Genomic DNA, 524514 nt, shown 5'->3' on the forward strand with positions numbered 1-524514 from the left:
GACTCAGAGTTTTTCTTTTTGGTCATCTAACATTAATGTATTAAGTATAGTACATTTTAAAATGAAATGAACAACATGCGTCTTTGTTACTGGCATTCAGGGTTGACACTTTTCAGTTTGCCAAGGCACACTAAGAGACAGTGTGTATACACATGTGTATCATTGGGTATGACAGTATGTCCTTCCAGATCCAGACAGAACAGTCAAACTAAAGTCACCTCCTCATCAGCTTTCAGACAGCCTTGTGCATGTGTATGTGTGCGTGTGTTTGCTTAAACATTTGTAAAAGGTTTTGTGTAAGTTTATGTGAGTATGTGTTTCCCACATCATATACAGAATGACATTATGTGCACTGCGGTGCACAAGCTCACACATCTGAGGTTGCAGCGAGAGTTGCAAAAAGCTGCAATCAATGTTAAAGTGGAAAACATAATCAAGAAACGGGAAAATTAAAGCAAATATTATAAACCCAGTTTGCAGCTACTGTGGCATCCACACAAATATTGACTTGCAGAAATCTTTTCTGGGACTTTGAATCCAGGCAGAAGAGGACATACCGTAATGTGAATTTAACCACGCAAGTTTTCAAGAGATTTGTCTCTCTCTCGTCTCCAATACAGTTTTTGGCCTAAGCTTGTTTCTCTGTTTTGATCTGTGGAATTACTTTATCTATATTTAATGGCCAGTGTTTCTCTGCTATGTTCTGGATGCTCCAGCTTCCTCCTACAGTTGAAAGACATTTAGGTTAGGTTAACTGGTGTGAATATGAGTCTGAATGGTTATGCATGTTAGTTCTGTGAAAGACTGGTGACATATCCAGGGTGTAGGCTGTGTCTTGTCCCATGACAGCTGGGCTATGTCTTATAAATTTTGTTGGTTTTCTGGTTAGTTTGCTTTTCACAGTTTTTATAGTGGTCTAGTTTGAATTACTATTGTTAGACTAAGTTTTCTTATTGTTTGTTTCTAATTATGCTAACATTCCGAGTTCTTTTTTTCTGTTGAATTATAATTATGGGTTAGTTTTGGAGTTTGATTAAAACCAGCATTGAAAGTCCACAATCCAGTGAACTCCTTGTAGTGTGCCTAGTGCCAGTTCCAAAGCCTGATAAATGGGGAAGGGTTGCATCAGGGAGGGCATATTGCATTGAAAATTTTCCAAATCAAACATGCAGATAACCAGTAAGATTTCTCTAATAACTGGGTCAGGGCTCAGGTTAACATCAACATTGTCCCTCAGGGTGGTAGTGGAAACTGTGCTACTGTTAGTCAAAGACAAAGAGGAGAGGGGGAATTCGTGGACTTATAGTGTAGGAACTATGACTGGTAAATTAAGAAAGCTGACTGAAATGATTGAGAGAAGGAAAGTGGAAGACCAGGTGGAAGAGAAGCAAGTATGGCAGCATCAAAGGTGGATTTGAAGTTTGGAGCTGGAAATTGAATGGGGTGATGTTTAATGTTGTCACTGCTTATACACCAGATGTTGGATGTCAGAAGAGAAAGATGAATTATGGAGTAAGTTGGATGAAGTAGAGAATGGTGGAAGTTACAGACATTAGAAGGCTAGGGCAGGGGAGGTAGGGAAGTTAGATGACTGAGAAAGTACAACTAAAGAAGTGAAGGAAACTATCAAGGAGGTATTTGGTTAATCCTTTGGAAAGAGGAATGAAGGGTAGGTCACTTGGTGGTGGAATGAGCAAGTACAGAAAAGTATTTAAAGATGGTGACAAAGAAAAAATGCAATAGCACGGGAGATAAAGATAGTAGATAGGACTACTGGAAAGTTAGGTGTACTACAAAGGAAGAGGAAAGAAAACGGTTATGACGAGTTGAATTTGAGGCACTAAGGACTGACAAAAAGACTTGCTTTAATTGGCTAGACAGAGAGGTCAAGCTTGAAAGGATGTGCAGCAGGTTATGGTGATTGTGGAGAAAGCGAACTATTAATAGAGAAAAATATAAACACAAGTGAAAACAACATGTTGAGAAGGTGGAAGCAGTACTTTGAAGAGCAGTTGAATAACAAAAATATGAGAGATCAGAATCAGAATACTTTATAATTACACATACTAGAATCCCCCACCCCCTCCACACACACACACACACACACACACACACACACACACACACACACACACTCACACACACACACACACACACACACACACACGTCCTTCACTTTTGCTCATCCATTATTTAAAACAAATATCTCCCATTCAGCAGTGTAGAGGTATGGGGTAGAGACACTGAGACTGAACACTCTAATTAGCACAGTGAATGGTAAGCTTGTTTTTGGAAGAAGACAGTGGAACACTGAGAGTTTTGACATATTCAGCTGGGAGACAAAACAAAGACAGAAACATTGCTTGGAAGAAAAAAACGCAAGGAGAAACCAAAGTTCAGTTTATAGTCTTTGGATGTTTTTCAATAATTGCTTCCAATATATTACAGACATTAGAGCATGGAATAGGCACTGAAGGTACTATGCTGCAGTGGTTTAAATCATATCTATCTACATGACAACAATTTATTCATACTGTGTAAATGTGGCGTATTCCTCATATTCTCATGTTAATTATGGAGTTCCACAGGGTTCTGTGCTAGAACTTATTCTGTTTACATTATGCTTCTTTTACCAACCAGATTGGATTCGGGAGATAGACACCCACTCTACTTTTAATATTACACATGGAGTGTTTCTTCTTCACTCATCTTTTTTCCCTCACTATGTTATCATACACTACTCTGCAGTCAGATAGAAAAAATCAGATATTTGTTTAAATTGAAACTTGGAAAAAAGTAAATAAACAACGAAAAAAGTGAAAATTCACAAAACTTAGATTTCTAAGGTGGACAGTGCAATTTATGTGAGTGCGTGCTTCTCTGTGTGTAATTGTACAGCTTGTGGGAATCACATATAATGAATGGGGTCAGCTGTAAATGTGTGTGCATGTAGTTCTCATTATATGGTGGCTGAGAGCTGTTATGATTTACAGAGAGACAGAGAGGTTAGAGGTCACAGTATACTGCTGCTCTGACCCTGAGAAACACTGCCAGCAAGAAGTGCTGTTTGCACACACAGACACACAGATGAAGATGTGTGTTGTGTGAGTAACATCTGTAAAAACACAAGTAAAGAAAAACATCTCCACAAGATTTGTTTCTCTAACTCTGGAATGGCATGCCGGGTGGAAAAGATGTTAGGCTTCTGTGCACAAGTGCGTATGAGTATGTGTAACTTTGCTTACTGTGTATTTGTGCTACATGGACATAATTAGCTTAGTAAAAAGGCAGAAGACAGCAAAGTTTGTGCCCCTCACCTTTACCACTTTCAGTAATATAATTAATTCAGGATGAGGAGTTATTCCTATGTTTACTTGTGTTGCTGATGTTGTACGGGCATAATCGCATTATGGCAACTTTTTTCCCTTTAAAGTAACTTATGTTGTTTAGGGAAGGCATATGAAGCAATTTAACGTTGCATTTTAATTTAAACTAAGGTCATTTTTCTCTCTCCAGAAGTATTTGCCAAGAAATTTTCTTTGTCCTCCTCTACTTGCCTGAGAATCTTTTTAACCCTCTTTGGGACTCCATGATTAAGTGTTTGCAGTTGCCTCACCCACCAGTGAAAGCGATGGCTTTCTTTAATATTCCACACTGCAACAGCAGTAGTCTCTATACTGTTGTCTCAGTGTTAAAAGATGTTTTTTATATAACAGTTTAGGGACATGGAATAGTCTCTTGAGGTTAGTAGAGATTAAAACACTGGGTTTGCCCTGCTCCGCATGAGACGTTTGCCTGCTCAATTCAATTCGACCGGTTGGGGTGAGAGAAGGAAGACAGGATAAAGACATGCTGTGGAAGAGAGACAGATGTTAATAACAGATATGATTCAATGCAGAGAGGTTTGTTAACACATAGTGAGTGAGAAAGGTGACTGGAAAGGAAAAACTCAATGCTTCATGGGAATCCCCGGCAGCCTACACCTATTGCAGCATAGCTAAGGGAGGATTCAGGGTCACCTGGTCCAGCCCTAACTATATGCTTTAGCAAAAAGGAAAGTTTTATGTTTCTATGCCATATGTTAAAACAAGATCTACGTAGAGTGTGATTAAAGTGGTGGGTGGGTTCTTTTACATTTTCTGCGAAGCCAGTTGAGTCTAATAACAGATTAAATGCCATGTTGAGGCTGTCATTTTTAGCATCTACATGGATGTTAAAATCACCCACAATAATTATTGTATCACCAACTCAGGTTAATGCATAATATTTCTTTGTTGTTGGAATGAGCATTTATAGATAGTGTTATCAATCTTAAAACAAGGCTTTTGTTAAAAGAACAATTGCTACAGTGTTCTGTTAATATCATAGAACAGCCTATGTCACATTCTGGAAGACATGTCTATGCAGTTTCATATTTAATAATTTTTTGCGTCATATTTTATATTGTTATATCACACACCGGGTCGGGTACGAGTTCCTGCCCCAAGTGGAGGAGTTTAAGTATCTCAAGGTCTTGTTCGCGATAGGTAATAGGAGAAGGGAACTGGAGATCGACAGACGGATTGGTGCTGCGGCCGCAGTGATGCGCACCCTGCAACGGTCCGTCATGATGAAGAGAGAGCTGAGTGTAAAAGCGAAGCTCTCAATTTACCGGTCGATCTACGTCCCTACCCTCACCTATATCCACGAGCTGTGGGTAGTGACCGAAAGAACGAGATCACGGATACAAGTGGCGGAAATTAGCTTCCTCTGAAGGGTGGCTGGATTCTCCCTTAGAGATAGGGTGAGAAGTTCAGCCATCCAGGAGGGGCTCAGAGTAGAGCCGCTGCTCCTCCATATCGAAAGGAGCCAGCTGAGGTGGTTCGGGCATCTGACAAGGATGCCTCCTGGGTGAGGTGTTCCAGAGATTATAGCTCTCGGCTGGCCTGGGAACACCTTGGTGTTCCCCCGGATAAGCTAGAGGCGGTGGCTGGGGAGAGGGAGGTCTGGGCTTCTCTGCTCAGGCTGCTGCCCCCGCGACCCGGCCCTGGATAAAGCGGAAGAAGATGGATGGATGGATGGATGGATGGATGGATATCACACACGGCTACTCAAATAGGGAATGTGGGATTAGATGATGGAGGTCAGCTTTGTGGGTCAGCCTCACCTTACACCATACCCTGAACCCACTGCTCCCCTGCAGCTGAGCCGCAAATCACACCCCTGGCACCCGAGGAGAGGAAATCAGCCACAACAGGGCTCTAGACTAACTTTTTGACATGGGCGCACCGGTACGCCTAACTTTAAAAATGTAGGTGTACGGCACAAAAGTTAGGCGCACTCAAATTTTTCAACCGCATTGCTTAACACCGCAGTTTTACATGTGCACTTGCACTGTATGGAAGTCCATACAGTCAATATTGTAGAAAATGTTAAACTTAATCATCATCTTGGCCTCCTCTGACGACCTGTTTGCTGCTGTCTGCTGCTGAAAGGCCGTGGGGAGAGGGGACACTTGGGCAGTGCATTTCTTGCAGCATATAATGTGTTTTCTGGATACACTGTGCTTTTTCAGCATTCAAATATTGATGGCACCATGTCAGAGCACTGGCTATGAATTTCAGACAGATCAGGCCTTAACTTAACAAAAAAGTTATCAATAGTTCTTTTCATCTTTTCTTATTACCCACAGCTACATCCACTTCTCTCAGGCCTAGACTGCTCACTAGGGCTGGGTATCATCACTGATTTCTATAATCCATTCGATTCCGGTTCTCAAAGTCCTGATTTCATTCAATTTAGCCTCAGACAGTCAGAAATATTATAATTCTGATCATTTATCAGTACTGATACACATGAGACTTCATCAGAATTGTGAACATCACAGCAGATGCCTTTGTTTTAAAGTAACTGAGAATAAAACACAGGAAAACATGAAGGAGATTTTCCTGGTCTGGCTTTTTATAGCAAATAACCTTAAAAATATTCTGCAATATTCTGAAATTTTGCATAATTCTAAGAAGTTTAAATTTCTTCAGTATTGAACAGCAGAAATTAGGCTTTCTTGTCGAGGTCATTTAAGTGAAAAAAGAAAAAGCGCTGTAAACAACGGTAGACTGGTGGGTAATAAGAGAATGAATAATGCAGAAAACAGAGATTTGAGACGGGAAACTGTTCCTGAAGTACAGAGAGAGAGAGAGCTGTGCAGGAAGTGTGATTTTTATCGTGGTGGAAGCAAAACAGCAAAAGTCAGAGGGAATTCATGACAACATTGATCAAATGTGAAGCGCAGTTTGCTGCTTCTTTTGCTGCTGGCTCGGCAAATTTTGGTTGGAGAGAGACAAAACCTGCAGCTCAGAATCAGCGCAAAAAAGACGTAAACACAGAGTGGACCCGACGCATCAGAATCGCTAAGCTCCGACAGCGTGTCCGTGTTCGGGCCGTCGGGTGAGAAAGCCGAGAAAGACGAAGCTGATGCTGATGTGTCGGGTCCGCTCTGTGTTTAGGTCTTTGTGTGGAATCCGTTAATGAATTGATATCGCTTTATTCAAGCTACTCACTTCTCTCTTCCACCTGCACTACCTCTGATTGGTTTAGTCCACAATAGGGGCATAATGTGTGTCTGTTGTTGACCACACAGAGAGTTGCAGAGATTTTTTTTTTTTGTTACCCGAACAGTTGGTCGCACAGGTGCGACCAAATATTTATTTTTAGTCGCACCACTGAAAAATTTGGTCGCATTTGCGACCAAATTGGTCGGACTCTAGAGCCCTGCACAACCATCTGCGCATTGGGCCTGTGGAACACCTTGACCTTAAAAGGCTGGAGAGTCAGATAGCAATGGGTGATCTGGGTGTTGGCATCCTTCATATGTTGGAGTCACTGCAGTGGGGCATGACCTGAGAGTGAAAGGGTGGCCCTCGAGGTAATGGTTGGCCAGGCACTACTTTTCCACAGTACTTCCACTGCAAGATATTGTCTGAAAACCTGTTACTAGTGTTGATGTAAACCCTACCAGAAAAAGGATGATGGGTGCTGACCCATCAAAACACCAAGACATGTAGAAATTGGGCATTAGGTCATCTTAAGGATTGTACTCCTCTCTTACTGTTCTCTGTCTGCTGTTGTTGTTTTCTCTCCCTCACTCTCTTTGCATGCACACATGCATCTCTGTATGTACTGCTACCAGTTAGTTGTTTCTGCACTCTGGGGGATCAGAATGAGACATGGGCATAAGGAGCTAACATTTTCCCACAGGGCTGCTCATGCCAAAACTCCTTCATATGTATGAGATTTGCTGTAAGCCAAGTGTGTATTAGTGAGTGTTCATGCATGTGTATATCTGTGTAGAGCATTAACATATTTCCACCTCTAGATTGCACTTTTTTTTAAAGTATGACTTTATAAGTAATGTTTACATGTCTCTTGATTAAAAATCTTATGCTAATTTATATGCATACTTATATAGATCTATCTATCTGTCTAGGCTGGTGTTTTTAGTTGCTCTTACTGATTAATCCTCCTTCAAGTTGCAGCTGGGATAGGCTTAGCTTGAATCAGCTGACACCCATAATATAACGAAAAATATAACATCTTGGTAAGTTAGCATTACAATTAACCCACTTTACCATGTCATTGTGTTTACAATCTGAATTCCCAAATGGTAGGTAACCCTACAATAAAATATAGGAAGCATATCAAGTTTTTACCTTAAGGGAATGTATAATTCATCCATCGGTCTATCCTGTTTCCATATCCAAGTGGCAGGGGTACACTCTGGACAGCTAGCCAGCCTGTTGCAGGGTTAACACAGAGATAAAGAAAACCATTTAGACTCACACTTACGGGCAATTTAGAATCATTAATTGATCCAGTGTTCCCAAAGTGGACACTGCTAGCATAATGGACAGGTTTTTTCACGGGCTCCCACACAAATGGAAAGCAGCAGTTGAAGCATCGCCAGATATGCTTCCAAGCCAAAGACTAGAACATATGATGAAGCATATCTTGCCTTTGTTCTTCACCTGCACAACAGCTGTCATGCCAATTTTCCGTTGTAACCCTCAAACTGAATGGAAATGTAACAACACTTATTTTTCACTTTTTCACAAAACTAAAACATCACTCCTTCCACGTCTAATTGTAACTGTAATGGAGGTGGAGTAAACTGGATCTGCACTCTGTGCCCAGCGAATGCTTGCAACACCTATCTTGGTACAACACTGATCCTGCCACAGTATCCCACAGTTGTTTATGTTTTTACACCCATTTTGCACAGAGAGACATTTTTTGAAAAATGTACTGATAGCAGTGTTGAACCTCCCCCCCCCCAATTTTTTTTTTTTAGGTTTGATAGCATTTTAGTAGGTAAAGGTGAATGCTTGGACATGAATTGAGCTGTGGTTTGGGGAAGGCCTCGAAGGGGACTGGCAACGGCTCCCGGGCCTGGCAGATCCCCATGTACTAAATAGGAGTCAAGAAGTTAAAGAATTTAAAACAAGGAGGGAGGGAGGGTGGGGCACGTAAACGAGAATGAACAGCTTGAAGAACTGGGGGAACCTATATAGATGACAACCGGAAGGAGCGTGTTTGGAGGCATGGTTGCTCCTAAAATTCCGATACATAATCTCCAAAAAATAATTAAAGATGGTTTGTTTTTCTGTTTTTTTTGTTGTTTTTTTTAAAGCGAGTGGTTTATTTAATTGCAACCTGTAATTTATTGCAGTTGTATTTGTTTACAAAAGGTTTGAGGTGTGGAATAAACTCCAATGGAGTTTGAAAACAAAATATGGGTGTGTGTGGTTGGAGGATGTGTTTGTGCGGGAGGGGGTGCATGCAACGATTTTCTTGTAAAACAAAGAGGGGCCTAGCAAAAAAAGTTTGGGAACCACTGAATTAATCTAACCCCACTAACTGCATGTCTTTGGACTGAAGAAGCCTTGTTCATGAAGAGAACCCACGCAGACTTGGGGAGAACATGTAAACACCACACAGAAAATTGTGTGGATTCAAATCCGTTCTTGCTACTACCTTTTTGCTCTAAGGCAACAGCACTAACCACCATATCACCGTGTTGGTCTGAATGTATTATTTTAAGAAAAAAACCAAAAAAAAGGTCATTTTGAATTTGATGGCAGCACAAAAAATTATCAAATAAAGTTGGGACAGGGCCATGTTTACCATTAATTTTAGCATCCCTTCTTTTTAACAACAGTTCAATAAGGAAATGAAGGAGAGTAACATGGGAGAGGTGGAGATGGGGAGGAGGTGGGTTGCACAAAGGTGTCTGCAAGGGAGAATAACAGATGTGCTGTGAGATTTGAAGCACACAAAGTTGAGGCAGAAAAGCAGGGAGAAAGATGACTGGACTAGACAAGTGATGTCAGCAATGAGCTTGACAGTGTGGGAAAGTGGAAGTGATGTAAAGCCTGCTGCAATGGCCCTTGTTGAGCTTACACATAAAGTTCATTTTATAAATGTTTTGGGAATTGAGACGATCAGTTGCTGGACTTTCAGAAGAGAAATATCTTATTTTTGTTTTATATAGGGTTCTAGCTCCACAACAGTCTTGGTTCTTTGTCATATTTTTAGTTTTATGATATGCCGAGTGTTTTCAATTAGTGAAAGGCTATACCATGGGCAAGCCAGTTCAGCACCCACATTCATCTACTCTGAAGCCATGCTGTTGTAATAGATGCAATATGTAGGTTAGCATTGTCTTGATGACATGTGTGTATGAATGTTTTTTCCACTTTTTTTTTTAAACAACAAGAAAATGCAATATATGTAGCTTTCAATTAATAGACTGTTTCACACAAGTGAAAGTGTTCCTGCTGCCACTGTTGTCTGCAGTGAGGATTAAAAATCTGCTGCAGAGAGGGAAAAAAATAGATGTCAGAGATGGAGGACCGATTCCAGCTGTGTAATTACAACAAATGAATTTGTAACAGTATCAACATGGGTATCAAGTGAGAGTGTTGCAGCTCAACAAAATCAGCTGAATCAAAAAATAATGTCTGCCAAAGATAAGCTGTGAAACAATAAGACTGAGAAAAACATTTAGAGATTTTAGAGCTACATGTAAAGAGTATGCAGGCTGACCTTAATATAACAAAAACGCTCTTTGCAGTCCATTGTGAACATTTCTAAAACAATAAATGAAATAAATTTTGTGAAGCTTCTGCTGCTTGCATATGTTGTTTTAGGGGGGTCCTTTTATTTATATTTGAATTAGTAAGTGCAAAGCACGACCCATATTGACACAGTAGCCACGCTTATGTGTTGTGCCAGACTGAAATAAACCAAAATTATCCTTAAGCTCATAATAACATTGAATTATAAGCTGAAATATACTCAATGTGTTTGTCTTCTTGGATTTCACAAGCAGTAATGGAAATGAGCTCTGCAAAAATCTGTTTTGCAGCTTTACAACATGAGGCAATTTGGCATTTTGAAATAAGTACCCGCCTGTACAACGTGCAACAGTTCCTGCTCCCAATTTAACTCTTATAATTACATGCCTTTGGAATTTGGATTGCACAGTGGCTGCATGGTGTGTGCTTTTGGAAGCAATATTGGATATGTTGTTGGTTTGGGGGCCAGAAGAGTGCAGAAAATGTAGGCTGGTTCTGGCTGCGAGTGGAATCCACTGTGGTTTACCTCTATCTCCCCTCATGCAGGGCTCTGTCTTTCTCAGCCTCACTGTGTTTTGTTTTCTTTAGGGGATTTGGAGGTCTCTAACTCTGCCATCCAAATCCATTGTATTTGCCATACACTCTCCTTCAGTCCTCCTGTATCTCCTCTGCTTCTTCTCATGCCTCCCTACTCTTCATTTCTCCTCAGACTTTCTCTAGTTCCTTCTTCTTTTCTTCTCCCCAGATAATAATAATCACATTTATAAAGTGCTTTTCGGGGCCCTCAAAGCACTGTACAATTCCACTATTCATTCATACACACTGGTGGAGGCAAACTACAGTTGTAGCCACAGCTGCCCTGGGGCAGACTGACAGAGGCGAGGCTGCCATATCGCACCACCAGCCCCTCTGGCCTTCACCAGTAGGCGGTAGGTGAAGTGTCTTGCCCAAGGACACAACAACCAAGACTGTCCGAGCCGGGGCTCGAACCGGCAACCTTCCGGTTACATGATGAACTGCCAACTCTTTGAGCCAAGATCGCCCAGATCTCATCTCTGCCAATTTTTTTTTATCCTTTGTCCATCTTATTTGTTTTTTTTCTCCTACCTAGCATCACTATTCCTTAATTTACCTGATCACATCTCTCACATGATTATTCTTGTCTCATTTTTTTCCCTTCTGATTTTCTCACTGTCTGTATTTCTACTTTTTTTCCCCCTCATCATTACTTCTTCTACCTGATCTTAACTTTTATTATCATCTCCTTATTTATTTAATTATATTTATTTATTGTCCCTCCTCATCCTACTAATATTTGCTTAATTTCTTGTTTCCTGTATCTTTTACACCCTCCCAATTTCATTATTTTCTTGTGCCAGGGAATAAAATGCTGTTCTGTCAGATCAGAGGGATCAGAATTGATGAGCGTCTAATGATTTAGATTCCATGATCAGCATCACTTATCAATTCAGTTTCTTGTTAATTCTCATTGGGTCCGCTTTGGGAGCCACCACCATCGATAAGCAGCATATCAAAGACAACGTGCGTTTAAATGAATTTACTCTGCTTTAACACCACTCTGGGTTCTTCGCTAACTTAGTGTTAGCATGTGTCATGGTTAAGTTAGCATGCATCACTATTACACAGATGTTATTTACGTTATCTCAAAAAAAAATGATAACAATAACCACAAGAATCAAAGCACCATAATTTATAAGCAACACACATCTCATATCACCTGGTTTTGTTCAAAAGAGTTAGAAGGTAAAGATTTTGAGGCATATTCACCACAGAGAGGGTGCGATATTTTAGTGAGGAGTGCTTGCCCTTTTCTTACTGCTCAGGGCTCACAAAGATGTATCAAGGTTTGTTCCTGTTGATCTTTAATGTTCCTGGATATATTTAAAATCGTTGTTGAAACTCTCTAGAAATGTGTGTCTCTCCATGTCAAAGTGTTATTATGACAGTCAGTGAAGGAAGAGAATTCAAACACAAGATACACATAAAAGACCATAATTCAGCCTTTGCTACTAAAAACCGGTGATAGTCATACACGGAGAACAGTGATGATAAACAGTTCCAATGAGAAGTAGGCCAAAGTCAAGGTCCATAAAACACCCTGATGGTCACATACAAAGAAATAAACACGCAAGGGATAAAAACAAGAAAAACATGAGCAAAACAAAGAAGACTAGAAATATAAGAAAGGCCTGGGTGGCTTTACTGTCGGAGGAACAGTGCAATATGACAAGTAGAAGTGAACAAGTGGAGTCATTTTCACTGAGAGTGATGGTTGAAATGGAAACAAGTGACACTAATATTGGTTGAGCAATCATGAAGGAGAGAAAACTAATAAAGAAAAGTAAAAATGCCAACAGTGTAAACTGACTAAAAAAAATAAAGCAGGAAGAAATATCTTGAATAATCAGGCCCCATCTTATCTTAAAGACCTCACAGTACTATAAGACCCTAATTGTCACGGTTTGCGGGGGCAAGCCGTGTGGAATATATATATAGGACCAAAAGGCGGCAGCTCTGGTGCAGGTGAGTGTTTATTAACAACAAAAATGCAAACAACAAAGGCGCTAGGAACATGAAACTGAAACCTAAACTGGGTAAACTAACAACACAAACCAAGAATGACGGTGCAGGGAGGTCCGGGGAAATACATACAGGGAGACCGAGGGGAAACAACACAGATGAACCAGCAACTACTATGACAGAAGACACAACTTAAATACACTCAGAGAACACAGGGGGATTACATACAGGTGGGGACACAGCTGGGAGTAATTAACATGACGAGACTAGGGAGGCAAACTGAAAACACTCACATAAGACACAGACCTTCACAATAAAACAGGAACTTACACATGAAGGACACAAACTAAGAAACGCGGACTAGATACAGAAACACACGGGCAGAACAGAGTAAACACTAACCAGAGGAAGAACAGAACCAAAATCGCGAAGAGAAAACACAAAACGCTGGGTCAAAAGGACCCAGGATCATGACAGTACCCCCCCCCTCAAAGGCTGGCTCCAGACAGCCCAACAAAAAAACAGCCAGAAAAAACAGAAAACAACCCGACCAGGGCGGGCGGCGGGGGCCCAGGAAGGAGGGCTCGAAGCAAAACAAAACCGGAGCACCAGAAGGCCAAAAGACAAAAACAAAAAACGAGCCCAAAACCAAAAGAAACGAAGCACACCAAAACACAGGAAAAAAAAAACAGAGTCCAAAACAGAAGAGTTCAGGGGGCCGACAGCACAGGAGTCCAAAACAGTTCAGGGGGCCGGCCAGGGGGCCGACAGCACAGGAGTCCAAAACAGTTCGGGGGGGCCGACCGTGCGGACGGCAACGGCGGCGACGTGGATACAGTTCGGGAGGCCGGCCGTGCGGACGGCAACGGCGGCCACTCAGGCGATGGCGGTCCGGGGGCCGGCCGTGCGGAAGGCAACGGCGGCCACTCAGGCGATGGCGGTCCGGGGGCCGGCCGTGCGGAAGGCAGCGGCGGCCACTCAGGCGATGGCGGTCCGGGGGCCGGCCGTGCGGAAGGCAGCGGCGGCGACGAAGGAGACCACGGAGCAGTTCAGGGGACCGACCCCGACGGCGGTGACGTCCAGCAGGTGGCCTGGAAAATGGCCGGCGATATCGAGGTGCAGAACGAGGCTTGGGCGGCGGCTTAACAGCCGCAGGACCAGGCGTAGCAGAAGCAGAGGCCGGACCAGGCGTAGCAGAAGACTCTGATGAGGCCGGACCAGACGAGGATGAAGACTCTGATGAGGCCGGACCAGGCGACGACGAGGCGGCCGCAGGTGGCGGCTGGACAGGCTCCTCGGACCCTCCAGCGGAGACAGGCGGCTGAACGGGCCCCTCGGACCCTCCAGCGGAGACAGGCGGCTGAACGGGCTCCTCGGACCCTCCAGCGGAGACAGGCGGCTGAACGGGCCCCTCGGACCCTCCAGCGGAGACAGGCGGCTGAACGGGCCCCTCGGACCCTCCAGCGGAGACAGGCGGCTGAACGGGCTCCTCGGACCCTCCAGCGGAGACAGGCGGCTGAACGGGCCCCTCGGACCCTCCAGCGGAGACAGGCGGCTGAACGGGCCCCTCGGACCCTCCAGCGGAGACAGGCGGCTGAACGGGCTCCTCGGACCCTCCAGCGGACGAGGCATGAGGCTGGTGTGGTTCTCCGGAACCGCCAGCTGACGAGGAAGGCTGCTGGACGGGCTCCTCGGGCCCCCCAGCTGAAACAGGAGACAAAGGCCGGAGCGGTCCCTTGGACCCTCCAGCGGAAACAGGAAACAAAGACCGGAGCGGTCCGTCGGACCCTCCAGCGGAGACACGAGACGAAGGCTGGAGCGGTCCCTCGGATCCTCCAGCGGAGACACGAGACGAAGGCTGGACGGGCCCCTTGGACCCTCCAGCAGAAGCCATCACAAAGCCAGCAGGCATGGAGTCCACTGGCAGACATGAAGGAAATGGGTGCTGTGCTGAGCACTGGCCCTGCTCAGACAGCACTGACACGGGGCACTTCCCAGGTGGCTGCTTAAACTCCAGGGGTCCAGAATCAGCTGAGGACTGGGACCTAGCCTCTGGGGAAGCCCTGGAGCGGCAAACAGTGCCAATGGCGGCTGAACCAGGAAAAGCACCTTGAGGTGAAATTAAACTTTCTCCCTGCACGGAGTGAATGAGTGAAGCCGATGATACTGGGGCCTGCGCTACAGGCGGCACTGGAGCTACTGGGGCCTGCGCTACAGGCGGCACTGGGGCCTGCGCTACAGGCGGCACCGGAGACTGAACTGAGGGTGGCACCGGAGACTGAACTGAGGGTGGCACCGGAGACTGAACTGAAGGAAGCACAGGAAACTGAGCTGAGAGTGGCTGCGGGGGAGCTAACTTAGCTGCCGGTAGCTGCACAGGCGATAAGCAGCTCGCGTTGATATCCGCCACACAAAACGCAGCCCCTGAACGAACAGTCATGCAGTCCGAAAATGAAAAACAGTCCTCACTCACCACAGCCGGCGAATTAGAAGTCCGAACGTCCAGCTGTGGGGTGGCGCGCTTACGGCGCGATCGGCGTCTCCTCCCCGCAGACGGCTCCGACGGGCCGGGCAAGATCACATCCGGCGAGTCGGGCAGCGAGGCAGGAGTGGCCGAGAGAAGGTGCGGTGTGAGCCGGAGAAAAGCCTGCATGGTCGGAGGAAGCGAGTTCAATAGCCATGGCAGGCCGGAAAAGAGCCGTTGCAGCCGGTCTTCTGCTGCGCGGCGAAGCTCTTCCGGGGGATGTTCCAGCCATAGGCTGAGAAGGATCTCCACATTGTACGTGATGTCGTCCTGGAGCTCCTCGGACGGATTTACAGCCGCTGGGTCCATGGTGGCTGGTTCGTTCTGTCACGGTTTGCGGGGGCAAGCCGTGTGGAATATATATATAGGACCAAAAGGCGGCAGCTCTGGTGCAGGTGAGTGTTTATTAACAACAAAAATGCAAACAACAAAGGCGCTAGGAACATGAAACTGAAACCTAAACTGGGTAAACTAACAACACAAACCAAGAATGACGGTGCAGGGAGGTCCGGGGAAATACATACAGGGAGACCGAGGGGAAACAACACAGACGAACCAGCAACTACTATGACAGAAGACACAACTTAAATACACTCAGAGAACACAGGGGGATTACATACAGGTGGGGACACAGCTGGGAGTAATTAACATGACGAGACTAGGGAGGCAAACTGAAAACACTCACATAAGACACAGACCTTCACAATAAAACAGGAACTTACACATGAAGGACACAAACTAAGAAACGCGGACTAGATACAGAAACACACGGGCAGAACAGAGTAAACACTAACCAGAGGAAGAACAGAACCAAAATCGCGAAGAGAAAACACAAAACGCTGGGTCAAAAGGACCCAGGATCATGACACTAATAGAGTACTTCACTCTCAGGCTTCCTTGTGGTCTCTAGAGTAGTTAAAATAGAATGGCCTTAAATAGAAAAGCCATCCTCTTCTGTGGAACCAGCTCCCAGTTTGGAGCCATCTCTAATTGGGCGTAAAACTTTCCTTTTTGACAACACTTATAGTTAGGACTGGGTTAGGTGACCCTGAACCCTCCCTTAGTCACACTGCAATAGGCCTTGGCTGCTGGACGCCTCCCATGAGGACTCCCATGAGTGTTTCTTCTGCACTTAAATTTTTTTAAATCTCTGCACTCTCTCTTTAATCATTAGCTAATATTAATCTCTAACTCTGTGTCTTTTGTTCTGTCTTCTTCCCCTCTCCCCCAACCAGTAGCAGCAGATGGCTGCCCCTCCCTGACCCTGGTTCTGCTGGAGTTTTCTTCCTGTTAAAGTAGAGTTTTTCCTTCCCACTGTCACCAAGTGCCTGCTCACAAAGGTGGTGTAATTGTTGGGTTATTTTTTGTAATGTTTTAGAGGCTTTACGTTACAATATGAGGCACTTTGAGTTGATTGTTGTTGTGATTTGGTGCTATACAGGGACAGGGATAGCACAGTAGGTAGAGTGGTGGCCCCATGATCGGAAGGTCGGTAGTTTGAACCCACTGAATGGCTACCCTGAGGTATCCCTGAGTAAGGTACCGTCTCTACACACTGCTCCTCAGGCGCCCAACGGCTGCCCACTGCTTCACTGAGTGAGTGGGTTAAATGCAGAGAGGAATTTCCCCATGGGGACCAGTAAAGTTTTCTTTCTTCTTCTTTTATATATACCGAATTGAATTAAATTGAATTGACTTACTAGGAGCCCAACATCTTGGCAGTCTTGGCTTCTCCATGAAGTAAAATTGTTGCAACCCTTTCTCATAAATGCTAATTCTTTATATTCTATGACAATTTTTCATCAGTCACTTTTGCTTGGCGCAAATGTTCTGCTGTGATACAATGATTAGGTTTAGAAACCAGAAAATTACTTGGTTAGCTTTTGGGTTAATTGTTAAATGGTTAGCCTATGGAAAATAGAGCACTTTTGGTTTGAATATGCCGCTTGACAACATTAAATCAGCATGAGAAAAAGTATCCAGCAAATTTCACTGTGACACCAAAGAGTTTTCCACAAGCCATCATACATAATAATTAATCTCTTCTGGCAGAATTTCTTTTTATTTCCATCTCCAGAATCAGAGGCAGGTTTGGTCACTTTAAGTAAACTCTTAATATTTCATTTTAAGAGTTTATTAATGCATCAAATTTAAGATAATCCAAAAATTGGATTTTGCTTTCTTTTGTCTGCTGCTGATAATTTTGTAAAGAAAATGGGCAAATTTGCAACTGGGCTGTTGCAGTTAAAATAGAATAAGGGATCCTTAGAGAATTGAGAAGAATGGGCAACTAGAACTGGAAAGCATTATCTATTTATTATAAGTGTCCATTATAGCTCTTGCCTTGAGTTTTCTTCTCCAACCACTCGTTCCTATATGCTTGACATCGCAAGGAGTGGCTTTATTAAAATCAGTGGTCTATACTAAAACAGCTCTTCAAAAATTTAAAGCATTTAAAGAATTTGTGTGTTTTTTTATTTGTGCATTTAATGAGAAAGAAGCATGTAATCAAACAGTAGTGAAGAAAAAAGAAGAGATGCTGTGAGGCTGGTGGTTGTGTGTCGGTTTTGAGGAGGAGGCCTGCTGCTTCTTTCCTGCAATGCAAAACAGCTTTTTGGGATTAGCTTCTGTGGTCTCCGGTGGCAGAAAATCTGTGGAGGAAAGGGGATGGATTGGGATAAGAAGAAATGAGAGGAAGTTTGGGAGGAAAAAAGGAAGCTAGAAAAGAGAACTAAACAAAATCAGCAAGGATATGAAAAGGCAGTGTCAGTGGGGGATGATGGGGTTGAGAAGAGAAAAGTTTAAAGAAATGGAAGGAAAGGAACTGAAGGGTTGGAGAAGAAACTGAAAGGAAAGTTGATCCAGGAAGGTTGAAGAAACCTATTTATACCTCTCTGGACCTCTTTACAGATGTTAATAAAAACATTGCAATGATTGGGAAATTGTTTAAATCCTATACATCAAAAAAAAGTTTTACTTTGGTATCACTTTCTCTTTTGTGCTTTGTATATAGTTTTACTTTCCTTGTCCTGTTTTCTGTGATTAGTTTCAGCTGTGTTCCCCTGGTATTGTTCTTTTCTGTGCTGTACCATCTGAAGTTGTCCCATCGCCCTCCCATCATGTTCCTATTAAAGTCCCTGTCATATTTTCTGTTTAGATACTTGGACTTTGTGATCTGCTGCTGTTGGGGCAACTTCTGTGCCTAAATAAAGTTTTACTTTTTCTACATCAATCCTGTACTCTGAGTCTGTGTTTGAGTATGCATCCACACACATTACGACAACATTGTTGGATTATTTGTCCACCCCGTTATTCACAAAGTAAATAGCTTTGTGAATGACTATGTTTGTTTATAGACTTCAGCATCTACAGTAGATATATATATATCATTAAAAGATATATATCTATCATTAAAATAATTATTGCAAAATCTCTGCAGGGCAGGGACAAGATTGAAAAATAAGATTGAATGGATGTGATCTTTGGGCCATTTCAACTAGGGGTACGCAATAATAACGGACATCTAGTAAAAATGGGCTCAGGGACACTATTTAACATCTGGAAATATGAGTGAACGCTCAGCAACAAGAAACAAAACAACAAAGACTAAAGTCCAGATATTTCATCCATTGAAAATCCTGTACTTTATGAAACAAAAACTACAATAAAGAAGACATCATATTTTTGCACAGCTGAAAATGATCTCAAGTAATGAGTAATCTCATGTACCTGGAAACATTTTGCTTTCTGAGCTATAGAAGTTGGGATTATCACTTCTAAACACTTATCGAGGGTTGGAAACTGCTATGTTATATCAGTATCTCCTTTATGTAATTGTTTCATTATATTATCCAGTTTAAGTCCCTGCTATATGTATTGATCAATGGGGACAGGACTCAAGCTGCCATTGGCTATTTAAGTAGAAATGTAAACCTGCATGAGTATTTATTGTACTGTATACTGACAGCTTTTCACAGGAACTTGTGGCTTCAAGATTGCAACCCTAGAGTTAGTCTACTAGTTTTCACATCACGTCATTAAATGTGCTGTTTCTCACTGCTTTTCTTGTGCGTGGGAACATAATCCAAATTCAAAGTATGTCTGCTACTACATACAGGGACAAATTCTTTTTTGCTCAAAATCCTGCCCATAATTGAATTCTTAGGGATTATAACATAAATCATATTTCACTGTTTGAAAAAGCAACTGCATGTGTGCTGAAGGTTTGGACATTCATAACTGAATCAAAATTAAAACATTTTCTAACTACAGTACGCATTTCAAAAAGTCTCTTCATATGCCAGTTTCTCCTTTGTTTTCTGATGGCAGTAGTCTCAAAATCCTAATCATTTTGGATAGAATGCAGATACATGGGAAAGAAGGCATAAGAGCATTTCATTGCAAGGTGTATTTTTTTTTTAATCTCTATTTCACATACCCACCGTCCTTACATGTCCCACTCTATCCAGTTCTGCATGCAGCTCTGCGATATGCTTCTGCCATCAGGTTTCTGACGAGATTAGGCACCGATTTCTAGTGAGGATGGAATCTTTGCAGATGACAAGTCTCCTGAGCAGAGGTACTCTTCACATCCTGAAAGACTGGTTAATGAGTTTGTGCATACAGACACCACTGCGATGGCTGGCAGTGACACTGGATCAGATTCCAGCCATGGTATGTCTTATAGACTCGTATAACTCAATGTTTCATTTAGCATTCCACGTATGTTATGAATGGAGTATAATAATAAACGGATAAAATTATATGTATATAGTATATATATGCTTTTTAAATAAATAGTAACAGTAGCTGGGAACAAAGGTGGCTATGTTATTGTAAACTAGGAATAGCTTAAAACTGTACAACAGCTGCGACTGATCCAGCCATCTTTAGCCGCATAAACATTGTTAGGTGTAATTTACAGCTGAATCTCGATTATTTCAGCACATCTCTGCTCTGGTGTTAGTAATATGGCCTGAATCATTTGAATTATTTTGTGTGGTTTCTTCAAAAAATTCAGCTATAATGAAGAATTAGGTGTATAACCCTGAAAATGTGGAGCATATGCATTAGAAGAAAGTGTACGGGTGCCTGTGTCTGTGAGTGCGTGTACGAAGCTTTTCTGATTTTCACCATTAAATATTAAATATCACCGTTAATATTTGATAGTGAGACCTAACTCTGGAGTTTCTGGATGAGTTTACAGTTGAAGTTCCCTGTTATTTCTTACATTTCCACACCTGTTCTTGTTTTCTTGTGATTAATACTATTACAGTGTTCTTCTTAATCAGCTTATTACATCTTGCTTTTTTGTGCTTTCCCTTTTTCTAATATTTTCTCCATATTTTAAAAACTTTGTCTGAGCTATCTCAGTCTGAGATTGAAGCATCTCTTCAAAATTCAGATTCAGGTTTGGAATAAAATTTGCTACAGACATCACTGGTTCTTAGAAAATAATGACTGATTTAACCTAGCATTCCTACAGTGTTTATCTTTATCTAACTATTTAATGTGCTGCCATCCATCCATCTATCCTACACAGACTGGAAAAGTCAGGGATCAAACCACAAACCTTCTGATTAGTAAATGGCCTGTTCTACCTCCTGAGCTATAGCCAGCCCACTGACAAAGCAAAGTATGCCCCGAAAGGGACCCAGGATGCTTTTGCTGTAATGCAACATTGCTAACCAGTGCAATGCCATACAACCCTGGATGCAATTCCATTAATACAAACATTCATGACTCCCTTAGGAAGATTTAGAACTCTGGTGCTTGTGGCCAAAACATTTTCTTTTTTCTCTTACTCGTCGCTTTTGCTATTTTTCTTTTTTTTCTTTTATACCTTGCTTCAGTTATCTGATTTGCTTTTGTTTTTCCCTTTAATATTTAATCTTTATCTCCTCTTTCATCCATTTGTTCCTTTTCCAATTTTCTCCTTTTCTTTCATCATTACGCCACTGTTTCCCTTTCTTTTTTGCTCCGTTTTTTGCAGGCAATTTCTATTATTCCCTTGATCTTTATTACATCCCCTTCATTTGTCAAATGTATTTCCTTCTTTATTTTATTCCATTCTTCAATGTATGTTTGTAATTTAGTCCATCTTGCATGAATGTGTGCACTTTTTATTGGCTGTTGGTTTTCAGTGTAACAGTAACAATTTTCTTATTTCTTATGTTGCTGTGTATTAGCATTTAGTGATTCTGCTTTTATGGACAACATGTCACTTATCTTCGAATATGTTGTGGTTTGTAAGGAGGTCAAGCTATCTAAGTACGATCTGTGATAAATTTATTATTATTATTATTATTATTATTATTTGAGGCTTTATATCCACTTCAGGATTGTAACAGTGCAGGATGCAGAATGGAATACGAAAATGATCATGAACATGAATAGATGTTCTTGGCTACAACTGCCACTTACAGTTGATGCTAATATTTCTTTTCTAATCACCTAGTGTATGATAACCAGAATGCCAAAACTCCATTGGCATACTCAGAACAATAGTCAAGGCACATTCCAACTTTCTTTCTCTCCTCAACTTGATTCATGAAAATAGATTGCAAACACATGTACGGGGACAGGTACACAGACAACTGCCTCTTCCCTTCTTATCAGTTCTGCTTGTGTTCTGTTTATGAGTGGTAATAAGACGCATCAAGCTTCTGTGTCAGATGAGAGACATGACAGCCGACATGAGCAAGCTGGCATGACACAAAGGCAACAAGAGTTGCAGAAAGAAACATGCTACCTCTCCTCTATACTTCCCGATCCCCTCTCTCATATGTGATCCAGTTGGAACTGATGTGCAAGGGCTTCACAACAATGAAAACCAAAGACACAAAAGGAGAAGTAGGTGGAGGAGGCAGGGTTATCAAAGTAGGGAACAGGGGCATGTAGGTGGGGGTCACCAAAGTAATCAAAAGTCTAATCTTGCACTGTCTTGCTCTAGATTTTGATCTTTAATTCTGAGTTTTCTGTTCTTTTCATAACAAAAAACTTACACCTCAGGCTGCTTACTGCTTTTCCTTCTGTATCCGTATTGTTTGTGCGGTAGTGGTGTTTTTTTTCTTCTTTCAAAGCACACGAAGTGAGAAAGAATTTAAAAAGAAACCCTTGCAGAAGCGGCTTGTAATATTGACCTCTGCCTCCTGGATTTCTACTCTCCTCTCTCTGTTGTTTTATTGCAGTTTATTGCTTGTCTAATTTGTCTGCATATTTAGATGAAGTTAAAACATTTCACACAAAAACCTGCGCTGACAACCCATTATATTAAAGCACCCCACTCCATTTGTAAATGGGTATGAACACCATCATCCAGGCTCAAAATTGTTGGACTCTTGGATTGAAAATGTTTTTTAATAAGATACCAAAATAGCTTGAATAAATTCCCTGAGGGGTGGACTGCAAAGCAAAACTAATGGGTTTGGGAGGTATATCTAGGAGAAGGTCAAAGTTTTCAATGCCATAAAGGTACATCTCTTTTAGCAACTTATACAACATAGCAGCTTGTGATGAATATACAACCAGAATTGGACCTGTAGTTTTGGTTCAAAATAAGATGTTCAATATAGATCATCTGCTTAAGCAATACATATTGATCAATATCACCAATTGATGCTCCATGTAAAGTTACAGTCACACAAATGGTATAATCCATTGTACAGACAATTTATATTTATACACTTGGTGCAGAATTGTAGAAATGTTTTAATGCTTTTTTACTGGTCCTAATCTGATACTAAACTGTGATCTAAACAGATGTGTTCCTCAGAGAACATTTCAAACTGGACAAGGCTGGCTGAACCATTTTATGCCGAAAAAGAATCAAGTGATGTATAAAATTCACCTTTTTAAGCAGAAAGCCTTGGTTAACAAAGACAAATTAACAATGCTACAAACTGCTGAAAATGATGGCTCATCCAGAGATTGTCAAAGCCAGGAGACTGGTAAGTGGGAGTGGTACCAAGTGCAGACACAATACAGAGTCGCAATAAGATCTCACAAGTTTACAGAATAAACAATGGCAATGCATGGATACGTGGTGGGGGAATCTTTGACATGGGAACTGAAAACCAAGGGAGAGGATGGTTAAAATCTGGTCGGGGAAGTGGGAGTGACACTGGTTTTAAGTACCATCCTGGTGATTGCCAGAGATGAAGAACAGGTGGTGAGGTCTAGGTGTGGCACCAGGGCTCTGCTCCAGTTGGGTGGATGCAGAGAAGCTGAGCCAGCATTAAAAAACACTGGATACTCACCCAAATCATGACAGATGCTTTTCTGCGTACATTAAGCCATCCCAACAATGGACTGTTCTCTCTGTTGAGGTCAGGAAAGCGATTCCGCTGCCTGAAGACCAACACAGAGAGACTGAGGAGGAGCTTCTTCCCCATATGTGTGGGATACTGACCCACACATATGGTTTTTACACACACACTGGACATTCTGGACATTTGTTTACACTAGTGGCCACTGCACAACTACACTGGGTGGTCATCAAATCGAATCACTCTATCACAAGTCACTTAAATAAATCACTTTAAGCATATTTGCACTGCACAAGACACTTACACATGTGGATTGCACAACCCTGGACATTATATTTCTTCGTTACCATTTAGTACTTGTACAGCTGCTGTTATTGTTCTATATTTCTTCATATATTCTTATATATTTCTATATTGTGTATTTGTGTATTGTGTATTTTGTTGTACAGTTATTGTATTTTTAACTTTAACTTTTTATATTTTATTTTATTCTTTCCTAGTTAAATTTACCCTTCATTTTAATTTGTTGTTGTACAGTTATTTTATTTTTATTTTTAACTTTAATTTTTATATTTTATTTTATTCCTTCCTAGTTAAATTTACCCTTCATTTTAATTTGTTGTTGTACAGTTATTTTATTTTTATTTTTAACTTTAATTTTTATATTTTATTTTATTCCTTCCTAGTTAAATTTACCCTTCATTTTAATTTTCATATTTATTTCCTATCCTATTCATAGTCTTTTTTTTTTTTTTAGGTCACGAGCAGTTGTCTAAGCATTGCACTGCATATCATACTGTGTATGACTGTGTATGTGACAAATAAAATTTGAATTTGAATTTGACCTTGGTTGTAAAAAGTGTTTTTTTGAGTTACACTATACTAGCTTTAAGCAGTCTGGCCATTCTCATCTGACCTTTGACATCATCAAAGTATGTTCATGAGAGAACTGCTGCCCTTTCTATTTTTTCCTTTGGTGTTGGAAAATCTCAGTAGATCTTTAGTAGATTCTCGATTATTCAGACCAGTCAGTCCAGCAACCATGACACATTCAAAGTCACTTAAATGACCCTTCTTCCACGACAAGTATGTTTATTTTCACCCTTGGTTAACTAAAGGGAAATGTGAATTAGCCCTTTTTTTCTTTGTCATTTTTTCATTTGTTTAGTGCTCAGGTGAAATACGCCGAAGGCAATGATTATGTTTGGATTTTGGAATGAACTGTTAATTAGTTAAGTAGAAGTACGTATATCATTCAAAGAAGAAACAGCTTTCTAAACCTTCCTTTTTTCTTTCTTATACTCTGGAAGCTGAAGCCAGTGATTCTAGCAAGAGATGATCATATGAAAGATCAAATCCCAGAAAAGTAAGGCTCAATTAACTTACTTTTTATTTTATTTGTTTATTTATTTTATGTATAGTTATTTTTGATAAAAGTCAAAACATATAGAAATGATTTGTCAAGGAGACCAAATTCCTAAAAAATGAAAAATCATCATTATAGTGCATCAGATTTACAGTACTCTTCTTTGATTCAAAACCCATCACAGAATTTTTTTTTTCAGGTTGATTTCCCTTTCACTTTATTCTGTGTGCATAAAGGTTGCTGTGTTTACCATTACCAATAGGTGCCAGCATTGTTACATCAAGCTATAAGTTTTCTGCGCTGGCATCTGCTAAGTGTTGAAAGCCAGCACAGAGCGGCTGGATGGCACACACTCAGCTACGGCTCAGACTGATAAGGGAATACACCAGACTCAGTCCGGTACTTTCTGTTGGAATACACACAAACTGGTTTTGACTGGAGTGGATGGAGGAGGAGGTTGGGTGAAAGGAGGAAAAAGAGAGGGATTAGGCATCTAATAGGGAAGAAAACTAGAGAGGGGGGAGGAAAAACATTGGGAAGTGATGCTAAAGTGGAAATGGTGAGAGGAATGACATATATACATAGGGTAGGTGAAATTAAGAAATGGGGGAATACAATAAGTAGGATAATGTTGGAGATGTAAGACAAAATAGGGATTCAGAGAAAGAGAAGAACTTAAAAACATAAACTTTGAGAAATAATGAAGGAAAATTAGAGATCATAAATCTTTAAAGATGATGAGGTTAACCTTTTCTCCTTGTTTCTCTCCTCCCTCCTTTGTTTTCAGCTCCATTTCTTCGCTTGCTTTCTCTTTTCCCACATTCCCTTTATCTCATCCTCTCCTCTTCCCCTTTTCTTCACACGTTTTCATTGACTTTCTTCCTCTTTTTTCATGCCTTTTCAATCGTCCTCTTTTCGCCTTCCTGCAAACCCACTTTCTCAGAGCGCTGGAGGTAGACAGTAATGAGAGGAGTGACAGATTGCAGCAAGTTATCTGCTTCCTAATGCTACTTACATGGGGACAGCTTGCCATGTTCCCTCGATGAAGAGATGGGAAAATAAGGAGACAGAGAGGAGGGAGAAGGAGAGCTTACCATGCTTCCTCCAGCTTCCTTGGATTTTGTTCTTTCTTTTCTGTTTGCATGTCTTTTTCCAAACTTTCTTCCTGGTCATTCTTCTTTTTTGTACCAAGACATTAAATGATTGATAGGTATCATTTTGAGGAACCTAGAAAGTGTCATACAAGTTGTATAGATTTAATTAATGCTGCTGTTCCATCATTCCTCTTACATAGTGGCACATAGAAATTGGTCGGTTTAAAACCTTGTTTGTTTTATATTTGTTACTATGACAATTCAATTTCCCTCTGGGATTAATAAAGTTTCTCTGATTCTGATTAAAAGTATTTCTGAACAGCTAAAACTGTTTTACTTGCATCTATTTGAAAGAGTGAGTGTAAACACAAAAAATATTAAATTTTTTGTGCTGCAATGTGCAGAAAATAGGTTTAAATATTAAACAAATTTCTTCCAGTCAGAGAATGTTGCATATAATGAAATTTTTGCTTGATGCATAAAGTTAAAAGGTTAAAACTAATAAAACAAGTTTTAAAAGGGGACCTTTCCATTTGATTACATCTTGTATGATGGATTATGTAGAAAAAGTAGAACTGGGCTGAAAGATCTATCGCTTTATCACCTATTCAGGTTGTAGATCGTGTTTTTAAAAAGTAACTAAGTAACTAAGTAATTAATTACTTTTGAAAATAAGTAATCAGTAAAGTAACAGGATTACTTCTTTGGTAATTAGTTACTGATTACTTTTTTCAAGTAACTTGACCAACACTGTCCATTTCAGGGTCACAGGGGAGCTGGATCCTATCCCAGCTATGGCACTGTTTGGACAAGTTACCAGTTTGTCACAGGGTTGACACAGACAACCATGCTCACATTAACACCTACAGACAATTTAGAATCACCACTTAACCTATGTCCCCTGTGGGATCAAGCCAGAGTATCCAGAATGAACCCATGCAGGCATGGGGAGAACATCCAAATTTCTTATAATGACATAATGAGCGAAAATTGGAAAAAATGATGCTACCCAAACATGGGTACTGGACTATCTCTGTTTAAATATAGAGGAAAGGAAGGAAAATCACAATGATTTATCAAGCAAAATGTACCTTTTATGGTGTGGATTTTCTGTAATGTGGAAATAAGAAATGATGACTTAGAGGCGGTGGTTTTACTTTCAAATCCAAAATGAATATATGGAACATTTTAAGTAAATATCTTGTCGGTTCTGTGAAGATCAGCTTATGCCTTCGCAATGCTTAATGTGCTGAATGTGTTATCTTTTAATTCCACAACAGTTCATTCATTTCACATTTGAGAACTTATTTCCACTGCCTGAATCTGTTGCAGATGTAACAGAGTGTGGTGAATGTAGATTTACTCAGCCTACTATAAACATGCACTATATGATAATGCATGCAGAAACTCCTGGTGGACTTTCTGCATCCCAAGAAGAACATCAGTAGAGAAGGAGGAAATTGTGGCAGTTTTTTTTTGTGTGTATTTGTTTTTTTTATTGTTGAATGGATACGTATAGAAAAGTCTTAATCTTTGAATTTTATATATATATATATATATATATATATATATATATATAAAATCAACTGATACTCTACGCTATTTAAGGTGCTTCAGCCTGCATACAGTGGCTGCGGCCTTTGCAAGCTGTTTTGCAAATCCACCTCCAACCAAGCTCTTCAATTCCAGGCTTTTTCTGACTTAGTCAATGCCATGTTCATTGTCAGTGGTGCCTACTCTGTTCTGTGAGGAGGTCCTGCTTCTGCACTTAGTGACTTCTGTCTTTCCACATACTGTATGTACATGTCAGCTCATACCTCCATATTAATGATTGTTGGTTACTTAACAATCCTGTAGTGATTTCAAGCAAACTGTTAGCCCATCCACTTTGTGTTCCTATGCTACATGACCACAATACTTCTCGCTTCTTTAGTTTTCATTGTTATAATTTATTAATGTCGTGGACGTAAAATCAAATAGTCAAAAACTCAACGTACATGTAATGTAAAGACCATTCGTTCGAAAAGCAAATAATTGGGACTGAAACATACTAGATATTAGCTGTTTTTATGTTATCTTATTACACAAGAATTGGACTGATATAAAAATATAAAAGAAAGAAAAACAGCAAGAGCCATAATTCAAAGTAAAGTTATAGGTTAACTGTACTACATGCAATCTTTCATTGACAGATGATTTCTGATAAATCTGATAAATATACTGCAATGAAACCAGAGTAAAACAGTAATGAGCACTTAGCAGCACACGTGGAAGCCAGAAAAAAACGCCTGCCCAGCCCCCCCAAAAGAGAAAGAAAGACAGGAATAAAAAGGATCATGAGGATTATCACTTTGAGGTTACCAGTGCAGGATCCAGATTTAGTCTCTCTCTGGAGCCAGGTTCATTAAAACATGCCAGTATTGCTGTCATATGAGAAAATACCTGATATAAAGCTCAGCCTGTGACCCATTTTGTTATATAGCAGGAATGTACACTAATGGACACAGTGTTTGACATTTTACACACTGGCAGTTCTGCAATATTTTGTTTTTGCATTAATGCGAACACTGCCACTGGAAAACAACTTAATCTCACATGCTGTTTATAAGCGCAAACACAAAACATGTATTGTCACACAATTATTCTCATGCTCAGCCTTTCAGATGATGCACAGCATTTCTCAGTCACACACACACACACGCTTCCACAAACGCCTTGCAGTCACCCTGCCTGTTTGGTACGGCACTGCACTGTGGTGGAAGCTGTCACCAACTAGTCTCACTGGACAATTCATTGTCACACAAAAGTGTGACTGGTTGACAGATCGACAGACAGACTTATGAAAAGCCTGCAAGACATGCTGCAAGAAAGAGAAGGAGTGGCAGAGAGAGTGAGGCAGAGAGAGGAGTGGGAGAGAGTGGGAGGCAGGGAGAGAGACAGAAATGGAGACAGAAATGATTTAAAGTTATTAATAGAGAGGACAAAACAAAGGCAAGTAGAGAAGAAGAAAAAAGCTCAAATGAGCATCGTTTGAGTAAAATTGCGCTATTTCTTCAGAAATACACCTGCTTGTGTTAATTACAGAAGTCATTAAAATCAGCCATTAAAAATACTCATTTTTGAGTGCATTGGAGAAGTAATTACATCAAATGGATGTTGACAACACTGGGACATTCATTAAGGTCTTCAAATGAATGATCCATAAAAATTAAAAATGATACCAGTCACTGTCACTATTAGCTTGACACTCTCTCCTTTCTCTTGTGCTTCAATCTTTTTTTTTCTCCCAGAAAGCGTCTACAGTTATACACGGTGAATTTAAATGCTTTTTTGAATCCATTAGGCAGTGAAAACATACAGAGGACACGAGATTATGGACACTTTGATTGCATACTGCTGCGTATATCGACAAAAATATTAATAATTACACAATTTCAAAACCTGTTTAACCATGTGTTAATAACGAAATGCTAATTAGGAATCATGCAGCCAAAACAAGGCACTCCAACTATCCAATAGAGGCCTTTCTGAGTCCAGAAAGTTTATTCTTTGAATGAAAAAATATCTAGATATCTCATTAAAGTTTTTGTAACATATCTAATAGCAGTGATATGCCATTAAGTAGAAAACATGCCATGCCCAATTTAGGTCCTGGCTTGGTTCACTGTCCAGAAAAACTTGCAGACAAGATTCAATAACCAACTCCATTTGGTCATAGTATTTAATTTTAGAAAGTCAACTGCTGAATAAAATGAAAACAAATAAACAAACAGACAAAAAAAAAAATCATCAGAAGCATAAGAAGGACAGAGTGTTTAAAGTTCATGCTGGTCTCAAAACATTTACACACAAAATGTTACATGGACCTACATCCAAGAGAAAATAAAAGCTAAGGTCTGCACACACATAAAAGACTGCTGTAACAAGCCTTGCCACAGTGGATGCTGCTGTTAAATCCATTTGTTTGGCAAGAGTACATAGCTTGAAAGGTGTTTGAAACTGGTTTTGTTTAGGTTTTTTTTTTTTTTTTTTTTGGCAAAAACATATTTTAAAATATTCTCATGTAAATTTACCAGCAACTGGTTGTGTATCTCTAAGCGTCTGTTATAGGTGTGTGGTGGGGTGTAAATACACCCATAACATCAAAACTATTACAGTTTTTGCCCGTTGCTTGAACACATTTGGCAAAACGTCGCTCATTGTGCCAAAACTCTAAACACAAGTAAACACGACACAACACTGGGAAATATACCATACACATCTGTGCCAAAATGAAACTCCACTCCCAAAACCTAAACTCTGCTGTCAAAACCTAACATTCCTCTGTCAAAATGTAACTCTGTTGACAAAATGACACATACTTGCATCATATGCAAACACTTACAGATCAGGGGGAACACACTAGTCTTCTTTACATAAAACACTGCAGTCCTTGATTTCCATTGTGTATTCAGAAGGCACATTTACAGGAGACACATTTCCAAACAACCAAAAACGCAAATAGACCTACTCAATAGTGTACATCGCAGTACCATGAATTCAGATAAAGCAAAAAAAAAAAAACCACAACACAATAATACTGCAATAGAAAAAACACTATACTGTAAACACAAAAAACCATGACAAGTGTGCATAAGTGGGCTCATGGATCCCGCCGTCTGTTGGGGTCTGGCCACAGGACCTCATCAACATCGCAAGCAGTGTCCTCTCCCGCTGGGCACCAGGGAAAATATCCTCTTGCATGTCGAAACCATCCATGGATTGCTGTCACCTGAATGTCGCCGCAGGCCTGTTCCATTGCCTGCAGAAGAGGCATGCGGGCATGTAGTTGGCGGTCATATACACGTCATCTCCAAGCCTAAAAAAATCCTCAATAGGGTTTAAAAATGGTGAGTAAGGGGGCAAGCATACCACTTCAAATTGATTGTGGTTGGAGAACCAGGCCTGGACCAGAGCAGCCCGATGGAAACTGACATGATCCCATATCACCACAAACCTGGGCTGATCTGCTCTGTTCTGTACAACTATATCATGGAGAGCATCTAGAAATGTGAGTATGTGTTGGCTATTGTATGGACCTAGTATTGCATGATGGTGCAGAAGCCCTCGAAGGCATATGGCGGCACATAATGTGATGTTTCCCCCGCGCTGCCCTGGGACGTGCACAATTGCCCTTTGGCCAATTACATTACGACCCCGTCGTCTTGTTTTGCTCAGGTCGAATCCAGCTTCATCAATGAAAATGTATTCATGAGGCTGTGCAGCTCCATCCATGGCCGAGATTCTCTGAAAAAAAGGGGAACATGTCACTGTACTACAGTGCTACACATACGGCACCCTCACCCCATCACACAGGTACCTGTGTAGCTCTCAGAATAGATCCATGTGGTACTGATATGGTACATATTCAGCTGCTACTGGACTTCACCAATACTCTATTGTAAATGTAAGGGACAGTTACACGTACCCGTACATATTCAGCTCGAAGTCCTTTGACCCTGTCACTGTTCCTCTCGAATGGGACTCTGTAGAGCTGCTTCATGGTGATGCTGAGTTTACCCAAGATGCGTCTGATGGTGGTGATGCTCACATGGTTTATGTTGCTGAACACTCGCCTGTCTGCAAGTATTTTCCGTCGTAGCTGGTGGAGACGGATGGCATTGTCTGCCCTCACTAGGTCCACAACGGCAAGTTCCTGCTGTTGTGTGAACAGGCGTTGCCGTCCTCCCCCAGAAGGTCTTCGGGTCATTCTGGAGGAATACAACCACATATTGTCATCGGTTTGCTTATTTTTCTTACAGTACTTTACTGTATGTACTGTGTCATCCACTGTACAACACTGTACTTCAATATAAGGAATCAGCCACTTTGGCTGCAAAAGGAGCATTAGCACCCCGTACACTTGATATGGTAATGTGATATACTGTAGAACAGTGCTATGAAACCATCTGAGTAGAGCAGAAGGTATGGAGGTGAAGACAGACCTGTTTTCTAGTCGGAATGTTCGTATTACAGATGCCACTGTGAAGCGGCTTAGATGTGGGTGGACTCTCTGCCCAGCTTCCCTCATAGTCAGGCCATGGTTGATGACATGGTCCACCAAAGTTGCTCTTATTTCATCAGAAATATGGGTCCGTTCATGGCCTCTTCGGCCTTCTCCTCCTCTTCCTCCTCCTCCTCTACCTCTTCCTCTTCCTCTTGCTCTCCCTCCATCCATGCTTGCAAAGTTCTTGAAATGGCTACGCTGAGGGCTTTTTGTAGTTGGCTAATTGGTGTTCGGTTTTGCAAGTACGTGCCTTCAGGTGTGTATTTGAGTGGTTGCAATTATCCGATGTGTTTTGTATTTTGGATACATGTGTTTTCCGAATGGCACCCTGAGATTTCATTTTGTGAGCGAAGTGTCTTATGTGTGAAATAGAGTGTAGCATGCAGGACCATGTGTGTTGCATAAAGGGGTAGGAGTGTTGCATAATTGGTACTGGGGTGCAAAGCAGCGCTTTTGTTTAAGGTATGGGTACATGTGTTTGAGGTATGGTAACAAAAGCTTCACGTTGTGTTACTTTAGTCTGAGCATGGGTTTATAGTGTTCAAGCAACGGGCAAAAACTGTAATGAAACCCATACACACATGTTCCACAGCTTCTCTTTCTCTCTCTCTCTTTCTCTCTCTCTTTTACACACAGACACACACACACACATATACACATAAGATGCGCAGCCACAGGGCATGAGTGGGTGTCTGGTTTAAATAAGCTGTCATAAATGTATCTGATTGAGCGACTGCCTGTCATACATGGCTGTGATTACCTGACAGGTACTAGTTAGATATTCCTTGCTGTCCAGAGGGGGTAGTCCATCCCAGAATCATTACATGAATTCCAAGCTGCTCAGCATACTGCTTATATATGAAAGCTTGTGTATATTCCTTAAATGGAACTGGGGCAATTCACCAGTCACTGGAAACAATAAATGTATAGCTTACACTGCATGCAGTAATAGCCAGTTGACCATCGGTGAGGTATCACAATGTTGACTCATCTATCATTAAGTTCAAATTGATCAGGAGAGACACAATCAGTCACTGCCTAATCAGTTTAACCTTTAGCACTGCAACATGACAGGGTCAAATACCACCCCACATGGACATGTGCGCTCATACATACATGCACTTAGCATAAAACGGTCATCTGGGCATAGCTGAGTGACACATTACAGCTGAGACCATAGCAGTAGTAATATATTGGATGCCAGTGACTGTGTGTGTATCTGAATTATGATTAGTTGGTGCATGTGGTGAGAGCAAAATAGAGGTATGTGTGTGTGTTGGTCTGTCTCTGCATATTATAGATTGCTGTAGAGAGCAGGGAACTAAAATGTGTGTGTGTGTAATTACTAATGTGAATTTCTGACTTATGGTTCTCATGTGTGAGCACGTAATAACTAATGCTTGCAGGCTAGATGGGTGCAGAGCAGAGCAATGATTATGGAGTCATTCCTCAGCTCAAGGTTGGCAGAGTGGACACACACAAACACACATACACCAGAAAAGATAAATGATTACTTGGCTGTGATTGTCCTGCCACACCCAAAAAATTCTCATCGCTTACTACAACTGAAAAACGTTGCAAATACATATTTGTATTCCTGAACTTGTGAAGTGGTTCAAAACAGTTTACTCATTGCTTTTGTTGTTGTTTTCATCTAAAAGAAAAACTGATCCATCTGCACATTAGTGATATCTGTGCTGGATGTTCTTGTCAGTTTCATGTGGGTATGTGGTTACAGTAAAGCAGGAGCTTCATTAGCGAACAGAATTTGGGGAATTTCTTGGGTTTTCGGAAAAACAGATTGATCTGTTTTTCATACATTATAAGGGAAAAATGTATATATACTATGTATTGAAAACTAGGTTGTCATGTGAAGCATGTAGCCTGAAACTAGCTACTAGCATTAGTAGCTACTAGCTTTAGCAGCTAGTCTTTAGAAAAGCATGTTTCTTAGTTTGACCTTTTTGATATTGTGAAACGTATATTTGACAGTCCAAGAGGATGTGTCACTGCATGTACATTGCATGTGTGCCTGTAATACACTACTAAGTTCTAAACAAAAATAGTTACTTTCTTATTTGTTCTTCCTGTTCGTCTTTATTATTTCCTGTATGCTGTTTTGTGACATTTTATGTTTCACACACACACACACACACACACACACACACACACACACACACACACAGCTCTGTAAAGTTAGTAAAGGTCATCAGGATCCTCTGAGGGTTGTGGTTAAGTCTGTGTTTATCCTATTTGCACCCAAGCATAGAGGACAGTGGAGAAATAGTTTTTCATCTAGTTCTCATTACCAAGAGTGTCTGTATGTGTAAGTGTGTGAGTGTGCATGTGAGTGCGGAATTAAAAATAAATTATAAAAAACAAAATTTGACACTAAAAAAAAAAAAAAAAATCTGTACTTTCTTACTATTTTACTTCACTTTAAAATCTACTGCATAATCTGAAAAAAGTAATTGTTAATGAAAGTGGTAGATATATTACTCATCCAAAGTTATGTTTGTAATTTACTCTATATTTAAATTTGTGTCAGAAATTCCATCATCTGATTGTCCTGTGTATTTATTTTCCAGCATAATATCCATTAAATGAACATACGGTGATCCCGGTAAAATGAATTGGATCATTAAATGTCTTGAACTTTGTTGATTTTCTTGAATGTTTTGTTGAATTCTGCACAATGACTATTTGTGGGAATTCTGTGAGTTGTTCTTTTGTCAGCGGTTCCAGTTCATGTTCATCAAATATTAAGTACAACTGTGTGTTTGTATTTTTCTGGTCATCTTTTAATGATAAAAACATGACAGTGTAAGGCTTGATTTTCTGTGTCTGTGTTTGTAGGTGTGTGTGTGTGTGTGTGTGTGTGTGTGTGTGTGTGTGTGTGTGTGTGTGTGTGTGTTACGGATATAGGCAATGAATTACTTTTGTCATTTTTCAGCAGACTGCATATATCAAATCTTGTGCAGTGACCTTAGCTGTCACCTGTTCTCACACAGAAACAGACACAGACATGCATGAGCACAGACACACATACATGCATTATAAATTACTCACTATATTGGGGTTCTTGTTAGTGTAATGACCTAAGTCAGTATCGATGTACCCTATCATTTGTGGGTGTGAGTAAGCAAGCGTAAATTATATTAGATGTTTAAATATTCATTGGTCTTTCCTCAAAGACTCACAGTTGGAAGGGAGTTGGTCATCAAACTATAGCACACTGGGTCACACAAACAGTCTATGTGCATTCTAATCCACAAAATAATTTTAAACTATTCATGGAAAAATTCTGTGTGTTCCAGCACATTTTGTTCTATTAACTGTTGTATGTGTGAATGTCATAACTGCAGCTTATTGGAAGAAATACTGCACTAGAAATGAACAGGACACATACATGATCATCATGTAGATCACAACAGCTGTCGTGAATAGAAGAGTGGGGGTGGCTGTAGCTCAGGAGGTAGATCTACTAATTGGTAGGTTTGTGGTTTGATCCCTGGCTGTTCGAGTCTGCATTCCGAAAATCGCTGGGCAAAAAACCCAACCCTAAATTGCTCTGTGATGCCTCCGTTCTGACATCGCTTATACAGTAAAAGTGTTTGCTTAATGAGGGCTCGGGTTGAGTTGAAAAGTGTTATATAAGAACCAGTCCATTTAGCATTGATGTGCAGCAATTTTAAAATTTCAAGCTTAATGATTTCCTGTAGTATTTTTTCTTGTCTTATTTGCAGCAATGTTGCATATTAATGTTTGTTTTTTAATGTCTTTTATAGATTTTATGATGATAATCACCTGATAACAATTCTGATGGAGTAGGCTGCACTCATTTTGTGTGGAAGTAGACTCATCTGATGAAAGCCTGAAGTAGAAAGCCTGGCTGAACAGAGAAACCTGCTAACTGCCGTCATGCTTCAGTGATGTTATTTTTTTGGTCACTACCCACAGCTTGTGACCATAGGTGAGAATAGTAATGTAGATCAACCAGTAAATCGACAGCTATGCTTTCATGCTCAAATCTCTCTTCACCACTGCAGATCAATCAGCGTCTGCATCACTGCCAATGCTGCACCAATAAGTCTGTCAATCTCTCACTTCACTGGTGAACAAAACTCCAAGATACTTGAATTCCTCCACTTGGGGCAGTAACTCTTGCCCAAGCTGAAGTGGGCACTCTACCCCTTTATGGCCACAAAGCTTGGAGACTTGGAGATGCTCTAATCCCAGCATGATATGGTTCCTTCTGTCCTTCAAAGCTGACCATTTTTATCTTTTTGTGCCCTGCTCATCTCTCTTTTTTACTCTTTCTGAATCCCCCTGTGTTTGTAAGTCCTTGGTGGCACACATACAGCCAATTAATTGATTACTCAACAGCTATTATAATACGATCGGCTTTTGTCTCATTGATCACCAGATCATCCCATCAATATTGTGGTAAGGTTGCTAGTGATTTTCAGGTATGATATTATCAGTGTTTTTGAAACATAATGTGCCATTTCACACTCAGTTTTATCCTGCCTCTCCAAGCTGTTGGCTTTATCCAACAGAACAGAACAGAACCCAGACCCCACTATCTCTTGGCCTCGATGCCCAAACCTAGAAATTCTGTCCATAACCAGATTGATGGGGTAGATTAACTGAGAAAGGGCAGCCCTTGTAGATTCTGAATATCTGACCAGGAATTAATTTGACTTAATTTGAACCAAGCCCTTGCTAGAGTTGGACAGGTACTAGAACAAAGCACTAGCTCAGGCTCAGATACTCCATCTACAGTAACCAGTTGACTGCCCCTAGAGCCCATCATGCAGATTCTGCGCTCGTGGGAAGATTGACACATGAACATTTTTTAGGCTTGGCTTAGTTTTTTAAGGCCCTGTCCTGGGCAGATTAACTTGTTCCTAAATCTTGTGCTGAATCATTCTTAGTCTGGAACATTTCCCAGGACCAATTGCCCTTGTGACACCCTGTCAGGGGGTGAATTGCCCAGATACACTGGGTCACAAAACCCTTTCACCACTTTGAGGTGAAAGGGTTCATACATGGCACATACATAATGCTAGGATCCCAAGTATTGCCATAAATACTAGTTTTAACACAAACCAAGTTAAACGTAAATATATTATGTAAGTAGGTATATAATGTATTTTTCCCCGAGTGCCCCATATATGTATGTAGTGTCTTTAAAATGAAAACAAGAGATGCTTTTTAATCCCATTCTTTTTAAAATATGCATGAATAACTTTTCTCTTCAAACCTAATTGATTGCTCGAATCTGCCGAAAGCTTGTTTAAGGTCACATCTGTTTGCATCTTTCAGATGCACCGTTTGTCAAAATAAACCCAACCAAAGAGAAAAACGATAGTTATTAAGTGACAGCTATTATCACATCCAAGGCCCTAGAGAGATGCAGCATGCCACTTAAAGGACAAAACAGAATAATTCTCCACAAATTATAGGCTGTAAGGCAGCACAATTACAACGTCTCCTGGAAGAAATTTGGTGTATTTACGTCTAGATAATGTTTGTGAAAGGAGCAGGTTTGGGTTTTTTCCTTAACCTCCTAGGACCTGGCATCCACATACGTGGACATCATATTTTGGGTTATTTAGACCAAAATATTCAATTTTGCTCTACAAGGGCCTGATATCCACTTACGAGGACATTATACTGCTACTGTTCTATCAAAATTTTAAATGAATATCCTCATATGTGGCTCTCATTTTTCTTAATAACAAAAATAAGGTAAAAAAAAAAATTCTGGTAATTCTTTGTTTTTACATTCATCGCGCCCCAATATGCCCAAATATCAAAGAGAAATTAAAAATGCATGCTGTGGAAGAGTTCGGGTTTTAGAAGGTTAACTCTAGAGAGTATCACATGAGAAAGAAAGGAGACAAGTTTAAACTTACTCAGATTTAAGAATTAAAACAAAGAGAAGTTGCTTGTGAATAGGGTTGGGTATTGTTTAGGTTTTATCCGATACCAGTACCAAACCGGTACTTTTGAAACGGTGCCTGTGCTTAAACGGTGCTCGAACCGGTGCTTAAAGAATTGAGAACACAAAATTAGTCCAAAAACCTCTCATGTTCAGCTGTTTTTTTGTAAAAAGATAACAATGTTAGCCTTTTCTGCAGCTATAGGGGATTTATGGTATCACTCTTGGCTGGAAGCAGTGCTTAAACAATGGAAAAAACACAAACTTTGTCCAAAAACCTCTCATGTTTAGCTGTTTTCCACTTTTTCTTTGGTCATTTTAGCCTTTTTGGCCAGGGTGAAGGGAGTATCTGCCATCAAACAAGAAGACAGACGCATGTAACTACGACGGTGTTTGCTAGTTCACCTTACATGCATTAATTTAATAACGTGGTTAGCCTACTCAACGTAAATTACACACGAACATCATTAAGCCACTCGCGCAGAGAAGAACGGCTGCTGCTGCCATCATCATTCGTCATCATTTCTGCTACACTGGCAGGGCTAGGGGCCAGGATGTAAAAATGAGATGACAAGAGATGAAGGAGAAACTAGAATGTAAACAGGGGTAATTCTTGTTTCCCTACTTAAGAATTAAGTTAAAACTTTCAGAGAGCTGTGTGAAGAACACTAACCACTGAACGCTAACTTGATAATATGGAGATGTGGAATATTTGTGATTACATTCCCAGCAGGGGGATCTGGCTGTGCTAATCAGCATAAATTTTTAAACAGGGAGCAGGTATACAAGGCAGATGAAAACAGTTTCATGAGTTTAGCTGCATCACTCCATATAGACATGACTGATCATCTTAACAAGAGGTGAGATGACATAGCCTAAAGTAAGTATCTCTAAGCATCTCCTTCATCCATGCACTTTTTACTGATTTGGATTTATATATTTAAGTATCTAAATCTCCCAGGCTTTATTTATACATATTTTTATTTTTAATCCTTTATTTATCCAGGTAAAAAATCTCATTGAGATTAAAAATCTCATTTCCAAGAGAGACCTGGCATCATAGCAACAAAAGTCACATACCACATAGGTATATAGCATTTAAAACAAATACAATATCCCATACAAACATGTGTAAAATATACAATAACAGATCAAATATATATATATATATATATATATATATATATATACATATATATATATATATATATGTATATATATATATATATATATATACATATATATATATATATATATATATATATATATATATATATATATATATATATATATATATATATATATATATATATATATATATTAGGGGTGCAATGATACACAAAATTTGGTTCGGTTCGATATTTTGGTGTCACAGTTCGATATTTTTTCGATACAAAAAAATGTTCATGCCTTTTTAATTTGTCATTTATTAAAATTATAAATATATATTTTAACTCAAAAGTACAGTTTTTAAATAATTTAAAGAAAAATAAATCTATCTGATCGAGAAATCACTCATCTTTGGAAAAGAGAGTTTATTACAGAGAAATGGCTCTTTCCAAAATAAAAGCTATACTATACACTTCTTCTGGGGTATATTCTCAGCAGCATATTAAACATATCAGGATCCACTGAGCTCTCAACACAGACAGCATCGTAAGAAGAAAAGTTGATTAACTAAATTGAAAATTTTGTATTGTTCGATACATATGCGTACCGAACCGAAAGCACTGTATGAACGGTTCAATACCAATACGAGTATTGTTGCACCCCTAATATATATATATATATATATATATATATATATATATATATATATACAATCCAAATTTAAGTCCAAAATATGAGATATAACATACTGCTGTTTGAATAGACAGCTTACACTGCCACACTTATGTCAAGCTGTTAAAGCCTTTGTCAGTATGTTACATCCTTTGACGGCACACACTGAGGATCCAGGGGGTTCGTCAGTGCGTTGTGCCACACCCCAGTGGCTTTCTTTAACAAACTCAAGTTTTTATTTTCATTCATTTACTTCAATTTATTTATTTATATTTTAGCAAGGATTTTAGGAATTCTATTAACCTTTTGGAGCTTTGTACTTTCTTAAATGTGTTCTTAGAGCTGTTGCCCAAAGTTTTGATAAGCTATTTTCACAGCCTTTTGAGCATTTATCAATATGTCAAGCCATTTTGAAGAATTTGCATGTTGATGAGGTCTTTGTGTTTTGATTTAAAAATCTTTTTTATCTTTAGGCTACTATTTGCATGAGACTTTGCCTTTTCTAAAGTGAACATCTGGAAATGTCACCTTAAATAGACATAAACACGGGGACCAAGATATGTCCTTCAGTGTGCATATTTAACAAATGTAGTACTGCTATCTTGCATTTCAACATATCTCTAGAATTAGAATGTCCTGCACCCAAGAATGTCCTGACTTAGATGAGATGCTGAAAAACTAGTTCATGCATTTAAAACTTCTAGACTGACTGACTATTGTAATTAATCATTATCGGGCTGTCCTAAAAAAAACTCCCTGAAAAGCCTTCAGTTGATCTAAACTGCCACAGCAAAAGTATTGACAGGGACTAGAAAGAGAGAGTTTTATATTGCCTTCTCCTCTTTGGTTCCCTTTTAAATCAAGAATTTAATTTAAAATCCTTCTCCTCACATACAAACTCTTGAATAATGAGGACCCATCTTGTCTTAAAGATCACCCCAATCGAGTACTTCACTATCAGACTGCAGGGTTATTTGTTGTTCCTAGGGTATTTAAAAGTAGAATGGCCCCTCTTCAGCTCCCAATTTGGATTCGGGAGACAGATACACTCATTACTTTTAAGATTAGGCTTAAAGGTTTTTTTGTTTTGTTTTTTGTTTTATAGTTATAGTGTATAGTTAGGGCTAGATCAACCTTCAATCCTGCCTTAGTTACTCTCCAATAGACTTTGACTGCTGGGAGGTTTCTATGAGTATTTCAAGAGTATTTCTTTTTCACTCACCTCCTTTCACTCTCTGTGTGCTCATACACCACTCTGGATTTAATCAGTTATTATTAATCTCTACAGTGTGTCTTTTGTTCCGTCTTCCTTGCCTATGTACGCATATGTGCTAAAATGCTAGTAAGATATTGCAGGGTAGTTTGGGATTTATACTGATTTTGACCCTTTTAGTCTTTTGTTCCTGAAGATTATGTCAGTTTGTGACAAAAGGCTTGAGCAAACTCAACTAACCAGTACCTCTAACTCACCATGTTATTGTGTACTGTTTTTGTATGTGCTGGCTTACATGTTTTAGAAGTAACTGACCTGGTTTACCATAGTAAAAATGTTCACCATCGTCTCATAGCTACCTGTCATCACCGGCACAGCACGAGCTCTTCCTGGTATACTTTGTTTCCTCCAATCCCATTGGAGCATTACAGCTGAATGTCTCCTGCTTTGCCTGTGCGGATTTCAAGCAGAAGCCATATTGACAGGGCAAATATCAAACAATGTTTTTCTCTTGGCCTATTTACTCCCTGGCAACAATAGGGGGCTCTTTCATAACTTTTTATCCTTGTGTCAAGTCCATATGTCTTCCAAAGTTTATCTGTCAACACAGTGTAAATGTAAGCAATATCTCATCTTTCTTTTACATTTTGGAACGCTTTAAATTTGACTGATATTGATATTGATATTGAAGATTGTGATTGATGGCTGACTGGCATATATATGTAATGTAGCAGAGATATAATAATGATACACATTTGAGCTATTTAGGAGCACATTTTCCTGTAATAACTGAAAATTATTTCATGAACAGTACAAACTTTAAATAGTGGAGGGGTCAACCATCAATAGTTGCAGATGTGTGATAACTTTTACTTATCATTTATGGTAAAAAGCAAAGTATATAAATACATTGAATAACATGGATTCTGCAGTACTCGGAAGTACTGTATACACAGAGTTCAAATTTATTGTGCTCACCTTACTTATTTAAATGTATATTTAATTCAAGTAAATGCCAAACCTTATGGCTTTTGCCTACTTTGCCTTTAATTTAGTAGTGCTATTCTAGCTTCTGATTGGTTAAGTTAATCACATGTCTGATTAAATCCAGGAAATGGTATTGGAATGGAACTCATGAAAATATGAACATCCATGTCTGTTCATGATCATCCTGTTCTTCTCCTTCTTCTTCAGAAAGACCCAGCAATCTTACATGTTTCTACATAAAGTCTTTCCACCACTAGAGAAGCATCAGAGAGTCACTGAAAGCAACAAAAGAGGTCAGCTCGGTAGCAGGTAGGTCAAAGTAAGAAAATTGTTTGGGGCTTGAAGGTAATACACTAAAGTAGAGTTAGTTTCCGACCTGCAAGCAAGGCTTGAATTAACCACTTGTTTCAAAATGAAATTACTGCTTTCTGGTTTTCAAACTTTATACCTAATGACTGCTCTATGTTTTTGTAGCATATCAGTAGTAAATCTGACCTTCGTTGTATTTTGATAAATGAGTTTTAGGCAAAACAGAATGCAAATGAATTATTTCACTGTTAAGACATGTCATGTTATACTGGTGAATTTGGATGATTTAGGAAAAGGATTCCAAATGAATCTAACTGGCTAGGACTGAATATTTGTTTACTGGTATCAACACTGTTTCATATTTAATGATCAATTCAAATGAGTGAGGTGGATAGGCAGGTGTTAATTTCTTTATCTCTCATTCTCTCTTAAATACACTGAAGGCTGTACTGAACAAATGCACATTTCCTACTTTGAGAGAAAGTTGCTTGTGTTAGATTTTGTTGTTGTTGTCATTTACAGGTTTTATGTTATCTGTGTTGTTGTACAGTTTAAGGGGGGAAAGAAGCCGGTTATATTGCCCATTATTGCTAATTGCAGTAGTATATAAAGTCATTTATTTCAGTTATATTTCAAGTTTAGATATATTACCGTGGGGGCTAGATTTTAACGTTAACTTGAGGAAAGCTTCAATTGGTCATCTCTTAATACTTGTTTTGATAAAGCTAATAAATAGGAATGTTTTGTTACTTATTTATCCTAGTAAAATAATATTGATTTCCCCCCCCCCCCATGTCACTTTTAAATCTCTGAAGTCCAAGAGCTCCCCCCACCTTCTTTGAAAACTGGTCTTTTTGTTTAGTAGGTTTTCCTCAGTCACTTTTTTTCAGTGTGCACCATTTCAGTTACCTCCATTAATTTCCCAGGAGATTTATCACCCAAGTGGCAGATAAAATTGCCCAGTAAACAGTGAGCCATATAGTGGAACAATTTAAACACAATTTTGTGCAATTAAGATTTTGTAACGCATACGTCTAACTTAATGTTCCTTTTGCCAGTTTTACTGCCTTATAATATTTCAAGTCGACTTAGTAAAGGAGTTGTTCCGGTAATTGTGACTTCTTTTATTCTTCAGGGTTAAATAGTTTGACCCTGGAGATTATAACTTTGTGCAGTTGCCTAAACTTGTTTAAAAGGAATTGTAACACTAACAGTGATCTCCTGCATTACTTTTAGTAAATGTATTATTCTTCTTATAATTATTATTGTTACATGCAATCAGATCATTTGCATTCTGAAGTGTCAGAAGATGGTTTCTATGTTATATATGTAAAACAAACATAGATGATCCACTTCATTCCTTATACTGAAGAGTGCATTTAGCAATAAACGTACATTTTATGACTTGTATTTAATAAGTAGGGTCAGGACCACTGCCATATTGCTAACGTGCTTGTGTAGCCTCAGCAGTGCCCCATAAAGAGAGAGCTGATCTGTTACTGTTGACTGATAGACTGGCAAATAGCATCTGTCTTCTCTATCACTCAATCAGTTACACTCTCTTAAATACGCACATACACACTAGGAAAGATTTAAACATAGACAGAGATATCTGTTGTTGACACAAGCAGAATTAAAGCCTCTGCAGCACTCATCAACTTTGGAGAATTTGGGCCTGATGCCAGTGCGCCATCCTACCATCACTAGAAAATCAAAGATAAATATTTGATGTCTGGAAGACTTTTGTGTGTGTGTGTGTGTGTGTGTGTGTGTGTGTGTGTGTGTGTGTGTGTGTGTGAGAGAGTGGGGGTGGCGTGGGGTGGGGGGAGGGGGTGTTTGAGTCTTTTACTGTGTCTTTTTTTTCTCTCACTAAAATGCAAAACTTTGTATTGATCCACTCATCATTTTATGCAGCTTGGCTTTTTGGAATGGCATATACAGCAGTGTGTTACTGTACTGACAGTCTCCAAGGGTATGGCAGTGACAACTTCACAGTGTCACCTTGGTGATGGTTGCTTAATGATGAAGGAGGGTGGTAAGTGGAGTGGACGTGTGATACTGACACAGCAGGGAATAAAGCACAGGATGCCAGTGTCCTGCCAGCTGTTTTCCAACCTTCTAATGCCAGGTGAAAAACTCCTATTGCTTATAATTACATCCTGCAGAAGTCAAAAGTATTTTTGCAGAAGTTAAAAAAATACATTTTTAAACTTCGCCATAAGCCACTGAACTGTTCTTAAATAATTGTTAGTAAGCATCTGAGAGTTTCTTTTTTTCTTTTTTATGGGCTTGCTATACCAAATATTACCCATCTTTTTTTTTCAATAAAATATGTGTTTTACAGTGCAACCAGTATTTTAACACATCCTTCAGTCTTCAGTAGTCCTTCAGACATTTTTATCAGCCCAACTGCTTGGATAAGTCCCTCTGTCTGCCTTTCCAACTATATTTTTCTTTCATCCATCCATCTCCTACCTGCAGTGACTTTTCTGTTGCAGTGCGCCGACTGTGTTGCTGCTAATCACTCTCTTTCAGCTTCGCCTCCAGCAACGATTAATGGGTTTCATTTTCGCTCATTTGGAGCCAACACCTGTGACCAATGAGAGAAAAGCAAGGAGTAATTATACCCATATTTGAAATGAATATGCGTGTTGTGTGTATGTGTACGAGAGGGGGAGAGCAAACACAGCAAAGTCATAATAAATCTAACTTTACTTGATCTCTATTTGTGTGTGTGTTGTTTGTGTACGACTCCCACCTGAGGTTGAAGTCATTACACTGTTGCAGCAAGTGAACTTGGTGTGTGTGAAATACAGAGAGATGGCAAGCAAGGGATGTGGGATGAGATGGGGGGGAAAAAAAGAATCATCCTCCAGTGCCCGGTGGTACACCTCATCACTTAGATGTATCATATGAGCTCTGCATGTGTGTGTGTAATTACTCTGATACATCACCTGAACTAGATGTGAACTCTGTCAGGAGCTACCTCTCAGCCCCAGCAGAACCTATAGGCTCTGCATGTGTATGTCGCCATGTGTGCACATGCAGGTTGACTAACTTATGCAGGAGAGATATGCACATGCATGTGCAAGACTGGGCCTGCCCCAAACTATGGAGCATTTTGTGCATTTGTGTAAGCAATATGCATAAATCCTCTCATGTAAGCTGTGTATTTGCTTTGTGTAGCACTTTGTGTCTCTCGTTTGTAAAAACCACTATACAATTACATTTTGGTTGCCCGTTTGTATATTTTTCTGAATTTGTATTAACTTCTGGTTCATGCCAATCCAAAATTCTATTTTGCCTTTTAAAAAAAATACTTTCAGGGTTTACTAAAAGGGTCAATTCTGAAAGATAGCTACTAAAAACTAAAAGATATTTACAATGGTTCTGTACTTTTTTTGTTTTATGAGAATTGCTTTCAAAGCTTGAAATTTTGGGAGGAGAGTATTAAAGTGAATCCTATAAATATCATGCACTGAAGTTTGCAGCAGACAAATTACTGCAAATTGTGTCAAATTTAACACTGAAAAAAATTTTCTGCTAGGAGCTTTTATTTATGTGGAATGCCAGTGGAAGATGTTATCAGAACTGGTGTGAAGGTAGCATAGCCGGACGGCTCAAAGTTGTAAGCTTAACACAAACTTCTAATGGCAACGTCATCACATTTCTGGCTATCAGTAATACTAGTATTTAGTTGACGCTTAACTAAGAACATACTAACACATTTTTTTATGTATTGATATAACAGGCATATGGCATTGTCTCAATAAATCTGTCCCATATTTGTCTCTGTAAGTACTCTTTCAACTCCAGCAATTACACTGGATTTACTCTATGTCAGTGCTACATTTGTCTTTAACACTGTATTTGCTCCCACACCTTTAATTCCTTTGTGATGACCCACCATGTTATTTCTCTTCCTCCTTTCCTGTTTTTTTTTTCTTGCTTTGGTGCTCTTTTTTTCCTTTCTGGTTTTGGTCCATCTTTTCTGAACTGGTTTCTTTTGTGAAAAATATCTACATTATTTAAAAAAAAAAAAAAATTCTCTCTTTTTTAACCTTTATCTGCCCTCTTTCTTTCTTGGCCTGTCTTCCTCTATCTCTTTGATCATTTGATTTTCTGGGCTTGGCTCTCAGTTCAGCCTCTTTTTTTGTACAACCTTGTAATAAATATTTCATTCATGTTCTTTGATCAGACTGGGTAGAATCTAATTGGCAGGTGGAATTCGGGCATCTTGTACGGAGGCTGCATTTACACTACTGCTGTTTCCAAACAATTACCTTTAACAGGAACATGCTGATGTAAATTAAGTTCAGGATTTTATAGACCTAGAATCAATTCACTCGCTTTACAGTATCCAATTTAATTTATTCACCTTCATGTCACTGAACCATGTTGTCATATCAATGATCTTGCTTGGTGTTCAAGGCTACTTTTGATTCATCACTGTATTTTCATGAAGCTTACAAATAAGTTAAATAAAGAAGATCTATAGTCACTCACCTGCCTGCTTTCCTGGGTGTTTAGCTAGTCTGTTTTGTATATCACTACCACCTTCCACATCTTTACACTAGTGCAGAGCTTCCCAAAGTGTGGGTCCCGCCCCCTAGAGGGGCGCATAGCCATTTCAGGGGGGGCGCGGTATGAAAAAGGGAGAAAAAAACCCCACTTGGACACTGCTAGCACGGGCGCCCACACAAACGTAAAGCAGGAGATGAAGCATTGCTGAATATGTTTCCAAACCAACTTCATTCTAAGCCAAAGACTAGAAAATCTGGTGAAGCAAATCTTCCCTTTGGTTTCACCTGCACAAATACCGAGGTAGATCTCCCCTGCAGAATTGGTTTTCCCTTCATCGGGAGCAGCGCTGGGCTGTTCAAATCACAGACAAACAGTATCCCACATTCTTGATTTTTAGTTCACAAACACGTGTAATGACTAACTACTCCTGACATTTTGGAGATGTTAGCTCTATATACAGTAAAGTTACAGCGCGATACAAATAACATCAGGTCATTCCTGCCACGATTTGTTCCCCCGGTTCAAATCACGGACAAACAGTATCTCACAGTTGTTTATGTGGGGGGGGGGGGGGGCATGAACATTTATCTTGTAAAACAAAGGGGGGCCTCGCAAAAAAAGTTTGGGAACCGCTGCACTAGCGCAATCATCTTCTTGCCTGCCTTCTTTGATCAGTCAGCCTCCATTCTGATTGGTTTAAATCTCAGTGCTCTGTATCATTCTCCCTTTCAGACTCTCATTCGTGCAATGGTATCTTCATTTTTTTTGTTTCCCGTGTTAACGCTTACCTGTTTGATCATGTCTAACACTGCATGTGACATGCTAAACGCTGTCCCCGTTCAAGTTCAGCGAGAGTCGTTTGGCTCCTCTCCTGAGTGCCACTTTACGAGACGGAGATTTCACATCCCATCCAATCAGACCTCCACTCTGCACCTTTCTTCTTTATCCAACATCAATGCAGCCCTGAGAGCAGAGGAATTACAAGAGCTGGAAGCTGCATCAGACATGACTTAGTACAAGAGGCTAGTCTGTCCATCTCCTCGAAACCCCATTCTTGCCAATTCTGTGCATCCCAAAACAAACATTCACAAGAACCAGGAAATCTGCCAACCAGAATTCCTTCCCCTTGGAAAAGCATAAAATCTCCATGGAATCTGGAATTCCCAAGCCCATCTACCAGCAACAAATATGTGACAAGCCTCTTGCCTGCAAGAGCTGGAAAATGCAAAATGCACGCACTTGACTGTGATCTCTCCCGCTCATCAGGCAATGCTCCCTGGGCCTTCTGATCTTGCATGCTCATCCTCACAGCGGTTCTTTTTGGCATTCGCTTCTTACACCTTTTGTAGTGGGCCACCACTACATTCAAGCAGCCACAGTTTCTCTATTAGCCTACGCTCTAAGCTTCTTCAAGCTAAATACATTAATTCGTTTTCTGCTGCCTTCCCTGAAATGCGACAAGAAGGTCACTGCTAATGCCAGCTTAGTATGTCCTCAAGTACTCCTATCCATGCCTATTCAGAGACCTACCAAATGGTGAATTTCTGGTTGGCTTTGGCATTTTTTGAGACATCATCTGCTCAGTTTACCCAGAGCAGAGCTAAAAGTTACCACTGATATGGGATCTCAATCTCAAATAAAGCAAAATTCTGTTTTATCAATATCACAAAGCTATCTCCAATCTGTCCTCTACATTTCTCAGTTCAGCACTTGCGTAACTTGGTCTGTTCTATAAAGCTAGAAGCTACTCATTCTGTTAGTAGGCAGACAGGAATTTATCTCTTGTTCCACCTGGAGCACCACTGGGCACCCTGCTTACTTATGCCCCAGACTTTGAATTTCAGGCTCAGTTCAGTCTGGGTGTTCTCCTTCTGCTTTTCTCCAAATCTGATCAGGCTGATGACCATGGATGGCAGAGAGGCACATCCAAAGTCTGTTTGTCCTCACTTTCGGCCCAGGCCAGGTGCACAGGAGTGGAACCAAGCTGGTTCCAAAACCTCTTTCATCCTTCCAACACCACATTGGTAAATCTCAGTGATCTCCATCATTCTCGCTTTCAGATCACCACCTTAATTTTCAATTCAGTTCAGTTTTATTGCCAAATCACAACAGCAGTCGCCTCAAGGTGGTTTATATTGTAAAGTAAAAACCCTACAATAATAAAAAGACACTGCAATAATCCACCTAATCCAAGTCACTCAGGGCTCTATCCAAGCCTCAATCTTCAATTTTACCACTTTCATCTTCAACCCTAACACCACTAGGATTCTGTTCTCCCATGACCGGTCATCAGAGTCTAATCACCAAATGCAGTGATTAATATATTGATCAATATATCAAAATATCGTGTTCATTTCTTCCAAATCTTTTTGAAATAAAGTAAGGACAACATGCTCATTTAAAAGTTGGGGGGGGGGAATTAATTTCAACTTCAATTATATTGTGTTGTTGAGATGTTGTGGCTCACTTTGGAATCAGGTATTAGTTAAGTAAGCAGCAAACCATCAAATACTCTCTGCCCTTACTATCTCAGGAATGGTGTGCTAAAGTTTTCCGCAAAGTGAAAATACACCCTTTAGAAAATTTTGGTAAAATGTTTTTTTGCAAAGTCTGGCATCTTGGCCATCATAATAATGATGTAAACAAATGTAACATGGAAATAATGATTATTCCTAGTCATAGTTTTAATAAACTGACATTTACAAAATAAATTGTTCAGATACATAGTATAAAAATTTCAAGCAGGGCCAGAGAAGTATAACAGAAATGGTCAACTTTAAGGTCAAAAATTTTTTAAATCTCTGGTTACCAAAACTTTGCCCCCCCCCAAAAAAATACAGTATCCAACACCCTTTGTCTTGAAGCACTGCCCTTGAGCAAGACTGAGCTGTGCTACTGGCACATAAGATGAGTCACAGAGGGGTTCACACCTCTATGTTCATATATATATATATATATATATATATAGATAGATAGATAGATAGATAGATAGATGCTACAATACTACATATTGGATTATTCACTCTAGTTCTTCCACAAGCTCTTTGCAGTGAAGTCTTTGTAGTGAAGACGAAGCCTTTCTGTTTCCAGCAGAGATGCAGGTAAGAATCTCTGAGGATTTAAATAAAGAGGAGTTGAATCAAAATCAGCTGTTGCCTCTGGGTTGTATAGCCGCAGGCTCAGTCCTGGGGGGATTTGGAGTGTGTGTTTCCTTCTGGAACCCGTCATGTTGGATGATTGAACTTGTATATGTGTGCTGTGTTGCTCTCATGAGACTGAATGTGCAAGTGCACAGCTCCACCGGTAAAGGTGTGTAAGTTAGTGAGGCTGAGGAAATGACCAGGAAATTCACTTTAAAATAAAGGCTGATTTTATTTTTAGTTGGGGTTTTTTCAGTGAAACCAGTAAATGATAAACATCCGGTTAACATTTGACAATATTCAATTCACAGATCTTTGTTTTTTGTTTTTTTTTTAGCTTTATTAAAGTTTAATAAAGAAAGAAAACCTCAGGGACTTGCTGAGGAAACATAGGAGGAAACATTGGCCTGATTACTTGAACATTCTGGAGTGTAGCCCAGGATTTACATATATAAATATCAGAAAAAATGTGACTTGCTTCATTTCATGTTATTAGAAATTTTTTTTTAAATGGGCAAAAAGACACTTTTTAGTACACTGAGGACCATACAGGAGGTGACAGTAGAAGTTACGCCTCTTTTTAAAAAGTTTCTTTTTAACAACAGTAATTATTCCATAAATTTTGTGGGCAAATATGTATTTGCATCTTCTTTTTAAATTGATGTGTACAGTGAAATTAAGAAATGGCCTGTGTCTTCAGTGTTGTATGTCATGTGTCATCTGTGTCATTTTGGGTCTCACAGATTATCTCAGGATGAAGTAATGTTTCAAATTGCCAAAATAACATTAATTAATTAATTTAAAAACACTATGAAATTCAATACAACTTTCTGATTTAAAAACTTTACCTGGAAAGTTTTAAAGTCCAGGGCGAAGTTTCAGTCTTTCAGCAAAGACTATGAAAGTTTAAAAGGAGTGCATGTTGGTGTGTGGGGGGAGTGGGGTTTTTGTGTGTAGAGAGACTCGAAAAGGATTTAAAGATAGATACTGAAGTTACGGCTTGTCCCCTGCAGTGCAATATTCTATACCACACACACACACACACACACACACACACACACACACACACACACACATTAGGTAGCAGCTATCCCCCACCGAGCTATATCTTCTTCTGTATCTGACATTCTATGGCTGGATGGGCAGAAAGCTACACACACACACACACACACACACACACACACACACACACACACACACACACACAGTGTCATCATCTTCACTGTGAAAACGTGTGATCCTTCTCTCTCTCTTCTGTGTATCACACATTTGCCCCCAAAGATCAATTTCTGGAAATAAATGGTAAAGCTAAATGGAAGGATGGCAATCTGGCAGAGAATCTGGACCAAATGCTGTAGTCAGAGAAAAAAGGTTCCCGGAAACTTTTGAAAACAGCACTTTCCTGCCCCTTTCCTTTGTGAGGAAATAGGTTGACTGCCACCATAGGGCCAATCTAATCCTAAGTGCTCTCTAAAATAGCTTTTTACAGGACCTGCTGTCTTGAATTTCAAAGTAGATGTGGAACAAATCCTCCAGCTTTGCCTGAAGGGCCTTTTCAGGGCTTTCACTGAAGGCAAAGATGACACTTTGTTCATTAAGTTTCACCTCAGCACGATTCATATGAACTTTGCAGACGTGCAGTTGTTGTTGTATTTGTACTATGTCATTGTAAAGTGAGTGATATTTTTGCTTAGGTTCTGTTTTGAACTGTCAGCAGGAGTTTAAAGTAGTTTCATTTCTTTTGTTATTTGTTTCATAATAAATTAGTTCAAATCTTATACATACCAGATTCCATGCACATAGTTTCTAAAATTACAGAATTTTCTGCTGGGGTGATAACCTTTTTTGTTTGTTCTCCCTCTTTCTTTTTCATCTTGTGCCTCTTCTTCTTAGTCTTCCTTGTCTTCTCATTTTATAGAAAGCTTGGTAGCTAGTCTTATGAACTGAATTCCCTAAAACTGCATTTTTCTGAGACCAGTTAACAAGACCTAACTGGCTGACAACATGACATGACTTTAAAAACTATTTAATACATTTAATAAATGTATTAAATATTAATAAAGTATTGTCTTGCAGTCGGAAAACCAAGTAGTCACATTTCTTTCTAGAGTTCTTTCTATTACAGTTTTAATATACAATGCTGTCCTTGCCCATTAGCTATGATGAACGTCTTGGATTCCTAGTAATGGCAGAGAAAGAGAAGAAACGAGAGCATTCACCTCAAATTACTGTCATCCAGATAAATCGCTTACGGCACGCCAACGAAACTGGCGCAGTGCCCTTTTAACAAGCTTAAATCAATTAAGACAAAATGATCAATTTACCTCAGTAATTAGCCCATGCATTAGTGGTTATTACCAAGAAACACATTTATTCATCAGTTTTTCTGCTCTCCTTCTCAACCTCCATCACTTTCCTTATCAAGACCATACGTGACGCTAAACGGGAAGTGTGCAATCAGCTAAATTGAATTTAATTGATTAAATAATTAGACAGCTTTAAATGAGTCAATTAATGAGTCAATTATAGAAGAACAGGCAGGTGGGGGGGTTGGAGATATCCCATGGGTCTCGGGGGTTTATTAATAATAACTAGGATTTTAACATCTTGGCACCAGGGAAACGTAATCCCTTATTGTCTGTAACCCAGAAAAGCTTCACTCCAAGGAGACTCAGTCACTCAGAAACCTCAAACACACTTCAAAACTTCAAATACAGCAGTACAGTGGAAAAGTATGAATGGCTTTATTTCTGACTTTGCAAACATGCACAGTTTTGTGGAATATTTCTCATATTGACATATTGCCAGCATAAACCTTTATAACCACTGCTCAGAGTTGTCTAACTTTTTTGGTGCCCTTTGGGGAGAGCCCTCAGATGTACGGGTAATTCTGCCATCAGAGATTCTGATAAACTGTCAATTTTGAGTAAGTGGATTCAGGTGAGTTGTAATTGACCAAGTTACAGCATTTTTAAGAAAATCAAATGTGTTTTTGTGTCTAGGATGAAGATCTAAACAGACAAGACTTTTAGTAATAGTAGAAGAAAAGAAAAATGTCTTCACCTGTGATGGAGTTCAGGACTCAAACATCAAGTCTTTGGTCATTTTCAAGAACTGACATGACCTTTAATGTTAGAAGTCTCTCATCCATCTTCGTTACTGTCTCAAATATTGGCAATATATGTTCTTGCTTTTTTACTTTAACTTTAAACCTAACTTTATTTAAAAAAAAAAAACAGCTCTTATTTCTTTACTGCAATAGAAAAAGGTTAATAATTCACTGACAAGAAATATTTAGGGATCCTTGAAGCTTTATTTCTGCCTCGGATAGCATGAGCTATGGTATAAATAAAAAGAAAACCACAAGACGTTCATAATATGAATATAGAAATGGTCTTTAATAAGAGCTGTTGGCAGAAAAGCATTTGCTGCTCCATACTTTTAAGTCTTACAAGACTGTAACCATTCAATGGAGCTGGTAACTGCATGCATTAAGTTTAGATTAATTCCAAATCATGTTCCGTAAGAGATTGTAAATATCAACACTTCACCGAGTTCTTTTGATTCCTCAGAGGCATTCGATGGAAGACAAAACACTGCTCAGTTGACCATTTAACACTTTATTTCTCTTTCTCATTACTTCTAGAAGGGAGATGCGTCCTGCATGACACGTTGCCGCCGATCTCAAAATGGTGGTGTGCCCCTAACAGTTTTATTAGAGATGCTCTCTCATTCTAATGGTAAATGGCCTGAATTTGTATAGCGCTTTACTTAGTCCCTAAGGACCCCAAAGCGCTTTACACTGCATTCAGTTATTCACACACTGGTGATGGCAAGCTACATTGTAGCCACAATTGCTCTGGGGCGCACTGACAGAGGCGAGGCTGCCAGACACTGGCACCACCGGGCCCTCTGACCACCACCAGTAGGAAACGGGTGAAGTGTCTTGCCCAAAGACACAACGACCGAGACTGTCGGAGCCGGGGCTCGAACCGGCAACCTTCCGATTACAAGACGAACTGCTAACTCTTGAGCCACAATAGTCTAAACAACAGTGTCTCAGTAACTTTCCACTAGAGATGGTCCCCCCTTATCTGCATTTTCCCAGGCAAGCATGAGCGAGAGTCTTCAGCTTTCTACTCAACCAGGGACACAAGGTCTCATGCCTTTATTTTTCAGGGCTGTGTCCACTTAATACTGCACTATATAACTTTACAACACTTATTATTAATAAAAAGCATAGCATTATTGAGGCACTGCAAATTATTTAATTCCAACAAGATGATTTATATATCTACCACTGATCTGACATGACACAGTGTATTCATCCCACGGTGTTATACCTTGACTTGTTCCAAAATGTTATAATTCAGGGCAGTAAAAGGGAACACAGGTAGATAAGAATCTATGCAGCTGTATTTAGCAACGCTGACTGGATGAAACTGTTCTTTTAAAAACAAAACACAGACAAAAAAAACATGAACAACATGAAAAATTGGTTTCAAAACTTGTTTCCATCCCATTGATTGTTTGACTTTTTTTCTCAGAAAACTCATACTCTTTCTGCTCTCAGATTGATTACAGTCTCCACTAATGAGACAGCCGGGTTTAGAGATTTTCTCTTCACAAAATGACAAGGTAAAAAATATGAAGGACACCCTCAATCAGTCACTCATATGGACTGTGTCAGTTTGAATAACTGCAGAGCAATTGGGTAAATATGAGTGCCTGGCTATGGTAATGGTAACTGATTGATGTTTGAAGTAGCAATGAAACAGCCCTGGTGCCATGCAAACTAATGTGTACAACTTGAGCCAAGTAAACAAAATAAAAAAAAATACTTTGTTATACAAAGGGTTTATCAGTGTGAATTACAGTTGGAGAACATAGTGAGTAATATATATGGCTCACATTAAAAGCCATATCAAATCCTAACATGGCATTCTACTGGGACCCCATTATTTCAGTTTGAAAAAACTGCTGCTTGAAAGCGTGGCTAAAAATGTTATAGCATGCAAGCAATTCACATTTAGTCTTATTGGTCATATTCTATTCTATTGTAACCTTACAATAGAATAGAGGGAAACCCAACAAATGTTATAAGAAACTTCAGAAACCAGTTGTTTTATCGCCATCCAGTGATTGTTTTTTCTCTCATTCCTATTAACCTGATCTCTCCTCTCCGATTAATCCCCGGTGCTGATGAATTGTAGAGGCTAACCTGCATGCAAATAAAGCTAGAGAAGGTGGAGTATGGTCCCTCATTCTCAGCGTCAGCATTCTCCTCCATCACCAGCTTTTATTGTATCCCATTGTTGCATCAGTGAATGGCTACCTATATGGAAAAGAAATAGAAAAAACTTATAAAAGACTTGCATCAAATGTGGCCTACTTTATGTAGTGAATCATATAAGACTTATATGATTTACTCATGAAAGTGGCCACTTTCATATATTGTTTTTGTAAGTATCCAAAACATACAAGTTTCATTTATATATTTTTTCTAGGGATCTTATATCTGTTTTCACTCTTTTATACTTTTCATACAAGTTTCACACAAGACAGATACAAACTTTATAAGATTTATATATATCTCTTCCATGTCTATTTGTAATCATTTTGGTTTGGCTGTTTGGAGACCTTATTAAAAACGTTTTTGTTTTAATAAGGTCCCTTTGTTCCTGTTAGGCAATTTTATCTCCCCACTCTCATTAATTGCTCACTCATAGGAGAGTGAGCACTCTCCTATGATTGTTGGGGTTTTCTCTGTGTTATTGTACGGTTTTTAACTGATCGTATAAAGTGTCTTGAAGTTCTTATAAATTAAAATAAAGTGTGGTCAGTATTTTACCACTTTGTGATTATCATAAGGCTACCGTAAAAAAAGTCTCTTAAATAAAAAATATAAAAAATATCTTAGGAACAAAGATTAACGGTAATAATTTTACATTAAAATGGTTTACGTGAACTGATCACAGCTAGCTACAGAATGCAAAAAACACAACCATTATGATTTTATGTCCAAAAAATATTTCTAGCATTATATTAAATCATCTTAATGCAAAATAAATTAATGAAATATACATATTCATAAATCCCTAAATGTGCAGGAGGGAATATGATGCAATATCAATTTGTACTAGAAGATAAAAAAATGTGGTATCTCCTCTGCCCTTAGTCCAGTAGAAGAAAATGTTTCCCACTTGCTAATATCCAGTGTTAACACGATCAATATAAATTCTATTTTATATTTTATTGACACAGTTTTAAGGCAAACATGTTCACTTAAAAGTAGTTCAGTCCATTTAAAAAACAAACATGACATTATTTTCACCCACAGATAGTCTATCTTTTTCAACTAAAACAGCTTCTGATGAGCTTGTGCCATTTACATAATGTATTTAAAATGAAATGGAAAGCTTCTGGATCAGCAGTCAGACATCTATCTTAAAGACTGACTTGGGGAATAAATTATCTTTGTAATGCTTTCCCCATTTACAGTCATGTCATGCTTTCTTCTCTAATGGAAAAGTTGAATGGGGAAAATAGCATTGAGAGTGTTAAGTGAGACTTTTTGAAACCTTTTTCTATTATTAATAGAAAAAAAAACATTGGAAATGAATTTATCAAAGGCAATGAGAGTAAAATGGTGTAGAAAAGTTCTATGTTCAGTTATTTTAAAGTTCTGACAAACACAGGAAACGGCTTGGTCAGACAGTAAAGTGCAATTTGGAGTAAAAGTAAGCCTACGACAAATTACAATGGCTTTTAGGCTGCAAAGATACAAAGGGAGACACAAATATTAACCCACAGATACATAGAGAAGTTAAAAATCCATGTCTTCAAAGACTTTTGACATTGTTTAGGGTTAATATATAGAGAATATATCTAAATGAGCAATACAACTGAGATCTTTTGAAGTGTAATCATCAATCTACAAAATGATCTATTCATCATTTCTGACTGTGCAGCGTCTGCTATGCTATGTGATTTTGTTAAGCTTCAGTGTATCAGTCAGTCAGTGTCGAGTTACCTGATTCAGATGAGACAAGGTATACGTATTTATCCGTTATTTGAGAAATTGATTTGTTATATCAGTTAATATAATTTTATTAAAAAACATTATCGATATTTTTATGGTAATAATCATGCAAAGAAGACGATTTTGAAATCAACAAACCAATTTTAAAATGGCAAAAAATAAGAGATGGCAATCTGTGGTGTTGCTGTTGATGTATTGTAGATAGATATCGTATGAGATGTCAAAGATTTCCTGTATTTGTCCAAATGACATATAGTCATTTGGACTATAGTTATAACTATATGATGAAAGCAAAAACAAAATTTTAATTAATCTTTAAGTCTTTTTTACTCTGTAATCCTAAAGTGAAACTTTAGTATTCATTGATTCCAAATTCAGACTTGTGGATGAATATGCAATGACATTTAAAAACCAGCTTATTTTAAAGCACACTAGTTGAACAGATGTATGCATTTGGATGTTCTCACTAGGTGGGAATAATACACCACTTCACTGTCCATCTCCTTCTCAAGATACGGACAAATATACCGGACGTCCTCCACCGTGGGATACCCTGTCTTTTTCTCTCCCATCCTTTCAGCCACTCTCCCTCAAATGAAATTTGCTAGTTTATTTGGTCACAAACCCAGAGTATCCTGCATCTCATGCTTAAGGGTGTGTCTGTCTGTGTGTGTATGTATGTGCGTACGCACAATTCTCATAACCTTGAACCTGCCCGTTGCCACAAGCACCTCTTGGGAAGTTCAAATTCTTGGCCCAGTCTAATGCAGACTGTCATTGGTTCAGCCAAGATTGCTGTGCAAATGAACAAACTCTGATTGGTTCACACGGTGTTGAGGGACACTGGAGGTGCCAGAGGAAATAAGAGGACAAGGAGAATGAAGGAGAAATAAAAAGAAAACATTACAAAAACAGAAGAGGAGATGGAGAGAAAAGGGCACGTGATTTAGAAAGTAATAAGCTTGAAAAAGATCTGAGGAGACAGGGAGCAGAACTGTAGAAAAGAGGGGAGCCAGAAATGAGAGGGATAGATGTGGACACTTAAAAAATTTGTAAGATGAAGTATAACTCTTCAGTCGAGATTAGAAGTCACCCATAGGAAAGTAGTTGTCTTTTTTTTGGTTTTCTTTTTTTGTTTGCCAAACATCAAGGCCATTACACACCACTGGTTTGCTTTACCAACTTTTTCTTTTATGCAATCAGAACTATGATCTGAATGCACTGTTGTGCCAAACACTTTTTGCTTTTCCAAGATCAGCTCTACAAATTCTGTATAGGTTCCACTTGTTCATGAATTTTATCTGTTTATTCATTCATTTCTATTTGTGTTTTATTTTTCAGTTACACACTGCAGACATTATATGCAGTATAGCATGACAATGTCTAAGCTGTCAGGCAGGGGGAAAGGGAAGAGCAGAAAATATAATAAAAGGATAGAGCACAAATAGAAATGTGCAGTGTATCACCAACTACTGCACCTGTGGTGTGTGTGTGTGTGTGTGTGTGTGTGTGTGTGTGTGTGTGTGTGTGTGTGTGTGTGTGTGAGAGAGAGAGAGAGAGAGAGAGAGAGAGAGAGAGAGAGAGAGAGAGAGAGAGAGAGAGAGAGAAAGAGTGTATGTGTCTTTGTCACAACATGTACTTGATGATGGTGGGAAGCGCAATAACACCCCCCCGGAGCCAAAGGCAGACCCAGGTGATTCGGGCCATCTGCAGATACCCAAGAGTACTGAAGACCCAAGGCCACACATCTGAGTAACATCTGTGCATCCATCCCAGGAGGAGAAGAAGGAAGGCCCCAGATGGGACACCCAAGGCCACAGGGCAAGAGTCCTAGAGAACCAGAGGCAATGGGCAGCCATTCCAACTTCCACATTTTTTTTTTTTTTTTTTTGAAAATTTGTCCTCAAAAAAACATCCTCTGAGGAAAAAATTAACTTGATGTCAAGCAATGATGAGCTGGTTCTGATGGTTCCAAATAAGAAAAGGAAACAAAGTGAGATTTTAGGTTCATGCAATTCTCAAGAGAAGGCAGCAACAGGGAAAATTTTGTGGCTTGATCCAGAAGTTTTAAGCTGTATATCGACATATTTCAGGATATGAGTGGTACAGTTTGAGCTCTTGTTGGCAGAGTTGGCAGCAAATCTGAAGAGACAGAGAAATCATTTCAGAAAGCTGAATGACCTGGAGGAGTGTCTAGCTATGTGTCTGGGGTAATATTTTACTTTTACCATATCCATGTATATTCAGTACGGGTGCCTATTTTGAGCTATAAGCACACTTGTTGCCAAATGCAGTACTGTGATTGGTCATATCTGTTTATTTGGATCAGAAAAATCAAACTCGTTTATAAATAATAAATGCTGCAAATTCGTCCAGAGAAATTATGTGGTCGGCATGAATGACTGCATTAAAAATAGGTGAATGGTAAAAATATTTTTAACGCAGAAAATATTTGCATGGATTTTATGTGTCTGGTGTGTAAAGGGCTTTACTGTTAACTATCTGAATCAACTTTATTGACTAAGTATGTGTACAGAAACAAGGAATTAGGCTTCAGCAAAGATCATATGTATTGTTGGAGGTCCCAAAACATAATTTAACCATATCCAACTTGCCCAACGTCTTATTTTCCTAAACAATAACAAGACATTCTAATTAATTTTCATTAATATTTGTTAATGACAAAGTGGCAGTCTTGGGAAATAAGAGTTTCTTAGATAAGTTTTTTGTTTTCAAGTATAGTGAATCTAGTAATTTTGTGACTGCCCAAAAGATCAAACCTAGAGTTGACTCCTGGAACCCAACATGTGTGGCATAATTGTGTTCCAATATCCAGCTCATTTATTGAAGGCTGCTCACTAGGTGCATATTGGCAAGACAGAAAGATGACATGGGGAAAAGTGTGGTTTAGGGTAGATGACAAGGACTGAGAAATGAAGTGAAGCACAGGTAAGGAAAGAGTTTAATTAGCCCTTACAATCCAATTCTCTTTCCTGACATTCTCCTCTCTTTCACTTTTAGTTCTTGCTTGTCTTTGAGTTTTCCTCCTTTGCGACTCCTGCTCGCATTTGTCTTACTATTTTGGTATTTCTCTGTCTCTTAACATCTCTTCTGTTCAATGAAAGTGAGTTGATGGGTCTGTCTAGCACAAACCCCTCGCTGGAACAATCAGAGACAATTCTACCACAGTGGCAAAAAGCATTGGACACCAGGCAGAACTCTTTGTGTGATCTCGTGCACGAGGGAGATGCCTGAGACGAGCGTTGTTCCTGCCGCTTGAACCCCAGTCACTCTCCGTTAGCCCGATACCCCAAACACCCTCTGCACACACCCCTCGACCTTCACAGACACACATGCACCACATACAGAGAAAAAGCACATTTTTCCTATATTGGCTCCTCTTCATTTGAACCCTGTTAAATCCACAATGAAATCTGAAATTGTTCTCATATACAAGGTTTTGAATAATTTGACATCATAATACCATATCACCCCAACAGAGCACTTCACTCTCAACTTGTAGTTCGTAGGATATTTAAAAGTACAATGGAAGGCAAGGCCTTCAGCTTTTAGGCCTAAAAACTTATAGTTAGGGCTGGATTAGGAGACCCTGAATCTTCCCTTAGTTACACATAAAAAGGGTTCTGAGAGCTTCCCATGATGCACTCAGTGACATTTCTTTACACTGACTATGTATGTATTGTCCCGCTCTCTTCCACAGTGTGTATTTGTCCTGTCTTCCTCCCTTCACCCCCAGTCTATTGTGGCAGATAGCTGTCCCTCCCTGAGCCTGGTTCTGCTGAAGATTTCTTCTTGTTGTCTACTTACACTTTTGCCAAGTACTTGCTTATAGAGGGTCATCTGAATGTTGGGGTTTTCTCTGTTTTATTGTAGGGTCTGTACCTTACAGTACAAAGCGCCATGAGGCATGTGTTCTTGTGTTCTCATGAATTAAACAGAATCTGTGGTCAGTATTTTACCACTTTGTGATACAGTATAAAATGCCTCGAGCTGACTGTTGTGATATAAATAAAAATGAATTGATTTGAATATTCATTAAAAAAAAATCACTGAACCCACCACTTTTCAGCTGGCACATACAAAAAATGCTAAAAGTAATAACCCCAGTCAGTCATTTCAAATTCAGCTTTGGGAATGGAGAAAATACAAGGCACAATGAGACTGACAGAAAAAGAAAGCTAGGAGCTGATGGAGAAGAAACTGGAAAGGCAAATGACCACAGCGCCAAGGTAAGGATATGGAATATGACCCTGTGATCGTATCCAAACAATGTAAGTCTAATTGCAACAGACAGATATGTTCTTTACTGTTGATCCTATGAGCTCAGTTTTTAGGAACAACACTAGCAACTGTAGCATATTTATAGAGTCAAAACAGGTCTCGGATGAGTCAACTAATGGGGAGCATGAAATGAACAGGAAAAAATGCAGTGTTAAAAGTTGAGAAATAAGAGGGGAGGGGAAGCAGGCTACAGAAAGTATGAACAGAAAAATGATGGTTGTTGAAAAACATCAAAGGAGCCAAAAGAGAGAAGAATCCAACAAATCCTGAAATGTTTTTAGTCTCCGAAATGCAAAAATATTGAGGAAAAATGGAAAATAGAATAGATCTGATGTCTGTATTAACTTTGTTTTTAATCCCTGATATCTCTCTCTCTCTCTCTCTCCCTCCCCACTGTTACCTCTTTCTACCTCTGTTTAATTACAAACAGTCCATTTAGGCCACTGATTGTCCTTTCAGTGCCATGTTCCACGAGATAGTTTCTTAACATTGTTGTGTCCATTATTATCTACCCACAAGGCAACACTCCAGTGTGAGCAAGAGCCATTTAGCACCTTTTAATGCAAAGTGTTTACCAATGTGTAGGAATGAGCCTAGATCGATAGCACATTGCTGTTTCTCTAAACATCTTTTAACACCAGACTCCCTGCGTTGCTTTCAGGCCCATAATTGTTTCTCTCTGTTTTGTAAAAAAAAAAGAAAAATCAATCCAGCAATGATTGGATCCCCTTACCCACCTCACCCCAACTCTGTCCTTCCTTAAAGTCCCATTATGCTTTGGCTGATACATATTTTTTCCTTTTAGTTGTCTAGCGTATTTTTTTTTAATTCACTTGTTTCTGAATTTGTCAATCAATCAGTTAAGGTCACCAGTCAAAGGAAAGTTAACTCAGTCACTCAAGCTTACAAGATATACAAGGTCAATACAAGATGCTTTTTTTAACTTACTAAATGGGGACTAAAATAAGGATATCTTTAAGGTCCCAAATTGTTTCTGCAACTCCAGAATTATCTTACCAATTCAACATAAAGCTATTTTAAATTTCAAATGTATCTGACAATAAATTGCAATAAAAACACATTTTTGTATAACTTTCTAGTAGGCCATGTTCAGCCTTGTGAAATATTGTCACCCTTTTTCAGCTCACCAGTCACAGTATTATGGATATGCCAAAACATAGAAGTCCAAATATATAGTAAAACACAGAATCACTGTAAGAAAAATAAATCAATTAAATTATGATGAGGGATCTTAGAAACACAGGGTTTAAATACACTGGGAAGTAACGAGGGGAATGAGACACAGAAGGAGGGCACAGCTGGGAGAAATCAGGACTGACGAGACAAGCAAAGCAGGACGCATTCACATGAGACACGGACCATCAAAGTAAAACAGGAAGTATCACACAGAGACGCGAACTTGACACAGTGGAGACAGCAACTAAGAAATACAGAGACATAAACCATAAGGCAGAGGTCTAAGAACCAAAATACACAGGGAAATACTCAGCTGGGAACACAAGAGACTAGACTAGAGAGAGTAACAAAAAACCAACCATGAGAACATAATGCACAATGCAGAGTGACAGAAAACAAGAAACTCAAACATGCAAAGACACACAATTACACAGAACAGAGGGGACACAGAGAGACATGAAGGGCAAGGGATCAAAACTAGAAGCCATAGAATAAATCACACACAAGTACAATAATACAAAAACCACAAAGAACTAAAAACGCTGGGTCAGGAGACCCAGGACCGTGACACCAAAGAGCTTTCGAAGGACACCAGGAAAAGTATTGTAGACCTGCACCAGACTGAGAAGAGTGAATCTACAATAGGCAAGCAGCTTGGTGTGAAAAAATCAACTGTGGGAGCAATCATCAGAAAATGGAAGACATACAAGACCACTGATAATCTCCCTCGATCTGGGGCTCCACGCAAGATCTCATCCCGTGGGGTCAAAATGATCATGAGAACGGTGAGCAAAGATCCCAGGACCACACGGGGGGACCTGGTGAATGACCTGCAGAGAGCTGGGACCAAAGTAACAAAGGTCACCATCAGTAACACACTACAACGGCAGGGAATCAAATCCTGCAGTGCCAGACGTGTTCCGCTGCTGAAGCCAGTGCATGTCCAGGCCCGTCTGAAGTTTGCCAGAGAGCACATGGATGATACAGCAGAGGATTGGGAGAATGTCATGTGGTCAGATGAAACCAAAGTAGAACTTTTTGGTATAAACTCAACTCGTCGTGTTTGGAGGAAGACGAATACTGAGTTGCATCCCAAGAACACCATACCTACTGTGAAGCATGGGGGTGGAAACATCATGCTATGGGGCTGTTTTTCTGCCAAGGGGACAGGACGACTGATCCGTGTTAAGGACAGAATGAATGGGGCCATGTATCGTGAGATTTTGAGCCAAAACCTCCTTCCATCAGTGAGAACTTTGAAGATGAAACGAGGCTGGGTCTTGCAACATGACAATGATCCAAAACACACTGCCCGGGCAACAAAGGAGTGGCTCCGTAAGAAGCATTTGAAAGTCCTGGAGTGGCCTAGCCAGTCTCCAGACCTCAACCCCATAGAAAATCTGTGGCGGGAGTTGAAAGTCCGTGTTTCTCGGCGACAGCCCCAAAACATCACTGCTCTCGAGAAGATCTGCATGGAGGAATGGGCCAAAATACCAGCTGCTGTGTGTGCAAACCTGGTAGAGACCTATAGTAAATGTTTGACCTCTGTTATTGCCAACAAAGGTTATTTTACAAAGTATTGAGTTGTATTTTTGTTATTGACCAAATACTTATTTTCCACCCTGATTTACGAATAAATTCTTTACAAATCCTACCATGTGGATTCATGGATTTTTTTTTCACATTCTGTCTCTCACAGTTGAAGTGTACCTCTGGTGCAAATTACTGACCTCTGTCATCATTTTAGGTGGGGGAACTTGCACAATCGGTGGCTGACTAAATACTTTTTTGCCCCACTGTATATGCATTTAACCATACTGGTCAAATGCATATACATCTGGGCATTCCCCTGCACAGCCACTGTAAGAGCTTGGTCCACCCTGCTGGCAATAAGTCACACTTATTCTTGGTGGGTATTGGACTCTGCCAGGGCTGCACTTTGTCACAAAGTCTTTCCATAATATTTATAGACAGAATTCCATACTACGTTCACCTACTAGCTTTGGATAGTAACCAAAAGAATGGGATACAAGCAGTGGAAATTAGCTTTCTCTGTAGGGAGGCTGACCTGTCCTTCATATTGAAAGAATCCATATTTAAAGAAGCCTGTTGAGGTGGTTTGACCATCTGACAAGGATGCCACTTGGGTGAGGTTTTCTGGGCACTTCACACTGGGAAGAGGCTCTAGGGAAGATTCATGACACAATGGAGCGATTCCATCTCACGGCTGGCCTAGGAATACCTCAGTGTTCCCCTGGATAAGCTGGAGGAGGTGGCTGAGGAGAGGGATGTATCTGGGCTCCTCTGTGAGACTACTGTTGCAAATCAGAATAAATGGATGGTTGGGTGGATTTTCTGAAAAAGGTCTTTGTTTTATATTATTTGTATTGCTGTGCTGTTGCAACCTTTCTTGTATTTGTATGCTTAAGTATCGCTAATGTTTTCTCATACCAAGTGAACATGCACACAGCCACACTTCCTGAGTTTCTGTCCTCTGCTTATGCTGCCTCTTCTGTAGTCTTCATTTGTCACTTCACACTTCTCAGCATTGTCCTCCAAGACTTCTCTTTGAATTCCTTACATCAAATAAAGTCTTTGTAACATCTATCTAGCTCTGTATCTGTTTTTGCTGCCTTTCTTCCAGCATCTAATTAAGGGTCTTAGGATGTGTAAGGGGGTCACGATTTACAGGAGTGATGAAAGAATCTGGCAGAAATATAATGAATACAGAAACTGAATGTCTCTTCTCTTGTGATTATTAGGTCATTTTGGGTGTGAGAGGGGGAAGGTATAAAATCTTCAAATAAGTTTTGCTATGACTGAAATATGTATTTACTATCCTGATTCTAAAATGGTTCCCAAGGCAAGAAAAAAAATAATAAGTACTACAACACTCTTGAAACACATTAAGAATAATCCTTCATTATCTCACCAATTTCCTCTGTTCTTGGTTCAAAATTTAAAAAATACTTCCTCCCAGACTGTTGAATTATAGATACCAATATAATTTGACTGCAACTCCTTCATTTGTCATTTTGCATGTGTGTGTGTTTGTGTGTTTTAACTCATTACTTCCTTTCTGAAGACGAAAAAATGATTGACAATATGCTCAGTTTCCCTTTTCTTCCCCCAACTTGAAATTTCATTCCATGAGTCAGAAAACCAATTATTTATTTCCCCTCTCTAGTGTGGAGAATGTAGAGGGTTTTCTGTCTTCCTACCAACATGACCTTCTTTCACTCCACGATTGTCTCTGCAAGCTCTGAACACAGCCATTGTAGGCCTTTCAGGGGAGTTTTAATACAAAGCTCTGGAATAATGCTTGTAAAATAAGTGTTTTCTAGCTGTATGAATCATTTCTGAGGATAGAAGACCTAGGAGTGGACCAAGTACTGCAGTGTAATTGAAGGATACCCTTGAGGACTTTTATAAAAAATGAAAACCAAGGCTCCTGTGGCTGGTGGAATTGTGATTTCTCAGGACTTGAAGTACGTCCTTTAAAAAATGAGCATGTAATTTCTAGTTAATGCCGTAAGCCCAGGGCTTACAAGGTGACAGGTCTGAATTTCCATTTTGCATGCTTTAATTTATTCATTAGTGAAAACAAAAACCAAACAAAACTCTTACATACACCAAAAAAGGAAGTTCATGTGTTACGTAAACATGTTGACTTGAAGTTTACAATGAATACATGAACTTTGGACTTTGATGCCAAAATTAGTAGGCTTTAAGGTTTCCCCATTATTTCAGTTTGCTGTGGATCCAAACACTCCAAATTATGCTGGATCTGACCTAATTTATGCAAGAATATATTAGATTAAATTAAGAAAATATTTATCAATTTTAATATGCTTTTAAGGTTGTTATCTTTCATTTAAAAATGACAGCTATCAAAGCTAAAAGAGAAATATTATGATTGTTTATTGTTTGCATATGTGAGAATTGTCTAGCCTCTCTAGCGATAACAAGCTTGTGCAACATAATTATGTCTGTGTAAGTTCTCGGTCATCCAGGTTATGCTGGTTTAAGGAGCTTGAAAAGAAAGTGACTGGAGTGACTTTAAGTTTTTTGAAGACGTCTCCCTATGACTGCTATGCTTTTTGGGGATTTATTTCTTTTGTTTTGTTTGTTGTTTTTTGTGGGGTGAGTTTATGATATATGCTAGCAAAAACACCCAACCTTGACAGAAGTGGTATATCTGGATGTAGACTAAACAGAATGATTGGTACATAGGTGTGAAGTTGGCTGGTCACTGTAAAAGGTGATCATAATTTTCTCAGTTGTGAAGCTGTAAAGTCCCGTTTGGGAACATTGTGTTTTGCACGTAGTTTCCTTTTTTTTCACTCGCTCATTAATTTCACTTTCACTTGTTTTTTACCTTTGATTGAAGTTTGTAATTTTGATTGTATATTGTGGTTTGGATTAAATTATACCCTCTCACAACATTATGACCTAAAACTACCAAAAATGTTCTGGGGTCTTTGATATGAGAAAGATGAAGGCTCATATGCTGATGTGAGTGCAATGCACAATTTAACTTTGTTTCCTTTTCCCCCCTCAGACGTAAAAGGCTGATCGGGTATTGTCGTCACTCCAAAAAGCAGGCAGGTATTGTAGAGATCCAAGTTTATGAATGCAATAGCTTGTCAAGCAGTTGCCAGGATTTTTTTTCTTGTTGTTGTTGATGTTTTTATTTTTACTAAAAGTATGAGGAAATATGTCTGTAAAGGTTCTCAGTCATCCAGGTCATCGTGGTTCCAAGCTCCTTAGACTATGAGGAAATAATAGTTTTGTACCACATATGCAATATAAAAAATTCCTGTAAATAGTCTTCTTGCTGATCAGTTTTTTTCCCCAATAGAACACGTCTCTATCCCTTCCTTCCTCTCATTATTTGTTCACCCTCCCACCCTACTCCTCCTTCTGGCTGATTGCTGGGCATTAACAATTTAAATTGTTTGCCTTTTTAGTCACGCCAATTGTAATATTGCTCTCGGAGAGGGAGAGTAGTTAATGAGTTTCTACTTTGGGGTCCTCCCGCTGAGACAACACAGGAATAGATCTTTTCCCTTTTACTTTCTCTTCCTTCCTCACTTGCTGCATGACAATTGCCCTTTCGTTCTTTTTATGTGCAAAAAACATATCACAATGTCAATTTTCAGCATGTATGTATATGCCTTTGTCTGAATTTCATTGTGGATGTTTGCCTTTGAATCCCCCTGTGAGCATGTGTAAAACCATTTTTCCCAGTGTGTGCGTGTGTGTGCTGTGTGCATGTCTACCCTGAGGACTTTTTGCAAGTGTGGAATGGGTTCTTAATGCTTAATGAGAAAGCAGTGAGGTAGAAAACTACATATGCTTACTAATATCTCTCTTTCTATCTCTCTCTGTTTCTGTCTCTCAAAGTCAAATATAAAGGTGCTTTACTGGCATAATAATTTCTAAAAACAATATTGCCAAAGTAAGAGTTAAGAAAAATTAGTAAAGTTATTACAATAAATGCACAGAACTTTTTGAAATCAGTTGACTCACAGCCTTGTAGAGTATTAATAAATATTTCCATCAATGATTCATCAGGCACGTTGTAATAAAGTTTTTACCAAACTGACAAACACTAAAAATAAGACTACGTCCTCTGTTTTCTAAAATCATTTTAATTAATTAATTTTATTTTTATTAAGTTCATCTAATATAAAGTAGTTGAACTTAAAAAAAATCTGTTACTTTAAAAAAAAAGATGATTTACAGAAAATAACACAGATAGTTATATTGATCATGATAAGTATATAAACACCTGCGGCGGAAATGGGGTCCTTGGCTCAGCTGCAGTGTTTTCAAGGGGCAGTGCCAGGGAGGTTGGTGGGACAGGTGCACATAATTAACTAATGAGGTTTCTCCCTTATACGTTGTGAAGCCGGAGCCCAGAGGGAGGTGTGTGTGCTGGAGTCCAGCTGAAAAGCCTTACCTGAAAGAACAGCAAACAGTGTTTTCACCAAATAATAACTGACAAATAAACACAGAACGGTGTGTCGAATCGTCTTCCTTTTCTACAACACCATGGTTTGTTATTGCTAGGACAACTATACTTGAAATAGTTGCCATTTCTGTTTTCTGTATGTAAATAAGACAACGATAATGTTACAAAATATTTTGTAGTTTAAAGAAAAAGGAAGTGAAATTGACCGAATGTTGGAATGTGATCAAGAGACAAAAAGATATGAGTGTTTAAAAATGGTGAGAAAGTAGCAGGGAGAAAGCAGAGATTAAAAGAGACAGCCGAAAGAACAGCACAGATAATACAGGGAATATATCACTCATAAAAGACCAGAGAGGATAAAAGACAAGATGAACATGTCTCAGTCGTCTTGTCAGTGATTTGCACTGTCAGTCAAAGTCGACTCAAAACCAAGGCCTTTGAAAATATTACAAACAGATCAAGGTTCCTAACTAGCTAACACTCACCGCTTTTTATCCTGGATGTAATAGAATGTCCTTTTCAATTGTGTGTTGTGTTTTTTTTCCTATTTCTCTGTCAACTATAGTTATAGTTCTATTTAAGGTGACTGTCTGCAGAAAACAGCTTTAAAAAAGGAGGCATCTATATTGCAAACAAGGGCCTCATAAATATTTTGTTATCATTAGTCATAAGAGTTATAGTTTAACCTTTTTGAATCTAATTTCACATTTCTAATTACAATTCCACTAGCTTTTAACAGTTACAAATGTGCTTCGAGTCATATTTCCTATGTATCATCAAATGATTGTAATTTTAATTTAATTAATAAGGGAAATTAAATTTTTTATTATATATGCAACATTAATTTTGTGTAATAATACCTAATTTGTTCAAGATATGCAGTGCCACAAAAAAAGCTTAAGTCCTCTTTTTTGTTGTTTTTTACATACAGTACCTGTCTCATTCACATGCATCCTTGTCATAGACAAAGATAGGGGATGCCATTTTTGGCAAGTAATAGTTTAAAAACTACATTTGACATGTTCACAAATTATCTTTATATAATAATAAAATTTGCTGAACATTCTTAAACACTTCTTCTCCTATTGATCTTTCTGAGTTAACTAATAATTACTTCTTCTAAACCATCAACATTTTTTAGGCCTCCTTCCAATAAGACTTCTCAAAGAAGTCCTACCATTAATGAATGACTCATTCTTAAATGTGACCAACCTATCTCCATTAATGGGTTGCCCACCACAGGCAGCACTTAAGCTGTTACTTAAATAGCCATTCCTTGACCCAGGTTGTCTTGGCTAATTATAAGCCAATCTCCAACCTTCCTTTTATCTCAGAAATTTTTTTTGAAAGAGTAGTTGTACACCAGATATCTTCTCATCACAGTACAGAAACTGTTTTAGTAACAGTTATAAATGATCTTCTTATGGCCTCTGACAGTGGACTCATCTCTGTGCTTGTCTTGCTAGACCTAAGTGCAACATGCCATACTGTTGACCACAGTATTTTATTACAGCAATTAGAGCATACCATAGGAATTGAAGGCACTTTGCTGCATTGGTTTGAATCATATCTATCTAGCAGAGTATAATTTGTTCATGTAAATGGAGAGTCCTCTTCACACACTAACGTTAATTGTGGAGTTCCACAGGGTTCAGTGCTAGGACCAATTCTGTTTACATTATACATGCTCCCACTAGGCAGTATCATTAGAAGGAATAGCACACAGCTTTATCTATCCATGAAGCCAATAACACACACCAATTAGATAAACTGCTGGAATGTCTTAAAGACTTATTTTCGGCATCTAAATTCAGGTAAAACTGAAACTATTTTTTCCGGCCCTAAGATTCTTAGAAATATGGTATCTAACCAGATGCTTCAGTAACACTGAGGAAATTTGAAGTCGTTTTTGACTAGGATATGTCCTTCAGTCTGCAAATTAAACAAATATCTAGGGCTTCTTTTTTTTCCATTTGCACAATATCTCCTAAATTAGAAACATCCCGTCCCAGAGTGATGCTGAAAAACTAGTTCATGCATTTATTACATATGCTGGACTACTGTAATTCACTATTATCAGGATGTCCTGAAAAAGTCCCTGAAAAGCCTTCAGTTGAGTCACAATGCTGCAGCAAGTATACTGACAGGGATTAAAAAGAGAAAGCATATTTCTCTTATAGTGGCTTCTCTTCATTGGCCTCATTTCCTGCTCATTCTAGAATCAAATTTAAAATCCTTCCCATTACATACAAGATCTTGACTAATCAGGGTCCATCCTATCTTAAAGACCTCATACTGGCTTATGAGCCTGGACTGCAGGTTAACTTTTAGTTTCTAGAGTATTTAAAATTAGAATTTAATTGCGTTACTACTTCCCCTTACTAATTCCATCCCAATTACAAGGCATGTGTGTGCGAATGGCAAGGGTAACTCTGTACATGGCATGAGCTCTTTTCGTCTTATTGGAAGTGGAGCACAACTACAAACTTTATTAGGAACAAGAGGTACATATACACTGAACAAAAATATAAACGCAACACTTTTGTTTTTGCTCCCATTCCCCATGGGATGGACGTAGAGACCTAAAATTCATTCCAGATACACAATATAACCATCCCTCCCAAACAGTGGTCACAAATCAGTCCAAATGTGTGGTAGTGGGCACATCTGCTATATTGAAATAATCCATCCCACCTCACAGGTGTGCCACATCAGGATGCTGATCTGACATCATGAGTAGTGCACAGGTGTACCTCAGACTGCCCACAACAAAAGGCCACCCTGGAATGTGCAGTTTTGTCTCACAGCAAAATGCCACAGATGCCACAAGCAATGAGGGAGCGTGCAATTGGCATGCTGACAGCAGGAATGTCAACCAGATCTGTCGCCCGTGCATTGAATGTTCATTTCTCAACCATAAGCCGTCTCCACAGGCGTTTCCGAGAATATGGCAGCACATCCAACCGGCCTCACAACCGCAGACCTCGTGTAACCACACCAGCCCAGGACCTCCACATCCAGCAGGTTCACCTCCAAGATCGTCTGAGACCAGCCACCCAGACAGCTGCTGGAACAATTGGTTTGCACAACCAAACAATTTCTGCACAAACTGTCAGAAATCGTCTCAGGGATGCTCAACTGCATGCCCGTCGTCCTCATCGGGGTCTTGACCTGACTCCAGCTCGTCGCCGTAACAGACTTGTGTGGGCAAATGCTCACATTCGATGGCGTCTGGCACGTTGGAGAGGTGTGCGCTTCACGGATGAATCATGGTTCACATTGTTCAGGGCAGATGGCAGCTGAGAATGTCCCAGTTCTTGCATGGCCAGCATACTCACCGGACATGTCACCCATTGAGCATGTTCGGGATGTGCTTGACCGGCGTATACGACAGCGTGTACCAGTTCCCACGAATATCCAACAACCTCGCACAGCCATTGAAGTGGAGTGGACCAACATTCCACAGGCCACAATTGACAATCTGATAGACTCCATGCGACGATGTGTTGCACTGCATGAGGCAAATGGTGGTCACACCAGATACTGACCGGTTCTGGGTCCCCAGACCCCCAATAGCGCAAAAAACTGCACATTCCAGGGTGGCCTTTTGTTGTGGGCAGTCTGAGGTACACCTGTGCACTACTCATGATGTCAGATCAGCATCCTGATGTGGCACACCTGTGAGGTGGGATGGATTATCTCAATATAGCAGATGTGCCCACTACCACACATTTGGACTGATTTGTGACCACTGTTTGGGAGGGATGGTTATATTGTGTATCTGGAATGAATTTTAGGTCTCTACGTCCATCCCATGGGGAATGGGAGCAAAAACAAAAGTGTTGCGTTTATATTTTTGTTCAGTGTAGATATGTGTATTTTGCTTTTTCATATGTGGTTTTGGTATAGATATATATATCTAGGAACAGATGGGAACAGAGCAGTTAAACTTTGAGTTTATACTATTATAGTCTCCAAACCACCTAAATGAAGCAAAACGAAGAGATTCTGTGACTAAGAGAAATCGAGGTAAATATAAATGGTAAATGGCCTGTATTTATATAGCGCTTTTCTAGTCCCTAAGGACCCCAAAGCGCTTTACACAACCAGTCATCCACCCATTCACACACTGGTGATGGCAGCTACATTGTAGCCACAGCCACCCTGGGGCGCACTGACAGAGGCGAGGCTGCCGGACACTGGCGCCACCGGGCCCTCTGACCACCACCAGTAGGCAACGGGTGAAGTGTCTTGCCCAAGGACACAATGACCGAGACTGTCCAAGCTGGGGCTCGAACCAGCAATCTTCCGATTACAAGGTGAACTCCCAACTCTTGAGCCACGATCACCCCAAAGATAAATCGAGTTTGTGTATGAATTAAATAGTTAGAGAGAGATAAAGTGTGTATGTGTGTGTGTGTGTGTGTGTGTGTGTGTGTGTGTGGTAAGTGAAAGAGCTCACAGGGCAGATTTTCTGTGATTCGTCTCAGTGATTGTTCACATCTGTCTGCATCTAATTGGTGGAACGTACATTTTTATCCTGACAAGAGAAGCGCCATTTTCTCTTTTCTTCCCTACATTCTGCGTTAGTCACACTATATTGAGTGGTTGAGTTCAACCTGAATGAAGGGGAGGCCTATTGGTAGATATGATCACCTTCATACATATAAAGACTCTTAGATCACACACAAAAAATAATTTGAAATGGATATTCAGGTTTCTTCTAATTAATGCATTTCTTGTTTACACTGTATCCGTTTCATACAGATGCATCACAGCACACGCTAGTTTTGTTTTAAGAGGTAACAAAGCATTTATCCCACAACTTAGACATTCACATTATTCACACTCTCATTACACATACATATAGGATCTTGGGGGTGGGCACAATCACGGAGTCCAAATTACCATCAGGGTGTACACCTCACCCCTGGCGTCGTTGCCCACCTCTCAATTTTAAATACACTTAGACATTGAGGGCTATCAGGAGGGACTATGCGCTTACCTGCTGCTCCTTGGCAGGTAGCTCCAAGCCCTCCTGGGTTTTAATTGCACCTTAGAACACACATGCATCAACACTACAATGAGCGGGTGGAGGGAGGTTTGGAGTCTTCTCCCACCCCCATTCTCTGCGGCCTGCTGGAGCGGGAGGGCTAGGTGGAGTTGGCCGTCCGACTGCGGTCTGGAGTGTGGGGCCTCCCTGCTGCTACAGAGTCGGGGTGGTCTGCCTCTCCCCACCGCAGGGAAAAGGGTAACACCACCTGGGTCTGGGTGCAGTTCCCCACTCCAGGGGCAAGGGTACCTAGACCCGGTTTGTAGAGTACGCTTGGGGAGTGTGATCGTGTGTACAGCGTCTCTTTATGTCTGTCTCCACGTTGGTTGAGTGTGGAGTGAGTGCATATGAGAGCATGAGGGGGGGAATGGATGTTTGTGTCTGTGTGTGCCTGTATGTCTGTGTCCATATGTCAGGCTGGGTATCAGACGCCACCTCTCTGGGGACACCTCAGGCCCTCCAAGGTTTGGAGGTCTATCTCCACCTACCACCACTTCCCCTGCCGGTGGCGGACTCCCTCAGGTGTCGGTGCGTTGGTGGTTCTTTGTGTCTGGGGATGGGCGTCCAGGTACACACCGGCTCACTCCTTGGCGGCCGCTTATCGGGGCCTGGAGCCTGGGGCTCGCTCGGGCCCCTTCGGGGGTGGGGTGCCCCCGGCCTCTCGGCCTGGGGCTCGGTCACTCAGGCACAGCTGGCGGCCGGCGGAGCTCATGGGCGCGTCACTGCAACTCCCCCTGGCTTCTGCTCCGCTGCTGCTGAGTGAACCCTCATCTGGGTCTCTCCTCAGCTCTTACTGGAACAGTGGCGCGGCTGCCCCTCTGTTGGTCTTCCATGGTCTCTTGTGTTGGGGGGCCTCTGGATGTCTGGAGTTTTGATCTCCTCCATACCTGCTTCACACCCTGGAGGACGGGGCTGTGGCCCCCCCACACTCCCTAGCAGATCGTTACATGGAGAAACCTTTGGAATACAAGCGCGCTGATCCACACAGGTATGCACACGGGTGTTCACTGCTCGTAGACCCAAATTACACCTTTCTTGGCTGCTACTTCGAAGCACATCTGTCCTGCGTGCTGCATAACAACATTGAATATTTAGTATTTACTGCTGTTTACACCTAGCTAGATTAATGCGACGGTGTTGTGTTTAGTATGTTGCTTTGTTGTTTTTTTTTGTCTTTTTTTGCTTGTTTTCTATTCTTCTCTCAACAGGTGATCCAGGAGATTTTTATTTTTTTTCTCCCCCCCTTTCTCACTGTCCCTCTCCCCTTCTGTTTTTCCTTTCCTTCCTCTTTCTTTCTCCCTTTCCTATCCCTCACTCATGTCTGTCCCGTCTGTAACATCTGAAAATAAAATATAATAAATAATAAAAACAAAGATCGACCAAATGGACCAATACGGCAATGCCACGATGATCCATTTGGCAAAGTAAATCCATTGGGTATCCTTGTTGGTCTTCAGACAACAATTCTGATGGCTAAAGAACCAAATGGGACAGGCGAAAAAAAAAAAAAAAAGAGGTAACAAAGCAAACAGGATTCTGTCACTTTATGTCTTTGAGATTTCTGTAACAGAAAAAAAGGATTGATTGATCAGCTGTGAAGTCATCTGTTACTTCCTCTTTTCCATAGCTCTGCCAATCCATATTCTTGTCATCTCTCTTTTTAATATTATTTATAATAATTTTAACATTAGTCCCAGTTGGCTAAAGAAACTTAAGTAACAATTTTTGGCAGCTGAGAGATAAAATCTCGGTCTACCCTGGGTAGGACAGTAGGACAGACCTGGAACACCTTACAGGAGGCACCATCCTTGTCGGATGGATGAACCACCTGTCAGTGTGGAAAAACCGCTCTACTCTGAGCCCCACTTGAATGACTGATCTCCTAACAATACCTCTAAGCCAGAAACCCTTCAAAGACAGCTGTTTTCTTTTGCTTTTATCCACAGTCCCATCCTTTTGGTCACTACCTAAAGCTGACCATTGGTGAGGTAAATTAATAGTCCACTCACACATCAGATCGATACAATGTCCACATCACTGCATTTGTGGGTCCAATCTGTCTATCTCCCACTTTCCTCTCTCCTCACTTATGAGCAAGACCTCGAGATACTTAAACCCCTCCACTCCGGGTAGCAGAGTGGGAACTCCATATACTCTGGCTGAGGCCCATGACCTCAAAATTGGAGATGCTAATTCTCACAATGCACGCTCAACAGGCTCAGTGTCCCCAGCTGATAGGTTCGTAGCATAAACCTATTCGCTGGAACGTTCAAGACAATTCTACTACACAGCAAGAGCATTGAACACCAAGCAGGCAAAGTTCTTTGTGTTACCCATATATGAGGGAGAGAACCACGACAAGCGCCGTTCCTTCGCTTGACCCCAGTCGCTCACGTCTGCTCCCTCGTAACACTGCTCTTTTATTGAGGTTACATGAATATGCATAGGCTCATTAACACATGACGTCTTACATAGGTATACACATGAACAAAGAGTACTACCTGTGTGTGTGTGTAGGTATGTGTGTGTGTGCGTGTATGTGACCCCATAAACGACTTCCCTAAACCTGCTGGTCTGGAAGTCTGGCAGTTCATCTAAACAAAAGCAATATTAAAACAGATATACTTGTGTTTGCTATACCATAAAACAATAAAAGAAGGTACGACCTCTCCTCGTGACCCCAGGATGTGAGTGTGTATGCCAGAACACTCTGGAAGACACACAGAGTCTTTACAGACTGCTAAGGATCAAACCTCTATCAACATGCGATTGATTATAAAACTCTAAGCATATATGAGTAAATATTTCTAAGCATAAATGACAATCAACCATATAAACCTAACACCAGCCTCTCTGGGAATGCTGTAGACGTTCTGCCAGAAGTGAGAGTCGAAGATCTCACCTACTGGGGCCTCTGCTAGGTATCCCGAGCACAGGCTCACAATACATTTTGTATTGGTATATAGGCATGCCAGGCCAGTCCAGCATCTTACCCTACACCACCTGATCCAAGTAACCACCAGGTGGTAATCAGTTGACAGCTCAGCTCCTCTCTAAGGCCCTAATGTCTAAGATAAATGGCCTCAGAATGATGAACTGATCATCAACCTGCGACCGAGAGTGTCCTAGTGCCACATGCACTTATGAACAAACTTTTGCTCAAACATGGTGTCCATTATGGACAAACTGTGATTTGCAAAGAAGTCCAATAACTAACACCTCTCAGGTTCAAATCAGGCAGGCCATTCTTCCCAATTGTGCCATTACAGATCTCACTGTTATTGACCATGTGAGAACTGAAGCTCCCAGTAGGACAAAGGAGTTGCACAATTAAGCATCGTACCCAGTGAATCCAAGAAGGCTGAGTACTGTGCATAGGCACAGCAATGGCCAGAACCCATTCCCTGATGCAGGGAGGTAACGCTCTCATCCGCTGGGGAAACCCCAACGTGCAGGGTTAGGGTTAGCCAGCCACCTCTGACTGAGGGGCAACTCCAGATTGGAGCAGAGGCCAGCTCCTCTCCAGGACGAAGAGAAAGGAGCCAGAGATTAAAAATGTATAATAATAATAATAATAATAATAATAATAATTTGATGCAAAGTGGTCTATAAACTCAGAGAATGGAAAAAGACGAATGAATAAATGTAGAGAGTTAAAATTTCTCTACGCATTGAAATTTGGGTATTAGAAAATTTGCATTGAATTAAAAAAAAAAAAAATTCTACAGATTGTGACCCCTGGAGTAAAATTATAGATTCGTTGCATTTTTGTGCATCTCTAACACGCAGAGATCCTTTATCTGTCCCCTATCCATTATTCTGTGATCTTCTCCCATCCATTTTCTTGTCTTCTAATTATTTTTTCAATTTAACTCCCAAGTTTTTCTTTTCTTTTTTTCTTCCTAAACTGTCTCTAATAGCATGCCCTTCACTGCCTGACCACAATGGTCTCAGCATTTGGATTACTGTAATGGGGGTTCGCTTCACCCTTATATGATCAGCCATCTGGGGCTTTCTGCCTTTTAGCATTGAGTTAGTAGCTTCCCAATAGGATTGACTGAGAAAGCTAAGCTGCAAAAGCACTAATCTCCCAGCACTTGCTATTGTTAGTGTCCCCAATGGCATCTGCACTAAAAGGGGGCTAATTGATGTTGCCGCCTGCTTATTGTAGGCCTTGAGAGGAAGTGGGTGATTATTGACCACTCATATGTAGAGAGAGGTGGGGTGAAGTGAAACTGCTCTGAGCTGGAGGTCATTATTTTGGGCCTTCCAATCACTGGCACATGGTAGAAAGTACAGAATTGAGACTGCTTTGATTTAGACATTTGTTTGAGTGTGATTTTAAAAGATTTACTGCATTATTCACCTGAATTTGTGAAGCCATTTTGGAAGGTCCAAACCATTATTGTACCAGACTTTTCCACCCTTACATTATGCTTTGCTGGAGTGATGGAAACTGCAGTTATGTTAATGATATTGGCATTAGTTGACAGTTGTTGACTCTTTTTTTTAATCCCTTCCGTGGGTCATTCCTCATGGTGTAAACATGTAAGTTACATGCTTTGGTGTCTGGTTATTAATGTGAGATTATTATATTCCAATTTTAATTTCAGTAATGATTTGTATTTGTAACAATTGTGAAAATTTAATTTGTATTTTATTTATTTCGATTAGACACTCAGAACAGGAGCTTAAACCCAACAGAGCCCTCATCAACCCAGCCCCTCCAACAATAATGTTCAATCTGAGAGAGCCAAGCCTGAAAGAAATAGAGGATGTAATTAAGGCAACACGCTCAACTTCTGCTCTGCTCCGCTGGCACCTCTGGAGAACATGACAGGGAGAAGGGGGGAAATTGCTGACCAGTGGAGGTGTGATAAGGGATTGTGGATCCCAAAAGAAGAAAATTCAAAGATCACTTACCAATCAAAGAAAAAAAAAAAACAAATCATTACCTCATGAAAACAGCTGAAATATGTTTGCCATTTTTATGACATGTTGTTATTATAGTTCAACTATTTTTCAACCAGGTTATCACCTACAAAATCCATTTTCACACCTATACAGGGGTAACAGCAGTGTGGAACAGTGAGTTTAAAAGGAAAGAGAATGAAGGAATGCTTTCTTATCTGTTAGCCTGCAGCACTGCCAGGCCAACTGATAACTCAACATGGACTCGCAAATAAACACACACCCACTGACATTTTTGTACTTACAAACGCAAACCCATGACTTAATACCAATTGCAGATCAGTGGATTTCAAACAGGCAATCTGATGGTACAATTATCAAAGAAACAAAATAATTATTTTCACCCAACATCAGCCAATACTGTGTGTGAATCTTTATTCTGTGTGAGTGTCTGCATTAGCCCGAGCCCCATTAACGAGGTTATTATTTTTTATTTTGCAATTGTGACTTGTATGTGGACATTTTTAAAGCAGTGGAAAACCCAGGACTTAAACCAACAAATATAACAATATATTAACAACAAAAACTAGCTAAATAACAAGGCTTGGGCACTGTGTTGTATGAATACCTCTCAAAATATCAATGGGAACTAAATAATTTGCATGATCTGCACCTGTTTGTTTGTTGGTACTATTTTTGTTAAACATAAACCAGAGATTCTGACTTTATTACATACTATATATTATACAGAAAGCGAGATCACTGATATATATATATATATATATATATATATATATATATATATATATATATATATATAGAGAGAGAGAGAGAGAGAGAGAGAGAGAGAGAGAGAGAGAGAGAGAGAGCAAGTTGTTCCCGTCACATTATAGCATTGTTAAAATACCACTGAGATGATCAGGAGAGGGCAACCAACAGTCACCTGAGCAATACATTTTGCATGTGCATCTCTTGGTAAAAAGCAAAGACTGTGACTAATGCTTTTGAGTTTGGGATTAACTTTTCCACCCAGAATATCATTCTCTTTAAACCTCCTGACACAATATGCTTTCTAGCACACAAACGCATATTCACATGCATGCAACCAGTATGCAAATAGCTGACTTCTAAAATAGCAAATGTTGACTGAGATGAAAGGTTTGGCTTTTCTCCCTCTAAGAGGATCCAAGCCAAAATGAATAAATGCCAAAAATTTCTGTTTGAGTGTGCACGTATGTGTGTGAATGAAAATTGGGCTTCTTTGTACCTTCACTATTCCTTGGCATGTCTTCAAACATTAGTGTGTAATCTAGGTCTATGTCATTGGCATAACAAAGAAAAATGTGCACTGGTAACATGTATTATTCTTTAAATCTGCTTCTTTTTACTTGTTAATGAAGTGCACAGAAAATATACTTTTTACAGATATTTGTCATCAGTTCTTCTCATTTCTTTCTTTTTGCAACCTAAGCCTTAATTTGTTTTTTTGCCTGGTGTTGAGTTTTAAGAATTAAGTCTAGTTTTTAAAGGGTTTGGCAAGATTTGGTTCTTTTTTCTCTCGATTAACAACCATTTACTAATTATTCATTTACTAAAATTTTATCTTTCTGGGCATATTCAAACTCATTAGAATTCCCAAGATTAACATTAATATGGTCGGATATGGTCTTTAAAGAAAAAATTCACACTGTGTGAAATCTTAGTCATCAGGTATGGCCGTCAGTCATTAAGGGACTACTTATTACATTCACTTGAGCATTGCACATATATTGCATCATGTCTGATGGAAGCATTAAAATAGAAAGGAAATGCTCAGTGGTTTATGCATAGATCCCTCCTCAATCTGCTCAGAGTGTGTCTTTGTTGTACGCTTGTGCCTTACTTCTTAAAAGGTAATCCTCTGCGGTTTCTGAGTGACAAGATCACTTTCTTACGTCAGGTCTATAGGTTCTGTATAACACTTATCAGTTCACTTTTCTAACCATCTTTAAAGTTTTGGATAAACAACAAGCAGAGTTCCTGGTTTTATGTCACAACATCAGAAAATCTGGTGATTTCAGTCTGTTTGTGTGTCTTTTTAGAATCACTGTGCATCTCAGCATTTGTTGGCCACTTACAAAACACATCTGTTGCTGTACCCATTTAGTTCCTAAATGTTTCCACTTTATGATAATACCACTTACAGTTAATTGTGGAATATCTACAGTGAAGATTTTTCAAGAACTCACGTGTTGCAATGGTGGCAATGTGTTAGAGTAGTACGCTCAAATTCAGTGATCTCTTTAGAATGACACTTTCCTTCACAAATGTTTGTACAGGTAGACTGCATGACTAGGTGGTTGATTTTATATACCTGTGGCCGTGCTCTAGCATGCTCTACCAAAAATAGTGCTTTGTTGTGTATCTGACAGACGAAAGCTAAACCAGTTCCACACCACTCAAGTCGCAGCATTTTTACAAACAAATTCTGGTTTCAATTTAACGATCCACTTTCACTCTTCTCATTCTGCATCACCGCCATGTGCGTATGTAAACATAGGCACTGCGCATGCGCGTTTTACCCATATTCTATCGCGATATTTAATTTTCCTATTGTTGCCCAAAATTACACCGGTATTACTGTGAACGGTATGATATAGCTCACCCCTACTTAAGTCAATATGATGTAAAAAATGTGGTTCTGGGACCAACAAGTACTGGGGAATTGCATAAAAGCTGCATCTTTAACAATGCTTATTGGACAGGCGAGACCAAAATTTCTAGCCATAATGCACAGTGCCACAAGTGAAAAACAAATACAAGAAATCTACACAAACAACTCGTATCAACTATGAAACATGATAGTGGAGTGTTGATGATTTGGGTTCGATTTGAATAGTCTTCACGGGTTAGATGCAACCACTTTATAACCCTGTGCCCTTAGGTGGTAGCGTGTAGGGTTAAAACTTGTGCATTCTGCATATGTTTTTATCCATTGCTGAATACAGTAAAATAATTATACTGTTAATGCCATGCTAGTGCTGATGCTTTTCTCCACCAACTTATTTACAACTTAAGTTGCTCCAATATTCAAAAACACTCACTACTGCAAGTCCTCCCTCTCTTTCTGCCAGTCTCCTTTATGTCTCTTTATCTTACCCAGCCCCCTCACTTGTTTTTCTTCCCTGATATCCCTCCTGTCTCACAAGAGTAAAATGAGTAGAACCGAGGTGAAGAGAAAGAGCAATGGCATAATAAAATCAAAGGACACTCATTACTGAAGGTCTCCTGAAGGGGTGAGATAGGTATGTGTTTTTTCTACAAGTTATCCATTTCACTCAGGGTGTGATGTATTATGCTAAATTACAGCAAACCAGTAGTGTTTGCTAATGTCCCACTTTGCCCAAGAGATTAGGCCTATTTATTTTGGCAGACTTTCAAAGGCAGTTTTGCCCTGTCACTGGTGAACAAATTTGTCACTAAAGAGTAATAATAATTATTGTATGTGGAGGACAGTATTTAAATATTTAGTTAGCCATTTGGACTACACAGAATAATTAAGGGCCCTTAATGTCACATAGGTTCATTATAATATCTTTTTATTTATTTGTATGTATGTGCAGCATTGTTGCAGACCCCTCATAACTCTCCTATGGATTGTTTATTCCTCTCCTGCTCAGCACAGCAAGGCACTTTACATTCTTATAATGATGTATGCTACATACATTTTACATTTACATTGGGTTAGTTATCATTCTGCCTACTGTTTGACAGCTACTGGTACTATTAAAGTATTTTTGTACTACTGTAAAGTTTGTTTAAACTATATTGTGTTATGTCTATTTTAACCCTCTCAGGCTCAAATTAAACTTTTTGTTGCTAATGCACAACCAAGTCCTGCAGTGGTACTTCTGAGTAAAAAAAAATCACAAAATATGTATGTGGGGTAATCAGGTTGTTAGTTTTGTTAGTAACTGTTGCAAATCTGCAACGCCTGCCTTGGGAGGGTTAAATACAAACACTGAGTCTGTTTTTTTGCACTTTATACTGTTAATTTTGCACTAAGGGTGTAACACTACGACAACCTGACTGCATGCTGCATCTCTGAATTTTGAATCTTCTGATATATGCCATAATGCTTGTTACAAAAGCATTATGAGATTACAAATGAGATGGTTTTAGTACTAAGCTTCTCACATACATATGCAAATAAACTGATATGATATACTTTTTCTGCTTATTTTTAAAGTAGATAAATAAATGAAACTAAATCTTTCAGAATAGCTTAAAGACAACCGTACAGTCCTGCACACACACACACACACACAAACCCAACAGTACATAAATAATGATGCTTACTCCCACCAGCCCCAACAGATGACTTTAAATACAGCTTAACACAAAAGGAATGTTTTTGGGTCAGATGTCCCTTAGAGTGGTGGACGGAGGCTTCAGTGACACAATATCCCTCTAACGACATCACAGAATGGATACTAGAAACACACTTTACAGCTTAGAGCGGCCTTTTTAACTGCTTAGACTAAGCTCCTTTGTGGCATTCCAAAGGAACAGTATGGAGTAAAAGAGGAGGGGGAGATTACACCATCCTCTTTAGATGATAGCCAGACAATAGCCACACGCTTAAAAGATTAGATGGTCATAAGGTTTTTGACGCACTTTAAACAATGCTAAGTGGAGGATTTTCACTTTCTCTATCTCTCTTTGCCCCCTTTTCTCTCCTCAGTTTACTCTTTCTTTGTTTGCATATTTATCCACTTTGCAGTTTACTTTGTCTTTCTCTTAATACTCAGTTGATCCCATGCCTGGGTTTTAAAGTGAATTCCAGTGCAATGAGCTCAGCTAAAATTATTCAGGAGGTTGTGGTTGTAAATGTCACTGCATACCCTTATGGGGATTCTGCTGGTGTTTTTTTTTTCTGGTTTTTTTGTTTGTTTTATTTTGTTTTTTTCAAATGACACACGAGACAATCCCTGCTATTGTTTACCCCACCCCCACCTACTCCCACATGTTGTGCTGAAAAGGCTTGAATACAAACTGTGCATAAGGAGATAAAGGTCAAGATTGAAGTGATGAGTCATCATGTTTTTAAGATACTTATTGTTGTTGACAGAGATGCCTCATGGCTCTTGTTTGTACATCATTTAAATGGAGATCATTGGACAGAATGAATGCAATCCAACTGTTTTTGCGTTGAGTGTCATTTATTAAATAATAAATATTACACACACAGTATTTAAACGGCAAGCTAACGGTACTGTGAAATTCAATATACTGGGCTTGGTCATATCTGCATTTCTTGACTGTGTCAGCATGGGATGTAATTATGAGTGAAAATTATGATACCTGTATAGTTAATATATGTTATTCACTGAGAGAGTAGAATCAAAACAAAATGAATTACCAACAGAATGCATCAACTTCTTCTAGTTTTCCGACTAGACATACTTTAAGGTTTTGTCCATCTCTACTTGTTGTAATGTCTGTGAAGGTTCTCAGTCATCCAGGTCATCGTAGTCTAAGGAGCTTGGAAAGAAAAAAACGTCTGGACTTTTTTAAGTTGCTTGAAGACGTTTCACCTCTCATCCGAGAAGCTTCTTCAGTTCTAGAGTCAAATGGTAGAGAGTCCCAGATTTAAGCCCTCTGGGAGTAACGCACCAAGAGGGACAATGGACCCCCTAATGAAGGTGTGAAGACAGGTGTAGGTCACAATCAGCCAAGATTTCGGGTGAGCTCAGACATCAACTAGGGAGGATCAGAAAGACAAACGCAAAAACATTGTCATCTCAATGTAGTGTATGCTGTACAGAATGCCCAGACCTCTACATTGGAGAGACCATACAGCCACTTCATAAACGCATGGCATAACATAGAAGAGCCACCTCCACAGGACAAGACTTGGTGGTCCATCTGCATCTCAAGGACAAAGGTCACTCTTTCAAGGATGCCAATGTTCACATTTTGGACAGAGAGGACAGATGGTTTGAAAGAGGAGTGAAAGAAGCCATCGATGTCCACTGTGAATGACCATCTTTGAACAGAGGCGGTGGCTTACAACACCAAATGTCTGCCATCTATAATCCAGGACTGAGACCGCTTCCCAGACGTCTTAACGCCCACTCACATCCTGGGCCATCTGACCTCAGGAAATCACATGATAGGGTGGAGTTAGGTTTCACAATGAGCTCACCCGAAACCTTGGCTGATTGTGACCTACACCTGTCTTCACACCTTGGCTCGTGTGATTAGGTAGAGGATTATTAGGGGCTCCATTGTCCCTCTTGGGGGGACACTTCCATAGGTCTTAAATCTGGGACTCCCCACCATTTGACCTTAGACCTGAAGAAGCTTCTCGGATGAGAGGTGAAACGTCTTCAAGCAACTTAAAGAAGTCCAGACGCTTTTCTTTCCAAGCTCCTTAGACTACTTGTTGTAATGGTAATTCAGTATGAGAACACATAGTCACTGGATGTGCAGAAATTCTGCAGGTAAAACACAGATTGAGGATCACTGAACACATCGTGTTGTCAGTGCTGTGCAGGTTGCTGCTTTTCTGCTAGTTTTTGTGTGTCCTTGTTTGGCTTTTTAAAAGTGGTCGTTTGGGAAATGGTGTTTGTTGGTCTCATGTTACCTAGTAAGTGGTGCACTACACTTCAAGTAAATGTTTTTCACTTAAACTCTGCCTGGCTTTTGGAAAAGAGCCACAAATTGAAATTTTAATTGAAGAGAAGAAAACCAGGCCAGTGCTTTGAAGACAGGCTCCCAGTGGGCCTGTACCAACAAACACTTTGGTTAGCTGCCATGTTTATTTATGGCCATTTGCAAAGAAAATAGAGAGGCGGGGGGTTCTCAGATCTTTATTTTTATTAATCTTTTTAATTCTTTAAAACCTGCAATGTCATGCCCTAAAAATCTACTGTGCCTTTACTCGTGATAGTATAAAGTGACTTTATGTAACACCAAACACTATACACTTTAGATTATTTAAATTCCCCTTGAACTTAAATCAGAATTAATTCGGTTTTGCCATCTTTAAATTTTGTGCTGTCAATAAGCAAGACTTGCCTTCGTAGGCGCATCTTGGAGTTACAGTTCACATATAGTACATGAAAATGAAGCCCAGCCATTACTACTAGTGCCATTCCGAAGCCCATAAAAATTGGGAGGGTTGTTTCAGGAAGAGTATCCAGTGTAAAATGGTAAAGTCTTGGTCAAATCAAACATAGGGATCATAAAGAATGTGATTTTTGAGTGGGAAGTCAAGTAATAACAACTACCCCCAGTGTTGCTGGCCAACAGGGTGCTAGCGGAAATTGTGCAACTGCTGCAAGTTGCTGCCTATAGCATATATATAGATTGCTAGAGATAGAGATAAATCATATTTATGTAGAGATACAAGTGAAGGTAATAACTGGACCTGGATTAATGGCATGTCAAATGGGCACTTTGAGGGAGTTCGGCTGCCTTTGTTCTAATGGTGTCAATAGAGTAATGAAAGAAAACTAATAGAGCATTTTCTTTTAAGATGAACCAGTGTCCCAAAGGATAGCTTCACTGAGGTATTAATATGGCTAGTGACTATAATTCTTTATGAAACATCTATAGATATCCATCATTCCATCATTTAATTTTTCATGAATAGGCAGTGTTGGGAAGGTTACTTTTAAAATGTATTCCACTACAGATTACACAATACATGCCCCTAAATGTATTTTGTAACGTATCCAGTAACGTAACGGAATACTTTGGATTACTTAATATATTATCATGCTTTTTACAACTACATAAATTTTCTATTGCTGTGTGATTTATTACTATTACTGAAGGCTACTCATATTACCAATACCAAGTAGACTGCCATACCATAATGGGTATGGCAGTCCATTCTTCCTGCAGCACAGACTACACTGCCCATGAGTCTACATTCTTTAGGGCTATGCCTATAACACTCTGCCTATTGCCTTCATATTAAATAATTTAAAAAAAAAATTTTTTTAAGATATTTCTTCACATTATGCGGGCCGCAAGTAGAGGTGACATGGGCCGCGAGATTGAGACATATGCATTAGAGCCTCTTCATGCATGTTTTGTTTGGGTTGCCACTGATGTGGAATTACCAATAAAGGAGAGGTCATAGCCTAATATGTGGAACAGGAAAGGACGAGTGTGTAATCCATTTATTTCAACAAAGTAACTGTATTCTGAATATCACCTTTTTAAATGGTAACTGTCACAGAATACAGTTACTCATATTTTGTATTTTAAATACGTAATGCCGGTACATGCTTTCCGTTACTACCCAACACTGTGAATAGATTACAGTAAAAAAAAAAGAAGTTAAAAATAATTTAATCACTATGAAGAAGAACGTAAATTATTAAAAGAAAAGAAAATGCTATGAACATTACTAGGTTCTTGCTTACCAAGCAGTGGTATATGCACTCTTTCATTTAAACAACTGAAAATGTAATGAAATCTTGTTTGCTAAAAAGCTAGCAAATGCTTTCATCTTAAGTTGAAGCAACTCAGTTCTATCTCAGAAAAATCTGTTAAAAGACTTTCCCAGGCTTAAACAGTCTTACAGATTGTCAGTACAGAGTTTCTGACTCAACACTGTTGAGTCAACAGTGACTAAACGAAAACAAAAATACAAAAATTATACAAAAGCATTCTGAAGTAGTGAAAGAAGATTAAACTTCTACTTTTGTTTTCCTTTGTGTGCATTTGTATTTCAGTGCTTTCTGTAGTAACAAAAAAAAAGGGAAAATTCTCATTATGATATTGAATGTGTTTTTAATAAAGCAGACATTATTACAAAAGTTTTCAAGAGGAAACAAATTATATAAACAAACAGATCATTGGTGTTGCATCTTTAAAGAAAAAATAAAAATGAAATCACTGAGCCTCATAAAAGCTGAATGGCATTTTATCCAAACATTCAAATTTTTTTCGACTAATTTGCTGTTTGCCGTAAAACCTCATTCTTTTCGTAGTTAAACCTCAAACATTTTCTGTTTTATTTATTCTGACAGTCATATACATTTCAAAAATGCTATTTGTTCCACTTAAGTCTTTACTGACTTTGAGGCTGTACATGTATAAATATTTACTTTGTTGTTGTCAGTAGACAATATGTTGATTGTGATTGGTTCTAGATTCTTCTCTTGTGGAAGGGATTATTGGGTTATCCGGTTGTTCAGTGATGACGCGACGAATCCTACTTCCGGGCCTAAAGTAGTCTGTGTTTAATATGGCTTTTGTGTTGTTAACATGTTTAATGTTGTGTATTTTCTTCTATTTGATCTCAAAAAGCTCCTAAAACAGTCAGTGATCACTGTTGACCTCCCTCGGCTTTTATTACCGCTAATCATTTATTTAAGCTCAGTTTTTAAAACCTTAGGATGTAGCTACAGCCCATCCCATGCAGCAGTATATGAATGACTAACCTCGTATTGTGGATGGATTATCTCAGTTGTTCTCCTGGCTGAAGTTTGGTCCTTTTACAGCAGGGGTGTCAAACTCAAATACACAGTGGGCCAAAATTCAAAACTGGAACAAAGTCGCGGGCTAACGTTAATATTTATTGAAATATATTTATTCCTCCAGATATAAGAATGAATCTTTTCTTATGGACTCAAACACGTCTTGCTGAAAAACTGAATATGGAACAAGCAAAGCTTAATACTAAACAATATATATATTAGCTGTATAATACCAGTAGGCCAGCTCTGATAGTAATCTTGTATGGCTTCGCGGGCCAAATGTAAGTAGGCTGCAGGCCAAATTTGGCCTGTGGGCCAGAGTTTGACACCTATGTTTTACAGCATCCTGCCATGCGATTACATTTGTTCCTGACCACCGAGAACACTCAAGTTAACTTTTATCGAGTGGAAAAAAAGTTACCTTGTTTATATTATGCTAACATAGCTGTGTCGCTAGCGGTCACGTAGCACATCATTATATACCAGCTAGCCAAACTTCAGTAACCCTACAAACGTCACTGCTGTTTAGTTTCCTGTCTTCATTTATGTTGGAAGTGATAACAGAGCTGTACGTTTTAATTTGTTTCCAAAACCCCGCAGTCAGGACATGCTATATTGTATTTAGATAGAAGCTAGCTAGCTAACTTCCTGCTAACTTCTAACTCTGTTAAATGTCATAAATTCCGTTTTCATGGATGCCTGGATGTTAAACTCAATTGTTACACCTGGTAGAGCAGAACGCTGATCATTTTATTAAAGATGAAAGACTTTAGACAGTTTTTCAACTCTCAGTAATGCCATAGTTATCGTTTGATATATGGACCTGCAGCGGAGTTTAGGTCCAGACACAGCTAGTGACGTCAGACTGAACAATCGGATTGTAACAGATACATTATAACAATTAACATTCTAACATTTTAACAACTGACAATTAATCTCACTTCTTTATCTGTGAAGTGTAATGTTAACCTCACATATGTTTACAAACACAGGATATTTGCTAATGTGTTCACACATTTGACATACTGCAGAAAATTATTTTTCTGTATTGCATTAATCAAACAAGATAAGTAGAAATGTGGAAATGTAGTTAGGTGGAGCAACAATTGATGGAATGAAGGAGAGATTAACGGAATACTGTAATTTAAGGGTAAGAAGTGAAATGTAAAATAGTTTGATATAAACCAAAAAAGTAAATGATACATAAGGCTGTTGAAATGGAAGGACAAGATGAGGTAAATTACACATCAGTAATTAATCATTACTGATGTGTAATATTGACATAATAGATGGTAAAAATTCTGAAAATAGCAGTTTTAGAAATAAAATTATGGAATCTAAATACACGCAGATAAAAGTCATTTGCCTTCATGAAAGGCAAATGACGTTTAATACAAACAGCTGTCCAAAATGCCTTTAGCATTGTTAGCGCTTTCTTGTCACAAATACTCTTTTACTTCAAATATCTTTTTATTTCTTAATTTGTTTCTGGGTTTTTTGTGCTTTTGTCTACTTTCTGTTGTTTGCCCCAGAATTACTTTTTTCAGTACGTTAAATACATATTTTAGTTAAAATATTTTTTTCAGATTGCTGACAAATAATTTCACTAAAGAATTTTAGTAGAACTTGGACTTGGGTGTAGAATATTTTATTCTTTTTTTCTTTTTTTATTGTTTTTATGTTAAAAACTTACACTAGGACACAAGCTTGAAATTATTACATTTGATTATATAGTACATTTGAGGTTTGCCAGGTGGTGCTGCATCTCACAATTCCCTCTGTAAATGCAGCAGGTCTCATTCTGATTTCTCGAGATCTGATCAATGGCAATAATGCTGACATACTCTGTAAGACAAAGAAATGAAGGATCTGATGATAAATGTGAAGAAATGTGTTTCAGTAGCTGATAAGCCAGGTGGGGATCGCAGAGAATGAATACAATTTGTGAGAAATGAGAAATTAGGAAGGAAAGAGAAGAAAAGAAGTAATAACAAATCTGTAATTTCAAACAGCTGGTGGATGCTTGGTTCAAACACTGGGAACATTCATGTATAAGATGCACTCTGCATTCTCATACATGCACACAAAGAATAAACTGTATACATACTGCATATTGTAAAGAATACTGAAGAATTATTTAAAAGATAAACCAATAATTTAAAGAAAATAGAAACTACAAACATACACACCCGCACAAAATGCGCTGTATGGATGCATATACACATTCCTACTAATGCACATACACACTCACTTGCCAGTGCATCCCTGCAGACTTCCTCTTCTCCTCTTCAGTTGAGTTGACAGCCTTTAGATAAATCACTCTTTAGAGCAGCGTGCGAGCGAGTTGGCTGTTCTACCAATTATTTTAATGAGAACATAAGCTCGCCCAATTCATCTGAGCTCTGTTCAAAGTACCCCCCTCAGGGAAGACAAAATCCTGCTGCTTAAAGAGTTTTGTTGGCTCTTTTGTTTTGCCTCCGAAAATCAGTTATGAAAAAAAAACGGTTTTGTTTACATGTCTGATTTACTGGGATGAAATTTGTGGTGTTGCTGCTTAAAGAAAAAGACATTCTGCATACGCGAGCTGCTGCCAAGCAGCTTGTTGGGTATATTAAGGAGCTATCATGAACACTGTTATAGATGTTACGTAAAGATTCATGACTGAAATTTACTGTAAAATTTTAGGGAGCCTGGAATTTAAAAAGAAGACCAACAGTGTGTACAAATGTTCGACACACAAATCAGCGTTTGAATAATATTTTCATACCTAATTTTATTTGTACTACTTTAAAACTGAATCTCAGACGATCCAAGTTGAATACTATGACTACTATTACTACTACTATGACTAATACTACTACTAATAAATTATTATTAGGTTAAAGCTAAAGTCTTTAACCCTTTTTATTTAAGCATATTGCTGACCTTATCTGAACTGATATTGTCTTGTCTTATTTTTATCATTCATGCTAAAAGGGCTTCCATGCTTGCTGAATTTTGTCACTGCTTTTTTCTCTGTCTTCTTTCACATGAACTTTGATATCCTAACTTCTCCAAACATTTTTAAGGTTACCAAAGTAGCTGGGAACACAATATTTAGGAAACCAGTAGTTTAGGCTCTAGCATTGCTTTCTCTACTTAACCTTGAGGTAAAAGTTTCTCTTTTTTTAGAGAAATGGGGATATTGTATGCAAAACACAAGCTTGTGTAGTCTGATTCAATAACATGTAAGCTGCAGTAAAAACAAAATTGGCTAGTGTGCACGTGTCATTAATCTGACTTGTGATTTTATTTGCAAACTGTTTTTTGTGCAGGGTTAGATAGTTAGTTAGTTAGTTAAATACTAGATTTCTCAGTTATCTGTCACTAGCTGTGGCTGCACTCAATGCTAATGCTCGAATCAAAGCTAGACAGATCATATCTGGTGATACAGCTTAGAAGATGAAAATATGGTTGCATGCATGCTCTATTATATGTAAAACAGAGACATAACTTCACAGTTGGAGCAGTGCTGCCCAGAAATCAATGCAAGAAAATAAAGCTACTTATGCTAGCACTGCTTACATTGCCCTCTTGTGATTCGTTAATAGTATAAAAGTACATAAACGTTTATGACTGAAATTTAATTAATAATAAGGGGTAAGAAGCAGATACTGGATGTGTGTTTAAATAAACCTTATTTTTTTATTTTTACATTTTGTAAAATTTTACATTTGTTACTGATGGACAGTGTTAAAAAAGAAATAATAATAATGGATTGGATTTATATAGCGCTTTTCAAGGCACCCAAAGCGCTTTACAATGCCACTATTCATTCACACACTGGTGGAGGCAAGCTACAGTTGTAGCCACTGACAGAAGCGAGGCTGCCATATCACGCCATCGGCCCCTCTGGCCATCACCAGTAGGCAGGAGGGTAGAGTGTCTTGCCCAAGGACACAACGACCAGGACAGAGAGCCCGGGGATCGAACCAGCGACCTTCCGGTTACAGATGCGCTTTCCAACCCCCTGAGCCACGGTCGCCCCGCTATCCCCGAAAATATCGGCCCCGAAATATCTATTTAATTTCAAGGTAACATGGCCCAGTTCTAACGCTGACATTATAATATGAAATAAGCTTTTTATTTTGAGGTTATTAAAAATGAAATATTATTTGGTATGCCAAAAACTTGGCACTATTAAAGGAATACACCAATAAGCAACTTATTACCATTTTATTTAAGTTTTTTTTGTTTTTGTTTTTTTTTACATTTCAACATAATATATTTGAAATTCTTCCTTTTTAGTCAAAAGATCCTACATAATTGATTTTTACAAGCACTGACAACCCTAAAAAATCACCCTCACATGGGAATAGAGACAGACACAAAAAGTCCTGCCTGTCTCCAAGTATCTTGAGGAGAAGCAAAGATCAAACCAAAGCAGAAGCAGAAGGGGGAAAGGCTTACTATAAAACAGAGAAATAATGGATTCCTTGAATACCTCCTGCTTTCTGCTCCTCCCAGAAAGGAAATGAAGCAACATGAAAAGAGGAAAAACAGAAGGGCCACAAAAGAAAGCATGGAAGCAATGATAGTGATACTTACAAAGGAACTCATGCAGGAAAGATGAGATATGAAAAAAGACAGAAAAGAGCTGCCAAACAAACAAGATGAGAAAATTGAGAATGTTAGAAAAGAAAAGGAGCCTACCTTGAGAGAAGTAAAGACAAAGAAAGGGTGGAATAAAGTTTAGAAGGAGTTTTCTGTCCTGCTACTCATGAAGAGAGACTCAAGAACAGGGAAACTAGTATCACATGGTTCACTAAATTCAAGATATTTTAAAGAATTTTAAGTCTTTGACCTGTACAGGAAGAGCGACAAAGGGAAGACATAGAGGACCAAGAGAGCAAATCTCCTAACTCCTCTCATTATCTTGTCTCTGTTTATCTCCTTCCTTATGTCCCTTTTAGCTCTATCTTTTGTTCTTTTCACATCTCCCAACCTGTATAAATGTGTCTGCACCCTTGCCTCATCCTCATCTTCTCCCTAGTTTGTCTTTTTCTATTCTTCCCTTCTATTTTTCTTTGTTCCCTTCTTTCTTCATCTTCACCCTTTTGATCTCTTTTGTTATCCTTTGTTGTCATCCTTTGCCTCCCTCTTCTCTCCTCATTTCCTTTTCACCCTTTTGCTATGACACTAACCTTCTTTATCATGTTCCCTTTTCATCTGCTTCTTTCCTTCCTCTTTCCCTCACACTCCTCCTCATTTGTCTCCTCTTTTTACTTCAGTCTTTCTTGTCTACCTCTTCTCTATTTATCCCCACCTTGCTTCACATTCTCTTTAGCTTTTATAATCTGGACTCTTACAATGACAGTATGCAGATTCCCAAGGCCTTGCAGGCTTCATGCTGAATTAGCCAGCTAACTACACACAAAGAAGCATGTATAAATTAATGAACACATGGACACACACACACACACACATACACACTCGTGCACTCAGATGTGTTGCCAGCTAACTAGGGAAATGCATCTGCTGCTAACGAGGAGCAAAGCGCTGACAACACCTTGTAGCTTAATGAAGTCTGCTAATCGTAAATGAAGGCTGGAAATACTCATGCGCAGGTTTGGTTTTATTATGAATTCTTTTGATTAGTGATTGTAATTGAAGGATCATGGTGGGTAACGCTCAGTTAGTGTGATGAGTGAGTGAGACAGAAAGAGAGGCAGAAGAGAATATATATATATATATATATTAGGGGTGCAACGATACACAAAATTCACAGTTCGGTTCGATACTTTGGTGTCACGGTTCGATATTTTTTCGATACAAAAAAATGTTCATGCCTTTTTAATTTGTCATTTATTAAAATTATAAATATATATTTTAACTCAAAAGTACAGTTTTTAAATTTAACCCTAACCCTTGTGCGTGTTTTTTATTTTGACAGCGAATGCGCACCTGCGGACCACTTATGTGCAGCCCTGGTTATATAGCTCATCATATTGCAGCCACAGAAATTCTTTTGTCCATGAAACCATAAAGCTGCACTTTCTTTTTACCTTATAGTCTGATTTGTCATAACTTCTCCGTTTTGTGGTAAGCTTTTCTTTGGCTGTCACTTCTTCACCCTGACCTGTCTTATTTGGCTCAGCAGAACTAAAATATATATCCTGCTGCTTTTACACACGCACTCACATAAGCTCAGCGATTCTCTGCGCGATCAACCTCTCACATGTTTAAGCTTGCTGCGGGAGATTTCACTTGTCATGTTTGCATAGTAAGCTAACGATTGATAAGACGATGTCAGAGGAATTGGTGCACAAATTATCATCACTCACAGATCAGTGCTGTCGCTCTCTATACACAGTTCGCACGATTGCAAAGTGAAAGCAAAAAAAACAAGCGCAAATTCAAACGCGATTTCAATATGTCACATATTGACAGTGGCTCACCGATACCAATGACATAATTACCCAGCTACATTTCTGAAAGAATGCAAAAGCATTGACATATATTTTTCCTTCCTACAATAGCCCGACAGGCAGGGAAGAGATAGATTTTGGTAGCCCGACTGGAAAAATCGCTAGCCCCAGGACGTCGGGCTAGCGATATTGCAAGCCCTGTATCTGATTGAGGAATCACTCATCTTTGGAAAAGAGAGTTTATTACAGAGAAATGTCTCTTTCCAAAATAAAAGCTATACTATCCGCTTCTTCTGGGCTATATTCTCAGCAGCATAAGGAGAATCATGTGCTAACAGCTGTCTAAATGACTCGGCTAAAGTTAGTAGCATGCTTGTTGTTTTTGTCTTTGCACTAGGATGATGTCGGCGTAAATGTGCAGTCATATTCGTTGTGTTCCCACTAGTGCTTTCAGGTTAATCTTGTTGAAATGACCTTAACACCACAACGCGGCAAATCTCCGTTAACGAGTTACCGCCGATCGCCCCGTGCATGGGGCTAGACGGCCAACACGTTAACGAGCTAACTGCGCTAACACACTAGCTCCCACCCATGTAATTGAGCATTGCATGGCACATCCAACATACTGTTTTACTTTAGTCCATGACTCGCTTACCTTCAGGGTCATACGTCACATGAAAACCAAAATAATTCCAAACGCCAGATCTGAATGAGGGTGGGGGAGGTTCAATTTGCCATGTTGCAAGGAGAGCTTAGCTTCTGTCTTGCTAGCTTGCCCTGCGCTCTTCCTTCTGACGATGCTGTCTGTGTTGAGCGCTCAGTGGATCTGCGCTCGACAGTGCAGCCTAGGCGGAGTAGTCGAACGCAGATTCACTGAGCGCTCAACACAGACAGCATCGTCAGAAGGAAAGTTGATAAAATAAATTACAAATGTTGTATTGTTCGATACATATGCGTACCGAACCGAAAGCACTGTATCGAACGGTTCAATATCGATACGAATATCGTTGCACCCCTAATATATATATATATATATATTAGGGGTGCAACGATACACAAAATTCACGGTTCGGTTCGATACTTTGGTGACACGGTTCAATATTTTTTCGATACAAAAAAAGTTTATGCTTTTTTAATTTGTCATTTATTAAAATAATAAATATATATTTTAACTCAAAAGTACAGTTTTTATATTTAATGTTGCTGAAACAACAAAGTAATAAAAAAATAAGTCTATCTGATCGAGAAATCACTCATCTTTGGAAAGGAGAGTTTATTACAGAGAAATGGCTCTTTCCAAAATATGCGTGGGGCTGGACGGCGTCAACACGTTAACGAGCAAACTGCGCTAACGCAGTAGTTCCCACCCATGTAATTGAGCATTGCGTGGCACATCCGACATACTGTTTTACTTTTGTCCATGACGCGCTTACCTTCAGGGTCATACTTCACATGAAGACCAAAATAGTTCCAAAGGCCAGATCTGAATGAGGGTGGGGGAGGTTCAATTTGCCATGTTGCAACGAGCTTAGCTTCTGTCTTGCTAGCTTGCGCTGCCCTTAGTGGATCTGCGCTCGACAGTGCAGCCTAGGCGGAGTAGTCGAACGCAGATCCACTGAGCTCTCAACACAGACAGCATCGTCAGAAGAAAAGTTGTTAAAGTAAATTAAAAATTTTGTATTGTTTGATACATATGCGTACCAAACCGAAAGCACTGTATCGAACGGTTCAATATCGATACGAGTATCGTTGCACCCCTAATATATACATATATATAAACATATATATCGGTGAACCCTTGCAAATTGTAGCCTCAGTTTTCCTTTTCCTAGAGAGAACCCAGTGTGGTCTTCTGCATTCAGATGTGCATTCTTTATACCTTGGTTGATTTTTTTTAAAAACATTTTTTATTACTATCAGTGGCAGTTGTTACATTACATTGCTTTTCAGGAATCTGTTTCTATTGAAATTCTATCAGAACATCTGAACATTTTTCTTTGTATACACAGGTGTGTGTGTGTGTGTGTGTGTGTGTGTGTGTGTGTGTGTGTGTGTGTGTGTGTGTGTGTGTGTGTCCACATGTTTGAGAAAGAGAGAGATGCTATAGGTGGTTTAAAACAACTATCTCTTTACTGCAGCTGGATAGAACACAGATTGGACCAGACCTATAAATACTCTCTCTGAGACAGGCGTGCACACACAAACACCATAAATACACTTTGTCGCTGAGCTTAAGCTCAGTCTGCTCTGCCAAACGTGATTAAACAGGAAATAAATCACAGCAACACACACACACACACACACACACACACACTTTATAGTGCATGCATGTAAATATACAGACTTGTGTACCTGAAAGCATACACACAAATAGAAAATGATCACAGGAGCCAGACCTTCACAGGCTGTTAGATATTTAGTGGAAATAATTTAAACATTGGCAGTTGAAGTTGACATATGAACTTATAGATCAAACTTATTTTTAAGTAAATATCAGTGGTATTTAGAAAGCATGTGCATCAATAATTCAGTAACTGAAAATTGACATAATGATAGTAAATTGATATCAATGTGGCAAAAATGCTGTAATGATATATGAGTGAGATAGCAATGTTTATAGAATTAATTTTCATTTATGCCAAAAGTTTAACAAACAAGTCCAAAATCCACAGTTTTTTAGGTAAACTAACAGCAGCACTAATTGTTTCCTCACTATTTTGAATCCTAATGCACACAAAACTGTGTAATAGGGATGCATGTTACCATCAGTTATGCTAGAATAGTACACATTTAATGCAATTTTAAGGTAGTAAGAAGGATTTATTTATTTAGACTAATGCATTGGAAAATATGAGAGGTGTAGAACAGGAGATGAGTGCTAAAAGAATGAGTACTGAAAGGACACTGGAGTTGTATTTTCATTGAGTAAATATGAGATAAAATGAATAGACATTGTGAGACATTGTGAGAGAAAAATGTGCCGTGATATAGTATTGAAAAAGTTTCTCAGTCATAAATAACAATGTATTTAGAGATAATTTTAATCACTTCCAGTTTGTTTCCATGGGTGACCTTTTTAACTTTCCAACTTACGAGAAATAAACAATGGGACTGAACTTAGATGACTCAGTTGTGGTTTGGGGTGTATGTTCTCTTAAATCAACACATTGTTTACTGGTGGGACTGTCTTAGCCTCATTAGCTGCTGCCTGGCTGATTAGCATTAGGCTCCAGGGTACAAGGAAACAGCAATTACTGATCATTATCACTATTTATTTAAATAATGAAACTACAAGGGCTTTGTATTGGCAAACAAAAGGTCAGAAATTGTGGCCGTATGTTTTGCTCTCTTTCTCCTGGGTGAGCACTGTTATATGTTTCCACTGAATCAAATATTTTATTGGTTACCCTCACAGTAAGAAATTGCTGTTGGAGATGTAATTTAATGAGAAGGCAAGAGAGATGGAATGTAATTTATAATAAAATCAATATTAATAATATTAATATTAATTATTATTAATAATTATCATAGTGATCTTTATTTGTACATGTGTACACATTTTTTCTTTCTGCTCCTGCTATTCCAGCTGGCATGAAAACAGTATAATTTGATATGTTAAATTCAGTTTTATTTATATATTACCAATTCGCAACAACAATCACCTTACCACTCTCCTTAGCAAGAACCTAGGCAGTGATGGAAATGAAGAACTTTCTTTTGGCAAGAGACCTCTGACATAATCAGGCTCAAACTACTGTGTCCAGTTGGAGAATGAGGAGAAGAGAAGATAAAAACAGCAAACATGGAGAGATGAAGGACAAAATGCAAACTATGCAAGACAGAAAACAAAAATACTGACATATAGCGGTATATGAACAGACAGGGGTAAAAAAGAAGTGCTCAGTGCATCATGTGAAGTCCCTCAGCAGTCTTCTTATCTAGCCTGAACTATAAGCTTTATAAAAAAAAAGGGAAAATTTTAGGCCTCATTTTAAAAGAGGGTGTCTGTTTCTCTGAACCCACACTGGGAAATGGTTCTACAGGAAAGAAGCCTGATAGCTGAAGGCCATAAGGAGGCTCGCGTTCTACACTCTAGGAACAACAAGTAAGCCTGGCAACTGAGACTGAAGTGCTCTATTGAGATAATACAGTTAGTTCCACTGACAAATTTGGACAGTTACACCTTTTTTTGTGGTAATTCTGCCTCTGTATATCAGTGGTGTATTTGAAATCAAACAAGATGCTATTGAAGTGCTGTTTCAGCTTTAATTTAAGGGGGTTAACAAAAGTACTGCATTGACAGTTTTGGAATTTCAGACATTTTTAGATATGATACCTCATCTTCAGAGATTCAAAAGTAATTGTATAAAGTAACCATTCTAAATATGAGGGCAATTTTTAATACAATGAAAAGGGTTTTAGTGAAAATCATTTGTCTGATGTCTTCATTCTCTATTGGGTTGAGACCAAAAAAATATAATAAAGAATATCCTATTTTCCCTTTTTTTTTGAGAAAGTCATGGGTTGCTTCAGCACAATAGGGCATTTTCCCTTAAGGTGTATTGTGAATTACAGCAGGTGATATGGTATCCTTTGGATAATCAGCTGTTCCTTTCCTGCTCTATACTTTTCTGTTCTCTTCATTCTGATAAAAGTTAATCTTAGTTCATATGTCTATTTTGTTTCTAAAACTGGGAAGACTTCTCACTGCCAAAGTCCACAGTCAAAAGACGCCATAGGGGTTGTACTGAACAAAAAGAAGGCCAGATTAAACAATTATATATGTATCTCTTTAAGAGTGATTTGAGTAGGTCAGATGTTATAAAGGTGCTTTTCTTAAAAAGGGAATGAATTCTGTAGTCAACCACCTTGGTGTTGCTGAAGTAACCTATGCGCTTATCCTATGTAAGAATGGGACAGATTGTTAACTTCATGACTAAAGTTCCTGTTATTTCTTGCTCTTTTCTTTTGGATTAGATGAAAGGTTTTCAGCTTTCAGACTGAAAGAAAATGTAAAATATTATTACTTCTATAGTTAAATATATCTACTATATTATCAAAATGTATTTGCTATAAATTGAAAATGACAAGTGGTGGAGGAATTTTTCAAACCATTACTTTAGGAAAAGAAGCAATAAAATACCATGAAATCATCTCATTAGACATAAAGCTGTACAGGAATGATTGTTCTGCAGAAAAAATATTGTCCATCAGTGTCAAACGGATTGTTGTTACTGCTGCACATGTTTAAGACTGAGCCCATTTTAAATACTTTATATTTTTTAATGTCAAGCATCATATTCGCATAGCATCACTATAAACCCTATGTTTGCATTTGCTGAGGACCACATACAGTATCTCTTATCTCATGTCCTCTTGTTTCTAATATGAAAGCTAACATTTTAATCTATGTGTAGTTTTAGATTTGACAGGGCAAGAACTGCTTGCTTTGCTTGTCCTAATGGAAAGCCACTATTGTATATGCAATCCAGCACTGCAAGGACTGCACAGATCTGTATGTAATGGACAAAAAAGAACAATTTCACTGGTACAAGGTCTTAAGAGAGTCAGCTCCTCAGGTCAAGAATCAACTATACAGTTACATCTAAAGGACAAGAGACACTCCTTTGTGTGCATCAATATGATTCGATTTTGGACAGAGATGGCACTATAATGTTAAACAGTGTTGGCCATCTTTAAAACAGGAGAGATGGCCTAATAACGTACCACCTAATATACATGCAAAATAAATTCTTGGCATTTATCCTGTATTACTACTATTATATCTTAATTCCTTGACAGAATAGGTGCACCAGATGTGTTCTTTTGCATATTGGATTATCACAAAAGTACTCTAACAAGTAACTTTTTACAGTAAACTTTATGTTGAGAACGAGACTACTGTCACTGTATTATGTATTATCTCTTTATTGGAAAAATATACTCAGACTCCCAGAAAAGGATAATGACTATATATGATATATGTTTTGATAGTAAACGCTATAAGAAAACAGTGGTTGGGGAATTCATCCTCAGAAAAACAAAGTGAGCTCTAGACAAAATAATTGTAAAAAATAAATAAATAAATATAACAAACTAAATACACACATAAAACCCACTATTAGGAGCAGTAATTTCCATTAAAAAAATAAAACATACTAACTGTCAATTTGTCAGAATTAGTCCTGTAAACACATTAAACACATGCCAAATCCTCAGCTTAACTCATTTAGAATGGAGACATTTCTCTAATATTTTTCAGAGATGAAGCTTCATTTTTGTTTGCATGTGTCACTGGCTGGTGCTTTAGTATACGATTGCTTCTGCTGGTGGTGTTGGGGAATCACAGTGTTTCAGTGTGATAAGGGAACAGCAGCAGCTGAATACTGAAAACAGAATGATTGAAAATGGTGGTAATTACTGTCTTGTCTTTGGCTTGAAAAGATATGTTATTTGTCACACACATTTTTCTTTATGTTATGTGTTAGTGTGAGAGCATCAGTGTAAAGCCACAAGGTATGTTTGTCTCCATGTGTTCATATAGATGAGTTCATCTGATGAGAATGAGTTTGCATACAGTATATGTGTATTTTTGATGTGTGTTTAAAGCATATATGTACTGTGCACTCACATGAGATGGAAATTCAGTGTTTGACGTGCGGATCTTTCTGTTTCTGTTTCATCTCAGACACAAACACTAATCTCTTTTAAAATTTAAACCCAGATCATACACTTAGATATGTCAAGCAACTTGTTGCTGTTGTGTACCAGTATTTAAATTAAGTTCTGAATTTTGGTCTGTGCAGATATGAACCTAGGTCTACATTCAAATATTCTGTTCTTGGGAAGCAGAAGACAATATATAGTCCTTACTCAAACTTCGTGCGGTAGCAGTCAGCATTAGTTTTCTTTCATCGTGTGATTTCAATTTTTATGTTTGAATTCATTAATGACTTCAATTCCTGTTCATGGTGACAGGAATGATGAACACACATCAACAAACAAGAGGAGAATTACCTAAAACCAGAATTGTTTGTAGCCATTAGGGAGAGGAACAATACTAAAAACAATTTTTATACAGAAAACACTTTTGTTAAATTAAAGGAACAATAAACTGATGAGAAATATTTAGAATTCCATTTCATGACGACATTCATTATAAATATTAACAATTTCAGTTAAATATCTGTGTTCATATACAGACATACTAAGGGTTACAACAAAGGTAGTATGGTCGATAGTTAAGCATAGAGTCCTGGAAGCTGACCTGGAAGAGAAGAAGAAAAATATCTGTGACTTAGAGCAAAGCATAAGAAAAGACACAATGGACAGAGAAAGACTGAAAAATTGAATCACGGACAGATTAATATAAACAGAATAAATTAAAAAGATGCCAACTGCTTTTAGCATCGTATGGTCATGGTTTGGGAGTACTTTGGTGGGAGATCTAGACAAAAGAGACTTTTAAAAAAAGGAATGTTATAGCTCCTTTTGTCAATGGCACCCCAGAGGTACTAAGTCAAGTGTAAGAACCATTAGTGTATTTGTTCCACTGGAACCTGTTTTTGTTCCTATTTGGTTTGTTGTATTGCCATCCAATATTGTACTGTCCATTTTGTGGAAAAATACAGTTTTTCATTTCCGTTACAAAAAAGTCTGCTTTTTATACATGTTTAATCTTTCTCATCATATATTAGCATGCTTTTAACTATGGTAAAATCAAATGTAGTGTGTGCTGTATAACTGGTCACCTACTCATAGCCCAAACTTTCCATATCCTGATCTTTCATAGTTATAAAATTGAAATTAAAATCTTTTACTGAAGGTTAAAAAGAAAATCTGCAAAAGCAAATGTTTTAGATAATTAAAGATAGCAATTTTTGTGACTATTAACATAATTCTGTCAGCAGTTTTTTGTCCACTAATTAACACAGTATTTTAAATGGTCATTGAAATCCCAATTATTTTTCAATTACCTATTGAATTTGAAAACCTCTGACCTCAGCTATTACTGGCCTAACATGGTTTGCACACAGGTGACATTGTTTAACTACTTACATGTCCCTGAAAACAACTGGCTCAGATGTACCTTAATTCTGCCTTCATTCTTTAAAATATCTTTATAAATAAACCTAAAAAAATATTTTTTTCTTTCTGTTCTTTGGGGGAAAGAAAAAGAGAAAAAAATCCAATAGATTGGCACGATTTAAGCCCATCTAGTATGAACAAAATACGTTCATTAATAAAATCATTTAGTTACAATTACATGGACTTTATTAAATTATGTATGTAATCTAAGTATATATGTCCATTTGTTTCAAAAATATATGTATGTTTCAAAAATGCAGAAGTTAGCTTGTTTGGGTGCAAGTTCATATTATATCGAGGTTTTACAGTTACTGATAAATTTTTAGAATGTATTTATTTATTTATTGAGGAATGTTGATAAAAACTCCCTTTCTCCAGCGATTATAGCTTCTGATAATTATCCATCTGCCAAAGGCCATACCTCATTTTGATCATACAGCTACTGTTTCACTTAATTATTTTTGTATATTGATCACTGCAGTGTTTTGCCTTCCCAACACTGAGTGCCAGGAAAAACCATACATTGTTTAAGCAATCAAGCAAATTACATGTTGTGTTATTCAAAACAAACAAACAAACAAACAAACAAAGTCATTAGAAAATAAAAACGTTAGAAGCTTCATCATTAAGTAAGATGTCTAAAGTGCAATGGTGGACTATTTGGCTTAGTTAAATAATATCAGATAAGGCCTTTGCGCATACTGAGAGCAAATGTCACATGCTAAGTGTTGTCATGGAAAAATAACAATACACAGTCTTTATTTTGTGAGATGACAATAACTATATTTAAATGCACAAAAGACAGTCCAGATCAAAAGTTGAAGACCCCTTGAAAAATGGCAAAAAAAAAACCTATTTTGCATGGTTGGATCTTAGCAAGGTTTCAAGTAGAGCCTTAGCATACAACAAGAAGAAATGTGAGTGAGACAAAACATTTCTTTGAGCATGCAATTTATTGAAAACAATGCTTACATTGAAACAGGCTGCTTTATAGCTGATCAAAAGTTTAGGACCAAACCTCCAAAAAAAAACCCAAAAAACCCGTAAACCCCACCAAAACAGAAAACTTTTTCACCGTTATTGTTGATCACTTCAAAAATTCTTTGCATCATGCTTGAAGCAAGCATTTCCATGAGATGGGTAGGAACATTTCCCACTGGTGAAGACAACCAAAAAAAGGGCATCTACTGTCTGGAACCGTTGTCCATTTTTTTTAAACTTCCCTTGTTATCCATCACAAAAGGCTCTCTAATCCCCGAACACTTCCACGACATGCATTTTTAATTTCTCTTTGATATTTGGGCATATTGGGACCTGATGAATGTAAAAACAAAGAATTGCCAGATTTATTTATTTTTTTTACCTATTTTTTGTTTCTAAGAAAAATGAGAGCCACATATGAGGATATTCGTTTAAAATTTCAATAGAACAGTAGCAATATAATGTCCTCGTACGTGGATATCAGGCCCTTGTAGAGCAAAATTGAGTATTTTGATCTAAATAACCCAAAATGTGATGTCCACATATATGGACGCCAGGTCCTAGGAGGTTAAGTCTGACCTCATTAGCTGTGCCTGGGCCCAAACTCCGCTGCAAGTCACACGATCACTGCGGCATCACTGAGAGTTAAAAACTGTCTAAATCCTTTCATCTGTAATAAAATGATCAGCGTTGCTGCTCTACCAGGTGTAACAATTAAGTTTAACATGCAGGCATCCACGAAAACCGAATTTATGAAATTTAAGTTAGCTCGCTAGTTTCCATCTAAATATTATATACCATGTTCTGACTGAGGGATTTCCGAAACAAATTAAGACGTACAGCTCTGCTATCATTTCTGACATAAATGAAGACAGGAAAGTAAACAGCAGTGACATTTGTAGAGTTACTGAAGTTGGGCTGGCTGGTATATAATGATGTGCTACTTGATGTTAGCATAATATAAACAGTGAAGCTGGAGGATGAATGCTAACTTTTTTCCACTCATTAAAAGTTAACGTGAGGGTTCCCGAAGGTTTGGGAGAAATGCAATCACATGGCAGGCTGCTGTAAAAGGACCAAACCTCAGTTGGGAGAACAACTGAGATAATCCATCCACAATATGAGGTTAGTTATTAATATACTGCTGCATGGGCTGAGCTGTAGTTACATTGTAAGGTTTTAAAAACTGAGTTATTATGTCCATGCCTATTCATTTATTGAGTACATGTGGTTTCTTTTTTTATTTTACATTTTCCAGTTTTTCTCTAACTAGTTTATTTATTTCAATTATTCAACTTATTTGTTTGCAACCAGGGTAAAACTGTCATTTATTAAAATGTGTTGACATATTAAAGACACTGACATCAATGTTAAAATGTAAAATAATAATGAGTAAAGTATTTTAAAAAATTGAATTTCTTTAAAGGTAGTAAAGTTTAAAAAGTAGGAAGTTTAAAAAGCATTTGTCACGGCCCAGCAGCACGAGGGAACAGGGATGGACACAGGTGCAGAAACCAACCCGGAAGCGAGGTGACAGAGAACAAATGATTTATTTCCGCCCACAGGTAAACAAAGGTAAAAAACAAAGCGACGCCACCACACTAGTGGCGCGTAGGATTCGTCGGTGAATAATGAGGGCGACCTAGACACCTCTAGGAGACGGCTGAACAGCGGGGGCAGCGGGGAGGTAGAAACAGGACTAGGTAGGGACCGGGGGCACTGGAATAAGAGGAGATCACGATCAGAGGGATCCAGCAGACAACCAACAATCCTCCACAGTTGAATTGAATTGCCTTACTTGGTTTCAGATGGAGGGGACAGGTGGAGCGGAAAGCCCGGAAGCGGTCGAGGCGTGGGGAGGCAGGCAGGTGAGCGGTGGGCCGGCAGGCCACGTTGTGTAAGCAGCAGGCGGACCAGGTCCAGGAGGACGGGAGCGAGGGGAACGAGATCTCCACTCCGGGTGCTATCTCTGAGGACAAGAAAAAACAGGTGAGTCATCACACGGTGTCAGGACAAGGTTTATGATGCTCCACTGAACTAACATGGGGATAGCAGATACTCAGGCGATGAATGGTTGAGAGCGCAGGTCTGATATACCGCTGGCACGATTGCTCACAGGTGGTCAGCCAGGGAGGGGCAACCGGACTCCGCCTAAAGGAGGAGGAGCCGCTGTCTGAGACCTGCAGGTGCCCAACCAGACCATGACAGCATTTGCATTCATTTTTACAAGTATCCTGTTTTATTGTGAAGAGCTTTTTAAGAGGAAGTGAATGTGGTCGTGATCGTTAGCCTTCTGTGAGAGAAGTTCTTGGAAAAGCAAAGAGGTTTGTGAAAGTGTGTATGTTTGAACTGGACTATCTCAGCCAGAGATGCATACAAAAGTGTAAATAAAGCTACAGAAAAATTATCTATTGGCTTATAGAAAACATGTCATCCATTCTCTGGAAACATGTGACTACAGAGCATATAAAAGCAATTGTACCATATTCTGACAAATCTATAAGCGTGAATGTAAATCATTCAATGGGAAAACAATTGAAACACCCTGGTTAGCAGGGAGCATTAACACCTAGATAAAATCTCATTGTGGTCTGGGATGTTTTTCTTGGTCTGAACATGGAGTCTTAGTTCTAGTGGAGGAAAGGGGAATCTTAAAGTGCAATGGGATACTTCTAATAATCACATCTCTCTTACACACCACTGATATCATATTATTCTTTGTGATCTTTTATTCAATTATGTCTTTTGCTAAGCTTAAGTAGTGGTAGTTGATTAAATGACATTTATTAAAATATTAAATACCTGAGTCAGAACATTACACGCAGGTTAACTTAATAATCTGGGAAACCTTGTAGCTGCCTAACCTTTTCTTTTAATTTTCTAACTCTGTTGATTTGACACATTGGAGTGTGCCAAAAAGGGGGAAGTTGAGTTTTAACATAAAACAAGGATTATTTGAACATTTTATAATTTCATTTGTGTCTTGAATACCTTAGGTGTGGTAAAGCTTAAGCTAATAGTGGCCCGAGAAGTTTCCGGACTTTTTTAGAGAATCAGTGAGAAGCATAAATCATTATTTCCACGTTTAAGCATCAATCATTGAAATGAACTGGATAGCGTTTAGAAGATTCGTTAATTTATTTGCCTTTTGTTAAAAAGAGTGGTTTCAATAATTTTCAGACACACCTTGCAAATGTGCTTATAATGAGTTGGCACTCGGCCTTTTGAAGGTCAGAAGCTTCGTTCGGCGTGACTGTCCGGACTGATAAAGTGTAGGAAACGCCTTGAGTGCAGAGGGCTAAATGCAAACATGCTTACACACACATAGGATATGATTAGAATAGGTCCCTGAAACATTTTGAATGTTTTAAACCAATTCTGAATCACTAGAAGGTCAGTAGATAACAACATTAGATTATTAGGGTTAGGAAGAGAGGTGTTTTGGTTTTTTGTCTCTCACAGAGAAAAGGAACAGACACCAGACGAGGTCACAGATATGCGAGGATCCTTGGCAGCAGAGATAGATACGGTGACTGCCGAGACACTAACTGGGTCCAAGGGTGATGGCGTTTGGGCTCCGGGTAGTCACCTCGAAAGGATGGATCCCATAAACGCAGCAATGACCATGAAGGGGTTGGCGGAAATCCGGGAACACCAGACCAACGAGGTTCGAGAGGCTCTTGGGCAAAAGGGGGACGCGATCCTGGTCTTTTCTGGAGGACACACAGGAACCGAGGATGCACAGATCGTTGTTTGAAACCGGGGCAGAATAATCCCCTGATCTGTGCCACGACTGAAGGGTTGTCTAACCCCTGAGGTTGAAGAAAGAAGAGCAGAGGATCACCCAACTGGACGACACTGGTAGCTGCAGCAATAAAATAAAGGTTAAAAGCTCCTTGGACAGAGGTTCTAGTCTGAGTACGTCTGAAGGGTATAAGGTAGCACCAAATAAAGCTGTGGGAGAACTGGGGAGTGTCATCTGTACCTGCTATTGTTGGAATAATAGTTTTTCTTGCATCTGAACTGCGCAAACACAGAGGTCATCTCACATATGGTTCGCCCATCAGGGGGACAAAGGACCTCCGGAGTGAGAAGAAGTGAACCCGGCCACACTGACTTGAAGGGTGTTGGTGAGGTCATTATTCTAATGACCTCATCAGGGGGAATTGTTAGATTATAATATTATTTTATGCCATGTTATACCCCTAATTAAAGATTGTGAATTATTATGTAGTTTTAGTTTGCATTATTCTCCTGAAGTAGAAGAAGCTGATAACTGTTGCATTTGTTAAACTGATTTTCATTACATTAGACTGCTGATTTATTGTGAATGAATGATATTGTTTTATGATGCATTATACTGCTGAGTTATAAGAAATACTGTTCGCAGAAAGTCATCGCCTTGTTTGTCTGATTAGAAGGGAGAGTATACTGGAGTTTTCTGCCCCATCTCAGCAGGAGCAGATAAACAGGGAGCCAAGGTTGTAGCTTAGGCGCCGTGTGAGAGAAAAGCATGTGAGTGTTTAGGCTTTTTATGATAAGGTGGAGGCACCAGAGGCTATAAGAGTTTGAGCAATGCTCCACCATTTTGAGATCTGAGGCTGTCTGCATACAGTGTCCATCTCCCACGCGTGTGTGCATTAAAATCATCGTTTGACTCAACCCGGCCGGACCAGTGTTGTTATTGTGGTTTCTCTCTTGTGTCCATCCCCAATTTGAACTCTCTCTCTCTCTCTCTCTCTCTCTCTCTCTCTCTCTTAATTGGCCTTTGAATATTGTTATAAAAACCTGTAAATAGTGACCCTACCCTCAAAATTGTGAGGTGGCAGGTCATCACCAGATAAGGGACTGTTTTTAATGTCATTTTTTGTGTATTTTTTAGTGCTTTAGATACTGAAACATATTGTTTAATTTAGTCTCTCAGCCCATCCTTCATAGCACTCACACAGGAGAGCTGAAGCTATAGAGTAGGAGCAAATTAAAAAATATTTTTGAGCCTCAATACAATTGAAATGTGTGTGCAGAAGTGGAGTAGCCCCATATGAGAGTGGCGTTGGTAATGTTTTCTACATTGACTGTAAGTCTCCAGTGAGTGTAGTCTGCCCACATCAGAGCACAGAGTTTGGTTATGTGTTTACTCTGAAAATCTCATCTCCTCTGAATCAATACTCCATTTACCACAAGCTCACACTGTGCTCCTCTGTCCTTTTGCGCTCCCATTTCTCTACATTCCTTCTCACCTGCTTGAAAGTGCTGTTGTTTTTGTGTCTCTTCTTCCTCTTTTGCATCTGTTCACAGTTCTTCTTTTTCCTCTTTTCTTTTACCCCTCTTTTTTTTCTTTTGCCCCCTATCTCCCTTTCCATCTATTCTATTTCTTTAAATCGTTAGTCCTTAGTTCCTCTTCTACAGTGCTGGGTGATGTTGTTTTTAAAAGTAACTTGAACCATTACAGTGATAACTACCATAAAAAGTTACTTGTTAGAGTACTTTTGTGGTACCAAAAATTAAAACTCCTTGCATTTCCTTGTCCAGATGGAATGTGGCCTACTGTAGCATCTCTTGGACTGCATAAGGAGCAACAATATTGTAAAACTCTATGTTAACTTTCTATCCCATCCATTTCTTTTCTTTCACTTATCCCATTCAGGGTCACAGTTGGGCTAGAGCCAATCCCATCTGTCACAAGAGGAGAGGTGCGGTATGCTATGAACAGGCCAGCAATCTATTGCAGGGCTAACGGTGTGTTCACACCGAACGCGATGGACGCGAATAAAACGCCCCAAACGCCCCTAATTTGACGCGTGTACATTCGCGCGTGTCCAAGAAAAATCCATCGCGCGTCAAAATTTTGACGCGCGTGAACCGGAAATGTGGGAGGAATGTGGGAGGGAGTTGTGCCAGACCGGTATCTTTGCAAGATGGCAGCTATCGAGCTAGCGCTTGAAGAGAGAGTCTCCCTTCTCTATGTACTGTGGAGAGCAGAGCAGCAGCGTAAAAGACGTCCTCGCCGTACCTGGGTCCATCAGGTCCTCCAGAGGCATGAGCAGTTTGGTGAGTTTCACCACTTGCTCCAGGAGCTACGCCTGGATGACGGCCGATTCCAGCGCTATCACCGTCGGCCAGTTTGAGGACCTGCTTTCCCTCGTCGGTCCCAGCATCGCCCGCCTAGACACCAACTACAGACGCTCAATCCCACCTGCAGAGCGCCTGTCCGTCTGCCTGAGGTTAGTAAAACTATTTAATACGGTAGTCCTTTATTGATATCTGTGCTAATATGCTAATCCATCCAGTTATACACTGCTAACATGGATGTGCTATGCTAACAGTGAATGCTGTCGGTGTTTACTGAAAGCAAACTGTGGTACAGAGACGACTCTTTATAATATTTCTAGTGATACTCAGAAGCTCTCATCAAGTCCCGATTTAATTCGATTTATGCTGTTATCAGTGTTTGCATGATAGCATGGCTGTGGTGTCACATCAATGTATGCGCTCGGTGTTTGCTGATATCAAACTGTAGCATTAGGACCACTGAGTTAACCTTTGTAGTGATACTCACTCCTTTTTATTTAGACCTGGTTTAATTCTGGGATAGTTGAATATTTGTATATAATCCCTGCAGCTGTCAGACTCTATAGCAGGGATCACCAGCCTTTATTAAAACAGAGTTAGATAAAACTGTGAACAGTTTGGTTCATCTCTAGTTACATGGTTCTATCTTGATAAGCTATGTCTTATCACAGATTAATTTTTCAAAAATATTAATGATTTAAGCAAGGAAAGGGCTACATGTCAACATACAACTCTTTATTTCTATTAATGTCTTACTTCATTCCTACCTGATTGACATGTTTAGGAATTATGAGTGATTGGCTCACTGTAGTTGTGAAAGTTGCTACCAATCAAATTATGATATGTTAAAGTTAAAACAAAACACAACTGTTTTAGATATGACCTAATATACATTTTGTAATTATCCTTATAATTACAAAATGTTTTATGTAAGATTTAAGTTTTGTGATTTATATCTGACATCACAAAAGTATTTTGGAATTTGAATAATGTATTTTGTAACTGCAGTACACATAATACTGATTTTGAACAATTTTGTCCAGGTTCCTTGTCACCGGGGATTCCTTCAGGACCATCGCGTTCAGTTTCAGAGTCGGTGTGTCCACGGTGAGCCAGATCACCCCCCAGGCAGCGACGTCCATCTGGGACTGTCTAGTGGACGACTTCATGGCTGTGCCTTCACCTGGAGACTGGCGCTCCATCACAGAGGGATTCCAGGAGCGCTGGAACTTTCCTCTGTGCTGTGCAGCTCTGGATGGGAAGCACATCCAGACAAAGGCACCCCATATATCATATAGGAGACACACACATTGATATACACTAAATATTCATTTCATTTCTTTTTTGTGGTGCCCAAATTGATGCACCTGCTTGATTTTGTTTAAACAATTATTGCACACTTTCTGTAAATCCAGTAAACTTCTTTTCACTTCTCAAATATCACTGTGTGTGTCTCCTGTATGATATTTAACTGACATTTTTTATTGTAACAACCAACGATTTATACAGGAAAATAATGTCTATTAACAAGGTTGCCCAAACTTCTGCATCCCACTGTATCAGTATATTTTGTCATTAGTATAATATGAAATAAATTCTACATGTGTCAAGTTGTGTGCCAACATTTGCTGTGTAGTAGAACTGAGACATTAGTCATTATAAACATTTATTTGAAATAATATTAAAAGTCTCAAACAGAAAAACATTAAACATAAATATATAAAATATAAGAATTTACAGAGAGACAGGAATAAAAAGGACCAGCTGCTCTCCAGAGCAGGAACAAGGCTGAGGAGGAAATGCTCCATTGGAGACTGGTGTGGCCTCTTCAGGGACTCCAGGATGGCCAGCTCCACCGCCGATGGACCGTCCTGGGACCCGTCCCTCATCTGCCTCGGAGCCGTCCTCCTCTGTGGGCCTGTAAAACAGCACAAAACACAAAGAAATGAGAAGGCTGCTACTAGATTTTAATTTCAACATTGAAAAAAAAAAAAAAAACAATAACAGGATATAATCAGATTGGTTGTAGATATTTAGTAAAAGGGAATCCCACCGACTAAAAAGGTATCAGTGCTTGCTGTACATATCTGTGGGTGCAGCAGCAGGAGCTCAGGGACTGGGGATGCTCTGCTGCAGAATCAGTTCGTTCTATCAATACAGTATTAAATGTTAACAGGTTGGATATAATAATCGTAGAGTAGACAGTGGTCCCTCATTTATTGCAGGGGTTCTCAGAATAATTAGCCCCTGGTCACAGTTCTCACAATTGATTCTCAAAGTGCAAACCTTTGTAGATTGCAAAACGTAAAAGTATTATTATGCCGCGGTTTGTCTTCATCTGCCCGCCACTTTCGTGCGCCTTTTTCCCTCACGGTGCAGGTGTCTATTTCCGAATGAGGCTCATAGTTATGGGTGTTTTTGTGCTGTTTTTTCTATTGGACGCGATGGTTATCAAAACCAAACGTGATAAATTTGGCAAGCGCAGGAGATTTGTCAATCAGGCTGCAGAATGCAATGCTGTACTGTGCAATAAAAAATCAGCGAAAAAGCAAAGCAGTGACGGATGAACAGCGGGACCACTGTGTGCTGTTTATTAATAAACAATAAAATATATTCCTAAATGACAACATGCATAAAAGCAGAACGGTATTTGTACGTCAGTGGGAAAATAGCGGTGGCTTGCTAGCTTTTGTGCGGCTTCCCGGGTCAGTGAAAACTTTCAAAAGAGAAATGAATGAACTTACCAGGTTGCCCGATCTCTTCACATATCTTCCTCCAAGCTCGGTCCTTTTTATTCCTGTCTCGGTACTGAAAGCAGCTGGTGTTGTACAGCTCCGAGTTGTTTGCTACCGCATTGATTAGCCTTCCCCTCCATTGAAGTATGAAAGGCTTTGGCTGGATCTGCCCCTTTGACCTAGGTAACAGCCACGTCACCAGGCTCCTGATTGGTTGTCGCGGCGCGATTTGACGCTGGAGTTCAGATTTTTCCAACTCGAGCGGTAGACGCGAAACGCGCGTATGCACAAAATGCAACACAAAAACTCACGCGCGTGGTTTTATTCGCGAGTCAAACGCGCCAGACGCGCTACACTGACGCGCGTTTCACGTGTTTTGGCGTTTTCGCGACGCAAATCTGCTTCCGAATTTTCGCGGGACCCGTAATCGCGCGTCATCGCGCCTTTCCATTGACTTTACATGTAAACCTGACGCTCTATTCGCGTCCATCGCGTTCGGTGTGAACACACCGTAACACAGAGAGATAGACAACCATTCAGACTCATAGCAAATTTAGAATCGCTAATAAACTGAAGGTGCCTGTCTTTGGGAGGAAGTCAGAGTACATGGAGATAACCCACACAGACATGGGGAAAAGATGCAAACTCCAGACAGATTGACCCCCAGCCAGCAGATTTAAGCCACTGACCTTTCTGCTGTGACACAATGGTGCTGGCTACAACACCACCATGCTGCCATTAATGACTTTAACAGAACTAAAGGCTAACTGTTGTGCTAGCAGTAGCACCAAAGTCACTTATCTTAGCTTGACCAAAATCAGCGTAATAAAATTCATTGCAACAGTATCTCAGGGATGTTCATTCAAATGGTAAACACCGTACTGAGATCATAGGGAATTGCTGAATTTCCTCTTTTTATTTATTTTGACAGTCCAGAAGGAAAAGAAAACCTCTGTAAACTGTAAAGTTAAAAAAAGAAAGAAAGAAAGAAAACGAAAAAGAAAAAGAAAACTTCTAGCAGGACTGGGGAGGACGATCAGTCGACAGAACATAATGGGTGAGAGAGAAGAAAAAGTTAATGATATGCATTATTGGCAAAAAAAAAAAGGATTAAGAGTCAAAAGTATCTACTACTTTACACACCAATTATATGCTTAAGCCAGAACCTGGTTTCTCAGGCCAGGAGTCTGATAGCTGAAGCCTCTGATTAGCATTCTACTTTTGGAAACTCCAGAAACCACAAGTAAGCCAGGAGTCTGAAAGCAAAGTGCTTCTTACATTTCAAGATTACTGCCATTCTACTCCTCAATGGGCCTCATTGTCATTGTTGTGGAGTTGTTCATAGCTCGCAGGTACTTCTTCAAATCTGAAATAGCTCTCTTTGCAGCTGAAAGACAATGATAATTACTATGATCATGATGTTGTTCTTGTCCTTTTCAGCCACAATTTCAACATAATGTGAATACTTCCAGCATGTAAACTGTTAAGAAATCAGTTTCACCCCGGTTCTTTTTTTATTCCTCAGAGACGGCACCGGACTCAGTAGTCATTTTCACAAAACCTTTATTCATCTTCATTTAAGCATGCATCTTCTAGAAGGGGAGATGTCCAAGGCCGGTGTCCCTCTGCAAATCTTCCACTCCTTTGTTTGTTACAGTCAGCTTTATAGAAGCGACCCCATCATAAAACCCCCATGTTGTGCTGCAAACTCTGTGTCTGTGTGTGTATATGCACGAACACGTGAGTGCCTGTGTGTGCGCATACCCGTGTGTCTATGTGAGTGCACGTGAGTGAGTGTGCATGTAGGTGTGGGTGCGTCGTAACAGTCAAAGCACTGTGTGTGTGTCTCTGTGTACGTGACTTCCTGCCGGTCATAAAAGTAATCTCCTCACCCAAGCTACACCAAATTCCTTTAGACAACATACAAAACAGAGTTAACACTGAGACCCCCACTCTGCATCCACTGGGCCATTGGCCTCTTATTGTCTTACATTTACATTTAAGGTGGAGAGTCTCCTGCAAACCTACTTCTAAGTTTATAACAATTATGAGTTTTTATTAAAGGTACAAGCATCAGCATCAGCATCCCCCAACTGTAGCTTCCTGTCTCCTTTTATGACAGGCAGACCCCCAGTGTCAATAAATTCCTCTCCCTCTAAACAAATACACACACTTGCAAGCCTACAGCTAAGCCAAACTGAAACACAGACAAATCCTTCCCTATTCCTCTGATCTAAGCAAATTTAAAACATTATATTGTAATAATTATTTTCTTGTACTCACAAAAGGCTGCCCTCTTTTGATTCTCTCTATGTGATCGGTACTTCTTAAAAAGATTTTTATTTCTTCCCATTCTGCTTTTCTCTTTTCATTTTCATTCTCTTCTATTGATCTTTTATTTCCCACTTTTTCCTTTTTATTTAACTGATTTTTCAATTTGTTATCAAATCAAATTAAAATTCTTTTTATCTTGTTAAATTCAACACCCTTTTTCATCCCTTTTTTCTCTTCATTTTTCATCTGCATTTCTCTTTCTCTACTCTACTCTCCTTTCCTCTCCTCTCCTCTCCTCTCTAAAACCAATTTCCCAATAGGTCACATGGGTTCTCTTTGTGTGTGTGCACATGTTTATGCAAGTAAAGCCGCAGCTGTATTAAACACTTAGCCCTTTTCCACTCCTGAGCTGAGACAATTTATCCATCGCTCAGGGCGAGAGGAGTGAAATGGCTAAATCACATTGTGCCATTAATTTAATTAGCTTGTAATTGACATTTTAAATGCTTCACATTTAAATTAGCTGGCCTGGCATCGCATGGAAGTCACAGCAACTGAGGAATTGATTAAATCTCTGCAAAGCAGCGGAAAAGAAAATCCCAGCTCTAGCAGGAAAAGAGATGACATACTATAAGAGAGAATCACACTGGAGTATGGGCTATAAGTCAGAAAAAAGACATCAAGGGAAAAAATACACTTAGAAAATGAGATTATGAGGAGTAATGTGCAGAAGAGCTGTGACTGTAAGGAAGGTAGGATTAAAAAAAGAGAAGTCAGTGTATTAGATGAAGAAAAGCCCTTACCTACCAGAAATGACACTGGCCAAAGGTCTGTCCACAACTCATTCATCACAGTGACATCTGCCATATGCTACTCTTTTAACTGTTGTTGGTGTGTACACCAACACATCAAAAACCAACTGCTTCTTAAAAAAGAAATTAACCTAAAAATGTTTCTAAGATGAAACATTGACTGAGAGACTAATTTCCAGCAAGTGTTAAACAATAATATATTGCATCTGCTGGGTTAACTGGTTACTCTTTAGATAATAAAAGTCCTCTTTTCTAACAGTAATGACAATGTTGCTGGAAAAGCAATTTATCAAGCTTATAACACATCCAAATACCTATCATCTTATGTTATTCAGCACATTCCATACTCGGTGACTGTCTAGACTTTGTCTTGTGCATGGTATGTGTTATGCACATCAAACAGTGAATGTGTTGCTATTCCCAGTAAATATTGTGTCTGAAGCTTTTTGTGTGTGTGCCTGCATTAAAAAAAAAGAAAGAAATTTATCAGTTATGAAAGCGTAGCATTAATTGTTTATTGTCTGTGCACATGATCAGCCTGCTGCAGCTGATCCCTGTAGATGGTGAATATAGGCATACTTGTATAGCCTGTATAACTGTAAATTGCTGCTGTTGTTACATTTCTTGTCTGAGCTGACTGCCTGGAGTTGCTGATATGACAATATTGGTGATGGCAGGTAGCTCCATGCCCTCCTGGGTTTTAAATGCACCTTAGAACACACATGCATCAACACTACAATGAGCGGGTGGAGGGAGGTTTGGAGTCTTCTCTCACCCCCATTCTCTGCGACCTGCTGGAGTGGGGGGGCTAGGAGGAGGAGTTGGCCGTCCGACTGCGGTCTGGAGTGTGGGGCCTTCCTGCTGCTGCGGAGTCGGGGCGGTCTGCCTCCCCCCACCGCAGGGAAAAGGGTAACACCACCTGGGTCTGGGTGCAGTTCCCCCCCCTCCAGGGGCAAGGGTACCTAGACCCAGGGCTTAGAGTACGCTTGGGGAGTGTGATCGTGTGTACAGCGTCTCTTTATGTCTGTCTCCACGTTGGTTGAGTGTGGAGTAAGTGTATATGAGAGCATGAGGGTGGGAATGGATGTTTGTATCTGTGTGTGCCTGTATGTCTGTGTCTATATGTCAGGTTGGGTGTCAGGCGCCACCTCTCTGGGGACATCTTAGGCCCTCCAAGGTATGGAGGCCTATCTCCCCCTACCACCACTTCCCCTGCCGGTGGCGGACTCCCTCAGACGTCGGTGCGTTGGTGGTTCTTTGTGTCCGGGGATGGGCGTCCAGGTACACACCGGCTCACTCCTTGGCGGCCGCTTATCGGGGCCTGGAGCCTGGGGCTCGCTCGGGCCACTTCGGAGGTGGGGTGCCCCCGGCCTCTCGGCCTGGGGCTCGGTCCCTCAGGCTGGCTGCCGGCGGAGCTCACGGGCGCGTCACTGCAACTCCCCCTGGCTTCTGCTCATCTGGGACTCTCCTCAGCTCTTTCTGGGACAGTGGCGCGGCTGCCCCTCTGTTGGTCTTCCTTGGTCTCTTATGTTCTGGGGGCCTCTGGATGTCTGGAGTTTTGATCTCCTCCATACCTGCTTCATGCCCTGGAGGACGGGGCTGTGGCCCCCCCACACCCTCTAGCAGATCATTACATGAAGGAACCTTTAAAAAAAAACAAAAAAACAAGTGCGTCCATGCTCACAGGTGTACACACGGGTGATCACACCCACAAACTACACCCTTTTTGGCTCCTACCTCAAAGCACACTGTGTTCTGTTGATCTTATGTGCTGCACAATAATGTTTAATATTTAGTATTTACTGTCATATTCCCATATATCATTGTGATGTTGTTTATTCTATTACTCTTGTTCTCTTCTGCTTGTTTTCTTTTTTCTTTCTCAGCAGGTGATCCAGGTGATTGATATATGCATTTTTTTTCTTTTTTTCTTCTTTTTTTTCTTTTTCTGCCCATTCTGTTGGTTTTTGTTTTTTGTCCTTCTTCCCCGTCCCTCTTCTCAGCTGTTTCTCTTTCCCTCTTTCTTTCTCCCCTTCTTTCCCCCAGTCAAGTCTGTCCCATGTTCAGTAAGTGAAAATAAAATAAACAATAAAAGGTGAATCAAATGGACCATTATGGCAAGGCTGGGATGGTCAATTTGGTAAAGTAAATCCGTTGGGCATCTTTCTTTGCCTTTAGACAACAATTCTGATGGCAAAAGAGCCAAACGGGACAGGCGGCAAAAAAAAAAAAAAAAAAAAAAAAGACAATATTGGTGATGTAACTCTGTTTTTGAATAATATATGGCTTAGCAAGTGCTGTGCAACAAAGCTAAGCTATATTGAACTGTATCCATGACAGCTGCAAGTAATCAGAATAGAACAATTCCACACTTAAATCACTGTAACCAACACTATTCATTGCATTTTACACATTTACATGTTGTAAACAATGATGCAATTTATAAGTATTATCTTTTAGTTGGAAGAGTACAAACAAAGCTTTGTTAGCATGCTAAAATATTAGGCTAACTTTGAGCTTATTTTTTGATATGTTTGCAACATGTTATGACATTGGCTCCTGTGCTTTGTTACCATTAGCAGTGTTCACATGGTAATTATGTGTAATAGTAAATAATGCACTTTGTGAGAGCTTTTTTATTTCCTTTCTAATGTTCTAATTCCACCAGGATACATATGAATCAGATCTATTCTATCAAGTCAGCAATTTTATCCGTAAGGCTAATTCATTACCAGCCTTTGTTTGCCCTTTGTGTACAAAAACAGGTGTATGTGTTGAAATTATGAAATTTAATGTTCAATAATAGTTAACATTAGTGGCATTAGTACCTTTTTCCAAGTTTAAATGAGGACATTAAAAATAAATAAATAACTGACACTTGTCTAATGCCCAGTAGTGAATACTGTGACTAAATAAGCTTTGGTGGTATAAGATGATAAGCTCCTCTCTGTCTGTACCTCCTCAGAATATATTCAGTAAACCAGAAAAATGATTAGCACAGCTCTGATCAGATTCTAATCAATGTGTATTTTTGTGTGTGTGAGAGAGAGAAAGAGGAAAATATGCAAAAGTGTTGCATTAACAACATTTTCACCAGTGTTTGTAATATTTGTGGGTGAGAACAAAAGTTTATAAAGTATGTGAATGATAGACAGGATTAGACAGGACACAGTGAGAGTCATGAACTGATATGACTGAACATCAAGCAACAACAGCTAGAAGATGGAGAGAGCAGTCTATGTGACTGTGTGTCTGCATTGCATATTTAAGTATGTGTAGAAGAGTGCAGAAAGCCAGAATGACTGGCAATGTCAGCACTTTTCATCTATTTTTTAAAGGAGCTCTTCACATCCCAGCACACACACATGCATACACACTTACAGGCAGGTATCTGGCTGGTGCCTGATATCTCATCCATGGTTTTTTAATATTCTTTCAGCTGCAGTTTTTCAAAGGGGTCCATCACAAAGACAATCTGTTTGATCTGCACACTGTCATCTGCAGACAGTAGAGGGTCAGAGATCTAGACCAATCAGCCACAAAGACTAAAACCAACTGCTTTGAGCCATCGTGACTTGGTGTTTGGCATAGGCCGTGTTGGCGTCATTACTACAGAAAAGTACTGTATTACACATTACTCATTAATTTTCTTAAAAGTAATGCAAAATGTTGCATTACTTTTTCATAACTCTGCAAAATTACCTGAAACACACTGTCTCATAATTACCAGGTAATATAGACTAATAGGGTACAGATACGCACAACACAAATCGTTATCCTGATTAGGACAGACATAGAATCTTTCTTTTAGTGTTTATGTACGGACACAAACCTAACAGCAAAATGCAAAGATGAAAACCAGAGATTTCAAAGCAATCACCACAGTCATAGAAACATGAACATTTAGAATTCACCTACAGGTAGATTTGTAAGTTGGTTCAACACATGGGCTCTTCCTCAAGCTGTTTTTCATATACGTGAAGGTATTTAACCCTCCTGCCATCCTTTAAAAAACTCACACCCATCACCCTAGGGACCATTCTCAGCCACGCCATAAAAAGACCATATATCCATATTTTATTCCACTTTAAATTAGCCAACCTTGTAAAACTACTTCTCCCTGAAATATTCATGTAAAGTTTTAATTATATTTTCGTTGTTTTAACCCTTCAAATCCCAGTGTTATTACATGAGCGCCCTGTGTTATAAGCCCCAAAAACCAAAAAACGAAACTAAATATTTCCACAAAAAACCAGTTGAAGTAATATGTGATTGTCATTATAAGTAGGCCTTTAGATGGACCAAAGATTGGCACCAACATACATTTTGACCTGCCATTATTTTTTTTGCATTTTTTTTGCAATTTAAAAATTAAAACTTCAAGGCCCTGAGTCTTCATTGACATCCAAGAAAAGAAGAAAAAATAAAATCATATGATGATAATTTGGGGTTGAAAAATAGCGTTTATAATGGAAGTCAATGGGCAGAAAATGGTCCCCAGGGTGATGGGTGTGGGGATTTCTGCTGCTCAGCCATTCTAGGCTGATTTAAGGAATTCACACTGGAATATTAACATTGACAGGTAAAAACTATCCTGTGGCAAGTTTGGTTATATTCCACTGAACACAGTGGAAATGGCAGCCATTTAACACATAGCAGTGGCACAAAAAGGTCCCAAGAAGGCAGGAAGGTTAAAATAATTTCTGAACTACAATAAAACATTACAGAAGAAGATAGGATAATATGTGATGTTATTTCATGTCATTATAAAGTGCAAGAAAGAAAAAGTCTTTTAACCAGTTATGTTACATGTCTTCAAAACAGCCATGACCCATCAAGGCATGTACTCCCATAGACCCGTCAAGCTGAGCACCAAGCTGTTACCAACAGATCTTTTAAGTCCTGTAAGCTGTGAGGTGAGGCTTCCATTTTTCTCCAACACATTCCACAAATGCTAGATTGGATTGAGATCTGGGAAGTTTGAAGGCCAAGTTAACACCTCAAATTCATTGTTGTCCTCTTTAAACCATTCCTGAATTAGTTTTGCTTTGTGGCAGGACACATTATCCTGAAGAAAGAGGCCACAGGCATCAAAATACAGTTTCCATGAAATTGTGTACATAGTCTGCCACAATGCTAATGAGATGTTACATGTTACTTTGGCAGGACCCAAGGTTTCCCAGCAGAACATTTCCCAAATCATTACACTGCCTATATTGGTGTGGCTTCTTCCCATAGTGCATACTGAAGTCTGATGTTCCCCAGATAACCGACACCCATGTCCCCAGTCATCCATGTAGTGTAACATAAAATGTGACTCATCAGGCCACGGTACCTCCGTCCATTGCTCCATGGACCATAGTCTCACCTGCGTATGTTGGTGCTTTCGTTTATCGACACGGGTCAGCATTGGCAGTCTGACTGGTACAGCTATGCATCCCTATATGCAACAAACTGATGCAATGTGTATACTGACACCTTTCTATCAAAACCAATATCAACTTCTTCGGCGGTTTGAGCACCATAGGGCAAGAGCTGGAGTACACCCTGGGCAGGTCACCGGTCTGTCACTGAAGTGATGCAACCAATGACAGATTATTACACACACACACACACACACACACACACACACACACACACACACACACACATATACATATATAATAGAGGGAGAGGCAATCTATCTTTTACCTTCTTAAACTTTTGTTTTTACTCTAGAATTCATTTTATTTCTTTTTTCACATTCCCCCCTCTTGCTGTATTCATTTCCCTTTTGCCTCAGTGAAGATCTGAAAGGCCACTGACCCTCATCATCAAATCAGAATCAGAATCAGAATCAGAATACTTTATTGAGCCCTGGGGGAAATTATTTTTTGTTACAGTGCTCCATTTTAAACCAACATTAAGACAAGACAGACAATACGCTAACTAAGAATAGTACAATATATACATATATATACATACATACATACATAAGTCACTTATAAATAAATATTTGGAAAAGAAACATGTGTAGTTGTAGCAGCAAACAGTGTGTTAAGTGGATGCGTTGTACAGGGAGATGGCCACAGGCAGGAATGATTTCCTGTGTCGTTCAGTGGTGCTTTTCGGTAATCTCAGTCTCTCACTGAACGAGCTCCTGTGACTGACCAACATGTCATGGAGTGGGTGGGAGGTGTTATCCAACATTGTCTTTATCTTGGACAGCATCCGCCTCTCCGACACCACCTTGAGGGAGTCCAGCTCCATCCCCACAACATTGCTGGCCTTACGGATCAGTTTATTAAGTCTGTTGGCATCTGCGACCCTCAGCCTGCTCCCCCAGCATGCAACAGTATAGAGGATCGCACTGGCCACCACAGACTCATAGAAAATCCTCAGCATTTTCTGGCAGATGTTGAAGGACCTCAATCGCCTCAAAAAATAGAGACGACTCTGGCCCTTCCTGTAAAGTGCTGTGGTGTTTTTAGCCCAGTCCAGTTTATTGTCAATGTGTACTCCAAGGTATTTATAGTCCTCCACAATGTCAACACTGACCCCCTGGATTGAAACAGGGGTCAAGTGTTTCCTGGTCTTCCTGAAGTCCACGATCAGTTCCTTGGTCTTTGCCACGTTGAGCTGCAGATGATTCTGCTCACACCACGTGACAAAGGAGTCGACCACAGCCCGGTACTCTGTCTCATCATCCCTGCTGATGCATCCAACCACCGCAGAGTCATCAGAAAACTTCTGAAGATGGCAGGTCTCTGTGCAGTGGCTGAAGTCTGTGGTGTAGAGGGTGAAGAGGAAGGGGGAGAGGACAGTCCCCTGTGGTGCCCCTGTGTTGCTAATCACCTTGTCAGACACACACTGTGGGAGACGTACATATTGTGGTCTTCCTGTCAGGTAATCAACAATCCAGGACACCAGAGAAGCATCCACCTGCATCGCTGCTAACTTATCACCCAGGAGGGTCGGCCTGATGGTGTTGAAAGCACTGGAAAAGTCAAAAAACATGACCCTCACAGTGCTCGCCGGCTGGTCCAGATGGGTGTAGACACGATTGAGCAGGTAGATGATGGCGTCCTCTGTTCCGAGACGAGGCTGATAAGCGAACTGAAGGGGATCCAGATGTGGTCTTACTATGGGTCGCAGCTGGTCCAGGATGAGCCTTTCCAGGGTCTTCATGATGTGGGAGGTCAGTGCCACGGGCCTGTAATCCTGGGGGCCACTGGGACGAGGCGTCTTTGGTACAGGGACGAGGCATGATGTCTTCCACATCACCGGGACCCTCTGCAGACTCAGACTCAGCATAAACAGTTTATGAAAGACTCCACACAGCTGGGGGGCACAGGCCTTGAGGACAAGGGGACTCACTCCGTCTGGTCCAGCAGACTTGCCTGAGTGAAGTCTCCTCATTTGCATCTCAACCTGGTATTGAGTGAAGGTGATGGGTGGGGGAGGGGTGTCAGGAATCTCACAGGAGGCAACATGTGAAGAGAGAGGCTGGCACAGTGATGTGGCTCTGGATTCCAGGCTGACTGCAGGTGAGGTTGTGGGGGTGGGAGCAGACACTGTGGTGTCGAATCTATTGAAAAACAGATTCAACTCGTCGGCTCTATTCTCACCTCCCTCAGCTCCCCTGCTGTTGGTTGGCCTGAATCCAGTGATGGTCTTCATGCCCCTCCACACCTCTCTCATGCTGTTCTGCTGGAGTTTCCACTCCAGCTTCCTCCTGTAATTGTCCTTAGCCTCTCTGATCTTGTCCTTTAGTAACACCTGGACCTTCCTCACCTCCTCTTTGTTGCCCCCTCTGAAAGCCCTCTTCTTGTTGTTGAGGAGGGCTTTGATGTCCTTAGTCACCCACGGCTTGTTATTTGGGTAACAATGAACAGTCTGAGCTGGAACAATGGAGTCGGTGCAGAAAGTTATGTAGTCTGTGATACACTCAGTAAGCCCATTGATGTCCTCGGCGTGAGGCTCACAGAGTGTTTCCCAGTCGGTCACCTCGAAACAGCCCTGTAGTTCCGCTATTGCCTCCTCTGACCACCTCCTAACAGTCCTGGTGGTCACAGGTTCCCTCCTCACAATTGGCACATAGCGGGGGGTGAGGTGAATCAGGTTATGATCTGACCTACCAAGTGGGGGGAGGGAGGAGGAGCTGTATGCATCCTTGACGTTAGCATACAGTAAGTCTAAAGTTTTCTCTCCCCTGGTGGGACAGTCCACATATTGTTTGAATGTTGGTAGTGTATTGTCCAGTGATACATGGTTGAAGTCACCCGAGATCACAATAAAGGCACTCGGGTGCTGAGTCTGTAGCCGAGCTATGGCAGAGTGGATAGTGTCACATGCAGCTGTGGGGTTAGCAGAGGGGGGAACATAAACAGCCACCAAGATGACGTGAGAGAATTCCCTGGGTAAATAATACGGCCTGAGTCCAACAGCACACAGTTCAGTGTCCGGGCAACAAATCCTTTGATTGTTATGTTGGCAGGGTTACACCACCGGTTGTTAACTAAAACAGCAAGCCCACCTCCTTTACGCTTACCGCTAGCGATGCTGTCCCTGTCCGCCCGAACAGTGTGGAAGCCTTCCACGGAAGCATTCTCATCGGGAATGACCTGGTGCAGCCATGATTCGGTGAAACACATCAGGCTACACTCTCGGTATTCCCTCTGACTCCGTACCAGTGCTGAGAGCTCGTCGATTTTACTTGCCAACGATCGCACATTTCCCATCACGATAGACGGCAGACACGGTTTAAACCTCCTCCTCGCTTCGAGCCTCCGCTGTCTCACCGTCACCTTTTTTCTTCTCTTCTGTCCTTGACCTCTGCATCCCCGATGTGTTTTCCTCCAAATTTCAGCTGGTACTTCTGCGGGCACTTCTGCGGGCCTGGCCAGCGAGCCGGCCGGCATCAGGGCGATCAGCTGATCTCTGGAGTAAACAGTCCGTGCGTGTAGGAGATGTGCCGCGGTCCCGTTCCATGATAAAAGTAACAGTTCCACGGCCACCAGAAGAACAAAAACTCTCTCAATCCACATGATTGAGTAAGAGATAGAAAACGGAGGAAAATACAAGTCAGAAAAAAAAAAGAATACGTAAGAAAAAAGAGCTAAACTAAGAGAAAAGCAGGAGCGACTGTAACAGGCTGCACGCTGGTTGGCGCATGCGCACTTAAATGCATTACAATCGCGGACGTGTGTGTGTGTATTGCTAACTCTTGCCCCTGAATCCATAGGCATCCACAGGATACTCCCTCAGGGTTTCCCGCCCTCCATTTCTGTACACCTGAAGTTATCAGGCTCATCTGTTTGTCATCTGCTGATCAACCCACCACTACTTATGCTGAGAGAGATCCTTCAGTCGACCTGAGCACTGAACAAACTGCATTAGTGAAACCAGTCTCATTTTGCAAGTTTGCCTCAGTTTTCCTTGCCATCTCCTTACCTGTTCTTTCCTCTGTGCAAAAGTCTGATTTTTTTCTGGTGTGAAAGATTCTGTTTTGGACCCTTGAGTGATTGGAGCTGGGGTCTCTTGGATTCACTAATGACATTTCCCAGCCTCAAGATTTTGTAAATAGCTCCTTGTCTTACTTGCACTGTGAATAAACTCACAGAATTTGGTCCTACATTTGAGTCTGGCCTGTACTATTAGTTATGACACTTGTTGTTCTTCCCTTTCAGCCTGTTTTCAATCCACCTGCAACATCCTGTCCTAGGATCAATATGGGCACTGACTGTAGGTTGATTAATATTATTTAATATTATTGCTATATATGCAGAACGACATATGACCAGTAAATAAATAGTACATAAATAAAAAGAGCATGATAATCAAAGTTAGCAGAGACTGTTGCCTGTGGAAGTATTCTACATAATAGGGTGTTTTTGGTGAGGTCTCTCTGTATCTGAGAGACCTCAGTATGTTCTCCTTGTAATGCTCTCTTGCAGATCACATATTTTTCCAGAAAACTTACATTGTTATCTTATTTGTTACTTTTGCTTAGTTTTTGTGAGCAAGATACTGACAACTCCTACAATACAGCTCAAGACGTCATCCAACAAAAGGATAAAAAGAAGTGTGTAATAATCTTGGTTATAATAACATATTTTTAAATTTCCTTTTTAATGGAAAAGACAGATATCCCTGGGTGAAGAATAACCTCACGTCTCTAGTGTCCTTCACTATGTCAGTAAGTATTTAGACTTTCATCTGGTTTTAACAGCTAGATTCACCAAATTGCTTGGTCATTTTCATAGTAGTCACACCGTCAAAAATATAGGCAATCAGATAATCCATTAGTGCTGGTAAGGTGGCAGCATTTTTAGTCATGGTCACAGTAAATATGGAGTCAGTAATCCCCAACACATATAAATATGCTAAGTTTGCATTGCGCACAATCTTCTGGAACTTATACCAAAAAAAAGTGTTATTGTTTGGAAAACTGTTGAATGGGAATTTATCTATTAGGATAACTGCTGTTTCAGTCATTCTGAAGTTAAAAAAATATATTCTAGGAAGCTAAAACAAATCGATGTTTATTAGTTTATATAACTGTATTTCCAAAATTATGCTTTTGGGGGGGGGGGGGGGGGGGGGGCTCATAAGGGTGTGATGCTAAATTTTTTAACAAGTCACAGTTAAATTGAAAGCCTGTACCAATCAATGCTGGAGCAGAAAACGGCTGTTGTTAAAAACTGAAAATATAATAATTTTTACATTAATTTAGATAACAACAGCTGAAATTAAACAAGTTCCTGAGAAAATTAGGTTGTATTTTGCTACCACTGAGTCAGTTCATTGAGCTACAAGTTCTTGCCAGTGCATCAGTATGTGCAAAAGATGTTTATGGGTGGATATTTATACCTTACTTTAAAATATCACAGTTTGTGTTTTGTAAAGTAACACAGAGCGTTACTTTATAAATAAATATTTTGTCCATGCAATTTACATCACTATAAGTCAGTTACATAGAGCAAACACTGCATTCTTAAGTTAAAATATTAAGATGTCCATATAGACATCAGATGAACTGTGTAAAAAGTCTAGTTCTGTAAAAACAAACTCGGAACAAATAGGTACACATCCTGCATTTTTAATAATATTTTTGTTTTGGCAGCTTTTCAGACTCCAGTAAACCATTAAAAAAACAACTTCAGAATAATAAAAATGTGGGTTGCATAAAGTGTTCTGCTTGCTTGTACTTTTTCAAGAAATTGATTATATAATGATGCTGTGTTGCAAAAAGAAAGATCTTTTGGGTCCAAAAACGTATGGACCTAACTATACATGTTTGTGTATTTGCAATTTACCTTTTTTTTTTTTTTTTTTTTTTTTTTTTTTAACCTTTATTTAACCAGGAATGTCCCGTTGAGATCAAAGACCTCTTTTTCAAGGGAGTCCTGGCCAAGAGGCAGCACATTTCAAGACAAATACATACGAACAAACAAAGTTAAAATTACACAAAACAATTACACATTATTGAGGCAGCCTGTAGGCCTTTGAGTTTAGTTTTAAAAACATTTAAAGACAACAATTCAGTTAGTTTCCAGTCTTTCTGTAACATGTTCCATGAAAAAGGCGCAGAGTGGACAAAGGCTTTCTTACCCAGCTCTGTGCGGACAAGGGGAACAGACAACAGCAGCTGATCATTTGAGCGCAAGGAGTAAGAACCACTATTTGTCCTTGTGACCAAAGTACAAATATAAGGAGGCAGCAATCCAAGCATAGCTTTGTAAATAAAAGTGTACCAATGCCCCTGTCTTCTAATGGCCAAAGAAGGCCATTTTACTCTTAAGTACAAATCACAGTGATGGGTCAGGTATTTACAATTGGTAATAAACCTCAAGGAAGCATGATACATCGTGTCCAACATTAGAAGACATGAAGAAGAAGCGTTCATATACAGAATGTCACCATAATCTAACACAGATAAAAAGGTTGCAGTGACAAGACGTTTTTTTACTGCAAAAGAAAAGCACTGTTTATTACGGAAGAAAAAACGAAGTTTAAGTCTCAGTTTCTTTACTAGTCTCTCTATATGTGGTTTAAAGGTGAAGGAGTCATCAATCCAGACACCAAGGTATTTATATTCATGAACTATCTCTATGACATTTCCTTCAAGGGTGGACACCACTGGAATAGGCTCCGGGACCTTCTTTGACTTGGAAAACAACATTAGCTTAGTCTTGTCAGCATTGAGAACTAATTTTAGCTGAATAAGTGAATGCTGGAAAGCAACAAAGGCTTTCTGTAAAGTTTCAATGGCCTGACCTTTCCAGTGCATGCAGGCACAGGCTAGTGTACGTGCATCAAGTTTTGTATCTTGTTATACTTGTTGTTTCAGTTAAAACCTGGATCTGTGTGTGTGTGTATATGTGAATTTGTGTGGGTGCAAACTTGTCTGAGTGTTGGTTGATTGCAGTCAGATGGAAAAACAACTGGAAAGGCCTCCTTAACAGACTGAGCCATATAATCAGAGGTTACAAAGTGAGCTGTGTTCAGAATATCAATGTTTTTTCAACACTGCTCGTTACCATATAGATAAGACTGACACATAATGCCTCCATCACTATATTTTTGTCCAACATTAAAATGCAATCAGCAGCCCACCCCCTCTTGACAGAAAGCTCTTCAGCTGAGCAGTTCCAGGTTATTGACTGAGAGCAGCATTTAAGACGTTAAAAGTGTAATCAAAAGGCAAACAATTCTCAAAACATCACTTACACCAAGCAATACATTTCCTGCATGGGGCAGAGCTTCAACGAAAAGTGTTCCATCTCTGCAAAACCCAACTTACCAAGCAGTGACAGTTGTAATGGCAGAAAATTTTTAAAATGCATAATTCGTAAGACATCATCTATATTATTTTACAAAACTGAACAGTACTGAGCTGTGCTGGGTCTGGTTTTGACACATGACTTGTTATCCTGGTTGTTAGGTTATCTACAAAAAAGGCTTTCCCACAGGGTTTTTCACTTCGCCAACTCAGGGATCCAACATGCTTCTAATGAGTGTTTACAGATGCAAATGCAATGTGTTTTTTGCACTTATTAACTTTTTTCTCTTTTTTTCTTACCCAGTGTAAGAATGCATCTTGTGCAAACATAAACTTTAAAAATATGAGACATCTGAGACAAAAAAATCGTGCACTGTCCTACTATCCTATCATTTCTTTCTGATTGGACTGGTATGTTTGAACTTCCCATTTGTTCATCCTTATGTAGAAGTCAATTTTCAAAAACTCAGGCTTACAAATAGAGTGGACAATCTGGGTGATATCAGAAGTGTGATAAAATGTCAGCACAACAGCGCGCTGCTGCTGAATTAAACCTTCCACACTTTGGAAATACCTGAGAACTTGCCAATCCTACTGGGTATTCAGCAGTCTATTCAGTGGTCTTATTTTTCTTTCAATGAGAGCTGTATAGACGAACCTCACCAAGGACAGCAGAGGTCTACCATATTGTCATTCCCCAGACATGTGTCTGAGAGTACTCACATCAGTATATGGAGGAACTAATGTGTGTAGTTTCATGTTGCAGGAAGAGAAAGTGTTGCACAAAAGAGCCAAATGTGAGTAAAAGACGATAACACTGCATCTGTGTATGGGCATGTGTGACCTACCACCAAGCAACCAGAGGGTGGCCAGCATCCGGAAATCAGCACAAAGTCAAAAGTAAATTCTGTGTGTGTGTGTGTGTGTGAGAGAGAGAGAGACAGAGCTCACCATTGTAGAACTGAGTTATCATTGGTGTAGTGACATATGTGCATATGTGCAGGGTTATACATATATTAGCATATTTGTGTACTCGTTGTGTGTTGTGATTCATGCAGTAGGATCAGGGGTCATGTTCCCACCCAGTGTGATGCTGCTGAGGAAATGTGTGTGGGTGTGTGTGCATTAGTATGGACCACAAAGCACAAGGCAGGGGACCAGAAGGTGATAAGTCAGCCATATACCTAGAATTATAATGATGCTGCTCTGTTCAGTTCCCTGACGGACACCCTCCATCCTTCTACAGCTGCATCTTTACTGTAAAACACAGAACCTAAATACACACACCAATAAAACTATTGTAGTTGGCCCATCATGTTACTGAAGTTGTAGTTTTTTCTGGACTTCTACTAAATCTTTCATAGGAGGGATTTTATTCAAAAAGTTTTGCCAGGTCAGCATTCACCACTTTCAAAAGGTAGTCAGTGCTGACTGACACTGCAATGGTCACCTGGAAAGCCACTCAATAAAAGTGGAACAGTGGTATGCCACTCCTGGATTGTAGTATTTGGCCAGCACTTTATTTGTACAGAGGATCCAAGGTTATATGTGTATTTGTGTTATTCTGCATGACTGCTAATCTAATGGAGGGATACTGAAAAATCTGCTTTTTAATAAGTGTCAGTCATGGCCAGTAAAAGTTAACCTTTTTGTGTTAGCCAAAACATGTATTTAAAGTTATGAGTGCAACATTCTATTTTACTGAATGTTAATAATGTTTTTCAATAACTTTAGTTTTCTTTTTAAAAGTAAATTTAAATTTTAACAGACACTGGTTTCAATCAGCATCTGTATCTTTATGCACTGGTTGATTGGATCCCCATTAGTCGCTTTCTGAATAGACACTATTCTTAAATTCTTAAATTTGTAATTATTTCTTTAATGAAATAGATGATTTAGATTAGTGGTGTTATTGGCCTGTGCCTATCTATCTAAAGGTTAGCTGACTACTTAGATGGCAATAACAATAAATAAAAAGCAAAGGAACCATTTCATAGCTTTTTGAGTCTGTGTATGTTAGTTAGTAGTTGATGTTACATACAGCAGTTTTCCAGTGTTTTCCACCACTCCACTATACAAACACACATTCCTCACACAGGATAAATGAAAGGTGCGGTTAAATTAGATCATGAGAGTTATACAGTTAGGGCCATCTTTAATACTTGCAGGGCCCTAACTTCAAGGAAGTGCAATAAAGGCAATCACCTTAGGTGGATTTATACTAAAAAAGACTCCAATATTAGAAGGGAATCCCCAACAATCAGACGATCCTCTACGAGCAAGTGGTGACAGTGGTGAGGAAGAACTTTATTTTAACAAAGAGAAATCTCCAGCAGAACCAGCCTCAGGGAAGAACAGACATCTATCAATCAAGTTGGGGCTGAGGGAAAAGAGGAAAGATCAAAAAAAGGAAAGCGTATTTCTTCTTTCTGCTCCTGAAACCACACCCCATTTCAATCATCTCTCTTTTCTCTCTTTCCTTTGTCTTATCTGTGCTTAAGTTTCTACTTCTGACTCTTGTCCTCTCATGCTCACTTGCCTCGTCCACTAAGGTCTACCTGGTTTTGTACCTCATGTTTACTTCTGACTTTTTTTTGCTTTTTTTTTTTATCATTTAACTGTTTCTTATCTTATTTCCACAACCCTTCTCTCTTCCTGCTTTTGTCACCTCTTTTCTCTTTTTCCCCCTCATACTAACAACTTCTTTTATATCTCTCCTGGCCGTCTACTTAAAAAAGAGAAATAATCTCCTTGGCATTTTGGTGAACTGATGCTTTCTGATGACCTAGCTGTGGCACCATGTTCCTCCCCAGGCAAAGAGCTAAATTACAGCAACCTTCACATGGAGCAAAGAGCATTGGAGAGAAAATTGTCTCTCCTTGAAAATTGTATCTCTATTTAGTCCTACAATAACACAGCAAGAAAGCCCAAGGGAAGAATCCCTCTATTCCACCTAAACATGGTTTTATAAAAGGGGGTCTTTTTGCGGTCCTATTGTTCCTCCTTGTGTACCTCCTCTACCCTCTTTCTTGTATTCACGTTCCTCTCCTTTGCTCTTGATTTTGTATAACTCTCTCTGCTCGTTCTGTGAATATTCCATTTTTTTCTCACCTTGTTCATCACATCTATCACGATATCTTTGACTGATGATGTCTCATTTGGTTGACTTTTTCTTTCCTCGTCTAATCTCTGATGGATTTATTTATTTATTTATTTATTTTTACAAACGCTGTCTTGTCCTCCTTTCCTTCTCCTACCCTTATGTACCATGAAATGTGTTGCACTTTTTTCTCCCAACATTTTGACATTGGCAAACAAAAATAAACTCCTGTTATTTAATACAGCTATTATAACAGCTATAATAGATCCCACCCATGGCTTCTCAAAAAGAAGCTGTAGGGCACCTGAAAAAATGGGATAATTATTCTGAAGCCAGATTGCTGTAGTCCTGGTATGCTTACACAGAGTACATTTCCTTTATCACTTACATGTAAAACATAATACTTCACAAGTACACAACAAATGAAATTATTACACTGACTAAAAGTTGCATGACTTCAAAAATGAAATGCATCCACATACAAACTCATTTACGAGCATACAAGAAACATACATTGTGGATAATGCGACATAGAGAAAGACAGAATGAGGGCAGGCTGATCTGACTGGAGAGGGAATGATTTCACCATATACTCATCTGAGTCTTCATGATTACGGCCATCGGTAGAAATGGCAAATAATGGCGGCAATGTGCTGTGAAATGAACACCATTATGTGCGCGTATGTGCTTGTGTGAATGTGAAAAAGTGGTAGAGCAGGAGTGAGAGACACAGGGTTGCACTGGTCTGGGCAATAAAGAGTAAGACAGTCCACAGAAGTTAGAGAGAGAGAAACAAGAGATAGAAGATGATGAGCCCACTGAGACAGAACAGCATGTGTGAAAGCATTCGCGTTTGTGTGAGGGGGGCACAGAGGGAGAAAGTAAGCAGAGATATGATTGCTGGCAATCAGCCTCAACAATTTGATCAGGTCTTCCAAGTGTCAAGCTAACACATTACAGCCAGGAGACCCACATGTCGATTGATGCACACACACTCATAGTGTTTTCATCACTTTCAGTGGACATATCCCAACCTTAAACCAGCTCTCGATGATATCATTTAAGGTTTTAAGGGTTTATATCATGGAGACTTAGTTGCTACCACACACACATGCAGATTGCACACACAGTGCAATTAGAAAACAAATTCAGTAGCAGGTTTGGGTACAGGAAGAGTGGTGTTTTTACAATATTACGGGGATATTGAAAAACATTAATTTTCTCTTGGGAATGCAGTTTTTAAATGTGTTTATAAATCACAGACAAAATTAATTGCATTGCATGTTGTTTTTCACATTGCTTAGCTTGTTTTTATTTTACTGGCTACCTATAAATGACCAAGGATATTTATTAGCTGAAGCTCAGGGTTTATACAGTGCACTTACAATACCAAAAGTCAGCAAGAGACAAGAGACCCCAAGATACAGTGTGCTGTTCCCAAATTATGGTATGTGCTGAAGGTGCAGTGGTTAACCTCTTGGGAAAAGTAGCTTCAAGGTGTTTGCTTGGTAAAAGTGGTCAGTGCTGATGCTGTAATGGTCAGCCTGTCAGTAAACCAATCCATCGCTACTCCAGAGCTGCAGAGCAGTCTACTGTTTTTTTCAGACAGTAAACCTGTGCAGTTTGGGAGTGGGCTTAGTTAGAAGGTACCTCTCTGTTAAAACTTTGTTTGTACTGACGACATAAGGTTATCTGACTGTTTGTGTCATTTTGAATGCACGCAAGTCTGCAGAAGAAGGCAATAAAAAAATCGTTTTTGCAAACTGCGTATGATAAATTGGGTCAGGAAAAGTTAAAGTTACATTAAGTTAAATAATAATTATATAGTTACTTTTGTAACATTTTGTAACATTTTGTTTTACTGTATGAGTTTCTTGCCCAGTTATGACCATCATGTTAAGTTTATTTCTATAGCACACTTAAAAACAACAGCGGTTGACCAAAATTTTGTATAGCTAACCAAATAACATAAAACATAGGATAAAATGACAGTTTAAGAATGGAAACACACATTGGGATAACCTGAGTAAAAACAACACAAAAAAGGAGTGCTCTGAACTCATTCTGATTTAAAGGTCATAGAGAAAGAAAATGGGTTTTCAAATGGGTTTTAAAAGTGTCTCTGTTGGGGAGGTCCTGATGTGAAGTGACAGTTTGTTCCACAGTTTCAAAGCAGCGATTGCAAAGGCCCAATCCCCTCTCTGCTTTAATCTGGACTTTGGGACAGCTAGGACCATTTGCTCAACAGACCTCAGTAATCTATAGGGAACGATCAAACTTAAAATATCAGAGAGGTAAGAAGGTCCAAACCCACACAATACCTTAAAAACAAATAACGTTCACATTTTAAAGTCAATTCAAAAACTGAGTGGCAACCAGTATAGAGTTGCTAATATGGGGGATATGTGGTTTTGTTTGCATTTGCCAGTTAATAATTATATTTTATTTATTTTATATTTTATCCAGCCTCAAGCCACGTCTGCTGGAGGGCCTGAGGAGCCCTTCCAGCCTCAAGCCACGTCTGCTGGAGGGTCCGGGAGGACCCAGCCAGCACATCCTCACACCCGCTGATGGTTCGGGGAAATTGGTTCAGCCGTCACCTGCTGAATCGTCCCCCGCGACTTTTACATCATCGCCTGCAGCATCATCACCTGCAGCCGTCCCGCTGCCGTCAGGTTCCGCAGCCGTCCCTCCACGCCTGGTCCGGCCTCGGTGTCTTCATCCACGCCTGGCCCGGCCTCAGCTCCGCCTTCGTCTTCGTCTGGCCCGGCCTCGCCTAGTCCTGCGGTTGCCACACCGCCGTCAGAGCCAGCTCGACCTGTTCCGCCTCGCCTCTGCCAGCCGTTTTCCAGGCCGCTAAGTTGGCATCATGGCCTTCGGGGACGGCCTCCGGAAGGAGTTCGTCGCCGCCGCTGGCATCGCGGCCGACTTCCGGAACTGCTCAGTGGCCGCTGTGGCCGTGTGCACGGTCGGCCTCCGGAACTGTTTGCCCGTCGCCGCCGTGGCCGTGTGCACGGTCGGCCTCCGGAACTGTTTGCCCGTCGCCGTGTGCACGGTCGGTCCCCTGGACTTTTCGTGGACTCTGGCTCCTTGCTTTTTGCTTGGTTTCTGTTCTTCCGTCCTGGACCCCCTCCGCCCACCCTGGCCTGGTGCTTTGTGCTTTTTTGTTTGGGGCTGTCGGGAGCCAGCCCTTAGAGGGGGGGTACTGTCACGGTTCTGGGTCCGTGGGACCCAGTATTTTGAGTTTATTGTGTTTTGATTTAAGTTTGCATCAGGGATTGTTTTCTTGTTCTCTTGTCGTGTTATGGTGATGATTATGATGTCTATTATTAGAGTTCCATGTTTCTGTTTATCTGGGTTTAAGATGTGGGTTTAGTTTCATATGTCATTTCCTGTCTGTCTCTCGATGTCGAGCCTGCGTGTGATGTTTTATTGTGAAGGTCTGCGTCTCATGTGAGTGTGTTCAGTTTTACCTCTGTCTCATCTTACTGATTGTTCCCAGTTGTGTCCACCACCTGTGTGTAATTCCCGTGTTTCTCTGTGTGTATTTAAGTCGTGTCCTCCGTCATTGTAGTTGCTGGTCCGTCTGTGTAACCACCGTGTCTCGCTCGTGTGTTCACCCTGCTGTCTACCATCGTCTGCCTCTGCTCGCCCTGCTTCGTGTTCATGTTCTGGTTTCTGCGCTATAGTTTAGTTTTTTCCCAGTATAGTTTAGTTCGAGCTCCATTTGCTGTTTGTCCTTATTTCGTGTTCAATAAACCACCTTCGCATCTTCACGACTGCCTGCGATTGGATCCTCATTTATTATTTTCACACGTACTTGTACCTGAACAGTTTCAAAATAATTTTGTCAGTTTGTTGGTTTGATAAGCCTCTTAACACTAACATAACACTGACATTCAATTATAAAAAAAAGCACCTAATTCAAGGGATGAACCAGTGTTGTTTCCACACATAACAGACAAGTTAGCAAAGAACCCATTTTAAATTGTATCCTTAAGTGCTTTGTTACTAGCAGCCTGTTGCAAAAACACAAAAGTATTTTTGCACCAAGATGATTCCCAAACAGCTATTAATCAAAAATAGGAATTGCTTCCTTCGCTATTATCTTCTTAATAAATAAACAAACAAAACCGTTTAAATAAAACCAAAACACAAAAAAATGAAAACAAAAGGAACAAAAAGGTAGGGAACAAAAAAGTAACACCATAAACATCTACATATTAAAAATTTCATTGATGCATTCTGGATTAAACTGATGTGAATTTGGAGATAAATATTGCAAAGCTTCCTCCAGTCTCACCCATCTCCACCAGGATTTGCAAACTTTTTCAGAATATTGAGCTTCTCACTACTCCCACCCCTTGATACATATTGGCAGGTGGTTTATTGTGTTTTATTAAACTGACATGTCTCCCAATCAGTTTGTCTATTTACGGAAGTAGACAAACTTGTTCTGTTCTGACAGTGAGAGACCCTTTTTCTTTGCCTTTCTGCATTGGTCCAGTCTCTAGTTTATTTTGTAATTGCCTCTCTGTCTGTCATTTGAAGAAGGGAGGTTGTTACACTGCAACCACTCAGTGTTTTCTCCTTGTTTTCTGTCTTTTTTTCATATCTTTGTCCCCAGCTAGCCTTCTGTGAAGTAAACTGTTTTTGATGTTGTCAAATTGGCATCACTGCTCACACTTTTATCTCTCTTTTTGTCTATAACATCTTCAGTCCTTACGATTTATTCATATTTTTTGTCCGCACAAAATTGTTGATTTTGGAAGCACCTGTTTTGATCAAGAAGGCTTGTTACAGGCTATCAATACATGTATATGTGTCTCCTATAAACTACATCAAACAACTATGTTTGGTATTTGCTTTTTCAATATCCTACAATTCATTAACATGACAAGAATGACATTTGTTGCTGATTGTTTTGAATTGGAAACCAAAAGATTATTGGCTTAAAAGCCTGCACACCAACTAGAGATGGACCGATCCGATATTACGTATCGGTATCGGTCCGATACTGACCTAAATTACTGGATCGGATATCGGAGAAAAATAAAAAATGTAATCCGATCCATTAAATATCACGAAAGCACCTCACAAAACTTGCAACACGCCGTAACTCACCTCAGAACGTTAGCACGTCGGAGCAGTATGCATCACGTGATAGAGCGGCTGTGGCATGCGGGACCTGTCGGTGGTCTGGATAGCATTTGGAGCTTCGCTAGCAACCCCGCATTTCATCTCCGACAAAGTTATCCCCGAGAGAAGTAAAGCAAGTGTGTAAGTCCATCTCTGAATGTTTGTAAAGCATTCCTGCGTTAAGCTTAACAAGCGACTGCCTCTCCTGCTGCTACTTCAATCATGAAACTGCTTAACGATCAGCTGATCGGCTTTTCTGTCGCGAGTCCGTCTCTCTGGTTTGTTTTTGGCCCACTTTGCACCAGAAAGAGGAAACCAGCAGCTGAACAACAGCAGCACGTTTAAGCTTGATCAGCTGTTGTTAGAATGTATTTAATATTACTTTCTACTCGAGGATCTTTTTCTACATAGCTGACGCTGGTAACTGTGCAGGGGCGGATCTAGCAAAGTTTAGCCAGGGGGGCCGATAGGGCATTAACAGGGAAAAGGGGGCACAAAGACATACTTTTCTTTCTTATTCTCATTTAAAATGTCTAGCTTTTAATAAATAATTATCCGAATCTTACACCCAAAGTTTTAATTTGATGCAAAATGAATAGAAGTCAATTACTGTATATAGTAACTATTAAGTCTAATATACCCTAGTAAGCTATAGTACTTTTTCCTTTGGGAAGGTACCATCTGTGCAGTCTGCAATTTTGTTGAAGAAAGATGTTGAATCTATTTAATATTTCTTGAAAAATAATTGATTTCTGTCCATTTTTTTTCACACTGCATCAAATTAAGGTTGATTACGTCGATTAAGCATCATGAGGTGGCGCGTGAGGGGTGGTTCCCTATTTTTTATTTATTTTTGTTGTTGCTGGGAGTTGGAACCCTATTAGTTAGGTTGCTTAATATTTATGCTAAGTACTCTTTAAAATACCAGAATAGGGAGGATGGTGTAGGTTTAAGTTTATTAGATTGATCAGTATTGCTGAACTATGAAATATTTTTTTTTGCATACAGGTATAACAGAATAGCTTTAGTGTAGTTGTTGTTTTAAACTTGAGTATGAACTTATACAAAATGCAGCAAGATATTTAAAAAACAGTTTTGTTGATTAAAAAACACTATATCGGATTCATATCGGTATCGGCAGATATCCAAATTTATGATATCGGTATCAGACATAAAAAAGTGGTATCGTGCCATCTCTAACACCAACTGTCTCTCCAGATGAACTGGAGATTTTATATTTTTTAGAACTGAACAAGAACAACATAGTTCAAAAGTATGCTGGGATGCAGGAAGGTATTCATTAAGGGTGCAGCTTTGATGCAAAGTAGTTGCAGCTTGTGCTATGTGTAGTCAAGGGCCAGAGGCAAAAAATTTCTGTTGAAAACTGTGCATCCAAAAATATCCATACAGATTATTTTTCTCAAAACTGTATGGATATATGGTCCTATGTTTGAAATCTCAGTTATTTTCAAATCATATGTACATGCATGTGCATTATTTCAACTCCTGGCTTCAGTGATGAGTAGAGTGATAAGATCAAACTATATGTAAAATGTTGTTGCATTATTCAACAAGCAATAAAAACAAAGAAAAAAGTTTGAAAAAGCTTAAATCTAAATGCACAGTTAGCTATTGCATATCCAAATTAACTCTTGATATGTTAATCATATCAGAATCTACCTGTCTTGCAGCTTGTCATCCTGCTACGTATTCATTATTTTTACACACAGATTTCCATTAAATATGGAGGCACTCAGCCAAAGAAAATAAGCTTCTGCAAATTTCTTTTCTTTATTGTCTGTCTCATTCCCATGCCTCTCTCAAATCCAGCTTCATCAGAAAGAGTTGCTGTCTAGAGTGAAGATTTCAAACAAGTGCAGAGCATTAGATTAGGATTGTCTGATAAAAAATTCTCTCTAAAGTGATAGCAGCGCTGTGCATCTTTTCTCTTGCTGCTTTTGAAGCAAGTCAGTGTCATTTTGTCTGGCATTCTTCAAGTCGTTTAAGGAGACAAAATGCTCCATGGTGCATTAACAGGCTCTCTGATGTTTGGTTCCCTATAACGCATTCATTGCTCTACAGTCAGTATACACTTTCTGCCTTCTTTTCTTTTGTGTGTGTGTGTGTGTGTGTGTGTGTGTGTGTGTGTGTGTGTGTGTGTGTGTGTGTGTGTGTGTGTTTATATGAGTGAGTGAACTCATTGTCAATGAATAGCGATAGAACAGTTTACAGTATACAGAAATGGTCATTTCTGTGTGTGCTAAACGACAGTTCAGAGTAGTCAACCTTCTTGGAGGAACGGGGTGGAGTGCTGGAGAGTGCTCCATCTGGGGAGTCCATTAGGGACTTTAATACTCATGTGGTCAATGTCCCTGTAAGATGCTAGACAGACCTGCTGTACACAAAAGTCTTGTTAGGGTGCACTAGCATGCTATATCTTCAATTCCCATGTCTGGTTTGGGGGTTACAACCACGACAGGCACCAACCACCTTGAGCAATGGAGGTGCTGAACATGGTCAATTCGGACTCAATGTCCTCAGTCTCCCTCGGAATGCTGTTGAAGCTCTGCCAGAGGTGTGTGTTGAAGATCTGGTGGACTGGGGCCTCTGCCAGGTGTTCCAAGTGCACCCTCCTTATACTTTTAGGAAAACCAGGTCTGTTCAGCGTCCTCCCCCGCCACCTGATCCAACTCCCCACCAGGTGGTGATCAGCTGACAGCTCAGCCCCTCTCTTTACCCGAGTGTCCAGAATTTATGGCTGCAGGTCTGGTGAAGCAATTACAAAACTGATCATCGACCTGCGGCCTAGAGCGTCCTGTTGCCACGCGTACTTATGGACACTCTTATGTTCGAACGTGGTGTTCGTTATGGCCAGACTGTGGTTTGCACAGAAGTCAGACAACAAAACACCTCTCATGTTCAGATCCAGGAGGCCGTTCCTCCCAGTCACGCCCCTCCAGGTCTTGCTGTCATTGCCCACATGAACATTGAAGTCTCCCAGCAGGACAACACTCCCCAGGCGGAGCACCCTCCAGCACCCCACCCAGGGACTCTAAGAAGGCTGGGTACTCTGAACCGCCACTTGCCGCATAAGCGCAGACGACAGTCAGGGCCCCTTCCCCAACCCACAGGCGCAGGGAACAAACCCTCTCATCCACTGGGGGAAACCCCAACGTACAGGCAGCAAGCCAAGGGGATTATAGGATCATAGTATCCTGGTATAATTAAAACCGTTGGTCTCCTATACAGTGGGGCAAAAAAGTATTTAGTCAGCCACCGATTGTGCAAGTTCCCCCACTTAAAATGATGACAGAGGTCAGTAATTTGCACCAGAGGTACACTTCAACTGTGAGAGACAGAATGTGAAAAATAAATCCATGAATCCACATGGTAGGATTTGTAAAGAATTTATTCGTAAATCAGGGTGGAAAATAAGTATTTGGTCACCTCAAACAAGGAAAATCTCTGGCTCTCACAGACCTGTAACGTCTTCTGTAAGAAGCTTTTCTGTCCCCCACTCGTTACCTGTATGAATGGCACCTGTTTGAACTCAACATCTGTATAAAAGACACCTGTCCACAGCCTCAAACAGTCAGACTCCAAACTCCGCCATGGCCAAGACCAAAGAGCTTTCGAAGGACACCAGGAAAAGTATTGTAGACCTGCACCAGACTGGGAAGAGTGAATCTACAATAGGCAAGCAGCTTGGTGTGAAAAAATCAACTGTGGGAGCAATCATCAGAAAATGGAAGACATACAAGACCACTGATAATCTCCCTCGATCTGGGGCTCCACGCAAGATCTCATCCCGTGGGGTCAAAATGATCATGAGAACGGTGAGCAAAGATCCCAGAACCACACGGGGGGACCTGGTGAATGACCTGCAGAGAGCTGGGACCAAAGTAACAAAGGTCACCATCAGTAACACACTACAACAGCAGGGAATCAAATCCCGCAGTGCCAGACGTGTTCCGCTGCTGAAGCCAGTGCATGTCCAGGCCCGTCTGAAGTTTGCCAGAGAGCACATGGATGATACAGCAGAGGATTGGGAGAATGTCATGTGGTCAGATGAAACCAAAGTAGAACTTTTTGGTATAAACTCAACTCGTCGTGTTTGGAGGACGAAGAATACTGATTTGATCCAAAACACACCGCCCGGGCAACAAAGGAGTGGCTCCGTAAGAAGCATTTGAAAGTCCTGGAGTGGCCTAGCCAGTCTCCAGACCTCAACCCCATAGAAAATCTGTGGCGGGATTTGAAAGTCCATGTTGCTCGGCGACAGCCCCAAAACATCACTGGTCTCGAGAAGATCTGCATGGAGGAATGGGCCAAAATACCAGCTACTGTGTGTGCAAACCTGGTAAAGACCTATAGTAAACGTTTGACCTCTGTTATTGCCAACAAAGGTTATGTTACAAAGTATTGAGTTGTATTTTTGTTATTGACCAAATACTTATTTTCCACCCTGATTTACCAATAAATTCTTTACAAATCCTACCATGTGGATTGATGGATTTTTTTTTTCACATTCTGTCTCTCACAGTTGAAGTGTACCTCTGGTGCAAATTACTGACCTCTGTCATCATTTTAGGTGGGGGAACTTGCACAATCGGTGGCTGACTAAATACTTTTTTGCCCCACTGTATCTCTTAAGTGAATGATAAGTGACTAATGACATTCCGATCACTTTATGCAAACCTCGCTACACTATCAAACTGAAAACGCACTGTATGTCTATTAATGAAGAGATAGAGAAATGAGACATGGAAATAAGCAACTGAGCTTTGACATCTTGAAGGACAATTCTGTTCCCCTGAGTGAACTCCTGACAACAGTGCAGCAAATGAATAATTTGAAAGCTGTACTGTTAAAAAAAAAAAAAAGAAAAAAAATCTTTCATATAAGGGAATGATTCCTGGTTAAGCCGGCATATTGCAGAGTTTTGCTGCAAAACCATATTTTCAGCCAGGTTGTATTTTTCTTATCATATACATGTTGTTTTAATGCAGTTTCTTTCTTTCCAATTGTTCTCTTTCTTTCATAACTTCTACCTACTCAGACCCGTTCTGATGCTTGAAAACACACACAGATAGACACACATAGTCTTCCAAAGCCACAATTACCACAGAAAGATTCCTCTATAGGCTAATATGCTCTGTTAAGCTTGGCAAGCCCAAGTAAGCACTCTGAAATTAGTGTTCAAGTCAGTCACACACACACACATATACACCACACAATGGCTTCACTGTCAGTTCTCTGACACTGAATAACTCTGGCTCTATGTGCTCTGTGATACTGAGCGCCGTAATAGGAGTCAATGAACTCTGCCCAAAGCCCTGTCACGGAACTTCATTTTCAGACGTTTTGCCTGAATAATAATCATTATTGCTGTCAGACTCTAACAATGCAGATAACTAGAGAGTAGATACAATTTGACTGATGATAGCACAACCACTATTCACTACACCCGCAGTTACACTACAACTCAATTAGTGCTAGTATACTTACTATAGTTACTTCCTCAAGCTTTGTTCATATTACACATATTAAGGATTTGGGCTGAAGCCTATTAAGTTTAATGTGATTCTTGAGTCGTCAAATAAAATCTACAAATTCAATTTATTAATTAAACACCATGTTGATATAGTATACCATGATTGAATGGAAAGTTAAAAATAAGAAAGAACTGTCATTGTATCATTTTTTTCTTGTTTAAAAGTGCCATAGAAGTGAGATGCTAAAATTTGCAATCAAAATTGAGACAGGGATTCTGTGTGGTCTCCTGAAATGAACTGTGTTTTGCACGGTGAATAACAAAAAATTTAGCATGCAGCGCAGTCAGTCTGATGTGTGTTTTCATACTGAATCAAAATCTGCACTGTTTTTTAAATGCAAAACAGGATTAGGAGTCATCTTGCAGCTAAAGTGTGTGTTTTTTTTTGTTTTTGTTTTTTTTAACCAGGAGAAATATTCGAGATAACGTATTATCGCTAGAGCTACGCTATATGAACAGTTTTGTACATGCACAGCTCTCCTTAGCAGGGTTTCTGTCAGGTTAAGGCTGTGTGCAGGCAGGAGTGGAAATAGAAGGACCCAAAGTACAGACACTCTGAGGCGGGAAACAGCTCAAAACTCAGCTTTTATTGCTGGATGGCAAAAAGTAACAAAAATCCAAATAAACTTACATGACCAGGCAGACAGAACACACAGCATAAATGAGAGTAGATCACGACACAGACACAAAGAAACACAGGGTTTAAATACATAGAGGGAGCAATCAGGGAATGGGTAACAGGAGGGAAACACAGCTGGGGCAAATCAGGCCTAACGAGACAAGGGGAAGCAAAACCAGACACATTAACATCAGACATGGACTTTCAAAGTAAAACAGGAAACATAACACAGACTCACAGGCAGGCACTATAACAAAGGGAACAGAGACGTGGGACCAAGGCAGACACAGACACTGACTGGATATGGGGATACAGCAGACAGGGGAGACAGCAACTATGGAACACAGACAGAAAACCAGAACACTAAAACTCTAACCAAACCCCACACAGAGAACCTTAACTAAGAACAATCCTAAAACCCGTAAAGCAAAGCTAGAATATAATGAAATAACAAAATCAAAGAACCAAAAACACAAAACACTGGGTCAACGACCCTAACAGTTTCAAGAACTTTTAATGCATTTCAACACTTTCAATAAGAGCTCTCACGTAGACTGAGAGCAGAGTCGGGAAGTCAAAATCTACATAATGCGACTTTCAAAAAAGCAAAAGATCAAATACAAAAAAAATTGTTGAAATCTGGTAAAAATGCATTTAAGAGACCCTGTATTAATAGCATTAACATGTTACTACACTAGTTGACGAATACTACAAATGAGTGAAACCCTGTTGATTAGCCTGTACTAGCCATTGTGCCATAAGGCAACTATTGCTATGAACTGGCCCTATAGAAATTGAATTTAATGTTTACCCAAACCCAAAGTTATAGGCCAATTGTATTTTATTTTCAGCTACTTCTACAATCCCTCTAAAAAATATGTAACCCGTGCAAAATATCTTTGTACTTCTTTTCTTGTGCAAGGAAATATTTCTGTGGGCATGGTTTGACCTATGACTTCAGGATAATGCTTAAAGATACAAATAACATAAATAACGTGAACATGGCAGTTCGTTGGAACTACTACTAAGAGTAGCCCCTGCATAGAGCATGCAGGACACAGGACACATGACACCCACTTGCTTGCTGTCTGTTTTCTATAAACAGTAATAGGAAATTGGTAGGGTGAAGACTGTCATATCATAATCATGTGAATGTTTGCATTTTCCTATGCAGTTTCCCCAGGTAATGTGTAAATCAGTTGTGCAGTCAATTTGTGAAAACTGCTTATGTCTCCTTTTTCTATAGAAGCAACAATGAAAAAGGACAATTATATTACCCTGGATACTTGTCCATCTCCCCTCCTTTTGCACTGTCTTTGTTTGTTCATTATAGAAAGTTTTCTTGCTTGTCTCTTATTCTGTTGTCTTAATTGTGCTATATAAAAAAGCACTTTGACCTTGACCTTTAGACTTGTCAACAGATACATTTTTCTATGAATTTACATTACAAAATATATGGTCTTTCAACTACTGACCTTTAAACCAATGTGCCATTGGCAACTAGAACCGTCCTTTTCTATCCAAGATTAAAGTATGTGAAAGTATTAGTTGATGTGTGCATGCACATTCATTGCACACAATTTTAAAGTGATGCATTCTGACAGATAAGAAAATGAAGAAAGAGTCTTAAGGAAGTAATTGCAAAGTGGACCCTCTGGACCCTCAGTCTCAAAGCAAGGATGGAGGAGGGCAATGAACCATTAGGTTGAGATTAGAAAATGATCACATTTAATTGATTATTTGCAGACTCACCTGCTGGCTCTTATTATATTTATGAAACTAGCTGAGCTGGGTGGCAGCAGTTATCCTCTTCTTTGTAAATGGCACTGGCACCTCATGGCTGATGCTCAAAAATGTGTTCAAGCATTTATTACTTCTAGGTTGAACTAATGTAATTCATTATTATCTAGTTATCCTAAAAACTCTTGGAAAGTTTTCATTTGATCCAGAATGCTGCAGGAAGAATACTAACAGGGACTTGAAAGTCAGACCATATCTCCCCCATATTTGCATCTCTTTATTGGCTCTTGTCCAGATGTCTAAAGTAACACTAGACTAATAGATCTCTACATAAATGTATATACAATTACTAACTGTAAAGTGCTTACTCCACCTTTTGCTATGTATTTGTTACTATATTTGTTACCAGTGTTGGTCAAGTTACTTGAAAATAGTAATTAGTTACTTCTCCAAGAAAGTAATCCAGTTACTTTACTGATTATTTATTTTCAAAAGTAATTAGTTGCTTATTACTTGGTTACTTTTTAAAAACATGATACACAACCTGAATACCTAATAAAGCAATAGACCTTTGAGCCCATGCCATGGGGGGTCCGGGGGTTTCTCTCCACATTCCTGTGGCAGCGTGCCAGGTGCTTGCTAAGATTTGAAATGACATTTTTCACTGTCAAATGAAGTTTTCCTCCCACGCAGAGTTAATGTTTTGCCACTTTTTGCGAAATCAAACTCAACGTAATGTCAGTACTTCCAAGCTTTAAATGCTGCATGGTCGTACTCTCTCTTGCACTCCATATTATACGTTGTTAATCTACACACATGTGTTGCTGCCACGGACGTCACACGCTCATGAGACACTCTCACAAGCAAAATCACAGTTTAGTAACTCAGTAACTAAACGTGCTTAAGGGAAAGCAACAGTTATCCAATTACGTCTTTTGCAAAAGTTAACCCTAACTTTACTCGTTGCTTGAAAAAAGTAATCGGATTACAGTAACGTTAACACGTTATTGTAATCCATGCATGTAATTGATTTTCATCTTGATTTTGATTGATGGCAAATAACATAGAAATGCAACAGTCCCTTCTCCAGACAGCTGACAATGAGCCAACTAAACAACATCAGGTTATTTTAAGCTAACATTATGCCAGTGTCCTAAAAATCACGCTGTTCTCTGATAAACTGCATCACATTCTCACATCGTAAGATTCCAAGTTCAACAGTCCGTGGGGAGGTTTTACACACTGTAAGTCTTAATTACAGCCTGCATAAACATATGTTGTTTTATGGGGGAGAACCTTTTTGCACACGTGTGAAGTACTTGAACATATATCATGACGTGGTAAGTAAAAATTCTCTGCAATGTTATTTTTTTCAACAGGTAAAAAAAATCTTTAAGGAAAACTTTGTAGATATTATTGACATATCGATATTATTGTCTTGTGTTGTCTTACCAAAGAGAGACTACAGCATTTCAGAAATGTGCATGCACGCACGCACACACACACACACACACACACACACACACACACACACACGCGCACACACACACACACACACACACACACACACACACACACACACACACACACACAAAGCAAACCTTAAGGTCATTTTGAGTTCATTTCTGTTTTAATTAATTGGCATGATGTGGGGTACAAAAATAGATACCCTTGACCACTATGTCTTTTTTTTTTTTTTGTTCTTTTTTCAGTTCCAGTGTCATTAGAGTGTGTAGTCAAAGCATCAGATGCTGGTTTGCTATTTAATTATTGTTATTCCATTAACAAGCTCATGTTTTTTTCTGGATGGCTAGTGGCAGCAAAAAGGCAAAGCAAATTTAAAGTCAGATAAAAATGATTCACAAAGTACCTAAAACAGTCAGGTGCACTTTGCAAAAGAATATTAATAAACCCAATTTTATATCAAAATGTAAAAAGGAAGCTTTGTGTGTGTGTGTGTGTGTGTGTGTGTCCGTGTGTACATGTTTACACAACTTTGTGAGGACAGAAAATTGGCATGCCACTATACATGACCAACTGCCACTTAAGTGGCTAGAGGAAAGCATTATGTCACATGAATGTGTGTGTGGCTGCTTGCGTGTGTTTAAACATATAATTACTGTTATTTACATATGATCATGATAAACAAAGCATTTTTGCTTTAAAAAAAGAAAAGAAATGAAATGACATTAGCATTTATATCATGGTCCCAGTATTTAGAGTTTTATTCTGGACTTGTGTATTTCTTGGAAAGCTATTAGATAATTTGGGTTCTCCGAAGATGTTATGTTCTAGTACCTCTGAGTTTCTTATTTATTGGTCTTGATTTCTTGTTTTATTTTAGTTCTTCTTTCGTGTCCAGTGTGTCCTCATTTCATCTCTTTGTTTCTGTCTTCAGTGCCTTTGTGTGTTTATCTTAGTTTCATCTCTGTGTGTCATCCTTTTCTCTCCTTGTCTCCATGTCTGTTGTTCCCCAGTCCCAGTGTCAAGTTCACATGTCTTATTCTGTGTTGCAGTGTGTGCTACTTCCTGCTTTATTTTGTTATGATCAGTTTTGCTTTATCTGTCTCGTTAGTCAGATTTAGTTCACCTGTGTTTTGTACTGTGTTCCATCTCCCTTGTTACCTCATGTGTGTGCTTAAGCCCTTAGTTTCCTTCTTCCCTTGTTGTGATCTCCCCTCATGTTCTGTCAATGTTAATTTTTAGTCAGTTTGCTCCAGCTCTGCTCTGCCTTATATTTTGTTAAAATCTGCCATTTGCCAGCCAATAAAACTGTGCTTTGCATTCATGTTTGTCTGTGGAGTCCCACATTTGGCTCCACTCCCTGCCTGCCACACAAATTTCCCATGACAATTTAAGAAAATGTTAGATTTTATTTTATTTTTTTATGTGTTTGGTTTTTTTTACTCAAGTTCAGTTAATTTCCTTTCCCAGTCAGTGTTATGGTAAACATGACTGAATAGCATCTTATCTTAGTGAAGTAGTAATTTCCTGTATAATTTTACTATGTCTCTGTTCAATAATCAAGTACGGTGCTCTACTACTCTACTACATAATCCTCTCTAATCCCCCATTACTCTCTTTTCCATAGCTGCCCTTACCTCCTTTCTTTTTAACTGCCTTTGTAATTTTTAGAGGCTAGTCAGCAGAAACGTTGCCTCCACTTCAAATTCATTACATCCAATTATGTGCTGTGTCCTTCATTAAATTTCAGAGGGGAGTGGAACTCAATTGCTGTCTTGAGTAGCAAATAATTCTATTTTATTATATTATATTTCATTTTATTTGATCTTCTTCATAGATCATTTTTATTGACCTTTGTTAATGTCTTGTTTTGGTAAATTTAAGTTTTGTTTGTTTGCTTTTTATTTGTCAAAAAAATTGAAATGCATAAATTCAAACTATTATTATTATTATTATTATTATTATTGTTGTTGTTGCTGTTAATGACAGCAGATAAAAAATAGACTATTCAGAATGACATCCATCCTCTACTATTTGCTCCTGTCCAAGCAAAACTGACAGCTAAGCAGAGCTGTTCAAATGTCCCTCTTCGCTGAAATATCTTCTAGCTCATCTTCCGAGGTCATTCACAAGTCAGATATCACACATGATCTCTGCAGGGTGTGCTAAGTCTGATTTAGTTATGCTCTGGGCATAAGTAGCTGGTAATTCCTAGAACACCTCACCTGGTGACCAGAAGGCATCTCAGATGAATAAAACTTTACTTTGTTTTCCTAAAATCTAAACCTAAAATTTGAAAGTGAGTTCATATGTCCGTCAAAGGAAGCTCATGGAATATACCCTAGATCTTATTCTTTTCATCACAACCCACAGCTCATGACCTGAGGTGACAGTAGAAATACAGGGAGACCAGTAAATTGACAGTTTTGCCTTTAGGCTCAACTCCCTGTTCTTCATAACAGACTGACTTCGACTATTGCAGATGCAGCGTTGAACTCCATGTCAGTCTACTGCGTCTGCCTCCCCCTAGTCATGATAAGACCCCGGAGGCTTTAAGCCCATTTTTGAGGTAAGAACGATGGTTGCAAAGTTTTAGTTGCTAATCCACTTCCAATTTGTTCTGGCTTCAAACCATCCCAGTATAAAATGAAAGTTACAAGGTTAAGGCGTTAGGATCATACACAACAGCAAACACATGATCCTGAACCCACTGACCTAGACACCCTCATTGTGTTAGGCACCCAAAAAGTTCAGTCAAATTACCTGTCATCATTCACTGTAGCTGTCTTCTATGGTCTTTATGGCCTTTTAACATTACTGAGCTGGTCAGTGCATTCTTTCTTTATAAAGAATCCGATTGGGAACATGGACACTGTTAAAGTTTTTTGCTTTTGCTCTGATAAGGTTATCATTTATTTATTTATTCTTTTTTTTTCAGCCTAATAATGGCATATTTGGGCAGCGTATTTAAAATAACAAAGAAAGCAAAACACTTTACTTAAGCTTTGGTTATTGTGTATGCTTCATTTGGCATGAAATAACGTGGGTACAGGACTCGCATTGCCATGAAACTGCTTGCCAAAGTATTCTCTGTTTAGTTTTGAGTCTCTGAAAATGGTATAATGTATAAAGATGGTTCTAATTCATAAACACATATTTAACAATTTTTATAAAGACCTCGAATTCAAGATGAAAGTCAACTCATCAATCACATATTGACAGCATTACAATGTTGTAGGTACATAGTAACAATCCATGTGCAGTTCAGTCAACAGCCTCGAAAATAAGAGGATGTCTGTGAGGAGCATAAGATGAGAGGAGCTCAGTTTTAAATTTAAGATTAGTCGGTACGTTGTGCTTTAAAATTCCATAAAAATATTGTTAAATGATGTATGAAAATAACACTCCCTGCAGCAAGCAACGTAGGAGGATACAGCGTGAGGAAAACACATGAAATTTAACCAATAGGTAATACACTAAGTAAACAGCATTACCCCTAAATATTTACCATAATTTGCGTTTGTGTTATGATTATTTAAAAAAATTATTAGTCTATTTGTAAATCTTGGGGCTGCATTAAAAGAAAACTTACAAGCTTTTGTAACATGAGCCTACTTAATAGATTTGAACAATTAAATCAGTGTTTCAGCTTAACCCTTTCCCTTCATTTGTAAGCATACTCTATTCGTCAAATGTAGTGATCAGCAGCATAATATAAATCTACAAATGAAAACCAGCATTTTAAAGGTTGAACCTTTACAGACGTATTGTGACAGTCTCAGAATTGACCTATTTTGTTTCACAGAAAAAAAGATTTCCCAAACGTCTTCATTTTGGGTTGTGTTTCACAGAAATCCAGCAGAAGTGAACAAGTGTGGAGCTGATAGATTGCACCTTAAGTCATGCATGACTTAGCATCTCGTTAGCTTCCCACTAGCTACATATTGCTTTTTGTCTATGGAATTGTGATGTATTCTATTGAATCTAATAGTGCCAAAGATGTCGATCTGCTTGATCTTTATCCGTACTGACTCTCGGTGAGTAGTTTATGTTTATCTATAAATTTTTCCAGTCGGCGATATATTTTGTTCATTCAGCACACCACTGGCACGTCCGACAGAACCAGGCTCAAACGTGTGTTTTATACACATGACAAGTTAAGATCAGGAGTATCTAAAACTAACTGATTATAATCTGTGTGCCACGCAGTCACAATTCTGGGTAGGTTGTAGAAGATCAATACTTATTTCACTCAGTGACGTAAATCAATTTATAATATTTATGTAATGTGTTTTTCAGGATTTTTGATATGCCCAGGGGAAAAAGGCCCCAGGGCAAACCCAGGAATCACTGGAGAGATTATATTTCTTGGCTGGCTTAGGAATGTCATTTTGACCCCCAGGATGAGCTGAAGGACGTGGCTGGGGTGAGGGAAGTCTGGGCTTCTCTGCTAAGACTGCTGTCCCCGCGACCTGTACCCGGATAAGGATGGATGGATGGAGGGATGGATAGATGGAGATGCGAGTGTCATTTTCCCAACTGGCTGTTCAGTCATGTAGTGTCTCTCATTCACCAGTACACTTACTGGAGTGGAAAGACACACGTTTTGCATTTGTGCTTGAGCATAATGAGAAAAGGGAGGGAGCAGTATGCTACTTTGGAGTTTGTTGAGACATTTTACAAACTTTTTATTGGATGAGCTCCTGCCAGCATAGTTTCTGTGTCATTGCACTGTTAAAAAACAGAACAAAAGTTATGTTCAGAAAAATCGTCAAAGTGCTTGCCATGTGCCGAACAAGTCTAAACCTATCGAGGAAAGAAATATTTGCACTGAAATTTATGTTGGAATGAATAAGACTCTAGCATTCAGCACAGAGAAATAATTTAAGCATGTTAAAAGCCTAAAGGGAATCTTACCACAGCTGTCACTAGTTGTATTACATACACAGAATAAATACAGCAGTGTTGACCACGGTAAACAAAGGGGATATATGCACACACACACACACACACACACACACACACACACACACACACACACACAGAATGGAAGAACAGTATATTACTGTACCAACATACTGTGCCAACAACACCCCTCCTTCTTCCCGCAGATAATGACATTTCTGTGAGAGCAAATGAAATGGGCCAATTTTCAACCTCATTATGAAGTCTGTTCTGAAAAGGAGTTTAAAAAATATGAATCAGAAGAGAGATTAAGGGTGTAAGGAACATCAGATTAATAATAGACATTAACACTGATTATGTATCCATGTTTGTGTGTTTGTGAGAGACTGTGTGTGCATTTTGTGCTTTGCTTCTCCCTTTAGGTGTGCATATGCTTTGTGTTTGTTTCTGTTTGTGTTGCTCTTCCTGGGTGTGTGTAGATGCATGCAGACTTATGTGTGTGTTATGTATGCTTTGAGCGTACCGTTTTTATGTGTGTGTGCATACATCACCTGAGCCCAAAGCCAAGCTGACAGACAGCTTCCCTCTGAGGAGCCCCTTAGTGTTTCTGATTGATCGTCATAATGCCAAGGTACAGGCCCTGTCCTTGGTGCCTATGCTAATCTCAAGCTCATGCATATTTATGAGCTCCTTGGGAATCAACTAGCTAAATAAAGAATGAGGCTGTTGGCTTGGAGCTCCGTTCATCACTGAATCTGATTGATTAGAAAGAGGGGGGGGGGGAAACAGCCAGTAAAGACCTGTGGTTTTTCTTACTTTTCCATCAGCCTCAGTTCTGGGGTCACAGTGAGAGCTTGTGGCATGTATGAGATGAAACAGTGGAGACCTCAAGGTCAGATCCTTTATAGATGTTATAGGGTGACTTTTACATTTACCCATATATTTTATTTCCTGTTTTTTGCTCTTTCTTTCTGTTTTGTCAATCACTCATAGGCATAGGCAGGTTTTTGTTTTTATGCCAAACAGAGATTTAAACAAATTTCTAACCTCAAAGTCTGCTTTTGATTATGCACAAGGTTTTATGCATCTAGTCCCTGTTTGTGGATATTGGCTGTGTTTTATAATTTATCAGAAATAAGCATCACAATATGGACTTTAAAGGTGGAAATTTAAAAATTGGTAGGTTTAATATCCTTAATTCTTTTGACAGTTAAAAACGGTTAGTTCCTACTTGCCAAATTGACTGATCACCTAGGAAGAGAGAGAAAATGATCTAGTGAAGTGAAGTCCCTCAAACATTAAGAATGTCTCTGAAAGCTTTAGCGTAATTATTTCATACATCAAAATTAGAGGCTGTGAAGACAGAGACGACATCACATTCAACATTTTGGTCCCTTTATTTCATGTTAACCACATTTCAAACAACTAAACAACCAATGGTAATGGCATCACCAGATCTAAACAGCACTTTGCTAGACAAATAATCATCAGAATAATAATTATACAAAAGAAATGTACAAATTCAAGACAAAAATAATCTAAAAGAACGTTAAAAAATATATAATACATATGAAGGGCCATGATTCAAGTCAATAAAATAAAGCATCAGTGAACAAAAGGATCAAGATATCCAGCATTCACATTGTCTTCAATACAGCACTCTCACTATTTTGATAGGTCCATTAACGAGCCTGACTGGACTCCAGCGAAAAATAAGAATAAAAATAAATCAATGCAAGCACAGATTGAATAGTTTGCTACAACATTTAACTACAAGTATGTCAGCTCTTGCCATAAGCACTGAAATGTTTCCTAACAAAAGAAAAGTTCATCAGAAGCTGAACTTTATATGAAATCATTCTAAAAAATCTAATGCATCTAAAAATGTTCGTACTTTCTCGCATGGGAAAAAAGTAAATCAGGTAATTGGTGACAATTATGTATTTTTAATGCATTGGGATTTAAGATAATTCACTTCAGTAGTCTGATTTTTTGAGTGTTTGAAAATTAAGCCATCAGTCTGGTCCTTTTTATTAGAATGACAGTGTTTTAGAGAGAGGTAAAACAGATCTGAAAATAGTATCACCTTTAGATTCAACACATTTCAGAGGCTGTTCATATAAATACAGGTGGTGTATCTATAACATGAGATTCTGGTTTAGTCTTTTGGGATAAGGGGAAAATGGGATAGCATAGAAGAGTCTGACCAGATGAGTAGGAGATAATGAGAAGCTGAGGTCAATGCCATGCATAATTCTCATTAATTCCCACACTCCCACACGTTCTTTAAGGTGCAGAGGCATCTAAACTATTAGCCATGTTAACTGCCTTTCAACCTGGGGTCAAACACTAACTGAAATCATTTCCTGTTAGTGATTTTCTCAAATGTATTTTTAATATCTGTATATTTCAGCGGGCTTGATGTAAAGCATTCGTTAATTATAAAATAAATGTAAATGTGGCCTGTCTCTTTGTTTTGTGATGTTCTTTTTAAATCATAGGTTATAGGGGAAACATGGGCCCAATCCCTTAGCTTGGATATTTATTATAGGTAGAATTATACATAGAATTACTGAACTCTTTACCAGTCTGCTCTAAGTATCAAGGATTCTTAAATCCTTTCTTAATCTCAGCAGGTTTAACTCATTTCTTATCATTTGAATGATTATTTTTTAGACCCAAATAGTGGCCCAATATCAATGACTACTCACAACACTGTAGACCAGGTTAAAATCAAGTCATCAACACTAAAGTAGATTAATTCGTCTGTAAGCTACACTCAGTTATTGAACAATTTCACATTTAAGCAAATTGCTATAAAATGACCAAACACTGATTTCAGTTTTGAATTTACCCCAGGCTGTTCAATGTCAGGAATTCCAAGTCTAAATGTTCCAAAATGGACAAACATGCAAAAGTGCAAGTTATAGTTTATGTAGTTTTTAGAGGGGGGACATTTTTGACTTCTTTATGGGGAATTTGGGGACTCATTTTCAATAAATTATAGTAGTGCTGTTATCATATTAGAGACAAAGTATTATCTGGTTGTTTCATATTCTGTACCAAAAGTGTCACAATAAATAAATAATAAAAAAGTCAAATTTTATAAAAGTTATTCTGAATGCGGCGGCATTAGCTAAATGTGCAATATGCGAACAATATGTCGGCTTTTTTGACATTTCTGTGGAGACGGTCTGTGGTATGGTAACACAGTGACATTAACTTTTTAGAGTTATAGTGTTTTGAAATCACATTAATTTGTAACGTACCAGTTGCTGATGTTTGCCTGTTTGTTTGTTTGTTTGATTGTGGTTGTCTTATCCTATTTACAGCAAGGGTGGATGCACACAATAAGATTTTAATTTTGTCTTTTTTAAGCCTTCCAAAAGCATTTATGAAACCACCACTGTCCCAGTGAAAAAAAGCTAGAACAGAGACATGACTTGGCCTTAAATCTAAGGCAGGTTTCTTTTTTTCCTTTTTTTCTACTGTTATTTTTTTTCACAGTGTCCCTGACTCCACTTATTGTAGGTTATATATATTTTTTTGTTCTTGTGTTTTTCTGACATTTGAACTCCGTGAAAATAAAACTATAAAAAAGATACAACCATGCTAACATATTTTCTTTTCAGGCCAATTACAGAATTACGAGTATAATTCAAACGAACTTTTAACTTGGCAAAAGGGAATCAGCATGTAATTTGAAGAAAAAAAAAAAGAGTTAACTAAGCTGAGTGAGTCATGGTCAAAAAAAACGTACATTTCCGTTCCCTTTGAGAGTTACCAAAAAAAATCTTCCAGTGGGCATCCAGCCTTCAGAGGGAGACAACATTCAAGGCGTAGAATATATCTAAAAAGGAAATACTGTACAATAGTCACATCACAGCCCAGCAGAGAGGACAGAGAAATAGAGGAGTAAAAGTGGTGCGTCTTTTAAACATTTGTCTTTTGTTTACCATATTTTTTTTTTCTTTGTACAAGCATATAAAGTCCCCAGTCTTGCTGAAGCAAACAGACATTAAAATCACCAGTGTGCATGTTTGTTGCCTTTTCCCTCTTCTGTACAGGTTTGTTGTGTGTGTTGTTGCAGGCACGCATATAGATAAAGACTTCCTCAAATATGCAAGCATGCCCTCTCTTCACACACAGCCACGTGCATATGCACTCAAATACAAGCACACACACGTGCGTGCACACACCCACACACACAGTCAGTCGGATTCAGGTCAACACAAAGCAGTATTGCCCTCTGTGTTTCCCAGTGTTGCGTTGAGAATGGCAGGCATCGACAAATGGCCGATTGGGAATAGAGATGTTTAGCCCACACCCAATCAGAAGGAGTTGAGCGCTTCCAGAGCCACTTCATAGCAGAATTTATACTGTTCCTGTGTAGAAATAAAACAACGAGCAAAGCTAAGTCAGAAAATTCTTGAAATTTGGCTTTGTTTCCCTCAAACTCTCAATATAAATGTATAGCTGCACTCCCAGCTTGGCTTTAAACTTCAAACATGTATAATAAAACCAAACTCTACGCTCATAACTATTTACTAAATATTGACTTATTTATAAATAAAAAAAAAAGTACTGGAGCACTGTAATCAAAACCAAAAAATGAAATTTCGTGACATATAATTCACAACATAATATGCAACCGACGATGACGAGTATAGAACACAGTAACACAATTTCCATATATTTACCAATGAAAATGAGTCATAATTCATGAACTGAGAATCATAACATTATCAGCATAGCAGATAATATTGGCCTCAGCCAGACAGCAAAGGATTGGATTGGCTGGCCTGCAGTATGTGGGTGAACTAATCCAATGCCACATCTTTATGAACAATTCTGTCATCATTCTCTAGCTGTGATGACGTGCGATGTCCAGATGGTTTCATGGTTTGGGATGTTTGGCAAAGAATTAAGAACAATGAAACACTTTTAATCTTTGACTGACAAGAAACAAAGAGTCAAATAAATCCATACTTATTTGAATTCTTTACATTATTTGTTGTTAATTTCACTGAATGGTAAAACACTTTGTGCGAAGCTGTTCTGCTTACTACCAAGATTAAGTAGCTGCTGATAACAAACTAAAAACATTTGAACATTTCCGGTACTATTTACATAAATGCTATTCTTAAACAGTAATCCAAGGGAATCGATGGGGTAATTGGGCAATAAAAAAGAAAGAAATCATAAAAACATTGCAAATTTCATAGCTGTAAATAAGACTTCTGTACAACTTTTTTCTTCCTGCTCAAGTTGTCCGACTGGTTCATTCTTCTCATACATTAAATATGTTTTGGGTAATCACATGATTGGAGGAGCTAGATCATATGGGTGCCATAGGCAACTCTCTGACATATCTCTGAATATTATGCCACTCCAGAACACCATGACACCATGAGGTATCACCTCAAAGACATCTCAGTTTTACCTTTTTCTCCTTTAGGAATTTAAAGCCAGTTTTTAAAAAGTTTAGGGTCACCAGCACTTTTTACCCACATCTTTGCTTTATGGTGACAAAAAAAACAAATAAAACCCCAAAAAACATAGCCAATCACAATTAAATCTTCACTTATACCACTAAAGGACTAAAGCTTTGGCAAATACTGAACATTGCCTGTTATAATCCATTTACCTTGCATCTGTGAGCAGGTGTGCTTTAGTTCATGGGTGTGAGTAACAAATTGAGAAATTCTTTACAAAGGAGATGAGAAAAGCACTGAAACAGCTGTGACCTGTCTGTATGTGAATACAAATTTTTGGTAGTGTGGGAATACTTGCATGTTTGCTACCACAGAGACAAAAACGTATGTATTGTGATTTCTTACCATAGTCTCCACCATGTTGGTCTTGTTGTTCCTCAGGGTTTTAACAGTGTGGAAAACATCTACAATATTCTGCTGCTGGATCATCTCATTGATGCTGCAGATGGCACAGAAAGTTCCAGAACGTCCACCACCAGTTCTGTAAAGGAGGAGGAACAAAGGAGTAGAACCAAGAAATGAAGAGAGAAAGGGAGACAGAGGCTCTTCAGTATTAAACATCATCACCATTTTGGAAACATAGCTGGAGGTCAAGAAAATCATAGTGAGGTCAAAAAGAAAGCAGGATGGAATGAGATGAAGGAAAGATACAGGTGTAGAGAGAATATTAGAAAAGTTTTGTGGGGTATTCTCCTAACTGCTTATCCAGGACAGTCATTGGATAATGTCCTGAAATTGTATGGACCCTAAACACTAGTTGGAAATTTAATAAAGCTTATAAAACAGGCTATAGAGGTTAAATTAGTTTGCGTGTTGTGACGTATTTAACGAATGGTTTCTGTTTAGTAACCTGTAACATTTTAAGGGGATATAAGGAAAAATTATTAGGTTTGGTGATATATGTTGTTATATTCCTTCTTGTAGCCTGTATAGATGACAGAATGTGGAAAAAAGCAGATTTACAAAGCTAAACAATGTTTAATTAGCTCTCAGAAAAACAAGTCACTGTAGAGAGTAAATAGGATCCTGAAAGCCAAGTTGGAGATATTAGATGTTTCTTTAGCATTAAAAGTGACAAGTATGACAATGTGAGTTGAGAAAAAAGGCTTTAAGGGACAGAGAGTGACAGCAAGTGACAGAGCGAGAATTCAGTACAAAGAAACCTGCCACTGTATGCAGAAAGAGGCCACTAATGGATTTTAGAAATTTGAATAAATGTGTTTGACTTAAATCAAAATAATAATAAAAGCCTTTATGAACATTTTATATAGATGACAAAGGGCCATCTGTATAAAGTGATCCAGCAACACAAACATATTTATGTATACATATATATATATATATATATATATATATATATATATATATATATATATATATATATATTGTGTGTTTACTGGCTATATGCCCCAATCAGCAGTCAGTGCTCTGCCAGTGAAAAGTCAGACCACCCACCATGAAAACAGCTCCAGACTTTCCCATCTCACTTGGTTCCAGCTGAATTCCTTCAGTATTGAGACTGAATAAAACATTTAGGTACTGCGAGGTGGAGTGACAGCCATCAGAAAAATCATCCACTGCCTACCTATTCTGCATTAGGAATGCCAAGGCGGCTACAGCTTGCAGTCTACTCGGAATACCTTTGTTAGTGATAGTGACTGAATTTTTTATAGAAAGTCTATAATCTAAGCTTTTTAGAAGCACTTCAGAAGGTTAAAAATAAATATGGAAAGTTTTTGTTGCTGTCTCAGAACCACTTATACAATAATATCAGACTGCAAGCTTGCAATTCTTCCTTTTTATACATACACCCATTAGTTTGAATTTCATTAGTTATTAGTCAACTAAAAAGCAAAAGTATTGCTCATGCACTTCTTGATTTCATGTTAGATTAAAATTTCAGACAGTTGCTTCAGTGTCAGAAACTAATTTCTAGGGTAATGGTGAAAAAATGAAAGCAAATACATTTTACATTAGTCCTGTCAAATACATCTTAGGGCTAAAATACATGAACATTATGAAGTACTGAACAACAACCAGAAAATGAAACTTTTCAGACTTGTCAGGACTCAAGTAGCAGTAACAGTCAAGGAAAGTGAGTAACCTTTACATCTTCATAGAAACATACCAGATTTGAAAAGTGGTTCATCTCTGACGTCAAACAAAATTAAAAAGCCACTTCAACTGCAGTCACCTTATATTGTGTTAGCTAGACTACAGGAGCCTTGTGTGAATATGGCTGATTTAAAAAGAATATTTGCTGTAATTTGTTTCTAGACTAATGCTAGTGTTCAGATCAGTAAATGGATAAAACACTATTTTGGCTCATCACTCTTGGTTAATATAACACTGCACTAAATTTGATATGATAGATGAGAAGAGGGGTGTCATAATAATAATAATAATAATAATAATAATAATAATAGTATTGACTATAACTGTGATGGTCCAACTCCCTAAGGTGATAAGCCATCATCAGTGATGGCTAACTACAACTCTAACCCTAGGCAATTAGAAAATTTTACTTTTGTTTTAATTAAATTGCCCAAAGTCTGGGCAATCAGGGGGCAAGGAAAATACTCATTTTGACTAACAAACACCAACAAGCATTAATTTTTCCCATAGATGTTTTAATTTTTAATTTTTCCAAACTACAAGTTTAAAATTGTAGCGTCACTCTTTGGCAACAGGCAAACTACATCTTCATAAAGTTTAAAACAAACTGAATTGATGAACATATTAGGAAGAAAGTGACCTACAGTGGGGCAAAAAAGTATTTAGTCAGCCACCGATTGTGCAAGTTCCCCCACCTAAAATGATGACAGAGGTCAGTAATTTGCACCAGAGGTACACTTCAACTGTGAGAGACAGAATGTGAAAAAAAAATCCATGAATTCACATGGTAGGATTTGTAAGGAATTTATTCGTAAATTAGGGTGGAAAATAAGTATTTGGTCACCTCAAACAAGGAAAATCTCTGGCTCTCACAGACCTGTAACGTCTTCTGTAAGAAGCTTTTCTGTCCCCCACTCGTTACCTGTATGAATGGCACCTGTTTGAACTCAACATCTGTATAAAAGACACCTGTCCACAGCCGCAAACAGTCAGACTCCAAACTCCGCCATGGCCAAGACCAAAGAGCTTTCGAAGGACACCAGGAAAAGTATTGTAGACCTGCACCAGACTGGGAAGAGTGAATCTACAATAGGCAAGCAGCTTGGTGTGAAAAAATCAACTGTGGGAGCAATCATCAGAAAATGGAAGACATACAAGACCACTGATAATCTCCCTCGATCTGGGGCTCCACGCAAGATCTCATCCCGTGGGGTCAAAATGATCATGAGAACGGTGAGCAAAGATCCCAGAACCACACGGGGGGACCTGGTGAATGACCTGCAGAGAGCTGGGACCAAAGTAACAAAGGTCACCATCAGTAACACACTACAACGGCAGGGAATCAAATCCCGCAGTGCCAGACGTGTTCCGCTGCTGAAGCCAGTGCATGTCCAGGACCGTCTGAAGTTTGCCAGAGAGCACATGGATGATACAGCAGAGGATTGGGAGAATGTCATGTGGTCAGATGAAACCAAAGTAGAACTTTTTGGTATAAACTCAACTCGTCGTGTTTGGAGGAAGAAGAATACTGAGTTGCATCCCAAGAACACCATACCTACTGTGAAGCATGGGGGTGGAAACATCATGCTATGGGGCTGTTTTTCTGCCAAGGGGACAGGACGACTGATCCGTGTTAAGGACAGAATGAATGGGGCCATGTATCGTGAGATTTTGAGCCAAAACCTCCTTCCATCAGTGAGAACTTTGAAGATGAAACGAGGCTGGGTCTTCCAACATGACAATGATCCAAAACACACCGCCCGGGCAACAAAGGAGTGGCTCCGTAAGAAGCATTTGAAAGTCCTGGAGTGGCCTAGCCAGTCTCCAGACCTCAACCCCATAGAAAATCTGTGGCGGGAGTTGAAAGTCCGTGTTGCTCGGCGACAGCCCCAAAACATCACTGCTCTCGAGAAGATCTGCATGGAGGAATGGGCCAAAATACCAGCTACTGTGTGTGCAAACCTGGTAAAGACCTATAGTAAACGTTTGACCTCTGTTATTGCCAACAAAGGTTATGTTACAAAGTATTGAGTTGTATTTTTGTTATTGACCAAATACTTATTTTCCACCCTGATTTACGAATAAATTCTTTACAAATCCTACCATGTGGATTCATGGATTTTTTTTTCACATTCTGTCTCTCACAGTTGAAGTGTACCTCTGGTGCAAATTACTGACCTCTGTCATCATTTTAGGTGGGGGAACTTGCACAATCGGTGGCTGACTAAATACTTTTTTGCCCCACTGTAGCTGTGCATCCAGTTTCTCTGAAGAGATGGGTTACTATAGTGGGTGGGTTAGCACTTCTTTTAAAGGTATTTATAAATGGTTGATATTTGCTTGTTCGCCTTTGTGTATGGTATGTGATTTGAGCTTTGAAAAAATCATTTTAATATATTGGAGTCCAAATTGTTTAGATGCCATCCCCTGTTTATTGGTTACTTTTAGCGTTTACTTCATCCACAGTTTCAGGTGAAATATTTAAAGCGGCCAAAACCAAAATCCAAAACATTACAACTAAATCTACTGCAAAAAGGATCTGACAGTCAGTGGTTGGTGGTTAAGTGGTTTGTATGAGATAAATTCCTATGTGATTTAAATGAATTGTGGCATACTTGAAATCACATTAGTCTAGATATGAACTGCTGCATGCTGAATATGAGTAATTTGTTAGAAAGAGGCACCTTATCTTTATTACTTCGCTTTATCTAAAATATATATCTATATAACTCGAGATAAATACAGCAAACGCAGATTGCTGAATTAAGTGTGCTACTCCTCACTATTTTCTAAAAGCTCCTCCCAGTGTGACTTGTTGAAAGTAAGACATGTGCTCAGTATTAAAGACGCATCAAATTCCAACCTTCAGGACAAGTGAGGAGCAGAAAAATAATCAATTTTCACCATCTACTGATGGAACCATCATGTTTCTACTTATCGCTAGTATTACTGAGTCTGTGAAATCAATAGCTGGGGTTGATTAGCCAGTGTAGCTGTCTTCAGCCAGAAGCAGAGACAGCTTACATCTCTGTCGCTCACATTTACTGGATTTGAGCATAACTAAAGAATTTAGTCCCCAAATGGTCTTCCTATCTTAATTTATCTGCTAGTGTTTTAATTTCACAGAAATTAAACGTGTTGCAGATTTAAATAGAATGTGTTTTAAAATACCAGTTTGAGCATTTAATTTATAGTGATTGACAGAGTTTACTCAAATTAATATCATATCTATATCTATAGGTGACAGGGTTATTTGAAATGAAGGTCAAAGCATGTGATTACTAACATATATGACACCAGTTATTAAACTTTTATTCTCCATATAAGGGCTAATAGCTGAATTGCACATTGTTCTCTAGCAGTGTAGACTGTTACAAGCTTCAGCCTTAAACCATTTAGGCTTTCAGGCAGAAAAAGGATGACAGTCATAGCCATGTACTGAGAGCTTTACAAAATATTTGACAGTGACAGATTATTTTACAACGGACATTTATTTTTAAATGTTCAAAAATAACTTACAATCTGTAAATTTAGTTCAGAACTAGGATATGAAAATTATTCTTTTTTACGTCTGCCTCTTTTTATGTTACGTGAAGAAAGAAAAGGCTAATAAGCAAAAAACTGTTAAAAAAACAAAAACAAAAAACCCCACATCAATACCTCATTGGTCCAATGAGCTGTTACACAGAGAGCTGATTGGATGAGCACCACAGATAGGCAGTGTCTGTGTACACACGTTACTGTTAGCAGTTCTCTCTTCTATAGATTTTACAGCTTCTGTTTCCTTCCCTCATTATCAGCTTCATTTGCTCTGCTCAAATAGGGTGAATTCGTATCGAGCTGAGCTATGTTTTTATACTTCTATACCAACACACATTCATCTATGTAGTATAATAAACATTGTGTAGTGTTGTTTAAAATATATTTGGTACAAACAGAAGTAGTAGTAGCACCGTACCAAACACTGAATAAACCTGGACATCTGAATGTAGCATGCACAAGCAGACGTGTGGGTGATCCATAATGCATCAGCACAGCCAAACATAACAATAGAGATGAATGATGACCTCTTTAAAACTTGACACATTCCAGGCTTTTTAAGCCATGAGCCTCATTTATATTTAACGGAGATAATTCATAACAAGTCTCACAGCATTTATGAACCGACATTTCAGACGTTTTGACATCAATAGTGAATATATATGGCTTTCAAGCACAAGGTTAATGCTGAGTCTGAGGCATGTGTATATTTGACAGATAAGTGGAACAACATAAAGCATGAAATGGTACTCAACATGTACAAAAACTACAAAAAGTGTGTTTTTGTGTGTGAATATCTGTCTTAAAAGTGTGTATGTGTTCTTTTATAGAAGTGCACAGCTTACTTTATAATCATCTTCCCTCTCTGTCTGTCACAAACATACACTCTAAGGGAAGATTTGTCTTGCCATTTATGTTGATCTGTTATCTCACTGAGCAGTGACTGTTCCAGTCTACTATTTCATCACGTTTTCTATTATTTGTGTCTGCATGTGTCTGTGTGACTATACTTACAGGCAGTGTACCACAGTCCTCCCGTCTCCTCCGTCATATTGTTCCTGCCACTTAGCCAATCTCCTGACCAACTGCAGGATGGAGCGCTTGGAGAGAGGTGTGTCCCTGTAGGCTGGCCAGCCAATAAACTGGAAGTGCTGCACCAGGCGGTAACCATCTTGTGGCTAAGAAGAGAAACGTGAAGATTAGGGTTTTGATCACTGCTGACATAGCTGTTATCACAACAATCAACATCATGCTGTAATTCCATGGAACCATTTCAATTTCATGCACAGCGATATTGCTAAAGCTACCGTTTTTCAGAATTAAGACCAAAGTTGGCCAATGAAACCCATTGGCTCACTTTAGAAAATATATCTGCATCTAACAGGTCTGTTTGTGCTTAAATGATATGGAAAGTTGGATGAAAAGCTGGTCAACTATAACAAATACAGAGTTGGTTTTTCAGTTGTGGTCTTATTTGGTAATATTATCCATCCATTCATTTTCTTAGCCACTTTTTTGGTTACAGACTATGAGGAGGCTAGAGCCTATCCCACTGGGCAAAGGGCAAAAAGCAGCATACCCTGCACAGGTTGCTAGTCATAATACCAATACAGAGAGATGGACACAAAACGAGTCGTTGGATCCAAACCCAGGACCTTATTCCAGTGAGACACTGCCATTCATGCCACCCAAGTAAGTATTTTGTTAAACTGATACATAAAACACATTTTGTATGTAATCAGGCTTTTGTGCTCCAATTAGTTCCTGGTTTTGAACAAATGTCTTTTCAAAAGAAATAGGCTTGGATTCAACAAAGACCTTAGCTTGTTATGTTTAATTCAATTTCATGGCAGACATGGCACATTTTCAGTCGTCTAGCCCAAGGCAAGTGGCATGCACCAAGTAAAATACCAAAATCCACCATCACTGTCAGACTGATTTACTGATGTTTGTCACAAATGCATATGCACATTGACATTTACACACAAACCAAACAAATTCAGCAGTATCATTTTTTATACCACTTTTCCTTCCTTGTCTTTTCAGTACACCTGCCATGTACTTTCTCCCCTTCCATCTCTCCTTTACTCTACATCCATCTTTCTCTAAATTACCCAGTCTCTTATACCAATTAACACTAATCTAAAATATTTTCTGTACCCTGCATTTATGTGTCTTCATTCTACTTGTCTGTTCCCCCTATTTCTTTGTATTGTCATGTATTTCTTGCGAACATTTTCTCCCTTCCACTTTTTCACTGTTCTCTGCTCATTTGATGGCTAAGTGATTGGCGATAGAGACTCGGCTAGGCTGGAGCTGCACTCGCAGTGTGGGATGTGCTGTTATGGCAATGATATGAGCCATTTCACACTAGACCGCTGATGTGTTTGAGAGAAAGAGAGAGAGAATATAGATAGCAGGGTAGCGGGGAGTTCTCCAAGTGCTATACATAGGAACATGCAGATGATAAGGCACCACTAGAGTTGAGCGGTCATGGATGAGTTAGAAAATGAGATGAAAAGAGGGTAACAAGAAGAGGCAGGAAGATAGGAAGGAAAAGAAAAGGAGAAATAGAAGTGAAAGGGGAACAGAGGTGCATAGAGGTTGGAGAAGACAAGAAAAGGAAGAGGAGGATAAAAAGGTAGAGTTAAAAAGAAAACAACTGTCATTATTCTACCACATTCAACATCACTATCATTTTTTCTATGTAGTCACCAAACCAGGACTCAGGTAGCCTTGCTGCATATCCTTTTGCCAACTGCCTACTGCGTAGTAAAGGTCGCATGCAATGAAAAAATGTCTTTGCTGTATTGTTATGGTGTGTTCCACGGTATACTGTTTCACTATCTATTGCTTTTACTTGAACTTTAAACACATTTTGTATTCCTAGTAAGTGTCAGGAAAGTAGTGCTTCATTTGTCAAATAATAGAGTCCCTTGAAATCCACAACACATATTTTATTAAGAAGAGGCCTTAAAACACAAAGGCGCTCCATGACTTTGAATTAAGCAATGCGCCACAAAATCTAGCCATGAACTCGTAATTTGAAAACTGTCAAGGAGGAGAAGAGAAGACAAAAAAAGAGAAATTATCAAAGTGTGTTCCAGGACACCGACTAAAGACAAACTGATGCTGTTTAGATGTTCTACATGCAAAACATCTAATCTCATAAAAATTTTTATAACTTAACTATAAAATAAAAGAAGTACTGTATTAAATATGTAAACGTTTAGTACCCTAGCCATGTTGCAGATCCTGAAGATTCGGTTGATGATATCCTCGTCGATGTCTGCAGATATGAACTCCACTTGAATAGGGCCGTAGCAACATGAATTTTTTTCTGGCCAGTACTGCATACATAACTTTAGAAAACAAACACAAAGGTTGGAAGAAAAAGACAAAATGCAGAAAATAAGAATGGGTTGGAGAAAATGAAGTCCACCAGTTAGAACAAGTACATTCACATGACATTTCTTTCCAGTAAGTGGGACAGGTTTTACTTCTTGGCCAGATCCATGAGCTAAGAATCCTTGCTGTAGCCCATGTTACAAATCAGTTACAAATGGCAATAAATAGAAATAAATGGGAGAGACAAGTGATAGAGTAAATAAAAAAATCAACTCTGATACATTCATCAGGCTATCTGATAGTACAGTCAGTTTCAGGTGCTGATGTCTAGTGTATTTTTGTTAGTTAGACAAAAATAAGTACAGAACATGTTTGTAGATTTTTTTTGTGTGTGTACCTGTACCTGTGCTGCATCCATTTCATTGAGCATTACAATGGAGGAGCAGTTGTAGTCAAACACCAACCTCCAGAAGTCACCCATGGTGTTGGGCAAAGGATGCTGAGTAACTATGAAGGCCGCTGGCTGTTTGTGGCTCTAGAATGGTGAAACGAATAACAATCAAAAAGCACAATACAAAGTATGATAAGCTTACACATACATAATCAGACATTTAAACAAAAACTTACATCCATTAATGCAGCATTAATGTAATTGGAGCTCTCTCCATCCACAGAAATCAGAAAAGGAAGGCATCGGTCTGCTGGTAGAACATCCATACTGCGGTTCTTGTCGTGGTTTCTGGGTAGCAAACCCACACTGCAGTCCTCTGGACGAACTCTAGGGGTCACTATGTTTAGAGTCTGACGGGCAGAAAAGCAATGATTTGAACCTTCAATCTAACTTGAACCCACACATTCACATTATCAGCTAGGGTGTTGTTCAAATGCACGTGTGGCGAGTGTTCCCAAAAATGACAAAAGACAAACGGGTGTGAATGTGCGTGCTCACCTGGAACTCATCTTTGATCTGGCTGGAGTTGGTCTGTGGGTCCAACCTGCTGATGTTGTAGTAAATGGCTCTGAACTCACACACTGGTATGGCTGTGTTTCCACACAGACATGCTTCCAAGATGGCATCGTGAACAAACACATACTGCTCCTGCACCAAAGCAAAATGAGTTCTGGAGTCAAAATTTCTTTCACTGAAATACAAAACTGGCTTATGCAAGCAAACAGCACTGAACCTGCCTGTAGCCCTTGGACTGGACCACAGTGCCTCACAGTAGCTGTAAGCAATGACAGCTCTGGAATAGATGATGCAGTCGGGCAAAGCTGCATTAAGTCTTTTCAAGCTGACAACAAACTCAAACATTCCAATGTGAACACAACTTTTGTTTGCTTTGTGTATGAATATTATTTGCATGCTTGTGCTTTTGTGGGAGCCTGAAAGTGATTTAAAAGGGCACAGTGCTTTGCTAGTGGTGCCTCTGTGGTCTGGCTCAAGTATGTTCTTTGTCTTCCAAATCACTAGCTTGCGCTAAATGCATCAGCTACCATGAGCTACAGCAGCCACCGTGCATGCTAATTTACCTCTATCTCTCTTTCTGTCCCCCTATCGGTGCATTTTTATCTGGGGTTGGCTCCGTTTTTATTTCTCTGTTGCTCGTTTCCTCTCACACTTGTGTTTGTCTGCTGCCTCTCGCTTTTTCAATTTGCTTCTCGCTTTATCTCTCGGTCTCTCTCTGTTGAATGTTAATTGTTGCCCTTGGAGCAGAGAAGAGGCTTTAAAAGCATCACTGAAATGACCTCTCCTGGCCATTACCTATGCCAGTGACATGCACAGACACATTTGCGCGCAAAAACACATGTATACACACATGCACGTCACATACTCACTGAAACATTTACGCACACTCTTCTTTCCCCTGTGCCTTTTAAAAGATTAATTGCTTTGTGTTGTGTGGAGCAGGATTATAATAGCATCAAGCAGCTTCAACACTGACACAAATTGCTCCCACACATATTCAAAAGACAGGGCAGGATGCATTTAACTTGGTATCAAGAGGCATAAAAACACACGTGAATGTGCACAGACAGACACACATACACAAAACTAGCTTTTATACCACTGCTGTCATTTGAAAACACTCAACGTGATGCCCTAGGTAACTTTTCTGAACCTGGCACTTCTAAAACCCATTCAAAAGTCAATTTCATACTCTGAGCTTGAGCTGTCAGTCTGAAAATGAGGCTGTTTTTCTTTATTCCTGGAAAAGTTGACTTTTTGGATATGCAAGGTTTTCATCAGTAACACAAATGGAATGCAGAGGCGGAACGGATTAGGTCGGCTTAAGGTAGCTTTAGAAAAGAAATGAACGCTGCTGTTCCAAAATGGAATACCCAACATTTGAAAATGCAGACTCTTTAAAACGTTTGATAGTACTAAATTAGAACAAATTACGACACCATGTAAAGGATAGTAACCCAAGTACCCAGCTAGCAAAGACAGAACGTTTTAGGAAACATCATCCGTATTTTGGGAATACTGAACAGTGCTGATTTATGCTTGGCCACTTCAAATCTTAACTTGTTGTATAGTTGTGACTACCCTAGTACCAGACAATATACCAAATCTCTCCCGTGTCATCTGTTATAGAAATAATAAATTAATACAATCCATTTGACTGGGGTGTCACATCTCATCTCTGATATTCCTTACCAGCTATTGCATACACATATTGACACAAAACTCTCCTAAAATTGTCTATGTCTGAATTTGTGTTTGTTTGGGTGCATACCATATCTGTGTGAGTTTTTGTACTAGTTTTCATCTGATATTTAGGGAATGTTTAATGTTTAATGTTCAATATATAATAATCTAACTGCATTAAATCATAGATGACTGCTAGAAGTCCTGGGATACTCCATACTGTCTTACTTTTTGCGATGCTACATCTCAAACTTACAACTGCAGTCAAAATGACGTATGGTACTGAAAGGGAATAAACGTTAATGTTGTTTTTTCTTCAGTGCAATGTATCTAGATGCTTTGTTAATGTATCCAGTATGTGCTCATCAAAATTTGATGGAAAGCCTCTGTAGAACTCAAGTCAGTAATAATTACAATAGGTGCTGGTGATTTATTTTAACATGAACCAAAAATCTCCACACTTTATTTGAAAAATTAAAAATCCATAATGCATAACTTTTCATGATTGTCTAAGCCAGCAGCCTGCCGTACCTGAACACCCACTTGTTTTGACCAACTAGACTCAACATCATCTGTGTTTAGATATTATTTTGCCTATGCCCCAAAAGGTTGATTCTGTTCATGTGGACGTAGCATCTTCAATGTTTCGTCACTCATCCAAGTGACTTCTTCAGTCTCAGCTGACTGCAGGTTTCCCCAATCTTATAAACAGTACATTTGCACAATAACTGAAACCAGCGCACTGAATGAACAATGGGCTGTGAGGTCAGTTGCTTGATCATTAATATGCAAATTGTCATGGTCATTGATATTTTGCCTATGATTTATATCTATTTTCCATAATTACACTTACCTCTGTCTGAACCATGTTGACTCGTTGTGACCTTAGTTCTCGGATGCAGTTGAAAATGTCCACCACGCCTTCATTCTCCGCCATGTCTAACATGATGTCCACTGCAATGAAACAGCCTGTTCTCCCTGCACCGGCACTGGAGACAATCATAAACAAACATGATACTCTCAATCTAACAAAATTGTAATAATGAACAACTTAATTGTTTTATTCTTAACCTTTATTTATACAGATAGTCCCACTGAGACACAATGTCTCATTTACAACAGAGACCTGTTCATATCCTTCAGTAAGACCAATCACTTTTAACCCTTCAACACTGACATTTTGGGTAATGCAACTAACATACAGACTTATTTCTAATAATTTGTAGTGTTTTTCTTTTTCTTTTGTTTTTTTTAAACGATGCAGTCAGATCTCTGGGCAGCCATATTGCATAGGTATTTGTAGGAGCTTCCCTTTCACGGCACAAAAATTGGTGATGGGCTGTTACACACAGATTTATGCAGTGGAAAAGATGAATCCCGCACTCTGTCTGAGCTGTCTGGAGTCATCCAGAGAACGGCTTCCCAGTTTTACTGAGCACTCCCTGAGTGAGGTCAGAATCTGACTGAAGATTTTGCCCTTGTATCAGAGAATATCATTTTGTCTTCCTGCTTCTCTCCCTGGTCTGAATATCTCTTTTGTTTTGGCAGCGAAATGTATGCTAAAACGTAAGGTGTTAAAGTTATAAAGTGTTTCTGTGCTGTACGTTTGTGAAGTTAGCAGTCTCCCATCCCAGGCATCTCATTAGTCTTGATAGGTTGCTTTGATCATTTTTTTTTTTAAAGAAATGAGTCCATCTGTGTTTATAAATTGCTGCACTGATATTAATTCACCTGCACAACTTTCCGCTCCGCGTCAAAGTTCTTTTTTTTATTTTATTGCAGCATTATGCTAATTTTCTTTTCTCTGTAAATGTGTCCCTAAGAACACTGACAAACTGGGGGGGGGGGGAGTATCTTGTAGTTTAGTAAATACAACTGTTATCAAGTCAATTATAAAGACAAATGAAAAAAAATATGGCATGGTGGATTCATTTCTTTGCTAGATACAGTGACTTCACAGAGTCTAAGCTAAGCCACACCTGGGGTCTGTTCCAGCAGGTATAACACACTCAGAACCTCACCTTAAATTCTGAGTTCTCTCACCTCAAGATGGAAATTAGCATCAGCCAGGTAAAAAAAGCATATTTATATGTAGTAGTACAGGATGATATTAGTATGAGAAAGATCCATTTTCTTCCACTAATCCAATAGTGGAATAGGCTGGAGCCTATGCCTATATTAATTGTATATAATTGCCAGTAATTGTAATAAATTGATGTTTTAAACTCTTTTCAGAAGAAAAGTAAAATAAATAATAAAATAAATAAAAAATACTCTAAGTTGTTTCCAATGAATGAATACTCTGGGCTATTGTGTTCTTATCAGATCAGTAAATGCTCACTTAAATGGCTGATAAAATTAAAATTAGGTATCCTATATCTTATTACTATGTTTTAGAAATACACTGTGAAACCTCTGAGTTTTGTAACTCAGAAAAACCTATTAACTTTGCAATCTCAGCAATGTTAATGGAGTTTAGTATGAAGGCAGAGTCTTTCTCTATTGCTCTCTTTTACTTTCTAACTGACAAGCATAAGTATGTGGAGACTTTAGTAGCCCATGTCAGGTGTTGAGGCGACACATTCTGAACACCAATGCCTGGAGGGAAGATATGGACAGACAAGCAAACCAACAGATGGATGGACTGAAAGAGCGAGGGGAAGAGGGATGGAAAGGGAATGGTTGGACGAGTTTAGCGACTGGGAGTGATAGAAGTGGCCGTCACGGGGGAGATATCAAGGGAGGAAAGGAGGCACGGATGGAGGGATGTAGCGGAAACTGAGAGAATGAGGTGTAGAGGGAGGGGAAAAACCCATCTTTCAATTTACAATTCCGCTGACAGTTTTCAGAGACAGCTAAAAGAGAGAGAGCGAGAGAGCGTGCAAGAGAAGAAACAGAAAAGAAAGAAAGAGAGAGAGAGAGAGAGAGATAAGATGTGAGGGACGGAAAGATAGAAAGTTGAAGAGAGAAGAGGAGGGGGCGCCTCGGCAGATTACCTGTCAACCTCTGTGATTAATGTTGAGACCAGAATACTGCTGGGCCTCTATGTGTGTGTGCTTGTGCGTGTTTGAAAGCCTCATGACACAGGCCAATAGCATCAGAGTGCCCCCGGAAATTGGAAGTGACTGCCATAACTTCCTGCCTGTCTGTCCACATACTTTTACTGGCTGTCTTTTATGTGTCTGCTCGCCTCATTTGTCCATCCAGTTTTTTTTTTCATTCTCTGTTTGTGTGTCCAATTTTGTTCTTTGAGTGTGTGTCTCTTTTGACTTTTCCATTATTAATAATCCCAAGTGTTTTTTTAGTTGTAACACACATCTTTCCCAAACCTTAGACACGCTGATTTATAGTATTTGCTAAAAAGATGGGAACTTGAGTATATACAGATAAAGCAATATTCATGCATCAGTTTACTGTCTAATGGCTAATTTGGCAAGGGACTGCCAAGCAACCAGGTTTGCTGTTTGTTAGTGGGAAGCTCCAAAGACTTATCCAAATGGTTAGTTTTAGTTAACTGAACAAAAGCATCTTTCATTCCAGCAAAAAAAAAAAAAAATCTATATTGTACTCCACATACAATTTCTGGTTAAATTGTACCCATTCATCTCTGAATCACAATGGTGACTGTATAGGACTTTCTGTGTGGAGTCTGCATCTTCTGAGTTTCCTCCTGGTACTCCAGCTTGTTCCCACAGTCCAAAGACATGCATGTTTAGGTTAACTGGTCATTCTAAATTGGGCAGCTATGTGTGATAGCTAAAGTGCAAAGAATAAATCACTGTATGGATGCATGATTAAATGTGACTTGTAGTCTAAAGCACTCTGTGAGGTCTGCGAGATTAGAAAAAGTGCTATATAGTATGATGGTCCTTTGATTCCATTAAGCACTAACCATGGCAAGGTTAGTCATTTTATTCCCTTTGTGGGAATAAAACTCTAAAGCTATGTGTTGTATCAAGGTGGGCCATGAAATGAATAATTAAATTTCAATGCTTGAGACAAGATGAGGAATCTACTCAAAACCTTTTTTTCATAGCTTGTCAGAATGCTGACCTTTTAATGCCTGTGCCAGCTGAGCACCTGGCTCCAGAAGTGAACTGTTACATCCCATAAAGAACAGAACATTGAGGTTAAATATAGTATCACCATGGGGATCCTAATACTATCACTTTTTCCCCCTCCTACTCTTCATGGCGGTGTATGGGTGAAAGAAGATAGGAGATGAAATTCTTTTTTAACCTAAAACTTTTTATTCACTTTCTAAAAGTTAGCACTATTGATCTAAGCTACGGAAAAGAAAGGGTGACGTGTTTGAGAGATTACAACAGTAATCATACCTTGCCCTATTGTCTTAATTGACAAGGAAAAGGGGAACCCATAAAAAAGTTTTTTTTAAAAAGTACTGGAAGAAAAGCCTGTGGAAAGAACTGCTTCTTAGATTTAGGTTGAGATAAAGTCTTATATTTTGGGGCTTCTGACGAACTATCCAAACTGATTGTTTAGTCAGAAGCCTTTTAAAATGACTCATAAGACCACAAAAATAAAACATGGATATTTTCAGATCTGCCAAATCACAATTAGGCCAATGCTGTAAAACAATCCAAGGTTTATAAAGATGATTTTGTAACAGAAATACCAGTAGTCATTTGATCATTACTGTTTACCCAGAGCCTTCCCCTGTGATAAGCAAGAAATGTGAGCTATGCATCTGAATGGCTGTTTGTTTGTCCTTGTCTTGCCCGTGCAGCCACTGACCAGCAGCGCCAGGGAATTAAGTTTATCTTCAGTACAAAACCTCTGTGTCCTCTATGTAAGTACACTTACCTGCAGTGTACCACTATGGGTCCGGCATCTGGAGGGTTGAGGAACTTGACCTGTCGTATGAAGCCAAGCAGTCCTGTGGCGTAACACGGAACGCCGTGGTCGGGCCAGCTGGTGAAATGAAACTGACGGAGTTCACGGATCTCATGATGGCCCTTCTGAAAAACATGCACAGAGGGAGATGTTATGCTAAGTAGCATATTTCATAATGGCAGTTTCACGAAAAGAGTCTGTCTCTTCATGAAAAGTGTTGGCCATTTTGCCTCTTGATGATGACAAATGGCTGAATCTTACAAACTGTTTCATTGCTCTTTTGGGGAAGACTGACAAGAAGACATATCATGGTTCAGGACCCTAATTTACAGCAGGGATTTCAGGAATATGGGGGCCTTGATGCCTCTTCAGATGAAAAATAAATCAATCTCATCGTGGATGTCAAGATGGCACTTTGGGCCACTTCGGGGAATGAGAGGCAGGAAGACTTATTGTGGCTCATTTGCCTAATTTACAGGGGAGATTTGAGGAAACTGAAGGCCATCTCGCTCTACAAAAAGATTAATTGATTTCACAAATCTCATGATGGCCCTTTTGGGAAAGACTTGCAGGAAGAAATGCCACGGTTCAGTTCAGCTGCCCAATTTACAAGGAGATTTTGAATATCTAGCAATTATCCGACTGCTTGTTATTTATGAAGTGCTCAGCGATAACAGAAAACATTTAAATATGGAATGTGTTTTAATTAAACAACATTTGTTTCTGAGAAAAGTTTTGCTGCATGACAGACCAAATAAGTTTCAAATGTATAAACAAGATACCGTTGCTTATAAAAAGGATTAAGATAAAACATAATTTGGAAAATCCACTTCTTAGATATAAAGAGAAACAATCTGCTATATAAAAGTGTAGATTACAAAATAACAAAATGACAAAACATGTGTGTGACAGGATCCTGACATTTTCATGATGTGCTTCCCAGAAACACATAAGCTACAGAATATCTCCTCATCTTACAATTGGAGTATTAGGATGCTAACAATGACATATGATACTTAATAGATAGCAGTGAAGTCTCACATAACATTGCTTCCTTGAAACATGGACATACAGTCTCAGGACTGTGGTGTGCAGTAGGTTCATGCTTATCAGATAAAGAAACAGAATTACTTTAAGTCTGGATTCCCAGACAGGCTGCATTTGAGGGCTGGAAGTCAAAAAAATCTGTTATGACTCTATATATCGTCTCCAATATTGAGTTATGAAAGAAAACTGCGTATTAAGCAAAAAGTAAGGCCACATCCACAGAAGCCAATCCTATCCGAACAATTCGGAATAGCATTATACATTTTTCTCTTTTCCGCCCATTTCTTTTGAAATGTTATCATCTGATGACAAAGAACACATTGGAATCCTACAGTCAGGGGTTATTGGAAATGAAACCTTTGTGTCATTGTTACAGAGCCAACACGGCAATTCTTTCATCAATATGAATTCGAGTGAAAAGTTTTTTTGTTTTTTAATTTAGGAATATGATTCCAAGGAATCACACACCTTATACTAAAGCTTCAGGACTCCTCTGAAGGCATAATGTATTCTGACAGTGTATAACTTTGAAAGTGTATGCCACCTGCACGAGGCAATCAGAAGGCTAAGAGGGATCTTGCCTCAAGTTTCCTATTTTGAGGTCTGACCTGCATATCCTGGTGGTTCAACTGAATCTCTCCTCACTGGATATAGAAATGTATTTTTTAAATCCTTTCTTCAGCTTCCATCAGTTCAGTTTTTTTTCTATAATACTGCACTCTTCTGCTCTAATAATTCAAACCGATCGATTCTATTATATTATTCTAAACTAAACGGGGCTCAGTCACGTCCTCCCCAGTTCAGTTACTCTCTAAGAATAGAGTTGAAATGAAACTGCGTCTTCCATTCTGGCTCTGTAATATACAAGGTTGTATTGAATTATTTGTTGTGACAGACTATCTGATAATAACCCAAGAAGCACGGGTAACATAGGAAGTGGGGTTGGTGTTCAGAACCTGAGACTGAGTGGGAAAGAGCAGAGGTTAAGGAAGAGAGTAGGAAGTGGTGGGCTGAGGAAGGAGTGGGGAAAAATATGATGAAAAAAGGAGGAAGGAAAAGATCAAGGAGAGAAACATGGACACGCGACGTATGTGACAGAGACTTGAAGTGAGAAAGAAGGAAAAAAACTGAAGACCGCAAGGCGATTTGATAACTGGACTTTCCATTGATTTGCACTCCTGTGATGTTAAAATTACTTCTCTAAATCAATAGACAACAGTCCAACAGAGCTAGAGACACAGAGACAGGTAAAAGAAAACAAAAATAAAACACTGGTATTGAAATGTTGGAAATTGGTGATGAGGAACTCAGAACACTTTAAAAGCTCTCCCTATTCCTCTAACCCTCACTTGCAATAGATACATAAAAAATAAATGTTTTAATGGATTGAAATTATCCCTCATTTTCAAATGCGTTTTAAATCCAGTCTCAGTTTCACTGGTACTCACGTTACTTGTCTTAGCAAGTTTATACTTTGCAAATCCTCTGCTCTGTAAGAAACACATATATAAATCTGTGTGACAACATTTTAGAAAGGTTTATTTGACATCAACAATCCTTACATATCTTTTATTGTTAGAATTTGTTTTGGTGTCTGGAACAGCCTAGAATCACCGTAAGGGGGAGTTCATCCTGACACTGGAATTTGTTGTCCACAACAATCCCTTATGCTGTCATGTCCTCCTTATAATCACTTAAATATGAGTCCAGCACTTCAAACCCTCCATAGGAAATAAAAAAAAGAGACTGTATGTTTAGCCTCAAAAGTTGAGGTTAAATGTCATGGCGACATACCAGTACTGTGGAAATGTCTTGATTCAGCCATCATTTCTTTATATTTTGCTAGTATATAAGGAAAAACAGATTTAATATAATTCTAACAAGTTTGAGAGTCAGTATTCAGTATATCCACCGTTTTCTGAACTCGTTTAGGCATGCTTCTAATAATTTCTTGACGTAGTGTTCAGGAATAGTTTTCCAGTCTTCTTAAAGAACATTCCAAAGCTCTTCTTTGGATGTTGGCTGCTGTTTGTTCCATTCTCTGTCAAGATTATTCTGCGCTGATTCAATAATGTTGAGGTCTGGGAAGGCTAGTCTATGACTGATAATGTTTCATTATCTGTTCTTCTGTCCTGGTAAGCATTGACTGCATTGACTGTGTGTTTGGGATGGTTATCATGCTGAAATATGAAGCTGGTGCCAATCAGATGCTTTCCATATACTCTATTGTATAGAGTGATAGTATTGTATTCTAAATTAAAATCGGATACTTTATCAGATAATTCAGTTTTGATAAAATCTCCAACACAACTGGCTAAAACGCCTTGTCTTCCTTTGAATTTTTTAACTCAAGAAATGTTGTTGTAACAGGCTTGTAGTAAGAACAATATGTGTAGACACAGCACTGGCCTGAGAAAAGTCTAGAGAACTATTGCTCAAGACACTTTAAAAATGACAAGGTCTGATCCCTTGAAAGCAAAATTCAAGAAATAAGGAGTGACTTTTGTACAGTACTGTAACAACAAAATACCGGTGAGAAAAAAGTTCGAATTAAATTAATTACAAATACTGGGTTATTTTTCATGAAAAAAAACTTGGAAATTGATTAATGTTATACAGGATGGCAAATGATCAAAAAGTACCATAACTGATAGGGAAGAAATAAGAATGGATTTAATTTATTTGGCAGATTTGAAGTGCCGATCCGTTTTTCTCAGCTAAGCTACGCAGAAGCTGGAAAAAAACATTCTGGGCAAAATATTGATTGTCGAGAGCCACTTGAGAAGCATCTTCTCATTCATTTGAGGAAGAACACTTTGTTGTACTACTCCAACATGTCTGGACTGTGTTTAATCTCGCAGACCAGTACAAGCCCTTGCTACCCTTGATTTTTTTGTCAAACTGCTGTTTTCACTCTGAACGGCTGCTACACAGATGTCAACTGCCTACAATTCATTACACTGGACTATAGTTTCAGTTGAAAAATGACTCATATGTCCTGTCTGATATGTGTATGCTGGTCTTCAAAGCAATGTTTTGTCCTGTTGAGTTTGGCCTCTACTGTAGCCTTCAGTTTACTGCGGTCTCCTGACATGAGTGTCATTAATCATATTTTGGGTGTTAGCACATTGGCGAACAAGCCCTTGTTGGCTTGAAAAAACTAATAAAAAATAAATAAAATAAAATAAAAAATCGACGTGTGTACATACAGTACTATCTGTAGTACTCTTTCATTCCAGCTGCAGCTGTGACTACCTCTGGAAACTTTCTTGCTAACGTCAAGGCTGCACAGTTAAGAACAGAGACAGTAAAACTACTTTACAGTCCACTTCACTTATAGCAAAATTTTGAACTTCACATAAAACATCAACACATGAAATGAATGCTACTTAAGAAAGTTTTATACTCACATATGCTGCTTCTTTCTCTCACAGCTGCTATCATTCTGACATTCAAAGATGAGCTACCTTTTGTCATCCTGCATCTTTAGCTCTTTTTCTCTCCCACTCACACGCACACATTTGCACACATTTTCTTTTAGTCTTACTTAGTCACCCTCTATTCCTCAGTGCTCAGTTAATCTCTTTGGATGTGCCATTAATAAACCTTTTCATTAAGCTCTTATTCTCATTATTCACTGCAACTGAGGCTATTTAGTTGCTACACAGAACCCACATACCCTCTGTCTTGCTTTCTCTTTGTTTTTCACACTCACACACAGTGGAAAAAACCCACTGAATTTTAAAGATGGAGAATTTGAATTAGCAAGTGTCTGATGTGTGTTTGTAAGTATTTATGCATACTGTCAAACGACAGGCGTTTAGAGATCAGCTTTCCTTTGAATTTTAACGCGCACACGCACGCACTCAGAGGTGGTATGGATTAATGGCTTGCTAAATGAGCTGACAGCAAACACTTCAAGACTTGTCTTTATAAGCTGATTTTGCACGACTGAGGGGGGAAGGAAATAGAGGATAGAGGAAAAATGACACTGAGGTATAAAAAGAAGAAAAACGAATGGAAAACACACAAGAGTAGTCAGGAACATGTATTATAATGTGTAATAACTGTAGAAGATAGGTACCTATTCTAAAAAATAAATAGTATTAAAATGGTAACGGACCTAAAGATCAACCTCTGAGATCAAAGCAAGATTTGAGTGTTGTAAATACTTTCTATACTCAAACAAGCAAAAAGAGGTAGAAAGTAAAATGGAGGAGAAAAGGAAAAACAATGGAACAGGCAAACAGAGACTGAGAATAAAAAAACAAGACTGAAAGTCGCTCGAAAGATAAAGGATTTTGGATCACAGCCTGTGTCTTGTTGTAATGTGCATTTCTGCAGTTTTTGCATTCAGTGTGCAGAGCCCTGGAGAACAACATCACAACAATGAAACTACATTCGTCGATCATCTATTCTCCTCTCAAATCCCTCCTGCCTGATTACAAGTGCCAAGATTATGCTTTCAAGATTCCTCTTAAACAGTGAGAAGCAAACAAGTAACAGAGCTCACTCGCCATAAATCCCCAATCACATATTGGCTGTAATGGTAATCTAGGTCTGGGCTTTACAAAATATGGAAGCAATACAAGCTACGATAGGGTGTAAATACGCTGCTAGAGAGCATGAGTGGGTTCAAATCCCATCACAGGCCTTGTGGGGCAAAGAAAATTGGTGTGACATCATGACTCAATGTTAAAATGCAGGATAAATACTATGACAAAGACATCAACAGCTTTTGCCTTTTTCAGAGCAGGAAAGTTAAATCTTCATATTTCCAATTAAAGCTGCTGGTAGAACTGGTATTTGAAGTCCTGAATGTGGAATAATTCTCACTTTTTTAACAACTATTGTTTTCATTTTCACTACATTCTCAGTGGAATTGACCATGGCATACTTGATTCCTGAATTATAGAATAAAGAATTAAAAATATACTCTTTCCATTAAATATAAAGTTTACTTGTTTACCTTTTGAACAGTGAACGTCCGTATGACATATTCCGCCAGTGGTTCAGTCTCTATGAGGGTCACCTTGATGTCTCCGTACACCTCTGTCTCATCAGGCCAGTAACGAACACACTTCACCTGGAAAAGATCGTTTTTATTGTCATTGTGTTTTAAAATATGCCTTACGTGGTGTTGATTATCTCCCCATGAGCATCAAGAGGCAGAGATGATACTGATTAGAATTTACTAGACGGCATCGCAAAGTAATTCAGTAGTGTGACTGGAGGAAAACTAAAGCCCCAGGTAAAACAACAGCACATATAACTAGATCATACATATATACATATAGACACACACAGAGATATACATATACTTTATTTACTTCTAATACACACATTTTTGGAGCTGCTTGGATGATAAACTCACCCTTCCCACTTCCACAAGGTTTGTAACCATGACGATAGAGGCCGAATTCTCCTGCCACACCATTCTCCAGAAATCCCTCACCGTCTCTTGCATGGGCCCTGACAGACAAACACACAAACACACACAGTGTAAACATTTTGATACACATAAACAAGCATACAGACATAGGTGTGTAAATAAGCATATGTTCATTCCAATGCCACGTAAAAATGTCAGCACTGGTAGTACAGACTTGCACAAACACACCCATACAGACACACACATGTATTTGAACACCATCAATCCCAGATAGTAGTTTGGGGGTTTGAGGTAATGGGGTCTTAAATTTGTCAGGGGGGTTTTATACGGCAGTTTAGATTTAGGAGGTTGTGGTAATAGCCTTCCAGTCCAAGAGGACGACATTTACCAGGTGGGTCCTACACGCATACACACACACGCACACAAATAGGATCACATGCACACATTCGTATCTACACAAATGTGGAAGCACGCATTAGTGCTTCTCACACACACTTATCACGTCAGTTTAATTACCTTGTGTGGCGATGTAATGTCTGGGTCTATGGTACCCCTGCGAGACAGAAAAAAGGAAGCAATAAAAAAATATGTATCGCCACACTTTTGTCATATCCATTTTTCTCTTTATATTCTTTATTTTTCCTATCCAACATCTAAATTTCCTCTATTTTTAGCACATTGTTTTTCAAGAATTCTCATTCCTACTCACTATTTTTTCCAGGGAATCAGTCTTCACCCATCTCCCGCTATTTCGGCTGTTTTCCTTTTCACTCCCCAAAGTTAGATAAAGTGTTACATTTTGCATTTTTAACCAAAATATACTAAAACATTCCTGCCCTATTCTTTCATTCAGTTTTTCCCAATTGTGTTGCCTTTTCTTCACTTCATTTGTCCTCGTTGTTAGTCATCTTCTCATTCATTCATCATCTCTCACTCTCCTTCTCTGTCTTGTCTTCACGTTCAGTTTTTTCCATGTTTTATCCTTCATTTTTTCCCAGTCACTAAATTTTCCCTCTGTTGGATAAAAAGACACCGGTCTCCAACCAGCGATTATTTCTCTCTCTTGTCCCATCACGATTCCCTATAAGATGGATAACCTTGTTGAGATAAAAGCATTTATCATTTTCACTTTGCCATTAGAATCACTTTGTGAGCATGACGTTATCTTCACGGGGGGATGTGTTTTACTTTTTCAATTCTTTTCTTTTCTTCTTAAGAAACAATCTAGTCTGTGAGACTGATTGTGTACCAGATTTATTAAGACTACCATTACAACAGTAAGCTGTGAGCAGGAGATTAAATCAATAAGTGAAGCACAATACCTGCAGGGGAGAGAGGAAGGGAGTAAAAACGAACGATGGATGGATGGATAAGGAAAGGTAATAAGAGGGACACACAGTGGGAGGTGATGGAATGACTGATGTAATTAAAGGAGGAAAGGGTAAACAAGGAGGGGGGTATGTTTTCCCCCTTTTAATTTTTTTTATGTGCCCGTTGGTGAAGGAATGGAGTCCAAAGGGGGGAAAAAAACAACACTGATGGTTTTATCTGCTGTGGTAACCTTAACTAAGGACCTGATTCACTGGTACAAATTTAAAGCAATATTGTTTGTGTGCAGAGGCAGGTGTCTGCATCTGATTTGAAACTGAGAATATGACATCATCCATACTATTGACTGACTGACTGACATCCATACTATTTGATATTCAGGGCATCCATGCAGAAAGAGACTATTACAACCTGTGAGGACATGTCAGTGAAACTCACATAAAATAATAACTATTTGTGAGGCAAAGGGTGTGCTTTCCAAATTAGACGTCTCTCAAGTTTCAACCAAGTGATGTAAGCAGCTACCAACAGGAGCAAATACTACAGTTGGCATATGATGAAGTTGTAAATACAGTAGAGGGTTTCCTACACAAGACTCATTGTTTGGATCATCACTACAGTGTATGTGTGCATGTGTGTGTGTTCGAGTGTAGTTGTGTAAACACTCACGTCAATATAATTGGCATTGATGTAGTCAGAGTGGGGGTCTCCATCCAGCAACTGCAGTCGGACTCTGGTGTGATCGTCTGTGGGATCAGATAGCACAAAAATACAACAGGCCTAAAGTTACATTTACCCACAGATCGGAAAAACTAACTGACTGGAGGGGGAACTAGCTAACCAGGCCCAAGGTTATGAGTCCAAACAACAAATGTAAGTGCACTTTTCCTGCTGCTGTTGCCTGTTCTTTGTAATTGTTGATGGATCAAGTCCTGTCTCCTGTTAATAGTCAGCATTGGCATCTTTTACCTGAGTAGATAACCTTTAGTTAATCTTGACTAAGCAAGATAGTTAAAGTTAAAAAGTTAAATTGTGTCACCCAGAAACACCAAACATCCTCAGTTCCCTTGGTATAGTTTTATTTCGACACTTCATTTCAAATGTTTTTTCCCCCACTTTAGTTCATTTGGTCTCAGAGCAGTTCCATTCAGATGATCTGAATGGGTATGACAGAAGCAAACACATAAAAGTATTAAAGTAACATTTTGTGCATAACTCCCCAGTGCAGATTTATGACAAATATCATTTGCATAAGTCAGGATGATGGGACAAATTCTGTTTCCATTACTTGCTGCCTCTGTCAGCAAATGCTATTGCATTTACTACCAAATGACAAGCAACACAGATTTGTTTGTCTCACAGGCTTTTTCGGGTACTATGCAATGATTCCTTTTAGCTGTAAAAGCTGTTGAACAAATTGTTCAAATGAAATGTCTACTGTACCATTTGCAAACAGTGACATGTGATCACCGAATGAGAAAAAAAGATGGCTTTGGATTTCTCTTCTGCTTTGAAATAGTTGCTGGAATAGCAAAATCAAGAGAAATTGTGGACATAATCCAAAGCTAATAGTTCAAAGTGCAAGCAGCAACAGTACTTCTTCATAGTAATATGACCCAGTAGGCACCATTTGTCAATAAAAGCCGCAATCCGTCCTCTTTTTCTATAACCGCTTGGATTTTATCCACGACTGTCTGAAGATCGCTAATGGTAACAGTGGGATCCAGAGTCATTTCTTTGGCAATTTCTCACATGTAATGTGTGTAAGATACATCTTTGTTGCTCTCGCTGGGATGCATCTCCAGTGATGTTTCTGAAGTCATGAGATGTTTTGGGTTTTTCAACATCAGACGCCCTCGCACAGATCAATTTCCAACTTTCATCCCATCAGCAGCCACCCATGGATTAGTCCATGGGTGGCTGCTGATAGGACATTTTTATTTCCAATTCCTTACTATTAGCGTATCTGTTTTTGTGTCCCATGAGACTTATATCTCCTCTTCTCTCTCAGTCACGGTTGTTAGAATGGAACTTTGTTCTTCCTGCTTCTTTAGCATGTCAGCATCTCCTGTTTTCTGCAGGTATGTCCATTTTTTTGGACAATGACAGTAAGTGTCCAGAGATGGCACAGTTTTAAAAAGAGTTAAAATAAATCCAGGTAGAGAAGTATCACATATTCAAATAGCACAAGCACATATACAAACACAAGTTGTTACATCTCAAGGAGTTTATGAAGTTGAACACACCAGACCTATAAGTCCCAAAAACCTAATAATAATAAATAAAATTATAAATAAATAAATTGATAATCACAAGACTATTTTTACAATCTATAAGAATTTTAATATATCTTTGAATCTCAGATTATCTGTAATAATCATAACAGCAGAACCTCTCACCTCACTCACTGTTCACCCTCATTATCCATGTCACCATGATGAATTTTTTTTTCTTTTTCTTTTTGAGTGTCAATTATTTTGTTCTTGGCTGTATAATAGCTATCTATAGCATTGGGACACATATGAGTTATTAAGTGTAATGGGAGGCAGTGATTTTTTTTCTTTTTAAACTTAGTTGTAACATAGCAACAGCAGGTAATTGCAGATGATGGGGACAAATAAGAATGATTGCACTGCTTCTTGAAAGTTTTTAATTTTTTGAAAAAGAAAGAAAGAAAGCGAATACAGACTAAATGGAAAAGAGCAGGTCGGTAAATGTGAGATATTACAAAGAAAACAAGAAGACAAGAGCAGAAGAGAGGTAAAAATTATGTCACGTGTAGTTGGCAAGTATAAGATAAAGATAAATAACATAAGAGGCTAGGAGAAATGTGGAATGTTGTTACCTTTCAGTCTCTGAAATGGCATCTCATAAATATTTCTGTCATCCTGGTCATCATCCTAGTATAAAAGGACGCACATCTTTGGTTGTTGAGCAGCCTAGACCTCTGAACTGTGGTAGCAATTGAGAATGCTTGGGATGGAACAACGTAACAACGTAACAACTGAAACCATGAATTAAACTTCTAGTATTTCTGCAGGATTTATTTTTTACTCATTTTGAATTGAGTTGTTAATTCAAATTGTAAATTGTTAAACTGCTTCAGAAACAGAGCTTTTATGTTAGCAGATCTACTGTGTGGTTGATGACTCATGCATTCAATGGAAACCATTTTCTCTGGGTTTATAGAGTTGCATGGGAGCAATCATTATGTTAAAAAGGCGTTAACATTTTTTTTGTTTTGATGACTATCTTAGAATTGATGTGTGAATTTATTTCCATTCATAGCTGGCACAAAATGAGGCCTTCAGCGGAGTAAACATACTCAGAAGTAGGATAAAATTGCAGAGACCGTTAACTTTTTTTAACAAGCAAAATCATTTAGAACATACAGCATGTATTTGGATTTTCTATAATAAGGATGTTGCCAAGCAGCTGAACAATATCCTGGAAAGCATAAGAGTGTACTATTTATTTAGATGACGTTAAAGGTGATATGATTTTTTTTAACTACTTTTTATATTAAGAAGGTAACAAACACCATTTGTTGATAAAGACCATAAAATGGGTCCAAATCTTCAGTGAGAGCTAGGACATTTCTAGTGGTTCTGACAAAAGAAAAAAAAAAAAAACAGGAAAATAAAGATCCGTACATTTTTCTTAAATTCCTATTCAATTACAATTCGAATGAGCCAAACCCATCTCTGATTCGGCAAGTGGCCAATCTATTGCAGGTCAAACAGAGAGAGACAAGTTCTCAGAAACACTGCTTAACATACGTGTCCATGTCCAGGTTTGAGCCTACACCATCAAAGTTTTTAATATTTCATTGTTTCATTAATCATTGCTGTAAATAATTCTCTACAGTCTCCAAAATGTAAAAAATATGCAGTCTGTATGCTGAATTTGAGAAAAACGTTAATATTTCAGCAACTAAAATGTGTCATAGCTCATATCTATCACCTAACACCTTATTTTGTTTATTTTGTCACAGAGTAGAATAGAAAATTTGACATCACATGGACAGTCATTTTATATAATTTTTACATGGAACAAAATCATTCGATAATTTTAATGGTGATTCAAGGTTCAAGTACCAAAAAAAAAAAAACCCATCACAAATGGCCCATTGCAGAATGGTCACACAGCCTATTAAGTATGTGATTCATACTTAATAGGCTTTATTATAAGGCTCAAATGTGCAGATGAGCTATGTTACTCCAAGCACATTTTTTTGGTAAAACATCTCTCAAAAATGGTGCTTTTAATAGCCAGACCATGGTGTAGATGTATTTAGCTCAAGTTCTTAGCTCTCAAATGGAATCAGTTGCTGGCCAACCTTTACATCTGTGATAAGCTGTTTATCTGTAAGCTTAGTGCAGTCTCAGTAATGTTCAGAAGCTGAAACTTTGGAGTTTAAACCTTTCATGTAGACTCTTGCAGACATTTGTTTCAGTGCAGAAGAGTAAAAATGAAAATAAATGTAAGTATAAAAGCAAAGACATCTTTGACTGTACATGCTTTTGCTGATTTGTTATTTATTTTGTATTTTTTTTCCAGAAATTAGGGAGAAGAATGTGGGCTCGGCGTACGTAAACATTGCTTTAGACTGAGCCTGTTCATTGATTATATTGTACATTAGACTGTGAAGTTTATATGTACTATTTAGCCTGTGCGTATAACATGTGGTGACTGAACAACATAAACTTAATAAACTAAGTGACATCTTGTGTAAACATCTACAAAATGCTGCACTCGGGGTTATCCCAGAATTCTGTTGCATCTCTTGGCCAAATTACAGAACCAAGGGTTTCACGATCACTTAATATGAAAAGACGACTGCATAGAAAGGTCATGACCGTCAGTAGGGATTACCCCAGGACTGCATTAAAACAGCCAGTGCAAGTATGACAAGCCTCAACTGCAGACTATTCATCCACACGGTCAGGTGAGTTAAAGCACAGAATACAGTACAAATTCTTAGAATAACAACATATAACACCTTGATTATCACTTTTAGGATCATCTTGAGGAGAATTATTTGTATAACTGCTATCAGAGTAATGTTGCAGCTCTGGCTGGGCAGCAACAATGATGGCAGCATGACGCCACTCTGCTGGTACAAGATTCTGTCATCAGCTATCAGCGCACTCACACTCACGCTCTCAACTCTCTCACTCTCTCAGTCACTCAGTCAAACACACACATGTGCACACACAAAAATACACAGCATGTAAAAACAAACACAACAGCCGTCTGCCAGCCGTCTGCTCGTTCCCTCTCTGTCTTTTTCTTCCTTCTCTTCTCCGTCTTTTACTCCGTTTCTCATCTGCCTCTTCGATTTCTATTCCTTTTCTCTGCTGATCCTGTCCATTTCTGTCTACCTCCTCCTCTCCTCCCCCTCCATGGTCTTCTTTCAGCTACCTGTCTCTCCTCCCCCCCCCCTCTCTCTCTCATTCCCCATGCCATCTTGCTGCTTCAGGCAGCAGTAATTACGCAGGGCTAGTGTCAGAGGCTGTCATAACACAGAAGCCACTGATATGAGGCTGGAGGAAAGAAGGGAGGGGCCCTTCCCACTAGCCTGCACGGGGAGGGGAGCTTCTAATTGGGCTCAAATAGCAGGAGGTACTGGCTTGAAAACGCTACAGATGTGGACATGGGGCACAGGCTTGAAAAGGCTGATGGGGTGTGTATCATTGAGTGTATGAGTGAGTGAGTGGGAGAAAGAGAACTGTAGACATCTTTTTGTTAGTATGATATATACTGTGTGCGCATACATGCAGGAGCAACTGATTCTCAAAGCAAAAGAAAGTCTTTTGTTAGAACCAAGCCAACCTCAAATACACACTTCAATGATTACATTTGCAGGCACAGATATTACAGATATTTGTAGTTTTTTCTCTTTTCATTCACGTAAATGGTTTGCACAATTATAAAACCCATCAACTAGGCGAAGGAAGTCATTTTCACCCAACAACAACACATTTTATTAGATGAAATGCCCTGTTTATAATTTAGGCTTCGCTTCTTTACCAAATCTACATTAATTTCTATTATGCTAGCATAATAACCAACTAGTGGCTAATTTGCTATTGTTCTCAAATAAGAATGCCTCTATCACATAGCGATACTTTTGTGGGTGAACTCCAGATTTTGTAAGCAATTGACACCTCTAAGGCAGCACTTCTAGCATCAGACCAGACTGTGCTTTTCTGAAGAAGGAGGTAAAAGTTTTCAGACAGAAGGATGATGGTGTTAATGTACACTACTAGAATGACAGAAGCTTTAGATGCGCAAAATAAAATAATGAAATTGTGAAAAATATGTGAACTTTAACTGTAAAATTAAAACCTCACGCTCAGGCAACTCAGGCAATAAGAACCTAATACTAAATCCAGTATTATACAAAGTCTTAACCCCAATATAAAAATGTGTAGTTGATCAAGTCTTTGTAACTTACATCCAGATATGGATGGAGACATAAAATATAGAGAAGATATGTGCACTCAGCCTCATGTTGGTGTCTGTAGCACTGGAGTAACAACAAAGCCATCAGACACTGTGGTGTCCAAGGGCAAAGTGTCACGAACCCATTACTCATTAATGAGCTCCACTCTTCTGCTGAGTCGCCCTATCTTCATAACCTTGCAACTCCCCTCTCTACTTTCCTCTCTTCTCATCTTCTCTCTACTCTCTGCTTTTAGTTTGGTTCCATTCTCTGTCTCATTTCTGTCTTCTATTTTCAAAATCTTGCCATTATTCCAGCAGCCACTGCCAAAGTTTTGTTGGGGAGGACTTGTTAACTTGAGGGGGTAAGGAAAAGGCCAAACAATATAGACTTCTTGTTTTTTTTATCTCTAGCAAATTTACCAGGGCAGGAGAGACCTGTAATTTGGAGACATCAGATGGTATGCACTGCACATGAGGGCTGTACACAAATAAAATGAGCAGGAGCCACCAGCCCTAATGACTGCTATTGTACCACAGCAAACACAAGCAGCTGTTTTTTGCTCTCTTCTATAAATCAAAGGTCAAGATGCATTTTTTTTATTACTTACCACCAAAAGTAAGACCCATGAAATATACTGCAAATATCAGCAGGGGATAATCTATGAAGTCATTATTTTCCAGTTTCATGAATATATTGCCCTTTTATTGCTTTAAAAGGCCAGTGACCACCCTAAATTGTTCAGGCTTGATGAGGCAAAAAAAATTATTCAGGTTATATAAGGCCACCCACCACTGAAAACAGTACCTCTGCTTTGCATGGTCTAACCTGGAGCACATTTGGAAACTAGAATAAACACATATCAAGATCACACATCATCGCTTATGAAGATATTTTATTTAAACTTTCAAAGCTCTTTTGTGTTTTAAAACAGCAGCTCTCACAGATAACCCTGAGAACATTGCATTGTACAAAAGAATGGAACATTTGCTTCTGGTATTTGTATCCAATAAGTGAGTTTTTTATGTTTGTTTGTTTTTTACCTTCACTAACTCTGAAACAAGGCATCACACATAATTTGACCATGATATAATTTGGTTCAAAATTACAATTTAATTAAATGCCAATCAAAACGCACAATCTTGGACTGAATAGCTGTGTGATTAATTTGGGAAAATTAATTCAGTTAAAACAGATGAGACTCTTCTTTCTTGTGGGTTTGTTTTTGTTTTAAAGATAGGACAACATAGTAATTACTGAGTTATTCATATTGAACAAAACTTTATTCACCTCCGGCAGATATTACATTACGGTCATTTGAGCATATGAGTTAGTAAAAGCCTCTATACTGGCTCTTTAATATTCCAGTGTCTCTCCAGCTGCCTGAAGACAGCTAAAAAATATAAAAGATCTTGCTGTTTGAGAATAAAGAGCGTTACGCTTCAGTATGCCCATTAGGTTATATTTTTCAATGCTGGAGAGATAAAGTGGCACTATTACAGACAAGAAGCATGAAAGCATGGAAACTTATGCTACATTCCATAACCTCTTTATAAAAAATATCCCCTTTTCCCTTTGATTCTTCTACTTCCTGTAATTGCTTTACCTGTTTGACACTCAAATACTTAAAAGAGAATTAAAGAGAAGCCTTAAGATTATTTAGTGATATTACATTTTCATAAAAAGCAAATCAAACAAATGGTTTAAAACAAAGTCTAACACTTTAACACAACAAGTTACTTGTTAATTACACAGTTGAAAACAGGGAAACCTGTTAGGAATTATGTCCTCTTTAACATATTGAACTGAGAAAAATCCAAACATGCTCACAGTAGCAAGTTGAAACTGCTGAACAAGATGTTTTACTCTTCTGTCCTCTCCTTCCTTCCCTTCCCTTTCCTCTCTTCTCTTCCTCCTGCTCTTTTCAGTAGCTACTAAGCAGGGATTGTGTCTGTCACAGATATACTTAATCAGTTAACTCCCTATGGAGCTCAACTCACTCACGGAATACACTCCGCTGTCAGACCGGCTCAAGGCATTAGGGAATTTAATAGCATGTGTGATTGAGTGTAAGTGTGTATATGGGTTAGAGAGAGACTGAGCAGCTTCTAAGTGTGTGAACATCCGTCTCCCCTTTCTTCCTTAAATGTTCTATGTTCTGGTAAATTATTTTGGGATGTATCCTGACAGGTTTGTGCATGAGCATTTTGAAAAGCAAATTTCAATAGGCTTTTTTGTGCTTAAATTATGTATTTGTTCCACTGTCAGCAACTTATGCATGTGTGTACCTCAGCATGGATGGAAAAGTGTGTGAGTGTGTTGGGGGGTATTATAGTGTGTAATAGCCTATTAAGACCAGAGCTCCCTGCAGCTGATGTGTCAAACAACACAGAATGCTGTCGACTTACACAAATACACACAAACACAAGCCTTGAGATGCTGTTTCCAGCTGTTTGAAGGCTGTCAGGTGCAAAAAAGATAGAGGAGAGAACGATGGAGGAAGGAAAATCAGCTTTAAAGTTGGACATGGTTCAATAAAGAGTGATACAACAGATGATACGTCAGATGTGGAAGAAATATATCTTGCAACCATGTTGTCCATGGGAAACATAAAAATTGCACCAGTCAATAACGGTTTAGCTAGTTCAGTAAATAAGCTAGCAAGAAATCAAACACTGTATATTTTAATTTAGAGAATTTAGTATTTGGCAATTTCTTAAGTTCTGCATCTCTGCTATTAAAAATAAATAAATACATTTTAAAATTTAAGAACCATACCTGAAGATTTGATTCTCCAACTTCCCTTCAAGGCTGCTTTAAGATTGGCTGGTATGTTTAAACTGCTCCCTGAGAGTCATGTTTTCTGCAATGCATGCTGGATGTGTATACACACAAACACAGACAGACTCTTTTGCAAGTCTTCCTTCACTACATGCATGAATCTTCTCTGCGGTCGCCCTCTTTTCCTCATGCCTGGCATAGCTCTATGTCCAGTATATTCACGCTCTCTCCTCTGCATATACGCAAACAAGTCTCTCAAACATCATCTTGAAACCACTGAAACTGAATGGTGCCAATGATCCTGTTCATCCTGGTCACTCCCAATGAAAATCTTAACTTCTGCAACTTTTCCATCTCAAGCTCAGCCTACCATCTTTTTTGTAAGTGGCACCATCTCCAAGCCGTCCATCAGGTCTCACTACCATCTTCTAAACCTTCCCTTTTACTCTCATTGCTATCTTTCCATAACAAATCACCCCTGACACTCATTTCCACCCACTCCACCACCCCTGGCTCTTTTCATCACCTCTCTTTGTGTACTGTTCATCCCTTTGGACAATTGACCTAATTTAAACTCACCTTCACTACCTCTGCTCCTTGCATTTCCACCTTTCTCCTTCTCATTCCCACCCATTTATTCCGTGTTGCTTATACTTTCATTCCTCTTCTCTCCAATGCATACCTCCATCTTCTTCAGACTTCCACCTGCTCCTTACTCTTGTTATAGATTACAGTGTCATCTGCAAATATTGTCATCCACAGAGACTCCAGCCTGACCTCATCTGTCACCTTGCCCATCATCATGGCAAACAACAGGGGGATCTGATCAGAGCTGGTCCCTAATGTAATCCCATTCACACCTTAACCCATCTGTCATTCCGATCGATACCTGTAGTGCTTTCTCACTTTCTCAAGGCGTACTGCTGCTCACTAACTGTCACCTCTACCTACCTACAACTCTTTCTCATAGCTTCATGGTATGGCTAATCAACTACATCCCACCATAGTTACTGCAGCTCGGCACATGAGCCTTGTTCTTGAAAATTGCCACCAGTACACTTTTTTTCCATTCCTCAGGCATCCTCTCTCGAGTAAGAGATTGTGTTAAACAATCTGGTCAAAAAGCCAAATGCAGTCCCCCCCCCCTAGACATCTCTATACCTCCACAGCAATGTCATCTGGATCAACCACCGTTCCAGTCTTCATTCTTTTCTCAACTTCTCTCACGTTCTCCCTACTAATGCACCGCACTCCCTGAATCACTAACTTTCCTCCATCTGTCCTCTCATATTTTCTTCATTCATCAGATGCTCAAAGTACTCCATCTTCTCAGCATGCTCCCTTCACTTGTTAGCACATTTCCATTTCTGTCCTTAATCACTCTTATCTAGTGCACATCTCTCTGCCTTGCCAACTTTACAAGTCTGTTTCTCCTTCCTTGATATCTAGCCTTACAAAACACTGTAAGTCTTTTCCTTTGTGACCTCTCTCTTTGCTGAAAGCCTAGTTTCCATTTACTCAGACTACTTTTTTAATCTCCCCGACTATCCCGCGTTTTCTTTTCTAACATGTTCTTTTGAATACTTTCCTATATGGCCTCATTCCAACACCAAGTCTCTTCTCCTCTTCCCTCTGGCCAGATGATAACCAAACTTTTACTCAGCAGTACAGCTGTACTTTCCCAGTCATCTGGTAACTAACTCTTCCCTACCACCCACAGCCTGTCTCAACTCCTCCCTGAATCACCCATTTTCACCCAATGTTGTTCCTTCCTCTTCTGGTAGTAGCTTTGGCACTAATCAACAGCTACATAAGGCTTGTCAGCAGATTGAAACATGCCTGGTAGATGGCTCCACTGATTTTGGGCTTAATAAAAGCAGGTGGACCAACTGCCACCAACACCAGCACATGACATGGCACCCCAAATCAGCACAAAATGTAAAACTGTAACCTCACAGTAGATTTCAAACACCTTGGATTCTATGCCACTCCACTCATGCTCCAAACTCTAGGACATTGATTTCAAAAGAAAAAAAGAAATGCAAATTTTACCTTAATCTGAAAAGAGGACTTTGGACAACTGAATATTTCATTTTCTCCTTTGCCCAGGAAAGACACTTCTGATGTAGTCTCTGGTTCAGGTGTGACTTGATATTAGGAATGCAGCAGTTGTAGATTAATCCCTGAAGACATCAGTGTATCGTGGCTCTTGATGCACTGACACCAGCCTCTGTCCAATCCTTGTTTGATTCTCTCAAGTTCTTTAAAAAAAACAACTTTTCCTATAAACCTCTCAAGGCAGTGATCATCCCTGATGCTTGTACAGTTTTTCCTGCCACACTTTTCCATTCCAGTTCCAGTTCATTCCAGTTTAATATGCTTTGATACAACACTCACGCCACCCATTTAAACAATGACCCTCTGTGGAGGGTGCCAATGATCATCATCTGAACAGCTGTCAAGTCAGCAGTCTTCCCCATGATTATGGTTATGTGTGCTGAAGGAAACCAAGAGATAAATGGTATTTACAATTTTTGCTTAGCAAATTTACTAAAACCTGAAATGAAATATTTGATCATTTGTGGAACTGTTTTTATGATTTTCTATACACCATAAACGATCAACAATAAAGGTTTGAAATATTTCACTTTACAAGTAGTAAATATAGAAAATATGAAAGTTTACCAAGTTTAACAATTTTGTGAGATGCACTTGTATGGCTGTCTAGACAGCAGCACATCTCATTAAATCTGATTCATTCATCAACAATCAATTATCACACACTGTCAATGATCACAGCTCATCGTTGTTAGCTATCAACGAGTATCAAACTGCCAACCCCCTGACGTTTTGGAATGATGAAATATAATCACTCATAATCCTCCACCTTCTAATTAAAAATACAATCATTGGTGAAACCATTACTTCAGCATCTCTTTCCACTACCTGATGATTTTGGGGGATAAACAGCAATCATTAAAAATCGGCATCACATTTCTACATGTTTTGTGATTACCATGTCATTCTTACCCCCCACTGTGTCTGAAGAGGAACAATGATTAATAGCAATCATCTTCAACAGTGTCAATAATACTGCCGCTGGCATTAAAAATCAGACTAATTATTAACGTTATTTGTGCGCATCCCTCCTGGTGGGAGTTGCAAACCATTTCATTCTTTGGTAGCTCTGGGATAAGCTGAAGCTGGTTTTAAGTAGCACATTAACACCAGTGGTTAACACTGGCTACTGTAAAGAACTTTGTAAAGGACCGCACTCGTGGCTCAAAGAGTTGACAGTTCGTCTTGTAACCGGAAGGTTGCCGTTCGAGCCCCGGCTCGGACAGTCTCGGTCGTTGTGTCCTTGGGCAAGACACTTCACCTGCCGCCTACTGGTGTTGGCCAGAGGGGCCGATGGCGCGATATGGCAGCCTCGCTTCTGTCAGTCTGCCCCAGGGCAGCTGTGGCTACAACTGTAGCTGCCTCCACCAGTGTGTGAATGTGAGAGTGAATGAATAGTGGAATTGTAAAGCGCTTTGAGGGCCCCGAAAAGCGCTATATAAATGTGTGGCGGAGGCGTGGCCCCGGGCGCAGCTGCAGGGGAGGAGTGGAGCGGAAGGCTCATCAGGGCGGCGCTGCGAGGCCGGTAAGAACAGCTGATGTTGTTTATGGACTGATGATGGTCTCCCTCCGCTGTGTTTATAGTGAGACGAGGAGGAGCGGCCAGGAGAGAGATCAGCTGGGCTCGTGAGCTGTCAGACTGTGTGACTGAGTCAGCTGTCAAAACAACAAACACTTGAATAAATGTGGAAGTTGGCTGTACCTACCTGTGTGTGCGTGTGTCTGTGCCTGGTGTATTCCACAAGTGGTGCCGAAACCCAGGATAGTGCCGGTGGGGAAATGTCCGACCCACAGGCCGCGCCACCCGCCCAGCCTCTGCAATTCTTGGAGCAGATGCTGGCGGAGATGGCGACGATGAGCCGGGATCAGGCGGCCAACCAGCGTGCCCACCTGGCCGCGCTGCGGGAGCAGACGGACCGGCAGACGCAAGTTCTGGAGCGGCTGGTCGGGGCCGCTGCCACGCCGAAGCCCTCGCCACTGTCGGTGGCGGTGCCCCGGATGGGGGACGGGGACGACCCACAGGTTTTTTTGGAGACCTTCCGTGCCACGGCGGAGGCTTGCCAATGGCCGCGGGAGGAGTGGGCTCCGCGGCTGCTCCCCCTGCTGTCCGGGGAGGCACAAACAGCGGCCCTGAGTCTGTCTCCGGCGTCGAGGAGCAGCTTCGTGGACGTGAGCCGGGCGGTGGTGGACAGGCTAGGGCTCACCGCCGAAGACCACCGCCGGCGGTTCCGGGCCTGTCGGCTGGCTACAACGGACCGACCATTCGCCTGGGCCCGGCAGCTGCGCGACGCGGCGGTACGCTGGCTGCAACCGGGAACATCGGAGGGGGAGACGAAGCTGGTGGACAAGGTGGTGCTGGAGCAGTTCACGGAGGGATTGCCAGCGGAGACGGCGAGATGGGTCCGGTGCCACCGGCCCGCAAGCTTGGAGGTAGCGGTGACGCTGGCGGAGGACCACCTTGCCGCTGGAGCAGGGGAACCCGGGGACGCCGGACGGAGGCCGAACAAACAAGCCCCGGTGCCGGCCCCGAGGCGCCGTGTGCCGGCACCAGGGCAGGCAGAGCGGCTGCCGGCGCTGAGCCCCACTAACCCTTTCGCGGCGTTGGTGCCGTCCAGGGCAGCCGAGCCAAGTGGAGCCGCCCCCGAGCCACGGAGAGCAGCACAGACGCCGGGGCCGGAGTGTTGGAAGTGCGGGCAGCCGGGGCACCTGAGGAGGGATTGTCCGCTTATGGAAGTGGGGCAGGTGTTTCGTGTTGCTGGCACCCTCCCCCGGTCCAGGAGGGACATACAGTATTCCGGTAAGGACTCGAGGGGGTATACGCCAGGCGTTGGTGGACACGGGCTGCACGCAGACCCTCGTACACCAAAGCTTGGTTCGCCCCGGGGCATTGCTGGAGGCAGAATGGGTGGAGGTGAGGTGTGTGCATGGTGACGTTCACAGGTATCCCATAGTGCCGCTGTTATTAAAGTATAAGGGCAAAACGCATAGAGTAACGGCGGCGGTTAGCCCGCGCCTGTCGCACCCCCTGATTCTGGGTACCAATTGGCCGGGGTTTCATCAGCTACTGGGACAGTACGCGGGGGTGCGATCACGACCGGAAGCGGGGTGTAGCGTGTGCGCGGCGTTCAGCGGTGACGCGGGGTTGTCCGACACTGACTCCGGGGGGGAGGAGCCGGCGGGTCCCTCACGGGACGTCCCGCCGGCCCCGGAAGTGTCCCCCATGGGTGATTTCCCACTGGAGCAGTCTCGTGACGGCACCCTACGCTCAGCCTTTGACCAAGTGATGGCTATTGATGGTCACGTGGTGCGCCCTGAGGCCGCGCAGACCTACCCGCGTTTCGTCTTATTAAACGACCGATTATATCGAGTGAGTCGTGACACTCAGACAGAGGAAACACACACCCAGTTGTTGGTGCCACTATAACCCCATGGCAGGGCATATGGGCTATGAGGAAACTCTGGAGCGAATAACGGCCCGATTTTATTGGCCGGGCATCCGAGCGGATGTGCGCCGCTGGTGCGCGTCCTGCCCGGACTGCCAACTTGTTAACCAGCCGGCCATACCGAAGGCGCCGCTGCGCCCTCTCCCCCTCATTGAGGTCCCGTTTGAGCGCATCGGCATGGACCTCATCGGGCCGTTTCACCGGAGTGCACGCGGCTACCGCTTTGTGTTAGTCTTGGTGGATTACGCAACGCGGTACCCGGAAGCAGTTCCGCTGCGCACCATCTCTGCAAAGAGTGTGGCGCAGGCACTGTTTCAGGTCATCTCCCGAGTCGGAATCCCGAAAGAGATACTGACTGACCAGGGCACGTCGTTTATGTCTCGTACACTGCGGGAACTGTACGAATTACTGGGCATTAAATCTATTCGGACCAGCGTCTACCACCCTCAGACTGACGGGCTGGTGGAGCGGCTGAATAAGACTTTAAAGTCCATGATTCGGAAGTTCATTAACGAGGATGAACGCAATTGGGATCACTGGCTAGACCCTCTGTTATTCGCAGTGCGGGAGGTGCCCCAGGCCTCCACGGGATTTTCTCCCTTTGAACTGCTGTTCGGCAGGAGGCCACGTGGGGTGCTCGACCTGATTAAAGAAAGCTGGGAGGACGGTCCGAGCCCCGCCAAAAATGAGATTCAGTACGTGTTGGACCTGAGAGCAAAACTCCACACTTTGGGGAGGTTGTCACGGGAGAATTTGCTCCAGGCTCAGCAGCGTCAGCAACGCCTGTATGACAGAGGGGCTAGGCTCAGGCAATTTTCACCGGGAGATAAAGTGCTTGTGTTACTCCCTTCCTCCAGCTCAAAGTTGCTCGCCAAGTGGCAAGGACCCTTTGTGGTCACACGGCGAGTCGGGGACGTGGACTATGAGGTCGCTCGGTCGGACAGGGGAGGAGCCACGCAGATTTATCACCTCAATCTCCTCAAACTGTGGCGAGAGGTTGAAACCGCTTCTCTGGTGAGCTTGGTGAAGGAGAGAGATGAGTTGGGGCCTGAGGTGCCAAATTCTATCATTCCCGCCTCCCTCCCTTGTGATGACCATCTCACACAGGCCCAGAGAGCGGATGTTGTCGCGTTGCAACAGCGTTTTGCGGACGTGTTCTCCCCCCTGCCCGGCCGGACGTCCCTCATCGAGCACCATTTCGTGACGCAGCCTGGCGTGACGGTGCGTTCACGGCCCTACAGGCTCCCGGAGCACAAGCGAAAAATCGTGCAGAGGGAATTGGCGGAAATGCTGAGGATGGGAGTAATAGAAGAGTCGCACAGCGCCTGGTGTAGCCCCATCGTTCTGGTAGCAAAGAAGGATGGGTCTATACGGTTCTGTGTCGACTATCGCAGGGTGAACGAAGTGTCACGCTTTGATGCCTACCCCATGCCTCGGGTCGACGAGCTCCTGGACCGGTTAGGCACGGCCCGCTTTTTCACGACACTGGACTTAACCAAGGGCTATTGGCAGATTCCCTTGTCTGCCGAGGCCAGGGAGAAAACGGCCTTCTCCACTCCGTACGGTTTGTACCAGTTCGTGACACTTCCGTTTGGCCTGTTCGGGGCCCCGGCCACTTTCCAGCGTCTCATGGACCGGGTACTGCGTCCGCACGCAGCGTATGCTGCCGCCTACCTGGATGACGTGATCATCCACAGCGACACCTGGGCGGAGCATGTGCTGCGGGTGGCCGCGGTCCTGGAGTCCCTGAGGGGGGCGGGGCTCACGGCCAATCCGAAGAAGTGCGCGGTTGGATGGAGGGAGGTGCAGTATCTGGGGTACCACCTGGGGGGCGGGCAGGTGCGTCCACAGGTGGAGAAGACGGCGGCTATCGCATCCTGCCCGCGCCCCAGGACGAAAAAGGAGGTGAGACGGTTCTTGGGGTTGGCGGGTTACTATCGTCGCTTTGTGCCGGGGTTTGCGCAGCTAACCAGCCCCCTGACCGATCTCACTCGAAAGGGTGCCCCGGATCTGGTCCAGTGGACGGGGCCGTGCCAGGCGGCGTTTGTGCAGGTGAAAAAGGCTCTCTGTGGGGAGCCGCTGCTTCACACTCCTAACTTTTCCCTCCCTTTTGTTCTGCAGACTGACGCCTCGGACAGAGGGCTGGGAGCCGTTTTGTCCCAGCAGGTAAGGGGGGCCGACCGCCCTGTCCTATACATCAGCCGGAAGCTAGCAGAGCGCGAGCGCCGGTACAGCACCGTGGAGAAGGAGTGCCTGGCCATCCGGTGGGCGGTCGGCTCCCTGCGCTATTACCTCCTGGGACGCTCATTCACCCTCTGTTCGGACCACGCCCCGCTGCAGTGGCTCCACCGCATGAAGGATGCCAACGCCCGGATCACCCGGTGGTATCTGGCGTTGCAGCCCTTTAAGTTCAAGGTGATCCATAGGCCGGGGGCGCAGATGGCAGTGGCCGATTTCCTCTCTCGCTCGCGGGGGGGGGAGTTGGCTCGGCCGGACGGCTCCCCGGCCTCGAACGGGCGGTGGGGGTGTGTGGCGGAGGCGTGGCCCCGGGCGCAGCTGCAGGGGAGGAGTGGAGCGGAAGGCTCATCAGGGCGGCGCTGCGAGGCCGGTAAGAACAGCTGATGTTGTTTATGGACTGATGATGGTCTCCCTCCGCTGTGTTTATAGTGAGACGAGGAGGAGCGGCCAGGAGAGAGATCAGCTGGGCTCGTGAGCTGTCAGACTGTGTGACTGAGTCAGCTGTCAAAACAACAAACACTTGAATAAATGTGGAAGTTGGCTGTACCTACCTGTGTGTGCGTGTGTCTGTGCCTGGTGTATTCCACAAAATGCAATCCATTATTGTTATTATTAGTGAATTTATTTAAAGTTGTTTAGGTCTATTCCATCATATATTCTAACATCTGTTTCTAAATATGACTTTTTTAAAAACATCACAGGTTACTTTTGAAATAAGAATGCTCATCGTGAGAAAAGAAAGAGTTTCTGAAAAACACAAATCTTACTGTACGTCTGTGGGTGGAATAATACTGCAGCAGTACTGCACTGCTACAAGCAATCAAGCACAAACCAGACTGCTGTGATCTGTACAAACCTGAGTAATATATATGTGTGCGTGCATGCGTGTGCGTGTGTATAGACTGCAGGTGTGGGACTCTCTCTCATTTGTTCAGAGCGTGTGTTTATTTGTATAACTGTGTGTGTGTGTGAGTATTTGTGACAGCTTGGAGGATGCTAATATTTGTTGTGGTTCTTTGGTCAAACACTTCAGAGGAGTTGTTGGCGTTCTGAGTTCAGAGCAGCTCAACAGACGTGTTGCGAATCTGAGCCAGAGAGGATAGGAAGAGGGGAGAAACACTGTGTACAGCTGCATATAAAACTAACATGCACACAGTCACTCTCTCTCACACACATACACAGTTGTGCTTGTTTTTAAAACCTTCTTTGCCTGTTCACTTTGTTTTTTTCTCCGCGCAGAACCCCGTACACACAATGCCCTTATCTTCTCTTGCATTCATTTTCCCTTTCATACACACACACACTTACGTCACCTCTGCTGTAATGAGAAGCAACATGATGCAGGAGGGGATCCTGATTATGCCAGTGATGCTTGGAGGTGTAAAACCAGGTGAAGGGTGTCTGTGCATAGTAACAGTGTCTTGGAAAAGACTACCAGCCTGTGAAATGATTCTTATTCACCTTACGGACAATACATTAGTGAACAGAAGGAGTCAGAAAGAGATTCAAAAGACAAGAACAAGAAGTAGTGAGGTTAGGTTAAACGAAATGAAAGAAAATGTGAGAAAGGCTGAGGTAGGATAGAATGACTGATGCAACACGAATAGATTAAGTTTAGACAAGTAGTTAGCGACAGAGGGGAGAATCAGTTACATTTCAGAAAGAAAGAGAAGACAGGAAGAGGGGGAAAAAAGACCAAAATGTGGGGAAAAAAATAGAAAAAGGAAGTCGGATGAAGGAAGATAAAAGGAAAAGCAAGAAAAGAAAATGACAGACTATGGAGTGGCACATTCTCACTTTGGCAATTTAAAATTTTTAAGCATTTTGTCTACAGTGAGGAAACAGAGTCACAAAGCTTTTAGATGTAACTTGAGTCAGTTTTCAAAGTTAAGGAGCTAAACTGTGCCTTTTTGTCTTTTTCACAATAAACATAAAATGGAAATAATGAGATTCAGGAAAAAAACATGAATGTAGTTGAGAAGAGAAAGAACTGGGAAAATAAAGTTTCCTGGTACAAAAAAATGAGACAGATACAACACATAAATCTGCTTCCAACAGAACACATATCACTAATGAGTTACCTAAAAAATGTTTTATTTTCAGCAATCCTCTTGGGGAAAACGAAGTGCAGAAGGAGCTGAACAAAGAGAGTATAGATGTGTGTGTACGTCTATATTTGTATATTACAAACTGTTAGAGAGTTCTTACTCAGTATTACACACTGAGTAAACTCTCTATAAAGTTAAATGACTTATTACAGCAACAGGTTTTTGTTTTATTCAGTTTTGTTTTTTGCGTCAAACTGGTTTTCGTTTTTGAGGTTTATAATACAGAATTCCCAGTGATGCAAAAAGCAATATGAAGAAATCAATAAGCAAATCAATGATCATTGATGTGTAGGTTAAACAGATGGTTTCTGAAATATATTAAAGAAACACCACACTGACTTCTGACTTCGTTATTGATTCGATGCAGTTGGTGAGAAAATACATTTTCTCAGCAGTCAGGTAAAATACTGAGAGGCTGTCTTGCAAAATATAAACTGAATCCACAGATACCTGACTCTATATTTCTCTGAGTTTATAGCAATGGTGGCATTTCTAATGCTCGAACTCAACTCTTGTGGAAACACCAATACATTTCCCTCCTGGGACTGTCTAACTTAACTAATCAGTTTAATGTACAACACTATTTATTTTTTTTGTCAGGCAGTGAGATTAATTTTAAATTATGAAGCAGTGTGAAAACCTAGACAGACCAAGATTTATAAACAGTAACATTTGTAGCAAAATCAATTCATTAAAATGTACCAAAATTACCTTTAAATGTAATCCAGGGAATACACAAGCACAAACTGCCTGGCAAAATGCCATACAGAGGAGAAATAAACACTCCAAATATGATGCAGGAGTGTGCATGAAGACTAATAATAGCAGTCAAAAGGAAATCGATCATGGCCTTTGCCGTACAACAGACTTGAGAATGCATCACCTCCTGCTTTCCTTTTTTTTCTCTTAGAGAACACAAAGACCTCAAAACAAAGGAAGGATGCTCAATGATATTATGCATTCCTTAGACTCTTACCATAAGCTCCACTATCACAGCTAAATGCCTAATCCTAACTGTAAACTAACCTTAACCCTAAAACCACATTCTGATCATCAAATAGCCTCTAAAGGTTTGTCTGAAAGTTACAAAAAGCTTAAAAAAATATAACTCTTTATTTTAAGGTCTGTTAATGAAGCTGTGCAAGGCTGCACTGCATAATGCACTAGTACACACAACTCCTTTTTGCACATATGCATTTTAGTTTAAAGAAAGGCCTCTGTTGAATTATGAATGACCATATGGGTAGAACTGAGAGCTAAGAGGGAAAAGAAAGGAAAAAGAAGCAAAGCGGAGGAGAAGGATGCAAAGGAGGGAGGAGGAAATAGAAGCAGACAGATGCCTATAATGAGGAAACACTACTGCGCCTTGCCTCAACCCATAAACTGTCAATGTTGATCAGAGAGGGTGAACAGATTGGATAGAATCACGGAAAAAGAGAGGAAGAAAGGAAAGGTGAAAAAAGATGAAATGAGAAAAACATGACTGGATTGAAGAGAGAAGGGAGAGAAAAGGGGAAGTGAATTTAAATTGGAGATAAAAATATGGTTAAAATTTCCAAAAAAGGGAGAAAGGGTGAGGTGAAAGGAGATGACATGTCGAGAAAAGTGCAGTGGGAGGTGATAGACGGAGGGAAAGGAGTAAAGAAAAAGTAAAATGAAGAACAAGGAGGTGAAAAGAGGTTGATTGGTGAGAAAAGGGAAGAAAGGAAAAATGAGATTGTAGAAGACAGATGAAAAGGGATTGGGAAGAGAGAAAAAGGAATTGCAAAAACCGAGTGTTGAGGAAAGGAAGTTATGAGAACAAGTGGGGAGAGGAGGGAAAGTGTTGAGTAGATAGGAGGACAGGAGGCTGGTAGATTAACATTTATTTAGTGTGCTGAAGGGATTTCAAACATGGCATCAACCGTTTGCGTTGGCAGATGGCCGGAGGAAGAGTGTGTTAACACTTCAACTCGAATCAGCCCTTTCCAAACTGTTCCAGAGAGAGAACGAGAGAGGAAAAAAGAGGTGGTAAAAGTACGCATTAGTGTGTGTATGTGGAAAGGAGAGAGAGTGCTGCTGAGAAGTCACACATAAGGAAACGTCCTCACAAGGATGGAACAATTATCACAGCTGCCTCAGAAGAGATTTAAAAGCTTAGAACTAGAATGTTGGCTTAAATCTCACAAAGCCAGACCACAAACTTAGGCTCCATTCACAGTGATCTGTGAAGGTTCAATGGGCATTTGTTTGGGTTAGAGATGCTGTCACCGTGATGACACCGAAACGACCTCTGAGACAATGAGATCAGATGTTAACTGATAAACATAGATGTCACTTGAACTCCTAATTTGGTGAGTCTTAACATAAACCCCTTCCTGCTGCCACTTATAGGGCTTCACTGAAAACTGATTGCTGATTGAGTTTGGAGTGGTGAATGGGATGCAGCGCTGCACAACTGTGCTAAAAAGCTGTCTTGTGGTCTCAGCATCATGTGTAATATAAACTATGTTTAAGCTTGAATGGATTCAAATTTAATCAAAGTCCAACAAGCAGAACTATATGTGTTTATGAACTTTGTTAAACTTGTGAGCTTCAAAGCAAAATGCAAATAATTGGTTTCAGAAGGCAAGTCAAAGTTTAAAATGATGGAAGAACCTTTTACTCGTTTTTAAAGTTTGATCGTTAGCCAGTTATTCTGTCTCTCAACACATTCCTTGTTCTCATAAAGATACAGAAAAAAGTCATTTCCCCTACGGCCTTTTGAAACATTTTCCCAAGAAAATGAGCCTTTGTATAATCACAGAAAGCAAGATGGACAGTTTCCATTACTAGGTCCTTGTAATTAAAGGATTTATACTAATAGCAAATTTATCATAATTCCTGTTGGCTATCAAGTCCTTGACAGGCTATTTCATTTCAGCACAGTGTTTCATTTTAAAGCCTTCAGGTTACAACAGTGTCTTTGCCTTGACATCTAAACCCCTGTAACGAGATATGTACGTGCACACTGATCTAAGTGGCCAACACACACACACACACACACACACACACACACACACACACACACACACACACACACACACACACTTAGATTTTCAAAAATAATCTTCTGGATCATACTGGCCATGTGGGTAAGGCAAAGCTACACATGCTAAAACATGTAGATACACACCCATAAGGAGCTTATTAAAACTTTAGCCAAACAATATGCTTCTCTTGTTCAAACCTAATAGAGGTCTGAGGTTGCAATGTACAATTTAACCAGCAAGCACACAAACACTCCTCTACAGAACATCCAATCAGACAAACATCATTCATGCACACACATTCACATGCTAACTCTAATGACCAAACACAATCACATTTACGTTACATATCGTATGGTCCCCAATCTGAATATCATTACAGCACTATGTCTACGCTCCAAAGTGAATGTTAAGAAAAAAAAAACCTTCTCTCTGAATAAAATAGGGGCTGGTGGCTTTGATCATCAAGGATTGAAATAAATCCCTCTGCAAATTCAGAGTTATTTTTTACATGTGTATCAGACTTACCAAAGACGGGGATATGAGTTTTAGTCGACTTTGATATTGTGTTATTAAAAAAAAAAAAAAAGGGGGGGGGGGGGGGGGGCGATATGCCAAAAGATGGTTTTCTTTCTGCATAAACTTAAAATCAAAATTCTAAATTAATTTTTTTTCTTTTAAAGATTATAAGCCTTTCCCCAATAATTTAGCATACATGAGCAAGAGCATCCAACAAAAGAAAAGCACCAATAGTGAGTTTATTATCCTTTCGCTTTATTATTGCAATGATAACAAGATAGCAGCACTTGCAATGGTTTCATGTTGTGTTATTTGGAAATTCTGAACAAAACAAAATGACACAAGTAAAATAAGGGACATGCTTACAATATCATATATTTTAAAATGGTGAAAGTGCCAGTGTAACACTGCCTTCTTCCAAGAGATTGATCTTAATAGTGTTAGAAAGGCATAAATGTTGCAAGGCTAGCAAGCGCTTTCATTTATAATCAAGCTATGTCGCATCCAGACACTGACAAAGGTGACCAAAAAAATATAATAAAAAAATAAAAAAGCTATCATAAATGTTGAGTTTAAAAAAGACATGCTAAGAATCCAAGAAGATTGTTCTGCCTGACCAGAGAAACTAAGTATGTGACTGATAAATCTGATATTGGTTTACACAAAAAACCATCTTTTTTTTTCCAAATCTTTTTTTTTTTGGCGAAGCAGATGCTGAAAAAAAAATAAAAAAAATAAAGTTGAAGTCCTATATTAACATGCAGTCTTGAGTTTTTTGTTTTTGTCTTCATTCCCCCATTAATTTAAATGGTTCTGCTGTCAGAGATCAATGTTTCAGTATAATTGCAGTAGCGTATCATAAGTAGCATTTCTTAAAAGTGGTCTGGTCAGTGTGTTGTCCCAAGTGGACATCTTTCAAAGCCCAGTTCAAAACCAAGTCACCAGATAATTCCATCCATTATCATCCATTCCATCGATGACATACCCAAAGTTTGGTGGAGTGAGGAATACTTGTTCATAGGTCTGATTTTCTGATTGTTGAGGTTTCTTTATATTATTGTAGTGTCTTTACAATATAAAGCTCCGTGAGATGACTGTTGTTGTGAGTTGGCACAATGAAAATAAAACTGAATTGAATTTCAAAAAAGGTAAAGGACACTTTAAGGGCATATGGAGCCCCATAAATATGGACTTGAGTTCTGCAGCTAAAGGAGGGTGTCCTCCTTCATGCTGCAGCATATTTTTGTACCTGTTTGTCTTCCTAATAATTTTAAATATAATGAAAACTTGCTATTGATGTTATTCAAACAGTTTTGATGATGATGCATTTCAGCTACAAACAGAACCTCACAGCAGCCATAGAGGGAAGAGAATTTTGTGGCAATGCTTTAATACATCAAGCACACTCAATGCAATTAGTTTCACAGAGACAACTATTTGTTCAGATGTTTTGTTTCTATTTTTGTTTAATGCGTGCATATGAGCCAATCCAAAAGCAATCACAGGAGACCACTTCCCAAAGTGGGAACTACAGGGGGCCCATAGAAATCTGGCTCCTCTGCAAGTTACCCCTGAAAATATGACTTATGAAGTTCTGGGAAATATAAATATTAACAATAGTCTCCTTCATCACCATGTATTTATATTTACTGGTATCTAACTGGTATTGTAATTGGTATTGTAAAACTCTCTGTCACAAGTCACTGTGGTGCTGTATGTACAGCAGTGTGTACTTTTTTTTATCTGATTTCATAGAATTCATATTATTACTCAGGGCTTAATTTATAAATCAGGTGCTCTTATACCACAGAGAGGGTTCTGGTGGGCAAGCAGAGAGAAAAATTGATGGAATGCAAAAAAACAAAGCAATACATATGCTTGCTTATTAAACAAACCGAAACCAAAATGCCATCATGCAGAATTTATTATGATCATTATTATTATTATTATTATTATTATTATTATTATTATACACTTTACAAGTGCGCAAGTAGCAGAGATCTGCTCTGAAATGCACTGGAGGACACGTGTATGAGTGTGAGCAAGGTGTGTGAGGTGGAGCCGCAAGGTTGAATGCTTGATATTTGTATTTTACCAAATGGTTCATAAATGAAATCCTGTGGTTACAAATGAAACACAGCACACCAAACTAATGTGAAGCTTCAGGCTGGACAGTTAACGGAGAAACATATTTGTACTGTAGAAAAATCCAACTGAAGAGACGGTTACATATTTAAGCCAATATTCAAACCAAATTAGTCAGTCAAAACAAACACCAAGGTAAAAATGGCTAAAATAAATAAATTAAAATAAGCAGTATCAAATAAAGACTAAAATAAACCACACTAAACCTCACAAGGCCAGATTACAGTTCAAACTTTACTAAATGCGTAACACAGCCACATTCAGCAAAAAGTACTGCAGGAGTATTCATTCCTGTCATTGCAGTACTCACAAGCGATGATGTTGCCATAGCGATTCTTGTTGCGGTTCTCATCCTTCTTGGCTGTTTCCCAGGGTGCTGTCTGTCCCTCTGCCAGGGCCTAAACATACACATGTCCACATGCATGTGCAGACAGACAGACAGACAGACACACACACACACACACACACACACACATAGTTTCATATTCGAGTATGAACACACAGAAATATGCAAGCACATATGGTCTGATGCCTAGAGCTTGTATACTGACACATGGGCTGGCAGAAGTTGAAACAGTAAAATGAATATGAATATGAATGAAAAGACAATCAACAGTCCGTGGCTTAAACATAACTACACTCTCACAGAAAAAAAGGATAAAGGCAGTGATTATTATTTGTCAACCTGGATGTAAAAAGTTAGACTTTCCACAGAACTTCTGGTTAGATATTTTCTAATGGCATAATACCAGATTTATCCATCCCAACTGGATCACTACTTTAGCCAGGTAACTGTTCTGCCAAATTTCAGCTAAATATGAGATATCTAATCAACAGACCAACAGACAGGATTGAAAACATAACCTCATTCCAGCTTTACTGGCAGGGGTAATCTGCTTAAATTCCTACACTGAATTAAAAAAGGCAACTACCAGCAAGCTTCAACTTTACAGAAGAGGGAAGATGTTTTTTTTATTTGTTTTTGGATTTTTTTTTTTAAATATTTGAAATCAAAATGCACAGGTAAATAGAAGAAAAGCTGAAAAAGACAAAAACTTTGAGTTCATTGTTCTGCTGCTTTGGTCTGAAAGACATTATCCTTTCAGCCCTTTGCTGGAGGAGAGAAGACAGATTGTTCTTACTCCCTGCTGTGATACTGGCCTATGTGACAAACCTTACAAACATGGCAAGGACAAAATGTGTATGTGTGTGTGGGTGTGCTTGTCATTGCATTTGTGCATTCTCATTACTCATTTGTCTATGCACAGATTCGTTGAAATATTTGTATGTGTGAATGTGTACTATGATTTATTGAAAATGTGTGTGTGTGTGTGTGCCTGTGTCTGTGCGTGCACATGTATAAGATCACTCTCAAGTTTGCATTAAGCAACCAAACCCCAACTCCCAAAGGCTGCCATATGGACACTGAACTATTTTAGTACTGCTCATTCATATGGGCACACAAACACACATTCTCACTACAGGGACAAGAGGACAGTCCTTTTTTAGTCCATTAACAGCTTAAGAACAGACAACAGCATTCACTTTTGAACAGCGTTATGACCTATATACACAGACATGCACATACACACACACACACACACACACACACAAACTAGACAATACAAACACATTGTGACAGAAAGACAAACACCTAAACTTGTTGCTCAGTCAAGCAGAAAATGGATTGTTTCAAGTGGCATATGCGTCTGAGTCCAATATGTGTGTCTGTGCATGCGTGTGAGAATGCGTGTGTGTGTGGACTGTAAGTAGGACTTTCCACTGTTGCATAGTTCATGTTTATTTACCAAAAAGACAGAAAATTGTGTCGTCCTAATGTTAGTTAGAAGCTCCATGTGTGATACCATGTGAGAGCAAGAGAGTGAGATTGTGCGTGTGTGCCTGTGTAAGAGAGAGAGAACATTTGCATGAGGTGTGGGTTGGCTGTATTTTCTTGACCTGAAAACATAACACAGTTTTAATCAGACTCTTCTTATTTGAATTATATTGCTGATTGGGATTATTAGCATTTTGTATAAAATCACTGAGTGGGTGGACCACACACACAGTCTCTTTGCACTGCTGAGTGGGTGCTTTAGGTTTTTCTGCAGTAAGAGTTCAATTAAATAAAATATTCCATTTACAATATAATTACGGTGGAATTAATTATTTACACTTTTGATCTGCATCATCCAAAAACTCTCCACCGAAATAGGGGCACTATATATTTTTGGACTGCATCACATGAAGGGTAATGATATAATGGCTACTTAACTCGTCCACCCTATGAGGTGTCAAACAATGTGGAATATTACTTTAGAAGTAAAAGGTGTAATCCCAGTGAGGAGCTAAATGTTGACAGTGTGGCTTCTGTTGGTGTTAGTGGGGTTAATGGGTTTCAACAATGGAGGTCACACCGCATGCAGAGACAAGGACAGGAAAGCTCCATATGGGTTGCGGTGACAGATGAAGACACACGCGTACACGGACACACACACAAACACACGCACACCCAAAATACTGGAGACAGCTGGAGAGAAATTGTCTGGGTTTAGTAGCTTCCTCTAGAAAACTCAATTTGCTATAGACACTATACGGTTGCGGGTGAAAGGACAGGGAATGATAGAAGAGGGTGTTGACGTTACTTATATATAAGTTTTGATTAACCATAGGATTGACAGGACTAAAGTTGTTGTGAAATTTAAATAACATGAAACATACATTAAATGGTACATTGTCTTTTAAAACTACCTCAAAATCTGATGAAATGACTGAAAAAGTTAGAGGTGCGGCCCTCTATGCTGTCTAGTGTCTCCTTTTAATCTCTGAGATTAAATAGATAGACCTGGTAGCTATCAGCTCTTTTTCTCTCTCTCCCTCTCTCTCGCTCTAATGCACACACACAGAGGCATACACACATTCAACAATAAATCACATTTGCTCTCCCCTGAAACGTATCAGTGGGTTTAAACCAAAATGACAGGAAGCAAATGAAAATATAACGTACGGTATCACGGAGGGACAATTTTCAACACGCAAGCAGAGTCAGTAATAGAAAATATTCATTCTTATGAGAGTGGGAGGTTGAAGGAGATAGAGGAAAAATAGAGTCTCTCTCATGCCTTTTCAAAGATTTATTTCTAGTGACAGAGATGAGGCAAATGAAGGGAAAATAAAATAAAGACAGTAAGGAAGAATAGATTGGTAGTGGAATAAATGAATGAAATCTGAGAATCTGGATTTGGGAGTAAAATGAGGGTATGGCAGAGCGCCAGTGACAAAGAATGATTATGAAAATGTCTATATGTGATAAACTGTGCTCTAAACAAACAGTCGGCAGAGACAGACAGATAATGCTCCACTCGTGTATGAAGAGACCGCACAACAGAATGTCATTAAAAGAGAATTGATGGCAAAAAGTGAGGAACAGAAGTGAAAGAAAATGCTAAAAATTAAAGCATGGATGGTATTTCAAAGCAGAGCAATAAAGGAAAGACTGATAGTTTGAGTAAAAGAAAACTAAAGAAAAACTTGCTGAAAATGTAAGAGAAAAGATTAGGCATTGGTTTTCGCTAAGTAAAAAAAACAGAAAAAACTAATTAAAAAGAAAAGCAGCAGCAAATGCAAAGAAAAAAGTTTACTACAGCGTCTGCTTGTTCAATTTTCAAATATTGATGAGATGAAGAGTTAATAATTGATAACTTGCCTTTGCATTAAACTAAATTTAATCTCACACTCTTATTCAGGAACAAAAAAAGACCAACACACAGTTGTCACACAACTTGGCAGCAACAACAGTGAGAGAACATTTCAGACTACTTTTGCAAATGAGGCCACTCATATTTCCAATTTACTGCTAAACTGCTACTGCTAAGCTATAGCTATGACCTTTGACATTATTACTACTAGAAGCATTACTGTCACTCTCAGTAAGTTCCTGTGCGTATGTGTGTTCACCTCATATTCCTCCTTAAAACCATAGCCTTGGCCACATTTCATCTGGGTGATGTGTTGGAGGAGGTCTGCTACTCGAATAGCTGGTTGAAACTGGCCTGCTTGGAACTGACCTGCAGGAACAGAAACGTTTTACAGAGAGAGAGAAAAATGAGTGCATAAACACAAAGATGAATAACAAGTACGTGGGAAGGTGAGTGGGTGGGTGGATGAATGGATTAATGCAAGGATCCTGAAACTTGTTCTACCAAATTGCATTTCCCTCTTTATGAAGTTCATTCATTCTGATTCTGAGAAATTCCGATCCATTCTCTAAATTACCCTAAATTTGCTCAATGAACAAAAACTTACTCAAAAAAACTAAACAGAACACACAGAACTCTTTAACTCCTAGACGACTACATGACTGCAATGTTTTTTCCTCCTTTTTTCTTTTTCAAATCTGAGATATATAGTACGTTTTACAAATTGTCAAATATGTAGGTGGCTGTGAAAACATTTTTTTTCTGTATTTACCTGATATGTCAATGTTATACCTCCAAACAAAGAAAGGGACCACCTAACTGAGGGACTATTTAAAACAGTCCACATACCACTCTGGTAGGAGATCTCCACCGACTCGCATCCTCCATAGGGAAAACTCTGCAGGGTCAAAGAGGGCTGGGAAAGGGAAGGCTGGCTACTATCTGTTAGAGAGAGAGAGCCATAGATGGAAGTGAGACGGGCAGAGATATTAGCAACATTTACACCAAGTACAGACATTCTGCCCTGTACCATATGTAGACACTTAAAAAAACAATCATTCCTCCTTTAAGTGACATGTTATGAAGTAAAGGTGTTAAGTAACTTATCCCTAATTGGTGAACAGAATGCTAGGACACTTAAATTAAACATCTGTTCTCATTAGGGGTAATGACAGAATTCATTGGATGAATGTGTGGTGTCTAATAGTGAGCACAGGTGGAGGGATAAATGAGAGTTCAGGGGACTGAGCTGTGACTCGAACAAAAAAACAAACAATTTATATTTTCAGGTTGGGCATAATACATCTGCAAGGATGTGGGAACCTAAAACATAGCTGTTGTATTCATTTTTCACTAGAATAAACAAGCAGAATGCTCCGGTGTGACTACTTAATAGAACCTTTATTTGTTTTCAGCAGTTACTTCCTCTTTTTAGAGCTGTACAAGTCACCTTTTGCACCTCAGCCAACCAAGTAAAACGTGATATTTTCTCTAAGGGAAAATTTACAAATGGACAAAACAGAAAGACACCAAAAGAGGGAGCAAAGAGAGAAGACTATCTGCAAACCCAACTCAGGAAACGTTTGGATGGTTGAATAAAAACAGAACGTAAAAATCAGCAAATTTCATAAATACACAAAACGTATCAGATGTTTCAACTGTGGCATTTTACTATTTCGTGAAAAGTACTTGCTCATTGTAAATTTGATGGTAACAACACATCTCGATTTATGTTTCCCACTGTCCTGATTTTTTGGAATTGGGGTTGCATGTATACTGAGTAAAAAGCAATAGTGAGAGGAGTAAAGGACAGTATGAAAAAAAGAGAAGAAAGAAACTGAATTTGTTGTGTGACGTCTGTGTCAGATTATCTGAGCTGTGATATCTTCTCACCATAGCTTTAATAAATAAACATTTTGTTGAGTGATGGGGTAACATGGCTTATATGCCGATACTTTCAGTCTCAACTGTTCTGTCTCACTTTTGTGGGTTGTAATGTGAAACGGCATGACTCTTCTTTTTCTGGCTGCTCCCTTTAGGGGTCAACACAGCAGCTCATCTTCCTCCATCATCCTATCCCTACCATCCTCTCTGTCACACCAGCCCTCTGCATATCCTCTACAACCAGCAGCCTGCTTTGAAGCCTTGCTCTTCTTGTCCTACCTGGCAGCTCCATATGCAACATTTTTGTTCATTATATCCACTTTCCCTTCTCTGCACATGTACAACCCATCTCGGTCTGATATACTAAGTTTTCAACTCTATTAGTGCCACTGTCCCAAAACCATAAATGATTACGTGTCTCTCTACCATCTTGTAAAACTTCACTTTCACTCTCAACCCCAAAATAACCCCAAATAACCTCTCTACCTACTCCATCCTGCCTAGCAACCTTCTTCACCTCTCTTGTCAGTTGCTTTGGACGGTTGACCCCAAGTATTGACACTCATTTGCCTTGACTTTATTTTTTGCATGTGCACATTTCCACTCGTCTCTTTCCCATTCACACACATATATTCTTTCTTGCTCTTTCCTTCTATTGACTTTCATTCTAGGGCTGGGACGACGCGTCAATGTAATCGATTACGTCGACACGTAAAATACGTCGACGTAAAAAAATGTGCGTCGATGCGTCGTCACTTTCAAAACAGACATGGCGGCAGCGAGTAGCGGCAACACAAAACAAACGTGAAAAACTGCAACAAAATGGATTTTGTTTGTGAATGAAGAGCACTTTTTTTCAGAAAGCAAAGTGAATGTTACATTTTGTTTGTTTAAAGACACCATTGCTGCTAATTATTTTAAATGTTTTGCTCCTCCTTGAATCGCTACCTTATCGTGGTGGAGGGGTTTGTGTGTCCCAGGGATCCCAGGGGCTATGTTGTCTGGGGACTTTTGCCCCCTGGTAGGGTCTCCCATGGCAAATTGGTCCTGGGTGAGGGACCAGACAAAGAGCGATTCAGAAGACCCTTATGAAAAGAATATCGAGGGAACAGTTTACCCTGTCCGGGATAGGGTTACCGGGGCCCCGCCCTGGAGCCAGGCCCGGGGAGGGTACCCGAGGGCGAGCGTCTGGTGGCCGGGCCTTAGTCCATGGGGCCCGGCCGGGCACAGCCCGAAGAGGAGCACAGCCCGAATAGGAGACATGGGCCCATCCTCCCGCAGGCCCACCACCCGCAGGAGGCGCCATAGGGGTTGGGTGCATTGTGTGCCGGGTGGCGGCCAGGAGCGGAGGCCCTGGCGGACTGGCAATAGGGACATGGAATGTCACCTCTCTGGTGGGGAAGGAGCCTGAGTTAGTGCGTGAGGTTGAGAGGTACCGGCTAGAAATAGTCGGGCTCACCTCTATGCATGGCTCGGGCTCTGGAACCAGTCTCCTGGAGAGGGGCTGGACTCTGTCTCAGTCTGGAGTTGCCCCTGGTGAGAGGCGGCGGGCTGGGGTGGATATTCTAATATCTCCTCGGCTTGCTGCCGGTACGTTGGGGTTTTTCCCGGTGGACGAGAGGGTTTGTTCCCTGCGCCCTAGGGTCGGGGAATGGGTCCTGACTGTCATCTGCGCTTATGCGCCGAGTGGCAGTTCGGAGTACCCAGCCTTCTTAGAGTCCCTGGTGGGGGGGGGGGGGGGGGGGGTGCAGGAAGGTGGAAGGTGGAGACTCTGTTGTCCTGCTGGGAGACTTCAATGCTCACGTGGGTAACGACAGCGAGACCTGGAGGGGCGTGATTGGGAGGAACGGCCTCCCTGATCTGAACCCGAGCGGTGCTTTGTTATTGGACTTCTGTGCTAATCACAATTTGGCCATAACGAACACCCTGTTCGAACATAAAAGTGTCCATAAGTGCACGTGGCACCAGGACACTCTAGGCCGTAGGTCGATGATCGATTTTGTAATCGTATCACCAGACCTGCGACCATATGTTCTGGACACTCGGGTAAAGAGAGGGGCTGAGCTGTCAACTGATCACCACCTGGTGGTGAGTTGGATCAGGTGGCGGGGGAGGACGCTGGACAGACCTGGTGCACCTAAACGCGTAGTGAGGGTGTGCTGGGAACGTCTAGCAGAGGCCCCAGTCCGAGAGATCTTCAACGCACACCTCCGGCAGAGCTTCAACAGCATTCCGAGGGAGACTGGGGACATTGAGTCCGAATGGACCATGTTCAGCCACTCCATTGCCGAAGCTGCTGCATTGAGCTGCGGCCGCAAGGTGGTTGGTGCCTGCCGTGGTGGTAATCCCCGAACCAAATGGTGGACACCAGAGGTGAAGGGAGCCACCAGGCTGAAGAAGGAGTCCTATTGGGCTTGTGGGACTCCGGAGGCAGCCGACAGGTATCGACAGGCCAAGCGGAATGCGGCTCGGGCAGTGGCTGAAGCAAAAACTCGGGTGTGGGAGGAGTTTGGAGAGGCCATGGAAAAAGACTTTCGGACTGCCTCGAAGAGATTCTGGCAAACCGTCAGGCGTCTCAGGAGGGGAAAGCGGTGCTCTACCTGCACATTGTATAGTGCTGGCAGAGCGCTGCTGACGTCGACTGAGAAAATTGTCAGGTGGTGGAAGGAATACTTCGAGGACATCCTTAATCCCACTGACACGTCTTCCGAGGAGGAAGCAGAGTCTGGGGATGAGGGGAATGACCCGCCAATTTCCGGGGACGAGGTCACTGAGGCAGTTAAACAACTCCTTGGTGGCAGAGCCCCTGGTGTTGATGAGGTCCGCCCCGAGTTCCTGAAGGCTCTGGACGTTGTAGGGCTGTCCTGGTTGACACGCCTCTGCAATGTTGCGTGGAGATCAGGGGCAGTACCTGTGGACTGGCAGACCGGGGTGGTGGTCCCCATCTTTAAGAAGGGGGACCGGAGGGTTTGTTCCAACTACAGGGGGATCACACTCCTCAGCCTCCCTGGGAAAGTCTATGCCAGGGTGCTGGAAAGAAGAGTTCATCCGCTAGTCGAACCTCGGATACAGGAGGAACAATGCGGTTTTCGTCCTGGTCGCGAAACACTGGACCAGCTCTTTATCCTCTCGAGGATACTTGAGGGTGCATGGGAGTTTGCCCAACCAGTCTACATGTGTTTTGTGGACTTGGAGAAGGCATTCGACCGTGTCCCTCGGGGTGTCCTGTGGGAGGTGTTGCGGGAGTATGGGGTGTCTGGCCCATTGCTACGGGCCATTCGATCCCTATACAACCGTTGCAAGAGCTTGGTTCGCGCTGGAGAGATTATATCTCTCGGCTGGCCTGGGAATGCCTTGGTATTCCCCCGGATAAGCTGGAGGAGGTGGCTGGGGAGAGGGAGGTCTGGGCCTCTTTGCTTAGGCTGCTGCCCCCGCGACCTGGCCTCGGATAAAGCGGATGAAGATGGATGGATGCTTTTAATTTTTCTAATTTTATATATGTTTGCACATTTCATTTCTTGTTAAATGCTATCTCTAATATAAGATTGTACTACTACTACAACTTTATTTTGCAATGTTTTTATTAAAAGGTATTCAAATGAAGAAATTTGTGTTTTTCATTGAGATACATAAGTTAGTAAATGTGAAATTGCTATACAAGTCAAATAATGGGGAGATAATCGATAATCAAATCAAAATAGAATTGGACTGAAAAATTATTCGCTAGATTCATCAATTAGGAAAATAATTGTTTTGCCCAGCCCTATTTCATTCCTCTTCGTAGGTGCATACCTCCACCCTTTTCCACCTGTGCCCTACTCTAATTACAGACCACAGTGTCATCTGCAAACATCAAAGTCCATGAAGACTCTTTCCTGACCTCATCTGTCAACTTGTCCATTACCGTAGCAAACAAGAAGGGACTCAGAGCAGAGCCATGTTATCCCACCCCCACCTTACACCTATCTGTTACTCCAACCACACACCTCACCACTGTCTTGCTGTCCTCATACGTGTCCTGCACGACCCTCACATACTCTGCCATTGCTCACTTCCTCACAGTTCCTCTCTTCCCTATCATATACTTTCTCTAGATCCTCAAAGACACAGTGCAACTCCATCTGACTTTCTCTGTATTTCTCTATCAACACTATCAAATAAAACACCACATCTCTATTTCAGACAGGCAAAACAGTCACTGCCTTCTTTCCTAGACATCTCTGTGCCTCCACAGGTATGTCATCTATACCAACTGCCTTTCCCCTCTTCATAGCTGTCTTCAGTCCCACCTTACGAATCTTTTGCACTTAATGATTTGTCGGCTGTGTTCCGTTGTGTTTTTTATGGCCATGTTTTGAATATGTTTTCTTGAAATAACTATGTGCATGTTAATGTTTCACTTTAAATTTAATAATAGTTTTAAGGTTTTCCAGAAACTAAATAATGAAGACTGAAGCTGCTGGGCAGGTCTTTCACAAGGTCGTATTTGGGTATGCGTGCTCAGGACAAAATAATTTTAATTTTATATACTGTAAATGGATGTGTATGTACCTTTCAGTACTCGCTGTTTTGCATGTGTGTGTGTGTGTGTGCATGCGTGCGCGTCTGTAGGCGCATGCACGTGTGCGTACATGTTAAACTCACCAAGGTCAAATATGCATTAAGCCAGGCATGAAATAGAGTCATAGCAGTAGCTCCACAACACTGACTATGATGAAGACATCTCAATGCTAATGGGGAGATTTATTGACCCCACAGGCACAAGGTTGTATGTGTGTGACAGACAGATATAAGGACGGAGCTGGGTGTGCACAGCTAGTGTGTGTTGACAGTGTGAGAGAGAGGGATTGATTTGAGTGAGGTGTGTGTGAATGCGTGTGTGTGAAGGCCGTTTATGCTGTCGGTGAGTGTGTATGTTAATGCAGTCCTTCATGCTTGGCAGTGTGCTATATAAAGTTCCCTCCTCCCACCCTGTGACTTTATTAAGACTCAGTTATGGATGACTTCGAGTCAAAGTATCACTGTGTTAGCACTTAACTCCATCTTCAAAACTAGTGTGCCCATCTTTCTGCCTTTAAATCTATATTGTATACCCTTTTTCAAAGGCAAAATATTCCCATTTAGCTCTGTAGTCTTCCAGGATTAAAAGCTTGGCCTTTTTGTTACAGTATGTGCAATTAAATATCACAGGCATGACCACCACTATGTTCATTATATACTGCATATTATAAATTTAGATTGCTTTAAATTATATCTCACAGTCAGTTAGGATTTTTTGTATGCCCGTGGTTTGGCCTCACAAAAATGACTGTCATCCACAATATTTTTTTCCAAGTAATATGAAAGAAGTGGCTTTATTAGCAGCAACCGAATATCTGTATTTACAGAGAAATAAAAAATCTAATTCTGCTTTTATTCACTGGGCATGCATCGGCCAACACAGGCACAGTCACTGTAATTAGAGTAGGCAAACTATTATTCAAACGGAAATTGAAATTATGCTAAACAATACACACTATAAAATATAACCATTATTTTCTACTTGGACATTTGTAGTTGGAAATAAGTAGCAGACATGCCATTCTTGCTTTATTCTATCCCTATCGTAGTCCACTGTTCCGCGTTACAACGTAATGATGCAACTCATTTTACATTCATTAAATACAGCATTTCATTTTAAATATGCCTACCATGATTCAATCGTTTTCTTCTAGCTACACATCCTAGCATGAAGAAACATCTGTTATATCAGGCATGTCTTTGTAAATGCACAGGTTCTTAAAATGCAAATAACACATTCTGCAAACATTACAGCACTAAAGTTCAAGAGCTGGAAACACTCTCATGCAGTTTGGAGACAGAAATCTTAGCAGCGAGCATTTTAAAAAAGCAAGAAAGCTGTGGCTGGTAAGTTTATCTCTTTAGTTCTCTTCCTCTTTATTTCTTTCAATGAAGCACAAGGTCAAGTTCAACTCTATTTCACTGCTGCACATCCTGGCAAGTGAAATTCTCTTCGGTATGGATGAAAAATTGCTCAGATATTTGAAACACATTATAGCCGGCAGAAGAACAGTAAGCCGTTAACATAAAAGATGGAAAATACAAGTGCAACTGAGCTGTCCAGGGGAGGAGGGATGAAATGGAAAGCAAAAAAAATGATAGAAATGCAGACAGCAATCAGCGGATGAAAGAGTGGAAAATGAAAAGAAATAAAGAGATCCCTTGAGCCCTAATATGTCTGCCAGTCAACAAACGATGTATAGTAAAATTGGCCTTGAAGGGAAGAGGGTACACATACAGTGGCTTGCAAAAGTATTCGGCTCACTTGAACTTTTCCACATTTTGTCACATTAAAGCCACAAACATGAATCAATTTTATTGGAATTCCACGTGAAAGACTAACACAAAGTGGTGTAGACGTGAGAAGTGGAACGAAAATCATACATGATTCCAAACATTTTTTACAAATAAATAACTGAAAAGTGGGATGTGCGTAATTATTCAGCCCTCTGAGTCAATACTTTGTAGAACCACCTTTTGCTGCAATTACAGCTGCCAGTCTTTTAGGGTCTGTCTCTACCAGCTTTGCACATCTAGAGACTGAAATTTTTGCCCATTCTTCTTTGCAAAACAGCTCCAGCTCAGTCAGATTAGATGGACAGCGTTTGTGAATAGCAGTTTTCAAACCATGTTTGGCATTGATCACCACCTGCACTCATGTATATATCTATCTACTTAGCACTTTTAATTCTTCTTCTTATTTTTATTTTTATATCCATTTAAGCGTTTATGACAGTATGTTTGCACTACGCACCACAGCAATTTCCTAATGTTGTAAACCTGCTCAACATTTGGCAATAAAACCCTTTCTGATTCTGATGACAGAGGGGTTAGCACTGTTGTTATGTAGTTTACATGTGCCCCTTGTTACGTTTCGGTGTTGTCAGTGTGTTGTTTTTGGCGTGACTGTTATGTGTTTCCTGTTTTACTTTGAAAGTCTGTGTTATCTTAGTCTTTTCAGTTTACGTTTCCCTGTCTCGTCAGTTCTGAGTTGCCCCAGCTGTGTTTCCCTCTTGTTGTCCATTTTCCTGATTGCTCCCTCTAGGTATTTAAACCCTGTGTTTCAGTGTGTCATGGTCGCGATCTCCCCCGTGTTGTAAATAGTTTGGTGTTTTGTTGTAAATAAATAGTTTGTTGTAAATAGATTTGTCGATACTTTCGTTTCGGGATTTTGGTGGTGAGCTTTAGTGGGGTTTTTTTGTGTGTGTTTTTTTTTTTCTTTATTTTTACTTTTTTCGTGTTGCACTCCGGTTGCCTAGGCCGGGGTGTAACATATGGGGGCTCGTCCGGGATTGCCTTCGCTGGGGGGTCCGGGGACCGCCCCAGCCTTTGTCGTCGCTGGAGGGTCCGTGGGACCGCTCCAGCCTTCATCCGCCTTCGCTGGAGGGTCCGTGGGACTGCTCCAGCCTTCATCCGCCTTCGCTGGAGGGTCCGAGGGACCGCTCCAGCCTTCGTCGTCTGCTGGAGGGTCAGTGGGACCGCTCCAGCCTTCATCATCTTCGTCTGCCTTCGCTTCAGCTGTCCGTCTCCGCTGGAGGGTCCGAGGGACCGCTCCAGCCTTCATCCGCCTTCGCTGGAGGGTCCGAGGGACCGCTCCAGCCTTCGTCGTCTGCTGGAGGGTCAGTGGGACCGCTCCAGCCTTCATCAGCTTCGTCTGCCTTCGCTGAGGGGAGGGTCCGTGGGACCGCCCCAGCCTTTGTCGTCGCTGGAGGGTCCGTGGGACCGCTCCAGCCTTCATCCGCCTTCGCTGGAGGGTCCGTGGGACCGCTCCAGCCTTCATCCGCCTTCGCTGGAGGGTCCGAGGGACCGCTCCAGCCTTCGTCGGCTTCGTCTGTCTGGATCAAACTTTTCACTTGGTGTTAAATGTTTGATTTTTGGGTGGGGGGAACTGTTACGTTTCGGTGTTGTCAGTGTGTTGTTTTTGGCGTGACTGTTATGTGTTTCCTGTTTTACTTTGAAAGTCTGTGTTATCTTAGTCTTTTCAGTTTACGTTTCCCTGTCTCGTCAGTTCTGAGTTGCCCCAGCTGTGTTTCCCTCTTGTTGTCCATTTTCCTGATTGCTCCCTCTAGGTATTTAAACCCTGTGTTTCAGTGTGTCATGGTCGCGAGCTCCCCCGTGTTGTAAATTGTTTGGTGTTTTGTTGTAAATAAATAGTTTGTTGTAAATAGATTTGTCGATACTTTCGTTTTGGGATTTTGGTGGTGAGCTTTAGTGGGGGTTTTTTGTGTGTGTGTGTTTTTTTTTTTTCTTTATTTTTACTTTTTTCGTGTTGCACTCCGGTTGCCTAGGCCGGGGTGTAACACCCTGTGCAGGTTTCCTCCTGCCACAGTCCTCCTTCCAAACTGGCTCTTGGCATGCATGCGAGAGTATGTGGTTGCCTGCCTCTGTATGTTAGCCCTGTGATGGACTGGCAGTATTTCCATGTCTTTCACCTTATGACATGCCAAGTGCGTGGATGCATACTTTTTTAAAGCCTTAGTGGGTCTGAGTGATGAGCGACAAAGGATAAAAATGACAGGGGAGAAAAAAATTGAATATATTTCTTATATAAGCATCATGTCATTAATTAAAGTGCAGTTCGCTGATTGTGATTACAAAATCAGCTTAGAAGACTTTGAAATCCAGAAAAGAAGAGATGAAAAGAATGACAAAAAAACAAAAATGGAGAAGGAAAGGGAAATAAAGGGCGATAAATGACGGAAGAGAAAGAGCACCAGCAGAATGTATATCTACTGCGGGTCACAGAGATCATCTGGTCTAGACAGTATCCCAGCGGTTTACCTCATTTCACCTCCCTTCTCATGACACAAGGCCAGAAATCACTTATTCACAAACTCCTCATAACTGTGTGTGTATGTGCACGAAAGCCTGCCTCTTTGTAACATAGAGACACCATAGTCAAACAGAGATAACTGTGTGTGGGTGGGTGTTTGTTTGTACATGAGTTACTTAAACTGTGATCTGTGAAGTCAGCACACAGAATATTTTGCTTCATGAGAATTTCTTATTTAACAAAAATTGAGTCTTATCTTAGCAAGTTAGCAACTGAGAGAGAAAGAAACAGGTGGCCAGAAAGCTTCTCCTACTTCTCTTTCCAGAAAAAGGAGCATCAACTTCAGATCCTTGTTTGCCAGTTTGCTGTGTACTGTTATTCAGTTTGTTAGTATTGATGACTTTTGCCTGATGCATTGAAATAAAAATTAAAGCTAATAATATGTGAGTTATACTAGTTAAATGTCTCCATTTCAAAGCTGTCAAAAATCACATGTTTGTCAGTTACTCCTGATATAAGAAACCACTACTACTAATAATATTATTACTAAAAATAATAAGCCAACACATTCTTGAATCCAACCTACGAATCTGAAAATGCAATATGGTAGCAAAGAGGTTTGTTGGGGGTTTTGTTAATATAAGAAAAAAATACAGATTTAATCTCACTAGGCCCTTTCTCTGTGGAGTTTGCACGTTCTCCACATGTTTGCGTGGATTCTCTCCAGGTACTCCAGTTTCCTCCCACAGTCCAGACATGCAATTAGTGGGGTTAGGTTATTGGTGACTATAAATTGCCCATAGCTGTGAATGTGAGTGCGAATGGTTGTCTGTATCTGTGTTAGACATGTACCATCATTGGTGACCTGTCCATGATGTACCCCCTGATCCTGATAAGGATAAGGGCTCCAGACACCTCAACCTAGTTTCTTCAGAATGCCAAGAAAAATAAATAAAATAAAATAAAATAAATCCTGGAGATATTCCTACTATGCATTTTCATTTGCTCATTGCATTTTCATCTGAAACCATTTTTTTTTTTATATTGGTATTTTTAGTATGTTCCTATACCCTTTCACACTAAGCCTTACTGAATGAAGAAAATAAAAAACTGAAAAGGATCCCAGTCATTAAAGCAAACTGAGCCAACTAACTGCCGAAAAGGTCTGGTATGCTGGGTTTAGCTGTGGCTCCTCAGTCAAAAGGAAGTATGTCTGAGAGACCAGTAGACTTGAATATAAGCTGTGTAAGCAGGCAGTCAAGATGTGGCTGAAAAAGAGCACAGAGGTTCAATCTGCCTTAAGAGCATAAGGTTTAGAAAAGCCTTCTCTCAACCCTGCACTCACCTTCAATTACCCAGCAGTGCCACATTATGGCCAAACAAAATGACTACCATTAGCCATAATCACCTTACATGCAGCCTGATGCTATGCTGAACTGGACTGGGAAAATAATTGGCCCTCAGTAATATGGTTGGAAAAAAAAAAGAAGAGATATTTCCAATACGAGCAGGGCTGTAGATAGAAAATATGTGCTCTTTGCACAGGTGGTAACTCTGGACGATCATCAACTTTCATTGTGCCAGCAGCACAGTTGCTGTTAAGTGCTCTACTTACTTGCACTGCAAAATATTTTTTTGGAAAATGTCACGTCAACAAGGTCTTTGGACTGAATCGTTTCTTTCAGTAAAATATGCACTGAAAAAAAAATCAAGGATTCTCATCTTTTCATTATGTTAGTTTGCTCAAAATCTTTTCATCACTTTTCCTGTGTATCATTTTTTTGAACAAAGATATCCTTCACTCGTATGTATTGGCCCTTTTCAATCACAGCAGCTTTTTAAGGGACTTTAAATTGTTCATTAAAATGGAAGAACCTAGCTCTAAACTTAAACGCCATAAAGTATGGATCTTGAAAGTATTATTAGTAATAGTGTTCCACTTATGAATTCAGTCAAAAACAGAGATATATACTACAACAAAGGATGCAGATGATACCAGTCCATTTCAATCAGTCTTATAGTCAAAAATCAGTCTCAAAAAGGAATTAACCCTCAGCTATTTGACCATGGAATTAATTAGATATCAATTAAAACAATTATAATCCTATAGATCCCATGCATGCACTTACATGCATTTAAAACTTTAGTGTGTATATATATATATATATATATATATATATATATATATATATATATATATATATATATATAGTAAGAGTAGAAAAGGTACTAATAAAAATACCCCAAAACCTGACATATTTACAGTTACCTATAGTAATGTGCTACTTCTACCAGGGCCAAAAAGGTGTCCTCTGGTCATCTTTTAACCACTAAGGCTGTGCTGTACTGATAACACTGATCACATAAAAAAAGTGGACCCTGATCATGATTTAGGGAGCAAATTAATATACTGAACAAATGATCCCTTTTAATGCAGTTCTGCCTTCAGTCAAATTTAGTCAAAGCCTTGAAATTTTGAAGCTGTAACCTTCTGTTGATTTGAGTTTCCCCAACTTTAAGGTTTTTAAAGGCAAGCAGGAATATGCAGAGGGGAATTTAAAATACAGATTTTTATTGTCTTTTTCTCGAGCTCCTATGCGTCTGTGTTTGTCATAGTATTTGTGCAACTGTGTGTACCTAATTAACCGCAGAAAGCTCCTGATCCATAAAAAAACACGACTTCTGTGTTAACAGCAGCAAAGGATTGTCCTTGGCAGGGTATAAAAGGCTGACACTTCCTTTGTGAACTGACAGAGAACAGTGTTGCGTAACCTCTTAACATACATCAGTGTCTGACAAATTGATTTTTAGACAAACGTGTTTGCACATAAAATGCACACTATGCCGCTGTGGCTTTGTACTGATCCACAGGATTTATGTCGCATCAGTGTTAACACTGTGCTGGGTGTATGTGCATATGGATATTTGTGAGTGTGTACTCTGTGTATTTGTAACTTTGTCATGTGTTCTTGAGTCTTGATCTATATATTTGCATTTTTGTCTATATTCTGCAACAAAAACTTAGGGAGAAAAACAGCAAGGTTGTGTGTGCATTTCTATGGAATACCCTTTGCGGAGCCAAAAAAACGCCTGAGTCTAAACACACATGCCCTCCTGCTGCCCCAGAAAAAAACAAAACACAGCAAAAAAAAAAAGAAAAGAAAGAAAAAAAGCTTTTCTTTGCATAGTGGATTTATTCAAGCTCCTTTTACTTCCCTTTGATCCTTCAATCTGTATGTCTCTTTTACTGTCTTCTTAATAACTTTCTCTTTCTCTCTTTGCACCTATCTCAGCTCTTCCTGAAAGCTATTGAAAAATGATCCTCACTAGCGTCATTGAGGCTCCTGCTACTATTATCCATTTTGAAAAGCCTGAATGGCATTGAAATGTATTTAAATGTGGGAATCTTACTTTTGAAGTAATATGATTTTTATCCATTTATTATAGATTGAAGTTCAGCTGCCTTTAGAAGTCACCTAGAAAAAAAGAACTCTTGGACTCATTAGAAATTAAAGTGTTAAAATGATAATGTATGACTAGAGGACAATTATTAAAAGGGTATTTTAACATTCAGTCTTTCAGCGATTGATATGTACTATTTGTTGTCTGCTTGGCCAGGTTGGTTCAAGCGTACATTTCACATTGTTTTCCTGTCTTGCAACAGAGGCTGCTTGGTTTGTACTTTAAATTTATGGTTGATAGAAGACATCAAAAGTATGTGGATTTCTTTAAGTTAAGTTAGGGTATTACAGACTGAAAATAATGAAAACACTGCCATTTTAAATATATTTAAAACTATCTTAGAAAGTTAGTAAAATGATGGAAGTCTTCTGACCACTATGCTTACAATGTATAAATACATTGAGGTTATTATTATTGCATATTGTCTGGTTTATTTCCATTTTTAACATCTGTATTTCCTATTCCTCTCTCTTTCCTCTTTTTTCTCTTCTACACTCTGCCTTGTTACCTTGGATAATGATGTTGATGATAATAACCTAAATTGTTATGCTTAGGCTGATGTGCAACCAACACCTAGACTGCTGCTATATGATGACTACAGATGACATTTATGCAGGAAGAGATAAAACTTTATAAAATCCAGGAAACCTTTTTTTTTTTTCCATTTCTTAGACCTTAAAAATATGTAAGTTCTGCTATTTATTTTTTCACTGGATGAAATCTATTTTTTTTCTATATTTTGTGTATTAATTGTAGCGGATTTTTCTTTGAGTAATGATCAAAGTTTCATTTTACATTCCTTGATTTTCGAACTGTAGTAAGAACAGATGGTTCCATAAAACACTAATGTCATAGCATGAAGATGTATGACAGCAAATTTTTGCCATTGCACAAATCGCTCAAGCATTTCTTTGCATTCTGCTTCATCATGCCTTGATGTTCATCAGCAAATGGCACAGAAACCTCTGTACCAACTGCATGAACTGCAGAAAAGAAGCTCAAATATATTAAAGTTGGATCACTGCTATAGAATAAAAGTTGTATTTTTCTACAACTGTCTACTTTGGTGAGTTTTTTTAGGGCAGGAACAACTCAAAAATGGGTGTTTATGACAGTGATTTTACGACAGGCATAAAAACTGTCTACACAGATGTATCTGAAACTCATGTCCTTAAGAAATGAGGGTGGGGGTTTGACCCCCACCCTCGGCAATCAAAGAACTGACATCATCCTTGATCAATCTACAGTTTGCTGAAGCCTCATCAGAAATGGTCTCAATGGAATGGTGGGTGTCAATGGCAAATTACACAAAAACTGGGCTCAAAAGTGGCAAAAGGTTTTGGAGTGATAGAAAGGCATATAATGGAACAACATCAGTCATAGATTGGCTTCCCCAGAACCCAGACTTCACTAATATGGAAGAATTGTGGGACCATCTTGACATAGATTGGATCACAAGGCAGACAAAAAAACACAAAACAAAACAAAACCCTTCAAGAAGTCTACTCTTTAAGACTACTTTGCGAAATTAGAAGAAGGCTTGCCTTTGTGGTGGAATAAAGGTGCTTATGCCAAATACTGACTTTTAAGCGACTTCTTTATTAAAAATTGTACAGAATTGGTTTTGGCATGTATATGTTTATCTTCGGACATTTCAATAAATCACTGCACCCATTTGCAATCTACTGTACCTAGCAAACTATAAAGAAATGGGGGAGGCTTTTGGACAGCACTGTGAAAAATGAAAAATAGAAACAGTGAAAAAGAACGGAGAAACTCCACAATCAAAAGAAAGAGCGGAAAGTGGAAGCAGAACATTTGGAGAAAAACGCGAACACTGGCGAGAGGAGGTGTGGCAAGAAGAGGATGAGCTAGGAGCTGACTGATAACTATAATCACATAAAACAAACTTTCCTGTAAAATCCTTTGCATGTGCAGAATGTGTGAGACTGTGTGAAATAGTTCACTTATGCAAAGACAAGCTATACACAGACGTCACACTTTGGCAGTGGCTTGAGCCAACCTTCTTGGCAAAGAATGTGTCAATCTGGCCAACAGAAGGGAAGAGAGGGAGGAAATGAAGAGAAAAAAACAGAAAGAAGGTACAGGAAAATGGTTTTGCAATTTCATTCTGTCCTTGTGTAAATGATGTGATTGTGTGTGGACACATTTCTCCTAGCGTGTGAGTACGAGGGGACTCAAGTTCATTTCAAGATCAAGCACAAAAAATAAGACATGCATTTTTTCTGCTTCATGTATCAGTGCAATTAGCAATAAATTGTGTATTGCAAACATTAGTACATCAGATTTATGCCTTGAGAAAGGAAACTCATAGAAATCCAAATTCTTACCTATAGAAGTTGTGGCTGGAACTGGCTCTTTGGACACTGCAATGATATTCACAGTCATAAATGAAAAAAAAGTGTTCAGTTATGAAGAGGAATTCAATGTAAAATTAAAAGACAGATAGTGTGTGAGGATGTGTGTGTACCTGAGTAGTAGGAATTCAGCAAGGATTTGCTCTGCAGCATCTTGCTTCCTTGCACTGAGAAGGAGCAGGGAGAAGGAGAAGCTGGGAAGGAGACAGAAAGGTGAAAAGAAGGTGAAAAAAAGGATTCAAAACAATAAAAACGGAGGAAGGTGAAAAAGGAGGATGCGAGAGAGAAAGAAGGAGGTTAGGGTGGACAAGGAGAAGTAAATGTAGACAGGAAAGAGAAAAAATATATATAAAATGAAAAGTTGTACAGTGAAAGTTTTAAATGAAACAAGCATAAGAGTAAGAAAGTGAAACATGCAACATGAGAAAGAGAAGAGGTACAGGAATCAGGAGGTTGAAAAATAAGAGGGTCAGGTTTGATAAGAAAAGAAAAGGAAAAACAAAATATCATAGGACATGAAATCTAAAAAAAACACCTACATAAAGACAGATCAGTATGCTATATTCAGCAGTTCAGGGGACAACTCAATAAAACTAATGGCACCATTATATTGAATTTTGAGGATAACAGGGCTTATATTCCAACAATTGTGCACTAAAATCTGGTGTAAAAACGAAACCGAAAAAGACCAATGGATAGGAAGATCACAATTTGTTTTAGAAAACACAATATAAGCATTCTGTAGGATTTATAATACCATACCAATGATATGTCAGTTTTGATTAAAACAACATTTTTAAAGAGGTCATTGATGAGAAGTCAGGCAAATTGTAAACACAGTACTTGCATGTGCTAATTTGACCCTTCCTGCCTTAGGTGCCACCCTTTTTGTAGAGCTGACTCTAATCAGCAATTAAGAGAGTACTTAAGGTGAGAGATAACGGTAAGGTCTAGAGCAGGGGTGGGAAGCTCCAGGCCTCAAGGGCCAGTGTCCTGCAGATTTTAGATATCAACCTGGTCAACACACCTGAATCAACCAATTAGTTCATTACCAGGTCTCTGAAGAACTTCAACAGATGCTGAGGACATCATTTAGCCATATAAATCAGCTGTGTTGGATCAAGGACACATCTAAAACCTGCGGGACACCGGCCCTTGAGGCCTCGAGTTTCCCCACCCCTGGTCTAGATCCTTGTTGGTTTTACAGATTGTGAGCTGTATCTGCGGTGGCTGTGTATTCCTGCTTTGTTGAAAGCAGTGTGTTTTGGTCATTTAGCTTTTGGCTTTTCTTTTCAGTTTAGTGAACAACTCCTGGGGGTTTTTTTCTTCTTTTTTTTTAAAGGTGACAGCCACTTCTCTGTCTCTTTTAGTTTAATTAGTAATAGAAATTAATAAAAGCCTTTAATTTAACAATTTTGCCTCCCTGTCTCATTTTTTTTTCAACCTGGACACGTTTTGTTACTTTCACACATCCCTTGGAAAGTAACAATATTATTCATGTAATTTGTCACTTATTAGTTGACAATTACATATGTCTCCTAGAAATACACAGAAATATGAACGGTGAGCTCTGGACACACAGTTTAACTCCAAATGAGAGTGACAGATCTGTCTCAGTATACCCTTAAATCCAGTGCATAACAGCCCAGTGCCAAACATTTTATGCCTTTATGTGAGATGCCAGCAGCACTGACAAAACTTCAGTATTTAATGCCCTTGAAATGATAAATTAGCTGAAAGTAGGACTCCAGAACAAAACAACAACCATGAGCATTTGTTGAAGTGACTTAAGCTTGCATCTATCGTCACTTTTATGGTTATCGGAGCTACAGATGGAACAAAAGCATTACAGTGTACTTTTTTAGTTTACTGAGTTTTAGTTTACTGAAGTTCTGTAACATTCTGTCTCATCAAGGTGGTTAGTCTAAATTGCTATTGCCAGTTCAAACTGGCCACCATGGCAATAAGGTCAATGTACCAAAGCTGAAAGTAATTTAGGAGATATGTCATTGGTAATAAATGTGACTGACGGACTTGGTTTATTAAACAGTGACTAAAAGCTATAAGTCCCTGCACATACACTTTACCTCTCACATATACACATAGCTCTAGGGGTCTATAAATAAATGATATCTGGGATACAGAGGCCCACATATAAACAAATACAATAAGACAAAACCTAAGGGGAGTGCTGGGAAACTGACAGTTTCATATTATATGCTACCTAGCCTGTTCAATAATCCACATTATATGACAGAGCTAACCTACACATATTTATCTCTTAAGACCTGTATGCATATGGATGCACATGTTTACGCCCACTTGAAGGTAACTGTTCTTGGCTCATTTACATGTTTACATGTTAGCATAGAAATCACTTATGTGTTTGTTTTTTACTATCTGTGAATTTTGATGGTCTAAAGTGAAAAGGTTCCTTTTATGTTCACTGAGCAGATCATAAGATAATGTGCATTTGTTTTCCATCTTTTCCTCTCTCATGCCTTTTTTTTTTTTTTTTTAAATCTCTACTTTGTTGCAGTTTCTCTGATTTTGATTTGGTTTTCCACATACATTCCATTTGTATTGTTTACTTAAGCATATAGTAGTTATATATTATATTTGTAATTAGTTCTAGTGTCAGATTCCATCCATCTTCCAGGGGGCCGGAGTGAGTAGAGCGAGAGGCAGGGTCTGGGCTCACACAAAGAGACAGACAAACATTCACACTCACATACACACCTAGAGGATATTTAGAATCACCTGAGCCCACTAATGGCATGTCTTTGGACTATGGAAGAAACCTGGGATAGCAAACCTACAGAGACACAAGAAGAACTCCACAAAGTTTTTTTTTAAACACAACAACAACAACAACAACAACAACAACAACAACAAAAACCTCTGCTGTCATTTTGCGGTTTCAAATGGGTAAGGTGGTTTCAGGAATCGTCTCTTACTTTAGGAATATTGCTGATAACCAGATTACTATGTAATAATGAAAGTCCTTGTGAAACACCAAGAACAGATTCTATAACCAATGTATGATATTCTCTCTTCCCAAATAAAAAGGAATACACACACACACACACCACCAAACATCCATTCACCCGTCCCGCCTAATTGTTATTCAAACTATGATACTCTGTTTGTGTAACGTTTTCTGATACAATGGCCCAATTTCTCTACTGCTGATTATTTAAGTTTCGTCTTCTCTCTCCATTGTCCTCTTTCCTCTGCCTATTCCCTAGTCTCTTCCCTCTGCTCTCCTCTCCTAATACCCCCACACAACATATTTTCTCCTCTTCTATGATAAAATCCCTCACGTCTCATGTGTACCGGCACTGTATGCTAATGTGCCGGAGAAAGAAGCTCAACTTTAATACAGTGAGGAGTGTACCTGCATACAAAAAGAAATCTGCTTTGGCAGCAATGTCCTGTGAAGTAAGCTGGTGACTGGGTGAAAACACAATAACACAAAAAGGTTATTTGCCCTGTGAGGGTCCATTTCCGCAAATATTATTGGGTCCCCTATCTTGTGTCAGCATTTTTCTCTGTCTCATTAAGACTGAGCTTGAATTGGTGACTATGGTGTGTGTGTGTGGGTGTGTGTGTGTTTCCAATTTCTTTATTTCTTTTTCAAATATTCACAAGACACTGTAAGCACACAACAAAAAAGAGAATGAGTCATATTTTTATACGTGTAACCTTGACAAAGTTTTGTACCATTTTTCCAAAGCTCACAATGGGCAAAGTCAAGTCTCTTTTACATATCCAAATCTTCATTTCACATTTACTGAAAAATTGCATAAAGAAATTCAGTTTCAATGCTGAACGTTTGTTTGGCTACAGGGAAGGTCTAGTAAGTTCTCAAGAAGCACAGGATGTCAAGCGTCTGTCTTATACATTCAAAAAACATAAACATATTTATAGACCTGGGGTAGTTGTTTCTAATTGAAGAAAGGGAATTACAGTTTGGTCCATAAGTTTTTGTTTAATAACAAATTTCTTTGTATTTATTGACTCTGTGCAATGACTGCCAGATAGACATTACCAAATGCTATTTCTGCCTTTGAGATTCTCCGATTGGTCTTTAGTGCATCCACCATCAGATGCTGCTTTTTTATGGGTCTTTTTTGCCTTCAGTTTCCAGGCCACTCAGTATCCCATTTCTCTTCCTTGAGAAAATCTTTGGTTGTATTTGCATTATGGTTTAGGTCATTATCTGTTTACACTGAGGTGCTCTCCGATCGCTTTTTCAGCATTTGGCTGAATCTGAGCAGAGTATAGCCATGTACGTAGACTTTAGAATTCATCGTGCTACTTTCATCACCAGTTAGATTATCAATGAATACTAATAACACGGTTCCAGTGACACCCATACATACCACAGCATGCCTCCACCCACCAGATATTGTGCTATGCATTGGGTTGGTATGATTCTACTCTGTTATTGGGTTTTTCACTCTAATGATGGGCTTCTTCATTTGCATCAACATCTCTTTGGACATTATACTGAAACAGCTACTAAATGCAAGTTAAAAAGTTGGAATCAACTGTAAAAGTTTTTTTTTTAATATATTTTTCTCTTTCTCTTATATATTATATATCTTAACTTGTTATAAAGTAATCAGGGAACAAGCCTCACCTGGCCATAAAAACATTTAAGTCAATTGTCAAATTACTTTTGAGACTTTGAAAAAGTGAGACTGTGTACGAATGGCTGCAATTCTTAAACAATTAATCCAAGGCATGTGTTTAATCCCTTGAATTAAAGCTGCCCTTCAATGACATCTGATGAATTGTTTTAAGGTGTCAGTGAACTGGCAAAATTACAAAAAAAAAAATCATTGTCATTGTCCAAAGACTTGTGGACTTATGGCTGATAAAACATTAAATGTCAAGTTGAAGGTTAGCTCCTTTTTCTATATGTTGCAAATGCAAAAACTAATTGCAACTAATTGCTAATTTTACAGTATATATAGGTCCTACGCTCCAGATAAAAGTGGTCTGCTTTAAGTATTTTCAGTACAAAAACATTATTTTACGTCAAAACTGCAGCACGGACAGTTAGAAAAAGAGTGCAGGCAATTACGTCCAGCATTAGCTTGGTACTTAGTCCCTCTTCACCATCCCTGGCTTTCAGTGGTCAAGCACTCCCAAAAGGCCAGCATGACATTTTCAAGTGAAAATGCCCTCCTGAGAGGTCTTGTCTAATTACATCAGAATCACACACAGTTTTACAAAAAGCTGGGACTACTCCCCAACAAATCAAGGCCTAGTTGAAATGTGTGGAATATGCTGTGAAAGAGGATATGCACACTTATATTGTACTTGTATAAAGCACCACATAGAGAAAAAATAGAGGGCTCAGCTGAAAATTGTTAAAACAGCACTAAGTACGATGGAGGCTAGTGAAGCAGCACAACACACTATGGGTGAAAGACGGCCATATGGAGAGTTTTATTATAAAAATGAAATGTCCACTATTTGAATAAATGAATGTGACAAAATGATTAATGGTACAGAGTCCTAGCATATGCATATTTTAGGGAGTGACAAGGGGAAAAGAAACTTGAAAGTTAACTTTCAGAGAAACAGCAAATTAATTAAATCTGTGGGGTTTTTGTTATTTTTTCTTAACACTTTCCAGAAATAATACAATGTGGAAAGGACAATGTAGTATTATATTTTCTTGTAAAAAAAACAAAACAAAAACATTATGGTGCCATTTACAGCTGATATCTTCTGGATGCACCTTAGGGCTAGAACTGCAGAGCATTTTGACTTACTGAACCCATTGAGGTCCTGGTTGGAGGTGGAAAAGGGGTCATCTTTGTGTAAGGTGCTGACTTTAGTGGTGCTCTTATCAGCTGTGGTGACTGGACCCATCTCCCTCTGCTGAGTGGAGCTGCTAGCAGTTTCCTTCTGCTTTTTTGCCAACTTTCTATAGAGGTTCAAAAACATAAAAACAAGGATACACAAAGATGAATTATTCACATACAGAAATGCATGCAATTCCTTACATCCACATGCAGCGCGTAAACACAAAGGCACATATACAAAGAAATATTCTTTACGGAACAACAATACTCTTTGGAAGATGAGTTATGGTGAGAACACTAAGAAAAGAGAAGATTTTCTTTATTATATGCAGTGACTTGAAACAAAAGAGAATAAATGGCAATATAAGAATGAACAGTGAGTTCTGTGCGCAATAGTGTAGGCAGAGACACATTTCACAGCAAATATTATATGAAACATATATTTTACTTTTTACTTTATGTCAAAATGACAAGGAATATGATTTTGATGATGTATAATGAGTAGTTAAACCCAATCAGGAAGTAAACATGTGCATTTGCATCATCTTTTTAAAAGGTGTGTTTTACCAACAATAAAAAAAAGTTTCTCCATATCATCATTCTAAGGGGCTGTTTCCTGTTGAAAAATGAGCAAACTGCATAAAAAAGTATTTTTTAAAAATGGCCTATGTATGTATAGAAAAGCCTTAGAAATTACAGGGTAAGCTGTTATTTTGTCCCCTCTTATATTACTACAGCAAGGGGGAAAATACAGGTGATATGATTCAATATGGAGAGGCTGACATTCAGTACTTCCAGAACATGTGGGGCTTCTAAACTGACTATATATAATGGTAAGGGTAGTTATGCAGTGACTGCTGATGAGATGCCCCTTGAGTGTGAATGTATCCTTTGATATTTTTTCCACTTATCTGCCACAACGCCCATCTGTTGGCCATTTTGCATAGACTATTTTGAGTTTTGCCTGAACCTTCAGCTGAGAGACCAGATGGTAGAAGAGACAGAAAACCATTACAATCTGACATTGTCCAATAGATTCACCAGAACTAACGGAAATATCAAGACAAAGCATATTTTTACTATCATATTCTATACAAGGAGGAGGGCGCGATAATATAGTGGTTAGTACTGTAACCTCAAAGCAAGAAGGTTTCTGGTTTGAACCCAAGCTTGGAGCTTGTTGTGTGGAGTTTGTTGTGTGGGTTTCCTCCTGTTATGCCGGCTTACTGCCACAGTCCAAAAACTGCTTAAATTCACAGAATAAAGCACTATATAAAATTTAATACAAAATTAAATACAGAATTAAATACAAAATTTTCTTGATGACTTATAAATCGCAGAACGGTCAGGCTCCAGAATATCTGTCTGACTTACTGCAGTCTTATATGCACCCTAGAACTCTAAGATCAAGTGACCTCTTGCTCTTGGCCACTTCTAAGTCGAGGCTGGTTCACAGAGGTGACCGGGCATTTGTGGTTGTGGCACTGAAAATGTGGAATTATTTACCTCTCCAGATTAGCAAGGCCCCAACTGTCAGTCTTTTCAAATCCCATCTTAAAACACATTTTCACTCATTAGCTTTCAACATCGCATGAGAGTTACCTATCTATCCACTTGGTCACCTGTTACCAGATATTTGTTATTGATGTTATTTGTTACTGTGTAATTGTTTTTATCATCTTTTTACAGTACTTTGGCCAACATTTTGTTGTTATTAAATTTGCTATATAAATAAAGTAAAAGTAAAGTATATAACTGTACGGTTAAATGCGGCTTATTGCCTAAATGTTTTGACTAGTCAGTAAGACAAGAAAAGTGATATGAATGCCAGTCCATTACGTTTATCTTCTAAACCTGTTTTCAAAAAATGACCGACAAACACAGAAGTGATAATTAACGTGCTACTTTTAAATATCAATGTGACATATTGTCCTCTAGATACAGAACAATTCGACAGTGTGACTTAAATAAGCTTTGCAGTTTGACTCATCTCGATATGAGGAAACTCTGGGCTTGGACATCACCTTGACTAGACAGATGTGTCCAAATCCTGACCACTCGCCAGACTTTGTGTGTCATTAGGGGCCCACAAGGCTTGTCAAATTTTAAAGCGTGAAAAAGGCTAAAAACATGTAGTCTCATTTTGCCTGGATTTAAAAGACAAGAGCTTCACTATCGGAATAATTGGATACCAAAAGCTACAGAACATTAAATTATAAAATCAGAAAATATGTATTTCGCAGTATATGTTACATTTTGCAAGCATTTGCCTTTAAATGCCCATGAACAATCGGTTCACATGAAGTAAAACAATAATACCGTTTTTTAAAACAAAAAACAAACAAGTGCATTTTGTTGATGTTAAATGCTCATTGTGCATTTCAATTAATGCACTGTATATTACTGGAAGTACTTATAATTAAATTGAATAACTAAATGGTACATGGGTCAATCTGTATAAACTGAGAACAGTCTATTCATGGGAGAGTAGCCAGGTCTTTATTACCTGCTTGATTTGGATGATAATAGAACTTGGATGCCAATAGGCTCAGCAGAATAGCAGCCCTTTAATGTAGAAGTATACCTTTTTATATTCTTTTGATATAAAAAATAACCTTGTGGATGCGCTTTAAACCACCATTTAATGGAATTTACTTTGAAATCATAGGCCCAAGTGATCTACTAAGGGAAACCTGTAAATTGTCTACACTCGTAAAAGAACCATTTAATCTTGCAAAAACACTTACAGAGTGTGATATTTATTAAACTACTCACGTCAAATACTTACTGAAGAAGCTGCTACATGAGGTGTTCACCTGCAGTCAGGAGTCATATCCAAGGACACTTTGCCATGAAGAGGGACCAGGGATCATACACCCCACCCTGTAATTACTGGACGACCAAGTCTACCACCTGAACCACAGACTTACCACACTGTTTGATTTTAGATCCTAAAAAGGATACTTTTTTTTTTTAGCATATTCTTTTTTCCAATAGTGTCTTAAAAAGACAGCAGAAATGACTCCATGCCATGTCATTGCTTCCACCATGGCTGTCAGATGATATTGTATGCTTCAGATCATGAGCCATTACTTTCCCTCTTCATACATTTCCCCTCATATATTTCTCAGTGTTTTCTAATTGGCACCTTAGTTTGCAAATGATCAACAAACCCTATCATTAATATGTATTTCAAAATAGAGTAAATATAAATACATTTTGCAGATTTGGCCTATAAAATTCGTCATACTTCTTTCTCTGAGTTTTTGAGGAGAAAAACCTCCTCCAGAATCCACCAACACAACTTTCTGCTTACTTTAAGTATCTGACATCTAGTCACGAATGGTATACAGTGGGCTGTGTACAAGAAATGGTTATAATAGTTCGATGTGTATGTGTGTTGTTGTTTCTATGAGTAAACACTTGATCTCCTTGATATCTGTGTATGCACTGCAGGTGCTGGACATTCAGTGTTTTTGGCTGTGTCTAAGTGTTACATGTGTCTGTTGTATTGGACTGTTGGTGTACACTGGGCAGTGAGTGGGTGTGTTCCTAAGTGACTTATCACGAATCCGCCTAATACGCCTGCTTACACGTGTCTCTGGAAAACCTGCAGTGTCTTGCACAGTCACTCTAAAAGGCAAATAGAGAAAACACAATGTCACTCATACCTATATTGAATAATCGTGAGTCTCTTAACACTTACTTGCTACAGGATTGTTTCACTACTATATGTTGTTAGTGAAACATGAAATTAAAACTGTACTCCACAAAAAAGTCAATAAACATCCAAAGGTCACACTGAATCTGTTTCTTGGCTAAACAGCATCTAGAAAACATGAATTTAAAAAGAAAATGGTGTGTGTGTGTGTGTGTGTGTGTGTGTGTGTGTGTGTGTGTGTGTGTGTGTGTGTGTGTGTGTGTGTGTGTGTGTGTGTGTGTGTGTTTAAAAGCCTGGGATCAGATGATGAGCTGTAGTTGCCCTTAAGCACTTAAGCCAGGGAGAGAAAAGACAGATAAGTAAAAATCAAAGACAGATGATAAGACAGAGACAGAGTAGATGTGAAAAGTGAACATGAGAAAGGAGGAAGACAAATGAAACAGCTCATCAATAAAGAGGCAATAAATAAAAAACAACAACATAAAAACAAAGAAAGAGTGAGATGAACGATGTTAGAAAGAACATTTTCAGGAAAACTACAAGAGACAAGAAGGAATGACCTTACAAAGTTTCTCCCATAATCATTTCCTTCCATCAACCCCAGGTTCAACCTTGCTATGCTCCACACCAATTTATAGGCGACAGAACCTCAAAACCTCCTGTGTGATTGGAGCTTAGAGTGGCCTATTCCTGACTATCTGACTGCACTTTGACAGAAAAGTGGGCAGAGATGAAGAGAAAGAGGAAGAGGAGAGCAAAGAAAGGAAAGTCAAATAAAAAAAACTGAAGAGAAGGAGAAAAAATTAAGAAACGGGAAGTTGAGGAGAAAAATGAAAGGAAAATAATTTTTCCTTTCATTAGGAAATAGAGGTGGCAGATGAAGAAAGTGACAGAAGTAGAAACAATGCAGCAAAAGCAGGCATAGAGTGGAAGGAGAAGTAAAAGCAAAAGACAAAAACCTGCAACTTGTAGTGTGTGAAAGGCTTCCCCACTCTCCTCCCCACTCTTTCACCAAACCTCGACCTAGCACACATTCATATCAATAATGGACTCATTTAAATGACAAATTCCTTGCATATTCTAAGTGGCACTGAGCACGACTTAATCCTTCTTTAATGAATGCCACGGCGGCAGTTCATTAAGTACTAAGGTTACCCTGCCGGGTGCAACCACGGCAAAAATCATGGACTTCTTTGTGGCCAGAGCGACATTAATTGTAGGCTGTTTGGTAGGTTGATAATGAGAGATTTTTGGCAGAAATGTCTTTTTTTGTGTATGAGTGTGAGAAAAGATACATTATAATAGAGAGACATGAGATGAGATGAAATGAGGTGAATCAATGCATCAGTAGATATGGTCAGGAAAAAATTTAATTCTTTCTTATTTGATGTATTAACCTGAGCACTTGATGGGTCCATTTCCAAAATGCTGTATATGTAAAATTCATTACCAAATAATATAATAAAATACAAAAGTTGCTATCCAGGGAGTTAAAGTTTATCTGAAGCTCAGGAGGTAGAGCAGGTCATATACTGATAGGAAGGTGTGTGGTTTGATCCCTGGCTCCCCCACTGTGCATGCCAAATATCCTTGGGCAAGATACTAGCCCCAAGTTGCTCTTCGATGCATCCATCGGAGTATGAATGCGTGTAAAATGCTTGTGTAAATGGGTGAATGTGGCAATTTGTATAAAGCACTCTGAGTGCTCCAGGACAGTAGTAATGCTCTAAGATCTAAGAATCAGTCCATTTACCAGTATATTGTTTTCAAGATAAGTAGGATCATTAATTTGACATCAAAATGGTAATGCAGTACAGCTGTTTCCTTCCTTCCTTCACCTTTTAGACATCCATGTCTATATTTCAGTAGCAGAGTTACTGTTTTGACTCCATGGAGGAGATTGCTGACATATAGAAAGATAATGGCCAAAAAATTTTAAAATCACCTTGTCCATTCTTATTCAAGTTTTTGTGGAAATGATTGATTCTTCAATTTTCAGAAAGCAAACTCTGAACTGAATTTATTTCATGGCAGCAAGTATGGCTTGTTGATACAAACTCATGCCAAGAGAATTGCATTCATTTTAGTTGAAGCTTGGCAAGTGATCACGGCAATCTCAAAGCGTCCAGTCAAACATGGGAGAGGCCATTTGTTTCTTTTGTTGAGTGAGAACTTCTGTATTATGGCTAGAATGGCGTCAGCCATTTGGTTGGCAACTAGATAGCTCAAATATCCTCGAGCCATCCCCAGCCAGTGCTGAAGTCAGACAGGCAGTCAGTCACTTCAGGATGACAGCAGTAGCTCCAGAGGAGGCTGCAGGCGAAGCCCAAACAAACTTTCATCTGCGTATCACAGGATTTAGAGACAGACCCAACAAGGGAGGGAGAGATTGAGGGATATAAAGAGAGGTGAAGAGAGAGATAGAGGTTGAAAAGACAGAGTGAACCAAAACACACAAACACACACTACAGGATTGCAGGAGTCTTGTGCAAATTTAAATCCCCTTCTCATCTAACAGTAAACCTCCTTGGGCTATAACTGTGCATCTATGTATATATGGGTGAGACTGGCTGTGCATTACAACCAATTTTTAAAAGTGGGAAAAAATGTATGTGTATTTTCAGCTTCTTAATTATTAATTTCACATTTTCTACATATTTAGTTGTCATATGTTATGTTTATTTGTATGTTTCCATTAGGGCTGGGGTATATGGCTTCAAATCCATATCGTGGTATAATTTGAAGCATGTGTCGTAACGATATATATCACGTTATATTCTTTTCTTCTGTATACCGTATTTTACACACTATAAGGCCTTTAATTTTCTCAAAAATCGACAGTGCACCTTATAATCCGGTGCGCCTTATGTATGAATTCTGGTTGTTCTTACTGACCTGACCCTGACTACATGGGGCTCAAAATCTGTCAAAAAATGGTTTAGTACAACTTTGGTAAGGTACGAAGCTGCACCACTTGATGGCTTGTCGGAGCATTACGGCTATCGTAGTCAGGAGCCTCGTGAAGTAATCTAGGTCCAAAACTCTGTCTGCTTCAGGTCCCAAAGTCAAACAAACACTGCAGCATCACTGAGAGTTAAAAACTGTCTAAATTCTTTCATCTTTAATAAATTCATCAGCGTTGCTACTAGGGATGCACCGATACCGATACCGGTATCGGGTATCGGCCTCGATACCACATTTTCTAAAGTACTCGTACTCGTTAAAAGTCCCCCGATACCAAGGACCGATACCACGGTCTGAGACCTGTCTATGTTTGAGCGGCATGTAAGAGGTTAATCACAGGCGCCGAGTGCCCGCCCCCAGGCCCCGGCTGCAGCTCAGAGCGGGGAGAAAGCGAAGCGAGACATATCAGCTGTGTGGAACTATTTTAAAGTGAACGATTACGCGAAAACAAAGGCGGACTGCAAATTGTCCTCAGCGAAATTGTCCAGAGGAGGCTCTAAAGGTAGCGCATTTAACACAAGCAATTTAATCAAGCACCTAAAATCCCAACACAACAACAAGTACAAAGAGTTTACCCACGCTTATTAGCACAGAGGAGCATAGCTGATGCTATAGCAGTGGGACGGAAAATAGTTGGGCATTTTAAACATTCCGCCTTAGCCTACTCCCGCCTCGAGGACATTCAGGGACAGCTCAACCAGCCAATAAAGAGACTGCAGCAGGATGTACAGACGCGCTGGAACAGCACGTATTACATGCTCCAGTCCCTCATTGAGCAAAAGCGAGTGCACGAACTCACTGACTATCTCACCGCTCACCAATGGGCTCTTATGGAGACAACTGTTGCCATCCTCACCCCCTTTGAGGAACTAACTAAAAAAAGTGAGCAGCTACAACGCACTAGCCTCTGATGTCATCCCAGCTGTGACTGTGCTAGTGAGACTTCTAAACAGAGAAACAGACGAACAAATTTAAAATTAAATTTTGTTTTTTTATAATTATTTATTCTGTAATGTGTTGCATACAACATGCTTTTTATTTTAAATAAATGTTCTTAATTCCAAACTAGTCCCTTGTTTGTTTGTTTTTTGTTAAATTATAGGACTAAAGCTGTTACCTGCAAATTTAAATCATCTTTTTATTAAGTACTCGGTATCGGTGAGTACTGAAATGCAAGTACTCGTACTCGTTTCCAAAAAAGTGGTATCGGTGCATCCCTAGTTGCTACTTTACCAGTTAAGTTTAACACCCAGGCATCCATGAAAACAGAATTTATTGAATCTAATGGAGTTGGAAGTTAGCAGGAAGTTAGCTCGCTAGTTTCCACCTGAACATGAGAGAGATTTCTGAAAAAATTTAAACATACAGCTCTGCTGTCACTTCCAACATAAAGGAAGACAGAAAACTAAACAGCAGTGACTTTTTTAGGGTTACTGAAGTTGGGCTAGTTGATATATAATGATGTGCTACGTGATGTTAGCATAACATAAACAGTGAAGCTGGAGGATGAACGCTAACTTTTTTCCACTCGATCAAACTCTACGGGAGGGTTCCTGATGGTTAGGGACAAATGCAACCGCATGGCAGGATGCTGTGAACGGACCAAACTTCAGTCAGGAGAACAACTGAGATAATCCATCCACAATACGAGGTTAGTCATTAATATACTGCAACAACATGGGAACAGAGCAGCTGCGACAGAATTCAACATTAACGAATCAATGTTACGGAAGTGGATGAAGCACAGTTTCTGGCTTTCCTCATATTCCAAAACATGCTTTGTCTCTTTGCTATTACTGTCGTCTGGCATAATTTGCAGATGATATTGCTTGCAGCTGCTGCGATGCTTTTGACCAAAACAGGCGCAGCTTGATGACACCATCAACACGAGCTATCGCAGTAGAGCGGTATAGTCAAAATGTCTACCGTTGGCCAAATTCATATCGTTTCTACCATATACCGTTTATACCGCCCACCCCTAGTTTCCATCATATCTTTTCTGCTTATAATTGTATTTCAATTATGGAGTTTTGGTCTTTAGAGATACTGATAGTTATAGTCATAATAAAAATGACAAGAACTATATTAGGTTGGTTTGAGAGAGACTTTTATCAAATTCAAATATTTCATATAAATCAAGATCTTCATGCATTTGTGTCTATGTGTAATAATCCAAACTGTCATCTAAGGACATTCCTTGAGTTCAAGCTTACTCTGTCAGTCTGTGTGTGAGCTGTACATTTGTCCAAGGCTGTTATTGTGGTGTGTTGGTGTATGATTTTGACTATTGTTACAAGGATTATTCTTAAGATGTCTGCTTGTGTCTCCACTGACATATTTATATGAGATTCAGCATGGCAGGTCATGCTCATTTTTTCTATGCCGAGACAAATTAAACACTGTCACGAGTGAGCAAAAGCAGGAAAACCACAGTGATGGCTGCTGTCTTTCTAATTGTGCCAGTTTCATATTATAAAAAAGCAATTTCCAGTGGGTCAACAAGCCTCAGGGGGGCTGTTTTAAAAAGAAGTGTTGGTATATGATGACTTTTCTACTCAGTAAGGAGCCTGCTGGAGATCTGGAGGAAATTTTCAAATGCTTTGAAGACAGCTGCAGAAGTGAAGAGTTTTAAAAATTCTCAGCAAGGATTTGTGCAGGAGCTCGGGGCAACACCGTGCATGTGACTGTGCAGGTATACTGGTGTGTGTGTGTGCACGCCTGTACGTGTTTCTGCGTGTATGAACAGACAGCTATAATAGTGCCTCATTAGAACTAGTTAATAAGGAAATAGCCACTTGGTAGAGAAGATAATAGTGAATTACATTGACCTTTTAGGATGAAAACACTTTAAGAGACGGACCGTGAAAACAATGCAGATGAAGTTTGGCTGAAATTTACCCTCACTGCCAAACTCACGCTCTAGTTAGTTCAGCCACCCAAAAATATCAAAAGACTTCTTCTCATTGTTGATTATACAGGGGAGTGCAGAATTATTAGGCAAGTTGTATTTCTGAGGAATAATGTTATTATTGAACAACAACCATGTTCTCAATGAACCCAAAAAACTCATTAATATCAAAGCTGAATGTTTTTGGAAGTAGTTTTTAGTTTGTTTTTAGTTTTAGCTATTTTAGGGGGATATCTGTGTGTGCAGGTGACTATTACTGTGCATAATTATTAGGCAACTTAACAAAAAACAAATATATATCCATTTCAATTTTTTTTTTTTTTTACCAGTGAAACCAATATAACATCTCCACATTCACAAATATACATTTCTGACATTCAAAAACAAAACAAAAACAAATCAGCGACCAATATAGCCACCTTTCTTTGCAAGGACACTCAAAAGCCTGCCATCCATGGATTCTGTCAGTGTTTTGATCTGTTCACCATCAACATTGCGTGCAGCAGCAACCACAGCCTCCCAGACACTGTTCAGAGAGGTGTACTGTTTTCCCTCCTTGTAAATCTCACATTTGATGATGGATCACAGGTTCTCAAGGGGGTTCAAATCAGGTGAACAAGGAGGCCATGTCATTAGTTTTTCTTCTTTTATACCCTTTCTTGCCAGCCACGCTGTGGAGTACTTGGACGCGTGTGATGGAGCATTGTCCTGCATGAAAATCATGTTTTTCTTGAAGGATGCGGACTTCTTCCTGTACCACTGCTTGAAGAAGGTGTCTTCCAGAAACTGGCAGTAGGACTGGGAGTTGAGCTTGACTCCATCCTCAACCCGAAAAGGCCCCACAAGCTCATCTTTGATGATACCAGTCCAAACCAGTACTCCACCTTGCTGGCGTCTGAGTCGGACTGGAGCTCTCTGCCCTTTACCAATCCAGCCACGGGCCCATCCATCTGGCCCATCAAGACTCACTCTCATTTCATCAGTCCATAAAACCTTAGAAAAATCAGTCTTGAGATATTTCTTGGCCCAGTCTTGACGTTTCAGCTTGTGTGTCTTGTTCAGTGGTGGTCGTCTTTCAGCCTTTCTTACCTTGGCCATGTCTCTGAGTATTGCACACCTTGTGCTTTTGGGCACTCCAGTGATGTTGCAGCTCTGAAATATGGCCAAACTGGTGGCAAGTGGCATCTTGGCAGCTGCACGCTTGACTTTTCTCAGTTCATGGGCAGTTATTTTGCGCCTTGGTTTTTCCACACGCTTCTTGCGACCCTGTTGACTATTTTGAATGAAACGCTTGATTGTTCGATGATCACGCTTCAGAAGCTTTGCAATTTTGAGACTGCTGCATCCCTCTGCATGATATCTCATTATTTTTTACTTTTCTGAGCCTGTCAAGTCCTTCTTTTGACCCATTTTGCCAAAGGAAAGGAAGTTGCCTAATAATTATGCACACTTGATATAGGGAGTTGATGTCATTAGACCACACCCCTTCTCATTACAGAGATGCACATCACCTAATATGCTTAATTGGTAGTAGGCTTTCGAGCCTATAAAGCTTGGGGTAAGACAACATGCATGAAGAGGATGATGTGGACAAAATACTCATTTGCCTAATAATTCTGCACTCCCTGTATAAGGAGTACATATTTTGTATAGTGTTACTATTACATTAATTACACTATTACATTTGGTTAGTCAGTATAGCAGGTGAATATAACTTGTGAATGTAAAGCAGAATGGTCAGAAGTATTAGACTTAAGACTAATATTTAATAGCAAAGCTATTTGAGGGCAGTTACTATGCAAAATGTACATACGCAGTAAATTGAGGTTAATATGTATATATCTCCTTTAAGTGAACTTAATATTGATATTACACACTTTCCCCAATTCTTTTCTAATATGTCACATGCAGTTTATGTCACATGTAGTAAAGATTAAATGAATGAATACATTTTACCAAACATTTGTTTTTCCTAGCAGCTAAAGAGGGTCAGTATTTCTAATATGGCAGCATAACACTGCAAACAATGTTGTATCTCTCCTGTGTTGAGCAATTTTATTGGCAAGCTACCAAGTGCCTGCTTTTATCTTGCTCTAGACTTATGTTCAAGCCAAATAACATTATTGTGACTGCACGCTGCAGTGTTTGTGTACCAACCATCAAATAAGAATTTGTCTTTGGCAGGTAATAAAGTAGACATTTTATCATGCAGTGCAAATGACAAGCTGGCTCTTAAAAATAAATAAATAAGAAAGATTGATTCTACTATAACCATTTTTCTGAAAGCTGTGATGGCATAGAGGATTTAATTGTTTTGATAATTAAATACTTTAACAGTATACATGAAAAAGGACAAAAATGTAACAACTCAAAAGGTAGCGATAAAAAAAAGAGTATTGGACTGAGAAAGGAATTTTTCTGATGTGAAATCTCTACTTACAGGTAATAAGAGTAGGAATAAGCATGTCTTCTGAAGCATGGTGAGGTGAGGCCGATGATGACAACAGAGCAAAACCCAGAAGAAGGACAAACACATTGGATTAGTTCATGAGTTAAATGAAAATGTAATTCTGACTGTATTTATTTTAAATTGATAAACTACCTGTTTTTCTTTCAACTGTTTTCCCCAACCTACCTGTACAACCTGCCTGTCTGAATCCTAAATTTGCTTTTCTATGTGTCCTCATCTGAAAACATTTGTTGTCATTTAACTTTGTTTTTACAGATGCTGAATGGGTTATTTTTTGTAGGGGTGCAACGATACACAAAATTCACGGTTCGGTTCGGTTCGATACTTTGGTGTCACGGTTCGATATTTTTTCGATACAAAAAAATGTTCATGCATTTTTAATTTGTCATTTATTAAAATTATAAATATATATTTTAACTCAAAAGTACAGTTTTTAAATTTAACCCTAACCCTTGTGCGTGTTTTTTATTTTGACAGCGAATGCGCACCTGCGGACCACTTATGTGCAGCCCTGGTTATTTAGCTCATCATATCGCAGCCACAGAAATTCTTTTGTCCATGAAACCATAAAGCTGCACTTTCTTTTTGCCTTATAGTCTGATTTGTCATAACTTCTCCGTTTTGTGGTAAGCTTTTCTTTGGCTGTCACTTCTTCACCCTGACCTGTCTTATTTGGCTCAGCAGAACTGAAATGCTTTTACACGCTCACTCACATAAGCTCAGCGATTCTCTGCGCGATCAACCTCTCACATGTGTAAGCTGCGGGAGATTTCACTTGTCATGTTTGCATAGTAAGCTAACGATTAATAAGACGATGTCAGAGGAATTGGTGCACAAATTATCATCACTCACAGATCAGTGCTGTCGCTCTCTATACACAGTTCGCACGATTGCAAAGTGAAAGCAAAAAAACAAGCGCAAATTCAAACGCGACTTCAATATGTCACATATTGACAGTGGCTCACCGATGCCAATGACATAATTACCCAGCTACATTTCTGAAAGAATGCAAAAGCATTGACATATATTTTTCCTACAATAGCCCGACGGGCAGGGAAGAGAAAGATTTTGGTAGCCTGACTGAAAAAAATCGCTAGCTCCAGGACGTCGGGCTAGCGATATTGCAAGCCCTGTATCTGATTGAGGAATCACTCATCTTTGGAAAAGAGAGTTTATTACAGAGAAATGTCTCTTTCCAAAATAAAAGCTATACTATCCGCTTCTTCTGGGCTATATTCTCAGCAGCATAAGGAGAATCATGTGCTAACAGCTGTCTAAATGACTCGGCTAAAGTTAGTAGCATGCTTGCTTTTTTTTGCCTGCTTCCACTTGTCTTTGCACTAGGATGATGTCGGCGTAAATGTGCAGTCATATTCGTTGTGTTCCCACTAGTGCTTTCAGGTTAATCTCGTTGAAATGACCTTAACGCCACAACACGGCAAATCTCCGTTAACGAGCTACCGCCGATCGCCCCGTGCATGGGGCTAGACGGCCAACACGTTAACGAGCTAACTGCGCTAACACACTAGTTCACACCAATGTAATTGAGCATTGCATGGCACATCCAACATACTGTTTTACTTTAGTCCATGACTCGCTTACCTTCAGGGTCATACGTCACATGAAAACCAAAATAATTCCAAACGCCAGATCTGAATGAGGTTCAATTTGCCTGTTGCAAGTAGAGCTTAACTTCTGTCTCGCTAGCTTGCCCTGCGCTCTTCCTTCTGACTATGCTGTCTGTGTTGAGCGCTCAGTGGATCTGCGCTCGACAGTGCAGCCTAGGCGGAGTAGTCGAACACAGATTCACTGAGCACTCAACACAGACAGCATCGTCAGAAGGAAAATTGATAAAATAAATTACAAATGTTGTATTGTTCGATACATATGCGTACCGAACCGAAAGCACTGTATCGAATGGTTCAATATCGATACGAATATCGTTGCACCCCTAATTTTTTGCTATGAAGTATATATTAGTACATCTAGTTGCTGATGAATTTAATTAATTTTTCTCTACTGCATGTTGGATTAATATATTTTGCCTTCGCAAAATCTCAAGAAAAAGTTCATGCTGAGGCATAACAGAACATCCAAGGAATATTCTAGAGTGATGTCCAAAGATATATTTGGTTTAAAAAAAGCTTCATTGTAAGTCAGCTGTGAACCGGCCAGCAGTCAATCAAATAAATTGGATAAGAAGATCTATGACTTGTGAAATGATTACTTCACTCACCCAAAAAATTATACTTTTTTCATAAGAGCTTTGCCAGGTCATTAACTTTAGAAGATAAAAACACATTTATTAATCCATCATTCAGTCTTGTACCCTGATGTTAAAACTTTAACTTTCACCCACACTATCAAATTATTAACTGAATGACTTTTTCTTCATAAAATTTGAAAATTAGATGAAAGAAATAAAACAAAACAGTTTCAATATACAAATCATTCTATTAATAGGATTTGAAATAGTCGCATTGGACTTTCGACAACTCCAGTTAAGGAACTACTGAGCAATATTAGAATCTGACCAAGGTGTATGATTTGTGGGTAGTTGAAAGAAGAAGCATGGTACTTCAGAAAGAAGTACATTCATTTTGTGTTGTAGTACACATTCTACAGTAAACAAAAACAGATGCATGTCCAGTACTTAATTAGATGTATTTTTAAATGTTAAAGCATTAATGACCTACAACTTTTATTCAATGTAGCATATGCTAATGTGCTAGCAATGGGCTCTGGTCTCCATTAATTTAACAGGGACTCAGGGGTATTTCATGGTCTATGCTGTCATTATGTTATATATAACTGAATGGCTTGCCCTGAAATATATTTTTTAACCTGTAGGTTTTTCAATACGGCATGAATACTTAATTTTGGTTTACAGGTGAAGAGAAAAGTAAATATAAATACACCACTGATGCCTCCATCACCATTTGGCAGGTAAGTAAATGAGATAGATCGAATGAGAAGTGACAAAACAAACCCAAAGGGAGAGGATGGAAGCTGGAAGAGTAACACACAGAAGCAAGGAGGTAAAGGTTGAATGAGTGTGGTTTGTAGCAATAATATCTGTACAAGGCCATAATTTTACTCTGGATTGTGTTTAAAATCGTTAATCACAGAAAACGTACTAATTATGTCTGAAATTTAATGAATTGCAAGACTAGTGAAAGTAATAATAAAAATCAAATTAATATTATAAGGACCAACATGTTAAAGCTAAGCCAAGAAAATCTTTAACCTTTTACATTTTTCCTTCTCCTTTATCCTGTTTTTGATAATAAAGCCACAGGTTTATTCCACTGCACTGTACTTGACTAATATGACATGTGTATCAGTGTGTGTGTGTGTGCGTGTGTGTGTACGTGTGTGTGCTTGTTCTGCTACTTCCTCAATGGTTTGTTGGTAACTTTGCCCCCCAGCATACATCCTTCATCTATGAGTGGCCAGAGATTGGGATTTCATAATATGTCTGGACACACAACACACACAAACATACACACTCATACTTCATCAGACTGAGTTGTTATAGCACGGGAAAGTCAAGCACAGTTCAGAAGGATCAATACTTCCATTCCACTTCACAGAGGAGCACACCTTACACAACTACTGCAGACTGCTTCAATCAGTCAATCTATCTGATATGCCATCTTAATTACTTACATAATATGAATTTTGTAAATGCTGACAAAATACCTACTATAGCTTTTCATGTGACAGAGAAGTTACTGGCCATTAGTAGGGCTGATATACATGTGAAAAGCGAAATGTTATTAACTGTATTAACTTTTTACAGGCTTGATGTTTTTAGTAAATGACTTCTATACTTTATACTCCTTCACTTTTTTCATCCAGCCCCCTTTTTTTGTTCTCATTCTGTCTGTTTTATTGTTCTATTCTTCTCCTTCTGCTTCTGTTTTTCCATCTTCTGATAATAATGTGAATGATAAACTAAATAAATAAATAAGACAAAAAAAGACTAACAAGAGAAGCATAGAGACTCTATAGTACTTCCTACCCCTCCCCCCGAAAAAAATATATTTCTAACACTAATAACACATTTATAAAATGGCATGGTTGGATAAAATGGGTTAGCTAGCCAGATATAGTAACAGTTACCAGCCTGGAAGGGCTACTTTGCTATATTTAAGGGCAGTAAAAAAGTATAGTAGATATAGCGAAGGCAGCAGAGATGGAATGAAAAATCATTTGTAACAGAAGAGTTATTTTTGAGTTCTGGGTGCACACAGCAACACTATTGTAAGGCAACGAGGTGAGGCAAAATAATGTTTTACTCAGTGCTTACACATATTTTTACATGAAGATAGAATAAATCTGCCAGAGCCTTTGAAAAGAAATGTAGTTTGTTTTAAACCAGCGCTTCATAGCTTTGTTGTGGAAACATTAGTGCAACTGAGACAAATGTTGATGAAACTGGTATTACATCAAACCACAAATCAATATCTACACCTAATTCTAATGTCATTCCCCAAACAAAGAACTGTCCTTAAGCAGAGCTTTGCAAAAATGTGGAAAAAGGTCCAAATGTCCTCACTGAAATGGCCATAAACAAATACTGGTCCTCATTAAGATAGCTGAACAAGTGACTATGTGCACATAGTCACACCCATAACCCTCTTTAAGAGCTCTGCTGACATTGTCCTTATGATATTAATAAAATGCAGAGCACTGGGAGCCCAGCTGTAAAAGTCATAGTCGTTAAAACTGGTCATAAATATTAATATAGTGTAGAAAAAACACTCAACCAAGTTATTCAGGGTACCGTGTTTGAGACTGATTAAATGGGGCAGAGAGAGAATGAGAAGAGACTAGCTTGGATGAGAAATGGGGAAAAATCTGAACTTTTTGTTAACAAGTTACACCTAAGGTCTCCGTGTGTAGCAGTAAAAGCATGTTAGTTAAACCTTTTAATATGCGACTATGAAAGTAAATTCCGTGTTTGAAGGACAGAAAGTTAAGAAACACAGGGTATCAATGAAAGTGAAATCTCTTCAGAGTGCTCACGTCTACAGCCAAGTTAATTTGAGGTTTGACAGAACACCGCTTACTTGACATGTACGGAAGGAGGACGCTACGATGGAATACGCATATGGACACACAACAACACTGAGACATAGTGGAAAAAATGACAAGAGAAAAGTACTTACATATGCATGCATAAATGTCAAAATAAATAAGTTATTTGACAAATGAAGGGTGGAAAAGGAAGCCTTTTAAAGACTGCATGTCCACACACAAGTTCTGTAGTTTTTATCTATAGATTTGATCATTATGGCTTTGGTTGCATAAAACAGTATGAGACCACACAAACATAGAAACACTGCTCATATCACCCACACTCGAAAACTAAACCGAAATTCTTTCTGTGCAATGCTATGCCAACTACGATTTGATTATCGAGAAATGCAAATAACTGTTTCATATGGCAGTAGAATACACACACAGTATTTGCATGGCCTATGTTTAACCTTGTCTATTAGATTATGTGTTTTCAGCTTTTAGGCCAGTCGACTACTCTGATTCTTTTTCTCTTATTTAAACAACTAGTAAATTAGCCACAGAATATCCGTGGTGATCACACAGTATGAGTTTGTACATTTGTGTGAGTGTGTAAATGGTTTGTCATCACCAATTTTAAATGTGCTGTAAGTGGACCATCAAGCATTTATCTCAGCAAGCTGCAGAGTCCATTATTCAACCATGTGTCACATCTGCAGAATAGGGGTCAAGTCCAGCTCTGTTGTGAGTGCATGTGTGTGTAAGTGTGTCTGTGTTAACACCTCCAATTTATCTACTGATACGTCCAAGTTTAGCATGAAAGAATTCGGTACTTTCAAATTTGTGTGCTTCTTAATGTTTCTCTGTGTGTTTTTGTACATCTTCTAGTTTAGAGACAGAGTTTCAGTCCACCAATGTATTGCATGTGTGTACGCACTTGCATACACGGGTACAGACACAAACACACACACACACACACACACACACCACTTGGCTTCACAAGAGCCTGCCATTTGCAGTGGATTCAGCCTGAGTCCATTCCCTTGGCTGACACCAGTTTCTAATCGCCTCATTCCTCTTGTTATAGATGAGAACCCCAGGGTGTCATATACAATCTAGAAAGAAGATGTGTCCTTTTGTTGTCTCAAAGTTGAGAGTCATCATTTATATTGTGTTTTTTTTTGTTTTTTTTACCAAACAACTGTTAATCTTGGCATCCTCACAATTTTCTAAAGGAATTAATACAAAAGCTCTTTTCCTCACACACATTCATTTAGCACTATATCTATCTCACATCCACACCTAAGGCCAATTCGGACATACCGCTTAACTTAATATGTATGTTTTGAATGTCAGAGGAAACCAGAAAACATGGGGGAAAAAAACCTGTACAGCTATGCATAAAGGTCAAGCAAACGGAAAGGAGATTTCAAATCAAAGAACTCTTTGCTGCAGGTCAACAGTACTAATCACAAAATTAATTAATTTCCGCATTTTTTTAATAAAAAAGATGAACTGCTGCTCTTTGCGCAATGATTACAACTGCTAAATCAGGATTATGATTAATCTACAAGTTTCAAGAAAATAAACCAACAGTTTTGGCAAAGTTCCTACTTTCTCTGAGCGACTGTGCACCATCCACAAGGACTGTCACAACCTTTAACATCTAGCACTGCATCAATGTCAATAAACTTCCTAAAATTACCAGATTTGGGTCGGCTTTAAATATATGAAGAACTATGTTATAGAATTCCAAGTTCAAGCCACTGGCAATTTAATCTTTATATGCTACTACTTGTCTTTGGCCAAAAAATCTTTGGTAAGTAATTTTTGACTCTAAATACTTTACAATCCCCCAGAATACTAAATGAAATATTTAATCTAAGGTAAAAAGAAAAAACTGTACTTTATTGCAAAGTCATTGTAGCACTGCACTAAATATAACCCAGGTTGTCTAATCAATAGTTTAATTTTATGTTATATGTATATAGGGTTATCCATATATAACCTTAAGATGCAGGAAGGGGATTTATTTGAGAAACAGATAACTACCATGACAGTAACAGAATGGATTGTCTTTGAGCCCAGAACAGTGTAGGTGGAGATATTTGTGAAGCATCGCATTTCATTCGGCAAGACATACCACAAATCCTAATCACCCACCTATGTTTTTGTTGAAGCCAAAAACATAATTTCTCTCCTAAAGTTTGATTAATTATTTAACTTTTTTAGCTAATTTTAGGGCAGGCTGGCTTGATTACTGCATTATACCTACATATAATTAATTACACCAACCTGCTATCAATGTAGAAAGCACCATAATGTGGGAAGATTTTTTTTTCTCTGTCTGAAATTCTGTTGATGGAAAATTAACTGCAGATTTCTTGCAAATAATGAAACAGTTAACAATGTTTATCAGTTTGTCAAAGCAAATGACTGGTAGAGTGTTGGGCAGATAAATCTCATATCAGAGGAAATGATAAGTATACTTTGATGCATTGAACGTCCTCAGAAATTATAATAGTTTTAGATGTGCACTTTTGACAGGACAATAAAGTACCAAAAAGGACAGATGGTGTGCAACAATGTGTAAATGTTCACATTAAATAAATTAAAGTACTGACAAAGTGACAAAATATGTTAGAAAGTTTTCCAAAAGCATCTTAGATTAACTTAACTTTTCTACCTAGCTAATAGTAACAGCCAAAGCAGCCATTAAAAAGTTCCATTCACACTTCAGTTTGCTACTAAAACTTTGCTAAAACGTATTCCCCAAGTTAGACTTTCAGTCAGCAAGGAAGAGAGATAAGTATACAGACTAATGATACTATTACAGGTAGGGTGCCAACAACTGCCTAAATGACTTCTAATGTCTAACAATGGAACTTGCAAAGTAACATTAAAATCTAAATTTCATCTATTTAGTGGCATAAATCGGGCAGTAAAAAGGCAATCAGAGGCGTTTTAAGTCTCAGTGGTAAAACTGCTGAGAGGAAATTGCATACCACAATATTAGGCGTTAGATTTTCATTGTATGAAAGAAAACGAATATGTGACCCCCAAATGCCTTTACATGTTGCTTGGGCCATAACATTCTATGGTCCTTTTCACCAATACTAAGATTCAGAACCAAGGTGATTACACACTGTCTGCACACTTATTATATTGAAAGGTACACACCATGTATCCCAAGCTTTTTTGTTTGGTTTGTTTGTTTGTTTTCCCCCAAAAGGTACATCTGATTTTTAGGTTATCCCAATTCAAGGTGAAAGATGGACAACTGGAAAGTCTTTCAAGAAATATATGGAGGAACGTTCAATTATATCATTAATGAGATTTTTTGTAGGTGTTATAGCTAATGAGTTTGTCAAATATGAGAAGAATAATTCTCAGCAACTTAATATTCAATGACAGTGACAAGATGTATTTGGAAACTACTAAATGCTGAGGTGAAAATCACATTGAAGAACAGTGCGGAGTGGATGTGGTCATGTCTAGAAGCAAACATACAATACCCCACGCTCAGAGTTCTCCATGTGTGAATCTCTCTATCGGAGCAAGGGCAAGGCAGGTACAGGACGGGACAGGAAGGGGTGGAGCCAAAGACAGGAAGCAGGAAGATAGAGAGAAACATAAAAGGGCGTGAGACTTGATTCAAAGAGGATGAGTTGAGCAAGACATCTGTTTGTTTGTTTTTTTAATCATTTGTAATGCATTCCTTTCATTCCCTCACATTCATTACTTTTTCAATTTATGCTAAGCATTTGACACCAAAGTTCAGAACTAACATAATAGGGCTGGGACTCTTTGAAGCACCTTATTTGTCTTGTATATATGGTCAAATAGGAGGCAAATATGTGAACTAGCTCTAGCTTACATTCCTGTGACTCACTGTATTTTTTATTAAGAAACTACCAATTATTATTAAATTGTTAATATTGTATAGTGCATAGTGACAAGCAAAGTTACATTAACTCTTTCAGAAGATACATTTTGTGATATTACGAGAAGTGAGAAGTTCATTGAATATATGAAGCATAGTATATGAAGTTTATTTTTGCTAAGAAGATCTAGTTTAACCATTTGCTTTTTGGACCATTTTGGACCATCATCACCATTGGTGAAAATCTAAAATGTCAAACTTCACTGAATACAATATAAAAAAGTCACTTTTCAAATCAAAGTTGAGGATCAGAGCCCAAATTCCTCTATGAGAAAGTAAAAAGCTCCAGCCTGCAGATGTGATTCTTCAAATTGTTTGGTAGCAATTAATCTTGAGAGCTTTTCAAGACCCCTACATTTCGGGAGATGAGTACTGCACTGCTAGCCATTTAGAAAGTTGTGCAGTAAACCCAGACTAGGTTTACGATCTCTCTCAAGAGTGAGTCACCACAAGACTAAGAGTGTGAGTCAATAACTTCATTAAGGCAAATGTGAATAAGTTTGCAGGTGCAATACATTGTTGTTAAGCATAAGGTATGGCTCCGATACAAGCCTAGAACAAATAAAAACTTCAGTCTGAAAGCAGCTTTCAGTCTACACCATTTAAATTTCAAGGTCGCGTCCCTGTGAACTCTGTGCCAATTCCTGTGTACCTACTACTTTTACACTCCTTAAACTCCTGGGAAGTTCTATCCTTCCTACTGAAATTATGTGTTTGGTCTTCAAACACTTGTTTGTCAAATTGACACAGCTTTTATGTTTAAGTGTGTCAGTGGTACCATGAACACTCTCCATGCATTTTTAACATTCACAGGATTCAAAAATCATTGGGCTGTAAATTGTGATTTTATTTTATTTTTTTTACATCTTGAAGTGTACCATTGTGCTAGCCTTCACCAGTGCACATAACACTGAAAAGCTTTGGCCAAACTAACATCATAACAATTCACGGCATTGCTTCAGCCCTATTAAAGTGGATTCAAATAACCTTGTTTTTTAAGTACCAAAAAGGTATTAGCCTTTTTTTAAGGGGAAATAAAAAACTCTGTAAGGACACTTCATGGACTTTGTAAAAAGATCTGTATTTAACATAAACTTGATCAAAACTATTGTTTGTAGTTGTTCTTTTGGTGCTTTTTTTGAACTAACAAAGCAAATGATTATCGTTATCACCATCATCACAATCACAGGAAAATTGTGCAATACTGGTATTTTGCATTCAGATATATAGAAGCAACACAATGTACAGACTAATACAAAACTAAACTTAATCACTTATGATTATGTAGAAGTGAGTAGTAGGGTTACTGTGTGTAGATACCCCATCAAACACCTATTGTGTGTCATATTTTTATGTCATTTTGCTGTGTTTGGGCAGTGGGTGTGTAGTCAAATACAGTGGGGCAAAAAAGTATTTAGTCAGCCACCGATTGTGCAAGTTCCCCCACTTAAAATGATGACAGAGGTCAGTAATTTGCACCAGAGGTACACTTCAACTGTGAGAGACAGAATGTGAAAAAAAAAAATCCATGAATCCACATGGTAGGATTTGTAAAGAATTTATTCGTAAATCAGGGTGGAAAATAAGTATTTGGTCAATAACAAAAATACAACTCAATACTTTGTAACATAACCTTTGTTGGCAATAACAGAGGGCAAACATTTACTATAGGTCTTTACCAGGTTTGCACACACAGTAGCTGGTATTTTGGCCCATTCCTCCATGCAGAGCTTCTCGAGAGCAGTGATGTTTTGGGGCTGTCGCCGAGCAACACGGACTTTCAACTCCCGCCACAGATTTTCTATGGGGTTGAGGTCTGGAGACTAGCTAGGCCACTCCAGGACTTTCAAATGCTTCTTACGGAGCCACTCCTTTGTTGCCCGGGCGGTGTGTTTTGGATCATTGTCATGTTGGAAGACCCAGCCTCGTTTCATCTTCAAAGTTCTCACTGATGGAAGGAGGTTTTGGCTCAAAATCTCACGATACATGGCCCCATTCATTCTGTCCTTAACACGGATCAGTCGTCCTGTCCCCTTGGCAGAAAAACAGCCCCATAGCATGATGTTTCCACCCCCATGCTTCACAGTAGGTATGGTGTTCTTGGGATGCAACTCAGTATTCTTCTTCCTCCAAACACGACGAGTTGAGTTTATACCAAAAAGTTCTACTTTGGTTTCATCTGACCACATGACATTCTCCCAATCCTCTGCTGTATCATCCATGTGCTCTCTGGCAAACTTCAGACGGGCCTGGACATGCACTGGCTTCAGCAGCGGAACACGTCTGGCACTGCGGGATTTGATTCCCTGCCGTTGTAGTGTGTTACTGATGGTGACCTTTGTTACTTTGGTCCCAGCTCTCTGCAGGTCATTCACCAGGTCCCCCCGTGTGGTTCTGGGATCTTTGCTCACCGTTCTCATGATCATTTTGACCCCACGGGATGAGATCTTGCGTGGAGCCCCAGATCGTGGGAGATTATCAGTGGTCTTGTATGTCTTCCATTTTCTGATGATTGCTCCCACAGTTGATTTTTTCACACCAAGCTGCTTGCCTATTGTAGATTCACTCTTCCCAGTCTGGTGCAGGTCTACAATACTTTTCCTGGTGTCCTTCGAAAGCTCTTTGGTCTTGGCCATGGCGGAGTTTGGAGTCTGACTGTTTGAGGCTGTGGACAGGTGTCTTTTATACAGATGATGAGTTCAAAGAGGTGCCATTCATACAGGTAACGAGTGGGGGACAGAAAAGCTTCTTACAGAAGACGTTACAGGTCTCTGAGAGCCAGAGATTTTCCTTGTTTGAGGTGACTAAATACTTATTTTCCACCCTAATTTACGAATAAATTCTTTACAAATCCTACCATGTGAATTCATGGATTTTTTTTCACATTCTGTCTCTCACAGTTGAAGTGTACCATTGGTGCAAATTACTGACCTCTGTCATCATTTTAAGTGGGGGAACTTGCACAATCGGTGGCTGACTAAATACTTTTTTGCCCCACTGTATGAGGATTCTATAAAAACATCTCATCTCTAGGATTTCAGATTTTCTTTCTGTGTAATGGATGCATAAACAAAGCTCCAGTAGTAGGTTCTTTTTTAGACAAACAGACAGAAACAATTGCATATATGACTTTAACTTAGAGTTTGTGCACTTCTACATATGTGTATAGTATTTACTTAAAGTTATACACCGTGGTAAAACCATGAAACAGACAAGGGTTAATAACTTCAGTAAATTTGCTTGTTTGCCTGACTAAACTCACTTCTGTGTTCCTTCTTTTTAGATGTTTATATAATTAGTTTTTATTTAGAATGAGAATTTAATTCACACCTCCTTTTAAAGTTGTTGTGGGCATGAAAGGCGTATGAAAGCTTCAGATAAAATACAATCACAAAAGGCAGTTATTGAGCCAGAATTTGAAATAGCTTGGATAAAAGGAAAAAAGGGGTGAAATAAGTTTAACATATTTTCCATCAATTTGCAGTTCCAAAGATGTCACCTTTTCTCAATTACTTTGTTTAGGTCTGCTTCTCTGGCATTACAAACAGAAATCAGCCGGTGTACAGGGAGCTTCTGCAACATTAATTATTCATTGATTCTCCTCTTAACCTTTCTATGAAAAGTGTGTCTTCTGGTGCTGGTTCTTTGAGCCCTCAGGGCTACCTGGCTGTAGAAACACTGAATCCCCATTAAGCCTTCAGCCTTGTTCAGTGTTATTCACTTTCACATACATTATCAGCAACATGTCCTGGCTTTCTTCAGAAAATAAAGTCCATTTGGAACACATGTAAAAGTGGTCTAAAAGATTAATTGGACAGCTATGAGCGTACTTCCCAACAAAGTTTTGGTGCAGAGTAATTTATGAGGTTTAAAAGGCATGTAAAACACTTTCTGTTTAAAAAAAATCTGCCACTGGGACTGGCTGAAGTATGCAGTGTAAAATATAGATGATCCCAGATATATGGTAAAACCATCACTGTCTGAATCCATTCAGTTGGACTCATGTTATCGATTGTTTTTCTTTCTTGTGTCTCCATGACTCCCCACTATGTTTTGGTACAATTTAATAATTTCCCTTTTCTCACGTTTTTCCTATCTTGATATGTACTCCATGATTTCATTTGACATATATGTGCCCTTTAATTCTGACTGATGGCCTCGGTCAGCTCCGGTTCACGAGAAGCATCCCAACTGCTCCTTCTTTTCTCTATCTTTTTCTCTACAGTGTCATTGCTTTTTTTGTCTATATCTACTGTTGCAATGTTTGCCCTCTAATTGGCTTTTTATGTATATTATGCCCCCCCCCCCAGTCTGGTTAGCATCTCATTAGCATATCCACTTGACCCCAGGGTTAACCAGTGCTGCCTGGTTTTCAATTACCATATTCCTTCCAATCTTATACATTTGTCCCTTCCTTCTGTTACTCTCATCCTTTCCCACTTTTATTTTGTTTAACTTCTATATTCCCCATTTGTGCCTTCTTCTGATTTCTCCACCTTTACCTTTTTTGTTATATAATGTATTATCCTCCTTTGGCTCTACTGGATTTGTAATCCTCTTATTTGGTATATTTTCTGTTAGCCTGGGTTAGCCTCTAATTAGCATTTCAAACTGACCCAGTGCCCTGCCTGACTTTATATTTTTGCCTGAGTACTCTTTTGCTTGCTTAAAATGGTTACAACGTTATATTTGACTAGCAATAAGGTATCTGCCAGTTTTCCCTCAGGGCATTTTTATCTGTTCATCAAGCTTAATGTTCAAAATTCAACAGCTGTTCAATAGTAACAGGTTATGAACAATTCTTTAATTTAGCAAATGCAAGTTGAGAGCATCCTTGTTGCATTTAGACAATATTTTGTCCTTTTTCTCTCTCTCTCTGTGGAACAGTATGATTTTACATGACATTGTGCTTGATTCAAGCTTTTTGCTAACTAATGTTTTTAGTCTAAGGAGCTTGGAAAGAAAAACACCTGGACTTCTTTAAGTTTCCTTGAAGATGTTTCACCTCTGATCCGAGAAGCTTCTTCAGTTCTAAGCACAATTGATGGAGAATCCCAGATTTTAAGCCCTATGGGAGTGTCCCCAAGAGGGTCATGGACCCCCTATTGATCCTCTACCTAATCACACGAGCCAAAGTGTGAAAATGGGTGTGGGTCACTATCAGCCAAGGTTTTAGGTGAACTCATTTTGAGACCATGCCCCACCATATCATGTGACTTACTGAGATCAAATGACCCTAGATATGAGTGAGCACTGAGGCATCTGGGACGGGATCTCAAAACTGAATTATAGATTGCAGACAGCTGGTGTTGTAAGACAGCCCCTCTGTTCAAAGATGGTCTTCCACGACCCTCTTAGGAACATTCCCAATAGGGCTTAAAAATCTGGGACTCTCCATCGATTGCTCTTAGATCTGAAGAAGCTAGAGGTGAAATGTCTTCAAGAAAGTCAAAGAAGTCCAGGCTCTTTTAATTCCAAGCTCCTTAGACTACTATGACCTGGATGGCTGAGAAGCTTCACAGACAACAAATAATTTTAGTTTTACACAAGCAAGTAATCTACCTGAGAACCTGACCTTGTTCAGTGCTATGGTATTTCATTTTAGTGGATGTTTGGTCGATATTAAAACACAACTTTTTATTTTAGGAATGGAGACAGTACAGATTTGTAAAGCATCAAACAATCTCCAGTAGCTATATATTCCTTCCAAACACAGTATTACGTTTTGTAAAGAAAAAAAGAAAATCTCAGTTTTTAATGTCTAAAACAGAAGGACCAAGTGAACATATTGTCTAAATGTATTTCATCACACTCCCGTGCAGCGTTTAGTTTTGAAGTGTACGCAGTTTATAATAAATACTGATAATTACTGATCTCTTAACGCACTATAAAGTGGTTACTGGAATGCATTTGCAAGTGTGTCATTATTTTCTAATTTGACTGGTAACAGAAAATAATCCTCACACTATTTAGTTTTTTCTCTAATTTTGCTGCCAAGTTAATGTATGTTTTAAAGCAAAACCAACTTTTTGGGAAAATAAAAAACAACCTGTGACACAAAAATCACAAATGTAAAAGCAATATGAAGGATATGAAGATTAGAGAGGAATGGGATAATTGATGGAACAGTATAGAAAACTAGAGAAAGTAACAGAAAGAAAGGCTGGTGATGGTGCAAGCCAGTGTGCAAGTAAACAACGATACAGAAAGCTTTTTATATCTGCTAAATGGGTTATATAATACAGTTTTATATACACTCAACAAAAATATAAACGCAACACCTTTGTTACTGCTCCCATTCCCCATGGGATGGACGTAGAGACCTAAAATTCATTCCAGATACACAATATAACCATCCCTCCCAAACAGTGGTCACAAATCAGTCCAAATGTGTGGTAGTGGGCACATCTGCTATATTGAGATAACCCATCCCACCTCACAGGTGTGCCACATCAGGATGCTGATCTGACATCATGAGTAGTGCACAGGTGTACCTCAGACTGCCCACAACAAAAGGCCACCCTGGAATGTGCAGTTTTTTGCGCTATTGGGGGTCTGGGGACCCAGAACCGGTCAGTATCTGGTGTGACCACCATTTGCCTCATGCAGTGCAACACATCGTCGCATGGAGTCTATCAGATTGTCAATTGTGGCCTGTGGAATGTTGGTCCACTCCACTTCAATGGCTGTGCGAGGTTGTTGGATATTCATGGGAACTGGTACACGCTGTCGTATACGCCGGTCAAGCACATCCCGAACATGCTCAATGGGTGACATGTCCGGTGAGTATGCTGGCCATGCAAGAACTGGGACATTCTCAGCTGCCATCTGCCCTGAACAATGTGAACCATGATTCATCCGTGAAGCGCACACCTCTCCAACGTGCCAGACGCCATCGAATGTGAGCATTTGCCCACACAAGTCTGTTATGGCGACGAGCTGGAGTCAGGTCAAGACCCCGATGAGGACGACGGGCATGCAGTTGAGCGTCCCTGAGACGGTTTCTGACAGTTTGTGCAGAAGTTGTTTGGTTGTGCAAACCAATTGTTCCAGCAGCTGTCTGGGTGGCTGGTCTCAGACGATCTTGGAGGTGAACCTGCTGGATGTGGAGGTCCTGGGCTGGTGTGGTTACACGAGGTCTGCGGTTGTGAGGCCGGTTGGATGTGCTGCCATATTCTCTGAAATGCCTGTGGAGACGGCTTATGGTTGAGAAATGAACATTCAATGCACGGGCGACAGATCTGGTTGACATTCCTGCTGTCAGCATGCCAATTGCACGCTCCCTCATTGCTTGTGGCATCTGTGGCATTTTGCTGTGAGACAAAACTGCACATTCCAGGGTGGCCTTTTGTTGTGGGCAGTCTGAGGTACACCTGTGCACTACTCATGATGTCAGATCAGCATCCTGATGTGGCACACCTGTGAGGTGGGATGGATTATCTCAATATAGCAGATGTGCCCACTACCACACATTTGGACTGATTTGTGACCACTGTTTGGGAGGGATGGTTATATTGTGTATTTGGAATGAATTTTAGGTCTCTACGTCCATCCCATGGGGAATGGGAGCAGTAACAAAGGTGTTGCGTTTATATTTTTGTTGAGTGTATATATATATAAGTCTCTGGGGAATAGTATAATTCTCATTTATTTGTCTTTAAGGATTATAAGATTAAATATGTCGCCAGGTTTAATACAAAATTTTGACCTTTTATATCGCCAGAAGAAATGTCTATAAATCTGTAGGTTTTGCGGATATGTTTTTAACCTGAAATGTTTGTTAAAAATTTTAAATCTTAGACTTTTGTTGTTGTTGTTGCAAGAAACAAAACCTAAAGGGGAAAAAAACATTGTAAATTCTGATTCAGTTTTATTTCTAAATGTGGTCAAATCTCTTTAACTGAACATATTTTTTTCTTGATAGATCATTAGGGTCAAATTAATCTGTCACTCCCTGCACACTTAAAACTATCCACCTGCGTATATATGCTAATGAGGACACTTGAAACTTAAGAATACAGCCTATGCATTAACCTCGCTTTCTTTTAGTTTACTAATTTGCATTAAAGGTGCATTACTATAAACATAAAACTGCAGTGCTACTTACTAGTATAAAACAAACTACACACTGCCTTGTCTAAGGGTTAAGATAATGGCACTGAAGTTACAAAAAAATGTGTTAATAATGACTCATTGTGAAAATGCTACATTTAATACCTTTAAGCTGCTACTCTGTCCTGTTGGTTAGTTCAATACCTACCTGCGTTTGAAGGTGAGAACAACTCCAAGAAGGATGATGATGAACATAAGAATCCCAGCAATCACGCCAGCCATTTTAACTGTGCTGTCCACCTGTTTCTCTGGCTCCATAGCATCAGAGTCCTGCGTTGATGCACCTAAAAGCACACATATGCACACACAAACAAACAGGTATGCAGATAGTCACATTGGTAGGGAACCTTAAACATATTTGCTTGGCATATACATTCACACAGAAATGCTAATGTGCGGATGGACATATTCATTTGCATACAGCATTGGAAGTTCAATACGGTGAGCAGGTTTTGCAGGCACACACATTCACTCACACCATTGTGGTCAGAAGTTTACACAAACTCATCATGAGTCGTCGATTAATCATTTGGGGCTATTATTCTTTGAACTGTTCATTTTTTAAATTTTCCTCATGTTTGTATAGCTTTAATGTTTTCTTTAAGGTCCCTTGGAGCAATTTCTAAATAACTGCAGATAATAAGTTCACCAGTTTAAGCATCTATATGGAAGAAAAAGTTATTTAGATGTGCCACTACTTTGCCAAGGTGCGGAAAAAGACACAGCTGTCTTGGAAATCAGTTAAGATGTTCAGAAACAGCACAGGAATCAAGGTTCAAACCAGCCATGAAAAACTGCTCAGATGTCACAACCCACAGTGAAGCTAGTCACTCTGTTGGATGGACTGAGAGACTGTTGACCAAGAAATAAGCCCCTTGTTCAAAAATTGAGACATTCAAGCTCAATTGAAATTTGTAGCCAACACAAACAAGCCAATTGTCTTCTGGAGAAACATTTTTTGTCAGATAAGATTGCACTGTTGTCAATAATGAAAGAGGTATTTTTTGGAGGCTTTCAACCCTAATAACACTTTACCAGTTGTCATGCAAGGTGGTGGTAGCATTATGCTCTTGAGTGGTTTTGCCTCATGATGAGTGTATGTAAACCTCTGACCACTACTAGATCTATATGTATACAAAGACATCTTTATTGATGGACCCATATATCTAGATATAAAATGTGTACACAGTCGTACATATGCTCAAAGACAAAACATATATATGTTGGCAATGAAGGAATACTGGAAACACTGTATCCCAAGGTGAAGATAAATTCTTAACACTGCATCCACATTAAAAGAGAATATAACCCATAAAATCATGGTAACAAAACACAAAAACAAAAAAGTAATAGGCATTGGATGAAATGTGATCATTTTTGTTCAAAAATGAAAATTTAAAGGAGAAATTTGAAATTTAGCATTATTTGACAATATTAGACAAGAATTTGTAATGACAAAGCTCACACTAAAATGTGTGAATTTTCAGTATGTCATTTTGAAAGCAAACATTATTTTCACAAATGTTTATATTTCATTTTAGAACAAAATGATTAGACATACTTTGAGTGATAACTGTTAAAAGGCTTTGTGTTCTTAAAAAGTAATAAGTGATAAACAATGGCATACAACCATACACAGTGTAATGAAGATGACAAACAGTGGATGAAGAAAGCATTTCATTGGCAAAAAAGTGGTGCTTCATGAACTATTAATAATCAATAACTAATTACTCTCAAATTTACTACCCTTTCTGAGTGTTTGACAGTCTCTTTCAAATGTAATGCAGTTTTAAATTTAGTAATGCCTCTTACAGGTAAATATATAAAGCCAAAGAATAAAGGGAAATATAGTAGGGGTGCAACGATACACAAAATTCACGGTTCGGTTCGGTTCGATACTTTGGTGTCACGGTTCGATATTTTTTCGATACAAAAAAATGTTCATGCCTTTTTAATTTGTCATTTATTAAAATTATAAATATATATTTTAACTCAAAAGTACAGTTTTTAAATTTAACCCTAACCCTTGTGCGCGTTTTTTATTTTGACAGCGAATGCGCACCTGCGGACCACTTATGTGCACCCCTGGTTATTTAGCTCGTCATATTGCAGCCACAGAAATTCTTTTGTCCATGAAACCATAAAGCTGCACTTTCTTTTTGCCTTATAGTCTCATTTGTCATAACTTCTCCGTTTTGTGGTAAGCTTTTCTTTGGCTGTCACTTCTTCACCCTGACCTGTCTTATTTGGCTCAGCAGAACTAAAATATATATACTGCTACTTTTACACACGGACTCACATAAGCTCAGCGATTCTCTGCGCGATCAACCTCTCACATGTTTAAGCTTGCTGCGGGAGATTTCACTTGTCATGTTTGCATAGTAAGCTAACGATTAATAAGACGATGTCAGAGGAATTGGTGCACAAATTATCATCACTCACAGATCAGTGCTGTCATTGCAAAGTGAAAGCAAAAAAACAAGCGCAAATTCAAACGCGACTTCAATATGTCACATATTGACAGTGGCTCACCGATGCCAATGACATAATTACCCAGCTACATTTCTGAAAGAATGCAAAAGCATTGACATATATTTTTCCTACAATAGCCCGACGGGCAGGGCAGAGAGATTTTTGTAGCCCGACTGGAAAGATCGCTAGCTCCCGGACGTCGGGCTAGCGATTTTGCAAGCCCTGTATCTGATTGAGGAATCACTCATCTTTGGAAAAGAGAGTTTATTACAGAGAAATGGCTCTTTCCAAAATAAAAGCTATACTATCCGCTTCTTCTGGGCTATATTCTCAGCAGCATAAGGAGAATCATGTGCTAACAGCTGTCTAAATGACTCGGCTAAAGTTAGTAGCATGCTTGTTGTTTTTGTCTTTGCACTAGGATGATGTCGGCGTAAATGTGCAGTCATATTCGTTGTGTTCCCACTAGTGCTTTCAGGTTAATCTCGTTGAAATGACCTTAACGCCACAACACGGCAAATCTCCGTTAACGAGCTACCGCCGATCGCCCCGTGCATGGGGCTAGACGGCCAACACGTTAACGAGCTAACTGCGCTAACACACTAGTTCACACCAATGTAATTAAGCATTGCATGGCACATCCAACATACTGTTTTACTTTAGTCCATGACTCGCTTACCTTCAGGGTCATACGTCACATGAAAACCAAAATAATTCCAAACGCCAGATCTGAATGAGGGTGGGGGAGGTCCATGTTGCAAGGAGAGCTTAACTTCTGTCTTGCTAGCTTGCCCTGCGCTCTTCCTCCTGACTATGCTGTCTGTGTTGAGCGCTCAGTGGATCTGCGCTCGACAGTGCAGCCTAGGCGGAGTAGTCGAACACAGATTCACTGAGCGCTCAACACAGACAGCATCGTCAGAAGGAAAGTTGATAAAATAAATTACAAATGTTGTATTGTTCGATACATATGCGTACCGAACCGAAAGCACTGTATCGAACGGTTCAATATCGATACGAATATCGTTGCACCCCTAAAATATAGGTGAAGAATAGTGGAATAACGTTTTAAAGAAAATTGTTTTTCTTAAACCATTACTGACTTCATTTCAAAGGACAAAAACAGTGGTCCAGAAATGTACATAGAAAACACAGTACAGACTGGATTTGCATCACTTTGAGTTACGTAAGGATTAAATAATTTGGCAAATTATGGGGAAACAAATGGGGAAACTTGGGGAAGGGGGATAAATGGTTTGTGTATATTGTTGATTTTACTAAACAAGAAAACATATTCAAATATATAAAGCGCTGCTCTCATTGTGTGAAGCCAAATAAAATATATTATTTTTATAATAAAAGAATGGTATGTAATATGAGTTACAGCTTAACCATAGTTTCCATTAATGATAATACCACTGAATCTGATCAACACTGATGTCACAGAAGGTCACAGAGAGGCCAATGAACTGTGTTAAAGGCATATAAAGAAAATTTCTTCTGATGTTTCATTCATATATATGAAATTTATATCTAGAATTTATTTTGTAAAATGTTTTCAAATACCATCTGTGCTGAACCACAGAAATATCTAAAAAAAAAAAAAAAAAAAAAAAAAAAAAAAAAAAACTGCTTAGTGTTTTTGGTCTGTCCTTTAAGACAGTGACACAAATGCACTCTCATTGTCAGTGCTTTTCTCAACTGGTAACTGGTTGCTAAAAATTATAAAAGTCAAAGATAAGTTCCTAGGATATTTTGTATAGAAACCAAAAGGTAACTGTCAATAACTTTCAACAGACTGAATGTCAAAAGGTAAAATCAGACATAAAACAAAGGACTGGTAAAATGTATTACTTAAAAACTGACAGTTCATAATAAAAAATACACTGGAAAGACAAAGACAAGAATCCCCAAGCTTGTGATCTGTGATCGTGCACATGAATGCCCCTGTCCTCGTGGAGACATATGCCAAACAGATTCTTGTTATAACCTTGATAGACAAAGACAGCCGATTAATAAAGTAATACTGCTGCGTAGGAGTTCAGTTTAATCCCCCGTCTCTCTCATCTTCGCCCCCTCTGCAATAACAACACAAGGTTGGCAGTGGAATGCACTGAGCTAACGGCTTAAGCACCTAACCTTGGCACACTCAGTAATAGCTGCTGCAGTCCTCAATTGCCGTGGTGAGGAGATGTTCTTTTAAAAACCCCGAATGCCTTCAATGACAACATATTCTCAATCTTTATAGCTCAATCATTGACAGTCTACCTGTCGTGTAGCTGTATCATCTTTGAAGAAAAAAAAAGAAGAATGCATCAGTTATTCTCTGACAATTTATTGCTAAAAAGATTTCTTTGTGTAAGTTTAATAACACATTATTATGTTCTGCTTTTTGAACACTTTGAGTTTTCAAAACTTGTACCCCATATCGGCAGATCTGTTTTATGAAGAAAAAAAATGAAGAGATTTTGAAGGTCTTATAAATACAACATGTCAAGACTGAATTGTGTTCGATCTACACCAGTGTTAGCATGCTAACCCCTAGTACATCATGTGTAATACCGCCCCCACTCCAAGATGCAACTCTGAGTTACAATACTGGGGTGGTTTATGCAACAAGCTAATACTGCTGACATAAACAACAGTTATTTAGGAAATTAAAGCATCTTGGGCAAAGAATAACATGCCCTTCCAGAGACAATAGTGTCCCCCTAAAAAGAAAGACAATTTTTTTATATTCCTTTCTTTTTGTTTTTGCTTCCTCTTAACATTTTTAATCTTATATACTAGATTTTTGACTTTTTTCTTCCTAGAGAAACAGAAAAATCATAAAGGCACAAAATGCAAAGTGTAATTTTAAAAGACATGGACCTGTGATTATTTTTACACTTGTGCCACCCCAAGCAATCACTGTACAGATGATAGTGGTTCTAAAAAGAAAAGGTGCTTTTCCAGATATTGGAAAGGTGCTTTTAAGAACTAAGGGACTTTGCAAGGACGTTTTACTTGAAATTGCTTTTAGTAATAATACAATGTAGTAATTTTTTAACGTTTTTAAATCTTTGTTGGGATCGTTCAATATTTTTATTTATTTTTATTTTTTTATCTTACTTACTCTTTTATATCGAATGAACAACATCAGAAAATAGTGTTCATGGTACACTATCGAATAGCTTATAGCCCTGTAAACAGCAAAGGCTTAAGAGTTCAAGGTTCAACTTTTCTGTGTCTGTCAAGCACGTTATAGTTAAACCAAAGTCTTGAGCGATCATGCAAGAGACGAGTTCACACATTTCCCTGTAGTCTGTGCCCTGGTAATCACCCCACAGGTGTATCAAACCTCAATTTCCCCCCTGAGTGATCCACAATATGTATCACCTGACACATTTCAGTGTGACCCCATTTGTTCACACTTCACCAGCCCATGTGATGATTGGGTTCAACAGTTCATGATGTAACAGGAGAGGACCCCATCTGGTGATGAGTTCAGCTCCATTTAACATTGTGATTGGCCAGTTTGGGAGCCAATCAGGCACACTTAAACAGAGTTCTGACCAGGGCATAGAAGAAGTGATCTAATGTGACTTTGTCCATTACATGAGGGTAAAAGTTGAGATGAAGCAAATTGGAACAGCAAAATAAGACTAATTTCCAACTGGTGCAAATACAATATGGAGCAGACTATGGCCTCATTTATTTCTGTATTGTCAGTTTAAGGTAACAGGTGGCCTGTAAGTACATAAAATAGATGCATCCATCTTGCTTTCTTGCCACAGGTACTGGCAGGTGGTGTAGGTATTATTTTCTTGGCAGATACCAGGTTGCTAAAAAAGAGAGTTGGAACAGTGAAGAGCTTTGCATCGTGTCATAGTGTGTGAATGTCCTCATCTTTTCACAAACTGTAACTTTCTATTAATGAGTATCCTAAAATGTGCACTACCTCAAAAAAGAAACAAAAGAAAGAAAGAAATCTGGAAATTCTCACATATACTTATGTCTGCAACCTGAATATTTACAACATTAAATCACTCATCTGTGGTCTCATAGAGAATGGACTGAATTGAGCCTACATGGCGATGGCCACAGTAATTTTTTGTTATTATTATGTAATGTTAACTCAACAGAAAGACATGGAATATCAGAAAGAAAGATCCAACTGTTCTACCAGTAGCTGGATGGCTGTCTAGGTGCCTGAATTCACACCACCTAGTTTTCACAATAATAGGTTGTCAGGACTATACTGTAAGGTTTGGAAAGGGGTTACTGTGGTAACACTAACACAAAGCATAAATACTTTAGATCGTGTATATAGGGTAAATTGCTGCAAAAGTGATATATCTTAAAAGCTATTGGAAACAACAAACCTTTTAATTGGAAGAACATTCAATTAGAAAAGAAGAATGAACTGAACATTTTGGTGCAACTGTGTACCAAAATGTTGAAGTACTGGAAAAATATGATTCAATGTTTTCCTCAACAGAAGCTATGCTAAAATATATAAACTATAGTGCAGAACTAAATATATGCACCTATACTGTCAAATACTGTCAGAAATTCCTAAAAATATCTACAGGGTGAGAATTACTTCACAAAAACTTTAAATATGAACTTGAGCGAAAATAAATAATTGGCTCGGGATAAAATATAAAAAAATAAAAGGATGTCATGGAATATTTTAATTTATAAAAGTTGACTTCTGTATTAATGCAGAATGGAGTAAAGACAGAAAATATTAAAGGGAACCGCTTCAATGTTTGCCACTGTAATTGTGACAACACTGGGTTGGTGATGATACTGATTACTTCCAAAAGGCATTAATCCCTTGAATATCTTGTGTTCCTGAATGCACATAGGATGTGTAAGTGTGCACACGTGCAACTGGGTATAATGTTTTTTGAGGGTGTTTTTTTCCCCCCATTTATACCATTTCTCCCCTTTTTTTATTTCCCCTACTTGGAGAACATGATAAAATTATCAGGGAGGAATTACGAGTAAAACCTGAGATATTAAAAACATAATCTCATCCAAATGGAGAGAAGATTGATTCTCCTAGCTTCCAACGCACTCCTGCACCCCTGAATGGCATATTAAATGGTTCTTTTCAGCGTGGATGTGTGTATGTGTGTCAGGTGCAGATCACTGTTTGAAGGTGGGTGTATTTTGTGTGTCTTCACAAATGTACTTTTCTTTGTGTGTTTGAGTGGCATGGATCACTGTGCATGTGCACTGAGTTTGACTTACTTATTCACGTTATAGGATATCGGTTGTCTAACACGCTTAAATGGAAAGTTGAACAGAGTATAATGGGAATTTGCTGCAATATTTTTGTTTGATTAAAAAAATATATATAGGTGATGCAGGGTGTTACAGTATGTAGGCTTTACTGGTGCATGTATAAATGCAAAAATATCTTAAATGACCTGAAGGTTTAGTTTTCCGGTACTGTTTTGTCAGCAGCTGCAGGGCTTATCCTCTGTGGATTAGTGTTACCATGGCTGAGTACGTTTAACAGGATTACTAATCTGAACTATGCTACCACAGCGCTCCATGTCAGTGTTTGCATGTATACTTTTAAATCTGCCTTTTGCTGCGTTTCTGAACATTTAGGTCCATGTTTGTGTATATGTAACTATATCTGCATATGTAACAAGTTACCTCTGCGTGAATGGATCTACCTGCATTACTTTGGAAATGTGTCTCTGTCCAGTTTTGTGTATGTATATACTGTCATGGTCCTGGGCCATGTGGGCCCAGTATTCTTAGTTTTCGTGTATTTTTGTATTTTGTTCTTTATTTAGGCCATGCTTCCTGGGTTGATCTGTTACGTTGTTCCTTATGTGTTTCCCCTTCGTGACTCTTACCCCCTGTGTGCCCCTCTGTGTATTTATGAGCCCTCGTCTCTCTTTGTGCTTTATTCTATGTTTTCCCCAGCCCGTTATGTCTGCGTTCTCCCCGTGCTCTCTCTCCTCCTGTTTGAACCTCTGTGTACTTCCTGCTTTACTTTGCCCATCTCCCATCAGTGTTACGTTCACTCCTGCCGTGTCTTGTTATGATTATCAGTGTCACCTGTGTTCCCCGTGTGCATCCACTTCCCCTGATCATCCCTCATGTGTATTTAGTCTCTGTGTTTCGTACAGTCTGTGTCGCGTCGTCTGTGTTCTCACCTCCATGTTTTCACGGTCAGTCCTTGCAGTGATCATCATAGTCTGAGTTTTCTTAGTTTGTCGCAGTATTAGTTTTCCCAGTTTAGTTATAGTCTAGTCACGCCATCCCTGCTTTGTTTGTGCACTTTGTCTTCAGCCATAATAAAGGCTCGCTTTCTGTTAAGTCCACTCCCGTCTACTCACTTGTGTATGCACCTGGGTCCATCACACACACCACCGCACGGCCTGTCTCTGCAGACCGTGACAGTACGACGCGACCATGTCGGACCCAGCGACACAAGAGAGGGAGATCCTCCAGACGGTGGAGTCGCTATGTGGTAGATGGCTGCGGTGCTCCGGAGAGGAGGAACGGGAGGAGTTGGCCCGCCAAGTGGGAGTATGCGTGTCTGTGTTTCCCTGGCTATGGGAGGCACTACACCCGCTGATCACCGACCTTCTCGTCACCGCTCTCCAACTCCGTCCGCAGCCACAGCTGCCTAGTGTGCAGGCTATGCCGCCAGAGCCCTGCTGTTGTCCCGTTTCCCCGCTGCTTCGCGAGCCAGAAGCAGTTGCAGTTGGAACGGTGAGGCTCGCCACCGACACACCTTCCGCTCGCGCCCCGTCGGCTTCCGCGTCTTCACCGCGGTCTGGCCGCACGGCGTGGCGCACGGAGACGACGGAGGCCATGGACTTTGGCGAGGAAGAGCGGCAGCAGGTGTTACGGGCTTATCGGGAGGACGAGCTCCGGTGGAAGCCCTGGCTCATCTCGGAGCAGGACCTCTCACCTGCTGCACAGCCTACCAGCCGCTCGCCGTCTCCAATCCGCTTAGACTTTACTTCGCCTGCCTCATTTCTGGCAAGGATGTGGGCGGACGACCGGGAGATCGCCGCTACATCACCCCCTGCATTGGTGCCATCAGCGCCCATCACGCCAGCTACCAGAAGGGGGCGGCGCCGGCGCCGCCGTGGCACCGCATTAACTCCGGTGAGTGACTGCGTTTTCGTGCCTCACGTCCCCTCTATGAAGCAGAGTGAGATGAGCATTGATTTGCCGGGGCCGGACACTATGACTGAATCGTGTTCGGAGACTGACAGTACAGTGTTTAGTTGTTTAGAAAGACCTACTAAGGAAATCATGGAGCCCGGTCTCTGTGAGCAGCAGCAAGCAGCTTGCACCCACGTAGAGGAGGAGCTCCGGGGAAAGCCGTGGCCTACCCCCGATTGTCAGCACATCTTTCGGGGAACACGCCTGGCTCTCGGGGGCCCTCGGAGCCGCCAGGGTCTGCAGCCTCTCACAACTCAGTTAGCTCCCTCGCAGCCACCCTCAGTTCAGTTAGCTCCCTCGCAGCCACCCTCAGTTCAGTTAGCTCCCTCGCAGCCACCCTCAGTACAGTTAGCTCCCTCGCAGCCACCCTCAGTTCAGTTAGCTCCCTCGCAGCCACCCTCAGTTCAGTTAGCTCCCTCGCAGCCACCCTCAGTTCAGTCTCCAGTGCCGCCTGTAGCGCAGGCCCCAGTAGCTCCAGTGCTGCCTGTAGCGCAGGCCCCAGTAGCTCCAGTGCCGCCTGTAGCGCAGGCCCCAGTAGCTCCAGTGCCGCCTGTAGCGCAGGCCCCAGTAGCTCCTGTAGCCCAGTCCCCGATAGCAGTACGGTCCGCTGGTCAGCTTAACATTCAGCCAGGGGTCTCAAATCTCTCTGGCTCTGCATCAGCTCCTGCTGGGAGCTCGGATGAGCTCATCCAGGACTCCGCGGCTCCCACGCCGCCACCTACCTCGTCAGCTGGAGAGTCCGAGGGGCCCGTTCAGCCTCCTGTCTCCGCTGGAGGGTCCGAGGGGCCCGTTCAGCCTTCTGTCTCCGCTGGAGGGTCCGAGGGGCCCGTTCAGCCTCCTGTCTCCGCTGGAGGGTCCGAGGGGCCCGTTCAGCAACCTTCCTCGTCAGCTGGGGGTTCTGGAGAACCGCACCAGCCTCATGCCACGTCAGCTGGAGGGTCCGAGGGGCCCGTTCAGCCTTCTGTCTCCGCTGGAGGGTCCGAGGGGCCCGTTCAGCCTCCTGTCTCAGCTGGAGGGCCCGAGGAGCCCGTCCGGCCTCACGCCTCGTCTGCTGGAGGGCCCGAGGAGCCCGTCCAGCACCATGCCACATCAGCTGGAGGGCCCGAGGAGCCCATCCAGCCACCTTCTGCTACGCCTTGTCCAGCCTGTGCTTCGTCTGCTGCAGCTCCGGCCTGTGCTTCGTCTGCTGCAGCTCCGGCCTGTGCTTCGTCTGCCGCAGCTCCGGCCTGTGCTTCGTCTGCCGCAGCTCCGGCCTGTGCTTCGTCTGCTGCAGCTCCGGCCTGTGCTTCGTCTGCCGCAGCTCCGGCCTGTGCTTCGTCTGCCGCAGCTCCGGCCTGTGCTTCATCAGCTGCAGCTCCAGCCTGTGCTTCGTCAGCTGCAGCTCCAGCCTGTGCTTCGTCAGCTGCAGCTCCAGCCTGTGCTTCGTCAGCTGCAGCCTCAGAGCCGTCATCCTCGCCTGGTCCGGCTCCGGCTTCAGCCTCAGAGTCTTCGTCTTCGTCTGCTGCAGCCTCAGAGTCTTCGTCTTCGTCTGCTGCAGCCTCAGAGTCTTCGTCTGCTGCAGCCTCAGAGTCTTCGTCTGCTGCAGCCTCAGCCTGTGCTTCGTCTGGTCCCGCCTCGACTGGTCCTCGGCCAGTACGCCTGACACTGGAGAGCCGCCGCTGCCCTGCGCACTGCCGGCCCCCTGAACTGCTTCGCCGCCGCCGCTGCCTTGCGCACTGCCGGCCCCCTGAACTGCTTCGCTGCCGCCGCTGCCTTACGCGCGGTCGGCCCCCTGAACTCCTTCGCCGCCGCCGCTGCCTTGCGCGCGGTCGGCCCCCTGAACTCCTTCGCCGCCGCCGCTGCCTTCCGCGCGGTCGGCCTCCGGATCTGTTCTGTCACCGTGGCCACCTTTCCCGTGGCCGGCCTCCGGAACGGTTGGACTGGACTTTTGTGTTGTCGCCTCTCGGGTTGGCCTTCGGGCCTCTTTGGACATTCGCCTTCCTGTTCTGGACTCTTTTGTGTATTTGTGGACTCAGTTTTGTTCTCGTGCTCCTTGTTTTTGGTTCGTTTTGTTCCCTCCGTCCTGGTCCCCCGCCTCCCGCCCTGGGTGGGGTGTTTTCTGTTTCGCTTGTGTTTTGTTTCTCGGGTTTGGGCTGTCGGGAGCCAGCCCTTTAGGGGGGGGTGGTGTCATGGTCCTGGGCCATGTGGGCCCAGCAATGGCGTGTCCAGCGGGGTGGCCTGGGGGGGCACAGGCCACCCCCCAAACCAGACTGGCCACCCCAGGTGCCACCCCAAAGGCAAAACAATAAAATTCAATCAAATATCAAATGTCCGATTATGTTTTCACGGTGACGCTCAGATATCCGAGTGTAAGTGAATGCAGCATCGCTTCTGCGCTATGCGCATCACGTTAGCAAAGGTAGGAGAGCCAAGCGCGAAAGACGGCACTGCAGGATACAATTTTTCGGTGAAAGAAAATGAGGACAGAATAAATGTCCCGGTAAGTAATATCAAGTGTGTTGAATTTAGTAAACTTCGGTGAAATTAGAATACCAAGGAAAAAAATAACACTTAAAGAATTATTGCAGCTGTGGAATATTTCAGACAGTATGCTACTGAGGGCAGCTAACATAAGAGTTATGAGTTATAAGATATAATCTAAGTCGTAACATTGCTGTATGGAGCTGCAGATTTGGTTGCAGGTTAACATAGCTGGACTGGCCATCGGGCATACCGGGCATATCCCCAGTGACTTATTTTTTTTGTAATGGCATGAACAATGAGAGGTGGTGGATTGGCCAGATGCAGGTCGATGTGTAGAAATAACTCCGTTGTTTGGTGGTGGCTATGACGGGGCTTCCACAGAGGCAACAGGTGGATGAGGGAAGGGGAGGCAGGAGGAGAGACCCGAAGCAGCCGCCAGTCCGAGTGTCAGGTGAACTGAACTTCAGGTAAGAAGTTATGACCTGCAGTCTATCTGGGTCAGATATAAACCAAGTTTAGGTGGAGTTTATTTTCATGTTGCTGACTTTTTACTGTCAGTTGCAATAACTCATACTGCGTTCTAGCCAGTTTGACGGAGTTTTTATACAGCTGGGTGGGTGCTATGATGTTACTGATAGTGAACTTTATTTTATTCATAAGGTTAGTAGAGTTGCCAACGGCTCCTTAAAAATAGAATGGTCCCTCATTCAGAGAAAATATTACGCGTTTCGTATTGAGCTGAGAAGAGACGCAGTTTGTCCCGGACTTTAGCTAGAATGGAAAAAAGACACAAAGCTGGATTTATTCTGTCTTTATGCTGCACAGCTGCCTCTTCTTCTCTCATTCTCCCCCCTCCCTCTCCTGTTGCTACTTCAATCATGAAACTGATCAATGATCAGCTGATCGGCTTTTCTCTCTTGTTTGTTTATCGCCCACTTTGCGCCAGAAAGAGGAAACCAGCGGATATTGCGCTAAACAACAGCAGCACGTTTAAGCTTGATCAGCTGTTGTTAGAATGTATTTAATATTAATTTCTAGTATCAGCTGATGTTTGCTGGAGCCACAGCTGTAAAGCTGCTGGTCATGATGTCTGTTTAGATATGTGGTGAGAGGGAAACATGAAGATGAAACCAGGAGATGTCCTTACTGAACCATCAGAGCTGAACAGGTGATGGAGAAACAGGTTTACCTTTTAGGTGACATGAATGAGTTGAAGTTATGAACTGTTTCTGAGACACAAATAACACCAGGATCCTTTTTTATGTAGCTGACAGCTGGTAACTGTGCAGGGGCGGGTCTAGCAAAGTTTTGCCAGGGGGCCAGGTAGGGCATTAACAGGGAAAGGTGGGCACAAAGAAATACTTTTCTTTCTTATTCTCATTTAAAATACCTAGTTTTTATTAAATAATTATCTAAATCTTACAACCAAAGTTTTTATCTGACGTAAAATGTATAGAAATCATACATATACCAAAAAGACTGTACATCACTGTCACAACAGCATTTGTTTTCATTCAAAGGCTTTATGGCTTTAATACCTGGTGGGCCGGTCTGTAGTAAAAATGCCCAATTTTTTTGTCCCAGTCCAGCCCTGCAGGTTAATACTGGCAGTGTCACCATGCCAGCTGACTGTATTTTATCATCAGCCAGTGTTGTTCTTTATCAATATTACCAAAGTTTACCATAAGGCAGCATAGAAAGTATTTACTTGCTTTCAGGTTTTATTCAAATGTTAGTCTTTTCATTTGTTTCCCCACTTTTTTCCTGTTTCAAAATCAAACACCAGTTTGTGAGAAGATTATCTTCTTTTTTTTAACAGGCAGATAAAGTTTTGCATTGGCATTGGCTAATTTGTCAATTGTTTGTTACAAATGTTCGTATTTTAATTTTCAAAAATGTTTTTGCCCAAAACATATGTGCACTATATGTCAGTAAAAATACTATGCAAATATTGCTGTCCTTGAATGCTGAGTAAACACTGACAAAGCACTGATTGTATCTCTTGTACTTTATCAACGCAGTATCTAAAAACTTTGCACCGTAGTGGTTAAAATCTCATTCTAATAAGAGTTAAAAGTGCATTTGGTTATTAGGTTTATAGGATTATTGAATTATGGTTAAGGGTTGGTAGAATTTTTTTTTTAAACATTATCTGCCAATTAAATCTGCCACCCTTCTCCAAATCTGTGCCCCTACCTGGCCCCCCCAACAAAAATTTTCTAGACACGCCACTGGGGCCCAGTATTCTTAGTTTTCGTGTATTTTTGTATTTTGTTCTTTATTTAGGCCATGCTTCCTGGGTTGATCTGTTACGTTGTTCCTTATGTGTTTCCCCTTCGTGACTCTTACCCCCTGTGTGCCCCTCTGTGTATTTATGAGCCCTCGTCTCTCTTTGTGCTTTATTCTATGTTTTCCCCAGCCCGTTATGTCTGCGTTCTCCCCGTGCTCTCTCTCCTCCTGTTTGAACCTCTGTGTACTTCCTGCTTTACTTTGCCCATCTCCCATCAGTGTTACGTTCACTCCTGCCGTGTCTTGTTATGATTATCAGTGTCACCTGTGTTCCCCGTGTGCATCCACTTCCCCTGATCATCCCTCATGTGTATTTAGTCTCTGTGTTTCGTACAGTCTGTGTCGCGTCGTCTGTGTTCTCACCTCCATGTTTTCACGGTCAGTCCTTGCAGTGATCATCATAGTCTGAGTTTTCTTAGTTTGTCGCAGTATTAGTTTTCCCAGTTTAGTTATAGTCTAGTCACGCCATCCCTGCTTTGTTTGTGCACTTTGTCTTCAGCCATAATAAAGGCTCGCTTTCTGTTAAGTCCACTCCCGTCTACTCACTTGTGTATGCACCTGGGTCCATCACACACACCACCGCACGGCCTGTCTCTGCAGACCGTGACATATACTGAATGTATCTGTGGCCCAATGGTACCTCGGTTAAGATAGCTGTCTCTGTGAACATTAACAATGGTAGTGATTGGCCATTAGCTCTATCTTACAGACACACACACACATACGCCAGTTTCCACTGATGTTAAGTAAAGCAGGATACTGTTTACTAAATACTTAAATCACGTTCTGAGTGATTGTATGCATGTGTGTATTTCTGGACTTATGATTTATGACATCTTTATGAGACAGGTCATGTGCTCTATGTACGATTTATTGTGGTTCTATATTGTAACGGTTTACACATTTGATTGACAAGTGAAAGGTTGCAAGTTTGATTCCAGCTGTAGACAAGCGTAAAACTGCCAAATCAAACATGTGGTGCTACTTGCTGTGGTGGCCAGCTGAAGTATCACCACATGTTTGATTTGGCAGAATAGAAGATAATACATCTTCTAGTAATAGAAGACATTAGATTAATGTGTGCCAAGGTAAAGGCTGAAGTGATTTTCATGTCAGATGCAGTTGCTGAAATCTTACAGGTACAAAGAAAAAAAAAATTCTTTCAAGAACCTGATCCTTCAAGCTTGTTAAAACAAATTAAATTAGAATTTTAAAAAAGTGATAAATCACGTAACACTAGCTCATTCTCAGTGACTTGCAAAGCAATAAAGCAAAAATTGAGAAAAAAAAAACTTTTTTCTTTTTTTTTTAAATTGATCTACGTGTCACAGAGTGAAATAACTATTTCATCCCCTATGACCCAGTCAGAATTCTGGCTCCTATGTGCCTATGTGTCACACAGATAGCAAACCAGTCAATCTGTCACTCTTACTCCTGATCTCAACTCCTTATTTGTATAAATCACACCAATATTTTTCTTCCATTCAAACCTCACCTGATCACCATGGGCAAGAACAAAGACCTGTTTAAGGACATCAGGGGCAAGATTGTAGACATACACGATTATTAATCTTTTATTTAATCTTGGAAAAAAATCTCACTGAGAGTAAAAATCTAATTTCCAAAAGAGACCTGGCACAAGGCTAGAATGGCCAACAAGACCATCAGCAAGAAGCTTGGTCTTGGTGTAACTCATCAGAAATGGAAAAACTATAAAATGACCATCAGCTGCCCTTGGTCTGCAGCTCTATGGAAGATCTTGCAGTTCTCGGCATTGCGTATTTTGTTCTCCCTTCCTTTCCACTCTGTTCCTCTCTCTACTTTTACTGTCTCCCTCCCCTGATGCTGATGACATCTTTCCAAAGAGCCTTCTAAGATTTATGCAGGGGCAGGTGAAAACTCACTGGAGCAGGTGGAAAATTCAAGCCAGAGACAGAAGGGCGGATTTAGCATAATACAACAATTCACAACAATGTCTCTCTGGTGAAGAGGTAAGCAAGTACACCTGTCCGCATGCACAATGCTACAGTAAGAAGAGGGAAAAAATCTTTAGAGTCAGTCTCTGACTTTTGTCATGTCTCTTTCTCAGTGTTTCATGTTCCTCCAGGCCTTTTTTTTTCTTGACAAAAAAAGTCCACTATCCACCCACCCCATTTTTTGTTTCTGCCAGGTCTAAATGCAGTTGAAGCCTGCACGCTCACTGTGCAGCCTGAAAAGAACTTCATCCATTCCTTATGGTATTGTGCCATAAATGTCACATCATCCCTAGATACTTACCTACAAATGCTCCTTATGAGAGTTTTTTTTAAACATTCTGACTCAATGTGTTGCAAATTCAGACAGAAAACTGACTGACGAAGCAGCAACAAGTAAGCACTTGGCAATGATGGAAAAACAGCAGCAGTTACAAATAAAAGTATGTTTGTTTGTCTGAGGTAGTTGGGTTCAACGACAAGTATAATTCAGACACGACTCCCTCAAAATGTTACTTTTACAGTGTTCTCATGCACACCCATATCACACAAACACATGCACACACATACTCAGATAGCAAGCCACATGTTGCGTCAGTATTGCACAGTGTCTGTGTGAGTTACAACACGACTCTGAACACCACCAATTATAATCGACCTCAGGACTAATGGGAATGGGAATTAAAACTGACATATAATACCAATGTGTGAATGACAAGGGGTGGGTTTGATGCTCCTATGAGCCATGGTAGCTGAGAACATGCTGGGCATTCAAACCCTGCCAGTGTAAAAGTCCCACCTAGCAATGTATACCTTCTGGTTTATTTTGCCCTCGGTAAGCAAAAACGTATGATTTGGAAATTAATTTCTATTTTACAAAAAAAAAAGAGAAAAAACAAAAACAACAGTGTTTTGGCTAAGAGGTACAAAAGCTTTTTTCAAATTGCAGGCTGTCTTTTAGTTCTGCATTACTAATATGTGACGTGAATGATGCAATCCACAACCATGTCTGAGAGACATGCATGCACAGAGTAGCAATGGTATTTATCTGCTTCACGTGGTGGGCTGCATATGAAGTCAGGGAATTATTTATTTTATTTATTTAACTGATTTGTTCTCAGCCATATTGACAGTTTATCACAGTGGTCTCTTATGTATTTGCCAAAGCAACTGAACAAATACAGCTTTAAGTGAGAGTTTATTTGTACACATGAAGAGAGACTGCAGAGTATTCTTTCTGGAAGACGCAAGTAAGTAATTTCAAGTATGTTATATTATTACTACTTAAAAAAAGGTTTGTGAGTATAAGGATTATAATAAGTGGACAAATTTTACGTTCCATATAGACTCAGCTTTAGATAAATAAGTCGAGTCGTTTAGCATTTCTCAAGCAGGATAGATTAATAAAGTGTGACTTCTACTAAGTGGAGTACAAAGAAAGAGAAAAAGCTGCATTTTATGCACCACTTTTTCAATTTAGGATGTCTGCCTAAATGGTCCTCTGAATATGATATTAAATATAATACATGAATTGCTACATTGCAAAAGTAAGTTCCGTTTTAAAACGATGTGGTTTTTAATGTACCCAGAGATCTTCTGCATTCATATAAATATAATCAGTTTTTATTCAATTGAGAGTTTTATTTGTTTATAGTTTCAGACTTGTGCATGATATGCATAATTCTTTCTGCGAGAGCTTGCAAACTGAATTTCCCCCAGGACAATAAGTGTTATGGTATTCTTGTGCAATAAACTCATAGTCTTGACAAATAACTGTGACAGCAGTTTATAATAATGCTTTTTGCTGACTGCTTCCCTGTTGTGTCCACATTGTTAAAGTCAACATTTTGACTGTTGTATCACTCAATGACATTCATATTCTACTGTCACATCTCTGAATTGGAAAAACAAATACTAAGAGGATTAGAATTGCTATGGTTTTGACACAATTTAATAAACAATGTTTAGCTGCTGTGTATTTATTACAGATGGATGATTGGATTTCAAAGAACTGTGCTGGTATTATTATTATTATTATTATTATTTTGTGTTTGTCATTGAAAATTTACTTAAATATTCCACAGTAACCAGCTCTGTCGATTTAAGGTTGTTCACTGCACTAAACACACTAATAGCAGTAAACAGCTGACAAAACACATTACTGAACTATAATTCTTCCAGTGTCTAATAATAACTAACTAATAGGAGATATCTTCTTTTTCAGAAGTTAATATACAGTAATTGTGTCACATTCAAAGGCTGGATCTCTCACTAAAGAATTACACAAATTTATTCAGCCTTGGTGGCAAAGCTCCAAAACTTGACATGGTTGACAAATTCAGAAATGAATTTCTTTTCTTTCCAAATACAAGGATACAAATCATATGAGACATAAATTAACATAATGGTTCTGCTGAAACCACACCATGCTCTGTTTGGTGGCTTTTGCATATTAATTGATGTTTTGACCACTTAGTTGTTATTATTCAACATTTTTAGTACTCTGCTAGGTGTTTGAGCATGTAGTACAACTGAATTAAGCATCTTCACTGATTTGATATTATACAACAAATGTCATGGACCTATATACGAAGGCTTTAGAATAAGCAAAGAGGTGGATATTGTGGATGAGACAACGGTCAAAGATTATCAAATGAAAATTGTTACCATCCCTTTTTTCAATCAGATAATCATACTTGCAAAAATGGAAACTATACTTTCAGAATAGTATATGCATTGTTAATAAAGTTGGGGGAACAGGGGAAAAAATGTATTTATTCATAGTCTAGTCAGTTTTCTTTTTAATATTAAACTATACTTTATTAAAGAATAAAAGATTAAAAAAAAACAAAGCCTACAATCAGCGTAATGGTGCAACAGCTGCGCTACTGACCATGCACAAAAGCAGCATGGTTTCACTTAAGTGTGTGTGTGAAAAATGTGTGTGTATGTGTGCATGCAAGACAGAGAGGACGTTCAAGCACAGCCAGCAACGCTTGAAGCAGAGCAGACATGCAAACAAATGTATTAAGATGGTGATGAGAAGGAAAGGTAACGCCAAAAAATTAACAAAGGGAAGAAAAAAGGGAGGGTGTAGGGCAGGGGACAACCAAAATGAAACAGTGTTTGCGTCGTGTTTATGGTTGTACTGTGACATAACATTGGGAAGAAAATATTCTGCCTATAAAGCAATAATCACCTTCGCTTGGGATGACTAGAATGTACGGCGTTGTTATTTGTCCCCTACCTATTACCACTAAGGCCAAGGGTCGCACGTCCCCGCCGGAAAGCATGAGAAAGAAAGGGAAGAGAGAAAACAAACAACAACAAAAAAGGAAAAGAAAGAAGAAAAAGTCTAAGAAAAAAAGATGTATAGTTGTCTTTCTTCAATTCATCAAGTTTTAGATCTCCCTGGTTTTCAATTGCACAATCTGTCTTGGAGGAGAGAAACTGCAGTGGTGAGAGATAGCACTAGAACCATGAGATCAATACCACTCAGCTGGGATATGACTGGTCTTATTTCTAGGAAATAACCCTCAATGAGCATCTTGACTGGCCCATTACCAGGAAAAGGCCAGAAAGAGGTGATGCTGGTGAGGATGTTTATTACAAAGTAGTTGTCAGTGAATGCAGATATGGTGTTGGCGGTTATCACTGGAGCTTGTTATGTCTGTTAGCCTGGTTTGAAGGGTTAATAAAAACAGGGGAGTGGGAAATGTAAGACGGAAGAAACAAAGTGATGGTTAAAAGAAAATAAATTATGAACTTTGTGGCATGGGAAAGTTGGTGGAGAGACCAATTTTGGCATCTGACTCTAGTTAATACTTTGCTTTATACAGCATTCTAATACAAATACTGTAAAACTACTAAAAGTTTAATGGTAGAATATTTGTTTTGGAAGAGTAAAACTGAGGCAGGTATGCGGCTCTAGTTGTCCCTCCTTTTGTTCTCAAAAGTCACTTGAGCTATTATTGCTTTGTTACCTTTAAATGCTTAATAGCTCACAATGTGGTAGATTAAGGCCTCACAATTTTATTTTTTGCAGTTCAGAAACAACAGAAAGAAAGCAAGTGATGTCACGTACTTATTGTAAATATGCAATAGTGCATGATAAGTGCACATATATTGGATATTAGGTAATGCAGCAAACATAATCATAATTATTTGCAAAATCAGCCATCTGCATTGCCTCAGAACACCAAATAACAGCATATTAATGATACTTCATGTATAAAAATCTTTTTTTTTTTGGATTACATATAATTTCACATACTCAAAATAGATTTGTATTATTTTTAAATATATGAAAGACGGCCACAAAGTTAAAAGCATGTCTTTTTCCAAGCACACATACATGCAGACAGACAGAGCGCAGTGTTTAGACACTGTAGACATCCTACCAGAGTACATCTCACTCAAAAAAGAAAAGAAAAAAATGAAAATGGATTAAAAAAAAAAGAATGGTAAAAAAGATAAGAATGTTCATAAAAGAGCAATAAATGTTTTATGTAGACAAAAAAATAATAAGAGAGTTAGAGATACAGAAACAGACAAAGGAGATGTGGAAAAATCAAATCAATGCCTGATGCAGATGAAAAACTAAAACAGATAAAGGAGACGAGGTGAGAGAAAAAATCAATAGCAAGCTGAAAAGCTTTTAAAGCATATTGCCTGGCACATAAATGGGTGTATTTGCCAGAGATGAGCAGCAAATAAAAATGGGAGACATGGGGAAAGCAAAACAGAAGAAGATGAAATGGGTTTTGGAGCTAACACTTTAGCCTTCATTCACTGGGTTTAATGAAGGTGGTCAATTGGTATTATAATGGCCCCAATGTTCCACTTTATACCCTTTATACTGCGAATACAATTTGAACATTGAACATTGATGACCAACATGGATGTGGTGTGAGATGCAAAAAGAATAGCATGATGGAGGAAAGTCACAGAAAAGGTGAGTGTGAAAAGGGCTATAAGGATAGAAGAGATGGAGAGAGAATGCTATGCGACAAAATCATGCAAGATAACGTGGATGTGGTATAGGTTTGCCCGGGCTGATGGTTGTGAGTTCACCTTTTCCAGAATAGTGTGCAATCTTCTCATCTTGGCTGATACACTTGTAGCACAACACAATTCTAGGGGGTCGTGTATTCGCACCATTTTTTCTTTAAAATGAACTACTAACAAATTTCAAATTAAAATTACAAATATCTTATCATAATTAATGTGCATGTTGACTATCAATGGAAGGCTGCTCATACCTTTGTTAGCCAAGCGGACACAGTTGATTTTGGTTTCCTGTGGAGAGAGACAGACAGGTTAACTAATTACCTTGTGGTAAAATATACAGTTAATTTTTCAGATACTAGTGTTTTGAATCATGAGGGTAAGGCTTTGTTGAACACATAGGAAAATGGTGGAAAACCCTTTGAAATCTGACTTTTTTCTGAGTATTCTCCAAGGCATAAGTCAAGTTTCGTTTGTTGCAGTATTGAAAAATCATTGGCACTAGCTCTATTCTGTACAGAATGATCAATGGACTGGTTCTTATTTAGCACTTTTATACTATACAACTGAGCACTCAAAGTGCTTTATACAAGGATCAAACCACCCACCTTCCAATTAGTAGACAACCTACTCTACCTCCTGAGCTACACCCACCCCCAAAAACAGAGCAGACAACAATGATTGCAGAGACAGAGACATTAAGTCAGACAAAGCTTGAAAAAGAAAAGCTGAGCTATAGTTGGGCTGTAAACTGGCCTCCAGATACACAGCAACTGTGGTCAAGCTAAAACAACATAAATGCCGCATGTATCAGCCATCCGATGACATTGGCAGGCATTGAGATCAGCTGATGTCCAGAGGCTGCAGTATATCTTGAATTGCAAACTCAGCACCATGTTTTAGAAAACTTTTAGAAAACGTTGAAACAACTGACAAAGAAAAGTGTTAAATCTGAAACAGGAACCAGAAAATCAATCAGGAATCATGCTTTGGAAATTTGTCCACAACAGTTTTAAAAAATGTATTTAAATCATAGTTAACAGACTAAAACAAGGTACCCTCTTTAATATATGGGTTGACTGCATACAGTAACCACTTGCCTGACAGTGCATATATTGCATACACCACGTAATCATTGGTCTTAATCATCAGTAAGATCACAAAACCATGCCACTGGCTTCTCATTTTGTCCAAACACACATGATTGACACATCAATCATACCAGGATCAATATGCTGTACAATTCTTGGTGTTGATTCGAATGGTTTTCCATACATCATATATAAATAAGTGAAAAAAGTACAAAAGTACCTTCATTGGTATTAAACACTCATTTTTCTCAGCATTGTGATGGCCCTAAGCTTTGGCCAGGGCCTACTGTATTTTCCCCTTTGCCCCTCTGTGTTGTCTTCTAGGTTCCTAGTAGGTGGAGTTAATTAGTGTAACTGGGAGCACCTGGCTAGTCTTGCTTGAGCATTTAAGAGTTGTCTGTCTCAGGTTTGACTTTCTTACATCAGTCCTCGGGTTACAGAAGCCTATTGTTGTTGAATATTAAGAACTGGAATAAAGCTGCAGATTAATATTTTGATCTCATAAATGGGTCAACAGACTCACAGAGTCATCAGGGGCAGTCATCATTCCCATAAGATGGGCATAAGTAGAAGAACATCCATTATTTAAGTCTATATGCAGCGGAACTGTGTGCAGTAGTGCTTGCACTGGAGTGGGCAGAGGGTTTGAGAGATAGTAAGATGCTTATATTCAGTGTTTGATACAGTGACAGCCAGTAAGGACTTGGATATGATCTGTGAGATTCTATCAGTTAATTCTTGCTTAAATGAACAGGGCAAAAGTACAACATTGGGTACCAGCACACACAAGAATTAATAGCAATAAAAAGGAAGACAAACAAGGTAGATATTCAAATCAAACCATCCAAGTCAGGGAAAAACAGAGCGGGGAAATAAACTGGCAAAAAAACTGGGATGGTGGAAGTAAAGGGAGTCAGTCATGCATGATACAAAGAAAGGTAGGATAGATAAGGAGCTAGGGCACTAACGAGAAACGTGTGATAATCAGCAGACTTTCAGTTGTACACAGTCGTTTTAATGGGACACTTTTTATTATGGGGAAAAATCCAACTAACTATAGTAATGTGAAACTTGATATATGTTTGTTTGGCTTGGGATTGGCCATTTTGGTTTGTTAGGTTTTACACTACAAAACACCACATTAATTAATTAATTGCCTTTTGTAAACTTTTGTCCAAATTATGTCTCTCCCATTATTTGTCATAGCTCTTGAGCCAGATGACAACAGAATGTACTGAAGGAATACTCTTATATGATTCTCCAATGAATTTAAATGTGACCCTATAAAAAATACATACATAGTACAATATAAAACTACAGTATACATATCTTGATATTTACAGAAAATAGGGTAGAAGATGTCTCTCAGCCTCTGTCTTTTAAACCAGCACGTTTCATTCCTTTGCTGCCCGTGCCTTTTCCTCTTTTCTTTCTTTTATGATGTGCTGTCATCAGTGCGTGCACCTATCTCACCCACTTGGCCTCTTTCATGTTTTGGCCCATTTGTCTTCATCAAATATAAAGACTACAGCAGCTACCAACACGGAAATGTGTTACCTCAGCATTAAAATCAGTCCTAATGTACATGCTTCTGTACACTCATTTTCATTTTAATTGTGCCATTTTGGGTCTTACTTAGATTACTGTAAACGGTCTTCCTGTAGGAAGAAACAAAATAATTTAAGAAGAAGAGATGCTTTGCAAAGCCTAAAGTTAAGCTAATTTCTGTGCTTAAATACAGAAGAAAAACTCTTTCTTCAAGGTTGCTCTTAGCAGTGGAGTTCAAAAGCAAACAAAAAGCCCACCGCACTGAATGTGACAACACTCAAAAAAATGAATGAGGTGGATTGTTCAGTGTATATTAATTATTTATTTTCATTTTACTTAAAATATATGTTTTTGTTAAGTTAACATATGTTTTTCTAATCAAGTCTAAGTAATATTGTGTCTATTATTCAACGTACATAATACTAATGTGTTACTTGATCGCATAACATTTAAGTTAAGTCAATTAGGATCGATATACCTTGTATATCCACAAGGTGGCAGTAATGCAAAAACAGTTGTAATGAAACCGCGCAGAACAAGAAGGTTTCACGGCTTGTGCCTGCTCATGCACAAGACTTCAAATTTAACTGAAAAAGGCTGTTTTGGCGCCAAGTTGCTGTTTCTTTGAGAGGTAAGACCACTTTTTTCTTTGACTATGTTGTGTAGTATCTATATGTCCAGCATGGTTATATTTTGCGTTTGTCTTACAAGACATGTTATATCGTTTGCGTGCGCTTGTTTTACATTAGTTTTACTGGGTCCTGGACATGCTTATTTTGTGGACTGTGTAAGAAACATTTTTATTGTTTTTTGTTTTATTAAGGGATTAGCTACAGGGGTTCATGGGGTTATTCTTTCAAGGGGTTATTTTTCCATTTGCTTTCTTGGGATTCCTTTTCTGTAATCCGAGAGTCGGAAATATCGAATAGGATAGCAAGGATAGCATAAAGTGACATTTAAAATCCAAAAAGTCAAGGGCGAAAGCCACTGTGACACCATTGTTCTGCTCTATCAGTAATCTGTATTATGTAAAAATGGTCTGTAAATACAGCATGTTTCCTAGCGGAGTTATACATATCAATGTAGTTATAAATTACAGTTTGTGAAAGTACACACTTTTTTTAATAAAATTATTCAAGACATATGAGTGGACAGACAATGGAGGACGACAGACCTGGTGATAATTGCTTCTATAGAAAGTTAGCACATGGCAGTGTCAATCTCTTGCTTTTCTTCTGAGTAGTATTTTATTTAGTTGTAATTCAAACAATAATTTGCTTCTTGAAATTAAGGAATTAATTTTTTTTTTCTTTATAAATCTCAGATCCTGCCTTTACCTGCTCCCTCCTATACTGATGTGGTGTATGTGGTATTGCTGAGCTTGTATGTGGTATGTGAACTGTTATACTTTTAAAAACAAAACTGTTTTATAAGTTAAGTTTTCTTTTGTGACCCATCCCATGCCCCTGTTATTTCTTCTCCACATCTGAACCATGGTTGCAGTTCAAGGGCCTGAGGCATGAAATTCTTTTCAGATCAGCTGTGATCAATATTTTTTGGAACTTGATAAATAACAATAAAAGCTGTAATGGCTCCATTAGCATTTTGTGTAAATGTTTGTGTTAAAATTATAGCTTTAATGAGGTCTTACTACATTAGTTTTAGTTTGTATATGTGTACATATAGTATGTATATTTACAGTACAGTATGTTGTGTTTGTTGACATATTTTCAGGTGGAAGCAGAATATGTGAGGATTACTACTGCTGCACATGTTCCAAGGCTTTTTACACAACTTGACCAATACACTGACCAGCTCATAAAAGTCTTCAAGAAAAAAGGAGGCGTTGCAGGGAAGAAAATTAGACAAACTTTGGCCCCAGCCACACAGGTGCGTTATTCTGTTGGTAGCAAAATATTATGGCTAATAAGATCATTTTCAAATTTAAACAGCTAGTGTATGGTAGCTGCACAGTGCACTTACATTTATATTAAGCAAGACAAAGTTTGGTACTCAAAACGTTGGAAAATTTAAATTACCTAAACATATGTAAAATCTGATCCCTTGATTTAGGTTAAACCAGAAGTGAATGTTTTTATGTTATGTTTTGAATGCAAAAAAGATGATGTATTAGTTTGTCTTTACCTCCATTATGGACATATATAATGTGGTGGAAACCCTGCCCAACAGGTTAACTATTCATGTCCATGTGATGATTAGTTGGTCTTGTGTACATGTCTATCTGTGCAGTGGATATGTCATTCATTTTGCGTATAATGTGAGTTTCTGTCATCCTAAAGTATATCTGTTTTCTCTTCCTGTATCTCTGCCACTCTCTACAGAAGGAAACCATTGAAAAGGGGAGGGAGTGTGTCCTCAGGGCACTACCTTTTTACCTGAATGAAGACCCAAGCATCCTCTTCAAAGAATAATTGGTTGGTAATTTTAGTTTAGTTTTTTATCTGTATTAAACCAAATTTTGAATAACTAATGTTGTTGCATGTTGTAATGTTGTTGTTGTTGTAATTTGCATGGAACCTGTTTAAATGTTTTGGGAAATCTTCTTGTATACCCAAACTATTTATATTTATCGTTGAATCTGTAGTCTAAAATAGTGGCGCACTGGGGTGCATGTTCCTAATATTGTGTTTACGTCATTAAAGGGTAGCTTTGGCCCTTTTTCTTTCTTTTTTTAAAACTGGATGCCATTTTTCTATGTTTTTGTGTCTAAGCTACAGCTGTTCAGAGGGAGCTGGAACAAATTACCCTTGCTATCTTTACCATCGAAAGAGCTGATGCCAGCACTCCTCCAGCCGATGTGGGTATAACCATCTAGTGTGTCCTGCATGACCTGGAAGACCTGGCCTCTGCATGTGCACTCTTAATGGGTGGGATATATGCACTGAATCTCAGTTAACCTCAAGACTGAAAGCTAAGAGACAATCAAAAGCATTGAGATTTAAAGGATTTAATTGAGAGATGATACTGCACCAGAAATGTTGAAGGGTGGTGTGTATATTAGCGTTCAAGGCATATTGTTATGAGGTGGAAATATATTCATATTCAGTTTGTGTTACATTGTGTGCATTGTAAAGGTAATTGCAATACATACTAAAAATAAGGGTAAGTTAGGAGGTTGATCTGATATCCTCGTGTTGGTGTTGTTCCCAGATCATCATACTAAATGTTGTTCCAGGATCAACATTGCAAGTGACCAATCAGAATGTTGTGACGTCATACTTTTGCGACTTCGGGAAAAACCGGCGTAAAACAAAAAACTGTACTTAAGCTGCGTGAAACCGCCTCTGTCCGCCGATCAACTGACCCTAACCCTAACCGTAACCCTTTAATAAACAGTAAGCAGAATTGATATTGTCCTTGCAACATTGGAATTTCATAAATGCACGAATGGCTTGGAATAGAATAACGTCACAACAATGTGATTGGTCACTTGCAATGTTGAACCTGGAACAACATTTTCATGATGGTCTGGGAACAACACCAACACGAGGATATCAGATCATCCAAGTTGGGAATGCAGGATGAATGTATATTTTGTGGACTTTTAAAGACGAACAATTGTTTCCATGTTAAAATGTTTACATCTGAAGTTTTTTGCCCAAACACTGGTAAAATAAATGTTGACAGTGGCGAGTGTTAAATGGTTACTGCTGTGCTGTTGCAAAAAAACTGAACGCTGACAAGCTGTTTTATTGTTAGACCATAATGTTGGCATGTTTTGTTAAAGTTTTATTTGGGATGGTGATGTAATTTTCTTTGATTGCTAATATCAGTGGACTATTTATTATTATTATTATTATTATTATTATTATGATTATTATTATTATTGTTGTTGTTGTTGTTGTTACATTTTTTTTTTTAAATTGTGGCTGTTGAGGTGGACACTTCACTTTGCATTGTTAAAGGAAAGCACTTCATTGGCATTGTGTTACTGGACTGACCCTAAGCAATCATTGCAAATAGCAACTTTGCTATCCATTTTAGACACTAAAAGAAAAAAACACTCACAGACCTTACTAGCATCACATGTGCATAACTCAAGTGTCATCTTATCAATGTGTTATGTGATCTTCAATGCGTTTTTTTTCTCTTCTATTTCTGGTAGATACAGACATTTAATTTAAAGTCTTGATGTTGCATCTGTCTACATACTGTTAATTACTAACCCTAATGAGCTGTTGTGTTTTATTTTGGACTGGGTTTACACAAATGCTCACTGAATGTGTTGGCAATAAAATAAATTTTAAAAAATAAGTTGGATGTACTTAATTCATTTGTGTGGAACCTGTTGACAAAATAGATTTATGTAAAACTAATTAATAAAGCACAAGGTGGCTGAAAATATAATATTTGAATTAATCTAACTTAAATTTAACATTTTACTGCCACAAATAAGAAATGTGTTGAAGTAACTAATCTAAACTATCTAACCTGAAAATATATCATCTATGTTCATACAACATAACTTGATTTAGTTAGTCTTAAATATGTCTTGTTAATCTTAAGTAGTTTTTTTAAATTAGATGAACTAAAGATTTTTGCTTTAAACTAACATAATTCAATTTCGTGGAACCTGTTGACAAAATAATTTTAATTAAAGTCAACGTTTCATTTTTTTGAGTGAAGTTTTAATTCATAAACACTCCAAAACATAACATAACAAAGTTAAACATAAGAGAACAAATGGTAGCAGCCTGCACCTCATCTGACCCCTACTCAAAAACATCATTTATATATTCCACTAGATTGGCTTTTTAGATTTAATTATGTGGTCAGGGGCCAAAAGTAAGTCCAGCTCTATTCAAACTACAGTTTGGTATTTGAGGATTTAACACCATTAACTTATATTGTTCATTTTATTGTCATGTTTACAAAGATTTATGAAAGGATACATGCAAGCAAATGATAGATCCTATGAGCATCTTCAAACACACCTGCTTCTACTAAATCTCTGTCTGCTTTCCATCTGTCCATCTGTCTGTCTGAATAATGACTCTCTCAATCCCTGGCTGTTCAACTGCTTTGTTGTCTTATTTATCCGTTTCCCTCATTTGTCTCTGTGCATAATTTGACTGAAGGAACCTGTAGAAAACTGAGAGTGAATGTATGATAAGAGTCACATGTACACACATGGCTTTCAAGAGCAATTAATGTACTCTTCAGTTAATATGTAAAATAGAGGGCAAGAAAAACTGATTCGTAAGACTAAAAAAGGGATTTCACCAGGCCAATACATGTGTGCTAATGACAAAAATCATGCCACTTGCTATTTCTAAAAAAAATGGATGCTGTATCTACTAGAGACTGAACAAATTCCTCAGTGGGGGAAAACAAAACGAGACTTGTTTTTGAAGATATTTTGATTCATGATATGGGACACTAAACTTGTCAAAACATAATTTCATTTATACAGAATATAATGAATACTGAATTTACAGCTGCGTCGCAGCAATGCTCAACATAAAATATTCACAAAGGTAACATAACTTTGTACTTGTAACACATTAACATGGCTCCTCAAAAAAAGAGCTCAATGCTGCTCATTTCTATGATACTGTAATTACACCACAAAAATATATTAGTAGTACTGCTACTGACTACCAAGATTCTAGTATTGTGTGACCCCTTTATTTGCTTGGCATATGAGTTATTATGTTTTTGAAGGTTTGCAACTTACAAGGACATATGTGAGAACCTACACATACCTATTTCCTTGCACTTTAGAAGGATTTATATGTAAGGGAACTAACAGGATATAGGAATCACTTCTGCTATAACCTGAGGTACGCACAGTCCAGACTGGTTCCCAAGAGTTTGCACCTTGGGTCCGCAGACAAGGGGCAGTAAAAGCATAAGACGAAGAATAAGAAATAACCATCCAAAAACGCTACTTCTAAGGCTTCAAAAGTCAATGGGTGACATCCTGGGGGTTTCAAACATCGTTTTTTTAACTGTCTGATTAGGCCTAAAAAGTAACAAATGTTTCAAAATACTTTCTTTCATATGCCTACTCCTCTAAGAGTGAAATGTATCATATGAATGGACACAGTTGGAATACGATCAGTTTCATGAGGACCAATGAATTGTGTTTCTTTATAAACTGACCCTATTGTACCCATTTATGGTCCATTTAGAGGCGTGGTTGTTTTGGATTCACAGTCACTGTGAACAGAAACACGGCCTCCACTTGGCTCATGCTAATGGACTAAGCCTCAGGGGGTTATAAGAAGCGAAGCTAATAAATATAAGGATTTATTGCCCTGACTCTATACAGAGCATTTGGAGACCAGAAGGGGGTTGAGGTGTTTACAATGGAACACAGCATTCATTTCTGTGTGTAGTAGTTAACGTTGTAGAGCCTGACAGGAATACTAAAAGTGCAAGAGAGATGCAGCTGCTGTGTGGGTGAGCTCTCTCTCCATCCATCTATCGTTCCATCTTTGCCAGTCTTTTCCTCTCCTTTTTTCCCCAATTCAATCACAGTTGGTTGGCTCAGTGTTCTAACCGACTGGTAGGATTTTCAATCATGTATGTTTTTTCTGTGACTTCTGGATACTGTGATTAGCTGTTGGAGTTCCCAGGCAACCCCATGTAGCCAGGGTAACAACTTTAAAAAAAATAATAATAATGTTACCCTGTCTTTGACACTTTGTTTCTTTTTCTTTTTCCTGAAGCTCATTCTTTTACCAAAAACTCTTGATACTCAGATGAGCAGGCAAACGCATGGGCATGAATTGCTCATGCACAGTATATGCTTCCATTGTTTAATTTGAAAAATGGCTGTTTAATGAATAGAATCTTAATAAGTCTATCACAAATGCAAACTTAGACATATGTACGTGCAAAAATTCCTACACACTTACCCACAAGCCAAACGTACGAAAGTGTGTGAGCCTTAGTCATACACCAGCACACAGAAAAAATGCATTTAGGGATTTCTGAGTCATCTGAGTGCATCTTGATTGACACTGACTGTCAGTTGGTAAAACTTCCTCTGTCTCTCTCCTACACTCTCCAAAAACTGCACTCTGAGGCTTGCTTGGTGCGTGTGCGTGTGTGACGTTGATTGTCAGAGCATCTTGGCCAACCCCTGAGGCTTTTTACTTGTCAAGAAAGGTGTCTGGCTGCATTTCTCACACTGCAGAAGGGCATGTTTTTCCATGTTTGTCACACTGTCCTTTTGTTTTGTGCCATTTCCCACCCCATTTCTCCTTGCATTCTACTTCCTCCTCCTTTACCATTTTCTTCAAATACTTCCACCTTCCCTGACTCCAGAATCTCCAAAATCCTTCACCTCCTTTTGTCCTCCCATGAATTTCTTCCAAATTTCCCATCCTGTTTTTTATCCATTTTATCCACGGATCATTTTATGTATGTTGACAAGTAAATCTTGGTTAGACCTTTCTCAGTCGCCCTTCTTTAAACCTATTACTTCAGGTAGCTCTGTGTATATTATCTTTCAGACACATTTAATCTTTTTTCAGACTTTTGTCCTGCTTCTATATTAAAAAATTAACAACACTAGGTGTGATCTTTCAACCTTTCTAAACCTCTCCTTAATCTCTTTAGTTACTTTTCATTTGCAACTAGAAACTTTAATATATTGTTGGTTGTTATTTGCTCAGAGGCAACGTGCATACTCAATTAATAAAATACCCCACTTAAGGATTTCATTTGGGTCACAGGGAGGTGATCAAAATGGATAACCGTGCTCACATTCTCGTTTCTGCTTGTGTACATCTTTAAAAAGAAAACTTGGTTAAGTATAGATTGTGGTTTTGGTTAAATGCTAATGAACACACTGGGTCAAAAGTATTTTTTTCCAGTAACCAAACTCATGACAGTTCCGCTCATATCAGTTTTTATCTTTATTGACTTCCATCTTTGCCTCTAGTATTATATCTTGTTTAATGTCTCTTTTACTCTTTTTAGATTGCTATTACCCCTCCCACAATTCTCTCTCTTTCCCTACTCCCAAACCACTCTTGCTCTTACTTCTCTTACTTATTGCCCTAGGCATTTATTCTTGTGTGTGTGTATGGGTGGGTGGGCGACGCGTGTGCTCGTGTGGCAACGCACAACATGGAGACGTCGAGATTGCCTAGTAGCTTTAGTGTGCAGAGCTAACTGGCACAGTGACAGGAGATGAGAGACTGGCATCAGACTGATGTTACCTCTGGGAGAATCAAGCCCAAAAGAAAGCAGGGAAACAGGTGGTTGCTGAAGAGAAGGAGGAAAAGCAGTGGGGATAAGGGGGTGAGCAACAGATGAGCATGAAGGGTTAAATCAGAGAAAACATTTGTCATAAGCATAGAGGAAGTCAGATGGAGATGGAGAGAATTTAGGAAAGGGAGGAAGAAGATTAAAAAAAGAATTTGATTGTTTTTATTAGATGAAAGAGAAAAAAAACAGCAGTGAGCAATGAAGAGATGGAGAGTGGGTGGATTGAGAGAACAATTTCTTCTAAATGTCCTCAAGAGATATGGTAGAAAAAAAAGAAGGAAAACGATTGCGGATAGACATTCTCCTTGATAGACAGGTGGAGCTCAGAGGGGGAGAAAAAAGTAGTAGGATTATCCAAGGCAGGCAGAGAATGAGAAACAGACTTTCATCCATGGGATCAAACTACGACAAATGAGCCAAGTCCTCTAAAATGTAAATGAGGAGTTTCTTTCCAATATGAGACATCTACTGCTGCAGAAAAAAAGTGACACCTACACTACGAAATGACTGACAGCAAAGAAATTAAACAAATCACAGGACTTTGTGAGGACTACAGATAACTTAAATCCTTGATTGACAAACTATCACTTTCACATATTATTACTAAATGCAATTTACAGAATACATTAAATAAATACTGACTGTCTTCTTTCTGCACCAATGTGGCTCTGCAGTCATTTCAGAGCGGATGAAAATGTCCACAGTGAATCTGCTGGCTAGATCTGAGTAGCAAGCATGGCTCCAAAAAAAATAACAACTGACTCAAGACCTGGATTTTTGTGTGTGTGTGTGATGTCTGTCTGCACATGACCCTGTGTGCGTGGGTGTGTGAGAAAGGTGATGTGCCCTTCAAAAAGTCCAGTTGTGTTCAACCTATTTTCATTCACCGTGTTCAGGAGTCCTGTGTCCTATATGTAATGTATGTTGTGGAACAATATGATTACTCTTGCCACTTTAGGATTTCACTATTATCCACATTAATAATTATCTTTGGAGGTTTTGACTCCTTGATTTTACTCACCTCAGATCCCTGAAATATACTGTATGTAACCCTGGTTAGTTAAAAAGAGACTGTTGCACAGCAATGCAGTCACAAAATATCAAAGATTTGTGCCTGAAATTAAAATGTTTTAATTCAATTAATTTTTAATTGTATGATGCCAAATCACAACAAAAGTCGACTCATGTATTATATAGTGTATGTAGTAATGTAGTAATAACGACTGACTTTTCCTTTTGACATGTAATTCAAATGGTTTGATCAGACTGCAGTAAAGTCCATCATTTTAAATCTTACTTATTTAACATTTATCTGACATTTTTCTGTCTGGGAAAGTAAAATCGATAGACCACCCTGGCTGTTGCAATCACTTGAAATTTAAAAGAGAAGTATAATCAGGTAAAAAACAAAAAAATCATGCTTTATGAACACGTGTCTATTTCTATGCCTGATTTCCTTATCAAATCATCTTGTTTAAGGCGACTACACAGGTGCGCTTGCATTTTTATTTCCGTTTTAACCACTAAGCACCCACACAATGCCCCAATTCATCATCTAAACAAACCTGAAACTGATTGGATTGACTGAAATCCAATCAAATAAGGAACTCTGATTTGACTGGATTTGGGGTCTGTACATACAGGTGTGCAAAGCACACACGATACACAAAAGTGGGGCACACGAGCGAGTATTTACACTTTTAAATGAATACTCATCTGCTCACAGTCACACTTGTTCAGTCATGCAAGAATTCCCCCCCTACACACACCCGCTTGCACACAGCCTTTCTCCATATGACTGCATTGTGGGAAATCTGCTTTCTGGAGGAGGATATTACATCACAACAGTCAGCCAGCTCACCCGGCTTCGCTCTCCAAACTGAGTTACCGTGGTTACGGCGTTGGAAAATTAAAATAACCCCCACAGGAGTTCAGAGTATTATGGAAATTCAAAAGCCAAGTTGAAGTTGTGAATGAGTTATGAGAAGGACACGGGTGGCGGGAGGTGGGCGAGGTGTTGTTGTATTCGCAGACAGTATAATTACCAGACAAAAAGGGCAGCAAACAGACATCAACAGCTGAATGCTAGGAGTGGGGATTCCCAGAGGGAGTTGTAATTGTGTTCTTTTATATTAATTATTTATTTATTCTGATAAGCAAACACATAACCTTCAGTATATTAAACTACAGGCTTGAGAAGTCACGCAAGACGCCCATAACATAATGTATTCTAACTTCAATCACTTGCTGTCACATTAATGACTTAGGAACAGAATTGTTGGCCCTTTTTTTAAATAATCTGCTGAGATGGAGAAATAATATTTTTGTTTTTACTTTTGCTTTTGCTTGCCAAAGAATGGTTTTAAAGTTGCTGTTTTTTTAAAATTATTTTTTATGACAAATAAAAATAAGATAATCCTGGTAAAGCTTCATATCAAATTTGTTACACCATGTGTTGTGCGCCTCAAAAGTCACTATTATTCCCGTTATTAATGACATGACAATAAACCCACAATGTAAACTAATCTAATTTGTCTAATTACTTTTAAATAAAATCTAATATGGCCAAATGGAAAATATGAACATGCCACTTCCTGTTACAATGGGTACTTCTGGAGAGTTGAGACTCACCCCATTGGCTCTGCTCATTGCCTGGTAGTAGATGCTGTAGCTCTTGGCAGGTGACAGCGGAGGGTTCCAGAAACCACCATAGCTCTTGTTGTCCCCCACAGTGAAGGGCTGTACCACCGTGAGGCTGGACGGTGGTAATTCAGCAGCAATGTAATAGGGTGAGTCCAAGATGGAGGCATTGCGGAAGCTCACTGGGACAGAAAAACACTCGGGGGCTTCAGAAGCGGCACGGCGGGTCTTGGACTTGCGCACCTCCTTCACAACAAGCTGGTAGGAGCTGGAAAAATAAATGATGTCTTTAAAAGTAGTGTCTTATGTTGTTTACTGAAACAGGAACAAATCTACTTATCACTAGCTAAAGCAATACTTATGAGGAGATGGTTTACGTGGCAACGACAACAGCCAGAGTTTTTGAAAAGAATAAAAAATTAATCACAATAAACTGACAATATTTCAACTGTTATTTGTCCAGTTAGTACAGTAGAGACAGACTTTGTTTTGAAATAGGGACATAACACATAAAACTGACAACTCTACTTCAACTTTACTATCCCCTGTAGCTCACAGAGTGCTTTAAATTCATTATTACAATGAAAGCATTAGCAGAAGAGGCCCGAGGTCTGCTATGAGGGGGAAAAAAATTCACAAAATCCCAAACTAACCATTAAAAAGGCGTATAATTTGTTATAAGGGTCACTTATTTCTGAACGACAGATATACTTTAGAAGCTAAACTTCAAACAAAGTTCCTGGCAAATCATTTCCTGGGCTGATTCAGCACCCCAGTACAGCTTAAAGGAAGAAAATACGTGTGTGTGTGTGTGTGTGTGTGTGTGTGTGTGTGTATAAGAGAACGGTGAGGGTAGAAATGAATGGATCTTTTTCAAAGTCCAAACGTGTCTCCTCTTGCCTTATATTCTTTATGTGTACATCAATAGCACGTGTGTGTGTGCATGCTCTCTAACAGGTGCGCATTTACCTGTATGTGCTTTGGCAGGTGTGCTTGTGCTTGTGTGTATTTTAACACATGTGTAGTGGGGTGTTTATATACTTGAATGAACATCTATCTTTGTGCAGTGGAGCTGCTTTCATGTGTATGTGTGTTTCCATTACACTCTGAGAGGCTTCATGAATGGCTGAGGGCTCCTTTAGCGGTCAGGACAAACGCAGCGGCCCTCCGCAATTACCTCCGTCCTCCACGCCAAGAACTCACTTCACAATTATAAGCAATTAGGGAAATGTATGTTTCTGTGAAGGGGGCCGCGGCCAATTATCCCCTGTTCCCGTTTGGCAGCTTTCATAAAAGATAATTGCTGATGACCAAAGATGAGTCCCTCTCTCTCTCCCTTACTGTCACTCTCTTTGCTGTTTCTGCCTTTCTGGTAAAATATCCATTTCAAACTAATGGCTTTCAGAGACTGCACAAGGGATGAAGCAGGGGCCTAGCACAAGGAGCGGATAGGGAATTGTGTATGTGTGGGTCTGTGTCGAGCGCTTGGGAGCCCTTATATGTGTGTGTGCTTCTGTTGTAACTATCCATGTCTTTGAATACATATCCATAGGTGTGTGTACGTGTGTTATTGTACCTTTACTCTGTTTGTGAGATGTTACACCTTTACAGCTTGAACATTTAGAGTAAGGGGATTTTCTGAGACTGGTGGATGGCTGTGTGATTATTAGGCAACATAAAGCGAGTGAATTCGAAAAGTGAAGAAATCACTGTGTGTGTATGTGTGTTCTTTGGGGGTTTTTTGTTTGTTTTTTTTCCTCAAATAGACAGCTGTTACTGTCACTGTTAAAACTTGGTTTTAAGCTTTAAAGTTGAAGTTTACAGTTAAGGCTTGAAATAAATATATCTCATCAGTACCAATGAAAAGTTTGTTCAGACCTTCCACTGGTACTGTATACTTCTAGAAAGTGTTTTGCTGAGGCTTGCAGACATGTTTTTTGTCATGCACTCTGATGAATGGAGCATGTATGTATGAATATATTGGCAAGTAAAACTGAGAGATTTTTGAGAGTTATTTTCTTCATGTTCCTGTTTTGGAGCAACTATATTATGTGGATGTCATTTTGTGTCACACTGAAGTAATATTCCTTCCAGCCAAGCCACTCTATCATGGCAACACCACCCACCAATGTCAGTGGTTTTGCACAGCAGGACAATGCACTGTTCACTTTGCAAAATCTCATCAAGACATGTTGAAGGAATGTAACAGAATCCATGATGCTTAGCCAACCTCGAGACTCAGGATGCCCGAGAACAAGCCAGATCCATAGAAGTCTAAATCTTAACCCGCTGGGCTCAAATAATCTGTAATGTGCTACTGTCATATACCACAGGACAACCTCAGAGATTCCATGACAGGCCCAGCAGCTGTTTTAGCAGCATGAAGGAGACCTACACAATATTAAGCACTGGATTTTAATCAACTGGTGCATATCTGCACTGACAGTCACTGTAAACATTTACAATGGTTTCCGTTTGTGTGCATTTATGTGAAAGTGAACTTGTAGGCACCTGAGCATGCAGCCTGATGTGTGTGTCTTATGAGTGTGTGTCTCAACAGCTGCTTCGCTTTACAGAGCCTTTTCGAGAAAAAAAAAATCTTATCTAACCTCCTAAATTTCAGATGCTCTGATCTGCAGGATGAATAAGAAAACAATTGCAGCAAAAACATTTGTGTGCACATTAACAAACAGATGCCTTTTTTTCCTGCTTCCACACGTACATCTGTTGGCACTTAAAATATGTAATACTTGCACCAAACACACATAATAAGCAAACACATTAATGGGCTTTTCTCTAGTTGATAAACACATGAAGATGGTAGCGATGAGGGTGCGGCCTAATTCAACATGAGATATATTTGCCATCTGCGGGTGATTAATGATGAGATATGATAAGGGATTTACAAAAATTAATGCTAAACCACTGACCTACACTCACATTTCACAAATCCATTTCCCAAAGTCTAAATTGAAGTGATATATATTCTCCACACAGCATTGTCGAAGCTCTATTTCCCTAAAGGCGAGCGAGAATAATGTTCTCCCCTGCACCAATTAAATGGATGAGATCACATGTTCAAAGTGAACTTTTAATTAAAAACATGCTGGCTGAAAAAATGAGAAAAGGAAAAGAAATAAATTAGCTGGGTGCCTTCACTCGCTGCTTTGTTTTGAAGTGAATACAGTGGACTGGTGACTGGGAAAATAAAACCTGTGTGTGCCTGATAAAAGCATTCTAAGGGATTTTACAGAACATGCAAATACAATCTATTTATTGGAGAAGTCATTTGCAAAGATGTTCTTGCACCACAAACGTTGTGATTTCTCCGGTTGCTAGACAAGCCACACAATCTGCTGCTGACTATGGCAACCTGCTGGAGACCAAAGCAATCAAAAGATTTTTGATTGGATACCTCTTTGCAACCAATGACCAGTGACTGTCAGCAACCTCCAGCAACCACTGCAGCATTCACTCTTCCTTAGTGATCAGCAGGTGCCACTGGCCTGTCTGAATGAGGCTCATATAGTCAATTTCACTGACAGTTAGCAACTTGCAGCCACCAGATTACACACTTTTTCCCTTGTGTCTCATGGTTGCCACTGACTGGTCACAAGGCCTGTTTATCCGGGGCCTTAAGAGACATGTGGGTGCTGTTTGTCCTGTTTGACTTTTTGTTGAATGTTGATAAAACTAAGAATTAGCATTAATTACATTTTGTGTTAAATGTGTCTTTTAGTTAACCAAAACTGGTAGTGTCAGCAAAGTACAGACACACTTTGTGAGCCAAGCTAAAAACCCACTCCAAGTGTTAGTTTATGCTGAGGCTTTTTTCTTTTATACTGTTTAGTCCTTGTTTTCACATGTATGGTATAAATTAATAACACCATCAATATCTATGTATACGACTATGAATACGGTGTTTTCTGTACAATATGCTCAATAAAATCCAAATTTCCATTTCCTTATGTTAAGAATTTGATGGCTGAAACCTTAAATTAAAGCAAAGTTTCAAGTAACCAGCTAAAGTATCAGACACTTGGGCCTGCAATGTCCAGTAGAAGTTGCAATTCCACTAGTGAATAGCCAAAAAGTTACAAAAAGCAAAATGAGTAATGGCAAAATGTTTCACTGACAAATTTAAAAAAAAAAAATCATTCTCTGAATTCCTTTGCATACAAATTAGACTTATATGTGTGAGTAACTGCAATGGCTCTAAAAGGGCCCTGAAGGAAGACCAAAAGAACATGGATGGAAAAAAGTAGGGGGGGTAATGAAAAGGAGGTAGATGGGATGCTGGGAGGAAAAATGTGAGTAGGACAGCAGAGGATAGTAAAAGAAACTCTATGAAAAAGAAACTAAAATTTTGTTAAGGAATGTTAAGAAATTACCTGATAGGTGCTCCGCGGGACTGGGCAGGTTTCAGCAGGATAGTGATGGTTGTCTCGGTCTCATTAAGTGGAGACTCTGACTCATACTCTGGCATCATGGGGGCTGAAAAGGTTTAACAAATTTAAATTTTAAAACAGGTTACCGTACACGGACAATTTTATTGGCCAGCATAATTTAAAAAGCTCTGGGTTGTGGTCAGTCATTTGGTAGAGCACATTTTGAGTCCTTATACCTTTCTTAAAAAGACACTGAAATTAAGTTAACCTGTTTGAGCCATGTCATAGTTTTGTTATTCTCAGAAAAAAACCCACCGGATGTTAATCTGTCTTGAAATGAAAGACCTTTTTAATTAGCTGCCCTCCAGGAAGCCTTTAATGAAAATAATTAAGTAACATGACAAGTTCAAAATAAGACAGTTTTATAAGGTTTAAATAATTTTCTAAAAACATGGCTGATTTGTCCCTTCGTGGTAAAAGTTGTGACCTGAAGCTAATGCAACTCAAAATGTCTCGTTACAAAACAAATGAAAACTTTTCTGATCATTGGTGTTTATATAACACTTTTATTTATCTATCAGATGAAATTAAGGCTAAAACAATTTCACAAGTATAAATATAGTAAATGTCTAGAACAAAATATGCAGATTTATTAGCATTGTACGTGAATTCTGGTAACTTTAGCATACTATACATTAGTATACTGACATTTTACATGAATTGTAACAATACATGGTTTTTGTTTTGGACTGTAAAACTTTATGTGACAAGGCCAAAGCAATCATGCAATCTGATGCCTGTGGGATCATGTCTCTTTGGACTGTCAAACAATGGAGCAAAGAGGTCCACATAAAGATACATGTGCTTTGCCCATCAACGATTCACGCCCAGAGCCAGCACATAGGAGGTACAGTTCTTACACATGATGAATAAAATATGAGATCTTTTAAAAACTGTAAATATGATAAATGTCAAGAAAAAAGTACAAGGATGTGTAATTCTACTATACTGACATATATTTGTATACCGAGATGTTACAAGCATTGTGACAGTGCATGATTTGTCATTTTTGGGTTTTTCTTCCTGTTTAATAAATAATAGACGGAGCATCTAACTTTATGGGGCAAGGCCATGCAATCTGATGCCTGTGGGATCAATCCTCTTTCGACTATCGAACATTGGAATAATGATGCCCACACAAAGACAGATGACCTTTGCCCTTGACTCATTCATGCCTGCAGTGAACATATTGGAGACACTGATCTTTGTAGCATGCTCATACACATGTACAAGACCCTAGCAAAGAAGATATATCCCTGTTTGGATATATCTTTGACCTATGCATCTCAGACTGATGGATTGTCTGTACGAGAGACTGTGCCCTATTGAACAAGAAACCAATATCTCAAAAGGGTTTGACTGCAATTTGAAACAAGTGAACATGCTAGCTGACCAACAATCATCCTCCTTCTAATGACACATGTTTTAGAAATAGCGATACATCCCAAAACCAATCCCAAAAGTAACTCTGTACAAAGGGTTTGTAAAGGTATAAAATCACAGAAATACAATATGTTTCTTGACTTACATGCACACCAACAGTGCTTTGCAAGATATTACCAGAAAGGCATTCTAGTACCTTTGTGGTAGTATACAAATACATTTTTTTTATGGTCTCGCCTTTAAAGGGTTAATGTAACTATTAAATGTAACTTGAATAAAAAAAGAAGTCTAAAAAAACCCAACCTTTGAGGTCTACTTCTTCGTCACTGACAAAGACGGACGGGCATATGGCAAAGCCAGCTATGTTTCCTCTGAGTCAACAATGGAAGAAAAAACGCACCCTCCCATGTGTATGTCGAATCCCTGATTTAAAACATGTAAATGCTAAATTGCTATGAAATGTTCTGTTTTTTTAACATCACAGTATATCTCAACCAGAATGACATTATCAGGATGTATAAAGGTAAAGAAGAAGTAGATGTAAGCTTCACCGCCGAGGGCTTCACAGCTATTCTATTACACTCAAATTTTAATTTCACATCTGTCATGCCCTCATACTGGAGGTGCAGCATATAAATGTCTGAGTAGAACATCAACACTTTTTTCCCTGATTGGTATGGCATTCAGGTTATTAGCATGAATCCTACCCCCGCCACTCTGTCCATCTATCTCTATGTGTCTGCAGCATTTAATTTAAATCTCTACATCATGTAGCTCCTGAACGAGATAATAAAGATTGGTGATGGCGTGACATTTGAAAGAAGACACATCTGTTATGTGTGGAGGCACCACATTTCCTTTTTGTTCCTCTTGGCAATGTGTTGTTAAGTTTTGAAAGGATGATGGAAGAACAGAGGCTCGGTGGAAAGGTCACACTAAAAATCACTGTAGGTGTTGACAGATAGGACAACACTTAAAACATACTGTTAACACATTACGCATTCATCTTCTAGATCAGTCAGGACTTCATCGTGTACAGCAGCACTGTGACAAGGATTCAGTGGTATATTCGCATTTGACTTTAAGCCACAAACCCACATTTTGTTTTGTTTTTTATATTATAGGGAATAGAAGTGACGTGTATACTGTCAACACATGGTAGCGTATATTGTAGTTTACTGTATTATTGTTGGGTTGTATTATTGTAGGGTTTTTACTATACAATATAAAGAGCTTAAAGCAACTGCTGTTGTGATTTGGCGCTATATCAATAAAACCGAATGGAATTGAACTAAGTTGAATAGTGTCGTTAACAGAAAACAATTTCAGGCCACATTTTTTATAAACCACACTGCTTTTTTTAGTAAAAGAGTGGACACTTGTTGTGGCACTTAACAGACTCCAGGACTGAATACAGATAAGTGAAGTGGTTTGAATACAGAGCCTCTTTTGAAACAAAGTGAAAGCACAAGATCTATGTATGCTAGTCAACTATGTAATGAGACTGACAAATGTGGAAGTGACAAGCTTTCAGTGAAATACCGAGTGGTTTATATTTCTAAATGTTCATATTTTACTCTGCAGCTTTTGTATTCATTCCTAAATTAAAATTATTCTCAGTAATGCGATACTTATTCAGAGTTCCTTCTCTATAAAGTTGGCTTGTAACCATAAGAGTTTATCGGTTTAGCACAAACTTACAGGGAGTGTCTCCTCAGAGCTTTCTGTTTTCTTTTGTTTTTTCAAAGGTCACAACTGCCTCAATGAGGTCTAATTAGCTAAACAAACCACAAAGGAGAGACAATCCAGTAAAAGATTTGTAAAGGGCTTACAGGAGAATTGTTGAAAAAAAAAGGCAAAATGTGAAATCAGAAAGGCACACAGAGAGATTTAGATAACAAAGAATGAGCTGAAGGGTTTTATTTAGCATCAGTCATTCTGTCATTTGGGCATCACAGCATAGCCTTCTCTAAACAGTTGAAATGATAATGTTCTCTCATTCAAGAATAAAGAGCTGTATTAACATATGAGGGCACTTCACAATTCTTGCCACAAAAGTTGATTGTTTTTCCTTTTTTTGTGCAGCGACTGACATTTTCTGTGGACCAAGGCTGGTGACACAAACAGGGGGATACAAAGCCAGATGGGAGAACAACCAAATGGTCATTCAGACAAAGAGAGACACAAATTAAAACGCTTATTTATAGTGCAACTGACTGACATGTCAGCACACAGGCTGTCGAATAAACACGCTTTTACTGTCTGTATGTGGTATTAATGTTTTAAGAAGCAAATAACACCTAACAGTATTGTTTACCTGCAATCTTGGTGGTTATGCGGGTAGTGACAGGCGGACCAAAGCCCTTGTTGGTAGATGCTTTAAGGGTGAAGAAGTAGGTGGTTCCTGGGTACAGCCCAACAAACAGATGGTGGGTCTCATTCCTCTGCTTGAAAACTTGTCCCCGCTGGGTTGTCAGATCAGCACTGGGGTCCAAGGAGCTCAGTGCCTTATAGGTAATCTAGAGGTAGATGGGAAAATTTTACATTTAAATGCACTTACATAATTCAGCTTTATTTATTCATCTGTTTACATTTGTTTCACTCACGCAATTTAAATAAACAAGTGATAGCTCATTTAATTTTAACATGACTGAAATATCTTTTATTTATTTATTTTTTAAAGGAAGGAACAAGCAGGTTTGGTTTAACGTTGCACTTGAGGTTTTAGATATCAATTTGTTTAAACCAATTTTTGTAATGCTTGATTTCAATCAATAATATCTGTTTTCGTTTTTTTATCCATAAGTAGTTTGGTTCGGTTGAATAATGCTTCAAAATTTAAAAAGAACACATTTATGCGTTCATCTAATTGTACACGCAGGCATGCAACAGCATCCTTTGGATTCACTGATGTACAGCTGGTGTACAGTTGGCTGTACAACCAACCAATAAAATGAAAAATGCTATAAATGCTGCATGGCCTGAGGGGAATTGCAATCAGTGATCTTTCTTTTGTCAACATGAATGTTCAATTTTCCCATTAGACATTTCATTTGATTTGATTCAATTTCAAAAATGCCAGCTTAAGTGCAGTCTTAGAGGGTAAAATATGTTATGGTATAAACAGTAATTTCAACCTGTAAAGAATATCAAAATAGACTGATTTTCTTTCTTCTATTTTTTAATCTTCAAATCAGAAAAAAACAAAACAAAAGAAAGTAAGCTTTAAATTCGGAGTCACCGTCTTCCAAACACCTCCACTGACACATCTAAAAGATCCAGTAAATCAATCATCAGTTATTAAATTGTCTGCTAAATGCAGTACAAATCAATTTTTGGAGTTCAAGAGATGATGGCTCTTTACAATAGGTCTGTGTGTCTCTCCACGATCTCCACTTTGAGACTGGAACAAATTGAGCAAATTGACCCGTAACCATTAAACTGGCAGAAACACTAAAATAGTTCTTCTGTTAAAAGAACTGTCAATGTCTGTCGTGGTGTTGCTACTGGCAAGTTTCCACACTGTGAAACCATCAATGACTGCACGCATGGGCACACACAAACACGCACGATAAAACACAGGAGGACAGCTGTCATTGTGAATGACAGTCAGTACAAAAGATTATTGAGTGGTGGGAAAAAACACATTAAAAGCAAATCAACTCCAAACACATTTCAGCACTTTGTGGTTGCGTGTAAGTGCTTGTCCGAGTACATATCTGTTTGTCCTTTAGCCACAAAGTGTGAAAAAACGTACTGGATAAAGTGTGAAAGTGAAAACAAAGAGGCAGGTAGAGCAGGAGACTGAACCAGAGAGACAGAAACAACAAAACGAGTGAGCCATAAGTCTTTTGCCAACTTGCAGAGCTACCTCACCTAGAAAGATCACATCACTAAATGTCTAAATGACTCACATCAACTGAAAAGTTACCAAATACATTAACTAACAAGGAGAAAGATCCTTAAGAGATGCATAATACACAGAAATAACTGAGTAAGAATAAAAACATTTTGAGGGAGACAGGGGGAAAAAACAACAGAACTGTTCTGGAGGAACAACATGACTATGACCTCTCCAGTTTGCATTCAGGACTAAAGACAATATGTCATATTTCAGAATGAACAGCACAGAATGACACAAAGGGGTTATAAGGTAAGGTGGAAAAGAAAGAAAAAGGTGGACAAACAAACTGAAAACAGCATAAAGTTTTGGAACAGAAATGCAATGAATAGATGATAGGCTAATTTAGACACAAACACATTTGCGCAATCAAACAGTGATGTTTATGGATTCCAGGAAGGGTTTTAATTTAATGTATTGATAATCTTTAGCACCATTACTCTCAATTTAAAATGAGAATACTGCATTGATATACACTCAAAGCAGATTAGTGGGAGTGAGTAAAAAAGAAGACAACGAGGAAAATAATAACGGTGATAAAGAGGAAGATAAAAACAAGACTGAACAAGAATGAATAAGGAAAAGAAAGCAAGGACATGAAAAGAAACAAGTGATGTGGATAGACACAAAGGGAAAATGGGTAGCTTCGAGTGTGCATGGGAGTGTGTTAGAGTGAAATAGCACATTTGTTGGAGGACGAATTCAGGAATTCAAAATCATGGACGTTGGGTGGTCCACGTCAGCCCATTAACAGTCAAATCAAAGGCATTGATAGCTGGGTGCATCACTTCAACTAGGCCCCAGGCTGTAGTACTGATGTGTGAATACGTGACTTTGGATGGATGTGCTGGAGCAAATACAAATGCAAAGAGTGAGGACATACGACAGGACAGAGCAGAAGAAAGGAAAGACGCAAAGTAAGGGAGACCATGGCTGTGTCCCAATTCAGGGTCTGCACGCTTGAAGTACGCGCACTACGCGTACTACGTACGGTGCGTACTATAAGTACGAGACGTGCGGAAGTGAGAGGCTTGTGAAATGGGACTGTATACGCTTCGTCGCGCTGTTCAGGTTGCCTAGCAACCATGATAATAATCGCAAGACAGGTTATATACAGCATTGTTTGACAGAAATGAAGGAGAAAAATGTTTTGTTGGTCATTCATTTTTGTCATGACATCACTTTGATTAGTTGAGTATCTGAGGCTGAGACCACGGGACTGTAAAACATGATTGTTGGGCTTCATTTCTGTGATGAACAGTCATTTAAGATTAGTTAGTAAATAACTATATATATATATATATATATATATATATATATATATATATCTCACTGACTTTCAGCTTTTTTGTGGATATATGACCGACTTTAATTATTAAACATTCGCACATAAATAAGTGACGTCATATTCAGTACTTTTGACAGTTCACTCTTCGGCCGCTCCATCTTATTAGGGAAATTCCACATACATAAATGTAAATTTCAAAACTCAACCCCATCATTTAATTTGTTTTTGACTGAAATTGAATATTACTTAAACTCTCTTAAATTAACTTCCAATAAAAAAGGTTTATCATTGATTGAAATTCATTCAGAAATGTTTAACGAATGAGCTGTCACAACTTTCAAGTACAAAGTTGTTATGAAGTCTGTCACATTCCCCCCCCCTTTTTTTCTTTTTTTATCCTTTATTTATCCTTCTTATTTCATTGTACTGTATATTGTTACTCTTATTTGCCTTGTATGTCTACTGTACAAACTGAACTGGAATGACTGACTGTTCGCTTTATAAGTTCAATAAAGTTTTGAAAAAAAAAAAAACTCTTCGGCCGCTCCCTTCTGCCGTATTTTGCGGCAAAATTCTCCACACCCACCGCCGCGCTATGAATTGTGGGATATATGGGGCCACGAAGCGTGCACCGGACCACGCTTAATATTTGGGGAAATCGACGGCACATTTGGAGTATGCATTTGAAGCACACTTCGAATTGGGACAGCCGTCGGCACGTGGCGTTGACGTAACCGCACTTGAATTGCGTACTTCAAGCGTGCAGACCCTGAATTGGGACACAGCCCATGTAAATATGTGAGAAAATAGAATGGCTGCCCCAGACTCAGATATATGATGGTGCAGAAGCTACAGTACATTCATGTTATTAATAAGCAGAAAAAAAGATTCATAATTAGTTTGAGCTCATTTGTCTGCATTATTTGATGCATTGGGATTGCCACTGTCCCCTAGTGAAAAGCTGTTCCTATGGATAGCAATAGTTAGAAAAGAGATCAGAAGGTCTGACATGAATGAATGTTCCCATTATGTTCAGTAGCTCTTTGCTTCTATTGTGAATTTAATGCGAGACTGAAACTCTACCTTGTCTAGATATTTGGAGGCCGCTGCTCTTTTCTGGCTAAAATCGAACTACCTCAAAACCCACCAAAGTTGAAATAAGAGCCTAAAGCCACAAACAATGCTTCTACCAGTCTTCCTTCTTTTTTTGTTTTTTCGTCAGTTTTATTGCCAGTGACCTGAGATGGTAAAATGATAAGAGGTTTTCTCCTCCACTTTCCCGACACATTACTCCCCTGCTACAAACCAGACAGATGACTAAAGTGCCTCTCAGATTGAGGAACCTGGGACAAAACCTTTAGCCAATAGAAGATAACAGTCTAAAACGCAGCAGAAAAAGCCTAGACAGAGCAGCAGCTTTGCCTTCAACAACTGGCTGACGTCTCCCAGGCCTGAAAGTTCGCCTGGCTGGCTGAATAAAACATGGTGAATCAATAGCTATTTATACAGGCTGGGACTTGGGGGCTGGAACAATAAAATATCATCTCTTTCATCTACGCTGCAGTTTTGGTTTGCACATCGATGGCTGTTATTTTATAAGTCATGAATGGCTCTCTATATTTTTATAGGCTTTATGCTCCGTCTCTCTTTTTCTCTCATCTTACCCACTCACATTTCTTTCCATATTGAGCAGTAGACTCTTGCTTTCTCTCCGTCTTCTACCCTTTACAGGGTATTTCCTCTTTCTAGCCACTCTTTTCTTTTTCTCTTCCTCCCTTTTCTTCACAATTTCCTTGTTTTTCCTCATCTTTCTTCTCTCTCTCTCTCTCTCTTTCTCCCTTTATAGTTGATGTACTTGGAATTGGTAGAGCTATAAAGTTCAGGTTGTTTTATTGGCCAATGAAAAGGCAGGCGCGCAGCGGGGCAGTGCATCTTGGGTAATAGAGTGTGTGTCTTTGAGGGATAACTTACCAGAGGGAAGGCAGACATATGTGTGAGTTAGTGCGTGATTGAATTAGTGGGTAGGAAAGGAGAAAGTGAGAATGGTAAATAGATGATGAAGTAGAAATGGAAGGAAATGATCAAAGGAACAGGAGAAGGGAAAAGTGAAAGGTGAGGAAAATAGAACAGGAACATATAAATAGGGGTGGGTTTTACATTGGTATCAGTTCCAGACTGATCAACATAGAAATATTGATAACTATAGTTCTGCTATCAGGATTTCTGAAAGATTTATTCTTTGTGACCTTTTCAAATTCCTAACTAACCCCAAATACTGATGAAGCTACCAGTGTAAACAGATTAACATTGAAATTACTGTGCATTTACATTCTGTGCTATACAGTCAGAGCAGAATGTTCGAAGCTGTGGGCTTACTATGCTACATTTACCAAAACGCAATGCATTGTATGCAAGAGAATTGTGAATTAATCGCAGCACGACAAGCTCTGGTAAACTTGAATGGCTCCGATGCAAATGGGATTGGCTGGTAATATAACTGCCTCAATTTAGTCAGTTCAAGGAAACGCTTGTTATCATTATTCCACTAAGTCATACGCTCAGGTTAGACATCCCAATCAAGCTCATACACTTCATACCCGCTGCTTAAAGTTGGTCAATTGAGCTGTTTTAGGTTGCTAGCTAATCACTTACATAGCAATAACTGGCAATTGTTAGCCAAAGTTTGAACTCATCCAGATCTATGTGCTCGTGTTTACTACTTGTAAGAGATTACCACAGCTCTTTACCCAAGCGGCGCATTAGCAAATGTCCCTCTGGGTGCTAATAATTTGAGAATAACATTGTAATCTGTAGTCATAAGGAGCAGTATGGCTTTTTATTTATAAATACCCATCTTAATACTCTAAAGTGGGAAACACTCTTTTTAAACTGCTTATTAATTGTAGCTAAAGATTGTATGCTTTAAATATTTATTTATGAGTTTTTAACATTTGATATTACGTTTATATCACAAAGTAAAAAGTTTTTTTTTTTACAACTTGTCACCAACTTGTCTAAAACCATTTAAAAGAGCATCTTATATTGAAATCACTCCCTGTAATTTTAGATTTGTGCAGGTGTTTGTGTGTCTGTGCACTGCATGGTAACATAATACTGTATTTATTTTGTCCAAACAAACACAGAAGACAAATGCTTGTGAATACTAAAAGTCATAACTTCCACCCAGAAGTCAAGCCTATTACAAACACACTGTGGGTGTATGATGCCTCGCTGCAGCTTTTGGAATCACGGCCAAGGTTTATGAAAATAAAGGACGTTTATTGAAGAGCCTTTGTGTAATCTAGAATGCTATTTCTATTGAGTTTTGCTATTTTCCATTCTTGTTCTCTGTGCTCCTGTTTTTTTTTTATTAGAGAACATGCAGTGTCTTCATTCTTCACCATCTTAGAGTCAGTGTTCTCTGTCCTGTTGAATTAAGAACAGACTATGTGAGGTATTTGCTCTTTCTGCTCCGGTTTATTTACTTTAATGGATTTTCACATCTCTGCTACAAGCATTTTGTATACATAAATAAACCTTGTATCCTTTAAGAATTTCATTTCTTTTTTTCCCTTTTTGATATAGTCATGAACAATTCACTTGAACATTTCTGGTTTCTTCTAAACTGGTAAGCCTAGATCTACCTCCCCCCCTCCACTGCTTTGTTAGGACTTATTTATACAGATCCATGGATTGCAGCAGTAAAACTCTGTTTTATCTACACTGCAGCTTTACACATTAACAAACATTTTGATGGCACGCAATGCACCTGTTCTTGCCATTTGCTGATTCTTTTCTGTCGCTCGTAGGAGCTATGACGAAGGCAATGGCTCCATTTATTTGTCTGCTATAAATACTACCTTGTGGCCCTAGGAGGTGAAAGGCCACCTCCTGCATCTGTAAAGTGACACCTTTTACCAGCTTGACAAAATCACAGCTGGCCATTGTTCCGGGTTTCTTTTCCGCTCTGACTTCTGAGGTGAGAAGACTGCTCTTTACTGCTCTGACTTTACTGGCAGAGGCCGTTTGCTCTGCAAATAGACACACCAAAATAAATTCTGTTCGCAACAAGGCGACATCCCGCAGAAGATCCACCGTTAGCTGGTACCTACCACTAACCAAGTTAAAAGGTTGAAGTTAGTCACAGCAGAGCATGTTAGTGCAGAGTGTTAACTCAGATAACAAAGAGAACAAAGGCAATACAGCTTTCTGTGGGCTTGGACCTTAAAGGACAATGACTGAAGTGAATCACAACTCTTCCTTGCTTGGACCCAATCTATGAAGCCCTACCGATCAATGACTGAACCATAATTTTGACTTTTAAGATAACTTAACATACATGCAACAAACAGTTTCCATTAATTTAATTATAGTCTGAAACATTAATTTCCAAGATACTGTCTAAAACCTTAGTCAGTGACCTTACTCCTGCAGTTCATGCAGGTCACAAAAAAAGCGTATTCAGGTGCTTCATTCCGTTAGCTGATGCTTGAACGTTAAGTAACAGTGTCTAATGGTTTGCGTGGAAATTCAGTATAATTTTAAAATCTGTTAAGAATGAATGAAGAAAGGAAAAAATATGTTTTAGTTTAAAAACAAATCTAACCCACACTTGGCGTTTGATCTCTAAAATTCAAAGAGGTTTGCCGAAATAGTAAAGCCTTCAAAAACTCTTCCAAGCTATACACCTTCTCAATGTGAAGTTATAACAAGAAAACAATTAGTAGATTTCCCTATGGTTGTAATAGATTAACACTTTTTTAAAAAATTCTTTACGTCGTCTCCTTAGTGTGCAACTTGACACACCCTGCGTCAGTCTGAGAGTTAGGCTGCACCTATTGTTTTAAGATTCAGCATCTCTGCTTTTTGAAGTTTTCATTTGGGACCTTCATCTCCAGCTCATGACTTTATATTGTCAAGACATTCTGGGTCACTACACACACAGAAGCAATACAAATGCTAATACAAAGATACACACACACACACACACACACACACACACACACACACACACACACACACACACACACACACACACACACACACACACACACACACACACACACACAGATGTACAAATTCAAAGACTTATATAATCCACAAATGAATGCCTGCACACAGAGGGATGAACACATCCTAATATGTATGCATGAATAAAAAACACAAATGGGAATGAGATGTTTGCTGTTTTCCTTGTCCTATTTTTCAATTGTGCCCAAATAGATAAGCTAACTGGAGATAGAAATAGCTACAGACAATAGTCCGATAATATTTCCTAGCTGTGTTATCTCTATTTTTGTCACTGGCTCTTGATAACACAAGTGAGAGAGAGAAAGATAAGCGGAATAGACCAAGCTGAGGGCAAAATATAGCTTGATAAATCTTCCATCTAGCAGGTCTTACCGAGAACTATATGAGAGATAAACAGTAGACAAAAATAAAACATTAAATGACCTGAACTGTTAATCACTAAAAAGGTCTGGATGGCTTAATCGGGTTGCTCAATCAGTCAAGAGGCAGAAGGCAAGAGTGAAAAGTTCTGGGAGTATATAATTTAACACATGACAGGATACAAGAGCCTTGAAATGTTCTTTTATCCTCTCATTTGTCGACCAAAAGTTCACATGAAAATCAATACTACCAGCTCCACAAAAGTATCAAAGAGCAGAATTCTGTTCACTCTAGAAGAAGCAATCAGAGATGGAGCATTAAAATCAGCCAGTGGTGACAGTTTGACAGGAAACGGCCTGAATCGGCATCCCACTAATGCCTGTTTGACAGCCACACAGCAACTTCCCGCCAGCCGAGATAAGATAAGTGACAGAGCGAGCACTCTCCCTCTAGATGTTAATGTAGACAACAAACGCTTTTTCTGCTCTCATTCCTACATTAAAAATCATTTGCTGACACGATATTCACCACAGATTGACAGTGATTTATGACTGAAGTGTGAAATGTGTTGTGTGCTGTGCTATTTTTTTTTTTTAAACACCAGAAGTTTAACTGTGAAAAACAGACTAGTGATAAGCTCATCATTTTTTTTCAAGTTTAGTTTTTCTTCTTTTGGATCGAAGGAGGGCAATTAATTTCCCCAAGGGGTCACATGAGAAACTAAGTGTGTGGATAAACTGAACTAAAATCATGTTTTTGACACATTGGGTTGTTCCAAGATGACCTCAAATCTGTTCAGTTTTAATTTTGTCTCTTTATAAAATGCTACTTGTAATTACAATTAGGTAATGAAATGTACAATAGACATGATCATCACTGAGAGGGAATCTGTGTCTGGATTTGGCATATTACATCACTGAGAATGTTTGTTTATATATATCAATTTAGATCCAAAGAGAACTAACATGTTGAGTGTTGGCAGGTCAGTAAAAATGTGACCTCACATTTGGCTTTAAAGAAACTGCCACTGTCTCATGAATGTTTTCACCAGGCTTTACATTTCATGTGCAAACAGACCTTTGACAGTTGCAGTTTGGGATGTGGTTCATTCATTAATGCAGTCACATCAACAGCAAATGCAAGATCTTCCATCCATTCTGCATCTGAGAGCGTCACAAAAAACGTCCTGCTTTTAGCCCTATACTCAAAGGTGTAAGTCCTTTGCCCACCTGATAGCTGTGTGGTAGCCTATGTCACCATATTTGGTCTACAAAAGTACAAACTGTCTGATAAAATTAACAAATTTATTTACATCAACAACATGGCAAATTCTTGTACACTGTCTTACACAACACTGTCTGGTATAATATAATGCAAAAATACCAATTTCAATTCTGGATTCATTTATCAGTCACTTTATCTTGCAACTGCTTCTAAGGTCTGGCAATTTTCCCCATTAGATTTCCCCATTAGATTTGGACAGCTATTGGTTGTTACACCTCGCAGTTCAGGTCCATCCAAATATGAACTTAATTTAAAAATACAGACTATCTTTGTTAAAATTATTAAATGTGATCACTGTGAATTTTTAGTAAACACTGCCTACAGTAACATTCATAAAACATTACATTTATAGCAAAGGTGTGCACAGCTGAGCTAATATGTGAGAAAAAATAAGTAAAATATTAAAAAGTGAGAATAAAATTTTCATAAGTACGGGAGCCAAAACACTTGTAATTGCCAACTGAGGAGCTGGTTTGAGTTGACTTGTGGGGTTCTTGAGGAGCATGTGATTGGCTAGAGAAATGGGACTGTAGCCCTCATTGGCTGTACATCAGGAAGTCGTAATGCTTGAGAGATTAGAAGGTTGCATCTAATCCTGCGTAGCGATGGGGGATGGATAATCCTCTCTGACTATTACCCCCTTGTGCAGGGCCTGTGTGTGTGTATGAGACAGTATGCCTGTGTGTGTTTGTATTACTGCGACTAAATATATAATCCTCTTCTTTTTGACTACAGGGAGACAGATTAAAGTGATCTTACTTCACAGTTTCAGTACATTTTTATAGATCTACATTTACTGATACTCCTTTATTTCACATTTATTTTTGTGATGTATTTTTTTTTATTGTTTATAATCGTAAGATGTTAAACTGTAGCATCTTATTGTGATAACATGCAAAATACAAACATAGAGAATACAAGATCCCAAAGAACCACTGTTATCAATTGGAAGAACAAAGAGTTTGGCAGCAGATGGTATGGTTGCAAATGCCCTGAGGTCAACATTGTGGAGCGAGTCTGACACAAATCATTTGAGACAGCTTAAAAGTGCAAAAAAAAGAACTGTGTTCTCTATAACATATTATATTTTTTTTAAATAAAAGGTTAAATTATACTTTACTTAATTTACTTTTTTCAACTTTTTAATTAACTTAGTGTGACATAACTGAATTAATTAAAATATATACAGAATTAATTTTGGAATCACACCTATTTCTGTTGTAACACATTTTTTCTGAATCTTTTTGTTATATAGTTGAAACAATTAAAATGGTTTTTTGCTCAATTAAAATTATCCTTAATTATGCAAAGAAAATTTTTTAACACAGAACACAGTAGTTTAGTATTACGGGTTTTCATGTTAAATCCTTGGAAAGGAGACAAAAAGGGGAGGAGTGGCAGCAAATAACAGAAAGAAAAGAGTAATAAAATGAACAGTCTATAGTGCTTAACTTCATTCGTGTCAGTGACTCTTGTCTAACTTGGGTAGGCTATTGTGGGACAACAACCCATCCAACCTATCCAATCCACCCATCTCCCAATGTATGACAGAAGTTACAGCAGCAACAGATAATTGATGCCATAAAATGTGTTGATAAGCTGAAGCTCAAGTGGAGTTGCTGGAAAAAAGAGAGCCATGATAAACAGTCTGTGCTGTGGGTGGATTGTTTATAGTATTTTAACATTGAATGTAATATAAATTTATTGGTTATCAAAAGTCCTGGTATATCACGACAACCTTAATTATTGTAATTACACGTTATCACCAACACCTGTAATTGTATTATTTAGGGGCATATAAACATGAAAAAAAATTCCCCAAAGTTGAAAATAGCACACAACATTGCTTCATTGCGTTGCCAATAACCTCACTCAAAGCCTAACAGGATTTATTTTTTTTGGTTTTATCTAAAGTTTTTCTCTACTTCCAACAAAGTTTACTGTTTTACTTATAATTACTTAGACTTTGGTTTTGGGACATTTACTTTCATTTATCTTGGAAGTGTGCAAGTATTAAAGGAGTAGTTGTGTAGCAACAAGGCCTGCATGGTACGCTTAGATAGGCTTACTGTGTTGCCTGACGTTAATGTGTTTTTTGCTCAGTTAGTTTTAATGCTAAAGTTTCTTGGTTCATTTTTTACTAGACATATTGTTTTGACATGATGATAAAATTATTCCACTGGCTTTGGAGCTCAATGACCCATACATTTTTAATGTAGCACTTCTTCAGAACACTGCAGTTCAAACTGATGCTGACTATCCTGAATAGATAGATTTAAATTTAAAAAACAAAACAAAACAAAAAAAACCACTTGTCTAAAAGTGAAAACTCAAGTCTTTCAATAAACAAAACATGGATTTTTAGTTACTAAAAAAAAAAAAAAAAAAGAGTTAAACTGGAAAGCTCTCCTATACTGCTGTTATATACGAATTAGTTATCAGTGCAAAAGTTCAAGTTGCTTATTTTCATGGATAGTACAGGATAATATTGCAATATTTTGCATGGGGATATTGTATTGATACAAGGACATGAAATATCATAATAATAAAATAATTTAAATGCTTTGAGAATACTATCAATTATAGGGCTCATTTCATGTAACACCATCTTGAGATAACATTAGCCAAACAAACACATATTAACTCAGTTCAACCAAAAAACAATCCAACACCGAACACACACCTAGTGTAAAAATACTCACATGAGTAATTATAGGACAATAACCTTCGTGTATGAACCAAAAAATAAATAAATAAAATAAAAGCAGTGGCTTAGTGATTGTGGGGGTTCTGTTTCATATTCTTGTATATTGTGGTGACTAAAAGTTTGCTCAGAGCCTGAGGGTGTTGCATGCTCACAATCACTTTTGATCACAAAGTAATTGCATAGGTTGCACAACAGAATGCAAACTGATGCAAACAGTCAGAGTCTGATTTGGGCAAACTGCAATCACTCCCAGAGAGAGTGAGGTTTGCGAATAATTGCTATCTAATCTATAAATAAAAAGACCTGCCAATATGTTGACATCAGTCAGAATGAGTCTTAACTCAAGGGCATTTGACTCAAGTGGCTACAAGCTGGTTGTGTTCTAGTTAGTGCAGGAAGGTTGCTGGACAGAAAAACAATGGTTAAATGTGCATTTCTGTCTATGTAGACAGCACATTTATCTGATAATACAGTAAATTGCTCTATTATCATAAATAGATTGCTTTTAATTGCAAAGATGACCCCATTCAGTTGCAGACCGATATGTCTGATTCCATCATTGCAACATTTATGGCAGCTTTTAGTGAGATAACTTTATCTTACAGGATAAATCAGATACCGACAAAGTTAAAGTTTGAGGGCATGAATATGCAGTTGAAAAACTGTGACAAATTGGGATATATGTTCTCGTAGCATATTGTAAAATGTTAAAAATCAAAAAGAGATTCTATTGTTAGTGAATTGTTTTTATAATATAGTGTTATGGTGTGGATATCACCATGATAAAGTAAAATCATAAAAATAATAAATATTTCAAACACACACACATGCAAAAGAAAAGAGGCTGCATGCAGTGTAGTGAAGGGCACATAGACTGACAAAGGTGTAAGTGATACTAGGCCATACCCCTACAGGCCAGACAGGCAGTGTGACAGAGGAAATGGGGTCATCAGCTTAAGGACTTTCAAGCTACACTAAATATAGCCCATTATTGACAAAAAAGAAAAACAATACACAGAGAGAGAGAGAAAAGAGAAGGGTAAAACACAAGATGGATAGAAGTTAATGGCTTAGATGAGATTGCTTCTTTAGCATTTATGTCTTGATTCTGGCTCTGTTTACACTGTGAAAGTGGGGGGGGGGGGGGGGGGGGGGGAATTAAAGATCTGCATGCTTGTTCAATTTATTTGTCATTTTTCTTTCTCCCTTCCTTCCCATACTTCTCGCCTTCTGAAATACTTCAGATCGTGTGGAAAAAAGAAGAATGCAAGGCAGCCCTGGGGCATTTATGTGTGTGAACAGTTTCCCTTAACCTGTCTTTTCATCTCCTATATTAAATGCTCTATGGCATAAGTCATAACTCAAAGTCTAGAATTACTAGGCAACTATGACTTCAATGAATTTTGCTGCAAAATGAACAGATTTTTGCTTTTGTATTTCTTATACAAAATCTGTAATTTTGTATATGATTTTCAGAATTTAGTCATTTATGTCAGAACACTCATTTCTTTCTTGAATTCATTTATAGGCTGCTTTGAATATTATTAACGTTAAGCAGAAATAGCTATTATAACTCATTAGATACTCCAGGTAGATACCCTCTATGAAGACTTTGGTGGGTCAGTGGGAGGCCACTCTCGCTTCAATAACTGAGGGTGGTGGCTTCAACAATACGCATGAAAGTTTGCTGAATTAATATAAAACCCGTACTTAAAGGTCATGGGGTTTGTTGCACTTTTACAGGAGACTTGGGTCTTTGCCATGTGTTTAATTGTTAAGTATATTACATCCATTGTTTGTATTACGTCCATTTTTTTAAACTTGTTTGAGGAAAAAACACAACACTGACATCATAGGGGAGTGGCAGATCTGTCACATGCTTTGGTGCGATACTGGGGAGGATAACACCAATGGAGAATTTACATGCACTTATTGATATGGCATCAACTGGTCAATAATCAGTTTATTAATTATCTGAAAGGAATTAAAGGCCTCTTTTAGAAGCTAGTTTTCCCAACCTGTAGCATGACTATAGCATGGCTCAAGTATTAGTTTTCAATTTCAATCATGCGATAATAACCTTGCTTGCACCATTAGAATTTTGAGGTTATGTAGGTGAGGTGAGCCACTTCTGTTCCTCAGTAAATAGTAGAGAGAACGAATACCAAGATTATGCTATGCAACTGATGTTCTCCTAATGAGAAGGAATCATTTCTTTGTTCAGAAAACAGCAATATGGGGAGAGAATGTTACTGTACTACATGGTCAGCTGTATCTAGAGAAATCCACAGCTTGGAACAGAGTAACTAACTGAATTAAATGCCAGACTGGTTGCCAGTATTTATTTCTGTGATTGATTAAAACCTCTATCCGCAGAGAGTTGGAAGGTAAAGTTATTTGCACACAGGACCAGACAAGAATAACTACATACCATACTAGTCACCAATTTCTTCGGTGTGTTGGATTAAACAACTCAGAGGTTTGTCAGGAAACACTCATATTCTTACCCCAATCTTGCAGATGGATTTTGGGAATGTGGGTCAGACCTGAAATGCATCATTGCATGGAGTTGGGCAGTCATGATACAGTTATTGTTGCCTTTAAAAGAATGCATAATGACTGATTTCTGATCTACAGTTTCTGCTGTTAAGGACTAATTAAATTTATTAATTAGTAGCTTTTCAATTAATGCTTGACATTAATTTTAAGAAAATGAAATGGAACCATATTAACTTTTATTATCCATATACCTGAAGCATTTTCTAGGAGGTTATAATTCTGAAACACAAACTGTTTCTTCACTACTGATGGAATATATATATATTCCATTTCATATTAGACCTAAATATAAAATGCTCTCACTTGCTAGTTGGTCAAACCATGATTTGCTACTCTGCTTGATTCTAATCAATGTTAGCACCAGCATCTGTTTAACAAGCAGGGGTTCAGAAATAACTCTGCAGAGACCAGCAGGGAGGTGAGGACTAGCAGAGAGGACCAGTGATGCTTGAATGGTCTGATGAGGCAATCAAAGAAGGGATTGACAGGGCCATGATCTGTGTGTGTGCAAGTGTGTTTTTGAGTGCACCTCTGCTCAGTTCAGTAACCATCAATAACTGTGTATTATCTGAGGTCTCACAGAGGCCTGGTAAAGTTGCAGGGAAAATATAGATTCATATAAACCAGTGGAAGCCTTTAGTTGTTCACTGGCTTTCTTTTTCAAAGGTATTTAAGTTGGCCTTTTTCCATGCCCAGCAGAACATTAAAAATAAAAATCCATCAAGAGTTCTCAAATTAACAGTTTTAAGCCAATATTCACGACTCCAACATTTAACCTAATTGCAGAAAAAAATCTAACTGCCTGACATCTACCGACCAAACTGAGTACCAATTAAAATTTACCATGCAAATTCCAGAATATTAATGTTAAAAAATAAAATAAAATAAATATTTCAGCTTTGAACTCACTGTAAACTTCCAAGGAGGAGAAGAAAAGACCTTAAATAAACAACTTGCTCAAAAATTGCTTATTGATTTTTTTATTTTAGAAAAAAGGAGGTTACATATAAGCAATTAACTGGATTTTTCTTGTGCTTAGTGCATGGGGATGGTTGGAAAGACTGATGAAAATTTGTACTCTTACTGGGGATAAATATCAGCTAATACAAGCACCATAGTCAGATTAAGAGCTAATTAAATGCACCATACTAATCTAAGAAGATTAGGATAATACCTTGTATTAGGACTTTTTGTAGTCCTGTGAAAAACTATGTACATCTTTACTGATGATGATTGCAGCCAATTGCTGGTAATCAAATGCATTTGATAAAATGATTAGCAACAACAACAACCTTTATTAAAAAGTACCTCACACCAACTACTTCTTAGTTGGTTATTGCTGCTAAAGAGGAAGATGGTTCTATAAGCTACTGAATCACAGGGTGTACAGAGTTTTTTAAGGGTTTTTGAATTCATCCTGTAAAAACTTTTTTTTCACTTGATTGTATGTCATCTTCTCTTTTTTTGAGCAATATATATTAATAAATTATATGCTGTTTCATTTTTGCCTTTCCTACCTCACCTGCAACCAAACATTACACTTCTTTTTGCATCCCTTTTTCTCCAGACATTATTCTCATTTTCTCAAATGAATGGAGCACCAGAGAGAGTGGGGGAGGAGTGGGGGATCCCTTTAGATCTTACCCAGATGTGTCCTTTAATCCTGTAATTAGCTGCAATTACGGTAATAGATACAAGAGATGGAGTGATCATATTTGCACACTGATTAATTTCTGTAATCTTGCTGTATGGTAAGAACCATGTCTTCTGGTCAGATTTCAACTTGCTCACTGAATGCTTTATCTCTCTCTCACACTTCTGCCTTCCTTCTTCCCATTCTCCTTATCTCTCTGCACCATTTCCCACCTCCACAAAGCTACCCTGAGCCCACCCCCCAGTTTTTCTCCATACTCCTCAATCCCCTCTTTGTCCTAGGTGTAATTCATCTGGTTTCTGTCCGGAAAAGGACGCAGAGGGGAAAAAAGGAACACACAAGAGACAACAGAACAGAATAGGACACAACAAGAGGCCCTTTAGATGTTGCAGATGATGCCTTTAATCCTGTCAATAGCTGCAATTATAGTAATTATCTCTAATAGCAGCGCATTATGTTGAGGCTCTGATATGTTTAACAGATGATGCTGAATCGTGCCGCCTCTACCAGGCAGAGAGGGCAGAGAGCTTAGATTGGTGTTGATTTCATTAATATCAAACAAGGTGAAACTGATGATGGTCCCAAGGAGGTTCATAGACTGAGGACATTTTTGTTTTGTTTTGTTTTTTCAGGCTCTGGGTTGAGGTCTAATGGAAGTGTCAGACATGGTACTAAGGGGTCTTTTAGAGGTGTAGAATGAGAGAAGAGACTGGAGATTGATGGTAGTAAATATAAGGGGTTTGAGAGAAAATAGGGATAATTATATCTTTGGAAGATGCTCTCAAAATAAGATTTGCCTTCTGTGTTACAAGATGTGTAAATCTGCAAGACAAGAGGAATAATCTACAGCTAAAATATACAATACGTTAGTTACTAATCTAACCTACAGCAACCCAGCTTTATAACTGTAACATCTGTTTAGTGTGTGCTTAATATTTACAGATTTTACAACTAACTACAAAAATTAAGCTGTTCTGGATGCAGCTTGAAAGATGACTTTCTAATTTGCACAGCAAATATTCTACCTTTTTTAGTGAAAAAAAATTGTAACTATCTGTGAAAATAAATTCTGTATAGGTTATAAAGACAAAAGCCAGTGTTGTTGTCTGTGGCAGAACAAAGCTCCTGGTTACTAGATTTATGGATGAAATAACTACCTTTTCTGATGGATTTATAGTCGTTATTAATTATAGTTAAGGAGACAATAAGTCAGGCTATACTTTTCTCAGTTTCTCAGTCAGTATTATCCCACATCTCTTCTAAATATATATTTTTAAAAGACTGACGGTCTGAACACACGTGGATCAGTCATTTAAATGTGGACCTTCACTAATTGGCGGGCTATGTAACAGTCGTTACATCTATCCTTTATTTACAGTTTATGGATTATACACTTTAAAGTCCTCATACACTTAATACACACATGTGGAGACTAGTTGGTCTTTTTTAAAGCAACATCTCTTTCCTTGGTAGCTCATTCTCTCCCTCTTTCAGACGCGCACACAAGCGCCCTTCCAGGTCTTGATGTGAGGTAGCTCCTTGATGCAGTGATATAAGAGGCAGACAACAGACCAAGAACGGGTCAATAATTCATTAGATAGAGGACTCAACTTCAACCCAAATAAACGTCCACACACACACACACACACACACACACACGCACGCACACCTATCTCACTCAGTTCCAACCACTGTATAAAAGACTGTCAAAGAATAAGTCTTTCTCCCACTTTGTCTTGCGACTTAGACTTTCTACTTTCCCTTTATGATAATTTACATTTAATCCTGAATTTATGGTCATATATGTCAATTATTCGTGGATGAAACTATATTTGATATAAATATGAACTGTCAGTGGTTAGAGAGAAAACACTGTTCTTGTGTTTCCCTGTATCACCTAGTTTTAAAAATAAGACCATATGAATGAATAAATTTCATTTATCAGTATCCTGACATTTAAGGCTCCAGCGTGTTTATAAAACAATAACAGGCACCTAGGCTTTAGACGCTTGATTTTCAAAACTACATAAACTGCTGGGATTACGACAAAGTGGAACTAAATGCCAGGAGAATGGTACTTGTTTGACTGTATTGTGACAAGTATAAAATTTGGTGGAGAGGGCACTGCACAGAGTCCTGACCTCAACCCAACAGAGCAGAGACTGTGAGCCAGGCCATCTTGTCCGACATCAGTGTCTGACCTCACAAATGCGCTTCTGGAAGAATGGTCAAAAATTTCCATAAACATACTCCTTAACTTTGTGGAAAGCCTCCCCAGAAAGGTTGACGCTTCTATAGCTGCAAAAGGTGGGCTGATATCACATTAAACCCTTTGTATTTAGACTGGAGTGTCACTGAAGTTCATATAAGTTTAAAGGCAAATGAACAAATACGTACTGACAAGTTTGCCTAATGCACAATCATGCACCCCTCTGTCACTATAAAACACAAAAGCACAACCACAGACTCAGAACGTGCCTGCATGATTTTTGTAAAGATCCGATACTCTAGAAAATGTTGTCATGCATTAAAAAAAAGAATTGCTTTTTTACTAATTGCTGTGTTTCATACGTTTAATCATTAAAGCATCTTAATATAGGAGACAGGGAAAGACATATAGTGGTATTTCAGCAGGACTCTGCAAACCAGCACTAAGCCACCGATCCCTACACATTTACTCTTCTTTTGGGGTACTTTTGTGCAGTACCTTGTACTTCAGTATACACTATGCACAGTGGTTAGAATAATTTGAAACTGTTACATCACTACAAGTTTTTCACCTTTCCATAATTCTGTTACAATATTACTGTGGTGTGCCCAATTACATCTGTATTTGTTATTTTTTGTGTTTGATGTTTTGTAAGCAACTGGATGTTTCCTTCCTCCCTCCCTTGCTTTCGTCCTTCCTTCAATCTATCTACCCGTGCATCTGCTCATTTTTATAACTCCCATTGATGTTCTTTGAAGTCTTTCACTGACCTCATACAATTTGATGATTCCATTGGTCTCGTTGGGAGCTTTCCACTGCATGAAGATCTTTTCTTCATATGGCGTATTCTGCAGAGATTCCATAGGCACTGATCCAGGAACTGAAAAGACACCAAGTACATAAAGTATAATAATACATTACAACACAAATATGTACTCATATCTGAAGAATGTACATAAAATTATATTCAAATAACTGGTTCACAAACATATGTATGTGACAAAAGTATTAATAAAGTATAGGTATTACAGCAGAGATTATAAACTATTTTAGAAGTATGAAATGTATTTATAGTAATTATATTACAATATTACAATAAAATAAAAATGTTCATTGTTTTCTGACATTACCATCTAATTGTCAATCTCACTAAAATGTCTTAGGTTGTAAAGAAAGTCAACTTTCCAGAAAATGAATCCACACAATCATTGAGTCCATTTCTAATAATCCCCAAAAGAGCAGTTAGCACTCGAATACAGAGTACCAGTTGAAAAACACAAATTGAGATAGACATAAGCAAAAAGGCCGATGTGCAATGTAATGACTAAATAGCACATCTCGGGTTCAGTGACTCTAAATATTAAAGGGAGGGAGTAAAAAGAACTATGGAATCAGAATCAGAAGTAAAGAGAGGTATATTAAATTACACTAAATTACAGTTCAGCTTCTCATGATTTAATTAAATTTCTTGAGTCCAAAAGTTTCAAATGTCTCAGAAGGTAAAAATATTCAATTACCTGAAATTTAATTATAGGCTTTTTTCTCCCTTTGAGGCAGTGTGAGAAACACTGTTTGATCTGGAAAACTTGATAAATGGAGGACATTTGCAACTATTAGGTATGATAGGATATTTCACAATATTTCTTATAGTGTGAAAGAATGAAATATTTTGCTGACATGCAGCAATACCAGTCTATGTTAAAAGAATTCTTATTTTAAAAGAATTATTCTTTTAACATAGATATAGTCTCGTCCAGCGGATATTGATATTTTATCACATGAAAATGAGGACATAACGTCATACGTAATGTGATTTCCTGAGAAATGTGTCTTAATTAGCAGTTCAACATCAACTACGCATATTGAAAGTTTAACGACAACCTACGACTTTTAGGTATTGCCATATTATTGTGCAGCTCAGCGGTAATTTGTAAAATGAACCCAGTGTCATCCTAAGATGAATGGGAGACAGACAAGCTGTAATAATGTCATGTAGAGATACATCTTGAAGCACCCTGTAGTCAGGGAATAATGGAACAACTGCTGAGATTAAAAAAAAGACAGCAGCCACTGAGATTTTCTTGGGCTATGGGCAGATTTTCTGGCTCACTGCTGGGAACGCTACATCCAAATCAAACTCACTGGAATGAAAAGCCTCAAACATAAAATTTTATTAGCTTACAAAGTCAATTACCAATTCAATGTCAATGGACCAACTGTCTCTAGTAAGGGAGAAACTTTTATCTGTGTTAATGATTTGATTCAAAGTTCAGCAAGACGCGCATTTTGTGTATTTATCATTTAAGGATATTTTACAGTAAATGATCTCTTCTTCCAGACATTTGGTATCCATCCTGTTCTTTGATTGTGATGAACACATCTTTACTTTCAACCCTTAAGTTCAACTAAGATCAGTTGACTGTATTGACACTTGCTCAGAAGATGTGATTTCTTCTGGATTTATTAATCTCAAGGTGAATTACTTTACTATCTGTTAGTCTATTATAAAGCAATGTCCTCAATGCTTTAGTTTTTAATTAATCAAAACTGTTTAATGATTGTGTTGTGAATTAAGAAATTCTGCCAATGGAATATTTGAATAACTGATGGACTAAATCTGATCACTGATCACAAATATTTTATTATGGACTGCAGTTTTTTTTTTTGAAAAATAAAAACTGTGTTTCCGAACAGCTTGAGTACACTGCATTTCAAATCCAATGAGTTGGAGTGAAGTGAATGGTTATCGGTGTAAAAGGTTGTTAATCAAATTATAAACTGTGGGGTCAAAAGATACTGAGCAATGAGGATCCTGTCTGTACAGGAAAGCGCAGACAGGACTACTTGTGTACAAAGACAGTTGACTCATTAAAATCTACCTAGTAACAAGAGTGTGAGTGTATCAGTGGGGTTTTCAGGATGAGGCAGGCTTTCACATGTCTTCATGGAGGTACACAGACAGAGAAGAGGTGTCAGACATCTCATCTGGGAGTGAAGCTGTCAAACAGTCGAACTCACCAATTCACATAAAAGCAGAAACACGCAGTTACACACAGACACATGCACTAGACCCTTGAACACAATACTTACACACAGTTGCACGTACATACACTGAGGGGTGTGAATTGCTCTAAATGATAAGAAGAAAGAGACAGTGTGCCAGAAGGGACAACCAACTGCAATGTGCAAGAATTCATGTGTGCTTCTATGTGTGCATTTGTGTCTGTGTGCATACTTGTTACTCTTGGTTTGGAGACTTTAATCTCTTTCTCTAGTCTCATTTTAGGAAGCTAGTTCCCAAAACATAAATCAGTAAGCTTTGCTGCCAAGTCCTGCTTTTGTTTAGGTCAAGGACAGGATAAGGCCTTTAACTTCAGATTTTTCTTTCCACCTTTCATTTTTACTTCATGGCTACTTACTATTTACGTACATATATGAGTAGAGTTTTACAGTTTAGAGTAAAATGTCATATATATTTGTAATATTCTGGATATTTATAATTGAGCTTTTTGTATATATTAGAGTCATTTCTTAAATTTTGTAACTTTGTAATATATTGTATTATTTATTTTAGTCCAGTCTGTTACTGTTCTTATGGTCTTGGAGCAACTGACACTACAACGTTTTCTTAGGGATTATTAAAGTATTCTGAATCTGATTCTGATCATTTATTGTATGTTGACCTTAATTCTGATTGATCTTGGATGAACATAATGTTGGCTTACATAAAAGTTAAGCTTGTGTTGGTTTTGGACTCACTGTAAGTCATTGTGAATAGCAGTGTTGGGTAAATGCCTGTGCGGTAAGGCAGAAATGAGTCTGACAACTGCAGGACTCTTTTACAGTTGCCTCAGTCTGATGCCCCTCAACTGACAAAAAGCATTTTGGAAAAAAAATTCTGCAAAGTTCCACCATTTACAGCCACAAATTGAATCTAACAAAGATGGATGTGCCACAGCTAGTTCTTTTACACTTGAGAATTGGCTGCCATTATCCATCTCTCTCTATAACATCCAACAGTTTAAGGAAAACCCACAGTATGGGAAGTTTCCAAGCTTTTCTGCTATTTTTAAAGCCATAAAACAGTGACATGACAAACACAACAAAGACCAGTCCTTCTGAGGTTGAAAGGGTTATATTTAAAAACTCCACACTTATCCACATTTCAATGCCCAATATTTAAAAATATTAAAGTTATTTTGTTGTTTTGGCCCCTTTTTGGCTGTTAGAAGATTAAAAGAATTTCCTACATTTCCTACAAAACATTTCCTAAAAATATACTTAAATGAAAGGGTGGCTGTGTTGCAATAAATGAAATTTATTGCAACACAGCTGCTCACACCTATAGGTTATTAAATACAGATATTTGTGTTATTATTTCTTATATGAGAAAATAACAGGTTAGAGGATAATGTAACAAAAGTATGACCATTTATCGGTTACATTAAAAATTATGGCTCATGACTCCAAACCTCAGAGTTAATGTTTTATACCTTAAAAACCCCCAAAGATCAGAGCACAACAATGGCACATGGAAAAATAACAAAGATTATTGGAAACTATTTTTTGACTAAAATTCATTCACAAAGTATTCTGACTCACAGCTACTGAGATGCACAACAGAAAGCACACAGACTAGTAAACTATCAGACAAGTCTGACAGGAATATTTTGATTAGTAATTCTGAGGTGTTGATTAAGGGCCCAGCCTGTGGAGCATATCAAATTACCCTAACAAAGAAATCCAATTAATTGCTGCCATTTTTATTCAACACCTTATCACTCACTTCTGTGTCTGTGTGTGCACTCTCATCTTTTATGATGCACAGTGTCTACCTGAAAATCGTTGGATGTTTGTGTGGTACTTCTGTGTGTTGTCTCTGCTGTCTGTGTATGTGCACGTGTGTATACCAGGTTTGCATATCTGTGTGGGGACCACAATTGAAAGTTCACTATACTTGTGGGGACCAACAGCCTTTATGAAGACAAAATCCCCATCCCCACAGGTTTGAAGGAATTTTTGGAAACTCAAAATGTAGTTTTAGTGTCAAAGTTACAGTTAGGTTTGGGTCAGGGTCAGGCATTCATTTTTGATGGTTTTTGTTAGGGGTAAGCGACTATGGAAAGCGTTATGTCAATTAGATGTCCCCACAAAGATATGAAAACACAACTGTGTGTGTGAATGCACGTGAGGAGCCTTCTGTTACTCACAGTGTGTACCATGACATCTGTGTATGCTGCTTTCCAGTGTGTGCATGACTCACATGACAAACCCCCGTATCTGCTGTGGTTTGCATGTGTTTGTGTGTTCCTGTGTACCTCGGGGGCTTGGACAGAAGAATACAGACTTCATTGAAAAGATAATGGCAGCTGTAACACATTAATCATAACTTGATTAAGTCCCATCATGCTGCAAGATGAATGGCCTGCTTTATTACGCCAGCAGCTCTCTCTTCTGTGTGTGCCCCTGTCTTGCCATCTCTCTCAATCTTTCTTTTGTATTCACATTTTTTGTCTCTTAACCCTCTCTTGCTTTCTAAGTTTGGCTCAAATTATCTTTATTGGCATGAAATAAATCTCTGCATTTTATCCCTGGCTTTCATTTGTCTTGCGCCCTTTATTATGCAACAGACCTGATTGTTTATATGAAAATTTTGACTTTTAATCTTTGTCAGTGTTTCATCTTGTAGCAGCCTGTGATTTTGTGATTATCTCAACTATAACTATGTAAGAGTGAAGTAAATACTCTTGTAGTCACTATTCACTTTGAGCTATTTTTTCCATAACAGTGCTTTCTTTTTGTTTTTAACATAAACAACTACATTTTTTTTCTTGCAGGGAGGGGGGGGGGGGGAATTATTTAGTGTTATGTAGTAGAGATGGACCGATCCGATATTACGTATCGGTATCGGTCCGATACTGACCTAAATGACTGGATCGGATATCGGAGAAAAATAAAAAATGTAATCCGATCCATTAAATATCACGAAAGCACCTCACAAAACTTGCAACACGCCGTAACTCACCTCAGAACGTCGGAGCAGTATGCATCACGTGATAGAGCGGCTGTGGCATGCAGGACCTGTCGGTGGTCTGGATAGCATTTGGAGCTTCGCTAGCAACCTGGCATTTCATCTCCGACAAAATTATCCCCGAGAGAAGTAAAGCAAGTGTGTAAGTCCATCTCTGAATGTTTGTAAAGCATTCCTGCGTTAAGCTTAACGAGCGACTGCCTCTCGCTCTCCGGCTGCTACTTCAATCATGAAACTGCTTAAATGATCAGCTGATCGGCTTTTTTGTCGCGAGTCCGTCTTTGTTTTTGGCCCACTTTGCACCAGAAAGAGCAAACCAGCGGCTGAACAACAGCAGCACGTTTAAGCTTGATCAGCTTTTGTTAGAATGTATTTAATATTACTTTCTACTCGAGGATCTTTTTCTACGTAGCTGACGCTGGTAACTGTGCAGGGGCGGATCTAGCAAAGTTTAGCCAGGGGGGCCGATAGGGCATGAACAAGGAAAAGGGGGCACAAAGACATACTTTTCTTTCTTATTCTCATTTAAAATGTCTAGCTTTTAATAAATAATTATCTGACACCCAAAGTTTTAATTTGATGTAAAATGAATAGAAGTCAATTACTGTATATAGTGACTATTAAGTCTAATATATATACCCTAGTAAGCTATAGTACTTTTTCCTTTGGGAAGGTACCATCTGTGCAGTCTGCAATTTTGTTGAAGAAAGATGTTGAATCTATTTAATATTTCTTGAAAAATAATTGATTTCTGTGCATTTTTTTTCACACTGCATCAAATTAAGGTTGATTACGTCGATTAAGCATCATGAGGTGGAGCGTGAGGGGTGGTTCCCTATTTTTTATTTATTTATTTTTGTTGTTGCTGGGAGTTGGAACCCTATTAGTTAGGTTGCTTAATATTTACGCTAAGTACTCTTTAAAATACCAGAATAGGGAGGATGGTGTAGGTTTAAGTTTATTAGATTGATCAGTATTGCTGAACTATGAAATATTTTTTTTGTATACAGGTATAACAGAATAGTTTTAGTGTAGTTGTTGTTTTAAACTTGAGTATGAACTTGCAGACTTGCAAAATGCAGCAAGATATTTTAAAAAACAGTTTTGTTGATTAAAAAACACTATATCGGATTCATATCGGTATCGGCAGATATCCAAATTTATGATATCGGTATCGGTATCGGACATAAAAAAGTGGTATCGTGCCATCTCTATTATGTAGTGTGTTTTTTTACATGTTGTTCAACACAGATGCTTAGCTTCCAGGGGAACAAATAAACTCATCTTGACAAATGGCAAACAAGCAAGGTTTACTAGCAGTAGTGCAGGATTCAGTTTTCATTGTGATACAAGGATTTAGGACAGATACATATTTGCAGTTATAATTAGAAACCCCTCAGAAAGTACATGGGCAAGATTTGAATCATTTGAAAAACTTCTTTTTGGCAATCAGACCACAAATAATCCCCTTCATTAAAGCCAATGTTTTATCCATGTGAAAATTCCTATTCCTATGTATACAGTGGGAAAAATAATTATTTGATTCCATCCTGAAGTTTTCTCACTTACAAAGAAATTAACTCTTTATTTAACTCTGTTTTTATGGTAGTTTCATTTTAGAGGAAAGAAGCAGAATAATGACCGAAATTTTTTTTATTTTTTATTTGCTCTTACTTCAAAATAGCAGCTACAAACCCAGACACTAACAATGACTAAAAGTCATTATTGCCATATAAACAATCAGGTCTGTTATGTAATAAAAAGTCCAAAACAAATGAGAGCCAGGGATGAAATGCAGAGATTTATTTCATGCATGATAATCTGAACTGAATTAATACATTTCTTTTAAGAACAAACCAGCATAAAATTAAAATCAGTTCAATCCTTTGGAGGTAAACAAACTTAGCAGGGAATCAAATCAATATTTCCTCCACTGCATGCATCTAATCTATGGAATATTAAATGTTAAATGATTCCGTTAACATTTTATATACACAGTAGCGTCTCGTTAATTTTTTAACCTGATCTAAAGTTGTCAATAATGGTAAATACGATTATGCCAAAATACTCGTTCTATTGTCATGTAAAGATTTTGTCCTGTAGGATTAGAAAATTTGACTTTTACATCAAATAAAAGTATAAGAATGATTAAAAGCACATTAATGTAAATGCACTTCTACAACTTTAAACGTGCTCTGATAAACTGCCTTCCTGAAAAGTGAAGCTCTGAAGAAAACAAACAAAAAACAGAGCTGCTATCTTTTTTTTCCTTCTACTCTGATCTTAAACAAGAACCGTACTGTGATGGTAACAGGATGATGTCATCTCAATTGCTGTCATTATAGTCTGTGTGAGGAGATCTTTCTCTTTAACAGTGGTTTGGATATTTGTGCACATATAAACAAAGGGATTTAAGGTTACCATATTTATTACCCGTTTGTCGTGTAGTCATTGGCACAACACCCGAATAGATGGAACTGTCAGGGGTGATCCTGGCTCAAGAGTTGGGTGTTCCTCTTGTAATCGGAAGGTTGCCGGTTCGAGCCCCAGCTCAGACAGTCTCGGTCGTTGTGTCCTTGGGCAAGACACTTCACCTACTGCCTACTGGTGTTGGCCAGAGGGGCCGATGGCGCAATATGGCAGCCTCGCCTCTGTCAGTCTGCCCCAGGGCAGCTGTGGCTACAACTGTAGCTTGCCTTCACCAGTGTATGAATGTGAGAGTGAATGAATAGTGGAATTGTAAAGCGCTTTGAGGTCTCAAAAAGCGCTATATAAATGCAATCCATTATTATTATCATTATAACTGTAGTACTATAGAATTAGTACCCATACACTCTTCCTCACTCTAAAAACAACATATTGTTTCTGTCCATCTCTCTTTCATTCAGATCCAGTTCACAGTCCTCAAACTGTAAATGTGGTGGATGTCAGAGCCGCCATAATATGATGCCCAAATGCCTTCTATGATCGCCTTTGACTCCTATGCATTACTGAGTTGAGGATGAAAATTATGGCTATACTAAAGACAGCCACACACCCACGAATACACTTACAAACAAAGTCCATAAGAGATGCTTAGAGATATTAACAGAGCTCTACTCACAAGCCCTTCTACTAATATTACAGAAATCAATGAGTAATAACTACCACTGTCACAGTAATCCAAGAAACACCGGGGTATAAAGATCAAGAATGTGTGCACAAACAGCTCCCCATATAGAAGACATCTGGACACTGAAATCAAGGAATCCTGCAAAGACATTAGAACATTAAGAGAGGAGCCGAAGAGCATTATGACAGCATTATGTCACTGGGACCCAAGGGGGACCCATGCAGACTCACAGATCCACTTAACAAGAACAACAAGATTTCCATAAGTGATGCTATAGAGAGTGCCAAACAAAGGATCACGTCTCTGGCCACCAGGCCAAAGAGATATACCAGAAAGGCAAGGGTCAACAGAATTCTTCCCTCTTTACAACATGTTTTTTTTTCTCCTGGGCATCACAGTAACCAGTAGGCAAGCACAGCTAAGAAAGAAACTGGAAACAGCACCAGAGGGTCAAAGTACCAGCTACTAGTTGATACAGTAATATACCTCTCTTAAGACCAGGGAGTCAATCTGAGGACCACCTGAATTGACTACAAGACAAGCTACAACTCAGCCAGTTGAGTCCTTCATCTGTAGGTCATTAGGTTTCCGGAGGGCAGGTTAGTGGACATGCAGGACAGTTACAAGTACCTAAGAAAGTAACGGACATTAAGAAAACTAACCAGGAACTAGAAAAGCAAAAGCAAAATGACACAGAAACTCTGATCATGGAAACACGTGAACGCTCCCTAAACACCAGATTGATAGAGGCCACAGCCAACAGGACTGAATATGGATTAGAAGTCCCGATGTGAGGTGGTCAAAAACAACAGGCACTTTAGGAACCGAGCTTGAGGAACACAAACATAGTAGTGATTAAGTTACTGCCCTGGCATGATGTGATGTAGTGGGAACCTGCCTCTGTTTGACAGTGAAAGGCAAGGTCCTAATTTTTATCTGCTTTAGTCTTATGTAGCTTTTAATAGTTTTATCTATATAGAGAATTTTAAGAAGTGATTTACATCTTGTGTACAGTGGCTGTAGTTATAGGCATCATTCTTGTTAAGTGAGATGATGGAAAACATTAGTATTACTTCATTACTCCGGTCATTGTACAGAACCTCTTTCTGCCGATCCTTTTATCAAGGAGCAATGGCTTTGATAAGCAATGCTTATCAAATAGCATATACAATACTGGATCGTAACTCTCTTTGAAAGGTAGCAATGTCATATTAGCTATTTTTAAAGAAAGTTTCACAAGTTGCCTCAGCAGTCTTGTTGTTGCTTCTTCTGTAATTGTTATTATAATTTGTAGACAACTTTAGGTTAGAAAGGCACATTTTGCAAAGTGCTTATAAATGGTAGTCCAGCCAGTTTATGAGAAAATCAGTATTCAAGCCAAATATAATCAAAGAGAGTAAACATGAAAAACCTTTATCTTCTTAGCAGCACGACAGTAAGAAACGGTTTTTCTTTTTCTACACTAATAGGTGTGTCAGCCTAATAGTGGTGGTCTCCTCACAGTGAGCTAAAGCTAAAACATTCATGACTTAATATGATTTGATAGACTGTGTGTATGTGCATGTTAATATGCTATAATCTGAAAGGTAAAACAATTAAAGAGGGCATTATTAAAATTGCTCTTATCCTGAGATTACTTTCACAAACTAGGAGAGCATGGTCCTTGTGAGTAAGCGAAAAGTAATTTCATGTCTTAATTGCAAATCCCCAAACACAGGCTCAAGTTTATTTCCATTTTATAGTATGAGCACAATAAAAAAATGGAAAACCATATATGTTTATGCATGTGCATGTGAGAGAGCAAAAGCTTCACTCACAGGAGCCTCAGCTCTATAAAGCTATTACCATACAAACAGTAATTAGCCTCCATGTGAACAATTGCTGTTCTGTTCCCTAATTACTGAATTACAACCAGGAGATTAACGATGGTTAAATAAAAAACAATTAAGAACAAAACAATTAAGCCTTTTTCCCCTACCCCCTCGAAGCCATTGGTACTCCCCAGTCATGTTAGTTTTTTTTATTTTAAGGGTTCAGGCAACTTATATTATCCGTGTGCTCGTCTAGCAAAGGTAGGAATTTCAGACTGAGATGTGATGTTCCCCAGAAGCTAAATTCAGAGAATATTAGTTATGAGATCAGGAGAAGAACAGTGAGCCCTGAGGAGGGCGGGAAAGAGATAAGAGATTTGGGATCATTAGAACAATGTTTTTATCCTGCTTATCAGGCACTGCTCTAATGCTATTCCACTTTATCGCAGGCATGTTGTTGAGAGAAATGTGAAGCATCAATGAATTATTACTAGCTGTGGCGAGGGTATACACTATGTTCTGAATTAGTAGAACATGGAGCCCTCTAGAAAGAAAAGGAAGGAACAAGTTTAAAATGTGGTTGTTTAGAAATAACTCCTACCAAATAATGCATGCTTTTAGGCTCCAAAGTATGTACTATAAAAAAAAATCCTGTTCAAAAGTCTACTGCTAAGACATCCATGTTTATTGTGTAATTTGAACATGGCAAAGATCAAACCTGTGTGAGTGTATTTTTACTTTATTTGTAATTGTTGTTCTGTTTCCTTAATGCAGTCTCATGGATTACTTTACTTTCTGATTATTGCTGATATAAAAATTCTGTGTGACATTTGTGAGTCTTATTATAAGCAACCACATTAATAACTTTTGTTTGAAACAACTGTTTTACATTTGCGATTTATAACCCGGGAAACAAACAATCTGGGATCATGTTTTATTTGTCTTTACAGAATGCACCTGGTCTCTTCCTGTTAATAGGCTGTCCTATTAACAGACCTATTGTCAACCATTTATCTAACTTAAGGTTCAAATTTTCCTTGAAATAAAATCATGCTTATTTCTCCCAGGACAAAGTCAGAGGATTTGTCCCAGGAATAGCTGACTTCAGGCCTGGACTGGTAATCTAGCACACCGAACACTTTCCCGGCAGGCTAACGCACTTTTGGACCAATAGGCTTCGTACTGGCTGTACAAGAACTGACAGCAGCCCATTCGTTCATTTTCATTACTGACACTGGATTGTCCCATCTCTTAATGCGACAGGCCACTCCCCTACATTTGCTGTGCACTCATGCACCATGTAGAAAACATTTTGTCAGGAAGAAGGGGCGAGAAGGTGGAGCTGGAAAGCTGAGAGAAAACAATAAAAAGAAACTACAATGAATGCAGCAAAATGTGTCAAATTGCACCATGAACAGTAGTACCAACAACAAGTAGTAAGCAGGCCTCACAGACACAGGAGGTTGCTGCTGCTAGCACCATTCAGGTAAAATGAATGGCTATGACCATGAGCCGTTGCTAATTTCTAACTTTTATTCATGCTGCTTTTAATTAATGTCACATGCTGCAGTGCAACTAAGAAATAACCCAACAACAACTGTACCAACCTGGTTAAATGCCAGTGCCCATTTCTTGTCCCCGTCCAGCCCTGCTGTCTGGTAATATGTTGGCTCAATATTACATTATAAAGTATGCTAATAAACATGCTTATACATTTTTCCAATCGGGGCTTTCACTCACCATCCTCCTCCGTCTGTTTGACTATCTCTTCACTCTCCTTGCTGCCCTCAGGGTTGGCCAGGACAAGCCGCAGCCTAACGGTCACAAATGGCCTCAGTCCCCTCAAAGTGTAATGTGATGATGTTTGGATTAATTCTTCAGCTACAAACTCCTGCTGGTTGAACACGTACTGGTACTGCACCTGGAAAGCACAAGAAGAAACATGGGAGATTTTGCTTTTTGGTTAACAATAATAGTGACAAATCCAGAGCTGCCCTCATGTAATATGCTTGGGAAATATTAATAAAATGATAACAATATAGTAAAAAAAAGTCAGGAGTCTGATGTCTGTGAAGGTTCTCAGTCATCCAGGTCATCCAGGTCATCGTAGTCATCGTGTTCACATTAGCAAATGTTAAGCTCACCCGAAACCTTGGCTGATTGTGACCTACACCCGTTTTCACACCTTGGCTCATGTGATTAGGTAGAGGATCATTAGGGGCTCCATTAGGAGGTACCTTCACAGGGCTTAAATCTGGGACTCTCCACCATTTGACCCTAGAACTGAGGAAGCTTCTCGGATGAGAGGTGAAACATCTTCAAGCAACTTCAAGAAGTCCAGACGCTTTTCTTCCCAAGCTCCTTAGACTCAGGGGTCTGATCTTTGTAGCATACAATAAGAGGATCTGGAGACTCACAGTTTGAGTCTACTAGGGGAAGGGTCAATGTAAATCAATGTCAATGTAAATGTTTCAATGGTAAAACATTTATTTCTATGTGGTCTCTATCAGGACGGCTATCCATAGGGGAAAAGGAGCTACTGAGTGATTCCGTGAGTAATGTGCGAATCGCCTCTGGGACGTCCTGTGTTTGACACCACTTTCCCCCGCAATCATCAAAACATTAGATAAGGTCATATCTCTTGAAAGAATGTTCTATCCAAAGCATGGACAAAAACTGTGACAAGTCCTCAGGTCAGCTTTCGGCCAGTTACAACATGCATTCCCCTGCTCTCGTTCCCACATTTCCCATCTATCATCAAACTATCATAAAAAACAGAAAGATATGAAAAATAATAAAGTTAACTGGCAGTTGATTTTTTTTCCATAAACTCTGCTCCCGGTCCTTATTAATTCCACATAATACCCTAAAGGTGGAGAATAAATAATGGTTGTGCTTACCGTCAGATTGTAGCTGTGGCAGCGTGTCACAGCATACCCAAAAGTCTCCCATTGTACTGTCAGCTGGCGGGCTCTGACATCCACCACATTGACATTTTGAGGACCGTGAACTGGATCTGAATGAAACAGAGATGGACAGAAACAATAGCTTGTTCTTAGAGTGAGCTGGAGGAACAGCAGCCTCAAGCAAGGAAAGAGTGTATGGGTACTAATTCCATAGTACTACAGTTCCATCTATTTGACTTAAAAAGGGGGTAAAATACACTCCCTGGAAGATTTTGTTGGCTTCTAAACTACAGTTTGCAGGTCAACTCAATGCTGCTGATTTCAACCAAGTATTTTTTTTTTAAATCAAGCTTGCAAGCTCTGGCATTTACCAGATTCAGTTAGTCAATTTATTCACTGACAATAATGGCAAGGAAATTATGACAGGCCATAAAAGGCTTTTAAAAGGTTCACAGGTCCTCACCTCTCATCTGTTAAATAACAGACATTCTGCCTCACCACTAGGCAGTGCTACGACATTACAAAGTTCAGATTCAGGGTATAATGACACAAGTCTTAATCTGCAGACATTAGGAGTTGCATTACTTCCTTTGCCATATGTGATACTCAGTCTCTCGCTCTCTCTCACTCACACACACATCCAGAGTGTCACTATAAAGGGCATTTAATTGATTACTTTTGCATTAATTACTTGTAGACCTTCCATAAGCACAATGTGGCAAACCTGTAAAATGTGAAAGAAATATTCAAACAAACACGTGTAAAATCACAAGCTTACACGAACAACAAGCAACAAGCTCAAATTGGCCCACCTACACCCATGCAGCAAAACAGCTACACACAACAACATATCCCCTCACAGTTTTGTTCTAGCCATATGTTGGGCTCTCATCCCCAGGTTTGTCTTTCACAACTGACTGCACACTAACAAGCTTGTTCAAACCAATCTTTCTTTCTGCCTAATTAGTTTCTATCAGCTAACGATGGCATCCAAAACAGGTCACTGTATAATTAGTGAAGCTATTAAGCATATTTCTCCAATCAAAATGAAAACCATTATTCTAGGTGAGGTTATCTCTAAAAATACACATATTGGAGAAATAATGAATAATCAAATTGATTATTTCAGATACTTGTCAGAAGAAAGAAACACAGCTAATGAATTTTTGGTATTTGAATATCCTTAACTATTATAACCAAGGATTTTACCCTCAGACTTTAAAGATGTAAGGTCAAAACATTTTACTTTTTGAAAATTAGAATGGATACTTAAGTGTAATTGAGTCAGACTTAAAAAAGAAGAAAAAAATATTTTTTTTGACTTTTCAGGTTTTTCCACAAAACATCTTATTAAAACTCTGCTTACTTGTTTAATTTAGAAAAGCCTATCAAAGTGAAGGCTAAGGTAATAACCTTTGGTCTGATACCAAACGACTGCATGAATGCATCTGAGCGCATTAGAAGATTGTTCAAACAAGCTTCTTAGTATAATGGGACAAGATTAGACCACAGCAGCATGGATAAGCCATCTTAGAGACCATCTTAGACATGAAACATATGTTACAGGACTTCTTGTTGATGACGTTTTATTACTGTTGTTTTTGTGACTTTGGGTGAGACTTTAGGCTCCCTGGGATGCTTTATGGTTTAAAGAGTCTCTGTTTCTACTTAAAAGACCAAAGCCTATGAAGTAATCTACTATTCCTGGATAAAACTGTGGCAGACTGACATTTGGCAGCCAAGAAAGCAGCAGGGGGAAGTAATATAACCAACTTATAGCCCAATCTTCAGGTCAGCACAGCAGGCAATATGCTTTCACACAGCCCACATACTGTCTGCAGAAAATGGGACTTTGCTACATCTGACTGAGACTAATGCAGATGGGCTGATGGGCTACTCGTGCTGTATTTGTATTTTATTGAAGAAAAAAAAATTTGCAGGTCAACGTGCAGCATTTGGGATACAAGGGCCGCCCACTTAAAGATAACTTGCTTTTTACCCAACAGGTGATAATCACTTGTCTATTTGTCAGCAGCAGGACATTTGGCAAAATTTCATGTGAATTTTCTTCAAATGTGTTTTGAAATGTAGTGTGATGACAAAGTCAGATCAAAAGTGAACAGTGATGCTCACCTTATTTCCCTATTTTCCACTGCATTAAATCAATATTATCTTTATTATGAGGTTGATGATAAGTTGAATCTGCCTCCTCATGGCTTCATGTCACAAGCTGTCTGAGAATGATTTTTAAACTAAAGCACAATGACTGTCCACTTAGAAACACACATGTTTATCCCATCTCCATCCTTTTTCCCCCCAAACTGATCTGTGAAGAACTCTGTATGTATGGAGAGGGCATGGTGGGGAGCAGAATAGACACAGGTGAGCCAGTTTGAACACAGATAAAAACAGAAGTAGCCAAGCTATGTGCAGAGCTGTGTAAATGTAATGACTTAAAAGTATTTTAATTGTTCAGCTGATCTGTCCACCTGTGTTGCTCTCTCACCCACATGCTATTGTGTGCTATATTTGTTTTTGTTTTTTTGTGTTTCGGCCAGATATTGTGCATTATCATCAATGCCACAGGGCGCCAATATGATCATGAGCTATGGAGTAAATCGCTCAACCCCTGTGGGAAGATTAAAGCTTTTATTATAGTCTGTTACAGACATGGACAGCTGGAGGCGTGATGGCCGAGTAGTCCTTCCTGTTCTACTTCTTTGATGTCCATCACCTGGGGTGCGTGCATGGTTTATAATGTAAAGTCTCCACAAACAAGTTTGCACAGTCACAAAAAATTGTCAGACACACAAATGTCCATACTGACTGTGATGACGAATTTACATATATTTACTTGGACCTGGCAGAGTCGCAGATGCAAAAAGTATAATTAATCCTTGGGCTTCATCTCTATCATTACGTGAAGTTTCTCATTCTATGGTCAAATAAGCCTAAATTTAAAATAGAACACATTTAAGTGACAAATATACTACATAATTAGCTTTTGTTTGCGGAACAGGATAGTTGTTCATTCAAACAGCCACTCAGGTTGCTGACATCTGCTAGAAGCATACAGGACTGCAAACACACTTTTCCTAAGTCTGCTCCACAGTGCAGTGACCACATCACTGGTCGAATGATCTGCCTTTTAAAATGAAGGTATGTTTACTTGCCCTGAAATTAAGTTTTGATCTGATTCATGCTTAAGATATTTTTCCAACAAAGGTAATACTGCCCTGTTTCCACGCAGCTAGCCAATATTAGATAATTAAATGTCTTCTTGTCCCTCACATTTTAATGAGATTGCCCCAAACAAGCAGTTTTTTGCGCCATAGAATATAATAGCCCTTTATTGTCATTGTAGATGTACAATTAAATTGTAGGTGCTCCTCACCAACTGTGTCAGAATAAAATACAAATAGTAGACGGCAGGAATAAATGGAAAACAGGAGAAATATATACAAAAATAAGGGAAAGGCACACATTATAGAATAGCTGAAAACTGCTTGGAAGCAGTGCAAAGACTTGAGTGGGAAAGACTGAGTGGCCTGAGTGATTGGGGTAACTCAGACAATGGCTCAGATAGGTGGGGTGGGGTGGGCAGGGGTGTGGGTTGATAGTGTTTGTTAACAGTGTGAATGCCCCAGGGGAAGAACCTGTTTATGATCCTGGAGGTGTTGGACCTGATTGACCGGAGGCCCGATCAGAGGTCCAGGATATTCTTCCCCAGGACACAGAGGAAGTGCAGCCGCTGTTGGGCCTGCTTTACCAGGGCGTTGGTGTTGGGGGTTCAGGTGAGATCAGTGGAGATGTGGGTGCCGGGAAACCAGAACTTACTGAATTACACGAGTGGTTTCAGATGATGGAAAGAAACAAAGGACTTAATTGTATGACTTGCTGTTTTCAAACAACAGTCTTATGATCCATTCAGACCGAGAATGCCTAAAACAGTCTGTAATTTTCTCCTCTCTTTCTACTTTTCATTCAATATCAAGTAACTACACAATATCAAACTGGTGCTCTGTCAAAGACATCACTGTTTTTAGTTACTGAAATGCTGCTGTGGGTGCCGTTTATAAATCACAGGTGCCCATTACTTTACTTTTATTTTTTTCAAAATTTTCTTCTCATGCAGTGTAATTTAAATATTCATTTCCACTGCTGAATTGTTCTCTATGCCATATAACCATATACGACTGCAACAATGTAAACAGTAACAACAGACAAAATTTCCTCGAAATGATTAGGTAGTAAAATCTTTTCTGAAAAGTAGCCTCCAGTTGGAGACAAAACAAAGAAAGATGCTGTTTTAGATTTAAACTTTTCTATAGAGAACACATTTGAACTAACCTTTAAATATGCGTGCTTAAGCAGATCAAGTAGCGTACCTACAGGAAACGCACAATGTAATTCCTCAATTTCAAAGGCATAATCACTCACTCATTCAGAGAGAATTAAGTAATCAGGTTTCCCCAAGAAAAGCAATACATCAAAGCTTCCCTTACTGCAACGCCTATTGTTTCTAAATGCACCAAGAATACAGCACAGAAACAGCTAAAAAAACAAACCAAAAACAGCTCCACAAATCCCCCCTCACCAACTACCAGCCCTGACCACTTAATCCAGCAGTCTTTCAGTTTGGTATGATCTGAACTAATCTTTCAGATTATCCGTCTCATTCCTAGTTGGACCCGGATAAACAGATTCTTAACTTCTATTTATAAAAGAGAGAGAATTAGATTGTAATAGAATGGAAACAGAAAATTAGATCAAAGATTCCACCAGTGACCACTTCACTGCTTTATGAAATCTTACATTGTATTATATATTTATTATATATTTTGTTTTTCTTTACTGCTGTATACAGTGATTATGCTCAAATTTTACTTTAGATTATCATCCAGCTCTATTTCTTCTCTTTATAAACCAAAGTAAAGACGTGTGCTGTAAAGTTGTGGAGAAGGAATGCAGGGAAGACTGGGAGGAAACAAGTAGGAGAGCTTATTTGAATTATTACTTTGTTTACATCGTTAAGTTGATGATGGTGTCTCCCAGGCTGCCCTTGGTCATGACAAATGCCAGATTTGCCACATCATCCATCTGATTTATTCTCTCCTTCTGCCCTCTTCTCCACTCTTTCTTTACAATCACACTACTTATATATTCTTCTCTTTAACATCGGCTTTGCATCTCTTGTCGATGTTTCTGAAATCACCTCTGTGTCAAAGGATGATAGTGATGCAGGATGAAAAGAATCACTAAGAATCCAAAGTATAAACAAAAAAATAAAGACAAAAAAAAAAAGATGTGTACAGTAACCGCTGAAAGAGGAAAATAAAGCACAAATTGACATATGGGATAAAAATAGAGGTCAGTTACACACAAGAAGAACAATTGTATCACTCCACAGGGAGACAAACCCTGTACTGGGCAATGTTTCCACCCTCATTAATCAGGGCTGGTCAAGGGTTGGCATGTTAGCCATCACACACTGTGGAAGGGCATTGTAGATGGCACAGCTGGCACACAATGTGACAAGGCCAAACAGTGGGCCATGTTGCAGCCAGACATGGAGCCTCTTTCCCTATGGTGCACCAGAGAAGTAGTTCTTAATATTAAAAGGACTACAGAAGCTACCTTTAGCATTTTTCTTTTAGCTTAGCACTACAAAAAAATACATCTACTTTATAAAGAAAATTTGACTCCCATATCATAACACATCTACTATATGACTTGCATAATGAAGAGTTTAAATACATTGAATACAACAACTATCAAAAAGTCCTCTGATGCTGATATTGAGTAAACTATATTTCAAGGTGTTGTTGACTGTCCAAAAATGAGACAATTCAGCTGTAATTCATTTCTTTTAGCTGTGCTGGAAACTGGATAGTGTGGAAACTTGGAATATGTGAAATGCAAATAGAAGCTTGTCCCCATGACAGTTCTAGCCTACAATAATGCCAGAGGTTAAATGCAGGATCACCAAACTCAAGCTGTTTAGCACTTTTACTTTTCTTTGACTTTTCTACAACCCCAGCCTGAACTGTCTGTGATCATCTACACAAGAAGGACTAACAAGCACGCAAGCCAATGGATAATGCTAATGCCCAGCTGACTTAACTGGAGGTAGAGATAAAGTTGTTTTGCCTGTCTTTGAAAGTACTTAAGGGCCCATTGGATGTTTTGGCAGGTAGATATCTAGTTCAGGCAAGAGCCTAGTGAGGCATTGTGTTTCGGAGTGCCTTTCTGAATCTGATGAATGAGCAGCAGAAATAGAGCCATTAATCCAAAGACTTTAGGGAGCCGTTCCAGGGAGAAGAGGAGAGAAAAAGAAGAGAAGGAATGGAAATCAATCTTACTGCCCCCCATGCTTCCTGTCCTCCTCTCTTGTTCTCCTTTTCCTTTTGTTTTTGTATCATTCCTTTTCCACCTTTTGAGGATTTTCCTTTAATTAACTGTTTACTCCTAGTTGTACCTCGACCAGTTATTTCTTTCTGCATAGAATCTATAATCGATCAATAATAACTTTTTTCATCTTTTCTCCAAGATTTTCTTCCATTTGCCACTTCTGCTTTTCGCTCTGTATATTTTTTATAGTCACTTCCCTGTTTGTTCGACCACTTTTGCACTTGGTTATAAAAATTCTTATTCAGAAATCTGCTGTCTTCAAGGTCCAAGGGAAATATGTGTAATGAAAAATGCAAAACTATGCATCCCCTATGACAAAGGTTAGGGAAAGATCACGGTGCAGAACAAACTTTAGTCAAGTTATAGGTAGGGTGAGGACTAGTGAAATGCTAAACAGGTACTTCAGCTGATCTTAAACTTAAACTTGGCATACCATTCAGGTATAATCATATGCCTGATTCAAATAAATATAGTTCCTTCTATATCTGAAGTTTGTGTACCTCTATTAAATACATTTAGTTAGACACTTACGTTCTTGTCCATGCCAACTTCTATGATTATAGTAACTTTTATGTGATAAGGTGTAACAATTGTAATTTAACATATCAATATTGGCATTGAAAAAACTGGCAAGTATACATTCCTCCAGTACAAAGTCTCTGGATAGTGAGTTGAGGAGGACTGCTTGAAGTTTAGCACAGCTCACTACAAAAAAGTGTATAATTCTGAGCTTCTAAAGGAACATGTTCTTGTTGCAGCTCTACTGTACTTTCTTCTAATCAGTCTTCCTACATTAATTTGTTCCCCAAAGTCAAAAATCAGGCATCCGAAGAAATGAAGATGGGGCAGTGCAGACTAAGAAAACCATACACATCTTTTATTTTCATCACATATGGGCTACACACATTTCCTTAAAAGTACAAACAGCCAGTAAACAGCAACTGTGTCATGCTAGAAGATGCTATACTGTAGTTGAAATGGGTACTGCAATTAATTTTGTATATTTCATAAAGAAAAGCTTTTACTAATTGGCTTTGCTGGAACGACCTAAAGATTTCTGCTGGTATTTGTATATGTGCTGTTAGAAAGGACCTGTATGTCTCTGACTCTCTCTATGGCCTCTTATGCCTTCGATGCGGTTTGAATTTTTACTTCATTTTGTGTTTTTGATCCTCTTCTATATTCACACCTAAAAGGTTAAAAAATGACAAATGAGAGTGAAAGAAGAGTCAGTGTGAAAGTAAAATCATAGAGAGCTTCCCACTGAGAAAAGCATGGAAGGGACACTTTTCTGTGCCATGCTTCACATGCATGTGTTCTATGTGCAGTCAAAGTGTGGGTGAAGCAAAATGACATATCATGTTGAGCACACTAGCCAAAGGCTAGAAAATCAATTAATACAGCTGATTCTAAACACCTCAAACCACTACAAACTCACATGTGCATGCACACACTCACACACATGCACACGCACACAGTGGAGCACCCCTGAGGCTCTTATAGCTTCAGCATTATTTGTGACCAGTGATATGTTGCAGAGGCTGCACCTTTAATCTGCATCCTCACACCAATGAAATAAGAACCTAACCTCTACGTACACACACACACACACACACACACACACACACACACACACACACACACACACACACACACACACACACACAGTGAGAGAGCCAAGCTTTACTATGACCCCTTAAGGCAAACAAACAAGATCAGAAGAAAACATGGAGGCTTTCACCCTCCTCAAATCTAACATGCGCGTGTGTGTGTCGGTATGTACTGTGTAATCATGTGTATGAAAATAATGCTGTTTATTATAGTACATTTTATAGTATATAGCAAAAGCCCACCTCTTTTTGTGTGCATTTGTGTGAAGTGTTTACTGAGCTGTCAAAAATAAAGTACCTATTCATATAAATAGCATATATGGCCACTCATACGGACACACACACACACACACACACACACACACACACACACACACACACACACACACAGAAACATCTTTACCCAAGCACTTAAGGACATACTTTGATTCACCTCATTAATAAAAAGCAAAAATGAAGTATGCAATATTTCAGCAGTGAAGTACCTCAATAGCACATCATAAAATTATCAACCTCTTAATCATGCCAGCTTTAGGAATGACATTAAACTGGCTCATTGCCTCAACACACACACACACACACACACACACACACACACACACACACACACACACACACACACACACACATATTTGTATGACCATCTTTGTGAGGGCATTTAATCCCACATACCTTTGAACCCTTAAATTCTAAGTTTAACCATTATGTCTTAAGCCATAAACTGCTCTTTTACATGGACCTGCCAAAATTTCTGTAATCTGATGATCTTAAACTCAGTCTGGTGCTCAAAAAACATCTGACATCTGACACATGCACTGTCTTAAGCAGACCCTCTAATCAGTGAAGGAAATTACTCTACACAGGTACAATTAATGTACAATTTAGATGCTGGGGAAACTCAAACATATATAAAGACAGATCCAACTCAACCCGAGCACACACAATAGCAGCAGCAGACAACATGACACCCTGTAGCTCTTTGTCTTTGATAAATTGGATTAAATTCACTAGTAGCAGATGCCTTTTAGTGGATTTTAATTACGCCTCCCTGCATGAAACCAACTACTGAAATTTAAACCATAACTCATAATATCTGAATTAAACTTGCAGCACAGCGAATTCACAAAGATTTTCTTTTTAAAAGATATAAAGAAACTTTTCATGTCTCAAAAGTCATCTGCAACTATTACAAGTCAAAAATAACTCAATAGCGCAATTAATTTTAAAGATGGATTCGGGTGCAAATGGTTACATAAGAGGTTAAAGTTAAGTTTAAGATAACATCATTTCAGTTTTATGCTGAAAATCAATAACTGTTTGTGTTCTCCTCGTTGCTGCCAAGTCCTCTTTTCTGTGCTTCCTACTACTTCTGAAAAATTAGCAGACAATCATAAATGACTGATACAGGATTGTTGCACACTTCTACCAAGGAACCAGTGCAATCCCCCATTTTATCCCATTCTCCGCTGAGCAAAAGAAAGACTTTTTTCAAGTCTTTAAAGTCTTTAACCTTTAAATGTACAACAAATGTGACCTCAACTGTTCAAAAAGTCTTGAGCCACCACTCATTTCTACACATATTGCTGCTACGGATCAAGACTTACTCGAGGTCTTGGTGTGATGTGTGTCCTTAAAAAAATCTGAAACTGGAAAAGTGGAGGACAAAAGAAGAAGTGTCCCGAAAGTCATTTAAATCAGTGGCGCCAAGTCTTATAGAATGAATGAATCCTAATCATGAACTGTCAGAACACACAGCCAATACAGTAAAAGAACACGCAAGGGGAACCAGTCATGGACTGGTCTCCCCAGAGTCCAGACATCAACATTATTGAAGCAGTGTGGAATCATCTTAAAAGAGAATGGAACAAAAGGCAGCCAGCATTCAAAGAAGGGTTTTAAGATGCCTGGTGAACTATTCCTGAAGAACAAGTTGCAATAAAGGATGTCTAGAGTTCAGGCTGTGTTGAAAAATAAAGGTGCTCAAATTGGACAAAACCTGCTTTTGCCTTATATATTGTATTTCCATTTATGTTTACAGATGTTCCAATAAATCACTCCCATTTTCTTAGCAAATATAAAGAGGTTTAAGATGAGAACAAATGAGAACAAAATGTTCTTGAAGTCAAAAAGCATCACATGATACGGTAGCCGTGGAATGAGCACTACTGCGGCATCTTTCACTGTAAGCATTGTAATCCTTCAGCGGGACAGATACAGGATGAATGTATATTATTATGATATCAAAAGCCACAAGAAGAAGAATGCTCGGAGCCAACACTACGCAGTAATGTAATTCAAAATGGAGCAGAAAGAAAATCTATTTCGAATCCCGCTTTATTAATACCATTGCTGCCTACAGCCAGGAAAGGGACAATTGAGTTGTAGCAATTTGCAGAATGAGGGGGCCAGAGAGCGGAGGGAGAAAGAGAGGAATAAGAAGGAGGGGTGCTGAGACTGAGAAAGAGACCAAAAAAAGAGACTGTGAACAGATGGAAAGAGCAAGAAAAAAACTGAAAATTTAATAGGAAGACACTAAATAAACAAAATGAAATAAGTCGAGTTAAATGAGAGAAATGCGAAGTCAAAAAATAAAGGGACTGAAAAAGGAAAGACCCAAAACAAAGAAAGTGATACAGAGGAAAAGACAGAATGAGCTAGAGGGGACGAGAAAGAGATTTAAAGCAGCGACATAATGAGCCAGTTGATAGTGAGGCCTGAGGTTAAGCACCTGAAGCCAGCAAGTAATTGGCTGAGAATGACAGAGTGACAAGCAGAGAGATATAGGCTGTGACCTGGAAGGAGAGAGAAAGATGGAAGCAGAGAGATGGGGGTAGCTGTTGAATGTAAGATGAATACGTTCAACAGCTCCTCCCATCATTTTTTTTTTTTAATTTGATTTTGGCTGGAAAAAGAGGAGGAAAGGCTGGGAAATCCTCGGGGGCCTAATATAAAAGCATGAATACAGCTACTCGTTACAATAATGTCACTCAGCCAATTATATCAGATTAAATTATAAAAGAAAATGTCTTTTACTTCAACTCCTCAGGAGAGTTTGAGATACTGTGGTGATACCTCCAGTGGGTCGTGTGTTGTAACTTCCCTTTGAAGATGGATCTTCTTTTTATTATTATTTTAAAAAATTCTTTCCCTTGATCACTAAAGAAAGATCCCCTGCAGGCTTTTAGAGCTGTGTTTTAAAGGAGGACTAGAGAGGTGGGACGTTTGAGTGTAAAGTGAGGGGGGATATAATTTAAAAAGTTTATCATGTGCTATTTTACAATGACAAAAATACACACAGCTAATGATAGGAGTATCTGAATGACCTTTCTCAGGAAGATGTCTAGACTGCTGGAGTAAAAGCCAAACCTCTTTCCAAGTTATCCAATATATAGTCAGGACAGCTTGTGACAGCCCTGGAAACCTGTAAGGTGTGTGTGGCTGGGGGTAGATACCGAGAAAAATATTCAATTACATGTCAGGATATACAGTGAACTACATTACAAACAGTCCCATGCCATGCTAGCCACATCTGGTATTGCAGATCTTGATCCCTGATCACCACCTGTATCATATAAACTGTGACATCTAGGGCTGTGCGATATGACCAAAATCTCATATCCCGATATAAGACATGTATCGTCCTGATAACGATATAAATCACAAAAATTTAACATTTTCTGTAAATTCTGTGAATCTCGGGCAGCTCAACTTGCGTGAAGTGTTTCTAGCTGGGCGTCGTGTACCTGGAGTCGAGTGTTTTAACCGATGCATGAAACTATACATTTTTAGACATAAGTTGTAACGGCCGCCGTTTTCTTTGTGAGTATTTATTACACGGCGTGCTGCCGGGAAAAGCCTGTTCTAACGTTTGAGTCTAAGGTTGTTTTTTTTTTAGCACCTGGCGGCTCTTTTTTGCTTCTCATTCGTAAATAATCTGCTCTTTCACGTGATTCCGTTTATTTTGAAAAGTCTCAACAGGACCTTGAGCTTTATTGTGAAAGGTTTATGTGGAAAATAAACAAGCGGACACGCGATGGTGCAATGCATGAAAACAGTCGCTTGTCTGTCTGTAGTGTGGTTATATAAAATATAAGAGAAAGAGAGAACTTTAAGAAATTAATATAGCCACTACAGTGACCATCAAAACGATGAAAAAATATTGCCGTAAACAGTTTACCTTGCGACACCACGAAACAAACGATAGCGTAAAATGAAACGATATATATATCATTATATGAACAGCTCTAGTGACATCACTCACGTGTTTTGGACTCGGCATTCTGAAGATTCTTTTTTAGTATTTTGGCGAGTGGATCCAGAAGTGACCGTGATTAGCCCAGAGGATGGGGTGTTAAGATATTTGCTAATTCTCGCATTTGTTCAGTAGCAAGACGTTCTCCTAAACTGAAATGCCACAAACACACATTTACTGCTAACAGACTAATAAAAGAACACAATTTCACTCAGCGAACTGAAGCAAAATCTGCTGGATGACCTTTGCTACACAACAACGCCATTTGTAATATCATTTCACTAAAAGTAGTGCTCCAAATTTTAAGCAATATGGTAGAGAGATCCAATTCAATGACTCAAATTTGCAGAAATGAAGTCTTCAGCAGCCGGTTTTAGCACATCTGTCAATCAAGGCAGCCCCTATCCAAACGTTAAAGCTTACAGGTAACAATTCCAAGAAGAATGACAAAAATCCAGTGGCCTGTGGGGAAGTCATTTGCTTTTGAAGGCAGAACAAGTGGTCATTAGAGGAACTGCATTTACTGGCACTTCATTTTTCAGCCTCCGGGGCTGCCACTGCGATTGAGCTGTAATTTGTTGTCATTATTTCAAACACATTTTAGTCTGACCTGATTTACATTATTGGCAAGTACCAATACAGCACACGCTATGTGAGAGTTTTGTAGACCATTGCGTGCAGTGACCATTTCAGTCCCAAACAAACACTAATGAGTGTACAAAGCAGGTATTACGCATAAGGCCAGAATGGAGTCCTTATTTGCTCAGATCATTGTAGTCACAGGACTGCACAGACTTGAACTTGAAAGCAAATAGTTAATACACCAAACCACTTAAGTAAGCGCAGTAAAAGGCAGGTAGAAAATTTGATATGGAGAATGGTTTAAACCGAGAACTGAAAAGGTGATGAGTTTAAATTGAACCAGTGAGGTCATGTCAGGAAAAAGAGAGGTCACAGGCAAAGATCTGGATGTGAAGTTTTAGATTTTTTCCTTTTTATTAAAGAAAATGAAAAAAAAAAAAAAACTCATATTATTTTAATAAAAGGTTCAGAGTTGGGAATGGGAAAGGAGGTGAACACTAAAATATTTACTTTACATTGGAATTTAATTAAGACTGTGATCTTAAATATGTTTTAATACAAGCTCAAAGTCTATCTCACATGTTAATTAATAATGTCTTGTCACATGACAGGACAGTGTCAGGGAAAGGGCCCTTTGCAGGACTCAAAACACAGCAGAAAAAATAACAGAACTTATCTGAACTCCTCAGCTGGTCAGTGTAATGAAGGCTGCAAAACGCTTCTTAAATCGCAACTTTTGATTATTGAAGTCAATTTTAATGATAACTACCAAAAAAATGCTAATGTGATTGGACTTTCCTTCCTGAAGATGACATTTGATACTTACACACAAACCAAAACCAGACAAATTGTTGTGGTAGAGCGGTAATGCGTATCTTTTAATCTCTGACTATAGTTTGGAAGAAAAAAAGACTGAAAAGTATCATCAAAGTTAAAGTTACTGGGTTGTTTTCATTTTTCTGTTAATGAGTTATTCAGTTTTCGCTTTGTCCATCTTCACATTGACGAGACAAGAGGGTGATTTGTTTGGCTATGTGCCAAGACGGCCCTTTCTAAATGCCACGACGCTGAAAGCACATCGAGCGAGCATCTCGCCATGCACCCACTGTGTTTTTGTGTTAATGACTCTCTTGCAGCAGTGCAGTTGTCAATGTACACCTGTGTATATGTGTGTGTGTAGGTTTTAAAACCAAAGCTACACAAATCATTAAATTCTTTGTCCCTTTCTGGGTGTTTGTCTTTGTTTGTGCATATGAGTGCTAAGTGTCAATGATTTTTGTCTTGTCTGTGAGCGTAATGGGGGGGGGGTATTGACCGGTGTCCCATTAAAATGGAACCCTCTATTGGGAACGCAGACAGGAGTGTAACATTTATTGAATCCAATTTGTGTTTAAGAAAGACATGGAGAAGTTAAGGGACAGAATGTAACAAATATTATGTTAATACTTTTGGGAGAAATACCCAGTAGTATCTGTGCGATCACATTTACTGCTGATGTGTCACGGTATGTACAAGCAGGAGGTAGAAGGTGGGGGAAAATAATGATGCGTGAAACTTTGCACAAACACATGCTTGTCATTCTGACATGCAGAAAACGTTGGCTTGATGAAGGTTTTCTTGAGATTATATCTCAATCGGAAAGACTGGCAATTTTGAAGGAGGTCTATGCTAAATGCAAATTTTGAACCCTGTTGTGAGGGCTGATAAATGAATATGGCGTGTTTATATGATTGAACGCCTTCGTGAAGCAGCAGGCCAGCTTTCATAAAGGCTCAACAAAGTTCTCATCAGCATGGCTTTTATCCCAGCCGAAATGTCGGGCCCCCATCCATCGCCATGCCGCAGAAAGAAAAGGACAGACTCAATTTATCATTCACAAATCAGAAATAGGAGCAGAAACACAAGATTGACTTTGGGACAGGCAAAGAACTCTGTGGGCAGATACTACAACACACTGGTTTCTTTCAGTTCATTTGAAAAGGTGCTTTACCAAAGAGGAATAAAGAAGCACTTATAGTCAAAGCAAACACAATATGAGCAGATACAGAGAGCAGCAATAGCAATGAGGCAATAATAATGTCAGTCCTTCCCTGTGTATCCAGCTTTATCCTCATTGTTTCTCTGGCTCTTTCCACCTCAGTCTCTCTTTTTTTCCTCACCCTTCCTCAGTTCCTGTGTCATTTTCATGCTTTATACCGCAATATTATTATCATGCTTTTGTATCCCACCATCCGCCACTGTTTTCTCGCATCTATTTTTATCTTTTATGTTTTCTTATTATATCAATTTCTATCCTCTCTTCCTCTCTATTCTTTATCTTAGTCTCTAATCATCTTCTTGTTTCTTTTCCCCCTAATTTGCATGCGCCTCTACTGCCTTCCTCCTTCCCCTCCAGCTCTCATCAGTAGTTAGAAACTGGACAAAGAACAGAGAGGTCAGTGAAGTCTGCTGGGTACTCTTAATGAGCTCAACATATACACCCAAACCTACAAGCACACAGACAGATAGACATTTGTGGGATGACATACTACACATTTTTACACAACAAGATGATCACTGGCACGCACACACACATAAACAATCTGTCCTCTATTGGCTCTTGTTATTCGCTCTGGTGAGTGAGCTCCGTTCACTTTGACTTGATTGGAGAAAGGGAGAGAGAGCATGTGTGTGTGCGTTTGTGTTCAACTACAAGCTCAGAGTAATTAAAAAAGATAGACAGAGGCAGTCAAGCATGAAGTGCATTAGCGAAACTGGTCAGTATCACCTAGCAAAGATGCATCTTTGCCTAACTGCCAATATGTTTATGTGTGTCTGTGTGTGTCCATTAAAAGCTTGACACAAAAACACTGGCTTGTTTGCAAACCACAGGTCAGTGTTCTATGCAGACTACTCAAGTTCTTCCACACTATCCAGTCTCTCAACCAGGACACTCAGCACTACTACAAGTAAGTGCTGCAACATTCACTAACTTCTAACCTCCGCACAAGAACAGCTGCCCTCAGTGGCGACTTTATGACCATTATTACTTGTCCTTTTCTTGGGAAAAAGGAAGCTGAGAATGCAATCAGCATTCTGCTGCTGAACGCACCAACTACGTAAGTGTGTATAAATATTAGCGTTTTGAGTGTAATTGGAATTTTTGTTGGTTTACAAGCTTCAACGAGAAAGCAAATGGTTGTGTGTCTTCTGCTGAAAACTGTCATGCAGTAATGACTGCTCTCACAGGGGATCAGACAGCATGAATTCCTGCCTGCCACCTCCACCTTAATGTGGTTGTGGGTGGTGTGTGTGTGCAAACCCCATGCGAGCACATTTATTAGCCCAGATATTGAAGCAGTGGGCTTTCGAGAAAGGAAGAATGCACAGCCAAATCATTTTTCTCTATTATTTTGATGTGCTTCTCAGTTTATTGTAATATACTGCAAACCACTTTGGCAATATTGTTAATTTGTTTGACACTGATAGAGATAAATCACACTGTAAAAAAAGTAAACTTGGTGGAGTGAGAGAAAGCAAGAACGAGACAAAGCGAGGGAGAGGCAGAGAGACACAGGAGGGGTAAGAAAGAGAAAAAGAATATGAAGCAAAAAAGAAGATGTATAAAAATCTGACATCTTAGAGCTTATTATTTCAGACTCAGAGGTTTAGACATCCTAATTCTTTTCATTACAGCAAAATGAATCTTAGAAACACCTGTCAGTATAACAGTTCAATAGCATCACAAACGACGGCCTTGAAAATTACCATAAAATCATCCCCTTGTCTAAACAGCTTCAGAAAACTCCTGTGTGCGCAGAATACTTGAATACATATAAATAACTAATCATAAATGAGTGTTTAAAAACCTTTATTCAGCTGGGAGTATTGACTCTGCATATCGCTTGAGTTTCTGTCTGCATTTCCAACTGTGGAAAGAAAAAGAGCCCACAGTCTGCTTTTCCTTTTTCTATTACTTTTCTCTCTTCTTTGGCTCTGTTCACCGACCTACCTGCACCCCCGCTGGGACTCCCCAGCGTGACCTTGGCCACAGCTGCTGCGATAGATAGAGGTTCAAAGATAGCTGTCTGCATCATGTAGACTGCCTAGCATGTGGGAACCACAAAATTAAAGGAACTTGAAATTTTCCAGTAATACTTTAACCCTTTACCAGAGCTCATGTAGTCTAAATTCCTTTCTTTCCTTTTTCATTAAAGTTGTGGCCCAAGGGAGAACTTATAATGGGAAATGAGAGCGAGCGAGAGAGAAACTGATACTGACATCTAGGGCTGTGCGATATGACCAAAATCTCATATCCCGATATAAGACATCTATCGTCCATATAAATCACAAAAATTTTACATTTTCTGTAAATTCTGTGAATCTCGGGCAGCTCGACTTGTGTGAAGTGTTTCCAGCTGGGCGTCGTGTAGCTGGAGTCGAGTGTTTTAACCGATGCATGAAACTATACATTTTTAGACATAAGTTGTAACGGCCGCCGTTTTCTTTGTGAGTATTTATTACACGGCGTGCTGCCAGGAAAAGCCTGTTCTAACGTTTGAGTCTAAGGTTTATTTTTTAGCACCTGACAGCTCTTTATTTCTTCTCATCCGTAAACACTCTGCATACTATTTCACGTGATTCAGTTTATTTTGAAAAGTCTCAACAGGACCTTGAGCTTTATTGTGAAAGGTTTATGTGGAACATAAACAAGCGAACACGCAATGGTTTTACCGTTGTTGCTAACGACAATGCATAAAAACAGGCGCTTGTACGTCCATAGTGTGGTTATATTAAATATAAGAGAAAGAGAGAACTTTAAGAAATTAATATAGCCACTACAGTGACCATCGAAACGGTGAAAAAATATTACTGTAAGCAGTTTATTTTGCGACACCACGAAACAAACGATAGCGTAAAATGAAACGATAGACGTTTTTATATCGTCATCCGATATATATCGTTATATCGAACAGCCCTACTGGCACGCTACATGTACAAAAGAATTTTGCCACGTCACTTAATATTTTAATTGAGGTGTTTTCAGTCCTCTTGCCATATATGTAAAAAACAATGAATGAATAAAACTGGTCATTCTGACCTCCTTCAGAACTCACTAAATTTAAATGTGGTTCTCTGATTGGATACCAAGATTCCATCTACTATAAGTAGTATTATTGCAAAATGCAAGTGTTTAGGAACCACAGTAACAGAGCAGGGTCACCAAGAACTGATGAGCATAGAGTATGAACGTCTCCAACACTCTGCTGACTCAATAACTGCAGAGTTCCTCATTGGCACAAAAACTGTGTGCTGAGAGCTTCATGGCATGGGTCTCCATGGGCAAGCAGGTCCTGTAAGTGCAATGTGTAGGTGGATGTATACAGTAGTGTTCTTATTGGAGTACGTTGTCCACATAGTATACCTTTGATTGTGAATAGATCAATTAGGGGTTTGTCCTCTAGACAAGACAAGATAAGAGAAGAGAAGAGAAAAATAAACACAACTAACTTTATCCAGTCCAAACCTATCTCAAAGGGTTTTCAATAGGAAAATGTAGGGAAAAAACTGCTAATATTGAGCAGTAAGCAGGGAAGTTTCTTTCATATCACTTTTTTTTTTGCATTTCAACACATGAACATCAGCATGTGTTCCCAAACTGTCTCCAAACTCAGAACCGAAGGTCTTGACTGTGGAGATGAGAAGTCATAAAGGACAATTGTGTGTATGTGAAGTATGGCTCGAAGGCCACGTCTATAAACTGCATGATTTAATCCCAACAGTTCCACTGGATGATTTCTGATGTCACACCTCTAATACATCACATCATGTTGCCGGGCGCATCATTTCCCACCACTGATCAGAGGGAATGTCGTGCATCAAATCAGGTGAGAAGGAGTGTTTGGAGTAGAAGGTGCAATATGTACATACCACCCTATAGCTAAGTCATACGGCAAGGTATGCTATGTTTTTGTAAATACTCAAGTCTTGGCGAGATAAATGAGTATAAACCTTAACCATTGTTTAACTGACAAGTTAATGAAACACTGCAAAGTTAATGAGTTGGTTTTTTTTTTTAATTTGGCACTACAAACCAAGTGGCCTCTCTCTTCATCTGTTCCTCCTCTACCCTCATTTGTTCATCTAATCGTCTCTTTATTTGCCTCCCCTTTCTGTTATCTATCTAAATCACTCTTGTTTCTGTTTTTTGTTTTTTTGTTGCACACTCTTTTTATTGCTCCCCTTCTCTTCGCTCTCTGCACACCCTCCTCAGATTCCTCTCACTCAATGAGATGATCAAGTAGGGCATCATTAAGCACCAATCAACAAGCCGGCAAACTCACAATCACCATAGCAACTCATTACCACCTTGACCTGCCGCTGCAAGAAACAAATGTTCAAGCCTCTGCCAATCTGATTATTGTTAGTTAGCGTCATTGTTTGATTGTATCTTTTCTTCTTTTTTTCGAAACCTCTCAGCAGTTATTTGTTGTGTAGCGGTGCTAATGAGTGTGATGTGCCGATGTCAAGATGGCTGCAATCAGCTTGTTTTTGATAAAGGTCACGTCTCAGGAACATGGGGGGGCCTTTATGAATGACCAATGCTGATGCTTTTTGTTCCCACTTCCGTTAAATAGGTGTCGGTGTGTGCTCACTTGTCATCTTTGTAGCTGTTGCTACTCTTGAGAACGGAGAGAAAAGACTAAATATAGTGTTCAAATTTAAGTAAAATAGAAATGTTTGCTGTAAGCTGTTACATTCAGTGTGTCTTTATGCTCGGACATCAAGAAAGAAAAACCTAATAAGAATAAACAGCAGATGCATATATACACAGACCTTTACCCACTTCGTCTATGGTCATCAAAGTATCAAAGTACAGCCTGGCACAGCTGATCAAAGATGTAAAGGGTCAAAGACAGCACATACTGCCCTTTGATCTCCTGGTGAGGCTTCGCCCCTGTCAGATGATCTTTAAAATCTTCTGAAGTGGACCCTCTTCTCTGTCACAACAGTTCTGCTTCTGTAGTTTGAAAGGAGATTGTTTCTTTCACGTTCAATTCACTCAAACAGCAAAGAGCCCGTAACCCTGCTTTAAAAACTGCCAAAGATCTTTCACTGAAGAGGCTCCAGACCATCGGACAGTCTTTGATTCAATTCCCCAAGGAGGCCAGGAAATGACTGAAGAAATTATAACAACTGCTGCGGTGCAATAACGAAAAGAAGACTGGGCCGTTGTTGCAATTTGAATATAAAGTTAAATTGGTGAATGCAAGCACATTTTCTCATTTGACTATACTACAGGAAACTTTTAGGTAAAATAAGCCCATCTCTGAGCTTTATAACAAGCTGCCCTTAAAACACCAAACTTGAAAAATTCAACTAATTAGTACTCCAGTGAAGCCTAACACAAATAATCTAGTTGTTTGTCAAACATTAGCTTGAGTAAATAAGAGAAACCAACCAGTGAAAATTAGCAACAGTGAATAAATCAAATGGTATTTCAAGAAATGACTGGTAACATTCAATAATTAGTATTTGTGTTGTTGTTTTTTTTACTTAAACTATTTTCTATAGGTTGCTTTTAAACTGAACAAATATGAAGACCTATTTTAATTTTAAATATGGTTGCATAAGAAGTCCAAATCTGGACTGTTGCAACTAAATACATAACTAATAAAAATAGCCGATGGAATGAAGATTTTTTTAGCTAATGATCTTGGCTTGGAAAAACTGATTTTCTGAAGTCTCTTTTTGTTTTATAATCACTGGGCTGGTTTATATCAGCGTCTGAAGAACATCACTGATTGCTTTGTAATGTATTTTGAGGCAATCTATCTGAGAAAGTTTTTCAAAGAAATTTGACTTTAGTTACTCGACCACACACAGTCAGTCACACACACAGAAAATTAAACAGCCTCACTGAGTGAGGTGATGAAAATTGGCCCACTTTTCATCACTTGTCCAATTCAGAGTGTGGAGCTGTTGACTTCCTGTGTCAGAAAATGCAGCTTTCAGCTCTAATCCACTCTGTTCACCTCCACTGCTTCTACAAGAAACCATAAAGAGAGCCCCAGAAAATCGAAGCTGCTGCCAGCATCCCTGGTCACTAAACGAGTAAAATTGTCCTCAATTTATCTGTCCTTTTATCTGTCCTGCACTATCATGCCTTCTTTGCCCTGTCATCTGTTCCACAGTTGCATGCCTTTCCACTTCTATTCCACTCTAGCCTTCCCTTTATCTGCTTTACCCCATTTACTCTTCTGCTGTGGAAAATTACCTTATTGAATCTAATAAATAATGTAATAGTGTGTTAATGCTGTGTATCTTTGAAGGATTGAATGTTTAGTTACAAAGAGAAACACTGAGAAACTCGACGTTTTTGCACAGGAATCCAGTAGCAGACTTTCTGTCTACATATCTGTGCTGAATAACATTTTTAACTTGAAGTAAGTACAAAAGAACTGTATCACTATTCTCATCAAACAATTGTAAAGGTATGTCCTCAAAACATCCTCTCTAGAAAAAAAAAAGCTACTGCTGCTGTGTCCTTTTAATTCTGTGGAAATTCCTCAGAGAAAAAGCAATTTCCACAAAACTTCTTTCCTCCCTCCTTCTCTCTGACCCCTCTCTTTCTCTGCACCACCTCTCGACATCTCTATTCTTCCCTCGCTTTCCCCGACCCTCCTGCTGTGCTTAGATATAGAGAAACAAGCTTGTTGCCCTGGAAACAATGCAAATCAGCCCCAACAGGCCAATTACCAAAGAGCACCAATTAAAGCCAGACCTGTTCCGTTTAATGCATTTTATCTAGGCTGCCCTTTGGATACACCAGGCGCAGACACACACGCACACACACGTAGCCACCTCTTCCTCACCAACGAGCAATTGTTAACGTAGTAAAAGTAAGAGTTGCTTTGTGTCATAAATGTATGCAGTGTTCGAGTTCTTTTATTATTTTGCATGAGTTGTGCTTGTGTCTATTATATCATGCTTACAACTAAACCAGAGTTCATCATCCATCACCCACTGAACTGTAACACACCAAAATGGTTGGTTATGTTCCCTGCAACCAAAATCTAGTACAATCTGACCCCGTGGAGAAAGAAGGACCAGCAGTAAGTGCTTACAGAAGGAAGGAGTGTGTACCGGTGTGCCCATTTGGTAATTGCTCAGGACAATTAAAGCTACAAATGATGACTCTCTTTCACTCAGCTGAGACCTTGTTATTTCTCTTCCAAGCGAACCAGAGATTTTATTACTGAACTCTTGTTCATGTGTGTACTTTGCAACCGTGTATGTGCTTGTAGTGGCCTTCTCATCTTGCTCTAACGAAAATTATTCTTGCACGAGCGTGTGGTTGTGTTTATGTGTGCCTGCTTTGTTGTTACAAGCCTTTATTGATATTTTTGGTTTGGAGGAAGATAAGGGCATTTATACTCTCTATATGTGTGTTGTGTGTACGTGGAGCGAGGAGGCTAGTGTGTGGTAGCGGGGAGAAGGCTAGCTACCTAGTGGCTGTATACTGCCTCCTACCAAGACTTAATGAAGGAGAAATTGGATCCTGATGGCTTCACAACAAAGGACAGCCCTGCGGCATTGTGTGTGTGGGTGTGGGTGTGTGTAAGGGCGCATCTATGTGTGTGAGCAACTTATTTGCGGGCAAAATGGGAAACATTTTCTTCTAATAAAGAGCCTCTATTTCTTTTGCGCTTGCCTGGCTTCCTCCTCAAACTCAGCTGGACTGGCCTTGTATGTTAGTGTGTGTGTATGTGTGTCTAACACTAGTGCTGAAAGCTCGTGTGTGCGCACACCTGTGTAGAACTGCATCTATGATTATAAGTTTTTTGTTTTTGTTTTTATGTACATCTCAGCCTTGGATGGTTACTTATTACTCAGAAATCATGGTGCTTTGTTTTAAGAGATCTTGTAATCATAGAAAAGAGCTGAAACACAGTAAACATGAATGCATGACCCGACTGAAGGACCCAACAGAATTATGGGAAAAGAGACTACCTGCATTGTGGGTATTCATAAGTCTGTTTTGTATTTTGTATTTGTAATTTTTCTGTCATTCAAGAAAGTGTTGTGGTAACTTCTTTGTTCCCCTGCATTCAGCACACTCTCTCACTTACAGCTTTCTCTCCAACACACACACACACACACTCTCACCCCTGGTGTTACTCATCCTGCTTGCTTGCAGCTTTCTCAAGTGTTGATTACAATCGCTACACTGCTGTGAGAGCAAAAAAAAAAAGAAAAAAAAAAGTGTTGTACATTAATGTTTGTGTGTCTCGTGCACTGCATCACCTGCAGACCTGTGTGCGAGTGTACGTGTCCACACGTTCACATCATTAGGAGGTATAAATGAAGTTTGCAGGTTTGTTTTTGTGTGTTCATTCGAATGCCGCGTGCACGCCTGTATCTTGTACTTAATATAATGACTTTTCCTTCGTGTTCTCACGTCTGACACCGGTTTTTAAGCAGTTCTCGCTTCATCTGTCAGACAGACAAACTTCGCACCCCTCTACTCCCTTCTGCGCCACCATGACAAGCATGTAACACACCCTCAGAATAGAGGCCTGTTACTAGGAAGATTTAAAGTGTTGTGAGAGTATCTAGGTAGATTTCTCTGCGTTTCTGTTATTTTTGGAACCAATTATGCCACTTAGATCAGTGAATAATGGACCCTTTCACTGTTCCTGATTGAATAATAACAGCTAGCTGGTGAACCTCATCTGTATGATTTTTAGTGTTTTCTTATGTGTTTGTTTGTTGTAAATCAGTGTTAGGTGCTCTGTTTTTAAATGTTTTTAAAAGTTGACGTCATAGTTAATCAACTCCAGCTCCAATACGATGAAACCAAATATTGTCCATTGTTTCCATAGACTGTTTGTAGAATAATAAACACCCGCTGGGGAAAGTGCAAGAAGAGCAGAAGAGCATTGTCCGGAGTTTGATGATGATTAATAGTCTGTCCCGTGTGCTATTACTCTTACTAATTAGAAGAAGAAATTACTGAGGCACAGAAAGAGTCACACAAACTGATACTCTTATATTCCAGTAGGAAGAGTACAATGAACACAACATTAACATTTTAAATATAAAATACATTTCTCCTTTTAGGCTCAGCTATTTGGGTTCAGATGCATTTCTGATTAATAAGATTTAAAATAAGATATAAAATGTTTTATATCATGACACATTTTCACAGCACACATATTACTGTGTGATTTTATTCCCTTATCAGCCTGTGTGACTGCAAACAGCTACAAGTGAGAAAAGATTGTCTTGGGCACATATGTTTTTAAAACAAATATCGAAACACTGCACAACGTGTCTTAGTATTCCCCATTTCCTTAAAAATGTCGTTGGTATAAAAAGGATGTATATACAATACTCAGAGGCATCTCAGTGAGTTGAAAGCAAGTGATCAAGATGTTGAACCTCGATTGCTTTAAGACTCAATTACAACCCCTTCAGAAACCAGGAGAAACAGCAAATTTAAAGGAATTAGGAAACGACTATCTATCTATGTAGTGCATTAGCACAGTAAGTGGATAATTTCTGAAATTTCTCAGCCATTATCAAATTAGATGTGGCAGATGAGGCAGATGGAGTAGACTGTCGAGGGAGTCTAAACCCAACAATGGAAGTCTTTTCTATCTTAAATAGAGAGTCTGGCAAGTTATGAAGATGCAGCTGTGCCTTCATAATGTCTTCATGGGATTATGTTATATGTACCTCAGGACATAATTTGCCTGTGTGACTGTGTGTATGTGCGTTAAGAACGACTCAAAGATATGCATGTACATGAACATAAAAAACAAAAATCCTTTCAAAGAATAAAGAAATACAGTCTATGTGCTTGTGGGAAATACAATAGATAGGCATCATCTGCTTGAGCAGCATTAAAACTTAACAAACTATCTCTTCCTTGAGTGCTCTGAGACACACATGCTAAAAACACATGTGGATACAAACCCCCCCCAAAAAAACAATGTTAGTTTTCTAAAACGTTTTCAGGTTGGATGTAAACTGTGAAGCACTTAAGGAGTACATTTAATATAGCAACTGATTTAAATTTAATATCCTTATGCCTTATTATTTCCTAATTGAAATGTGGGCTAAATGAAAGGCAGCATCCCCGCTCAGGGGACATTCCTGATATGTGCAGCAATTTACCCTGCAGAGTGCGCTTGTCAGGTCATTTAACGTCTAATGATTTTTAAGAAAAAATGTAATTTTGATTTGAATTTAGTAGAGTTTTTTATGCATCAGTTTAAGCCAGTTACTGTAATATCAGTGGGACTGGATATATTAAAGGTAGGGGAGACCGGGGATAGTTGTAACATTTTTGACATTTCTGTCTGTAAACTGGAGCTCTTTTAAGGTAGTGGATTCAAATTGTAATGCAAAGTATTTACATGTCTCTGCTATTAAATAGTGCAGCTATTTTCTCTGCAGCACAATTACCCATTGCATGGTATGGTCTCAAACACGAAGAGTGAAATGTTACAATTAACCCCATAGTCTGGGTTAGTTGTAACATATCCTGGGGTAAAATGTAACACAATGAAATAAGGGTACTAACAAAACATTAACATGTAATCTTTGTTTATTCAACACATGAATGCACTTAGAGCCATTTATGTAGCTCTGTGTGTGTGCGACAGAATGCAGAAATCTAGCTTTTGAACATATTCCAACCCCCCAAAAAAGACAAATTATGGAAATTTCTGCAACTGAATATTTCATTAATTTTGATTGGTCTTCCTTGAGTTTGGCCTCATTGGCTCGGTGGGCATTATAACCTACAACTCTTGCACCAAATTTGAACATAACAATGAAGCTGAAAAAATGTAGTTGTTCACCAGCATCGCAATTCCATTACTTTTTATCATACCTTGGTGTGGTTTGCAAAGTGCTTCAGAAAGATGAGGAAATCTGTTTCTTGCACCCATCCTGATTTATTTCCACTACCAGTACTTCCTACTGGTCCATCTCTGACACAGTGGTCTGCATAATGTATGTGTGGGAACACAAACAGTGGAGGAATTGTGTTGCCAATGGCATTAACCGCATATACAAATGCGACCAGTGAACCTCTCTCTGCTGATGTTGTTGCCCCAACTTGTTTAATATAAGTTAAAGTAATAGTGTGGCAAGTTGTAACATCTGCATTATTGTTACAACTAACCCAGACTGTTGCTGTTACAACTGACCCAGACTCCTATAGCCACGAACTAGCTAACATTACAGCCAACGGCTAAAACACTAGCACTAAAGACCTACACAGAATATATCCCCATAGACATACAAATAACATAATTTAAGTTTGATGAGTTTAACTGCAAAGCAGATAATGCTATTAGGAATTGAAATAAAGTAGAAAAACTTACTTTTTGGCAAACAAATTACTTTTTTTTCGTGTTAAATTGTCTGTGTTTGACAAAATGTGCTGATTTTTCACATGTGATAGCAGAACTGAATTGGGCATGCACAGGATGAGTCACATCATTTGAAACTTAGCCCTGATTGGAGAAATTGGAAGTGTTACAACTGACCCACGTTACAACTATCCCCGGTCTCCCCTATAATAGATTTTTTTTTAACGTTGTGCAGAAGTTTAGAGATAATCTCATTTCCGCAAGTGTTCTTCGTGGTATTTTATACTGGAAATGATTTTATGGAGAGTTGGTGTCAAAAGCTTCCATTTGGATTTAACCAATGCTATGAAAGCTAAATCCAGCATAAGAAATAGCCATGCTATGTGTTTCAGTGAGAGAGAATGCTACAAAAGTGGTACATGTCATTCTAACTGACGTGGTTAAGTTAGCTTAAAAGAGCACTCAAGGAAGCAGGATTTCAACTTAGTGCATTAAAACAGTAACACCAGTGACAAAGAGACTATGCTGAAAGGGTGACAAGACATCAGAGGAAATTCAAAAGAGGAATTCACAAGAAAGTATAAGGCACTAAGGCACTCTGTGGGTGGTTGTCGGCTTCAGCGCATGAATGAGGGAACGTCAGATTGCAGAGAGCCAACGCACATGTGTGCTGACCTTAAATGACAGGAGGGGAGAACTGACAAGGACATGACAGGCATTCAAAGATTAAGTAATAAAGAAATAAGCCATTATGGAAACCTAAAGGGCCTGAAAAAAAACACAGATGAACAGGGAATTTTACATAAAGTAGGATGATAAGAAAAGGAAAAACTACAAAAGCGAAGAGATCCAGAGAACGAGGCCCTGGTGTGAGTTGGTTAAATGGTTAACTTCTTCCCTGAGGTGACAACATAGTCATGCCTCAAGCGATGACAATATTGACAATCTTCATGAAATATAACAAACAGAAATGTGCTTCTGGGTTCACTTCTATTTTTAATAGCCTCATCTTTATATTATATTATATTATGTCTAAAAGTAGCAGGAGGCAAATTATGATTTGCTTCCTACTGAGCAAGCACTGTAAGAAAGAACTGGCTCATTTCTACAATACTTAATAAAAAAGGAGGCTTCCATCTGTGCTACAACACAGGAAACCCTTCATTTGACTACCAGACACTGCCAGTGGAACAGTCACTTTGTACTACCATGTTTACTATATCTCATAGCATGGTGGAGACAAGTTCCTTGACATATGAAAGGCCCCTTCATATCAAGTAGCACTGTGATGAAAAAATCATGTTCTGGTTCAAGTTAGTCTTGTTTTATCGTTTTGTCAGAGAGCATTTACGAGGTCTGGAATCGGCCAAATAAAGACAGAGCAATGAGAATAAAGACAAGGGGAAAACCGGTTTCATTAAAATGGCAGTTACATTTTTAAAACTTGGAATATATGTCGACTGTCTGCTTTCAAAAGCACCTGCCGTCCACTGTAAATACATTCAACTGCATCAAACTCTAAACTCAACATGTCAGTGTTATTGTGATAAGTTTATATGGCAACAGAGACTTTATAGAGCACTTAAACAGACTTTGCATTTTGCCTTGGAAAACCAGTCTAATAAATTGGTCTTCAATGTGGTATCAGAATAGCACAGATTTCTAAACAGCAAAACTAACTTGTTTCACTGCAGCAGTTTCAGAAATCAAATATTAAAGTTCAAATGCCAGTGTCATACTAATTTTCTACATAAGCACATTTTAAAAATGTCACCTACAAACTCATTTACACTTGGTAATGAGGCATTGTGGCTTACAAAGTTTTAAAGCACACAGGATGGATGTGTTTGTTAAAAATAATTTTTTAGCAATAAACAGCCTTGTATTCATCAATATAATTTTAATGATACAGCTATACACTGACACAGTGGCAAATACACCACTTTACACATAGTGATACTCGTAGAACATCTCTTTTTCTAAAGATATTATTGTTTATTAAAATACATTTGTGTGATACCATCATATTAACAACTAAGGGAAATGCTAGAACGTTGAGTGGTTGAGAAATAATATTATTATTATTATAAATCAAGGACTTCCATCCATCCATCCATCCATCTTCATCCGCTTTATCCGGCCGGGTCGCGGGGGCAGCAGCCTAAGCAAAGAGGCCCAGACCTCCCTCTCCCCAGCCACCTCTTCCAGCTTATCCGGGGGAACACCAAGGCGTTCCCAGGCCAGCAGAGATATAATCTCTCCAGCATGTCCTGGGTCTGCCCCGGGGCCTCCTCCCGGTGGGACATGCCTGGAACACCTCACCCAGGAGGCGCCCAGGGGGCATCCTTGTCAGATGCCCGAACCACCTCAGCTGGCTCCTTTCGATGTGGAGCAGCAGCTGCTCTACTCTGAGCCCCTCCCGGATGGCCGAACTTCTCACCCTATCTCTAAGGGAGAGGCCAGCCACCCTTCGGAGGAAGCTCATTTCTGCCGCCTGTATCCGCAATCCCGTTCTTTCGGTCACTACCCACAGCTCGTGGCCATAGGTGAGGGTAGGGACGTAGATCGACCTGTAAATTGAGAGCTTCGCTTTTACACTCAGCTCCCTCTTCACCACGACGGACCGGTGCAGCGTCCGCATTACTGCAGCTGCAGCGTCCGCATTACTGCAGCTGCAGCCCCAATCCGTCTGTCGATCTCCGGCTCCCTTCTCCCATCACTCGCGAACAAGACCCCGAGATACTTGAACTCCTCCACTTGGGGCAGGAACTCATCCCCGACCCGGAGTGGGCACTCCACCCTTTTCCGGCTGAGAACCATGGCCTCAGATTTGGAGGTGCTGATCCTCATTCCCGCTGCTTCACACTCGGCTGCGAACCGTTCCAGTGCGAGCTGGAGGCCCTCACCCGATGAAGCCAACAGAACCACATCATCTGCAAAAATCAGAGATGAGATTCTGAGGCCACCAAAGCGAAAGCCCTCCGCCACTTGGCTGCGCCTAGAAATTCTGTCCATAAAAATTGTGAACAGAACCGGAGACAAAGGGCAGCCCTGGCGGAGCCCATCACCCACCGGGAACGAGTCCGACTTATTGCCGGCAATGCGAACCAAGCTCTTGCAACGGTTGTATAGGGATCGAATGGCCCGTAGCAATGGGCCAGACACCCCATATTCCCGCAACACCTCCCACAGGACACCCCGAGGGACACGGTCGAATGCCTTCTCCAAGTCCACAAAACACATGTAGACTGGTTGGGCAAACTCCCATGCACCCTCAAGTATCCTGGAGAGGATAAAGAGCTGGTCCAGTGTTCCGCGACCAGGACGAAAACCGCATTGTTCCTCCTGTATCCGAGGTTCGACTAACGGACGAACTCTCCTTTCCAGCACCCTGGCATAGACTTTCCCAGGGAGGCTGAGGAGTGTGATCCCCCTGTAGTTGGAACACACCCTCCGGTCCCCCTTCTTAAAGATGGGGACCACCACCCCGGTCTGCCAGTAAATCAGGACTTAGTTAAATTAATTCAAATGGTTAGCTCCATTGTCTCAGAGAAGGAAGGTCCTACGAACCAACCTCCACCATCTGACCAGAAGTTTGGATGTTCTGCCCGTAGGTGTGAATGTGAATGGTTGTCTGTCTCATTGTGTTAGCCCTAAATTCTGGTTCTCACCATGTAAGAGCTGCAAAAACCTCAAGCGCCCCAAGAACCTGAATTGGCTGGCTGGCTGGCTGGCTGCATACTATACGTGTTGTTTTTGATGGCTTTAGAAGTAAAATTAAAGGGGAAGCCATGGATAAATTGCCAATAAAAAGGATGTACCGTAATTGTCAGGCTATAAGCCGCTACTTTTTGCACAAGCTTTGAACCCTGCGGCTTTTTGTCAGGTGCGGCTTTTCTATGGATTGTCCATGATTTTTGTGATATTGTATGAGGATTTGTTTTGTTTGTTCCGCTGTTGTACGGCACTACGTTGCCTGGCGGAAGGGCATGTGATCAGACATACAGTATCGGGGTTCAAGAGTGGTATGTTGGTCACATGTCCGTCCGCCAGGCAACGTAGTGCCGTACAAAGTAGCGCGAAAAACAAACTTCAAAGTAGCGCTACGCGTTCAGCGGGAGGCGTGGATGACGAGCGCCGATAACCTTGCGAAAAGCAAGTTATGCTCAACTCCACCAGTGGATTCTGACAGCGTGGAAAAGTGTGAAAATATCCACGAACACCAACGGATTTCGAAGGGCTGGACTGCTGCATGATGGAGAGGAGGACACCGCCACGGCCCTTCTTAGGGTGTTCAACTCTGACACTGACAACGAGGATTTGTTTGGTTTTGAAAGTGACAACAAAGGAAAGAAGCTGAGAGTGGATGAAGTAGCCATCCTGAGCCTGTTCGTATCCGACACTGGAGAAGAGGACTTTGGTGGTTTTAGTGCGCCGGAAGAAGAGAAAGATGGTGGTGAATGACTGACTTTTCTTCTTGTTAAAGCCGTGTCACTGCACCTGAGCCTAAAAGGTAGTCCGAATCTATTTTTCTGGTGTGCTGTAGGTTATTGTTATGTACTACATTTGTTACTCGTTTATGAAGCACAGTACATGTTTCGTACTTGTAATTACCGGTGCTTGTACATATACCTAAAAAGTTATGCAAATATGTACCCATAACTTGTTTTTCAAAATATTAATAAAAGGGGGGTGTCTCCAAACAGCCATCTCTTTCCTGACAGTTCCCTTTGTGCATATTCTCTTACATATGATGAGTCAACATTGAAACACCTGCGGCTTTTAGTCAGGTGCGGCTAATGTATGTACAAAACAGGATTTTCCCCTGATTTTAGCTTGTGCGGCTAATATTCAGGTGCGCTTTTCAGTCCGGAAAATACGGTAATTGTCTTAATTAGAAGCAAAACAAGTCAGGGATAGCACACAGAACTAAACATTGGAGGTGAGAGTTAACGCTACAGAAAAACTATAAGCCACATCTTCAACATCACTGTGGCTTTTCTGAATAATAATACATAAGAGTATTATCTGTCATTAGAGGAACACTGCTAAAAAGTTTAAAATATAAGCTTTTATAGCTGTATTGCAGAGGCTGATTTGGCAACATCTGAACGCTTTGGGTAATAAGAGAAGAAAGACTGGGCTCAGCAAATGGGGGTGGAAGCATAAAGTGCTCAATTTGTAGGTGAGAGGAGACTAGCTGAAAGTTCCATGCAGATGTCCAGTGATTTGGCAGCCACTAGGAACCTTCTGATGACATCCACTTCTGACTGAGGGCTACAGCTCATCAACCGGTAGCTGAAAAGAGCAGCGTACATTTGTGACATTCCATTTCCTTTTCAGCACAATGTGCTTATTTCACAAAAAATATGGATCCAGGCTTTGATTCAATACCAGTGCACCTGCAAAAATCTGAGCTCTGAACTGTTTCATTCTGGTAATGTTTGATGTAAAACGGATGCACTCCCTTAACTGCATCTATACTGCTTGGCTCGGCAAAACGATAGAGCAGTGGTGTCAGCCAACTCAGTATATACCCAGCAGGTGACTTAAAAATCCATTTTTATGGAGTAACACATTAGCCAACACTCACATTACCATCCTTCACATAAAGATCTACTTTATAAGAAACGGCCAAGAGAGGGAAAGGAAAGAAGATGCTCAGATGCAGTATATAACCTCAGATGAATTGAGTCTTTATAGAGTGCTGCATATTAGCCAACATTCACATTAGCACCTGCCTTCTATAAAGAAGAGACGCGGAATGGAAATTGTATGGGAGTAAAAGGCAAAGAAAATATACTAAGGGAAGATTTAAAGACCGTAGGTGAATAAAAAGTCTTTATTGGGTAACAAATTAGCCAACACTTACATTATCGCCGCACATAAAAAATATTAATTTATAAGTAAGGGACTACAGGAGGATACACTTACACTTTGAAGAGGTAATGTTTAAGTTAAAAGCTGATATTTATAGAGACAAGGATCACAGCCAATGTTCACATTTTATGCTTGGGAACTTTGAATTTCAAGCAAGAGTAGAGGCAAGAAGACAGAGGATCAGGGAAGGATAAAGGAGAGGGAAAAGGACAGAGATACAAAGATGAACGACAAGTAAGGGGAAGAGAAAATTTCAGGAGTGTGTTTGTGTGTGTTGACAGGCTCTCTGCAGCTAAGCAGTGTCACTGACTTAAGTAAGAAAGATCAACAGGGATGAAATGAAATGATAGAGGCTCATTTTGAAATCAGATCAAGAGCACAAAACTATGAAGGTCATACACACTTATAGAGAGCATTGCAGGAGTGAGGAAACATCTCTTTTTCTGAGTTTGGTTTATTGAAAAAGGTATATATTTATAGGCATAAAAACAAATTATTCAAATGGAAAAAGTTGAGGAACCATTTGAAAGCCCTGAAATGTATAAAGAATGATGATAAGGAAGATGGGGGAATAGGACCAAGAAAAAAAAGAGGAAAGAGAGGAGAAGTTGTAGAGGAGAGTGCACAGTGAAATCAATCATGATCAAGGCCATGTCCTCACTGAACCCAGCCGGTTCTCCTTCCCAGGGTATCAAACGCTGCAGTTTTGTCAAAGTCGCTAGCATGTCAGACAGTGCTCTTTGCTGTTGGTGCCATGATGCACAAGTTCAAGCAATACTAGTTGGACAAAGGAAATGCTTTTACTGGAAAGAGCCATAAGTGTGCATAAAAAGGAGCTTCGTCTTTGTATTTGGTCTACTTTTTTGTAACTCGCTCATTATTTTTACTTTCACTTGCTGTTCACTTTTAATTAGTTATGCTTTCACATGCTTTCTGTTTTCATTTTCACTTGCTGTTTTATTGGGTTTAGACCCTGAAACTATGAAGACTGGTGAAATGAAGCTAAAGGGTACCCATCGGGCTAAAATGTGATGCCAGTTGGTCCAAATTATATGTATGTATATATATTTGTGTGCGCGTGTGTGTGTTTGCCTTGTCATTTTTTTCTGAATTATTTAAGGTTTCTGGTCTGACAGTCTTTTGTTTTCCACTGACATCGCCTATATATGGCTTAACTTAACAGGCATAACCTGTCAGATTGTCAGTTAATAGTGAGTCACTTTACTGAGTCATGTTTGGGTAGTTTTTGCAGGAACTTCGACATAATTTTATGAGTCTATGACAGTTTTTCAAGTTGCCCTCCAGTTTTTTCTCCATTCTGCTCCTTTTCCTACTTGCTTATGTGAGAAATATTGGTAGTTAGTATTTTCATTGTTAGCAGTTTTCTTTATCTGCACTGGTATAACTGTTATGGAATAGTCCATCTGTGTAGCAACATCTGTGCAATAAATAGCTTCACCCTATTTCATTCTAATAATTCCCATTTGGTATTTTACTGAAAACTGAAACAGAATAACATTATCTACTGCATTTATGGAGTGATCAGTTGCTTCAGGGATCAAATCTCTTTGTTTTTAACTATCCCGGCTTTTAAAGGGGAAGAGGCAAGATACACAACAAGCAGGTCACCAATCAATCCCAGGACTTTAATGTTCATAGAATCACAACATACTCTCCAAACATCCTTAAACAACTCATCTCCTATAGCACCTCTTTTTTGTAATCCACATCTACTTCTTAATTAAAAGTTCAACTAAACCCTTTCCTATTGCCCTCTGATTTACCAGTTAAATACCTGGGTTGCGTGGACCAGCACTGTGTCTCCATTTAGAGATGCAGAGGAAGAGTGAGGGGCAGGCTGCAGGTAGAGAGGTTGCACAAATAATACAAAAGTGTAATCACCCATAAGCCATTTGAAACCATGAAGGAAGAATTTTAATGGTGATGGGAAAATCTAAAATATATCATTTTAATGAAAAGACATGATCTTGAAGGTGTGTAATAAATGCCAGGAGAATGACTTTAACCTTGGTAGAACCTCAAAATCCCATCCTTTCGTGAACCTCGGGACCAAAAATTGTCCCGCCCCAAAAGTGCTCTAAAAATGTTATATATCAATATTTTTTTCTACTTTAAATTAGTCAATCTTTTAAAACTACTTCTGCTTATTTAAAAAAAAAAAAAAAAAAAAAAGAAATATCAAATAGGAATATCTACAAAATTGACAACAGTTGTAAGGAAACCAACACATTCATCCTCAGCATTCCAGCAAAGGTCAAATCCATTTGTAGACGTGATGGGAGGTACGATGAAAATAGCGGCATGACGTATAGTACCGCAACGTTTCGCATAATTAAATGTAAGCTAAAGCATCAGGGAGCCAGGAAACCCAGCTGCCAGTATGAAGGCAGGCTTCTCACTAACAGGATCATTGTGGTGAAATGTGAAGGGAAGTTACCTGTGCACTTCAATCGGGACCCTCCTCTGAGCGCAACGATGGCGAGCAACTGTGAGGAAAGAGTGGTGTGGAGGGGGGCGTGGTCTGCGATGCTGCTGCAGGTCAGATGGATGTACCTGCGCTGCATTTGCTATCACGCCTCGCCAACTTAAAAGGCTTTGTGCTGTCTGAGTTGTTGGTGTTGTGGATGTGTTGGCTGGCAGTCCACAGACAGACTGATTTACACAACTGTGGAAAAAATAAAATTAATAAATAAAATAAATTGGAAAACATAAAAAAAAAAAAAAAAAAAAAAAAAACTACTTCTGCTTAAAATATCCATGTCAAGTTTTAATTATATTTTCATTGTTTTAACCCTTTAAATCCCAGTTTTATTACATGAGCGCCCTGTTTTTTTAGCCCCAAAAAACAAAAAAACTAAATATTTTCCAAAAAAAACATTTGAAGTAATATTTGTTTGTTATTATAATTAGGCCTTTAGATGGACCAAAGATTGGCACCAACATTCATTTCGATCCACTTTTATTTTTTTTGCAGGAGCGCATTTCATAAAATGCACACACTATCGGTCCTAATCGACCACGCCCAAAAAAGTGCTATAAAAATTTTATATATTAATATTTTATTCCACTTTAAATTAGCCAATCTTTTAGACCTACTTCTCCTTGAAATATTCATGTCAAGTTTTAATTACATTTCGCGGATTTTAACCCTTTATATCCCAGTTTCGTCACATGAGCGCACTGCTTTTTTTGCCCCAAAAAACATAAAACTTGAATATTTTCCAAAAAAAACATTTGAGGTAATATTCAATTGTTATTATAATTAGGCCTTTAGATGGACTAAAGATTGGCACCAACAGTCATTTCGATCGCCTTTTTTTTTTTTTTCAGGACCAGAAAATGGTCTCCAGGCGGCAAATGCTGCTCCTCTAGGCCGAAAAAAGTGCATCTTCCCGGGGTAAGTCGCGACGATGACCGGGGCACGATCACCGGGGACTGCTTTTTCCAGCACACACGTCCGATACCACGTGACAACAAATACGTCATTTCCTGTTGACTAAAAAAAAAAAAAGCACCCTCTCACGGTCCTAGGGACCGAAAATGGTCCCGCCCGATCAGCGGGCGAAGCCGCTGCTGCACGCCGGGAATCAGGCTTCATTTTCCGCAGGTCTGTCTAAGCAGCCCGCTGTTTTCCAGCAGGGGTCAAATGTGAAGCAAGGGCGCCACTCGGTGGACAAATAAAAAAATTACAACTCTAAGGCCTCCTCCAAAATGAAAATGAAACTTAAAAACATCGACGATCCCTTTGACCGTAATTAATTTGCAGTGAAAAATAGCGTTTATAATGGGTTTCAAGGGGCAGAAATCGGCCACGAGGTTCGATAGTGGATGTATGCCTTTTATTCAGCCATTTAAGCTCATTTAAAAAACTTTTAAAATAAAATGGGAAAAAAATACATGTTTGAAAATTTGGCTATACTCCATTAAACACAGTGGAAATGGCGTGGAATTAAAAAACGCAAAGGCCACGAAATGGTCCCAGGTTCTACCAAGGGTTAAAGTGATTATTAGGTCTGTTGGTGAATCCTAATTTGAATGGCTGTAGATGATAACAAGAAGAGAAAGGTGAACACAGGAGGTGTGGCGACAAACACACACACGCATTCCAGCAGCCAGCAGGTTCTTGAACATCTGTCCTGCCTGCCTGTTTCAATCCTGTCACGCACAACACACACAAATGAGCACACATGGAGCACCCCATGAATGGTTGTGACAGCTAAACATTGCGCCACTAGCCCAGAAACACATGTTCCTTTCTACTATGCTTTCCACACAAACACAAAAAGAGTGACCACCGGCTCTGTTCCATTTCACTTCACGTCACTGGCTTCTCTTTCCCTTACACTGCATCCTTCTTCTGTCTCTTTCTTCTCCTCCTCTCCATTTCTTCTGTGCTCCATATTTTTTTTTATTATCCTTTTTTTCTTGTTTTCTTTCTTTAACTCTCACCCTCTCTTCTCATCCTTTAGCACATTTTCTAGTTTCTGTTGTCCCCCCTCCCCCCCCCCCCCTGCTTTGTTGATTTGCCACTGTCTCACTGCAGCTATTTTTATTTCACACGCAACATTTTTCCACCTAATCCTATCTCACTGTCTCCAATTCCTCTTGTGCCTCATCTTATTCCTACGTGAGAAATAGTTATCCCTTTTCACCTCGCAGCTGTACACCTGCTGAAAACAAGTGGCTACTTCTAAATGTACTGCAAGTACACACAGACAAACTGTTCTGAGATTTGAGCCTCTGTTCAATCTGAAGTTTTGTTTGAGAAAAATAGCAAAATAAAAATTTGAAGAGTGTGTATGTGGCATGTCTGCGAAAGGGCAGAGAGCTTTAGATGTGCATACCAGGAAGTTTGAGACAGGACAGGTGTGTATGTGTGTGTATGTAGACGATAGGTGGGCTGAGGGTGTCTCTTTGTGTTCACAAGAATAAACACAGTAGAGACCAGGAAATTCAGGTAACCTGTGTGATGATGTACTCCAAGGTAGGGCTGGGCCATATTATACCGTTCACGGTAATACCGGTATAATGTTAGGCAACGATAGGAAAATGAAATATCGCGATAGAATGAGTAAAACGCGCATGCGCAGTGCCTTTGTTTTCATACGCACATGGCCGATTGTTGAGTGAAACAGATGAACCAGAATTGGTTTGTAAAAATGGTGCAACTTCAGTGATGTGGAACTGGTTTGGTGTTTGTCCGTCAGATACACGACAAAGCACATTTTTTTGCAGAACATGCAAGCGGCCGTCGTTATTGTCGTATTTGTGGGACTAAGATGCTCTTAAATCTGGGAGTAATCTGGGTCCTAAACTCTGTATTCTTCAGGTCAAACAACACTGCAGCATCACTGAGAGTTAAAAACTGTCTCAATTCTTTCATCTTTAATAAAACGATCAGCATTGCTGCTTAACCAGGTGAAACTATGAAGTTTAACTTCCAAGCATCCATGAAAACAAAATGTATTACATTTAACGGAGTTAGAAGTTAGCAGGAAGCTAGCGGAAGTTAGCTCGCTAGTTTCGCTAGTTACCTAAGCATGATATGGCATGTTCTGACTGAGAGATTTCTGGAAAAATTCAAACGCACAGCTCTGCTATCACGTCCAACATAAATGAAGACAGGAAACTAAACAGCAGTGACGTTTGTAGGGTTACTGAAGTTGGGCTAGCTGGTATATAATGATGTGCTACCTGATCGCTAGCGACACAGCTATGTTAGCATAACATAAACAGTGCTGGAGGACGAACACTAACACTTTTCCACTTATAAAAGTTAACGTTAAAGTTCCTGATAGTTAGAGACAAATGCAATCGCATGGCAGGATGCTGTAAACGGACCAAACTTCAGTCAGGAGAACAACTGAGATAATCCATCCACAATACAAGGTTAGTCATTAATATACTGCAACAACATGGGAATAGAGCAGCTGCCAGAGAATTCAACATTAATGAATCAATGGTACAGAAGTGGAGGAAGCAAGAAGAATGAGTTTAATAAAGTTTGATTTATCTGACTTCTTTGTTTCGCTTAATGTGCCTTATAATCCCGTGCACCTTATGGTCCGAAAAATACGTACTGCACACTGCAGTTTAATGTTGCAAAGCACCTCTTTTTAACTTCAGTGGATATTATACATGGTTATGCTCAGGATATGTCAGCCCATTTCTACTGGAAATGCCTTTTGGTTAAACTTTAAGCAAGGAATTTGCATTTGCACTGTTACATTTTTATAAAGGTTTTAATGTACATAAAAACCAGCTTCTTGTTTAAGTGAAAATAAATGGAAGGTTGTCTTTTTGCGCTAGTAATGTTGTGGAGTTGTATTTTGTCTCGCATCAATTATATCGTTGGTTATATCGTTATCGCAAATTTTCAAATATATATATCGTGATAAATATTTTTGGCCATATTGCCCTGCTCTACTCCAAGGCAAAGAAAGAATACAGATCTATTAGAGGTGTAGAGCTGGATTTGTAAAGGATGCTAAAAGGGAAATAGAAGCAAAATAATAATAATAATCATTTTCTACAGTTCTTATTGTCAACAAAAGTCAATAAAACAAATACTCACTTCAAAGTCCATATATTATATCCCTCTGTGCCACAGAACCTCATTATTGTCCAAATAATTACATCCGCAAGCAACTCTTACTGCTGAGTGATATGTTCCTAGAATGAAATAAGGAACTATAACATAAACTAATGCATTCATTTTTTTCTTTTCAAAGATATTTCAAAGAGCCAGATTATAGGTGGACTTAAACATTGTAAACATTCACTGCTTTGCCCCCTGGTCTCTCAGGGAGATTTATTTCTCCCATATTTAGAGCAGCTATGTGAACTAATTTTATAGCCATGTGACATAAGAATCTATAAACAGCTAGAAAAAAAGATAATACAGGAGAACAAAACAGGGTGTATCAAAAAGAATCATCTGAATTCAAAAGGCCATAGTTTTTTGTTTTTTTAAGTAATAGACATAGAAGCTTGTGGTAAATTTTAAAATATCTTCTGAAAATAAAATTTTACACAAAACTTGTGTCCTCCTCCATACGATAGTCAAACTTGTCCCATACTATTGGGAGCATGTCTGGAGCCGCTGCAGCAATGCTGTTGTTATGCCGCTACTTCAACCATGTGAAACTCACTTTAAAATTAGAAGATTCATTTTGGTGTATTTCATTGCAACTTATGCTGTTTCTAATTGTTCTTCCACTACAGGGAGTGCAGAATTATTAGGCAAATGAGTATTTTGTCCACATCATCTTCTTCATGCATGTTGTCTTACTCCAAGCTGTATAGGCTCGAAAGCCTACTACCAATTAAGCATATTAGGTGATGTGCTTCTCTGTAATGAGAAGGGGTGTGGTCTAATGACATCAACACCCTATATCAGGTGTGCATAATTATTAGGCAACTTCCTTTCCTTTGGCAAAATGGGTCAAAAGAAGGACTTGACGGGCTCAGAAAAGTCAAAAATAGTGAGATATCTTGCAGAGGGATGCAGCAGTCTCAAAATTGCAAAGCTTCTGAAGCGTGATCATCGAACAATCAAGCGTTTCATTCAAAATAGTCAACAGGGTCGCAAGAAGCGTGTGGAAAAACCAAGGCGCAAAATAACTGCCCATGAACTGAGAAAAGTCAAGCGTGCAGCTGCCAAGATGCCACTTGCCACCAGTTTGGCCATATTTCAGAGCTGCAACATCACTGGAGTGCCCAAAAGCACAAGGTGTGCAATACTCAGAGACATGGCCAAGGTAAGAAAGGCTGAAAGACGACCACCACTGAACAAGACACACAAGCTGAAACGTCAAGACCGGGCCAAGAAATATCTCAAGACTGGTTTTTCTAAGGTTTTATGGACTGATGAAATGAGAGTGAGTCTCGATGGGCCAGATGGATGGGCCCGTGGCTGGATTGGTAAAGGGCAGACAGCTCCAGTCCGACTCAGACGCCAGCAAGGTGGAGGTGGAGTACTGGTTTGGGCTGGTATCATCAAAGATGAGCTTGTGGGGCCTTTTCGGGTTGAGGATGGAGTCAAGCTCAACTCCCAGTCCTACTGCCAAGACACCTTCTTCAAGCAGTGGTCCATCATCAAATGTGAGATTTACAAGGAGGGAAAACAGTACACCTCTCTGAACAGTGTCTGGGAGGCTGTGGTTGCTGCTGCACGCAATGTTGATGGTGAACAGATCAAAACACTGACAGAATCCATGGATAGCAGGCTTTTGAGTGTCCTTGGCTATATTGGTCGCTATATTGGTGGCTATATTGGTCGCTGATTTGTTTTTGTTTTGTTTTTGAATGTCAGAAATGTATATTTGTGAATGTGGAGATGTTATATTGGTGTCACTGGTAAAAATAAATAATTGAAATGGGTATATATTTGTTTTTTGTTAAGTTGCCTAATAATTATGCACAGTAATAGTCACCTGCACACACAGATATCCCCCTAAAATAGCTAAAACTAAAAACAAACTAAAAACTACTTCCAAAAACATTCAGCTTTGATATTAATGAGTTTTTTGGGTTCATTTAGAACATGGTTGTTGTTCAATAATAACATTATTCCTCAAAAATACAACTTGCCTAATAATTCTGCACTCCCTATAGATGAGTAAATTTCACTCTGGCTGTGTAAAAACGTTCATAAACATTGTCTGTTGTGCATTTTCTAACTGGTATAGGTAGAGAATTTTATTTATTACAACATCCAAAAGCAAAAGAAAGAGTTAACATTTTTACTAGTAATTCTGCAAACTGGCATCTGCTGTATATATCAATTTGTAAAAGCACTCTTCAAACTGTAATTTAATATTAGCAAAGTCATCTCTGTCACGGCGGGGTGCGCCGATGTGTGTGGAAACAGGACCCAAAAGCAGATGATGACGAGGAATTGTAATGATTAACAGAAAGGTGAACCTTTAATGCGATGACGGCAGGGAAATGAACCAAGAGACCAAAAACAAACAGGCAAAACACTAAGAAACAAAATACTAAATGGTACTGAGACCAAAACCTAAACTATGACTGTGGTGGAAAAATAATAAACAAAGACCATGACTAAGACTAATAATACATAACAGATGAAAACTAGAACTATGACTGAGGTGAGGTAAACAGACTAAGACCATGACTAAAACTGTGACCCTGGTGAGATAAACAGACGAACCGACAATGGCATGAAGAAAACAAAAGGCTTAAATACAGACATGAGGTGATCAGGGGAAGTGGGGACACATGGGGGAACAGCTGACAGACATAAACCTAATGACAGGACCAGGAGAGAAAGCTAAATACAATGAACAAAGAACACATGACATTGTCAAAATAAAACAGGAAATACTAACAACTAAACATGACAACACAACAGACCCAACACGTGATGAATAAATACCAAACCCCAAAACATAGAAAACCCAGGAACAATAACCAATAACTGCCTAAACTAAAGGCAAAATAGGAAATAACACAAACTAATAACATATCAAAAAATACAAAGAAAACTCAGAGTGCTGGGTCGGAGACCCAGCCTGTGACAGAGCCCCCCCCTCAAGGGCGGATTCCAGACGCCCGAAAACACCCAGAAAACAAAACCACAACAACCCACCAAGGGCGGGCGGCGGGGGCCCAGGACGGAGGGCCAGAAACAAGGCCACAAAAAACAAAGAAACGAAAACACACAGAGCAAACACAACAATGGCACAAAAAGTCCGAGACCCGACTTCAGGAGGGCGACCATGAACCCGGCAGAACAGGAGCGAATGGCGAAGCGGTTCAGGTGGCCGCCCCGGAGGCCGACAACAAAACAAAAGACAGTTCAAAAGTTCAGGAGGCCGACCAGGAGGCCAACGGTCCAGCAGTCCAAAATCCATGAGCTCAGGGGGCCGACCCGGAGGCCAACGGTCCAAGAGCCCAGAAAACAGTTCAGGAGGCCGGCCAGGTAGAAGGCACCGGTGGCGACGGAGCAGATCAGGAGGCCGACCGGGCGGGAGGCAGCGACGGCGACCGAGCAGGTCAGGAGGCCGGCCGGGCGGGAGGCACTGGTGGCGTAGCAGTTCAGGGGGCCGTCCATGACGGCGGCGTAGTTCAGAGGGCTGTCCATGACGGCAACGACGTCCAGTCATCGGCCGGACAGAACGTGCAGGACGAGCAGGCCGGACAGGATGTGCAGACCGGACCGGACGTGCAGGACGAGCAGGCCGGACCGGACGTGCAGGCCGGACAGGACGAGCAGGACGAGCAGGCCGGACCGGACGTGCAGGCCGGACAGGACGAGCAGGACGAGCAGGCCGGACCGGACGTGCAGGCCGGACAGGACGAGCAGGACGTGCAGGACGAGCAGGCCGGACGGGACGAGCAGGACGTGCAGGACGAGCAGGCCGGACGGGAAGTGCAGGAGCAGACGAAGCTGAACACTCGGAGGCCGGACCAGGCGGAGCAGCAGAGGCAGAGGCCGGACCAGGCGGAGCAGCAGAGGCAGAGGCCGGACCCGACGAGGATGAAGACTCTGACGAAGCTGGACCAGACGAGGATGAAGACTCTGACGAAGCTGGACCAGACGACGATGAAGACTCTGACGAAGCTGGACCAGGTGACGACGAGGCGGCCGCAGGTGGCGGCTGAACGGTCCCCTCGGACCCTCCAGCTGACGAGGCATGAGGCTGGACGGGCTCCTCGGGCCCTCCAGCTGACGAGGCAGGTTGCTTTTCAAGTTGCAGCAACACACAGTCTATAGTGGGTGAAATGAGTTCGTATGAGTTCTCAGACTGAGGTGTGGCAGAACCAGGTGAGGCGTCGTCCTCAGGCTGAGGCGTAGAAACAGCAAGCAGTAGCGCAGCAGGTGGTGGTCCTGCAGGCGGCGGCACGGAAGCCGCAGGAGGTGGCGCTGCAGCCACAGGTGAAGCAGAAGGTGGCCAGACGGGCTCCTCAGGCCCTCCAGCTGACGAGGCGTGAGGCTGGACGGGCTCCTCGGGCCCGCCAGCTGACGAGGCGTGAGGCTGGACGGGCTCCTCGGGCCCGCCAGCTGACGTGGCGTGAGGCTGGACGGGCTCCTCGGGCCCGCCAGCTGACGAGGCATGAGGCTGGACGGGCACCTCGGGCCCTCCAGCAGACGAAACTTGAAGCCGGCTGGATTCTTCTGAACCTCCAGCAGACGAAACATGAGGCTGGCTGGGTTCTCCTGAACCTCCAGCAGACAAAACATGAGGCTGGCTGGGTTCTCCTGAACCTCCAGCAGACAAAACATGAGGCTGGCTGGGTTCTCCTGAACCTCCAGCAGACGAAACATGAAGCTGGCTGGGTTCTCCTGAACCTCCAGCAAACGAAACATGAGGCCGGACGGGCTCCCCGGGCCCTCCGACTGACACTGAAATTGGCTGCACCAGCTGTACCTCCGTCTCCAAACCGGCCTGGATAGCAGTCCCACAGCAGCTTAGCTGAGCCTGATGGCTAGCTTTTCCAGGGCAAACAGTCTCTGTATAGCCGGGCTCATTAACCGGAAAAGTAGTGTCAGTTTCCATAACCTCCGAAGAAAAAACATGAGGTGCCAAGATATAGTCACTCACTTGTGTTTGTGTAATGGAGCGTCGGCGGCGCGCACGCCGCTTTTTCTTAGGAGTGGAAGACGGCGGTGAAATAGGTGGAAGTCCCTGGTAACTCCGAGGTCCCCCGAGAGCCAGTCGAGTTCCCCGGAAAGAGTGCTCGTGCTCCGGAATGAGCCACGGCTTCCACCGGAGCTCCTCCTCCAATAGAGCGCAGTATATCGACTGACGCTCGTCGTGATCTAAATCAACGGTGTCCAGCGCTTCCTCGCGCTGGACCGTGGCAGGAGTATGGCGAGACTGTGATGAGGGCGTGGAAACTGGTGAGCTGAGAGGTGGTGACGCTGTGGCGAATCTCAGCGAACCGACACGAACACACTCAGGTTCCGGAGGCAGCAATGGAGATGACTGATTGTGGGGTTGTTGTGACTGGTGGGTGCTGGAAGCCATTTCCTGACTCGACAGTGCCTGGGCCTGCAGCATCTCCTTTATCCTGGTAAAGGCAGCAACTATGGCAGGTGAGTCCGGGAGCTGGAGAAGGCGGGGATCCCTCTCCATAATAGCTTCAGCAACGTTAACCATTACCTGCTTGCTCTTTAAATCGGGCGCTGTAAAGATGCGGTCGAGGATCACTTGGATCCGAGCAGTCTCCTCCAGACACTCGGTGAGAGCAGCATCCGCTGGGTCCATACTGGTCGGTTCGTTCTGTCACGGCGGGGTGCGCCGATGTGTGTGGAAACAGGACCCAAAAGCAGATGATGACGAGGAATTGTAATGATTAACAGAAAGGTGAACCTTTAATGCGATGACGGCAGGGAAATGAACCAAGAGACCAAAAACAAACAGGCAAAACACTAAGAAACAAAATACTAAATGGTACTGAGACCAAAACCTAAACTATGACTGTGGTGGAAAAATAATAAACAAAGACCATGACTAAGACTAATAATACATAACAGATGAAAACTAGAACTATGACTGAGGTGAGGTAAACAGACTAAGACCATGACTAAAACTGTGACCCTGGTGAGATAAACAGACGAACCGACAATGGCATGAAGAAAACAAAAGGCTTAAATACAGACATGAGGTGATCAGGGGAAGTGGGGACACATGGGGGAACAGCTGACAGACATAAACCTAATGACAGGACCAGGAGAGAAAGCTAAATACAATGAACAAAGAACACATGACATTGTCAAAATAAAACAGGAAATACTAACAACTAAACATGACAACACAACAGACCCAACACGTGATGAATAAATACCAAACCCCAAAACATAGAAAACCCAGGAACAATAACCAATAACTGCCTAAACTAAAGGCAAAATAGGAAATAACACAAACTAATAACATATCAAAAAATACAAAGAAAACTCAGAGTGCTGGGTCGGAGACCCAGCCTGTGACAATCTCTCTGCATCATCACTGAGTATTGTAGCTGTGGATTCACAAACCTGAAAAAATCTGGATGATACGTTGAATAAGCATTTTCTCTGTAGATAGAAGGATAGAAGGTAAGGTCTATGCCTCGTTTAAAGAATTGGTTAGGCTCATATTCTACAAGCTAGTAAGCTATTTAGCTAGCAGGTTTGCACAATGAGTTCTTTATGAGAAAACATTTATGTGTAGGGCCCATAAGACCCCAGCGCCTCACCAGCTACTTGTGTTTCAATATGGGAGACAGAAAGTAAGAGTGAGAGATTGAAAGTGAGAGATAGATAAAGCAAGGAAGCAGGGAGAGAGACCAAAACAGAGACTGTAGTGTTAACACATAATTTTCACCTGCTGATTACCACAGAGTTAAGAAAAAAAGAAAAAACATGGGGTGGGCTGAAGACCACAAATGCACAAACACAAACACATTGTGGTAGACACACAAGCATGTACACAATGCAGACATACTCACACACACAAACACAGAAAGATATGCACACAGTAGAGTTCACACGTTCTCACTCACACATAACACAGCAACCGCAAATACACAAAATTCCCATTCCAATTAAATTTAAGCATCTGCCAAGTTAATGCTCCAAAGTTTTGACAGAACTTGTAGCATAAACAACGAATGCCCCAAGGCACACACACTAGCTATGTATATTCCATCAAAAAAAAGTAGAAGCATTATTAAAGCATTTTCTCTTTCTCTCTCTCTCCCCTCTTTGAATGCAAGGTTAGATCCAGATCGAGCCCACTGTCTTTACAGAATAACACCTTCATCTTTTTGATCTCCTCTCACTCTTCATCATCATTTTGTCTTGTTCTCTCTAATTCTCATAAAATGAAGCCCTTGAGAAAAACAACTGAGACAGAATGGCAGAAGGAAGAAGGACATGGCAGAGAAGAAAGGGGGAGGCGTGAATAAAAGGGGAAAGTGTCAAAAACAGAAGAAGTAAACATTAAAGGACAGAAGGGAAGAAGAGTTCAAAAAAACGACACCATAAAGTAAAACCCAAGTGATGAAAAAGGAGAAAGGGTGAAAAAACTCTAAAATGGGAGAAAGGAAGACAAGAAGGAAATGAAGTCAGGACAAAAGAGTGGAAAACATTGCAGAGAAAAGGAAATGAAAAGGACAGAAAAAAGTTAGAAGTGGGAAAATGAATTTAAGAATGAAAGAGAGTGGGAAGCAAGAATAGCGTCAGAAAATCAGAAGACTAAAGTAGTACAGTGAAAGCAACAAAAAAGGTCAAAAGGCCAAGATAGAACAAAGACAATTAGTTGCATGGCAAAATGCAAACACAGAGAAGTCCATAGGGAATGCTGGAATGGAGAATGATGGCTTCCTACTTGTTAAGTAAGAACACACTTAACACATACACACTGACACACACCTACACACACATAAGAGGCCATCAGAGATCTGATGGGCTGTCATTTTATCAAATGAACTGCCACTTATTGCGTCCTTACACCCCCGCTGGGATACTCATTATTGGCCATGATTGCCCCCACCTAACCTCTCCTACCTTCTTCCCTGCAAACTATGCACTCCAACATTTCTTCATCTCTGGGGCTTCTTCTTAACATGTCAATTATCATCAGCTTTGATTTGCGTTCTCTTCCCAAGAAGACGTAAAAGGAAACACTTTTTTCCTCATTTTTTCCTTCTTTGTTATCTTTCTCATCAGCCTTTTTTACCTCTCTGGCTCCAAATCATGCTGTCATCATATTCAGACCATAGTAAATCATTCTTATTATATTAGTGCTACCCAATGATTAATGAGCTGAGTATATCAGTGGATCACAGTACAGTTGTCCAACAGAAATAAGACAAAACAGGATCAAGCAACTGCAAAGAGAGATTTCTAAATGAAATCTAAATTTTTAAAAATAATTGAGAAATAGGTAAAAAGGCAACATAAATGGGAAAATAATTAAACAAATAATTAAAGCAATAACAAAGAAAAAAGTGCTTACTTACCCGCACATTTGGTCCTGGTTACCAGTGGTGGACCTGGGGGTCCTGTTCCTCCCTCTCCAGGTCTGGAAAGCAGGACCTTGATCTCATATTCTACATCTGGGTCCAGATGCCACAGTTTATATGTAGGGGAGTCAACCACATGGGTCTCTACCCAGTTCCCTGAAGTGGTCCGGTACTCCACTTCCTTCAGGATTATTGGCCCATCACCAATGATGCTGTTGGCATTGGGTTTGATCCAAAGGTAAGTAGCACCAACAGAAAGAAGCTCAGGAGGTGCAATGGGAGTGGGTGGAGCTGTGAAATAAAGACAAAAATGTTTATTTGAGTGTAAAATCTTTCTCTTTTTTTAAATAAAATAATCAATAAATATTCTTCTGAATACATCAATAAAAGGTTTTGTAACCTGAAAAATTACACAGTCCCTGATAAGTCACACAGCAAACAGGAAAAAAATACATCACTTTCTTTTCACTTTAACTATATCTGCAGCTGCCCATATGGAAAAGATATATATAAATCTTATAAAGTTTGTATCTGTCTTGTATGAAACTTGTATGAAAAGCATACAAGAGTGAAAACACATATAAGATCCCTTGAAAAATTATATAATGAAACTTGTATGTTTTGTACTGTATACTTACTAAAAAAATAGATGAAAGTAATGAGAAAGTGGCCACTTTCATGAGTAAATCATATATGTTTTTACTATTTCTTTTCCATATGGGTGGCCTTATCATTTGTAATGCAGAATTACAGGATTTACTGCTGCCAAGAATTCCAGCTGTGTTCCAGTATTTAGTACAAAAAAACCTGAATGTCTCCCATCTTCTCTTTGGGTTTGAGGTGTAATTTTCAGAAATAACAATCTAAGACTTATATTTTCATTATATAGGCAAGTACTTTTTTCACACTTCAGTAGCAACTACAGACTATTTGGTCCATCCATCCATCCATCCATCCATCCATCCATCCATCCATCCATTATCTGAGACTCAACTTCTCACATCCTTTCACAGACACATGTTGTACCTTTAAGTGTACAAATCCATCAACTTTTAATGTAATATTTAAGAATTACTCTGCTGCTAACGTGCACTTTACCTTTTGCAGTGAAAATAGATACCATTAAAGCTAAAGGAGACATTTGAGATGTCAAATTCTTTACTTGTAGTATTAATCCATCACTTTTTTGACACACTGCTGACAGCTACTTTGAAATAATGGCATCTGTCAAGCCTAAAAGCATGAAGTTTTATTGCTCTTTCCTTTTTTTTTTCTTCTTGTCCAAACCAAGTTCACATTTTATAGGCAATATCTTTTCAAAATGAAAGTAACCTTTGAAATGACACATGCAAGAAAAGTTCTAACCCATATGAAAAGAAGTCTAACTAAAAGCAGACCATTTGCTTTACTTGGAAAATACTATATATAATGGGGAAATTTAAATATTTGACAAAACGACTTTCACTAAAAGCATATAAAGTGCTAAAGTGCTGCTAAACACCAATGCCACAAGGGATTTTTCATACTCCCCACTATCACATATGAATGTGTAATACATGGTGAGTATGAGACCACGTAAATGATCTTCTGTTTTCAGGAAGAAGACATTAGGTATATGCAATCTACTGGAAATTTAATTATTTGAGAAAGACAAATTACATAGTAATATTAACTTTCAAAACAAAATGTGAAGGCACAGTAGTGTGACTCAACAACTGGCTCAGTTAAAGAGCAACAGGAGCAGATGGAAACAATGGCATGGAAATTAAATGGAGTATTTTTTACTGGCCCTCAGACAGTGCCGGTGAGAATTCTGTTCATCATTATGAACTATGGTAATTAGTATGGGCAGCTCCCACTTCTTAGAAGACCTCTATATCAGCACATTGAACAGCGGTCATGACCCACTTTTTAACGGAAGGATATGATGTGCCTGAGCTGCACTAGAAACAAGAGAATGCTGTCCAAGTGTGGATTAACTTCTTGTGTCCTTAAAATGTGAGTCATAATCACACTGTAATATTCTTTTAGGTAAAACAATAAAAATAAAAATCAGTTTCCTGGAGCTTTGTTGTGATACAGAATCGTTGAGGCATCTAAACATGGATCAGCTTGAAAGTTGATCAATGATTATTAAGATGGAGGCAATGATGCTCAGAAACACACACGTGCAAATAGAGGACCAACCAATTAAAGGTCTTTTCAAAATGAAGCTTCCTTACGCTACACAGTAATCTTCTGAAAACACTTGCAACTAAAAGAGTCATTTAAAGATTGAAGTTTGTGGTCTCTGAGAATGAATCTCTTTGTGATGGCAGGTGCTTCGTCAGTTGACAGCTCTGTTATGCTGGGTAAGAATAATGGTCCCTTTACTCCTGCAGTCTAAAAGCAAAAGTCCTGATTTCCCTCTCCAAGTTTTTTACTTTCCTCAAGGCTGCATTAGAATATGTATGGTGGCTGCGGGGCCGATGAATCAACTGTCAGTTACTGCGTACTCATCCATCTCAACTATATGGAGGCTAAGTGTGTGTGTCTGAGTCTGTGTGTGTGTGCATTTGTGAGTGTAGGAGAGAGTGACAGACAATAAGCATCTCTGTGTATGCCTAAGAGAGGTTTAGTGTGCTTTGCATGTATTTGAATGCATGTGCTTCTGTCAAAATATTCCCCTTCTTGGCAAACAGAAACTTTGATTCTTGGGATAAAAAAATAATAATATTTTCCTTCACAAAATAGTGATACAGTGAAATAAAACCAATCATCACTACTGTATAAATCCCAAAAAATACATAAGAGTTTTGTTACAGTCTTTTGTCCAATGAACACAGTTTAAATGTCATTTCCCCCACTCAAAACTGGTCTCAATATGAAGGGAAAAATGTGCCATTGATGATGTTTCTGCAAACAATAGAGGTCCATTCAAACCATCTTTTGCAAAGTAAGAAACAGTCATCACATTATTGTAATGAAGTAACCAAATGCATGTTTCCTTTTCTCATCCAGTGTCATTTGACTGCCTGAATTTTGGTTACCAAATGGTCTGAAACAGCCACCCAACATTTTTTCAAGAAAAACACTATCTGTGTCTAAAGTCTGTCGGATTTTTGTCTGATCACAACCATTATCTCTCTGCCCCTTGATGTCAGCATTATAATATATGGTGCAGTGAAAATTGGTTTCTAGGTTAGTTAGTTCAGTACGATAAAAAATGGGCTCCAGAATGAGAAGTCATCAGTCAGTTTAAGCTGCCCTTGCTGGCTAGTTAGTTTTATTTCCTCTTGGCTTTCTTACTAATCTATCAGTTCTGTTTTTAGGATATTGCCTTTTTATCAACAGGTCATGTAAAACAATGATGTGGACAAGCTTTTTCTAGCTAGAAAATATACTGAGGAAGTATAGGTAACGTTCAAGGTACTACAGCTGTGTCCAGTTGCAGTAGTCATACAAAACTGGATGTTACTTTTCCCAGAACATTTTTAAGCGTAACTCACAGTAGGAAAATGGTCGCATCTACTTGAAAGGCTAGACAAATAATGCGAAAATTTTTGGGAGTATTGCACTAAATAAGGTAAACACGCCAAATCACTGACAACTACCTCTAAAAGAAGCTTGTCGACCTTTGCTACAAGTGCTTTAACACAGACCTAACTGTTCATTAACATCATTTATATTCAACAACTTCTCCTGATGTTACTCCACTGGAAGAAAGGCAAAATCAATCAATCACTCCCTGCTCCTTCTGTTTTCACCCACCATCTCTCCATTTCTCCCTCTGCCAGCTCATTTGCAGCAGAGAGTTACAGAGGCCACCCGGTGACATGCAACCTGGTACCCACGATGATATGGAGCGAACACACATTTTCAGAAACTCAGACACAGACGTTTGCTGATAAAAAATTGACTCTAGTACCTCTTGTACATATGCATGCAAATGCACCCACACAAATCAAAGCATGGGCCTGCATGTAAATACAAACAAATACATGACTGTACTTACACATACCGCAACTGGAACTGAATGATAAACCGGAGATACAAACACAATAACTTGTAAGAAGCACACACAAGCATTTCAGTACATGTAGACTATGTATTGCAAGCATATGCGGGGATCTCTAATGAATAAGAAAAACTACAAACATATTCTGATCGCTAATCAGCTTTAGCCTTCAAACTTGAATTCAAACAGTGATGTTAATGAACTGTGATAGGAGGGCGAGTGGAGGGCAGAAGAAAGCAGAAAGGTTTTTTGAGAGTAAGGGAGACAGGGAGCAAATAGGTAGAACCGCAAACCATGACTGGTGAGAGATTTTATCATATATTTAAATGAAAGTAAAAAAGAGAGAAAGCGAGGAAAGAATGGTAAATGGCCTGCATTTGTATAGCGCTTTTCTAGTCCCTAAGGACCCCAAAGCGCTTCACACTACATTCAGTCATTCACCCATTCACACACACATTCACACACTGGCGATGGCAAGCTACATTGTAGCCACAGCTGCCCTGGGGCGCACTGACAGAGGCGAGGCTGCCGGACACTGGCGCCACCGGGCCCTCTGACCACCACCAGTAGGCAAACATGGGGTTATTTGGCATGCAGCCAGGAGGCAGCCTGGGATCGAACCACCGACCTTCTGATTAGTGGCTGACCTGCTCTGCCACCTGAGCTACAGCCACACCCAGAAAGAAACACAATGAATGAATGTTGCCAAAATGGTGAGAGTGAACAATGCTTTTAAAAAGTAGCAGGACAAATGCTGCACCAGCGAGCTGAAAATCACTCTTGTGCAATCAGTGCTCTGAAGAAATATTTGACATTGAGTTTTTTTTATGATTGGCAGACAGGCCCTTGTTAAAATTGTGTTACAACAGACTTCAAATGTAGCTCTTGTTAGTTAAATGACTTCTCTAAACCTGCACAAATTATATTTGCATATAAGATAAGATAAGATAAGATAAGATAACCTTTATTAGTCCCACACGTGGGAAATTTGTTTTGTCACAGCAGGAAGTGGACAGTGCAAAAGTTATGACGCAAAAATTAGAATACAATAAGAATAAATACAGTACACAGCTGTACAGAATAGAATAAAATAATATACTATATACAGTAGAATAAAATAGAATAAAAATATACAATAAGATAAAAATAGAATACGAATGCTATATACAACTGAGTAAAAATACAACGATGCCAGAAAAGATTATTGCACTTAGTGTTATTGCACATGTATGGATGTGTGTGTTTGTTCAGTTAAAGTCTTTGTTGTGGAGTCTGACAGCAGTGGGGAGGAAAGACCTGCGAAATCTCTCCGTCCCACACCGTGGGTGCTGCAGTCTCCCACTGAAGGAGCTGCTCAGTGCTGTCACAGTCTGCTGCATGGGGTGGAAGACGTTGTCCAACAGGGATGACAGCTTAGCCGCCATTCTCCTGTCACTCACCACCTCCACTGGGTCCAGAGGGCATCCTAGAACAGAGCTGGCCCTTCGGATCACCCTGTTCAGTCTCTTCCTGTCCCCAGCAGAGATGCTGCCGCCCCAGCAGACCACACCATAAAAGATAGCAGAAGCCACCACAGAGTCATAGAAGGTCTTCAGGAGTGGGCCCTCCACCCCAAACGACCTGAGTCTCCGCAGCAGGTACAACCTGCTCTGCCCTTTCCTGTAGAGGGCGTCTGAGTTATGAGTCCAGTCCAGTCTGTTGTTCAGATGAACACCAAGGTACCTGTAGCTGTCCACAGCCTCATGTCCATACCCTGGATGTTCAGTGGTTGCAGTGGAGAATGCTTGTGCCTGCGGAAGTCTACCACCAGCTTCTTGGTTTTACTGGCGTTGATCTGGAGGTAGTTCAGCTGGCACCAGTCCACAAAGTCTTGAGTCAGTCCTCTGTACTCCTTGTCGTCCCCATCAGTGATGAGGCCGACTATTGCAGAGTCATCAGAGAACTTCTGCAGGAAGCACTGGGTGGAATTGTGGGAGAAGTCTGCAGTGTAGATGGTGAAGAGGAACGGAGCCAGAACCGTTCCCTGTGGGGCCCCCGTACTGCAGACGACCCTGTCCGACACACAGCCCTGAGTCCTCACATACTGTGGTCGGTCGGTGAGGTAGTCCAAAATCCAGGTAGTGAGGTGATGGTCCACTCCAGAGTTCTCCAGCTTGTCCTTCAGAACCGAGGGAAGAATAGTGTTGAAGGCACTGGAGAAATCAAAGAACATGATTCTCACAGTGCTTCCAGCGGTCTCCAGGTGAGCGAGGGAACGATGTAGGAGGTGAATGACGGCATCATCCGCTCCAATGCCAGGCTGGTAGGCAAACTGAAGTGGGTCCAGTGATGAGCTTGTTAGGCGCCGAAGCTGAGCCAGGACCAACCGCTCCAGGGTCTTCATCAGGTGGGATGTCAGAGCCACCGGCCTGTAGCTGTTGAGGTCCTTGGGGCGTGAAGTCTTTGGCACTGGTACAACACAGGAGGTTTTCCAGAGCTGTGGGACTCTTCCCAACCTCAGGCTCAGGTTGAAGAGGTGCTCCATCACCCCACACAGTTGGTCCGCGCAGGACCTGACGACCCTCGAGCTGATGCCATCTGGGCCCGCTGCCTTCTTGCCATTAATCCTCCTCAGTTCCCTCCTAACCTGGGTGGTTGAGAGAGACAGGCTGGAGCCTTGTGTTGAGTGTGTATTGGATGCTGTTGTTGGGGGTGGGGAGGAGTGAGCAGGGTGAATAGAGGAGGTGTGAAGTGTCTGAGGTGTCAGAGGTGGAACAGCAGCAGTGGGGGTGGGTGAGTCTGCAGCCGATGTTGTAGACTGTCTCATGGTTGAATCAAATCTGTTGAAGAAATGATTCAGTTCATTTGCCCACCTCACATCCCTCCCAGGCAGAGAGTTCTGCTGTTTGTGGCCTGAGATGGTTCTGAGGCCTCTCCAGACTTCACCAACGTTGTTTTGCTGAAGCTGGTTCTCCATCTTCTGCCTGTAGCTCTCCTTCCCATTCCTTATCAGTCCCCTCAGCTCTCTCTGCACCCTTTTCAACTCCTCTTTGTCTCTGGATTTGAAGGCCCTCCTCTTCTGCTTTGCTTTTCACATTCATCGTTTTAGCCTTTTAAAAAACTCCCAAGACATAAAACATTGCATTACAAAGAAAAAAAATGCAGCAGCCAACAATAATTCTGTCATTCATACGGGAAACAGAACGTGTCTAAGGCACTCTGAATGCCTACAAGACTCAAAAATACATAGAGAAACTAACAGTATATTTAACCTGACGGAATCTTTTTTTATTATTATTATTTCCTGCAGGTTAAGTTACCAAAAAGTTGATCTTATAACCAAATCTTGATATTTGAAAAATGCAGAAAGCTCACTGAAACTGTAAACAAATAATTGTAATAACAGCTTTTCAGGTGTTATAATGAGTCAGATTCTCTCCTACATGTTTCACTAACACCACAAACTGTATGTTAAATGGTTAAAAATGCTTTTCATCTACTGAAAGTTAGATATGAATATAAACAAGAGGAGAGAATAGGCCGTTTCCACTGAGCTCTTCCTGCAGAGCTCTGTTATGCCTCTGCAGAAGCCACATACCTACTGTAGTAAAAACAAACAGAAATTGGGATACAGCGGGCAAACAGCGCGTAACTCTGGGCCCATAAAGACCACTGTGTAAGTATTTATGTCTATGTTTTTGCAGCAGTCGCAGCCCCAAAAGGTTTTATCTTTTGTATTCTGGAGTCTTGTTGTCTGAAGACTCATCGTGCCTCATGTTACTACACCCTGCGAGAACAAAGTATATGGATCTACTTTTTACTACACTGTATTATAATCCCAGCATGGTGTTTAAAGACAAATAAGCTAAAAACAAAAGACCTTAAGTAATGTTCTTTGTACAGTGGAAAAAAAAATGTCCTTGCGTGTGCTAAGTCTGCTTTACTTATTGTAGTTTTTATTAGTGTGCACACCAAAAAGCATTGGCTGTTTCTGTGTGTGTGTTTGCATTGTAGAGATTTTTCTGTCTATAATAGATTCTCTCCATTATTAAGACCTCAAGGTCATTTATACTAGACTTTCTCAAAATGTCCAATTGGTATTCAGAAAATCAAAAGCCTACATAGTTTCTATTTTCTAATTTTAAGAGAGAGATTAAAAGATTACACATATATACTAGCCCTACTAGTCTTTTAACTAATGGATATTTAGAAAAATAATCTCAAAATTGAATTTTTCAGTAGATGAATTTTTGACACACCCGCTGGTAGCAAAAAAAGAAAATAAAATCTTTGAGAAACTTTAGGTGAACATTTCATAAAAGGAGAAAACTGTAGACATTTTTCATGTCTATAGTGGTCTTGACCCTTTTAGCTAGGTAGGAAAAAAAGACACATTAAGTTTCCATTTGCATGCACCACAGTCATGAAACAGCATATGCACCTGCATGACAATGACATAAGTGCTCACTTTCTGCCCTCCCATTTCAACACGTACGTACGTATATATATATATATATATATATATATATATATATATATATATATATATATATATATATATATATATATATATATATATATATACACACACACACACACACACACACACACAGTGGGGCAACAAAGTATTTAGTCTTTACAAATCCTACCATGTGGATTCATGGATTTTTTTTTTTCACATTCTGTCTCTCACAGTTGAAGTGTACCTCTGGTGCAAATTACTGACCTCTGTCATCATTTTAAGTGGGGGAACTTGCACAATCGGTGGCTGACTAAATACTTTTTTGCCCCACTGTATATATATGTTGCTCAGCCATGTTCTTGGAAAGTGAAAGATTATAAGATTGCAAACGTGTGTGTGTGTACAGTGGGTGAAAGACTGAGTGATATTAGGCTTCAGCCCACCAGAGGAGAGAAAATATATCACCCCAGTGGCGGAAAAGATGGAAAAATCTGTTGCACCAAAAATGACAGTCACTCTGCCAAAATCTGTTTTTCTCCCATTTCAACAGTGGAGCAAGAAGGAGTAATGACAGTCAAGATGATAACAGACTTTTCTTTTCTTTTGTCCATGAACTGCTTCCTCTCTCTCTATCTGGCCCGTTTATATGGGTTTTCTTTCCTTTTAATAATCCATGCAGAATAAAATCCCCAAAAATGAACTTTATCAAGTAGCTATTAAATAAGCTGGAGTTGTCTTTTATTTACAAAAATCTGAATATGTTGTTAAAGGATATGTTTTGAACAATGTGAAAGTTTGAAAAGACAACTTTCTTTTCTCTCTTTCCCCATATTAGTGATTTTTTTTCACTTTTTGCTTAATCTCCTTGTAAATTGTTGTCTTATCAGTAATACACTGCAGGTCCATTTCGCAGCTCCTTGAACTTCATCTCAGTTCATCTCACATAGCAAAGATAAGACACACGTACACACTCACATGCGCACAGAATAGCATAATTCAGATATGATAAGATCAACAGAATTTGCCAAGTGTTAATGATAACTGCCACATGGCAGCTTTTTGAGTGGAACAAATTTATATTGGATAGTTTTTTAGTATTTCAAACTTCTCTATCTCTGATTTCCAGGTTCATCGTTCAGTGTTTCTAGAACACTGAGCACCACTCTTTAAAGTGATGTAATTTTGTCAACCAACACTTTTTTTTCTTTGAAACAGCACTGTAATTATGCAAATTGCAGAGATATTTCACAAGAGCTGGTGTCACTTCTAACCTCTAATTTAAGCGAGCTGAAGAACACTGCAAAGACACCAATTCATTTTCCTTATCATTTAAAGATCAACAGGCAGGGGTTTACTGATGACAGTTATCAGACTATGCAGCTGAAATATCAAGGGACTCTGTTTGTTGCTCCTGTCATGTGAACTAAGATATCAGATAATTCATTGTTATAAAAGGCAGCAATCCAAAAAGAAGAAAGTTCATAAGGATGTCACATTTTTAAATGGTGCTGTCTTAAATCTTTGAACAAGCAAGATAAACAAACCTGTTAGACCGAGGCATACCTAAAAGCATCTAATTCATAACTATGATGTTTCCTTTCTGCTCATTTAGGTTGGACAACATTTAAGAGACAAAGATTTTATTTATTTAGAATACATGTCTGTATTCTGATGGCCCAGCCTGTGTGCTTCAAAATTTAATATGGGTTTTCACTATTGTGAATGTATTCTACCTGAAGGGAAAATTTCTGACTCACTCATCAACTTGGTGTAAACTCGGTCCACTGACTTGTCCTCCCATTGTCCTCAGTATCTCCTGGTTTTAGCATTGTTTCCACTGCCTGGCACAGCCCCACTCGCTTTCACTTACTTTTGATAAAAGCTGTTTTTCCTCTGCAGATAGCAGCTCCTGTAGCTAAAGTAGTCAGCAATGATTGTCATAGCAGTGCAGTGTAAAACTACTGTGAAATTATAGTAAACAGGACTTAGTATTGGCAAACTTATTTGGAATTATTTAACCAAATACCAAGACATTACCTGGTACAAATATGGTAATAAAATCAAATAGAGAAAAGCAATTTTACATCATAACATGCATATCAAATTAAGTTGTAGTCATGTAATGCGCAGCAGGTCCAGGAGGAAAGCTTGGGGGTGTTCGGGGAACAGAACAGTGTTTCCATCTTTAAGGTAGTTTAATGTTGCCATTACCGATACTATGTAAACATGTTAGATTAGTTGTTTTGAACATTCATTTCAATGTAAAATCCTGCACTCAGTCTTACTAATGTATCAAATGTGGCTGTTTTTCTAAGAATATAAGCTAATTTTGAAATTGATGCTCCCAACTGCAGAAGTCCCAGAGAGGGATTAGTCTCTTAGAACATAAGATGGCGAGGTTAAAAGCTCTATCGTGCAAACAATAAAACATTTATAAACAAGATCCAGAAAGGTTGCCAGCCTTTATATGCTCAAGCTCACTTGAGACTGACTGATGCAAAAGTTAGTGTTAGTGCCATGGTTGACATACTGGTGATAACCACATTGATGCTGCTGGTATATACGGGTTTAGGAGTGACACGGTGCCATCCAGAAGTCTATTTCAGCAAGAAAATGCCAAACCCCGTCTTGCATAAACGTCTGTTTTCACCCACTGCAAACATTGGAGCATTATGAAACACACAGAGGAACATGCCCTATGCAAATGTTTTTATGCCTTTCTTAAATTTCAACAGAAGTAATAATTGCGCATTTTTGACATTTGCATACGCTGTCTTTATGCTGTTGAAACTTTTTGCAGAAAAATATTAAACTATGGAAATGGAATAAATAAGGATAGATTGTGTTATCAGTACCTCTCAGACCACAGCGGTTGGTCTGACAGACTATGATGGGTCTTCGTGTTGTATGGAGTGTATCTGACAAGGTTTCACATAATGCTGTCACCGGGGAAACAATTCAGTGGTATGTGTTATTTTTTCATAGTAATTATGACCATGAGTGCAGACACAGCCTCCTGAATCTTTTTTCACTAGAATTTGTGGGATTGCGCCACATTACGTCCCGTCAAAGTGTCCATAAAGATGACAGTCAACTTCTACCTGCTTGACTTCCCTACTCCTTGCTTCTCACTTCTGTTTTTTTACCGTTTCTGTTTTTTTTTCCAGTTATCATTGCAGTGATAAATTAAATCTTCTTGCTTTTGATTCGCCCAAACTTTCTTCTTACTTTTCCCCCTTTTCACCTCATTTTCTGTGGTCCTCTCCCTTGTTCTTTTGAACTCTGCTGTAAACACATTTTTCTTTTACTCATTCATCTGTGCTGTCCTGTTTCTGATTTCAACTTTTCACCTTTACTGCATCCTCTCCTGCCTGCTTCCCTCACTCCTTGCTGACCCTCTTCTTACTTCCTCTCTCTGTCCAATTCGTTCCTTTTCTCACCCGCAGTCCTTCTCGTCCGTTATTCACCGTACCTGTTCATGCATTACTTATATTTCTCTTCAGAAATTCTGTGTGAAGTGTCCACTCTCTTGTACTAACACACACACACACACACACACACACAAGGAGAGAAGGAGATGCACATGAAAGAGAAATGGACATGGAATACCAATTACATGACAAACTGCTCAGTGTACACAACACAACACAACGCATGCACAGACATACAGACACACACACACTTAAAGACACACACACCCTAAGGCAAGCCCTAAGAACCTGGTTAAAGAGGCAGGCGGAGTGTACACTGGCTTAAGCTTCCCTTCTTATTCCATGCACACACACACAGAAACCTACATACTCCCCGATGTAGCCAAACAAACAACTTTGCACACTTTTTTTACACTTCCTCTCTCCTCGGGGAGCTCATCTTTACAAAACTTATGAAAGTATGATAAACTAATAAACATTTTATTTATTTGTTATCCATTTTTTATTTTCTTGAGCTGCAGCAGTGCAGTGCAGCTCTTCTGCAATCCAAGTTCGAGTAATCTATCAGTTTTTATGCCAAAAAAAGATCAAATTACACGAGTAAAGGTTTTGCAGGTAATGACTTTAAAAAAACAAACAAATTTGGCCACATTACCATGACAGCTGGTGAGATAACTATTACATTTTGATTTCCCTTTTCCAGAATTACTGGATACACTTCCTCCTATGCTTGCTTAAAGGTAATTTGACTAAATAATAAGACCTTCATAAATCACAGTGATTGGGTTTTATTTCTATTTAGTTTTTCATCATTTTATTTATCTGGGCAAAAAACTAATAATATCTTTCACTTTCTTGATGTGTTTTTATTTCATGTTGATGTACATTTAATGCACATTTTCACAAACTATCAGTGGAAAAACACAGTCATGACATTCGCATTACCTTGTTGTATTTTTCACAGAAATGCTGTTTTGATAAGTATTTACAGCTGGTTGTTCTGACACTTGTGTTCTATGTCAAACTATGAAAGCCTCCCTAATATCTTGAGGGCATAAACCATCTAAAATGAATGTCAGGTTTGTTTACAGAATGAACTGTGCATGTAGATAAGTTAAGGCTTTAAGAAGATGGCATCATTTGTGCAAATATTATTGCAAACAACTGCTTGGAAAACTTGGAAATTGATTTTCGTGTGAATGTTTGACATCGCATTTGTCTGCCTTTTAAATGTTTGACATCTCATTTTGGAATAAAACTCCTCACTTGGAAGTCTAACATAGTTTCCAACAGTTATTTTTATAAATTGAAGGTTGTGTTGTGTTCACACCCAGTGGGGGTTCAGAGCGTCAGTGAGTTTCTAGAGATCTGACACATACAGCTGAGCTGTCCACTCTCCTATTGATTTCCTTATCAAGGAACAGACACACAGAAGATGCTGGGAATGTGCTTTGGGCGACTGAAAGCTCTATGGACAAACACACATATACAGTATGCAGACACACACATACACACTCAGAGACCCTTACACATTGCAGTGGCACTGCTAGGTCTAATTCTTGGACTACAATCAGCTTTATGACCCCCGAGGGAGACTTAGAAAAATGTGGCCATATTCCTGGGGAACTCGCACACATAACCATTACACACACTCTGCATGGTGTCCACAGGGCACTGGCTGTCAGTGGCTCTCCTGGATCTCTGCTACGCCCCACTGAGTCTTATCTATGACAGACAGAACAGTACACACATACACACTGATGCCCATGCCCATGCACAATACACCACATTCACAACTCAAATACAGCCTAAATTCATACTCCCTGAGACATGTCAGCATGTAGGCTTGCTCACTCTTTAACACACACACACACACACCCAAACACAAGTACAGCCGGGGGTATGGTTGAGACCTTGTTGCCCCCCTGGGGCTTTGACTGCATCTGTTCTACAAGAGCAATACAAATGAGAAACGCACAGGAGCATTGAAAAACATCTGTGTGCGTGTGTGTGTGGGTGTAGATGTGTGTATGTGTTTTGCTAAACTTTCTATAGCCGTGAGTGTCTGTTTGGGAAACTTTGTGCCTGGCTTGTGTGGAAGCGTTGCATGCTTTCAGTCATTTTGTTGACATGCTTTTTTAACTGCAACTGGATTTTTTCTTAGTGTATTGGAGACAGTGCATTCATTTTACATTTACAGTTTCCAGTTATTCTTCCAATCCCATCTAGTCCCCTTTGTCTTCTAGAGGAGTATATGTTAGTGACTTTATCACCATTTCCACTTACATATACTTATTTTTAGTGTTAATATGAGCAAGCACCATTATAACCACATATACATGACACAAAAGAACAACCACACTAGGTTATCTTTAATGCAAAGATGTAATGCTTTTAAAGAGGCGAGGAGGTGGAGGAGGAGGAGGTGCTGTTGACAACTAACGGCTGTCACTGCATGTTTTCCTTGCCGTATATTAACTTCAAGAGAGGTGTGAAGTCAGGCAGAGGCATGAATAAGAAAGAAGTAAGGTGAAACAATAATATGGACACTGAATGATGGAAAGATGACAGAAGAGGTGTAAAGCTGTGCATTATACTTAAAAAGCCTGACTTCCGTCTGCTTTTGCTCCACGTTCTTCAGATGAATGTTAAAATCTGAAGACCAGTGGGTAAAATGTCTTTCTTTGGCTCTGGCAGTATTATAGAACCCAAATCTTCCCCAGTATTGTCCGATTTTTTTGCAAACAAAACACCGCAAAAAGAGTTACTTGAAAGTTGCTACACATGCCAATTTTTGCTCAGTTCAGTCATTTTATCCTGGAATAGGTTTAGCTGTAATGAGTTTAACTGTACTGAGTAATAAAGAAATTTACCTCCACCAGGCAGTAGCTCGGCTGATTCAGAACATTTCATTTCAGCTGTCTTTTCTAATTTAGTCAACAAGGAAGAAATCATCTGCTCAGCTGGTCAGCATTATTGTGTCACAAAATGAATATTCATGCATGAGCATGTATGGGAGACAGACATACAGTCACACAGGGTGCTGTCAGATTAGAAGAGTCTCTCCAGATTCCTGTTGTCACACCTGGCTGAACAACACACTAATTAACCCTGATTTCACTTAGAAAGCCTGGAAGAAGACACAAACACACACATACCTGCACAAATTAATTTGAAAACCTTACGATACCTTACATGTGAAAACACAAATGAAAAGGCATGATGATACACACGCCCAGAGAGAAATTAAGCCACACAGGATGTTTCTACAGCACATGAATGAATAGATTAGAAAACTCACAAGTACACTAACGTGTGAATCAAGGACAATGCCACATTTACACACATTTAGCAGCACACACTGTGCACACAGGGCTTCGGGGAGGTGTGTTCATGCATGTGCGTGTGTTTAATTTTTCCGTTCTCGCTCGTTCACTGTGTTGGCATGGGCTATTCCCCTGGCACAATGCATGGCTGACAGCACCTGAGCTACAAACACAAACACATACACACAGGAGTAAGACACAGAAACACACGCATGCACACAGACACATTCAGTAAGGTAAGCAATACACACGCACGCATACGCACACATTTGGATGTTCTCAGGAGTACAGTCTGTGCGTTCTGCTAACAGATGGTAATGACAATTTCAGTCCCTGGACTATCATCTAATCAAAACAGCACACTCACACACACACACAGGCTACACATTCCAGCCTCCCTTCAGATTAAAACATCCTTCACACCAAATAAGGTTAACAGCATAATTCAAACCAAATATGCATTGAGAACATAATTTAGGCCGGAGCGCCTCTGCACTGAAACGGATTTCAGTGATGCAATTCAAATTCCATTAAAAACAAACACAGTTCAATCCCCCTTGCGCCGCACGATTATATATTTAATACATATAAAAATATATATATATTTCACACTAAATATTTTAGGGCAGAGAGGTGTGTTTGTGGGAAATGCATCCTAGACATCTACTTTAAGCTTCACTGGGAGCACTCTATTCTTAAATAAACACAAGATATATACTATTTATATATGATAAATAGTGGAACCCATGGACTGAAGGGTATGTTACACTATAACTGCAGAAAACCATTCCTTTGTGTTTGGACCCCTTTTCCCTGGTCATAAACTTTGGTCAGGATGCAACACAAGATGCTGTCAAAAGGCAGCCCCGGAGAATGTCAAGCGATCAAGCATAAACTCAGCTCTACAGTGACTGAACACATAGGGCTTCAGTGTCATGGTCAAGGACACTTAAAAAGAGAATAAAAGTTGTGAGCTTGGGGTCTTATACTTTATTTCTTAAAGGATAAATGCCAGGAAAAAATACCTGTTACTTTTGTTGTGTGCCATGCTGCAAGAAAGCTAGCTTAAGAGAATCGTAGAGTGCTAATAGGCTAACATATTAGCATACATTGCTTGGTGTTCGCATCTTTTTCCGTGTTGCTTCACATATAATTAAGTATCAGTGCTAAAATACAAGTATTCACTATGTTGAGCAATAACTAACTGAACCCTTTTATAGACTTCATGAGAGACAGAAAGCCCTTTAGCAGGCGCTACGTCGATCAGGTCAACATTGAAAAAAATGAATGATTATTTCCTATTTATTCAGAACTTCATGAAGTCCACAAGTTGGAGGTGGAGACAAAGATCGTTATAAAAAAAGAATTAAAAACACAGTGCAACAGAAGGAGATGGGGAGAGGTAAAAGAATGTAATTATGTCTGACAACAACAGATAGCTGCAATGCTATAATTCTATCAAAGTCCTTACAACAATATTATCCAGCCTACTCAGTACATCAATATCCTTCTCAGCAGGACAGGACCATATTTCCTGTTGTTCACAAGAATCATGGGAGAGGGAATAACTTGCTAAATGGCAGATTTTCCTTCATATTTTTACCCTGTCACAGAGTTGATAGATTGCATTAGAGTATTTGAATGTCCTCAGTGAGAGGATTTGTCGAACAGCACAGAACAGTACACTACGGGGGCAGAGGAAACAGGAGGTGAGAAGAGATGAAAGCAAAACACTGAAGAAGAAAAGAAGAAGCAGGCAGGAGACAGAAAAAAGAATCAGTTTTGTAAGCAAATCATTGCTACTTTCTTTAGCATTAGTCAGATTAATGATTACCTTCTATTTTTGCTTTATAAGCATAGTTTCAGCTTATCTGAGACAATTAGGTTTTTTTATGTTTGGCAGCATGATGTATTCTCTGCATGTTCTTGCATTTCTTTTATATTGTTGATATGCTAGTGTTTAAATTGTCTCTATTTTACATTACATGTTTAGCTACCCCATTACATCACACCTGTGTGCATATCACACATTTCTTATAGGTTTGAAATATTTCGATATCTCTGTCTTGATGCCTGCTTAATCATCCAGGTAAGGAAATCCCCAAAAGTTGATTCTGTTCATCTGAACATAGCGTTTTCAGTGGGAGAAACGTTTTGTCATCAAACAACCTCTGCTTAAGTGGATGGCACAACACAGAAGAGCTAACTCGTCAGGCCACGACTCCGCAGTCTATTTACACCTACAGGCCAGTGGACACATCACCCAGTGGATGTACACATCCCACTGAAAACGCTACGTTCAGGTGAACAGAATCAACTTTTTGGGATGTGGATATCTTGAGTAGTTCTGTGAGTTGTATATGATAACAGATGACCCAAAAGGTTTTCTATCCAACTTTTATCTGCAGTCCTGCTGAAGTACTGCTGTACTCTTCCTTTGACCTAATCAAGAAGAAACTATTATAAACTATTACAAAATCATCTTTTAATTAGGTGACTATGAACATTCAGAGGATAAAAAAAATCTTTTTTTTTCATATATATTTAAAATAACTAAACAAAATAGCAGTATGAGTTTTGAAGATTGTGGGAAAGGGAGGGAATAAGAATCAACATACTGGGAAGAAAATGAACTAAAAGATGGACAAAGACGGGCAGAAACTGAGTGAATGAGGGCTCATTGTGAGTTCTAGGCACTATTCTCAAATCTATTCAGTATTCTATCCTCAGCATTCTCACATCCCTAATGAGCAACAGCCAAATGCACACGCAACTACACAACCACAACCCAGGCTTGTTTCTCACTTTCTAAAGAAACTGTCCCACTTTACTGCATCCTTTCTGATCTGATTTGTTGAACAATGCTCTACTTATATCCATCAAAATTCCTTTCCGATGCTCTGGTTTTAAATGAAAGATAAATCATCTTGTTTTTGTAGTTTAAAGAAGTTAAACAGATGAACGTACCTTTAACAATGAGGTCAGCGTAGTTGGACACCCCAGATCCACCGTCTGATCGGATGACACACCGGTAGCGGCTTGTGCTGCGCTGAGATGTGTCGCCAACGCTAACGGTCGCAGAAAAACGTCTGTGGTTCACCACCCTGGTCACCATCAGGGCTGTGTCTTTACCATTCCATTGCTGCATGGTGGAAAAGACCAGAGAGTTTTCAACAAAGACTCCAAGTGTTTACTGTCATTTTTTTTGCTTTGCGTATGATTGTGGTATCATACTCTCAGATATAGACCCCCTGGGTGAGGAGGGTCACTGATCTCCTTTGGAGCATTCTCAGCAGTACATACTCATTTAGTGAAAACATGTAAGCTTGCCAATGCACATGGATGTAAAGCAGAATGAGTACATAGGCATGGCTGCACACAGCATATACACTCAGGCGCATAAACAAATCACACGTGCAAGGATGGAATCACTGGTGCAAAGCAGAACAAGGAGTTTTAATCAATTCTGAAATAGAGCTGGTAATACTTGGGATGTTCGCCAAACAATACTATAAAATAAAATTAAGAATAATATATGAATAATAACTTTATCTGTTATGTTGGCCTTTCAATGGTTTAAATTTTCTTTTAGTTTCTTTTAGTTTATTGAAAAATATATACCCGTTTATCCTATATGTCCATTAAAATTAAAGTCTAGGAAGAAGTTCCAGGTGTAAACAGCAGTACGTACTGTAGGTACTGATGTTTATAAATGTGCAGTGTTGTTGACATTAGTAATACTGTTAGTACACTTTTTTTATATATTCATATTTGTGTCCCCAAGTTGGGTAAATTGGGTAAATATGGTTTGGTTTGTGGTATTCTGTCCCTCCTTTTAACAAACATATATGTATATATATCCATTTATGCACAGTTTTACTAACGTGAACATACTCACCTGCAGCCAGAGTTTATCATGCTGAGACCACTTCCCTCCAGCAGTACACTGAAAAGTAGCATTCTGACCCACATTTACCTCCACATTCTGCAGGCGTAGAAAGTGTGGGGCTTTACCTGCAACACAGACAGCAATGTGCTGATGATATAGATGTGTAAAAGTCAGGATAAATATAAATCCATTCTTCTTGGTCTTTTTTTTATACACGTTGAATTCAATGTTGTTGAAGTCATCAAATGCATATATAGTCTGCAAAAACAAATAAATTATTTAAATGATAAACAATATCCCAATTACCCAAAATTAACATGCTAATAAAAAATAAATTGCTTGCTGCTCAAAGTGTTACTGTTACAGTTTAAGAGTTCACACTAGATTCATGCTAGCAACAAGAAACAGCACTTTCAGGGAAACCATGAACGATACTAATTCAGTTCTAGGAGAGCTTAACATTGTCTGGACTACGGCAGAGAAATTCTGTGGCCATGAGACAGATGCAAAGGTCTGTCAGTGAGACAGACAGCTGGGTGACTTTGGTCTGCCATTGAGACCAGCCTGCGACTGGTTAATTTCATTTTGACTGTCTGCAGACATAGATAAGACTAACAGAGTATGCATCGATCACTCAACAATGATAATTTGTCCTGACATTAATGGTCAGCTTGTTGCAAATGACAAGGGCAAAAACTTAGATTTGCTTTTTTTGAAAATCTTTCATTATTTTTATAGTCATCTTTTTCCTCAGTCTTTTTAAAATTAAATTGGATTTTAGTTTTTCCTTACACTGTAAATATGTTTGCTCTCTTTTTGAATAATACGATTAGTGGCTTGCAAAGGTGAACTGATTGTTTTGCGTCGGCTGTTCAAAGGAAAGATACAAGGCAGATAGAAAGAAGGGCTGAGGAGAGGATCAGCAAGAGAACCACGGTGGACAGACCGAACATAGATAAAATACAAAGATAATACTAGTGGAGTGATTAAAAATAAAATACTTTTCATTTTCATTTATAATCCTTTCAAAATGAATGCAATATCATTTATCAATTAATTTAGCTATACTGCTCTAATATGATGACTAAGTATGATTTGATTCCTATCTATAAAATAGACGTAAAACTGAGTGTAAAACTTTGATTCCTGAAACAACATAAACAGTTAATAGGAGCAGAAGGAGAATGTCAGGAGTTGCAGAATACTGAGAAGGCAGGGCGCAGTAAGTAGACCTCAGACTGTGGCAATAAGCAGTCCAGAGTTTTGTGAAGCAAAGTGTTTTTGTCACATTTGAGTGATGAAGACCCTGGGTCTGGACCTTCTTCCTTGCTCTCTACAATCTGTCTGCGACCCTCACAATCTGTCCTTTATACTGTGTTTTTGTGTGTGTAAGTGTGCGACATCTATAAAACAGATGATGCTCAGCAGGGCTACAGTTGTGCAGGGTCAACCGTCACAACACATTCACAATCTCTCCCACTTACGGCATGGGTGAGCCAGAACTCGTATGTCATCAATGGCGATGAAACCTGGGTGGCCTTGGACTGAAACGGCTTCAAATATTACCTTAGACCAGACAGAAGAAAGGAAGAAAGAATGAAAGAAATGCAAGCATTATAATGAAATTCAAAAATAAGAACTTTCTTTCACAAACTGGAACATCTTGACATCCCTATGAAGCTCATATGGGAACCCCAGGGGAGTTTTCCACTAAAAGTCAGCAACTATTCCTCTTTTCACTTCATCCCTTCTGTCTCCATCCTTATGCCAAGCACATATGCTGCCTCTCCTCTGCCTTCTTCCTCTCTTCTTCATTTAAACCTCCTCTACTTTTCCTCCTGTTTTCTTCCACGCTTTATCTATGTTGTACTTTTCAGACTTTTCCACCATCCCATATTTTCTCTATATTTTCGCATTTTCCTCTATTTTTCCTTCCTATTTTTAATTGCTCTTTTGTGTCTTTCTCATTTTACTCTCCCAACAGGACAGTCCCTTATATTTTCCAACAGAGTTTATGCAAACTCTCAGGATGAGAACAGGGTGTCAGCAGGGCTGTCAAGGGGCCATGCACTCCTGACCCACACATATATAGACTCATACACACTACGCACGCTACACACACACACACACCTCTGTGCTGTACTTGTCAGGATTCTCAGCAGTATCAGCTGCGACTCACTCTGAATACTTAAGACTTCTGGGAAGTCTTTACTCTCCTCTGTTACTTCAAAAATAAATCCCTTTTGGCATACATATCAAGTTTCTAAAAGTCACAGTCACTGCTAAAGCTTTGCTGTATTAGCAACAGTTTGACAATGTTGTTTACAGTGTTGGTAAACTGAATTTAATTTGAAATTATAAGCATTTACAACATTATTTTGATTTGTGTAATAGCATGTCACTGTGTGAAATTGGGATTTCTATTCCCAACTTTGATTGATTGCACATATTTGTTTCGCTATATAAACAAAGGCTGGTGCTGATTTGACCCTGATAAGCATACATGTTGTTCACTATTTACAGTTTTGTGTCTCTAATATTTTTCTAGTGAGATTTTGTCAGAATTTTTTTTTTATTTTTCGATGCATTCCCACTGGGGAATATCTGAATATTCAAATATCTAGCACTCTATGTTGATATGATATTCCAATAACAAACAAATTATTGATCTAGAACAGTTAAACAATTCAAAAGAGGAACTAAATTGTCTTTAAAACTTGTTTCTGCCCTCAGTGGCCTCCAGTACTCTGTACTGTACTGAGTGCTATTTCCCCCCCAGGTGGTGACTCTTTATTAGGGAAGGAAACATGCACAGAGACACACTGACATTTAATTCACTTTGATTACCATTGTGCCTTGTATCTGTGTGAGACACAGGGGTGCCTGCATTTACTGAGCACAGCTCAGTCATTAGGTACAACAGAGTTGCTTTTGTGGAGCCTCATAAAATAACACAGCAGGATATGTCTCTGTACCTTAAACCGACCAATACACACACACACACACGTACACAACAGAAAAAGTCATTAAAGAATGACTGTCATGAAATGTACCTTTTGTGCTCAACCTACAGTTAGATCCACGTGTTTTTGGATGATGACATATTTGTTGTTATTTATGTGCATCTAAGCAGTACAGTACCTAAACAATGTCTGTGAGAGTATGTCCAGAGGACTTGTGTGCATTTGTAGTACCTGATAGGAGTTGGGCCAGAATGTAGAAATAGCCAATTCAGCTTTCACCCAACCTTCAGTGACAGTATCAGAGGCATTCCACACTGGGTTACCCTGAGCACCTCCATTCACCTGCAGGCAGGGAGAGAAAAAGAGGCACGGTTTAATTAAAGCAGAGTTAGTGGATAAAACGAAGAAAAGGGTAAAACTAACAAACTGCAGTAAGAAAACTACTGAATCCAACAGTAACATGCTGTTTCCCATTATAACCTGACATATTACATTTTACTGTGAATAGTTTTGCATTTTAAGCCGTGTCTGAATCAATTGCACAAACGTCTGCAGTCATAGAACTATAGAAGTTATAGACGTCATAGTATGGAGACAGCTGAATATGTAGAGCTGTATAAAGGAAAACACATAATTTCCAGGATTACTAACTTTATCAGCTGTATCTACCATTATTGACAATGATGTTCCATTTTTATTTCACATTTAGACACATTACTCATAAAGTCGTTTCACTCATGAACTGTTTTCAAAGCCAAATCCTCAAATTTTTTTGATGGGTTTTTCACCATGCTTCTGTATAATAAAGCTGTAGCATTTCACCTTCCTTACTCGTTTCCATACCTTCATCAGTGTCTTCATGCCATTTCTTTTCTTTGTATGCCTTCCACACAGCTTTATATTTCTCCAGTTTCCCTCTTTACTCTGTCTTTTCATATCTCCATTCACCATCCATAGCTTCTTCTTAATTCTACTCAGGTGCCCATGAGTGCATTCGTACTTTAACATAAAAAATTCATTCTTGCAAGTCCATACCTACTACTGTTCTATCCCATGGCAGCTACTCCTAATGTTTACTGTTAGCTTACTTTAATGGTTGGTATTCGTAATCAGCTTTTGAGTCCATTAATAGAAGCAAGCTGAAAATAATACCTTCTTTCTAAAAGTCCACAAACTACATAAAAATCAAGAGCTCTGCTATCTAGCAGCCTATACTACAGCTAACTTGATCCCTGCTAAAAGGGAATAGATGATGACTTTCTGTTTACCTACCTATCACTTATTCTCTTTCTCCCTTTCTCTCTCTCTCTCAGACACACACACAGACAGACAGACAGACACAGCCACACACACACACACACACACAGATAGATATTTAGTGCCGGAGGGCTAACTTCATCCCTCCTAACAGAGAACAGAGGTGTGTTTGTTTGTGTACATGTTCAAGTTTCATCAAGCCCTTCATATGTCAATCTACCCGCTCCCGCCCTGTCATTCACACACACACTGAACACACACCTTGACATAGACATTGAGTGTGCCTGGGCTGGCTCCATCCCGGCTGGATAGAGAGTAAAGAAAGTCGATGCAGTGGGTGTCATTCTCCTTCAGGGTGGGCATGTACAAGTGAGCCTTCTGACCTGATGCCCGGCCTGAAGCGTTCACCACCATGAACGAACCTACAGAAACAAAAATACAAAAATGACACTAATGAAATAGCTGTTGTTCCATTATCAATAATGAGTCTTTCATTGAACCTAACAAAGTTGGTCAATATTAGGACTGTGCGATATGACCAAAATCTCATATCCCGATATAAGAATTCTATCGTCCCGATAACGATATAAATCACAAAAATATAACATTTTCTGTAAATTCTGTGAATCTCGGGCAGCTCGTCTTGCAGGAAGTGTTTCCAGCTGCGCGTCATGTACTGTAGCTGGAGTCGAGTTTTTTAACCGATGCATGAAACTATAAATTTTTAGACATAAGTTGTAAAGGCCATTTAATTCTCATCCGTAAATAATCTGCTCTTTCACGTGATTCAGTTTAGTTTGAAAAGTCTCAACAGGATCTTGAGCTTTATTGTGAAAGGTTTATGTGGAACATAAACAAGCGGACACCCGATGCTGTTACCGTCATTGTTGCTAACCACAACGCATAAAAACAGGCGCTTGTCCCTCCATAGTGTGGTTATATAAAATATATGAGAAAGAGAAAGAGAGAACGTTAAGAAATTATTATAGCCACTACAGTGACCATCAAAACGATGAAAAAATATTGCCGTAAACAGTTTATTTTGCGACACCACGAAACAAACGATAGCGTAAAAAGAAACGATAGACGTTTTTATATCGTCATCCAATATATATCGTTATATCGAACAGCCCTAAGTCAATACTGTGTGAAAAACATTTTCCAGGGTATGCGGAATTCAGACTTAATCTGCCACTTCTGATAACTGGTTCTTTTGGTTGCTTTGCTCCATACCATTCAAATAATTTTCAAGGTGTCATTAACATCTTGTTATGTGTACCACTGCATTTAGGCTGCAGCACAAATATCCACAAAGTAAACCAGCTGTAACCCTGAGAATTACTTGGTTATTCATTTAGACTTGTTTTGTTTTTGTTTAAGCACATAAAAAAGGTCAACCCAGTTGTCGTACCACTATTACTTTTGCTGCACAAATAAACATCTTCTTGATGGATTTATCCTGTAAATGTAGCAATGACAGAAACATGCTGCAACATGACTTTGTAGGCTAATTTCTGTTGAACACACAATTAATTTCTAAATACTAAAACGCTGGGACACAGTTGACTAGCTTTGTGTGACATTCGCCAGATGCTTGATAAAGCAAAAAAAAAAACAAAAAACCTCAGGGTCTTTAATTCACCAGAACTGTATATCAATGTCTTAATGTATCCACACCCTGGGGTTCTGAACTAAGACGTAAAACACATTTTCTCTGTTGGCTCGTTGTTTAAGTGTGTTTTAGTCAGTGCTTTATGGAGCAGGATGGAGCTTTTATGGGTTGGCCTCCTCCATTTGGCTGACTGCCATCAGGTGGACTGAGAGTTTGAAGTGACTAGGATACTGGCAAGAAAAGGGAAAGAAGAGATACTGAATCAAGCAGATGTGACTGTGCATTTCTAACGTGAGTTCTTGTGCATGTATGAAAATGTTCTGAATCAAAGTACGAAGAAATATGGGAGCTTAAAAATACAGTGAGTCATTTCTTTAGGTTATTTAGAAGAAAAAAAAACAATATTGTACTCATAAATATGCATCAATTAGTGTTTAATTACGTATTCCAACAAGTTGATGCCTTCTCTTCAATGAATTTAAAGTAGTTTGAGGAAATTAATATGTTGCCCCTCCATCTTTACTATAGTGGCCAGAGTTGACGTTGTCGCTTCACCTAATCATTTTTATGTATGCTGCTAAAGACCGGTCACATACATTCGCATCCCAAATGTGGGGGAAAAGAAAACTCATGCAGACTCAAGATATGAAGATGATATCTATGTTTTATCTAAAAAGGAAGAAAAGAAACAGTAATGTGAAGGAAAGAGGCAAATGTGATGGTGTCTGGACAAACTGAAAGTCAGTACTGGCACAGCAGTGCTTCCCAGATTGAAGAAGCTGCAAAGAAAGAATTATTTTAAAAGTGATTGCCCACTTTCTGCTCGGTGTGTAATTTGACCTAACAGTCTAAATTGAAAGGCTTTGCTATCTCTTGGCTGACTGAAGTACAGTCACAATGTGAGAGCTAGTTCTAGCAGCCTAACAGAACCATTAGAAAGATTTGTTTGCTCGATTTCACCTCCTAAGATTCCAATTCACAAATATAATTTTCATGAGAGAAATTCATACTTTATAACTCAAATACTTGATTTTAAAGGCAGTGAAATGATGTGAAGACAATAGATTGTAATGGCAGGGCAAACCCATACACAAAGGACACTGACGTTTACTGTCACTGACTTTAATTCCTTGAAGATTACCATAACCTTAATCTTATCTGAATTCTGATCTTGAATAACACAAATACACATACAGAGGTGCCTGAAAACGACTGATGCCTCAAAACATTTCATCCATTTCAACTCAATGGAACTAATCCACTCCGGCACTGTGGAAGTCTGAGAGTATGATGGTTAATGTGATGGTTTATGTGTGCCTGTGTGTATTGATATTGTTGAAGTTACGGTAATTTGATGTGGGCCTGCCTGACAGCTGAGGTGTGTGTCTCACTGCTGAAGTTAAATGACGGTTTGTGTGTGTACGCTGCCTGCGTGCATGCAAAATTAATCTAGCCTGGGTTTCTAAACAGGTCTTTCCACAGCGAACTGGCTCTGATTACATTTCTTATTCACACAAACTCACACATAAACACACTCTCTCTATACTCCTTTTTTTGTCCTTTGATGCTCTGTAAAGCTCCTTCCACAGGTACTTTTGTTTATCTGCTTTTTTTGTTGTTTGTTTGTTTTTTAAAGCAGACTTGAGTCAGTCTGACACTCAAGCAATACGTGTGATGTCTGTTACCCAGAAACTTCTCTCACTATGACAACTCTCTGTGTGAAGGAAGCAGAAGTGTTACAATGTATCCACAAACACAAAAGGCACAATATTAAAGACCTTCACAGGTTAAACGAATTTATTATTTTACTACATTTTGCTGGGAAATCTTGTGTCCTGACTTTCTTGTGGATATTAGTTAGAAACGTGACGCACCAGTGTGTCCCACAACACTGAAAAAACTGCTCACGAAGCACTAGACGCAAAGAGTTGACCTGGCTTCCAAACACACTTTATCCCAATCTAATTGAGCACCCGAGGAATGAAGTAGAACCCCTGAGGCCCCACTCCAGAGAGTTGGGTCGGCATCCACCTATCGTTGTATATTCACACATATGGAACAATGTCATCCAAACAAAACACAAACAAAATGGATGCCCCAGACGCCTATAAAAAGCTATTTTGATACAATGAAATATCGCTAAGACACCGACAATGATGTTTTCATTCGGTCACAAATGTCATAGCAAACACAGACACACTATGACACACAAAAACAAGTGCACACAGCCATCATTTCACACATTGTTTCCCAGGTGTGAGGTCAATCTGTTAACGTGACAAAAACTGATGAATCGGTCTACCGTGTCAACACGCACACATAGGCACACTCGAACGCTTACACGTACATCAAAATAACTGGGTCAACTCAGTGCAACAAACGTTCCAGCACATATTGCCGCATGAGACCAGCTGTTTTCACAAATACTGCTGAGAGTTTGAGATTTCACTTTTACTTTTCAAAAGCAGTCTACATCAAAGGGCAGCAGACGCCGCGACTGTGTCTGTCAGCGGCTGAAGTGCCTTTGAGCAAAGTATTTAACCCCTGGTGCTGCTATGCATCTGCACTGTAATGTGATCACATTCAAAATATTGTAAATAATGATACTTAACACTAAGAGAAGTATTATATTATTTTAATATAGTGGTAAATTGTTATTTGTACTAAATTACACTAAAAAATGATATTATTAACTCTGATTGGTTAGCCATTTTAAGTCTATGAATTAATGACAGGTATAAAAAAATAATCAAAACAATTTGTATTTAATGTATGAAAATATCATAGAAGATCATTTTAAGGATATATTCTGATTTAACAGGAGCTTAACTTAAGATTTGATTGACTCAAATTATATTTGACATATTTAACATCATATTTGTTGAATTATTTATGTTACTTTTTTTGTAGTTCAGCCTGTCATGGCATAAAATAAAAGATTATGATTTACCTGTGTAGAGAAACGACAGTTCCAGTACAATGTACAATCAAAAGCTGCCAAAATGTTAAGATTGTGGGGTCTAAGAATTTGGCAGCTCCTATATGGTGATCTATATGTGTATGAGTGTGAGGGAGAAAACATGGGACACAAGGAGGTTCTTAGATAAATATCAAAGGTGAGTCATACAGCTCAGCAATAATAAAATCTGGCTAGTTAACATGCAGGTTGCTGCACTCTCACAGAGATACACCACAGTGACAAGTGTACAGTAGAAGATTCTTTAATGGTTTTTTTAGTACTTCAGTATTTTTCTGCATAAAATGGCTACAGTTTTGTAATTGTCAAAGGTTTTATTATAGTTCATGTTTCAGAGAAGTAGAGCACTTTCCTTCGATGATATTATTGGGCAACTCTTATTTAACAAGAAACTGGCTTGTGTAAAAAGAGGACAATGTTTCACTGTTCACCAAACTGCATATGTGTAAAAGAAAAAAATCAAATGTGTGAGAGAATATGCTTTCTATGTGTCACTGACTTTCCACTGTTTGCAAGGGGTGACAAGAGAGTCACTCCTTTAAAAGGGCATAAAAATGGTTGTGAAGCGTGTAGGCTGCTGGCTAAAAATAAGAAACAATCTCACATGTAGAATGACAAATTGCGACCTCTGTTGTCTGTGGGGCCCAAAGGAAAATACTCAGAACACAAGCCTCCCACACTCTTACTTGTTATCATTTACTAGAGACTTGTTAGATTCTGCATATCATTAAAAGCAGCTTTAAACTGAGAGAAACCCTTTATTCATTGCGATCATTGTAGTTTCCTCTTTCTCCTTTCAACTAAGTAAGGAGGGAGATAAAGCAGTATTTTAATATGTGAGTTAAGAGTTAAGTAAGACTGCATGGAGAGTGAGAGACACTGGAAAGAAGAAAAGAAATGAGCAAAGAAACAATAAAAAAACATAATATTTGATGTAGACAGGCTTTATAGTTATGACAAAATATGCTACAATATAAAATAGCATAATTTTCATTATTGTTAAGTTTATCACTTAAAGAAAACACTATGAACACACATACAAAGAGGCAAACCCATATGTTCAATGCTTCAATGTCCCAACCGGGCCCTGCCATTTGCCTTTGCATCACCTTTTAGGTTAAGCCTCATTTGCCCTTCAAATCCCCCAGTTCTTCATGCTTATTTGCTTCTTAAAAGGCTGATATATATTTAATTATTTTAACAACTTAAAATAGGCATATAAGTTTAAATTTCTTGTCAACTGCAAACACAGAATTATGATACTGCATGGAAATAACTGAGTCCAAACTCACTCCCACCTACGCTCGGGTGGAAACCTTGGCATCATATGCACTGGACAGATTTTAGCATTATCTTTCAACATGCCAGGTTAACTTTTTAAATTATTCTAAGCCAAGCCATATTCTGTTCCTAAACCCAGCCAAGTTTTTATGTCCAAACCTAACTGAACAGCAAGTAAAAACAAAAAGAATAAACGAGGGAAACAAAAGTAAGCGCCTCATGAAAACAAGCCAGACTATGAGCAAAAATAAAGTTCTACAAAGGACATGAATCTTGTCTTCTTCTTGATGGTTTTGTGATTTACTGATCTTTAAGTTGAAAGTGGTTGCAAATATTTCCTTAAGGTATTTCTATGTTTTTGCATTGGTTCAATGCAGGGCTAATGGACAGATTTTGCGGACCAATATGTTGTGGTAGTGTACTGTCACTTGGGGGCAGTGTCACAAAAAACTGTCTGTGGGCATTCTCCTCCTTGTGCTATCGTTTGTCCTTCTGCTAGCTATAGAGACATGGCAACATACAAAAGCTGTGTCCCAAAACGTAGGCTGCATCGTTCGGGGGCCGCATTACGTCACAGCCAGACGATGAAGGCTGTCCAAGCCAATTTCAAGCTGTGTCCCAAAATGTAGGCTGCATCTTTCGGAGGCCGCATTTGAAGGCCGATTGCGTCACAGCCAGGCGACGAAGGCCGTCCCAATTCGTCGACTCCTTCAAATGCGGCCGACAAATGTGTCCTTCATTTCTCCGAATTTGAAGGACACATTTGTCACATTTGTGGGTCGGGTGTGTCCTTGGTGGCCCACCATATCCCAGAATTCATAGCGCGGCCCAGCCAATTTCAGTTTCCAACACTGGCGGCCGCTACTAAGTTTTAATATTACTCTTTCTGGGTCACAAAATAAACTTTTTTTAAACATATTTTCAGGCAAGAAAGTAGCTGTGTAAACTTCAAATATCTGCTTGGTTTATCAAGACATCGCATATTTGCAAAAGTGCTCCGACGATTTCGTAGACGTCTGTTACCCACCCGCTCGATATTCAATTCAATTCAATTCAATTCAATTTTATTTATATAGCGCCAAATCACAACAAAAGTCGCCTCAAGGCGCTTCATAGATACAGAGAAAAACCCAACAATCATATGACCCCCTATGAGCAAGCACTTTGGCGACAGTGGGAAGGAAAAACTCCCTTTTAACAGGAAGAAACCTCCGGCAGAACCAGGCTCAGGGAGGGGCGGCCATCTGCTGCGACCGGTTGGGGTGAGAGAAGGAAGACAGGATAAAGACATGCTGTGGAAGAGAGACAGAGGTTAATAACAGATATGATTCAATGCAGAGAGGTCTATTAATACATAGTGAGTGAGAAAGGTGACTGGAAAGGAAAAACTCAATGCATCATGGGAATCCCCCGGCAGCCTACATCTATTGCAGCATAACAAAGGGAGGATTCAGGGTCACCTGGTCCAGCCCTAACTATATGCTTTAGAAAAAAGGAAAGTTTTAAGCCTAATCTTAAAAGTAGAGATAGTGTCTGTCTCCCGAATCCAAACTGGAAGCTGGTTCCACAGAAGAGGGGCCTGAAAACTGAAGGCTCTCCCTCCCATTCTACTTTTAAATACTCTAGGAACAACAAGTAGGCCTGCAGAGCGAGAGCGGAGCGCTCTAATAGGGTGATATGGTACTACAAGGTCATTAAGATAAGATGGGGCCTGATTATTTAAGACCTTGTATGTGAGGAGCAGGATTTTTGAATTCAATCTAGCCGGGGGTTCAATGGTCACTCTGCGAGAGCAGCGGACTCCCGGCTTCATTGTTTTCAGACCCTGCCGTCTTTCGCTATTCAGGTTAAACACGATATATAAGTCACTCGGATAACTTAAAAATTTAATTGTTTGGCCTTTTTTGGTGTTTTATTGCTTCCGGAGTAAATCGGTTTGGCTGAGATCAAAGTTATTAGATTATTAGATTCAATAAAACTTTATTAATCCATCGGGTGGGTTCCTCCGGGATTTTCACACAGCTGAATAAATGTCAAACAGAAAACTGATTAAACTGACGGTCAAGAATTTACGCCAGTGTCCTGTTATATTTTAGATAGCAATGAGCAGACGGCCGAGTTTGTTAAACTCCACCGACACAGCGGTGACGCAAATCTGAAGGTTAGACTGTCCCATTTCACAGCCTCGCACTTCCGGCCTTCTTGGTCTTCGAAGGACCCGGCCCACGTAGGCCGCAAAGGCCGGGTCCTCCGAAGGATGCAGCCTATGTTTTGGGACACAGCTAAAGAGCAGAAGTGGCCACTCTCCATGCTTTTCATATTGTTTTTGATACTTTAAGCTTTGCTCCTGTTTGCTGATGTTGTCCCTTTCCATGTCCAACTCACTTTTTAGCATATGCACCATCTGTGCATCTATGGTACACAGATGCAGCATCATAAATAAGCTTTATGCAGACTTCATTGATCTTTCAAACAGGATAACTTTACAGCTATTTCCCCTCACCTTTATACAAATCTTCAGTGTATTTTTTTTATTCAGTTATTTTCTTATAAAATTATGCCTCTGCTATCCTCATTTGTTACTGTTCCCTTTTGTCTTTGTAACATTGTTTATATATCCTCATATTTGTCACTGTCTTAATATTTATTGATCTTTCAATCACATGTCTTTAAAAGGCTGCAAGGGGTTGTTCTGTTGTCTGTGTTCATAAATATTGACGTGGATATTCACTGCAAGTTGAAGCATACTTTAGATTGCATAGTGTAGATTCTATGCAATTTTTTAGAAATCTTTGTGTCCTTGCTGGAGAATGAGCGATGGCTCTGTCCCCACCCTTACATCTCTCCTCACTGTCTCTTATCCTTGCAGTAATCTGGTAAGTGGCAAATCAATAATTGAAGTGCCATTATTGGGGCAATGGGCTAAGCCATAAATGCAAACAACTCATTTATCCATCTAAAAGTGAATATGTGCTCCTACCATTTTATCCTCTATACCTTTTTCACTCCATCCTTGTCTGTAACCTTCTTTGAAATCCACTTATAATCCATTCGCCTTTCTTCTAGCTCCCAGCTTCAGTCTTTCTGTCTCTCTCTATCATCAGTGGCTTGTACAAACAGACGCCTCACCATTAGAGTGACATTTACTTTCAACACCAGGCCGAAAGAGCATCAAAATCTAATTCATTTACACCTATTATAGCAAATGGAGCAGGTGGTGTGTCTGAATGTGTGTGTACTTGCACAATTGTTTGTATGTGCCTAGGGAATTTTGTCACTCTTCACAGACCTCACAAATAGCTTCCATAATGCTTTTACATTGGTTTACATTGCGGCTGGCTAGCTCTCTTCATTTGCACAAAACACAAAAGCTCAACGTTGACACTTTACCAATACGTAGAAGCAAAAGGAGCAGGAAAAATCCTGATGACAAAGCAAATGCTGGCAACTTTGTCTCAAAAAGAAAACAAGAGCTTGCTGAGATTGTGTGCCTTTCTAAAACCTGGGAGTGTAACTGTACGATTCCCAGGGCAGCCAGTTCTATCAGTCTTGGTAAAATAGCACAGATAGGGTCACGCATGTCCTTTAGATGCAATAACATGTCATTTTCATGTCGTCTACACCTCAACAAGAAGGGCAAAAAGTAGTCTCAGTACCATAAAGAAAGATAAGAACTTCAATCTACATAATCTCCATGACAAACTTTTTTTTTCACAAAACAATGGGGTTTTGAGGTTGAGACATAAAAGTCGCAACAAAGCAGAGAGAGGCGCAGACTAAATCGCTTTTTAATAGATCAGTTACATTCCCAGATTTCCTGTTGAAACATGACGTTGATGCAAGATGTTCACAGTACGATGTGCTCAAATGGCTCCCTGGGGTCTCTGCTCAAAGCATGCTGTGTAGCTCTTAAATCTCTCTTTCATTCTTCTTATCGGGTGTTTTGTGTCTGTCATCTTTTGGATTAAGACGAGCTCTGAGCTCTGAGCAAGATATCTCTTGCTGTTCTTTTAATATCTAAGAGTGTGGTATACATTTGTAATTTTGACTGAGTTTTTGAAATCCAGCAATAGAGATTTGATTTGATGGTGTAGTGAGACAGCGTATGTCCACATGTGGCCTCGAAATGTCTGTCAGGAAGCTACTGTGGCTGTTTTTGTACTTTATCTTAACATTCTGCCAACTTTTTTTTATACACCTACTGTGCTCTTCTGTATCTTTACAAGACTTGTTATTATATTGTCACTGAATATAGTGATCAGAACTTAAACAATGGTATATTTTAGCTGCAGAATTATGTCCTTTCCTTTATGTGTGTTTAAGAAAACACTACAAAACTATCAAATTCAGCGGATATAGCTGGTATAGTGCAATCACAAAAGATGAGAGAACAAAGATACTGGTCTCTAACTTACAACCTCAAATCCCCCAAAAGTTGGGGCGCTACATAAAATATAAAGAAAAGTATATATTTTATTCTAAACAGAACATAGAGAACACATCCAGAATTTAAACTTTGTTCAAATGTACCATTTAAAGAAAAAAACAAATGTCATGTTGAATTTGATGGCCACAATACATCTTAGATGAGTTAGGACAGGGCCATGTTTACCACAAACATCTGGAAACTGAAGATACCACATGGTGTATTTGTTGTCCCACTCTTGTATGATAAAGGATTGTATGCGCTTAACAGTCTTTGAAATAATGTTCATTTCATGATGTGCCATTGGTGCAAACTCTGCAAGCAGGCCATATGACAGTATGTTTGCACCAAGTACCGCAGCAATTTCCTAATGTTGTAAACCTGCTCAACATTTGGCAATAAAACCCTTTCTGATTCTGATTCTGAGGCCAGTTTAGCACTCGGACTCTTTTATTACAAAGCCATGCTTTTGTAATAAATGCAGTATTTTAGCATTGTCTTGCTGAAACGTGCAAGGCCTTCCTTAAAAATGACAATATCTGGATGGGAGCATTTATTGCTCTACAACCTTTATATAACTTATAGTAATGATGATGTTTTTTTCCAGTTGTGCAATATTGCAGTTCCTTAGGCAATTTCCTCTCTTTATAGTCTGACGTCTATGTTTTCCAAAAAGAAGTTCAAATTTCAACATAGAACAGTTTTCCATTTTGTCTAGCTGCATTTGAAATGACCTTTCAGATAGTGTTCATATATAGCTTCTTGTTTGCACGATAGAGCTTTAACTTGCATTTGTGAATGAGACAGCAAACTTTGTTCACAGATAATGATTTTTGGAAGTTCCTCCAGAGCCAATTCAGTGATGTCCATGACAGAATCTCACCTGTTTTTACTGCAGTGGCTCCTGAGGGTCTTATGAACACAGACATCCAATACAGATTTTTAGCCCGGTCCTTTGCACACAGAGATTTCGCCAGATTCTCTGAATCTTTTAATGACATTATATACTGTAGATGTTGAGATATTCACAGTTTTATGTTGAGGAACATTATTCTGAAATTGCTCCACAGTTTGTACAGTTTGTAGTTTTTTGCAAACTGGTGAACCTCTATCCATCCATGAGAAACACTGTAGTTCTAAGATGCTCTTTTAATACCTATTTGTGCTACTGTTGTTCTGCCAAAACGCTCCAGTTCCAATATATTTCTCCAGCCGTTTCTTTTTTTTTTTTCAGAATCACTTACTTTTGCAATATCCAGACATATTCTCAGTTCAAATGTAATGTTTCAATAGTGAATAAAAGATGACTTTATGAGATTCGCAAATATAGCATCCCAACGTTTTTTGGAACTGGGTTTGTACCTTATTCCACAATATGTGAATAGCTTGAGGTATACCACGCTAATGACTTAATTTGATTGGATTGAAATACAGCTTGCTTTCTATATAAGGTGTTGTGTGTAAGTTCCCTTGTTTTATTCTTGTATTAGGTAAAGTGAAGTTTATTTGTATTTGAAGTTAATTTCCCTGCATATTTTATTGTTATTTACGCTTGCCAGCTGGATAACAGTGAGGAGGACTGTGGTGGTGTAACTACACAGGTGTATATTGAAATAAAGAAGCATGAAGTGAAACTATCTGGATCACAATGTGTTGTTAGCAGCTGCGTCTCTGAAGCATCTTTGAATTTTTACACAATCTCACATCTACATATTCACGTGTTGACATCAATCCATGTCTGTGTGGCAGGTGAGGTGTGTGCATCTATTCAGTCCTTTTTTTTTATTGCCTTAATAATCAGGAAGACTTTACTTCTTAATTAAGCACCTGCTAATCATAGAAATAATGATTCAGAAGAAACTGAGCGTTACAAAACATATTTTAGTTAATTTATTTAATTAATGCAAAAATGCTGTCCCTTATAAATTAAAGTTGGACAAATGTAGAAATATGCATACCCACACATGTATATTCAGAATGTGGAGGCACAGAGCTTTTAGCTATTAAGTAGAAAATTAATAAGGCATCTCATATACATATACATGTGCCTGCAGGCCAATGAGAAGGTGATTTAATCCTTTCCTGATTAAGTGGTAAAGACAGGAGATTGGCATTATTGATCAGGACTTTTGGAGCAATCTCTCTATTTACGTAATCAATGCAGTCTCTCGCTCTCTCTCATACTTGCTCACAAACACCCCCCCCCCCCACACACACACACAAAAGTAGCTATGGTAAAACCTTGTGCAAGGATTTTGAGTTGACCTGAGGGAACTCTAAATCCCAAAAGCCCTTGCTGAACAGGTGATGGGAGTGTTGACCTATAGGAGATCGAAAATTGAACATGTGACTACTGACACCACAGACAATGGATAGGGAAGCTGGCTTATGTGCTTCTGTTTTGCTCTTATCCCATGTTTCCATCCATGTGTAGATGTGTTTGTATGTATGCGTGTGAGCTCTCAAGGCAAAGTACAGCAAAAAATCATGTGTGCCACCCTGAGGTGTTTTTACAAATCAAGAAGAAAAGAAAAAAAAGGATGCAATTTATGAGAAATACTGAAAACTGAAGCTTCCGTGAAGGACACAATGGATGAAAATGATAGCTTAAAAAGGCTGACCACTTAAAAAAATGTAGAAAGAAATTAAATCTCTTCCTGTTAAAGTATTTTTCTCACTCACTGAAATTAGACCTGCACTAAATTCTTGTGTACATTAATTCACATAAGCCTGTCATCTGTTTTAAAACAGCAAAATCCCAAAGATACTTTAACACTGTTAACTCATCAAAGGTAGTGCCACTAATGAAGTCCAGTTCTTTTACATGTTTAGTCTTTCTATACATTATAGGTTGTCAGCTATCAAATGTATTTATTGGGGTTTTACCTGGGCACACTGTGGTTTGATAGATAAAGGTGTCTATTTTAGCAATAAATGGTCCAAAATCCAAATCAAGCAAATCTGAGATCATTTGTTGAATCCAAATGAATTTCCTTTCAAACCTGAATAAGCGGCAGATTTATATTCATTCAAGTAATTTCACTCATCTCCAAGTCAAAACTCAGTCTGGCCTTTTTATTCAAGTTTAATGAAATTATTGAAGTTCAGTGCTATTTTACTGTTATCCAGTGTATATATGACAAGCATAATTATATGATTATTCTCTGTGTCTAAGTTTGACTACAGGATGAAGGAGTTTGCATCTCAGCATATCCATTTCGTCGTGCTAACACATGCTGCACTAAAATACCTAATTTATGCTCCTGTCTGAAATCTACATTGTATTTTAAAACATGACTGGAAACCCCTCTTTACCCTGACCCACTGATTGTGGGCTGTGCTGACCTGACATGTAGTTACGTTTCTTGGGTGGTAATTCTCTGGCTATGTAGAAGGTTACAGCATAGGGTTACGATGCATTTCCCGCTATGTTGTAAGTGATGACGTAGATTTCCTGCTGAAGCATAAGTCTTTAAGATGTAATGCATTCAGTGTGTGTGGTATGGTACAATCACAAAAGATGAGAGCACAAAGATACTGGTCTCTAACTTACAACCTCAAGTCCCCCAAAAGTGTGTGTGTGTGTGTGTGTGTGTGTGTATGTGTGTGTGTGTGTGTGTGTGTGTGTGTGTGTGTGTGTGTGTGTGTGTGCGTGTGTGTGTGTGTGTGTGTGCGTGTGTGTGTGTGTGTACGTGTGAGTAGGTGTGTGTGTACGTGTGAGTAGGTGTGTGTGTGTCTGTGTGTGTCTCTGTGTGTGTGTACTTTTCATTGCACAAGTATGTGTGTGTGCTTTATTTCAAAAATACAGCCCTGCGCATATGAGTGTGTGATACATGACTCTCAGACTGTTAAGTGAATGTGAAAAATGATAATAAAGTTTCATATTGTTCCCTGCGATACTGATGTATGACAGTGTAATAAACACCTGCATCACACAGGGACATTGATTTGCAAACAAAAATACATGCAATACACACAAGCCCGCACACACATTTACTTTTTGGGGCATGCATACTTAAGTACTGATCAACAAGAAGAAACAGTGAAATGTAAAGACACATAAAGTGCCTCTGCATATTAGCAGACTTTTATAACAAGCTTACATGTGCACAAATGAGAACCCTTCAACAAACACACACACACACACACACACACGCACGCACGCACGCACGCACGCACACACACACACACACACACACACACACACACACACATACACACACACACACACACACAGCTATTTGGCTTCCATATATCACTGGGTTTACGATTGCTCTCTGCTATTCCCCACTTTCCTCTCTGTAGCACTGAACCTGTGGGTAATTGGCTTTTTAATGACCTCTGCATTTCCACACATTTCCCATATTGGTTATTTGCCTTCTCAAGCCTAATCTGAGAAGTCACACAGAGAGGGTGATGGTGTGGGTGGGGTGGGGGCAGGTAAGAGAGTAGACATCACAAGAGAAGAGCAGAAGACAAGGTGGAATTTTCATCCATGTATTATGACGCATACTGAAAAATTGCAAAGGCAAAGGAACACAAAATTGAGTAGGAAATTTTTTGAAATGACACAGAGAGTAGCAAAGTAAGTGCATTTATAAAATAAACAAGGATTTCAGTTCTGGGTAATCATCCTGAAGAATGAGACAATTTCATTGCAAAGCTATTCCAAGAAATGTCCGGATAATGTCTGCCCACCATGACCTTCAGAAATGTCACAACTACTATTTCTATCCCTACAAGATTCCATTACGACAACTACATGGACCATTTATGTCTCTGTTGAATATTTAGTTGTTTTTTGTTTGTTTTTTTTACTTATGCTTGTGCAGTGTAAGACGTGCTTGGTATGTCACATTAATATATTACCATTATTGTCTTCATATGGACTTATCTAATCCATATACATTGGACTCTCTATGCAGTATGTGATGTATACATAAGTGATTACATATTTGAATTTATTTAGTGTAAGTCTGTAGATCTTTGTTTTTCTTTGAGCTGCAGTGCATTTTGATTTATATGTACAACTGTGAGCAGCATAGCTAAGATGTATGACTGAAAATTCTGTTTCAGAGGGATAAAGAGGGAAGAAACGGGCACCAAAAAAAAAAAAAAAAGAATTGAAAACGAGATATTCCCTTCACAGGAAGCAGAAAAGGGCTTTGAAGTAACTTTGCTGCAGGTGTGTCAGCCAGTCAGTAGTCAACAGACAGAAGGGTCAGGCTTTCAAACTAAAAATAAGGTATTTTATTCAGTCCTGCAAGTTAATTGCAAGTAGTCCCAATGAAGCACCATTTAAGCACCATTTAATCGTAGGAACCATTTCCAAAATAGAAACGGCTTGTGTTTGCAGTTCAGTGACTTAACTTGTTGGTTTGATCGTTTTAGCCAAAGCTGTTCACATTGAATGAATAAAACACGTTATAACAGGAGCAAGATGGCATTTAATCTGACAAATCTTTAAAATAAACCGCTAAAGTCATATCCAGTGTAAGCATTTGATAAACAATGTTATAAAGGTCACTGATGAAGGAAATCAGTGTTGTTGTTTTTTTCATATTTTTAACAAAAACATTAGCAACATATGCAAAATCTGGAAAAAGGGTTAGACAAATGATCACTAAAATGATCAGGTAAGTAGTAGTTCTGACTGTAGTTATTATGGTCAGGTTATTTTCTGTAGGTAGGTAGAATTTAAAACCCATCATGTCAACAACAAGGTTGTGACATTATTAATGTCACATGATTTATTCATGCCATATTTACTGTCACTGCCCCACATATGTCAATAAAAAACAACATTGCATTTGCACGTATATGTGAGATTGTTCCTGCAATTCAATGTGAATAAGTGTCACTTTCACACTTTCCTGCTTAAATGTTTGCTTGTACTCACATATGTGTCCAAATGCACATGAGTCAGTCTGTGTTTGTCACATATGTATAATTATTTCTGAAGCTTTTAGTGTGCATGAAATTGACAAGAAAACGACCTTAAGAAACTTAAACCGTCTCAAAGTATTTGACTGCAGAGAACACACTTGTACTGTAATTGATGTGGTTACATTTGAATTATTGACAAGAATTTCATGCACCAGTTGTCTCTCATAATCAATGCATTCTGCAATTCAGCTGTTGACAAGAGTTTAAAAAAAATCTATTGTATGTTTGAAGACCGTGTTATTGAAATGCATCATTAAAGTTCAGAGAATGAACACAGTCTGCAAAATACAGCCCGGAATACCTGAATAAACAGAACTGCATATTTCATTATTGAAATGCAGTGTTACATAGCACAGTGTTGTTTAGGCCAGATCCAATTTCTTTGAAACTGATGAGAAGAAAAATAGCCATACTTGTTTATCTACCACAGCAGCTTTTCAAAAACAAATGCATACTTCAAGTAAAAACTCCTGTAATCATTTAGATCTTTTCTACAACCATCACAAATGTGGCTTGGTTTCATCTTTGATTTGTTTCTAAGACTTTTACAAAAGCAATTGCACAAATGACACACTGGAAAGACGGGTGAACTGGAGAAGAAGGCAGAGTAGAAAAAAACAGTTGTCTGAATGAACAGTAAATTCAGTTCAATTTGGTTTTATTTATTTTGCACCAAATCACAACAGCAGTTGCCTCAAGGTACTTTATATTTTAAGGTATAGACCCAATAATAATACAAATGAAACCCTAACAATCAAACGACCTCCTATGGGTGAGCACTTGGTGACAGTGGGAAGGAAAATCTCTCTACAGGAAGAAACCAAGCTCATAGAGGGGCAGCCCTTTCAAGCTCGGGTCCTCTACCAGAGGCCTGGGAGCTTGAGGGTCCTGTGCAGTATCTTAACTGTTGCTAGGACTGCGCTCTTCTGGACAGAGATCTCCAATGTTGTTCCGCACTTAGTGCTCCGATTACACTGGGACCACCGTTACCTTCACCCTCCACATCTTCTCGAGCTCTCCTCTGAGCCCTTGGTATTTCTCAAGTTTGTTGTGTTCCTGTTATGCTCTCTCTCTTCCTCTCATAGCATAACATGGCCTATGCATACAGTAAGCATAATTTGTACTATCATCAATTGCTTCTTTCTACAAAATACAGAGTGCAGGTGGCACAAATTCACTTTGAGCTGAATAACTCTAGAAAACACTTGTGATATGTTTTATTAATTATTATGTCAAGCGTCTGTTTTAATTTGTTTTTTAAACAGTAAGCACCTCTGAGGATCTAGGACGTGGTAGAAAAAGACTCTATTCTCATAGTAGCAATATCTGGCAAACAGTGACTTTCAATACAATGATCAGACCATGCAAAGAATTTATTAAAGCAAAGAAAATATATTGATGGATATAAGCAAAAATGATGGACAGAACAAAAAGTACTTGCATTACAGTGGGCATATTTTACTTTTAACACTTTAGCAACAAAGCGGGAAATAGTGCCATCCGGCAACTTCTGCTCCAGATGAAGTTGTTGTACCATCAGGAGGTGTATTGGGGTTGCTGCCGTGAAGTTACAGTTGGCTGGAGTTGGTTCAGGGTTTTTTTCAGACTCCACGACTACTGAGGACAAAAATGAGGTTCAAAGAGAGATAATAATTTTCTCTCTATGTACACTGCATGGGACATGTACACCTATTTCCCTATAAGAGCTTATTTCCTCTTCATTCGCCTAAAGGAGAAAATCACTCAGCGAATATTATGGATATTTTTATAACCCCACATGAGTGCTGCCTTGTAAAGACACACACACACACACACACACACACACACACACACACACACACACATACACACACACACACACACACACACAGGTAGGCACACGCAAACACACACTATCAGTGTGCTGAAAGGCACATTTGACTCACATGCACAGTAATATAGAGCCCACAGCTGGGTGTAGGGTATATAATTTAACCACTAACTGCAAATGAAGAAACACATCAGGGGCTCAGATTAGATGGAGCTGGCAGAGATGGAAAATGAAACAGAGGCCATCGATGATGTCTTTGTGCTTTGTGTTCTCCCCCCCTCTCTCTCTCTCTCCTTCTGGTTATCACCTTCTTTTCCTTCCTTGTCTGTCATTTTTAGACATTATTGCCTTTCTTTTAGTGTTTGTCCCATTCAGTCTGCCCCACTCTCTCTCGCTACCCCTTCCACACACAGTCACCCCCACACACTCACATATAAACACAGAGTTATCACTGGCCTACAGGGACTCATTACTTCTGTGATCCAAGGCTTTTATATGGTGGCTTGGTCTTAAAAATGGGCATTTATTGCTCCCCCTGATAAATAGTGCATGTGTGTGTGAGTGTGTTTGTTACTGAATCTGCTGTTTACTGGGTTTCTTTGGAAAATATATATACAGAAAATGCATATTGTGTTGCAGAATGAGTGTGTTTAAGTGTGTATTAAAAAGACAGATAGTCAAAGCAAGAAATGAAAAACAGCAAAGGTCATGTGTGACTGTTGAAGCAGTGACTATCACTTGAACAGATGATGGACAAGATTCTCTGACACCCCAGCGTGAATGGACTGCAAACAAAAATTATTATTTCTATCTTCCCAGGGATCTCATTCTAGAACCAGAGAAAGGGCAAACATAGTGCTTATAAAGTCTGAATAAAAGAGAAGAAGCCAATTGTGTTTTCTTTCAGGAGCAATAAGGGTGTAAAGAAGTAATCACAAACACTCAAACTTGCCTAAAGGAAAAGTAAGACAGAGGTTCAGTCACTGTAGGTGAATACACTCTCAGCTTATCTGTGTGTGTAAAATGCCAAGGCTACAGAAGGACAGTTGAGGAGTGGATTGAACTGCAGAGGTAGTTTGAGAAGTTTCTATGGACATCTTGATACTTTCATTTCGCTGTAAGGCTGGGTCACTGTTTACTTGCCCTTTGCTGTAGTGTGATTGCATGAGCACTGACTCTCCATAGTGAAAGGTTAGTGGGAAGTATAAGTTTGGGAAAGGGTCAAAGAAAGTGCCAATGAGGTCAATAGTAAACCACTGGAAAGAAAGAGCAAAGAACTATTAGACTTTCTCAACACAGAAAGTGAAGAGTAATAAAACACAGAATTGGCACGGCACCTGGGGGTCCTGGCCTGGCTTCACCATCTTTCACATTCTACCTCGCGCCCTCTCTCATGGCTGGCATTCCCTCACCTTGGGGGATTTCCTCGGGCGTGTTGCTACAGCTGGCATGGGATTGGCAGCGGCACCTATTTATTCTCACCTCATCATCCAGCCCATAAAACCACTGTGTCGGGTTCGAATCTTTGGCTGTCTCATGGACAACTAGTTAGACTTTCTCTTGATTATTTCCGAGTGAACGCCTCTTGTGCTCATCACATTTTCTTCTCCACTTTCAGATTTCGCACAGTTGGTCATCTTCACGTTCAGCACTTCGGGCTCTAGAGAGCTGTTGACCTCCCTCACCTGCCTGCCCACTTTCCCTCTGTCTTCCATTCAGAGAGATTCATAAATATTATTGCTGGAGACTGCTTCAAAGTTTATTGACAGTCTGAGCAATTGTGGCAGCTGTTTCCTGTAAGTCAATCGGTGAACTGCGTTTGTGTTTGAGTTTGCTTCAAAGTGCAATTCTTATGAATCATGACATAAATTACATATGAATTTACATATTATTATTATTATTATTATTGGTTCTGTTTTTTCTTATGTATAGGTAATATCAGTTCAGACAGATTTTCATTTAGTACCCTCTGTTGGTCTCCCTATTGCTCACTCATCATCCAATCCTTCTCCTTCCCTTCATCTTATTCTCTTATCTCATGGTTCAATGTCTGTCACCGACTGCTCTATCTGCTCTGGGTTACAAAGGGATTTTACCAGTCAGATAATCCATCTATCTTCATCTTCCATGCTCTCTGTGAATATACACCACTGCTTTAATGGCTTTACTCAGAAAGATACCAACAGCTCCAAAAAGCTCTCAGAGCGACATTTCACTGGAAGCCACGATTCCCTTGCTCATTTTAAAGTGAAGGAGACTTTTTTTATTTCTCTGTATTTAGCCAGGAAAAAAGCTTGCCGAAGAGCGTAGTTTTATAAAAAGGTGTTCCTTTTAGTTATGTGATTTTTTTTTTTTTTTTTTTTTTTCTCTCTCTTCCCCCCCCTTCTCACCGTCTCTTCTCCCCTTTGGTTTTCTTTCTTTCTCTCCCCCTCTCTCTCTCATTCATTCCCCCTGTCCTATTTATTAAAAAAAAAAAAAAAAAAAAAAAAAAAAAAAAAAAATGACAAAGGATGAACTGAAGCTCTGCCATCACGTAATGTCGCATACTGCTGTTTCTGATGTCATTTAAAAAAAAAAAAAAAAAAGTTATGTGATCACACTCTACTCACTGGTTATGCTGAAGGTCTAAATCTGAAGGTGGAGACCAAATCTTGTGCTATAAAATGGGCAATTATCTTCCATAGTTTTCTTTTTTTTTAGATGACTTAAGGAATATAATGACTGCCAGAATCAGATGTAAATAATCACTTTTAATGACAGTCACATTCCTGTTTCTTATCCAAAAATATGAGAATGTATAAACTCTTTATTAAGTACATTGCTAGTACTCAGTTGCGCCCCAATTTGCCTTCCTTATTGCTTTCATTCTTTGTGGCAAAAATTCAGCCAGTTTCTAGAAATTTGTTTCCATGTTGACATGAAAGCGTCAAGCAGTTGCTGCACATTAGGAAGCTAAACATCCTCGATACAAATCTTCAGTTCCCAAAGTGCATACTGAATTTAATTCTGGAAGTCTTTGGTGTACAGTGAACTCATTGCTATGGTCAAAAATAAAGATGGTTGTGCATGAAAGTGTTAGTAGATTCAGAACTACTCAGACCAGTCCACAGGGCACCAACAACCATGCTACGTTTAAAGTTACTTTAAAAACCGTTCATCCCCATTCTCAGGCTCAGTTTGAACTTCAGCAGGTCGAGGTGACCATGTCTTCATGGCTAAATGCATTGAGTTGATACCTTGTGATTGGTTAACTAACCAGCTGAGGAAAAGGTGTACCTAACAAAGTGACTTGTGAGTGTAAACTTCTGCTACACTCTCCTCTTGTTTTGCTGCCCTGATGTGTTTGAGTGTGTTTCTGACCCGGGAAAGTGTATGTATATGTTAGCTGTGCATAACCCATAGATCATTACATATAATATTATTTACAAGGTCAGACTTCATTGCAATCAAATTAACGGTGAATAAAATTCCTTTATATTGATTTGTTTTCTCATCTAATTTATTTTCCACTCACAGAAGCAAGTGCTGTACGTGGGCAACATTATGTATGTCGATTTGAAGCTTTCTTTGCTTAGGGAAGTTGCTTTTTAATAAAATATTTTAATTTGTTGTTAGTCACTAATTGGAACATTTGTCATCCAGATTTATGTGTGGACATTTATGTGTGGCCTGCCATGACTGTGTAGTGAATAAAACATTATCTGAATGTAACACACGAGTACTTTTCTGATCTTGTTGCGAGTACAACAATCATGACTGTAAGGGAATTCAGCTGTTTAGTAACAATAACAATCAATAACACTAGAAAATAATGTAACACAATCACACTACCCACTTGCTGCCATCTGTAATAATTGTATATAATTCCTCACATACAAGGTCTTAAATAATCAGGCCCCATCTTATCTTAATGACCTTGTAGTACCATATCACCCTATTAGAGCACTTCGCTCTCACACTGCAGGCTTACTTGTTGTTCCTAGAGTCTTTAAAAGTAGAATGGGAGGCAACTGAGTTTTCAGGCCCCTCTTCTGTGGAACCAGCTTCCAGTTTGGATTCGGGAGACAGACACTATCTCTACTTTCAAGATTAGGCTTAAAACTTTCCTTTTTGCAAAAGCATATAGTTAGGGCTGGACCAGGCGACCCTGAATCCTCCCTTAGTTATGCTGCAATAGACATAGGCTGCCAGGGATTCCCATGATGCATTGAGATTTTCCTTTCCAGTCACCTTTCTCACTCACTATGTGTTAATAGACCTCTCTGCATTGAATCATATCTGTTATTAATCTCTGTCTCTCTTCCACAGCATGTCTTTATCCTGTCTTCCTTCTCTCACCCCAACCAGTCGCAGCAGATGGCCCCGCCCCTCCCTGAGCCTGGTTCTGCCGGAGGCTTCTTCCTGTTAAAAGGGAGTTTTTCCTTCCCACTGTCGCCAAAGTGCTTGCTCATAGGGGGTCATATGATTGTTGGGTTGTTCTCTGTATCTATCATTGTACGATCTACTGTACAACATAAAGCGCCTTGAGGCGACTGTTGTTGTGATTTGGCGCTATATAAATAAAATTTAATTGAATTGAATTAATTCTTAAATTAATCCTTTAGCAGCCCTTTTATTTCCACAACAAGAGTCTGTTTGATGTAAAATTCTGTGTAGCAGTTAAAATGACATGGGACAAAGTGGTTCACCTATATAACAACTGTTTAAACCTAACTGTCCATGTAATTCTAGAGGTGCCAGTTGGGTGTTTGTCTTCTTTATACTAAAGTTCAAAGCAAATGAACAGTGGCAACAGCTTTTTCTCAGGTAACAGAAAAAATTGGGGGCTTTGCGCAGTGTCTGTCAGTTTGCTTGTGTCGCTTTTGCGCCATCTGTCCTTTTCTCAGCTCTACTTTGCTTCTTCCTTCCCACCCACAAATCAGAAATGCAATCAAGCTGGCTCCAACAAGGACCCTCGAATCACCACTAGCGGCTAAAAAAGCTCACGGTATATTTAACCTCTGTACCCATCAGCAGCCACTTGAAAAACACTCCCTTGCCTGCCTGTGCACGCATACACACAGTTTTATGCTCTCATTACTATACTCAAGCACACTATACCATGTGAGTGTCTTTGTTTGTGGACTGTACTTGTTTTAGTTTTTAACTAAATACGTGTATGTGTGTGTGTTTGTGTGTGTGCGTGTTCAGTTTTTGTCACTACTGAGTGGTGAGGCACTCTCTGATTAGCACCCATTTGTTTTCAGATGATCTTCAGAATCAGAATCAGAATCAGAATACTTTATTGATCCCTGGGGGAAATTATTTTTTGTTACAGTGCTCCATTTTAAACCAAACCAAACAATCTTAGAACAAAATAAGAGGCAGCGCTGACAAGAGGACAGACACGGCAGGATTAAAATACACACGCATGTCAAAATACAGTTTGAGACAGTTCAAACATACTTTTCTGTCAAGCTGTCAAATTGTAAAAAAAAGAAAAACGATTGAGAGAAACCGAGAGCCACATTTAGGACAAAGACGCCTCAGGAGGAATGAATGCATTGCAGAGAAAGAAGGTCCAGGAATAGAGGAAGAAAAAAGAAAGAAGAAAAGAAAGAGCAAAGACAGGCAGAGCTGTAAGCTTTGTGAAACACGGTTTGGGCCCTGGATTGACAGTCACTGCAAACATCAACACTACAAATGACAGGGTACACCAGCAAAAAGGCACCCATTCAAACACTCGCACAAACCTCTGGCACTGTTAGCAAAACTCTGGATAGCCTTTGTTAAAATCACCTAAACCCTCAAGAAGGAATAAAAAAGGCAGCATATTTCATTTGGCTGTCAAACTTTTTGGAACCCTGTAAAGCGCCAAAGGATAGAAAATTAGCAGTGTGTAAAACCAAAAACATAAAAGACTTAGTAAAGACTGGGCTATGTGAAAGTCAAACACTTGCATGCAGAAAATAGAACGGGTAGCTCACGTCAAATGACTACGATCACTTTGCTGGCATGTGGATGAAGTTGATTTTTGGCAATGTTGGCCATTTTTGACTCTATAATATAGTTGGAAAATACAATTTCAATCTTGCAGCTTGCTGTCATTTATAGTCGTCGTGCAGCATGGGTTGCCCCACACAGGTGTTTTCACTTGTGCCTGATTAGACCACTTCTCAGGACTGTGGGGGCGTGTATATATTGACTGACATCTCCCTCGAGCTGCAGCTGTCTGGACAACATATCTTTGTTTGCTGCAACTGGTCAGACTATTTTTGGTGATATAATTAACGGGGTAGCTGTGCTTCAACCAGAGCAGAGGTTTAACTAGCTGGAATGATTGACTGCATCTATTTAGCCTTCAGAACTGTGCAACTGTGTGAGTCTGTCCAATACAGGTTTTTATTTTCTTGGGTGCAGGTACACATATTGCACTAGAACTGAAAAATCGTGGCGTTATAACATAACAGGAACTTGCAGGAAAATTTAATTAACTAACCATTAGCCAGTGTATTCCAAGTGTTTATGACTGGTTAGTTAGGTGCGCATCACAGGTGGTATAGGTCTTGTAAGACCATGCTAAACAACCATAAACATTGATAAACCTTGTTCAATTGCACAACAAACATTCCTGTACATGCAACCAGTATCCAACACCCCTAACAATATTTATATAGCATATATGAAACTATAATAGTAACTGTTAGAGTTAACTATCCAGATTTTCACAGGTGACTATCCTGTTTTTTCCATGTTGCAACTTCATTATATTATTATGACATACTATTTTTTTTCTATGGACCTTCAACACCGTGTAGAGTAAGCCCACATACTGTTTCATACTTATTAACTGTACACCTGTCTTGAAGAGATTTTTTATCTTTCTGATAATGCTAATCATGCTCTGTTCTCTTTTAATCCCTCTGTATTATCTTGCACTTGCTTTAATATTCGTATCTGTATTTCAGCTGCAACAACAACCCAATTTCCCTTCAGGGCTCATTAAATCTTCATCTACTTTGTCTCATTCACAGAAAGGCTAGAAAGACATTGTCTGTCAATGCTGAAATCATTAATGAACATGTTTCTGTTGTTATCTGGGTTCAAAAACACAGAGCACACACAAACACAACAACAACAGCCAATTGGGTGCTATTATGAACACTGTCTCTTTCCAGAGTTAAGAAATAAAGGTTTCAGAGACAATATCAGCCATAAACACATGAGACATACCAGATGCATGACAACTGTAAAAGTGTAACACACACACACTGGCTGAGGGTTTCTGTAAGTGCTGAACAGAGACTCAAAGAGAAAAAAAGAGCAAAGGATATACTCTTCTTTGAATGGTCCTCCTCTGTGACAGAATTAAGTCTCTTTCCATTTCCACCTGAACCCCTCAGCCCCTTAAATCTCTTGTTTCTGTGTGTCTGACAGTAAGAAATATGTCAAGTCTACTTCACACTATTTTACAGCACAGAAAGGTCCAAATTAAAACAATAGGTGGTTTTATGGTAACCTACTGAAAGTTCTCCATGCTCCCCAATTTGCCTTTTCGTGCAGATAAGTCAGTAAGTAAAGTAAGACTCAGTGGAGTAAGAGTCATTAAGGAAGTCTCAACTCTTTGTGTCATTTTTCTTTTGGTTTCCTTTACTTTCTGTCACTGTCATATATTTTTCTAGATGCCTGTCTGCCCTCATCACTCTCTTTTGTGTGTTTTTGCATCATTATGTGGAGTTCTTTTGAGCCTCCTGTCAATCGTTACCTCACATTCACTCCATCCTCACTCTCCAAAATCACTTGATTTCCATTTTAGTTTTATTATTTCAGTCATTTTGCCACATTTAACTTTTCCTACTATCTATATGAATGAAATGCTGCCATCTGGATTTATGTATTTTTGTTTCTTCACACATACAATAACGCAGGAATAAATTTAAATGTTTTTTTTTTATTAGGTTTGTATATGTTGATAATGAAGGTGGTAATTTTTCTCTGTCTTTATTTATCAATACATTGCTGCCCACCATCTAAAATCGCTCACCTTTTGTTGTATTTTTCTGTCTCCGTATCTTTACTCTTCCATTTCCTTACTTTAACTCCCCCCTTCATGCTCTCCCTCTGATCATTTTTCACATTTCAGATTGTGGCCGTGTTGACGGGTGCTGAAAACATTGACTTGCTTTGATGTTTGATGTTTGCTGCTTGTGTAAGTTTGTCTCGCTGAGCCTAGGGTTTGAAGGTAATAAGAGGTATGAGATATGAGTGTGAGTGGGGAGCTAGGCAGCGGGTACAGAAAAAAAGCAGAAAAAAAACGTTTTCCTTCGGCGATTTGCAGGTTTGCAAAACTTGGACAATGAAAAAAGAATTGCTGCAATGGCATTTTTAAAAAATTATTATCCTATATGTATTATTATTATTATTATTATTATTATTATGAAAAATGCTAGCCAGAGCTCAACTAATACTTCCAAAGTGTAGTCTACTGGCCAAAACTTCCATCTAAATAAAACAATAAGTCAAGCAAATAAACATTAAATAGCATAATAGTAAATAAATGAATGAGTTTTATGCTTCTAAAGAGTCATCAAAAATAAAAGGTGCAAAGTACAGAAAAAAATCAAAGACTGGAATCTGAGTATGTTTTTGATATTTGTAGGATCGATATTGTTTTGTAGTGATATACATAAACATGTCATATACATTGTACCATTTACTTCATGAACTCTCAGGATTAGATCATTGGGTCTTTGTATATGTTATCAGGGATGGAAAAACAGTCATGCCATCTAATCTCGTCACATCTCTAAGTTGTCAGAGGTGTGGATTATATCATCACCAAGTCAGTACAGATGATGAAAGAAGACGTTAAAGCGCTGATTCAAATCGTGCCTTACCACGAGATCTATGAGCTGTCAGGGTTATGGACTATATGACAAAGATGTCTAAATGGCAGTGGAGACAGAGAAATGGAGAGAGCGATGGTGCCAATCCAATCTTGTCATATCTACAAACTGTCAAGTGTGGGTTATGCTCTATGACAACCATATCAGTCACATCAATATTATGGAGGTGAGGCGAGAAAGAGGATTATATGACTTATATGTATGACTTTGTTGATAATGGAGGAGAAGAGACAAAAGCAAGGGTTTGCTGTTTGCTTCTGCATTCATGCAGGCTACATGCTGTCCCCAAACTGGCAGAAAACATCTAACACATTAGACACTCACCTTTGTGAATGTACAGTAGATACACATTTGTAGGTTTACAATATTTTAAACATTTAAGCTTATTTTTGAGGTTTAAATGGTTAAATGCGGTTCGAGGTTAATTCAAATATTCTTAAAAACATTTGATAGTTTTAAGAATGTCTTTTTTCATATCTTAGCTCAGTGAAACCAACCTTTTTTTTCAACATTTCAGACTAAATTATTGACACTACTGACTCATTGCAAAGAGACCCGGCACACAGAATGCACTTGCCTTGACACAGCCCTGTAGTTGGTGGAGTTTTCAGCTTTTTTCTGGGCTAAATAAAACACAGCGGTAAGAAAAAATATAAAAGAAAAAATATATATACACATATACTCTCATAACTTAACCACACCAACTTGACTGGTTTAAGCTGGAGTGTTTTTCAGTCAGTGTTTGTTAACTGAAAACAGCAAATTAAATTATGACTTTTTTTTCACTTTTATTGTCCATTTTCCTTTCATGTTTTTTTTCACAGTCAGATCTATTGCCACTGCTCAATGGAGATTACAAAAATACTTCAGAACATGTAAGTGTGTTGCTGTAATAGTTTTATGTTGCATCAGGGCCTGCAACTAACATCCCAGCTATAGCCTGCTTTGATCTAATAACCTACTGATGAAATTCATGTGAAGATGTTTTAGTAGCATCTCCTTCACACGCTTTTAGATCTGATATTACTCTTACAGATGTAGTTCAATATGATGTCAAGTTTGATGATATTTTTTTAGGACAATCCTAAAAGATGATACAGATATTTCAACATAAAGTAATCGTCCATCCATGTTTAACTGAAGTATAACCACAGGTGATTAACAAATGTAAAGAAAAAAAGATCTTCACAGACCTACACTTGACAAATGCTTGGAAACAGTGATATTTTTAAAGTGTGAACATTAATGTGCAAAGGTTTTGAGCAACCCCTCATTTTTTTACATTTTGTTTCCATTTTGCTATTTTTTCAATTGGTCTTGAGCAATAGGTTTTCAGACTTCCTGAGGGCTTTTTTCTTTGGACATTGACTGCTCGTTCACATATTTTTAGTTGAGTCATCATACCTGACCCTTATCAGAGGAATGTTTTGTTGGTAGTTTGTTTGTTAAACCAATTGTTTAAGCATAAAAAAAGCACCTAAATCAAGTGATGAGCCAGCATTACGTCTAAAAATAACAAAAATCTGAGCACAGATTTTAAATGGTATCTTTTGAGACTTTGTTTGTGGCAGCTTGGTGCACAAACACATAATCTGTCCCCATCTCTTTAGTTGAATCTATGAAAAATACCAATGTTAACACATCTTCACAGATATAAAATACCCTAAGAGCTATTAGCTAAGAAACTTCTTGTATTGTGGAATGGTTTGAAGTGTGTCCATAGAAAATTTAGGAAACCCAAATAGAAAGACAATAAAAGGACAAAAATGTAAGGCCTAAAAAAACTATCTACAGCAGATGAGCAGCTGACGAAAACCACATCTTTAGACCTGACACATGATGTATTTATACACCTCATCTATTTTATATTTACCCAATGTTTAAGAAGTCTCATTTACCACTAATAAAAGTAGTTTAACAGGGATAGCTTTGCCCTGAAAGAGCAAGATACTGATATTGTATTATAGTCATCTGGGCAGAAGCATTAAAAGACTTAACAAAATGAGAAAAAAAATGAGACACAGACAAAGAGCTTGACAGACAATTTGTTCTTGTCCTGGCTTATCAGATCTGTAGCTATCAGGGCAAAGTGTGCAGCTGATAAGTCTATGATGAGGATGGCTTATAGGCCATGATGGATATCACCAGTGACAACCACCACCCACAAGGATAGATGAGACAGATAACTGACATAAGACATACATACTAAGAGCCAGATGTCTGGCATAGCCTTCATGCCCATTCACTCGTATCAGATCTTCAGTACAAGATCTTACTGTGGTGAGCAGAGGCAGTGGCTGACAGACCTATTATTGCACCAAACTGACATGTCAGAGGCAGAGAATTATTGGAGGGAGACATGATGATGATATATTGGGGCAATAATTGACATGACTATAAGATAATAAATGATGGTGAGAGAAATAAGACCATTGGTTACAATATGATAATTATATAGTAATTAATTACAGAGGGGAAATGGCAAGGAGCAAAACAGAGGGATGTACTTTCCTGTAATAATATTAATCGCTGTTACAGTAAGTCATTATTTTTTATTGGCTAGCAGGGACACAAAAACATATTCTGCTTTGTCAAACCTGGTTTCCATTTCAAATCCTCACTATCTGACAGCATTATTTCTCCACAGTAACATTAGAATCTACATCAAAGTGACATGGAATAAAGTGAATATAAGTAAAATTCTGTCACTGTTGTATATTTTCTCAATAAAAGACCATGATTCATAAGTTTCCAGCTCTACAACATAGTCCCAGAACAGAAAATGTGTTTCAGTCTGATTTGGATATTAACATATTAAGGATTAAGGTTTGAAAGAGAAAAATAATGCCCTTACTGGCATTTAAAATAATTTGAATAGCTTTGAATTTTAATGCTGCATTGCTAATAGATTTTTTGATAAACAGTCTTGTCAGTCAAAGAAGTAAATTTGGCAACAAGAAGAAGGTGACTCAAGTTATAGACAGAGAAATGTAAGAGAGAGTGTGTGAAAAAGAGCATGTGGGAAAGCAGGCGTGTTAGAAAGTGAGACAGTGGGCGAGATAAAGAGAGCATAAGGGCAGAACTGTGTGAGAGAACGAGATGGATAGACATGCAGTCTGATTGCCATTTGGCGTTTGATAAGTAGAAAGTGACCCAGCTGAGGTCATGTCACGATATGTCTACTGACTCTGCCAACTCAGAAGGACAGAAGGAGAGATGAAGATATAGAGAGAAAAAAATTACCACAAATTCATATGCAAATAGGAGACTAATAAAGTGTTTATCCTACAACTTTAAAAGTAATGTCTGTACAATTAAACGCTGTAGTTCTTGGTAAGCCAAGACCTCCAAATCCCTGTTAAAAACAATTACTTAATCAGGTAATAAACCACTACAACATCTACAGAATTCTGGAAGTATCTACCATTGATCTTTTTGTTTGTTGTTGTTTTTTTTTTAAACTATATACAACAATGACTTAATGTTAGAGATATGTGAAATTGATTTATTCTTAAAATGAAAAACTGTCCTTTAAAATGACTGATAGTGGGCTCCTTACAAAAATAAGTATTGCTACATTAGTGTAATTCTGAAACGTCACAGGAACACAAACTTTTTTGTTTCTTTACCAAAATAAGACACAAATAAAAGAGAGTCATTTCCTGTTCTAATGAATGCAGAAATATGAAAATAAATTATAATCCAGAAAAAGTATATTTTTTCTGCTACATACATGATGCTTTCGGTCCTGTTATAAAAATGTAGCAAATGGTAATCATTCCTTATCTATTATAAAATCACGTAATATTGTACATGATTTTTATGTTTGATTTTATCAACCTAATGTTAACTACAACTGACCAAGACTAGAAAGGATTTGATTTAATTTAATTTGGTTGTGATACAAAAATCAAAACCATAACCATGACAATAATTATAATGGGTCTCATTATAGAGACACCATACAAAAACTTGAACTACAATACAGAGAGACATATGTAGAATCTTACCAGTAGGTAGGGCAGGATCCATGGTGGGCTTTTCCCAGGAGTTGACTTGTTCCCAGGTAAAACCATTGGTTCCCAGAGAAACACTGTATCCACAGCTGCTATATGACTCCTCAAATGTACAGCCACCTACAAAGAAATAGAAAAAGATGCATGCATTTATACATGACGTTAATATTGGAATTGGGAATTTATAATTTATACTGTATTTTACAAACCAATTCACTGAAGCAGTGGTTGAACCTCAGAACTGCAAATGATAGTCAAAGATGGAAATGTAATGTGTAAGAAAAAAAAAGACCAAAATTAAACAAAAAAACTTTAATTGTTATAATTGTTACAGTTTTAGCCTTGAGTTGGTAACAGCTGATAGTTGTAGCAAGTCAATTTGCCCAAAGTTAAAAGTCTTTCAACTGTAGGAAGCAGCAAGCCTTAAGCAATTACTGTCACAAATGCAAAAAACTAAGATCCAGCACTGCATCCGTTTACTAAAAAAGGCATGAGATGAATCATTATTTTTGCATTACTTTAACAAAGAAGGCTTTAAAATGAATGCAATTTGAATCCCATATTGTGGGAACTCGTACTGAGATAGTTGAAGAGTAGAAAGAGGTTATAAAACAATCATGTAATAGCTAATGGTGACCATAAACAGAATTAACAGTAGGGTCTGATCTAATGAAATTCTTAATAATTGAAACTTCTCCCTATTTATGTGACGACAAATACGGTCTTTATAAGCTCCCTTGGTACTGTTAACAATATAATACCAATTAAGTTAACAGCGTGAATTGAAAGTGCCAGTGCAGACAGACACTGTCACAGTTTATCAGGGAAGTGAAGAGAACAGGGGCAGTGAGAAAGAAAGAAAACAGACTTTATGAGAGAGGATGCCTTTGCAAGAGAGAGTGAGAGAGTGAGTGAGGGGCACATGAAGAGAAAGCTCTGTGTGTCAACATGATTAAGTCACAGTGTCTCATCATTATTTCATGGCCCAGCTAAGACACATTTTCCACTGCATTAGCCTTCTCTTTTAGCCTCAAGCACTGCATACACACACATCTGCAACAGAGTCCCTTAATTAGACATATGCTTTGACACACAACCGTTTTAATTTGTTTTGAAGTATTTGAAATTGGAGAACGTCATTGCTTTATTCACGAAATCATTTAATGCTTACTTTTTTTGTCTGCCTCTTTGTCCCAGTCATCCACCGAGGAAATAAATGCCAGTTTAAACTTCATCAAACATGTTTTTAGATTCCAACAAGGCCAAATCAAGATGGCTTATGATGCTTTGTAGAATATTGGCAGCATTTAACTGCAAAATCCTTCTGTAGTGTTGTAGCATAGCTGTTGTGATGAGAGCTTAAACTGTACATCGCCCACTGGCTTGTGAAGTCTTATCTTGAAGCTAGCTTTGAAGTGAGCATTTTGGTCCAGACATGACAAATAAGGGGACATCTGACTAGGAAACTGCATGTTTATGTTGTAGGTAGACCTGGCCTAAAGCTTGCACTGTTTTAAATTTAAAAAATGACCTTAAACTACAATATAAACTCATCTGCACAGTGTTTACTGAGGCTACAGATCAAGTGAGCTAGGCTGTTCTCCTTTAGATGTCTATGCATTCTTACCTTTTTATTGTAACCTAATGATTTGGTTACAAATCATCACGGAATTGCCGCAAATCATCACCTGTTGTAAATTGCAAATAATTCAGGTTTAAAGGGCTTTGCATTGGCTTCATTTTTCAGACCTGGATGCTACATAACCGAATTTCCCAGAGGAACCCACCCGAGGGATTAATAAAGTTTTATCTTGTCTTATCTTACATCCATCTTTTACATACAGTCGGTGGATAATGCTGACGTGTCAAGCAAGTACCCATTTTCTTAAAAAGACTAAGAAACAATGGCTGAGTCACACCTTGTGACTGTGGCTCTGCCTTTTCTCGTCACTACAGACTTGGTGTTGAGAATTAAGGCTAGTTCCAAGCTATGAGGCAGGTGAGACTTCCACAATCCTATTATTGAGGATATAGGATACAGAGAGCTGGAGCATTGTTTACTCATAAAATATGCACAGGTTTAAAATGCACAGCAGATTGCATATCCATATATCCATATATTGATATCTTTAATACACACCCTCTGAATAGGGTCTAAAATATATGATATGGTTTTGATTATGCTTCTTCAAGCAAGCCTTACATCAACTGGGAAATGAATTTGAAAAACATGGGGAAAAAATTCATCCATCTGCATTCCGTTTGAAAAAAATAACCTCCAGCAAAGGGTGAAAACTAGGAAAACACTATTTTTCTCACAGATATGAAAATAACTGTTATAAATTAATCAATACAGAGATAATTAGCCTTTATCGCCCCCTCGTTGTTCAGTGATCTCATTAGAAATGAAAAGAAATCAAAGTGAACTCATTAGAACAGAGGGATAAACAGGCAAAGGGGGGCTGTGGGGTATCTATCAATATTCAATATCAGAACTGCAATTTTAAGGACCACAATCAGGGCACGAGAGAGAGAGAGAGAATTGGCTCACAGCAGTAGCCAAACATTCAGTATGTGTGTGTCAATGCCCCTGATCTAGTTTTGAAATTCAGCACGACTCCTCCCCTCTCTGCACGCAAACATAATCACATGTTCTCAGTCATAAAATGCATTTCCATAATGAAAACATAACACTGCTACTCGAGTGTGATCTGAAGCATAGGCGTGTGTGTGTTCTTGTGTGAAAGTGGATGCGATGGTGAGAATGTGTTGCGGCGGGATGGTACGTGTATGGGCTCATGTATGTGTCATTGCTTTTATGCATCAGCCATTATTGTTGGGTCTGTGCATATGGTAACGTGTGAATTAGTGTGACACCAAAACAAGCATAATCTCTTTGTGTATGAAGTTTAGCATTAATGTATAGGATATATAAGGATATATAATCAATTAATAATACTGCAGCCTATGCATACATGCACAGATAAAGATACACATGCACAGAGAACAATCACCCCATGTGATGCCTGTTATATGATTATTAATCAAAATTCCCTTAAAATGGGTTTGTGATTCCCTTATTGTTTAAATTTGGCAGCACTGGTTTGCTCTGCTCTTTGGCACTCTGTAGTTTTCTGTTAGTCAGCAAACGTGTTTCCCTAAAATTGTCAACTTCTATGTCATAGCATAATGGAAAACAACTTAGTTTCCATCATCTCGATTAAATAAACCACTTTTCTGAATTACAATAAAATGCAGGAAACAGGAAAAGCATTCATGTTTCACTTACACTCTCGTGAATAGTGTAGCCTATACATGAAAGGTGGCTCATATTGAAAACTGAGCTACATGTACCCAACAATCTGCAGCTCTCTAAATGTATCTGTAAAAGCACAAGACTCCTCCTGTGGGTTTCCAGTAAATGCTGGTGTATTGATGCATGCTGCTTTTAAAAGCGGCTGATATAAAGTCATTGTTCTATCAAAGAGGTTTTTCAGTATTATAGCGCTATTACAGTATCATTTATTGTACCCAGACTCTACTCAATATCTTATCTCATGCATTTTTGTTAGTGAGTCATAATAGTTCCCTTTCTCTATGCTGTGCTGTTTACTTCACTGACATTTTGTTCCTAAAAATAAAAATTAAAAAATTAAAAAATGCATTTGGAAAAACAACGAAGTCTTCCAGGTAGCTAGGGTTGTGCCGATGGATGATGATGTCAGGGACTGACGATAGCCAACTTTTAATGTAATTTCCCCATTGATAGATTAAATTAATGTCATTATTATGAAATGGGCATGCAATGGCTGTGTATGGAGCAGTTACAGTGACCCATCATCATCAAATCTGAGAAAACCGGAGATTGTTCCTAACTGCTGGATGGATGTTTTAAGCTAGAGCACAATGTGACAGTAAATTTGCAGAAAAAGTTCAGCTTTGTTCAGCTTTGAACATAATGTAAACAGCGAGGAGAGTGATGTGAAAAATTTTGCACAGATAAAGACAAACAAACTGGACAATAACTAAACAAAGAACCAGCAAACATTACAACTTTTAAAAATGTTGTCTACCGTCCCTCAAAGGTGAGCACTGTAACGTAAAGTTCATAACTGCAACTTTGCATATCGCTACCTCTTGTGACAGAATTTACCGATGCCAATGACTCTGAGAAAACTATTTTATTGCAAAGTTTTCTGATTTTAAATGCTGATGTGACTGATTGGTCTTTAAGCAGATGGTTTGGTGTCTTCAGTGCCAGAGCATCATTTGTCTTTCAGTCTGCTGTGGTTTAACCACAAAGAATGATCTCAGTCTTACTTTAGCCACTTAATTCCTCCCTTGTAAGTGTTCTCTCATTTTTGGATGGTGTCACATTTATTTGCATGCTATACCTTGCTGGCAGCCAGCGAAAAATATTTAACCAAGATTTAAAAAAAAAAGAAGATTAACTCCAGCTCCTTGCAGTAAAACCTATGATTTTCTGGCAACAGAATTTGGAAACTGTTTTGCAAACTTGTTTTTCAGTTGAGTAATTCCAGTTTTGCATTTAACAACTCCAATATCCCAATGAAAGCTTTAATTTTTTATTTTTTTTTTTTACAACTCATCAGCGGCAGTTATTGTCAACAAATTAATAGGCAACAGAGAAATTACAAGGACTTATTGTTGTCACTGCAGTTGAGATTTAATTTTTTTGGCTGTCAACAAAACAGTCTCACCAAAGCTTAATAATCAAAATGATAATTACTTTATTACAGTGCTAAAGGTTTGCACAAATGAGGTTTAAAGAGACAAGTGTGAACACATTTCAAAAGGTAAAAGCAAATTGTGGAAACTCATAAATTTAGAACCTATTGAGAGATGGAATCCAGGTAACAGAACTACAGCATTACTTCCTCCCCAAAGGTTTCAGTCTATTTCTAATGGGATTGTATTTTTAGGCCACAATTTATCAGAGTGAATATGGCCTGATTCATTTAAAATGTATTATCAACACAAGTGCACGATAGCATGTAATTACCCAAATGTAATATGTGTCGTCTAAGTATGCTGTAAAATGATACAATGTCACTTAACAATATTAATGAATATTTATGTTTTATAAGGAAGTAGGTTATTGAGGAAACATGCATGCAGAAGTGATTTCTCTGCTTGAGCTCATTTAGCCTTTTGGTTAGATTACATAGATCAAATCAACTCTATATCAACATAATAGATGCACACACACACACACACACACACAAACACACACGGTCATTACGCAAGCAACCTAGCTTTCATCCACAAACGCTCGTAAACATGAGGATATAGCAAAGCAAATCCCCATAAGAGCAAGTTGGTGCCCTGAAAATATCCACTTACGGACACAGGAACATATCTTCTAATGATAACACTTATTTAGACAGAATTCCCTGTCTTTCTTATGTTGAAATTTTCATTCCCCAGAGGCACCAATAGCAGCCATTAAAGCCTTTCGTGTCAGCAAAAGCTAACGCAGTTGGACAGGACCCATGAAGCCACAAACCAAAGGAGGGCACCCAGAGGCGTCAGACTCTAAAGAGTCTGTTTACTGCTCACTTAGATAACATCAACTGATCCTGAGCATCACTGTATGTTCAAGTATGTGTGCTGGAGCAAACCCAGGTCATGTTACTCTGTGTTCATATGTGAGTTGTTGTGTGCTGAGCAAAACATTTAGTAAACCAAAAGTGGATAGTAATGAACTACTATGTGAAGCTGAACTTGATTATTTCCATTTCTCAGTACTTCTACACCATATCACTGGGAGATGTTGTATGCAAATTAAAATCTCAACAGTAACCTGAGGTGGCTACAGAAACTGAATGTAGTTTTGATCTAGCTAAAAACTGTAAATGAATCATAAACATAACCGAGGAACAAGAAATCAAAGGACGTACTGTATAAACTGTACACACATATATTTAATATGGTTTTTATTTTTCCTATATTTCCAGTTTGGTGTACTTTGTGTGTTTAGAGCTCAGTTCACATTTCCAGGCATACAAGTATCCAACAGGAAAGTCTGAAAAACACAGGTATGGCTTAATATATGAGTGTGTATGCCTCTGCATGTGTAGGCTTTCACTGAATAAAAGTGAGTGTACTTTACTCACGCACGCCCATCCCTTAGTTAGCTTGAATTAAATCCACTGTCAGCTAACATGCCAGGAGCTTTAAATATTCCCATTAAGTCATTTAAAACATATGCTATTATATGCTATTTGCTCCCATGGTCTCCTTTCACACACACACAAAGACACACACACACCCCAAGGCAAACAAACTCACTGGATATCTAAATGCCATTACTACCACCCGAATACGCTTGGATAATAAGAGAAAGGAGGCAGAGATTTGTTAGAGTAACACACAACTGGAACAGATGGATATGAAGTCTGTGTGTGTTCCAATTTATAAGTGTGAGTGTGAGAAAAAGTGTTTGGTGGTGGCAGAGGTGAAATAATTCTGTTCATGCAACCAAAACTTGATTTAAAGAAAAAAGCCAAAGTTGCAAAGTGAAACGTTTTGGGATTTTGCCCGAGTCACATCAACGGTTTTGTCTGGAGACGAGGGAATGGTAAGGGAGAAAGGATGTTTACTATAAACACGGGTGCTACTTTTACAAGTACTTTATTAAAAAGGAGTCAAGTAATTTAAAACACGGAGGATACTGGTATGTTTATATACAGTAGCTCTGTGAATTGAAAAGCTTGGAGTTCGAAAGTCAGCCCAGTGAAAGAAGCAGTGAACCTAGTGAACCTATGCTAAATCCAATTTATTTGTAAAGAAGAAAAAAATTGAAACTTGTACCAAAATACTGGTAGACCAAAGGTCACAAGTTGTAGTTGATTCTGAAAGGTCTTTAGGAGGGATCTCCAGTGTTTGTATGAGAGCAGAATGTAAGTGAAAAGGAAACGAGCATAGAGCCCTAAAACAGATGGAGTGCAGGTGTTAAAGATATGATCTGGTAACATGCAAATGATAACAGGTACTGGTGTATGCAAAGAATTTCATGTAATTGTTTTGGTATTTTCATGTTTTGCATTCTTGAGTTCAGTGAAAGACCAAAAAAAATAAGAGGTAAACAGTGAAATTTTTGTTAGTGTCTGCATTACGTAGAACTAATGCCAACATAGGAGCTACGGAGATGCGCTTGGATGCAGTCCTCCAAAAAGTCGACAGCGTGTAACCTGACGGCAATGTCAGTGTCTGTAGCTACAATACTGACTGGTTGGAAATTGGCTTAAACTGGAAAGAGACAGACAGCTGAGCTAACAACATGAGCACAAGCAGTGCTGTGGTGAATTTTCCACCTTCTGTCTCCTCTGGAGCAGCGGCTAAGCTGAAGGACTGACAACAACAGAAATACAAACAAGTGTAACCAACAGACTGGTTGTTCTACATATTCCTGACACTGGCGCCAGATAATAATAGCATTTAAACATGGATCTGGAAACCTCTGCATAGCACAGATGCAGTACCTTGCCAGGTGCTTAAGCCAATTATTGAATACTCAAACCACTCTGAGGGAGCAGGAGACTCAGTGAATGACAGCAAATGATCGAGATCATGAGCAACGCATAAAAGAGTCAGGAAATGAATGAGGTACTTACAAACAGGCAAGTTAATAATTGAGGGGAAAGTAAATACGTGTATGAGCATGTTAACTGAGTAACCATAAATAATTAAATGAGGGAGTAAACATATGAGTGTGTGAAGCTGTTTTCACAAATTAATTCTGGATGATATTGGGAGAATCAGTCTGAGACAATCAAACATCACACTAAGCACCGCTAACTGTCCAATCAAACTTTTCAGACATATGCGTTCTCACATGCACATCAGTTGCATAATGGCTGCTGGGCAAGTGAGCCAATGAGCAAGCAGGCAACAGAGTAACTAAGTATCATATTACACAAATGTGAGAGGGAGGAATTGAATTGGTGAAAGGGTGAGGACATGAGTGAGGAAGCAAATGTTTGAGTGAGTAAAACAATGGTGAATGATGAAGTAGGCAACGAGGGATGAATGATAAATTTAGTAACTGAGAGAAGTTAACGAGTAGATCAGCGGTCCCCAACCTTTTTTGCGCCACGGACCGGTTTATGCCCGACAATATTTTCACGGACCGGCCTTTAAGGTGTCACGGATAAATACAACAAAATAAAACTAGTACCGGTACCGAAAAAAAGACGATTTATTCATAACACACGTGAAAAGACCCAGGAAAACCAAGTTAACGATAAAAACGATAACAAAATAATGCTGAAAACCGATAAAAAACCCTGAAAACCATACATTTCACACCTGAGCCTCAACTCTCGCGGCCTGGTACCAAACGACCGGTACCAGTCCGAGGCCGGGGGGTTGGGGACCACTGGAGTAGATGACTTAGCAAACTAGTGAAAAGCAGATAAGTGAGAGGATTATCAACGGTTGTTGCTTTCAATCATACTTTCTTTGCAGTGTCTATGTGCATGTGTGTGCGTGTGTGTTAAAGTCTTAAGAGAAAGGAAGTGTTTTCCTGACGGGCCTATAGTGACTTTAATTGTCTGCAACATGAATCAATAAGAGACCTGCCTCATAACCTTAAGTTCTGCATGAAAGAACACAGAAAGCAACATCGCCACCAATCTGTTTCACTGGCTATCACAAAGTGGAAGCATCAGAGCATATAGGAGATTTTATTCACTACATTTATATACCCACAACCATATCCGCATTGTCCACCCATACCCATTCACTTCACGACAGTTTGAAACAAGCAATCTAAATCTGATAACAAGAAGTTACCAAAATAAGTAGTTATTTGTCTCACACATAGACATAAATTGTCTGATTTATGTTCTTTATGAAGCTGCAGTAATTTTCTTCCACTTCCCAAAACACACTTTAACCTCACCCAAGTCAAGTAAGCACAACACACACAGAGACATGTTTACAGCACAAACAAAATGGATATACACACTTGGAAATTGAGTTAACCCTGTTTGGCCCTTGACTGGCAACCAAAGTAGCCAGGTCTGTTCTCAGTTTAACATGGTTTGACCCAACAGATTAACAAGGCCTGTTTATTAGAAAGGAGGCCATCTGAGTCACCCAGGAGCTGAATTCTCTTAATCCCATTTGAGACAGAGCCATGGTGGTTTGTAGAAACTAGGTAACCTTATTTTGGCATGGAATGAAAACCAAGGTATCTCTGTTTTGGGTTTAAAAATGGTCTAGGCTATTTAAGATCAAGCTAAAATAGGTGCTGTGAATACTCAAATGTGTGGAATAGGGTTTGACTATTTTTGTCAAAGCCTCTGCGATTTCACAGACATGCTCAATGGTTCTTTTGATGCACCCGCTTGATGCAATAATCAGTTATGTATTGATACTTTTAAAGGACTCCTAGCCATCAAATTTAAAAGTACTAGCATAAGCATGATTTTTTTTTTTCAATATGCAGGGTTAGTATTATGAAAGAACCTATTTTAACCCCTTTTTCCTAAAGGTAACCAAGTACAGGACACTCACCCAAAGCTCTCTCTGCATCCACTTTCTTACATGAATGTTGTCAGATACAGGGATTCTGGGCAGTAGTACCAACCACAAGCCTCAACACACCTCTGACATCTGACCAACATTTATTCTGAAGGGAAACGCTGGTTCCCCTTAAAGTTAGAGTATGAAATGTAAATTTCTTTTTAAAAAATGTCAACAATCCTTCCATTTTTTTTAAATTGACACTCACTTGTGTACCACAAAATCAGCTTCACAGGAATTGTTTACAGAACAAGCTAATTCATTTGTTAAAAGAAATGTAGTTTTCTGTTTAGTTAGTTGCACATGTCAGACGTTGTGAACCAACAAATATTTACTATTTTAATAAGAAAAAAGAATCTTAAATTGATTAAATTGTATTTTAATCCTAGAATTTACATATATATGTGTGAATTTCTTTTGTAAAGCATTTTATGTTACAGCAGTCCCAGTCTATATGTCAGGGACTTTTACTGTGAAAGGAAGGGACAGGAAGAAACCCTTTTGGTACATGCCTAGAACAAGTTGGATATCTGGTATTAGTCAGGGAGTGACAGGTCTAATGTTCTCTTTAGACTACTGATTTGAAAAGGACTTCAGTGGGACTTTAATGTATTTGTTGCTGCTAGGATACAAAATTGTGTGGAATTACATAAAGTACTGTAATACCTACAGTATTTTTAGATCAAAGAAAAGAGCTTAAAAAAGCAATGTTTATCCATATAAATGAGAAACATACCTGATCTTGACTCATAACCCTCTCAGTAACCTTGGTGTAAAGAGGATCTGACTGTGCCAGATATTAGCAACCTTGTGAGTCACAGTCATAAATGTAATGATGAGCTTTCCACCACTTTCCAATTGGTTGAATCACCATAACCAAAGCAGTGCATCATTATTGTTAAACATCCAGTTGGTTTTGTGTCAGCAGACATATGTGGGTTACTCAGCCACTTATGTCATGCATGTGACATTGACATAACAGATTGTCAGAAATTTCTAAACTTTTAAAATTGTTAGACAATCTGAGTCACAGTTGAGTCATTTGGAGAAAAGACACACATACAGGAGACAATGGTACCCAGTGATAGTCACACTCACTCTCAGTGGAACCCAAAGCCTCTCTCTGTCACACACACCTCCACAGGGGTACTGTAGAGTTTGTGAAATTCCTGATGTGGTCCTGTTGCTATTAGCATGCTAATCCTGCTCTGGATTACAGTGCTGTCAGAGCGCTGCATTAATAAACCACTTCCACCTCCACCCTGTTCACTCTTAAACTCACTTTCATGGTTGCACAGGCATAAACGCGTATTCCTCTGCTTTTTGACACTCACTGTAAGCAAAAAAGTGCACACATGTGCACGATGTCTTTGTCGCAAACATGCACTCGCAGCACAGAGGAATTTTAATCCTAATACTCTCATTTACACTCTGTCATGTTTTTGGAGGAATTTAGAGCCACAGAGAGGAAGAGATTCTGAGTCATCACAATAAGCAGCACTTTGACAGGAGATATGAGAGTGCTGTAGGCAGTTTGTGAATACCCTGAAATCCTTATGGGGCATCAGAGTAGTAACTTTCAGATGTTTCTTTTTATTAAATAACAAGGTTTCAGAGTGAGGTTCACAAGTCATTTGACCAAGGGTCAGCGGTCATACTGCTTGTCATCAGTGCACCTCCATCTGCGATTAGTTGTGTGCCTTTAGTAATGTCAATAGTTCAACAGCGTGGGGGCAAAATCTGTCATGCAGAATGGGTACTAATGCAGTTTTGATCATTTAAAAGTCTGCACTTGCCTTTACCCAAACTTTAAAGTTAACGAGACTGTACGGCTCCAACTGGCCCTTTCAAGGGCACACACAAACACAGGGCCATGAGGATAAGCCCTCATACACACACACACTCATCTCTAACACATACAGAGAAAGAAGCAGGCCAACAGAAAGACTGATATCTGTGCACACACAAACACACACTCCTGAATCCAGCTCTGGAGACTCTCTCACACACTCTCTGTGGTGCTCATTAGGAGAGGTAGCAGGTCCAGCCCTCCTCCTGGCAAAACTACAGGGTGGACCAACTCCCTCCCTGTCCTCCTCTCTTCTTCCTCTCCTCTTCTCCTGTCAACTTCAGCGTTCCTCTGCTACTCTTTCACTACTCTGTCACTTTCCTTTTCTCTCTCTGCATGTATTTTTTTTACTCTTCTTTTTACTCTCCTGTCATTTTTTTTACTTTTATATTATATTTTGCCCACATTTTCTTTGATTTTTCTTCTTACTACTACACTCGCTTACTGTTTCATCATTCTCGTGGTTTCTCGACTGCCCCACTTACCCCTGTCCTACACCTCTCTTTTTTTAATGCCAACTCACCTCATTCCTTTCTTCCCTCGAGCAAGTTGTTTCTCTTATCTCGTAGTCTTATTATTCTTTTATCCTGGACCTTAGTTTCACTGCCAACATTAGGCCTATCACTAAATCAGCTTTTTTGGCATCTCATAGATATAGTTTAACTGAGAGAATACATGCCCCAGCAAAATCTACAGAAGCTCATTCATGCTGTATTTCTCGAGTTGACTACTGCAATGCTCTTTTTATTTGCTTCCATAAAAAGATCTTGATGCTGCAAGAATTTTAACAAAATCCAGGAAGACAAAGCCTATCAGCTGCCTACAGTGGCTTCTAATAAAATACAGGATTCAATTTAAAATATTATTTACTCATTATAATTCGCTAAATGGCTTGTACCCAAAATATATATAGGATTCTTGATGAATTAAGGTATAATCTGAAATCTGATCAGTTAGTACTGTAGTAGAGAAATGTGAATCTAAAAAGAGTAAAAGGCATTTAGCTGCTATGCTGACAATCGTTGGACTAACCGCTAACTAACCATTGAGGACAGATAGTCTCCAACCTTAGCTGTTTTTAAAAAAGCTCATTTAACGGAGTAGCTGTACAATCATTTTTATTACTGTTGTTTTCATTTTTTTTATTGTTGTTGTTACTGTTATTAATACTATTTCTGTCTTTTTTTCCTTGTTTACTCTTTTATTTTTGGTTTTAATTTTATCTTTAAAGCATTTACAATGACTATAGTGTTTGAAAGGTGCTATTACTAAACTTTAGTTTAGCAGTCAATTTCACAGCGGCTCCTGGTTACCTCACAACCACTTACTAACTGGTTTAGAAATAGACATTTTTCTCTAGCGACCACTAGTTGACAGGTGATCACCTGCATATATGTTTCTGGAAATTTAGATCTCACCAAAGCAATGTCTTACTATGTTCATTCAATATTTTTGACACTTCTCAATGTGTTTTGTTACATCTTGATTAATTAGTGAACTGTGAGCCTAAGCAGTCCGTAAATATTCATAATTCAGTGGATTTCCTGCTTATATTAGTAAAGCGTTAGAGGGAGACTTGCCATATTTTGCTATGAACTTTTGTCGATGTTGGACACCAAAGCTATGAATGCGTCAGTTCAAGTAATATTAGCAGACTGAGATTTGGAAATATATGTCTTCCTAAACAGGAAGCAGACATTTTATACCCAACATGAAAGGATCTGACAAACTGTGACACATGTCTCTGACACAGTGAAAGACGTGTAAACAAAATAAATATGAAAAAAGCAATACTTGTATAACTAACTTGCTCTGATCACTCATTTTAAATGCAAATGCAGCCAGTCACACGGTGCTCATGCTGCCACATATTTGAACTCGTGTTTGTGCCGAAGAACGAGTTTAACTGCAAGCATATTCTCATTGAAGTTTGTCAGCTACAATTTTCTTTGGGAAACATGTAACATTTATGAGCCACAATCAAGTCACTTTTTCAGAATATCTAATGTAGAGTCGCCAATACAGAAACGGAAAAATGTCTTGATGACAACTAAATTGTGGGTGCAATTACAGTATTCAGAAACACATTGTAAAGAGCCATAGAGGATGAGTCTGCACCACTTCTTAGCAAATGATTAGAACATTTTGTTGTTTGTCAAATCAAACAGTAGAAAAGGGAAGTGATGGTGACATTGTTTTTCCAGCTTTTCTTTCTTTTTTGAAATATAGATTGTGACTGTCTGAAAACAAGCTTTGGTTCGATGCTTTAAACTGTAAAATATCTGTGAAGGTTCTCAGTCATCCAGGTCATTGTAGTCAAAGGAAGAAGCTTCTCGGATGAGAGGTGAAACGTCTTCAAGCAACTTAAAGAAGTACAGACGCTTTTCGTTGCAAGCTCCTTTGACTTTAAACTGTAAACAGAACTTTCTTATTGTTGCTGTGTGTTACGTTTCTGCCTCTTTTTTTTTTTTCATTTTATTTTGAAGCATCTCTTTCTATTTTGAATTCAGTTCAATTCATTTTTTTTAACTGGCACCAATTAACAATAACAATAACCTTAAGGCGCTTCATATTGTAGAGTAGAGAATCCACAACATCAAAGTGGTAATTATTTATCGAACATATAAGGCAGAAAAGCTGTGACAGAAGGAAAGGTGGAGACGAAAGAGCTGAGCTAATCAGTCAGTTTATCAACATCCCATCCAAGAATTTGAAAATAACGTCAACATTCATATTATCACTGAGACAAGGACATCTGCTCCGTCGTGGTCTCCTTCCAATTTCTTGATGTGTTTACCAAATGATTTCAGTCTTTTTTAGACCCTGCCATTCCTCTCTGGCCCACTACTCACGATGATCTTGCTTTCTAGCACCTGGCACATAATCCCTCCAACTTCCAGTCGTATAACACTGAGTCAGTCAGATTCATCTTACTGTGTATGACTCTATGTTCAAACTGGAAGTCACTTGTGAATACTGCTAAACCCATTTCAGGGTTTTCAAAGAAAGCACGTGACCCTCAGGTCTTAAGATTCACAATAATTTAAGAACTACATTTATTATGGAAATATTGCTTATGCATGATTAAAAATATATAGTGTGACTGACCTTGACATTTCAAACTAAAATTAAGTTTGTGATTCATGATCATATCTATTTTTAAGCCAGTTGTTTTAACTGCTTGCAGACACTGGAGCTCGGCAAAGGATGTCTGATCACCATTAAGATTAGTATACACAAAAATACATTCTAGTTAACACTTTTGTGCTTGACCTTTGATGCATCGCTGCCAGTTGGTGAAATTTAACAGAAGACAGAACAGTATGGTACAAATATCCACTGTATTTTAATTGTTATGAGCCTATAATTAAAATTACATGAATGTCAATGCCAACTCAAACGCATCCCTTTGAAAAAGTATTAAAGGTTTCCATTAACGCAACTGCCCTGTACTTATTATTAAAATAACTGCTCTAATGCTTACACATAGACACAAAAGATACAATTTTAATGTCTCGTGAGTTCGAGGTTTTCACTTCACAGTAACACTCACCACACACACACACCACATGGCTGGCAAATACAAAGCACATCTACTCCACATGATTTACCCTTGAGCAAAAGCCAGTTTAATCCCTGTAAATATTCATAACGGGGAATGTGTAGGTTGAAGTGGCCCTTCACTCACACCTCTGGCAGGCTTAATACTTAATTTAAATTAGCTGGAATGCTGAAAGCTCCTCTTAGCAATGCTTTAAGCCATCACTGAGCATTTAGTCCACTTCAAATTGTGAAACTCACATAATGGCAGATAGAGGCTGTGTAGGTCCTCTTTATCTCAGTCAGTAGCTTTTGTCCTGTCTTGGACAAAATCTAGAGTAACCGATGGTAGATTCAGACCAATTTCCACAACAACGTTACCTACGGTTCCCGATTTTTTCTTTCTATTAAATTCTGCATACATTTGTTTTTGGTGCCCACTGACCCCTTCTGATTTCCATGAAGCATGTCCACAGATCTGTTTTATGCAAAACAGGACAGTTAAGTTTGAAAAGTGTTGGGGAAAATCAGACACTTTATTTCATATTAGCTTCTCTTCAGTGGCTCACTATTAAATCCAGAATTCATTTTAAAGTTACACTAAGTCATTTTTGAGGTAATTTAACAGAAAAGAAACGATAGAATCATAAACATATATTGATTAGTGTCTTCCAACAAATTAATGCATTTCAAATTCAGAATGAATCCATTAAAAGAAATTGGAGTGGGCGTCGGTTTGTGAAAGTCATCACACCATCCTGAATACACTGGCCGAGACTGACTATGCCGTTCCACCTAATTGCATTTTATGTGTGACTAGAGACCAGCCACATACGTAGTAAGTTACTTAAAATGTAAAGATCATACATAACTCTTAAAAATGACTTCTGGAGATAAGCCTTATGGCCGGACAAGATGAGAACTTTTATATCTGGAGAAAAGTTCTTGTCATGGCTGACCATAAAACTTTTCTCCAAAATACATTTGGCTTATCCATGTGGGCAGCTGCAAATTCCAGTTGAGCTTGAAAGTGTTGATTTTGGAGCAGGAGCTGCTTTCTTGATCAGCATCCTCTCAGGCAATGAGGATGTAAAACTCATTTCATTGCGGACAGTAATGCTGGTATTCCAGCAGTTTCCAGTTCACAGCATGCTGGAGCCTTGTTGGTTCTTGGGTTTTTTTTCTGAACATCCTACATTTTATTTTATCTGACGGTGAAAGTTTGGGTCTTCTTTGGTACCCTGGCAAAGTGGGGACACATTTAATAACTTGTACTTAGAGTTGTTTTAACTGATGATCCTGGAATCTGCAGTTGGTTAAAAATGATCTGTTAAACTTTTATATCCATCCATCTTCATCCGCTTATCCGAGGTCGGGTCGCGGGGGTAGCAGCCTAAGCAAAGAGGTCCAGACCTCCCTCTCCCCAGCCACCTCCTCCAGCTTGTCCGGGGGAATACCAAGGCGTTCCCAGGCCAGCCGAGAGATATAATCTCTCCAGCGTGTCCTGGGTCTGCCCCGGGGCCTCCTCCCGGTGGGACATGCCTGGAACACCTCGCCCAGGAGGCGCCCAGGGGGCATCCTTGCCAGATGCCCGAACCACCTCAGCTGGCTCCTTTCGATGTGGAGCAGCAGCTGCTCTACTCTAAGCCCCTCCCGGATGGCCGAACTTCTCACCCTATCTCTAAGGGAGAGGCCAGCCACCCTTCGGAGGAAGCTCATTTCCGCCGCTTGTATCCGCGATCTCGTTCTTTCGGTCACTACCCACAGCTCGTGGCCATAGGTGAGGGTAGGGACGTAGATCGACCGGTAAATTGAGAGCTTCGCTTTTACACTCAGCTCCCTCTTCACCACGACTGACCGGTGCAGCGTCCGCATTACTGCAGCCGCAGCCCCAATCCGTCTGTCGATCTCCAGCTCCCTTCTCCCATCACTCGCGAACAAGACCCCGAGATACTTGAACTCCTCCACTTGGGGCAGGAACTCATCCCCGACCCGGAGTGGGCACTCCACCCTTTTCCGGCTGAGAACCATGGCCTCAGATTTGGAGGTGCTGATCCTCATTCCCGCTGCGTTACACTCGGCTGCGAACCGCTCCAGTGCGAGCTGGAGGCCCTCACCCGATGAAGCCAACAGAACCACATCATCCGCAAAAATCAGAGATGAGATTCTGAGGCCACCAAAGCGAAAGCCCTCCGCCACTTGGCTGCGCCTAGAAATCCTGTCCATAAAAATTATGAACAGAACCGGAGACAAAGGGCAGCCCTGGCGGAGCCCATCACCCACCGGGAACGAGTCCGACTTATTGCCGGCAATGCGAACCAAGCTCTTGCAACGGTTGTATAGGGATTGAATGGCCCGTAGCAATGGGCCAGACACCCCATACTCGCGCAACACCTCCCACAGGACGCCCCGAGGGACACGGTCGAATGCCTTCTCCAGGTCCACAAAACACATGTAGACTGGTTGGGCAAACTCCCATGCACCCTCAAGTATCCTCGAGAGGACAAAGAGCTGGTCCAGTGTTCCGCGACCAGGACGAAAACCGCATTGTTCCTCCTGTATCCGAGGTTCGACTAGCGGACGAACCCTCCTCTCCAGCACCCTGGCATAGACTTTCCCAGGGAGGCTGAGGAGTGTGATCCCCCTGTAGTTGGAACACACCCTCCGGTCCCCCTTCTTGAAGATGGGGACCACCACCCCGGTCTGCCAGTCCACAGGTACTGCCCCTGATCTCCACGCAACATTGCAGAGACGTGTCAACCAAGACAGCCCTACAACGTCCAGAGCCTTCAGGAACTCGGGGCGGACCTCATCGACACCAGGGGCTCTGCCACCAAGGAGTTGTTTAACTGCCTCAGTGACCTCGCCCCCGGAAATTGGTGGGTCACACCCCTCATCCCCAGACTCTGCTTCCTCCCCGGAAGACGTGTCAGTGGGATTAAGGAGGTCCTCGAAGTATTCCTTCCACCGCCCGACAATTTTCTCAGTCGACGTCAACAGCGCTCCGCCAGCACTATACACAGTGCAGGTAGAGCACCGCTTTCCCCTCCTGAGACGCCTGACGGTTTGCCAGAATCTCTTCGAGGCAGTCCGAAAGTCTTTTTCCATGGCCTCTCCGAACTCCTCCCACACCCGAGTTTTTGCTTCAGCCACTGCCCGAGCCGCATTCCGCTTGGCCTGTCGATACCTGTCGGCTGCCTCCGGAGTCCCACAGGCTAACCAAGCCCGATAGGCCTCCTTCTTCAGCCTGGTGGCTCCCTTCACCTCTGGTGTCCACCATTTGGTTCGGGGATTACCACCACGGCAGGCACCAACCACCTTGCGGCCGCAGCTCAATGCAGCAGCTTCGGCAATGGAGACGCTGAACATGGTCCATTCGGACTCAATGTCCCCAGTCTCCCTCGGAATGCTGTTGAAGCTCTGCCGGAGGTGTGCGTTGAAGATCTCGCGGACTGGGGCCTCTGCTAGACGTTCCCAGCACACCCTCACTACGCGTTTAGGTGCACCAGGTCTGTCCAGCGTCCTCCCCCGCCACCTGATCCAACTCACCACCAGGTGGTGATCAGTTGACAGCTCAGCCCCTCTCTTCACCCGAGTGTCCAGAACATATGGTCGCAGGTCTGGTGATACGATTACAAAATCGATCATCGACCTACGGCCTAGAGCATCCTGGTGCCACGTGCACTTATGGACACTCTTATGTTCGAACAGGGTGTTCGTTATGGCCAAACTGTGATTAGCACAGAAGTCCAATAACAAAGCACCGCTCGGGTTCAGATCAGGGAGGCCGTTCCTCCCAATCACGCCCCTCCAGGTCTCGCTGTCGTTACCCACGTGAGCATTGAAGTCTCCCAGCAGGACAACAGAGTCTCCAGGTGGAGCACCTTCCAGCACCCCCCCCAGGGACTCTAAGAAGGCTGGGTACTCCGAACTGCCACTCGGCGCATAAGCGCAGATGACAGTCAGGACCCGTTCCCCGACCCTAAGGCGCAGGGAACAAACCCTCTCGTCCACCGGGAAAAACCCCAACGTACCGGCAGCAAGCCGAGGGGATATAAGAATACCCACCCCAGCCCGCCGCCTCTCACCAGGGGCAACTCCAGACTGAGACAGAGTCCAGCCCCTCTCCAGGAGACTGGTTCCAGAGCCCAGACAATGCGTAGAGGTGAGCCCAACTATATCTAGCCGGTACCTCTCAACCTCACGCACCAACTCAGGCTCCTTCCCCACCAGAGAGGTGACATTCCATGTCCCTATTGCCAGTCTTGGCAGCCGGGGGTCGGTCCGCCAGGGCCTCCGCTCCTGGCCGCCACCCGGCTCACAATGCACCCGACCCCTATGGCGCCTCCTGCGGGTGGTGGGCCTGCGGGAGGATGGGCCCATGTCTCCTCTTCGGGCTGTGCCCGGCCGGGCCCCATGGACTAAGGCCCGGCCACCAGACGCTCGCCCTCGGGCACCCTCCCCGGGCCTGGCTCCAGGGCGGGGCCCCGGTAACCCTATCCCGGGCAGGGTAAACTGTTCCCTCGATATTCTTTTCATGGGGGTCTTCTGAATCGCTCTTTGTCTGGTCCCTCACCCAGGACCAGTTTGCCATGGGAGACCCTACCAGGGGGCAAAAGCCCCCAGACAACATAGCCCCTGGGATCCCTGGGACACACAAACCCCTCCACCACGATAAGGTAGCGATTCCATTAAACTTTTATAATGGAGTTCCAAATGCCCTGTCATCAAGCCTGTTCAAAATTTGTGGACTATGCTTAAAAGCTGAGTTTATGCCAAGTCTACCAATTCTGCCAAGAAGAGCAATATCCAGCCAGAACTATGCCAGAAGCATGTTGATGACTACTAAAAGCATCTGGTTGAGGTCAAACTTGCTAAGGGACATTTACCAAATATTAGTGGGGGTGTATGTACCCTTTTGACCCTGTATGCACACTTTTGAGTGTATGATGATGTGTTTGTAAAAAAAATCTCACCATAACTGTATACTATTGTAGTAAGTAAGAAAAAAATACAGAATATGAATCTTTGACTACAGGATCTCCACCTATTTTCATCTGTGTCAACCTACAAAACATCAATCCGTTAATATAGTGATAGCAGTACTGATTGTAGAAATGATAAACACACACACACATACGCACACTTGTCCAGTTTTTCATCAGGTAACCTGGGGTTTAACCTGTTTAAACTGAGGCCTGTTCTTTCATCAAAAGCAGATTAGCTCCACACACACATGCTCACACACACATTGACCTGCAAGACTGGTCATGGTAAAATATTGACACACACATATTGAGTACCTATCTTGCTTACTCAATCTCTCTGCAGACTAACGTGAAACAGTTATATGCAGAATGTATTCCTTCTCCCTCCATGACAAAGATTGATTACAGTTAGTGGATTTATTGGAAAAATTAGCCAAGTTTGCTCCTCTCAAGTACACAAACACACACTTACACCCATTTTGTTTTACTCATTTTATAGGGACATATATCTGATATCTGTTTATAGCCTCACACTCTGGGGAGACCCTATAATTTGAATAAAATGAAAACGACAATCTGTATTCCAACAAAAAGGGGGGGAAAGCTACATTGTGCATGAAAGCACATATAAATACAAATGCCTGTGAGGTCATCATTTGTGGTCATGCACCTGCATAAATCAGTGTTCGTTGTCTGAATGTCACTGTGTGTTTTTGTTTTTGTGTGAGTTTTTACTACCTGGGGTCATGTTTTTGAAACCAGGTCAGCCTTTCACCCCAACAAGAGAGCAAGGACAGGCATACCCATGGGCTCCTATGTGTGTTGTTATGTGTGTGTGTATTTATAGTAATGCACAGGTGCACAACTCTCTGACATCTCCCCTCTGCTTTTTCATCATTGTCCTGATTTTATATGTGGATGCATTGCTGTGTCTCTAAAAGTGTGTACTGTCCTGTGTGTTTATTCTCCCCAGAGCCTGCCATTGGCCTATTTCAGACTGAAATGTTACATAGTGATGGGTTGTTTTTTTACCTCGATCAGAGTCCAGCTAACCTGTAAATGACCTTGGTCCAACAAAACTAGCTGGACCTACCACTCAAAAATAGTTTTTCATAGCAGGTGCACTAACATTGAACTGATGTGGATGTAGTGGGCCTCTTTTTCTACAATAATGAAAATGTGTTTCCCTGTCACAGGAAAATTAAGATTCAGATTTAGATATTATATGAGTACAAAATATTAATGTCACATTGCTCCATGTAAATGACAGTCTATCAATGTGATACAAAGCAGTTTGATCTTGCATCACACGGATTTAAAAACAAATACCAAAACCTGGGATTGGGAAATGCTTAAAGATGGGTCAGAATGACTACTTTCTTGGTTTTAGGTATAGACTGAAAAATGACCTTGTCTCTCTGAGGGTACTGTAGTTGCTTTTCCTCTGACCCTGCCAATCATTATCCCAAGGGCTTTCTGACTTAAATGTAAACATACGTCAATTGGCTTCTGAAGAAATAACTGATGCATTTCAATAACAATGACTGCCTCAACTGGGATGGTCCTCGCAGGCTTTCTGCTGTGTGGATTTCAGCAGTGGCTGAATACAAAACCAGCATGTCAGTCTCCTGCTGGGCAACTCTCATCCCCAGAGTTTTTCAAAGAGCCAATCCCTTCCAACTGCTGTTTTTGCCTTGAGAGTGCTGGTGCTTGAATTTGTCAGAAAAGAAGTTTTGCTCTCTTCCTTCATTCCTTTCATTATGCCCCTGTGTGTAGATATAAAGTTGGGTCTAAGAAATACAAGCCAAGATGGGGCCATAATATTGACAAGCTTGTGTGCGCACCTTTATCTAAAATGCAGGCCAGTGGCCAGAATGAAGACTGTGATTAATGAGTCTCTCCGTCAGAGATGCTAATCACTTGCAGCTACACACTCCAAACAAGACCTGTATGTGACCTGACTTCATAGTTAAAGCATTCAGAAATGTCTTATCACTTTTCTTCTTTCTAGACATACAGTCACAAAGGCAATTTCTGTAAATAGGAAACTAGCTGGTAACAAATGTTGTAAACTATAGGCAAACATTTTAAGAAAACCTAGTGTGTGTATACACCTTCCTATGCGTGGATGATACTGAGATGCAACTAGTTTTAGTTTTGTGTGTGTGCGTGTGTGTGTGTGTGTGGGGTGGGGGTGGGGGGGGGGGGGTTCTTCATGTTGGTGCATGTGTGGCAAGGTGGTAGAGGGTTAAGCAGGGGTGGGGGGGCAAGATGATTGGCAGTTGGTCTGGACCAGGGTGGTCGGCTGGAACAGGGCTTCAGCACAGCCCAGTAGACATGGCCTCACACACACACATTCACACACAAAAACACCCATAACAGGCCTAAGCACATGAGCATGGAATCACTTTCCCTTCAGTACAAATACACACACACAAACACCACAGGGACCTCTCCTCACCTCAACTTGTCTCCCTTTGACAGCTTTCAACAGTGGTCAACACATTCACACATTCACACATATACAGAACACACAAAAACAACACACTGAACTCTTGACAGATACATCCTCCCACTCTCCTCCCTGTCACAGTGCTGGCTGCCTCACTACCTATGCGTGGACGTACACATACACACATACTGAAGGACAGCTTGGCTCTTGGTCAGGTCAATGGTTCGTGCTACAGAAACACCTCAACTTGTAAAAGCCAGAGGATAATTTCAGTCTTTCTTCACACTCTGTTCATTTGTCTCCTGCTGTAGTATCTCTCTTTTTCTCCTGCTGCTCATTCTACGGCACAAAAACGAGCCTTAACCTCCTTTTTCTTTCCAAATATTTGTAAAATTCATTCATCATTATCATTTTTATAGTAACAAAAAAGCTTGAACTTCATAACACGCAAGATGGAGGATGTGCAATGTGTAACCTATAGAAGCTTTGTCATTTGTTCAAACTGTGTGTGAGCAAAGTTATCTGCTATGTGTAGACACAACCCTACCCTGGTCCATCCCTTAGGTTAGGTGCCTGGTGCTTAAATGACTAATAGGTCAGTGTTAAGTGGCTTAATAAAAAAATGGTCAACTACAAGGGTTGGACTGAAAATCAGTACAAAGCTGCCAATGTGTGAAGAAAAACTTTAAAAACAGGAAGTCCTTGGAAGGAAAATATGAAGAATAGAGGGATGGCTTAAGATTTCTGTACAGTAGATTAAGTATATACAAAAAGTAAATATGGAAGAAAAAAAGGGGGTCCAGGGGAGGAGGAAGAGGTGGTGGTAGAAGAAGTAGAGGAGGTGGAGGTGGAAGAAGCTTGTTTTTGGCACTGAAAAGAAAGCCATCATTAACTCAGAATTTCCAACTAATAAGTCAAAATTTCAAGTTAATAATCTGAAATTTTGAGTTAGTTCAGCAGTTACATGACACACCTTTACAAAGCTTCCTGACTGGCAGAACTAACTTGAATTTTCTAGTTAATTTCTCAAAATTTCAGATTATTAACTTGAAATTTTAAAATGCCTACTCCAAAATTTCATGTTATTTTCTTGAAATTGTATCTTATAAACTCAAAATTTTGAGATGCATAACTGAAAATTTCAAGTTATAGATAGCTCCATCTAGCCTATTTTCATTCGTTCTCCTAAAGAATCTCCTGTTCCAGTTCCTCATTGCACCCCACAAACATTTACATCACAGAGCCTAACGTGGTCACGGTATATTCAATTCTCTTGCCAGGTTTTGTGGGTTTTGAAAAGAGGCTTTAAATAATCTACACATGACTGATTTAGATAAGGTTATGCTCTTATTGGAACAAAGAAAAGTGCCATAATTTCCAATCTAGTGGAAGAACATGAAATAGAAATGAGAAATGAGGCCTTGTGGGAAAAAAAGAGAGAGCAAACAAAACGACCTTGTGTCAGTCTGTGATTTTTAAAGTTCCAGTTTCTTTATCAAAGAAAACTATGTTTGTCTCTCAAGGGAGGTGCTTGAAATGCATAAATTAAGAACAAATGATCAAAAAGGGGATAAATGGGCAGCTGTAACATGATTGGGCTGCTAATCAAAGCCAGCATTTTCCACTATCCATCAATGATAGAAAGGCACCAAAGCCTTGAGAAGCTTTTGCAAAGTAACCCTTCCTTTGAGTTTGAAAAGGGGTAGGAGGACAAGAACCGGGCTTTCAACTCACTGAAACCACCCCCACAAGTAAACACAGGCATTACATTTTTTCAAAGCAAGTGTGGAAAAAAGTTGAACCGCAAATACAATTTGAAGGTGTAATTCCTTCAAGCAATAAACTAATCAATATGATTTTGATTTATTATGTGAATGCGAACAATCAACCTTTGACTTCTTTGAAAACAAGATGCAGATTTTAGGGGAAAAAAGCCCAAACTCCTTCCACCATACATCCACAAACAAACAGACACATACAGATTTCGACTTCCAATTTTAGAGCCTTATGGTCACTGAGTTGGAATAAGAAAGGGGACGAGTGCATGCATGTGTATTTATACAGATGTGTGTGTTGATGTGAATGCACGTTTGTGTGTGTGTGCACGTGCTTGACAGCCGATCTTTAGCCCCATTAAACTATCACCTTTCAAGGCTATGGACTAACATGGCCTCCCTCTAGCAGATGTCTTCACAGTCATTAATGTTTAGCATCCAACTATGCTAACAAGCTAACAAGATGTTACGAATAGCATTGTGTCTTCCAGTGTTTTTTTCTCATTTATCTTAAATCTTTTTTTTGGAGACAACATGTTTCTAACTATAAAATGACAAAATGAATTTATTATTTCAAAGTTATTACAGTATTGTGTCATTCAAGTGTATTAAAAAGAGGTTTGTGGTTCTCTGTGTAGCATTATAACCTCAGAATTTTATCAGCTGTGATTCAGTAGCATCCTTTTTTATTAGCTTAACTATTAACTGTTGTTTTAGTGTTATGCTAGAACGAGTAATATTATACTACTATTGGACTGGTTAAATCTTTGTGCACTCAAAATAAAATTAAGCAAAAAATAGTTTTCCTAATAAATTTCTTTAAAGAAAATCATGCAAGAAGAGTAGTCACCTTATCATTACTTTTATTTTCCTGGATTTTTTTAATTGCTCGTTTGTGTTTTGTTTCCCATGAACATGTAGATACATTTTTATTGTGTTACTTTATCCAAATACAATGAACAAACTACATAATGTCTATTTGGCTTTTATTTAATTTATGGATTATTTTTGTGTTTGGAAGTTTCTAACGACATGTAAGGTTAGTGGTATTTTAGAATGCAGTACAAAAACTTTAATCTCTGAACCAAGCCTCCAAGGTTTGTTGATTTGTTATCCTTTTAATATTTAACTTGTTAAATTGATCTTGTTCCTCATACATCAATTATCTACTCTGTTCTATTAATTATGCTTCTCTAATGCGGGAATAAATCAGAAAGGTATCTCATTTCTTGCCTCCATATCTTTCTCTATGTCCTTCCATTTCCCTGTTGTGTCGACAAAAATTCAATAAACCTCTATAATGTATTTGGCAGGAAAGCAAACTGCTCTTATGTTTTTCTATATACTGTACATTTAGGTATTAAAAATTTCACAAAAACCTTGCTTTGCCCTTCAAGGAGAAAAAAAACCTGTATGTGACTTGGAATGAACTATCTACTTACAAACCACAGCTGACTGAATCACTCAACATATTCTGTCTGGAATGCCAAATATTCTCTACGTTTATTATTTTAGCTTTTGGGTTCAGTAAATATATTGGCAGATCAGGTGGAGTGTGACAGAAATAGAGCTTGATTACATAGTACCACAATACATCAAAGAAGTATCTAAATTTCTATGTCACAAAAAAATCATATCAAAATTCAAATTAGTTTAATTTTCATTAAAACACACAATACTACGCATTTATTTAAAGTAAACTAGCATTGCGTTGACCACAGGCTTCTTGAAGAAAAACAACCCACAATGTCAAAAAGTCACATTTTACACAGTGTAGAAAAAAATACAATCATAAATAAATAAGATTAAGCAGCCAAATTGTGATATGCACTTGTACTAAATAGGTATTTAACAAGAGCAGAAAAGAATTGACCACGCATTTTTATAATTCATTCCATTAACCTTTGCTCATTTGATACAATATGACAAACACACACACAGGCACACACAAACCTAAGAACCCCCTACCAACATAATTGGGCTCAACTATCAGGGCTGTTAAATCTATCATCTGTGAACTGGGCACAGCAGTCATCCATCAACACACTGCCAGCTGCAAATACTGTAGGCAGCATTACATCTATCTTTCCGTCACACAGAGATACACATTAAAGTATCTAAAGGAATGCAAAAAAGTGCCTGCATGTACAAACAATATTTTTTGCTGTCTGTGAAGGTTCTCAGTCATCCAGGTCATCGTAGTCAAAGGAGCTTGCAAAGAAAAGCGTCTGGACTTCTTTAAGTTGCTTGAAGACGTTTCACCTCTCATCCGAGAAGCTTCTTCAGTTCTAAGGTCAAATGGTGGAGAGTCCCAGATATAAACCTAGTGGGAGTTTTCAGCAATATTTTTTGCTGAAAACATGAAAGCACATGAATGTATCACTATACATTTTTACTAACTATAATCACATTGAATCTATCCATTCATTTTCTTAACTGTTTATCCACCTCAAGAGGTTGCAGGTTCCAGGGAGAGTGGAGTATGTCCCGGCCAACATAGGGCATTAGGCAGAGTACAACCCAGACTAGTCCATTAGTAAAGGACAAATAAAAAACAAACAACCATTCACACTCACATTTAATTTACAGCCTATGTAACTGAAATGTTCAGCCATCCAGTCAACTTAAAACAATAACCTTCTTACTGGGAGATGACAGCCACCTATCTCTATCTAAAATCCAGGCCTATATCATCTCTTTCTCCCAGCCCTACTTCCATCACCCGATAGTCTGTTACATCCATGCTATTTCTCTTTAAATTTTCATTGTTCTCATTTTCCTTTTCTCTTAATAACTCTTTTGTTTCTTTCCTACAAAGGAAAGATACAAAGGATACAAAGGAGGAGGAGTATTGTGAGGTGTTGAGAGAAACGCAGAAAGAGAGAAGCAGAACAGGTAGAAGCCAGAAGCAAAGAGAGAGCGATCAATAAGTCAGGTCTAGTTTATCAGTCTGTATTAATGGGAATTAACCTTTAACCTGCACTCTCAATGACACGCTCACAAGTACAAACGTGCATCAAATCCCCTAATTGCAAATGTCATGTAGCTGCAAGGTGTTATTGACACCACCTTATTATCAACTATTTGTGGATCTGTGTGTGTGTGTGTGTGTTTCCTATTTGTGCAATCATTCCAATAGTCAGATTTTGTTACACTTTTGTTGTACCATTTCTTTTTATTTTTAATGTCCAACCTGTATGGCATAAGTGGATACAGTCAGGTAGTATTCACAGAGTATCAAATACTGTTTTTCTGCCACACCATTAGTGTCTGTATCTAAGTATACTTTAGTGTCTACACAGGGTTAACACTGAGACACAACAAACCACAAACCTTTTTTAAACCTAACTAAGTCGTTTTGGCACCTAAACCAAACCAGTGTGAGAATCTGGTGACTGAAGGCACCAAAGCCAGAGAATACCGGCTCTCCTTTACTAGTATGTGTGTGAAAATTCTTTTTCTGTGGAAAAACACAACATGTTTTCAAAGCTTTCACTGGATTAACAAAACTATTTAGTTGTAACTATTGCACACATGTACATTACTAAATCAGGATGATTCGGGATCAAAAATATTGTGTAATTTGTCATTTGCATACATCTAAATGCTCCCATTCCTCGATATTACATAACATGTTTATCTCCAAGTGAAGTGTAAAATATGGTTCACCAGAACGATGGTCAAAAACTAAAAAGCGACACTGAGGCTGAAAACTGTAAACAATAACCAGTAGTAGTAGCACTAGTGATATTAGGCGTAGTAAAAGTAGTAGTAGTAATTTACAGCCCCATTATAACAATTTGTTCATGCACATGGTAAGAGGCGTATGAAGAAGAAGTATGACCAAATCCACATTCAGAAATATTGATAAAGTAAAGATTTCTGCATGAAAAGCTTGTGCATACAATTTACACACTCTGAGTAAATGAAGGCCATTGTATTCACATCTCTGCTACTCCTGCAATTCAAAGAAACTGCAGAATTTCACAGCCTGCAGTGAGAGTGCATATGCTGATGCATATGTTTTTTATAGTTTCCTATGTGGATAATCATAGTTCAACCACAAAAAAAAAAAAAAAAAAAATGTCTGTAATCAGCAATACTTTATTTATAATGGTAGAGTTACTTGATGTTACTAATTAATACAGAGAGAAATGGATGCTCACAAACACACAAGCACATACACGTGCGCACAGGTGAGCAATGTTCCATAGCACATAAAGAAATTACAAGCAGGTATGTGTGAAAATTAATTATCATATTTCTACACACACACACACACACACACTTTCCACCAATCACTTAAATGAACCACAGAGCGAGGTATAATTACTATCTATCCTTTCCTCCCTTGCTCTCTTTTTTCAGAGTCTCTCACTCATCTAAATGCTAATGCAGTATCTAACCTTTATGCAGCCTAGCTAAGCTAACAATTGGCTTTGGCTGTTGCATGCTCTTTGCCGCCAAACTACATTGCAATTAAGAGAGAGAGAGGGGGCAAGAGAGATGACTGATGATAAGTCTTCAGAAAATATCAGCTTTAACAAACAAAAAAGGGGATAATGTGTGATACAATGACTTTGCAGGGATGAGTATGGTCCTACTGTGCTTTTTTTCCCCTTTTCAGACAGGCTAAACATGAGGTCCACATAAAAGTTGTACATGTTCAGCGTGCACAATGCTGAGATTTTCATCTCAAAGTAATTCCACTACCTGAATTTAGAAATGTAATTCTGTCCCTCACATAACTTCAATGTAATGTAGCTTTTATTTGTATGTGGATTGTGAATGTTTCTAAATGTTCTGCATGTTGTGTATCCTAAATTTTGCTTTGTGTTTCCTTAGCTCAATTACAGTATCAAGTAGTAAAAATATACTTCTTTAAAATCTAACATCGATTAAAACGTTGATGTGAAGCGTAATAAGTAGGAAAGGTAAGCATCTCTAATATAGCTCTGTGTACCCTGTGTGTGTACAAGCGCTGTTCAATCTAAACTACAAAGGTATGTTAAACTGTTTTGAAAAGCAGTTCAACTTGGCTTGACTTAAAAATGACCAGAGCTTTACCGTTTCCACCACGTTTGGATATCCCGGACAAACCCCCATTTACTTTAGAGAATCAAAAAGAAAGGAAAAGAAAATCACTTAATGATGTTGAGTGCAACACAGAGAAAGGAGAACAAAGAAAAAGCACATATAGAGCACATAAAACATATATATACATCAATGTTATTGGCTGACTCTTTGGTATAAGGGTCCAGTGTTTATATTTTTGTGTGTGCATTTTGATATTCAGTCCAGAAAGCATCTATCAGTATTCCATGACTGTATGCATTCACTGTTTTCCTCTCCCAACCAGACACCAATTACTGCTGCCAATCACACACACACACACACACACACACACACACACACACACACACACACACACACACACACACACACACACACAGACCTACAGCTTTAAGTGAAAAGCGTGCACAGACACAGACATACACTCAATCACTCCCAGTGTGTGAAACTGTGAACAAAAGCCATTTATCACCCACCACCACCACCCGACCCCCTCTTTACATAAACATTCACAGATGAGCACTGTTATGCTGGCATCCTGCTTCTCTGTTTTCACCCAAAATCTGAGATCAAACCTTATTCAATTTATTTATTTATTAACAACCCAAAATATAACCTTAGCACATGTCAGTAAACAAAATGAAAATCAAAAATGTGTTTTAATAAAAACCATTGGGGTTTCAAAGCAAATTGCTGGAAAGGACAAGTACACACCAAATTTTAAAATTTGATTTTGTAGAGGATGTTTAATACACATCCATGACTTCAGGGGGAAATAGTTTTTGAACTTGTGTTCCTACACACTGCCTGGAGGTCATGGAATGAACACACACAGGCAGGCGCTGGTACACCCTCTAGACTTGGTGTCAGCTTTATTCATCACTACACACTCTGATCTTCTTTCTTTTTCCAGAGGGAAAGCACACACACACACACACACACACACACACGCACACACGCACACACATACACACACACACACACACACACACACACACACACACACACACACACAGTCACCTGTAGGATTTTATATATAAAAACACACACTCACATGTCAAAGGCACATTAAAGTAGACACATGAATCTACAAACATACAGCCACTGCTGTCCTTGCCTGTAACCTTGCCAAAGACCGCAGTATAGTAGTTTATTTGAATTCTGTTGAATTCAATATTTCCACACTCAACATTGCGAGAAACAAAGAGAGTGGGTTAGTGAGGGAAATTCTTCGAGTTAATTGTTCTAAGGTTTAGCAAAGATAGAGAAAGCAAAAAAGCAGGAAATTAAAAATGTCTTCACAAATATTCATTGTATGCAGATGTTATCACGGTAACTATGCCTTTGTCACCTCGGTGCTTTGCACTCTCGTGAGTTCTGTCTGTCAGAAGCCACCTGATAATAGCCACAATCAAATCTTCAAAAAAATTCAATTAACTTTAGTCTCCACTTTAGCACATCAGTCTGATTACTTCATTAACACAAACAATAGTCAAAACATTCAGTCCAGTCTTTCACTAAGGGTATATCTCATTTGCATGTCATTTTTATTGCATTTGCATTTTTGCATAGTTTACCTCCATCTGATTAACAACGTTCTGCATTTGCCATTACGTAAGATACTTATTCCGTACTAAAAGGACATCAGGGTCTGCATGTGCACTTCAAAGACATCTGTCTTTGCAAGGTGAAACTACAAGTATTAAAGTCCAGTCCAGAGATGGTATGGAATGAATATCTCTTAGTAATTCTTTCATCCTTATACTTCTACCACGTTTACCTGTTTTGAAGAAACAGTGGTAGGTATAGCTTATGGGTCAGCATTGTGATTTGTTGAAAAAAAAATAGCATTTTTAAAACCTATTTGTAGGAAGACAGCGGAATGGATGGATGCATATGCCATAATTCAGTTTGTCCCCACTGACTATTTCTTCTGGATGTTACAACAGGAAGGCGCACTACCACTGGGACAAACACAACCTGATGAATGTTGGAAAAAATTATCTGTTTCATGGCATTTTGGCTTCAAAAGTGTGGATTCTTCAACTTAAACTGATGAGTTATATCTGGAACAATGGGGAACTTATTGAAAGACTTTCGGTTCAGTCTTTAATTATATTCTGTTCTGTGTGTGTATGTGTGTGTGCGCTGCACATGACTGCTGACCTTTAGCTCTGAATCCCAAAGCTGTAGTTCTGATTGAGGGAAGCACAATATCACTGTAGTTAACGTTGTTGCCTCACTGCGAGAAGGTCCTGGGTTTGAATCTGCTATCTGGCCAGAGCTTTTCTGATGTTTTTGTTTCCTCCTTGTGTTGGGACATAATCTCCCTGGTAAGAGTTGAAAGGAGTTGGTAGAATAAAAATCAAATGTAAATTCTCAACACATTGGACAGGCTTGACCTTAATTACAGTTGAAAGTAGTTGTAATGGTTCAGTTTTATCTAATTCTGTTTACTGAAAATGTAGATGTTGCAGCCTCAGCCTTTTGATTGAACTTAGTCTAGTTTTATTTCACTTTTTTGCATGTAGTGTTCCAATGAGGAGCTCTGAGTGTCCACCCATAGGTCTTCTTGGCTGGATTCATGGGTTTAATGGGTTGGTAGTGGTTGGTTCATCTGTAACACTGTGCCTTTTAAAATGCCTGACTTTTCAGTACTCTGGTGACAGAACCAAGACACTGCTGTTACATTTCTGTCATCTGACAAAAGCATCTTGGTTCTCTCATCTGCCTCCAAACTTATTTTTGTACATTGTTCCGCTGTACTCTTGTGTATTTGCCAGTGCCTCGTGGTTAACTGAGAGTGTATGTTTTTTTTTTTAAAAGATGAATCTATATTTGTAAAATATCACCAAAGCCGTTTTCTGACCCAAGTAGAAGTCTTCTTGATATTTTCATGTTACTCTCCTACAACACTTGGACATTGGTGGCAATCGTGGCTCAACAGTTGGGAGTTTGCCTTGTAATCGGAAGGTTTCCGGTTCGAGCCCTGGCTCGGACAGTCTCGGTTGTTGTGTCCTTGGGCAAGACACTTCACCTACCGTATAGTGGTGGTGGTCAGAGGGGCCGATGGCGTGATATGGCAGCCTCGCTTCTGTCAGTCTGCCCCAGGGCAGTGTGTGAATGCGAGAGTGAATGAATTGTGAAGCGCTTTGAGGGCCTCGAAAAGCGCTATATAAATGCAATGTATTATTATTATAACACTTAGTAGGGACATTTCTCCTCTCGCTGTCATTTCATAGGATCATCTCCTTTCTTTGATATTTTTTTCTTTATGTGAAGAGGTACAGAATGACAGTTGATATGGATGAGTTTGATCCCACCTCTGATACACTGACCTGATCCGCAAAGACATGTTTTTTTGTTTTTGTTTTTTGTTTCCAATTTGACAAAAATGTTAAAACACCATGAAAGGAAGAGAAAGTGGAATTATAGGAGCCCACTGTCACAGAAATCTTCAGTGAACTGGTGAAAGTTGGGGCAGGTGGCACAATACACAATAATTTTTGTACAGGCTGCAGTGGATATGGAGGATTTTAAACTTGGAAAAAAAACCAGCAGGTTGAGCTTAATGCATTTCCAAATAAAGTCTTTGGCACTAGATCCTTTGCGTCAGACTAATATTACATCCACCCCAGTAAATATACGCCTCCCTACTGCTTCCTCTGAGCAATGTAAGTGGAAACATTACTTTTGTCCAACCACTTAGTGCAACAACAACTTTTTGTTTGGGAACTCGATAGGAGCTGATAAGAGTTTATATGCCAGTTAGCAACCCTTGTGGAGGACACAACTAAAAAAATACAGTCACATAATATACAAGCACAAACACACATACACACAAAGCCAGCCAAGTCGGACTCTCTCCACAGGGAGCCATGCATGACGGTGGCATTAACTTTCAGCAGAAAATTAGCCTCAGCCAACCAATTAACCAGCTCTTAAATCTCCTTAGTAAGGACATGATGCGTGTGTGTGAGACACAGGGAAACAAAAGAGAACATGAGGGTGTGTGTCTGAGTGGGATAGTCAAGAAGAGAGTGTGTGTGTGTGTGTGTGTGTGTGTGTGTGTGTGTGTGTGTGTGTGTGTGTGTGTGTGTGTGTGTGTGTGCTTGCGAATGTTGAGTAAAGGTTAATAGGACCTCAAGAGGAATAAGACAAGGGGGTTGTTACTATCCCAGAGCTGTCTCCTCCTCCTACCAATGACACACACACACACACACACACACACACACACACACACACACACACACACACACACACACACTCACACAGGCTCAGTGCCAAGATTGGTGGTCTATTGAGCAACAGGGTAGTTCATTACCATCCATGGCTTACACTTTCACTACTATTTCTTAATACCCAACACTTTCCTCTTATCATATACTCTCTTTATCTCTATCGTTCCCTCCTTTCTTTGCTGCTCTTTTGAGTTTCCTCTTCTCTCTTTTTATCTTCTCCCATAGCCTACCCTGCTCTTGCTCTCTTTGCCTCACAGCAGTCAACACTAGACATGAAGAGATCCTCTGAGAAACAAATGGGCATGTGTGCTTGGTATTACAGTTTTGACAGGCGAGCTAAGATCATGCTTTTGGACTGTAGTGAAAGTGAAACAAGTTGAATGAGCAAATAAATAGGAATGCATCGCTGGTACAAGGCAGATTTGGGAAAACTGCATTAATTAATCAAATACTAGTTATAGTTTCTTTTTTTTTCTTTTTTTTTTTTTACTAAAAACAAAACCATATCTGTCACTCGAAATACTCTCCATCACTTCCCTTCTTTGGCCTCTTACCCTGTCATCTTCATTTAATCCTGTCATCGCTCTCATTTTACATCTTACACTGTCATTTGATTTTTTTTTTTACCTGCCACCCCAACTCAATGTATCTATAAAGCTCTCTTTTTAATCACCTTCTTTTCTTCTTTCTCTTGTTATCTCTTCCCTCTCTAATCTGTAGAAAGGGGAAAAGGCTGCTCTTATGGCACAGTTAATATCTGCTCTAAAGTACAGACACGGTCGACACAGTTGGCTGCTGCTGCTGCTGCTTTTATTGCATTTCTTTGGGTTTTGTTGCTCCTTTGTGAGTCATGCTATTCTGGGCTACAGACTGACAGCCTGATAGAATAAGACTGTGCTGCTCAGATAGCTACAGCCTCTACTGCTTTCCAGCAGTGTAACAAAAGTTATGGAAGTCATTTATAATGTTCATACAGTGGTGGTTTTATTATTGTACGCTGTAAGTTGACCATTGCACACAAATTCACACAAAGTAATGTTTATGAAATGGCAGAATAGGAAATAATTACATGTGCATTTACTATTTGCATCAAAAGAAAATGTTACATGAACATAATTAAAAATGACAAAGTGCTAAAATCACAAGTAATGGGGGCATGACATGTCTCCATCACCTTGGGTTCATCATACCATGCCACTGACTATTACTTCACTGACAAACCACTTAGTTGTGGGTAGGCTGCAAAATGGACAGCTATGCCATGCTGAGCAATAAAAATATGCATGGTATTATCCTAGAAAATTACTATTTGAAATATTTTCAAATTTCATGCCCAAACTGGCAGGACTGAATTATTCTTGCTTGCACATTAGTCTCTGGTTAGATTTGTTTTCTTTTTTAACATACAGATCTTTCTCTTATTTTTCTGGAAAATTTGTCATTAACACTTATTTTAACGTCTGCTGTTAAATATACCCCGAGTATTGTGCACAATTAAGGGGATAATTCTAAGTCTGAGAATGACATATTTTACAAATAGGAGTCACAATCTGTTGATGATGCTATAGACGGGGAGTTGAGTGCGGGCTTTAAAATGATGAGACTGTTTTAAACTACACTTGTAAAGCTGAAATGGGTCATGCACCTGTTTCATGCAGGTCTATGCATGTTAAGAGTGTTTTAATGGGCCATTATCTCATTGCATACAACCATGGAGGACTTAAAGTATATTCATAATTAGTCATGACTCATAACTCAGCAGTAGTCATCAACAAAGTCTCATCTCATCCAACATCTGCTCCGCAATTATCCTCAACTAGTAGTAAAACCCGCCGCAGCCTATTCCTGTCTCAAAGTTTGTAGTGGGAAGCAGAGAAAGCAGTTTGTAATACAAACCTCTATTCTTACTTTTCACCACTTCATCACAATTCAAAATTCTGCCATTCATTTAATGGGCTGCACAGTAATGAAAGTTCCTTTCCAGCTTGTAGTACAACATGACAAATAGCTGTCATTTCCTTTTCTTGCAATAAACACATATTGTATTGCTGAAGGTTTTTGTCTTTGTTCAGAATCTACAATAAAAACTACATGGAAGGAAGGAAGAAGCTCTAGTTTGTTGTTCTAGTTTAACACTGAAGAACTAGAGCGTTTATAAAGTCAAGAATTTATTAGTGTGTTTGTCTGTTTGTTTCTTTTTCTCAGTTTTTTCTGCATCTATCTATTGGGAAAAACTTTACTGCTTTAATCTAAAAATATGCAAGAAAAGCTCTATGTTCTTTACAGTTAAAATGCCTTTTGCTCTCTAACTGTCCACCGGGCAGAGTAGATGTGAATTTATTTATAGCATGTTTAGAAACAAAGACGTACTTCATGAACTGCCTCACATAGTACAAAGAACAAAGGCGCAGATCAAATATAGATCATCACTCTGTTTGTGTTGATGTGTCTTCCTATATATCTGCCCCCTTTTTCCTGCTTGTTTTTCTGTGCCACTATAGCTTTTCACAAGCAATCAAATTTTCATCTGTTAGAAAAACAGGTTATTTATGTTTCAAACAAAGTCTTCTATTTCATAATTGTTGAGGGGGTAGGGACAAATAAGTAAATACTTCAGCCTACTCCTTTTCAAACAAATAATGGAATGATATTTTGTAATGATTGTGAAGGCACATGTTTGAAATGTTTGAAATAAAAATGAACTGAACTGAACTGAACTGAACTTGTATAATGGCTCCGTTCATACAAAATATGACCACTGGGATTTGTGGGTGTTCTAGATAAGAGAAGATGGGAAGAACAACATCCTGGAAGAAAATTCTTTCCAGTTCTATTTAAAGGTGCACAGATGACCCTATAGAGAACTTACAACTTCCTGAATTGTCTCCTCAGAGTTAAATAAACAACAAGATTATGATTGACCGATTAACTTGACATCTTAATCATCAGTGATTTCAAACATTAATTGATGCACCTCGGTATATTTCTATATTAAGCTTTCTTTGGGAAAACCAGCTTTGCTGTCAGTTACATTGGCATTAGGCTACATTTCCAGTGTAGAAATGTAGCCTAATAGAAATGTGATCTAAAGAGTAGCAAATTATTTTCTTCATGGAATACATTTTTTTAAAGTAACAGTTTGTAATAAATTACTTTTTGAGTAATGACCACAATGCTCATACTTACGTGACTTTACAAAAAGCAGAAAACATATGCACTTAAATGTGGCAGCGTTCAGCAGTGGCAGCTTAGAGACAGGCTGACATGGTATAAAAATGCACTAAGGTTAGATTTAGACTCTATCCTGATGGAAAAGGTCACTGCAATTTACGCAACAAGCAACAATTCAGTTTCATTCACAGTATATAGTGCCAAATCACAGCAGCAGTTGCCTCAAAGTGCTTTATATTGTTAAGCAGATACCCTACAATGATCTTTGAGCAATTCTTTGGCAACAGTGGGAAAGAAAAGCTCCCTTTTAACAGGAAAGAACCTCTGGCAGAACCAGACCTCAGGAATGGTCAGCCATCTGCTGTGCTGTGTTGTGGGTGAGGGGAGCAAGAAAGGATAAAAAACACACTGGAAGAGAGCCAGAGATTAATAACTAATGATTAAATCAAACTACCTGCAGCCCAGGGCTATTGTAGGGTCACCTGATCCAGCCTTAACTATATGCTTTATCAAAAAGGAAAGATTTAAGCCTAATCTTAAAAGTAGAGAAGGTGTCTGTCTCCTGAAACCAAACTGGGAGCTGGTTCCACAGCAGAGGGGCCTGCAAGCTGAAGGCTCTTCTTAACATTTTACCACAAGTAAGCCAACAGTCTGAGTGCGAGGTGTTCACTTATTCAGCTTATTCAAGCATGAGGGTGGCATGTAAAAACACTAGCACGTTTATGTATTAAAGTGTTTATCAATGAGGCGTTTTCTCACTGTCCATGTTAAACTTTTTAATCTCTTCCTTTTCCCTCCTCCTGCACCTCCTCCTCAGCAATCTACAATCTTTATTTCTCCTTCTTTTCTCCCGCTCATTCTCCCATTTGTCATTTCTGCTTTTTATCCTCAATGGTTTTCTCTCATCTCAAATCTCTTTCTCTCACAGCTTCCTCCACTTCCTCCTCATTGGTTTCACGTTTACCCTCTCGATCTCCCCCACTTATGTATTTTACTCTTTCTTTCCATCGCCCCTACTTCTCTAACCTCTATCTGTGAGTGACAGGTAAAGCAGTGGCTGCCATGCTTCTTGGCTGAGGAAATGGTTTTCTGTCTATCTGTCCATTCTCCTGTCTGTCTTCCTCTCTGTGCGTCTGTATCACTTATCCAAGCAGCATTTTCTGTAGCTACCCATGACAGAAGCAATTATCTATTAATCAGCATTTCATCTGAGCGCACACTCACCTTTGGACGCGTACGCTCACACTGAACTCATGAACACTTACACCGCTGTGTTTTGCCTTTCGCTTCACGTGCACCGCTTTGGTTTGGTTTGACTGACAGTTAGATGGATGATTGCTGAAATGATGAAATCATAAGTAGATAGACTGACAGGCAGATGGACTGCCGAATCAGTGGAAGTGAGGCTAAAATGAATGAATGAATGGGAGGATGCTTATATGGAGTGAGAAAAATAAGAAAGAGGCTGAATTGTTTAAAAAAGAAAGAAAGAAAATCACACATAAAGAATGCAGTATGAAGAGAAAGATTAAAAGTAAGTGATAAATAAAGGAGAGCAGATGCTGGATTACAGTTGTGTATACTTGGCAGTATTTTAGCCAAGTGTGTGCATTTGTGTGTACTATACATGTGTATCTGTTTGTGTGAAAGAGTGTGTACAGATGAAAGTCTGTAAACAACTAGAAGATGGTTGGCACCTACAGACTGTTCTGTCAAAAAAACAACATGTGTGTATATTGGGCAGCCTGTGTACTTCGTCTGTGTGTGTGTGTGTGTGTGTGTGTGTGTGTGTGTGTGTGTGTGTGTGTGTTTCCGTGTGTAAATAATGAGAGGGGAAATCAAACTGCCAGGCAAATATTATGATGTTTGCTCTTATCTGTCTCTAGCGCTCTCTCCATTCCTCTCTATCCAAACCTTTGTCAATCTTCATTTATTCCTTCTTTGCCAACTTTATATTCCCTTATAATTAGTTTTCTTCTGTCTTTCTACCGTTAGTTCTATGCAGTTTCTCCCCATGAGAAAGATACTTTTCGACTTTTGAATTGCAGTCTCAGTTTCTTTGAATCTCGTTTTTTATCATCTCTGACCACTTCTTCTGAAATATCTCTTTTTATTTCTGCCTTTCCTCAGTCTATGTACAGTCCAGTCCAGTCACATAACAACATTTTAAATAATCACAAAAAAGCAGTCTTTCTTGCTCAAGGACACCAGTTTTCACATTTTTCATGACAATGACTCATGAATTTGTGTGTCTGTCATGTCAGAAGCATCTATATTTTCTTGAGAAAGCAGCGAGATGTCACCATGAGAACCAAGAAAACTAAGCTTTAAAAGACAGAGCAGTATTTTGTGAATGTGAATGGGTGAATGACTGAATGTAATGTAAAGCGCTTTGGGGTCCTTAGGGACTGAGTAAAGTGTTATACAAATACAGGCCATTTACCATAAAGGTCTTTTCCTGACCCTGTAGTTTTTTTAATACATAACCTTAACCAAATCATTTTTTATTGCTTAACCTGAAACAATAAGATGGGAAAATCGTTCATATGTATGAACTTGTAAATGATTTGCTTCACCTCCGACCACTCTCAAAAGTGGAAAACATTCATTTTGTGTACATGGGCACAAATCAATACAAATGAGAGCGCACTGATAAAGAGTTGTGTTCAGGAGCATAAAATAATGTTAGGAATTCATGTTGAAGAACATATAATAATGTAGCATTATTTTCCAGAAATATGTGTCAATTGATTAAGCATTGTGACTCTATAACAAGTTACCCATAGACTAGGTTGGACAATCACATTGTCCTGTTACTAAGCTGTTATTAAAGCACAGTAAGGTGTTTTCTGAATCTAGTAGTGTCCCCTGTGAGCCTGTGTTTAAGCACAGTGGTCCTTTGAGCAGAAGTCTCCACATCAGTGTTATGAAAGAGAGAATATTAGCTGCAAATTTTTAGCAAATGTGTTTTGCCATGCTCACCATTTTAGTTTAAGTGACATGCCATTCACCCCTAAACCAAACACAAAACTGCAGCTAAAGCTGATTTGCCAGAGTTCTTTTTGGTGTTCAATAAAGTATTCAACAACAAGGTTAGAGACAGATCATGAAAGCGTGAATAAATAGCATGTAAGGGCATATCATGATTCCACATTTTGAACATTGCTTTAACCTTGACTTTATACCTAATAACTAATAACATTTTTGCATGGCATAAAAAAGTGGTAGAAGTGGAATTCAGTTATTTATATGCATTCCTATAAAGACACTGACTCAAGAGCAAAAGTTGAAAGAGCTCCACAGCCTGTCGCAGTCATTGGCTAGGAATCAGGTGACTCAAACCATGAATACACTATACGGGTAATACTTTTATTGAATGCCGTTATCTATTCTTCCTAATATGTTTTTTTCTATTTCTACCGCTTGTGTTTCCTGCCCTGCTTCTTTTTTTTTATACAGTTAAGGATGATGATAGAAAAGCTGGCCATAACTACTAATAGAGACCAAGACCCGAGTTGTAATAAACAGGAATTATTCTACAAAGGCTCTTTTATCCTGAACTTTAAAGTTTGATTTGGTTATTTAGATTTTTATACGAAATGTTTTATAGACTAGTTGAGAGTGCCTCTGACTACATCTGTGTATCTATCTTCTGAGTAAAACCTCCCACACAGTCTGACATAAATTAAATTTAGTCACTCTGAGAATACAGTGAGATGCTCAGATGTCATCTAATATCTTTTCTTTCTCTTCTCTCTCCTTCAGCTAAATTGAATAACTGTCTTTATAACTGCTACCCACACTTATTTGACTCATTTCCTCCTTTATTTCCCTTTTGCCATCCACACCCCCAAGCTTGTTGATTCAGCCGACGAAGCAGTCTCTCTCGCCTAACATCTTCTATTAAGTATGGATTAATTACCGCAAAACCTTGTTAAGCATCGTTAAGACCTCTTGCATTAATCAGCAGTTATTTTAATTAGAGGGAAGGAAGTTTTTAATGCGCTGCACCGTGTATGTTTTACACCTCCAACATTCTAATCAGCTCAATCACGACTTGATTTGTCTCCAAGTTTGTTTTGCCATTTTAGACATGTGCCCTCATCTTCAGCAGTTACTCCAGTTGGAGTACCATGGCAGGAAAATGGCCACTCTAGCCTTTTCATAAAAGCTTAACTAATCTGGAGGAAACATCACGCCAATTAAGAAAAATTGGTGAGAATATCGCACAAGCATCAGTTATTTTGGCAAAACCTCAAAAGCAGTGTCCTCACATTAAAGAGACAAAATCCTGGGTTGGTTGTAGTTAAGGACAACTTTTATCTATTGGAAGCAAAGAAGGAAGTCATTCTAGAGCAGGGGTCTCAAACTCCAGTCCTGGAGGGCTGGTTACCTCAAACTTTTCCATGTGTCCCTGTTGCAGCACACCTGCATAAAATGAATAGGTCATTAGCAAGAGTATAGAACTTGACTGCATGCTGAGGTGGCAAATCAGCCATTTGATTCATGTTACAGCAGCTCATGAGTGAATAAACATGGTGCAATAAAAGTACTGTTAGAAGTACATTTTTCCAAACACTTACATTTACTTGAGTAGGGTTAGGGGTTGCCACTTCAGCATGCAGTCAAGTTCTATACTCTTGTTAATGACAGACTAATTTTATTCAGGTGTGTTGCAACAGGGACACATGGAAAAGTTTCAGGACACTGCCCCTGAAGGACTGGCGTTCGAGACCCCTGTTCTAGAGTTATGAAGTCCTCAGAGAACCAGTTTAATTGAATGCTCAGTATTGCTCTTATTTTAGTTGGGCAGTTGCTTTAAATAAGACCAAAATTATTCCTTGTAAACAGTTGTGGTTTGTCAGATTAAACCAATCTTAACTCCAAGAGAGCAAAATCAGGAAAGAACTTTTATTTTGAAATTTTTCACATCACATTCTTACTATACAAGAACTTTTGAAACCTAATGAATATTTAAATACAGATTAATTTGTTATATCTTTATCAATAAAGACAGCAATTATATGAAACTGTTGAAATAGAGATATGTTCATCCAAGGTTTGAATAATCTATTTTATACATAATTTTTCTTATTTTGTGAGGTATTTCCTGCTCTGGTACAACAGACGATGTTTCAGTAGAAATAAAAACTGTGTATTTAGTAGTTGCTCATTAAACTTTGTGTGCTGTGCATACCAATAATTTCAAAGTAAGAGGTTATTATATTATTAGCCCTGTCAAAGATATTTCAGCAAGCTACTGACTTTCAACCAGAAGACTGAGGTCCAGTTCTCATGTCAGAGAACACTTCAGTTTTGTCTTCATTCATGGATTAATTTCAACCAAAACCTGTTGGTCAGGTGCAGGCCTAACCAACATCTTTTCCTAACTCCTCAAATTAGGAAAAGATGATTGTTTGGATGAAAAAGTAACCTTTTACAGCAAGAAACATGTGTTCTAAAGCATAATTCTTTAAATTACCAGTCAATTAAATCTGACCCATCAAAAAGGTGACAAAACCAAAGTTTTTTTTTCATGACATGTGTGTCACAGTGTCTAAAAAATGCTTAATTATTAAAACTAATTAACATGCCATAAACTGCTTTCACAAATGAACAGTGGAGGCGATTTTGGCAGGGGGCCAGCTTTCTGAAAATTTAAGGAACCACTCATACTCAAAATTTTATTAAGAGTTGCATTTTCTTTTCGCCTAACTCCCGAAAGCTTAAAAGTGCCACAAAGCTATGTTTACTGATGCATTCCCTTCTGAAAGTGAAGTCAAAGTGCAATAAGACATGGAAGATGAACATCTGCACCATCCTGCCCTGAAGCCGAAGTTAACAGCCTCTAAAGGATAAAAACAAAAACATTTTCCAGCTCATTTATGTCTGCTACCATCCAGCTGCTGAATTCTATCAGGAATGCCATTATGCCCTTCTAAGGTTAAGGTTTCTGAATGCACTGTTGTATCACTTATGATGGCTGTATAATTTATAGGCTGCTATAAACGTAACCTTGTATAATTTATGTAATGCATGAATTAACTGTAATTAATGGTTTAATTTGTTATAATGAAAGTTCAATGTCCACCAGGCATATATTTTATTTAGGCTATTACTGCTTGAAAGACGGCTGTATGGTAAGTGTTAGTGGTATCTTCTGCTGCTTTGAGGTGACTAATGAACACAGAAATGAATGCTCTTTTCTTCTCTTTTCAAAGCTCACAGTCATGATATTTTCTACTGTACTCAGGTAGGGAAAGAAAATCATTCCAGTGTAACTGGCATGTACCCAAAAAGTAATTATAATTATGAGAGTATCGTTGTGAGATTTCTTAATCATGATTTATGATATACTTAGTCAACATGACTGCATACCTCAACCTACACTTGTCCCAAACAGATAAAATGAATGTAAACTTCTTTTTTTTCACTGTATCCAAATTTGTTTATTGTTTATAATGTGGGTTTAAAATGTTGGCACCATATTAATAAGAATACCTTTTTGCTATCCAACTTTTAAGTTCTGGATTTGAAATCTTAACAGCACATTTAACTTTACCAGAACTATTGTAGCAAGTAATAATGAGCTGACATACTGCAGAAATACCATGTATTATGACTCTTTTGCCTAAAAACTGTATACTCTTTCCACATTCTACAGGGCCTGTGGGTGGCACACAAAGATGTACAGCAAGGCAAGCAACTTCAAACTATTTTTCTACAAATAAATTTGCACAAGTTGCCTGGTCAACTGGTCAGTCAGCAAAAGTGTTAAGTTAGAGCTGCAAGAATACGATCATTACATAGCTATAACCTGTTTTACATTTACAAATTACACTGCTGTCCCTTATTATATTTTTTTTTCTATAGATACAACAATATCATCAATCTGAATTCTTTTGGCTGTGATAAAAGTGTAGCCTGGTTTTGCCAAAGGCTTCTTCCTGTTGAAAGGGAGTTTTTCCTTCCCACTGTCACCAAGTACTTGCTCAAAAGGGGTCATTTGATTGTTGGGGTTATCTTGCCAACTGTTGTTGTTCTTGTTGATGTTGTTTTGGCGCTATTTAAATTGAATTGAATTGAATTGAATTGAATTGAATTGAATTGAATGGCATATGTTCAAACTACAGATTTAACAATGCGGTACTTTACAATAACACAATGTCCTGGGATGATATTAACTTTTCAGCTTGTATTGCTATCTCACTTTTGTACTCAAAAAGTAGTGCACAAAAATACACTGAAATATACACCATATGTTCTTAGTTTACTTTAATGAGGGAAGGCATTAACTGTTTATGTTTATGCTCAACTATAAAGGGAATTCTTTGTTTTAAAATGTTTATACATGCTTTCTACTTTTCTCTGAGAGTAAGTGAGAGATGTTTCTCCCTCTGAGTCATGCTCTAAATCCTCTGCAGGTGGGGAAAAATTTTTTTCTCCGTTTCATGCTCAGTTTGTGCATATTATAAGACATCTTGGTTTCACTACACCAAATATCTTCAGCCCATTTAATAAAGCTATCTGTAGTTCTAATGGAAAACTGGCCGCATCTCTGATGGCTAAATCTGTACATTTGTTACGAATGAGTTTTATGTGCACTGATGGCTCCGTGGACACACCAGGCAATTCGCCCTCAGGCCCATTAAACACACATTTTTCTTGTCCTTACATTAGAGTTGCATTTGACAGCTATGTCATCGTTGAGTGCTCATAGTGTCTCATTCAGCTTTGAACTGTCAAATATCCCCATCGCAGATAACTGTCAGCCTGGCTACCATCTTCCAGAACAGAGAACTCATGGTTGTTTGCCTCCCACAAGGGAGTAACTTTGTTAATGTTTTCAGGCAATAATTTTGATAATTGGCCATGAGCTTACAGAAAAATTACATTTCAGTAAAAACATGCAGAGGAAGGGAATATAATCTGCATTTTTGTGACTAGGGGTATAATGGTGCTGAAGGTGCTTTGTGATTATTGCCTCAAATGTTGAAAGGGCTTTCAGACAAATGGTGAACTTGAAAGACATCCTAATAATGAAATTTATTGGAGAATCATAAAAGACAGACCACATCTGTGGTGAAAAAATGACTTTCCCACTATTTTTTTCCCAATCACTCTGTATGTACTCCTCGCTAGACTTTAAAAAATGGAAGATGTACGAGACTTTTACACGACGTTAATGAGAACTGTGGAAATGATTTTGTCTTTCCACCTCTGAACTTGTCTGCAGCTGAGATTATAATCAGCTGAAATTTCACAAAATGTATTTGCATTAACCAAAGCTTATGTTAGCACTTAGAATAGGTCTTCCAGCTAATTGGTGCCTGGCAATTCAGGCTATTGCCAGCATTGGTGGTAAGCCATCTAAGGGTGGTGAGTGGTCCCTGCATCAGCAGGCATTCAGCACCAAGGGTATACAAATTAATTTCTGATGTAACTGCGCGCTAATACTGCACCACATGCACATTTGCATTAACACCTTCTTTTTTCTAAGTGCACATTAGTGAATGGAGAGACTGGCTGCTCTCACTCTTTATACCTTTGGTCTCTTTCAGCTCCACTATGCACTACCATTCATTCAACACCAAACTGTCCGTCTCTTTCTATTTCCGACACACACACACACACATGCACGATGCTCCAGCACTCAACATGCCCTGCTATTAGGCTGTCAGTTAGTCGGGCCAATAGAATAAGTGGTGTGGATTAGGCAGAGACACACACGCACACAGAGGATGGACAGCATACTAAACAGAGTGGGGCATGAGGTGACAGATATCCTGTCATAAATCCCTCTCTCTCTCTCTCTCTCTCTCTCTCTCTCTCTCTCTCTGTCGTTCTTTAAGACACATACACACACACAGCAAAGGAAACAATTATAGCCACTCAGACAGTCGATAACAGTGAGACATAATCAACTTAGTGCAGTTTTTTTTTTTCTGGAAGTCTTGTGATACTTTGTCATTTCCTCCGACCACTCGTCCTTACTCCTTTGCCTCTCTACATCTCAGCTAGACAGCTCCTCTCTTTTTTTGTTCTTGTCCTCTCTTCTGCTCTCACAGTCTCTTCCTTCTCCAGTCCTGTTCTTGGCATCTGCTCTTCTCTCCCCTCTATAACTTCAGTTTCTCTACCTTTTGTTTTACATGTCCAGAATGTTAATCTACTTCTTACTCTTTCTGTCTTTTCTTTCATTTCCATCATTTTCTTCTTTCTCCACTTCCTTTCAAAATAGAAGGGGAGATGGAGAAGATTCATAGAGAGCAGCTTGAAGGCAAAGGCAAAAGGATGAGATTGCAAGAAGGGATGGTCATATCATCTGCTGCCTCATTCGTCACCCCATCTAGATGAGTACTCTCCTTCTTACTCCTCCTCATATTTTCCCTTGCATCTCTCTTTCTCCCCCTTTCTTCTTTCCTCACTCCCACCCCTTTGTTTTGCTCGCTTAACCCTGAGTTTCTCTCTCTTACCCCTCCCCCTCCTAAGTTCACCCTTTCCGCACATCTCCTCCATTCTCTTCCCAAATTGTTCTTTGACCTTCTCATTTCACCGCACCTTCTCGTGTTCTTTACTCCTAAGTTCATCATTGTTCATTCTACACGTCCTTCCTCTGCTCATGTAAATCTCTTTTCCCCCTCACCTCTGCACATTTTTACTCCACTTCACTTATATGAGAGGTCTCCATGTGTCATTCATTTACAAAACGCACATAGCAGTCTCTACACTAATCTTACAAATGGCTCTTTAATTGGGGAATTGAGAGATGTTTATTTGATCAGAGCCAAAGACTTCTCTATATCCCTTTATCATGTCAACACAACAGGCAAACAAGTCAAGGAGAAAGAGTAAGTAAGTACACGGTCGCTCCCTTTCTCCTTTCATTCTTTTTCTCACTTTCCCCCCTTTTGTCCTTGCTGCCAAAGAAATCTAATTAAGTGGAATATAAATTGTAAATTGGTTTCCATGAAAACACACACACCTCAGTGCCCATCACCTCCAGATTCAACCGGATATTCAACAATTAGTGGGCACTGGAGCTCAAAGACATGTATCAGGAGCACAGCTGCACCCAACACACACACACACACACACCAAATGAAAGGACGGCCTTGAGTAACACATGCCTCTGCTTTCTTGAACATAATGTTGTTGCAAAACACAAGAACAAATGAACCTCTTTTTAAAGGATCAGTTCACCCAAATCACAAAAGCAAAGGTAAGGAGAAAGCAGGTAAGTTATTAATGCTTTATCAATAAGTCATACACTGACTTCAGCTTAAACTTCAGCTTAAACCAATTTCAAAACGCCAACTAGAACAGCTGAATGTTTAAAAAAAATACAAGTATGAAATAAATAAACACAGAAAAACTAAGTCCGCAAACAGACAAATACAAATGCAGCTTCCATATGAGGATGGATTAGAGGGTTATTACAACCTCTACAACATGTCATTAAGAGTGACTGACAGCCGTGGGGTGAAATTGATTTCTTCATCATTGGATTTCAGTCTATTATCATTATAGCTGAATATGTTTCACATTTTTTTGTAAGAGGAATAAAAAGAAAAAACAATCATTTTAAAAAGTCTGGTCCAACGTGTGTGTGTGTGTGTGTGTGTGTGTGTGTGTGTGTGTGTGTGTGTGTGTGTGTGTGTGTGTGTGTGTGAGAGAGAGAGAGAGAGAGAGAGAGAGCTAGGGGAATCTGTCCGACAGATAGCAAGGATGTATCAATATCGCCCCCCAACGGCACGTATCAAACAACAAGCAAAAAAACTGTCCCTTTGCGCTCTTCTGTTACATATACAGGAACACACACACTAATAAAATAAATTGCAAATAAAGTGAAAAATGTGAGTGAAACAATTCAGAATGATGATGCATTCTTATATTATAAAGACTCCAAATCGTTCTTTAGAAAAAACGAACAAACAAACAAAATTCTAAAAATATTTTCAGCCTCTGCAACATTTTGAGCCTTTTGTCCATTTATCAAAGCCTGATGATGAGATCACCTGTGTTTCATTAGTTGCTTTAAATCTGTATGAAGGATAGGCTTTCCTTTGTTTATGTGGCTTTAAAACTGTTTTCTTTTGTTCTCCTCGTGTCTGTTAATGTTAGCCTGTCGAAATGAAGACTCATATCTCACAAAGCTTTAAGTTTTTAGTTGAATTCAGACATAAACACACACATTTGACGAGTTATGTACTTCCTTTATCGTAACGCACAAAGTACAGGTTACCTCCGCTGCACCATTACGCACGGAAAGAGGCTACTCGCGGCTCTGCACCTCTGCAACACAGAATGCAAGATAAAGCGAGGAAGGACTCAGTGTTTAGAGCCAGTCTTTCCTTCAAAGTAGCCTCTTTTTGCAGTCGTACAAGTCATGAATACCAAGCAGAAGATGCTTGGAGAGAGCAGAACACAGAGTAGACAGGTTGCTGCTGCAGTCCGCTGAAACATCGCTGACTTTAACAGATTTTCTTTTCATCTCACGTCTACCTTCAGTTTCCTGAGTTTGAGCAGAGGACACAAGCGGACGTTTTTGAAAGTCTCATATTGTATCATGACCGTTAAAAAGTGAGATTCAACGATCAAAGAGCATACAAAACAGCCCTAGGCAGAGGGCATAAAGTGCTTGCATTATAATTTTAAATATTGACTATATTTTTTTTGAAGAATCGTTAAATGTTTCCATTACGGAATCGCATGTTGATCTCTTCTAAACGGCTTCTTGGTTTTCATTCGGGATGTGTTTTATCAAGAAATGATATATATCCCATGTTTGGGAGTAATAACGATGCTGTTGTAATTCGACTCTCGTGTCTTTGTATCTAACTGTGGAGCTTCCACTTCTGAAAAAAGATAATCGTAATCACCACTGACTCGATTATATCCCTAAAACCAAAAGGATTCCGAAAACTCTCCATACCTCGCCTGTGCGTAACAAGTGCCAGAGCGATGCTGAGTGTGGGCTGCGGAGGGGAGATGTTGCGGACAGCAAGAGGATTCCGTAGCTTTAAACTCCGAGAGATTAAACTGTGTATCTGTATGTTTACTGTAATATACTGTCAGGTATATTTGCCGTTTGAGAAGCGGAGTTTTACTCGGCTATCTGAACTGCTGTTAGAATTAATCCATTGCCCAAAGATTAAAAAGGAAACTTCAGTTATTCTTCACTTTGTTTCTAAATAACACTTGCACTTTTTTTTCATATGGTACCGCTGTACAGGTGCGCGTTTATATGCATGCCGGAGTACATGTCAAAATATCTGTGATCATTAGGTTATGTAAAGAAGTGTGGGGACGCTGTAAATTGACTGTTTTGCGCTCAGACCGAGTCAAGCGCGCACTGTTCTGCCCGTTTCTAAAACCAAGTGATTTCAGCAAAGTAGACTATAATTTGAACTGAAAATGAGACACATTTCTACCGTCAACAACATGTAGCCCGTCCTTACAGTAAGCTTCGTAAAGCAAAACCTCCTAAAGCTCCAAAACTTTGTCAAAACCTCCGATGAGCCATGTGAAGCTGAACTGAATATGCTGACGCAAACTCAGACGAGTGTCCATCATAAGTCAAACTGGCACTATTATTAAAAAAAAAAACATCTCAATAATTACTTAAACAAGGGATTTATTGCAGTTTCCTTTTTTCGGACATTCTTACTCATATGCAAAGATTTCTGTGTGGATACAGAACAGTGGTTTAGATTCTGCGACTAACGTGCTGAGTTTAAAGTTGCTTTACTATCACATTATCCAGCAGTACCACATATGCATCTGTAATGCCCTGGAAATCACAAAGCGCTCAGATCACCCTGCATGTCCTCCCTATGTGAGCAACTTCAGCGCTGTGACATTCAACTCAAACTGAATCAAAGCCGACCAATGCACAAAGAATCTGAAAATATTTAAAACACACACACACACACACACACACACACACACACACACACACACACACACACACACACACACACACACACACACACACACACACACACACACACAAGAATAAATTGCTTCACTACCTGGAAAGAATTGTCCATCAGTGTGTCCCCAAAGTACAAAGTAGAAGAAAGCTGCCAGCCAAACGCCAGAATTACTCCGTTTATCCATCTCTTCCTTCTTTTTCTTCTTGTTTTGTTCAGCAGTAAGAATTATTTTACATACTCCCGTCTGGTCCTTAAAGTTGTTTCCCTTAGTTCGGGACAGCAGTGGCAGTAATAAGAGTAATAAAATCCTTGCATTGGTGGATAAGAAGAATCAGAAAGACACAAGTAGACGCAAAGAGGGAAGTTGGGGGCAAATAAATGGGAGCTCTCCGCTTCCCTTTCCTCTCCTATCTTCTATGTTCCGACAGAGCGAGCCAACGTGTCTGTGCGCGTCAGTGCGCGCGTGTGCCCCAGAGACTGTATGAAGGGCTCTGTGTATGTGTGCGCGCTCAGACGGTCTCTGACAGACTGACTTAGAGTTGGTGAGGAATGGAGAGGAGTGCACATTACACCGGGTGCCAGGCACCCGCGTAAAGAGGAGTGGATTAACGCGTGCTGAATGTCCGGTGACACGTTTCAAAATAAAACAGGGTGGCGTTTGAATGGAAACTAAAACAGGACATTGCCATTTACCATCAAGGCCGAGTTTTGAAAGAAGTAAGAGCTGTAAATTAACCAATAACTGGTCAAACTGGGAAAAACATGAACAAGGGGAGCAGAGTTCACTAAAGGTGCAATAAAACTGGGTTTTCCTCAGGTGTAATCTTGGGTATCAGCATTGGGGAAATATTAAAAAAAAAAAGAAGCATTTATGATCATTCTAAACCTAAAGAACTTCTTAAATGGAAACATCTAGTCTACTCTCTCACTGGCAACATACGTCTCCGTGGTCATTCTATAGAGAACAGTTTGGGACGTTTGGTAATAGATTATTTTAGTTTGGAAAAATGATTAAATATGGAGTCCTTTAACGTTAAAGTATCCGCGTGGTTAATTTGCTTGTATTTACTTTGGAATAAAATAACCACTAAGCAAAAAAGTTGCAGGCATACACGCACACTACTGCTTATTGTTCTATCGCCGTCATTAAACACATGCTTTTAACTTTAAGGGTTAGATGTCAAAGTTCCTTTAATGGCTTCGTTTTATTCCCGCTAGCTTCACTACAATAAAGCAGTTTTAAGTTCCTAGGTTCCCCCTGGGTCCTATCGCCTGCATCCTCCGCAAAGGATAGGATTCGCATTCAGTCTCATTTCTCCCTCCCTCGCATTCTCTTTCTTTGCGTGTCTTTTTCTGTCATGAGATCCCGTTCAGTCCACTCATTCTGCTGTCACAGGATTTCTGTTTCAAGGGCTGTCTGTCTTACCTCTCTGCCCACAAACACTGAAACACAATCTGACTTTAACACGCGAGTGAGTGTTTTTAAGAGTAAGATTTTTGTTTAAAGGATTTTTAAGAGATGCAGTGCCACCAAGGACTTTGGTAGAAACGATAAAGTTCAGATGAGCTGCTATGTGTTTTTGTTAACGGGCGAAACACTGATACCAAGTGTATGTTGAAAATATGAACTTGTACTGTAATATCTGTGTGATTATACTGTATCTAGGTGCTATAATAATGTGGGGTTTGTTTGTTTTTTTGTTTGTTTTTTTTATATGGTGACCTCATCCTGTCTCTGAGGACCTTCTGAGGAACGAGCTTCTCGTTTTTGTTCCACGCTAATAGACATAATATTATATCAAGGTTATTTTCTGTTTTCTTGTAGCCTGCTTGAAGAAAACAGTGTGAGTTTATAGAGTAAGCTTAAATAAATATGTCAGTTCTCACTTCTGGCTTTGGTTGTTGACCATGATACTGACCAAAGCTGGGATGGTGCCATTGATATTAATGCTTATGCTTGTATGACGTTATTTTTGCATTTACAATGTGCGCAGACATGCATCTGTGTCAGAGAGACAGCGAGAGAGAAACGCATGCAGAGAAAATATATGTGACAGCAATCTCTGTGATATGTTCAAGTGCAACTGCATCTGATTAACCATACAAGAGCCTTAAAGCACCCTGATATCCTTAAAGAGACTACACCAACAACAAAAAAGAACTGCTATCTAATTAAACTAAATTTCAAATCAATCATAAGTCAAACATTCACACAGAAGTTTTGTAGATTTTCTGAGGAAAAAAACTGTGAACATTACTGACATCAGGAGTGAAGAGTAAGAATGTTTGAGAAGATGTTTTTGATGGTGGTCTGACCACTGAAGCTGTCACTATCAAGCCATTTATAGAATCACGTTTTGATGGCTTTGGTACTTTCCTGGGCTGAGACAGACAGACACCATAAAGAAGATAAGCATTTCTATTTGTGCACAGACCAGACTATTCTTCTGTTAGCCATCTTTTTGTGTTTGTTTTTTTAAGAAAAACTGTTCAGGTAGCAGCTTTTTACAATAAAAATACATTTGTGGATGCAGAGACATACAGACAAGCACACAATCAATCTGCCCTCATTTCTTGGAGTCTGTATTGTCACTTTGTCCGCTGAGTTTACCCATCCCATGGCTGAATTGCCTTTTTGGTAGTAAGCAGGGTTGGACTGGGACAAAAAAAATCACCCCTGGCATATATACATATATATATACACATATATGTGTGTGTGTGTGTGTGTGTGTGTGTGTGTGTGTGTGTGTGTGTGTGTGTGTGTGTGTGTGTGTATAGATAGATTTACATTGAAGCAAGTTTTAATCATTTTGGTACAGTTGTTGTTGGATTAGGACATGTTAGTGGCATTGCGGTGATGCTTGTGACAATTAAAAGCTAATCTTAGCTATTAGCAGACTATGGGCCATTTGGTTTCCTTGAATTTCTTCCTTCCTAATTTCATCCCTCCATCTATTTTTTTACAATGTTAATTGCTTCTTCTTTTATCTCTTTCACACTCTCTTGCTGGGACTGCTGTTCCTCCTCTCGCTTTTCTTCGTGGCTAATGCAAGGAACAGCAGGATCCTGTGACTGCAAAGGCTTTATTTTACTTGTTGCTGGTACTTCTGTTGACTAGTTTCGTTTTCTTTTTATCCCTTAGCTTTTCAGCTCCACCTTTCATCAACCACTTCAACAGTACACTCTGTTCTACAAGGTGCATGAGTACAGAGGAAAGTGTGTGTGTGTGTGTGTGTGTGTGTGTGGGTGGGGGTGGTTGTGGTGGTGTGTGTGCGTGTTATGTTGAGAGATTTGATTGAACCAATGGGTTGCTGTCAGTGCTTGTAGGGTCAGTGCGCAGTGACTCTTCAAGCTCACCTGTAGCCTCTTTAATTATATTGACAAAGAAAGAATAACATTGACCCATTAGCCCACAAGTGCGAGATTGCCAGTTCACCCCTGGTACTAAGTGACCTTTCAGTAACACTGGATACGCCTTACAGTGTGTGCCACGTGTTGTGTGTATCTATATGGCCTTGAGCCAGGTGTAGCTTTTAGAGTACCCACAACACCAATCGGGAAAGCAGTCAGTGCCTGTAGGGAAATAGAAAAATATAAGGATAACTACACTTCCAATAGTGGATTTCTAAGTCATAGTTCCCTCACGTATAGTGGGACATTTTTAAATGGACATTTGTCACAGAGAGTACTTGAGTGGTAAACTGACCTAGTTCTTGTGTGGGTTTGAACTAGGGCTCTGCAATCTATCATCTGTGATAATACAAGCATACATTTTTATATGATATAAAAAAGTCATATCATTATATCAGTGATACAGTAACATGCATTTATTTTCCCCAGTGCTCAACAACGTGACAAGCCCAGGCTGAACGCCAGCTTAAAACGATGATTTAGTAAAAAGGGAGCTACTTTAACAGCCTTCGACAAAACACACTACAGCATTATTGCAAAATATGCAAAAGAAAAAGAAAAAAGGTAACAGTCAAAGGAGCTTGCAAAGAAAAGCGTCTGGACTTCTTTAAGTTGCTTGAAGACGTTTCACCTCTCATCCGAGAAGCTTCTTCAGTTCTAAGGTCAAATGGTGGAGAGTCCCAGATACAACCTAGTGGGAGTGACCCCCCACAGAGGGACAAAAGGACCCTCTGATGATCCTCTAATCGCCTGAGCCAAGGTGGGAAACTGGGCGTGGGTCCCAATCAGCCAGAGTTTCGGGTGTGTTCATTGTGAAACCTGGCCCCACCTTATCATGCGAATTCCTGAGATCAGATGGCCCAGGATGTGAGTGGGCGTTAAGGCGTCTGGGAAGGGATCTCAAAACTGGATTATAGATGGAAGAGAGTTGGTGTCGTAAACCACCGCCTCTGTTCAAAGATGGTCGCTCACAGTGGACATAGATGGCTTCTTTCACTCCTCTTTCAAACCATCTGTCCTCTCTGTCCAAAATGTGAACATTGGCATCCTCGAAAGAGTGTCCTTTATCCTTAAGATGCAGATGGACTGCTGAGTCTTGTCCTGTGGAGGTGGCTCTTCTGTGTTGTGCCATGCGCCTGTGAAGTGGCTGTTTGGTCTCTCCAATGTAGAGGTCTGAGCATTCCTCGCTGCACTGTACCGCATACACCACATTGTTAAGTTTGTGTTTTGGCGTTTTGTCTTTCGGGTGAACCAGTTTTTGTCTGAGCGTGTTGCTGGGTCTGAAATGCACCGGGATGTCATGCTTGGAGAAAACTCTCCTGTGTTTTTCTGATACACCGGCTACATAGGGGATGACAATGTTGTTGCGTCTGTCCTTCTTATCCTCCCTCGCTGGTGTCTGGTCTTCTTTTCTGTGCCTCTTTGCTGACTTTAAGAACGCCCATTTAGGATAGCCGCACGTTTTGAGTGCTTCCTTTACATGTGTGTGTTCCTTCTTTTTCCCTTCAGGCTTAGAGGGAACATGTTCTGCCCGGTGGTGTAGGGTCCTGATTACTCCAAGTTTGTGTTCCAAAGGGTGATGGGAGTCAAAGAGGAGGTACTGGTCCGTGTGTGTGGGCTTCCGGTAAACTTCGATGTTGAGTTTGCCGTTCTCTTCAATGTGCACAGCGCAGTCCAGGAAAGGACAGAGGCGGGGGTTTACGACACCAACTCTCTGCCATCTATAATCCAGTTTTGAGATCCCTTCCCAGACGCCTTAACGCCCACTCACATCCTGGGCCATCTGACCTCAGGAATTCGCATGATAAGGTGGGGCCAGGTTTCACAATGAACACACCCGAAACTCTGGCTGATTGGGACCCACGCCCAGTTTCCCACCTTGGCTCAGGCGATTAGAGGATCATCAGGGGGTCCTTTTGTCCCTCTGTGGGGGGAAACTCCCACTAGGTTTATATCTGGGACTCTCCACCATTTGACCTTAGAACTGAAGAAGCTTCTCGGATGAGAGGTGAAACGTCTTCAAGCAACTTAAAGAAGTCCAGACGCTTTTCTTTGCAAGCTCCTTTGACTACGATGACCTGGATGACTGAGAACCTTCACAGACAAAAAAGGTAACAGTTTCTGTTAAAGATGGAAACAGAAAACTTGTTTCACCACAAAAACATAATGTTGAGAACAACCAAGCAGTTTCACAGTGTAACTTTTAACTCAAAATTTTAACTTAAATGTTACAAAGTAACTAAGTTTGACTTTACATTTGTTTTATGCTGTGTCAATACTTTTGAGCTACAGGGCAGGTGCTGACAGCGCCTTGTAGCAATAGATTAACACTTTGAATTAGATGTCATCAGTGACCGTAGCTAGTTGGAAAAGAAGGCTAGAAAATGATCTTCATTTTAGTTAAACTGTAAATTAACAATATTATTATTATTATTATTATTATTATTATTATTATTATTATTATTATCGTCGAAGAAATCTCATATGTCAGATGGGAAGCATGGTGGTGAGGTGGTTAGCACTGTTGCCTCACACAAGGTGTATACCACCTTTCACCCTATGGTAGCTGGGATAGGCTCCAGCTCCCCCCATGACCCTGATAAGTGAAAGAGAATGGATGGGTGGATATTAAAGAAGACAGTTTTTGTGGTGAATATGGATGTTTTACTCTTGATTGCATTCTGTCTCTCCCATAAACTCGAGGCAGCATGATATATAAGTTTAATCTACTACTGCACTGTCCATGTCTGTTTTCTAAAGATGTTTTATGTAGTAGCTTACCAAATTGTCGCAGTCCTCTTCATGTAGCAAATTAGTTACTGTGGTATGCTTGTTTATGTATCAATGACAATGATCATTTAAGACAACAACACAAAACATGTATGAAGTAAACCATTAAGCAATGAAAAAGGAAAGGTTTTCTTGTTTTCAGGCAACTTTGAAATGTCTGCTCAATATCAAATGGTGCACCCGAACTGCCATTTATAAGACCATGTCAAATCTTTTTCGGCCTACTGCCCTTCAGAGGTCCCCACTGACTGTGTGGTATTTGTTCCCCTCCATTTCCAGGTGAGCGTGACAGGATGCATTAAATTTTGTAAATTCCACACAGTCATTTGGGAAGGTCTAGACACTATTTGCCCTTGCACGGTCCTCAGGCCAACATATAGGCTACCACAAAACAGCCTGTTGCACTACAGTTTTGCCTTTTTAAAGTGCTGATCAATATTTGAAATATATGATATAATTTGTGATTTGACAAATACATATTAACTGCAGTTTGAATGCCCTTTATACTCTCTCATTCCAGTTTTTCTTGTCAAGCAAAGAGCAAGTTATAACATTAAAAGCAGCACATCATCTCCACTGTATTCAGTGTGAATTAGGAACTGCTTTTTCTCCTTGAGTCACTTGATGGTTTGCCAGAATTGCCTTGAGGCTGACCAAAAGGCTCCATGGCCTCACCCACCTCCTCCCATACCCAAGTTTTGGTTTAGTTACTCCTAAGGCCACGTTCCGCTTAGCCTTTTGATATCTCTAAGCTGCCTCATGCCAGCCAAGCTTGAAAGCTTGAACGCTTTTTCAGTTTGGTGACTGGAATGGACTGATAGATAGCATTGAATGCACTTTATACAACATGCCACATTCATACTCCAATGGATGCATTGGAGAGCAATAGGGTTAGTATCTTGCCCAAGGATATTTAAGGGAGAAGGATAGAACCAACCAACCTTCCAATCAGTGCATGACCTGTTCTACCTCCTGAGCTATAGCCACCCACAGCCATCTCTGGTGCCCACCATTTGGTTTGTTGGTTCTGGCCACAAGAGGCACCAACCTTCATTTTCAACAGACCACTGCTGAGCTGCTGTCCACTAAGACTCAATGTCCTCTGGCTTCCTCAGAATGCTGTCAAAGTTCTGCCAGCGGTAGAAAGTGAGGATCTTGTAGACTGGGGCTTCTGTCAGATGCTCCCAATGCAGCCTCGCTACATGTTTCGGTATGCCAGATCTGTCAGGTATGCATTTTCTCTCTGTCTCATTTTAGTCTTAAATTCTCCTTGGCCTTACTAATATATTCACTTTTTAATTTCCTCTTCCATTTTGAATTTGTGTGCTGATAATGACTATAAATAATGAATCATTTCCATTGTTTGGTGAAGTAAAAATCAATGTCTAATTAACAAGTATATTGTGTCTATCCAGGCCATATATTCCTCACCTCAGCACTCAGCATCATCATTTATTAATTAAAAATCAATTATTCAGACCAAATGGTTGAGAGATATTCTCTCCCCAAACATGACTTTTCCGTTACTTACAGATAAGGCATTATATTTTACATAGTACTAACTTTAGTGAGAGTCATGAAGTCTGGAGTTATGCCAAATCAATATCAGTTTGTAATCGTACCAAAGCAATACAGTTAAAAATTATACACAGAATGCATATATCCATATTTCGCAGACTTCAATATAATCCTACCCTTTCACCCATGTGCCTCAAATGTAAGACAGAAATTGGTACCCTAACTCACAGCTTCTGGTCATGTTTGAAATTGCAAGAATATTGGTCTAATGTGTTATCTGAAATGGAGAAGATTTTCAGTTGTGAATTGGAGATGGACCCTCTGTCTCTCATACTGGGCCTCCCCAGCCGGCGATTAATATCCAAGAATAATAGGAGATTGTACTGTGTTCTCACTTATGCGGCAAGGAAGAATATACTACTCCAATGGATTTATGAAAAAGCACCAACTATTAAAGGTTGGCAAAGAGTAGTGTTGGATCTAGTACCATTGGAATATCTTACATGTGTACTGCACTCAAAAACAGATCAACTCTTTAAGGTGTGGGAACCATACATGAACTATGTGGAACCTGATGTTTCTAATATTATGTTACAAGGATTCTCTTGAGTGTTCAAACTGCAACGTAATACTGGGACCACAGGTATTGTACTGTATTGTATTCTCTCTTTATTTATTTATTTTTTTTTTAGATGGAACTGAGCTGGTGTTCTGTGCTTAGTTATCAGTCTTTTTGTTTTTGTTTTGTTTATTTGTTTTTGTTTTTTATTTATTTATTTATTTATTTTCGGTTTTGAATTGTACACTTTATTATGTTATGTAATTATGTACTATTTGTGAAAACAGAAAAACTAATAAAAAAAATAAAAAAATGTAAAAAAAAAAATCAATTATGCAAAATTAATAGGGTTTCTCATGTCATTACTATTTTTTAATAACACTAAAATATCATATTTTAAAATTGGAAATTGGACACCCCCCAAAAGGTAACCAAACTAGCATTCAACTCATTTTTAGAGAGAAATCTATCATCTGGACACTCAAATTTTAACAATGGTTTCTTGTTGTGAAGTAGCATAGCATTTATAGTTAAGTGTCTATTGAAAAAACATAAAATGAATTAGCTCAGTGAGTATGTACTGACATGCCGGGGGGTGTGAGCAGTAAAGGATTTGTTTTAGATTTGCAGGTTCAAAAAAAAAACCACCACTGAGATGTACTCAACACATAAGCAGAGAAGAACAGCATGCATGCAAATGGATCACCATACACACCCACATGCAGCCATCTACATGTATATGAAGCCACATAATACTGAGGTGCAGAGTTCCATTTTTCATTTAGTGAGATATAAATCAGGGCAGCATAGCGGTGGGATGGTTAGCACTGTTGCCTCACAATAAGGTCCCAGGTTCAAATCTACCAGTCTGCATGTTGTCCCCATGTCTATGTGAGTTTTTTCCAGGTGCTCGCGTGTCCTCCCACAGTCAAAAGGCATGAAGTTAGTGGGGTTAGGTTAACTGGTGTTTCTGAATGGTTGTCTGTTTCTCTGTGTTATCCCTGTGACAGACTGGCAGTCTGTCAAGGGTGTATGGCAGCTGGGATACGCTCCAGCCCCCCGTAACCCTGCACTGAATAAATGGAAGAAAATGGAAGGAAGGAGATAGAAATCAGAGGATGTTAGCCACAGCACGGCATATATAACAGCGTTATTAAGTACGGATGGAAATTGGAATGCATAGTGTGAAGATGGAGTGACTGGGTGTGTAATTGTGTGTATTTGGAAGAGTGTTAATTCCTGCCCACTTACTGAACCAGAATATTGGGTGATTCTGCTTTCTGGATTTAGTTTTTTGTTGTTTTGCTTGAGTTAACTCCAATATTTTTCCTCAGTACAGAGGTTTGGATCCTTAATTTAATCTCTTATCATTGGATAAAACTATAAATAAATTATAAAGCCATAATGTAAGAATATAAAATTGTAGCTAGAAAGTGTACACTTTATACAAATAACATAAATCACAATGCACAACAGCTAATGTTCTATTTAAAAAAAACTCAGCTCTTTACACTGTGTATTTTTCCAAAGGTTTTATTAAGTGTGTGTTTAAATGCCTGTCATAAAATAAACAAGTAGAAATATTTTGTGCTATGGTTCACTTTTGATTGTGCTGACATAGTGCACAATTTCCACTTTTATCAGCACCTAGAAAGGTATTCTTGGGAATGCTGATCACTGAACAGTTCTGTTTATTTTAGACTACTCAGTAAACTGTTTTGGCAGAAACTCCACAACAGCCAGAACAGTGCTGCAGGAAAATAGTGTGTTGAGCTCCTCAGGTGCTTGTTCACAAGATAAAACAAAATCTGTGCGGGGATTGATGTGGTGTCAGGAGTGATATGCCACTGTACTGGACTTACAAGAAAGCTAGGCCTCAAATTCTCAATTTGCCAATTGACATACATTTCTATCCTTGTCTATGATCACCAGCTTTGGATAAGAGAAGCACAAATATTAAAAGGCATTTCAGTATGGTACCACTTTGAAACAAGCCAGCTGATAACAGTCCAAGTATTCTTTATCCTACCAAACATCAGTATTCTTTCTGCTTATTTAAGCTATTCCTGGAATAGTTTCTTACATGATTACCTTTCATTTTTCAATCTTGTCAATGGTTTCTGCATTTGCTGGAATGTAGTGCTCATAATCACTGCATTTAAAATGAAAACAAATTTAGGTAAACTGATACCAGATATGTACCAATTGTCTTTTCATCATAAACGCCCTCCAACCTTATTAGCTGTCTCCCAGACACCACAGGTCCGCTCCAGTTCGCCTACCGACCCAACAGATCCACAGAGGACGCCATCGCCCGCGTCCTGCACCCACGCAGACAAGAAACAGGGTAACTATGGGAGAATGTTGATTACAGTTCAGTGTTTAACACAATAGTGCCCAGCAGACGGTTCACAAAGCTGAGGGATCTGGGACTCTCACATCATCCATAAGTGACTGAGACAGGACTCTCTTCTAGACACTCCAAACCCACCAGCACAATGTACATAAATATGTTCATATTGTTTATTTTGTAAAATGTTCAGATTGTCTATTCTTATTTAATTAACTTAATGTACAGAATTCACCTGCTTGCTGCATACATGCTACCACTGCACATTCACCTAATGTATATGTTATATATATTGTCCCCCCCCCCCATTTCATTTCACTGTGTGTTATACTTTTATAACTATGCATGTGGCGAATGGAGAACCTTGAACCTTATAGAATATTTAAGTATAGAGATCATGGTTGGCTCAATGCCTGAATGAACCTCATAGTTTTGAAACATAAATGAATTAAATTCCTCCACAAGTAATTACAGAGAATCAGAATCAGAATCAGAATACTTTATTGATCCCTGGGGGAAATTATTTTTTGTTACAGTGCTCCATTTTAAACCAACATTAAGACAAGACAGACAATATGCTAACTAAGAATAGTACAATATATACATATATATACATACATACATACATAAGTCACTTATAAATAAATATTTGGAAAAGAAACATGTGTAGCTGTAGCAGCAAACAGTGTGTTAAGTGGATGCGTTGTACAGGGAGATGGCCACAGGCAGGAATGATTTCCTGTGTCGTTCAGTGGTGCTTTTCGGTAATCTCAGTCTCTCACTGAACGAGCTCCTGTGACTGACCAACATGTCATGGAGTGGGTGGGAGGTGTTATCCAACATTGTCTTTATCTTGGACAGCATCCGCCTCTCCGACACCACCTTGAGGGAGTCCAGCTCCATCCCCACAACATTGCTGGCCTTACGGATCAGTTTATTAAGTCTGTTGGCATCTGCGACCCTCAGCCTGCTCCCCCAGCATGCAACAGCATAGAGGATCGCACTGGCCACCACAGACTCATAGAAAATCCTCAGCATTTTCTGGCAGATGTTGAAGGACCTCAGTCGCCTCAAAAAATAGAGACGACTCTGGCCCTTCCTGTAAAGTGCTGTGGTGTTTTTAGCCCAGTCCAGTTTATTGTCAATGTGTACTCCAAGGTATTTATAGTCCTCCACAATGTCAACACTGACCCCCTGGATTGAAACAGGGGTCAAGTGTTTCCTGGTCTTCCTGAAGTCCACGATCAGTTCCTTGGTCTTTGCCACGTTGAGCTGCAGATGATTCTGCTCACACCACGTGACAAAGGAGTCGACCACAGCCCGGTACTCTGTCTCATCATCCCTGCTGATGCATCCAACCACCGCAGAGTCATTGGATGCATCAGCAGGGATGATGCTGCTGCAGGATGGTGATTCAACTGTAAAATGACCCAGGGGCTGGACAACTTTGATTTTATATAGAAAAATAACCAAACGACAGCCAGTTGGCAACAAGCTGACCAGAGTCCCCTACTGTAAAAAGAAGACATGTTGCAGACAAGTTGCTCTCGTTGCAAAATGATTGATTGCAGTGTGTGTCTGCATGTATAAATTAAATAGTGATTATTTGTAAACCTTGGCCAGTCTGTGTAAAAGTGACTGCAGTCAGTCAGATTGCAGTTATTCCAAGATAGGTTGCCTCCCACCACGTGACATGTGCAGTTGCCGTGCATGCTCAATTGCCGTGCAACTGGCATTGGTCACAGCAACTACTTGCATTTAGTCACCAAAAGTGAAAAAGTTGAATGCAGATAATGTTGTGACTGAAACAAAAAGTGCAAACAAATTAAGGGAAAGATCAAGATTTGGCATAAAATGGGATAAAATATTTGTATATATTTTTACTTTCATATACCAATTAAAACAAAGAAAACAAAAATCGCATTATAAAGGTTGCGCCATTGTCATCTAGTAAAAAAACCTCAAAGCCCTCCATTAGATTGGCGATTTGTCCACGGTGTACCTCGCCCTGGCCCTATGATAGCCCCCTCCTCACTGTAAGGGGTCCCTTGCAAAAATATTGAATAGTACATTTTCAAAAATTATTTGGAAGGACAGATATTTAGAGTAAAAACATAAATGTCATAATGTTATAAAGCAAAAATAAGATTTTGTGCAAATCTGTGAGCTTGCTGAAATTCACTGGTTTCAAAACAAACTAATACAATTCTGATATTTGTTGATCGTTTCTTCTTTTTGTCTGTGGTTAAAAAATTTAATAACAAAGGCCTGCCCTGTTATGCCTGCTCAGCATCCCCATAGCACAAAGATGCAACCTAAACCACACTGAGCAATAGCGGCAGGCAGCAAGCAATACCAAGATTAAATTATTAATAGTGGTTTTTACTGAGCACCAATAGCCTCCCACTAAGGATGGCATAAATCAAACTGACAAAAATGTAAGTGATAGTTATACAGAGAATTGTAAGAAAAGCATAACTGGATTTATGAAGCAAAAAGAAATAATAGTGTGTGTGTGTGTGTGTGTGTGTGTGTGTGTGTGTGTGTGTGTGTGTGTGTGTGTGTGCGCGCGTGCGTGCGTGCGTGCACACACACACACACACACACACACACACACACACACATATTGTGAGTGTAATAGCACTCACAATATATATTGGTATGATGTCTGCCAGTTCTGAGTGCAGCAACTGTATCTACTGCTATTTTGATTTTAATTCATAATGTATGAGCTCATTTCATCCACGGGTGTTTGACTTACCAAAGTTCAGATTTTTATACTTAAAAATAGGAAAATATTTCTCTTGGTTCTCTCCAGCCTCATTTTTATATATCATTATGATTTGATTTGACTGAGTTTAACCTATCTGAAGTAAGTCCCTGTAACACTGAGTACAGCTGCGCAGGTAGTAAGACAAAAACACTGTAGAGGTTAGCTCATGCTGAGCATTTGTGGCTATAACTAAATATATACACTCACTATGTACACTTACACGGTACACTAAATATACATGGCATATTTATCTATTATTATTTACACTTGCTTATGCTGAGCTGGATTCCCAGAACTGCCTTTATTCTTTGTGGCATAGATTCAACATGGTGGTGGAAACCTTCCCCAGAGATGATTAGTCCTTATTGAAATCTCTTGTTCCACAACATCCCAAAGCTGCTCTATTAATAGTTTTGAGATCTGGTGTATTTGGAGAGTATAGTGAACTCACTGTCATGTTGCTGTGTGCAGCCATCAGAAGATGGGTTCCCTATGGACACGAAGGGATGGAGATGGTCAGCACCTATACTTAAGTAAGCTGTGGTGACTAAATGCTCAATTGAGGTTCCAAACAATGCAATGAAGATACACCCACATCGTCAACATCCTAAACCACTGATACAAGACAGGATGGGTCTGGATCCATGCTTTCATGTTATTTATGTCAAAGTCTGACCCTAACACCCTAACAGAAATCGAGACTCATCAGGTTGGACAATGTTTTTCAAATAGTGAACTCACGTGAAATGTGGTTTAGTTTCCTGCTCTTAGCTCACAGAGAGTGGATCCTGGTACAGACTCCTGCACTTGTAGCCCATCTGCTTCAAGGTTCCTCATGTGTGTTCAGAGATGCTCTTCTGCACATCTTGGATATAAGGACATAGTGTAATGGTCATTGGAGTTGCTGTTGCCTTCCTTTGAGTGTGATGCAATTTGCCATTCTCCTCTGACCTCTGACATCAACAAGGCATTTACACCCAAAGAACTGTGACTTATGGGGCAGTTTCTCTTTTTCAAGTTATTGTCTGTAAACGTCAGAGATGGTTGTGTAGCAAAATCCTACTGAATCAACTGAAATACTCCAACAAACATGTCCGATTAAAGGTCACTTAAATCACCTTTCCTCCCTCTGATGTTTGCTTTTAACTTCAGCAGGTCTTCATGTTATTTCCTTTCACATGAATGCCTGGTTATCTGTATTAACAAGCAGTTGAGCAGGTGTGGCTGGTGAGTGTATCCAATGTACTCACCAGAAATCAAGTTTCTTGACAATAAATGATTATTTTTTTAATCATGCCTGCCTTGGTACCATGAAAAATAAATGTGGGTAGAAATAATAAAATAAGAACAGAGGGTAAGATGAAGATTTTGTACCAAGCCCAGGGAATGCAAAGAAGCTATGGCAGATCTGCAAATTAGTGTGGCGGGGAGTTGTTTGCAAGTCTAGAGGTCTTTTGTTTGCGTTCACTTTAGGCTGGTGCTTTCAGGCTGTGCATCAGTCTGCCCGCAGCACTTGTTAAACTCTTTTGCTTTTGGTACGTAGCTAGATGTTTACTCTCTGATATGCTCAGCAGCTGTGATACTTAAGATTTTGTTGCACATAATGGTAGTCTGATTAGTAAATGCTAAATGCAGGACAACTGTTTCATGTTGGAATTTGTTTTAAGGCATTTGTGCATTTTCCAGACTTTAACACACAAAATTACTTTCCCTAGGTATCCACTAATGTCCAGTCAATTCATTTCCACACTTGTTTCCCATTCAACCTTACACCATTCATTCTGAAAAAACACACTTTACAAAGAAATGCAAAAACAGTGAGGGAAAACAGATTAACAACAGAAATACCTGTAATTAAAGACATCTAATATGCAATTCACTGTGAGAGTCAGAGCCTGAGGAGATGGTAGGTAATTCAAAATCAAAGCCAGCACTTCAGGTGTGCTTGAAAACACCAGTTCTCCCTGGAGACATGCATGGCATTCTAGTATAATACTTTGTAAATTGCTTTAAAAATCTCATTTGCCATGTCTTTTATTTCAGGTACTACTTGTGGCAGGATTAAATGATAGCTTTTATGTTTCAACAAAGTAATGTTCAGACAATATTCAGTGACAAAACGTGGAAAGAACATTTTATTCTTTGAATCTGTTAAATTCATACACAATAGATGGGAACCTCCAGTACAAACTCGGTGTCCCAATTAAGGGCACTTTAACCACAGCCTATACTGACTGAGGTTTGAGTTCAGGGTTTTTAAAACCTCTGAGATCACCTTGTATACAAAGCAGTATTTCTGACTGAGTTCACTGGCATGGATTTAAAAATCTAAATATTGAAGAAAAGTGCTGCTTTTAGAGGTGTACAGAGAAAACTCAAGCTACTCTCTGCACCTAAATATATCCAAATGAGGTTTGTAAATGCTGCTAATCTGAAATATGTTGTCTTTGTTCCTGTTCCATTTATTCCTTTCAAAATTGTCTTTCTTGACTACAGGTTGTCGAAGATGTGACAGTAAAGACTGTTTTTAAGAGCTACTACACTCTGATTTATTTTTAACTTAAGAGGATTTGAATGAAAAAAGGTGAGAATTCAGTACCATTGTGTGTCTGATCAGAAAATGTGGCGCTCTGGCAAGTCTCTTGGAAGCTGTGCCAGTGCCTGGGAATCTGCAGATTTACATTTGGACAATCTAACTTTTCCTATATGATAAACAATTTTTGATCATTAATATACATTTTTGACAGTCACAACTAATGAAGTGCCATCAAATCAGAATGCACCTACTAGACAATAATAAACAGCAAAGAGACGCATGAAGAAGAAAAAAGAGAAAGATAAAAAGAGAACATAGTGACGTGTGCTAGAGTGAAGTCATTACAGCAGGGAGCCCCATTTTCAGGATATGAAAACTGAGACTCTCCATTTACCAGTCAGATATTACTTCCACCATCAAAGAAGATAGCCTGAAATTCCTATGCAGGTGGTCTCTGTGTGTGTTTGTGCATGCATGATGTGTGCGTATGTATGAATGGGTTAGAATATGTAGAAATGTAAATTCACCAGTGTTGTTTCACAGAAAACAGAGACAGGATTTTTATGTGATTGACAGTGATTTGCAGCTGTGCTCACTACAGGAGAGACGGCATCCATCTATACACACAGACTTTCTCTGCAGGAGTGATAGATTGTTATGCTTCTCCATTTGGGAAATCAGAAGAATGGAAGTCACTCGCTTCCTAGCACTCACTCAGTCTTAAGATCTCTCTCTTCGTGCGTCTCTCTGCACAAAGAACCTGATCCATTTGTGTTTCACTTGCTATTTGCATTGAAATCACATCAAGGCAGCATGCAGAGTAAATGAACTAGCACAGCCTGAGAGGAGGTAGGAGGCAAAACAGGCAGATAGAAGGCAGACAGACAGGTAGATACATGGGTCGGGTGCTGGCATGAAAAGGAAAAGTGAGAAGATGCTCGGCCAGGTAGAAAAAGAATAAGCAAAGAAAATAAAGAATAAAAGCTGGAAAGAGACAAATGAGAAAGAAGACAAGTTAAAAAAGAGACCAAACGAATACAAAGACAGACAATGAAGCAATGAAAAAAGATCAAGTTAAAAAGAGACAAAGTGACTAATAGGCAGAGGCAAAGACAGGAAGAAAACGGAAAGTAGTCAACAAGACAAAGAGAGGACAGCGCACAAAAAAGATACAAAAGGAAGTTAAGTAGACTGACATTAAGGAAGGCAAGAAAAAAGCAAGGCAGAGGGCAAAAAAGTAAATACAGAGCAAGTCAAACAAAGCAGGAAAAAGAAACTGAAGGAAGATCGTTAATAAATTAAAATAGAGAGAAAGAAGAAGTGAACAAAAATAAAGTGGCATCTGAACAAATATGTTAAGAAGAAAAGAAGCGAGCATAGGAAAAATACAGCAAAAGAAAAAAGGAAACGAAAGACATGTAGAAAGAAAAGAGCAAAACTATAGAAAACAAAGACCTTACCACAGTGTGATAGTTGAGTGGTGTGATGAAAAAACAACTAGACTGTGTGAGTGAACGTTTTAAAGAATCAGAGGAAGATGATGAAACCACCTGTGTAGTATTAGATGAGTGCAAGTGATATAACTGGTAATGTGGGAGGAGGATGTGGAAAGGACATCCTCACAGCACCAGCAGGGCGTTTTCAGTGCCTCAGCACTAAATGAAAAGGGATGCGGACTATGACCTCCAGTTGGCTCCCATTGTAATGTAAAACTGTACGTGTAAACAAATTCATTTAATTCACTTATTTCTGAAAACAACAATTCACCTGTAACCCTGTATGCATGTAATTATGTACACCCACATTTCTGTAGTTTTATACTGTTATAATACTACTTCTTTGCTGCTGGAATTGGCAGGATGAAGAAGTACATATAATGGAAAAAAATGTGTCCCACTCACAAATAGTCAAGACACCAGTGTTTTTACTGGGCTATTATCATCCATTTGTATGTGCTTAGATCACCCAGAAAAATCAATTTTATGACTTGTTGGCTTAGCCAGGAACTCACATCTCTTTAAAATGCTGTGACAACTTCTGACATTTTCATATATTCAGGCAGACCCACAAATATAAACTTACCATACTGCTTTTACACACATGAGAACATATAGTTCCTGAGGGAGTCTAGTCTTTCTCTTTAGTATCCTAACCATAAAGCACCAACACATGATTTCAGTGTACGTTATCTAAATTGATCATTTGTCAGAAGCAATCCAAGTAAAGATGTGACAGATCACAGTATCAATGAGCCAATCCCTGCACGGTGAATATACACACTCAAACAAGTGCCCTGCTAATTCCCAGACACCCGTTCAGTATGCTATAAAGCATGAAGGTCTACATCAGTACTCTGTCTGCAGCTGACTTTGTTATGTCCTGTGTGCGTGTGTGTGTGTGACACTGAAGGAGAAGAGAGAAGGAGGCTGAGTGAGGACTCACTTCCCATCTCATATCACATATTTTGCTCTGCACGGTTAACCACTCACATAACAGACTTCTTGTATGTGAAGATCTAATGGTATCACCATTAGATCAGTGTCTTTTGTGATTATGTTAATATATATACTTTTATTTATATGATAATATATATTTTGCATTTCAATACAGAATGCATCTGCAGCAGTGGGCCTGGTTTTATGCAAAAATTGATGATGACACAAGTGATGAATAAAATTTTAGATTTCACCATCTGATCATGAATCCAGACCAACTTGATCGTCTGTTTTGTTTTTTAACCATTGTTGCATGAGTAAATGGTTGTTCTAAATTTGGCTTTGCTGGTGAGCGTTTAATGTAGAAGCGAGGGTGGAATAAACACCTTTAAAAGGTGCAAAGGAAGGTGAGAAGTAATGGATGGCTTTGAGTCTCAGATGATCAAACAACAGCAGGTGATATTAATGTTATGATCAACATTTATGACATGCTTTGCAGCTTGTATGAGATATTCCTGAATCCAAAGATAGTGTAGTAACAACTTTGTGTGAAATATGTGTTTGTTGAATAACCTCTATATTATTATCAGTGCTGTTGGTTCCCATAGTATTTTGTTAATTTGCTGTCTATTCCAGTTAAAACAACTTGTTTGGAAGTAAATGTCACCAGTAGGGATGGGTACCGGTATCCGGTGCCATGATGGCACCAGTTCTGACATAAATGGTAGTAACCAGACCGAAAAGCAGCGCACATTTCGGAGCTTTATTTCGGTGCTTTATTTTTCAAACTCAAAAATGCAAAAAACTCAAATTGTGCAAAAAATATGCAAACTCAGCAGCCTGCAACAAGTGCTTTAAGCTGATACTGTGATACTGTCAAAGGAAGTAACACCTCAAATCCGATGAAACACCTGGCGACGCATAGCGTATTTTTTTTTTAAAAAGCCGAAAAATGCGCTGCATTTGATAGCTTGCTGCGAGACCTCACACCGAGCGCATCTACTGCGGGTGTGGTTGCCTGTAATCGGATCCAGAGTTAGCAACATCCCCCAAAAAGCCGAAGAGTAGAGTCCTGGCCCCTAGCCCTGCCAGTGTAGCAGAAATGATGAGGATGATGATGCAGCAGCAGCCGTTCTTCTCTGCGTGAGTAGCTTAATGTTGTTCGTGTATAATTTACGTTGAGTAGGCTAACCACGTTATTAAATTAATGCAGGTAAGGTGAACTAGCAAACACCGTCGTAGTTACATGCAGCTGTCTTCTTGTTTGATGGCAGATACTCCCTTCACCCTGGCCAAAAAGGCTAAAATGACCAAAGAAAAAGTGGAAAACAGTTAAACATGAGAGGTTTTTGGACAAAGTTTGTGTTTTTTCCATTGTTTAAGCACTGCTTCCAGCCAAGAGTGATACCATATATGCCCCATAGCTGCAGAAAAGGCTAACATTGTTATCTTTTTACAAAGAAAAAAAAAAGCTGAACATGAGAGGTTTTTGGACAAAGTTTGTGTTCTCCATTCTTTAAGCACCGGTTTGAGCACCTTTTAAGCACCGGCACCATTTCAAAAGTACCGGTTTGGCACCGGTATCGGATAAAACCTAAACGATACCCATCCCTAGTCACCAGAATGCAGCAAAACATCTTGAAAAGATGCAAAATGCCAGTTTTAGCTATTCCCTCGATTTATTTTAGTATTGATTGACCTAAAGCTTACTTTGCAGTGACCCAACAAGCTGTTGATACAGGTTTGTCTCTCCCAGCTTCTCATAAATGAACACCTGTAAAGGAAGCCTTCTAAAACCATATTTAAACCCACTGGCTAAGCTTCATTTTTTGGTATGTAGATTTAATATTGTGATTAATATTGTGAAGGGGCATGTCATAAATTATTGCTTAAAAAGCACAATCTATCCCTGAACCTAACCAAGAAAGAAACACATTAAAATAAAGTGCAAAACTAACACACACGTCTTAACACACCAGACGAGTAAAATCCGTGTGAACATATGAATATGAATTTGCAGCACTTATGCTTTCTTGTTTAGAAACTTCACCTTATTATCACTTGATGTTAACTTCATTGTTTTCACTGTGCTTTTATTGAGGACACAGTTGCAAAAACGCAACATGTTTGATGTGTAAACACGTTCCACGGCAAATTCGGATCTGGAAAATTTTGAATTTCATGTTGCTTTTTCGTATTGCGCCTTTGATCTGCTGCTCCATGTCTAATACCATTGTTGCATGAGTAAATTAGCATGAGTAAATTAGCAGTCAAGGGATCTGTTGATCAGATCCCTTGACTGCTAATGCCAGCTGGGACTCTTGAGAAGAACGTGGTGTTTTTGATAAATAGATGTAAGGACTTGATGGGTCACATCATGAGGCAGTCTAAGAACATTAATTCCTACTGTTAGTTTCTTTTATACAGCACAAGTGTGTTTCTTGTCAACGTATTTTAAACTACATCACAATGAATATATGTAAAGTAATTATACAAAGAGTCACATATTAATATATAACATCCCACTTCATGAACTTCTCCCTGATCTAGGAGAGCGTCTTTGCAAATCATCATCCACCCTGAGAATTTTGTACCTGGGTGTTCCAGGTTGTCTGTGCCTATGTGCCTGTGTTTTTGTGTGTCTTCTCCCAAGGGCATTGGTAGGTTGTGCTGCAGACAGAGATATGTGGCTGGAGGTGAACACACCGACATTTCAGCAGGAACAAGCCATTTTCCTAACGCAAAAATCCAGTGTTTGTCTCTGTGATTTATAGCTACCTGACTGTAGCCGCACACCCAGCATTGCTCATGTGGGCCACTAGAATGTTAAAGGACACACACACTCACACACACGCACACAAGCACAGGCAGGTACTTGATAAACACATGAGGATTTGAATACATACATGCACAAAGAAATACACAAATGACCCAATCCCATTCATGGAGGTGAACACTCAAGACTTCATCTTCATACAAATGTTTAGAAATACACAAAATCCATACACACAGTCACACATACACAGCATTAATGGGGCCATGCAGCACCAAAACATTTTTCTGGGCTGTGTGTGTGTGTGTGTGTTTTTTTTCAAGTGATACTTATCTGCACAGTGTTGTCTCTTACATCTGATGTCATGGGAGATACAAGAAAAAAGACATTAACATGAGATATGAGCAAGTTCACAAAGTGTGCATGTTTGTGTGTGTGTTCAGTGCTGAAGGGCACATCTGAATCCTTCAGACCCTCTTTGATATAGATCTGAAACACTCTAATGTTGGATCATTTTAATTCCCCACTGTGGCACACACACAAATACATACTCAGTCTTACAAAACGTGTACAGTCAGATGTTTGATGCAAATGCGAGAGCATGTAGTTACATGTGCATTTCAAAATGAACAAGCACTCAAACAACATAAAACAAACCTCATTCACACACAGCAACGAAAATCTGCACAGATTCACAAACGAAATGCATCCCCTTGAACTAGAGTTTATGTGGGAGCTTCAAATGAATAGTCAGAAATTATAAAATATCTTTTAGAAGATTGTGTTCATCATTTTTTCCCCTTTTTGCGCATGCAGCACCAGTCATTTTTCAAGAAGTAATAATATTAAAATATAGAAATTCAATTTTTAGCAATTCTTAATATAAAGATGACAAAAATAAATGTGGCCAATTACACTTTTGAATATCATTTACACTCTTTCTGATATCTGAGTATCTGAGAATCGAGAACCTGTTCTTGTAGAGAACCGGTTCACAGTAGCTTCTTAGAATTGATCGCCTGCCTACCTATAGACTCCACTGTTGGTTCCACTTCCACCTGCCCCACAATAAGCTGATTTCAGCTTGTGTGCAGGAAGAGGAAAATAGCGGTGCAGTCTGCAGTGTGGGTATCAACATTACTTTTATTTTTATTGCACAAAAAGCAAGAGAGCACGATGGTAAAGTGCAAACTGAATCCAGGACAGAAACAGCTGCATTATGCTGCTAACAGACCTTCGTCTCGTTGCCAGCACCTGCACAGACAGCATGCTAACGCTAAGCTAGCCAAGAACCCAGAGTGATGTTAAAGCTGAGTGAATGCCGACCCCAGCCTAGCTGCCAGACCGTGACTTTCAACAGGCAGCTGCAGCCTCCATTTCTACCTGTTCATGCTCAAGGATGCCATAGCATCTGGTCCAGGTGCCAGCGCTAGCTCCTCTGAGTGCAAGAGGCGTAAGGATTATTTAAGGACATCTGGGCTTGAAAAAAGAAAAGAGACATTAAACTCATAGCAAATTCCACATGAAAGAAACTACTTGCTTTCCAAGTATTAGTTAGCTTACTTTATTTGTAACAGAAAATAATGCATTTGTGTTATTTTAGCCATGTAAATGGTGCAGGCAGACCCTTTATATGTATACTACATCACTGATCTGACAATCTGGTGCCAGGCAAAACAAATCGAACCTCTCTCAGGTGTAGCTGCCCCACTCCCATCTCCACACTCCTGACACTGCACCAACCTCAGATGTATCTGAAGAAGCAGGTGAGTACTGTTATGTCAAAACATGTGCCTAATTGCTGGAGGCACCTTGGTTAATAAACACTAGAGTGAAGAGAAGTATGCATTGCTCTGCATATATTTTGCACGCTCGCTATGACTGTTGCAGGTGATGAGAGCTTTCAGTAAGTTAAATCTAATTGAAACCTATTTGAGTTCCACTAGGCCTCAGGACAGACACATATTTTAGTCGGCTATACTTTGAAAATTTATATCCAAAGGATTAAATATATAACAATAATATATCCAATATTGAAGTGGTTGAGACAGCGTCCCATATGCTTGGAGACACACCTGTTCATGTATCTACAGGAGAATCACTGTGAGAATCCTTTTGAAGTTTCTTAATGCTGGCTTTCATCTTTGCTTTCTTCTGTGGCCTTTGTGCTCATACCTAAACACTAAAGGAAAGATCATATGTGTGTCCTCATTAGGGCAGATATTTGTGTCAGTGTGTAGGGGGCTGTAGCCTGAGGTTTGTATTGTTAAATGGTAATTGTGAGACAATACATTTCAGGCTATTTTATGGAGAAATTACCTAAAAGTGACGTAATGAATTGTGTAATGAATTATAGAATTATTTTTAAGAACAGCAACAAGTAATGTATAACACATTACCTTTTTTGAGCAATAAACCCAACACTAAGATTTGCCCACACACTATCCAATTAACTTGAACGAATGTAATGTATTTGATATGCTGCTTAACGATGATGATGAGTATGAAAGAGGAGCCAATGAGAATTGATAAGCGAATTCATAGGGAAAGGAATTAATACGTGATATTGATAATGAAACTGGAATCACTTAATTAATCACTGAATTTCCTTCCCCATTTTGCATTGAACTTTTTATTACTGTGCCCTAAAACAAGCATAATGGGACAACATGGAACAAAGTGATAACCAGCAGAAGAGCAAAATTTTCTCTCCTGGTCAACATGTGGTTAGAAACATTAGATGCCACTGTACAGTAGACATACTGGGACAAGTCCCCCTTTGTGCGTTAATGGTGCATGGCAATAAATCAACAGCACATTAATGCAGATACATTAGTGTGATTGTCATGAGCAAATTAGATCGAAGCAGAGAGGACAAATGGCCTCTACAGTGTATTTCGCATCAGGTGACTCCTTGAAACATCAGTTTATGTTTGCAGCACAGCACAAAGTATGCTTGATGTAGAAATTTATAGTTTCAAAGTTCTTGTCTAGTTTAAACTTCTGGCTAAGTGCTAAATGGTTCTTATATAGTTCTTTTCTTCTACTTGAGCACTCAAACATACCTCATTCACCCATTCACATTCATTCATACGAGTAGTTTTCTATGTTTAAGTGCTTTCTATCTAAGATTCACACTCCAATGCATGTACTGGAGAGTAACTTGGGTTTTAATATCTTGCACAAAAAGATATTGGGGCATGCAAAGCTGTAGGCACTCCAAGCTTTTACTGGCTGAAACCAGATTTTGTAGATTTTTAAGGTGCAAATAATCAAAATTTCATTCATTAGGTCTTAAATTATTATCCCCTTCTTTCTGTGTCATGTGATCCTCTGGAGAAACTCTTCATTTTATACCATTCAGTACCCACTGGAACAGTTTGCAGTTCAGTGTGTTCATCTCCCATGTGTTCCCTACTTGGAAACTTGCTGGTCTAAGTGAGCAAGACCTGAGTGTCAGCTACAACATGAGGTCAGCAGTTGGATCAGTGCTGCAGTTTCTTGTATTAGTAAAAAAAAACAATGTTTGCTGGAGTGAAGCTTTCAGTTTAGCAGTATATTTTTGTTAGAACAGGCACTTACAATGAGATTTGTTTTGTTGCCGAACAATTCCGAAACGAGGATCCAAAATTCTTTAGGGGTGTATGTGGATCGTATAAATAGAGAAGATAAAGAATCTCATAGTAGAAGCATTGATGCGTACTGCTGAAAGGATCCAGCTGAGGTGCTTCTGGAATGTTATGATGATGTTTCCTGGACTTTGGAGGGCTTTCAGGAATATAGATATGCTGGAGAGATTTCTTATGTCATCTTATATTTCAGGTTAATCTTGTGATTCATAGAAGCTGCTGGAATGTAGCTGAATAGATGTATGTCTGGACTACCTTGTGAAGCCAGCAGCTTATTGCAAGCAGAAGCTGATAAGAAACTGGAAATGGATGGAACAGGTGAGAATATGGAAATAATTAAAATAAATAATTTTTTTTAACCTTTTTTAATGGTTAGTGTTACCCATAGTTTCTATGATTTTTGCCAGTGGAAAAAACTGCTACATTCAACAGCAGCATTTGACAAACGTTAAGTTGCTTTAGCCTACCAATACAGACACACAAACACATAATAAACTGGTATTGTCAGAAAACTAAGAAAAAAAATGCCTTTTAGTCGTTCATTAAATCCAGTAAAGTTCAGCAAGAGTTCAGGTTTTGAGAAGTACTTGTACATTGGCTGCATCTGTGTGCTACAGTCAAAAAACAGATGCTTTTTCCATTCCCTAATTTTAGATATTTAAGTACATGCTTGCCCTCGGTGTCTTGATGTCACAGATGATGTTTAGCTATTTAGAGAGCAGTGCCTGGGACCTCAAACAAGTGGAAAAGCTGCTTTCATGGTGATGGCTAAGAGGCTCTACACCCACTGCTCTCCATCATCCCCTCTATCGCTGGCTTTGGCACTTTATATCCATCTATACCAATGGCTCTGACATGTCTCTTACTTATGTCTCTGCCTGTATCTCTCTGTTGGTATACACATTTATCTGCCACTCTGCATGTTGGCTATCTTTCTTCAAAATAGTATTTATAACTTTGTGCCCAGCCACAATCCTTGCAATAGAGCCATTTTTACTTTGTTGATACAAATTATTTGACATTTGAAAAAAAAGAAAAAGAAAACAGGAAAGGAAAAAAAAATACAAACCCACAAAAAGCCAACTTTTTTTATTTGGCTTAAAACAAACTATATAGTTTGTTATAGTTTTTAAATTTACCCTTGTCATTTAGCTCTAATATAGTAATTGTTATTTTTGATATTACCTATTCCCCTTACCACAATGAAACGGGGATGGAAATAATTGTCTTTGCAGTGAAAGGACTTCACTGACAGGCTTTTGACAAACATTACACCGTCACAATCCACAAACCTCATTACGACCACATTTTATACACACTGTAAAAAGAATAACCCTATTCAAATTAAAAAAAATGATGTCCAATTGTCACATCCAAAATATTTGACTTCATAGAATCCAAAATGAGTCACTTGATATGACCTGATACTTTTATGTTGATATAAACAATATTACTAGACTTGACTGAAACTTTAAATTTTGCATTGATCCAAATTTTTTTACATAGAACCATATTTTAATTATTGAACCAAGCTAATATATTGAAATTTAACCAACCTAATGTATTCACATCGAACCAAATTAACATGAACTAATATGTTTGTGTTGAAGCCAGGTAATTGATTTACATATATTCAAACTATATTTTTTACATTTCATTTTATTTCAGTTCAAAAATGCTCTGCATTTCCTATAAAAAAGACAGTTGGCCAACCAATTATTTCTAAATTATTTATTGTTCCAAACCATTTTAACTATAATCAATAGAGAGGATTAGTAATATACAGATTTAGTGCTACGGCAGAAATGATTAGAGAAATGTTTGTTTTATAAAACCTGCAACCTTTTGAAAACCAGTATAAAACCTGCAATCTTTTTAGAACTGGTATAAAACCTGCAACCTGTCTAAAACTGCAACCTGTCTAAAACTGGCATAAAACCATTATAAAAACTCTTTTTAAACCAATTTGCCAGTACTCAAAAATGTTTATATGTGCACTGTGCCTGTACAATGTAAAAAAAAAAATCTACACATGTATCAATGAAATCAACTTAAATCTCCCTTTCAAATGGGTGTTCTTATAACTTTTGAATGTAGAATATCACTGCAGGCCAACCAAGAAAAATAACCAAGCACACATGCACATGCACATACACATGCATGTGCACATACACATGCACACATGCATGCAAATGCGAATCTTAGAGGTCATCTTGTTAAAGTCAAGCTCCATCATAATCTTTTGAAGAGCCTCAAAGGTGAACCTGAATCCTCGTGGATATTCCATATTAAGAGCATAACAGAGTCCAAAGACCTTTGCCACTCCAGCTGCCACAGAAGGCAACTCATTCAGGACTTCCACACCATCAATGATTATCCCGATGTCTCGAGGCTGATGTAGGAGGCTTGAGTTGTCCCTGAAGACGAAGAGTGCCATGGTGGTACTCTGCAGCTCTTCCTCAGCTTCATCTTTCTGGGATATCTTGAGGTAAAATATGGAACAAAATGTACAAGTGAAGAACTGAAGTCTGGCACACCTGATAAATCTTTGACCATAATAACTACTATTTTGATAGTTGTTTGGTCACAGACTATTAGAACAATTATTTGACTAATCAGATTGTGAATTGCATAATCATTAAATTAAATCAATGGCGGAACATTTTCATAAATGTTCCACAAAGCCCAAGAAAAAAAAAAGAAAACAATACAGAACCCTAAGATATTAACTTGATGAGTTGATTAATCATTGCTGTCCTACATTAATCACTGCATTTAATAGCAGAGTTGTCAAATTTACATCAAGAGACTGCATCTCATGTAGAGACAGAACAGATATGGACATACCGTGTATTCTTTTATCAAGTCCTCAACACGTTCTCCAAGGTAGATAATGAGAGATTTAAGTATACACTCCCTCCTAATGTCAGCATCAGCATCCTGCAGGAACAGTTAAAATTGTTACTATGCAATATGGAGAGTATGCTGCGTGAGAGGAATTTTTTTTCACCTCTCTATCCTCATGAGGTGACTAATGCCCCTTTTCCACCGACAAATCGGCACGGTGCGCTTGAGAGCAGTTCAGTTTAGCGCGGATGAACTCGCTTGTTGTGGTGGAAACATAAAGCAGACGTAACTGGGAACAGGGGTGAACCCATCTGGCTATGAAAAGTCGTGTGCAAAAGTCTTTGTCCGCAACGTCACAGCCCGAAGAACAACAACAATCGCAATATATGTGTGTTTTTGTACTTTGCTCCGTCTGTGGTTCATTTTGATTGGTTTGATTTTTGGTTCTTGTGGAGGAAGTGGCCATGGTCCAAAGTCAATGGAGTATGGTTGCTGGGAGTTTTTTTTTTAAAGCCTTTTGTGGGAGCGCTTCTATATCACATCACGTGGGCACCACACACACCCGGGCCAATCAGGTGTAAAGGCGGTGGAAAAGCGTCCGCAGGGGGCTAAAGCGAACTGAGCCACACCGTGTTCTGTCGGTGTAAAAGCGGCATATGCTTTCTTGTCCCTAAATAAAAGTTTATACGTATATATGTATGTATGTGTATCTGGCGAGTGAGAGTGAAAATGTGTCTCCAAAATAAATTTTGTTGTAGTTGTGCTCTGTACTTGTATAATGACAATAAATCTCTTCATTCATTCAAGAACAAAGCCCACACTTCCTTTCAACATTTTAAAAGGTCACAGCCATAATCACTGACGTTACCAAAATAAAACTGTAACAGGATACAAATTCTCATTAGATACAGCGGTTAAAATGCTAACTGTCATGTTAATAGTTAATTATATACACCCTACCTGATCAAGAAACTCTAGGATTATGGCAGTTTTTGCTTTGGTTGTCCCTCCTTTCTTTCTGATTATTTTAAGTAGCTGTGGGGAGTGCTTGTCCAGCTGGACCATGAATCTGGTTAGCAGGGGAACTGCAGTAACCCGCAGAAACTCTGCATTAATCTGTACATGAGTAGACAGTGTACAATACATTTTTTTAAAGACCAACTTCCAACAAGAAAAAGTCAAAACATAATTCCAATTTCCAAACTATGATAAAAGGCATTAGTATAAAAAAGTTAAAGTTATACCTCTTCCATCTGAAATAGACCTGGCCATCTTTCCAAGAGGTTCTTGATGTCAGGCTTCTTATCCACAACCTCTTTCCTCCTGAATTCGAAGGTCCTGGCCATCAACACACAGATATTTATATGAAGAGAGACAGAGACAAACGTGCGCGCACAAACACAAGCTTGTGTCTAGAAACCGCGAGCTCACCAGAAAAATTCAAACGAAGCGGAGCACGGAGTTATACTATGAATGTTATGAACTATGAACTTATGCTAGCTAGCTGTATCCACCACCGATGCATCGTGGTAACGCTAGGTAGTTAGTTAGTATACTGGTAAAAAACGGCTTTTTGCCTAACTTGCATTCCCGACTGTGATGGTCGGTTGCTGGTAACCAGTTCTACCGTCGCGCCGGATAGCTAGCTAGCTTGTAGCTAGCAGCTACAATCATGCAAAAATTGGGGGTGGCTGTCGACCCAGCTTAAATAGGGTTATTTTCTGCAATTTTGGTAATACAAATTATAAAAGCTTTTGTAACACACTTGGCTTTACTTACGTTTATTTTCAGATGAAATTAATCAAAGATGTGACACGATGTTTCCAGCAGCCATGCAGAATAAAAATGGGTCCCGGTCTATTTCTGGTGGGCGTGTTCAAGTGCAAATCACTTTGACTCAAATTAAAGATATTATCTGTTCAACATGAAAAGAAATATATGTTTTGAGAGAAATCAAAAACTTTGGGTTGTGTCCTTTGTACAGATATTTAGTTTCATCCAAATCAAAAGTGGTATTTTAAAATGCAAAAAGAAAGGGTTTCACAATCAAATCAATGATTTTATTCTGTTTTGAATGGCACTTATTAGATTGAATGAATGACTGCATGTTAGACTTTTTTCAGTGCAGGCTATTCTTACTGCATAACCTCAGTGAAACGTTAACACTGTGTAGTTAGAATCACCCAAATTAATGAGGACAGGGATAGTCTTCGGTGTAAGACTCATTAGATAGAATACATGATGTGTCCCCAAAAATAGTTTTTCCAACAAGTCTCCCATTCACATGTAGAACAAACATGTAGGTAATAAGACTGGTTTGTTAACAAACATGCCACATCCAAAATTAGCAGAAGTTCTTTTCCATTGCTGAACTGACATTATTACTGCTGCCTGCAGGAGTTATTCATATAACTAAATGTATACTGAATTCACATATACATACATCAATACAGATGTATACAGAAACAAATAAGGTGAACAAGCAGTTACATGCATCATGGATGCAAACACACACACCAAGAGAAAAACACATACCTATCCAACATGAAGGTATCCAAATGCAACTTATGCAACAACAGATACAAAACAAAGAATCTGATTAATTAACTGGGCAGAGAATGGATACAGAATAAGCAGCACACACACACACACACATAGTCTACTGTGCTAAGGACATAGTTTATGACACATGCACACAGGCACATTCACTAACAGCTAAAAGCGTGTTCCCCTAATAGAGGACAATCTTAATGACACAAACGTCCTGTCCTGACACTGACACAGTATACACACACGGACACTTGCTTCTTACTCCTCAGATTAAAAGTGGACAAGTGCGCGCACACACACACACACACACACACACACACACACACATCATGACGATGAGTCATGAAGTCTGTGTTTCCATCACAGCAAACAGGGTAATAAGACTGATGATGTCACAGGTGTCCTCTGACAACACTCTACCGAATGCACAACAATAGAATTTGTGGTTTGTCTGAATTAAATGTTTATAAATAGTGTGACCAGCATTTCTATCTCATAGAGTTTTCTCATCATATTTTAGAAAGGCTGAAAGCTACGAATGAGCGTTTCTGGAAGGCGATAAAACTCTACTACCACAGAAACTTCAAGACAAAAAAGGGGTAATATAGAAATAAAATTATGATGTTTGGACTTTAATGTTATACAGTACTGTAATGTACTGTATAATTATTGAAATATAGAATCTTAACTTCTGAAAATAGATTTGCCATCATCCAGTATTAAGTACCAGGAAGACAAGTACTGAGTGCTGAAACATAACAGCATCCTGGCTTTTGTATGATAATTGAGTGTGTAAAAGGCCACTGTAAATATCAGAAAATTGCTACCATGACGGAAAAACAACCCAAATTATTTCTTTGAAAAAATTGTGTAAGTAGTTGTCATCCTGCGATGAAAAGCTCCAGACAGACACACTGCACAAATTGTATTATTAGAGGCAGTACAAAAAGTAGTGTAATGAAAGTAAGTTTGTAGGTTGTTTTTATTTTTTTTTAATGTTGGTCTTTACAAGCTGGTGTCAAGTAAAAACTGGACACTGTGACATGATATTTAACCAGTCCTGGAAATCTCAGCAGAGAGGAAATTCTGGAAGAAGGAGCAAGAGAAAGCTGAGAAGTACCAGGAGCTGAAGGTACAACTGAAGGAGATTTGGAAGGAAAGTCCAAAGTGGTCCCAGTGGTAACAGGATCAATAAGAGCTGTAACACCCAAACTGGAAGACTAGACTTCAGAGGATTTCAGGCACTATATCAGGGTCTCTATCCCGATGAGAGCACTCTTAAGGTGTAAACAAACAAGTACTTAGTGCCTTGGAAAATGTGTAGCTAGTTTTGCCCAAGACGACTTATCACCTCAGCTAAAGATAAACACTATGGGCTGATGAATTATTTTGTTACATAATTTCGAAAGTGCAACCCACTGCTAACGAGTGGATTAACTTATTTTAATGACTAATTTATTCTGTAAATGAACGGGGCATACAGTATTTAGGACTGTTAACATGTAAGATAAACCCTCGAGTAATGGTACTCTCCTTTGGTGAGCTGATGTTTGCATTGGCATTTTATCAATGAACCAAGACCACTTACATAAGTCATTTCACCTGACTAGTAATTTATTGATTAGGATGTTTGTGTGCATGATTGAACATAAATAATGTAAAACTTATCTTAAAAAAAACATGGTTTAATAGGACAACTCCCTTAAACTTTCTGTTGTTTCTGAGAAAATCCCTGAACTTGGTCCCTTTTGTTTTCACACCACAAATTAACCACACCAGAATGTTCTTGGAAAGGGACCAAGACCCAGTTTTTCAGGAGGACTTTGTGAGCCTGTCAACATTTGACCAGAATTTAATTACCAGGTGTATTTACAAGTTATGCTGCCTTAGAGCAAGTCTCACTCTCATGTCTGGGGTTTGCGTTAGAGCCAGGGAAATTTTGAGTTGAATTAGAAACAAAGCTGTAACGGGCCAGTGCCTCTGCAGTGAGCAACACAGTTAGCACCATATGTTTTCGGACAATTACATATTTTGTAATTTTTCCTCTGAACAACACCACAGTGGATAAAATCATCAAAATGCGATTGAAGAGCAAAAACTGTTTTTGAAATACAGCCCTTTAAAAAAAATAAAAAAAGAAACATTTCAGAGACTCCGAAGTACAAACAAAGTAACATAATTTTAAAGGAGTCTTTTAATAAGTAATTGAACACTTTTCACAATCAATGACTGCCTGGAGTTTACATCACTTGAGATTTTTTACTATGCATTTACTGCAGCCACCTCCTGTTGCTTGTTTGTGGGTCTTTCTGGATTAAGTTTTGTATGTATTAACAGAAAAGATTGCTCTATCAAAAACTAAGTCAGTGTATCATATACTATTTCTTTTCCTTTGTTTATTTTTTATTTTTTTATTTTAAATAATGAGCCAAAACCTTTTGCATAAGATTTTGGCTCATTATCCATTTGTACTGTGAAGCCCTGTCCCATCAGTTTTGCTGCATTTGGCAGAATCTGAACAGAGTATAGCCCTGCGCACTTTACAATTCCTCCTGTTGCTTTTATCAGTCACATCAATGAATACCAGGAACCCGGTTCTACTAAAGGTTGCATCTTAACACAAAAACCGCATTCTACTATAATTCTTTGGTCTTCCACATGTCCCCTCAGCCGCACAAGAATCCGGGTCACGGCACCAAGTGTTAAAAACGGTTCTTTTGAATTCTTTAGGGCCAAGAAAACACGGCTCAAAAGTGGTCTTTTTACTTTAAAAATGATCTTTATTTTACATATCCTGGATATGGAGACCTTAGCACACAACACACAACCCAAGGTCTGAAGCACAAAACAGGAAGCCCAGTCATTTATATAGACATCACATACACTTTAAGTTTTGATCAAACACTCTGCTTAGTTTCACTTTTCGCCTGCAAAAGCATGTAATTTCCTGTCAGTCCTGTCGGCACAAACTGTACTAAGAGTTGGGCCTCTCTTATCCAGAAAACAATATAATAGCAGATAAGCTTTCAGATTATATTTTTAAATTGTAACAGTTATTATTGCTAAGCTGGCTCGTGGGTTCCCGTTTTCAAAAATGCTTGATGATTTGTTCACTTATCAAGTTTTTGCCTTTACTCTGATAACTTTTATTTGGTTTTTCATTCACATAAAAAAAAAACTTTGATCTAATTATGTTTAAGTACTGGAAAAAATTGGCACTATAAATTAAAAAAGATTGAAAGTGTGCACTTCAATCACATCTTGATTATTTGATTTAAAACCTACTGTGTTGGTAAACAGAGTCAAAATAAAAAAAAATGTGTCATTGTCCAAATACACATGGACTTAACTGTACACACTGCACTAAACAGGCGACTGTGGCCAACAGTGAGGAATCATTCTTGAGCGTTTCATTTTCACTAAAGTAATTATGCCCTTTACCAAGTATCTATAAGTATTCCCATTTAACATCATGATAAATTTAACTCCAAGAAACTATAAGGATTTCATTGGGCTCACTTTTAGGAACTTTAAATCTGTGGTACTTTCAATAGATCTGGCTTTAAGAATTTACATTTAATTGTCTGCCATTTAGCAACCACTGTGATGTAAATTGTTTTCACATTTGTTTTTTCTTAGCATAAAGCTGAAGTATACCACACTTTTTAGAAAGGGTTTTTGTCGTAGTATTTCTCATAAGACAAGATAGCTTGCTAAAGGCATTATTGCTCTCACATAAGTAAATAATTCCAAAATGAGACTGGATTGCTAGTAAATGTTGTGTCCTGCTGATTAATGAAGTCCTCATGTCCCCTATAGCCATCTATAGGGGACATCTGAGGATCATCATTTTACAACTGAATTAGGTTTGTGGAAATAATCCTCATTTGATAAATGAATGCTGACCACTTTTAGCATTACCTGGCCACATATCAGTAAATACAACCCACAGTACAGCAAGAAGCAGTCTACGCAGCAGATAAATTATTAAACCATGAAGTGAGTTCACTTTATTAAGTTTTTCTCCTCTATAAGCGGAAAAGAAAACACATATTGTATGTCTCACCTTTATAAAACCTCTTTCAATAGTGAACACACAGACACACACCTGCAAAAATGCTTACTGTCAGAAACACATCCCCACACTCTCATACACAGAGAACAACTCAATAACAGTTGTAGGGCCAAAAGTGATTACTTAGTGCCTCAATTTCCCCTTTCACTCGTCTTTAGCTTTTATTTTTTTCAGGTCATACCACAAAAAGGGAGTGCTGCAATTATATTGTGCAAAAAAAGAGAGAGATAAATACAAACACCAACAACTTGTACTGAACATAAAAACACAATATGACTGGACTTTATTACGTATGTGGGAACACATTAAGCACAGTGTTTCTATCTAGAAAAAAAGTGCATACCATATGATGTATAGAAGTAAGCGATTACATGCAATATGATGCATTTATATGTAATTATGCATATGTTTTCATCAAGTTTCATCATTAAATTCAGGTGGTTTTGTGTCAGTAACAGAAGCAACGTGATTTAAGAACAAGTGTTTGGCCACTAAAACTCTCTTGGGCTCTTTGGTCAAGCTCTATTGGATCTGTTTGCTGACCAGTCTGACATGGCTGGAAAGGTCAATCCCTTTAAGTGGCCATCAACCAAGTGGCACGCATGTTGTTCTAAATGGGATCCTAACACCTGCCGACCTACTAAATCAAATCATGGTATCTAAAAAAACAGCAGAAAAAGCAGTGATAGTGAACATTTAATGTGGAAATCTTTAAACAAAACTGTCCAGCTTGTGTTTTTGCTTGTACTTTGACCCTGTTGACATAGTTGGAGAAGCCAATCCATTAATAGTCCGGTAGCTTAGTGTCACCTGCGGTCCAGAGACCAGTTAGCCATGATTACTGTGGAAAGCGGGGATCACTACACCAGATGAATAACATATTGGTGGCTCCTTCTCTATTTAAAAGTGTGTTAATCTGGAGCATCAGCTGTTTCACCGTACTCAAAGGGAAACCCTGTCTTGACCCTGCATAATTGCTACTGCCCTGGTTTAATTTTCAGTTCTTAATGTCATTCTCTTCCCACAAAGAAAGTTTTACAGATTATTTAGCTACTATTTTATAGAACATTCACAACATAAACTAGATTACAGAATGACAAGATGACTGACACTGATATAAACTATATTCTGCTTTCAGCAGCAGCAACAGTAGATCATTACAGGGAAAATTAAATAAAGTAAGGAAGAAATAACTGAATATGGACGTTATAGCGAAATGGACACCAGCATAAAATAAATAAATAAAAAATTTAAATAAACTATGACACAAAGAAAAACATGATTCACTTGTGTGAAACTGGATTAACTATGTCCTTATTACACACTGTACAGCATTACATGTCTAAGGAGCTTGGAAAGAAAATCATCTGGACTTCTTTACTACATTACACCGGTTTTAGAATCGCTGCATTGGCTCCCCGTGTGTTTCAGGATCGATTTTAAAGTTCTTTTATTGGTTTTTAAATGTCTTAATGGTCTTGGGCCTTCTTATCTCTCACATTTGCTTTTACTATATGAACCCTCGTGGCCCCTGAGGTCCTCTGGTACTGGCCTTTTGATTGTTCCTAAAGTCAGGACACATGCTCACGGAGAGGCAGCTTTTCAGTGGTATGGTCCGAATCTGTTGTGTTTAGGACCACGGTGCACCTTCCCTTATCAGCTGGTAATATAGTGATGTTGTGGTCTTTGCTCAGGGAAGCGACGGCCTTCTTTTCTTGTAATGTGAGGTTAGACGGAGGGACTTTGGCACTGGAGAGGGTGGCTGAGACTTTCATCCTGATTTGCTCTGCTTCTGTCTGTGATAATTTCTTAATCCGTATGGCGGTTTCTGTGGCTGTGATGAGGTCCACTATGGGCAACTGTTGCGGAGAAATGGCAAAATTGAGTCCTTTGGGCGTTAAGTGGGCCTTAACGCCAACTCACATCCTGGGCCATCTGACCTCAGGAAATCACATGATAGAGTGGGGCCAGGTTTCACAATGAGCTCACCCGAAACCCTGGCTGATTGTGACCCACACCCACTTTCACATCTTGGCTCATGTGATTAGGTAGAGGATCATCAGGGGTCCTTTGTCCCTCTTTGGGGGGAAACTCTCCACCATTTGACCCTTAGAACTGAAGAAGCTTCTTGGATGAGAGGTGAAACGTCTTCAAGCAACTCAAAGAAGTCCAGACACTTTTCTTTCCAAGCTCCTTAGACTACGATGACCTGGATGACTGAAAACCTTCACAGCATTACATGTGTGTGTATGTATTTAATTCATTTTGGAACACAAAGATGAGACAAAAGAAATTGTAGAAAAGGAGAGACATCTTCATTTATATTCCAACTCAGCGCAGAAGTACAGTTGACAATGTCAGCGAAACTAGAAAATGGAGATCCTGAATCATATGAAAAACACAATATGCCATTTAAAATCACGAAAATAATTCTTTGTGCTTATGCTGTACTTTTCTGTAACAACACCACACAGTTGCTTTAGATAAAAAGGCTTGTGTGAAATGTGACTTAGCTTGTCATAATAAGAGATTAGCAATGAGGTTTTATAAGCATTACATGGACATGAATACAACAATGTTTTTATTTCCTTTTCAGAAGCAGTAGCCATCTAATTTGAAATATAAAAGAAGATGGATCTGCTCTTGCTTGACTTTCAAACAACTCACTCAGAGTGAGGATGATATACATAGACGGAGGTTAATGGGGGTCAGGTGCTGCTTGTTGTGTCATTGAGCTATTCTTCATCTCTATCAGTGCTCAGTGCACTGCACAGATCCATTTCATTTTTAGTTTCACATGAAGTTTCAGTACAAGTCAACAATGATATACACAACCTCCGAGGATTGTTTTTAATATCATTTTATTCCAGCAAAGTGAAAACAGGAGAGAAGAGCATTTCTGCAGTCAGACAGACTTCATGAGAAACACTTCATGAGTACATTTTTTGGACTGGGATACAAATCATCTAACCACTTGTATTCTGAGAAGGATCTGTGCTCATTTGTACTCAATAAATAATCAGATACCATAAACACAGTTTCATATCATATTGTGTAAATGGTCATTTCAGTGTTCATTTTAACTATCTTAAAAGAAGCAAATAAAATAAAAATAAAAAAAACAGTAAGTACTTACTTTCAACAGTAACTATCTGGATATTTTGTCCTGTTACCACCATAGGTCAATGCAATGCAACTCACCACTACCAGTATTGTAAATTGGATAGGAAAGTAAGAAGGCAGAACACCAAAATGATGCAAAGAAGTCCTCAAACAACAATAGGAAAATGAAAATCGTGGCATAATATCATTTTCAAAATGAGCACTGGAGCACTGTGCTGATTTTTCATTGAAACCCCTCTTATTGTCCTCTAATATGTAGTATCTGCATTCAGCCCTAAATCAGTAAACTAGTAATCTAGCAAAACTTGCTGATAGCTCAATGCGGGCACTGCCTTTTAAACACTGTTCCAAATAAGATAAGATAAGATGACCTTTATTAGTCCCACAGGTGGGAAATTTGTTTTGTTGCTGAG

The 524514-nt window shown here is 39.3% G+C and overlaps 4 protein-coding genes and 2 long non-coding RNA genes across 9 annotated transcripts; 2 read left to right on the top strand and 4 right to left on the bottom strand.

Moving 5' to 3' along the window:
- Positions 1-30671: 30671 nt before the first annotated feature.
- Positions 30672-32301, bottom strand: LOC146710027 (uncharacterized). The gene is made up of 3 exons (XM_085457977.1): positions 31889-32301; positions 31372-31654; positions 30672-31190 (listed from the first exon to the last, which is right to left on the bottom strand). Exons 1-3 carry the CDS (start codon positions 32119-32121, stop codon positions 30672-30674), a joined length of 1035 nt encoding a protein of 344 aa, XP_085314103.1. The 5' UTR covers positions 32122-32301.
- Positions 32302-109141: 76840 nt separating this feature from the next.
- LOC146710028 (uncharacterized) lies at positions 109142-110971 on the top strand. The gene is made up of 2 exons (XM_085457266.1): positions 109142-109513; positions 110405-110971. The coding sequence occupies exons 1-2, from the start codon at positions 109254-109256 to the stop codon at positions 110673-110675; spliced, it is 531 nt and encodes a 176-aa protein (XP_085313392.1). The 5' UTR covers positions 109142-109253; the 3' UTR covers positions 110676-110971.
- A 43-nt stretch (positions 110972-111014) lies between these two features.
- LOC146710029 (uncharacterized) lies at positions 111015-112462 on the bottom strand. Its single transcript, XR_014920522.1, has 2 exons — positions 112106-112462; positions 111015-111509 (listed from the first exon to the last, which is right to left on the bottom strand). It is a non-coding gene; the product is annotated as an uncharacterized LOC146710029 (long non-coding RNA).
- Positions 112463-154673: 42211 nt separating this feature from the next.
- Positions 154674-487235, bottom strand: ptprt (protein tyrosine phosphatase receptor type T). 3 transcript variants are annotated; one of them, XM_085457269.1, is made up of 37 exons: positions 486829-487235; positions 437151-437276; positions 406465-406625; positions 405178-405288; positions 403468-403549; positions 401993-402108; positions 401062-401236; positions 382897-383190; positions 335795-335910; positions 334635-334815; positions 322711-322820; positions 303265-303466; positions 299508-299610; positions 295108-295384; positions 281848-281884; positions 279786-279842; positions 260353-260488; positions 251665-251697; positions 231089-231243; positions 225413-225493; positions 225273-225308; positions 209592-209684; positions 209002-209111; positions 205355-205442; positions 180906-180982; positions 179424-179460; positions 178890-178987; positions 178485-178601; positions 172439-172590; positions 168468-168603; positions 165914-166063; positions 165592-165765; positions 165368-165499; positions 164853-164978; positions 162631-162794; positions 156307-156442; positions 154674-154851 (listed from the first exon to the last, which is right to left on the bottom strand). In XM_085457269.1, the coding sequence occupies exons 1-37, from the start codon at positions 486914-486916 to the stop codon at positions 154798-154800; spliced, it is 4521 nt and encodes a 1506-aa protein (XP_085313395.1). In that variant the 5' UTR covers positions 486917-487235; the 3' UTR covers positions 154674-154797. The 3 variants fall into 3 exon arrangements, with proteins under 3 accessions (XP_085313395.1, XP_085313393.1, XP_085313396.1); XM_085457267.1 differs by having other exon boundaries at positions 172439-172593; XM_085457270.1 differs by lacking the exon at positions 279786-279842 and having other exon boundaries at positions 172439-172593.
- Positions 284630-288507, top strand: LOC146710031 (uncharacterized). 2 transcript variants are annotated; one of them, XR_014920524.1, is made up of 5 exons: positions 284630-284863; positions 285557-285622; positions 285967-286122; positions 286575-286667; positions 286965-288507. It is a non-coding gene; the product is annotated as an uncharacterized LOC146710031 (long non-coding RNA). The 2 variants fall into 2 exon arrangements; XR_014920523.1 differs by having other exon boundaries at positions 284853-285019.
- Positions 487236-513586: 26351 nt separating the features above from the next.
- LOC146710032 (uncharacterized) lies at positions 513587-515465 on the bottom strand. Its single transcript, XM_085457271.1, has 3 exons — positions 515314-515465; positions 514354-514446; positions 513587-513988 (listed from the first exon to the last, which is right to left on the bottom strand). Exons 1-3 carry the CDS (start codon positions 515416-515418, stop codon positions 513608-513610), a joined length of 579 nt encoding a protein of 192 aa, XP_085313397.1. The 5' UTR covers positions 515419-515465; the 3' UTR covers positions 513587-513607.
- Positions 515466-524514: the final 9049 nt, after the last annotated feature.

Source organism: Copadichromis virginalis, linkage group LG5, assembly GCF_057382275.1.
Source record: "Copadichromis virginalis isolate Kocher_CV1m ecotype Utaka linkage group LG5, C_Virginalis_male_GT1.1, whole genome shotgun sequence".
Lineage (NCBI taxonomy): Eukaryota > Metazoa > Chordata > Actinopteri > Cichliformes > Cichlidae > Copadichromis > Copadichromis virginalis.

What these genes read in the sequence shown, in the direction of transcription:
- ptprt (XM_085457267.1), bottom strand. Translation starts at nt 486,916, where the DNA reads ATGGATAAACGGAGTAATTCTGGCGTTTGGCTGGCAGCTTTCTTCTAC. An exon ending in TGATGGACAATTCTTTCCAG is followed by an intron (nt 437,277 to 486,828) that starts GTAGTGAAGCAA and finishes ATTTCTTTGTAG; the next exon opens with GTGGCTGTACATTTGAGGAG. An exon ending in TGGAGAACTCTGAGCGTGGG is followed by an intron (nt 231,244 to 251,664) that starts GTATTGTATGTT and finishes GAACCTCTATAG; the next exon opens with AAAGTTGGCAAAAAAGCAGA.
- LOC146710032 (XM_085457271.1), bottom strand. Translation starts at nt 515,418, where the DNA reads ATGGTCCAGCTGGACAAGCACTCCCCACAGCTACTTAAAATAATCAGA. An exon ending in TCCTAGAGTTTCTTGATCAG is followed by an intron (nt 514,447 to 515,313) that starts GTAGGGTGTATA and finishes CTGTTCCTGCAG; the next exon opens with GATGCTGATGCTGACATTAG. An exon ending in ACTTGATAAAAGAATACACG is followed by an intron (nt 513,989 to 514,353) that starts GTATGTCCATAT and finishes TTTTACCTCAAG; the next exon opens with ATATCCCAGAAAGATGAAGC.
- LOC146710028 (XM_085457266.1), top strand. Translation starts at nt 109,254, where the DNA reads ATGTACTGTGGAGAGCAGAGCAGCAGCGTAAAAGACGTCCTCGCCGTA. An exon ending in CGCCTGTCCGTCTGCCTGAG is followed by an intron (nt 109,514 to 110,404) that starts GTTAGTAAAACT and finishes AATTTTGTCCAG; the next exon opens with GTTCCTTGTCACCGGGGATT.
- LOC146710027 (XM_085457977.1), bottom strand. Translation starts at nt 32,121, where the DNA reads ATGGATGGAGGGAGAGCAAGAGGAAGAGGAAGAGGTAGAGGAGGAGGA. An exon ending in ACATTCCGACTAGAAAACAG is followed by an intron (nt 31,655 to 31,888) that starts GTCTGTCTTCAC and finishes GTATTCCTCCAG; the next exon opens with AATGACCCGAAGACCTTCTG. An exon ending in TTCGAGCTGAATATGTACGG is followed by an intron (nt 31,191 to 31,371) that starts GTACGTGTAACT and finishes CCTTTTTTTCAG; the next exon opens with AGAATCTCGGCCATGGATGG.